General features: G+C 41.0%; 1 protein-coding gene across 1 annotated transcript; it reads left to right on the forward strand.

Moving 5' to 3' along the window:
* Positions 1-51,793: 51,793 nt before the first annotated feature.
* LOC104025469 (glypican-5) lies at positions 51,794-468,658 on the forward strand. The gene is made up of 9 exons (XM_075716973.1): positions 51,794-51,962; positions 77,189-77,350; positions 146,672-147,366; positions 190,086-190,216; positions 194,883-194,942; positions 196,829-196,954; positions 309,962-310,082; positions 368,324-368,474; positions 468,456-468,658. Exons 1-9 carry the CDS (start codon positions 51,794-51,796, stop codon positions 468,656-468,658), a joined length of 1,818 nt encoding a protein of 605 aa, XP_075573088.1.
* The last annotated feature ends 108,058 nt before the right edge of the window (positions 468,659-576,716 follow it).

Here is a 576,716-nt window from a genome sequence, read left to right on the forward strand (position 1 = left end):
GTCTTTAGCTATTGCAGGGCTAAAGCATTACAGGGGTGCAAATGTGCGATACTAGAGGCTCTGGGGTCTTGACTGCAGTGTAAAACTAGTAGAGTCGGGAAAGAACTGTGGTGTTTACTGGATACTTCTTATGTTGCTGGATATAAGAGGGAAAAGGCATACTGTCTGCATTCAGCAAAGGCTTTGCAATCCCTGCTCAGTGCCAAAATTAAGAATCTTTCACCTGGCTGTTTTCCTTACTGTAGATGTCAGCAAGAGCCCTGTCTGTCCAGTGAAGGTAAGGATGACAACCGGTCATGCTACTGGAAAGGAGACAAGCATCCCTGGGATGACATCCTTATTCAATGACAACTGAGACAGACATCCTGAATCAGGCAGCCTCACTCATAAGTATAAGGGCTCTGGGTTGATTTTGTTGCCCAGCCTATGTGCTGCTGAAGGACTGATGCACAGCTTTAGCTGGGTCTGCTGTGTAGAGTAATTTTTGTCTTGACTTCTGGTCAGGTTTTAACCTGAAATATTCGAAGTATATTACCTTAAGCAAACTGCTACTTCAGGGTGGTAACAGGGTTATGCTAAGTAGTTGGGCGGAAGGTAATCTGCAGGATTATCAGGTCTCCCCCTGGAGAGAGGGAGTGCCTTCCTTGTTTGTGTTTCCAGATTGTCTAAGCCCACCTCACATACTTGGCTCTATTGCTGGTTTAGAGGCTATAGGGTCAGGACAAGTTCATTATCCCACTCCTTAACCTTCTTGCACCAGCAGAATGTGGAGTTATCAGTGAAGAGCATGGCAGTTTCTTGTAGGCTAAACAGCCTGAGCACACAGGGCAAATGCAGTACTTGTGGTCACGAACACCAGATCAAAATAGATGCAACCTGAACTGTGAAGGCTAAGGGTCTAGTCCCAGTGCAGCTGACTGCAGCCTTAGCATGAAATTATGTTGTGCCTTCTGCATCTTAGTTTTCAAAGAATAAACATAAGTCGTTGGGGTTTGTCTATCCCTTTAAGTAAACTTTCTTGGCTTTAAGGCTGTGCGGCAGAATTCATTCCTCATTGACCTCATGAAAGCTTCGTTCTCAAACTGGCCATATGTTGTCTGATTATCCAGACTACCTATGTAACTCCCACATGCTTTTACCCAGCCTGGTTGCTCACTACTGTTCCTTCTGCTAAGCTAATGATGCTATCCTTAATGCCCATATTAATCTTTTTTTCCTCCACAAGTGTTACTGTTCCTATTCTCACACTTTTTTCACATGAGATGCCCCATTAAGTCATTCCCTTCGCCATCAAAATCCTTTCTCAAACACTTGATTTTTGCCAGTAATGCTGAATCCCTCTTCCCCATGCATGCACATGTGCAGGTGGGATGGCACATGTGTCATTTAGAAGCATGAGAACTGACTCCCCTGCTTGTGGCTGTCCATAGTAGGAATGCTGTGTGCTGTGTTCTTACTATGAGCTTCCTCCTGTAGCTCCTCTCTGTGTTTGCTTGTTTCATGTACAGCAAGAACTGTATTTGACCTTGTCTGATGTGAGGCTTGTAGCACTCCTCCTGTGCTCCCCAGAACAGCAACAGCCCTTGCAAGAAGTAGGGTCACTGATTTCAATGCGTTGTGTCACTGGAGTGCAAGTGGTGCAAGGTAACCGCAGAGCAAGGGTGCTTCTGTTGTATGGTCTGGTGTCAAAGTCTCTTGTTTTGACACCAGGAGATAATTTGAAACTGGAGGTTTTGATAAAGTGAGGGGAAGGTGGGGAATGGCTGGTAAAAAGAGAAACTTGCAAAGCTGATGCTTGATGGATCTCATGCTGCTTCACTGACACTTGAGAATTTTATCTTCTCTGTTTTAAAAAGATCTAGAGCTCCTGTCTGCTTCTTGTATGGGGATGAGGTATCCTCAATGACAGGCCACAACCTCCCCAGGGGATGCTGTGACTGAGAAAAGTTAAATTAACATCCCCTGAGCACTGTCCTGGTTAATCAGTGCCCTTGTTTTGCCTTGTCTTCATGTGATTGCTATTGGCCCAGCACTGCTGTGTGCCAGGAGGGGCCATGCTCCCCTCTGCTAGTGCATGGGCAGCAGCAAATCCAGGTGTAGCTGTCTGAAGGCAGGGTTGTGGTGAAGGGGAACTGGGGCTATTTTTGGAGAAATATTGTCTGGAGCAATACTTTTGACCTTGAGAGGCTGACTGGAAAGCCAACATTTCTGCAGTTGGTTGAAAATCGCATTGCGTCAAACAAATAAATGTTCTGGCTGTGCTTAGTGCTGTCCTGGGGGGAGGAAGGTCAGTTAGGCAGCAATAAAATAAATGTGGAATACTTTGACCAATCTGGCATGAAACAAGACCTACCAAAGGTATGTCCGAGTGTGTCTTGCCAGCAATGTTATAACAACATGTGGTGGTGGAGGCATTGGCATTCGAGATGGGGAAGGATGGGCTAATGCTGGAGTCCGTGCTCACCCAAAGGCAGACTCCAGGTCCAACACAGGGGAGGCTTCTTTGCGAGTCCCATTCAGACAGCAGTCCTGCAGCATGCATGCAGGCTGTCTGCAGACTTGCTGTAAGAGTATTTTAAGTATGTTGCCCTTGGTTTTAGTTTCATGGATAATTTTGGAAAGCATATGCTTGGGTCTCTAGTTTCCACATTACTGCTGCTGTTCCATGTGTCAGAAGGTATCTGCTCTTTCCTGACAAAACTTTCTCATCACCACCACTGACACTCAATACTTTTGCTCCAATGTTGCTACTTTTAGTTCATGGGAAAGTGGCAGAGCTTGCTACGCTGACTCTGTGCATGTGGAAAGGGAGATGGCAGTGGAAGCAGGAGCGCTCTTGTGTTTTTGTCACTTTTTTGCCTATTTCATTACAGAACAACCATATCTGCTCTTCATCACAGCATACTAAAGGGTTGTTGGAAAAATCAGAAGTGTTGAATTCAAACTTAGAAGTTTGCAAGTGCATTTCTACATGCACAGCGGACAAATGCAACCTGAGATATCAGTGCTCTTGACTTTATTTGTTCACAATCCATGTGCAGATGTTAATTTGAGCTCACTGGTCTCTCTTTCATCCCCTCTTTCATCATAGTGCTGACATCACCATCATTTTCATAGCAACCAGCACAGGTCTGCATGTGCAGCCCAACTCCACCCAGCCAACAGCTGGGAGGAGCTCTCGGCAGTGTGGCACCCTGGCACTGAGCCCTCAGCCAACAGCAGCCCTTCCTGGGAAGCCCTGCTTTCACTTGTTCATACTTCAGTCATTGAAAGAAGCTTCTTAAAACCAATTATCTTGATAGTTACAGGTGGAGCTGGAGCAACAGGCAAAGTCATCTGTTGCCCCTTTCTTCCAAACTTTATCAGACTTCAGGTGCTGTGGACTAAAACTCTCCAGTTTGCGTATCTGCATGAGGCTAGATGTTTTGGGAAAGCTTCAGCAAGAATGGCACATCTATTTATAAGGGTACTGTTATGTTTATTTTTGTAAATTTTCCTTTGTAAATGTCTTAAGACTACTGGGCTATGGACTAAACTTTCCAGTATAGAGTGTTTTGGTTTAATGGGATGGCCTCCTGTGGGGAAGAGCCATCTAAACCTGACCAAGTGAGAGGTCTTTACATGCTCTCTAGTCTTGCAGGCTCTGCAATGATTTGGTTTGGTAGCTGCTTCCCAGTTCATCCTGGGTATGCCTCCTGTGGTATATCAGCATTTCCCCAAAAATCTGCTGGAAAAGTAGATACATAGTGGGAGCAGAGACTCCTGTGTGCTTTCCACATCCTTTTCTGGTGGCCATGTGCCACCCAGGAGCTGTGGGATGAATGTGGCTGGCTGGCCTGCAGAAAGGTTAAAAGCTAAAGGGGGAGATGGGAAAAGAAAACTAGGAGGGAAGAGTCTGAAGACTTGGATATGGAAGAGTAATTTTAAAACAGGCAAGCCTAGGAAACTGCACGCAAGCAGGTGAAATGATGACATCTCAAAGGAGAAGGTGGTGTGTGGCATGATGGAACAATGGCTGCCTAGGGAGCCTTTGAGTACAGGATCAGGGGGCACCATTTCCAACTGAGTCTTCACCCCTTCCCTGCATCTGGTTGTGCACAGGGAGTGGCTGGTCCTTCTGTTACAAGAATTGCTTCACAGCTGAACCTCTGTGTGGGCATGCTGTAAAGGGAGTCCCAGGAGAAGAGGGGAGAACAGGGAGAACAGGCAAGCTTTGTGGAAGGGGAGCTTGAGCCTTGCCTTTCAGAAGTGTTTATCTGTGAAAAGATACTCACTGATGCTTGAAGTGTTTGGATGCAAGAGTGCTGAGCACTGGAAGAGGCCATAAAGAAATATTTTTCTTTAGTGCATGCTTTGAGCAGTGTGCAGGAAATAGGACTATAGGGGTAGGTACTGGTCACAGAAGATGAAACATAATATTGTCATTTATTCTGTGTCTTGAATGAGATGGGGAACTTCTGGAGAAAAATAGGATGTGATCATGTAAGTAGACTGTATTGTAATACAGGCTTTTCAGGAAGCAACACAAAGGCTCAACAGATATCTTTGAACTGTTTAACACCTGGTTTCTCAACCTTTCTAACGTTCTTTTAATATAGATGGGCATAGTATTATACCTCATACTGAAATAGCTCTAGTTGCTGGGTTTGACCTTTTCGTTACTTGTTCAGCATCCCTGCACCAGTTAAATGTCTTACTTCTATAGAAAGATTAAAATAGAGTGAAGAAGCAATTTCCAGAAGGATTTTAAGAATTTCTTGATAGGGACTGTCAATCCTTCAGTGCTTCTGAAAAATCCTAGTCTAAATACTTCACCTCTCGTTTGCAAATACCATGAAGTTTTGGCATTATAGGGCAATTGCAGTAATCTACACTGCAATAATTTAAGAACCTGATGTAAGCCCGCATTCCTACAAAAGGTTGCTGGAAACTTCTTTCATGTAATGCGTTGTGGTCAGATATGTTAAAAAAGCTGTGGAGTGTGAGATTAGAAGAGGGTTTATGGATGTTTTGTTGTTGAGCACTGTGCTTCTGTACCAATTATGGATGCTGTAAGAACTTCCTGAGATTGAGTAGAAGGAAGAGGTAGTCTGCATTGAGAAAACAGGGTCACAGGAATGTCTAAGTAACAATACATAGCAATGGCTCCCTTCTTGGGGAAGAAGGGACAGTCAATTAGTTGAGGACTGCATCCCTCCAGCAACAACTCTAAGGGAAGGAAATGTTTGATTTATTGTGTCCTTGCTTGAATAGTCATTATGGTTTGGGGTTGTGAAAATCCTAAAGCATGCTTGAAGGAAGATTGTTTCTATATGAAGTTTCCACCTTGATTTTTTTAACTTTAAAAGTATATTGAAAGTAGGTTTTAAAAATGTCTTTGGTGCCTACGTATGTGTGCACATGCCCTCCTTCTGATCATTACAGGGAAAAGCTTGTAGTTTTTCAAAGAAATAACACCAGAGGCTGACAATGTTATAATTGCAAGAAGCCCATTATTTTCAGTGTTTTCACTTGCTCCCTTTGAAATTGTATCTCATGTTGCAGTCTAATGCAGGTGTCATTCTCATAGCGTGTCAACCATGGACTCCACACTCTTTCCATACCTATATACTCACTGCTATTCCTGAGCCATAGTTAGCGTCCTGTAATACACCGTAACAGGATGAGTCGTATCACCTACTCTTTAGTGCTCAATGACACCATCCCCCAGGGTTGTGTTTGTGGTTTCTGGTTTCTGCTGCTGTGCTACCTTGAAATAATTGCCTGATTGTAAATGATGTTGCAGTGGTTTAGGTCAGGGTTCATTTTGTGGAAGGCTGGTATGCAAAACTATGGCAAGTAAACAGGCATGGTGGTGCTTGTATACTCCTACAGTGCCTTACACCTGCAAGAGATGTCCTTGGCAGAGTGGGCAGTTGTGCTGCCAGCCCAGCTCTTCTCCCTCCTCCTGTCAGGTGGAGGGCAGGGGAGGCTCCAGCCTCTTGCATGCCCAGTCCCATCTGCTAAGAGAGGAAGGACATCTAATGGAGACTGGGAGATTAGAACATACCTGTATCAAGAGTGGGGACTGGAGAAAAATGTCTTGATGTGTTATCTAAAAACTGACAAGGACTTAACAAAATAGCAAAATGTGTCTGTTAGCACTAGAAAGGTCTGCAGATGAGCTGAGGTAGTTCAGAAACAATAATCCTCTTCCATAGAGACTGTATTTTTGCCCCCTCTTGGGGAACAGCACTGGTCCAGCCCTGACAGATCTTGGGGTTTTCGTGATCTCTTGGAGGACCGTAGGTCTAAGTGGAGTACTCTGTCCTTACCTGAGTGACTACAAGACTCAACTGTTGAATTTTTCTGTTGCTATGCAGGCTTGCAGTTCTCTAGATCCTAGATTTGTGATAATGGTTTTACACAAAGAAGCTGATCTGTTTGCAATTCCTCCTTGACTTGGGTTTACTAAGACAATCTTGTGTAAGTGCATTTTGGTTTTATGTGGCTATACATAGTGCTTGGCATTGTAGCTGGCATAGGAAGGACGTTGCAGCAGGAAAGATGTAACATTGGTTTATCTGCCAAGATGTGATTTTTAGGAAAAACAGCAGGAACAGAACTTTCAACAGCCCTTGATTATGACTTTAAAAAGTGCAGATGTTGGGAAGAGCTTTTGGAGGAATGTTTTTGTAATAGTTCTGCATAGTATGTGCTGCAGATGAGCTGCATCTGAACTACTGAAAACTTCGTGAGCTTGTTTTGTAATCTAGACTCTGTTCTGCATCTGTTACTGCCACCAACTAGATTTTGACATCAGTTTGGCACATTTGAAAGTCTTTCAGACCTCCATTGGAAAACCTGAGTGTGGTGTGCATCAGTCATGCCCCAAAAATCTCACAAGGCTGGGTTTTCCTCTTCTGTCAACCAACTGTGAAACTTGGGGGAATGAGAGAAGAATTGGGGAACCCTTACCCCACTGGTTCCTTTTTCCAGGGTGGAAAGGTTGAAGAGGGCTTCTTAGAGCCTTGCAGTTGGTTCAAAGACTTCTTCCAGCAGAGGCTCAGCATAGGCACCCATAGTCTGAGCTTCCCCTTGGAAATCCTGGGATTACAGAGGAAGTAGGTGTGTTGTCAGACCTGCTGATCATATCCTTCGTCATGAAGTGGATAAGTGAGGCTGCTGTGGCCATCAGGGCTACCTTGGCCACCCATGGGGTTTTGTGGCAGGTAGGGGCTGGAAGTGTACAGAGGTGACAAAGCAGCACAAGTCCCTAGAGCTCAGTGTCCCCTCCTGAGGTCCCAGTGCAGTATCTCCCCAGCAAGACTGAACTGGAAGAGGGGGGATGAGATTTTTTTAAAGCCTAGCAGGAATATATGATATAACAGACTAGAGCTGGGGCTTACAGACTTTAGCATTTACTGGCTAAGAACATTGCTGGCTGTTTGAGGGAAGTTACATTGGTCACTGAAAGCACCATTTTTTTGTGCTTGTTTTCTTTGCTGCTACTACTATTTGAAGTTCTGGAATTCAAAACTAAATTGTCCCTTGGTATGAAATTGTCTGAGTGGTGTGAAGCTGACCACCTGGAGTGCAGAAATCCAGGGCATCAACAGAAAGAGAGGTTTCTCTTTTCAGTGTAATGAATATTTACCAGTCAGCATGTCTGACAGGCTTTTAGCAATAAATATCACTTGAAACCAACTGCTGGAATCCCTGACTGTAATAACAGAACAGAATGAATGGAAAAGGGAATTCACATTCCAAATCCTTCCAGAATAAGTTATTAAAAATAACAAAGTTGGAGTAGGGCTGGGAACAGGCTTATCAGCACCTGGAGAATGATGAATTCCATGATTGCTAAAAGCTGTTTGTGCTTTTGTAATTAAGGTCCATATCTGGCACATGCTGACCTTGGAAGTGGTCAGTGGTCCCAATAAATATTTATTGGGAGGAAGCTGACTCAATTCCTTGGATGTGTAAACCTGGGAATCTCAGCTCTGCACAGTTTTGACAGCTATCGTATGCTACCTTCTCTGACTTTATTCCCCACTGTCTTATTTTTCTTCCTTCTTCTGTCAACCTCATATGTGGAAATTTACATGCAGAAATGGTAACATAGTTTCTACAGTTTTTCTATGGAAGAGTCACAGATCTTATTGGAGAGAAGAAAGGTAGGTCTGACTGAAAGACTGACTGGGAGGCAGAACTTGAGTTCAGCCCTGGGCTCAGCTAAGGGCTTTTTGAATAGTCTAGAGGTAAACTGATTAATCTGTCTGTTCCCCACCTACATGCTCAGAGTAATAATGCTTCCTCTAGATGTACAGCATCAGGGATCTGGGGGACTTGATTTTAGCTTGGAAAGACACTTTACTAACTTCTACAGGAAAAGCAGAAAGACAAGATTAACAGATGGAGCACCTTGTTTCTTGAACAGAGCTTGACAGGGAAAAGCTTTAGCCCATTTGGGGGACAGGAGGAATGACGGCAAGAGCAAATGCACTCACATAATCTCCTTTTTTAGCTCTACTCAATTGGGGCATCCACTGTATCTGCTTAACCTTTGCAGCTGAGGGCTCCTGCTTGAGCTAAGACAAGTCCTGCTGTTTTATCACAGAGGAGTTCTTTGAAATTCCTCTTGTGTCTGTGTGTCAAGGTGATTACACTGAAGTGCAGCCAGCTGAAATAGACTTCAGGGACCAAAAAAGTGTGTGAATAACCACTTTACTGACTGTATCTGGTCTTGACCAGTATATATTCTCCAGTTACTTACTGTTCAGCATTCTGTGGCTATGCATTTCAGTAAGTTGGAGCCAACCTGGACCATGCCTCGAAAAGTCAGAAGATGTAGAGTTTTTAAGTATATAATTTCAAAACCTAAAAGCTTAACTTTAGGCTGTGGCTTACTGCACTGCCTTGGTGTGCAGCAGAATGAAAGAGGAGTCCTGCCCCAGGACTCTTGCATGTGCCAGCTTTGATCCCTGTAGGTTAGAGATGCAGCATATGATTATGCATTTATATTTTGATAGTGCTAAAGGCCCATCTGTTTAGTGTTCTCTTCTGCTTTGTGCTGTATAAATGTACTGAAAGTGATGATCTCTGCATAATGAGCTTTTAGTCTCAAGACAAGTCATAGCAAGTGAATAAAATAGGCAACAAAAAAGAAATTAGGTGATGGAAAAAAATTAAGGAAACTTTCTTATTTAGTTGAGATCAGTTACTGCAATCTATCTGGAAATGACACAGGTTTCCAACCTTCCCCCCCACTTTAAAAAGTCTGCTTCCCATAGCAAAACAATAACAAGTGTTTGATCTAATCTCATGCTGCTGTGGATTAGGCATGTCTACACTGCAAAGACTAAACAATTTATACTTAACCAAGCAAGCTTTAAATGAGCCTCTTTGGAGGCCATTAGCAAGCAAGCAGGTGAGGACACACTGCAGGCTGCAGATGGCTCTCAGCTTCTGGGCAGATGTGTGGGGCTTCTGCTCATCCTGAGCCTTGTGCTGCTGTGTGAGATGCAGCATAGGCAAAACAAGCACTGCTCTTTTACCCACTTGCCCTGTGAGCAGAATATAGCCCAAAGGAGTGATGCTGTTTGTACAGCAGTGATAAAGCATCTGGCCCACCAGAGATGGGTTGGGTTATTGCTGCAGCACCCTTGGGGTGAAGGGAGTTTCAGGCACCTAAAGAGATGCTTCTGAGATAGTCAAGGGGGTGTTTCTTATGCAAAGACAATTAGAGAGGAAATTTGAGGCCTGCAAAAAGCTGTGGGAAACTCAGGGAGAGCACTGAGATGAATTGAGGATGGAGACTGGTGAGCTGGGGAAGCTGTGACTCAACCTTTCCTTGATGCTGTATGTGGGGGGGTGACTGTCGATATTTGAAAAGGGACACAACAGTCCTGTGGCTTTCCTAAGGGCAACCAGATCCTCTTAATTATTCCTTGCACTGGAAAACACGTGGGAGATCAGGCACTGCTGCTAGCTGAGCTTTTCAGAGTTGTGCTTGCTTGTGGAACTTAATAGCAAGACTCCTCCTAGTTAAGATAAAAGTGGGCGTTTGAGAGAATCACTTTAATCCTCACATCCCTTAGTTCTCAGATTGTCTGTGCTTCCTTTGTGGCAATTGACACTCATTATGTCACACGTGCAAATTGCCACAGCATGTTTTCTTAAGTTTGATGTAATGAGGAAAGAATTCAGCATCAATACCTCATCGTTTTCAACTGATTGTTAGTGGGAACCAACAAAATCAGATACAGCCTTTCTGTATTAAGTGTACAAACAATCCATGAGATCAGAACTGCTGACTTCAGTTGTGTCAGATTTTCATGATTAAGTCCATGTTTCTAGGACAAAAGGCAAATGCAGTTAAGCGTCTTCAGCAGCCCTCTGTTCTAAAGGGGCATTGCCACAGCATGAAGTCTCTGACTGGTCCTGAATGGAGTGGGGCATACTGGTTTGGAAAGGGTTGAGGTGTGGTGGGCACTGCCTCGGTGAGTCCCTTATATTAAGCCACTGTTTCTCCGCATTTGAGTTGTTCAACTGTTTCCCCACCCTGTTTTGTAGGGAGTTGTGTACTAGGAATTTATTGAGACATCATCTTGTCTGCAGGGAGCCAGTACTTTCCCTGGAAGATATTTACCCGCAGTGGCGGGGGAGCACATTCTCCAAACACAGATAGGGAAAGGCATGTGGAGGGCAGCTCTGGCTGCAAGCAACGGGCCTGAGCTCTGCAGGGACTCTGCGACTTTGTGGGAATCACTTCTGCGGTGGTCTCCTGTTAACAGATCTCCTCTTGTTAATCTGCTAGCCGTATGCTGAAAACATATTTGCTCTGTGATGAAAAGTGTAAGGGAAACCTCTTACAGTCTTACAAGATATTGCTTAGTTAGAAAGAACTAAAATAGAAACAAAGCATTTATTTCAATAATAGTCCTGTGTAATACTAACAGGAGTCACGAGATGGGGCTATTTTAGCTAAATCTCCCCAATTCTGTGTCACTGGCTGTAGGGGCAGTTAGATGGGAAATCCCCGTGCATGTAAAGATGCGCTTGGCTCGAAGGTGAGCCCAGCACCAGCGGGGTGTGCGTACCAGTGTCTCGGCAATCCTTTGTTTATTTGTGCAGATACAGCTCTGACAGAGGCTTTCCCCCAGGAAAAAGCCCAAAACGGTGTGTGTAAGCTCGAGATAGGGGTTTTCCTTCTCTCTCACTGCCCCTTTGCACAGTGTGCCTTAGGACATGGATTTTGTCGTTCGCCCTGTGTGTAGGGCAGATGAGTGTTCCTAGTGGAAGTCTTCCTGTTCATCTGGCAGAGATTCCTCTCCACACTGCCAGGAAAGGGGTTAAAAGCACACTTAGTTTGGCGTTCAACATCTTTAAACAGTCATCTCTTTTCTTTAAAATGTATAAAATGTAGCTTTAAATAAATCCACCTTCTATGCTGTGTGTTGCTAGATGCAAACAAGCAGAACTTTCTCCCCAGGTATTGTGCGCCTCTAAAAAAGGCTGAAATAAGAGATTTCTGTGACCTGAAACACCTAATTTAGGCTCTGTGGGACTCTGCCATCCAATAAGCTCTTTGCTCCAGAGCTCAGAAATATTTTTTTAAAATTGCATTAAAATAGCAGATGTTAAAAATATGCAGCTTGGGAGAGGGAAAGCTCCCTTCCCCCTTCCCAAAAGCACAGAATAATAGATAACATTAATATACGACATCTGAGTCTGTGCCTTTGTACAGTTGAACATTTCATGGTATCTGGACTAAGTGATGATAAAGAAACCAAATCGAATGTGGCTTGGAAGATTTTGTCTGCATCTGTAATTCATCTCCAGCTTTCTTTTTCACTATGAGGGAAGAAGAGCAGTGAGTGCTGTAACAAAAGCATCAGGCACTACAGGTTGGATTTAGCCCTAGTGTAAGCTAGCATGGATCCTCTGAGGTCAGAGGAGTTGTGTGGTTGCACACCTGCTGAGAATGTGTCCCAGATTCCTGTTATATGTAGATTAACAGCCAATTAAGCTGATTGCGTTCCCAGCTGAAGTACAGAATCAGCCAATGCTGTTTGTAACTGTTTGAATATCAGCTCATTGAAACAAAAGAAATGTGTGATATCTGTGAGGCATGTGCAGAGATTTTTAGTTAGGATACTCGTAAATTGCTAATACTTGATGCATCATGTTTTTTGCCTTGCAGAATTCCTTGCACAAGGAATGAGCTAACATGGAGCTTACTGCAGGCTTGATGGGCAGGAATAGTAGATGTCAAGATATTAGCAGAGCTCCTGTGGGGTTTTTTTTATATATGTATGTAAATAATTCCCCTAAACTATGGTGCTTCACAAACAAATTGGGGTGACCTTGTAGCTTAGGGTTGTCTTGAAGTATGGTCACTAATCCATATGAGCTGGGCAGCCACAATTTCTCCTCTGTGGATAAAAAGCAGAAGAGGAAGACAAGGCTATCTCTAAAACTTCTGGAATGTAAAATACTGTATAGAAGGGACATATGGGTGAGAGGAAATGCTGGATTGAAAACAGGAGGAGAGTGTGGAAACTGGATAACTTGCTGTCTTGGCTTATAGTTTGGGACACGGGAATTCCAGGCTCCTGTCATGGGCATGAGTCATACTTAAGTATGTGTGGTTACAGAGAAAAAAAGATGCAGACGGCTGCAGAAAATAATGTTTATACAATGCTCACTTAGAAATACCTTCTTTCCAATTGTTAAATTGCTTGAAGCATGTAGGGCTGGGAAACCTGAACATTCTTCAGTGTTTCTCCACAAATATGTATTGATGGTTCCAGATAAACCCAAGGTCTGTGGGATTTTTGCAGTTAGCTACTCTGACAGGAAGCTTGATTGCTGCATTTCTGAGGAAAAGACCGCAGGGAAGAACAGATTCCTTCTGCTGTGCCAGTCCAGTCCCACTGAAGCCAGTACAGTCATGCAGGAAAAATTCAACCTGTGGTTCTTTATTAGTATACCTTGGGACACAATATGTGGCAAAATATGAATGTGTTGTATGGATGCATGTATGCCAATTGTGTACCAGTATCCCGTGTACTTCTCTGATTTTGTGTTGTAGTACCTAGTAGCTTCTTGAAATACATTACTTAGCATGTTTGGAATAGCGGTTTGGTTTACCCTGGTAACTCAAGAGTACAATATTTTCATTGTACTCATCTAATTTCCCTCTTAAAATTTTAATGAATGGAATGTTGTGCTTGTACAACATTGAAGCACTAGATATTTTCTGAAGTTTCCCTCTGACTCTTAATTGGACTGTCAGGTATAAAATGGCTATCTATCATATGGATTTTTGGAAGAAGCTTATTTTAATCCTTCTTCACCAAGTACAAGCACGTTTATCCACAGCTCCTATGGTAACTTCTAAATGAAAGGCAAACTGACACATTTGTGCTGAAAATCTGGGCTGCTCTTGTTGGGTTCATGCTAAGGATCAGATGTGTAACATCTGGGTTTTTTAAGGGTGGCTTCTCAGTAAAGTAGTGCATAGTTCATCTTGTAGTGTCAACTTTGTAATGACAGGGTTAATGTCCTACATTGCAGGGAGAAATTTCACCTCTGAGCTGAGGGAAGGGCAAGGTAGGAATAAAGGCAGTGTTGGTCAGGAGTCAGGAGAACTCACTGACCGCACATGCTGAGTAGCTGCCTGCGGTGGTGCACAGCATGTAGACACTATCATCTGAGTTTAGGTTTTATAGCCATAAAACTCTACAGTGCTTTCACTAGCTTGGTTAAGAAGATGAAGTTTTATAAGGCATATTATAAGAACAAATGCTTGATGTTTTGGGTGTGACATGCCCCTAGAGGGGAACCGATGCCTTCAGGTGCAGCTGCAACAAAAGGATGTGTTTCCCACTGGGGTGCATTTTACACTGAACAAAGGCCCAGCCCATGCAGAGGAGGGTGAGAGCCTTGGGGTGGAAATGCTGCTGTAATGAGATAATGTACAATATGGAAATCAACCAAGTGCAGATTATTCCTAGAAGGTATATTCCAGTTGAGTTAGCGAGTGATTAATTTTCAAATTTGATCCATTTCCCCTCTATAAATAGTGTACCATTTGTGTTTTTGGCTGTAGTCACTGAAGTACCCAATCTTGAACAGTCAGGTTCTGAACAGCACAAACCCCACGTCTCCCACATGCACTCATCCTTCGGAAACTGCTTGGGTAGATGTTTTGGTACAATACATGTGAAAATCATAAAGATGAAGTGCTTGATAGATTGCCCCCTTGTATAGTAGGGCACAGTCATGATGGACTGGCACTTGTAAAATCAGAGGACAACTAATTCTGCAGCTTAACCCAACCTGTTCTTTAGTATGCAATGAAGAGCGATAGTGGCCTCAAATTAACTTTCTGGGATGCTGAAATACCTAGATCTGCTCTGATCTCTGAATCTTGTAAATGTGAGGAAGCTAAATACTGTGTTGTGTTATCCTTTAAAATGAAGACAGTTCATGTTTATAGCGCTCATAAAATGGTTGGCAAATGATGTTCACTAAAACATGAGCTATCTTACCAGTTGCTGCTTTTTAATATAGTAACCATGGGAATTATTCATGGACACCTAGCTTAACCTGGCACAAAATATTGCATCTCATCACAGAGAAAAATTCTGCTACTTGCTCATGTACAGTAATAAAGATTTAAAATTACCTTATAGTGTTATATATAGACTGTAGGCTGAGAAGTTATTTCAGTCCTTTAGGATTCTGGTTGTACAGAAAGCTGTAGTTATGCAGTGAATTAAATGCAAAAAAGATCTTGTGAATGTGACCATAAAATGACAGTTCTTGAGCACTCGGGTCAAGAAACAAAAAAAATCAGGTTTTTGTAGTGGCGTGGCAGTTTATATATCAAGGCTGCCCCTGAGACAGGTCTGCTGTGCTGTAGTTAAGACTGTAACAGAAGGTCTGCTCAATAAAGAACATAATTTAGGTAGCTTATACAAAAGGTGGGAGGAAGCAAGCAAAATAACCTTGTCTTGCAAATAAGCTTTCTGAAATTGAGCAAGGACATCAAAGCATAATAACAAGGGTCTGAGGTGTTAGATGCTCCTTTCTTACTGAGGTAGCAATACTGGAGCCAGATTTCAAGTGCTCATCTCCTAGGGACATTTTAAGATGAACCTCTTGAGGGAAGTTCTCTCTGGGGCTTTAGCTAGAAATAAGAATAAATTTAGTGAATGATATGGAGCTGACTTTTTTTTTTTTTTTTTTTTTTTTTTAACTTCAGTAGCAACTTTAGCTTTTGTTCCTGTAAGCTCTTCCCTGATAGGCTGTAAGGAGTGATTCAGATGCTGGACCACCACTTCTTTATCAATTGCAATAAATCTCAAAAATATGCCTTCAAGGGCAATAAAAGAATCCTGATGATAAAGAAAGCCACAACACCCCAATGTGACCAGGACAGGTTACAGGCCAGGAATTAATTGTTTCAAAATCACTGACAATTTGTCCAGTTTACACTGGATGGAGGCTAAAGTCCTTTTATGAAGCTTCCTGCTGAGCATGTTTTTGAGGGCGAAAAAGCTATATAGCACATGTTCCTCCACCATTTTAGAAGACTTTGAAATTGGCAGAGGAGGCTTGAACATAGGCTTGATACCACTGATACTTAGTATCTCTGAATGTTTCCTCTTTTTCTAATGCCAGAGCCTTTCTTAATGATGGTCAGTGACACTAAAGTGCCTAGATCTTTATAGCTTTGCCTGTCTTAGCCTCCATGTGTGTAGTATGCAAACAGCACTAGGTGAGCACTGAGGATATTCCCAACTCCTGTTTGTAAAGCCACATGTAAAGAATTAGTAACAAGAGTTAACTATGGAAAAATAATCTAAACAAATAAGGAAGTTCCAATCTGGTATCTGTTACCTATACATGTTTTATTCTTCTGTTTTATCATGTACTCATGGTCAGCCAATGCAATGAGAAGGGGAAGATATAAGACATTAGCTATGCAAAGTTTCCAGAAATAATAAGATGGCTAAAGTAAACATTTTGCACTCAAGTCTTATTGAAGTACCTTCTAATTAGTACTGTGTGCAGGCTAATTTTTCTGAAGCTTTTATTGGCAATTATTTATGCAGTAAGTAGGGCAAAATGGTCTTAGAAAACTGTCACCTCCTCTGTCCTCTCTGTAGGCTTCCATTCTTGCCTCTTTGCTTTTTTCTTATTACTCCTAGAAACTGGAGGCATTTTCTGGGGCATCCAGCACAAATTTTAAAAAGTGAAGCCAGACTCCTCTAAGGAAAATTCCGACCCAGAGTTGCAAGCTGCACTTGCTTTAGAAACCTATCAGGACACTGTTTTTCTTAGGAAGGCAGGACAACATTGCCAAGGATGTTTTCAGTCCTTAAAAAAAGATTTACTGTGGCTCCAGTAAGCAAATACATGGTTACACTATGGTTACATTTGCCTTAAGGCAAATAGAAGTAGAAGGGACTCTGCAGGCATAAAACCAAGAAATATAAAACTTGTTTCTGAAAATGAGTGGCAAAGTGAGAGGGGGGTAACATAAATTACCATAGAATAGCTCAGAAATTCCAGAGGATCTGGAATGAAGTGAAGGCTAAATACATATAAATGCAGAAGCTATTGTGTTTTACGCCAGGTGAGAAACTTGTCTTTATATCAAATCATTGTGCACTTCATATGACAGCAACTAAATGGCCTTAACCTTTAGGATGTTAATTGGTTCCTTTGATCTATGGGAGTTTTAAACTATCAAGAATGTGTTCCATGACAGAGCTATTACCTTTTGCCAGTAGATACACTGGCATCCCCACAGTAATAACAAAATACCATTCTAGAGACACTTCAATTTTTGTTGCTTTATCGGTGTAGTCAGGGCACCAAAGGGGCTTACAGCACAACCAACCTTCAAAATGACAATTAATATTCCAGTTCAGAGAATACCTTCCTCTCTTCCCAGTTCCCTGCCTCATGCAGGTATCTGTTCTGCTCTGGCACCTGTACTGTTGGCACCTGAGAACCTGCTGCTGCTAGGTGGTTAACAAATGCACTTGCCTGAATAATATATGTCATGAAGGAGACTTTTGATTGTTTTTATATGTCCACTCAGCTTTAATCTTCAAATGTAAAACATAGAAGCTTACATGGTGCCTATAGCAGTCTGAACCTTGATGGCTGTGGTCTCCTGGAGAGCTGTTGGAGCCAAGAGCTTGAAAGCAAGATTGTGCTGTAACTCCTGGACTCCCTTTGGCTGTAAATCCTCAAAAGCCAGAGGAGTTACCTCTTCAGAGACATCTGTAACCATGCACTAGGGCATAAATACACTGCAGAAAGTGGATTTACATAGAGTAAGTGAATGGACTTGTCCTTTGTGCGGCTTGATGAATTCAACATCAGTTTCTGCATTACACTGGAGTCTTTAACAAACAGCAGCAATCTGGAATAGATGTGAAGCTTTATTGTTAGATGATGCTATTAAGCTGTTAGCACAGCAGATAAACACCAAGCTGCTCCAGAAGCGGAGTGCTTTACAAATAAAAATAAGTTTATCAAGAAAGACTGAAGGCACTGCAACTGCTTCCCACTTTTGACTCTCCTTCCTTAGCCCTTTACTATTGTTTTTGTCAAGTTTTTATCTTTATTCTGATGAAGGTGCTTCCCGAATTTGATGCCCTTCACACTACACAGCTACTGGCAGTTATCCAACCCCTACATTACCATCTACCCCTCTAGCACTGAGGATGCTGTTATACTCATATGTTAGAGGTCTGATATACCATCAGGAGAATCCAAGGATCTTCAGATTCAGATGGCAGAGGAAAATCTGTTCTGTTCTGAAATGATAAATGGGTGTTTTGTAGTTTCTTAGCTTAAAGATCTGACTTGCAGACTTAGGGTTTCTCACAGTATAGCAGCATCCTAAATCAGGATCCCACTGGGTCAAGTGGTCTCTGTAAGCCAGATCTGTTTCAGCTCTTCTGATTTCATTGATACAGCCACAAGCTCTTAATGTTTGAGAAAAGTTTTCAAAATGTAGCTCAAACATGCTTCTTGGAGGGTTTTTTTTGTTGTTGTGTTTTTTTTTTTTTAATATATATCACGTGGCTTTTACTGGCCAGTCTTCTGAGAGGAAAACACTGGAGAGGTTTCCCTTTTGTTCTGGGGAGGAAAAAGCATGTCTTCAAAAGTTAGTGAGCAATTTGCTCTCGATACCCCTTTCAAAACAATGTTATCTATCAATAGTGTGTTAAGTATTTATCTGATGATGACAGTATCTACTTGAATGTGTGGGCGGTGTCTTAGACCTGTTACAAGACCAGGCTTAGGCATTCATTTTTAGGTAAATTATCACCATTAAAACACTTAAAAGGGCGTGGGGGGCGGGGGAGTGGAACCCTGTTCTTCATAAACTTTCTGTAAGTTCAATTACACTTTAGAATGAATTGAAAATTACTGTGAGGTGTTTTTTGAAGGAAGCCTGAAGGGTTTTGAGGGTTCCGCAGAGAGCACAACTCGCTTTCAGTTTGATACATTTGCTTTAACCAACCTGGATGATACCAGGAAACTGGACTTGTAGGAATACCTTAACAATTGGGCCTGAGCCCTTCTTGAAGTGGGAGTAGAAACAAGCATGTGCCAAGACGTGAGACCATAACAAAACCAAACCCTTCGAGGCCTACCAGCTCTAGCAAATAAGTTGGCTGGAGGTCCCAAGTTCTTATCTTGGCAGTTGCGTTGTAGTTCTTTGTGCCACATCCAGTGCCCTGCTGCCAAATCTCTCCTTTGGCCTCATGATGATCTGGGGGTCATGACTTTGGCCAAGTCCCTTGGAATGACAAGCCCTGGTGTTACTCTAGGTTTGTGCTAGGCAATCCCAGTATTGATCTTCCACACACTTAGGAAGATGCTTTCCCAGAAATTGCTCTGGTGACAACTTCACCAGATTTGTGACTAGAAATGTGCTTTGTTTTTAAAGAGATGAGGAAATTCTAATTTAATTGGATGATTCCTAGACCTGAAATCTGGGTATAGACTTATATGGCTCTGGATTTTTCTTCAGAATTAGTTTATAATGTTTGGAGGAAGCCTTCTAATGTAAATACCAATCTCTTTCCTTGTCACAATTTCTGTAGAGTGAATAAATTTCATCAGTATGAGGGAGAGTCTGAGACAATACTCTGCTGCAAGCTGAGCTGCTGTTTAATGCATATGTTCTGTTTTCTGGTTATTGCTAGGCTTTCTCTGTGTGCTCCAAAAAGCAACAAATTCTGGTGACAAAATATGATTGTTCCCTATATAACATCACAGGAGAAGCTGGCAAATAAACTTTGTACCAGCCCATTCAATGCAACCAGTTGGGCAGTTCTGTTTATTGAGCAAAACTTATAAGCAAAACCGAGTTCCCTGTAACTTTTTCCTTCTGTTTAATTTCTAAGTTTAACAGATGCATTTCCTTTAAATGTGAAACTTACCAGATGATAAAATCCTAGTTAAACTCTGAGGAGTTTGTTTTATTTTTAGTGTTCAGTTTCTCTAGATCACTGGAAACAGCACAAATGAGAATGATCTATATCACCCTCCAACATGTTCATCATCCTTATACCCCCTCAATGGGAGTTGCTTCCTGTCATTTAGTTCAGTAATATATAAGAGATCCTCACAGTATTCCTTTTTAATAATGAGTAACCAAATTGTTACAGGCAGTAGGCTTGTTGCAGATTTACTCACTGTTAATCTTCTCTGCCATCACTTTTTGACCTTTCAAATTTTTTTCATTAATCAGCTAAATCAAATTATCATTGGCTGTTCATGTGGTTTTGCGTACATGTTGGGTCAAACCCTAGAACTTGCTCTGTAAAATCCACAGCTCCTGAACTGCTTTCTGTTGGACTTTACCTGATCCTTCCTGGGCTGGTCCAGGCTTTATGACAGTATGAGGCCTCTGAAAGGCATCCCCGGTTACCTGTCTTGCATCTGATTTCCTACACTGTTGTTGTCCTGTTTTGTTTGATGAGTACAAAGGGTTAATTTAAACTGCTAAATTAGGGATTTCTTTCCAGTAACTTTATGTTAATTTACATCATTTGATGTCAGACATAAATGTGTCAGTGTGGTAGCTCCACACAGGTCGTAGCTGGTCTCATTTCATCTCAGAGTTGGAGGGGTCAGCTTTGGTGTCAGTTCCTGACCTGATTATTGAGACTGCACATAATGCCTGCAGCATCAGTTGTGAAGGTGTTGGTGGCATAGACACCTTCTCATTAAGAGCTGGACTGAGGTCACTACCTTATTTCCCAAAGGTGGCCAGAGTCTTCACAAGACAAGTTCAAATTTAATTTGGAAAGAGAATTAGAGCCCTATTGGGTGTTCTGTGAACTTTCCATTGCATCACAGTTAATGACTGTTGTTACAATGAGACCTGAATCGGGGAACAACTGTCAGTGCCCCCTTTCTCAGTTAATAGTAACTAAATATTTTACTTTCAATTTGTTGTGGGCAGGGCAGTGCCTCAGCTTCAGTAAATGTCCAGAGTTGAGTACCTGATTACTCACCTATGGAGTTGCATACTTTGGTTCATATCTAAGCATCTGATTAAATGCCTGTAATGAGCACAAAACTAGGTTTCTGTTGGTTTATTGTACTGATTTTCTGTATAGATTATAACTGTTTCTTCATCTGCAAAGGTATTTATTTTTCCTTTTATAAGATCTCTTTTTTTAGTAATGAAGCATAAGCAAAGTAGAGAAGCCAAAAAAATACAACACAAATATTCAGAAGCCCTAAGCATGATTGTTTAGTTTTCTAGTTATCTGTAACCTGTCCTTGATGGGCCTCTCTCTTATTTGGTCATTGACACTGAGATCTGAAAATTCAATTTTTAAGGTAGAGCTAGATTCTGCTTTCTCACCTGCTGCCTTAGGAGGAATCTTGGTTCTTAACAGAGGAACTAGGTGTCTGCAGATGGTAATCTAGTGTGAGATCAGAGTCAAGTCTGTCGTCTTGCTGATACCTCAACCTAAAATCTGAGTGGATGATGAAAACTTGAAGCTGTTTTTAGAGCAGATGAGCAGCACAGAAACCTGAGTCATCTCTGCCATGTCAAAAAGTTACAGGAAAATTTCATTAAAACAAGTTTTTGGGGAAAATCATTATCATAGCAAATGGATGGGAACCAGTGGTATATTAAATTTGGTATCAATTGTACAAAGAGGATTGACCTGGCAGGTTGCATATAGGTGCTTTAGTAGTCCATGGTATTAATGTATGATGAAGCCACATGTCACAATGTTAGTTTTGCCAATTTTATTTCTTGCCTTTTTCTGTGATGAAACGGTTCCACTGTCCTTGTGCTGAGGATATTTCTAACCATTTGTTCATTACATGCTTATTCAGTCTGCACTAATGGTTTGGTTTCTCTTTAGATAATCACTTTCCTTATCCATCAGCAAGTTGTTCTCCCTATTTATATTTTGAGTGTTATTTTGCTCTGATTTGCATCAATTGTGAGAGACATTTTTAACTGTGAATTGCTGTGAACTCACTATGCAACAACCTCTACCACAATGAGGCATTGTCCCCATCCGATATCTAACCCATGTCCCATTAGTCAGCAGCTGCTGACTTTGAGCCAATGCATGTAATGGGGGAAGGTAAGGAAACAGATCCATAAAGTTATTGGAGCAGCTAAGTGTGGGTAAACTCCTATGAGGGATTTGCACAATTTAACAAAAGAGGCCATTTTTCAGTGAGGCAATCTTAGCTCATTCAGGTGGCTTTTGTAAAAGCCATTCAGCGTTTACCTGTATATTTAGGTCCCTGAAATACCTTTGCAAATCCAGGTTTGATCCCTCTTGTTCCTAGAGGTATAAGTTTGACTTCCACATCAAGAAGCATTCTGTTCAGTCTTTGTGTATAGCCCATATATATACACATATGTGTGTATATATGTGGATTCCAGAGCTCAGTTATTACTACCCATACACTGAGTCCATTGCTGTAAGCTATTTACCCTTCATGTGTACATAAGTGCAGACTCCAGATCACAGTTTTTATATATAAAAACCCCTGTGTGTATATATCTGTATATACACACACACACGCGCACATACAGAAAGCCTTATCTTCGGTTTACATCTGTGGGAAGCTGAATTTGACCATGACTTGGGGTAAGAAGAAGATTCTGAAAGTTTTATTGATAGCATATAAACATTGTGTCCTTGATGTATGTGAAATATAGATGTTGACAAATATAAGTTAAATTGTGGCATCTGAACCTAGCTTGAACTGGATTATATGTTTTTGTTCTTTGTCAAATGTGTAGTTTCATTTTTGACTCGGAAGAGACAGTTTTTCTATCTGTGGCTGATGTAACCTTAGTCTTGTCTGAGATACAAAGAAATTGCCAATTTTTTCCATCTTGTGGCTCCATTGATTGTACTGGAATTGCACCGAGGATTAATGTCTAAAATTCTGGGATTGTTTTGCTTGCTTAAATTGGACCACTGAACTTCTGGAAAATTTAAACCACTTCCAGCATAGGAGCCAGCAAAACTATTAACCCATATGGTAGCATTCAGATTGAGATCGCTGACATGATCTCATCCTGCATGTAACTTTTGATGTTTGCATGTCAGCAAGAAAGCCGAAGAGTAGAAGAATAGATTCAGCATCAGAAAAGAGTTATTTTTCCTCTTGCTGAGGATTTTTGTGGTGTGAAGAACCCTTCAACTCCTTCCTTTCCCAGTAAAGGGCATGTGTTACAAAAGCCAAATGTGAATAAAGAAAAGCCTATTCACAATCTATCAGCTCATCCTGATATCAGTTGGCACAACTTGTGCCTGATAATCTGCCTAAGACTCATCAGCTGTGACATCTAGCTCCAAGAGTGTGTTTATTATGTCTGATTAGTCACAAGAAAGGGAATTTGTGAGTGCAGGACAAAGAGCAAATTGGAGTGTGTTGTTTTTCTGTTCATACTCAGTCTTACAGATCTGATCATGGCTACTTTTAAAAGACCTATTTGAAGGCCTCAGCTTCGTAGTGTGCTTTGCATTCAGAGATGAGCCTTGCTTCTTCGAAGTCATAAATTAGCCAGGATTGGCAGACAAGCAGGACAAAAATCCTTCTTGCTCACTAAATGGCACTTTACCGCCTCCCATATCTTCCTCCCCTGACCTGAGGCTTCTACTGATGGTTGTTAGCTACCTCTCTCATTCTTCAGCCACTTTTCTCAGCTGTTCTTGGGGTCATGTTAGTCCCAAGTGTTTTTCCCTCTTAGTTGTCCCATGGATTTATATCATGATTCCTGTGTGCACAGAGCATATGCAGGTACCTTACTTGGTATCTGGTTTCTGTATTACCTGTTCATTGCTGCAGTTGCAGTCTGAGCAGTCATCTGTGTTGCTTGTTTGGTTTTAGTTCTAGTTTTTGGCTTGTGAACTTCAGGAATGTAAGGATTAGGTGGTATTTGTGTCTGACTCTCTGGACTGACTTGTTACAGGGAGGCACAGGATGCTTTCCTGTGGGCTTTTCTTGTCAGTGATGAAGCTCGCACTTGAGGCTGTGTATGTATCACAGAACTGCCTGCTCCCTGGGTGTTAAGGGCCTGTTTAATGTCCTTAAGGCACTCTGTCTTCTCATTCCTTCTGAGTGGGTGGTGTCCATCATCTGTGGAAGAGATGGAATGAGATGCCCTGTTCTCACAAGTGATCCTGCCAGAGCTGCGCTGGTTTTCAGCTGGGTCATGTCCATGTTGTAGAGAGGACCCTGGTGCTTGGAGATCTTCATCTGGCACTCAGTACAGCTCCACTGTGCTGAGGCTGAGGAGCTAACCCTTGCTTTTACCATCTGCTAAACTGCTAGAGCATAGCTGGTAGCTGTTACAGATGAATCCCTCTCACTTTTTTCTTTGGTTGTTAAATTTTATTTACATTAGTCCTACAGGAACAGTGGTGAGACCGAGTTCATGGCATACCAGCATCTGTTACCTTTGTATCTTGTCCACTGAAGATCAGATTCATTTGTTGTCTCCCACCCCCCTGCCCCAGTTGTACAATTTAAAGCTGGTTTGTGCTGTCAGCAGCTAATTAATGGTATCTTTCACTGAGACTAGCAGCAACCCATCTGGGTTGCAGGCCATGTAACCCTGTAATATTGGGAAACTTTACAGATAGCTTTACAAAGCTGCTTTCTAGCTATTTGGTAAAGAAATTGATAGTATTAGGGCTGCCAGGAAGACGTTCCATTGCAAGGCATTTAAACTTCAACAGGCAGCAAAATAAGTGTTTTGAGCGATCAGTAACAGTCCTTGCCGTTCATATTGCTGCTACAGGTGGTACCTGGGGTGGGTGAAATTTGTAGATGTACTCCCAAATTAGTCCAGCTGCTTGCATCAAAGTTAGAAGGTGTTTCACCAGAGGTTAGTGAGCAACTTTTGAAGTTCAGGTTCTTGACACCAAGCTCCTGAAGTCAGCACAAAAGTGGCTCTGAATCCATATTTCACCCTGACCTGCTTGCAAAAACTGGGAGCCTGAAACTTTTAGTTACTCCCTTTGCTGCTTTTTGAGATGGGAAGTCCTCAGTGTCATTGAGTACAACTGTCCTGCTGTTGTGGCTACCTCACAAGTATGTGCTCCCAAACTAGTGCTAAAACTGTCTTGTTCAGACCAGCTGTGATGCTGAGAGCTCAGAGGAGGCTAACCGTGCAGGCTTTTACCAGATTCTTGGATGAGTTGCACCCAAGTGTTTGGGCCAAGCACTTCTGCTGTATTTCTACTGCCAGCCGCATCCAGTCTAGTCAAGTTACAGAAAGCTCAACCTGCCTTTGTAGTTTTGTGACTTCTTGCTCAGCAGCAGGCATAAGGGACTTAGACACTAAATCCCAGAGCCATCCCATTTCCCTGTGTTCTCAGGGGTGTGCTATAACCAAGTGAGCCCTTAGATGTGCATCAGACATCATAGGGTATCACAATGTGAACTGATAGCTCAGATGATCTGGACTGGGCACATCTGCAGATAATACATATGTGGTATAATCACACGCTGCCTTTGTTCTTTCTCTACCATAATAAGGAGAAGTCACGTGAAGGAACCACTAAAATGAAACACGAGTGATGCCAAGTGCTGAGTCATTAGAGAGCTACAACTTTCAGCACAACTTCTCACTGTTGTGTGCGGCATTTCACCAAAATGTCTTAAATGTGGGATCGGTTGACAGAGCTGACTCGTGAGGCTAGGTGCTTAAAACTGTCTGAATTGAAAAAAAAAATTAAAAATACTGAAGATTTTGCACCTTTTCTCATAGGGGTTCTTCAGGTGATGAAGAAGGATGTGTTTGTGTGATGGTGACTTTCAATTTGTTTAAACTGCTCCTTACAGCAGGTTTTTGGGTACAGGTACACGCTAATCTGTACTTCTGATGCGTGTGGAGTTCTTGCTGCTTCCAGTTAGAAACTGCCTCAGTTCTGGCAGGGAAGAACCAAGCTCAGGACCCTGACGTAGATGGATCTGGCCTCTTGCAGATCCTTGGAACATGATTTTGGCTGAAGTCTGCTCTCATTAAAAAAAAAATCAATGGGAATTATACCACTTTAGTTACTAGAAGCAGAATAGTGCAGACTATCTTTATTTGCTCTGAGTTCAACTGTATGCCTGAGGACAAGAGTTGCTGAGGTTACAGGTCAGGGTAGGTCATGTGCATTTTGGGTTCTGAAGTAGAAGGGAACCTGGCATATAAAATGCAAAAGAACTTGGAACACCTTCACTCACAACAGTTTTGTATGTTAAGAGCTCAACTTCTGTGTTTCTATTAGACCTTACTGTCGATAAAGTGAAATTTCTTCTGGGGCCTATGAGTCTTGCAAAACAGCTTGTATGTGGACTCAGCTGCATACTGGGCAGTTCTGTGGTCACCTTCCCTGGTTTTCCACAATCATTTCTAGTTAAGTGAAAGTCAGAATCTCTTTGGTAACTCACCACCTGCTGAACTTGCAGATTAATGGACCAGATATTAAGGAGATGTTATTCTTGGACACAAGTTCCCTGTCAAGAACCTAAACTTTAAAAACCAACCAAACAAACAAAAAAAACCCCCCAAACTTTAAAATAAACAACCCTTGCTTCATTTGAGATACTAAAAAAATTCCTCTATCCACTTACTCCACACTGTTTTTATCTGAAAGCAGGCTGTGCAAGGTATGATCTGGAACTGCTCTTGAGAGAGGAAACATACCTAGATTTTGGAGCAGGGAGAGAGTTGAGCCCATTTAAACAACCTTGTCACTTTTGCATCCAAATCTAAGATAATTCCATTTTAAGTATAGGCTATGCTGACATAAAACCAAAGTTGGCTAGCATCTATCTCTAATATGGGCCTTAAATATTTCCCCTTTTTAGGTTACTTCCACTTTACCAGTTCAGAATACTTAACCAAAAGCAGTGAGATTTTAGGCAGCTGCAGCACATACTGCTTAGGAGGTGTTGAGTGACACTGGTGAGGACTGGAATATCGACAGATCAAAATGAAGCAATAGTAGCTATAGGCAAAATGTTGGGGTGGGGAGGGCGGTGAAAATCTTGGACTACACCTTATTTGTGCAGGGAAGATATTTTCCAAAGAAGCATATTGCCAGTGTTTTAACATGCGTGCTGTGTGTGTCCATGTTGATTTCTCCCACACTTGTATGCAAATCATTTAGTCCATAACAGCATATAGCAAAGTGATGATCCAAAGTCCTGCAGACCAGAGCAGAATTCTCTGGCAACCTGCTGATGAAACATGTTTCACATTAAATGCAGATAGCTTCAGGTGATGTTAAATGTGGGTGTGATGTTTGCTGGGAGCAGCCCGTGTTACATGAAGGTAATTCCCGGTTCTGCTAGATTATTCTAAAGCTCAGCAAACTTTCTTATACTAATAAAAACCATGCTCCTGAGTGGTATGGGCATAATGGTTTTGGAAAACTCTTTTGAATAAATTGCTCCATCTGTTAAACCCAACTTCATAAGTCTTTCCCACATTGAAGTTAGTCCAAAAAAGGCTATCAATCTTGATCTCTCCACAGTCACAGGATACAAGGACGGTGAGCTCTCTGTGATCTCTATTGCTGTGTTTGTGTCTGTTCCCAAGAGCTGCACACCCACATGGAAGTGAAAGCCACCAGCACTGCTGCTCTGGGCATCACAAGGGCCTGTTTGGAAACATCTGTAAGTGGAACTAGGACCTATGGAAAGACCACTCTCTTGATCAAGGAGGCAAGAAATAAGTACGATATTATATGGAGGTCACATGGAGAAGCAATTCAAGTTCGTCTCAGTTCTTTCAGACAACCTCATAGAAATCCAATACCTCCTTTCTAGATAAAGGGACCTTTTTCTTCCCTTTTCATCTGTTTTGCTATATTCTAATATAAAACATTAATTTAAAAAGAAATAGCTTGATGTTTCTGGAAACTCTTTAGACAACCTTTGAAAGGGACTAGATATCTCAAGAAATACGGTATTTGACCTTTTCATTTGTATTGGAGTTACCAGGGTTAAGCATCCAGGGCTAAGCATCTTTCTCATACTAGTTACTATACAATAAGTCGGACCCTTAACACATAGAATGTGTGGTCAAACCAAAATAGATGAAGGGGGGCTTGTAAAAGGAGGTATTTTTATTCCTGTTTTATAAATGACCATAGAGGCCCAGAGAGGTCTTCAGGTCAGCCTGACAGTCTGTAGCAGGACTCAAATGCAGGATGAACTTCAACCTGTCCCTACTCCTAAAGGTTTCAAGTACTTTACACTTAATATTAGATACACATAGGAGATGTGTAGATCTGAGTGAATGTCCTTGCAGATGCTGTTACTGTGAAACATGCTGTGAGATCTGTCTATTGCATTTCTCCAGGTACAGGTCAGTCCTGATAAAGTGGGAGCAGTTCTACCCTAGACGAAAGTTTGTAGTCAGGCTGCTGATACGATATTTTTTGGCTTACAATAGGAAAGGAGGACACAATTCCCTAGGGCACAGGGTCCAACACACTTCACTATGAGAACCAATTATAGATAATAAAACAAATATTTTGTTTAAATGAACCATTAGAACCAATAGTCCCATAGAGTGACTAAACAATTCTCCCTGCATTCTGTGAGAAGGGAGGGTTGTTTTTAGCCTTTCTTGTACAACTACAGACTTTTTAGAGGCTGCTGTCAGGTATGTTACTGCTACTTGTCTTTTGGATGTTACTGATGATCTCAGATGAGTTCAGAGCCCCTTTGCATTAGGCATCATACTCCTATGGCTACGGACAGAGCTTGTGCTGCAAAGCCTGGTGAGGAAAGGGCAGGGTGGTAAGAACTGTTATATGTCAATCCCATTTCACAAACAGACAAGACGTCCCAAAAGACTGAAGGTAGTGATGACTTATAATGACACAAGCAGAAAAAGAGCTGGTTTTCTATCACAACTGAAATACCCATTAAAATCTATATAGATTTGAATTAAAAGTTTTAAACTTAAAAGATTTATTTTAACTTGTTGTATCATAGCTGAAGACACTCTTCTCCCCTTATCTGCTCCTTTATTACTGCTATCAAATAGGCCCACAAGTCTGTTGCTGTGCCACAAACTGAATGCCGATCTCATGTATTCCAGGCTAGGGCATTAGTTTTGATACTTCAAGTTTAGTGTCTGGGCAGATGAGACTGTAATATTCTTCAGTTGAAATAGTTGGCAGTGACTGCTAATGGTGATAACTTCTTCTGATGAATTAGAGAACTTTCTACCAAATAACAAGTTTAAGAAAAAAGTGCATTTTTCCCAGATTATTGTAAGGCTCTTGTTTAGGCCATATTGTAAATGTTATCTCATTAATTTAGGATCTTCCTAGGATAAATTTCTGGATCAGTTTTGTCTGTTCTGAGCTATGTTGGGCTATGTTGACATTGCCTCTCCAGAGACTCCTCACTTCAAAAAAAAAGAAATACATTTGTTTGTCTTAAGCTACTGATTCTTTGCTGCTGAAATGAATTGCAGCTGATCTGTCTCCTTTCTGAAACTGTTATCTGCCTTCCCTTGTGCCGTCATTCTAGTGGAGGAAATATTTAAAGTGATGAGACTTGATTGTTTTGTTATGCATCTGCAGCATTTTTATACTTTTTACTATGGCCCAACATGAGGAAAAGCTTGGAGTCAAATTCTTGATGGGACAAGCTGTATTCCTTCCTTTTGGCTTCAGGCCCTCACCCTGCACTGTGGTTTTTGAGCACATCAACTACGCAGCCATTTTAAGGAACTTCCAGTTACCACCCATTTAAGCTATCTCTCTTTGCTAGCCCTATTCTTTCATACTATAGCTTGTCCTATGTTCATCCTGATTTTTATGGTGGAAGGCAGTAAGTAACACAAGTATGCTGAGGGCTATACCTATCCTTCTGATAATTCTCCTTTGCTCTGCCTTCTCCTATGTCCCTTGACCAACTAAGTGCTTAAAATATCAGTCTCCAAAGGTAAATAAAGACCTAGATATCTTGCTAATTCTTCACTATCTGCATGTATTGGGGAGGGGAGATTTCTCCAAGGGTTTTTACTTTGCTTTCTATGTGTTTTTTTTCTTTTTTTCTTCCCCCCATGGTGAGTCTTAGATCAGCTGATCATGGGTGACTTTCAGCCCATAAAAACACAGCCTGGTGAGCAGAATGTACCGTTTGACTTTCAGTTCATGTTTTTGCCCTCCCCACTGTGACACACACATCTTGTTCTTTGCCAAGCAAAGAACAATTTGCACTTAAGATGAAAATAAGTGAAATGGCAATGGCAGAATGCCAAAACTTGCTGTTTCTGCTTTTTGTGCAGTAACAGTGCACAGTTGTGTTCTGGAGTCTGATGGGAACAATAGCACAGCTCTGTGCAGGAGAAATGCATGTTGGTAAGTGATCAAAGAGAGAAAGAAACTGATTATGTAAACCTGGAACAAAAATAAAGGGGATGCTTTTTAATATAAGGTCAAAGCAATTAAATGCTCAGTTAGAACAGCCTTTGTCATTCACTTAAGTAATACAGTTACTCTCACAGATTCATCTTCAATGTCCTCTCTGACTGTTGCTTTAAGGTGACTTATGAGCCATGAGGCATCTCTGTTTAAAACATTTTTGGAAAAGTGATTGTCACGAAGTCTTTCACCCACAGGTACTTCCAGCTGCACCTAGAACACCCTGGTAGCTTCACCCCTGAAATGTAGAAAGCTGTGGGGTTAGAAGCCCTGATGTGGTCCCCATTCACAAAGTGGGACATGCAGGAGTCTTTCTTTATTCTTTCTGGGAGTCTTACCTTGGAAAAATGGAGAAGCAAAATCTAAATGACAAAATGCTCTCATTGCATACAGAGTGCTGTGCAGAGCTGCTACAGGGACATAGTGCAGTTGTATGCCACCAACTTAGGGTGGCAGGCATGGTGCAAAGGGCATGGTGCAGTAGCATTAGTGCTAGCACTCCTGTAGAAAACTGCTGCCTTCCTCATAAGAGGTGGTCCTCTCCATCTGAGGCCCAAGGTGGCCAAAGGCCAGTCCTGAGGCAGGGACAGAATTTGATTGTGAGGAATATTGCTAGAAATGGGTGCTGCACTTGCATTTTAATCCTCTAGCACCCATGTGTATAGATATGCAGGCAGCCTTCATCTACCACTGCAGTGTGTGGAACTGAACTTGTCTGGGGATGACGTAAAATTATCCATCCTTCTGTCCAAAAGTGTCTTTAATTATTACTTGTCTTGTACAGGATGGAACAGATTATTTCCTTCTCCTTCCTGGAGAACTGGCATGAGTCTCTTAAGAAATTCAGAAGAATGATTTTGTCAGGGACTGGCCGCTACCATAAGTTTAAAGATTGAACTGTACAGAGATGTGAACTGTCTTCAGACCTCTCTGAATAACTGAGAGCTGGGTTCACAGAGTAGTTTAGACAAAGGGACCTGGGGAGATTGTCTGGTCCAAACTTGGCTGCAAAGCATTCCTAACATGCTAGTTCAGGTTATTGAGGGGCATCCGTTCTGCAATCTTTCTGGTATGTGGGTTGACCACATCTTTGGTTCAGTTTATTTCTACCAATTTTTTTGTGATTCAAAAATTAAGTACAATGATCTTCAGGTGCAGTCTCATTTTCAAGGCTCAAAATTAAAAAAAAAAAATTGAAAAGAATTTCTGATAAGCTTGTAACTGAAATTGAAGTATTTAGGAAATAATACAGAAAGTAAGTGGGTTTAAACTGATGAAACTTCAGGTTCTGGTTTCTTCTGCAACCAAAACAATTTGCTAAGATTAGCAAAAGTCTTTGACCAAACCATGTTAGCATTTTTCAGCAAAAGTTTAATCATTCAAAAGAAAAGAACCCCTCTTACTCCACTGTAATCCTCTTCAGCATTTATCTTGAACTTCATGAGAATCTTGCTACATGAAGTATCAGTAAATCTGAGGTGCTTTTATCTTGTGTGACAAAACTAAACCACTATCTTAAAACTCCAATGCAATGGTCTTCTACCAATTTAGCTTTCAACAGCTTTCTATTCAAAAGGATATGCTCAGGAAAATGATTCTTTGGGGCCTCTAGCACTTCCATGTGATGATTTACTTCTAGCTTATTTTTCTTTGAAGTTATACCTTTGATTTTTATTTTTATTTTTATTTTTTTTTTTTTTACTCCTAAGTGTGATCACATTCCTGTCACTTAGAACTTCAGACACTTTCATGAAATTTCTGTTGTTGATGACAAAGAGGAAGCTGTCAAAATTCCAGAAATACGACTCTGGGAAATTTGCGTTTAATGAAGTTCTTTAGTTTGTCTGATACAAACTGTAAAACTACTGCTTTTTGATAGAATACCTCTGGCTTTGTACATTAAGAAGCTTTGGTGGTAATAGTGATAAAGAATGGTTTTATCCCTTTTGTAGAGATGAACAGGACTGAGTTTTGCTGGCACGCTCTAATTCTGCCGAGGGCATTACAGTAATCCTCGCATTTGTCGCTTGTCTGTACTATAGTAGCCTCCTTGGGGGGACCGTGACTCCATTATCTGGAGTGGTTTTCATGCAGAGGTAATGAATAGATAGCTATTCAGCTGGTGATCAGCGTAAGTAGGAGATGTAACAGGTGGCCCAGAGCTTGATATGAGTATGATGCTGATGGTAAAGAGCAGCATTTCCAGCTCACCTTCGGTGTAGCCAATGGAAACTGCCTTTATATCATGCAAAAAAAAGTGGTCTTGAAAGATGTTTTCTGATCTAAATCTTACTCAAGGGAGAAGTTTTCTGATTACATTGGGTTACAGGTGGCGTTGGTCTATAAAAGCAGGTACAAAGACCATGTTCAGTGCTGCCCTGAGTTCTCTGCTTTAGTTAATTAGTACAGAGAGTGTAACAGATATTAATTACCTGTACTTTCTTGCTTGTTGGTAATCCTGTAGTCTCTGTCTCTGGAGAGAATCCTATAGATGTTCACTGGTTGGATGCAGGCTGCATCTCTCCTGCACAGAGCCCTCTGATTATCCCACCTTCGAGTAATGCATGGTCCCAGGTTTGTGAGCTGAGCTGGCAGGGATGACCAGGTGTGGGAGGTGCTTTGTCTGCTCCCATCCTTATTTCATTAACATGGAGCTGTTGCAGGCAGCAGCCCCATGACAGGGTGGCCCTCCTACTGAAGACCAGCTTAGTCTGGCCCCAGGATCTTTGAGGGTTGTAAGGACCAACCTGATTTCCTTTTATGACCTGGTGACCTGCCTGGTGGATGAAGGAAGGGCTGTGGATGTCATTTACCTGGACTTTAGCAAAGCCTTTGACACAGTCTCCCATAATATTCTCCTTGGGAAGCTGGCAGCTCATGGCTTGGATGGGCGTACCTCTTGCTGGGTAAAAAGCTGGCTGGGTGGCCAAGCCCAGAGAGTAGTGGTGAATGGAGTTAAGTCCAGTTGGCGGCTGGTCACAAGTGGTGTTCCCCAGGGCTCTGTTTTAGGGCCAGCCTTGTTTAATATCTTTATCGATGATCTGGATGAGGGGATTGAGTGCACCCTCAGTAAGTTTGCAGATGACACCAAATTGGGTGGGAGTGTCGATCTGCTGGAGGGTAGGATGGCCCTGCAGAGGGACCTGCACAGGCTGGATCGATGGGCTGAGGCCAACTGTATGAGGTTTAACAAGGCCAAGTGCCGGGTCCTGCACTTTGGTCAAAACAACCCCATGCAACGCTACAGGCTTGGGGAAGAGTGGCTGGAAAGCTGCCTGGCAGAAAAGGACCTGGGGGTGCTGGTTGACAGCCAGCTGAACATGAGCCAGTAGTGTGCCCAGGTGGCCAAGAAGGCCAACAGCATCCTGGCTTGTATCAGGAATACAGGCCTTATTGAGGAGCAGCTGAGGGAACTGGGATTGTTTAGTCTGGAGAAGAGGAGGCTGAGAGGAGACCTTATTGCTCTCTACAACTACCTGAAAGGAGGCTGTAGTGAGGTGGGTGTTGGTCTCTTCTCCCATGTAGTTAGTGATAGGACGAGAGGAAATGGGCTTAAGCTGCACCAGGGGAGGTTTAGGTTGGAAATTAGGGAAAATTTCTTCATGGAAAGTGTAGTCAAGCATTGGAAGAGGCTGCCCAGAGAGGTGGTGGAGTCCCCATCCCTGGAGGTGTTCAAAAAACGGGTAGACCTGGCACTCTGGGACATAGTTTAGTCTAGTCTACCCTTGACTGGTTTAGTGTGGACTTGGTAGTGTAGGTTAATGGTTGGACTGGATGATCTTAAAGGTCTTTTCCAACCTAAACAATTCTATGATTCTATGACTTGACAAAAAAACATTTATATATAAATAAGCACGTGGGTGACTGCAGTTTATCTCCATCATGCCCTGAAAGCAAACCTTGCTCAAATCACAGGTGATGTGGATTCCTAAAATTGGCTACCTTGTGCTTGGTGGCTTTGTTGCTGGCTCCCTAAGGAACTGCTCGACCTTGGAAAGGGCTTGCCCAGGGCAGGAATGTATGTGAAATCAGTGTCTTTCCATACACTGACCTCTGGGCTTGATCCTCTTTGAGGCCAAGAAAGAGTTTTGCTCCCAGCAAAAGTTGTTTAGCCCCGGGCAGTGGGGGAAACAGGTGAGGGCCTCCCATGTGTGGGAGGTGCCCAGGGCAGGAGCACCAGTGATTAGATGGATGAAGGCTAGGTTGTGCCAAGAGACACACAGGGGACATCTCCACAGCCCCTGCACGCACTTTGCCTCTGCTCTGTAGTGGTCAGGACAAGGGGTACCCCAATGTACCCCAACTGTATGCCAGTTTATAACAACTTTGGTGTTAAAAAAGAATTGCTTGAGCATGTATGCCAAATTTTAGCCTGAAGCTCATTTTTGCAGCCAAGTTATTAATCTTGAAAGTAAGGATTTATAATAAAAACAGCAGTACAATCCTGAAGCACAACAGTGCTAGTGGCAGTTGCTGCTGTGGTGTGGTTTGAAAAAAAAAATAGTGTGTGGAATAGCTTGTGTTAATTACTCTTAAACCTGTTAGTGTGTTATGCCTGGCAAACCCTGAGAAGCTCAGCTTTCTGTGACAGAGGAATGGTGTTTAGTTTGGGGTTTACTTTTTTATAAAATCCAAACAAAGAAAAGATTAGACACTATAATGATTTCATGGTTTAAAATCTCTGTGCTAGAAACAACCTAATTAAATTCCTGACATCATCAGTTTTGTTAGTAAATAGTAACCATGGATGCGGAAGAGTCTTGCATCTCATTACGTTCAGCATAGGGTTTCAATACAAGAGGCATGAGCTGTGGTGTGGAAGTGTAAAAACAAAGGGAAAGTATAGGACACATTTTTTTTTTCCTTCCCATTGATCCAGAACACTGTCCTGGAAGAATATCTGTAATTAATTAGCAGGGTTTTAGTGTGGGGCAGTAGGCCATAGGTTTTCTCTAGTGAATTTAGTAAATGGCAGCATATTGCACAAGACAGAGGAGACAGAATATATAAAAATTACTCAAACTCCAGGAAATAAGTAATTGTACAGTGTAGTTAAAAAAGCAAGTACATATTTTACACTGACTCATGAGGGTATTTATATGTATGTACCTCTATCTCAGGAACAATGCAATCCAGATGCGTAAATCATTTATTACACCTGTCTTAATGTGGTTTAAAAAAAAAATCCAGATTTACTTGGGTAAGTGGTGACAGCATTGCATCTTTAAGCAAGGGTGAATTAGCATGCAGACAGCAAACATGGGCAGAAGGGAAACAGACTTTCTCATAAAGGAACTGATTAGAATTACTCAATGCCACTCTTTCTTTAACAGGAGATGTACTAGTTAGCACTTCATTTCAATACAAACAACAAACAAATGATGTTCAGTTACCAGGGTTTGACATAAAACTGGTGTCTTCAAAGGAAGTGAGGCTGATTCAATGCAATTAGGACAGATTTTACTTTGGACTTGTGAATAAATTGGTACAATGTGTCTGAAAGCCACTGTGCAGTATATTTGTCCACTCTGTAGGCTCCAGTTCTGCAGCTGAGAGGATTTATGCTCAGCCTTGCAAGTAGTCATAGTGGTTTCAAAGCCAGTAACAGGGTCCTCAGTGTCCGTATATGGAGGTGTCTGACAGATTTTAATTTTTACGCTAATAAATGAGCTCATGTTATCATTAAAAGTGTATTACAGATTGATTTTTAGCAAAGCTTCAAATATATGTAACAGTCACATGAAAAAATAACAACAGAAAAAACATAATAAAACCCCATTCAGATAACAATGACTTGCTGTGTGTCATCAGTTTCAAAAGGGAGATTTGCTAAAAAACAGTGTGACAGTGCTGATCATCTGTTTGTAGCCATTTTTCCTAATGGTTCTGTGGGAACAGGGTTCTTTAGGAGCTCAGGTAAGGTTCAACCAGAGTTGCAGGGGGACATACCCTTCTTCCTTAGGAAAAGATGAACAGTATGCAACTTTCTGTTAAGGGGCAACCCCCAATGCCTTTCTTCTAAGGAAAATGGGAAGATCTGGAGATTGTGGGACTGGTGAAGAAATTCCCATGACTTCTAATGGGCATTGGATGCCCATTATTGGGCCGTTCTGTGATTCCTTGCACAGAACCCATTTTTCAAAAGACAGTGTTTATGTTTCTCCCATTGTGTGGGATTCCTTTACTGGTGGATGGAGTCCTTGAGCAAGGATGTCCTAGAAATCTATGAAAGTATAACCTTTTTAATATGAAAAAGGGGTTTCAGAAACTTCCTGTCACTGTTTAGAAATGTTTTAACTGTCAATGAATGGAAGAAAAAGACAAACAGGAAAAAAAATTGTTTGTAGCTTTGATAATGAAATATGTTAGGGGATAAAGGGGCCTGTATTGGAAGCTGCTATCAATCAGAGTGTACCTAGCATGTAATACTGCTCTGGAGACCTCTTAAATGTGGAACTTTGTGCAATAAATCCATTCCTGCAACATGTTTATTCCTTTTTTACATTTGTGGGAAGCAGAGATTTCATTGCATATTCTGTATAGTGATGCATAAAATCCATATTTATAATCTTGCTGTATATATTCTACATGTGTGTTCAACAGTATATTAATTTGTTATATGGATTTGTTCTTTGCAGCCAGGCCCTCTTTTAATGAGAAATTTCAGTGTCCCTGGAGAAATTATGAAAATAAGTACTTGGTAATTCTTTTTTTTTGCTGATTTATTTGTATATCGTGTGTTTTATGTCATCTTGGTGCCCACAGAAGGACTTACTAGATCTAATAGGGAAACTATACTGCTAACCTAAAGCATTGTTAAGCAAATTTCTTGCTGAAATTAATAGTCGTTACTTGAGAACTGTCTTTTTATTAGCAGAAATTCTGTCCTATTTCTAATGCAAAACTTGACTATATCAGAATGCTTATTCATTGGAATAACTCTTCTGAATGGAGGTGGCTTTTCTTATATATCACTTTCAGTTCACTAGCTACAGTTTTTTGTCATCGGGAAAGAATGTCTGGCTTTTGGAAGGAAAGGTTTATTTTGTTGTAACTACAAAAAAAAAAGTAAAAAGAAGCAAATAGAAATTAAATGGTGTTCTCTAAATGGGAGATGCTCAAGAATTCATGCATAGCATTCAACTAGAGATACTGATATTTAGTTTTTTAAAAATGGGGGGGGATCTATTTTCTTGTTAAATGACTAAATACCAGTAAAACTCCATGCTTAAAACGTGAAGTTTATAGTACCAAGAGCCTTGTCTCTAGTCCAGTTCTGCTTCTGTTGATATAGACTCTATTATTCAGCTGGCAGTGAAGTGGATTGATAGCTAAGGCCAGACTGGTTACTGCATGGAGAAACTACCCTCCTAAAAAAAAATCTGATTCAAATGGTTAGGATAGTCAAGAAGTGTTAAGGCGTAAATGCATCCTTCTCCAGTTGCTGCCATAATTGAAAGAGGATTGTGGTCCTTAGAAGATCCAAGTTTTTTACAGCTTGAATTTTTCTGCATATGAAATACTTTGAACTGGCTTTGCCTTTTAATAGCAAGTTTTATGTTTCTGTTTGAACTTTTACCTGCCCCTGGAGCTTTGCCCCAACTTGCTGAAATCTTACATTTCATGAGGAATTCCTACACTTTTTCAGGTGGAATTCTAAATTAGTGACAGTGCCTTTTTCTCCAGGGTGTTTCCTAACAGAGGCTCCCTCTGAAGAGGGCAATTACCTGAAAACCAGAAGCAGCCCTTATGTGCCCATTTCTGACAGCTAATTGCAATTCCACAGTTGCCTGGCCCTATGCAAAGAGACCTCCAAACCCTCTGTGCTCTACCAAAGCACTTTTCTTTTCCTGCGGTCAGACAGTAATAAGGATGAGAGCTGGTTCTCTTGGCTCTAGCAGTTTCAGTAAACTCTGCTGTCCTTGTGCTGAGGAAATGGGAATGCAGATTTATGATGGTATAGCAAGGGACACAGGAGGGAGTCCTTTGTATTATTTCCCTGCTGCAGCGAACAGCTGTGGAAGTCCTGATTGCAAATTTCTTTATACTTTCATCTTTCTCTTGTTATGAAACAAGTACTGGGAGGAAAAAGTCTTTCCAGAAAGGAAATAAGAGTAGGAAAAATTATTCAGTGCAGGCAGCTTGACATAAAGAATACTCTTGTCCTGGAAAAAGTGCCGCTTTCATGCCTATTTTCTCATGGGTGAACTGAGGTATCAAAAGAGTTGAATTCTCCTATTAAAAGAAATTCTTTTAATAAAAGAATGTGGAGTGGGTATAACTGCAGCTCACTGGATTTCCAGCCTGGGCATTAAAAAATACATTTAGATTTTTCAAGAGTTCCTGGGAAGGGGCTTGGGAGCCTGAACTGGTCAAATATCAGGAGGACCTTAAATGTACCTAGAAAGAGCATGTCTGCTATGAACATGGGTTAGTGATGTGGATTATCTCCCATTCCTGTTTCCAGCAAGATGTTTCCCTCAAGCACATTTTCTGGATAGCTTTCCAGGCTGCTCTATCTTCATCTCTCCTATTTCCTATCACTGTTCTCCTTTCTTCAAAACCACTGGTGTTGAGGAAAAAAAAAAAAGCAGGTGCCTCACTGATGTATTTTACCTATGAGGAACAGAAAGGAGGATCCCTTTTGGCCATGAGTTTGACATGGTATTGAAGAGAGTGGGAAAAGTGGAAAGAAAAGGAATTTGTCAAGTTCTTATAGCGAGCTGTGGGAAGGGTTTTCTGTAGAAGATTGTTGCATTAGGAAGAGAGTCTTTTTAAGTCAAATAGCAATCCCTGATATCTTATTGCTACCAGATGTTCTTTGACACTGCCAAGTTGGGCAGGTTTCCCTTCTCCGTCACCTCTGTGTAAGCATATGCTCTCAGCTCTTCTGAATGAATTTACTGAATGAAGAAAGAAGTCCACAGGAAAATTCCTGGTGGTGGAGCCCAGTGTAACTTGAAATAACACTGCCCTGATAATAACAGGTCAACAAAAATAGGAAAAAAACCCCTTGTGTTCCAGTCTGCAGTTCAGAGCTCATTCCTCTAAGGTAGATTGGATATTTTGGAGATGGGGCTGTCTTTTGACTTCTGTGCTGAGCTATGAGAAATCATAACAGGCTTGTCAAAAAGGTGTTTCGTTGTCACAGCTCGCCTGTGGATCCCTGTGTGTGTGGTGGTAGTGACTCAGATCAGCTAATTTGATAATGAATTACTGTCTTGGTAAGGCAGCCCACACCCATTGCATAGTCACCTCATGCTTTTGAGGAATCGCATCAGCATTTTGCATTTGCATTCAGTTCGGAAGAGGGGTTGGGAACTGGCCCAGAGAGAAATCTCAACTTGCTTAGGGCTGTAACTGTCAAAGGTAGATTATCCAAAATGTTGGCCCTAAGACAAAGACGACAGCAGTCGTGTTTACTCAGGAGGAAATGAAATGTAACAGCCTGCTTGAGTCATGCATTTTTAGTACATCAGCTTTCACTCTATTGCCAGAAAATGTACTAACTACACAGGATTTTGTCTGTCTTTACTTAAGACATATTTGAAAGCTCTGGCAATGAAAGGGCTAACATACCAGACTGTAGATGCTATTGTTCTCTCCAAGCACCTCAGTTTTTACTTTGTTCTTCCTCATGTCTGTTTTCTGCATTTCTCTCCCTTTTAGATGTTAGTAAGAAAGGGCCTCTGAACATCAGAAAATAGATGGTCAGTGCTACCTTGAATGGTATCAAAATAAGCCAGCTGTCCATTTTCAATGGCTTAGATCTGGTTTCCCCATCTCACCCACCTTTAAAAGGGTGTTTCTTCTCTGTGCTTATCCTTATCTGAATGCCACTCTGTACGAAGTGTCTGGCTACTTGCAACTCATCGGAGCATTTTCCCCTCTTTTGGTGACAAACTGTTTTCTGTATAGCTTCTGTATCACATATTCATGAGTACTCTCAATTTGTCCCCACAGACTCACAGGTAGCTAAGATCTTGTTCTGTGATAACCATTTCCCAATAAAATCTTCTGAGTACTTATGTGAGTAGGTGAGTGTGTAATGGATAATTGAGAAAGGAGAGAACTGATTGTATCAAACTGCTTGGAAAATTCTCTTAGCAAAAACAAGAGGAAAGACTCATTTTGGGTAGCAAAACATTCCTAGTTGAAACTTGGGTCAAACTTTTGCTTTTAACTAGCATCTTTTTTTGAGACATTATCTTTGTGTCACTTTAAATCCAAGCTGCCCTCCCACATTAGATGATACCAAGGAAATTACAAAAGGTCAATTTCACACTATAAACATGACCTTTTTTAAACACAATCCATGCAGACTCATAGCTGGATGATCAGAATGTTTCAAAGAACACTGCAAAAACAAGTGATCATGATGAATCATTGTAAATAATTGCAATATTAAAGGCACTACACATGAAAAATGGCATGCTTCATAAAAAAAGATCATATACCAGGAGTATTGGGGAAGATGTTCAAAGGCCCATTAGTCAACTAAGACAACTCTCCTGTTTATTCCCACTTTGTGCCTTTGAAAATATCCTCAAGGTGCAGTTTTTTCCTTTCAAAGCAGAGCTGTATTAGGTTAATTATTGCCTTGCAAGAGGCAAGTTAAGGTGGACATTGATGCAAGTCAGCTGTCTGTGAATACTCTTTAACACATGATGTACTTTGACTAGAATAGTTAGTTTTTTCTCCATGCATCACATACTTACCTGAAAACAATGCACGAGGTATAAGTTTGAGCTCAGAATATTCTTTCTTTGGCACAAACAGTGTATAAAGCCTGATTAGTAGTGGTTCTATACAGTCTTATGCTTCTTGCATCTAGTTCAGATATCAGTGTGTAAAATCTGGCAGAGAGGGACATCAGATGGATTTGTAATGGTCTCTGAAGGGTCTTCAGCTCCATAAGCCAGTTAATGGATTGCACACAGCCATATGCAGCATTTCCATTTCTTGCGGCTATAATGGAATAATAGTTTTCATTTAATAACCAACCCAAATATAATTCAATACAAAGACATATTATATTCCATTTTAGCGAATGAGGCATGCCACAGCTTAAGAGGCATATCAGAGTAAAAAAAAAAATCTCACTCGCTACCTTTTCCTTCATGAAGAAGCTTGCCACATACCAAGATCTTTAAGTGCAAATTCTGATTGTAAGTATATACTAGGTCCTAGTAGCTTAGTTTACTGATGACTTTTAAGGCTTTGTTTTGGCTAAATTACTTATTTCTTAAACTCATAATTTAAAGGGCTAAACTCTTGCGTGCTTACTTCACACAGTGTGCCACTACAGTCAGTGAGGAGAGCTGTGGCTAGTATATTGCTTAGTGGGAGTGTATAAACCCCATCAAAACTCCCCCAGCACCCCCAGCTTCAGGATGAGGTCCTCCCAGTGAGCTGGAACTGCTGCCTCGGCAGCCAGAGGTTCCTGTAGGTCTTTCTCCAAGGGGTCAGTCTAAAAACAGAACAGAAAGTGGGTGTCATCCTTGTGAGTTACAGCATGGCATGAACCCTTGTCTCTGCATGGTCTGGCCTGAGACATGTACAGGAGCACCAGGCTACAGCAGACCTGTCCCAAAGCTCACTGGGGTCACAGGAGCTTTGCACTGTTTTTAAGGAGTCTTGGATCAGGCACACGGTTGCCACTAGGTAGATAAATCCTGATTTGTTCAACTCTCCAACCATGTGAAGAACTTGAGGAGGGCAGGCGTCACATCTTGGGGCCCACATTTGTTCCAGATTTACTGTGCAGGGTAGAAAACCACTTATAACCAGCCCTGGACTTGTTTTTGAAGGAAGAAAATGAGCTGTGAATAATAGGTAGTGCTACTGAGTAATCTGTACTTCAAAGTCAAACAAAGCTTGCCTGTTACCTTGTGAAATATGGGTGGGATTTATCCTCAGTTTTGTCACTAAAAATTGCCTGTAAGAAATCCCAGTAGTCAGTGAGAATAGATGGCTAAGAATCGAGCTATGGCTCTACAGACCTGGAGTCCTCCCGGGACCATCACAAATCTCATGATGTCTCCCAAGTGCTTGATTTGTGCAGATGATGCTCTGATTTAGCAGAAAGATGCATATAAACTCATGTTGCCAGCAGCCTCTGTTGGCGTCATAGATGCAGAGGCTCAAGAGAGTACGTTATTCCAGCAAATGTCAGCATTAATTTATACTTGCTCAGGGCTCATCTGCTTTTTCCTACAGTCTGTTGGAGAAGAGAAATTACAGTCATGTGCATGAAAAATTCACTGTCTAGCAGATGAAGCCAGGACCTGCTTGGCATCCTGGAGAGCGGTGCGTGCTGTGGGAGGAGGTGTGGTGAGGGAGGAGTGGTAGCAGACTGACCTCCAAGCAGAGGTGTTTTGTCATTGCTTGTTACACCCTCTGTTAATGGAAGCACCATGAAACTTGTGCCTCTAAGAAGCTGCAGAGATTCTTCCCCAGATGAGCTGCAATTTAAACTGCTGATCCACTGGTAAGAACCACTAATATAGACCTGTTGCAACAGGGAAAAAAAATTATTGAAAACAGTGAACTTTGGTAAGAGTTGGTCCCACAGCAGGACTGGAGCTAAGGGGTCAGATTCCCCCGTGTCACTTATGTGAAGAATTGCAGTGATTGCTGTGGTACTCATGAACAAAACCAACAGGGAAACATTTTCACTGACACACAGACTTAACTGATCTGTTGCCTTTAAGTTCTCTCACTTTGAAAAACACTTTTCAGCTCCGGAATTTCTTCTTGCATTAGATCTACATGTTACTTTATGGTGTAAGACAAAACAGCAAAAGATAACTTTCAATATTTAACCAAAAGAAATCAGTTTTTAAATATAGTTGTTAAAAATCACAGTGGTATGACTAACATGTAATGTACATGGAAACATAGCCCAGTGTCCTTCCTTTTTGTTTTTCTCATTCTGTATCACACTTGCTCAGTTTGCAAAGGTGTTGAGCATTTGTCCTAACAAAGATCCTGCAGGCGAAGTTATGCAAGAAACCTGTCCAATTCCACCATTTCCAGCTCTTGCTGAGGGATGCCTCTAGAAGTCCATTTGGAATGAATGCATTGAACAGTTTGCTGAACCAGAGGGAAACCAAAGACAGTGGGCTTGCCCCATCATCGCAGAACCAGGAAGCTTTTCAGTTTTCTTGAAGTGCAGATTTCTTCTTCAGAATTCTCCTATTGGAAATGTTTATCATAGACTGTTCAGCACTGAGATCTTTAGCAAGGGTGTTTGTCTAAAACTGACAACATTGAATGCTAATTAGAAAAAGCTCTTTTCAACATGTATTTTTTTTATGAATAGCATATTTTAAACAAATGTGTTTCAGACTGCACAGGCAAACTTCCCAGGCATATTTCAGCAGTGACTCGTGCATGTTCTGCTATTGCTGTTCCAGCCTCCAGGCTATCAAGCTGCTGTTGCCCTTCATTATGAAGTGGACTAGGAGTAGAGTATGGATATAACATCTGGAAGTTGGACTTAGAGAAATCTGGTGCTTTTTTCATGTCTGTCAGCTTGTTCCTCTCTCCACTGCAGATTTTATGGTAAATGATGGTCTATCTCCATGCCAGCGTTTTTTAACACAATCCTTCCCTACAGCAGCTCATGTACCGAGTGGGTCTCTTTATGTGAGTCTCAGATGACTTGTGCTGAGTAGCTTTGCAAAGGCTCTTACCCAGAAGTGTCAGGCAAGCTGATGGCTGTCCACGGAGGGAGTTGCCTGTCTTATTTGACCACCACCTGCTCTGCGGAGCTGAGCTTGAATAGGATTCTTGGCACTTGGGATGGGTTTGGGCAGGATTTGACTTCAGGGAATGAGGCAAGTTTGTGTGTCTTAAGTAAGTTTGAAGGCATGTTCTTAGGCTAGAAAATACAATTATACAGCAGCTGGTCCCCTATAATACCTTTCCTATAACAACAGGACCTACTCAGACTCCCTACTGTTTGTTGGTGCTTATGATGCTGTGTGTGCTGACTAGAGCATGCTTTGATCAAGGACGGGTGCTGCATGCTTGGCTGCTTGGTAAACTTCACACAGGTGGATTGTTGGGTCCCTTGATGTAACGCCTACAACCAAATTGTAGGGAAAAGAGTGATTCTCATGCCGTGGCAAGGGCTTCGCATGGGAGCCTGCATTACCACCAGCATCAGGGTTTGCAGGTGGGATGCCATGAGGCTGGCAGCAGCCTTAGAAATTTGGTCCTAGCACCCTTTGCAGGTGTCAGATGGGAGGAAGTTAGGAGTTGAAGGCACATATGCTAATCCATAAGCTAATGTGAGCAGGTGAAGTGAACCTGCCATGCCATGCATGAGTGTGGTGGCAACTAGCCTGCTTTTATCATAGTTGCAGGAAGGGTCATGCTTTTTCGTTAGACTCAACCTGTGTTGTGCTGGAAATCCAGAGCTCTCTCCTCCTCCCTTTCCTGTACTCCTTCCAGACATAATGCCTCCAGCCCCTCTTGCTGGATGACAGCTGCAGAAACTTGTGCCTGGGTATGTTTGCCCTTATTTAACCCTGGGTTCGCATCCTTCATACCTTCTCCATGAAGGCAGGAGGTACTACCATTTTATGTGATCCAGCATGTGGAGACTTGCACTCTGGACACGCAAAAAGTTGAGAAGGTCTGCAAAAATGTTAGTGATGTGTGGGAGTAGCAGCAATATGTTTTCTGGTTGTGTGTTTGTTCTCATTAAAGAGATTTACTTTATTTCACACCCATATGGTAAAGATAATGAATGCTGCTGTAGCAGCTAAGTACAGTGGTTCTGAGCTATAAAGTTTTGCTACAAAGCTGAACACATAAACAAGTATTCTGGGGACAGAAAATGGTGGCTAGTGGGAACAGTAATGTGAGATGTCAGAGGAGTTCATTTATTTTGATAAACTAGTTTATATTCCAGGATGCTTTTTTCTCTTGTTGATAAAATGTCAATCTTGGCTATGAACTTTGCTATTTATGACCTTTCATGTAATGTTGTAAGGCAAAAAGGAAAGATAAACAACTTGAATAATACAATTAAGGCAAACCCAGAATTCAGTCAATGAGAGACACCAGTGTCAACTAAATCATCCCATGGAAACAGAGCTATTTGAAAATGCAGTGGCATCACTTACAGTACAGTGGGCAATTAGTTTTAATTAACTTCAAATTCTGACACATACTTAAAAACCATCTTTTCTGAGTGCCCAGCTAGACAAATGGAAGTTGGGCCATTTTGTCCTGCTAGAAAAAGCTATTACAAGTATTATAATGATGCTATTCACACTTCTAATATAAGTATTATGTAATCTTTTAATTTTTTTAATGAAATAGTACTTTTGGAAGACGAACTTGTTCCGTACCATAAGCCTTTGAATAAGGGCACTATTTTCCAAGAAGAACTGGTTGAAGTTTTAGAAGCTGTTTTGAATTCATTAACAATTTCTATTAACAAAGTCCAACATGTTTTGATTTTTACCTGTCCAGGGAGGAAACAGCCAGGAGTTCTTGTAAGGTCATCAGAAATTACAGGCAGCTTTTGATGCATATTTTTAAGGTTAAACCTGGCACTTTAAATGTGATGCTGTACATCTGTCACTATGGAAGCCCTAAGCACAGATTTTGTGGGAGGTAAGGGGGTGGCTGCTTGGCATTACAACTGCTCGACGGAGCATGTATGTCCTGTCACAGCCTGCAGTAGAGTCCACGTATCCCTCTGTCCTGTGCATCTAGCCTGTTGGACCATTCTGGGCAGCAAAAAATTACTTTCTATAAATGTTCTCTTAGCAACATATTTTTATGAAGTTCAATGCTTTAAGAGAATGTGGTACTCAGAAGTGCTGCACCAAGAACTGAATGGCAGTGACAGTCATCCTACCAATGTCAGTAGGTTCCTGCTAATGAGGCATCTGTCTGGTTGCCCCTCTGGGCCTGCTTGCACCCTGTAGTAAAGGCAAGGCAGAGATTCTCAAGCTACTGCTGACCCAGGCTAAGACCACCACATGGCTTAGGACAGCAGCCCTCTTGGACAGTCACTTATTAGCTGCAGGTTTGTTGCTGTGCTGTGTTATTTTCAGACCTGAACTGTTCCCTTAGAGGCAGATGGGATGCCCCTATACTATAATCCTTAGTGCTGTGAGTTTGGTGCTGGTGTTTGTGGAACCAGCTGTGAATTCTTGATGTTCACTGTGATATTACTCTCATGTTATTGGGAGGAGGAACTTCTGAAAGGTGCACAGTAAGTTACTGACTTCTTTAATATGAAACCTATTTCCATTATTAGTCTTCTGAAGTACGTGAAACTAGAGCTAGATACTTCTGTTACATTATGCAGCCCTTACTCCTTGAGTAATCTACTTGATTTCCCTTGGGCTATGAGGCAGCTTCTCACATGAGTAAGTTCAGAACCTTCTTGCTTGTCCCAGTTAAATTAATTTGTATGCTGAGCCATGCAGATAAGGGCAAAGAATTATATTCATCTTCTCAGCTACTCAGTGACCAGGATGCTTCAGGAAGAAGAGTTCACACAGAACAAGCTGGTATTACTGAGATGGGAAAACTGTTACCATGCAGTCGCCTTCACATCATGTTCCTCATGCATCATGTCAGTTATCAGCCCTGGGAGGTGCTGTATTTCTGAATAAGAAGTTTGTGCCTTTTCCTCCCTTACATCTCCAGTGAGATTTTAAGATGCCTCTTTCCTGGGGCAATCTTTTTATGAGAGAAAAAAAAAAAAAAGCTGCTCTTCTGGGGATTAGACTGATGTTCTCAGCTGATGTCAGAGAAAGTACATAGCAGTCTCTGGAGGCCAGGGTGTGATTTGAAATTGTGATCTAGAGAGGGAGAACTCTGATATGTTGCACATGGTGTAATCTCTAAACACAAGCATGGTAGGTCTGATCTCTGCCAGAGGAGACAAGTCAATGGGCTAAACCAAAATAATTGCTCTCTTGCTGTTAAAAGGAAGTAATAGAAATGATGAAAAAGTTGAAGTCTTTTCAGCATTGTCTATAGGATGTTTTCTCTTAATTAGTGGCTGTTCTGACTTGCTGGGTTGTTGCACCAATTGTATTTCTTTCATAGATCTTCTGTTGGTTGGTGGTCTAATAAATTTCCTAGAAATGAGGGTTATGGTATAGTTAACAGCTGTGCCTTTCAGGCATGATTTTTTTTCTTTCTCAGGAAAAAAAAAAGTACAACAGGCACTTTTAAACTGTGCATTTGAATAGGTCTGTCTGGTAAAGTGAAAAATACCCATGAAATAATGAGGCAGTACAGGAATACTGCATTTGGACCATCAAAAAGGTCTGCACACATTTTTTCCATGTGGAGTACATACAGCACAGGAAACAATTCATGGTATGGCAGCCTACTTATTCTCCTTGTGCTCAGTAGTTTGAGTGAATGAGAAGAGAAGGAAATGGGATCTCTCAACAAAAAAAAAAGAGAATGATAGGCTTATGCTGGTAATTTTTCTATTAGTTTCATAGTGTTCATCACTTAACAGGAAGAGAAAATTTTGAGTAAAATTACCAGAAATAATTTTTTAGCACTGCTTTTTAGTCTTGGCATAGTTATGAATATTTAATGCATAACTTTTTTTTTACTATTAAAATCTATATTTAAAACTTCATACTCAGCTTTAAAGTTTGTTCTGACTTGAAATACAGTAGGCTTCAGAAAATAGATTTAACTTTCTTAAAAGAAGAAAAAACTGAAAATTATAAAAACCTGAAAAAAGAAACATAATCCTGGACAGATGATTTTGCATTTCTTTTGAAGCTGATCAAGTTGTTTTTTAAATGAAAATCAGCTTGTGGTTTGGGCTCATTCCAGTGACTTAAATGGGTCTCTTAATTTTACTTCTGAGAAGTCGTCTGAATTCCTCAGGTGCTTCAGTGAACATGTACCTTGGAAAACTGGACCTCTAAAGATAAAATAAGGCTTTAAAGACTAGACTATTAGCTTTCCTGGAATGGCTGAGACACACATAGTAAGGCTTCCCTCTGGCAGCTGAATTGGCAGGAGCAGACCTCGTGCCCATTAAGTCCCATTGGTGGAAAGTCCAGTGTTGGAGATGAGCTTATCTTAAACATAAGGGAATTAGTCCAGCTTCCATTTAAATTGCTGGCCAAGATCCAGCTATATTCAACAACAGAAGGGCTGAGGCAACAGGCACACAAAACCCTGTTTCTAGGCCTGATCCCGGCTTTTCTTACACATCCAAAGCTCATGCTGAGTATTGTGGTCGCTTTAGCAGGATTAAGACTGAGCGGATTGTTTGCGCAGATTTATATTGCTATTCATTGTAAGAAGTACTGATACAGTTCTCAGTGGTGTACAGTTAATAAATATTCATTTGTTAAAACAACAAGACACCTGTTGACAAGGTAAACTGTAATTGTTCCAAGCAAATTGCTGAAGTGTGGTAGAATGTCATGTACAATAACCAGTTAAATGACTCTTCTGTTATCTGCAGCCCTCTTCCAGCAAGGCACTTAGGCATGTGTTTGCCATTAAGCACCTGACTACCTCCACTAAAGTTGATCTGACTGCCCTGCTGTACGTGGAGCACATGTTTTGGAGAAATAGCGCCTAAATTACCTGGGGTCCACTGTGTTCTGCCTGTAGTGTGTGTTCTCAGTCCTTTGGGAAGTCAGTTGTGCCCAAACACAACACTGGGTCTGATCAACATTTTGTAGGGGGAAACACCTAAGGTGCCTGTCACTTTACACTCTGTCAGTGGGTTTAAGTAGCAATCCTGCATGCTCATTGGTGCCATAAGGTTATAATTTGTCAAAGTAGTGTCAGGAAAGAGGTGTGATAGTTAAGTGTCAGCTCAGAGATGCAGGGCTGTCGGGGAGGCCAGCATTTAGCTGTGAGCTGTGTGAGCCTGTGTGCATGCACATCACCTGTGACTACTGAAGGTGATAACAACCATCTTACTGTTACAGGTGATTCTGAGCAGCATGTTCTAGAACATTTCTTTTAACTAAAAAGGCATATTTAAATGTATTCAGACATGTCAGTGATCAAGAAATCCCCATTTCCTAAGTTAGCCTCAAACTTTTCCTTTTCCCTTTCTTCTATCTGCACTGCACTAAAAAAAAAAAAAAGGAAAAAATGTAATCGGTGACAAAAATCTACATGTGAACAGTGTGTGTGAGGTCTACATATATTTTTGTGGAGGGGGAAAAAAATTTCAGACTCCAGCCTGAAAAAAATAACAGGCCATCTTTAATTCATAGTTCTCACTATTGTTATTACAAAACCATTAGAAATATAAATGTTTCTTTGTGTATTGAAGGAACCAGTTATTACCTATATGGACTTTCCAGTTCACTGACACTGAGGGTTTTTTTTGTTGTATTTGTGTACATGTATAGTTCAGGTTCCTTAGCAGGATTTTGAGGAAAGGAGAGGAACTGGATATGATAATGTAGTGGACTGTCCTCTACCAACAATGTGAGGGCCAATTAAAAAATACAGATAAGCAACATGACTTAACATAGCCTGAAAAAGACAGGTGAGAAATAGAACATCCATCATATAGAGATGAGGCACTAAAATAACAGTCATGTTAGAAAAGGATTAGCCATTTGGGATTTGAACTTGCCACCCACTGAAAACAATGGCAAAAATCCCACTGAATTAAATGCCTCGGGCCCTTGCACAGGACTGATTAGATGCTATTCATAGAATAATGTATATGCCAAATAATGCTGTTATTTGTCAAATAAATTATTTGTCAGATCCATCATCCTGCCATTTCTTTTCTGGCAGAACTCCCACTGAAGTCAATGGGAGTATTGTCTGAATAAAGTCTTTTAGGATTGGGCCCGAGTTTACACAAAATGCAACTGGGACAACTTGTTCCTCTTCCTTGGGTTCTTAAAACCGGGTGCCAGACAATAGGTAGGCAGCCAGGGTGCTGCACCTTACGATGCTAATCGTTCTTTCACTGATGCCGATTATCCCCTTGTGTCTCTTTAACCTACCCGTTGCCACCTTGATTTGAGGTCTGATCCTGTTAATGTGTGCATGTAACTTAAACCTTGCTGGCGGTACAACCTGTATCAAGCTGAAAATGAAGTTAACCTGTATCAGTGTCTGCGGGCTCTGGACTTCCTGGGGGTCAGCCCTTTGGGGTGCGTTGTCCTGGGCTGTTGTGGTGACCTTCGAGAGCTGCAGGACAAGCAAAGAAGTGCAGCTCTGACCTGGATGAGTGGGAGGTTTCGAAGGTGACTTCTCTGCTTTTGAATGTAGAAGCTTGATTATATGTCTGTGTCTGGTTTGTTCTTCCGGTTTGTTTTTTAGCTTACAAGTTAAATATTCTGAATTGAATTGGATTTTTTTTTTCTTCCCCCCCCCAAAAAAAAAAAAAAAGAGAATTACTCTCTTGCTGTCTTGATAGGAACAAAGTTAATACAAGCAAATTGCTTAAAGGAATTGTACTTCTAGCTATTAAAATACAACTCAGGCAACTATCTACAGCACTGAGCTCAGCCTCTCATTACTACCTATGGGAATGTATAATGGTTAAATTAGCTGCAGGTGGGCTTCCCTGTTGCTCCAGGAGCACATTAGAAGCATCTTGAGATTTGCAAGTAACCTTAAAGAAAGCAGACATAATGGCCTCAAACAATAGTAATTCTTGTAGCTCATAATGTGCTCCATATGCCTGAAAGGTACCGTGCAAATGGGGCTGTTTGTGTGAGACTTCTTGGGTTTGGCTTCTCTGGAAATTGTTTGTGTGAAATGGAAAATATTCGTGGATGCTGAGCATAGTTCTGTGTTGAAAAGTGTGGTAAAGCAGTTGATACCGAAGCACGCTTAAGACAGTGAAAAGATTGCAAAAGACCTCTCTGATGGTGGGGAGACACTGGTGGTGTCAGCCCCAGGAGAGGTCTGTGTCCCCCAAAACAGTATAGGATGTAACTGCTGCTGGCTTTTGTAACAAATCAACGAGTTATATACGCAGTCGGTACGTGAGGATGTGTTTCCTGGTGCAAAGTTTTTTCTAGTCTCTGCAGTGACTGTTCGCTGGAGTTAACACTTGTCTCAGGAAGACTCCTCCATGGCCTCCATGTCATCTGCTAGGAATTTCAGAATCGAAGCAAGCCACGCACAATTTTCCAGCCTGTTGTGCTGAGGGTTTTTTTGTATCTGCCACTCTGTCTCCACTCCGTACCTGTGATCCTCGACAACCCACGTTCCTGCCTCCTCTGAGAGAGCGTGTGTCCCTTGGCGATCTCCCTTCTCCTGCCACCCTTCCGCGACCTGCGCCCTGCTGCCTGCGACTTCGCGGCCCGCAGGGACCGTGCAGATGCTCGGCACGTACGGCCCTGTAAAAACTTTCGCGTGCGGCGTCCCGTGAGGCTGCGCAGCGGTACATCGGCGCTCCCCACGGCTGCCTTTTGCTGCCTCGCGTGGGTTAGCGCGGTGGGGGAAGCCCTCGGTGGGGCTGGAGGGGCCCAGGCCTCGCCCGAGGCCGCCAGCACCCCCTCCCCACCAGCGCGGGGGGAGGCTGAAGCCCGCGGGGCCGGCGCGGCGGGGCCCGGCAGGGCTCTTCCCTCGCCTCCCGCTGGCTCCCCGTCGCCCCCGGCTACGGCAGAAGCCAATGAGCGGGGCCGGGCGCCCCGCTCGGACCCCGCGGGCGGGGAGGGGCGGGGGCGGGCGGCGGCGGCGGCCGCGCTCGCCGAGGCGGAGCGCGGGAGGCGGGCGGGGGCAGCGCGGCGGCCGGGACTGCGCCCGCCACCGCCGCCCGGCACACGGCCCGCGCCCCGCAGCGCTCCGGCCCGGCCCGCGGCCGCCGGGGGTGCGAGATGGCCGCCGACGGGAGCCGCGGGGTCCTGGGGCTGTGGCTGCTGGCGGCGGCGGGGCTGTGCGGCGGGGTGGCGGCGGGCAAGTCCCCCAGCTGCCACGAAGTGCGGACGGCGTTTCAGCTGCGGCAGATCGGGCCCCTCAAGCTGGTCCCCGACGTGCCCACGGCCGGTCAGTACCGAGCCACCCGCGGGGTGGCCGCTCCGCGCCGGGGGGTTTGCCGCGGGGCGAGGGTTGCTGCGGGCGGCCCGGGGCCGGGGGGCCGCGCCGGCCGGGCGCGCCTCCGCCTGCGCCCTCGGAGCAGCGGGGCGTCCCGGGGTGCGTCCCGGGGTGCGTCCCGGGGTCCTCCCCCGGCAGCGGTGCCGCCGCCGGGGGCTGCGCGCCTGCCTGCGAAAAGCCGGTGCACCGCGGCTCCCTTCATCCAGCGCCGGCGTTCCCGCCGGTGGCAGGTAGTGGGGAACGAGGCGGGTTTGGCACGCCGCTTACCAAAATAATTTTGAAAGACTTCCTAGGAAGAGAGACCAGAACGACAGCTCGGTTTTTGCCTTGTCCAGGTATTTGCTTATTGATCGCCGCCGTAAGCACCAGACCTTTCCCGCCCCCCCCCGCGTTTAAGACCGGCGAGATCCCTTTGCTAAGTACCTAAAGCAGAGGCTTTCTCCGGTAAAGGATCCCTTTCTTAGAAGGCAAATTAGTGACCGAGTCGTTAAGGAACACTCGTTTTGCTGACCAGATGCAGGGATCCTCGGGCAGGCTGGCGAATACGTTGTAACTTCTGAATTAGGAAGAGTTACCTTGCGTATAAAGTCAGGAACGCAGTTGTAGGGAAAGGCAGAGGTAACGTCTTGGAGGGATGCAGGCAACAGAACTTGGCTTTTGCTTACTTAAGCAGTAAGTCGGCAGTTCTTAATGCTTGTGAAAGTTGATGAGGAGCGTGGTGTTCCCTTTCGCCTTTTCATACAGTTCCTGAACAATGTGTGACAGCAATGAAATGAAAAAGTAGCACACATATAATAAGAAAAGGGTTTTTTTCTATACTCTGTAATTACCCTTTAGAATTCATTGTAAGGCGATAAAGTACATTTTAATGTAAAAAATGATTAAGCTCTCATGATTGACCATGCCTCTATCTAGATAATGAAGTCACATCCCTGACTCTTACAGGTTTTAAGAAAACGTTTACAAGAACTGGAATAAAAAAGCACCGACTATCAATCTCATAAAGCAATCTCTAGCTGCTTCATACTAGCACAGTTGCCTGTAGGTGTATAGTGGTATAAATGTCAAGTTGGGTTGTTGCTTTGTTATTTTTTCACTTCTTTTTTTTTTCTTTTTTAAAAAGCAGTTCAATTCAAAGCCTGCTGAGTTTGATGGAAAGACTTCTTATCTTAAATGAGTTTTGGATATGTTTTCTGGCATGGGTTTCTGTCTTGGGGACTAGATTTGATAGGCCATTGGGCTGATCTCTTACGGCAACTCTTATGGCTGTAAACGACTGCATGGTGCTGGTGATCTTTACCTTTGCTTTGCATAAAGTAGCTGAGATGACACATGGCTGTAAAGTTGTCCGTGAGCAAGGAATCATTCCTTATTTTGTGGCAAGAAGAGATTTGCAGGAATGGCATTTTGAAGCTTGAATTATGGCACCGTTCTCTTGTGCTGATAGTGGCATCAGATCACACTTGTCTTTGAGAGCTAAACATGAAAGCTAGTAAAAAAAGAGGTAAAAACAAGGCTTTTCATCCATTTTGATGCACGCTTAAGGCTCCTTCTGGAAGAAATTCTTCAAACTTTAATTGAATTGTTTGTTTTACATTTTCTATAAAATTCTAGTACTGTAGATGAAACTTGGGGAAAATTGTGCACTTCCAGAAGGAAGTTATAGATGCTGTGATGCTTCAGAGAGGTTTCATTGTATTCTTGTGTTGTATTGAACTTTCCTATTGAATAACAAGCTCTCAGAAAATAAATAGCGTGAGAGAAGGTGAGGGAGGGTAATACGCTTTTAAATTTTAGCTCATAAAGGTTTCTTTTGAAGAGGATGATTGAAACAGAGGAGAGCTGAGGAAAAGTGGTACATATTGATCTTCCCTGTTCGTTAAGCATACTCAGCTCCACCAAAGCTTGTGTGTTTTAATGATATCTTGCCAGGCAGTAGTGCCTCCTGTCTTGTGCCCTCTTTTAATTAAGTACTCAAGTGTTTTCCAGTGTTTTCATCTGGCAGCTATTATCAGGGAATATGTCTTAATATCTGCCCCCCTCCCCCGACACTGAGGCTCATTTTATTATGCGTTTTAACAACACGCAAATGTTGAAGCATCTCCCCTGAAGACTTCAGATACTTGTCAGTTAAAGTAGAAGAGGGGAAGAGTGGTGGGCAGCTGGGGGTGATACTGGAAAGCAGTGTGCTCAGCTGAATCTAGTGCTGAATGAAGGCTGTGGAGAGCTTCCCACTAACTTCTGCTCATGTGGGCCAGACCCACACATGCGCTGGGGTGCTCCTCAGTCCTCAATTGTCTGCATGTTGTTTTTGGCTTGTTTTCTCTAGAAAATGGAACTTTTGCAGTCCTGTTGTCTGTTTACCAGATATTTTCAGTCACAAAAGTGTTGAAAGCCCTTGGCTAATCTTGAGCCAGTATTTATAGGCTAATACAGCAAATCTGACAGAGGTTAAAGTCTAAAGGATTATTAAGTTCTTATAACCTTCAGGAAAATCAGCAGCTCGGTTGAGGAGAGAGGCCCAGCCCAGTGTTGGGCAAGGGATCAGCAGGCAGACTGTCAGGCGTATATTTTCTCTCTCCTCTTATGGGTGGTGCCTGTTTCACCCCTAATAAAATTAACTCCAAATATTTGGGAGAGTTCGTAGTCTACACCCTCCTGTGGCATTAGTCGTGGTTGCAGTGTTGTAGTTGCACACTGATGGATCCGGGATACAACGATGGACCCCAGATAGAAGCTTCATGGGGACTGGTAGCTGTTTCCCCATGTTACATGTGGTCTGCAGACAGGTCGCTGTGATCCCTAAGTGGGTAGGTGAGTTGAGAGGGATGTCAGCATGACCTACAGTGAGATGGAGAGCAGCTTTGGGCAGGACCTGCCAGCCTCTTGTATAAAATGAATTGGCAAGGGAAGGAGGAAGACTTCTGGGGAAAACATGCTTTTGTTTTTAAGGTGTGACGTGAATCTGGCAGCAACCTTTCTGAAAAATGACCTTTGCAAGAGAGCTATTAGAGATGCGTAGGAGCCTCCTTTTAAATTTCTCTTCCATAGTTTCCCCAAAAGATATCAGATATTTTTCCGAATCTAGTCCACTAACAAGTGCAGGACTAAGAAAGAGGAGTGTTTTGATGTGGGATGGATAACAGACCCAAACAGCAGGTATTTTTGAGCAGCAAATCTCTTTGGTCCATCTGTAAGACTTTCTCTTCCACTAGCAGAGTCTGTGCTGCTGTTTGGTAGACTCTTTTTCTGGCACAAACTGAGTGTTTCAAGGGTAATTTGCTGCAAATAGCAAACAGATTGGTCAGGTAAAGGTACTGCTGCCTTGGCTGTGATTCAGAGGAAGGGTTTTTTTGTGTCTTCCCCCAGATTCGAAAATGAGGTAATATGTTCCTGGTCTTGTACTTTGATTATCACAGGCTGAGCTGGGATGTTTTTGTAGGAGCTCCTTGGTTAACATTTTGATGAGAGAGAATTATATGCTGTCTCTGAGGGTGAAGGGCTGTGTTAATCCTGCCAGGGGACTAAGCCTTTGGTTCCAGGGAGTCTAGATATCTCAAATCTGATGCGTACTGCTACGTATGGTATTCCTCCCAGACATGGGGCTGCTGTTAGCGATACCCTGTGAGCCCTGGGTTATATTACAGCGTAAATGCACACTGGCACAGACTGCGTTTAAAGTTCCATTTATTCACAGGCTTTCCTGTGGCATGGAGCACGGTGGTGGCTGGCTGTCACTGCTTTCCAAATTCACAGCAGAAAAACTGAAGTAATCCAACTGCAGTCTGTGACTTGTCCACATTCAGGCAGTGAGTTGTAGCAGAACCAGAATAAAAGGAGCCCTCTTGATTCATTTGGTAATCATGTAACCACGAGAACATCCTCTCTGTTTATACAGGTTCAGTTCTGTCTCTTTTGCTTACTGACTAGTGTATCATCATGCAAAAAAAAAAAAAAAGACTGTAAATGTATGATAAATGTAGAGGTAGACGAATTGGGCTGATTTCTGCTAAGCAAGGAAAACATTTGTCATGCATGAAAGAGTTCTAGGAATTCTTTACCTTCTAAATAATCATCTTGTTGAGGACTACCAAAAGGATGATTCGCGTACCTTGCTGCTGTACTGCTTTACAAAGAGCACAGAAGCTGCCCAGGTTGTGCTCAGGGACTCACTTCTGAAGGGCAGATTTTGTCTTACGAAAAGCTTCTTTATTCTCTACTGTCATCCTGCACCTTAAATCAGCAGAAGCGTTCATTACTGTGTGTATGTGCTGAATATCCCATAGCAGAGCTGGACATGCGTTAACAATTTACACATTAAAACTATTTTACTTTCTGAATAGTGACAGGGAAGTCCTAGATTCCTACCAGAAGCTCCTTGCCGCATGTGGTGCGTGCATTAGACTGGATCTCATCCCATCTCAGCCTGTGGCAAAGCTCCCATCGTGTTGAGAAAGGAGCATGAGATCGCTTTTGAATTTATCCAAGAATATCTATTAGACTAGCCATTTTATTATGAAATGGGTCATGCCACACTTTATTTTCCTGTTTTTCTCTTTTATTACCACTCAGCTCTTTATTTCTGTCATCTTAATGAGAACACTATAATTCCCTCAGTAAAGGTGCAGTGCTGAAACACATTTTGCTCACAGCAGCGTTCTGTCAAAATCACTCATAAGTCTGGTGTGTGCCAGATGTGAAATGTACTTGCTTTGTTGGCTCTGGAAAGTTTTTGCCCCATCAGAACGAGTGACTAAAATCCTCTGGTGTGAACTGCAATTTATATTTGCGTTTACTGTTCACCTGCATACATGGTTCTGTGGGATTGCCTTCAGCAGTGTGGATGAAGGGCACACCAGGAGAAAGGGTTGCTGGATGAACACAGTTGCGTTAATGCTTAGAAACAGTGTAGGGTGGTTAAGATTTTAAGAAAAGGCACAAACAATAATTTTGTTTCCATGAGGTTTCTTTTTCTTTTACAAAATCCTGAAAGTTACAAGAAGTCTGTGAAATGTCCTTGTCATTACTTGCAGCTTGTTATAATAGAAGGTTTTCTTCCTATTACACTTAGTATTTGCTTATTTATGGGCACACAGACTTCTTGGTGGTTTAAACCACAGACTGTTGACCTGTTGGAGGGAGTGGACTGGTCCAATGTGAGATGGATTCTTTTCCCATCTTTGTCACTCTCTGAATAGCCTAAAACAAGGTCAATAGTGCCTCAGTTTCCCCTTCTGTGGGCTGTATCATGGTATGTTATTTTGAGGGGTATTGCTGAAAAACTGCCATGAAAGCAAGGTAGATCACAGCCAGACAAAGTATCAGTGAGTTATACCTTAATTTCTTCAGGCTGACTTACACTTAATTCTTTCTTTATGCAAGGAAAAAGGCTAGAAGTTACCTTGGCTTCTGATGAGCTGGAAGCTGAGCCTGAAAGCTGTCCTTCCTTCAATCCTCTCATCCAGAGGCAGTCCCAAGGAGGAAGGAGGCTTTCCAGAGTCTCTGAGCAGTTACGGGCTGTAGTCCGCACTTGCTGCGATAACTGTTCTGAGCAGAAGAAAAGCTATGCTTTTGCAGCCTGCAGCTTCTCTGGAGTAAGGATGCTTCCTTCATTAATCTTCTCAGGATTTTACAGCACTCTTCAGTCTCAGACTGTCACCAGAAGTGTCAACCTGAAGCTGGAGATGACTGTGGATGCAGGCAAGACTCATGACAACAGTAATAATGTTTTCTCCCCTCTTCTTTTCCCATGCCTTAAATTTCTGTTTGATGCGGGACCAGCTGCCCACTCTGTAATGCCCTCCTGGGAGTAATCTATACACAAAAAATCTGTTTAAACTTACTTAGTGCCTCATAAAGATGGAATCACTGTTCCACTGCCAGATGGAAATCTATAGTTCTTATATCCTTGAGCCTCAGAAAAAGCAGTGTCCTCTGTGACCTGCATGAGCATTTGGTCCAGGTGACTAGAATACTGGCTTAGTTATTCAGATCAACCTTTCCTATAAATGTCTTGGGAAGGAATCCAAGAATCAGCAGAGAACCTCTCCCCCAACACACAACCTTGTTATCAAACTGTGTCGAGGGAAAGAGCCAAGTATTCCTACAATTCACATGGTCTATTCATTCTCTCAAAAATATCTGCTGAAAAGACTGTGTAGTGATTATTTTTTTTTTTTTTTTTTTTTAATGGTCAGCTCAAGATCTGGTGATCCTGGTGTTGAACCGGATCTCAGGATGGAGAACAAGCTTAGTAAGAAATAACCAACCCTTAAAATACTGGTGGCTCCCAAGAGATGCCTCTGTAGCACCTTATGTGCCACTGAAGTTTTGCCATCAGATTGTAATTGGAAAGTAATAGAAAAATATCCCTCCCACACCCCCACCCCAGTATTGCAGGGCTGAGCAGTCAGTTCTTAACCAAAGGGCACTACTAATGAAAAGGCATTAATGTGATAAGTAGAAACAAAGTTGGCATGATAATAATCGCTATATAAATCAATAAAATAAATATATCAACACGAGTAAAAGCTTTTATAAAGATTAATCATGAAAACTGGCATGAACCTGAGGGTCTGTAAAAAGCAAGGATATGTGTAAAATGCACCCTGGGCAGTAAAATAGATTTCTTTTTAAAAATGGTTTTGCTTTTAGATGATATAAAACTAGAGCTGTAGTTCCAAGTATTGCAAAGTCTTTGTAATTGAATCTTTCTCCCATGAAAGCATAAAATGACATGATAAAGAGGCATATGTTTAATAATACTTCAAATCCATACTCATCACTTACCAGTTTAGAGCACAGCATCTGCTTCTAGGGGAAAATACGAATTTTGATGGATCAGAATCAATTTCCAAACAGTGGCCAAGCCCATGATACAGGATTTATGCTTAGTCTCTCAATCTCTGTCAGCTTGACTAGGTATCACTGTTTAATATGAAGGAATCATCCTGATATCTATAAAGAGATATTTACAGATATTTGTTTCATTCACATTAAGGTAATTTCTCAGCAGCATCAGTGGATGAAATGAGGAATCTAGCTAACATTTAATGATTTATCTTCTTAAGGATAAAAAAAAAATAGGGAAGCAAGTCTGTTTCCACTTTCTACAAAGCACTTAAGATTTAATTTTTTTAAGGCAATATATTATTTGATGGAAAAATGCGAAATATTTCTGCACAATATCTTGTTCTGTCTGGATCTACGAAAGTAACCTGAGCCCCAAGCTAAGAGGTGGGTCAACAGGATTACATAGTACAGGCTTAGGAGGACATGGATCTTCTCTCTTTTTGTGTCCTTCAGGACTCAGGGTGGTCTTCTGTAGATCCAGGCATGCCAGGAGACTATGTGTGATCTGGACTAGTTGCAGTCTGGACAGGGAACTGACTTACGTGTGCAGTAAGGTAGTAGGACTGTGTGTGTTTTTTAGAAAGATAACAGATGTCCCAAATACTTTTTTGTAATGGCTGCATTTTGTCAGTTGCAAAGAGCTAAATATTTTACTTGCAATTAGCCTTTGTGCCTGAACTGCTTTAGCAACACTGGTCCTTATGACCACCCTGTAGAAGAATGCAAGGACAATATTTGTATCCTTATTTTAGGGTGTCAGATGAAACTCAAGTGGCTGAGAAGACTTTGCCAATTCCATACTGAGTCCTGTAGTCTAGTGGCATCTGATGGCAAGTAAACCTACATAGCTTAGAAATGCAACGTAACCAATTCCATTGCTCCATGGCTTATTTCAGCTGCCTCTGGTGGGTTTACTCTTGAGGTGAGAGGTTTCTGCACTTCTATAGTAGGGTAGCACCCAAAGGCTCACTCTGGATTGAAGGTGGTGTCTTCTGTACAAGGTGCTGCACAGGCATGCCAAGGGCTTGCCCTAGCAGTCTTACAGACAAATTTTCTAGAACGCTTGACTGTCCTGGACCTCACTGGGGCTCTAAGTGCTGTTGTACAGCATCAAGCACCTTAGCAGTATTTAGCAAATGATTTATGATGGAGCAACCACAACCTTGCCTCTTATTACAGATAAGCACTATGCATATACTTTCATGATAATAAATCCATCTATTTTACTCTTTTCAATACATCAGTTTTAAAGGATGGTTATTAATTACCTTCTTAGTGTATTCATACATGCATGATTAATGTGTAAAGTTTTTACTTGTGAAATTTCAAGGCACTAGTTCAAAGAAAACAGAAGGAACTTAAGACAATGGAGGAATTTTAAATATCGCAGATGATACCGTTGAATTATTTGCTACTTTGTGGACTCAAAAGTTTCAGGCAGTATCATTAATACATATAGTACCCTTGGGTTCTCTCTTGCATTTTGATAGCTAAAACACGAATAAAGAGCAAGTGTAGCCAGGCAATTGCATAGGGACTTCAGAGCTGTAGAAGACAGAAAATTATTCCCCTAGAAGTTGTCTTTAATCAGCCTTTCCCCTCTTTTGTTTTGATATGTAGTTTTTAGCCTGCTTTATATGATTCTGTGCCATATTGTGCCTTTCTGTGTTCTTAGTGGGTTTCCATTAATACTGATGGTCAATGTATATATGCATTTGAAGTATGTATATATGGATTTTTGGTCTTCTAATGACTCTGCTTGCTTCCTGGGGTCACAGTCTTTCCCTCTCCAGAGTTCTTCCATCACACGGTGGATGTGACAGCCATTCTGGAGGGCCATCCTTCTCAGAGGAGCTCATTCTGACAAAGAGCCCCCGCTCTGCTGCATGGACCACTGTTAAGTCCTTTAAAAACAAATGAGAGACAAATTTCAGAGCGCCGCATTCTAAACCTGACAATATCAGATAGGTCATGGTAGCTTTGTTTGGCAGCTAGTTAAACTGGATAGTTCAGCACATCCCTAGATGTTAATGGTTAAATGTATTCATTGTTCCAACAAGGCTCCTATTCATAAGGGGACTATTCTCTGCTCGTTATGCATGCATAATTCCCATTAATGCTACTGGGGGTTAAGTGTGTATAGTGAGGGGGGAGAATGAAGCTTATGTTTACACATCCATGTTTGCACTCGGAGAAGAGGTATTGTAACACATGAGAAATTGATTGTGTTTCGACAGATTCTTTAACTTTAAGGAACTTTAAATCTCTGCTTTAAAGAGGGAATGAGAATAAGGGAAAAAGTGACACTTGTATAACAGACTACTCCCTTGCACACCATACTTTGTCAATCATTAGAAGTATTACTCCAGTGCTATTATTAGAGAAGCCTTTTGAAAGTAACTAAGTGCTCGGAAATTCAGGGTTCTTATTTAGGTATCAAAATAATGACTCAGAATCTTTAACTTTAGGCACAAAGTTTTGCAAACTTTTGACTTATGTTAGTCAGGGTGACAAGATTTTGTGATTTATATACAATATGGGTATTTTCCATAGAAAACCTTCAGATTAAGATTCCTCGCTCTTAGGTGCACATCAAAGTCATGTAAAAGCCATAAAGAAGCTAAGCATCGTCTAAGAAAGCCTTTCAAGTTCCAGAAAGTGCTTGAACTACTGAGGGTTTTGAAGTGCTCTAATCTCTGACATGGGTGACGTGCTAGGCTAGCACTTTTTTTGTTTTGTCACAAATCATCCATGCACATAGTGCAAAGGGACCCTGACAAAGTCATTTTACTTTTGAAAAGGGCTGCTTTTTTCATACCATTATGTCTTCCATTCACATCTACATGTTTGCTTCCACTTTGTTCAGGTCTAAGTAGCAGGGCATTTGCATAGTCTTCCCTTTGTTCTCAGTAAATATGGAGTAAAATGAGCAAGATCCGTGCTGTGAAATTAAAGCTCTACTCTTGAGAGATCTTAAGGGCCAAATCCTCACAAAAGGTACAGCAACATAGTGCCAAAGGAGCTAGTGTCCAGAACAGCTTGCCCTGGGTGTTTGTGTTAGGAAATGTGAATAAAGGGAGAGTAATCTGGTGAAAACTGGGTGTAATTAGAAAAATACACTGCTGAGAGCTGCTGAAAGAATAGGATAATAGAAAACAGTGCTGAAATGGACCTGAAGTGATCATCTGGCCCATTCCTGCTGTTTGCAGCCAGGATAAGCCATGTTTAAATCCATGATAGAAGATCACAACCTCCTTAGGCTGTTTATTCTAGTGCTTAATTACCTTGCTGCTTTTGTTTTTTTCCTAGTGCAAAACCTAACTCTCCCTTGCTAAAATACAGGCCTTTTGCTTCCTATCCTGTTCTTAACACCTTCCTCTTTGCAGTAACATTCATGTAAGTGGTAACTGCTTTGGTTTGTTCTGCTCTGAAACAGTGCTCTATGCATTTGCTCTAATGACAGATAGAGCATTAGGCTTTTTTTCTGTAGGTCAACCCAGCCTAAGTTTGGGACACATGCAGTCCAATGAGCTTTTTAACTCATTGCATGTGCTCTGAGTATGAAATAAATTTGACATAAAGTGCCCTAGTTTAACCTGGAATGAATGATGTTAATTCAAGATGTGTTGACTCATTAAGCACCATAACTTGATTTGGTGTTTGAGCCCAAAGAATATGTTTCTTCCTCCTTTGTAAATTTTAGAGTGTCGTGAAGAAGGAATTGTGTAGCAGACATATAGTGTGGGGGTATCAAATTCCATGCTCATTAAAGCAAAATCAGTAATTCACAGATTTTCCATGTAATGGTAGAGGAGGGCATGCAGAAAAAGCAGTTTTCAAGTGATCAAACTCTCAACAGCAATTGAGTTGCAAGGTTGTTAGTGGAAAACTGCAGTGTTGTAGCACAGCAGCATGGAGATACTTGGAGACATGAGGCCTATATGAAGTAGGATATCTCCGGCCTGCACTGGGCCATGTGCTTGAAAAAAATAAGCATTCACCCTAGACTTTGCTGGCAGTAGTTCACTATATTGCAGGTGTGTAGGCCAGAAGATGGAAATCAGGCTACTGAAAACACAGGAAGATGGCCAAAGTTTTAGGTCTCTTGCAAATTGAGCAAGTCTGAGGATCTCCAGTTTTCCACATAAAGAGTAGCTGTGGCCCTTAACCTTCTGTTCTTCAGTGTGTCACTGTTTTGGGGTGTTTGTTCTTGAGCAGGCTTTTATTGTTATGGATGTAGGGAAATTACTCTTGCTTTGTGGCTGAAAAAAAAAAGCTCAGAGAGATCGGGGTTGTTTATGCTTATGTCTCCAGGTGGATTTGGTCTTGCTCCAGCATGCTCCAAATAGCAACAATCCAGTGCTGTGCCGCAAGTAGTGTTGCCATACCTGGCACGATGCTGGGCCTGAATTCAGATCATCCCCTACTACTTCCAGATCAGAGCTTGTGTCTTGCCACTCCAAAGCATGAATGTCTGTCTGCAAAATACTGTGTGGCTGTACTCCATATGGCTTGTCCTGGGAGTCTGTCAGAGGATGAAATCTCAAACCCTTCTATCCCGTGTTCCCGCCCCATTGTCCTTCCATAAGGAAACACAAAAGGTGGGAACTGGAAGGCTTGAATCATGTTTTTAGAGGGGACAGGGTCTTGCTAAATAATATTTCATAGAATCATAGAATGCTTTGTGTTGGAAGGGACCTTCAGAGGTCATCTAGCCAACCCCCCTGCAGGGAGCAGGGACAGCTTTAACCAGATCAGGTTGCTCAGAGCCCCAGCCAACCTGACCTTCAAATTTTCCAGGGATGGGGCCTCCATTGTCTCTCTGGGCAACCTGTTCCAGTGCTTCACCACCCTCATTGTAAAAAATTTCTTTCTTATGTCTAGTCTAAATCTGTTCTTCATTAGTTTAAATCCATTATTCCTTGTCCTGTCACAACAGGACTTGCTAAAATGATTGCCCCCATCCTTCCTATAGGCCCCCTATAAGTACTGGAAGGCTGCAATAAGGTCTCCTTGCAGCCTTCTCTCCTCCAGGCTGAACAACCCCAACTCTCTCAGCCTGTCCTCGTAGGAGAGGTGCTCCAGCCCTCGCATCATTTTTGTGGCCCTCCTCTGAACCCGCTCCAGCAGGTCCATGTCCTTCTTGTGGTGAGGGCTCCAGAGCTGGACGCAGTACTCCAGATGAGGTCTCACCAGAGCAGAGCAGAGAGGCAGAATCACCTCCCTCGACCTGTTGGCCATGTTTCTTTTGATGCAGCCCAGGATATGGTTGGCTTTATTTGGGGAACAGCACCCAGGATCTTGTATGGCTGCCCTCTCTTGTCAGTCGAAATATTCCCTCCTTGCAACACACAAGATGAATCAGTTTTCAGAAGTACAGAATAGCATGTGCTTTTTATTTACCTTCTATTTTTACATGGGCAGTTAAAAGGAGAGGTGTAATAAGTCTGAAGGCAAGAGAACAAAGCATACGTAGAAAAACTACTTGCTTCCCAAAACAGTAGGGCTTTTTTAAAAAAAAAGGTTGTAAACGTTGCTCTCTGAGAAAGGCTTTCAAACTTCTGCTCAGAGAAGACTTGACTTTAGTCTCCTAATCTTAGTTTTGAAGTCTGGGAAAAAAATATTTCTGTTACCATTTGGAGCCCAAAGTTGTATTTGGCTAAAGTATTGCATTTTCAGTTTCAAGCTGCAGTAATCAAATTTACTCTTCCTAACCTGGTTTGCCCTAGATATGTCAGGAAATATAAACATTTGCCTTCCCCCAAAAGTAGCTGTGATTTGGGTGTACCTGGTTGTGAAGTAAAGCTCACTGGGAGCTCCCCCTTTGCTGGACACAGACCTGCTGTACTCGGTGGCCTTCTCTGATAGAAATAGACCCCAACTGTGATGAAAAGTGTCGATGCTGTTTGTTGGCAGGGCTGTTGGCTTAGATTTGGAAAGTTTATTCTAGAGTCACTATCACAGGTGCCAAAACATTAGCTGAGCAGCAAGGACTGAATAGGGCCAACTCGTGTCAGTTTGGCTGCTGTGTCTCTCATGGCTGCCATCCTCAACCCAGCTTCCTTTCTAACTGCCTGCCTCTGGCCTTTCCAAATGTGGACTGAGTGTAGCCAGCGCTGCCTGCCAGTGTGTATAGCTGGCTTCAAACAGCTCCGTGACACATTGGACTGCTCTATCCATCTTGAATGATTAGCTCTGAAGCATCAGTAACGCTGTTAGTTTTGAATGGAGTAACACAAGCAAGAAGGGAAACATAATCAGTTCAAATGTACTGCGAATGATGCCTTGTTTTAGTGATGTAAGGGAAGAAACATGATTTCTTAATTTATATAACAGGTGCATAAGATCAAAATCAAAACCAGACTCTCAGAACACTGAACACACACATAGCAAAAGGCAGCCTCCCCTAGGAATTGCTTGCAATCTAAGCAAACAAATGGAAGGTAAGTATCCTCCTCTTTTTACACGTAGGAAACAAAATGTGGAGACTAAGGGACTTGCCTAAGGTCAAACATACATTTTCGTATTGCCAAACGTAGCAGCCCATCAAAGGTTTCCACACTGGTTTTCAGAAGTTGTTGGTCTGTGGTCCCAGCTTAAAGGCTTTTGGAACATCTTCCAAAGGATCCTGCCTCTCCTCAGTTTTTGGGAAACTGCATCTGTTTCAGGATCCATTATCCTGGCTCAAGATGTCCCAGCAAGATACAGGTCTTCCTGATAAACATACTGCTGGTGTCCGGGAGCGGGTGGCAGGATATATCATGTGCAGCGAGCTCAGCTGCTTTCCAACTTGGGAGTGTGACTGGTACTCCAAAATAGGGGAATGGTCCCTTCAGGTGGGATTTCATTGTGAGCCATCTTTAATCCAATTCTTCATTCCTCATTGCTGCTGCCCTGGGGAAGCACCAGGCAGAATCTGCTCCTGGTACAACCAGAACATTTTCTGTGGTCTAGGCGGACAGAACAAAGCAAAGCAAAAACAAATGAGGAAGGGCAGAAGGCCATTCTCACTCCTGACTTCAGAAGAACCATGTGTGTAAGTGGAAATACTGTCATGGCCCTTAATTTCATGGGGGCTAGACTAGCTTGCTAATGGGCCCTTGCTGCTTTTTGGACCACTTAATACTGTCACCAACACCTTGGTGCGTTTGGGGTTTTAACTGTTTGATCTTCCATTGATTTTAATTGAATGTATGCAGCTAAAAATCACAAGTACTTGTCTGAAATCAAGTGCATGTCACTTTAAGGTATTAAAGTATTTCTAAATTATAATTCTTTGTTGGTTCATTTTTCTGTTAATTTTGAGTTTTTTATAATGGGAAGTTGTCTGGGGTTTCCTGGCTGTGCTCTTGGAACAGGATTCACTTAAGAGTTTGACCCAAAGCCTGCTGAGTTCAGAGCTGTGTTAATCTCAAACTACTAAATCCCCTCAGAAGCATGAAGCATAGTGTTCTGTCTTTAGCTATATTTAGTTGGTTTTTATATGACTGTCGATGCCACTCGGTGTCTCCATTGACATCAGGGGGTGCTGAACCAAACCCTCTGGTATTAGTTACCTTGCCTCTTTCCTGCCCTTTGTGCAAAATATTGCTCACGTGATCTAGCATGGAAAAAGTGATCTGAGTATAAACCTAGGTTCAGCCTAGACCATCAGAAACAGGCTACTGGTCTCTTGTATGTGACCTGTGGGGCTGTCAACTGGTACTTTTGGGGTGTGGTGAATGGTGGTTGTTGCAGGCTGTTGTTTTCATTACCTTAAGTACTGAGCAGTTGTCCTGCACTTTTCAACATGGCATAGCTTGGAACAAGCATTCAGCTCTGCCAGCCTTACCTGCTGGGGTGTGTGGATGTGCAGAGGAATAGACTAGCACAGAGGTGTGGGGCCAAACTGCTGGGACAGCACTTGCAAATTTTATTTCTTCTGCATGCTCATGCTGAATGAGTATTCATCTCTAGCTAGACTGTCATGAATGTTGGGCTCTTTCCTCTTTTGCCTGCTGTGGGTTGCCTTCCAATGCCTGTGCATCCAATTCGTGGCAACAAACTCTAGTTTTACATCAGTGTCGCTGCTCCTGACAGCAGTGGCATTATCTGCGTAAGGAACCAAAGAAAGGGAACAAGATGCAGAGACCACGTGATATACTGTAGCCTTTCTGTTGCCTGTTTTAATTAGTTACTGTGTCATGGGTGATGAAGTTGAAGAATTGGCCCTAGCGAGGGGTGTCTTGCCTAGTAATCTGTTGCTTAGTTTTGGTTCGGCTCTGTAAATGATTGCTATTCCTTTTGTATAAATAGTATTGAGCTCATTGTGCTTGTCTTCAAATTTTTGGGTATTTCACCCAGGTTTTTAAGATTTTCCCCTTTCTTCTCCCTAAAAATAAAGAAATAAAATGGAAGGGGTAATGGAATCCGAAGAAATTAGTTCAAATACTGGTGAAAACTCTGATAGAAACTGTCCAGTAAGCCTGTGTATAACTGTTAACTTCTGTGCACGACTTGAAAATGAGAAATGGCCAAACTGGTCAAGAGCATTTGGGATTTGGGCTGTAAAATTAACACTTCAAGGAAGATGGACACATATTTTTAACGGAAAGAGAGCATGTTGTCTGAGCACTTGGCTTCATGTATAGCTTTCAAGTGAGATGGCAAAAATGGAAGTATTCAAATCTTGGGGGGGAAGGGAGGGTTGGGAATTGTTATTCCTTACTTCTCTAATACTGTTCTTGCAATTTCCCCTTCTGAGGCTGTGGCCCAAATATCTAATAGTCCCTTGGTTCCTTTAGATTTTTCTTTGCTTTGGTTTCTTCTTCCAGTCTAACCTTCTTACAGATTTTTATGTTGACAGATAAAATGAAAAAGAATAAGAAATACAATTGAACATGAATGTGTCAATATCTTTGAAATTTTCTGTCCTATGTCATTTTATATGGATCTTACTACAGCAGGTAAAGCATATTAGGAAGCAGTTCCTATTAAAAAAAAAAAAAGTCACCTGTCATTGGTAAAACAGTTGGTATTAACATCTGAATTATCGTTAGGTTTCAAAGTTGAGATGTATGAGGCAATTCACACCTCTCATAAAGCTATTTTATTTCATCTCCCTGTAGAACTGTAGAAATGTACTGATTTGCATTCGGAAGTTTTCTTTATAACTGTACAGGGCTAGAAACCTACATCAGTTTTGCTGTAAACACTATAATCCACAGAGTGCTACGTAGCTGTGTTTCAGTTTAGGCTTTCCACCATATGTGGTTTCTGTGACACTTTCTTCAGGTACTGTAAGGCAGAGTTCTGCAGCAGTGAAATGCTTTCCCCACAGGAGAGCAGAAATGCAGTTGTTAGTTTATTGTTGTCCGTGGATGATATGGAACAGGAAGATTTACTGGACTCCTCTAGAAGATAGTTTGTATGTATTTATGACTTTTGTTGGTGGAAAAAATGTATGGGATTTTCTGCTGTGAATGTGGTGAGACATGATGAAAGATGAGTCATAGTAGACTCTAAACAAATTAATGAAAGTTCTTGTAATTTTTTTCTCACCTCTGTATTGCAATTATACATGTTGTCCCAGGGAAGTTGAGGAAGGAGTTGGCATTACAATAAATAATGTAGAAACCCCCTTGATGTAGATCCAATGACGTCTATCAGCCTAGATTGTTTTAAAATGTACTTTATGTGTATCAGTCTAGTTCTCATGTTTTTACATCAACTCTAGGAGGAAAAAGAAGGATGAATCCTCAAGAGTGTAAATCTTTTGAATTTGCATGTGCTCTGGAGTTAGCAAGCCCTATAGCGTTCACAATCTTACTGTTAGCAAGTCTCCCAGATAGGCCCACATTCAAAGAATTTGTCTCATTTGGCACTGGGCTGATGTGAAGTTATTTCATTTAATCAGCATTAAACAATTTATCACCCCTCTATAGGAGTGCAAGATCTGGAGGTAATGACCACTGTGCTCTCCCTTGGGCGTGGCAGCTAGTGCTTGTCCTGCTCAACACCTGGCACTTACCAGTCTGAGTCTCTTCTCAGCTGCTCAGTTTTAAACACTAACAGTTTGGACTGAGATTCTGTAAGGTGGGTTTCATGCCTTCTGCTACTGAAATTATGCTGTTTCTGAGATCAGGGCTGGGGGAGTGGGGGGAAGACAGGAGGTGGGAGATTAATCACCCTTTCTTTGTTCCTTAAAGAGAGTATTTAGGAGCAGTAGTGCTGTAGCCATTTGGCATTGACACCAAAGATGCATCTTCCAACATCTTACTGAAAACCAGGCTGCTTTGGGAATCACTGAAAAGTGTCTAATTGCAGGGGCTTTGTAGGCATGTTACAGAATTTTGCACTCCTGTGTACATGTTCCACCCCCTCTTATTACTCCAGTGTACCAAACTGAAGACCAGGTCCCCCCTTTAAGCCAGCTGGATCAGCGAAAGAGGATTTTATAGCCCCCAGCTGCTCAGCATCATGCACTGCTGTGACAGTGTATTGTGGGAGCTCCCTGCCTTGCTCCACACATAATTAGACCAGTTAAGGCAAATCATTTATTAAAAATCAACCTGGTTGAAGGTGCTTGGGGCAGATTTAGGGGAGTACTCATGGAAACCATGTCAGAGGTCTGGTAACAGGCATGAAACAAGCAATAGTGGTTGCAACTGCCTTCTTGGATGTTTGCCTTTGGCCTCCTAGGTACAGCCAGAGTTTCCAAGGAGCAACAGAGAAAATGGGGGATGAGTGGCATGAGTAGGTCTCTCTCCCTGCAACAACGGCTCCTCTTGGAGGGAAGCTGAGGCTCACAAGCTGGAAATGTCTCCAACTGCTTTTCTTCTCTGGGACATCCCACAGGTATGCAAGTGGTTGGAGGAAGGCAGGCAGAAGGGAAGCTGAGTGGCTGTGAGGAAGAAGATTAGAAGAGGATCTTGTTTGAGGAGGGTGAGAGGCGGTCAGAAGAGGGAGTCAGGGCGGTAAAGGGAGGAAGTGGCTAGTTAATGGTTGTGTAGGTTTTGGTGAGTGGAGGGACATTCAGTTTAGGGCACAGTCAAACACATTCTGCTCCTTGGGTCCAGGCATGAGGCAGGTTCTATGGGGTACAAGCCGAGGTGAAAAAGCTAATGAGTATAGGCATGCAGTAACCTATGGTATAGGACAGAAGGCTGTTTGGAAACTAGGCCAAAAATCAGAATACAAGAGCAGTGAGAACCGGGCAAGCAACAGAGGGAAGTGGGAAAAACTGGGACAAAAAGTACTTACCAACAGGCCTAACAGTGCTGTATTGTGCAGATGCTGCACTTAAGACCTGTGTATTTTGGAGAGTTCCTGCTCTGGAAGCTGATCAGGGCCAGTGCCTGATGGTCCCCAGCTGTCTTGCAAGCTGTGGCACTTGCTGATGCTGCCAACTCTCTGGAGTCATGACATCTAGTGCTTCTTGCTGTTCCTTTTCCTTGCCCATTCAAGGTTTCCACCCCCCTCGAATTTGCTGGCATAATTCCAGTGCAATCCAAATGGTCCTCCCATTTTGTGGGGTATTTTAGCCTTGATTATTTCAACTGGAATAGCACATCTGGTCATGGCCTTAGTGATGCTTCAGTGTATTTTAGAATAACAGTGAGAATGTAAAGTCCAGTGATCAAGTTAAACAATACCTCTGTTAATGTACAAGGGATCGGGGGAAAGGAAATTTTCATGGCTTTTATTTTCCAAACTGCACTTTTAAGTTGTCATGCTGGGTATATGCACATTGTCAAGCTGCATATAGAGAGAAGGGACAAGTTCAGGCTCTGCTTTGGTATTTCTTCAGCTTTTTGGCCTTAAAGGGACCTTTAACATACTGTTTGTCTGTGTAGTCTTTATATTAAAGCTGATAGTGGGATTATTTTAACAAAATAGAGGGAAGAGTTAGAAACAGATTGGAATGTTCTTTCTGACTAGTCAGAAAATGTGTGTGGGAGGGCCTGGCCACAGTTTACCTGAGGCAGGAAGAGCAGACACCTATCTCCCTTTGACTTAGAGTCTCTGCTCCCTGGATCCTAACTGGGTGTTACCCCTTGCTCACGGGAGCAGAAGGTTTATAGGGTTAGTTGCTATAATGTACCACAGTTGTTTGCACCAGTGCGTAACACTGTGCACCGATCAGCCTGTTGCACTTTGTTGATTTTTCAGGTAATTCCTGGCATGCACTACTTCAGGTGTAGTAACTACCATATTTTAAGCATTGTTAAATCACATAGTAGCTGTTTGACTATGCACACGTTGTGCTTGATATGTTTAATATAATTTGTGTGTCTTCCTAGTTGAAAACATTTTATTAGTTGCAATGGGACCGAGCTATGCTGTGAGGTTGTGCACAGTGAGCCGTGCTCCCTGCTAGATGAGAATGGTTTGTGTTTCTGTGGATGAGTATTTCTTGACAGCAGCCTTGCAGCTGAAGGTAACGATGGCTTTAGCACTGCTGGGGCGCAAGAGCTACATAAAGAAAGGACCTTCACAAACTTCTGGCAGCCTGCAGTGGCTGGATTCCCTTTCCCTGGTGCGGTTGTGCTAGTGTGGGCTTTTCTCATGCACCAAGTAGTTGCAGGGGGAGCCCTGGATGGAAATTGCTTAGTTTTTCATTTGATTTGGCCTCCTCCCCTAAATTAGTTGGGTTTTAATTGCTGAATTTTCCTCTAGCTGAGGCAGCAGCTGCACCAGACAGATGAGTCTCAAGAAGGACGAAGTGTTGGCTCCTGTTCAGCTGGACCAGACACAATGCAAGGTGCTTTTGGCAATTTCCTCTGTGTTACTGAGGCATAATCAATCTTGGAGTCTTTGAAGACATTTGTACAACATTAAAATCTTGGGCTTTGGACTAGAGCTTTGTCTGGAAATAGTGTTGAAAAGTTCGTCAAAATATAAAGGAATAAAAACTATCAGAAGATGGATGGCACTGAGCTCGCCCTCTGATCATGCTTGCTTAGGAGTATTCTGTGCAGTGGGAGATATAGGCTCAGCTTGTTTAAAAAAAAAAAAAAATCAGCCTGTCTTTGAAAAAGTCGGTGAAGGTAGATTGATTAGCATGTGTTAGAAGTCTGGCTTTCTGGTTTCAGAGTATAGTGTTTATAGGTATAGCATTTTAAAGACAGTGCAGGGCAGTTGACATCTCCACTGTGTGTTAGAGGAACTGTTACATGGTTAGCTAACAAAATGAATATATATTTAGCTTTTGGAAGAAGTTAATTTTATTTGTTAAACAGACCTCTCTGATTTTAGGAACTTATACTAATTCAGCTAGCTTTAATGCCCAATGTCTCTTTGACTTTGTTTGTACCAGAGTTCAGAATGGAGCCCCAAACCTCTGCTGATTTAAAACAAACAAACAAAAAATCCCCAAACACCACACAATAAAATACTCCACAGCTGATTTCAGTAGAGCTGGCCAGATGGACGTCAGGTAAGGATGTGTAGTTTTCTGTGCATTTGGCACCTTAAGTAATTTATAATTGTGGCAGGGAGGTATTTGAAGGTGATGCCTTTGGCATGTGTTAAGTGTTTCAGGGTTGCAGAGGAGTTCTGAGTAGGGATCATTGTTGCTTTCCAAAATACTCATGCTTTAGACTCCATTGTAGTATAATTTTTCTTGCTCTTCTGAATGTGACTTCGTTTTGCAAAGTGGAGCAAGATACTTTATGCTGTTTTTTTTATAACAACAGTAAGGTTGCAAAGTCTATAGTTTTCCCACTTTAAAAAATAAAAAAACTTAGCCACAGTTTTAACCAGTACTCAAGGGAAAACCAGACTTGAACAGAAAAATAATGTACATAATCGTCAGAGTAATCCTTCCACCTGATCTGAAGCAGAAGATTGATTTGTTTTAGGAAAACTATAAACCTTTTAGAACTGAAGCCCAGGCATGTACAGTGGAAGGTGTTCTGCTCTGTCAGTAAGTTCATGCATAAGAAAATGAAATAGAGAGGCTTCTCAGGATGCAGGTACTTCACATCGATGGCATAGAGTTAGAGTCTAGCAGAGGGCTCCCATCACGGTCCGGGGGCTGGAGCACATGTGGGAGTAGAGAGCTAGGTTTGTTCTGTTGTAGGAAGAGAAAATTAAGGGAGATCATACAGCAGTCTTCAGCTATCTATTGGCAGGAAATAGAGTGGAGCCAGATTCTTGCAGGCATGCAGTGATATGCTGAGAAGCAATGGATACAAGTTGGAACATGGGAAATTCTCATTAGATACAATTTCTTAATTTACTTATTTTTTTACCACAAAGGTGGCCAACTATTGGAACAGGGGCCCTGAGAAGTTGTGGGATCATCCATCCTTGGAGATACTTGAAACTTGGCTGGATGAAGCCCTTACGTAGCTTGACCTGCTTTAAGGGGAAGGTTGAACTATAGAGGTTCCTTCCAAACTAAGTTATTAGTTAGGAAATAAGGGGCAGCTTGTGGAAAGCAGGTAAGAAAGTCCTAGAGAGAAATCAGCAGGATCAATTGCTGAAATAATGCTGTCGGTAAGTTTTCTTCCCTCATTCACAAATGGCGCTATTTCTCTGGTATATAGGATGGCTTTGTTCCTCAACTTCAAGGAGGAGTTTGCCCCTAAGGTTGTCTTCCCATTGCTGATCGGCAGTGCCCATACTTAGTAGATAGGGGCGATTGCTGCGGCACTGTGGGGTGCTGTCTGTCTCCGGGGCGAGAGCTGTGGTGCTCAGCCAGCGCCTCAGCAGTGTCATTGCAGTGTGCCACTTGGTCACCACCGGCTCACTGTGTTCCTCCCTTCTTCTGTTGGAGAGGGTATTTTGCATTAAGATGGAAGAGATGAGATAAACTAATTTTAATATCAGAGTTACTAAAGACTTCAAGATATTACTAATCAGTTCTAATTTAATCTCAGCACCCAGGCATGTATAGTACTGAAAACTTTTGTTGGGTTTCTATAATTTTGTTAAAAGTGACACCCCCAGGTTGGTATGGAAGCAAGAGAAATTGCCAAGCTCTGTGCATGACAGCACTGAGCTGATAGTACTGCTGGGGTCCAGGGTTCTCTCTTTGCTGGTCTTTTAATGCTCTGTCTTTTACATCAGGCTCCTTAACTGTAAGGGGCTCAGTGCTGTTTCTATTTAAGAGTGCCCTCTGCATCATTTTGGCTCTGGACCAACAAAAACTAATCTTCCAGGCTCCTGGAGTATTCATTGGAGGAGATAGTTGGGTGGGGAATCCCAGGAGTGCAGTTCCAGCTGAGATATCTGTATTCTTAAAGCTTTCTGGAGGAGATGCAGGTTCCTGTGGTGCCTCAGTTCAAAGGGGAATGCCAGTCACAGCACTGATAGCCATGAGTAGCTTCCTTGCCAGGACTGGCACGTAATCAGCATGGAGCGCTCTGTATTTCAAACCCTTTTGATACAGGTCTGAGCTTTGCAAAACCTTTCAAACAAAAACGCAGAGGGCTGCTGTAAGGAGAAATGCTCTGAGTAACAGCAGCCTGGCGCTGCAGATGCCGAGTAACATTTACAACCCTTCTGCTCAGGCACCTATTTGCAAAACTGACTTAGCTGCTCAGCAGTCTGCGCTATAATTCCACATATGCTTTGTGGTGCCAGCTCAGAGGAGTGGTCCTTCCCTGACCCCCAGTTCCTTGTGACAGAACAAACATATGTTCATGGGGGGAACTGGATCAGGGCACCGATCCAAGTTAAAATTAGCCTGGCCAAGAAGCTAATTTCAACCTGGGACAGCTTCTCTGGCAGACGAGAGCAGGCGAGCGTGCCCAGCCGGTGACGAGCGCGCAGCTCTCCCGCTGCTGCTTTTAGCAGCCTGCTGGCTTATGCCAGTGTGCGGTGGTCTCGTCTCAAGGGCTTTCAGCGGGGTTGAGGACTTCAGATTTGAGTGGGCAGAGTTGTGTATTCCAATTTTTGAGATTATATTGAAGCGCGAAACAAATCCGCTTCCAAAATGGTTTCCTGTGTCAGCCCAGTCTGTGACAACTTTGACGTGTTTGTGAGCTGATATAAAAATGTAGGTTTGTTGAAATATTTCACTTTGGTTTTGACTTTTTTGATGTAAATTAGCTGCACTTTCAAATGAGAGTTGTTGTAAACTGGAAGCAATGTTTTCAAATCAAATGCGATGTTTCAACCAGCTCAGTGTTTTTATTTTTTTTCCTGGCAAGGGAGATTTATTGAAGCTCCTCCCTGCAGTTTTGGTCTCAATGAGCTGTTGGCCTGCAGCTGGCCCTGAGCAGAGCTTGGTTGGTTGGATGTTTCTCGGCTGCTTTTCCAGTGTGCATCCTTGTACCAGCAGTTAGAATCATAGAATCATAGAATGCTTTGGGTTGGAAGGGACCTTGAGAGATCATGGAGCCCAACCCCCCTGCAGTAAGCAGGGATTGAACCTATGAACTTGGCATTATTAGCACCATGTTCTAACCAACTGAGCTAACCCGGTATCCTCTTGTTTTATATCATTGCCAACTGTATGCGGAGTCTTGCTATGTGTTAACCTGCAAGGCCAAACGGTAAGGATTAATGCAGTGCAATTGCTCATTAATATTTCTGTCCCAAGGCCTGGTGCGGGATCTCCACGGTGAGCTGGGTGAAATCCTCTGGAGGAATATGGCCTTTTGGAGAATCAGGGCTGTTTCCATCTGTTCGTGCCCTCTGGTCCCGTTGTGGCTGTGTGGGGAGGGATTGCCAGCAGTGTTGACAGCGATTTAAAACCAGAGGTCCCCTTGGGCCCAGAGGGGTGGTGGGCTGCCCTGGGGAGGTGGTGTGGGGACAGGCCAGCTCCAGCCAGCGCCTCGCTGCTGCTTCGGCCGAACTCCCACCGGGCTGCTGTCAGGCGTTAGCGGGCTGGGGGCCAGGAGCTCGGCCCCCGGTGCGGCACTGGCCTTCCCGGGAAAGGGTGTCTCCTTCCCCGGAGCTGTGCAGAGGCCTGAGGGTTGGGGATGGAGGCGGGCACCTGCAGCCCCTTTCCCTCAGAGCCCCTGTTTCTACCTCGAGGTAGCGGGAAGGTAATGCCTGAAACGTGCTGGCGTGAGGCTTCCTGCTGGGGTGTTCTTACTTGGTTTACTGAGAAATTGCATCGGAAATAGCTGCTTTTTAATATTGTATGACTGTTTTGGCTCTTGTATTTTTTTGGGCATGCCTCTGGTTTTGGATTTGCTCTACTTAATTGCCCTTTTCTTTTTTCCTCCCCTTCTTGAAACATATATTTGTGAAGCACCAGACTATATTTATATGTAGTCTGTAGCAGCTTCTTTCCAGAACTTTCTGGCACCTGCAAATCCCATGGTGTAGAGCAAATAGATCCTGAGTGTCCATCACAACTCTGTGTGATGTAGGTTTCCTAATCAAGGACACTAAACTTTACTGAAACACATGCAAAGATGAAATGATTAAAAAAAATTCCACAAAAATGAAGTTTTTAATCAACTTTCAACTTTCTCTGTAGTTGAGGTGGGAGTAATTTCAGTGCCTTTATATTACATATAGGCAGGCTAGAACTTGGTTTAAAAAATTTCAAGGTTACTGTTGAGTAGATGGAGATGTACTAAGTTTAAAACCAGTTCTTTTTGGTTCAGGTGAATACTTGTTGACTTTCACTACAAGTAAGCCTAGAAATGGAAATAACAGTCTCTAACTTCCCCGTGGTTTTAGGTTTGGGTCTCTCAGTGTGGAGTCAGTTTCTTACATCTGGCCCTAGACAGCTAAACTCAGGCTGCTGCAGAAATCAATTCTATTTTTGTGGCAACTATTGCTGCTTGTTTTGTTTTGAAATCTGATTCAGAAAGGAACTAACATGTTAAAACTAGAGAGAAAAGCTACCATAGCTTTTAGAAAAGTCAATTTTTTTTTTTTGGGGGGGTGGGTGGGGTGGGGTGAGCTGCTTAGAAGTGCAAAGATGTTTGAGAGGCTTCCCCAAGTGTAAAGGTGTGAATGGGTGGTTCCTTGAGGCACTACACAGGTGAATATTGGATCCTAATTTGAGGCATGGATTTCACTCAGATGTTCAAGTTATGATGCACAAGGCATGCAGTGGAAATGTTGCCCCTTTGAATGTGCTTCTTTAGTGATTGTACTGTGCCCTTGAATGTGTTCAGATGATTTTGTGCCCATTGCTCTTAACAGTGTAAAATAAGTTTGCCGTTGATAATGTGGTGTTATCCAAATTTAGGTGAAAGTCATAAATTAGTGTCCTTGAGACAATAACTGAGTTTGACAATGTCATTCCTTACTGGTTGTGAGTTGTTTCAAAATTTTAAACGTGGTGGTTGTTTTGACATTAAGAAGCATTATTTATTTTTATGGTGTAAGTTGGAAGGTTTTCTAATTATTGTGTTTTTCTTGTTTGCTTTAAGAGTCAGATTTACAGATCTGTCAACATAGAGCACCAACATGTTGCACCAAAAAAATGGAAGAAAGCTACCAGGCAGCTGTTCGAAGGGAGAGGACTCAAAGTATCCAGGCACTGAACTTCGAACTGAAGTACATGATTGTTGGTCATATCACAGCTTTTCAAGGTAGGAACTTTTGAGGTGCTGCAGTCCTGCGAGTAGTTCATAAAAGTATCCTCTGCAATCAAAAGGAAAAGCTCTTTCCTTTGTTTTTCATCTCACTTGCATCACATGCTGTAGTCACTGGCTTATGGTTTACTTCCCTGTTCTTTGATGATCCTGCTTTTGGAAAAAGGTGATGACACTTAATCTTGACTGGTATTTTAAGCATCTGCTTAAATCTAATTAGGAATAGATTTAAGCTCAGACCTTGTTCTCGGGATCATTTTAAAAAAAGATTGGCATGGATTTTTTTCAAGGCGTTTTCAAATGTCATTTAGGTGCCTGCTGGTTGATTGTGCTTTTTGGTATTCTCTCATGTTGCCAAACCATTTATGGGTGTAGAAGGTTAAATGAAAATGCTTTTGTTTGTTGATGCTGAAGAGTAAGTGATCTAACTGATATGTCAAGTAAGAACACAGCGCTCTCTTCACGTCAAAATGTTTCACTACCTGGCAGATCACATGAAGAGTGATCTGTTTTCAAGAATTACGGCCACACAGTTAAATGTGAATGCATGAAGGAACCTGCACTGAAAGTCTGTTCTCATAACTCTTGCTGTTCTCAAAGCTACCTTGCTCTAACAGGTTGATGTAAGTCTATGTAGTTTCTTCATACAGATGGTTATTATACTATTAAAGGGGAGGACAATGTTTGTGTAGGATTGTACGCTATACAGTGTTGAGCACTGGAGACTTTTCTCCAGAAGGGCATTTAAGCATAGGCTGTGAACTTTATAAATATATGAGAGTTGAGTGATTAAACCAATCACTGAGTGATGAATCCAGTTTACTGACTTCTGTGGGCTTGATTATGTGTTTAATTTTAACTCGCTGCTTTGCTATGTTTAGTGCTGAGCACCCTCATGGAATGGGTTTTGAAAACAAGCCAGTAGTTATTAAAATACAGAGTGTTGAGGTCTGTATGATTAAGCCTATTGTTACAAGGCAGGCTTTATCAAATAGTAGCTTCTTTTGTCTAGTTTCTTCCATTTGAGTGAAAATACTATAAATAAAAGATGTGATTGACAGTTAATAAGAGATAGCGTATTATCTAAAATTGACAGTAAGCGATGGTGGAAGTCTGAGAGACGTGCAAGGGCAGGATAAAAATTTTCTTCTGCTTTTGGTCGTTTACCTCTTTGTTCTGTACCGATGAGTGAGAAATGGCACTTTGGTTTATTTTACAATTTTTGAAAATTTTTAATATCCCCCATGATTAAAAAATTTGGTTGGAAGGCACTTTGGAGGAGCACTGTAGTAAAAGGGTGACTGACGGCATTGTTAAATGCTGGTAAGTTATTCAAGCAATCTTTCAGTATCATGACTGAATAAAGATAAGGTCAGAATAGATTAACCTACCAGACCCTTTAGGTCAAGCCAGTGGATTTATTGTCCATTGCTGATGAAGCCTTTTGATGGAATGAAAGAAGTAGTTAGACATTTCACACAGTTGAAATTTACAAGCATTTTCTGGAAGTGAGTAAATAGGTTGTTTGTTGTAACTTGTTATGGCTGGCCTTCTGTCTACATTAGGTGGGAACACTTGAAAAATGTAACTTTTCTCTCTTGCATTGGGAGCTGCTTTTGTTCTCTGGTTTTGTCCCAGGTGTCAGTGAAAAGCCTCTCGCTTTATCTTGTGCTGTATAAGTATTCTGTTGCTAAGAGTAATACTGTGTGAGACATTTACTGAGAGGGAAGATCGTTGCATTGAATTAACTCTGCCCTTTTGGTCTGTTTTGGTTTGTTGCTATTTTGAATGATAAAGTGTGAGTGTGCCAAAAGCACATTTAAAGTCTGAGAAAAGAAATATCCTTATTTTAGAAGCTTTCAGGTGCCTTTCAGATTTCATGTTTATTGCAGCAGTGAGAACTGGCTCTAACTTGCTAAAAAAGTAGCAATTTATTCATTTGTATGCAGTGGTGTTTACTTGTACAATTTTCATGCACAATTTACTTTCTTTTATATATACACATTTTTAGTACTGTTGGTGTAGTCAAAGCAAAGCAGTAGTTAGCCTTGCCGCCTGCAGCTGAGGAAAAGAAATCTTAACTGCTTTTTATGCACTCTTAGCAGACAATGCTATTAATGTTATACCCATACTGATGAAATAATTTTCAAGGCTAATACGGTATAAGGAATGGATTTTCAGGAGTCCAACTTTGAGAACATAGTGGTGGGAATTAAATTTCAGTGGGAAAAGAGAGCAGCTTTTTTTGAGGAGAGGGACAGAGAATTTTTTTTTTTAAGTTCTCATCTCCTTATTTTCTTTCATGGAAGTCAGAAGACACTTAGTTCTGAGGACCTGCAATTAGATATGACAAGTATTAATAGAAAAGAGCTTTCTCACGTGAGTAGGAGTTTTGATATGAGTCTGGTTAAATATTCCCTCTACACTGCCTGGGTACTGCAGTTGACTCTGGACATTTTGGACTTGAAGAGATTTTGTTTTGGTTTTTCTTCTTGAAATTGAAAATATTATTTAAGTAGCTTTGCCCACAGCTGAAGTAAGACAATTTTCACAGGTGCTGGATTTAGTTTTCCAGACAATTAGTCTGTAAGACTTGATTAAAAATACCACAGCTGTGGGCAGGCTTGTTATATTTGGGCTAATGCCCAATCCGTACATATGGACAGCCTTAGCACTATGGTTCAACCCTGCTATTTTTCCCCCTTTAAAGTTTTCAATATTAGCAACCCAGTCCTTGCTGAAACACTTAATAAATCAAGCTTCTGTGTGGATGTGTTTTGCTTGAACTCCTGTCTCTAATTATGTTGCTGTTACACCTGATTTGAGTAGGAAGAGGCACATTGGCATTAGCTGCAGGCTGTAAATGCCCTCCCCAATAGCACCAGGACAGCAGGAAGGGAGAGAGGCAGGAATGAAAGGGCCAGCTGGCTGCTTGGGAAGCATGTGTTCAGACTCAGCTCCTGCAAAATCATACATTGTCACAAAACCTTTTGCGTGTTTGGCATGTTGACTGTAACCAGCCCCCTTGTGGGAGGGTTTTATGGAAAACTGCTGGATTCACTTTCTCTCAATGTTTTGGCCCATGGTGTAGCCTAAAAGTCATAACTGTGGTATTAGTTACTCTGCAGATGTGTTATTAATGACTCTGCTCCAAATGGAATCAAAGGCAAGGTGGAGTAAGTGGATGAGACGTGTAAGCGTGCCAAACGGTAATAGAAGCAGCGTTAACAGAGGAGAATGTGCCTGTTCTAATGATCCTAGTATGTCACCCTCTGGCTCTTCACAGGTGGCTTTGTTTTGGATGCATTTTGGAGCGGGTCAGTTTGTCCCATCCAAAGATATGCCCGTCTTTCTGGCTGCAGCCACAGGAGCAAAGACAGAAATGCCCAGCAGAACTATTTAAACAAATGATCAAACAGGACGCTTTCATTTTGTAACTCGCTTTCCCCTTTGATAACCAGAAGATTCTCCTTTGAACTTACTGTTTTCTTTGTTCCAACCTTTTTTAGGCTTGAATCTCAACAAATGTATTGTTTTAGCTTAGATTTATGTCTTTGTGGTGATACTACATGTTATTTGGCACAGTCATCCTTCTATTTCCCCCCCAATTCCCTCATGCAGTCCTTGCACTCCTTGGGGACACTTCCAAACAAGGCAACTGATTCATTGTTAGTGGATTAAAAGTGGCGTGGGTGTGCAGGCTGAAAGTTGCTGTCAGAAGAGGTATCAATAGTCTGACAGGAAAGCTTTGTGGGCAGACAGCAGAGAAACCTGCCCTCCCTTTTCTGTGTCCTTTATGGAGTGCTAACAGGTGCCATGTAAGGACCCACAGAAAACTTGGCTCTGCTCCTGTCATCTTATGCTGAGGCTAATTTGAGGTAATGAGAATCCAAACACTGGTAACTTATTTGTTCTGCTTATGGTCTCTGCAGAGAGGCAGAACAAGATACTTTGAAACCTACATCACATTTCAGTCACCAAATTAGCAGGTATCAGAGATACAGTGAAAAGCTTTGTTTGAGCTCAGCAGTTAAAAAAAAATTACTATTCTTTGCTGCACTTTTTGGTTTTTACAGCAGGCAATACGAATTGTTCACAGCCTCTGAAGAGAAAGCTCTTTCATGAATGAAAGCCTGTTAGTCATAAAGCAACAATTTTGTGTTGTTTCTCTGAAATAGCATTCATTTGACGTTGGGGGGATCAAATGGTGGGGCCAGGTGTTCCCATATTCTCCCAGCTATAGGAGGGTAGACTGACTTCGTGGCACTGTTCCTCTCACTCCTAACACAAGGGGTTTGGCAAAGCTGTGCTTATGTCCTGCTTTATATGGAATGGGGAGATGCTAGTAGGGAAGGATCCTCTCTGCTATTTCTAACAGCAGGAGTTGCAGTGACATTGCTACGTGCGCCCATTATTTTGCTCTGTCATCTGATCCAAGCAGGCAGCTAGGAAGGATGTGAATGGTACAAGGCAGACGGGGGAACCTAATTGTAGCCCAGGACTCCTTGTTGTCAGTAAAATGCCTGAATGTTAATGCCCAGTTGATACAAAAAGCCCTTAAGCACAAAGTTTTTCATCTGGGCATCCTCCCTGGTGAATGGGAAGGGTTGGCTGGTTTCTGTGGGTCTTGGGATGGATACCAGTAGTGGGCCCAGTGATCAACTGACCTGAACATTCCCAGAAATGAATAATATAGTACACTGGCACTCAGAGCCATATAGAGTCAAAAACATTCTCAGTTTTAATTTGGCTGAGTTGCAGCATTGCTGACACTTATTTTTACTGAATTTAGGAATATCAGCTTGAGATAGGGGTGGCTGGTTAATGGTGTTGAAGTGCAATGAAATTTACAAAACAAAAGACTTGGCTGGAGAAGTGCACTTTGGTTTGTAGTTAATTACTATATGAAGTGTAGTCACAATGCTGGAGGTGGATGTAGTCCAAAATCAAGGAGCTATTTAAAAAAAAAAAAAAAAAAAAAGCCAACCATCACCAACAATGCCTCTGGTTTCCTTTATTTACTGCTGGATTATAGAAATGCAGAAGTGTTGGTTTTTAAATAGTTTTTTTTGTAACCCCATAGTACTTGGTCTTTTATTGTGACAAATTGTTACCCACCCCTTTCCACTTCTATAACTCTGCTAAGGAGATTTTTGTACTCTGCTGACCTTTGAGCTGAAAGCTGGCTGAGATGTATAATTTGGTTTTGGCTCAATGCAAAAATTACTCCCTACAGAGAGAGAGATAGGGCAGAGAGGCTCCATTAGAGCATTTCTGTCCACCTCCTGTATACTATTCATTCCTATTCCAATGCACTAAACAATCTCTGTTTTCTAGCTGCAGAGAAAGCCTGTTTTATGTATGCAGCCCAAGGGAGGCTGGAATATTCCCTTTTAGCTGTAGACTTGCATGTGTGAACTGCATGCACATGGACTACTGCTGGCTGTCTTGTGTGGGGCTCTAGGTGGGAGAAGACTGTCTTCATCCGTGTGACAACAAAACCAGCCTTTTTTTTTTTTTTTTTTTTTTTTTTCTGGCTGTGGCTGTTCTCTGTTGAAAAGTAAACATAGCTCTTCTGTCCTTGATCTTGGCACAGTTGGGCTACTTTGCCCTAACTGTGGACCAGGTCAGTGTTTCAGAGCAGCGTAGTATGAGGAAGAGGTATTGTGCATCAACTCTTCAGTGATAGGATTCCTTCTTTGGTTTTTTAGTACTACTTGAAAGTTTGTAAATCCAGTGTGTTTAGTGTGCCGTCAGTTTGGAGGAAGGAATTCCCCTGGTTTGCAATCCACTGTAAAAGTTTATGGTGGATGGAGGCAACAAAAGATGAAGAACTGTAGGGTAGGAAAGCCAGAGTCCATTAGAAGTAAGTACCCTGTATAACCAAGAAACTTATGAGCAATAGTAGCGAAGCATTACCTTTGTGGGAGATGGTCTTCTGATTCTGCCATCCAATTTTTATCCTCTTTACTGGTGCCATCTTTTAACTGATGAAATGTCAGCAACTGCCATGTATTTCCCCATGCTGCACATAGGTACTGTCACACTGGGTGAGACTGCAGGGCCACCTGACACAGTCTTGTCCAGTGGCCAGTAAATGAACAGGGAAATGTATCAGAAATATGAACACAATTCCCTTTTTTACCCTACTATTCCCTAGAGAATGATAATTCAAGAGGTTTCTGAGTCTAGGCTGAGATGCACCCATTACCTCTTGGTGGGCCCTACCATCCAGTAATTCCTCTTTTATCAGGTTATCTTTTGGCTACCACAAAAAAATTGGCAATGTTGACCACATGCTGACTGCAATTTAATTATCCATCAGGTTGCTTGTTTTAAACATGCTGCCTACTAATTCCATTATGTCACTTGATTCTTAAGTTTTATTGTTTAAAAAGTATAGTTATTGCCAGTATTCATATTCTATATGCCATTTATAGTTTTAGAGCCCAAGGCTTTGCTAAGACTTCAGTCTTTGTCTGCATGTGGGATGAGGGAAGGGGTGTTAAATTCTTTCTTGTAATTGTCCTTTTCTCAGGAAAATATAAAAAGTAAGTTTGCAATGTGAAATACTCCCTAATGCTCTTGCCTTTTATCTTCTGAACATGCAAAATTAGAAAATCTTGGAGATGTGCCAGGGACTGTGAGTAAATATTGACATTGCAATGTGAATGGTGATTATTGAACTCACTACGCAGCCTGTGTGTTCAATCTCTAAACGCTTCGAATGGTGTGAGGTATTCTTTTTTTGGCTGAAAGATTACCTGTGATCCTTTGGAATAATACCTTTTCAGAAGTTGTGTGTACACTTTTGTTCAGATTCTAGATTCAGGTCAACATTTTCATGGTGTAGATAACAAAAGAATGGAAGTGTTTCTAACCTGGTGTCTTGTGATGTTCCATTTGTCATAGAAACTGGAATCTGTGTGATGACCTACTATCTGTAAATGACTTAAGGAGTGTGCTTTATTTCTATATACATACAAGCTGAAAGTCAAATGTGGAAACAAACTAACAAATAAACCTTCACCTTTAATTTTTTTCTGCAGTGCATATTAAAACTTAAGTGTGTGCAGAAGTTCATCCCAGCCTCTCGTTACTCTAAGACTCTCCATGCCTCTTGATTTTTCCCATGCTGTTTCATCTCTCTTAGTACGTTACAAAAATCAAGTATCCAATGATTTTTACTGTTTTCACTGTTTTTCACTGTTTTTTCAAGGTTATCTGAATCCTGCTGAGAAGATAATTTCCCTAGTCAAACTCCTGATCAAATTCTCTGTTTCCTTGATAGTGCTGCCCTCCTGCATCTAGAATAAGCTTTTCATGTTGTCTTTTCCAGTGTAGCCCATGCTGCTAGTCACCTGTGATTCATGATCTAAATGTCAGTTACTGTCACAGGCCAGCAATGCCAGCCTTTTCATTCACTTAATATAAAAATTCAGATGGGTACTCTTTTGTTTCTTCCTATGCTGTCTTTCATGTTAGAGAAGTGTGTGCTGTAAAGATCCTCTGTGCCTTCATTGTCTTCCTTTAAATGCCATTCTTAAAACTCTCCTTAAGGTCATGAAAAAGAAAATACTTGTGAAAGGTCAACCCAAAATATGCTGAATCCACTGCCCATTATGTTGACCAGGTTTGTCATGCCCTTGCCCCTTTTTGTCCATCCTCCCCTGTGTATGTCAGTCTATCAGTTGTTGTTTGCCTTTCCTTGTATTGGCAGCTCTGAGAAAGGCACCTGCTTTATCCTGGATCTCTACAGTACCTGTGTGATCCTGGTGTTTTATTAGAATTCCTAACTGCTATAGTAATGTCAATAATTGTTAACCTTAGTAATTTTTGTGTGTTTCTGATTTCATTAATGTATCCCCTGCTGTGCCTTGTCACTTGGGCAGTTTGTTAGGAAGAAGAAATTATTAGTCTTTAAAAGAACACAGGAAAAATCAAAGGAAGGAACAATGGAGGAAATTACATTCTTTTGTCAGAAAATTCTCATGACATTATGCTTTCAAAATAGCAAATCCAAGTGGGAAAGTTAATGAAAACCTAGGAAGAACACTTAATTCTAGCCATGGAATGTAAATAACTATCTTGCAAACCTTATCTAGTAATGAAGATCATGTCCACAGAAGTCTCTATAGGATAATTAAAGCTAGTGACTCTGTTGCTAATACTGTATTTCTCCTTAAACACAGGAAAACCTTATATCAAGTCTTACTTATTATGCTGAAATTGGCAATCAACAGTGATACTGTGGAGTCACCAGCATTGCGAGTAGCTCACTGTTAAGAGTTCCTGCATGTTGTATGCAAGTTTCATTTATGAAACAGTGTGCCGTTGTTTTTCAAGAATGCGATATGCAGAACTGTCCTTGTGGGTTACTGGTTAATATTAGTCTTGCTAGAAGCTTATATTAGTCATCATTATATACTTATGAGTATCAAAGTTTTTGACTGGTTACTAGAATTATAGTGCTTTGACTATTAAGCAAAAGTGTTGTATTGTTCAGATATCTTTGTTACTTTTAAAAGTGATTAAATACAGATTTTACAGAATTGTTTGGCCCAAGGCTTTGAAAGGATAGTATAATTCCATGTGAAGTGGTGAGAGAAATATACATTAAATACATTTAAAAGGAAACAGCAAATCATCTAGGTAAGATATCATCCATTTAGCCTTTATAATCATCATGTAAACTTGCTTCCGGAGCTTGCCAGTCTTTGGCTGTCATTTGATACCTAGAATGTAAGCAATTTGGGGCAGGGACAGTGTCTTCATGATCTATTTATAACTGTTGTTCATGCAATGTGGGTAGGGCATATTAGTGCTAGAACAAGAAACTAATATATACACACATATTGTGTTTGGTCATCTTATATCTCTGTGTCCATATTTCACCTGTCTGTTGTCATAATTATATTTTTCCTCTTCTTTGTTCTTTCAGTACCTTGTCAGGCTGTTGATGGTATCTCCAGAGTATAAAGGCATGGTGGAAGCATAGCCCAATAAATCAATGATAAATTAGTCCAGATAGAAAGAAAACACAAAGATAGCTGGAGAGAAAGTGTTCATTCCTAAAAAAAAAACAAACCAAAACCAAAAAAAACCCAAACCTGCAAAAGCAGAGTGAGCAAATGAATCTGAGGGCTTGACTACCTGGGGAGGCTTTAACACAGTTACTGTTGTGAGGGCAACATTTTTGTGATGGTGTTTCTGGAATCTCATTTAGTGTCCTCTTTCTTCTGGAGTTACACATTTTATTCACAACTGTTGTGAAATTTCAGTGGCCTCCTTACTGTGGACTAGAAGGTGGGTGGTTTTCTCCCTCTATTTCACTTTTGTTCTGACATGGCATTTCCATACATGTAGCATTACTGCTCAGTCTCTATATGAAGCTCCCTATCCCGGTGACTCTGGCTGTGTGAGTATTTCAGTAAATCTTAGGAAATTTTCTCAGTGTGATCAAGTCCAAGTTCTGCTTGCCTAAGTTAGTCTGATATTTTGTGAAAAAAATGGGTGAAGACCTGAGAAGTAATTTGTTCTGACAAATTTTTTGAATAGGAGTGTAAGTGTATGAAGATAGGTCCTGCACAAAACTTTCTTGGAATCAAGAAAACAGGACCATTGACTGCCCTTCAGTTTATGGGGGGAGTTTAATTCAATGATAATTCAGCTTTTAGTTACACATACTTTTCTCCTGAAGATGACTGATTGTTTAAACTTTCTTTTGTTGTTTTATTAGTCCTTGTATTGTGAGATTGAAAACAGGAAAGGCATCCTTTTAGGCCATTTCTAGATGCAAAATTTTAGATGTTCTTTGAGCAAGAGTGTAGGTTCTGTAACACTGAAACTGGGCAATTCGATAAAAATAGGAGAAAAAATGTTGGAGATAATGAACTAAATGCAGAAGGACTGATTTACAGGAAATCCTTACTTCATTCTCACTGTTGCATTTTCAGACCTCAAAAAGAAAATCATTGAGCAAGACTGACAGGGTTGAGAGAGCTGATATCTCAAAGCAAGTATGTTCAGGAGAAGACAGTAGATTCAAACCTCAGCTCCATGCCCCAGTAATGATAGTGTGGCATTTCAGTTTGCAGTGTGCTCTCTTCTGCCAACTGTAGACTCTCAGTGGATGAAAAGAAATTTACTCAGAAAATAAAATCCATTTTCTCAGGTTAACTGGCATTAGGAAATACACTTTCATTATTTTCCTACCTTATTTTAGGAGGCAAATTTGGAACGTCTTAGATTCTTCTGATTTTTTTTTTCCCAGAAAAATTCGCCATCTCTGTTAGGCAGATGTATTTGGTTTTTACTTTTAGAGCAGTTTGTATATGTGCCTTTTAGTAATGCTGTCTAACATAATGCATTATTGAGCTAAACTGTTAGGTGTGTATAGTTGTAAAAAGAGAGGATAATTTTTTTTTTCGTCCACTTATTAACAGAAAATGACTTATTGCTGTTGCTGTCATGTGTGGTATTTTATGTATGGGCTAGGACTTCACTGTGCTGTATATAAAAACCTAAGAAACCATGCCAGTCCCAGGAATGTTACAGTGTTACTGTAACATGAGAGACAGAGGGATATAGACAGATGGAGGGTGTGGAAAAGCAATAGGATCACGTTTTTCAGTATAAGAGATAGCAGTCTTAGTGTTTACAAGCACATTTGTAATGTTGAGATTTTTAGATCAGATTTCAGTGTTTCTGTGCTTCATCTTAGTTCAAAATTTTCTTGTCAAAATTTTGTTACTCTAGAATGTCATGGCTTCCCAGGTTGCCCACCAGTTGAGGGCATTATGGTTGAAGCTGTCAGGTTTTGAGGATACTTTAGTTTGAAAAGAGGTGTACTTGATTTTAAGTGAGTTTATTCATGTGAGCATTTACCTTCAGACAAAATATTTTCAAAACTTTTTAGAACTGTAGCAAATTCTGGAAGTAAGGAAAGGAAAACTGCTTGTATGCTTGTTATGTAATTGTATGCTTGCATATTTCAGCCACCCACAGCAAGAATGGGCAAATACATCGATCAATCATTTTTCACCTCTTTGTAACTTCAGTTTTCCCCCTTTGTCCTTTATGCTTTTTCCTCTTGAGGAGGAAGAATATATGTGCAGAGGAGGGAATGCCTCGTTGAATGTTGGCTCTGTACTTGCTGGTTGCTTTACTACTAGTTTAGGATCACTGATTTGCAATGGGATGATTGTATGTCAGAATAGCTGAGCCACCTCCTTCTACCTACTTCCCTCCTCTCCATGGCATGGCTGTCAAAGCTGCTTTGAGGCAATACTTGGACCAGTCCTGCGTACACTGGTGTGGTGAGAGAGACTGAAATTTGTAAGGCTGCAGAGATAAAGTAACGTGAAAGTAGACTGCTGTACTATAACTGTGTAGAGACATCTGGTCAAATCCATGGTATGTGAACATGATTCTCACTAAAACTTACTCTTCTATCTGACCTTAAGCTGAAATGGCTGTTCATCATCTGTCTACAAAAATATCTGTGAAGTGATATGTGCAATACATCAGATTTGAAGTTAGCATGGATTCTTTGTCCTGTGCCTTCTTTACGGACATCTGTTTGGATTGCATTTCTACACTTCTGGCCGTGCAGCTGGAGTGTAGATATTTTGGAAGTGTAGCTATTGGATTATGCCTTTTGTTTGCTATTTTGTTGGGAGTTGGGGTTTACTTAATGAAGTACTGGATCCGTAATTATCACCATCCTTGCAGAAAGCTTAACATGATTTCCCTAAACTCAGATGTTTTAGATTTAGGAATTATGAAGACTTGTGTGGTTATAAATATAATCTGCTCTATACTTCCTATCCATTTTATTGGGGAAATGATTAGTTAGTGCTCCTAACAGTTTCCCATTGACTCTTAACTGTTCTTCAAATGTTGCATGGAGTTCTTGATTTTCATGTGAATCTGAATGCTATTGATGACTTATAAGGCCTTACTGATTTTCTTTAAGGTAGCCTCTATCTCACCAGTCCCATTTCTATTGAAAGGAGGGATTTTTCTGCCCGCCTTTTCAGTCAAATTTACTGCCTAAATGGAGGACTGAGTTGCTACTGTAGCCATGTTAGCTGCTTGTTAGCATTTCATGTTCATCTTAGAACCAAATGTAGGTGTTTCAGTAGACACATTGAAAATGTGTGTAAACATATGACCTTTTTTAAAATTTGGTTGTTATTACCTTTTCTGTAGTTAACAATGCTCTACCAGACTGCGTTAAAATGAAGTTGTATAGCTGTTGTCATGGGAGAGCAGGGCTTAATGGCAATTGGAGCTTGGCTGAGTAAGGCTGACCTGCAGTTTGGTTAGAGTAGGGTGTGAATTCAAACTACTTAACTCTTTGTGTTTGTATTCTAGGTATGAGAGTGCCTTATTTGGAATTACTGGCAAGTGGTAGTCTTGAATGAGGTACTATCTCATTTGCCTGTGTGTAACACCACTGCATCACGCATTCATAGAATCACAGAATGCTTTGGGTTAGAAGGGACCTTTAGAGATCATCCAGCCCAACCCCCCTGCAGTGAGCAGGGACAGCTTTAACCAGATCAGGTTGCTCAGAGCCCCAGCCAACCTGACCTTCAATGTTGCCAGGGATGGGGCCTCCACTATCTCTCTGGACAACCTGTTCCAGTGCTTCACCACCCTCATTGTAAAAAATTTCTTCCTTATATCCAGTCTAAATCTACGCTCCTTTAGTTTAAAACCATTACTCCTTGTCCTGTCACAACAGGCCTTGCTAAAAAGATTCTCCCCATCTTTCCTATAGGCCCTCTTTAAGTACTGAAAGGCTGCAATAAGGTCTCCTCACAGCCTTCTCTCCTCCAGGCTGAACAACCCCAACTCTCTCAGCCTGTCCTTGTAGGAGAGGTGCTCCAGCCCTCGCATCATTTTTGTGGCCCTCCTCTGGACCTGCTCCAACAGGTCCATGTCCTTCTTGTGCTGAGGGCTCCAGAGCTGGCCGCAGTACTCCAGGTGAGGTCTCACCAGAGCAGAGCAGAGAGGCAGAATCACCTCCCTTGACCTGCTGGCCATGTTTCTTTTGATGCAGCCCAGGATTTGGTTGGCTTTCCGGGCTGCAAGCGCACATTGCCGGCTCATGTCTAGCTTTTCATCCACCAGTACCCCCAAGTCCTTCTCCGCAGGGCTGCTCTCAATCCCTTCATCCCCCAGCCTGTATTGATATTCGGTGTTAACCCAACCCATGTGCAGGACCTTGCACTTGGCCTTGTTGAACCTCATGAGGTTCACACAGGCCCACCTCTCCAGCTTGTCCAGGTCCCTTTGGATGACATCTCGTCCTTCTGCCGTGTCAACCGCACTGCTCAGCTTGGTGTTGTCTGCAAACTTGCTGAGGGTGCACTCAGTCCCACATTTTACATTGTTTCCAAAAACTGTTGATCCAGGAGGCTTTGGGAACTTTTTTTTTTTTGACAGAAGTGAATTAATGGTTACCTTGGCAATCACTAAAAATTTGTGATATCCTCAGACTTAAGCAACAATATGAGAATAGGACTTGGAAGTAAGGAATTTATGGGTCATGTCTTCCCCACATCCCCCCACCAAATCTTTCCCTCAATCTTGTAGGCCTATTCACAGCTACTAAAGGGTGGTTTGTGTGAGATTTTAGAGGATCCAACAGCCTTGTTCTGCTGAGGATAGCTACATCTGCTCTGAATCTTTAATCAGAAAGGGAAAGGGTTGAGAGATTGGCTCTCTTCTTTTTCCTGTATTAAGACTTTTGTCTTTGATGTGCTATGCTAAAATTAGGATCCCTGCAGATGTTTACATTTGGAATGCAAATTTTAGTGGATTCTTAAGAAAGAACAGCTTTAACAGGTAGTTATTCTTGCACTTTTTGCCATATTTTGCAATTGTGTAACTTTTTCTGATTTGTGCTGTCAATTTCTCGGGAGAGCTTCCTTTAACTTCTTTTAGATTGCTGTAGGAAACAGGTATGTTTGTAAGAGACATAGTATTTTCTTTATGCTTTCTATTATTGCTTTTCTTAGGTTTCATAATATACACTGTAAACAGAAGACTATGAAGAGGAATAGTGGCTTTCCATAAAAATAAATAGTATGTATCAGGGTTTTAGAGGCGCATATGTAGAAACATGGAGCTTTTAGATCTCCCTTTCTTCCCCTTTTAGTGGTGTTTTGAGAAGGCCTCTCCTTGGCTTTTTTCTAGTTCTGCATTTTCCATACATGACCAGTGATTCTCGGAATGCTTGAGGCCCCATGCCCCACTGGCACCTTGTGTAGGAGTCGCTGCTTCAGAAACCACTTCTCATTCCTTCTGTGACCAGGCTTAGCTTCCCCTAGCCCAGCTGCAGAGTTCTGTTTGGATCCATCAAGCAGCTTTCATACAGCTGGGCAGGTAGTAATTGTGGGTGGATAAATAGCACCCCGAGAAATACAGCTGACCAGCAGACCAAAACCAGCTATCTAAGCTAGAACTTCCTTTCTACACGCATTTAATCAGTTCCTCATGTATTATATCCTGCTTTTTTCTCTCACTAGTTTTGGCCAAGGTTGTTGTGTGAAAGTCATAACAGAAAATATGGTCTGACACCTCTGGAAAACCTTTCTTCTATTTCTACCCATACAGAACTGTCTAAGGAAATGTTTTGCTGTGTGGTAAAGAGTTGCTTTTTTTCATCCATGAACTAACTGAAAAGTTACAGTTCAGGGCTGCTTCTGTGCCTGACTCAACAGGGAATGATCCAGATGCTTCTAAACAATTGATGCTTTGCTTTGTATAACAAGACAAATGAAGGTCCTATGTCTGTTAGCTAGGAGGGAGAATTGCACCTTTGTGGCATTAGGAAATGCAGGTTATTTCCTAATAACAAGAGGACTGTATTTGTATCATGGTCAGATGGGGCCGGGGTGGGAGGGAGTCTCAGTAGTTTCAATGGTGCTATGTCCATTGAAGGATCTAAGCCATTCAAATAATACTATTTTGATTCAGCCAGTTATGTAGGTATGCACTTAACATTAAATGTGAGATTTTTTGTTTGTTTGCTTTAAGAGCAAAGAAAGGAGTAGGTCTCTTGCTGAAATATACTCTTACAGACTTTTAAATGAGGCACATCTTTTTGCATGGTGCACAGGGTGAAAGAGGCTATTCAGATTCAGCAGAACTCTCACCTCCTGTCGCGCATTGCATCTTTCCTTATCTGCTAAACTTAGTGGAAAAGAAGCATATGATACACTGTTGTAAACATGAAATATAAATCACTCTAACACTGCAGACAAAATAGTGGCCCACAAAATAGGGAGTAGTTGTCGATGTACAAAAATAAAAAACACATTTATGGAATATTTTTCATTTTTTAATTCTTTAAACCTTATACTCCAGAAAGACTAAGTCCTTCAACTGTACTCATCTGTAAAACAGTGGTTAGAAAATGTAAACATCCCCAAATTTATTGCTAACAAAAGTTAAGTTTTAGGGGCACTAGCAAGTGAATGTGAAATTAAAGAAACAGTGGACTACCTACAGGAGGGTGAATCCTTTTAGCCCAGGCTACTTTGCTATAAATTATTTTGACTAGTTATGAATAGATCAATTAATTACTCCTTTAAAAATTCTTTGTAAATAAAGGCAAAATATATCCTTTAGTAAGCATCAGAGCAATTCAGAAACTTGGACAATAACTTCCTAAACTGACTTAAGTGAAACTGATGTGATGTTGTTGTGTGGGTGGCCCAATCTACTTAGGGTATATGTGAGAATGGTTTTTTTGGCCCTGTAAAGAAGGCATTGCTTTCAAGTGTGAGATTCGGGTGGTGCTGGGGACGTGCAGGATGCTTTTTTAATGCTGGCTTAACCCTGCTGTTGTTGCAATGACTTTGCATGGATGCAGAATCACCCAAGTGTACTTTTGTGTATAGAGTGCTATCTACCTGTGTTCCCTGCCCCAAAATGCATCTAGGACTCCTCCAGAGATCTCTCTGACTCTACCGTGTGCAAACTACCAAGGTGTTTGACTGCAAGAAGTTGCAGTTCAGAGCTTTGATTTGTTGCTGGATTCTGCCAATGTACAAAAGCTGATTGATGGCTTCAAATATGTGTGTGTTCTTCCTGTTAGTGAAATAATTCTTACAGCTGACACATCGTGGGCAACCTGACAGGCACGTCCTTCATTTGATCCTGCTTTTTTTTGTATTGCTGTGAAGTCCTGTTCATACTTCCTGGAGCAAAGGGGCAGACGCAAGGCAGAAAGCCATCAGAGGAGAAAACAGCATGAAGTAATAACTCAGTCTTCATGTATGTAACTTATTTCAGTACTGTTTGGAATAATGAAAGAGTTGATCTATGCACTGGAAGTAAAATAAATTTTAGTGATTCAGAAGTGCTTACTTGAGAAGTTCCTACTGAAGCCAGTGCCATCATGGAGTTACTGTAAGGATTTATATACCTTTAAGATGACAGTTTTCACCCATGCAGGTTCTGTCTCTGAGTATCAAGCTACTGAATAGTGATGGCAGATGTTAGTAGGTGGATATGCTACCAGTGCAGGACAAAGTAGCTCTTACCAAGATGAATATTGTTCTTTACCTGAAATCATAGGAATGAGAAATGGTCTTCTCTGATTTAAGTTTATTTATATAGCCTTTACAAAACTGAATAAAGCATTCACTTTGGCTCTGGTCCAAAAGCAGTTAAAATCTCTGGTAATCTTTCCACTGATTTAATTGATCTTGGACCCTGGCTCCACGGACAGCATGAAACCAGAGTTTTTTAAATTACAGTTCCAAAGAAAAGGGGATGCTTCTGTTTCCTGAGTGAAGATTACTTTATTGGGATGTGCCATGGAATATATTGCTAGCTGGCAAATGAGTGAACCACAACTGGTATGAGCCAGCTCGAACTCATTACTGAAAAACCTCCTTTTGGCAACCTGCAGTGCAGCTCACAAAATGGATTCCTGTGAGAAGGATCATAGGCTATAGGAAGACAGAAAGTGCCAAAAGAACATACAAGATATAAGTACTTAAAATTTTTTGTATATACATATACAAAGAGAGGCAGGTGCATGCTCTTTTTTATTTGGATTTAATAATATAATTGATGGAGCCTGAGTCCAGCAGAGGAACTAAATGTATAAAGAACCAAAATCCAGTGTAGTCAATTTTTGTTGAAAATAAAATGTCATAAGAATATTTTGATGTTATAACTTACATGCTAAATATAGCAGCTAAAATACTCTTTCACCATCACCCCCCTCCAAATTCAAAGGCTGTGGTGATCAGATGCACCTGCCTTACTCTTCATGCTTCTGTATTTGGTAGCAAAATTTAGAGAAGTTGGAGGAAGAGGAGCAATGCTTTGATATTCACATGGATAGAGTAAATTCTGCAAATGGTATGAGAGGAGGTGAGATACTTTGTCTCACTAGATTTGCCAATATAGTTGAGAAGGAAAACAGACAGGGTTTTTGGTCAGTCCTTCAAAGTTCTGTGTCTGAAGAAGGACCCTTGTGTCCAAAAGACTTTTTTTTTTTTCCCTCCAACTGTATTAATTCATCTAATAACAGATGCCACCCTTCCCTATTAACCTTCCATTTCCAATATGCTCAGTCTGCTGTCCTTACAGCAAAGCTATTAGTGTTCAATACCAAATTTATTTTGAGACATTCATGGCTGTTGTACAGTAATGCACCTGACATCAAACTAATCCAGCAGAGCATGCAAGCTCAGGCATGCTCTCTCTCTCTCTGAGTTCTGATACTTCACACAAATAAGTCTGAGAGCTGTGGGCATTGGTTTAAGATGGAAGCAGAATCAACCTATTTGCAATCTGGTCTGTTGATAGGGAGCTGTGTGTGTGTGTATGTTGAGGTTCAGTTATTCTCTGTCTTGCAGACCTTAACTGATGCTACATGCAAGTGGCATTTAATAGCACAAAGCTACCGTTTCTTCTGAATGTACTATTAACTTCAGAGTGGAGTGGAGTTTTTTAATGAGTCAGGTACATTTTCAGTTGGAGAATAGGAAATGTCATTGCAGTCATTTAAATCAGAATTTGTTTTAATTTTTTGCTTTGTAACCTAGACACTCGCTAATGGGATATGAGGTTTATTGTCATCTTTCTTTTTTAGTATTCACAAAGCTTCCTTCCCCCCACTTTTTTTTCCTAAGCATATTCAGTAGGTTTGAGAGACAAGGTTAGCCTCAACAAAGATTTTGCTATTGAAAAAAGGAATACCTAAGAATTCAAGGACAAATAAGACATGTAGAAAACACTATATGAAAAGAAGTACTTACCTTCACCTCTACCCACTGTATGCTTAGAAATAACAGTCTGATGCATAGCTAAGATAAAATAAGCCCAGGAGTGACACAGCTTCAAGGAAAATGCAAAGAACTAATGAAGGTTTCTAAAACCTCCTAGTTATCTCTATCTAAAAATGGATTTTCCTGTTAGCTACTTGAAGATGGAGTAACTTGAGTGAAGGCTTTTGAGTTACACTAGGTATAACTGGTGTAAATTACAGCAGCATGAGACCCACAGTGATTTATCTTGTGGTGGCAGAGACAAATCTTATCTGAAGGTTCCTGGTCCTGTAGAGGATGAAACATTCATTTTCCTGTCATCATTCAAGGCAATAGATAGTTTTATCTAATTTTGTAATCTGTCTGAACAGAGCAGTTTTGAGGCTATAAACATTATTTAAGGATGTGCTTTCTTGTATTTCCAAAGCCATCATCAAGGTCTTTTCCTCAAGCAGGCGTCTTTTCTGTAGGCCTGCTTTTGATCTTGTTTTATGACTGATGAGTTTTGTAGCAATGTTTAGTGACTTGTTATTTCAAGATCAATAAAACTAAAATACTAAAAGCAGGCTTACAACCCCCCCCCTGCTTCCAGCCCACCCACTTTTCCCACCGCACACTCAGCAACACACCTTTTGGGACTGCTGTCGTATCAAGTGCCACCAGAACCCACGCTGCATTTGGTGGTGCAGTGCAAGGTCCTATTTAAGCAGGGGTCAAAATGGAGCTTCTCTGGCCTTAGCGTGTTGCTTAAAATCTGTGTAGTGAGATTACAGGCCTGACAGGTGGGAAACACAGTCAATGCATTGCTTAAAAAAAACAGTTTAAAAAAGGCATGTCATCCAGTACCTCAAAATTCTGAAGACCTGGGATACACTTGCAGTGGATAAGGCTGCTAGATAAGCAAAGGATGAGGGAGGCAGTTCCCTCTATTAGTGTAGTATCCAAGCACTTTCCCTGTGTGAAATGTTGGGAAGCCACCACACATCTGCTGTCAGTCCAGGGAAGAAACTGCAAGCAGAATTAATTGTCTTTTAACGTCCTTTCATGAAAGAAAGGAATTGATGTGATGTTGTTGTATTGTTCCTAGTTAATAGGCTAGGGAACTCAAGACAAAAATTTAGTTGCACAGCTGTATTTGTTTCAAACTCAACAAAAATGGGGCTTACAGGTGGAAAAGTTTGGAAACCACTACCTGACTCAAGGAATGTAGCTGTCTATCATATTGTTGCCTGCTACATATTCTGCTTGCCCTACAACTTTCCTGCAGCCTTACTCTGCCATTGGTAGAGTGTAAGGTACCACACAAGAACCCCCTTTATGAAAAGACTGTAGGGACACTCTGGCTTTGTGCTGCTTTCAGGAACGTTAGCTTAATTGCAACTTTTGCTGGATAGTAGAATCGAGTTGTTTGTTGAAATTCTGCACACAGCATCACCAACATGATTGAGTAGCTTCCTTCTTGCCTAGACCAAAGACTGCTACATAATATCAAAACAAGATGACTTCCTGAAGTTAATACTCCTTCTCTTGGTGGAGATACTGTCTGTACTGACACTACCCTGGATAGTGTCTCAGAAGACTTGAAGATTTTCCAGAGTGTTAAACCAACATTATTTCCTAGGAGGCAGCTGCACAATGGCAACTAATGTCTGTTGACTCCTAGTTGTAAAGCCTCCTTTCCTTCTTTAGTGAATATCCTAGTGTTTTTATTTTATGCAGCAGAACAGCCATCTTAAAACCAGCATTGATCCTAACACAGTAAACTCTGTTGTTATATTTTCATGCCTCGTTCAGTGCTGTCCAGTCATGTGCTAATATGATGAATGGAAAGGGTGCTTGGTTGACCATCCCCTCTCTGTGGAGAGTGGCGTCTCTCCTCTTCACCACGTGCTGTGGACTCACAGCCATGTTTTGCTTTCAGTCTCCTGAGTGCATTTCCAGTTAGTTGTCCAGTTTTCTGTGCAACCATTCACAGCTGTCATTGTAGATCTAAGCTTTCTGGGCAGGGCTGAACCTCTGCATGGGTGCAGCATACTCCACTGAGTGTCTGCAGCAGCCAGATAAGCTTGAGATGCTTGGGTCTTCCAACTTATTAAGATGGCCATGCTGTACAGTATAGCATGTCTAAGGAATAATCTAAACACTGAATATACTCTTCTGCCAACTAAGTTACTTGATGCCTAAGGACAACAGCTCGTTTTCTTCTTCTTTCCACAGCCATTCGTGGTGAGTCACTGACTCCACAGGTCAGGTTTAGCCCTAGATTTATGTGCTTTAGAGATAGACACGTATTTAGGTTCTTTGTTGGTTCTGGACCAAAGAACACAATATTCTGTAGATCAACCATTTTGATTTTGTATAAATTCTAGTGGTCTGCCAGGAAATTAGTTTCAACAGCCTGAGGGCTTTTGAGCAAAGTAACTCAAATCTATTTACATGCTAACCTTTGAATTTCTCAGATTCACATGCGTGATAATTTGTTTGAATAAAGATTTGGATATAAAAATGGAATTAAACCTTTATGATGACCTTTAGAGTAATTTGGACGTGTTGTCATCTTGGCTAGCTATTTAAAACCTATGCAGTTATTGATCCATGATGTGGGTAATGAAATTTTATCTGAAAGTGTTTTGATATTTGTGTTGAGCTGTAAGTGTGAAGAGGCTCTTCTCTTGTTAGTATTTGGATGCTATTTCTGTTTTGTTTTCAGCATGACTTATAAGCATAAAGAGATGTGGATGTGTTAATTCTTTTATTTTCAAATTTCAACCCAATTTAGATTCCATCTTTGGATGTATCCCTGGTTGTGCTCCCTCCAAAGGAGGGCACAGTCTTGAGGTTTTAGGTATTGAAGAGGTTTTGTATTCAATTTTTTAAATAATTAATCTATTAAATATGCATATTGTCTGTGAAGCAAAAAATCCTGAATGTTTTTCATTCCACTTAGTTTTTACAGAGCAAAACTAACTCTGCTACTTGGAATGTCATCCTTTTTTGTATTTACATCATGTCTGCCACCAGCGATGTTGAAGACCATTTTATGTTGTTTGGTTAAACCATATTAATTAAAGCATGGATCCGTACATGATGTTTTAGAAGTGGCAATTTAAGAGAAGTAGCATGAATACCCTTTACAGTGGAAAACCATGTGATAGCTTCAGCTGTATGTTTTTTAACCAGACTTGAATCAGGTTGGCTTGTCTTAATGTTTGGGCTTTTTAACCCTGTAACACAGAACAAGTCCCAGAATCTATTTCAAAAATATTCTTAGTTAGGATAGTGTGCAGTCAACACCAAAAGTATAGATCAAATTGAAATGTATGGGAGGGTCACCACCAAACCATGTATGAAGACATTGTAACAAACCAAAACTACTGAGAGGCAGTAATCTAGGAATGTGATCACTGGCAGAGATGGTGACAGTCTGTTTTTTTAACACCACCCCCACCCCCCAAAGAATAAAAAAAGGAAGTGGGAGAATCACTTATGTTCTGCCTAAGATATGTTTTGAAAATCTAAGTAATTATGATGTGCAACAGCAAATCTGAACCCATATAACCTGTAGACCAAAAAGAGTGTGCATGGTGATTTCATTTCTTTTAGGCAAGGAGATTTCTGTATGTGACGTCTTTAAGGTTTGAGTAATGACCTTGTACTATTTGTTGTCTAGCTGGAAAAACACATCGTGATAAGGCAATATGGACATTATTGCTTATAAGTTGAGGAAGAGAATTCATCAAAAGTGTATGTATACATCTTCGGCTGGTGCTGAAAAAAAAAAAACAAACAAAAAAAAGAAGAAGCAAAAACCTTCTTCCCATTTTTTTTTTTTTATGGAAAATGAAATCTTTTTCAGCCAGCATTCTGACTGAAAGCGTGGCAGTCCTTTCCAAGAGAACCCATTCAGCGTTATCACAGGGGCCCTGGGAGTTCCCTGTGGTCCCTGTGTGGGATTAAAGTGTTTCTATGGACAATTCATGGACCTGATTCAAATCAGAGCTAGACTGAATCTTAACTCTGTGAATGTTCTTGAACATCTCTGAATAACTGAACCTATTTACCCCAGAACACAACGAGTGTGCTTTGCAGTTGTATCTCTAATTGAAAGATTCCTATTAATAATATTAGAATTCCAGATTAATATAGCTAAAAATACCAGATAGGCCAGCACTAGCAGCACTTGTAGTTCCTTGCACTTTCAAATCAAAACACTGCTGTTGTGTTAGGGTATTGAAAGACAAGTGCTCAGTGGCTTGTTACTAAGAAAACCATACCCCATCCCATCCCAAAACATCTACATACATCCACACTTGGGAGTATACATGCACATGTCAAATATCTCAAACTAACCTTGGATAATTTCTCATTTTAGGCAGTAGAATTTCCTGATGAAAAATAATATTTGTTAAATCCTTTCCCAGTCATATTATTTATTAAATCCATATTGAACATGCCTGCCTACAGAATAAATCGATTTCAGTTAGACAGCACAACGAGCTATTCTTAAAAAAAAAAAAAAAAGCAAAAAAAGTTACTTTTAATAAAAGAAGCCAGATGCTGGCCTCATATATTCTGGGAAAAGAAAACCCATGTAAATTCAATGCTTTTCATGGAGTCCCCTTAGTGAAATTATATCTAGTGTTTTGATCCAATGCAATTCTTAATGCAGTAACATCTTTTGGCTCGAGAGGCTCCTTACTCTGTCCAGACCAATAAATCTCTGTGAGGCTGCTGCACTAGGCTAGTTTAGTGTTTTTGCAAGTAGGGTAACTCATGCTGCCTATTGATGTTTTCTTTGTGTTTTTTAGTATGTTCTGACAAATTCTGCTCAGTCAGTACAGCTTCTAATAAAAGAGAATAATGTCTTTTTTGTTTTCAGAAATATTGAAGTGTATTTTTAAATAAAAAAAACCAATTTTAACTTTTTAGGGCCCAGTGAAACAGAGAATGTAAGTTGAGCAGTAAGATAATTATTACAGTAATACTAAGTTGCAGAGCTTTAAATATAGATACGAAAAGTGTGTGTTAAGGCCTTGATGTAAACGTGCAAGCAGAGGCCTTGTATTGAACCTGTAGGCTCCAATTCTGCAAACACACAGTGCTATTGAAGGCAAAGTTTAAGAACATGCAGGTGAGACCTCAGGAGCAGGGTTTTAGCAACATGTCTGTTCCTATTGTTGCCTACTCAATTCCCAATTTTCAGTAAAAACATGTTCTCCTCTAAACTGGATGAAGTTACTAGTTGGCAGTGAAAAGTGTGAGATTTCACACCTCTCTTGTGTAGGACATGCTCAGAAAGACATCTACTGAGAAGTACTCAGTGGAATGATTTTTTTAGAGCTTTACGTCTTCCAGGTTTTCCATGTGCCATGTCAATAGCATGCATCTTTTTTTTAGGTCTTCCAGGTCAAATTCCTTGGGAGTGAAAAATCCAGTTTAGCAGCAGCAGAGAAGTTTTTTGCTGTCTGATTTCAATTGTGTATACAAAGGCTAGAAGATGCCAGGAGTGCATTAGAATCAAATAGAGGACCCCAAATGTATTGCATTTGCAAGTGGCCATTCACGGCAACATAGTGGGTTAGTGGCTTCTGGGACAGAGGAAGGATTGCTTGACACTCTGAGCCTGCAGGAAAAAAGGAGAGAATCTAAAATCTCCCTAGTGAAGTCTTGGATCAAATAGGTGAAATTATGTTTCTGAAGGCAGACAGTGAGCAGTAGGTGAGATCTTTTAAAAGCAGGAAAATTTGGGGAAAGAGGGTCTTGGACTCCATGAGAACTGAGGGCTTTATAGTTTGTGGAAGACAGGAAGGAGTTGTTTATTGCAGATGTGGATGATTGTGGAGCGGGGGGCGGGGGGAAGAGGGAAGATTCAATATGTATGTTAATGATGTCCCTGAAGAGGAAGTCGGCAGTAATCCCATTCTCCTCATTCAGAAGCTTCTTATTCAAGAGTCAGAGCTTCCTCTGACTGAGGCTGAGATTTTGGAAGGAAGGTACAGACTTCTGAAGCATGGGGTTTTGATAGGTGTATAAAGGGTTTAGGCTCTTCTCTTTTGATAGGAGCAGCTTAAGTAGTACTCTCAGCCTGATGAATACTCCACCTTGATTTCAAGTGCAATAATTCAAGTTTGTCCTTAAAAGATCAGTTACGTGTGTACGGAGGAGAGGATGTTGTCGGAAGCTTGTTTGTGACTAGAAATGCAGTGTAGCCCAGAGATAATCGACAAGTTCATCCATCAAGCCCAAGATGTTCTTATCAATCAGCCCTGATTCCCTGAACCAGGGTTTTCTAATGAATCTTTGTCACTAGAAAATTTCTGCTTGACTTTGATTCACCTACTAGTGATATAATGAAGTCTTGACTGTAGTACTGATTTTTTGTGTAGTCACAATCCAAACATTTTTACAGTCCAGAGAGATTGAATAGTTGGTGCTTGTGCAAGATTTTTGCTTACTGCAGCAAATGTTTAGAGAGCACAAAGTGTTTGAGGTTTGCAATACCTGTCTGAATTTCTTCTCAAACTGAATGACTGCTAGACTAGAGCAACTGCCTTTTTAGCAAAACATTCCTAAAATGGAGTAAATAATCTGTTTTCCTCACTTGATAATCTGTGGGTTTGATAGAGTCAGTCTCCAGTTACTTTCTGAGAGCAGAAAAAGCAGTTTGTTGTAATGGTCCGTTAATGTTATAAAAAAAGAAGTGATGTAGTCAAAGTCTTGGGTAGTTTTATTTATTCTTTTCTCTCCCTCTTCTGAATCTGATATCTCCCATTTCCCAACCTTATTGTTGTTTATTAATGCTTTATTCCAAAAATCAATTTATTTGTTTTCAGTGACGGTACTTGAGAAGCAATGATGAGCAAACTTCTTTGGTTGACTGTCTTCCTGTGTGAATATTGAGAAGTGTTAAAATAGCAAGCAATAAGAATCAGCATTTCTGGGACAGCTTCCCTTGAGTGGACAAAGTTGCCATTTTATAGTTATGATTTGGCCATATCCTGTGGAGAAGATGACAACAGTGTTTTCATCTTTCCTGTTCCTTGCCTGGGTTTTGAACCTGCAGTGACAGACCATTCTTCCCCTGTGCTGCTATAGCACGTTGGCTGCCATCCACCTCTCAGGAACACCATTGACATACATCCTGGATCTTGCTTTTTAGCTTTCCTTTTAAGAGGGCTCAATGCTTGCTACACAGAAAAATGAAATCAAGTGCGTTTATTGATCTGATCTCATGACTTTAAAACAAGGGGCAATTTATATTGGAAAGCAGTGATTTTTAAAATTCTTTTGTATAAAACACCGTTATCTTGTGGCACAAGCTATCAGTAAGGCCAAATGCTTACTATGATTCAGACAAGGATTACGCATATTCTGTGTATCTTGCAGAGCATGATTTATAATGGACAGTACTTTTTTAAAGAGAGTTAATTTTTCAATATATTTTTTTCTTTTTTCTGTAAAGAAACTTAGATACATGCAGTGGTTCTAAATGGACCAGCACTCCACCGCAGCGTGACCATTTTCCCTGACTCCCAACCTCCCATATTTCTGTTTTAATAGCCTATAGAAATTGAACTGTTCTTCACTTTACATGTCATTTACTTTATGTAGTGAATTGCTCACAGCAATGAAACTGAAAAGTAATGAGCCATTCAGATTATTTTTACTAAAATTAAGACTTCAATACTGTGCTGCTTGGTTTCTTGTGATAGCAAGTTGAATGCTCTCTGATCAGAACAATAATCTTAAGAACAGGGCATTAAAAGAAAAAGTTAAAAACTTCAGGTACACATGTGGATGCTAAAGCAATGTATCGTCCTTCTTCACACCTAGGAAAATGGGGCTGGCTTGCTTAAGGACGAGGAGAGAACTTCCTCAGCAGCCTGACATTGAAAAATGAACTCTGTTGTGTTTTCTGGCTAGTTCACTCACACAGAGCCTGCTCTTCCTGCCTTTGAAAGTGTGCTTTCATATTAATCAGAAATTTCAAACCCAAGGGATAAAACATAAGACAGGAGATTGGCTTAGTAATTATGCAGTTGGAACTCTTTATTGCTCCACAGAGCTGGAATTTCAGAGAGCATTCATGTTATACTGAAGGCATCAGGGCTTGCAACTAAGCTGAAAAAAAGATGAAAGTTCATATTTTTACTTGTCCATAGGGTTGAGTTTCAAGTAACATGCCCAACACAAGACAGGTCCTTGTCAAGAGAACTGACAGCATTTTACAACTTTAGACAAGCAAATATGTATTGGTATGAGAGCAATTCTGAGTATATTGAGAGTCAGATACTGAGTCCTGCTTTATTTTCATAATAGCATAAGGGAGTTATAAGTACTATCAATATGTAGTGTTTTCTTTTAACTTTTTTGCACAAGGTAGATTGACTTTTTTAGTACTTAGTGTTTTATGTGTGTATTTATTCCAAAACCATATTCCAATGGGTAATGAAAGTAAAACAATCTTATTTTCATTTATGAAAGAGATTATTTGACGGCCTCAGATGCTAGGGATATGGCTTTATGACCAAAAGTCTCTTCCTGTTGTGTGTTCTGACCTGTATGGCTGTAACTTTGAGTTCTTTCTACAGGCATTGTAATAATACTCCGGTAGTTGTATTAAAGGCAAACCTTCGCAAAGTGGTTTAAGTCCTGGAAAGAGAAGGACTTTTTCCTGTAGTATTGTAGGCTTTATTAGTTATTGGTCCCCATTAGTAGGCTTTCCAAACTGCCCAATTCCCATTTTGTATCAGTGGAATTGTAAAGAACATTCTTGGTTCTTACTTTAATCTTGTTCTGACATCAGCTATAACCCAGTATAGGAGGATATGTAACAGCGTTCTCTGAAGACCCAAAAAGCATAAAGTTCAAAGAGATCATCTCGTCCATCCCCCAAATAAGCAAATCACTAGACCTAGAAACATGAAGGAATGAGTCTTTTTCTACTTGTTAAGACATCAGAGGACAGGTAATTAAATTATGTTTATTTCATAAACATGGTACTCTGAAATAAGTGCAATATTAACCGTGCCCTAGTGATGCAAACAAATGCCAACAAACTTAGCATTACTAATCTCAGTGAATTCAGTGGCATGTACTTCATGTTTGAGTGTGTGTGGGGCATTTGGACCTTTTGATAGCCATCAGAAGCTTTAACATCACTAGGGAAGCCTGACCTTCTAATTTTTCTTTGGAAAGTTTGAAATCAGAATATCTGATCTACTATGTTCCCACAATTAACATTTACTATTAAGAAGACCCTTTTTATGTTGTTGATACCTGTGACCAAAGAGCAATTATTTGTTGTTTGTTTGAATATATTATATTTGGGACAAAGGTAGCTTTTGTGTTGTCTTAAGTTGGAGGCTGTTCCACTACTGAGTGATATATGAAATACAGAGGTGTTTTGATAAATTTGTTAAAGTGATCTAGTTTCTTTCATCTCGGATGTGACCTGAAACAAATGCGTAAAGACAAATCTGAAATGTTTCATTAATTATAAAATCTTTCAAATTTTCATAAATCAGCTTCAGTTTATTGGATATATAAAAAAAGAACAGGAGGTGGCTACCTAGCACTGCAATTTTAGGAAACATGCTAGCACCACCCTGGAGTAGGAAGCAATAGCATGGAGGAAGTATAGTAAGTTGTTCTGTATGCTTTCATGAAATATTTCCAGGGGTGATTTTGTGATTGCTGGATATCTGTAATTAATGCAGACTTCCAAATGATTTTACAGGGTTTATTTAATCTTGCATGTGCAGCAAGTAGAGATTTCAAAATGTTGAATTTTCTCCTGTTATAGCAACTTACATCCTGATGTTGCCCACTTGATGTGTATGATTATGCGTGCACTGCATGTAGATTTGTGGAACACTGCTGAGCTCCTTGTAGAGAACGGGAACAAATCTTTTCAGAATCGGGGCTGTATTTGCAAAGGTAATGCAAAGAATGAAATAGCATGAGGGTTAAAAAAATTACAGTTAAATATGGATACAATGACTAACTGCTAGTCATCTTACAACATGAGTAACACTGAGTTATTTGAAATAATCAGCAGTTGGCTGATGGCTAACCCCTACTTCTTTTGTAAGATAAATGGCTTTTTTCTAGGAAGTATTGGTGTGTCTTGATACTGTTCAGTTAATAGAGGAAACATTAATACAGCACCACGCTTCATGGTGCTTGTATATATTCACACGTATTACAACTTGGTGACATAAATACCGTGTGTTGTAAATTTAAGAGCCATGGATCTGTTTTATTTAGCAGAACAGGTTGCAAAAAACTGGGCTAGTTCAGTTTAAGATAAGGTTGATGGTGAGTGATTTGAAGTCAGTATTTATTAAAAATTAGTCTGAAATGCATTTTAAATAAATACATACCTGTGTTTAATATTGTTGAGGTGATACAAGTGCAGACTCAAAATACAGAAAAATAAATTAATTCTGTATCCTTGTAGAGATGATACAGTGCTTGATTTATCAGCAGTAAGATATTTATGTTGATAATTTTTTGAAATGATTCTGCGTATTTCTATTTCTGGCTGTTTAGCTGTGTGACACAGAAGGATAAAGGTACACAGAAGGATGTGCATGACAGCTGGAGAAATCAGTAATTTGATGTGCTTAGCAATATGAGGCATTCACTGTCACTAGTGCCTTTTGAAATTTTAGGCTGAAATCTTTGTTTTTCATGCTCAAATACAGACCAGATAAACAGCAATCTAAGCGTGTTACCATGTTAGGATGAGTTGGCAGGCTTTGTGAAATGATGGTTTGGTACACTTCCCTTTGGGAAAACGTCCACATTTCAGGAATCATAACTGTGATAGGGCTTTGTTGTAACTCTTTAAAGAAACCAAAAAAAACAACAAAAAAACCCCACACGAAAAAACCCCCAAACAACAAACCAACAACCTGTTTTTAAGTCAGTAGAGCCTCCTGGTTTAGTCTCTGTTCAACATTCTGTATCTGCCAAGATGGTGATCATGATTATGATTGAACATGACGTGTTAAGCCAGGGTCTTGCAGTCTCTTCCACTGCAAAGGGCAGAAGGGAGTATTTTTGGCAGTTCTAGTGAACATGTGTGTGAAGAGCTATACAGCAGGTAAAGCAATAGCACAGTACAATTTCCTTCATCTGTAGCCGCAACTAACATGTGCAGCAGAATTTATTATGTTTGTGACAGGCAAGCAGGGTCAGGTCGATAGGATAGATAGGGACAGAATCTAGGTATAATCACACTGAAGGCTAGTGGTGTCTGCATTGGTGTTCCTTCTGTAATTTTGAATGATAACCAAAGTCAGGGCTGCAAAAATGGGATATAGCTAATGGCAACAAGACAGGTTAATACCTGGTGATAGGGAGGTGAGGACATGCAGGAAAATAAATCATTGCATTAATATGGACAAATACCTGTGTGGTTTGAACCACATATTCTTGGTCCTTTTTCTTCTTTATGGACTAAAATACACTACTCCCTATTACTCTGTTCAGAAACAGCACATGAAAGAATCCTGCAACAGGTATCACAGGCCTGCACACAGCAGGTGTATAATAAATGAAATAATTCGCTTACCTCAAAAAATGTGACTGTGACTTAAATCCTAAATTGAATACTAAAACCTGACTTGAAAGAACCCAGGCTTTTGGGGCCGTAATAATAACACTTCACTTGCCATGTGCCTCTCAAAGGATTGCATTGTGGTAGGAAATGTCGCAAGAGTTCCTGACTAGAGATGATAGCACATTGTAAATGGGTTTATGAGCCCAGGATGCGCTTCCCTTATGGAAATGGGGCATGGATGCGGATATGAAACCAGGGTGCTGTGGTCAGGAAAGGGGGGTTTGGGGCGGAATGGGGACAGCTGTACATCTGCATCAGCGTAGAGAGACAGGAACCGATCATGGGAAGCTTAAGCTGAAGGCTGTCTGCAGCTGTACAGTGTTTCAGCAACAGTTTGTCCTTTGTCCCCTCATCCCTGCTGGTCATTATCACGCAGTCTCCTCTCATCTGTAGTGTGTGCAGGAGGTTCACCACCACCCTACCTCCCCCGCCTTAAATTAACTGGCTTAAAATTTTAAAGAAATATTTTCATATGAAGTCATTGAAGAACTAGAAGAGTATGAAGACATTTTCAATGAGAACAAAGAATTGCTTCAGGCAGGAAGTTATGGCAGGTACTTTTCTTTTTCTTACAGGTTTTTCTTAAAAATATTAGATGTCTTAGTCAAAATCATCTGTGCTAAATACTAGAAGGTTTGGTAACAACTATGAATTATAAATATAGTTAAAGTAGATCCTATTGAAATTAATTCCAACATTTGTAATACAAAGGTAGCTTTAGAGGAAGCATGTCTACAGAAAGCCTTAAATTTAATCTCTAGTCATTCTTTGAAGAATTGTGTTTTATGTAGAGTAATGCACTCAGGTAAGGTATCCAAACAATCCACTGTGGCATAAATTTTTTCTTGTATTGAATTGTGTGCAGCAATTTTGTGTAAAAATTGTATTTCACAAATGTCTGTTGTGTGTAGAAATGGCATGGGCTAAAAGCAGTGAGGGAATGTTCCCAGGGTCCTGACAGACCAACATAATCCAGCATGTATTTAATTCACAGTGCGAGTATTTCCAATGCTTTCCAAGAGATCATTTGCATTCTTAAAATTAAGTACAAGCTTAAAGAATTTGTCCCAAGTCTCAAATTAAGAGAAATCAGCCTGTCCTGGTACAGTACATTACTCTGCAAACTTTGTCTCTTTTTCCTTTAAATGATGCATTGCGTGTTGTGCACGCAACTTATTTGTGAAAGACTTAAGTACTTACAGTAGCTGAATAGAACATGCTTGTATACATATGGGTTTGATAAATGGGTATGAATAAACAGCATTCATTCCAAAGTATCTGTTCTCTGTATTTTTCTGTGAGACTTTGACCATACTATGGCTTAAGTTCAAACATTCAAGGGATTCCCAGAAAAACAAACATTACTTCCTCTTCCAAATCTTCTCATCACAGTGTTGTTTTCCAACACAGCAGATGTTTAACAAAATGACCTAAAGTGTTGTTCTTCACTAGTGATACTTTGCAAACAACAAGGTCCATTTACAGATGTTGTCTTAAACCATTTAATTGAGTACAAATCGGCAAACAAGAATGTGCCCAGTACCCAGGATTTTTGATTAAAATTCAGCCTTTCAGAAAGACTTCTGTAGGGATATTACATGCTTTTAACAGTACGTAAGAGAATTTCAGGTCAGAGGAGGCCTGAAAACAGCGTACGCTTGATTTCAGGCTGTTGTTTCATTTCCACGCTAAGCCAATAGTGCCCACGTGAAGGGAGTGGTTCTTTGCTTCGCATACCCAGGCTCCTGGTTCTTGTCACCATGTTGCCTCTCCTCCATTTTGTTTGCACAAGTGTTTGTGCACGTGTATTGTGAACCTATTACTAAACTGGTGAAACAAATGGTTGTTTTTAAGCCACATCAGGACCTTGATAGTGTTTGCTATGCAGTTTTTGCAGTGGCCTTGGACTCCTCACAGGGAAACAAAGCAGTATCATGAAGCCCTGGTGTAGATGTACAGTGCACTGCGAGTTCATTGCCAGGAGCTTACTTAACTCCAAGCACTTAAGTTTCATGGATGCACTGCGTGTCCTCTCAGAAGACTGAGGTACAATGGCTGGTGTATCTTGAATTCACACGATAGTGTGCTGTGTGCTAACTTGTGTACAGACAAAGCCTTCAACTGCTGAGGGAGAATAATTGAAACTTATTTCTCTAATTAGTTTTCTAACATTTAGTTGCGTTTCAGATTTGACCTACATGAGTTTTTCTAAGAAGGTTTGCACGCATAAAATCTTCATGTCTCTAATAAAAGACAAGCCAGGAGCCTCATTAACGTTATTGCCATGATCACAAGGCAGATTCTCATGGAAAGCTGACATCCAACAGCCCATGCTTAATTTGGTGCCAGCATTCTTTCCTGAAATACTCAATGTGATAAGAAAGGCTGGATACACCAAGAAGGCAGGTAGGATTTGCAGTCTGTGGTCTTTAGGAATTTCCTAAATCAATACAATGGTTTTGAAAATTTCTCTTAGATGTTAAAGCTTATCTTAAAAATGCATTTTCATTTTAATCGTGACAGTCTAGTCTAAAAATATGTTCAATGATGTTTTCCTCAGTGTTTAGAAAATACAATTTTTTTTCCAGGTAATAGTGAAGTAATTATTTTTAAAGGCACAAGATTTTATGCCACTTTAATGCCTGTAATTTTGTCCCAGTTACTGCATATTCTTATGAAACATACAAACTTTTATGCGTGGAGGTGAACAAAATACTTGCTTTTTAATGCTTTTAGGATCAGGGCCTCAATTCTGAATATTGTCAGCTTTGATTATCCCAGGTGGTAAAAGGATAAGATTATAACCCAGATAGAACAGATTATTCAAAACACGTGTAGTTTAGATTGTGAGAACATCCACTGAGGATGTAATGGAGAGACGAAAGGTCAGTGACACCGCTGCCTGCATTTCAGAGATCTCTCAGCTTGTACTGACCTGATAGAGTAAGTCTGGCAGCATGGCGACAAAATAAATGCAGCTATATTGCTTCCAGACATGAGCTGTCTCGTGCAAAGTTAACTTGAGTGTCATTGTACTCCTGGCATGATGAAGCTGCAACCTTGAAAAGCCACCAAAGGATGATTGAAGCCCCATTTTTTTCCTCTGTAGAAGCTTAAAAGCTTTATGGAGGTACCTCATCAACAGCAGCAGGATGAAATATAAGTTAGTTCTTTGTAACGCTTAATCTTGATTTGACAGACCATCAGTTTTCTAATTAGTTTTTGCAAAACTTCAAAATAATTTAAAGCAATAATTTAAAATTATATAAGTGTCAGTTGATTGAATTCAGCATTTTAAGTCACTATGTTATTCAGACTAGGGCACGCAGTCACTTGAACTGCAGCATTTGGTTTGCAAAGTGTGTTGATTCACATAGAGCACATTACATTCTCCTTTACAGCCACTCTGCAAAGCTGGGAGTCCGTGCACACAGGCACTGTGGGATGGAAACCTGCAGTCATTTTGTGGAGGAAGTGCAGAGCTGTAGCTTCCAAAACGTAGTATCAGCTGTAGTCATCAGTACATACTGTCAAGCAGAACCATCATTGTTTCTTTCATCTAGAAGATTTTTAAGTCATGACTTTTAAATACCTTTTTTGGGACAAATACCTGCATTCTTCCAACTTTATGGCCTTGCTGACAAGAGTTTAGTTCGTTCTAGGCCTTTGCTTTTTGCAGTGGGTGCCTGCCAAGGACATGTTGTGTGTGCAGGGATTAAATTTAGTGCTGTCTTCCTTATTATCCCTTAGTAAGAAAACATGCTCCGGTTTTGGCAATTGTTACTCCTGTCCTGTGTTTTTATCCTCTTCTCTCCCTTTCTGCTTCCATGTATCTGTGAATCTCCTTCGTTGTTTTCCCTGTTATTTCTGTCCTTGTGACAACTCCAACTCGCAGCCTCTAAAGCATTGGTCCACAGTCCTGTGTGTTAAAAAGATAGGTGGTTATGTTAGTGTTTGAGTATCAACACCATTGTCATGGGCTTCAGCACTACTGCTGCAGACCATAGAAAGGGGCATAAAATTCATGTCTTAAGCCTTTTGTCAGGCTGTGTGTAAATTCGCTAGTTCTGTGCTCTTCACAGCATTTGCAATATTGTCCTTTATTGCCATGAAGGCTGGAAATGATGTAGAAATGGTTAGATATTGGAAAATTAGGATTATGGCACACAAGTCATATTCATAGGAAGCATATTTATCTGAAAGTTACAGAGTTACACAGACACAGATTTTGATGAATTGTCAAAGATCACACAGCTGAGATCATTGTGGAATTACTGTCTTTAATCAATGTATGTCTCATTATTTATTTCTGTTAATTTGGTGTGAAGTCCTTGATGCCCTCAACCTACTTGGCATATCCTGTGAACTTGCTACATCCTTTGGGCCTCTTTTCAGACACCTGTCAGCAGAGCTTCATGTCCTGGTAACATTCCTGGCTAAAAAGTGAACAACATTTCATCACACTGGTTTTCAGTTTGGTCTGAATAAATATTCGATATCAGCGATACCATTACGTGATGCTGCAAAGTAATGTGCCTAGTATCGCGTTGTCAAATGTAATAATGTGAACAGTGTTGTAGTCAGGAGCTGAAAATAAGCAGTGTGTCACAATGTGAAAAGATCATGTAGCTGCTCATAGGCACGAGACATCACCGTGTGCCACGGGTATATTGCCTACAAGGACATTCTTTCAAACAGACCATCTGCTGTATTTCCTGAATTGTGGATTCTGGCAATGTTCTGACATTTTGGGGGGAAAAAAAAACCACACACACAAAAAAAGACACGGTCCATAGTGAGGGAAACAATGTTGAATTCAGTAATCGTTTTTTTTCTGCTTTCAGCATTGAGGTGTAAAAATAAGCCATGTGAGTCATGTCCAGAGATTCCTGAATTTAAAGAGGGAAGTGGTGGGAAAGGGGACTAGCGAAATGGATGTCCCTACAAAATATCTAGCTGTTTTATACCAGCCTAATGGCGCTTCTGGCCAAAAGCCAGGCCCTCAGCTGGTGCAAATCAGCCTTGCACCATGGAAATCAATGCTATCATGCAGATTTGCTACCACTGTGAATCTGCACCCAAGCTCTAAAGGTACATTCAAATTTTGTCTTGTTAATTATAGACAGGAGAGATGAGATTAAGATTCATAGAAAGGTGTCATCTTTGCCCAAGATGCAGTTGAATTAATTGTGCGTTATCAATGTGATCAGTTTAATTAGGAGAAGCCATTTGTTTATATTATACATTAGAAACAGTATAAATGAAAAATATTTTTAAACTGGGCATACTTCCAATACATTTTATTTAACTGCTTCATCTTTCAAAATCTCCCCTTTTTCAATCTAAGAACTACTGTTTTTCTGTCTTTGAAACGTTTTATTTACAGCCTGCCTTAAGTGTGTGTTAAATTGGGGTCTTTACTACTATTTATGTTGATCTTTCAATGTAAACCCTTAGGACATCCAGGATGCATTTTTAACCCTTTTTCAAGGCTATCAACATACAATTCTCTAGACACTTGTAAATGAAACATTTTTATTAAGTAACTTATAACAAATGTTGTAGAACCTTCCAGGTCATTTGTTAAAGATTTGATGTGCTTCTTGGTGATGGGAAAGGATGATACAATGCTGAGAAATATTGGAGGACGAAATTAAATGTTTATTGTTTTATGTGGATCTGTTGGAAATGGGTCATGCTGAGGTCTAAGATGTATTTGAAATGACTTTGTGAAGCACTCATGCCATGGTGACTTTTTTTTTTTAATTATTTTTTACACAATGAATGCTTCTTTCAGTTTTTCTCCCCATTAAGGAGGGCATGATCTATAGTAGAGACAGATACACTATATTAACACAATACCGAGACTGCACAGGTAAAATCTGCTAAAGTTAAGAAATGCATTAATTTGGTAGTATTTCACATCCTCTATGCTGTGTGGTATCAGCTTTACAACATGAACAGGAATATATCATGCTCTACCTCAGATGTTTACATTCTTGTTGCTTACCTGGAGCTGAATGGATTTACATAGCCCTAATCTCAATACTATTGAATATGCTTCTCTGGCATAATCAATCTATTTAGGTACTTATTTTTCATATTGGTGTGGAACTGAACTCAGTTTGGAGAAGTCTGCTGGATACACTGTCAGGAAACAGATTATTAATCTAAAAAAGGAACAAGCAAAATAAGTGAACTCTATAGTAGAAGTTTTCTTAAGGTGTAACTGGCCTTAAAACAGTCCTAAAGTGCCTGTGCTCACAGTCTTGTCCAAAGCAGTGGTGGGGGTTCACGCTAGCTCAGATAGCTGGAAGGCAAGAGTTGCTGCAGCAGGATACTTGCTATGGGCTAGCTGAAGGGCTACCTCACTCAGTGCTGGGCAATTTGGGATTGATGCATGTGCTGAGAAGACTGTTTAGTCTTTGAGTTTAGGTACACAATTGCAATTATATTTCTGGATTACAGCCTTGGGAGTTTAGGATACCTGACCCCACTTTAATGATGCTACCAAGAAAGACACAGATGGCCAAGCAGTTGATGTAATTGAGTCTGGTGCTCCCATGTTAATTTACTGAGGACAAGATCCTGTGAAAGTCTATATGGGATCAATGATTAGACGTGAAGTTTTTTTTAAAAGGGCCTAAGGAATTAAGTGCCTAGTTCCAGTAGTCAACTTTAAATAATCCCAACTAAAAAGCCTAGACAATTCTCCTTTTTTAAATTCTCTTGATGACTTTTAATTCAATTGAAAAATAGCATGTATTCAAAGGTTTTGCAGTCTCCTTTTGCTTGGCACTCGCTTTACACACAACAAGGTCTTCAAGTTTGTTCTAATCAATACAACTAGTTTGACAGCAGCAAATAAAACACCTTTCCTATTGCATGCATTTGTACCACTGAAAGCAAGAGAAAAATGTGCTTGTGAATGAAAAAAATGGTGACAAGACTCCTCCAAACAGGGAGAATGGAATAAGGTCAGGATGAAATGTGTAATGACTCTCATTGCCACACTGATAATGCAAGATAAAAAAAATAGTAATCCAATTCCTAGACTGAAATCACTGAAGTTAGAGAAGGGTTGCATTTGATGTACTTCATTAAGTGACGGGAAGAAAGCAAGTGTAAGTAGTGCAATTAAAATCTATCAGATGTTTTAAAAAGTTCCTGCATCCCACCATCCAGTGTTGCCAGCCAAACTTCTGTTTACAGTGTACAGAAGCCATTTCAGTTATAATATTTGTGTCAGATCAGTGAATTTCAGAAGCTAATGCTCACTGTATTCCTTAGATTGGTTATCATACCGTACTGGACACCAAAGAAGTAGACAAGTCAATGCAGGTAGCATGGCATTCCCTTTCCAAGTTCAGTCAGCCTCAACTTTGCCATTTCCATCTTCAGCGTAATTTTCTAAGATAAATTCCATTTTCTTCTCACCAAACTTGTTGTGCATACACTTCATGAATTTGTGACACACCTTCATACAGCGTTGTTATAAAAAAAGAGAAAATACGATGTGGACCTGGTTGAAGGAATGTTGCTGGGGAGTCACCTGTAGTATATGTGGCTTGTTTTATGTTGGGTTTTTCCTCCCAGTACTAACAATCAGGTCAACTACAGATGGGAGAGAGGTCCTATTCTTCAACTTCATGGGTTTTGGGGGGTTAAAGACCTCCTGGAATTGGAGAAACCATATGGTCTGAAGAGTTGCTCAGCGATTACCAGTAGGTGATGTGAGGATGCCTACTGTACAGTTTTAAAGATCTATAGCTGGGAAAGTTGGTTAATTGTAGTTGTTCTACCTTTCTCAGATAGGTTTTGATGCAAAATTAAAACAAGCATACCTTTCCAGGTCTCTGTAGCACAAGAATAATTTTTGCTTCATAGTGAAGTTTTACCCACTCTTCGGTGGAAGACCAAAGGGGAAATGAGTGTTCTGTGCCAAAGAATTATCTTCTGTGAAACATTGTGTTTACTCACTAGATGACTTTACTGGTTTCATAAGAAAATGCCAAAACTTTGGAAAGCCTTTTTGAAAGTAATTTAATATGGATTGTAAAGGAAAAATAAAAAAATGGTGGAATACTTGAAATAAATGTGGTGGTGTAAGAACACTATATACATCCAATTGGATTAGTCCAGTTAATCCAGTAGTGATTAGAAAAGATTATTCATTTGTTTGGAACCTTTCATGGATTAACCTGGCCAGCTGAGGTTGATCACACTGGAAATCATTCTTCCAACTGCTCCTTTAGTTACATAACAGATGGCCAATATTCACCTTAATTAGAATATAGCCTTTTATTTACCATTTTGAAGTATGGCAGCGGAGCTTCCTCTCTAACAGAACACCATGAAAACTATAGAAGGTGTGCAATTTTTGTATACTAGTGAAGTTTTTATGTACTTTCATAAGAACTAAAGTACTTTTGTGGAAGATGCTTCAGTATTATTTTCCTTCTCTTTTTTGTTTCCTTCAAGGGTGGTTAGAAGGTAACTTAGTTCCCTAATTTTCTCTAGTCTAGTTCTCTAGTGTGAAATACACACCAGTTAATAAAATATATTAATATTTCAGCTTAAAGTGCTTGTAAATCTCAGTACTTCATTGCATTTTCTCTAGTCTTTTGGGTAGTAAGAGTTATTTGTTAACTAGTCAAAATACTTGGTTTTTCTCAAACCCAAAGTGCTTCTTCAAAATATATTTCTATATGATTAAAACAAATTAAGCAAACTAAAATGAATGTTTTGTCTCCGTTGCAAACCAGTATGGTGGACATGGGGAAGAGCAGTTGATGTCAATGTCCATGGGACTACCAGTAGAATCAAAGGTTTTGGTTTTACTTGTGGTTATTATTGTCACTCATTCTTAAGTGATTTCATGACAAATGTTATGCCTTGTCAGGCTATGCTTGAGCAGTCAAATCCTGGTATCAGGCTAGCCTGTGCTTTCTTAGGGGTTGCAGTTTGGTACCCTGTTCTTCACTTCCCTGGATCACTTGGTTTCTGTGTGGGCTTCCTCCACCAAATTCTTGGCTTGGTGCAGCCCCTGAGTTTCTCTGACTTCTCACTGTCTTACCCTATGTGTGATGTGCAGGTCCTTGTCTTTGTTCCTGATTTCGTCATTGCTCAAGACTTTGGGCGTGGCATCCCAGGTAACAAACTCATTTAGTGGCTAAAATTTCTGGAAATGTTCTTCCTGTTATGTCAGAAGCTGAGAAAGTTAACTGACCAATTTTTTTTTGAAGTGTGCTTGTTTCTTTGCAAATTTTTATGACCCTAAATGTGTAAACATTTGGTAGCTTGCTTTGATGTATTGTCTGCTTGTAATTTTGCAAAGATAATTTCTCTAATGGGATTTTCATCATAGAAGCCTAAAAACAAATCCAAAATAAAAAGTCTGCATTTATATGCCTATTCAACAGCAAGTAACTACTAGTAGTACCAATGAGCATTGTCTGCATACAGGGCCCAATTTTTATTTTCATGACAGTGAATTGATATCCTGGGGCCAATTCCTTAAGGCATAACTTTGTTTTTACTTAATCTTTATTCACAAAAGCTTGACTAATTTCATTTGGGAATGAATGACTAGCTATGCATTAAGTAAAAACTGGCTGAGCACCATGGGATTAGCAGAGGCTTGTAAATGGCAGTTGTGTCTCATTAACTTGGTAATTTTTAAGCTTTTCTCACTTCTGATAATTCTCTAGTGCAGGTGTAGGTTTTTGAATAGAGAATTGAAGGCTTCTGATAATAGACTTTCTTGTTTAAGCTTTTGGACTCCTGAAACTGGCTCACTGATTCTCCTCTCTTCCCCTCCTTCTTGTTTTCTGTGGATCTATACACACTACTGCTGTAGACTGATGTGTCTGGGGAGTTTTTATTTGGGCTGTTGTAGGAGGTAAAAATCACGTCACATCCTTGGAACATGGTTTCTGTGCGGGAGAGATTCACCTGCGTTCTGTGTCTCAGATTTTCTGCAAGAGGTGGGAGGACAGGATAGGGACAACAGTTTAATACAGTGTGTTTGCTGCTGGTAAAATCTGACTGCTGCATCATTAGGGCGATCCAGAGATTTCAGCCTCTTTCTTGTCGACACCTATTAGTCTGCGGGCTTTGCTGGCTGCCTCCTGGACATCCTGCATTGTGCAGAGTTTGCATGTGCCTTACCCTTTCTCCAGGTGAACTTTCCCACTGACGTTGTCCCTATGTTGGTGCCTGTTCTGCCTGAAACTAGCCTGTTGTGTTTAGGCTAATATAAGCCAGGCTGATTTCACTCAAGCAGGTATATATTTCTTAGATTCAGGAGAGCTAGTGTGGAATTACAGCATTTCAGATTCCTTAATTTATGGTTTGAATGGTTAGTGCTTTAAACCTCACAGATGGCACAAAGGAAGCCAACTGTTTTCACCAAGGAATTTCAACTTGCATATATATATATTTTTTTTTTTTTTTTTTTTTTTTTAATCTGCCAAAGACTGGCTTGGTGACTTTCAGCCCATGTAACTGTTTCTTAATTTGTAGAGACAGATGCTTATTGAGAATTTTTTAAGTTGTTGTTATTTGCAGATAAAATTTGTGAAGTTTGATGGTTAAAGCTAAGTGAAGTAAAAGCAAACATCACATAACCAGAGTGCACCGTTCTGCCTGTGGCCTTGTGGTCATTATGAGAAATGCTTAGAGAGGCTTGGAGCTTCAAACAGGCAATGTGCAAGTTCCTCAACACCATCAGTCCAGCTGCAGTCATCTTCGGCTGCACAGGGCTTACCGAATACAGGCAGCTGTCCTTCACTGGTAACCCAGTACAGCAGGCAAATACCACCCTCATATTAGGAAAGCATTTGTGGTTTTTGGATGGCAGGCTTCATGTAGAAGAAAAAATAATTTCCAGAAATAGGAAAGTGTAGGAGGAGTGATAAATTGCATTAAGGTTTTTTGCCAAAATATTTTTTCAATGAACAGTGATGTTTGAATCAAAATGTGAAAGTGTTGTTTTCTGCTTAAGATGTTAATAAACATAAGTGTTTGCAAAACCAAAATAATCTCTGTTGAAAGCTTACGAAATGTTTTGAGCATGAATTTTCATTGAGGAGGCAGAACATGTTAGTAAGAAATTAAAATAAACAAACAAAAGCCAACATGAAACACTCAGTTTTCTGAGGAGAAAAAAAATTAACTGGGATTTTTAAAACTGGCTCAGTATCACTTGGGGGGAAGGCTGGGAAGTAGCGGAAGCCTTTGCAGCTCCTGGTTCATCAGTTAAGGTAAAGTAGAAGATTTGTGTAGTGACTTTTCCTTTGATTTCAATTTTTCATTCTTTGCTTTCCTTCCTACTTGCATCTCAAGTGCTGAGGAGGAAATTAAATCCTGAAATTGAAGTAATAACTGAACAACACTGCATTTGTACAGGAGAGACTATATGACCATAGGGAAAAGAACCCCAATTGAAATTATGCTGTTTCTAGATTTTTCTGTGATACCTATGATGAATCTTTCATTTTTCACATTTTGTTTTACTCTTTGTTATTCTTTTGTGGCAGCAGGTTAATTGCTAGCCTGTCAGTAGAAAAATATCTCACTTGTCAAGAAGCTGGTGGTAGGGGGATAAGGATGCAGGAAAAATAAAGGAAAGCTCAGAGTACTGTTCCATATCTATATGGTAGCTGATTCCAATGAAAGTACGCCTGTTTTGCAAGCTTTTAAGGAGAAATTGATTTCAAGTTTTATATCTTAAGTGTATGCTGTAGGAGTCTAAATCATGGAATTACAAATGTGTTCAGTTGTGTGCACATGGATAGTCCCTTTGGGTTTAGTAAGGCTAACTATAAATAAATAAAGATTGCTTAATTTCTTAAGTAATTCTTAATGGCTTAATTTCTTAATTGCTTAATTAAGATTGTGTTTTTACGTTACAGTTTGGGACTGTATAATATAGGTATTTGTTTACAATAAGTGAACATCATTAACTCATCAGTTGCTCATTAACTTTGTGCGTAACACCAAAGTCAACATAGAGTATAAAGGATTTTGCTATGTAGTAGAGGGAGACCTGAGCTACAAGATGAAAAAGATGTGTTTTACCCAGGTTTTAAAGAAATGGAAGCTCTGTTGACCTCAAGGTATAACTACATATCAAAGGAAATACAGGAAGACGATGGAAATTTGTAAGTAAATCAATAATAGAACTGTGTATGACTATGTGATGTGGAAACAATTCTGCAGGCAAAAGGGTTTTGCATTCTGCCAACACAGATAACAAACACCTCATAAAATGCTAGCTAATATTCAGTGTGGCCAGATAAGAATTTGATACTTGCCTTCAAAAACCATCTTTCCTTATGTGGCATTGGAATTGTATTTCAAGTCAATCAAGTACAGATGTGACCACACTAATGGGAATCTTTGGAAATGCCCCACTAGTAGTATTTGCTTCTTTTGGTATATTTGCTTGACTCTGGATAACATGAAAGGATCTGTGACCTTGTTCCTGTATAGGACTATGCTCTTTGAAGAGGCAAATAGGTTATGATTAGTTAATTATAGATGATAGTTTATTCCATGATGATGCTTGCTTTTCTTTAAGTGTCTTCTATATAGTACTTCATATTTTGCTGCTGTTTCCTTGTTCTTGAAAAAACCTCTTTTGACATCAGCAGCAAAAACTTATTTGTGTTACTAGGTTTTTTTTATTGTTCACTGTCCCTGATATTTCTGAAAGTTCAAAAGTTTCAAGCTCATGTTAATAAAGCTCATTTTGGCAAAATCCCTTCATGCTGTTCTGTAGTGTCCTGGTGCTATTTAGGAGCTCATGTGATAGCCATATTAATCCCAGGACTACTGCCTTATTTTTATGGTATTGTGGGAGAAGATGAGTTTAGTTCTGTGTTTTTGAATGAAGATTTCAAGGAATGCCTCAGGAAATGAAATATTGTTAGAATCTTTAAAGATATTGCCACCTTTTTATCCCCAAAGCCAGTTTTGATTTTTTTATCAATTCCCGAGAATTATGATGATGTTTGAACTCTCGGCTGAACTCAAAGCTAACACTATTGTGTTTGTGTGTGTGGAAACAAATGTCCTGTTACTGGAGCCCTCAATATTTTGGGAAATATCATCTATTATAAATGTCCAGGCCAGTTGCAGAGCAATGACTTTGGAAATGTCTAATGCTTCTTGGGAGTTTTAGCCCTTCTGCTCAGCAGAGCAGCACTAAGTACAGTTTCCTGCAAGTGTTGGATTATTGCACAAAGCATAGCTATATAGCATGCTGCACTTGTGTAGGAGCTCTGAGTTGCAATACATCTGTACTTCTTAGCAACTGAAGGAAAGCCTGCTAGATCTACCAGATGGGGGTGGAAATCTGGACAAATCTGTAACTCTTAAACTTCAAAGAAAGAGGAAGAGGAAATATCTAGAGAAACATGGATGAATGATACTCCATCACCTGATTTCAATGCTCTTTGAATTGGACACGTCAAGAAAGTGGAAACTCTTGTTCGTTTTTTTTTGTAAATGTGTATTCAGCAGCTGGTCTATCCACAGAAAAAGGAGAATGAGAATGTTACCCACCAACCTGACAGGAAAGGTTTAGACTGATGTTCCAGGAATGCCTCTCTGTAAAGTGGTTCATGACAGAAGGGAGACAATCTCATGGTGGGAAGCAGCTAGAAAGCCATACAGAAAGAAAAGCGGCTCTTCAAACACGCTCTCTTGGACACCCTACTTCCCCTGTCCCTTGTACATGCACAGGCTTAAAATGCCTTTGATTTTCCTGAAAACAATTATAATTGGGCAATATTTAAGATTGTGAAAGTACCATGCAGTCTGTGTGTTGGAAGTATGATAAATGTGTAGGCTGATGGCTATATAAGACCATAGTAGTCATGTGCATTATAGTGTAAATTTTCTTTAATTGTATAAATTCCATACAGTAGTATTAAGCCAAAAATTCATTAAAACCTTTAACTGCAGAAGCTGTTTTTTTAAGCCACCTAAGGGAATGTAGTTTCCAGTGACTTTTGTTTTAGATGTCCATTCCAAAATTTCTGATGTATTCTTGAAAAATTTATCCTAGGTGTCCAAGATACATCTTGCAGAAAATATGGCTGTAGGTGTTCATGTGTTGTGACTGTAGAGAGTGCTTGTGTTGCTCTATTGAACTTACTGAAGCATTCCTGAACAGTAGCCATTTTAGCTCTTAATCCGTGAAGCCTCTGCCTCCACTGTTTCCCCTTCTGGCCTACCAAGGGCTTGTGTGGCACTATTCCATTTGAGCCAGGCTATATAGGACATTTTATGTTCATTTGTAGGTGTGATAATCTTGCAATAGAAGATCCTTCCTTTTCACAGTACAATATGGGAAATCTTTATAAATCACTGTAGAACTTTGTCATGCTTGTGTTTAGCAGGCAACTATATTGGTTTCTGTAAACAGCACGAAGCTGTAGAAAAAATAATTTTTTTTCAGAGGTAGCTATAGAATCATAGAATGCTTTGGGTTGGAAGGGACCTTGAGAGATCATCTAGCCCAGCCCCCCTGCAGTAAGCAGGGACAGCTTTAACCAGATCAGGTTGCTCACAGCCCCAGCCAACATGACCTTCAGTGTTTCTAGGGATGGGGCCTCCCAGTGCTTGACCACCCTCATTGTAAAAAATTTCTTCCTTATATCCAGTCTAAATCTATTCTACTTTAGCTTAAAACCAGTACTCCTTGTCCTGTCACAACAGGCCTTGCTAAAAAGATTCTCCCCATCTTTCCTATAGGCCCCCTTTAAGTACTGAAAGGTCGCAATAAGGTCTCCTCGCAGCCTTCCCTTCTCCAGGCTGAACAACCCCAACTCTCTCAGCCTGTCCTCATAGGAGAGGTGCTCCAGCCCTTGGATCATTTTTGTGGCCCTCCTCTGGACCCGCTCCAACAGGTCCATGTCCTTCTTGTGGTGAGGGCTCCAGAGCTGGGCACAGTACTCCAGGTGGGGTCTCACCAGAGCAGAGTAGAGGGGCAGAATCACCTCCCTCAACCTGCTGGCCACGCTTCTTTTGATGCAGCCCAGGATACAGTTGGCTTTCCGGGCTGCAAGCGCACATTGCTGGCTCATGTCCAGCTTTTCATCCACCAGTACCCCCAAGTCCTTCTCTGCAGGGCTGCTCTCAATCCCTTCATCCCCCAACCTGTATTGATACCGGGGGTTGCCCCGTCCCAGGTGCAGGACCTTGCACTTGGCCTTGTTGAACCTCATGAGGTTCACACAAGCCCACCTCTCCAGCTGGTCCAGGTCCCTTTGGATGACATCTCGTCCTCCTGGTGTGTCAACCGCACCACTCAGCTTGGTGTTATCTGCAAACTTGCTGAGGGTGCACTCAATCCCACTGTCTATGTCATTGATAAAAGTATTAAACAGCACCGGCCCCAGTATGGACCCCTGAGGGACACCACTTGTCACCGGTCTCCATGTGGACATCAAGCCATTGACCACAACCCTCCGGATGTGACCATCCAGCCAATTCCTTATCCACCAAACAGTCCACGCATCAAATCCATATCTCCCCAATTTAGAGAGCTGGGGGACTGTGTTGAAGGCTTTACAGAAGTCCAAATAGATGACATCCATTGCTTTTCCCCTTTGTCCACTGATGCAGTCACTTCTTCATAGAAAGCCATTAGGTTGGTCAGGCAGGACTTGCCCTTGCCCTTGGTGAATCCGTGCAGGCTGTCTCGAATCACCTCCCTGTCCTCCATGTGCTTGAGCACAGCTTCTAGGAGGATCTGTTCCATGATCTTCCCAGGCACAGAGGTGAGGCTGACAGATCAGTAGTTCCCAGGGTCCTCCTTTCTTCCCTTTCTAAAAATGGGCACAACATTTCCCTTCTTCCAGTCACCAGGGCCTTCACCTGACTGCCATGACTTTTCAAATATCATGGAGAGTGTTTTGGCAACTACATCAGCCAATTCCCTCAGGACTCTGGGATGCATCTCATCAGGTCCCATAGACTTGTGCACATTCAGGTTCCTCAGGTGGTTTCGAACCTGATCTTCCGTTACAGTGGGAGGGGCTTTACCCCCCTGGTCCCCATCTTTTGGTTCATTGACTCGGGAGGGGTGAGGAGAGAGGTTGCCGGTGAAGACTGAGGCAGAAAAGTTGTTGAGTACCTCCGCCTTCTCCTCGTCTGTTGATACTAGGTCAGCATTCTTGTTCATCAGGGAGGGTACACTTTCTTTAACCTTCCTTTTCTGGTTGACATACCTGTAGAAGCCCTTCTTGTTATTCTTTACATCCCTTGCCAAATTCAGCTCCAGCTGTGCCTTGGCCTTTCGGACCCCCTCCCTACACAACCAGGCAGCTTCCCTGTACTCCTCCCAGGACACCTGTCCCTGCTTCCACTGCCTGCGCAGTTCCCTCTTACTCTTTAGTTTGACCAGCAGGTCTCGACTCAGCCATGCTGGTCTCTTCCCTTCCTTGCCTGATTTTTTACACTTGGGGACTGAGAGCTCTTGTGCTCTGTGAAATGTGTCCTTAAAGATCTGCCAACTCTGTTCCGTTCCCCTGTCCCTGAGAACCGTTTCCCAGGGGGTCTTTTTTACTAACTCCTTGAATAGCTGGAATTTTGCTTTTCTAAAATTTAGGGTCCTGACCTGTACTCCTCGCTTTTCCCATGTCCCTTAGGAGTGTGAACTCCACCAATGCATGATCACTGCAGCCCAGGCTGCCTCCAGTCTTGACATCACCGATGAGCTCACTTGCATTGGTGACCATCAGATCCAGCATTGCATCTCCTCGGGTAGGGGTGTCTATTACCTGGCTTAGGAAATTATCCTCAGTGCCTTCCAGGAATCTCCTGAATTTCCTACAACCCTCCATGTTGCTTTTCCAGCAAATGTCGGGGTGGTTGAAGTCCCCCAGCAGGGCTAGAGTCTGCAAGCTTCCTGGAGCTGGAGGAAGAAGGCTTTGTCGGTAGGTTCCCCTTGATCAGGTGGCCTGTAGTAAACACCAACCACAAGGTTCCCTTTGTTGCCTCTGTCTCTGATTCTTACCCATAAGCTTTCGACCTGCTCATGGCTATTCTTCAGGGACAGCTCTTCACACTGTATTGATTTCTTTATGTAGAGGGCAACGCCTCCGCCTCTCCTTCCTCACCTGTCCCTTCTGAAGAGCCTGTAGCCATCAATAGCCCCATTCCAGTCATGGGATTCATCCCACCAAGTTTCAGTTATGGTAATCAGGTCATAGCTTTCTAGTAGCACAGCAGCTTCCAACTCCTCCTGTTTGTTCCCCATGCTGTGTGTGTTCGTGTAGAGGCATTTCATCTGGGCTGCTGGCCATGTCACCTTCTTAGTGGAACATCCCTTGTTTCCCTTGAGATGTTTCATGGAGGTTTCCTTGTTGGCTCCTACTACCTCAGGAGCCCCCAGCTCATCTCCGCAAGACTTTGTGCTGCAGCGTCCCCAGCATGCCTCTGGGCAACAGGTTGTGGGCTCATAGTAGCACCTCGTCCCCCTAACCATTGTGTACCATCCCACAGCTTGTCACAGGCAAGCCTGATATGTTTCCCCTCCCCCTTCACATCTAGTTTAAAGCCCTGTCAATGAGCCCCGCAAGCTCCTGAGCAAAGACCCTCTTTCCCCTTTGAGAAATGTGGCTCCCATTTGATGCCAGCAAGCCTGGTGCTGTGTACACCATCCCATTCTCAAAAAATACAAAGTTGTGATGGTGGCACCAGCCACGGAGCCAGGTATTAATAGACAGGGTCCGCCTGTTCCTTCCAATGTCACCGCCCACAACTGGAAGGAGGGAAGAAAAAACAACCTGTGCCCCAGGTTCCCTCACTAACCGTCCCAAGGCCCTGAAGTCTCTTTTAATCACCCTTGGGCTACGCACTGCAACTTCATCACCACCCACGTGGAAGAGCAGTAATGGGTAGTAGTCTGAGAGCTGTACCAGACTGGGAGGTCTCCTAGTGATAGCTCTGACCCGGGCTCCTGGCAGGCAGCAGACTTCCCTATGAGGAGGGTCTGCCCGGCATATTGGACCTTCTGTTACTCTCAGAAGGGAGTCTCCTACAACTGTGACCCATCTTTTCTTCCTTGTGGAGGTGGTAGTAATATGGGGAGTAGGTCTTTCTGGTCTTGGTGACTCCTCTGGTTTTTGTGGATCAACACCCACGTCATCCACTGACTGGTCCTCCACATCTAGAGCCTCATACTTATTGTGCAGAGGCACCTGGGGAGTCATGGTGGGCAAGGAAAGGGTTCGCTTGCTGCCCCGATTGTGGACTTGTTTCCACTATAAATGGAGAGCAGGAAAATGGACAGGACTTCATGAGTTTGCATCTTTGTCTTTGATATAACTGTGCTGCCCTTCCCTCCTACGTTATAATATATATGTGGGACTGAAATAGACTGTACAACTTTGTTTAATATTCTTAGCAAGAACCAGTATTTTTGTCTTTTGATGACTGAAGATCTATCAAATGTTGTTCATTAATGGTAAAAAAAAATTATAAAGATAATGTTCATATAAAAAAGATATTTTACTATTTCTTGTATCTTGAAGACCTTTACTTCAAACTTTTTGAATGATGTAGTTATTTTATGTGCTGATCAATGTATTCCAAATTCCTTTGAAAAACAAATGTACATTTAAAAGATAGCATGGTAAATTATCTTTATATTTGCAAGTTTCATACAAAATGTTTAATCCCCATTTAGTGGATTTCAGTCTATTTGCAGCTGTATAGTTCAGCTGGGTAAGCAGTATGAATTTAGCATTTAACTCTTTTTTTTGTATTTGTAACTTCTGCATTATTCAGTAGCTAAACACAAAAGAATGTGAAATGACAAAATTTAGGGATGAATGTTTCAAGAAAAAGTGGGAAGGGAATGGTAGTGAGTAGGTTTTGTTCTGTTAGGAAAAGACTTCAGGAGGTCATATGGCTGTAAGAAGAATGATCTTGATATAGGGATTAATAGGGTTAAGAAAGCTGTTCCAAAATGTGAATGTACAAGAGAGATGAAAGACATTCTGTGGTATAAGGAGATAGGGAGTTAGAGTGGGAAAGAGTATGATGAATGGTCCGGAAGAGTGGAGGAGATTAATTCATAGAGACCGAAGGAGGCAAATCCATGGAGGATACTGAAAATGTGAGAGAAGTGATATATGGCAATTTACTTTTGTCATTAATCTGTGGGTAATGTGTTTATTGATAGAGGGAGACCCCTGAAACCATGCAGTGGAGCATCTCATTGGGGGACAAATTTTAATACTCTTGGTTGGAAGAAGGACTTTAGTCTCTGAGCTGCCCCACTGAAAAGAATAGGATGATTTCTTTAGCAAGGGAATCAGTCTGTCTGTAATTACTTTCTCCTTTGTTTTGTCAGTTTAGTTGAAATGGGAAACAAGTCCCAGATGCTTAAGTGCTATGGGCTGAGAGGTATGCCAGCATTTCAGGAAGTAGAAAGTTTTTTAAAGTTGTAATTGTCACTTATATGCAAACTTCTAGTGTTTCAATGGCAAGTCTTGCCTAAAAGTCTTAATAAGCACTATTTCCAAAGATGCTACAGTTTTCTGAGCCTAGGACTCTTTGAAAGTTTTGCTATTGCACTCTTGCACAAATATATGTAGCTAAACCAACCCACTGCTTATACATGTGATAGAGGCAGACTTTTTAGATGCCACTGCTATATATTTGATTCAGAGATCCTAGTATTACTTGTCTACCTTAATTGCCTCAGTTGGCTGAAGGCTGGGTCTGGTTTATGTAGACTTGAATTTAAATGTGCAAGTTGTCTCATGCTCCCAGCAGAGTTTTACAGTTGAAGTTCACCTTAGATTATATGGAGATTGGAAAACATAATGACCAATGTGCTTGGGGTCCCCTCTTGATTACTAGAACAATGTGAACACTGTTTAAATATATGGCTGTGATTAAGTATAGAAATTAAAATCTTAGTTTAGGCATAATAGCTACTTAAGCGTACCACAATCTGTCACTGCAAATAGGAATAGCACCATGCGAGAAAAGGAGCAGAAAGGCAAGTGAATCCATATGCTTAAACACAAAGTTCAGGAGGTTATTTGAGTAAAAGAAATAGCTGTCAGAAACTGGTAATCCAACACTAGTGAATCCTAGAGACAGAGGCACGGGCCAGAGTGGGCAGTGTGAGAAGGAAACTGAAGAGCCTGAAATGGAATTTGAAGAGCAAAGAGTCAAAGACGTAAAAACAAACAACAAGAAATTCTTGTGGTATATTAAAGACAGAAAAGACTGTGAGAGATGGGGCAGGTCCCCTGGGTATGTTATTCTATACACTGGAGCTGTCAACTGCAGGTCTTCATATAGCTTTGTGTGAAGCATCTGATGCTATTTTGTGCTATCAGCCCTGGGACTGGATCAATCTCTAGTTCTTCCTGTATGGCAGATCTTTCATGATGACTGCTTTCTGTCCCGAAAGTCCATGCCATCCTGTCCCAGTTAATCACAAGATGCAAAAATAAATTCTGAATGTTCCCTGGCTATTTCTGTGATATTTTAGCAGCTTTCAGCTAAATCAGATGTCCAGTTTTGAGGACCAATGGGTATACACTTTTGCATACTTCAAGATCCCATTGTAATATCAGGCCTTTTGTCTCTAGGAAGATGTAGATGGATGTTTGTCTTCACCAGTGTGACAGACTCCTTGGCTATTGTACTGTATCTGAATAGTGTAATCAGGATTGGCAAATTAACGCTCAGATACTGCAGAGAAATTTATAATGTTCCTGAACCTGCTATAAGAACCAGCATTATCTAAAGTATATTAAACAAGTCCAAATTTCAAAAGGCTTGTAAATATTGATTTATTCTGTTCTGTTGAGTATCAGATTAAGGGCTCCTATGAAGTTCTCCATTGCCATGCTGAGCGCTCTGCTTCCATCATCATGTTGAAATTCCCCAAGTAGCAAATCTCCTACACCTGGTACCTGAAGAGAAGATTGAAAACCGGTCCTCAAGGTTATATCCTCTATAAATTTGGAAACCCCTTCACCGGATGCCACCTTCATTTTAATGGCTTGTGTCTCTTGCTCTGTTAGTCTTTGCTAAATTACTATTTGGTGTGTTCTCTCTAGCTGTGCCTCACTAAATTACAGTGCAGGCTTTTCAGCATCAATTAATCTCCATTTCAGGGATGCTTTGACAGTCTTTTGAATTGGGAAGCTCTTGGTTCTTACAGAGCTTCCCTCCATTAGGATGCGGAAGTTTTTCCAAGTGTTGCATATCTGTCTCTCTAAACACTTATGTTTAAAAGCTTTACGTAGCAGGGGATCTGTTCTGAACTTGTCTGATAATGAAACCTGTGTTTCTGTTGTGTGAGGGTTAAGAAACCAAAAAGGGAGGTGCTTAGAACAGATGCCTCCTGCTCAGGGCAGAGCTCCCTTCTCTGGCCTCCTGCAGGAGCCATGTGGCCAGGGCAGCACTGGGGAAAGTAAGGGTAGGAATGGAGCCTGATTAGGATTTTTAAAGTAATTTACTTTTCTGGCTTGAATAAACTTCCTTAGAATTCTTCCTTACTTGCTTCAGTAACATCTGCCCTCCTTTAATCTTTGTTCCAGGTGAGGCATGTTGCTAGGAATAATGCTATCCCAGAGACATCTAAGTTGTAACAGCTCTTTTAGTTGGTTGGCAGGATTAGACTATGGACCCTGCTTCCACCTGTAACACTGCCCAGAACCAGCAATAGGTGGTGGTGTTAGATGAGATGTTGTCCTGGTTTTGGCTGTGATAGGGTTCATTTTCTTCCTAGTAGTTGGCATAGTGCTGTGGTTTGGATTCAGCACGAGAATAATGTTGAGAACACACTGATGTTTTAGTTGCTTACACTAGTCAAGGACTTTTCAGCTTCCTGTGCTCGGCCAGGTGCACAAGAAGCTGGGAGGGGGCACAGACAAGAGAGCTGATCCAAACTAGCCAAAGGGGTGGTGCCATGCTCAGTATATAAACTGGGGGAAGTCGGCTGGGGGGAGTGACCGCTGCTTGGGGACTGTCTGGGTGTCGGTCAGCGGGCAGTGAGCAATTGCATCACTTGTTTTTCCTGGGTTTTGTTTCTCTCTCTCTCTCTGTTTTCCTTTTCCTTACAATTTATTTTATTTCAATTATTAAACTGTTCTTATCTAAACCCATGAGTTTTCTTACTCTTGCTCTTCAGTTTCTCTCCCCCATCCCACCGGGCGGTGGGTGAGCAAGCAGCTGTGTTGCTTAATTGCTGACTGGGGCTAAGCTGTGACAGATGTGTAGTAGGTCTTCCAGTAGAAAGGTGTTGAACAGGAATTTATAAGGGAATTTGCAAGCAGTTACAAATAATGTCTTTGCGTTAAGTGGTAAAATGTGGCAAACTTGAATGCAGTGATCATGATGTCCTAAAACTTAGATGACATCCAAGCATTGAGTGAAGTGGCACAGGCAGGCCAGGGAATGCTGTTGCAGATGGTGAAATGGAGTAAGCAAAAAAAGTGTTAGGGCATGATGTTTCCATAAGATTGGAAACTTTTTGGTAAAGGCAGAGTATTGGTTCAAGGCTGTGCCGGGGGAGGTTTAGACTGGACATTAGGAACCATTTCTTTACCAAGAGTGTGGTCAAACACTGGAACTGGCTTCCTAGAGAGGTGGTTGATAACCCAAGCCTGTCAGTGTTCAAGAGGCATTTGGACAACGCCCTTAACAACATGCTTTAACTTGGTCAGCCTGGAATTGGTCAGGCAGTTGGACGAGATGATTGTTGTAGGTCCCTTCCAACTGAAATATTCTATTCTACTTGCAAGGACCTGGTTTATAACCTTTCCCAGAATAGATTAATCAAGTCAACATTTTTTTTTTTCCCCCCGTAATCTTATGAAGAGTGTCATTATACAAGATTGATCTGAAAGACAAGAGAAAACTCTTCAACAATCTGACATTTGTGGAACAGGAAGGCAAGAGATCTGTCAGAGGAATTGAAATGGCCTTATAGAATTCAAATGATTTTGTGAAGTTTAAGGCCCTGTTTCACAAATCTGCTTTCTTGGCAGAAAACTTAAGTGTGCACTGAAGTCCTATGGGGTTTTTGTGAATTAAGAACTGTATTGCAGAAATAGGATAAATTTTGTGTATGCCAAAATGGTTTTTTTGAACTGGGTCTAAAATGCAACAAATGTATTCTTCAGAGCCCAGAATTTCTTATGCTTTATCTGTTACTCTCTCATTTTCAGTCTACCAATAACTTCATTCTTCGGTTGGGTAGTTGTTCCTTTCTTTTGTTTCTTTCAGTGCTTCTGAAGGGATTGATCTCATTAAGGGGTTATACAGATAGAGTTTCATGCCAAAGGGTCTTTTTTAAAATAAGCAATCAGTTCTGGGGCCTTCAGAGAGTAGAACTTAAACTCTGGGAGTTTGAGTGTCAGGTGTCTATCAAATTGAATTTAAAGATCCAGAAAAAGAAGTGGAGAATTTACTTGATCATGAATGGTGTTGGGTTGACAATTGGACTGATGATCTTAAAGGTCCTTTCCAATCTTAATGATTCTATTCTAGTTTTACTTTCATTAAAAAATAAGCCAGCCACCAAGCCAGGAAACATGAATTTAAATTATTACTTTACCCTTAATTGGTTTAGTGGTGGACTTGGTAGTGTTAGGTTAATGGTTGGACTGGATGATCTTAAAGGTCTTTTCCAACCTAAATGATTCTATGATTCTATGAAAATGGCTGAATCTTGTAATTTCTCCTGAAACAAAACCAACAAAATTGCTGTCAGAATATTTCACATTGGTGATCTCTCCTCCACCCCGTTTTTTAAAAACTTAATGTTTACTTTTTTGGATTTGACTGGGCTAAAAATGCAATACCTGAGTGAGTATGGTACAAAAATTGATTTATTTTTATTGATTCCATGTGACCTTGAAATGGAGATAAGCATTTTAGAAAGATAAATTCTTCACAGACTTTGTCTTTTAATTAAGCATCTGTTTGCTCCCCATATGTTCAGTGTTTTTAATATAATATAAATTATACGAAGTTAGGACAGAACTGAGTGATTAAAGTTGCCTGAGTTTGTAGGATAGAAGAGAAAGTTGCCCATACTGTGGGGCTCTGTGTACTTACTGTTGAGAATTAAACTTTTTGTCTTATGAGAGAATAAGAGTAACTGATGGACTTCAGTGTGTTAAAACAATGCACTGTTGAAAAGCCAAGACTGTGCTATAGTAAAGGGAATGGCTGCATATTTGAAATAGTTTCACTGTGCTCTTTTTATATCAAAGATGTGTATGAGCTAGGGTTCCTGTCAGAGCTTTGAAGTGAAATTTTGGACTTCATGCCTGGGTAATTTTCTGACCGAAGAAAGCAAGTTGGCCAGAAGATATACTCCGTGAGTGTATTTGGAAGTATGGAAACAGTTGCACAGGGGTACTAGATGGCAAAGTAAAATGCAATTTATAGCTGCAGCTTACAGCTGCGGAAGTTATCTGTTGTCGACTGGTCCCTCTGCAGCAGGGATGCTTGTGTCTCAAATGTGTTCCAGTTCTTTTCCAGTTTAGACAGCTCCCCAAAGTTTTTTGTAAACTAAGGCACTTAGTAATATTAGACAGGTCACTCACAATGAGCATGTGATAGAAGCCAAGTATTTCTCTTAGATGTGTCCAGTGTTTCCTGTAGTGTATGTTGAGCTTTACATATCAACCTCTTTTAACCTGTCAACCTCTTAATTTACGAATATTTTCACTTTTCTGATTCATTGTACTGTTCTGCAATGCTGCTTGCATTCATGAGACTCCCTCTTTTCTAAAAGATGCTACTGGCTTAATCGAGGCTTGTTAAGGCTTACAATACCATTTATGTAGATAGCAGTTTTGGTCCTTTAGTTCTGAATACTTGTTTGCTAAGATCCCTCTAAAGCTACCTAGAAAGGGAAGCTCTGAATTGTAATTAAAGTCTGTATTATATTGCTGCAATCAATCTCAGTTCACTAATTCATGTTGGAAGTCTGCTGTAGCATAATGACTAATTTGCTTTCATTATCAGATTGATTTATCTGCAACTCTTATTTTTCATTAAGTTGTTGAGTAAAAGATTGCAAAACTTTAAACAGAACTATAAAAGCTGCATATATATGAGAGATTTTAACAATTGCATATTAAAACTTCTGTATGACAGATGTATGTGATAGATACTTTGACCCTCAATTCAAAGTATAGTTTTTCTATAGTTGCGTTTCCATCACTAATGACCCATGTTTAACCAAAACAACTGAAGTATACATTGTAATGTACCAAATACCCGTAAGCAATAGAGGAAGCAATACAGCAATGACTTCAATAATACAACATGAGAAAGCAGAAAACTATAATGCCTTATCTCTGGACCTGCACTCAGTGAGATAACTGAGAGCATCCGTGGTCCTCAGCAGGTAGAGCTTATGCTTAAATACCTTCGTGAATCAGGGCCCAAGTTGAAAACATGAGTTTCAGGCGTAAAAACTGAGAGGACTGCTCCTTCTTGTGGGAAGACACTGAAAAGAAGCGAAAAAAAGATCTGCAAGGGTTTTACAAAGCATTTTCCAAGAGTTCTGACATAATAGGGAAAAAGGAGGCCCAGAAAAATGGACAAAATCAGTTGCATGCACTTTTTTCATATAGGAATAAGCAGGTCCTGACGAGAGGGGAAATGCTCTGAGTTCAGAGAATGATCCTTTTAGTGCATGTAATGCATGTCTGTCACATTTTGTAAATGAGGGCACATGAGCAACTTCCTGAAGTGGGGACTTGACATGGCATCTTGTTCTCTTTGGTGAGCTATCTCAAGAAGCCCCTGTTACAGAAGTGAACATCAACTCTAAGATACCCCATCAATCAAAATCACAAATAGACTTTTTGTAGCAGTCCTTGAAGGTCAGCAAGCCCAGAGGGGAAACGGTTGCTCACTTTTAACAGCCTTGGAAGTCCCCAGATATTCAAAGTTCAGGACTATTCATGGGAGTTTCTTAACTGAAACTGAGTCAGCTCACTTAGATCCAAGCCATAAAGCTTTATCTGGGGGAACTTGAGATGAACAAAGCAGGTCTATGAATTCTTCAGACTTGTTCTCTCTTACAAAATTCCTCTGCTGCTGTTACTCATGCAAAAAAATGATGTACTGAATTGTGATCTGACCACCAATAGACTTAGGGAATGAGTAAGCAAGCACAGGGTTGCAACTGTGCAATTTCTTGAATTTAAGCAAATTCTGTGATCTTGTGAAGCCCTACTCATCTCGGAAGGTGTCTGGATATGTGTGACAACATTGAAATACGGTGTCATGGTGACTTTATTTTTATCAAGGACTGCACAATTTTCTGCACATAAGTTTCATTGGTTTGGCCTTTGGTCTTCAGTGGAAAAAATTGTAAAATCTCTGTAGTCAATGTGATTGCAAAAAATTACCTTCATGTATTTTCTTTTTTAAGGAAGGAATTTCAGGAGAAAAATAGGTGTGTTGATTTATTAGTGCTAACAGACTTTATGTGCTTTCCCTTAGGAATAACTGGAGCTATTTCCCCACAAACATCTGGTTAGCTATCAAATCACCAACATCTGTACTTCTGCCATTGCTGACCCGAATTTGGAGGATAAATCGAGAAGTTCTTCACCATAAAGAAAAATGTGTTCTATTTTATAGAACATATATCTACATCTATTTTTATTGATTCACCTCTAATTTTTCCATTGAGAGAGGTTTTGTAAGCATGTGAAATTTTAAAATGCAATACCCAGAATATTTTCCTAGATTTATAGTGATTTGGATTCAGTGTCTGTTGAAATCAGTCACTGAAGTCTTTTCCACTGTGTTTCTCCCATAGCCTAGTGAAATTCTTTGTTCTGACTGTAAAGAAAGTCGGTGAACAAGGTCAGTTTCTTCAAGCAAACATGTCCTTTCTATTACCTTATGATAGCAAATGTTTGCAAATTAATCAACAAGAGGAGACAGCCAAAAATAGATGTTGCAGGAAAGGTTTTTGGTTTTTAAGCATTACTTGCCTGTATCTTTTATCCAAGACCAATACCTTTGCCTTTAATCTAGATGACTATATGCTTTTTGGTGCCCTATGGAAGAGCCTGATGGCTCTCACCCTGTGGACCATACATGAACCGTTTAGTGGCCTAAAAGTACCAAAGAGTGTTTGCAGCTGAAATTCGGGTCAGGATACTACATGCTTGCATGTCACTAGTTTTGGTGGATAGGAGTTGTCCACAATCTGAAAAACACAAAAGCCACTGGATTAAACTGTTTGCAGAAGATTACTTGTGTATGAAAGACTGTCTCTGCACCAAGACTTAGCTATTGGACTTTCATGGTTTCCTTAGTTTATTTTGCAGAGGCTTCCCTACGTAGACTAGCCTGAGAAAGAAGGGTGGGTAAAGTTACTAGATTTACAGTACTGGGAAATGAAGTTGGTGTTACCCAATCCAGAATCAGAAGAAACAGCTGAAAGGTTTTGTGGCCCGTGCTTTTGAACAAATTAGGAGTACACAGTGATTGTGAAGACTGCCATTCAGTGTCTGACTGCCCTGGTGAGTAATGATCCTTTTCCCTCTTGCAGCTGAGGGGCTGGAAGCTCGACGTGTGGGCACATGGAGCACAGTTCTTGAGCCAGCTGGCAGTTCTGGGTTAGAGAGTGTTCATTGTTGAACACACAGGGTTGCATTATTGCTGTTCTCTACGTAAAGACTGTTTTCTTTGTTTTAAAGTTGTTGATAAATACAGATTTAATCTAGATTTAAAACCAGGAGGATTTTTAAAGTCTTATTTGTGACCTTAGCTCTTTAATGGGACTCCGACGACATATTTTCTTGTATTTCTACGTTACTACCTAAACAAGAAGAAACAAACATGAAAAACAACCAACCTTCCCCCCCCCCCCCCCCCCTTCATCTTTGTTAAGCTAATTCTGTCTCTTGTAGCTACTTTTCTCTTAGATTTTTAGAAGCAGGTCATAATGGACCACCTAACTAATTCAGCTGGAAATCATGAAATAGTTCATGACCTTCTGAAACAAACATATTAGTTTTCCTACTGCCAGTTGAACTCCTTAATCAGAGGGCTGAGAAAATCCTCTCTAGAGACTCCTGTCTAGTTGCTTTTCTGTTAATGAAAAGACTGCTAGAAGAATGAAGACTTTTACATCTTCCTGTTTTCTCTTGCTTGACTCAGAAGAGAGATTTTTGGTTGTTCTTAAGTAATGCAAGTCATTAAAACTCTTTTGTACTTTCCTTTCTTGATAGTATTTAATACACCAGAGATTCACAAATAAAATACCTCAATTTCTTCTGTGATCCAAGGTTACTAGCAACTTTGAAGTCTGTCCCTGCCATGAACATGCAGTGCAGCAATGTACCAGAGACAAGTTTTAGAGTGTACTCAGTACCCCAGTCACATCTCTATTTTAAAGATATGTTTTATATTTTATACTTCTCCATAGGTAACATCCCAGTGCTCAGTGTCTCATGGAGCATCGTCAGTGCCACTGTGTAAGTCAAGCAACAGAGAGAAGTCTGTAGTGGCTTTGGCAAGCCCCACTTGCTTGCTCTCCAAGCCCGATTGTGTCAAATGTGCAGTGCGTTTGAGCTCCAACAGACCACCAACATAAATGCCCTCTCTTTGTCTAATGATGGCATGTGTTCCTCTCTGGTATTAGTACCTGGCACTGTGTGTAGTCAGCACAGTTTTTACTTTCTCAATGGTTTTCATTTGCAGGAAGGCTGCAGAAGCAATTGTTGGCCATTTTTTTCCTAATATTTTTTTGATAGTCCCTCTCCTCAAGCAGTATAAACCAGCAATATCTTTACATATCCACATTTTACTTGTACATTAGCTGTGTCCCCACCTAGTTGCGTTTTGGACTTTCTGGTTTTCATATGGCAGTAATCCACGGTTACTATGACTTGCTTGATCCTGAATACTTGTGTGTATATGTCCTACATGTGTTGTCATTTAAATGTTGTCCTCACCCTTACGTAGGCATAGATTACAGTTAAGACTGTTTTTTTTTTTACTCTGTATAGGCCCAGAACATTCAGAGTGCTATGATACATGACACATTGCCTCAGGCTCTCAAGCCGGCCCATACTGCAGTCGTGAATGTGCAGAGACTCTTCTACAAGTCTGTTTAGTTCTGGAAATTACACTATATGTGCTAAGTATCTCATTCCAAAAGTACTTGTGATAAAAGCAGTCTGGGGAATCCAAAGAAAAGTGACACCCTTTTATTCTGTCTGGCGGGCTGTGGGAAGAGATTACCTGAAAGCCTTAATCCTAGAGATTACAGTAAGGGTATTCTCTTCACTTAGAAACTAGCCCCATGCTAGCATGCATAGTTCCATGATTCACAGCATTGAAAAACTGCTTATGCACGTGGGAAAGTAATTGCTATGGAACCCCAGAAAGAATGAGGTAATTTTTTTTGCACCATCTCCCAATGTTAGTAGCACTTTTGTGTGTCAGTGCTTAACATGTATAGTCACCAGGAACAGTTACCTTCCTGGCTAGCCTCAGATGTAGGCATGCCTTAAAAGCACCTTGGGCTCCATCTTTCATTGTGTATTTTGGTAACAAGCATGTGAGTTTTGAGAAGTGTACAGTTACGGTTTAATAACCAAACTGTTGTGTATTGAAAATTGGTATAAAAAGCATGCAAGATTTTGTCACTGAGGTTCTGCTCATTCAAAGGAATTGCAGCCATATGTACCAAGTATCTCTTCTGAAGAAGACAAACTAAGGGCAATCCACTTCTTAGAGCCAAGTATAAATCCTGTCTAACACCATGCAAGTCTTGGATTGCTGGGCCAACACACCTTTTGGGTCTGACTATGTTTTTACAACAATACTCAAATACGTCAAACCCCCCCGCTGCCCCCAGCAAGAACTTTACTTGAAAAGATACCAGGGGTTTATCTCATCACATAAAGTGATGATTCAGGGTTGATTTTTGAGAGAATATTGTTCAAGCCATTGTTCTTCCACTTTTACTGGATTTTTTTTTTTTTTAAATTTTCTAAGGAAAAAATGGGACTTCAGTTCACTATAAATCTTTGCAACTGTGTACAGGGTTTTAGCCTGAAAAAATAAAAGCAGGTGCTTTTTTATGTGGCAAAAACTTTGTTCATTAGAATAGTTAGACCTAATTTAAGCAATGTAGACTGTTTCTGTGGATCTATCTTGAAAGAAATGTTGATGGTTACAGACTTGTCACTCAAAGCTATTTTACAAGTAATCCATCTTGGGAATTGTGTGCTACTTGCTGTACCTGTGGCTTCCAGTCGTCACAGTCTATGTTAGTGATTGATCAAATATATCAGACAACATAATTTCTGCTCCCAGTCTGATGGCTGTTAAACCTAAGAACTTCAAAGATAGTTATAGTTATGTGAAGAACCTAGCTACCTACAGATATATAACTGCTTGTGGTTTTTTTCCCTTGTAGACTGAGACAACTGTTTTTATAAATTCATTGTTCTTGGAAAGCAAATTAAAGGCATCACTAATGTTGTTGAAGCACAGCCGTAGTTCATTCTTCAGTTATTTTGGCCCAACTCCTGTTAAAACTGTGAATTTGTATTATTAAGTAATAGCTGACAGGTTTGAACTTGGCAGATATGAATTATATGAATCATCATTTGGAATTCTGTTTTGATGGAAGGAGAATAATACTGATAGCCACGGCTTTACAAAAAGTCTAGCCATAGTCCTCGGGGCTTTTATTGGTCTTCTAGATCATCTTACCACGGTGGTGCTAGATGTCCATCAGCCTTCTACTGCACAAATATTCCCAAAGAACTACTTGCTTTTTTTATCTGCCAGCGGAAGCCCGCTGGTGTCATAAAAGGTTAATACCACATCTGGTCTCCAGCTTTCTGCTGGTCAACTGATCTAGTTTTACTTGAGACTGCTCACTTTAAAAAGGAGTAAGTAATTGCAGCCTATAATTACAGTGTATAAAATAAGGTACAACTGTACTGAAATGCAGTATACAGAAAGAATAAACAGCTAAATTTAATTACTAGCTCATTCGTGGTATTCACAAAAAGTTTGAAGGTGAAATAAATAGTGAGCAGCTCAAAATCAAGTTAGCAAACTGTAACTGATTTTGTGAAGCGTAACAAGTTAGTTACTTTCTATAAACTCTTCCATATAGTGTTTTCTTTAAAAGGGCAGATATGGTTTGGTACAGCAGACTGCAGAGCTTTCTCTAGTCTGTCTTTGATAAATACTTTTGCAGCTGGTTGCAACTTTGTTATACATTGTTGTTTTGTTAATGATAAAGCCAAGGCCACTAAATCTGAAAAATGTGCGTGTTGTGGTTACTACTTTCAGCAATTTGGACATATTCCCCAGCACACAGTCTACAGGAGTCATTATTTGATTTCATGGCAAAATGACCAGAGCAGAACAAAAGATTGCTATTTATCACTGGACCATTCTGTTGTTATTAAGGTATCTCCTGGGCTTGTGTGTCTACTGACTTTTTTCCCTTTGCATCACCAGCCTATGAAGCAGTGAGCCTGTTTTAAACTTGGTGATGTTACTTCTATTACTGATGCTTCCAGAATCAAATACTTGCCAAAATAACCCAAAGTTAATGGTTTCACTGTTCATCAATCTCACCAAAATGTGAGCTGCATATTTCCTCCCCTTCTGCCTGTACAAGAATGTATAGTAAGGAAGCTGTTTAATTTGAAAAAAAAAAAGTAGAAGAAAAAGAAAACATACATGTACTGTCGGACTGTTTGATTCAGAAAAGGCAGTGGGTTTGCTGGCTGGAGCAGCAGTCTGAGGGTTGGTTGCTTCCTATGTGCCAAGGCTGAAAGAATAGGTTTGTGCATATGAAAACAACAAAGACGACTAATTTTCATGCCAAGGTAGAAGTTTTCAGATGGTACTTAATGGTGTTGGTTCCTATTGCTGTTATGGGAAGTCAGTCTCTAACAGACCATTTGGAAATTGATTTTCCTAAGTGTCTTCTTAGCTTTGCCCACATTACCAAACTACAATAGTGGGTCTGCTCTTCTGAAACTCAGATTGCACCAGGCTTTCTCATGTCCAGTGTTACATGTGGCAAACTGCTGTCCAAGCTCCCAGCATAGGAGACATTGCTAAGGAAAAAACAGGTAGATTTATGCTCTGGAAGTCTCGCTGCTAGAATTTTTTAAAGCCCTTGCAACTTTTCACAAGTTTTCTTCAGTTAAAAACAGTCTTAAATTACACTTGGAACTGAGCAGAGGGTTAAAGGATCATATCTGTAGCTTGTAAAAAATTCTACCCATTGATGTCTGGTTAACTGGGGTTGTCCTTAGCTGTTAGGTACAGACAGAGAAGGAGGCACAGACTTCTTACTTTTTCAACTTGGGCAGAAGTTTCTATCAACAGGTACATGATGGGATATTTAGAATCATAGAATCATTTAGGTTGGGAAAGACCTTTAAGATCATCCATTCCAACCATTAACCTAACACTAGTACATTTATTGGATGTTACCAACGTAGACAAACTCATGGAGAGACTGTTAAGTAAAGACCTTGCCCTATGCACAGTAATGGAAAGCTGGCTTCTGATCAGGAGGGGTATGCTGTCAAGGTGAGCAAATTCAAACTTCCCTTTTGCCTCTTTCCAAAACTGACTTTGCTTTCTTGCTTTTGAATCTGTTTTGGACTCTGCCTTGTTAAATGAAGCTACAGGAGGTGAGCAGAAAGCAAGAGATGCTTTCACTTGGCCCAGATTCTGAGACCTTTCAGGTTTTTCTCTGACCCAAAATGTTTTGGAGCAAGCTTGCAATATTTCCTGCAAGTGTTGGTGTAGTGTCAACTACAATGTGGACATAGTATTTCCACGAGAGTGCCAATATGTTTATTAACATCTTATTTCTCGTCAGATTCATTATGTGTTTATGTGTAGGAAGACTGCCATTCTAAAAACAGTAAAACACATGAAAAAGTAGGGTATTAATAAAGAGCTTTGGCCCTACATTCAGCAGAACGATTCAGGATAAATAAGGAGGAAACTTCCAGTGCTTGACATTCTTTGCTACTAGCAAAATGTCACAAAATAGAAATGAAGCTGAAAGTTATAAGAAATTGTTTTCAAAAACAGCTTAATGAATGAATGGATTGCAGGTTCTGTCTTTGCAAACATGACACAATTTGCTTTGCACTTACATTCTTTTCTAAAGTAATCTTAAGATCTAAAAGAAACCCCACCTGTTCATCATGTTTAATGATGATTTTTGAGCACTCTTTGTTCTTATTCTTTTAAATATGTTTAAAGATCATTGCACATTCAAAAAAGTAGAACTCTAAATTTTATCATGTGTGTGTCATGTAGATGTGTATCTGGGTATGATTTTCTGCGGTGTACATTGTTCTTTATGCATCAAATTGCAAATAGTATATACTTAAATTCTACTGCTGCAAAATATGAATATGTTGTCCTTTATTTTGGCAAGCCATAAAGATGCAGAAGATTTAATGGACTTGAAAGCATTAAAAGGAAGCTATTGTTCAACAAACTGTAGCTTTCATTCATCCTGTAATTCTGTAATAAATGCAAGATGTTGAAGGGAAAGGAGCCAAATATTAGTGTGGTCCTAAGAGACCAAACAAATAATGTAGCTACTTAAGTTTATCATTCTTCTTCCATGATTACACTCAAATCTAAAATGTACACAGATGTTATTTCTGTATAGATAGTTTCAGTGTTTGCTTCTACTTTCAGCTTGAGCATTGTTAAATCTTTTCAGTAATGTTTATAACATAATGTTTTCCTTTTTTTTTTTTTTTTTTTTTTTAAGAAGCTGGTGGATTTTTAAAATTTAAGTTCAGCATGCATTCAATTATTGCAGAGTGTAAGGAATTATTAATGCAGTGGAGAGCCGCTGCGTTAGCAGGGTGGTCTTACCTTGTCAGTTCTGCAGGGAAGGCGCTGGCTTTGAGTCACACACAGAAGCACAATGGCAATGACAGTAACGTTCCTTTCACATGTGCGCATCGTGTTTTGTGTCAGTTTTATAACTTTGGTTTTTGAAGACATGGGGGTTCAAACAGTCGGCCCACTCTATTGAGCCTCAGCTACTGCCCAACAGAAATGGTCCTCTGTGCACAGAGGTGTCTGGTGCTTAGATTGACTTTATTTTGGGAAAATAGTTCCCATTCTAATATGCCTGTGTTGGACCTGCGGAAAGAAAAGAACGTGGATTTGGACTGATTCATAATCCAGCGAGTTGGAAGTTGCTTAGTCCTCGCCTAATGCTCCCTATCTGAACCCTATAGTTGCTTACAGAATAAGGATCTTAAAAGCTTGTAAAGGTCTGGTATAAGAGAGGGAAGCAAATGAACTTATTCTGTGTATGGCTATCATATGTCAGTCCAGATCTTCTTGGAAAACTCCTGTCTGTGTGTATTTCCTGAGACCGCATCTACTGAGCTTCATGCACTGTAAGAAATCTGGGGTTTATGAGATGAAGGCAATCCTGAATGCAAGCTTTTGTGCTACCACGTGTATGCAGACTCGCTGTGCACTTCAGCGGATTGTTTTGTTGAGGTCTTTCCTTCAGGCTATGTTGCCATTTGTCTGCGAGCCTGAAAAAATAAACAATTCCTCAGAACACACCCAGAAAGATTTTTTGTGGCAGAAAGAGTGGGAAATTCATGTGTGGCAGTTTTGCATCTTTGGTTCTTGTCCTAAGGAGAAGGGGTGGTGGCCTGGACACAAACTTGAAGAGCTGTTGCACCTGACTGCACTAAAATAGAGATGATGGCAATTTAAAAACACAAGAAGCTGTTCCTGCTGAAGTGAGTTAGTGTAAATCATTGAATGCAATGTTTACATGACATGAGGAACTAGTCAAAGCTGTAGTTACAGTATTAGAAATGTTTCCTTTGTCTGTACTGTTACTTAAAATATCTCGTTCTTTCCCCAGATAGACCTCCAGGTGGTGAAAAAATAGAGGAAATCTTTGGAAAATGCTGGCACACCAGTGCTGGGCAGACTGATACATGCCTACTAAATCTGTTTCTCCCTGTAGCACTACCTGTAGCAGATTTCTTCAGCAGAAACACTTAAATTCTGCAGCTTCTTCTGACATACAGTGGGCTTAAATCGGGATTAAAACCCACTAAAGAAGTCAGCAGTGTTACACTGGTGCAAAAGCTGGTGTGAGATAAGTCAGGAATCCTTTGTAATTTTTATTATATTAGGTATATGAAATGCAGCTGCTGGCTGGTTTAAAATAAGTAAACCATCCTCTGTGTCGGAATAGATGTATTTCTGTCAGAAGGAAGCCATCACTCAAACCAAGCTGTGCCATGTTCATGATGAATAAGCATGGATGCTATAGGTGCAAAGCAATGTTCTTCTGTGTGTGTGTGTGTTAGACTAAGCATGACATAATTTTCAGTGTATATGAATGTTAGGAACCAGGCTAGAAGCCCAGCATGCCAACTGGTTAGCTGCTTGGCCTGGAAGGCTCTGTGCTGCCGGTGGAGCAGCAAAACCAGCGTGGCATCTTGTCATAATGGGGCTTGTCCCCAGAAGCTAGTTTTCAAACACCAGCAGTTCAGCTGAGAAGTTTCCAGAGGTGAGCTGTATTTGATCAGCTGTGTTTGACTGTCACAGACACATCAGTGGTGGTGTCAAGTGCTTTGTGAGCACATGATAAACAGTTTGAACAAAATTATTCCCACGGAAGGTAGTGTTGCCTGACTTACATAGTTACTGATGTGTTAGTTCAAAATCCAAAGTTGGCTGTTGTTTTACTTTACCTGTAGCCTTAAATCAAAAAGGGGCTTTCGAGGCACATGAGAACAAACCTTGTTTTCCACTTTCCTATTTATTTCAATACTAAAGGAAGGCAGAAAATATATAAAGTCTCCATCAAATTTGGGGTGATTTTGGTTATGTCTTATTTCTGTTCAGAATCAATATATTTGCAATTTATAGTACATTGTATGCTGCTGGTGGCGGGGTGGAAGCCAAAGGCTGTGAAAGATGATCAAATGTTTCTCCCAGTGTGTGCTTAGGCTTAGAGTTCAGCTTTCTGCAAGTTCATAAATGTCTGAAGTTTGCTATATTTGACTGCACAGATGAGCACACAGTTTTTCAGATAGTGGTAAAACTTCCTTGGGATTTAGAAACTCCATACAAGGTGCATTAAAAACATAGAATTAATCACTTTTAAAACAAGATGCTGAGGTTGCCTGCTCTGTATAACTAGAATGTAAGCTGTCCATTGTTACAAAATCGTTCGACTGCATGAAGCCCCGTTATTTCTAATTAAAGGTCTAAGAATGTCCAGCTGATCCAGTAATTTGATTGTCTCAAACATCGCTTAATGCCTTAACAAGGAAAAAAGGCCTATGTGTTTCCTTCTCAAACATCATTGCTAGAGTGCCTGCAAGTATGAGTCATTTTTTGTGTCTGACCAGCGGTGATAAGGAAGCAAATGATGCCTTATGGGTGTTTGCAGCACATCTGCAGTCAGCAGAAATATTTTTTTGTACCATATTTTTGATGTTAGGGCTCTTTTTGCAGGAGGAATGAACATATATACCATCACAATTTTTCTCTTATACAGTGAAAAATAAATGACACTATTAAGTATTTTGATTTCATACTTGTCTCAGAATAATGCAGGATTTTCACAGTTAAGAGGTTTGAAAATAAAATGCTACATGGTTTCTAGTCTACAACCTAGTATCCCAGGAAGCTGCTGAAATCTCTTTTCTTGGGATGTACCTTGTTATTGACTGTTTTGCTCTTATCTTTCACTGGGGCAGTTATTTCTCAGGACAATAAGGATACTTGCAGATTTGTAAATGCATGTCATTTAGTCTTCAGATAAGGAGGATACGGCTGCAGTTCAGCCTTATGGGTGTGGAGGGTAAAGCAACACCATAAGACTGTTGGCATTGTAGGAGACAGTCCCTGCTCCCATAATCTAATGGTGAGCTGAATATCTGCAAGAGAGAGAGAGACAGTGTACTCAAAGGAGGAAACTTAAAACACTGTTTTATTCATGTTTTGAATATTTCCATTGCCTTTTTAGTATGATAAACAAAAATGGTGTTCAGGTTTCCTCTAGAAATAAAAATGAACACATAGGGGTGATGTGGCAAACAAAACTTCTGACAGTGCAGTAGCACACAGCTAACTGCACTACAGTTTAGATTGTGTCAATATTTCCATCATAAATCCAATATTCAAAAGTTTTTTCAGCTGTAGAAGTCTGCTTCAGTCTGAAACTCAGCAGGGTGTTTCTCTGCCTGAGAATGAACTTTCTTCTTTTTCAGCTGAAGTGTATCTGAGTTCTTAATTTCTGGGATTTTGTAAGCACTTCCAGAGTATGAGTTGCTGTAATACCACTGGGAATGCTGAAGTGATTCTCTGGCAGAAGGATACAGCGTGTGCGTGTGTGTGTAAAATACTGATGACTTAATGTACAATGAGATATGTTGTATTATCTGTCTAGTTAAATCACCCTTTGTGGTAAAGGGATTGTAATGCTTATCATAATAAGCAAGTTAGTTGCCCAGGGAGATGTAATAGAGGAAGGCGCTGAGCAGGCTTTTCTACAAAACTTTGCCAGTGTATGCTAATCTTGACTTACAGTATTGTATCCGCTCCTTTGCTGAGCTGATCTTTGAGCAACTTTGGTTTGTGTTACGTTGCAGTGAATTGCATGGTGATATTCAGATGAATGTGGAGTAGGATTAGACTGAAACCCCATTATCTGGCCAGTCCTCAGGAGGTATGGTGTGATAGGTCTCCTGCCTTGACTGGAACTACTCGCCATCCAGAGGAGTGCAAGAATGATTTATTTCAGAGTCTTTTTGTTGTAGAGCTTCCAAACAAAGCAGTGGGAATGGTGTGGATTACTGTCTTCTGTGTCACTAAAAATAATCTTGAGAACTGATCCCTTCCTTGCCCCTGTCCCTGATTTCTAGCACACAATCAGTGTTTTGGGTGTATAATATTTGCCTTCTGCAATTTCAAATGTTTTACCTGTGGCACTCCTTTTTTTTTTTTTTTTTTTTTTAAGGCCACTCAAAAGTGGTGTAGTTAAAGGACATACTGTTTTCCTGACTTTATAATTTTGTTTTGGTTCATAGAGGACTCGATATCAAGTCCTGTCCAACCACTGGCTGGTGTCCAGACCTAGACGATGTTAGTGGGGAGAGCATTTATTCGCACAGCATCTTTCCTTCATCCTTGAGTTGCGCTTTGCCAGAAGCGCCTCTCAGCCACCCGCTTACAGCACTGTGAAACAAAAGCTTCAACTTGTGTTTGTATTCAGCTCTCTTGCAACCTCAATGGAGCTGCTGTCCAGCAGTTTATCTAAAGTTGCTGTTGGCGTGTCAGCTTTGTCTAGTCCTTCCTTCTAGCTTGTATTTACTCTGCATGTCAGCTCTCCAAATCATACAAGTATGTGTTTTAGAAATCTAGACTGATTGTAGGAGGACATGAATGCCTTATGCTTTTTCCATTCTTGATGCAGGATTTCATAACAATAGATCACCTGGGATGAAAAGCTAATACAACTTGAAGCTGTTACTATGTTATCAAGATACTGCTTTCATACACTATTAAGTTATTAAAACATTTCAGTTACGGTTGAAAAGTACAGCTAATGAATGAGGATCAGCATTTCTGTGTGCTGAGGAGATGTTATTCTCCGACTTTAATTTCAATATGCAGTGGTCTTGTAGCTTTACAAGAAGTTTGAATATGAATTTTCACCCTTTTATTAGATATGGATATTTTATCGTTATTTATTCAGTCCAGCACAGCAGTGATAGTGTGAGTGGCGTATTACAGACAGCTCTTGTTACCAGTTACTCCTGTGTCTCACTGTTCCAGAACTTGCATCACATAAATAATTTTGTTCATGTATTCCTCTCTGGAGTTCTATAGGAACACTGAAAATGTTGCAGTCCTCCCTGTGTACTGGAAACTGATGTCGCTTGGAGGTAGAGGGATGTTTTGGATACGTATCTAGCGGAACTGCCCAAATGCAGTGTCAGTTGCAAAAGGCATCTTAGACCCTGCCTGTGCTCACTGGAGTCTGTGGCAGTCCTTCCTTGACCTCTAGAGTTTGCGGGAGGGTCTAGCCACTGAGAATACAGTCATCTTCTTTTAAGAAAATATTTGTGTATTATGTGTTGCCTTTATTATGTGCATGTAATATTTAGGTGTCTTTTTAATCATATTACTGATGAAAGCTGTATTAACTATTAGTGTATTTACATTGCAGATTTCATGTAACTATTGATGTTCCTGTTCAGGACAATATTGGTCCTGTGACTAAGATGTCAGGTGCTTGCTATTAACCTTTAGTTCTTTCTTTCCCCTGCCCTTTTTTAGAGGCCTTTGAGTCTTTGCTTCGCTTTGCTGAAAACCGCACAAGTTCCCTGTTTGAGACAGCTTACAGACCTATGGCAAAAGAAGCAGCAGAGCCTGTTAAAGAACTTTTTACAGACATCTCTCTCTACATTCTGGGTGCAGAGACTACAGTGGAAAGTGCAGTATTACGGTTCTTTGACAGTCTCTTTCCTCTGGTGTACAGTCGGCTAATAAACCCAGGAATTACAGATTTACCAGAGGACTATACAGAGTGTCTACGGCTTACGAGGCAAGACATAAATCCTTTTGGACGCTATTCTAAAAACATGGTTACAGAGCTGTCAAAATCTCTTTGGGCAAGCAGGATGCTCAGCCAGGCCCTCAGTCTGGGCATTGAAGTGATAAATACTACTGAACATGCAGCTCTTACGAAGGAATGTAGCAAAGCTCTAGTGAAGATGCAGTACTGCCCGCATTGCCAGGGCCTGACGCTAATCAGACCCTGCGTCGGATATTGTCTAAATGTAATGAGGGGCTGTTTGGCCAGTGTGTCAGAACTGGATGCACAATGGAGGGAGTATATCTCCACGCTGGAATATCTGACTAATGAAATGGCTGCCTCACATGATCTGGAAATTGCACTGACGGGAATCCGGAACTCCATCAATGAAGCCATCCTGCATGCACAGTTGAACGGGCCACAGCTCTCCGCTACAGTAAGTGCTCTCTAATTATTCACTACTCCCATTTATCACTTTCATTATTTGGTGTTGTCTTTGCATCAGTTTTTAGTCTTCAACTAGATCTTTAATAGTCCATGAAAACGTTACAGATAATTATGATGGGGTTCAGTAGAGTCTGCTTCGAAATGAAAGGGTTTGGGGGGAAAATTGGTTCCTTGAGAAGCAACCCTGTAAATCAGATAGCTCTGGCTTGTCTGCAGAACTTTCTAAACAAAGAAAGCAAGTATAATATACTCCAATTTTAAACAAAAAACTGCGGTATATTATACTTGATACCAACAATGTATTTTCATACTCTAAAACATCTGATTCTGTAACTCTTGGAGCAGTGTTCCCCTGGTGTGTGAGTATTTGTAGTGTGTAGGAACATTCCACAGGAATTGGTATAAGGGGTTGGAAGAGTGGGTTTCTAAATAAAGGCAAAGACATTAACTGCATCATAATTTTACAGTCCCTTTACTTTTGTGCTGACTTGAGACATCAGGAAGACAGTACAGGTCTATAATGAGTATACCTGTCATAGAAAAGTTGGAAAAAGAGCATGAAAAAAATCAAGCTTATTTGACAGTGTTTATGTAAGTAAACACCTTAAAGTGGATCCATTTTTGTAAGTGGTACGTTAAGGAGGAAAGAACTAGGATAGTAGAACTGTCTCATAAATAATAGCAGCATATGACTGGCAGGTGTTCTCTCAAGGTGTTGAAGATTGGACTGGAAATTACTGAAATGATTAATGATGCAGCTGACTACATCTGTATGAAGTACAACATGACTGTCAATGGAAAAAAATGTAGCAGTGTGGCCTTAGGCAGGGTAAAGACTAATCTAAAAAAATGCAGGTAGATCTCTGCCTGTCTTGAAAGTAAAGGAATTCTTGCAGAGAACAAATGAGATGGAAATGCACAGTTCTAAAAATTTAATTCCTGTGCTGAACTCTGGTCACCGTATTACGTAAGAGAAAAGAAGTACTTCACAGAGTCTACAGAAAGAAGCTATGGCAGAGGGTATTCTAAACTAAGGAAGTATTTTACTAGGAGAAAAATGCCTGTATGTTTGTAACCTTCCAAGATACCTAATATCACAGCTCTCTTCAATTTAGAACACCTGACAGAGCCAGAGACTTACAGTCAATATAATATGTAGATAATAAAAAAAACCCAACCATTTCTAGTAACCTGATAAAATTTTCACTTGATAATTGTAATTGTCTCAGGTCGCGTTGCTTCATGTTCTCTTTTACTTTTCATCACTGACACTTGTATCTGCTAGTTTATCTGACAATAAACATGAAAAGTTAAGAGAAGATTTGTCCAGGTTCTTGGATAATGCACAGGAGGCATTGGAGCCTACATGCATTGCAGAACAGCAGGTCTTCGTTGTGCTAATGTCTGGTTGGTAGCGTCATAATGTATCTCATAAAGCAGTGTTAAACCTAGAACGCATAACGAACAATCTTCTTGCATCTGCTCTAATTTTCACTCAGATGTTATTATTATGTGAGTCTAGAAGGGACATGAAAATCAAAGTATGCTATAATAATAATAATAGGATATATATGATTCATCTGACTGTAGATAGATACCTCTTAAATCATTGCATGGCTTCATTACTGATTACACAGAAGTAATTAGGAATAAAGTTAGCTTTCTGACTACTAGCAGCAAAAATGGTCCGACAAGTTTCCTGCAATATATGCACCATGTTACAAAATGCTAAAACATAATTCTGCATTGCATTTGTCAGCCTCGTAATTAATATGCACTTGCTTAGCTTGGTGATGGAGTAAAATTCATAATCCAGATGAATATCAGATAATTACAGGTGAAGTCAATGAGTGTATTGCTTTTAGCTGATGTGGAAGTACAATTGTTTCTGAAGTGTCTTTCAGGCTCAAGATTTTCTTTAATGGTTATTCAAATAGTTTTATTCAGGTCTTTCTCCGTTCCCTAGCAGTAACTTTAAATATTTTCCTTCTTCCATTCAGAGTGGATTTAGAAAGTGCTGTTGTGTTTGAAAATACATTAACTTTTTTTTTCCCCAAAGTTCTCTTTGTTTTCTCTCACTAGCAAAACCTCTGTGCACAGAAAAAGATTGGTTTAGGGACTGCCCAGTAGGATAGAAAAGGATGTTCTCTGTTTGAGAATGAAAACTGTATGCCAGTGTGTGTTATCCTCAGTCTTCTAGCTTTTTCAGTTGTCGGCAGGGTTAAGATTGTATTTTGAAGACAGAGCATGTTCCACTATTTGAGCAAGCGTTTAGTCTGATACTGATTTAAAACTTTACTGATTAGTTACAGAGGATAACCATTATTTAGAAAATTGAGCCTAATTAAGCTGTATTTCCTTCTCTGAAGAAATGGAAAGGAGTTCAATCTACAGCTTCAGGATTTCCGGCTTCTTCGAATCCAGGGCCTGATTCTCAATTACACTAGGGCCCTTTTGGGCCCCGCTGATGGCATTTCTACCCAGTGTATTTACTGTTTGTTTTACCTATGGGAAAACTTTTAGAAAAGAAGATGCCTTCTATTTTCCCTTCATAAAAATGTAGAGACCTTTTTCTGTTCATGCAGTATGCTCTTCAGGTTCTGCAAAAGTGGAAATGTTTAACTTACGTACATTGTCTGTTACAGATGCTGTAATTGGTTTCATTCAGTTATAAATAATCTATGGAAAATTCTTTCAGGAAAGCAGAGCACTCCTAGTAATTTTCATTTATCCTGAGACAGCCTTAATTAATGCACCTGCCCTTTTAGGAAAGGCTTTACATTTTTTAATAGACAATATGGCTAAAAATTAGAGTTCTTTTTTAGTTTGCTGCCTGCCTGGATGATAATGAATAATGGAAAGTTAGATTATGTTTTCTTTAAAACAGGGGGAAGGGGTAAAATAAACCAATAAAGCACTTAGGGTACTTTGCTCAAATGAAGTGCAGTCAATTATTATAATTTTTTTAAAAAAATCCGATTTGTATGAAGAGTGCATTACTTCAAGAGACTGGCCTCTGCTGATCTGGTCCATTATAGCCAAGAGAATTGCCTGATTTGCTGGGATAGCATGTGTGAAAGGTCACCTTTAAGATATTAGTAATCTCTCCTCAGATTCCTCCAGAATGTGCCGTGCCATTTGTTCAATGATACTGGCTTGCGTCCAGCTTACTTAACCTAATGCTGGCCAGCCATGGTCTGCAGCATCAGCAATCATAGTCATTACTTTCTGGTTTGTCTGCTGGAATCTAATTGTCTTTCGTATTGGTAGGAGCCTTGACTGCTTCTTGGTGCCAGCTACAGAGACCAAGTTTGTTCACGCTTCCTTATAATTTTTAAGACTCCTGCCCACCTCCTTTTTGTGTCTTTGTGTTTTAAAGCTGGTCTAATTTTTCATGTATTCAGTCTGCTGTATTCCAAACTCTGTATTTGTGCATCATTCCTGATTTTTTTATTCTATTTTTATTTTTTGTTCAAAGTGAAAGTAAAACACCCTCAACTAAAATGCAAGGAGGAGGAGAGGCAGTTTTAAAATGCATGCTGGCCACTGACACTTCATCACCAGGTAGCGTAGCAAATGCTGTCTGCACCTGTACTCCCTGGAGTCAAGTCCCAGTAAGGCGGTGTTCCAGTTGCTTGCGTAGGGCTAGTGAGGGCTTGCTTGCAGCACACCTCCAGTGGACCAAGGGTCTTGAATGGTGACAGGTATTGGAAAAAGAATAACGTATGAGGTAGGGAATATTTCTGCTGGATCAGAAATGGTTAGAATCTGTCCGGCCCCACTGACTACAAATCTGCACCTCCACGGAGAATGAACATATCCCAGTGCTGCAGTTTCAGCGTTCACTGGAGCTTGGTCATCTTGCTTGTCCAGAGTAGCACTGCTTTTCCCTGGTGTGGATCTGAAAGGCACTGATGAACTGTGGGATGGGTTTTCTGCTGGACAGGTGGGAGCTCAAGAGTCAGTGCCCTGTTCAGGTACGTGTTTCCTGTTAGCTTTGGCAATTCATGATTACACAGAGATTCATCTCTCCTCTGTGGGGTAGAATACACCACTTCCCTGGGTCAGAGGAACGTTCTGAGGTCTAATAGCAAAAGGATGATTCTTTCATTTACTAGATTATCTAAGCGTATAAGACGCATTTGCCCACATTGGTAAGCTCTGTGATCCTGGGTCCTCTCTGGGCTTCTGGAAACGGTGATTTGTTACTTGTTCCACAAATGTGCACAGTGCTGTATGGGTGACTGGCAGGGACTGTGTGTATCAGTTGCAGTTGTCGGGTCACACTTCAGCAGCAAGCTGTGTGAGGCTGCCAACCCTGATATTTGGTGCTTTTCTCTATGCCTTAATTCAAAGGCCAGTGAGGCCACATAGAAATACCTCTTTAGAACAGAAAAATTCTGTACTGCTAATGTTGCTGTGTATTAGGGCTCCATGTGTCAAGGGCAAGGCAGAGGCAAGATTTTCAAGGAAGAACATTTTATGGTCTGAATTCTAATTCAGCCCAATAGAATTTGAACACATAATTACCCGTTGTTCTTTTAAATGCTTTTCCCTGGTATTGCTATTGCTACAACCTCTGCTCTGCATGTAGCTTCTTGTGAAACCTGCCTGCCTGCCCATGTGGTGGAAAATGTGATGTGTGCTAGCAGAAATACTTAGAATGTGGGAAGGCATGTATTCCTCTGTGTTGTGTGAAGTTCATAAGCAGAAAGTACTTATCTTCATACTAATGTTATTATGGCTGAACATGTATTAAATGAAAAGAATGTAAAAAGCCACAGACCTAATATTTTTAGAATGGCCAACTGTTACACAGGACAAGAGTCCAACATGTGTTTCTTGATTATAGGAGTAATAAAAGCAAAAGCTAATAAAAGGCTTGATAGAGGTGGGATTGTAAAACGTGGATATGATCAGAGATTAGGCATTAGGAGAAAGCAGAAAGATCTGTGCCTTGAGCCAGTTAACTTCTTGGAGACAAACTTACCAATTAATGGGATAAAAGTGATATTAAAAAAGTGATAGAAGAATAAATTTTGGGAAGAGGAGCAGATAGAGGCAGGATAAACACAGGAAGTGAGGCATATTTAAGATGCATGATGCTAGGAATTTCAGGAGTGTCAGGAAGAACAGAATTAGTGATTGTGAGAGAAAAAAATCTGATCAAGATCCCAGAGAAGTCAATGACAGTCTTTTCACAAGTTGTGAAGACATCAAGAAGAAGGATGGGTAATATTGGGAAGAGATCCACTAAATACCATTTGTGTTTTGAAGGGGGTTGGTTTAAGGTTGTAATGCAAGAGACTTACTGATGCCTATTTCTGGCACATCATATGTCAATGGTGTTTCTTAAAAATTTTGTGTAGCTCAAGAAATGCAAGGAAGGCATGAGAGGGTGAAAGCTTGTAGCAGGGACTGTTGTCCTTGGTGGTGAAGACCAGACAGACAAAGGAGTTAGGCTTTCCATGCCTGTCCAACCACTTCTGCTGTGATCATTTGCAATTAGCATGTAATTGGGAGTTGGGGGGGCAAATTACATGGAATTAACAGCAAATTAGAACTTAGAGCAATTAAAAAAAATCAACAGAAAATACTTATAGCTAGATGATTGTTCTTGGTGGCTGGTCCATCAGTCTCCTCCCACCAGTGGTTTTAGAAGTTTTATTCCTGTTGCAAAGCAGGTAGCAGGTAGTCATAAAATCCATGCCCATCACTCTCCACTGTCTTCTAAACTTGCTTCCCTAAAGCCATTTTTAAATGCATTTCTCTCATTTTTTATGTGACATCATCATTAATGTTTTGATTCTGAAATTGCTCTTGCTGACCGCTATATGGTACTTAGCACTAAGGAAAGTGGTTGCTTTGCAGATGAATTCAGGGAAGGCCTATAGGCATATAGTTATCTGAGGTATTTAACCTGCAGGTGGGTAAGATGGGGAATGCTGGTAGAGTTGGAGAGAGGTGGGAGGCAACAAGGACTCTAAGATGATGATAGAAGCACTGAAAGAATGTCTAGTATTTGGTTTTTGCAGCGTTCTTATGAAATAGCTGTATTCCGGTGACATATCTTGAAAAACAAATGGAGGGAGCTCATGTGATTTATTCAGTAATATTCAATGAAAAGTGAGTGATAGCGGTAGAGCTCGAAATGAGGAGGTTTTGGGTGGGGTTTTTTGGGTTTTTTGGGTTTTTTTTCAGTTCTTAGTGCTGTCCTCCAACAGCACCTCATTTTTAGAGATATCTGAGGGTAGACTTTTAGTGTCCTTTTCAGGCACAGAGGCACACATATCCTTAGCCAACTGGAAGTTGCAAAGATTTGTTTAATGTTGCATTTAACTGGAACAAATAATCCCTGCTAAGAAGCAGCATGTAATACCTTTGGTACTGAACAAGCAAAGTATATAGATACTTGCTAGGTTCAATTTAAGGATGGAAAGGGGCGTTTGCCTGTGAAAGAACATACTTGGTGTATCCTGAAATGCCCACATTACTGTGGTGGGCTTGAGCCAGGACTTACAGGGGGGTGGCCTTCAGAAAAAAAATTAAAATCTTGCCACAAATTTTCTGATAAAAATTCAGCAGTGTATGAAAGGCTTACAGAAAATAATTTAGGTGGTCTGAAATCATTAGGAATGGAGAAGAAAAACCAGTCCTGAGAAATAAGAGACTTGAGACCCATTAAAATGGTCACCTTTAGGAAAATAAAAGCTTAGAGAAAAGACTGCCAAACTTACAGCAGCAGGAGATTTATGCACAGTAACCTTACAAATTTGAAAAGGAAATGGCAGTACTATGAACAAAATAACTTTGTGCTGAGTGAGTTCACAGCAACAAAGAGTTTCTGCCAGCTACTAATGAACTACTTGATTAACGACATTGAACGGTATCATAAAACACTCCTGGAGACTTTGGAGAACACTCAGAGCTGAACTCAGGTGCTTCCTTCCTGCAAGTTTTCCAGTTCAAATGATCAACACCAGCTGTCATAAGAACCATACTTAGCAGAGGTTAAAGCAGTGTATTTAATTCCTTGTGGTTAGATTGCTGAAAATAACTGTGAAAACGTACAGACAAAGCTACGTTTGTGCAACATTTGCACTAGAAATGTTATTTAAAACGACATTCTCTTTTTCTAAGCACTTACCGGGAAACCTCCTCTGAAAACAGAAAATGGAGGAAATGCCTGACTATGATGAGGTATCTGTAAATGATCTTGAAGGAACTTGAATGGTTGCACTATTGAAGCTGTCTGATTTAGTAGTGCTTCCTGAAGATGTGATCTTGAATTACACAATCACCTACTTTGAAGGCGTGACCTTGTATATTTTGTTCTCATGAACCAAAGTTACATGAATGTACATCAGGTTCAAATCCTTTGTGAATCCAGGGACAAGAGGAGACCTTTTAAAAACCTGGTGAGTTGCGCTTGAAGGCACACCTTGTAATGTAATGACCCATTTCTGTGTGAAAGGTAAAAGAATGGTTTTCACAGTGGTATAAGATGTATGAAAATATGTCTGCATTAACATCTTATTTTATTTCTCTTGGGTTTTATACTCATTAAGATACTGCTCTCATCTTATGGTCAGTCATGAATGAATTTTTAAAAATGAGCAGTGGAACTATATATCTGGAATTGACTGAATTTCATGGAGTATAAGCATCTGATTCTTGTAGTCAGCTTTGTAAGTCTTGCCCACGTGCCATTTGCTTGATTTAAAAGCGTTTTGACACTTGAGTACTGTAGAAGTATTTCTGGAAATAATCATCTAATTTGTTTAATGCATTTGCCTCATTCCCATCTGTTATAAAAGTCCTCTGGAGAGTTAGAGCTCATGTAGTCTTGAACAGCTCTTTAAGGGGATGCAAGGAGCTTTCTGGCCTGTGTTGGTTAATGACAGTTCTCTTCCATGCAGATTTTTGATACCAAAGAGTAGCCTGATTTCCCAGTGTTAAGGATCATCTCATCTGTAGTGATGGAAGTGCTTGAAATTTGGTATTTATGTCAATATGAAGTAGGTTAAAATGAAATACATATATTTCCAAAAATCTAAATTATTATCAGAGTAGGAATAAAAAAACTCTGTATAATTACAATTGAGTTGGTTCTGAGAGATATTTACTGGATATTATCCAGCTGTCATGTTGTTTGACTAAACACATAGCTAAGAATTTGGTTTTACATAAAACTGTATAACCTTAAGCTTGCTTTTGCAGAAGTGATCATTCATTTGGATGTACGTGTCTCTTCATACCCAAAGGCATTCCATCGCAAGTCACATCTTACCTCCCAGCTGACTGCTGACTTGCTGATAGTGCTTAACCACACTATTAACAAGTCATTAATCTATAGGAAGATAAAAAGCTCTTTTCTGCCTGGTGGAGCAGTATTCAAGTTCTACTTTCCACTCCCTAAATCTTGTATTTTGTGTAAACATGTAACCTGAAAGTTTTATGCTAAACATTCGTATCAATGGAATTGATGGATGTAGCTTTTTACCAGCTTTTGATCTGAGACCAGCTCTGATTGTGATTAACCATTTGTGGTTAATTACTGTGATTAAGATTTGGGGAATGATAGTGATTTGGGGCTGCTGCCTTCTGACAAAGGCTTCTGTCTTTGAGAGGGATCACGGCACAAGTCTTTTTTTTATGTTTACAATTAAGATACACTTGTTTGGCCTAGTGTTATTGCCAAAGTGTTTGTGGAAAACATGTCAGGTATTTGTGTGCGTTTATGGTCCCAGAAACGCTGTTAATCTAGTGTATAGGTGAGTGTTTTCAGGAGATTTTGCATGCCTTTTCATTCAAAACAGACGAAATTCTGTATGATTCTAAGTTGCACAGGCATATGCTAATGTATGGCGTACGGCCAGTAAGTTATCCAAATGTAGAGAGTAAGGATAGCCCATTAAATATAAAGCCAAGAAATAGTAACCTGCTTTCAGAGCAAGAGGCCTAAATAGTGTAGTAAAACTTCATTATTTATTATTCATTTTGCATTATGGCTACCATCTTCATTTAGGGCAAATAATTAAAAGAGGTGATAGATTTCTGAAAAGTGCATTTTATTACTTCATTGTTGTTGTGTTCTTTAAGTTTAACAAAACAAATAACACACCGTTGATATTAATTCTAAATACATGCTTAAAAGTGCATGGTTGATGAAGCAAGTGTCCTTGGCCACTGTAGGAGCATTAAACCTGTCCCTCTGTGATGTTAAGTGCTATGAAGACTAACACAAGCATACAAAGAACATGTGCACACATTAACATATACAGCCCACTGCTTTTCTTCACTCCTTCAAATGAAGCTGCATCTTTTTTAGGGTGTGGATAATCAACTCGGTTCTAAAAGGCTAGTTCATGTAGCATCTATATTTAGTAAGAATGAACTTATTAGTTCTACTATTGATTTGAATTTAGTTTTTCTTGGAGGGCTATGTATCTGCATGATATAACTGTCTTTTTTCAAAACAGCTGCTTTGCTTCATTTTGTTTGCCAAACTAAGGCTCTGAAATTTTTGAGCACCTTTTGGTTCCCAGAGAATTAGTTCCTCGGAACTCTACAGCCAAGTGTAATTTTATTAAAATAATGATGAAAAGCAAAACCCAGAGTCATAACCTGTGTAAAATATATAGTCAGAAGGATGCTCATTTCCACCCTGAAGTTGAAAATGTTAAAGAGTATACCCTAAGTCATAATGTCTGTGTCCTGTTTGACTTTAACTCGATGCTGTATGAAGATGAGAGTGTGCCCATGTGGGTCTGATGGCAGGATATGAGCTCCAGAATAGAAGTCCTATCAAAGCCATAATCATAAACCTGCCAAGATAGCACAGTTGTAATTTCAGAGAGACAATGTTGTCACTGAGCACTCTCTATCTTACTTGGAATGTGATTCTGGTGTCAACGCTTCACCATTATTACAGTTGAAAGATGAAGGACGTAAATATGGTAAGAGTCCAGGATTTTGCTTGAAGCACAATACTGAGCAAGACAATCAATGGTTGAGATAATATTTATGGAAATGATGATACTCAGGATGACAGATGATGTGCTTAGTGTTTCAACAACAGTTGTTTACACTTCATTCATTGTTTCTACGTCCTTTTTTATTCTATTCTGTGCCCCTATTGTAAGCCTCCCTAGATTATGTAAGTGATCTACTGAAATTGCTATTTTCTATTACAAAATCAATTTAAACTACAAAAAAGAAATTAGATATGCACATTTTTTTAATGAACCTGACTTTCTGTATTGTGGTTTATTAAACATGATGGATTTTGTAGCTGTGGTGCTTTGGAATTCTGGCACTTCTGTTTGTTGTGGTTAATTTTTGGTCTTATAAATTAACAAGGCATCAAACAATGAAGTTAGAGTGTTGCTGGGTTGGGGTCCAGTCCCTGGTAAAAAATGCAGCTCTAGCATATTGGCAGCTAGACTGCTTGTTATTCATTGTAAGGCATCTAGCTATGGGAGTGTTAGATGTTTGACAGCATTGAACAGATTCCAGTCAGCCATACAAACTACCTCCAGTGAAGTGGAAAGGACCATAAAATTGTTTTAGCAACAGCTAATTCTCTTGAGTCTTTTAAGGGTTTTTTTTTCCTTTCTTTCTTTAACTGTTTGGTTGCCAGTAAAGGATTTGTCAATTTAAACAGTAAGCATTCCCAAAGTGATTTCATTGTTTAAGATTAGTTATGAAATATTTTCACTGATTTTGCATTTAGCATAGTTTAGATTTTGGAAAAACCTCCCCATCCAAAATGAATATTTAGCAATGGTACCTTTCTTTGAATATAAAAACTGAACTATAAAGAAACTTACAGCATTGTTTTTTTAAAAGTGATTTTTCTGTAAATAACTTCCAGTCCTATTTTTATCAACAAGGCACTTGGGTGCTAGTCTGTTACCTTGTAGGTATTTCACTTCATGTCCCTGCTCATCTTTTAGCTGTTGAAATGCCATGCAAGCTTAGTGCTGCAGGGTTCTTTCACAAGCAGCTTGTGGACTTAACTTGTCTTTTCGATCCCCAGCTAAAGATGTGTATTAGTTCCTCCATCTTTCCTTACTTTGTATTTTTTTTTTCCTCCCGAATAGCTTAGACCATGTGGATTCAGTGTTTGAAAGAACATAAAAATGTGCCCTCACCCGTCAAATGTTTCATAATATAAGAGCTGGTTGCTTCATACTGTACCATAGTTCAGTCTTTAAGAAAAAGCCATGAACACAAAGTGTTTAAATAGTATGAGAAACACAGTGGAATTAGCTTTGGAGGAAGCCTGAAAAATTCTGGCTTTTGGAGTACAAGGGGAAGACGGAGAATGAGGAGATCCTCAGCTGTTACAGCTTCATTGAAGGGACTTAAAGAACCAGGAACCTGGGTAAAAGAGGTTCAGTTTTTCAATCTGAGTGGAAGGCTTCATTCTGCTGACAGTAGATGGGCAAATGAGATTAGAGTGAAAAGCAGGTTGATTCTCTTGTCACCTTCTGCCATAAAAGAGGCTGCCTCTTGTGAAGACCTCTTAAGTCTTGGACACTGGGAAAAATTACATATTTCATCCAACTGAGTACAAACCTTGCCTTTCCTCTCCTGTTTGCATCTTTTTCCTGAGAATTATTCAGTTAGGTTTACATTAACTGGAATAATTGAGGTAAAATTATCATTACCAGCACTGGTCTTATGGTAAAAATGCCAGCTGTGCCAGGAAGGCATCAGGCAGACAGCAGCATCAGCACATGGGGCTGGACTGGATCAGGGCTAAAATAACCAGCTCATGTGAAGAAACCTAGGGCACAGCTTGGAAACAGGATCCTGGTGACTCATGGTGTGTGTGGCCTTCTATAGTAGATGATGTGAAAGTCCCTGGTGATTTTATTGTGGTTCTCTAGACTTCTGTTAACTGTAATGAAGCTTTACTTATTTTAAAGGGAATTTTATTCTACTAGGCCATCTATACAAAATCTTTACTTCACAGACTTTTTCTATAGTCTTCCTATGTCTGTATGAACTAGAGAAGTTGACAGTCCATGTAAGGAGAAATAGAGTGATAAATCCTAGTTATTGAGCTTGTTGTACCTGCATTTAGAGAAGACCTGTCTTTTCATTTAGATACGTCACTTCTAGGGAGAAGGATGTGAGCTTTCTAAGGCTACACCCCTCGTAAGCAGCAGCCAAATGCTTCCTGCAGCCATAGGATCAAACAGAGCAAGTAGGCATCTTCCCCTGAGCAGTCTCTTTCCTCTTAAGGGGACTCTGCTCAGAGCAAAATTTGGCATTTGCATAGAAAGATGCACAAATTTTGTTGTCTGTGACTTCAAGCAATGGCTTAGCTACCTCAAGTGTTGGCTTATCTACGTCATTAGCTGGAGATACCATAAAATGTCTGATTTTTCAAGTCAGGACAGGGCCTGAGCATTTTGACAGTTGTGTATTTCATCTGAGCTACTACTGGTCACTGGGACAACTGCCAAAGCTTATTTTTCACAATGGTAAGAGCCTCTGGTCTTCTTACCTGAAGCAGATATTGGTGGCTCCAATCTCTATTTCTTTGCAAACCTGCTCCAGTCTGCACCATCCCCTGTAGTAGTTTTCTGGGAGACCAAATAGTTTTAATCCTCTCTAATGAAATTTTGTGTTGCTCTTATTGCAGACTTATAGCTCATGTGCTTATCAGCTGTCACAACACGTGAATCCTCATGTTCCCAGCGGTGGCCCTAGTTGCTGCTGAGCTCCCCAGAGGGCATTTACTACTGGAAATATTAATAAGGGGTGGAGGATAGGGGAAAGAGAAGAATATATAATAATTCTTAAAATGTATTAATCAAGTATTCAAGTCTCTGCTTTGTTCTGTGGAGTCAGGACTGCAGTTTGGAAGATGGGCACAGGGCCCTTGTGTCTTGGACTGGCAGGAGGCAACAGGAAAGTGATGTACGGGAAGATGATTTGAGGAGCAGAAGTCTGTCTGGATAGTGAAGAGGAAATCGGGGTATTTCCATCCATTGTTGTGCCCTTACTGAAGGACACTTGTTTGCTCACATGGTGCTGCAGTAGAAGTATTCAAATATGTGCACATACTTGTTTGGAAGGTCCATTGGTTCCTTTCAGGGAGATAGCTATGCTTTCTGTCTTTGGTTTTCTTTCTGATTTAGTCAGTATTTTTTGTTAAAAACTTCATTTAATAAGATGGGGGTTATTTTTAAGCACTGCTGTTAGTTCAATATATGGCATTTACCCTTGGTTGTCATTTTATTCTAAATATGCTTGCTATATCATTTTAATTACATGCTTATTTTCCTTTTTTTCTAATAAGCAAAGGTGACACTGCTTCATTCTGTGGAGGCAAAAGGAAATAATCTTTTTGTACTTCTATATGAACCCTTACTGTCACACTTTAACCTGACACTAGACCAGGAACTTGAACAGCTTGATGGATTTTTATCCAATGATTTTTCTGTGCTGAAAGTTGAAACTTGGCTGCTAACAGCAGAATTGCAAACAAAAGTTTCCAAACAAGTGACAGTGAAGCAAATCAGAGAAGGACATTTGTGGTGAGTTGACCTTGGCTGGCTGGTGGATGCCCACTGAGGCAGTCTCCATCCCCCTCCTCAACAGGACAGAAGGTGGAAAAGCTCATGGGTCAAGATAAAGACAAGGGAGATCCTGTATCAATTACTGTCATGGGCAAAACTGGCTCAACTTGTGGATAACTAAGTTATTGCCAATCAAAATAGAGCTGGTTGGTGAGAAACAGAGAAAAACTAAAAGGCCTCCTTCCCACCCCCTTCCCCAGGCCCAGCTTCACTCCTTCATTCTTGACTCCTCTACCTCCCCTCTGGCTCCTCGGGCTGGCCCAGCTGTGCCCTGCCCTGGGCAGCTGGAACCGCCTGTGCCGGGCATGGGGCAGCCCCGGCCCCTCCTCACATAGACCCTGCGGCCCCGCTGCCACCGCCTGGGCACAGGCACCCAGTACAGACATGAACAGAGGAGGAGAAATAGCTTAGACTCAAGGACCAAATTTTTTAGGGAGTGGAAGATTCAAGTAAGCGGTTAAACAAGGTAGACTTCCAAAAATAGTAAGTTGTGGCTGAGAAAAGCCCTGATTTGTGACAGGAATTAATCATTTATATCTCTGAATTGACGGGCGTTGGCAGAAGGGGAAAAGGGGTATAGAGAACTGAAGTAGTGATTTGAGGCAGTGGAGAAAAATATTACACTATACCCAATTAAAGTAACAACTGGAAAGAAATCTTTGATGGAAAATCGAATGAAAGGTCTGCTGGTAAGGGGAAAAAATCTCTTGGATCTAATCATATTTTTTTATAAAACAAACTTATCACAGAGTGGGACAAGTGGTGGTTCGGAGAGAGTTTAATTCGCTCAGGAAGAAGGAAAAAGGAAGGGGGAGGAAAAAGAGCTAACCAGATAGGAAGAGAACAAATAGGAAGAACACCTCTCCTATGAGGCCAGGCTGAAAGAGTTGGGATTGTTCAGCCTAGAGAAGAGAAGGCTGCGAGGAGACCTTATTGCGACCTTCCAATACTTAAAGGGGGCCTACAGGAAAGATGGGGAGAATCTTTTTAATAAGGCCTGTTGTGACAGGACAAGGAATAACAGATTTAAACTAAAGAAGAATAGATTTAGACTAGACATTAGAAAGAAGTTTTTTACAATGAGGGTGGTCAAGCACTGGAAGGGGTTGCCCAGAGAGGTGGTAGAGGCCCCATCCCTGGCAACATTGAAGGTCAGGTTAGCTGGGGCTCTGAGCAACCTGATCTGGTTAAAGCTGTCCCTGCTTACTGCAGGGGGGGTTGGGCTGGATGACCTCTAAAGGTGCCTTCCAACCGAAAGCATTCTATGATTCTGTGATTTAGAAGAATATGAAGTCAAAGGGAGGCACAGCAATGAGAAAGGTATGTAAGAAATTGAGACAAAAGATATGGAAAAGAGCTAGAAAAACAATTATAGAAGAAAAAAACCCCCATATTTGAAGAATCAAAGAACTAGAATGTGTTTTAAGACAGAATAAATGATGATAATTTCTTACTGACTGTAGGCAGGTATCAACAGATGGCATGGGCTGGCTGGTCTCACAAGCCACTAAGCAATACAAGCTGGTTTCCTATGGGTTATTCTGAGAAAAATAGATTTAATACAGTGGGGGTATCATGAGTCAGGTCCTGAAGCAGCATGGCCATGTTTACAGGTCTTCTCAACCAGGCTTAGCAACTTGACTAGTGTCATAAAAACACAGCTGTGCTGCATCTGGATGAAAGCATATAAGTCTACATGGTGCTGTACACGGCCATGTGAGTTTACCAAAGCAGAGAAATATTCTATTTTAACTTTGCTGTTGTTGCTCTTCAGTCAGTGGTTTCCCTTAGTCCTGTGTGGCTGCAGTGCTATGGTTTTTCCAGTAAGGCTGAAGACATTCCACATGACGGGTTTCCCATGACGCCCTGTGGGGAAGGGTGTCGCGTCAGCTAACTGACTGGGTGGACAGACTCCTCTGGAGAAGTCTTTCTTTTCAGTGATTATATTCCTGTTATATTCACCTCCTTTTTTTGTTAGTTTGGGGCGGAGATGGGGAGTTATCAACATCAGTGTTATCTCCCTTCCCCCTAGACTGCCCTGTCTGGATAATTCTACCATTTCAAGCTAGTTTTAGCCATCTTTTACCTGTGCTAGAGGAGGCTTGGATGGACTGATCTGGCTGTGAGTTCTCCTGAGCAGTCAGCCTAACCTTCTTAGGTGTGCGTTTTTTTGCTGCTGATAGCTAGGGAAGGACAGGAGTGTATGAATGAAAGCACACACCCTTTCACACCCATGGCTGCAGCAGATCTTTGGGGCTTTTGTTCAGTTTCTCTTGTTCCACTTGGCCCTGCCCTGCCTCTTCTCCCTTTAATCGGTTCAGAGTGTTTTACAAAACAGCACTTTGCATTTTTTTTTTGCAAGGTATGTGATGCATTACTCCATAAGCTTTAATCATTAAGTATATATAACCTATACTTCTCCTACTGTCTAAGCTTGCCCAGGCTACGCCCTCAGTTTTGAGGCTTCATCCTTCATGGAATTAAGAGGAGTGAGCTTCTTGCAGAATCAGGTCAGGAAGCTGCTCCATTGATGGGCTCTGAATTTCAGTATGAGCTTAATTCTTCATGATGATTATTTGAACTGACATTTATTGTGATGTGAAAGTAAAAAAGAATGATTTGTTCATCATAGTTAACTATGAAAATATATAATCAGTCCATGATTCCATTTTGAGACTACATTTAGACTTGGGATTTTCAGCTCATAAATGTAATACACTTTTAGAAGCCTTTTCATATTCCTCCCCACTGCATATGAACTCATGAAAATTTTTCATCATTGCTCTCCTGTATAATTATGCTTTTTTTGACATCAGACTCCAAAGAAGTTGTATTAAAAACAAGAGGAAAATCAGCAGCGAAGTTTTTCAGAGTGGGTTAAGCCTAGGTCTCTGTCTGTTCGTCTTTGAAACTTTAATCTTTTAGTACAGAAATTTGTGACAGCACTGTGAAGCGCTCAAAAATGTGCGCCTGCTGTGGGCCAGATCGTAGCAAGTACAAGTCTTCCGAGCTTAAGCACCGCAATGCCAATTCATGCCAGCTGAGGGTTTGGTCTATGCACATCTTCATGTGCTTTTGGCCCCTTGAACTACTATAACTAAATTGCAAGCGCCTGGATTAAGCATGAAGAAATAATATACACAGTGAGGTTTGCCTGGGAGAGAATCCACTGACTTCCCAGCCCTGCTGATGCATTGTAGAAATTACGCTTGTGCGTTGCAAATCACAGTGTCAGTGTCAGGTAAATATTTGGATGTATATGCCAAACCTAACTCGCTTATATTCAGAAACAAACGTGTCCCAGTCTGAATTTTGCCCCTTGCAGCCTTTTGCAGAAATGGAAGCAAGCTGCCTTCTGCTCGGAGTTGTCTTAGTAAGTTTGTATTGTCAAAGGTTTCAGTGCATAGAAAACTAGCAACAGATTTAGAGGAGGTCGTCACATTCCAGCTTCTAAGTCGATATTTGTCTTGTATATAAAATATGCTCCAATTCAGTGTCTTCAGTGGGATCTATGATTGACCAGCCAGACTGAAAATGGCAGACCTATTTTTTCAGTACAAAAAAAGTGTGATAGGCTTTTTTTTTTTTTGCTTTCTAGTTCTCAGATGCTTTGCCCCCATGCAGTTCATGATGGGTTGAAAGCTGGATGTTTTCCACAGCTAGTACAGAACGTATTAAGTGGAATCATATGATGCTGGAGCTGGAAGAGATCCTAAGAGCCTGTGTAGTCTAGTGGAAGGATCAGCTCTATTTTTATTTGTTTTATGTTACTTATGTAATGGACTAGAATAGTACTTATGGACAGCTGGTGCCAGATAACGAGGAAACAGTTAATTTCTTTTGTAGTTCTGTCTACTCTTGTTATGTCCACCTTTTCCAGTCCATCTAACTAACATTGACAATCTGACTTAAAGGACAGACCCAATAACATCACTCTAGTTTTTGCATTTATGTAAACTGTACTTATGTAGTTACATCCTTCTTTCACAATTCTGGTCTGGTAGTTGACTTCATATCTAAATAATACTTTTCATTCTTATCTGTAGCTTATCAACTCTATGGTACTTCTCTGAATTTGTGGGAACTGCATGATTTATTAACTGCTTAATACTACAGTGCCATGGTATTTTGGTTTAGAGCAGACTCAACACTGAAGATGCAGAACCAAAGCAGAAGCCAAAAGTACTAAGGGAAAGTGCTAGGTTGAGCAAGAAGAGTGATGAGCCCTTACTGTCAAATTTCAGCTTCTTAGAAAAGTGAAAGATTCAGTCTAAAAAGAAATGAGTCTTTAAGTGAAAGGTCTAACAGTTTCTGTCTGAAGCCTGAGAGAATGAGCCTGATCTTTGGATTCACGGTGATATGACAGGGGAAGTCTGAAGAGGTGGTGGTGAAGGAGATAAGCCTGTGCATTCTGGTGTTGAAGGGCTGGAAAACTACTCTGGGAAAAATATAAGGGAAGAAAGAGAGTTTGTGTCATTGGTGAGAGGAGTTTGGTGATTTTTTTTCCCCTGGGACTACTTCCCACTTTCAGTCTGCTTTTCTAAATGCCTATCCTAGATCTACAATAAAGTTGGTTCCAAAAAGATAATAGCATTAATCAGAAATAGGTGGTGGTTTATGCTACTGTGAAGTTGCATAGTAATGAACTATCACTGGATGCTTCTTGGAAGGTCAGAAATTAAGCCATCAAATATTGAAGAGGTCCCACCTTGACTTCCTCCCTTATTTTTGCTGTAGTAATTTTATGAGAAAAAAAAAATGAGAGTTTATTTTTCTCGTTTTACCACAAACACCTTAAAATTGCAAACTATTCAAGTAGAATGATTGTTATTGATTTTTCTTGCTTTATCTGTAGGTTTCATTGCATCCTTAGAGTTATGTGGACATATTGAAAAGTATTAAAGGCTAAGAGCTCCTCCAGTCTTTTGAGACTATGGAATTGTGATCCAAGTAACAAAACCAGCCAACTAGTCAAAAAAAAAAGTAGTTTTATTTTGCTTTTGTGTTTTTGTAGCGGCTGGTTTACTTTGTGCACTCTTGGGAGACTAAGACTATAAATATTAGCTTGTCATTGTAAGGTCTGAGTGGTTCCAGTTTTCCCAGTGTACATTGTCTATTTGTAAAATGTTTTATGAAAGGTTAGGGAGAGAACAAGAAAGTCTGAGCCTCACTAGTTTGCTGCCAAAGACCAGTCATTTTAGAGTCATTTCTCACCAACACATTGGTAATGACTAGAAAAATAATCCCTATTTTTTGAGTCATTTGGAGGGTGTTTTTATTTAGGCTTTTGCTTCTGAAGTGTTTTTCCAAGTACTCCCTTGTTTTTCTTTTGTCTTAGAGTTTTAGATTTTTAAAATATACAGAGAAAATTTATATATTGAAAACATAAACTAACCAACGCTGTGTTACTTGTACTTTGTAGTATTTTCATTCAGTTTTTCATCTACATGTAGTCTGTTCTTTCACAGATTGAATGGGAGAACCTCACTTTCACTTATCCTGGTGCTGCTTTGCTTGTCCCTTGCAGAGTTAAGGACCAATAAAGTGAGCATACTTTATAGCTTCTTTTCAGTATAAAGGGCCTTCAGCATACCTGGCAATCAGGCCACTGTACTTTAGGTTAACCCCCACCCCTCACTGAGCTCAATCCTGAAAAATAAACAAAACTCAGGGAAAAGAGGTTTGCTTCGCAGAAGGACTGAGCTAACATTATGGATATAAAAACATAGGGCTCAATTCTGGGAGAAACTGAGTATTCTGGCCCCAGTCCCATAAAGCACTTAAGCACAGGCTTAATTTTAAAGCAAGTAGCAGATTGACCGAGACCTAGAAAGGCTGAACGCACAATCCTTGACACTACGTGTGGAGGAGGAATTGCGTTGCTCGTGCAGTTGCGCCATAGCCAGGGCTTGCTCCTCCGGTGCCCAGGTGGGATGGCAGTGCCCAGGTGGGATGGCAGTGCCCAGGTGGCAGCACCCGGCTTTCTGGGAACAGCAGAGCCCGGTGGCCACCTGGGCACATGCCAGGTGTTGCTGCCAAAGCCTGGTGCCTGGCACAGGGGCTGCAGGCCTGGCGAGCGGAGCAAGCTCTCTTGCTGGGGGGAGGAAGGAAACCATGTGGAAATGCTCCCTGACACCGGACAAGAAGTTTCCTCCACCCAGCAAATTCCCAGCTGTCCTGTGAAGGCTTTTGTGCTCAATCTGTCCTCTTTTTCCTCAGCTAAACCCTTGCGGATAGGCACTCCGCACATGAGTTGTTCTGTCCAGGAGGAACAGCCATGTTGTATCAAAGGGGCTCCTCTGTGAGGGGAGAGGGAGCAAGTAGAGGGCTGACCTGTCAATCAGCTGTCAGGCGTCCTGGCATTTTCATGACGACTTAGGCTCTGTAGATGCTTTGTGGCTTGGCTAACAAAGAGACTTGATTTTTTTTTTTTCCCTTTACCAAATTCCCCAGTGCTACTCCTACAGTATGTGATTTTACCAAGGTTTTTTGTTGTTTTTTTTTAATACTTTGAAAATGCGATACAGAACATTCAATAAAAAAGAGAAACCATACACACATCTGAAGATTAATTTCATATCAAGTTCTATTTTCTTTTGGTTTAAGATTGTGATGAAGCTGCATTCTCGATACATCACCAGTGTCTGCTTAATGAGGTTTTCTAATTTTATATGCTTACTTCTTTGTGTGCTTTTACTTCAGAGACCATAGGGTATTTGTGTTTTGCATTGCAGGGTACTTGTATGTGTGTTTTATGGTTTTACATGCAGGTTTGCTGAACAAACCCTAATTTTTTGTGTGCGGTATAAGTTACAGATACTTATTCCCCAAGAAATATTTCTTTTTCATAAAGTGAAATGAGTGCTGTAGTTATCAATCTGTCTTTGATCTCCTTAGTGTGTTTGCATATATCGCAGGTGCTGATTGTTACTATGTTCTTTTTTTCTTCCTGAAACAGATTTACTGTCTGAATCATGCTATTCGGTTGGTATTTATAAGTAATGGAAATCAGTATTCTGGTGTGCAATTTTGGACCCTAGTGTAACTTAGTGTCACAGTATCTTAGATGACGTACCTTTTATTTTTACATTGCTGTATGGCTAGCATTCACAAAGTAGAGGTGACAAAGTTAAGGCCATGTATTTCTATCTTCTGCAAAAAGTCCTGAATGGCTTTCCATAAAATGATGAAACTTTCCTGTTTTGAACCAGCTTGGAAGTGAATTATCTAAAAGACACCAAGGCTTCAAAAGTACAAAAGTGTATTTTTTTGGAGGTGGCTACTGATGGCAAAAAGTTGCAAAGAAAATAACTGGAACAAAAGGTTAGTTCTGATTCGATAGACATGGCTAGCATTGCAAGCAGACTTACCTCCCACACTGCATAGCAATGAGAAGGGAGCTTGGTGAGAAAGTTCAAACTGCAGAAGATTATCCTTTCACAAATAAATTCTTTTAACAGGCCCCTGTTGAAAATGGTATTATACCTCTGAGGAGAACTACCTCTCTGAAGAAGTGCTTATGCCACTTACAGTTTTTGGAAACTCTTAAATCTTCTTGAGTGAAAGTAACAAACTTTTTATCCTTTTTAAATATTTTTCCGTCAAGAACATGTCTATTAATTGTGAATTACTTAGGGAGCTAATACTCTTTAGAGAAAAAAAAAATAGTAAGATTTGCATAGCAAAATATACTTTTATTCCTTTTTATTGCCATGCTTTTTGAGTGACTGAAAGTTTCTTCAGCTTCCAAGTATTAGTATCTAACATATTTTTATATATCCATTTCATTTACTTGTGAGCGTGCAGTTTGCATTCTTCTGACACAAAATGTTTTGTTACAATGCAATCCACATTCAAAATTATGAACTGGGAATATCCAAATACAAATTGTTACAATAACTTGTTTGATAATCCAGTGTAAATACAGAAGGTCTCTAAACATACGGACCATAGTTATTTGAGACCATATTCATGTAGTTTACCACAAAGTTGAGATGTAAAAAAAAATTGTTTAGATAAAATTTATTATTTTTTAAATCTATAGTTTTGATCTGTTTCAAACACGTCTTCAAAAGAAAGTGGTAGGTCTTAAGTGTGGCAGTGATGATGATATGCCCAAAGTGTATGTATCATATTTATGTAGTAAACTGGAAATCAGTGTAATATTATTTACAGCTATTAAATTTAAATTAGGTCCCAGTTCTGTTCCAAATAATGGGTCAAGAGCTAAGTCTGCTGAACTCTAATGGTAGGATCCATGGTAAACATATTTTCTGGGATATTTTGTTGATGTGACATCAAACATACATATTTTTATGTGTAACTGATTTGTCTGATGTTTATGTAACTTTTCTAAATTCTTTTTTTGTGAAATAGATGTTATGTCCACATACTTGAGGAGAGGCGATTGAACTATTTTGAATGAGAAGATATTTTAAGAGAAAACAAGTCCCTCATATTTAAAAAGCAGAACTAATCATGTTCATTTTCTGCAATTTTTCATCTTTTTTCATCAGGATCAACATAAAATGTTCATAATAAAACACGTTGAAATGGCTGCTATTGTGCTTTTGCACATTTTCTTACTGGAAACTGGCTTGCTCACTGCTTTAATAAAATTTGCAATCTCTCAGTTCCAAGGTCAGATTCCTTATTATTTAGCATTTATTTAGTAAATATATCCTGATAATGAAATGGGAGTGAAATGCCCATAATAAGCTATTGAAACACTTGGAAAAGCAACAAAGAAGATAGGATTTGCTGTGGCATTTTGGCTGAGCTATATAATCTCTGTGTGGTTGCAAGGGCAGGCAGAGGTTAGTCAAATGTGTCTACCTTCATTGGGAGTGAACTCCAATATTTGCTACATTACGGTTATGCTGTATATGGTAATTTTCATATTTAGTTGGCAAAGGTGGAAGGCATGGATGGCAGGGATGGAGAGACTGTCAGCTGCTGTCTTAGTTGTAGTTAACCTCTTGAAAGGTTGAGAGTGGATTTATCCATATTTGGAATGTAATTTTTTCAATGCCCAATTTCCTGTTAGTGACAAATCTCTTTTTTGAATTCTCAGTTTTGAAGCAATAATAATAATTATTATTATAATACATAATAAAATTTTAATGTTGAAGTGGGCTGCTAAGGAAGATCAGAAATAATCTCAAGGTTGATATAGCCTGAATTCCATGTATGCTGCTTATTGCCAGTGCATACTTCCATTTTGTGACTTCCGTTTTGAAAACTGGCTGTTCTCCAGCTGCTTCTTGCCTCCCCCCAGTTTGATCTATATTTGAAAGGTTAATTTTAAATAATGCTTTTTTTTCTTTTGCCTTGGGTTGTTTAAAAAGTGAAGGTTGGAGAATGTTTCTCGAATGATGCAAGTTTCACTTTCCATACAGAATATTAATAGTGGCAAGTCCTGAAGCCTGCTGCTCTTGTTGAAAACTTGCTTACTGCAGGGACTGGTGCTATGGGAGTCAAGGGCTGGAGAGAACATCTTCCATTTATGCAGGTCAATGTCAACAGCCACATGGGTGTGAATAAAAAGGCCATTTGTGAAAACTGATAATTGATTGCTATTCTAAATTTTGGGCTGTCATGTTTTCTGACAGTATTCCAGCTCTATTTCCAAGTAAAAAAAAATCCTTACAGATAGCACTGCAAGCTCAGTCTGGTTCTTCAAAATTAACCTGTTATCCTATTTATCTTTCAAATTCATTTCAACTAACATTCAATTCTGGAATTGCATTCCTGTGCGGAGTAACAGATGAGTAACAGCGGAGCCTAACAGTGTCTTTGAAACTACAAATATATAAAGTGTGGGGGGGAAAATGCAATATCCTATATACAAAGAAATGCACAGAAAACACATGCCTTCAAGAGGGTTGAGACCACTGGTCCTGAGGACTTGCCACCTGGCAAAAAATCCTTGGTCTCTGAGGATTCAGGAAGGGAGGCAGAGACCTGCTTCCAGAGGAACTCAGTCGAATTGCAATGGCATCCTTGTGGGAGCTTGTGGACTGACGTGATTGTGGTATAATTTCACATAGGTATTCAGTGTTGTCCTCTGTGCCAGTATTTAGTGCAAAATGCTTCGTCTCCGCAGCAAATAAATATTCTAACCATATAGGAACAGGGTCAGCAGATGGACTTCTGCATGCCATGTAACCCATCCCCTGCCTGAGGAAAGAATAATTATCTTTAAGCCATTCCTAACAGTTGTTCTTTAAACTCTTCTTAAAGGCCTCTAGTGATGGAGATTCTGTAATGTCCCCAGACAGTCTTTTCAAGTTTTTCTGTTATTACTGTAAGAAAGTTTCTCTCAATTTCTAACTTAAATCTCCCTTGCAACTTATTACTTGTAAGAATCTCTCTTGTAAGGATATAGAGAATAGATTATTCTTACATGCAGCACATTTTTACATGTTTTAAGATTCTTAGTGTATCATCTTTTTTTTCATGCTGACTGGTGCCAGTTTCTTCAGCCTTTATTTGTTAAATTCTTTAGATTTCTGACCTTTTTCATTGCTTTGCTTTAGACTCTTCAGCTGTCCCAGCAAGTGTTTCCTCAAATAGCCTCATGCTTGCAGAGCTGGGCCTTGTGGCAGGCAGTTTGAGGCTGGTGGGTCTCTTCAACTAGTCAGGGTGTCTAGAGGGAAGGAGGACGAGTGAAATGAATGCTTCATGGGTCAGGAAAGAGCAACTCTAGAGTTGTATCAATCCCAACTCATCCTCCTGTAGCCAAGTTTGGTGAAGACACTGGGATTTTGAGGAGGCGGGCAGCTGTTGGAGCTGGAGTATTCACTCTTGAGCATTATGAGTGATTAAAACTCCATTTCTTCTCTTGTCCTGTATTATGTGCCATGCTTGTCGTGGACAGCTTTATGCATAACTTGGTTACATGAAACCCTTGAGAATTATGCCTTGCAGAAAACAATGAAAGCTTATCTTTGTACTGGGAGGCGTTATCAATAGTGGACTGGGTTGGTTTTTGTTTTGGTTTGGGTTTTTTTCCAGAACACAGAAAACTATTCCATGGAAATCTTTTTTTCTGTCTACATTTCATTACATTTCAGATTTATGGGTAGCTTTTTAAAAATTGTTCTGGTGTTTAGGTAGAGTTAATATTGTCTTATTTTGGCAATAGTTATGGGCCTTTAGTTTTTAGGCTAATGAAAACATCTGTCTTTTTGCTCTAAACAGTTTTCTGAGACATGCAGATACTACAAGGAGATTAAAACAAAGTGAGAAACGATTTCACAGGAATGAATTCTTTAGTACCTAGGATATTATTTTAAGGCATCCAGATTTTAAAGCCAAGTGAGTATGGGAGAGACAACTGGTTTTAGACATGCACCGTGAAATGAATTGCTTACATTTTTGCTGTCATCCTACCAAGTACAAAGGGAACTATGCATATACATGTTTTACAGTTTTTTGATATCTACAGAAACACTGCAAGTATGAAAGCTTTTTCAATTCAAAGTGCTGCAGACTGTGCTACATTTTGTGTCCCTCTTGAATTTCCACAGAATCTTGTAGAATTGAGAATAGGAGGTCAGATTCCCAAATAAATGGTATTTCAAAGTTTATTTGATTAGGGCATTTCCACTGTGACATGGATATCTTTTGTTTGGTAATTCAGTTGCAAGTGGAAGCGTATTCTATACATCTTGTTAAGTTTGCCCTCTGGCTTGCCAGGATGGGATAGTCTTTTTCCTATGTATCAGCAAACTGAGTAATTTCTTCTCCTGTGTCTTTCTCCTGTATTGTTCCTCTGTTTCTCAAGCAGTCTAAATCTTTTTTTGATGAAATAAGTATTTTTCATATAGGAAAAGTCTGGTTAGGAATCCATCTTGTTTTGTTCTTAAAATTAACTCTTTGGAAAATTAATTAGCAGTCTTTCTTTTTTCCATGTGATTAGGCTTTGAGGGTTGCCAGCAGAGCAATGGGATGAACTTCACGAGCCTAAATGATGACTGTATATCTCCTAGGCCACATTGCACATAGAACTGCAGCTACCACAGTGAATAAATTTATTTGGTGGTATAATCCTTTACTGATGGAAATAGCAGTGGTTCTGAGTTGTTAGACAAACATCTATAAAATTAGATTGGCTTAACTGAATGCCAACAGTAGCTACTGTACTTTGCTTCATACTGGAGTTGAATATACAGAATGCTAGTGAAGTTTTAAAAACTAAAAGAAATAGCCAAAAGCAGCACATGTTCAGATGAAGAATTTGGTCATGCATGTTTTCCAGCAGCTGTTTTTATTTTAGGTTTAATTTAAAATACATTCATCTTAATTCTGTGTTCAGAATCATCAAAGCCTACCAAAAATCCTCAGATTTTATTTCACAGAGATCATTATCAAGCTCTGAGCAATTGTATGTTTATTACTTTCATATTTTGCATTTCTGGGGTTTTGTATACTACCCAAGGGCATGGTCTAACTCAAAGAATAACAGGAATCGGCATGCTTTTCATTTACCCTTTTTCATTATTACAGGCATACTATATTAAGACCTGTTTTAGAAACAAACCAGTTTTACTGTTTAACCTCCCATGTGTTTTATTAGGTTGCTAAGGTTTTAATTTTTTTTAAATGGTTATGAAAAGAAGGGATTTTCGTCCTGATTCCCATTCGTACTATGGCCTTTCTACAAAGTTTTGTCATACTAACTTTGTATCTATAGGTCTTTTCAGTGGCTGATCAAAGCAGGAGAAAGGCCACAGTATAGATGAGAGAAGACCTTTGAGTCTGTTTTTTCTTGGGAGATTGTTATCCAGAGTCCTGTGGACTGCTGTCGTCTTCTCATGCTTTACCCACTTTAGCAAGCACTTAAGCCCCACTCTTTCTTATCAAGTATTCTATGCCGTAGTGTTGTTCAGAGTAGCAATGCCCATATAGACGACTTTAGGTAAAGGCAGTAAAAAATTTATGCTACATATCACTGCCTTCCCATCCCAAATTACACTTCTTAACGTTAAGGAATCTCAACCCAAGACATCTAGGATTTATGCTTCAGGATTCACTTAAACATTTAGAATTCAGGAAAAAGTTTTCTCTCCATGATCATTCAGTCCTCTTTCTCTGTCTGATTATGGTAATGCATTTCATCATGTCAGTTGTTATCTATCAGAAAAAGTTGGACTTAACTCTTTTTGTTTAGGTAAACAAATAGCAGTCTGCTATTATCACATTTTGCTTACTGCTGTTGATTGCTGATGTTGATTTGATAAACTGTGGCTGGAGGACTTTGAGTCAGCTGGTTGCTGTGCTCTAGTTTTTATTACATTTATCCTGTATGCATATGGAATAATGAAAATTATAATGTTTATGGGACACTCAGGATGCTTTCAGCATATTTTAATATACACTTCCAGTTAGCTCAAAACCAGGCCAAACTGGGCCCCAAGTAGACTGATGAGCTGTCTTTAATGAAACTATTGGTATTAAGTGTGAAATTCCATGCATGTTTTGGAGAAGAAAGAAACTGTGCAGAAGACAATAAGGAAATAAATGTTGGAATTTAAGAAATGGGAAATAAATTTTTTGTGATCAATATTTTACTTGCTATTATTTGTTGCTGAGAGATTATGAGATTTTACAATTAAGCTACTTGCCTATAGCTAGTCCTGTTGCCTTGCAAGAGTCTGAGATTGAAAATGAAATTGTAACTACAGTAGATTCTTTGTGTGGTAATGAAATGATCTCAGGTGCGTATATATTTCCTAGCTTTGGTTTGTTTCCTGGAACCAGATGATGACTTTTATCCTCACTGGTCTGCCAAGCTCTTGCTTCAAGAACTTGCTCCTGAATGAGACCTTAGGTTCTATCCCAGCAGATGCTGAAAATTGAGCTTTTGGCTGATTTATTGGCTAAATTTGGGAGAATGTACCCCAGAATTTGCAAGATTAACACCTTGCTGGATGCTTTTTAGGTCAATTTTATAGTGATCCTGCTTAAATAAGGAGGTCAAAGTAAGAAAGCTGAGCTGTGGGCAACAAGATATGAGAATGAAATAACCTCTCTCTCCTGTTTTGCATTAAGCCTCTGCAAATGGCCATTTAGTTGGATATGCCACTGAAGATGCTGTGAAGAAAAAGAAGGCAAGTTAGGGCTTCCCAAAACTGTCAGTTCACAGGCAAGTTACTTATAAAATTGAAGCTGCTGTTACAGCTGTGTGAGCTGAGTGCTTCTGTGGAAGGTTGTGCATGAGGGACATGGTCCATTGGGACATGAACACAGATGGAACCTCATGGCAAGGGGAGGGGTGGTGGAATGGGGCTGCTGCTCAAAGGGTGTCTCTTGAGTACAGCGTCCTGGTAGGAAGGGCAGGTCTTTTGGCAGCATAATACCTGTGGTACCTGTTTAGTAGCAGGGTCCAATGCTGCAGGCATAAGTGGGTGCAGGAAATGGCAGTACTGTGCTGTGTATGTGTGAGATACAGGTGCTGTGCTGCGGGATCGTGAGGGGAGGACAACCGAGTGGGTCTCATGCTTGGAGCATGCCATCTGGCAGGTCTGCCCTTACCACAGACGTGAGCCTGGTGCCATCTGACTGAGAGTGCCAGTTCACCAGTTCAGGCTGCAGAGCAGGGAATAAAGATTGGCATTCAAGCTAAGCAACCTAAACAGTAAATTACTTTTTCCTTTTCCTTTGTTTTACATTGTTGTGGGCCTGCTTTTTGAGGGCAGTGTCTCTTGGCACATGCATTGAAAGGACCAGTGGCTTAATTGAGCTTCGATTTGAACCAGTGGTGCTTTCTTGTGGCTGGAGAAAAAGAGAAATTAAACTCTTCTCTAATGCACTGAAGGAAGTAAAGAAATGCATGTTAGTAATGAAAAACTCTGGCAGATGAGTACATACCATATAGCTCAAATCAACTGCTTCCAGTTCATATGTTAGGCAAGTAAGACAATTATTGAGCGAAACAAGTTTGTGTATTCAGGGCAGTTTAATTACAGCCTTAAACAATCAGTTGGGTTGCATTGATGATTGCCAACTCCTGTTGCTATGCTGGGCTGCTGGGTGGTCTTGGACATTAACTGGGTGCATCATGCCTGGATTGTCTGCGCATTTGGGTCTGCAGAGGCAGGCTTGGATCCATGAGGATGTTTGTGAGACCACGCTCTTGTGAGATTTGTAGCCCAATTCTGCAAACCCACAAGTTTTAGGTAGTCAAGGCAAGTATCTAATCATGCAGGCACTTTGCCAGAGCTTTTGAACTCAGAATTTGATTTAATTGTCAGAGAACTAAATTGGTTGTCAGGAGTTGGTCAGTTCCAAGCCTGTCCTACATGGTTTTCTCAGATTTGTTAATCTCTCTGCTTTAGCCTCCTTGTCTGAAAAATGGGGATAAAAATAAAAAGAGTTACCGCCTACTGTGAGATGAGGGCTGTAAGATGGGAAAGTTGCAGTGTTGATAAATGCCACTCAAGACTGTAGCTAGAAGTGAGCAGAATACTTCCCAGAAACATAATAGTCTCACTGAGCACATAATTGTCCTATGAGTGCTATACTGTATTATTGGTTTGCAAGTAGGTAGGCAAGTTTTGACGGGGAACTTTTACTGTGCTTTTTGATAGTGTGTTTTGTTTCATTTTGTTTTTTTTTTTTCTAATTGTTGTTCATGAGCTAATCTGAATTTAACCAAGTTATTTTCCCTCCTAAAATTCAAATTTCTTTTTCTTTTGAAGTGCTTAGAAAGTGTATTAAATAATAGCAATTTTATTACACCAAAGTCCCATCAGTCTTGGTACTTCTCTTGCCTCCAATTTTTATCTGGTATTTCTGCATTATGCAGTGACTTAAGCACTCACTGTGCTATAAGGAAGGGAAGCCCTGTGTGCCTTTTAGAGGTAACAAACAAAAGCACTGAATCTTGATCTTGCATTGTTGACTTCAACAGCTGTGAGAAGAGTCTTCAGTAAAGTATTTGAACACTGGAGAAAGTGTAGGGTTTGTATACACTTATGTACCTGTTGTTCTCTCCTGCTTTGAGTGCTTGCTTGTTTTGGGTCCCTTTCTGAGATTTCTTGTGCTGCAATTAAGGATCCATGTGTCCAGTAAGGACATCCAAATTTTAAATTCCCTATTCTTAAGTGTCTTTTGGGTAGGAGGAGGGTGCTGTTTATCCTTAGGTGACTTACCAGAAGTCACAAAGGAAATGAAAAAGTGAATTCTCAGAATCACAGATTGGTTGAAGTTGGGAGAGACCTTGGGATATGATCTAGTCCGCTCCCCTGCTCAAACAGGGTCACCTAGTGCCCAGAACTGGGCACAGTATTCCAGGTGTGGCCTTGCCAGTGCTGAATAGAAGGGAACATCACCACTTGTCCTAATGTAGTCTAGGATACCATTAGCCATTGTCCCTAGGGCATGTTGCTGGCTCAATTAAAAATTTCTGATACCCAATCCTGTGCCCTTTTGCGACATCTTTTCCATGCAAATTCAGGTTGCGTGCTGAGAATCCCTAGTTTCTGTTAGCTTTCTGTGTACACTCAGTGGGCTTTAAAGCTCCACACGTTCACTGTGCTGCTTTTTATGTGATATGGTACATAATGTGCAGCTTTACTGCATGGTTGATAAAGCATGATTGACTCTTGACAGCATTGCTAACACTAATCCAGCATGTTGTCAGAGCTGGTAACTCATATCCAGTCAGTAACCAGCAAAAGGTGATTAGTTTTTGTTAAATGGATGCAGTCACCGTTTATTGAAGTGACTGTGTAACTGCTGTTGGCTACACCTGTTGTCCCTGCTTGAGTTTGTCAGTCTTTGAGTAAGAGTTAACATTCTAGAAGGAGACTTATTTTGGATTATGCTGTGTTTTAAAAAGTCAAAATGTTAAGTTTTCACTATCCTCCAGCTCGAAAACATCCTGTCCAATTTCCTTCATATTTTCTAGGATTATTTTTCTGAGATTTTATACAAAGTCTGAGAAATTTCAAACCAAAAGAAAGGCTATTTTTTGTTTGCTCTGTTGCAGAACTTCATCAGAAATGGGTCAGACAAGTACATGAATGGATCTCAGAAATTTCAGTATGCCATCAGTGAGGAAATGGTTTACTAGATTAAGATATAATGGCAAGATTTCTTTGCTAGATATAATGGTTTAAAGTGGATCCTTCCGTTGCTTGTGTATTAACAAAGCATGGATCAGAAATACAGTTTGGAATGAAAAAGGCCTGACAACCATAAATGAAGAGTCATGGTCTTGGATCTGTTATAAGTATCTCTATTCCTTGTTTTCAGCTCTGTTTTCATATTGTTCCTCTTCCCTGACACCAAACTGCCATAATGGTACCATTCCAGTACTCTGAGCATAGTCAAAATGGATTCTGCAGAGAGCAGGCATTTTAAGATGGTGCTTTCTTGAGACTGTGTTTCCTTTATTTATCAATCGGCCCTTGACTCTTAAGTTGAAAACAGGATACATATACTAGTAAATAAATTGTGCTTAATATCTTGCTAGAAAGATCTCTGTCTTGATGAAATTCAAAGGTACAATATTAAGGGTCTGATCCGTAGTTTGGACTTAAACTTGCAGATTTAGTATCCTCATCTAGTTTCAACTGCAGAAATGCTCAACCAATAAAATGGCATTAATGGTTTAATAGTCCTAAATACATCCACATTAATCAATCACTGTAGTAAATCCTCAAAGCATCCTTCCTTTCACCAAGGATACAAGGTTGGAGTCTGCCAGCCACACATGTTTAGAAACCAAAAGTTGATGCCACTGAGGCCTGTCCCAGTAGATGTCATGATTCAGGCCCCCAGGAGAAACCACGGTTTTGCACTCTGTGCAGGGTCCCAGTCCTCTTTGATGGTAAAACTCCTGATAACATCTGCCTGAGGTCCTAAGGTAAAGGGAAAAAACAGCTGTTTTGGTACCGCTATGAGCAACACATCACTTCTGCATTAGAAGTGATTTCTTTAGGAGACGGGAGAGAAGTCTTAGAATTTTCTTATAAATGTAATGTACTTGTCTCAACATGAAGAATGTCTTGTACATATTTTAAACAAGGGCAGCTGCTGCCGCCCTGATAATTATGCTGCATGCTATTGCTACAGGTCTTGAATAATTGCTCAAGTGTTCAGTGTCATCTAAAATTACTTATTTGCGTTCAGGAAAAAAAAGGCACGAGAAAACATGTTGATTTTGACAGCAAGTGTCAGCAAATCATAATTGAAATGATGTTTCTGAATGTGTTTACCAGTCTTTTCTAATTATTATATTCCTGTTATATTCAAAATGGAAGGTCATTCTGACCTTCTTTGGAGGTCTTGCCATTGTTATTGACATGTTTATTTAGTGACTGCGTAAACTTGCAGCATTATTTCAGCTAATATGACAATGTGAAAGTATAATGGCCTTCTGACTGCCTACATATTTTTGTTAGGTCACTTTCATAATGTCTTTTGGAAGAGAAAGTTCAGGCATTCCACCTTTCCAACTAAATGCTGACAGTAATGATGAACAGGAAAAAAAAAAAATCTTAGAAGGATTTAAAAATTTTGCTGAAAATTGGTGTTTTCCTGCTCTTGATTACCATTTTTGGCAAATGTTTTCAGGGAAGGTATATCAGTGCTCTTAAATATATAGGATATGCATGACTCTTCTTGTATCTTAAAATCTGGATCACATTTGCAGCATGAGCCAGCCCTAAGATGGATGCTCTCTTCCCTGTAAATATCCCCCTGAAATACTCAGATGTCAGTTTAAAGTAACGGAAGCAGTTTTTCTCAAAGAGATTTGGAGTAAACTCTTTTACTTAGGAAATATTTCCTCCATTTATTTTCCTGAAACTTGGTTCTTAGGATATATCTACTGCAGAGAAAGGGGAGATTTTGACCAGGAGCTGTCAAGCCTGTGAGCCTGAGGTCCCTTCTCTTCTGTGTGGACATTCTGCCTGTCCCTTCACCAGCCTGGGGCTTGTCCCCAGCTCATGCAACCCTGCTTTCAAGCACCCTGCAAAGGAAGAGGGACTCACACAGAATATACAGTGGGTTTGAGAAGCATTTCAAATTATCTGAGAGCCTGTAGCACAGTCATGTAACTTATTTGTGTAATTAGATATCTAATTAATGTAATATTTTACAGACACTGAATCAGTGTAAGTCATGGAGTAAGCAAAAATTATTCTTGTTCTGTGTTACTGTTCGTTGCCTTCTTTTGGATATACTGCATAATGCCAGCCACATGAAAACTAATAAGAAACGATTCTGTTTGCATTATATAAAGACTGGAGACAAAACACAACACTTGAAAGCTGTCTTTAGAATGAATATACTAATAGGCCTGATAGGATGATTGTTTTGGTTGTCTGGGCTTGTGCCTAAATACCTGAGTGGTCATGCCCACCTATGAAAGTGTTAAACTCTAAAATGAAGCTGAATTGCACGCTCAGAGAATTATGTGACTAAGTTATCCATGGATCAGATCTGGCTCAGGTTCCTAGTAGTTCATTACAAATTTTTATTTGTTCATATATGAAGAACGAGTGTTTGCAGTCAACTTGGCCAGTTCTTCAAAATCATTCCTGCAATTCTGTTGTAATTATGATTGCAATAACTATGTATAGAGGAACATAAGACTCCAGATGGGTCAGACTAATGGTTTGTTCTACCCAGTTGTCTTTGGCAATACCAAAATGAGATGCTGTTTAGGGAGAAACACTCCCTCTTTCAGTAACCTCTCCTTCATGTTGATTCATTTTGTCATTGGGCCATCTTGTGAATTCTGCTGCCTGGCAGCTGAAACTCACTAGAACCAATAGGACTGACTGTGTTGGGGTGATGATCAAACTAGCTGCATTCAGTGAAAAGGGTCCAAGTCTTGTCTCGGAGAGCTCTTGGGCATCATGACCAGCCAGGTTAGCTCAGTTGGTTAGAACATGGTGCTAATAATGCCAAGTTCACAGGTTCAATCCCTGCTTACTGCAGGGGGGGTTGGGCTCGATGATCTCTCAAGGTCCCTTCCAACCCAAAGCATTCTATGATTCTATGATCATCAAGAAGTAAGGTACAGATCAACGTTGCTGAAGTTAACTGAGAAAAAAATGGCTTATTTATAGCTCCTTATGTGACTGTCTTCTAAGCTGACTTAAAGCAAATTGAAGAGGGACACACTTGTTTTTTGCCTAAGGATATCTGGGGAGGTACCTGAGTCTAAGGAAAGATCTTCTTTTGCCTGCGCCAGCTGGTGACCTACCTGAATCATGGGTTACAATCCCTTCTGCTTGTCAGTCCCCTGCTGCTAGAGGTTGCCAGCCCTCATCGCAGTCAGTGATGGAGCTATCTCCAACTGGGCCAGCTCAAAATGAGCCTTATTAGCTCAGCTGAACGCTGGTACCAAGGCTTGGCTGCTTTGACTGCAGAGGCCTAAGGAATGTCACCATCGGGACCTGCCAGCAGAGGTGGGTGCTGCTGGGGAGGGGACAGCAGCAGGCGCTGGGGCCAGCTGGTGATGGTGGTGGTACCGCCTTTGCACTGGGAACCAGCCTGTGCTAGGGACTTCTATCTGCAGCGGTAACTGCAGCAGTTTGGTGTTTAGTCTGTACAACACTTGCACAGTAGGGAAGCCCTAGAAGGATATGAGTGTGTTTTCCTTTTTTTATGTGCATGTATGTGTGCGTTTGTAAGATGTATGATCTTTCTCCACTACTTTTTGTACTTGGTTATTGAATCTTTGCAGAACAAACTATGAAGGGTTTTTCTAAGTTACATTTTAAGCTTGCAGGGATAAAAGAAATTCCAGTAATGTTTTGATAATTGCTTTCACTTAAGAATGGGAATAAATAATAAACACATAACATGCAATATCATTTTGATATTCTGTAACTAATTTGAAAAGTGATAAAAGGGAAATTTGAATAAAATCTTTTAATTTATTTTCTTCTTATGTTGTCTTTAAAGTTATCTAATTTTTCTGAGAGCTTTTAAAGTGACTCACTTGGATTGATTCCCAATGGAATTTTCTTTCCATACTAGATTATTGTAATTAATTATAAAAATAAGCTTAACCTTTCTAGGTTGTCAATATCTAAGGACAGATGTCACAATAACAAAGGCTGACTGTCAGGAAAGATTAGGACTGAATCTTGGGAGTATTGTGGGGGAGGATGGGAGCTGTTGTTACTTCTCAGGTGGTGTTAGTATTTTGTTTTGGCCTTATAATTGATTACCACTCCTCTTTTCAGCTGGGTAAATATATATACAATTTGAAGAAAAAAGTTTTAAAAGCTCCTAACAAAATAGACAAATTTATTGACTTATGTGTGCTTAAAAGATTTTACACGTGGAGATAAACTGTGGATAGTTTGATATCCTGACCAGTGCATGCAATTTGAAAAGCCAGTGAGACAAGGAGAGAACATCATTGTAATTTACAGTGAAAATTGGTTAGATATAAGCTGTATAGAATTCTTGAAATATCTGATATCATGTAAGGTATTTCCTTATGTTACTTTTTTCCAGGAATCTTCAACTACTATGCTAGTGAACAAAAGTTGTATGTGTGCATTCAGATGGAGACTTCATGGCATGCCCAGTTGCTTGGCTCAGTACAGATTATCTAACAGCTCTTTCTTAAGGATGTTGTAGAATAAGGCCCCAAATTCTTGTTACTCATCATTTGCATTTTTAATCTGGGAGAAGGCCTTGTAGACTTTGATTCATTTGAGTAGCTGCTACAGAATTTGACCGTTGTGTGTGCCCAGCGTTGGTGCCTGGAAGGATGTTTCTTCTGCTGCAAACAGAACCTACAAAAGGCAGCATTGTCGATTCACACAAGCACAAAACCTCCTAACACATAGCTTGCTTTTCTCTTTTCAAGAACCGATTTCAGGCCTGTTTGCAGAATACTACTGCTACTCCACTTTTGCTGAACACTCGTCTTTCTCAATATATCTAGCAGCCTGGAAACTTGACCTTCTTAGTTAAAAAGGAGGAAAGATGAATTGTTGAACAGATGTACGGAGTCTTTAAGTAACACTTTTTATTCAGCAGTACTGCTTGGCCTTGTAATACCTCAGGTTGGACCCTTAGAAATATGTAAGAGGAAGTTGATTGCAGCTCTGTAAATTATTCTCCTATAAATTCCATACGCTTGAAACCTGCCCCTTTTTGACTTGAAGCTTGTGTGAGTTCACATCCTATGCAGTATTGAAAAGCCCTATGACTGATTAATTCTACTTCTCTCCATACAACCCTCTTTATATGTATACCTGTAAAATGGCAATGCATTTCTGAGTTTGGAATGGGGTGCATGGGACTTCATGTACACTACTAGTCCAACTGCCTAGCTGATTGAACCTACCATGCAGTTAGGGAGGTCCTCTGAGATCTTTTGGGCTACTGCTCATTAAAAAAGAGGCAATAACCAGGTGTTTCCTTAAGGAAGACATTACAGTTTGTGAACTTTTGTAAGGATACTTGTTCTCCAGTCAAAAGCCCTAGGAATCACTTCAGCTCCGTGACTTGCATCTGCCTGTTCTGTACTAGGGTGGCATATTTGTTCCTGTTCTGGGCAAATGTTGCTCTAGCAACTGTGTTATATGGCTGAAGTATAACTGGTATCCAGTTTTCTTTAATTTTTCCTTGGCCTTGAAATGGCTGCCTAAATTTTATAGCCCACATTTTTAGCCAGGGAATTTATTTGAGCTTTCTGGATTTACTGATTTCAGGTTCCAGCTTTTTGAGACTCTAAATAACCCTTACACAGTTTTTTCCCTTTTTGTATGGGGGGATATAGTCCCCAGAGAAAAAGCATGAGGGTCTTAAACTATAACTTGTTGTCAAACAACTCTGCAAGCTGACATCCGAATTTTTTATAGTTGATGTTTCCAAAGCTTTCTGAGGCAGGAGGCACTTTTCAGTGTTAGCACCTGTGACAAGACTTCCTCTTGCAGTTAAGGAGAAGCAAGAAGATATTCTCGGAGTTTGGTTGTTGAAGTACCTTATCCCTGTGCACTTGTACAGGGGGCAGAGTTTCCCTGGCTTTGGGTAGAACACCAAAGCATGCAAGATCATTGAAATAGATGGGGTTAAGTTAGGGTACTGAAAATAGATTTCAGCACCAATTAATCCATGTCAGCTCTGTTAAATAGGGTTCCATTACTTCTGTATCTTGCTAAGACAAGACTACTTTCCTGTTGATTTTTTTTTTTTTTTTTTTTTTTGTGAGGAAGATTGTGGGATCTGCCTAAGAGTAACAGGAGCCCAGATGTTTCATAAAAGTATCAGGATGATATGTATCTCAATATCTTTGTACTTGTCTATCATTTTTCAGGATATGCCTATAGTTTCTTCTCGTTTCCTCAGAATATGAGATCTTCCTTTTACAGGACTTTGTTGTTTATTTCTGGCACATTTGTATCTTGATTCCAAAACTGAACCTAGAAATATTACTGTAATTCAAATCACTTGATTAAAGCCAAGTATTTCCAGACACAGCAGAGAACACACAGAGCCTTATTTCTTACAGATTTAAATTCCAGGGCTGGATTCTTTGATGTCTAAGTAAGTGTCAACTCCAACAGAAGGTTTTTCTGTCCCTGAGGAATTCATAATGCCAATCTCCTTGGTGGAATCTCTAGTATCTAGTAACGGTCAACTTCTCTAACTGCCAGTTTTCAGAAGATTTGTAGGAAATTAATTTACATTAAATTTTCCAATAGACTCAAGATGAGAGAGAGGAAGAATGCTCCCCTCCCAAGTGAAATACAACATGTTCCTGTAGGAAAATAAACTAATAATCCCATAGTTTGTTTATGTATTACTGAACTTCGCTACCAGCAAAATGCTGCATTTGTAATAGGTAACATATTCCATAAGAGAGAAAATATTTAAAAGAAGGCAAAATCAAAGGTTATTTGCTCTCTTCTCCTAATGATCTTTCTTATTCTCTCAGCTATTGCCTCTTCATTGAGTGTAAGATTTTGTTCAGTAAGGTATAGACAGTGGCAATGAGCAATAAGCCCTGGCTTACATTTTATCAAATGTGATCCCACTCATCTTTTGAGCATTGGAAATTAGCATTTTGCAACAATACTATAGTAATAGGTGACAACCACTCCAAAGGAGAGGATTCTGTGTTTACATAATGAACTTCAGTTGATGGCTTGGTCATCAAAAAATGACAAGCAAGATATCTGGATACGAACTTGGTCCAATTCACAAATTCCTGTTTTTGCCAGTTACAGGGTCTCGGAAAGATGACTTCTGGAGTGCGCATCTCCCATTTGGAGGCTGTTTCCTCACTGTCTGACACCTCTGATATCACCATAACTGCTCTTGGGTCCCAATTAGATGGAATTTTATCTTGTGCCCTCAGTAATAAAGTGATAAGGGTGTGTCTGACCCAAAAGAAATGAGATCTCAGGGTGAACATGCAAGTCTGAAAATTCAGACCTGATTTCCTCATAACCCAGTGTTTCTTGCTTCCCTCACTTCAGACGTGGCAGCTGGAACCAGCAAATGCCAATTCTGACTTGAAATGCTTTTGTGGCACATGTGGTGCAGGGTACAGCTGTGCTGATGCCTGGACAGCTATCAGGAACCTGGGTTGAGGGGTGTAATTTGTCAGAGGTGTTCACCTGGATGCTGGGTTTTTGCAGAGCTGAACTGGGTTACAGATCAGGGCAGGGAGGAACTGCTGGAAAATGTGTCAGCATTTTAATAATAACTCAAAGCTCAATCACTAGAAAAATCTTGTATTTTAAAATACTAAGCTTCCCATTACAAAATCAAAGAAAATTACTGTTCTGAACTACTGAAAAGGTCTCCTGCTTTAGAGAGACAAGATTCTCTTGGTATCTAGAAGGGCATGACATTTTTCCCTTGTTTGATTATATTAAATATGACCTCAATGTTTAAGTTGCTCAAGCTGCAAGGGTTCAAAAGATTTTGGATGAGATTTTTTCAATTTATTTCGTTAAGCCTCTGCAATAATTGTAAATAGTCATTCTTTTAAAGAACAAATAGTAAGAGGTCAAATAATCCATATATATATGACTCTGTATTTCATTACAGAGGAAAGTTCACAGCAGAAGAAATGTGGCTATGGTTGTTAGAAAGGTACATATTTAAGAAGAATCGTTGGTGTTTAAGTAAAAAAAGCTTTAATCTAAAGAAAAGTGTATAGAATTGTGAAACGTTGATAATTCAGAAGATAATGAGGTATGAGGAATACTGATTTTCAGCTACAGGTGTTCACTGTTAGAAGGCAGACTTGATTAGATATCGTCAGAGAGACTGGAAGAATGACCTTAGTGGTGTTATAGTTAACAAAGGATGATTTTCTCTCAGCATGTAATTTGATTGGCAGGCTTATTTTTCAGTTTAAAAATCAAAGAAATAAATGAGCTTAGTCATTCTATATGTTGATTCCTGATTATTCTGAGTACTAAAAATTGAATTTAGGAAAGGAGCAATGGATTTTCTGTTTCTACTAATTTTTGTTAAATTTTATCACAGGTATCTCCAGTTCTTTGCAGCTAATGTTTTGCAGTTCTCTTGTCTTTCACTGTATTTGGTATTTTTTGTTACTGTGTCAAATTCTAATGTCCAGTGTCAGTAGAGGAATGTTAGCTTCTGTTTGAAAATAAATAAATAAATAATCACTTAGTTTACACGTTCATACGTACAAGGAAATAAATCTTTAAAATCCCGGTCACCATTTTTAGTAGTGCTATTTTTCCTTTGGGTGGTGGGTCTTGATTCATGAGCTCTGAGTTAAACCGACAGTGCAGTTGTCTGGTGTCCTTAGGATGGGAGGGGAACATTCCATGTTCTTACCATTGTTAACAGACAGGTAATTTGTAGCAGTAGATTCCAGATGTTGCAGTTCCAGAAAACACTTTTTTTTTTTTTTTAATGGCATGCCTCATACTTTTTAATTTATACAGCATTAACCCAGTTTTCATAGATGTCCTAGCTGGAATTTTAAGATGGTTTTCTGTACATGAATGTTCTCATTCTTGCCATCAACTTTGTGACTGCCAAAATTAGCTGGTAAAATTCAGCCTTTTCTCTTATTTTGCAGAAAAATACACATCTCAGTGAGATGTCAAAGTTAGTCCACGTGAAAAAATTAAAAAAGAAAAATCAGGTTTCTGTTTAACTTTTCCAAAATCCAAAACAAATATGCCAAATAGGGATAACTCAAGAGCCGTGGGAGACAGTCTCTTGGGAGGGAGTTTGGTCTTTGCATCCAAAGATGTAGGGTACTCCCACCTTCACGGGCATAAGTTTTCAAACCACCTGTACACATCGTGAGAGCGGTGGTGGGGTGAAACCCTCTATTCTTGCCGCCTCGAAGAGGCTGGGAAGGAAGAACATCTGGTGATTCACACTAACCTTGAAGAAACTTCATGCTGGAACAGATGGGAAGAAAAGAGGGCTGAGGAGCTGCCAGCCTGGTCCTGCTGGAACTGCCCAGGCCCCTGCAGCACAGGTAGGACCAGCCTGGGGAGCTGCGTCTGGGCTGAGCTGCACAAGGAGGCCAGGTCATTGCCCGGGCACAGGGCGAGCTGTGGTCTGCCATGGGCCCCTGCTGTGACACCGGAGAAGTCACTTTGTACCTCCGCACCAGTTTCCCATCATTTTTTTTGTTCCTTTAAGTGTCAGATGCTGTTTGACAGGGACTACCTCACGCTATTTTTTTTTCCTCCCAGTAAAAGGCAGTCTGGATCTCATCGGAGACGTTTAAGAGCTACTGTTATTAGAAATAATATATCATTATTGTATGTTCCATCTTGTTAATCTCACTTCAGATTAAAATGTCTGTGCAGTAATTTAAATTATGGAACATTGCTAGTGTTTCTTAGCATATTAATAAGAACGGCCTGCATGACAAAAAAACGTGAATGTGATTTGCCCTTTCATTTAATGAATTACTTTCTTTTTAATGGAGCAAAACTGGTTAAAATTTTCCACTGAGAAATATTTTTTTTCCTTAAAATATTGTGGTTTTGTTTGATATGCAGGAAACTCTTGTTACTGGTTAAAAAGAAAACCCCAAAGTTAAGGTTTGGCATAGAAAATACTGAAACACTTGTAATTTAAAGAGTCATTTTATTTCTATGGTATCAAAAATACAAATCAAAACAAAGTGAGTATTTTAATTTGGATGCTTAAACTATTGATTGGCAACAAAAGTGATGACTCTGACTCTCTTTGAAACTTCTTACAGGAAAAACAAAAAACTTGGAGTTCTTCATTTCTTATGTATATGAGAATCACATTGCTTTTCCAAACCCTTCTGGTGTTAGTTGCTTCAAACTGTCTTAAATCTATAGTGAATAGATTTGAGGTGTATGTAATTTGAAGACATGAACTTTGTGACATGATGTAATCTAAGATGGATTTAGCAGAAACCTATGCTGGGAATTTAGGTCTGCATGTTGTAGGAGACCTGGGAAACCTGGGTCATGGGAGAGAGCATCCTGTGCAGGAATGTGGTCCAGCTGTGTTATACCCTCTGTTGGGCTCCAAGGGGTTCAAAAGGCATTTTTGTTTTATATTTTCACTTGCATAGAGTGGGATTTCTTTTTTTCTTTTCAGAAGTTTAGAAAGGACTGAAATAGAATATTTTATTTCACAAAGTTGTGTTTTAAAGCAATGCTGTGCTAGTCTCCGGTGAGACCAGACCAGACCAGAACAATATACATAGTGCATGGTGTTGAGTGAGGCAGCTGGCTCCCACTCCGACTGCTGGAGGTATGTCAGGATTAATCCAGTACGTTTGCATTCAACTGCTACAGTTTTAGGTTCTTCACAGCATATTATGCTGGACCAGGCTGTAACTCATACAACTAAAGTTGATGTTAAGTGTCATGCCTCTACACCTTCCAACTTTTCATGTTTGATTGACCTGTTTTTTTCAGAGGAAAATATCTTAGCTTTACATAGCAGTAGATTTCCTGGAGGAAATGGGCTAAGGTAGAGAAAATTGTCCCATACTTGCGCTGACATATACAACATAGTGGTGCAAAGGGGCAGAGAAAATTTTTTTAAGTCGTCTGTAGTCTGAGATATTCAACAGATAGGCAGTTGTGATTCAGTAAGGGTTTTAAAGGTGCAATAAAATGCACAGACCAGCATGAATCCATCTCACCCTGGTTGTAGTGGAAAACTGAAGAAGGGATACCAAATTCAGTGCTGTGTGGGATGGTGGATTCTGTGTGATTAAGATCTCTGGTAGTATCATGCCCACAGTAGGACTTCCTTTGTTGTCTTTTCATGTTTGCTTGAGGATTTAAGTGTAGGTGAAAACATTACAGATTACTTATTTGTGGATTAGAAAGGGAAGAGATTTGTCTTACTATTGTCACTTAAAGCTGTTAGAGCAAATAAATGTGGCAGGATGCAGGAGCAGTGTTAGATCCACAGTGCACAAAGGATAAACATGAGCTTGCTTTCTCCTGGTCTTGTATTAAATTCCCTATGAGAGGCTTCAGGAAGGGCAACAAGGGCAAATGGCTGAGCAATGTTAGTGTTCCAAACCCAGGATCCAAGGCACTGATGATTCCCAGGGTCGGAAATTCTCTTTTCATTCTGTTTTGTCCAAGAAAAGACTTTATTGACAGCGCTTTGTTGATGCTGACATCTTTTGCTCATTTCCTTGTTTTAAGGGAACATTGTCTAGTCAAAGGCTGGAAGACTCAGTTGTCTTCTGATTACAAGCCCCTTCAAACAGCAAATAGACTCTGCTTTCTGTATACAGGGCAGATGTTCCACCAAAATCTGTGTACCCACAAACGGCAGGGTATGTTTCTAAATAAAAGTTTGGTTTGGCAACACTTCCATCAGTCACTATTTCAGCCTGTTTCTAGGTGTGCTATAGTCCAGGTATCCAGTGACAAATCCATGACTGTTGGCTTTCTGGTAGCAGTACTCTTTGCACTACTTCTTAATTTGCTCATTGTTATGCAGGAAACTAGTTTCCAGGTCCTGGAAAGAAGAATCCTTTTTATCCCTCCTCCAGACACCTTTTCTTGCAGTAAACACCAACCACAAGAAACAAGCTGACCTTCGCACAGTTGTAAATCAGTTTCTCCATTCAAACCTGATTTTTCTTTCCCTTCCTTTCATGCAGGTTGATAAAGTGTGTGGACAGCCCAGACAAGAAGAAGGGAACCTGTCATCAGACAGTATAGTGCCAGTGAAGGAAGCGACTGAAATCCAGACATTCATGATGGCTCATGCTAGTCTGAACAATAAAAGAAGGTAACCCTAAGCAACAGTTGCTTTGAAATAAACTCTCTGCCTCACAATTTGTGTTAATGGTTCCTTGCACCATAGCGTTTAAGCCAGAGCCACAGTTCTGTCACCCTGTCTGTGTGCTCTCCAGCCGTTGCCATCACTGAAAGTTACGCAGATGTGTTTCTGGTATTACATTGCAGGTCTCTCCAAGAAAAGCTTTTTACGGGCCAGACTTGATGTCATTACTTAGCACCAAGGTGTTCATTATTTCCAGAAACTTTCAGTGAAAATGATGAAAGCTTTTCCTCAACAAAGTCTGAGTAATTTCCACAGCTGAGTCTAAATTACTTAAAATACAACTGCCCAGGTCTTTAAGGACTTGAGCTTATCCAGGGGCAGCGGGTGGGAAGGAGCAATGGGTGAAAAGGAAAGATTAATTGCCCTGACAAAAAGTCAGTCCCTCATTTCACAGGGCTGGGGAGGAGTAATAAGATCCCTTGCAATCTCCTTGATTTGTTATATAAAAGAGCAAGAGCAGAAACATTTATGTTTAGGCTTCTTGTGTCCATATTGGCTTCTGTTCTTCAGTTGCGTGCCAGTTGAGACACTAGACAGCTGAATTACTGCCACCGGCCCTGGCATGAGTATCCCTGCTCCCAGATCTCCTAGTCTGTAAATTGCAAGTGGGGAGGAAAGGGTGTCTTTGCAATCCCACTCATGATATGTGAGTAGATGTCAGAGCTAACTGACCATAAAATCACAATGACATTTTTCTGGCTAATATGTTGTTCTCTCTAACACCAGTATAAATCTGGAACAACTTCAGCGAAGTGAATGGAATCATGCTGTGCTTATGCCTCTATCTGAGAACAGTATCTAATCTGCCCAGGGAGTCCACGTGTATCTCTGTATGTTGGATAGGTGGATGACAGATGGCAATATTAAAATTTCCATAGCCTGGATTCTGGAGTTTGAGTTGTGAAGATGAGATTTTTATCCATTTCTATTTTAATTCTCATCTAAGCTTGCATGAATGAAGCAAACACTGCTTTAAAAGATAACAGTAATAGCAGCAAGCTAAGTTTTTTGAGTGATAGCAATATTTTTATCCCTTTGTAATTTAAAACCAACACACAACAGTTTGTGCTAGTGCTTGGAGCTAATCAATTTTTACCATGCAAATCAGAGAAAAGAGCATTAAGGAAATTAAATTAATAAATTCAGCAGTAATAATCCAAAGAACAGTTGTAGTACAATTAACAAAATGTGCTTTTAAAAACATGGACCTTTAGGCCATCTTCTGTATAACTCATTGGCTTCACTGGGACTTACATGCTGGCAACCAAAAAGGCAGAATTACCAACCTGTTAACAGGTAACCTCTTAAACAGATGCAAACAGGTGTCTTTAATGACATGATAGCAGTTCTTTCTCAGCTGAGGATCTGCTCCCTCCTCTTCTCAACCATCTAGAATTATCTGGATATTGACCTTTTAAAATTTAAGATCTGTAGATGGAAAAAAAAAAATATGCTAAAACTAATATACTGTAAATCAGACAGTTTCCCAAAATTGGTCTGCACACTGAAAATTAATTTATCCAAAAAATCTAAACTAAGGCCAACCTTACATAATTAGCATAAAACATTATTGAAATAGTGTTGATAGGTATTGTGGAGAACCCATGCACCAAAAATGAATGATGGAGCCGTAATTAGTAAGAAGTGGAGAATATTTTTAAATTTTCCACAACATGCTATAAAACGCATGACATAAGGCTTGTAGTTTGCTTCTTGGAAACAATTGTGAAACAGTAAATAGAGGGAAATACACAGTGATTGGCAACATCACTATGTTGTTCATCATCTATCATTTAATCACATACGATATCAATAAAAAGCAATTTTAGGTAATAAAATTTTGTAATGGATGGGTGAAATGATTCCTGCAGCGGGTTGTGTAAAATGCACTTAGAGTGACAGATAACTGCTACAGGGGATCTAGATTATGAAAGTAATTATGTGAATCTTTTTTGGTGCCATTCCTTCTGGCAATTTAAAAAATGAAGAGCAATAATGTCAGCTGTCTGTCAGTTTATGTACAAGGTCACACAGGGAATTGGTCTGAGTCTGTTGGTCTGTTTAGTAGACATCCCTCCAAATGATCCTTAATTCAAGAGGGATATGGAACATGACTCCCACCTTTTAGAGTAGGGAGAGAAAAAGAGAAGGAAAGAGTCAGCACTCCCCAAGTAAACAGAAAAGCTGTGGCTCATTCCCTTAATGTGTCATAATATTCCCAGGCTCAAAGAGAAGATCCAGTCTGGTTAGCACAACCGTAGGAGACACCGCAATAAAGTGGCCTCTCGTATCTTCTGTAGTACCTGCTTAGAGAATGCCCTTAAAAGCCTAGTGCCAAACAGCTTATACCTACATATGTATGTTTGCTCCAAAGGTATTACATCTTTGCAAGGCCAGTTACAAAATCAAGCTCCTTTTCCAAAGAGTCTGAGAACCTCTGGTTTCAGTTGTTCAGTAGAGCCAAGGCTGCTCATGCAGTTGAAAAGTGGGGCTGTTAAGATGGTGTCTCCTTGCCTGACTGGTCTTTCTTCTGGGTGCATGTTTTTTGAGTCTGGCTGCAGGCAGTCCTTCTCACCCTCTGCTGTTCTGCACAGCATGGTCCTGCATGGTCGGTCCATGAATTCATGTAGCATCTGGATCCTTTTTTGAGGCAGTTTAATCCTTTTCTGCTCCTCTTACTCTCATGGGTTCCTGGGAGTTGTCCCTTCTTTCTTTATTTTCTACTGCATTCCGTTCTTATGCATTTTTTGTTATGCATCACTTACACTAATAGTGTAAGAAGCTGATACTTGAATAAATTTTGCATGATCTTGTGGGAAAACTTTTCCTCTGATTAAGCTGAAAAGCATAGATTTTAAATTTTTTTTTTTTTTTTTTTTTGCATTACACAATCATATTCAGGGATTAACTGAAACTGGCAGGATTGCTGCTGCAGTCATTTTTTTACTGTGGAGGTTACTATAACATATAGTAGAGATGACAAGAAAATTGAAACCATATGATGGTACGCAGAATGTACATGGCATGTACAGAATCTCAATCAGTAAATTAGAATATCATTGCTGAGTTCAGCATAAAGTACTATTCTGCTCAGGGTCCAGACTCCTAGCAAAGTTGAATACCTACCTTTTGGTATGTCTGCTGCGTGTAATATTTCAAACCACTAAATATAGACTGGTTACAGATCTGTATATAAAAATATGTTATGTTTAACAAAGAACTATAGCATGATATTAGGTCCCTAATTGGAGGAAGCAGGCTTTGAAATTATGTTTTGTTGGGATTTCTTTGTTATACTGTGAAGTTATAGATCTTTTATACACCTTAAAATAAAGAATTTTGAGTTTCTTTGGGAATGTTTGAAGTCGATGTCATCTACTTTATTTAAAATTAACTATCTATTGGGTCAGGCATCACATGATTTTTATTAAAATTTGAGTATTAAAGTGCTAGTACAAAACATTATTAATGCCAGATGCAAATTAACTTACTGTGGAAACGAATCGAACATTTCTGACTGACTGGCGAAGGCAGAAGTTTCAGCAGGTCCAGATTTTCCGTTACAAATTCTCATTTCCTTTTTTGACTGGCTCTGTTGGATCACTGCTTCAGTGATGGCAGGTGACACTCACCTGATGATGAGTGCAGGTCCATCCTGTCCTGTGGCCACCCCTGCCGTTAGCTCCCAGAAGGTACGATGGCAACGCCACCGTCGTCCGGGTGTCCTCAGAGCTGCTGAAGGTGGTGCTTATTCTCTCCAGTAAGAGTTAACTGGATTGGCAAGTACGGTTGAACCTGTTTGCAGGGATGCGTTTGCCCAGCTGTTGCCATTACTTTATACATGAGAGTAAAAGTATAAGAAAGAGCAGAAAGTGGTATCAAATCATGTAAGGGGAAAATTGCATTGTGATGTTAATGTTCAACACAACGTTTAATGTTAATTAAGGGACCTCGGGATATCAGTGACTAGATAACTACCAGGGTTATTTCCACAGTTTTTCCTCCCATATAATCCCAGAATCTGTCTCTCCTGTCTTGCAAAGTTTGGGGTTTTTTCAGTCGTGCAATCTGACCAGAACTGAGCAGCAAAAAATATCTGTATTCACATTATTTATTAATAGACAACAAATTGCTCATTGTACCAGAAAATGAATGCTACTTGTTTGTATCCCCCTTCCCATGGTGCTCATTCTAAACTGTTTGCCATTGTTTTCTTGTATAGCTTCATATATTTACAGTTCTTCCATGTGGTATCAGTTACAGTTAATTTAAGTACCACTGAATTTATTTTCAGCTTTTTGCTGTGTGTGCTGCATTTGTAATTGTGCTCTTATTTGAGAATGATTGGGAGAAACAATCGTAGTTGTATTTTTTTTCAGCTTTGCATTGACATTTTTAATTGCATCTATACTTCGGAAAAATCTCATGGCAATTTTCCTCCTTATTTGTTTTCTTATATTATCCTATGCATGTGCTTGATGACTTTTCCTTCAAATAATTTTTACATTTCTCTTTTGTTTCTCATTTCTTTTCCTCATTTGCCTGAATTCCTGCTTCTCCCCTACTCCCCAACCTCTCCTGATTGATGCTTATTCTCCCCGGCCTATTCCAGTTCTCTGCCTCTGAAAGCTTCAAAGAATGACAAATCAAGAAGTTTGAAAAAAATCTCTCGGTAAGAATGAAAACAAGGTGACATACTTTGTTGTCTCTACGCTTAGCACATCTCCATTGTAAGCTGCTGTTTCAGCTGTAATCTAGGAATTGGGATACTTTTGATTACTGCTTTTATACTGTAGGGCACTGGGAAACTGTACATTTTCTACCTAGTGTGTTTAGTTTTATACTGATGAAAAGTAAATATTTTCACTTGCAAAGATTAAGAGTTGGATACAGAATCTTAGTGAAGGCAGAAAATTCTACTTTGAAATGTCAGAGCCCCACTCTGCTGAAAATGCAAAGGAGTTTAAGCCTCTTGGGGTGAGCAGAGTAAGACGAGCTTTAGACTCTTAAAAGGGTGCTCTTTTCCTCCTTCCCAGAAAACTCCATTTTAGAACCCATAAAATCTTTAGCATGTGTCACCTTTCGTAATTGATACCTTAGGCTGTTCTATCAGGTAGGTGGCCTCCTGTCTGGGCCTAGAGCTCATGTTCATAAGCTTGTGGTCAAGAGACAGAAATACCGATTCCCTTGTCGTAAGCCCCAAAATTCCTGCTTTTTTCGTTGCTTAAAATGACAGTTTTCCTGCATTGTTAGGGTAAGCTAGTTCCTTAGGACTATGCGATGACTAATTTATCTCGAGCAGGATTTCATCACACATAAGATAAATGGGATGGTTAAACGCTTTTGAGAAAGCATAAAGACAGCTGTGGGGAGAGGTGACCACTGCCTGTAGGGGTAGATACCTAGCAGTGGACTTGGATATTGTTTAAAGCACCTGTTGCTCCCAGAAGAATAATAAATCCTGACTGGTTTTGTGCCAAGCTCCATCCAGCTGTATCCCCAGGCACCTCTTCAGTGCAGTGTCCCCTTACAGCCTGACAGACAGAAACGTTATAAATGAGAATGAGTCCTTTGGCCTTCCTGATGGAGCTGTTGAGGGACCTCTGAGACGAGCAGATAGTTCTGTGATAGTTCTAGCTCAGTTTGTGTCCTGCATCTTGTTCTCGGTATCTTTAACATGTTATACCAAATAGGAGCTTCTAAAGCGGTGGAGAATTTCTCCTTCTGAAATACTCTCAATTGTGTGCTGAATTAACACTTGTTTTGTTACAGTTTATTTTTATGGCTACCTCAGCCAGATATATATTATAGGTATAATCAGATTATGAAAGAGGCAGCGGTTTGCCCACAAGGCATTTTTCCATACACACATGATCAGAAATGGGCTCTTTGTACTGGCCAGGAGTTTTGGTTATTTGCCAAAGCAGCAGGCACAGCCTCCTCTTAACAGGTGTGAGGTGCCAGCCTTGATGAGAGGGAAATTTCTTTCTAATAAGAATGTGACATGGATAGTGATGATGGGGAGGAATTGGCCCCACCACACTTCAAGGAGATGACTTTCTGTACTGTTGTTGCATGTGTGGGGTACTTATCACAAAACCTGAAATATGCTATGGGTTGCTACCTTTAGGAAGCCTTTTCTACCCAGGAGGTTGTTGACAGTGTTGTTAATTCATCTCACACATGTGCAGGAAATGGAGAAATACTCACTTCCAGTAACAGAGAAAAAGCCCACTCCTTTAATGATGATGTTTTCTCATGATTTTTTCAATCTGTTTATACAGAGGTAGTAGGTGTAGACTTTTTTCAAATTTTGTGTGAGATGTGTTAATGTAATTTGTTAAAACTAATCTTTGTATGTAATAGTGTTTATTAACACTGGACTAGGTAAGACTTGGATGATATGTAGGAGTAGAAATACATTAGAAATAGAAGTTAATCAACTTGGATGACTTAATTTCTGTAAGGGTTCTAAGCTCTTAACCTTGTGGAGGGTTAAGTTGACAGGGGGCTTAAACCATAAGTTCTGTTGTTAAATGTGTTCTTCCTACGTTACAGAGAGTTCATCAATTACATGAAGCGATCCCGACCCTTTTATGCCTCTATAGCAGAAAGGCTGTGTGATGGAGACCTGGTGATGAGAGACAGCTCAACCTGCTGGAATGGAGAGGATGTTGTAGAAAGGTAAAATTATGAGTGAAAGTTTTCTCTAATGGTGAAAAAGATTACTTCATACCCTTCTGATGGTTCAGAAGCATTCTGAGATGTTGTATTTGTCATCAAGTATCTCCTTCATGGTGAATTTGATGCTTAATTGAGCAAGGGTTTTGCTAAAAAGGTTGTTAATGCTGAGTTTTACGTATCTGTATTAAATATAGTGGAACACTTTCTTGAAGGGCTGCTTTGAACAGTCCCTTTCTTTCACTAGAGAGACAGCTCTTTGGCTGTAGAGAGGTCTTACCCTCTAAAGCATGGTTAGCAAACAGTACCTCCATGACTGACTGGAGGTCCCTTCCAGGCTGCTGTTTATATGCTCATTAGTGAAGAGCTGAACGTCATGTTTGGCCATAATTAGAAAACACATAGATCTTCCTGCAAAGGTGTCAGAAAAATACAGTGGCCAGACCATTATGTTTTTAAAAGATTTCCGTGCTATTTCTTTTCAAAGTTTCTGATACAGCACTTTGAATAACAACTGGTTTTGGAATTGCCCAGCATCCTTACCAGAGCATATTCTGCAGGAATTCTTACAAAGTAACAATTAATAAATGCACTGTTCCATGTGGGTAGAGCAGCTAGAAGCTCTGTAGGGTGAAAAGGTACTTCTAGTTTGTCAGCTAAATTTTTTCTGTCTGTATTTTATCACAGTCTTTCCCATCACTCTTTAGAATCCAAACTGGAAAATACACTTGCACTCTCCATGAGCTAAACTTTTTCCTGTCATTTCTGTTATTCTGTATAACATGAGGCAACATTGCCCTGAGGAGGAAAAAGTGGTATTGAAAGTACAACTGTATCTGTTACTATCATTGTCAAAGTATACATCAGTTTTTGCAGTGAGAGATGGTTGGAAGTGTGCCAGAGAATGTTTTCCAAAAGTGTCTTTTTGTCAAAACAGAGACATTCCATGGGATTGTGTTGGCTTTCATGATGTTTCTTTTTGAAGTCTATTTTGTGGTTAGTAGCAGTTATAAAAGATAAAGTTCTAACATTCTGTTTTCTTGCTTGAAAATAGTTCTCATCACTGAAAATTGTTTTGTAGGAAATTATGGAATAATTCCAATGTGGAACAGAGAGAGATGTTACAATTATCAGCTGTCCCATTAAAGGGAGTTCTGACTCCCACACAGCTCTGTTAGATTTCTTATGTGTAAATAACTTGAGCTTAATTATGTCTGAGATATTCAGAGATAAATACATGTCTAACCCATTCAAAGATAACTTTAAAGTTTAATATTTCAATGTATATTGGCATTACAAATTGATTTTAGAAGCATGTATTTGAAGATTTTGGCAACAATGCGGTATTCTAAATATTAATGTATAGTGATTGTACTACTGATTGAAGCTTTTACTGTAAAAGTAATGGAGAGGAAGTGGGGAGAATATCAGTATTTCTAATCAGTATTTCCATTTCAGAGTCCCTTTTGCTGGTAACATGTTGCTGGATACACAGTTAACTTTTAGAACAAACAACTTTCTGGCCAAAAGAAAAACAAGAAAAACAAAACCAAGAAAAATGTTTTCTATATCAATGCTCTGAACAGAAAATTAAATCAAAATTTAGGTTTAAGTTTTATCTTATTTTGTTTCAAAAAACAAAACCAAAATGCAACCTGCTTAAATTGCTGCTATATGTGTTTTAGAAAGGCATGAAAGGGAAAGCTGTTGGTTTTTTTTTCCTTTGCCAGTCTGTAATTTTCCCAGAGCCAGAGACATGTGGAAAAATTTCAGGTTTGAAAAGGGTAGAAAGCTGGGAAAAGTAGCAGGGAAAAGACTACAAGATCTCTCATATTTTGAATTAAAAAGCAAAAACAAAGGAAAAAAAAAGACATCCCAACAATGACATCAGCAAAAAAACCCCTGCCACCAAATGCTGAAATAAAAGCTTAAATTCATGTGTTTAATCGGACAGCAATATGTATACATTTATCAGTGGTGTTGCAGTATTGATTGCCTTAAAAAGAGGAGACTTTCTGAGCAGCCTGCACTGCCAGCAATGCTACACAGCAGCACAAACGTGGCACCTGCTTGCTGTCAAATTTTACTCCTTGCATCATCTGTTTTATAAGCTGGACTTGTCACCAGTTCTCCCCACATAAAATAAAATATAAATATAAAATAAACCTGTCCTGGTGATGCCTGAAGATGCATTTCTCTTTGTTCTTTCTCCTTTCCCAGGAGACCAGAAGATTAAATATCAGCAGTAGTAAACAGCTCTGAACTCAAAATAGAACATTATTCTTAACTCTGTATCAGAAAATAGATGTCTCCAATTAATCTGGTGGATCTCTTGTGAACCTGACTTTAAGGTTACTCAGGCTGTGGAACTGGCAAAAGCTGCGGTTCCTGTTTCCTCGATGCTACTCGCATTTCATAACGCTATTTGAAGGCTGAGCGATATTTATGCTGCATGCTAATTGGCATTCGAACTCTTTAGGAAAAACAAACTCAACCTTTAAAAACAATTTGACACACAAATGCAGCCTGAAACAATACAAAATTATTACTCAGAAATGGGGATTGTGCATTCAGTTAGTAGAGAGGGCACTTGGAAGTCTATCAGAGGCTCTGATAAACAGGATTCTCATTGTATTTTTTATTTTATTATAATTCTCTGGATTGGGTTTTATCATGTTTAAATCAATGCACTAGCAGGCAAAAAAAAAAAAAGCTTGAGCTGCCAGTAAATACACCATGAAAAGAGCCAGGTTGTTTCCACCTGTTTGAGAACATGCTTCTGGCCTGCTCTTCAGATGAACAGCAAAACATGGCTTTGCTAGGAATCCTCTAGTGTCAGTTCAGGGCCTTTGAAGACATTACAAATACTTGGACCAGGAGTAATGTCTCTGTCTTCATTACTCTTTTGAGCAACTTGTTCCTGGAACAAGACTTCATATAAGAAATAGTCTGCGAAGCTAATAAATGGTCTGAGTGTACAAAGAATGCTCAGAGAAGATGAGGCTAGAGCCGAAAAACTGGAAAAGTATTTTGCAAAGTGAAGCAAGTTTGGAGAAATTTCTGTGCTGTAACCTTTTTCTTCTGGCAGTGTATCAGGTGATTATCTCAATACCATGTCAGTAGAAGAGATTGCAGGAGAAGTTGACAGTGTGAAACATTTCGCACTGCCGGGACCAGACACCATTCACCTAAGAATTCTAGAAGGACTAACGTGTTAAATAGTTGAATTACTCATTGTGATACTGTATTTTCTTTAAGACTGTTCCAGTAGCAGATGGTGGAAAGATGTGAAATGTGAAGCCATCATTGTATTTTTAGCAAAATAAGGATTTCAGAAAGATGTCGCCAGTAACCTTGGTATGTAACAGTAAAATCTGTAGAAGCTATAAGCAGATGAACATAATACTTAAGAATCAACATGTTGAGAGTCTTTAGAAGGAGATAACAAGCGTGTAGACAGGGTAGATTGCTATAATCTGCTTGGATTTCTGATAAATATTTGGTAAGGTCCTTCACACAAGGTTGGTAGAGATGAAAATAAGGGTAGGTAATAGATGGTTGTGTGTTCCAGTAGAAAGAGGTCACCAGTGGCACCACATGGGGATTTGTGCTGGAACCTGTGCTGTTCATCTGTCATAAAAGACCTGTGAAGGGGAGTGAATACTGAGGTGGCAGCATGTGCTAATGCTACTAAGTTATCCTGAGCAGAAAAGACAAGGGTCAACTGTGGTTAATCACAGGAGGAACTTGTGATGTGGAGTGAATAGAATCACAGAATGCTTTGGGTTGGAAGGGACCTTTAGAGATCATCTAGCCCAACCACCCTGCAGTGAGCAGGGACAGCTTTAACTAGAATGACTAGGCAATAAAATGGCATATGAAATTCAACACGGGCAAATGTAAAGTGATTCACGTAAGAAGAGCAATCCAAATGTTATATACAGAATGGTGTGCACTGAGGTGGCTTTCACTGCTCCAGGCACATGGCGTCTGCTGTTCTTCTGTCCCGCAGGCTCAGAAAGATAGAGCACAACCGCAAATGTTGTTTGTAGTAGGAGAGGTCTGGAGCACCTCTCCTACAAGGACAGGCTGAGGGAGTTGGGGTTGTTCAGCCTGCAGAAGAGAAGGCTGCGAGGAGACCTTATTGTGGCCTTCCAGTACTTAAAGGGGGCCTACAGAAAGGATGGGGGCAATCTTTTTAGCAAGGCCTGTTGTGACAGGACAAGGAATAATGGTTTTAAACTAAAGGAGCGTAGATTTAGACTGAATATAAGGAAGAAATTTTTTATAGTGAGGGTGGTGAGGCACTGGAACAGGTTGCCCAGAGAGGTAGTGGAGGCTCCATCCCTCGAAACATTGAAGGTCAGGTTGGTTGGGGCTCTGAGCAACCTGATCTAGTGTCGTGGTTTAGCCCCAGCCAGCAACTAAGCACCACGCAGCCGCTCGCTTATTCCCCCTACCCCGATGGGATGGGGTAGAGGATTGGAGGAGTAAGAGTGAGAAAACTCCTGGGTTGAGATAAGAACAGTTTAATAATTGAAATGAAGTATAATAGTAATGATAATAATAACAATACAGTAATGATAATGATAATAATAATATACAAAGCAAGTGATGCACAATGCAATTGCTCACCACCCGCCGACCGATACCCAGACAGTTCCCGAGCAGCGATCGCTGCCCCCCGGCCAACCCCCCCAGTTTCTATACTGAGCATGACGTCATACGGTATGGAATAGCCCTTTGGTCAGCTTGGATCAACTATGCTGGCTGTGCCCCCTCCCAGTTTCTTGTGCACCTGGCAGAGCATGGGAAGCTGAAAAGTCCTTGACTAGCATAAGCAGTACTCAGCAACAACTAAAACATCAGTGTGTTATCAACATTCTTCTCATCCTAAATCCAAAACACATCACTATGCCTGCTACTAGGAAGAAAGTTAGCTCTATCCCAGCTGAAACCAGGACATCTAGTTAAAACTGTCTCTGCTCACTGCAGGGGGGTTGGGCTAGATGATCTCTAAAGGTCCCTTCCAACCCAAAGCATTCTATGATTCTATGTACAGCGGGAGCAACAAGGAGGAGGATCAAGGGCATGAAATGGATACTGTATGTGGAATGGCAGACACTCCAGCCTGACACAGAAAAGGGGAATATGATAGCGGCCTATAAAAATCATGTGTGGAGATGCTGAATAGGGATTTGTAGTTCACTGTCTCTTTCATTACAAGAACAAGGGGCATCTTCTTAAATTAATAAGTAGATATTCCTTTGCTAAACTTTTGGTTAAGCTGTGAAAGTTGTTGGCTCAGGTTGTTTGGATGCTTAAATAATGGACGAATTCATGAGCAAATTCAGCTCATAGAAGAGCAAGTTGTAAAATGACTATCTAAGCAGATAGAAGGCAACCAGGTGCCACATCCGAGTCTTTCTCTAAGAGGTGAGGCAAAAGGTTAGGCAAAAGATTTCCTCTGGTCACCCTTAGGCAGCTGCTTCCATGGACTTCTTTTCTGTAGGGGCTAAACTGCAGGAACCTTTCTCTCCTCAGGAATATCTCTTCAACTGAGCTAAATGCTGGCATTGAATCACTTTCTCCATGCTACATGGTCATGGTAGCTAAACAAGATTTGCTGTCTCAGGCTCATAAATGGCAGGCTAGTACAATACATTGCCCAAGGACTTACCCAAAAGCTCGTCTTGATATTTTCTGTTGATGTCAGATTTACGTCTTTGCACAAAATGTGGATTCCCCCTTAGAACTCCTTTTTATGAAATTTGGCTTTTTGTGAAGTCTTAGCTGCAGTAGAGTAGCCTTGTCAGAGACACCTCTTTCTGCTGCTAGACAAGGGGAAAGGAGATGCGGTCCCACTGGCAGGCTTTTGGGGTGTGCCTGTGTACAACAGATCATAGAATCGTTCAGGTTGGAAAAGACCTTTAAGATCATCCAGTCCAACCATTAACCTAACACTACCAACTCCACCACTAAACCAATTAAGGGTAGAGTAATAATTAATTTCATGTTTCTTGGCTTGGTGGCTGGATTATTTTTAATGAAAGTAAAAACTAGGAATCATTAAGATTGGAAAGGACCTCTAAGATCATCAGTCCAATCATCAACCCAACACCACCATATCCCAAAGTGCCACGTCTACCTGTGTTTTGAACGCTTCCAGGGATGGTGACTCCACCACCTCTCTGGGCAGCCTGTTCCAATGCTTGACTACCCGTTCCGTGAAGAAATTTTTCCTAATATCCAACCTAAACCTCCCCTGATGCAGCTTGAGCCCATTTCCTCTCGTCCTATCGTTATCTACTTGGTAGAAGAGACCAACACCCACCTCACTACAACCTCCTTTCAGGTAGTTGTAGGGAGCAATAAGGTCTCCCCTCAGCTTCCTCTTCTCTAGGCTAAACAATCCCAGTTCCCTCAGCTGCTCCTCATAAGGCCTGTGCTCCAGACCCTTCACCAGCTTTGCTGCCCTTCTCTGGATATGCTCCAGCACCTCAATGTCTTTCTTGTAGTGAGGGGCCCAAAGCTGGACACAGGTGCAGCCTCACCAGTGCTGAGTACAGGGGGACAATCACCTCCCTGCTCCTGCTGGCCACACTATTCCTGATACAAGCCAGGATGCTGTTGGCCTTCTTGGCCACCTGGGCACACTGCTGGCTCATGTTCAGCCGGCTGTTGACCAGCACCCCCAGGTCCTTTTCTGCCAGGCAGCTTTCCAGCCACTCTTCCCCAAGCCTGTAGCGTTGCATGGGGTTGTTGTGACCCAAGTGCAGGACCCGGCACTTGGCCTTGTTAAACCTCATACAGTTGGCCTTGGCCCATTAGTCCAGCCTGTCCAGATCCCTCTGCAGGGTCATCCTACCCTTGAGCAGATCGACACTCCCACCCAATTTGGTGTCATCTGCAAACTTATTGAGGGTGCACTCAATCCCCTCATCCAGATCGTTGATAAAGATATTAAACAAGACTGGCCCCAAAACAGAGCCCGGGGGAACACTGGTCATGACTGGCCACCACTGGACTTAACTCTATTCACCACTACTCTCTGGACTTGGCCACCCAGCCAGGTTTTACCCAGTGAGGAGTATGCCTGTCCAAGCCATGAGCCACCAGCTTCCTAAGGAGAGTGCTATGGGAGACTGTGTCAAAGGCTTTACTGAAGTCCAGGTAAATGACATCCACAGCCTTTCCTTCATCCACCAGGTGGGTCACCAGGTCATAGAAGGAGATCAGGTTGGTCAAGCAGGACCTGTGTTTCATGAACCCATGCTGGCTGGGCCCAATCCCCCGGCTGACTTGCACATGTCTGTTGAGTGCACTCAATATGAACTGCTCCATAATCTTTCCCAGCACCGAGGTCAGGCTGAGAGGCCTGTATTCCCCGGGTCCTCCTTCTGGCCCTTCTTGTAGATGGGCATCACATTGGCAAGCCTCCAGTCATCAGGGACCTTCCCTGTTAACCAGGACTGCTGATAGATGATGGAGAGTGGCTTGGCAAGCTCCTCCGCCAGCTCCCTTAATACTCTCGGGTGGATCCCATCCAGCCCCATAGACTTGTGAGCATCCAGGTGGCGTAGCAGGTCAGTAACTGCTTCCTCCTGGATTATGGGGGCTGCATTCTGCTCCTTGTCTTCCAGCTCAGGGGGCTGAAAACCCTGGGGATAACTGGTCTGGCTGTTAAAGACAGAGGCAAAAAAGCTATTAAGTACCTCAGCCTTTTCCTCATCCTTGGTGACAATGTTCTCCTCCACATCCAGCAAAGGATGGAGATTGTCCTTGGCTCTCTTTTTGTTGTTGATGTGCTTGTAAAAATTTTTTTTATTATCTCTTACAACAGTGGCCAGATTGAGTTCTAGCTGGGCTTTTGCCTTTCTAATTTCCTCCCTGCATGACCTAACGAGATCCGTGTACTCTTCCTGAGTTGCCTACCCCTTCTTCCAAAGGCGGTAGACTCTCCTTTTTTCCCTGAGTCCCAGCAAAAGCTCCCTGTTCAGCCAGGCCAGTCATCTTCCCCGCTGGTTTGTCTTATGGCACATGGGGACAGCCCGCTCCTGTGCCCTTAAGACTTCCTTCTTGAACAGTGCCCAGCCTTCCTTTGCCCTTCAGGACTGTCTCCTATGGGACTTTCCCAACCAGTGTCCTGAAGAGGGCAAAGTCTGCCCTCCGGAAGTCCATGGTAACAGTTTTGCTGGCCCTCCTCCTTACTTTGCCAGGAATTGAAAAGTCTATCATATCATGGTCGCTAAGCCCAAGATGGCCTCCAACCGTGACATCTCCCACGAGTCCTTCTCTGTTTGTAAACAGCAAATCAAGTGAGGCACCTCCTCTGGTGCTGACACGCTTACTAGCTGTGTCAGGAAGTTATCTTCCACACACTCTAGGAACTTCCGAGACTGTTGCCTCTCTGCTGTGTTGTATTTCCAGCAGATGTGCGGCAAATTGAAGTCCCCCACGAGAAGAAGGGCTAGCGATTGCGAGACTTCTGCCAGCCGCTTGTAGAATGCTTCATCTGTCTCTACATCCTGGTTGGGTGGTCTATAGCAGACTTCCAGCAGGACATCCGCCTTGTTGGCCTTCCCCTTCATCCTTACCCATAAGCACTCGACCTTATCATCACCACTGTCGAGCTCTATACAGTCAAAACACTCCCTAACAATACAGAGCCACCCCACCGCCTCTCCTTCCCTGCCTATCCCTTCTGAAGAGCTTATAGCCATCCAGTGCAGCACTCCAGTCATGAGAGTTGTCCCACCACGTTTCTGTGATGGCGACTATGTCATAACCATCCTGCTGCACAAGGGCTTCCAGCTCCTCCTGTTTGTTGCCCATGCTACGTGCATTGGTGTACATGCACTTGAGCCGGGCAATTGATTTCACCCCCAACGTTGCCATGCTGCCCCTGGGCTCCTCTCTAGCGAGCCTGGTTATATCCCCTTCCCCCTTCGAACCTAGTTTAAAGCCCCCTCAATGAGTCCCGCCGACTCATGGGTGAGAATCTTTTTCCCCTTTGGAGACAGCCGATCTCCATCTGCTGCCAGCAGGCCCGGTGCCATGTAAACCTCCCCATGATCGAAAAAACCAAAATTCCACCGATGGCACCAGCCTCTGAGCCACCTGTTAATCAGGTGAGTTTTCCCATTCCTTTCAGCACTCTTTGCTGCCACTGACGGGATTGAGGAAAACACTACCTGCGCTCCTGATCCTGCGACCAATCGCCCCAGTGCCCTGAAGTCCCTCTTCATTGCTTTAGGACTTCTCTCTGTAATCTCATCACTGCCCACCTGTACAACCAGCAACGGGTAATAATCGGAGGGCCTCACGAGGTCGGGGAGTTTCTGGCCCTCAGTTCCCCACAGGAGGGAATTGCCTATGACAATTACCCTCTTTTTTTTCTTAACAGGGGCAGTCGTAATCCGTGGGGTTGACTGACCGGCCCTCGGCAACCCCCTGGCTGGACCTTCACCTTCACCTCCCTCCCCGCTTGCCTGGCCCTCAACTCCCAGAGCCCCGTATCTGTTGTGTAGGGGCAGCTGGGAAGGTGAGGGAGGCTGGGAGGGGATTCGCCTGCCTCCCCGGGCAGGGACCTGTTTCCATTCCCCCCCATCTCTTGGATCCCCTCCTTCTGTTGCCGGCAAGAGGGCAGGGGATCCTCTGCTCCTTGTGGGGCCTCCGCCTGCTGCCCTGGCCCCAGGGATGGGAGGGTGCGGCTCCACCAGTCTATTTCCCTCTCGCACTCCCTGATACTCCTCAGCCTTTCCACCTCCTCCTTCAGCTCTGCCACCAGGCTGAGCAGATCATCTACCTGGTCACACCGAAGATATTTGCCATCTCCACTGCCCTCTGGTACAAGTGACAGGCTCAGGCACTCCCTGCAGCCGGAGACCTGGACGGCTGCGTGTTTGTGCGGGAGCTCCGTCTGGGTTGCCAGATGAGTAATCCCGATTTGGAAATAGCACTTTAAGGGAACAGTGGGATGTGAGTGCTACATTAAAGTTAGATAATCACTCAGTCTTTCTATCTCTGCCTGCCTACTTATCTCTTGCAGTTTCTATTTCAAGAGAGATGAAACAATCATGAATAATAAATAGACAAGCAGTAATCTGTGTACAGAAGAATTAAAATGTTGTGAGTGTAGTTGGCGTTCATTATAGCCGACTCTAGGCACTGCATATACTGTCCCACTCTTTCCCCATGGATGTGCCATTAATCCTCAGAAAGAGTCTGACTGCAGTCTGAAAACTATAAACTGCGCTGCTCGGGCTTCAAGGCTGGAGTTTGAAAGTTGCTCAGGGGCACGTTCAGCAACCTCAGCACTTGCCTTTCAGATGTACGTGACAGCCTTCTCTTCTGTATGTCAGGCTTAATCCTGAAGCAAAGGCTATGTTGCAGCATTGCTCTGCATCCCCCAAGCTCTGCTAGAAGGTGCATTCTCAGGGCAGTCCCCAGAGACACGTTGCCCAGTTATCACATAAATGGTCTTGTGCCTTTAGCATGACCATTTCAAAGACACTCCTCTAACATGAACAATGTGTCAGGATCTCCAGATTTTTGAAAGTTGAGAGGTCTGCTCATGACTCATGTTAGAGTGCAGCTGGCTGTGTGTGGGGACTGTCCCACAGAGGAATAGACACTAAAACCTCTTATGTGGCTCCTATGGAAAGTGTTGTCATGAGTTGAAATTTAGAGGCTGACAGATGCTAGTGAGAACTGTAAGATTGCTGCTACCATTTCAGATCTTTTTCTTTTTAAGGAATGAGCACTTGCAATTACTTTGATATACTCTAAAATACAGACCATCTCTATTGTGATGTTCCAGTATGCAAAAACCAACATGCGCCTTAGAGTAGGAAAACGTGAGCTGGTAATGAAGAAGAAAATTAAGTGACTGGCTTTGTTATTAGCAGTGGTGGATGCTTGGGATCTCTGTAATAAAGCCCCATTTTCTCAGGTGCTGAAATATTTTTTTAGGCTATGTCTCCAGTGCACAATAGGCATGGATCTTCAGAGAAAGGGATGGTGCTGATAACCCAATGCCCACACTATCTGTACTTTGGAGGTTTTACTTCAGACTAGCTCTGGTGCATTCCTGGGGACTGAATGCCGCTGTCATCCTTGAAGTGCATCCTTAGTTCCGTTGAAAAAGAATCTGGTTCTGAGACTGCTCTGCAATATAAACTGGAGTGTGACAAATGGTGACACTCAGGGGTTTAATTGAAAAGTATAAACCTGATCAGAACTAACATGATAATGTAGACATACCTGGTGGTCACCTGGACACCTGCATTTGAAGTATGGGGTATGAAACTTTAACTGCCTCAAATAATAAGTACATAGAGGCTGTAATTAACATGTATATGAATAAATTTGTTAAAAAAATATATCAATGCAATCTGTTGATGCAGTTATTCTATGGTGATGATTTTAGTAGTACACTGCCCCTGACAGTGAGGTGCTGTAGTGCTTCAGAGCTGTCAGACTAGGCTGGCTCACAGGTTTTCTGCTTTCTGAAGAATTCAGCAGAAATGTCCCATCCCAGAGCTGAGGCAGCTTGCCTGTGATAGATGTGCGAAACCTAATGAGATCACAGCGGGCACTGATGTGGCCACAGGCGGTAATACTGAATCCAGGTTCTTAGCTGCTTCTGATGCTACATTTTCCATTTACCAAAAAAAAAAAAAGAAACCCCAACAAAACCCCAAAACCTGTTAGTGTCGACCTTCAGGTTGACTCTGAAAAAGAAAGCTTTCAAAGGTTTGGCAGAGAGATTCTTCCTCAGAAGCGGCAAATCTGAATCATGACCATTATGGGCAGCAGCTTTACATGACTTTTTCTAAGAAAAGGGTCATGACACTTCTAAGTCAGTGAGACATTTTACAAGTTACAGTTGCGCTGTAGCTGTGCAATTTGTTTTAGGAGTCATTGCTACTTGATGCCTAACTGTGGAACAGGTTGGAAGTTTCTACAGAATTAGGAGGTTGAAGAAAGGGATGTTACTTTTTTGGTTTTTTTTGGTTTTTTGGTTGTTTTTTTTTTTTTTTTTTTGAGTGAGTGAGTGACAGGATTGCTAGCTGCCTCAGAGATTTTTCTTTTTCCAGGCTCCTCTTCACGTCATGTGATGATTTTTTCACACACAAACCCAAAGTAAGAGGAGGTCAGTTAAGAGGAGTTTGGGCAAGGCAGTAGTGGCAGAATACTTTTGAAAATCTGAGAGTTAAAAATGTGTACAAGGAAGAGTAGATTTACTAAATGGCATCTATTGATGTTTAAATGTCTCAACAAATCTCAGACAATTCTGTCTCTCATTGTATTTTTAGCAGCCTTAAGTCAAACACTAGTTTGCTAGCCATCACAGGTTTTGATGGAATGAATCTCCAGTGAAACAGAGCAGCTGTGGTGGTTATTGTGGCCTACTGATTAGTACTGCATTTGTGAAATGGCTTAGTGAAGTCACGAAGAAATAATAGATTGTGTCAAGAAGAAGTGGACGTGACTGGGTTGTTTTTTTTGTTTGCCACAGTCATCAAAATATTTCCAAAGTAAACGAAATGCTGCCTTAAATCCTGATGGTTATTCGGTGTTTCATCATATTCTGACTAGGCCTTCAAAAAATATTTTTGAACTAATATTTCTGGTTCTAAATCTGAAATCTTGGACCATTCTTTCCTCCTTTGAAATAAAATGGTGTGTTCTTGTAAGAACAGAATTGGGAAGTCCATGTCTTAAAGAGCCTTGCTTCAGACGAAAATATCTATTACGTTATTCTTCACTATTCGCACTGAAGTTTAAGCCTGTTTCTAATGTTTTCTATCCACGACATAAAGAGCAAAATAGTGGTAATGTTTGTTTAGATTATAAATTAGAGGACAAATAAACCTTAAAACCTCATTCCTCTTCCAGGTTTTTGCATCTACTTATTTGAAACGACTACATCTTGAATGCTGAGCCATCTGTTTCTGTGGTCAACTCGTTATTGTACAATATTTAATAAGTAGGCTATATGAGTTTGATTTCTCAGAATACTTTTGAGAAGAGTAATCTTCCACACTGTCATTTTTCATTTCATCAGGAAGTACTGAAATGTAGTTACAAGTGCAAACAAGTTGTGTACTAGTGAGTTTGAAGCATGCTGTTTCTTCCATAGTCTTAGCTGCTCTGCAGCCCAGTTTTACCATTTTGGGTAATCCCATTTTTTAAAATTGAAAAACAAAACCAAATTCTCTTCCTGTTGCTGAGAAACTATGAAAATATGACCATATGCAAAATATTTTCAAATATGGAAATACTAGAAAAGGACAGAAAGAGGGGAAGAATTCTTCTCCCTGTTGCTAGGGATCTTCTTCCCTCATTTGTAGCAAGTAAAGCATTTTTGGACACATGAGTGGTTGTCCCATCAAATCCCCATGAACTGCTATCATTATTTTAACTAAAGATTTGTGCATATATGTAGTATGTATAACCAGGAATTAGAACTAGCGTTATGAAGAACAGCTGTAAGTATGCTTTAAGCCACTTTATATTTCTTATTTTTCTGTCTATTCAACCTTTTTTTCCCCATCTGTCAGGCTTAACAGTTGTTGAGCTCTAACCATTTCTAAGTTGGAACCTATATATAATAGTTGGATCAGAAGATCAAACTTAGCTTTATTTGGAGCGGGGAACAAAAAACCTTTGTGAAAGTGACTCTAGGGAATTTTGTGTTTGTGTCATGGTTTAGCCCCAGCCAAATTAACTCTATCCCAGCCGAAACCAGGACAGTTTGTTGCCTCTTAATTTCAAGAGGAAATTTCCCGAGTTTCCAAATGAAAAGGTCTTATTGCCAGTTAGCTTGATCTGAAATAGTCTTAACGGTGGTAGAAGTAGTAGAACAATTCTGCTGGTCAGACACAGCTTTCCATTGCACAGGTACAGAACCCATCATCATTTCAGATGTGTCTCTTCAGGTGTGTATGGGTGGATTTTATCTGGAATGGCTTTCTCTGAATGTGGCAGGCTTTGCCATTGGTATTGCCTTAAAATGTTTGAGACGGGCTAAAGTCTTTATTCTCATTTCTCCAGATCTGCCTGGGTTTTGTAGTGCTGTGGGGAGTTAGGATGTAGTAAAAACATGTTCGTATCGCTGAAGTCTACAGGTTTGACAGGTAGTAGTACCCTGATTGGGCAGGGGGAGAGATTCTTTTACAGCAACTGCTTTTCAGATTGGAGTCCCTTTCTCAGGAAATCTCAAGTGTAGCATCTTGGGGTTAAAAACTTGCATATAAAAGTGGCTTTTAAAACAGACTGCTGGGAATATGAGAGAATGATGTTTTCTAACACTCAGTAGGAATCCACACTTCTTTTCCTTCCTTCTCTCCTTCTGTCTCTTACTTGTTTTTCTTGGAATTTTACATGAAGTGGAGAGATTTGGCAACACCTGTCCACAGTCTTGACCAGATCATGTCATGGGTTGTTAGGCTCTCAGGGCCTGTGCAAGTTGGCTGAGAAAGGAAGTGGCAAATCACAGTGACTTCCTTTTCTCAAAATGTTTTCCTTTAGAGACTTTCAGTTCTTATGAGTTTAGCACTTTCATCATCCCCTTTCTCATGTCCTTAGACTCTAGTAAGCAGCCAGCTGGATATGGAAAACAGAGACAATCATTTAGCCTTGCATACTTAAAAAGTGTTTAGCTTCTGTTATTCTTGTGCCATCAGTGTAAACAATTTCTGGAGATATACTTGTTACTGTAAGTTGTAAAATGCTATATCTTTTTGCTATATTTTGCAGTTTTTAAGGTATTTTCCAGGGCTTACAGTGGTTTTTGTTCTTTGTTTTGGTTTGGTTCTTTAATCCTGTAGAATAAACCAAATACACTATGTTGAAAGTGACCATTTAAGACATAAATTTGCCTGAGCTTACCCTTCAGAATGATGCAGAGCTCTGACAGGCTTTGAAGGGTGTACTATGTGTCCTTCTGTCAGGATGCATGAAGGGTGAATGTTAAAGTTCATTGCCATGCAAGCATGTAAATGTTAATAAGGCTGCTAATCACCTCCTGCACAGCCCCGATCAATCATAAGGAGGAGAGATGACAATGGTTAATAGCTACCCCTCACCACATGTAAACTCATCGTGTGGCCAGGGAACCCCAGTTTGGGGACTTTCTGCTTGCCACCTGCAGCAGCAAGCAAGTTGTACTAGGACAAGAACAATAACAACAACAAAAAAAGCCTTGAGGCTCAAGAGGAAGAGGACAAGCTGTGACTGATGGTCGTGCAGAACAGGAGCCGTCAGGGAGCTCTCTGTATTTTCTCATCTGAGATTGGACAATGTTTGTGCAGTTACAGTGGAAAATTTTTGCACTGTACTTTTTTCCCCTTATATCCAGTCAGAACCTCTAATTTGGAACTGCACAGGCAGTGGAAGCAGGGACAGGTGTCCTGGGGGGAATACAGGGAAACGGCCCGGTTGTGTAGGGAGGAGGTCAGGAAGGCCAAGGCGAGGATGCAGCTGAATTTGGCAAGGGACGTAAAGAATAACAAGAAGGGCTTCTACAGGTATATCAATCAGAAAAGGAAGGTTAAAGAAAGCGTACCCCCCTTGATGAACAAGAAAGGCGAACTTGTATCAACAGACGAGGAGAAGGCGGAGGTACTCAACAACTTTTCTGCCTCAGTCTTCACCGGCAACCTCTCTCCTCACCCCTCCCGAGTCGATGGACCAAAAGATGGGGACCAGGGGGGTAAAGCCCCTCCCACTGTAAGGGAAGATCAGGTTCGAGACCACCTGAAGAACCTCAATGTACACAAGTCTATGGGACCTGATGAGATGCATCCCAGAGTCCTGAGGGAATTGGCTGATGTAGTTGCCAAACCACTCTCCATGATATTTGAAAAGTCATGGCAGTCAGGTGAAGCCCATGGTGACTGGAAAAAGGGGAATGTTGTGCGCATTTTTAAAAAGGGAAGAAAGGAGGACCTCCTAGAAGATATGCTCAAGCACACGGAGGACAGGGAGGTGATTTGACACAGCCAGCACGGATTCACCAAGGGCAAGGGCAAGTCCTGCCTGACCAACCTAGTGGCTTTCTATGAGTAACTGCATCAGTGGACAAGGGAAAAGCAATGGATGTCATCTACTTGGATTTCTGTAAAGCGTTCAACACAGTCCCACACAACATCCTTCTCTCTAAATTGGAGAGATATGGGTTTGATGGGTGGACTGTTTGATGGATAAGGAATTGGTTGGATGGTTGCATCCAGAGGGTCGTGGTCAATGGCTCGATGTCCACATGGAGACCGGTGACAAGCGGGGTCCCTCAGGGGTCCATACTGGGGCCGGTGCTGTTTAACATCTTCATGAATGACATAGACAGTGGGATTGAGTGCACCTTCAGCAAGTTTGCAGATGACACCAAACTGAGTGGTGCGCTTGATACACCAGGAGGACGAGATGTCATCCAAAGGGACCTGGACAAGCTGGAGAGGTGGGCCTGTGTGAACCTCATGAGGTTCAACAAGGCCAAGTGCAAGGTCCTGCACCTGGGACGGGGCAACCCCCGGTATCAATACAGGCTGGGAGATGAAGAGATTGAGAGCAGCCCTGCGGAGAAGGACTTGGGGGTACTGGTGGATGAAAAGCTGGACATGAGCCGGCAATGTGCGCTTGCAGCCCAGAAAGCCAACCAAATCCTGGGCTGCATCAAAAGAAGCATGGCCAGCAGGTTGAGGGAGGTGATTCTGCCCCTCTACTCTGCTCTGGTGAGACCTCCCCTGGAGTACTGTGCCCAGCTCTGGAGCCCTCAGCACAAGAAGGACATGGACCTGCTGGAGCGGGTCCAGGAGAGGGCCACAAAAATGATGCAAGGGCTGGAACACCTCTCCTATGAGGCCAGGCTGAGAGAGTTGGGGTTGTTCAGCCTGCAGAAGAGAAGGCTGCGAGGAGACCTTATTACGACCTTCCAGTACTTAAAGGGGGCCTACAGGAAAGATGGGGAGAATCTTTTTAACAAGGCCTGTAGTGACAGGACAAGGAGTACTGGTTTTAAGCTAAAGAAGAATAGATTTAGACTGGATATAAGGAAGAAATTTTTTACAATGAGGGTGGTCAAGCACTGGAAGGGGTTGCCCAGAGAGGTGGTAGAGGCCCCATCCCTGGCAACATTGAAGGTCAGGTTGGCTGGGGCTCTGAGCAACCTGATCTGGTTAAAGCTGTCCCTGCTCACTGCAGGGGGGTTGGGCTAGATGACCTCTAAAGGTGCCTTCCAACCCAAAGCATTCTATGATTCTATGATTTTATGATGAATTTCAAATTTCATCTGTTGTTTCTCATCCTCTCACCATGCACCACAGTGTCTGTGAATCTGAAACTCTTGAAGGCCATGCTGACAGCGAACTAACAAGCACCAGTGCTTAGCAGACTCTTAATAGCTGTCAGGCACATTGAGAGACACAGCAACCTGCATTATTTTCTGTTTTTACAAGGTGAGAGACTTTATTGGTGACGGAAAGAAGCAATTATTCTTTAAACACAGAGCATTATGCACAGAATGAGATTGAAACTGTTCCTTACTCCCAGTCACTAACCTGTAGTCCTTAGAGAAAATACATATGATATGCAAGGTCAGGTTGGCTGGGGCTCTGAGCAACCTGATCTAGTTAAAGATGTCCCTGCTCACTGCAGGGGGGTTGGGCTAGATGACCTCTAAAGGTCCCTTCCAACCCAAAGCATTCTATGATTCTATGAATAGCACCACCAGAGAGGACTGTACTAGTTTTTAAAAGATGCTTACAAAGCAAAATATATTTAACAAAGAAAACATAGGAGTGTAAGGAATTAAATGCCTTAATAAGGAGATAATATCTATCCTTTTTTCTAATAGGAATAAATTCAATTTCAGTTCAGTTTTAGAGAGGATTTCTTAAAAAGATGTTAGGCCGCTTTCAGTTATGAACAGAAAATATGGTCCAAATAAATTTGTAATATATTTTGAAAGTGAAGCTGTTTCATTGCATTTCACCAGTACTAGCAAACAGAAAAATAATTGGTTAGCGATGGATGTTGTGTATGTATATAACCCATATGAAGTGATTTCTTATGAAAAGGAAGCACATAAATTCAACCAACAAGCTGTGTTCAATCTGCAAGAGTTATTAAAATGCCATATAATAACGCCTAGATGTTTTTTCTTCTGCAAGATCACAGAGGACAACATAGGAAGCTGATACTAATTGAAGGAATTACATATTTAGTGCCAGAAATGACATCACTGAAACGTCTCCCAGGGGGTTATGGGCATAGACATATGTAGAAAGGAATGTCTTCTGTGGTGATTTGAGATTAGTGCCATGTAGCATCCTGTGGTTAGATTACTCTTCTGCTTCTAGTTCTGACTCTATGAAAATCATGAGCTGTTACGTCTTTAATCACATGGGAGAGGAGAGGTGACTGTTGTTCTAACAATGAACAGGCATGTTATAATGCCGTTAAATAGTTACCAGAAAACTCTTTAGCTGTATTTGTTTGATAACAGTGTCAGTCTAATTAAAACACAGAATGGGGGAAAAATGGAATTAGGAAAACTGCTCCCTGTTTGTAAAACTGTGCCTAGTGAATTTCAGTGCTGTAAATGCTTTTTGAACGCACGGACAACAGGAAGGGGCAATTGTCTCCAAAGCTGTTACACATCATCAGGCTTCTCCAACTGTTATGATTACTTTATAGTTTACCATTGATTACCATAGTAGTTATCTTTCTCCACAAATTGGGAAGATGTATTTAGTTCTTCAGTCGAGGGCCATTTCTAATATTGCACAAGACTAAGGTGACAAGCACAGGCTTTCAGCCTCAGTTTGCTGTTTGGTCAAAAGGATGCCCGTTAAGCTTTTGGGACCATCCGCAGTGCTGTGTTTAAGAACCAGGATACATAGCCGAAAAGTAAGTGGACATTAAATACCTTATGTGTGCCATAACTACTTGTGAGTAAGGTACCTCTTCTGCTGGAGAAGAGCTATGAAGATCAAAACCAATATGTTCTACAGTCGCTGTACTGTATAGTGAGACCTGATACCTTTTAAATTCCAGAGGGAACTTTTTCAACATGAAAGATTGCCCCTAAAGAGCCCTTCACAACTCTTATGCTGCAGCCAACGTGTAGTTTTGTGAGTTCAGTTTTTGCTGTGTGAGTATGCATGCAGTGTGCATATGAGCAACAACACCCTGAAGTACAGGCTGGATCGAATCCATATGCTGAAAACATGCAGTATGTAAAAAAATACCTATATACAACCTTTCACCTTGTGCTATAAAAGAAACTTTTACAAGCATACATAATTAATTTTAGTAGCAGGCCCTCCCCCTGTTCCCCCTCCACTGTGCACACCAGCCACCAGAGGGAAGGAATGATTGCATGCATACCCATATACATCTGCAGCATTGTATTAAAGCTTCTTGTGGTGCTTCATTGCATTTATTTAAGGATTTTCTGTTAAGTAGTAGAATCCTGACTAAATGAGGAAAGAATTATTTGCTCCTGGATTGTATGACTTCTGAAAATTAATGTTTGGGTTTGCAAACATGAACTGAGGTTCCATTGCTGAGGAAAGATTTATTAGTTTGGTCAGAAACGTAAGACATTTTTTATGGTTTTGACCAGAAATCATGTTTTCTGGTGAGGCTTTCTGTTAGGACTATAGACTCTTTAAGTCCCTTCCCTCCTCACTACAAATTTTAAAAAGGTCAAGGTATGTCTTCACCATGACCCACACTGAAAAAGTGTGTAAAGAAAAGTGAGAGAAGTCATTGATGTTTGTACATGATAGCTGCCTCATTAATACTCGTGACAGACCATTTGGCTGGATGTCATCTGCACTGATCTTTGTAATTTAAACTGGTAAGTCTATATGCTTAAAGGCTTGAATTTTTTTGTTTGTTTGTTTTGTGGAGTTTTTTTATGCAATGATAAAGGAAAGATAATTTTAAGGATTTCAGTCCTGGAAACTATTAATAGATCAATCTCAGTGTAGAGATTTCATTAAATGTAATTATGTGCCAGCTGTTGGGAGAAAATTTAACACCAAAAAGGAGCAACATATTGAATTATCCAGCACCAACTACAGATGAGAAGTTAATGTGAGTCAGGAGGCAAGTTCTGTAATAAGGTATAGAAATAGAAAAGAGAAAGCCAGTAGCAAGCATGTAAGCTTTTCATGTGGCACAAAAAGAGCACAAGAAGCCTGATTCAACGCATGAGTAACTGCTCACCCAAGGTCTCTTTGTGGAGTTTGATAGAATGATTTGTGGTCCTCATTTCTCTTGGACTGGACTGCTGTGGAGTTTGGATGATTGAGATCTTGTTACTTAACTTGGTGCACGTTGTGCATGACCTCTTGGTAGACAGCAGGCCATTCTGGTGCTCAGTCTGGGTTTGGGGTCACTTGAGGAACTGTGCTGGCAGCTTCACTAAACTGTTTACAGCTCAGCTTTGAGGAAGAGCTGAGCAGCTACCTCCAGTATTTTTTGGTGCTTGTCTTTGCAACTTTGTTTTTCTGTTTTTTTTTTGTTTTAGAGTTGCATTTTGGCTTGTGTGTCTGTGCATAGTATATAGTTAAAAAAAAAAAAAAATCATCCTGATGTGGTGAATGCAGCTTTCTGGATTGAGTCATGATGACTCTGTGCCCACTGCTAGTTAAGTTCGACCTGCTTGTTGGAAACAGTCCTTCTTTTGCATAACCACAGTCTCATCTTACTTGCAGAGTTAATGGTAGGCTTTCTCCTTCCTAGTTAATATTGTTACTGTGTTAGTTCCAGTTATTTTATGTTGATGGCTCAAGCCAGTATTTGAAAAACATTTTTGTAAATACAAATAGGGATTTGACTTGTGAAGGCCTCTTTTTAACAGCATAGCATTAAAGCATTTTTCTCTCAGGTTGAGGGAATTGAATACAAACAATTAATACTCGATTTCAAAGTTTCTTGGGGGACACTTGTGGATTTAGTGTCTGCTCAATGACTTACTCCTTTTGATTTAAATATTCTGTGGGGCAGGACTTTGAGCAGAATACATGGAAGAATAAATCTTGTCATAGTCATCTAGGTTGCTCCAGTGGGGCAGTATTTTGCAGATGCAATGTGTAACGGGGGCTAATTTGATACTATCGTAGTATCTCTTTTATTTTGGCAGCTTTGGGGTGTTCTTTATTGAAGAGTAATATAAAAGAATGATGTGCAGGTCATCCTCCTTTTGTATGCTATTTTTTCTATTTATTTGCTTCAGAAGAAGAAAAGAACAGCCCTTACTTAGTCAGAAAACTGAAGCTTTCCAATTAAAATAGTACAGTAATAATATTGTAGTGTTCCAATCATTGAAACTCTTCTAATAAAAACAATCCAGACATGGTTAAAGTCTATGGAAAGCATCCAAGATAAAGTTTATTTTCTTGTGCAGAGTCCAATGTAGTGACTTTCTACCCATTCCTAGTAGGAAAGGTCACAATCAAAGTCCTGTTGAAAGGTAGAAAGAGAAAGTCTTATCTGATCCTTCAGTCTGTCTTAGCCAATGATTCTTCCAGTAGGGAAGTAAAATTAATTTTCTTTCATTTAATGGGTATGTAATACAGTAGTATCAACAAGAAAAAGAAAATCCTATCTTAGCCTAGAGATACTGGACTGAAAATTTATTCTTCAGAATATCAGTTCAATGAGATATCAGTAAGAATGCTTTTAATACTGATATACCTAATCCTTTCTTCTAGAACTGTAGGGCAGAATCACAAGTCTGGTCCCTCTGTTGGATGAAAAGGGATAACATATGATGTTTGAGTTTTGGCATTTCTCAGAACATTGAATGTTTGCACTGCCCCAGAGCACACCACTTTTCTGAGCGGTGTACAATTTAATACAAAGACTTCTAAATTTCCAGACCAATCCCTACAAAGTCTTACTATTGCTTTGTATTACCAGAATGGTGTATCTAAAAGAATTTGCTCTACCAATTGTAGTGTTTTATGTAACTGTTAGAATATGATGTCTTGATAGGTGTGAGAAAAATACAGCAGGGGTACATAAAAATGTTTCTGACACTATTTCAAGAAGAAATTTAATACGTAAAAGTAACAATGTATTAAAAAAAATTAGTTGGAGGAGAATTTTCTCATTCTCCTTTATGAGTCCTGTATCCCAGCAATGATGAAAACAGCATTTGTAGACTATTTGCAGTATGAGCAGGTCAGTTGAAAAAAACATGCATTAAATTCTTTGGACTTTGAAGCAGGCCTTTAGGAATCAGTCAATGTTTTAATACAGCCTATCAAATAAAATAAATAATAAATTTTACATTTTTCAAACAAAAGTGAATACTTTGAGAAAACTGTTGCTGTGATAAAACCTGCAGTTACTTAAATGAAAATACTTTGGTGGAAATGCAAAAAATCTCTACTAAATAGCTAAGCTGCTGTCAGCCTACTTGGTTTGTTCCCTTTGAAGATGTGAATAGTTATCCTGCTCTGTAACAGCTCCAAGCCCTCCTCTCACCTTGGTGCCTTGTTCAAATACTCAATTATCTGCCAGTCATAGCAGATGATACTGTTTCTCTCACACTCTCTACTGTTCTGATATCGCAATGCCTTTCTGTGTACAGCTTGTGGTACTTGTGTTTATGCCCTCAATTCAGCACACCATTTCAGCAAGAGCCTGGCAGTAACAACTTGAGTGATCTCGTAGAGGTCAGTAGAATTGTTCTGTGTACGGGCACATGCTTCTGTTCGAACTAAATTAGATGTATGTTGAACTAAATAGACAATTTGATCCAGGTTTTACTGTGCTAGAATGATCTTCCTATAAATTGTCGTTAAGGTAAATTAGGCCTTCACATTGATTTTATTTGTGTTACAGGTACTTTGTATCTAAAGGGTGGGTTAGAAGTCTGTTTCTAGTACTATCCAAACCCGGATGTCAAACACCATAAAATCGTCTGCTTTTTGCTGGTTTCCATTCCCTGTGTAGGCTTGGGTGGATGCTGGCAAAATATCTTTGGCCTCGTATAATGTGTGTGTGATTTAACATACCCAGTCACAGCCAACTTCTTAGACAAACAGCTGTAGCAAGGTGGGGTAGAATCTAAAGTTAGAGCTGGAGTCAGCGATAGGCATTTTCCTTTTATTGACCTGGTTTTCACTGGAAGATGTTGATTCATCAAAACGCGGGGAAAAAAAAAAAAATCTGGATTCTAGCTTGGAAGGCTGAAGTGTCACCCAGATCCCCAAGAAACCTGTTACACTGGGGGGGGAATTTGTCACTCTTTCCTGTTGAAACTGCTCTATGTATAAGCAATAAAACCTTTAACATGCCAGTGAAAGGAGAAAAGAGGCTGTTGTGTAGCTCTGGCTAGGGTACTCAGCTGCAATGTGGGTAGCTTTGGTATGAATCTCAGCTTTAGTAAGTATGTAGAGTGAAATGATATTATTCTCCTGTGTGAAAGGTTTTGTGTTTTCTCAACACAGAACAGGTAAACTTTTCAAATGTTGATATTTTTGGCAGACTAAAAAAACTGTTGCTGCCCAGTTCTATCTCAGAAATTGACCTCGCAATAAAACATGGTTACCTAAGCGTGTTTGCTGACTACAATAGTATTCAGAGCCATGTCTTGTGGTTAGAGGCAGATTCGCCTATAAGCAGCAGATCAGATAAGTAGACACAAAGACAGCTTGACAAATGTTAAATATCATTTAAAAGTAGTTTAGTTTATACATTGTTTATTACGCAACCTCTCCATGTTATTGATATAAAACCATCTTGCTGTAGCTTTCCCTGTCTGCTGTGTACTTTCACTGACCTCTGTTGTGATTGCTTTTTAAAACAGATGATCTCTTCTGTTCTGAAAGTTGTCAGTTTAAAATGCAAATATTCCCATAGAGCTACAGAAAGAACCCTATGGATTTATGGGAATAAAGAACATATGAGCTCTGATGGAACGATAGTAAGAAAGCCCCAGATACATTCTTCTTTTCAATTCCATAGGATTAAGCCAGTGCCTCAAAGTAATTTTTGTGTAGTATTTGATCCACAGTAATTATGTGGATATGCCATACTCTGTAGCACTTGTAGACTGTGCAGCCAATCCTTTCCTTCACCAGTTTCTGCTACTCTCTGATGCTGCTGGAAGTGGGCTTGAATCTGAAGCTGTCTGCACATTGGAGAACATCCCTGTACTTGTGAAGCTGGCACACTCAGGAGTGATGGTGAGAGGACGTGTGCTGGGATGAGTGTGTCTCTGCTGTAGAATCCCTTGGCATTGCCTGCGTGGAGAAACAGTTTGATACAAGAGCTTTCCTTCAGCAATATCATGCACCTTCACCTCCTTTAAATGAGGACAAAATCCATCAACTTCAGAGCTGCAATTTAAGGACAAAAGGCTTTGGTCCCTTCCTCTGTGGAAGGATATGATAATGGAGGAATTTTTGTGGGGACAAAGTATGTTTTAAGGAAGGGGCAGTTGCTGCAGAAGATTTATGTTTGTGAGTAGAACTGCACCTAGTGAAAGTTGAACTGGAAGGGAAGTTGGTTGGCTGGGTTAATGTCAGGGTCACAGTGAAGGAGGAGAGAGCACTGACTCCTTCTTTGAGGCTTTCCTCAGGTCAGTCAGTGAAGTTTTAGGAAGTATCCTAAAAATAAATAAATAAAATATGCATTCCACTTAATTATGAAAGATTCCTAGACAAATTATTTTAAGCCCAGAAGCCAGAAAATTGTTCTGGTGGTTTTTCCTAAGTCTTTAGCAGAGGACTGTCATAAAATTCAGAGAAATGCAGATGATGTGCAGAGTCTGAGAAGTTTCTCAGTTTAAGCCCCTACTGTGTTAACAGTGTCCTTGCTTCCCAGGGAGATCTCCTTCTCATCAGTGCTTTAGTTAGAAATGCACAAAGTGTCCTGGTTTGGAATCATAGAATCATAGAATGCTTTGGGTTGGAAGGGACCTTTAGAGGTCATCTAGCCCAACCCCCCTGCAGTGGGCAGGGACAGCTTTAACCAGATCAGGCTGCTCAGAGCCCCAGCCAACCTGACCTGCAATGTTGCCAGGGATGGGGCCTCCACTGCCTCTCTGGGCAACCCCTTCCAGTGCTTGACCACCCTCACTGTAAAAAATTTCTTCCTTATATCCAGTCTAAATCTACCCTCTGTTAGTTTAAAACCATTTACTGAGCCTTATATACTGCACATGAAATAGTATGGACTCAGTGCAGCCAAATCCACGGCATGGTGCCGTGCTCAGATGGTCCTGGTCTGTATACCCATCGTTTCGGCTGTCGGGCGGCCAGGCAGGCTGCCCCAGCAGCAGCACCAGGGAAAGGTTGGTGCTGCAGAGCCACCAGCTGTGTCTGCAGGGGCTCTGCTGGGTAGGGGGAGCCTGAAACCCCTGAGAGTGCCTGCTCTGAAACAGGCTCTGGTCCTGCCTCTGCATAAGGATCCTGCAAAACCTTGGCATGCCAGCTGGAGCAAATCCCTGTCTCATTGCTGTGGCCAAGTGTGCTGAGTTCATAGAGCCACAGCAGCTGAGGTAGGTATGTTAGACCTGAGGTATAGGTAGGAACCTATAGTCTGTAGAGCAAGTACTGCCCTGTGCTTGAGTTTTGTCAGCTGAGGAGCCAGCTGGTTGCTCCAAACCAAGGCCAGTCAGACAGCCAACAGGTCCGGAGAGTTGTGGACAGCAAGAACGAAGGAGTCCTAAGCTTGTCTTATGGCAGGCTTAACGGAGATGGTGTTTTCCCCCTTGCAGAGCTGCTGCTCAGGATTGAGTTTGTGAAAAAATTGGAGGGTTGGATCACACTTGAATTGATGTAGTGAGGGAGAGAGAAGAATTTTCTATGGCTCAGAAACCTTGCTTTTCAACTAGCTATAGTTTTATTGTTTTACTGATACAATAGTTGTTAGAGCAGTGAACACAGCTAGCAAAATTATTTGTAAGTGACCGTGAGTGCCAATTATTGTACTAAACACAATCATTTCACATCTGATTTGACATCTTCCTGCTGATTTTTTCTTCCATTGCTCTGTCTCAGTATGGTTTTTTAGATCACAGTTGCCTAAGGGGTAGGAATGGGTGATCTTTCTTTGTTAGAGAAAACGACTATTCAGAGAACTGAGGCTGAGTTTCTTTAATGTGAATAATTAATGGTAATGCTGTTTTGGTCACTTAGAGGAGAATAGGTGGGAATAGATGATACAAACCAAGCAGATGAAAGTAAAGAAATAGTAAAATATAGCCGCAGCTGTACGATGCTTCTCAAAAAGTGTGGTAGGACTGAGACGTGCTAGTCATAGGCTTAATTGTCCTGCATACATATTAAAGCCTTTTCCTATGTTTTACAGAATTGGAATTGTACATAATACGCCCTTCAGTAAAGGGGCTGTATATGCAGATATGCCTCTCTAAGGCTGAAAAGGTGCTGTCCTGCGAAGTGATGCAGAAGGATTACTGCTTAGCAGGGAGAGTAGAAGCAGTGTTCAGGAGCAAAGTTTGAGGCTTATGAAAAACAGACAACAGGGAAGGATCTCTCAGGAAACAGTGGTGAAAAGAAAGTTTGGTTGGTTGCTTCTAGGAGTCTCTGGACATGGAAGATGCAACCGAGCCTCAGAGAAAGTCCAGACTGGTTCGTGCTCTGTGGAGAAAGAATGTTCATTAATAAAATCAAATCTCAGGGCAAGACATCTCAACCTCCTTTTTTCCTTCTCTCCAAGAAGCACCAAGTTCACTGGATATCTTTGAGAGATTTTGATTAGATTACAAGTCTATATCTATATTATCTTATTATCTAAAAGAATAATTTTGACAAGGTAAAGACAGTGGAGTTAAATCCAGGATGGTTTTATTTTGGCCATGTCCTAATAGAAATCTGTAGTAGTAAAAGTAATTTCTGTCCAGTAATTGATATACCTTCTTTAATTAAGCAGTGTAGTCAGGTTTTCTGGGAGTTGGGAACCAATATGCCTGTAGATAGCTTCTCTTTCTTTCAGGCAGTTTCTATGACTAGCTTCTACCAAGACGCCTTCCTGGGAAGAGGATGCTATGCTAGCAGTGAATTACTTAAGCCTCTCCCTGATGTCTATACAATGTATTCTGTCACATTCCTATCTTCAGATAATGCTATTTTAATGGCTTATGGTCTAATTATCAGCAGAGTCGATTACAACTAGAATATCACAGGGTGGATTTATACATAATTCCCAGTTTTCGACCCATGGCACAGACACAGTGCTTGTTTTACAAGGAAATGAAAGGTTTGGATGATTTGTGTTTGCACAATGTAAAGTAGGAAAGCAGGTTATAGGCAAGGCCATGCTGTCAGATTTGGTCATATTTTGTCAGTTTTGTGTGGCTTGGCTGATGTGGTGAGCCTGAGCTAGCCTCCCTTATTCTGACCAATTCGTATCTTGCCAGCTAAGCTGAGTGGTGAGGATGAACGGTGATTACATTTTCGGACAAAGTATTTTCTCACCCAAGGTGCTACCGGAGATCTTGACCAAATAAGAGCTATTAATGACCCAGTAATTTTTTTACATTGATCAATTAATAAAGGGGGCCCAGCTTGTCAAACTGATTGCTCCAAGTAGTTCACAACTTAGTAAATCTCTGGTGCATCTCTCAGTGTTACTCAGAAAAAATAATACAGATATTTTAAAATTATACCCAGCTTTTTAAAATATTGGCAACAGCATTTTTCCATTGACTAGATTTAAATTCATTTCTTAGAATGATAAATAAGAGAATGTTACATCTTTCTCAGTTCTTTCCTATGCTTATTTTCTTCTTGACCTGGATTTGCATTTCTTTGTATGAGTAATTGCTTGACTTGGTTTAGAAATAATTCTGTTTGCAGAGGTGTTCCTGGCAGCCCTACTTAGAGTTTTAATTTGATCAGAGAAAGGGGAACCATGGGGTCTGCAAACATCTCAATGTCTATATTGGCAATGCTTAGTGTAGAAACATTTGAAATGCCCTTGAAAGCTATGCTGTTGCTGGAAAAGCAAATTTGAGCAGGGTGAAAACTTTTCAAAGCTGGATTTGAAAACCAGAAAAACGCCCAACTGTCTTACTTTCTAGGCCATAGGTACCACATATGTGCTTTACTGAATATGAAAGAATTCTTGAGACTGTTCATAAAATTATTTCATTCTTTGAACAGAATGTTGTCAAATAATTTTTATATATTTTAATTAAAGGATAATATTCATGTCAGATGTTTACAAAGCAATAAACTGTCTTCTACAGATAATTAAAAATTGAAGTGCTTGTTTGATAAATACAAAAAATCAGCAGAAGTATTTTGAACATTATGAAAATTAGTCCATTATTGCAGATAGTTTAGGAGGCTTTGACAAACTTCACTCACTGAAGTTATATAGGTGTTGATAAAGGCCCATCTTCAACTCCTCTGTTTTTTCTTATTGAAATAATGTCAACTCAAAGCATACTTTTAAGTAAAAAAATAAATATGTGGGCGTGAAAAGTTAAAACTCAAGACTTAACAGAGTGATTAGCTTTGCCTCTCAGCTCATGATGCCCTTGGCTTATAATGAATTAGCCTTACAGTAAGTAATATAATCTGGCAGTGGTCTGGATCATGACCTGGTAATTTTCCCAGGGTCATTGTCCAGATAATAATTAAATTACTTATATATACACATTTATTTACATATAATGTTTATCTATAAATATTCGGTTGTTATTTCTGTTCATACCCAAGACTTGGCAATTAATTTCCACTGAAGAATTTGGAGCATGATTTGAACAATATGTTTGTGGGAACTTAATGTAAAAAAGGAAAATAGTATATTTATTAAAAGCATAAGTGATAATTTCTACATACAAAAATTTAAAGAAAATTATGTATATACTTGCCCAGCTGTGACAGTCCTTTCAAATTACTTGTAATGAACTGCCTGGGACAAACAATGTGTTTGTAAGTTAACTTAAAATATACAAGTCCACATTCAATGTTGACCTTTGCAGGCCCTCTGTCTAAAATTAGAATTTCAGCTGGTGAACTGCAGAAATAAAAAGAAACATAGAGATGGACCTGAGTTTTGAGAATCAAGATCAACAGGCTTATGCTAAGGAAAGGCATTTAAAATGCTATCCCTGAAATACTAAAAAAATGCAATTTGTATGTATTGGCATTTTGAGTATGCATGAGGAAATTCAATTTTGCTAAGGAAAACCAGCAGAACTTGTAGTATCTTAAACGTCTGTGGTTGATTGGTGGTAGTGGAGTCTTTATTAGCTAATTGGAAAATGCCTTGGGTAAAGCAAGATAATAAATGATTCACTGCTGCGAAAACACCTGGGGCCAAAACAAAAACAACTACAGTTATATTTTCCATTTTTGCAGAGGCAGGACAGTCAAGCGCAATTAGTGTGATGTAGCACATTGCCATGGTTTTGCCAGAATTTTTTCTTATCCTCTCAACCTCTTACCAGGGTGAGGGAGAAGACGGGATGCCACCAAAGCCTGTAACAGAGTCAAAAGTAAAAGAAAGGAACAACTGGAGTTGTTGCTGATGCAGTCACATATTTTCTTTTGCTGTATTTCCAATACCTGGAATACAAAACTGTAAGGCATACTTTAAGCTGTTGTAATTTTAATAGAACTGGTGGCACACCACCTTAAACCAGCGATAGATTTGATCCATAATAATTCATTGCTTCCTATAGCCGTGTCCCTGGGGGAAGACTGCTGGGTGGGGAGGCTGGTGTGGCTGCACAACCTGGCAATGTGTAAAAACCAATAGAAGAATGGATACCTATGTGTAATATTACCCATGGCAGAGATAATTTTAGAAAAGTTAGGTTATGTACAGCAGACATTCAAGAACATCTGCTTCCCTGGCATAGCTTGTTCCCCCCGGGTATACTCGGACACCTTGGTTGGTCTTATTTAAGGTAAACTTAGCTGGTTGTCTGGGTGAGTTTAGTTGCAGCTGGACTGCAAGGAGAAAGGATTGAGGTCTTTTCTGTGTGGTGGCAGACAGCTTACCCAAAATTATTGAGTGGGCATTACAAACCTTGCTGTTGTAAGCAAGAACTAAACTACAAGGAAAAGAGACTAAAGCGAAGGTTGTAATTTAGAGATTTGTATGGCAAATTAAGAGATACCGCAGATCATGGACAACAGCAAATTTTTTTGCTGTGCTATAGTGTAGTGCTACCTAGTAGCCTGTCAGGAGGTCTTCATGGTTTGGGTGGTGAGGACTCAGTTCCAGAAATCCCTCCATGAGTTTGTTAGGCCAAATTGCACCTTTATGGTGTCCTTGGGAAGACGGTTCAAATGGGATGGTTCAAATGTGCAGCAAAGAGCTGGATCTGACCCCCATATCAGCGGAAAACACAGGTCGAAGTGTCATCTTGCTCCCAAAACCCGAGTTCAGAGGTTGCAGCCAGGAAGTCATTTGTTAGGGAACCTGAAGGAGGTTTTGATAACCTCTGAAGTAAAGTTGCTGTAAAATGGCAGAAATGTCCTGCCATTGACGTTTTGGGGTTAAGAAGTTGAATACTATTCCTACTGCAAAGTATATGACAGCTGCCAGGACTCTGCAAAGGTGTGATCTGTTCTTGCTGTCCTTGGTGTCACGCAGGCAGAGTTGGAGCAAACCAGACTTTTTAGAGGGGAAGGAGTGTCCTTATGCTTAGGGATATTTGCTTTCTAGTGCAATAATTCCAAAAGCAAAGCAAAGCCCTCCAGAAACATTGAGTTGAAACAATCCATGCTACAGGTACAGCAAAGCCATCTCTTACCTGGAGGAATGAATTCTTCTGTTAATGAAAATCTTTGCAGAGACTAATCTTTCTAAGCTTAAGATGTAATTTCTGTTTCAGTTTTGCGTGACTACCGATAATCTCTGATTGCTTTGGGGAGGGGGACTGCTTCCAGCCCTGCCATGGAGGCATTTATCAGTAACAGGGTAGGGTGCATTTCAAGTGAAAGCTCTGCATTCCTTTGAGAAACCACCATGTTTCTGTTGGTCCCAACCCCAGCTCCTCCTGAACCCCTTCCAGCTGAGGATTCAGCAAAAAGCATTCCTGACACAAAGTGTTTATGGGAAGAATGTTTATGTCTGGTGTGTTCAAAATGTATCACCTGTGCTGGTGGTGTACCAGGTTTCACTGCCTAGTACCCACTGGCCAGTGCTGCCTCTTCATTGGGTATATAAAAATGCAGAGTTCTCTGGAAGTAAATTTTTAAAACTTCCTGCTGTACTAATTAAAACTGTGTGGAGCTAATGTAGCTTGTGCTAATCAAAACCACTGGAAAAAATGCTTTCTGGCTGTTTCTGTAGGGCTAGTCAGTCTCATATTTTTCTTCCTGAAGATAAATGACTACTCATGTGATTTTCTTTTATTTATTTATTTATTTATTTATTTTTACATTCAATAAGCAGGCTTTTGCAATTGAAAATTCAGGTTTAATTACAAACTGCATTGGGCTATTGCCATGTTTTAATCCTTTCCTTTTTAATTCATGGAACTTCATTTAATAATGTATTCTCTTGAGTTCCTTTGTTATTCTTTTATCAGCAATGAGTCATGTGTAGAAAGCCTTTCCAATAGATTTCAAAATACAACAGTATGCTCTAAAATGCTAGGTGAAGGGCTTCATATTAAAGATCTTCTACAAAACCCTCCTGATTCAGGTAGCTGTCATGATTGTATTAAAGGCTTGTTTCACAGCAAAAACTTTAAGGGAAAATAAATCCTCTAGTATTGTAAAGTAAACTTTATGAACTCAAATACTGGGTTATTAGGGTAGTAGGGTAGACTTACTAGCGTTGTGCAAAATAGCATGTGTCAACAAACACATTCTGGAATAGGGATTGTTTTGTATTATTTCCGTATTTTCACTATTGCTTTTGGACTTGGTAAGATTGGGAACACCAGCTGTTCTTGTAGGGGATTTAGGTGCTTCCATACAGTTTGAACTCAATGGGAGGTAGTTGTAAAAAGCCAGCTTTTTTACTGAATTACTTGTTACCATGCTCCTATGGTAATAGCTCTTACTGGCCAAAGCAAGATTAACTGTCCTAGTTGCTCAGTGTGTATAGAACAAGGGACAGTTGCACCCCTAAAACATTTATGTTCTATGTGGAGAAGCCAAGATAAAGCAATTTCCCAGAGATTCATAACCAAGATCCAGTGTTTTAACCAATGCATCCAAAAACTTGCTGAATGTCTGCAGCAGAACTAGCAAAAGGACATCTCTGCTGATTCCTTGTGCGTTGCCTTAGCTTAGCTCTACATTATTCATTTGGTAATATAGCAAAAAATTGGGTGTCATCTAACATTCAGTATGGTTTGTTTTAATTTTAAAGCATTTTCAGGCAACTGCCCATGAAGTTTTCATCAGAATGTATAGTGAGATGGAATGGGCTGGAAACAGACTGGACTGAGAACTACTGTGTGTTTTTTCCACGGCTCTGACCCAAACTTTAGAGAAAATGGTACTGAGTTTCTCTCAGCTCCAGGTGGATCATGTTGCTTGCTGTGGAGGCACTCAGTAGCTGTGTCACAAGCCATGTCCATCAACTTTTACTGCATGTGTGCCCAAAATGCAGGTATCACCTATCATGGGATGAATTGTGCAGGTCATGAAAAGAAATTTAAAACAGTAAGTAAAAATGTGAAGAAAGTAGCAACAGCATTGAAAAAAGGTAGAAGGCAGGGTGAGACAGGGTATGTATATTTGTACCTGAATTGTCTTGCTATGTGTGAAGGCACTTCCTCTGAAAGATTATAACTTTTAGTCTATTTCAGTGGAGGGGTACAAAATCAGATATGCTTTCTCTGCCACTGGAGAGCTTGGTTTATGAAATGTTCCCAGTTGTTTGCTGATCCACAAAACAATATGAAAACTTCCCCAGACTGATCCCTAAGTGGCCTTCCTTACAGCATTCCCCGTTGCCATACAGATTCTTTCTCTCAGACCATTGCTGACTGTTAGGTCACATATGTGGTCATCAGCCCACCAGGACTGACATCAAGAAAACTACAGCTGCTCAAGTGCTGAAAAACAATTGGAGCAGCTGTTTGAGCTGACCATGATTCAGCCTTGGGGAGTTCTGATTTTACAAGCCCTTGAGTGCATAAACAGGCAAGTGTGTGATTTCTTGTTCACTAGCCATTACACTTGTTTCTTAAAGGTTATGGGGAGCACAGGCCACAGCACGCAACTTTGGTGAACAGCTTGCATCGCAAGTTGTCCATCATAATATTAACGCTCAAATAACTTACTAGATACCCAGAGCTTTGAAATGCATTGACAGAAATTGAGATCACTTGGAAAACTTATGAAAAGTCTTCTGCAATTGCAAGATAATGGTGATAAATAATACTAGGTGAGCACTTACAAAGTCACTTAGCAACCATTAGAATACACATGTTGCTTGGCATTACTTGAAGCAGTGAGTTAAGCATTTCATAGCCTTTCACAGCTTGTGGTGGAATTAGCACTGAGCAAAACTGATGCTTACATACCAAGAAGTTAAATGTGAATTGGATTAAGTTGAATAGATTTTAAAACTAAGAAAACCAGAAACTAATGCAATGCATAATTTTTACATATATCTTGAATTAAATGCATATATCTGAACCGGGCAAGTTCTTTGGAAAATGAACTATCTTGAGAATTCAAAGTGCATTGATTTAGTCAATTTTATGGAATGGCCACACATTGAGATTTGGCAAAGGACCTAAACCATCTTATTGCCTACAAAGAACTGCTGATTGCAAGCAGACTTGGAACATAATGAAGTTCCTTTCTAATAGGAAGATGTTTTTGAGTTGCATCCTCACAGATTGATGTGAGTTATTTACAGTCAATAGAAGTTCTCTATATAAGGGCCTGCATTAGGTAATAGGACTTGATCCAGCTTAAAAATAAAAATGTATTCAGTTTCTGTAATGATAATTTGTGTGTGTGTGGTTTCTAAGTATTTACAGAATATTCTGTGATGTGTAAATCAGTTCTTTTTAATTAATCAAATAGCTCACATTGTATTAATAATAATTTTTACAGCTTTTCTGTGTGGCAGAATTAATAGCAATGAAGCATAAGTTGTTCCGCCAAATAATAGTATTTGTGTCAATAATGCTAGATGATGCTAGCACTACATTCATACAGGATAAAGGATTTCAAGTAATTCAGGTAACTGATTAGAAGATGGAGCGGGAGTGTGAAATTTCATTGTTAGCTTTTAACAATGAAAACAGAACTTTTATTCTGCAATGCTGATAATACCCTGCTATTGAAACTAAAGGGCACTAAAGGACTCTCTGCAGGTTACTTTCTTAATAGACACAAGATTAGACACTGCTATTCAAGGCATTGTGTCCATGACTTGAGCATTGACTTAATTGTTGATGGAAATTTAGGTTCCAGCTCAGCAAAATTAAGCACTAGGCTATAGTTCTACTTGACGCCAAACTAAAACAGCACGCTAATCCAAATCTATCCACTGGTCTGAGGGTGCAGTTTGACAGCTTTGCTGATCTAATGGTTACCTGCCACCAAAAGAAAGGTAATATCACTCCCCCCCTGCACCTGCCTATGGGTTCCTACCCTCTTCCACCTTTGTTTGGGATTTATTAGTTCTGTGGTTGCACAATGAGCTGGTGCAGATCAGGTGGAGTATTAGGGAAGCAAAGGAGGCAGTGAGAGTGCATGCAGGAGGGAGAAGGAGCATGTTTTCTGGCTGCAGTTAGGTGTTGCATCAGCTGAGTTATGTCAAAGCACACCCGAATATATAACGTGGCCCTGCAAGCAGTTGTGTTGATACAACTGGGAGAAAGCATGGGCAAGAACAAATAATTTGGAAAGGGTGAACAATGGCTCCTTAAGCTGACACTGTTGCCAGAAAAAGTGGTCATGCAAGTGCAGTCTCCTAAAGATCTTGTGAGGAGCTTGTAGAAGGTAATGGGTTATTTGGGCACTTAAAGACTGACTTGTTTTAAGTTTGCTCTTTAATGTTGCCTGGGGGATGTGTAAAATCTTAGAAAAATAACAGTTTAGGCAATGTTGTGTATAACTGAAGTGGCTGATAAGAATTTGCCATTCTAGTGGCCAGTCAGTGTGTTTATTTACTTGGGAACAACCACTGTCTTAAACTCATGCACTTAACACAGCTTTTAGTTGTAGAGGAAATTTTAAGTGATTCTAACTGTGGTATGAAGTGTCTTGTGATCATCCCTTCCAATTACTGCTATGTCATTCTACTATGTTATTCTACTGGTATTGTAAAGGCTTTATTTAAATCATGGAGATGAACCTAATAGACTATTACAGAGGTTTTTTTAAGGCTCCTTCAGTGGCCACATATTAAAACACATCCTAATTTATCAACAAAATGCCACGGAATAGCAAGATACATGTGGTCATTGGCCATATAATGTGAACCTGCAGATCCTTTTTAGGTGATAGACCATTACATCCCAACATTTGCTGTAAATTGTATTTTTGGATTTAAAGGGTTTTTGATTTAAATTATTTTAGATTCATGCCAGTCACTGTGCCAGAACAAAAAATTCAAATGATCATTTATTGAAGTGAGTGGCATCATTCCTGTTCTCAGTAATTAACTGTAAATGATACTTGGGTTTGAAAAAATGCTGCAAAATATTTGGCATAATGGTCTGTCTGGCAGCCTTTGACCTTTTTTATTTTATTACTGAAAGTTTGAAGCCACATCTTTGATAAACAGCCCTGTTTTATGTAGCGGAACATACTCCCAGTGCTGAGAAACTTGATTCAATGAAGTCAGCAACTGCATCTCCACTGGGAGCCCCAGGGAAGAGGGTCACAAGGGTGCCACAGTCAGTTTTATTGATTATAACAGTGTGTAAATGGAAGTACCCACACTATTATTCTGTTCTGAAACAGATAGTCATCCTGTGTTAGGTCCAGGATATACCGGACCTAGTGTATATGTGCTCTGCTAATGGTGTATTTATGCACAGCAAATATAGCATGCTCCTGTGCACTGGGCAGATTGTGCATGGAGATCTGTGCCTGCAGGGCATGTGCCTGTGCTGCATGTTTGATCTGCAAGTGTGCGTTGGAGTTCATTTGTGTGTGTCCACTGGACAGTTTTGAATCTTAGAAGCATTCATCAGTGAAGTGGGAAAATATTTCTACACTCAGGATGTCAGGTGTGTGGGCAGAAAAAGAAAATGTGCTCAAGAAGGCCTGAAAAGTAGGGTAGTTTCACGTAAGTATCAAAACCCCATTGTGTTGCACATTATAAATCTTCAGTTTGTCCAAAGACTTCATTGGAATTTACTTTCGTTACCTTATTTACAACAAGATCTGTTCAGTAGCAGGGAGTTTTCAACACAAGCTTGATCTGGTGTATATTACACAGATTTTGTGGAAGACACACTATAATGTTCCTGCACTACAGCTTTTTGGGAGCAACTGTCCATCATGGTCTCTGTCACTTTCCCTGCTGCAGCATCTGCATCAGTGGAACTGCACCATCTCATACCAGCAGAAAATGTGATTGTTTTTAATATGTGATTGCTGTTATGGAGTAGCTATTTGTTTTGGCAGATGTTTTATTTTCCTCTCTACCAAGTATTCAAAAATTTGTACTTCGCTACAAACTAATGACACAGCTTCATTTCAATAACCAGACATTAAGTGGTTCAGAAATTAAACTCAGACTCTAAATTTGTATTTTAGCTTATTTTCACATTCTCTAATTGAAAAAAATGGAATAATTAAAGCTTTTTCTTCCTTTGCAAGTCATTCATCATAAAGCTTCGAGTCAGAGTTCTAAATCTTTGCAGGATTCTGTTTTGACTTTGTCTTGTCTGGTCCTATAATGGTAGTTTCTGAATCGCCTGCCTCTGTTCATAAACATTATTGCAATCTTGTAAGAAGTCTCAGTCTGGTGAATACCTTTTATTTCTTGTCCCTGAATATGCCAGAATTTATGCAATAAACTGCAACACATTTTTGGTCAAGTCACTATCAAAAGAAATGATGACACCTGTTGAACAGTTTATGGGGGGAGAACAAACATAGCGGAATATATTCATATTGCCATACCCTAAAATGCAGCCCCAAAATATCAAAACATTTTTAGAAGAAAGTCACAGTTTTGATCAACTAAATAATGAGGGGGCGGGGGGGGGGGGGGTGTGGTGGAGATGAAGAATGCAGTGGAAAAAACAAATGACTCGGGGGAAAAAAGGGGCATGGGTGCTTTTTAGATCAGATTCTACTTCTGGACTGATATGCTGAAAAGAATAATAAAGGATGTGTCTTCCCTTTCCCAGCCCTCCCAACATGCACGCAGGACAGAACAAAGTTGCTAGAAAAGTTTTTACTTTGCTGGAATTAACTGAAAAATTCACCAGTCCTCTTGTGAATGCCTATTGGTTAACATTGGTTGTCTGGAGTTCTGTTTACTCGCATGATAAGCTTTGTTGGGGAAGGTTAAATTTGTTCTAAACAACAGCAACTTTTTCTTTGTGTTTCCTACAGCTTATGGGAATGGTGTTGAATTGCTCAGACTTTTTCCAAATCTGGGGCCAGGGTTGTGCAGGTTGGTACTAGAGCTCCGGATGAAATTTCTTTCCACATTTGAAGCATTAGGGTTTTAAAACAACAGGTGGAGTCAGTGACCAGGCTCTCAGCTGGGCTAGAATAATCATCTTTTGGATGAAAGTATATGGCTGATACAGAGCCAGTATTTACTGGGCTGACTTCTGAAGGTCCGATCTTAACAGGCTGTATCCTCAACAGTTTTTCACTGTTGTTTTCTTAACCAGCGTTGGATTCTACAGCTACCATGGTCTGCTTTTTCATTGTCCCCACTTTTCTTGCTGCCACATTTATTTTGTGAAAAATGATGAAAATGCTCTGTGATCTTTCTCTAGAGATAACTTGGTGGATAAAACCAAAAGAAAACAAACAAAAAGCCCATAAGCTCTCCTGGTGGATCAATAATGTGTCATTACTGGTATTTCACTATTTTTACAAATCGGCCTGTTTCATCTGATGAAACAAACTGGAGGTGTCAGGACTGGCACATTAGGTAAAAACTTGTCTTAAAAATAGGATTGAAACACTCCCATCATGTTCATCTGTAGTAAAAAATTGTCTGTGTCTAATTTAGTAGTGGTTATCAATATTCATGCATCGGCGTCTGCACATGTGAACACACATAACTGATCCGAAGACTGCTTAATGCAGTAGTTACAGCAGTGATATAGTTAATGGGAGGACAGTGCCTAACCCAGCTAGGGAAGGGGGCAAATGAGCTGTTTATGTGCAATGCCTGGGCAACAAAACAGGGAGGGTTGTGAACTACTGGTGTAACGTGAAGGTGGAAATAATAGAGCAGAAACATGAGAGAGCAGCGGACGCTGCTCAGGAAAGTGAAATCGAGGTAAAGCTGGTAGGAAGGCATTGCACACTAGAGCTCCAATTGTCTGTAATGAAGCTTGGTGATATGTAGATAAACTTGGCGATGTTTCTCTGTGCAGGGGAAGCAAGTAAACATAGTACAGAGAGGCATTTATAAGACATGGACGAAGAGCAAAAATCAATGCCTGAGAAAGCCAGCAGTTCAGCTGTAGCTGAATTCAGGCTGAGAGGCGAGGACAGAATTGGAGACTCTGCCTTAGGAGAGGAAGCAGAAAGACTGTGGCTTAGTTAGCTTAATAGAATGAAGGCACAGAGGGACTGTGATTGCTCTCTATAAATACCTTCCCATAGAGGGAGAGGAGTTATTTAAGTGGAAAAGATTGTTGTCACAGGCATATAACTGGGTGTAAACTGATGTTGAGGTTTAACCCCAGCAAGCAACTAAGCACCACACAGCCGCTCACTCACTCCCCCTTCCCTGATGGGATGGGGGAGAGAATTGGAAGAGTAAGAGTGAGAAACACTCCTGGGTTGAGATAAGAACAGTTTAATAATTGAAATAAAGTAAAATAGTAATGCTAATAATAACAATATAATAATGATAATAATAATAATATACAAAGCAAGTGGTGCACAATGCAATTGCTCACCACCCGCCGACCAATACCCAGACAGTCCCGGATCAGCGATCGCTTCCCCCCAATCAACCCTCCCCCACTTTATATACTGAGCATGACGTCATGTGGTATGGAATAGCCCTTTGGTCAGCTTGGATCAACTATTCTGGCTGTGCCCCCTCCCAGTTTCTTGTGCACCTGGCAGAGCATGGGAAGCTGAAAAGTCCTTGACTAGCATAAGCAGTACTTAACATACTGATGTTTTAGTTGTTGCTATCAGTGTTATTCTCATCCTAAATCTAAAACACAGCAGGCACTATGCCCGCTACTAGGAAGAAAATTAACTCTATCCCAGCCGAAACCAGGATAGTACCCACCCCTTATTCTATACCATCTATGTCATGCACAGGTCCTACCCATTTCCAATGTGTTCTAATTAATCACCACCACTTTCCCTGTCTTGATACATACACACAGATATCATTCCCTTTTTCTATGGGCCATCCCTCTAAAATGTCCATTGAGTTCATTTAGTCCATGACTTTGGGTTCCATCTCTCATCACAGTCTTTCAGGGCAGGAGACATGGTGTATGGTGTTGGATTGTTGCACGCTGTTGCAGTTCTGGTTCCAACACTACTGCACTTTGCTCGGATTCATCAAAGTTCATCTTCATTAAGCTGGGCAATTCTTACTGTAATACCATTGATGTGGCATGTAGCAACCATAAAAGAGACGACATACAGTATTATATAGCAATTAACAGCATATAATTCAGTTCATTGGCTGTTTTCACCCAAAATCAAATACCCTTGAGATACACATTGGACTTCCCCATACTTTCGCATTACCCGCCAAGTGCACCCAGGTCCTTGAGCAAAAGCAATCCCACAGATGGGTTTGCCTTTGCCAGAGGGGGAAGTAACCAGACTGTCTTCCCCAGCATATTTTTTATGTGCACTGTAGGGACTTCATCTCCTTCTACAGTATGTAAAAGTTTTGATTGGGCAGGGCACGCTCGGTTGGGGGATCCCCTAGTGTTGAGGTACCAGGTGGCCTTTGCTAAATATGTGTATCCCAATGTTTGAATGTCCCACCACCCATTGCTCTCAGGGTAGTCTTTAACAGTCCATTGTATCGTTCAATTTTCCCAGAGGCTGGTGCATGACAGGGGATGTGATATACCTGCTCAATGCCATGCTCTTTGGCCCAGGTGTCTATGAGGTTGTTTCGGAAATGAGTCCCATTATCTGACTCGATTCTTTCTGGGGTGCCATGTCACCACAGGACTTGCTTTTCAAGGCCCAGGACAGTGTTCCAGACTGTGGCAAGGGGCACGGGATATGTTTCCAGCCATCTGGTGGTTGCTTCCACCATGGTGAGCACATAGTGCTTGCCTTGGCGGCTTTGTGAGATTGTGATATAATCAATCTCCCAGGCTTCCCCATATTTGTATTTCAGTCATTGCCCACCATACCAGAGAGGCTTTAACCACTTGGCTTGCTTGATTGCAGCGCATGTTTCACATTCATGAATAACCTGTGCAATACTGTCCATGGGCAAGTCCACCCCTCAATCACAAGCCCATCTATATGTTGCATCTCTTCCTTGATGGCCTGAGGTGTCACGGGCCCGCCGAGCTATAAATAATTCACCCTTAAGTTGCCAGTCCAGCTCTACCTGAGCCACTTCAGTCTTAGCAGCCTGATCCACCTGCTGGTTGTTTTGATGTTCTTCAGTGGCCCGACTCTTGGGTACGTGAGCATCTACATGATGTACGTTTACAACCAGTTTCTCTGTCCAGGCAGCAATATCTTGCCACAAAGCAGCAGCCCAGATGGGTTTGGCGCTGCGCTGCCAGTTGCTCTGCTTCCATTGCTGCAACCATCCCCACAGGGCATTTGCCACCATCCATGAGTCAGTATAGAGATAAAGTACTGGCCGCTTTTCTTGTTCAGCAATATCTAAAGCCAACTGGATGGCTTTCACCTCTGCAAACTGACTCAACTCCCCTGCTCCTTCAGCAGTTTCTGTGACTTATTGCATAGGTCTCCATACAGCAGTTTTCGACCTCCGATGCTCTCCCACAACATGACAGGACCCATCAGTGAACAGGGCATATTGCTTTTCATTTTCTGGCAGTTTTTTATACAGCGGGGCATCCTCAGCATGTGTCACCTCCTCCTCTGGTGATATTCCAAAATCTTTGCCTTCTGGCCAGTCCATCATCACTTCCAAGATTCCTGGGTGACTGGGGTTTCCTATTCAAGCCCATTGTGTGATTAGTGCAACCCACTTACTCCACGTAGCATCAGTTGCATGATGTGTAGAGGGGACCCTCCTTTTGAACATCCAGCCCAGCACTGGCAGTCGGGGTGCCAGCAGGAGCTGTGCTTCAGTACCAACCACTTCCAAAGCAGCTTGAACCCCTGCATATGCTGCCAACATTTCTTTCTCAGTTGGAGTATAGCGAGCTTCGGATCCTCTGTATCCCTGACTCCAAAACCCTAAGGGTTGACCTCCAGTCCCCCCTGGTGCTTTCTGCCAGAGGCTCCGGGTAGGGCCATTCTCCCCAGCTGTGGTGTAGAGCACATTTTTTTATATCCTGCCCTGCCTGGACTGGCCCAAGGGCTACTGCATGAACTATCTCCCATTTAATTTGTTCAAAGGCTTGTCGTTGCTCAGGGCCCCATTTGAAATCGTTCTTCTTCTGGGTCACCTGGTAAAGAAGGCTTACAATCAGACTGTAATTTGGGATATGCATTCTCCAAAAACTGACAACGCCTAAGAAAGCTTGTGTTTCCTTTTTGCTGGTTGGTGGAGACATGGCTGTTATTTTGTTGATCACATCCATTGGGAGCTGGTGACATCCATCTTGCAATTTTATTCCTAAGAACTGGATCGCCTGTGCAGGCCCCTTGACCTTAATTTGTTTGATGGCAAAAATGGCCTTCAGAAGGATTTGGACTATTTTCTTCTCAAAAACTTCTTCTGCTGTATTGCCCCACACAATGATGTCATCAATATATTGCAGATGTTCTGGAGCTTCACCCTGTTCCAGTGCTGTCTGGCTTAAGTCCATGGCAAATGGTGGGGCTGTGTTTCCACCCCTGGGGCAGTTGATTCCAGGTGTACTGGATGCCCTTCCAAGTAAAAGCAAACTGAGGCCTGCACTCTGCTGCCAAAGGGATTGAGAAAAACGCATTAGTGATATCAGCTATGGCATACCACTTGGCTGCCTTTGACTCCACTTCATATTGAAGTTCTAGCAAGTCTGGTATGGCAGCACTCAGTGGCAGTGTAACTTCATTCAGGCCACGATAGTCCACTGTTAGTCTCCACTCCCCATTAGACTTTTGCACTGGCCATATAGGACTGTTTAAAGGGTGAGCGAGTCTTGCTGATCACTCCCTGGCTCTCCAGTCAACGAATCAGTTTATGGAAGGGAATTCGGGAGTCTTGGTTGGTGCGATATTGCCGTCGATGCACTGCTGTGGTAGTGATTGGCACCTGTTGTTCTCTGACCCTCAGCAACCCAACAGAAGGGTTCTCTGAGAGACTGGGCAAGGTGGACAGCTGTTTAATTTCCTCCATCTCCAAGGCAGCTATACCAAAAGCCCACCGGTACCCTTTTGGGTCCTTGAAATACCCTCTCCTAAGGTAGTCTATGCCAAGGATGCACGGAGCGTCTGGGCCAGTCACAATGGCCCTTCTGCCACTCATTCCCAGTTAGGCTCACTTCAGCTTCCAGTACAGTTAGCTGTTGGGATTCACCTGTCACTCCAGAAATAGATGGGTTCTGCCCCTGTATAGCTTGATGGCATTAGGGTACACTGCGCACCAGTGTCTATTAGAGCCTTATACTCCTGTGGGTCTGATGTGCCAGGCCATTGAATCCACACAGTCCAGTAAACCCAGTTGTCCCTTTCCTCTACCTGGCTGGAGGCAGGGCCCCTCTAGTCCTGGTCATAGTATTCATTGTTCACTTCTTGTAAATGTGAATCAGGAGTCCCTTGATTAAGATCAGAAGTAAAATCAGCCCTTCTGCTCTGTCTGGGGGACTGCTCACTGGAAACTGGAGCTGCAGTTTTCCTGGAAGAACCGCCTGTTTGTAATATTTTTTCTTTTCAACTCACGCACCCGTGCCTCCAGGGTCGAGGTAGATTTTCCATCCCATTTCCTCATGTACTCTCCGTGGTCACGCAGGTAAAACCACAGGGTAGCCCGTGGTATGTATCCTCTATATTCTCTCTCTTGAGCAGAGGGATGCTTACTCCTGAGATACTGGTCCGTATAGGTGGAGAGTAGGACATATCCTCTTTGAGTTGCTGGAAGACTTGGGACAGTTTTTCCATAGCTGAGACACAGGCCTGTAAGGAGGAAGAGATACTTTCTTCATATTCCCAGAGTTGGCTAGCCACTTCATCCACTTTTGGTGCCTCTTCATCTTTCCAGGTCAGTATCGCCAATGAGTTGGCATACGATGCTGGTGTGCTCTTGTACCAGCTTCTGCCACATGGGTCATGTGCACCTGAGTTCATCCGGATCCTTGGATAACTGCTCGTTGTTCAGGTCACTATAAATCACCTCCAGCATGGCTAATTCCCTCAGGTACTGGATACCTTTCTCTGCAGTGGTCTATTTGCCTGGACGATACATAACATCTTCCTTGAAGGGGTACCTTTCCTTCACGCTTGACAGAAGTTGCCTCCAGAGGCTGAGGGTTTGTGTCCCTTTTCCAATTGTTTTGTCAATGCCCCCTTCCCTGGAAAGGGATCCCAGCTGCTTGGCTTCCCTATCCTCTAATTCCAGGCTACTGGCCCTGTTATCCCAGCATCGGAGCAGCCAGGTGATGACGTGCTTGCCTGGACAACAACTGAAATCTTTTCGCATATCTCGCAGCTCACTCAGGGATAGGGATCGGGTGGTCACCATTTCATTTATGGGTTCTGCCTCTTCCTCCTCTGTTTGTCTTGATGGCCCTGGTCCATCTTCATCCCTTACTAAATGAGCTGATTTTCTTGTGTATTTTTTCTTCTCTATAGGGACAACTGATACCGGCATGGGTTGGTTCTCTGGTTTAGCCACAGTGCCTGTCACCGGGGTTGGAGTGGCTGCAGTGCCTGTGGCTTGGGTTGGAGTAGCCACAGTGACTGTGGCTGGGGTTGGAGTGGCCGCAGTGCCTGTCATTTTGTCATCAGATCCAGAGACCTTTTCTTTCCCTTGAGGGTACTGAATAGTGTTGAACAGGGCTCGATAGGCATGGGACAGCTCCCAGCATGTTGCAATGATCTGTGTTTCTCTGGAGTTGCCAGAGTGAGAACATACGTTTTCCCAAATACTTTACTAGTTCTTCAGGATTCTGCACTTGTTCAGGGGTGAAGTTCCAAAACACTGGAGGTGCCCGGTGCCCAGTGTCCTAGGTACTTGCCCATACTATCCCACGTGCCCTGCCACTCATAACTATCCAGCCTTGGGGCAGATCTCTGGATGATATTCTTGAATTGCTTACTAACCTTTGTCAAAACCAAAACAATATTCCCAAGAAGTATCAGTAGAAGTATCTTCATTGTCCAGGGATGTACAAGATACTGAAAATTTATTTAATGAAGGAGGAAACATCATAGAAGAAGGTAGCGAAGGTGCCATTCTGTATTTCCTCCACAACAAGCCTTTCAGAAGAAGAGGTATAATTGCTAACTCTCTCCATGAGGTGGTACCCAAAGTACAGTAATGACTTCTGTATGAAACCCAAATACCAAAGAATGCTCAAGGTCAGGGTTTTAATAAGGAATCTCCCAAGCAAAATATTATTAATCACTGCAGAGCATAGCACACTGCACTAACTAACACCAAGCTTTAACATGTACCACAAACAAAAGAACATGGTGCAGATCAGATGAACTAATATCGTGACCAGCAACTGTTAACACACTCTGGTTAATCTGTTATTATCTCAAACCCTTTGAGCCCCACGTTGGGCGCCAAAAGGACTCTCGTGGTTTAACCCCAGCCAGCAACTAAGCACAACGCAGCCACTTGCTCACTCCCCCTTCCCCGATGGGATGGGGAAGAGAATCGGAGGAGTAAGAGTGAGAAACACTCCTGGGTTGAGATAAGAACAGTTTTAAAACTGTAATAAAATAAAATAGTAATGATAGCACAATAGCAATATAATAATAATAGCAATAATAATATACAAAGCAAGTGATGCACAATGCAATTGCTCACCACCCGCTGACCGATACCCAGACAGTCCCCGAGCAGCAATCGCTGCCTCCTGGCCAACTCCCCCCCAGTTTATATACTGAGCATGACATCATATGGTATGGACCAGCCCTTTGGGCAGTTTGGATCAACTATTCTGGCTGTGCCCCCTCCCAGTTTCTTGTGCACCTGGCAGAGCATGGGAAGCTGAAAAGTCCTTGACTAGCATAAGCAGTACTTAGCAACAACTAAGCTAAGTGTGTTATCAACATTCTTCTCATCCAAAATCCAAAACACAGTACTATCTATGCCCACTACTAGGAAGAAAATAAACTCTATCCCAGCCGAAACCAGGACAACTGAATAGTGGTAAATTTAGTCTGGGAATTAGATGTCAGTTCATTGGAGAACTGAGCTGCTGGATCAGTGTATCAACAGGAGTAGTGAGGAACAAATAACCTATATTGTTTTAATATGAACCATTTTAAGCATGAATAAAGACTAGACCTTATGTCTCAGGAGTTCGGTTTCAATCCTGTGTCCTAGAAGGACTATTGACATCTGAAAGAGTCCCGCTGCATTATAAGGTTGGATATAGGAGAGCAGAGATTTCAAGTTACTCTGGTGGAACTGAAGTCCTGATCTCATCCACTCCTCTAGTTTCATGTGCAGGGAAGATTAGAATCTGGATGGGGAGGAGGGATGTAAGGCAAAACCCACCAGGATCTCACTGGCCATTGCTGTAGAGCCTTACAGGAGGTCTAATGACCAAGATATCTTCACAGGAAAACTTCTGGTACCAACTCTACTGTGGTCAGGTTTATTCTCTGTTCATTACTACTTCAGCAACTCCATGTAGTTATTTGGCCCCCATAGTCTTTGATTTTTCCCTTCCTCAAAGGAAAATAAATCTTAACATTTCTGTAGATTCTTGCACTGCAAGAAGTCTATAGTTGCTCCTATCTAGTGTTTCCTGTCCCAGCAAGGGCCCCTAAATCTCACCCTTTGCTGCCAACCCTTGCCCTATGCTGTTAGAAGAGAAACCATTGAAAAAGATACATTTCCCCTTCTTTCCCCTTAGCACAGATTTACTTCCTATGGGAGCTGCTGACTGTAGATCACAAATAGCTGGTTAAAATGATCAATGGTTTGCCTCATTGAAATGAAAATCTAGTTATAGGATGAAGTGTGTTTTTGTTAGATTTACTATGGTGATAACCCACAGAAATGTTTAAGAGGCAGTTGCACCAATTCATTTTCCTTTATAGCACAACCTTGTGGAAGTTGACAGTTACCATGGTTTCACACTGCTCAACATTAGTTCCCCTGGAAAAAAACCCAACTTGTCTTGTTTTTTCATAGTGAATGAGGTATTGTTGTGTAAATTGAAATCCAAACAGATAAAGGAATTTGAATTTAAAAGGAATTTCATTAAAAGCATTGAAAAGAAGGAAGGAAGAAAACATGTCAGTTTGCAGAAACAAACTAACTAGGAGGTCACTGAGAAATCTGAACTTCAGTAAATTTCTTAGAGCAACACAGATGTGTTTACAATGACAGGGCTTTTCCACCCTCCAGCTCTCAGGTGAGTCTCACTGCTTGAGATGGCTTCTGCCAGAGGTGTGACGGAAGAAGGGAAATCAGTGCCGAAACAAATTGCTCAATTGAAAAGACTTCTTTGTGTTTGATGTCTTCATTGGAAATTTTTCCCAGAAGGAGATAGCTGTTCTATCTTGTGCAGAAAAAAAATATTATTTATACAGTTCAAATGAGAGGGGGGAAAAAACCAAACAAGAAGAGCGATCTAGCTGGGAAGAGAACACTATTTTATTGCGTTGTAATTACACTGCATGGTTTGATAACATTATGCACCTTGTGTTTGTTGTACTGGCTTGGGAACTAGCCCCTTTTCTTTCATAGATAGCTGTTGGGTTTCTCAGCTTCCTGAGCCTCTCAGTCACCTTCCACCTGCTGCTGGGCGCAGTTGCCTGGATCGTTTGACAGTGGCCGGGGCCCTTGCTTAACATGGAGGAGAAGGAATGGGGGCATTAATGGTCTAGGTATATATATTTTATATGATTTATCAGATCTGACACAATGTGTTTCCACTGATCCTTTTGCTGGGGGCTCCGTGTGCGTGTGTGCGTGTGTGCGTGTGTGCAAAGATCTGATGAGGTCAGTCAGCCATCATTACGCTTTTTTTTCCATTTCTACCTTTTTCCCATTAGACATTTCTGTCTGTGTAGATCTCTGGGCTGTGATTCAAGGGGTCTTAAGCTAATAAAGTGTTTACAGCCAATTAGAATTGATGCCTTCTAATTGATCTACTGTTGTCAAAAGATGAATTGTGCTACTGAGTCATGTTTGAAATAGCAATATAAATCTTTAGGCTGTTTTTAGGTAGATTAGATTTTGATGATCATTAAGATGAAAGGTTTGGGGTTTTTTAAAAATCTTTTTTATATGGAAAATTGGTATGGGCACTGTGTGATATATATTCTAGATATAACAGGGTCTGCAAATTAGACAGTTCAGTGTTTCAGTGACATCAGGTAGACTTCTAATTATGAGAGGATATTTTAAATAGTTTTGAAAGTCAGCCTTCTAATCTATTTATAGAGTTATTCTCTTGGGTTTTATGGTACGTCACCTTGATGTATTAATTACTAATTCAAATTAAAGAATTGCCTAAAGTGCAATAGAAATTGTGATGCTCTGTTTGCTTGTACTTTTTTCCTCTAGTTTTTTTAAGAACTTAGAGTACAGGTCATTATGTTGGTAGATGAAACAAGTACGTACACAACATTTGGATACAGATCTGTTAAATAGCAGTTGATTCATGATTATAGTTGTAGGTAGTAAAAATCAGCATTATTACTAGCAAACATACACACAAATACTTGTGTCTTAAAACGACTGGCTGTGTTTCTTGGGAGGGGTGTATATTTGATAGCACTGCACAAGAGCAGGCTGGAGCTTTGTTCCATTTGCAGGTGAACCCTGATCTGGGTGAGAACAACCGTTGGCATGTTTGGCTGACCTCTATTTACCATCTGAGTCCTGGGGGTCCATAGTCAGGTAGCAGGTTTTGAGCCTGAAGCTAGACTTTTAGTAGAAGAGCAGAAATATCACTAAAAAAAGAGACCTTATTTTGTTTTAGCTGCTGGAATTGCTGTTGAAGGTTGAAAGTGCTGTATGAAAGAAACACACAATACAGGCATACATATACAGGCATAGCTGGCTTGTAAAATAAACCTGTAAAGTGCAATTTAGCGAGTGTTCTTAATAGAAGATGAACTGTTACCGCTACAAAGTAAAATATGTTTCTGCAACCAAGTGTGAGTGCTGTTATTCAGATTAGGTGTCTTCGGTACACTTTCCCCTTTGGTGGTTACCAGAGCCTGCAGTTCTGTGCAAGGAGACCTGGCACTATCAGCCTGAGCAAGACTGGAACGCAAGTGGTATCTGCTTACATGCTGCAAATACAATGGTATTCCTGAGCATAACTAGTTTGAGAGGATTATTTCCCAAATATACTGTCCCAGCTTGCAGCAGTCTGTGGCTGAGGTATTTTCTGAGTCTTTGGGTTTTAGCTCATAGTGGCCTTTGGTACATTTGTGTGTTAGGAATTACTTGCTCTTTTGGTATCTACGAGGTAGTAGTGGTGCCAATATATGTGATATATTCCTGTTTTAACCCTGCTATCTGATAGTTTAATTTCATGCCCTGTTCCTCCACAATCACCCCGAGACTGTGTAAAAACCAAATTTCCTCCTTCTTTTACAGGCTGTTCATGATTTTATTGACTTTAATCATACCACCCACAGCTATCTAGTTCCCACATTAAAGAACCTTAATGTATTTAGCCTGTCGTAGTGTTCCAGCTATCCCACATCTTTAGCATACTTATTGCCATTTTTATACCTCTCTGTACTCTAGCTGTATCCTTTTTGAGGTGGGATAACCACAACTACATGGAGTCTTCAAGACACAGGTTTACTACGGCTTTGTAGTGGGAAGAAAAAGAGGGAAGAAATCTGTGTTTGCCCTTTTTGGCAATGGCTGAACACCGAGCTGATATTCTCAAATTGATTGTAACGATTCTCAGATCTGTTGCCTGAGCTGTGGTGGCTAATTGTGTGCCCCCCGGTGTGTAGGTATTTAGGACAGCTTTTCTCTGGCGGTGTTTGCTGATGCTGAACTTAATCCATCAGTTTTCTTGCCCAGTCACTCAGTATCATGAAATCATCCCCATGACTCTTCTAGGACAGCTGTGATTTTCCCCACACTGAAAATTTTTGTATCATTAGTAAATTCTGTTACTTCAGTGGAGGTTAAATCTAAACATGTTCTTGAGCTGGTTCTGAATAGGAGGTCAGAGTCTCTCACAGGATGTCACATTTCTCCCATGGTCTTTAGCAAGAATAAACGGTGAAATAGGTAAATTTAAAGAGGGTGTCACTTAGGGAAGTTTTGCCATTTCCTATAGTTACAAAATGTTGTCAGTGCCAGTGTCCCAAGTCCGAACTGATGACTGAGTGTGAGTGGGCAGATGCCCGTGTTCAGTGGGGATGGGTAACTCAAGAAATTGTTACCTGGCTCAAAAAAACCTTGCATGCATATTTTTCATACCTGACTTAACAAAAAGCCAGAAGAGCAGCTAACAAGCTTTTGACTGAGCCCAAATATTCTCTAGAAGATGCTGTAATGCAATTTTGCTCCAAAAGTCATCTTGGAAATTCAGCTGCTTTAATTCTTTGACTCTTTTGAGCAGCTCTGGTTCCTTTCATTCTGCAACAAATTCTGTGTTGACAACTTTGTTGATTTCCTTTTTTTAGTTTACTTGACATTATGTAGATTCAGATTTCCACTCTGTATCTCTGTGGACAGGCACATAAACATGCATGCATGCGCTTGCACACACATGCACATATACCTCTCCCTGAGAAAGTTCCAGTAGATCTGTTGTCTTTGGGAAAATCAGCAAGTTCTCTCCTTAAAATACTGGCTTTTGTAACAGCTAGCAGAAAGCCTAAGCATGCTGCTTATAAGCCAAACTTGATTCATTTAGTCCATCATGCAGTTACAATCATTGCAAGCTTGCTGGACTCCCACTTCTTGTAGAGGTTTTATGATCTGTGTGGCAAGGCAGCTTCAGTACAGAGTCTGTCACCATCATTTTGAGTTGTTAGGTAGGATTCTAACTTGAAAAATTGTCTGTCTCAGCCAGAAAAGGGAGAAGTATTTCCTTTCTTCATCTGTTAGATTTAAATTAATATTTCTAGTAGTGCAGTAATTGCAAGAGTTTCATAACAGTACTGACCATTTGAAGTGTATTACAAACCTCAGCATATTTACCCACAGGCATTTAAGCAGACATGAACAACTGACTTTAAAATCGCTGAATTTAAAGTAATGCTTTCTTAACTCTCTGTACTTTGAAAGTAGGCATACATGCTCCCACCTCACTTTTTTTCCCCCACAGAGAACTGTAAAATACAGCACTCAGTGTTTCCAAAGCTGAATTCTCTTAAAGTTTAATTGAAGAAACTGTGATCCCATAAAAAAAATTCCCGCCTTACTTGGTCGTTAAAACCAAATTTCATACATCTGGAAAGCACTATTCATTTCTTGTGTTACACACAATTAGCATGTCAACTGAACAGAAAAGAAAACAAGGGATGACACATTCTGCCAGTTATATTTATACCGTGCTGCTTGTATCAAATATAAAGAAAAAAAAAACCACCACAAAACATGCAGGAACATGACAAATGCAAAAGTAATAGACCATTAAATTTAGCAGAACTGCATTCATTACTGGAATCTGTTCTGGTAAAGATCAGATTTCCCAGCAAAGAGGGATATCTTTCTGCATCTCACTCCTGAGAAGTTACGGCTATCTGGACATAAATCTTTTCTCATGACCCACCCAACAGGTGGATGATGATTTCAGGGCACTTATAATACATTGTCATTAGGTGTGGATTGTTTCTTTATGTTTTGTGCCACCTTTTTGTTGTTATTTGTAGGATTTGTTCATAACATTAAAAGCAGTTAAGCTGAATGGAGTGAACATGTGAAAGTATCTGTGTGATGGTTATTTGGCATTGTCCCAAAGAGTGATGCTTGCTCTTCTTACTAAGAGAGATCCTAGTAAAAGTAGCAATAAACTTTCTAAAAGAAAAGCCATGTGTCACTGGAAGGATAAATGGTGGAGAAAAAAGCAGACAGGACTCTCAATTTTGTGCCTCTGTGCTGAGGCTGGATATATCACAATCCATAAGCTTTTGGTATCACTCAAAGCGTATTGGCAGCAATAGATTCTTCATGCAGAAATTTAATGCTGTTATAGATAAGCTCCTAGTACTCATTAGCTACAGAGGCACAGAGCTTCCCTTGCTTGTACCTAGCAAAGTCTCCTGACCCAAACCAGACACAGACAAGCGTCCCAGAGAATGGCAGTGAAGTATTATCATTTAAGGCAAGATGTAAAACTAATGTGGTTTCTCCACAGAAAATGAGCAAACAGAAAAAGGAAAATGATGGGATGACTGGTTCTGCTGTCTATGGCTCCAAATTTAGATGTACTTGAAGCAATAAGGGAGTCAGATTCAATGAAATCCAGTCTAGTATGACTCATAGTATGTTTTCCACTGAAAATGGTCTTCATGCTTCTGTCCTGTCACTGCTAGGCCATTTGGGACTGAGAAGATCTCCTTTGTGTTCCTGCTTCTGCCACTGACCTGTCACCTTAGTCAAATCATGTCATTCCCATACGTCTCTCTCATCTCACAAGCTTTGCCTGCAGGAATTTTTTTACCCCACTACATGTTTATACTGTGCTTTATAAAGTATTGTCATGATCTCTTGATAGCATCTGCTCATTGCAGAAGTGATGCATTACTGCTATTAGGACTGGCAATAAAACTTACGGTGGAGCATTATCTAAAAATCCCCGCTTCCAAACTAGATCAATGTCATTCAGCTGCTTAGAATACAGTTGATTGCTCTGGTTGCTACTTGTAGTTTCAAAGTCAATGATTCATAAGGCTTCAATATAAATCTTTTGAGATGCCTTTGCTATTATATTATTGCATCCTTGTGAGGTTCACAAAAATTTTACGTGTATAAAAATGTTTAGTTTTCTGTTAAGGCTGTAGAATTTTAGGAAATGGAAGAGTGGTTTTAGGAACTGGTGACAAAAGTTACATTTTTTCCCTTCCCCCTGCCCCACCCATAGGATCAGGGACTGTATGCGAGCTCAAGACTGAAATTTAATAAAACATCCTTAGTATCATTCTCCCTTACTCTAGCCTATGATTGTTCTGAAGAAATTTATGCCACTTTGTAACGCTTCATACTATGTCTGAAAATACCTTTTCTGTCAACACACAAGAAAATAGGTAATTATAGTGGCAGAATTGTTGTGCAGCAAAATAGGCTTAGCAAAAGATGGGGTGTTCAGGTTTCCAGCTGGGATTCAGCTGAGTGATTTTTAAAAGCCCTGCTGCTCCTTTGCTGCTCTGCAAATGATGACTGTGTGGAGGGAGCCAGCATGGAGCAATTAAAAAAAAAACTTCTGAGAGTGCTTTAGCAAAAGCTCCAAATACTAGGCATACTGTAACACAAGAATGGCACAGAAGGATGTGTGCTGTTCTCTTCTGCTTCAGCTGTGTCAATTTGTAAAAGATTAACACAAAAAAAGCTTCTATTATTTTTAATTTGATATTGGCACCTATGGGGTGCTCTACAGTTCTAAACATACAGTTCTAAACTGTATGTTTAGAACTCTGTCTGTTATCTAAGAAAATGCTGGCAGGAAATATTTGAACGAGTATTTTATTACATTCATTAGGTAAAAAAATTTCCCCAGAAGAAACAACAGTATTTAGAAATGCACACATGCTCCTTTCATATGCTCCTTTCATATTTTTCCGTGTTGTTTCTGACAGTATATTGTTTCTTCCCTAGTGCAGTTGACAGAAGATAAATTGAAATTTTTCTGTCATTTCGGTATGATCATGTACAGTGTAAGCAAGGCAAAAAGTGTTGCATCTGCAATTTTCTGGAAGATTGATTAAATTGGATTTGTGACTACGAAGAAGCCTAGAGAGTAATAGAAGTGCAGGGTCTTACAGCAAACCCCTAGAACAAATCTGTCCATATGGGAATCTTTCAGCAAAAGAAAAGTTGTTTCTTTTCTTCTTCCTGTGGTTGTCAGACACACATGTATAGCTAAAGCCTGGTTTTAGTCTAAAAGACTAGGCAAAATGCTGCAAATGGCATCAAATGTACAAAAAGGTTTGATCTGACGGTATTAGTTGGTGTATGAGAGGTGAAATGATGGAAATTGAATGGCATTCATCTGAAAGCAAATTTTGAAAAAAGTTTGCACGCTTTTGCATCTGTAAAAAGTTACAGAAAATGAAATGTTTTTGTAAAATAATCTGAACTTTTCCTGCCATAAAATATTTTTCCAATGTTGGATGTTTCTAAATGCAAAAAGCTCTGCTAGACTAGCAACATCCATACCCGCAAAGGCTGGTTTATGTGCTCTGGCTTCATACTCTGCAGCTGACATTTCAGAAAGAGCACTACTACCTTTGACAAAGCTTGCTCTTACTTAGCAATGTGCAAATGTTATTTATAGACCACAGGAGTCCTTAGAGATAAGTAATTATATTTCATCCCTTTTTTTATGAAGAATGAACCTCAAGCTTTCAAAAAAATATAGTGCTAAGAATTTTCTCTGGCAGGAATGGCTGATGCTAACCCTAGTTTTGGCAATAATGGTTGTGTAGCCTTGGGCAAGTTGCTTAACTTCTGAGAATATCATTTTCCCAGTAAAATGTGAGGTACTTATTTCTGACTTACAGATGGACTTTGAAGCATAACCAAATAGTCTTGCTTCAATTCTAATTAAGTGCAACGTATTATTAAGACTGATCTTAGGCTGGCCTAAAATATAAAATATAGAAGTTCCTGGTCCACCATATGTTTTTAATCCATACTAACACTTCTCCCTTGATTGAGGCAGTACTGCAGTGAAACAAGACTGCATGTCTTCATTCACTTCAATGATCTTGGATCACTGAAAAACATTAGTTTTCAGTTTTTGATGGTGGTTTGAAAGCTGGTTTGGGGGAAAAAATCAAAAGAAATGGTAATTTCTGTGGCACAAAAATTCGTGATATGAATTGTCAAAATGAGCTACACATCTTTTTGTGAGATTTTTTTCATTAGATTTGGGCCAATAGCAGCATCTTATTGGATACCTTGTCTGGAAAGGAATCAAACGAAGTATGACTCCCGTCATCCCAACAGACCAGAAGTCTAGATTTCCCGGAGCAGATAGGTGTTGTAAGTTACCCTCAGAAAAAACAGTGTTTGACATTTCTTTAATTTGTTTGAGTTATGAGTCTACAAATAGAAACTTTCTGCATTTTTCCAGTTAAAAAGTTTCGCTTAGGCAAGATATGTATGGTAACGGAAAATGTTTGCTGTCGCTGTAAGAAAGCAGTCGTGGAAAATCTCTAGCTCTTGACCAGTTTTAGTTGTTTAAAAAAAACAAACCAACAAACCAAACCAAAAAACAACAACAAAAGAACTGTGCGGCAGTTTTAAAGATATTGAAAATACTTGAATATTTTATTTTTAATTATAACCTGGTGTTTTATTAATATTTGTGAATATAGTAGGGTTAAGCCTTTTAATAAAAGTATGCTTCAGGCCAGATCATACTTTATCAAAAATCTTTTATGCATGGTATTAGGCACTAATGATATGTCAGATTCAAAAGGGAAATAACTGTACTTGTACTTTAGGAGTGAGGTGAGATCTGACAGGAAAGACTGACAGATTTTTTTTGCTGCTAGTGAGAATTTCTTTGGGGCATGCCAACCAAAAGAGCAAACGCAAGTTTCAAAAGGGTGCATGTAGAAACTGCCACCTGATTATCCCTCTGAAGTGAGATTGCAGAGGCTCATTTAGGATGCAGGAGAGCTGGTAAGCCCGGTACTGCAACGCTCCTACAGCTCCTCAACTCCTCGCTGTGGGGAGGAATAGCACCAGGGCTCAAGCTCCTCCGGCTCAGCTGGCAAGCAGCGGACCAGCATGTCCTCCGGTCCCCACAGCCTCCAGCCAGCAAAGCCTCTGATCCCTCTTCCGTCTATCCCAATTGCACCTTCCCATGACTGAGCCTTGCATGGGGAAAAGCAGCAGTGCTACTATAGTAACTTGGCTCCTAGAGCATCCCTTTCCCTTGCCACCACCATCATCTCGTTCTCACTCAAACATACATTTTCATTTTGAAGGCCTTGTGCTACATGTCCCATTGCTCAGGCTCGGGAAAAGAAATCCCTTTCCTGTCAGAGCTCATCTTTTTGAGCAACAGGCCCCAATTCTGCCCTCACCAGGCTGTGTAAATGCCAGGAAGCACTGGTAGCTCCTGCCACGTGGGTGGATGTTGATGACATTCATATTGCCTGTACACAACCATCAGAGCAGAATTTGGATGACTGGGGATGTTAAGGCTTGATTTGTGTGACCACCTCCTTGGTGTCTTCAGCACAGATTTTTTCCAGTGGCCACAATCCTTTTTAAGCTGACTGAGGGAATGAACATAACTATCAAATGTGTTTGTCTAGTGCTTCATGCTGTTCCCTTCTAGTGAAGAGATTTAAAACTTCATCTGCGTGGAATATTTCAGAAACCAGGAGGGGATTGCTGCCATCATTTTGTGCCATGCAGGGCTGGGTTTCCTATCCAAAAGACTGTAGCAGTGTTCTTCCATCCTAGATGTAGCCTCAATTCCCCTTTCCTAATTTTAGCTACTTAACTGAGGCAAGTAATTTAGGAGGCTGTTGGCCCCAGTCTACATTTGCTGTCAGCAGAGAGAGTTAGGCAGTTCAAGTGGGTGGTTCAGCTCTTCAGTGGGCTGCCCTGGCTGCCAGAAATGCCTCCTCTCCTAAATTAGAGGCTAGCCTCAATTTTTTCACTGGCTTCATCCCACCCTGCCATATGACTGCTCTTACAGTGTAAGAGGAGTCCTCTGGTCTGATAATGAATAACTGAAGATTTGCCTTCCTTTTATATGTCTAATTCTTTACTTTTGCCCTTTTTTGCCTTATGTGAAAGGATATGTTTGAATACAGGGTATCCTGAGGACTGTAAGACATTAGGAAAAGAGAACAAACCCTCCATTTCTTTTTTACTTGTACCTGCTTTTGATTCTCTTGAGACAAGAAATCATTTGAAAACAAAACCAAAACCACCAAAACCACCAAAAAAAGTCCTCAGACACTTTCCCAGCTGTATTGGATATTTTTCCCTAAAAGCTGCGTTATTGTTTGCATTCTGTATATTAGCTCCCTGGCTTCCAGGTGAGCAAGACACATTTTATGGTAATATCTTTGTAAGCAAACAGATATAAATTGGCTTAAGTTGACTTGCTTTAGCAGTTCTAACAGGATTTTCGGAACACGGAACCTTGCCTGAATGTGGCAGTTTATCCTGACACTTTCAGGTGTTTTCAGGCATCTTTGTAATGTGCCATACAGTCAGACTATGTCTTAGTATCATTTACAAGTCTTTTGTGTATTTAGGGAAAAAAAGTACCTTTTTTAAGGTTTCTTATTTCTTAAAACGTTAACCCACGCTACTTTTGTATTTTCTTCATTTCCTTTTTCTTTTTCCTCTTTTATTAATTTCCTTTTTTTCATCAGAATCCATTATGCTCTTTGCTTCCAGACTGTATAAAAGTTGTGTCATCTGGTTGGAGAACACATGTTTTCAACATGTATTGTCAATATTGTTTAACATTGTTGTTGTTGTCAGCAACATCTTAGGGCCATTTGCAAGAGAATCAAGTAAGCTTTTAGTAAACTTTGGCAGTAATTTATGTTTTCCAGCTTGCTTATGCTAGAAAATGAAAAGTTACTGGGGAGAGACAGAGAAGTTAGAAAAATACTGCCAGAAATGTTTGGCCTGTGCAATTCCTTCTTTGTGATTTTTTTTTTTTTTTTTTAAAAGAAACACATTGTTTGCCTTTTTTTCCCTGAAGTCTTGTGTGCTTATGGACCACAATTGTAGTCTCTCTTTAAGACCATCCACTCAGGGAATGGAGGCATTTCCTCACATTAGCAGGCCTATTCATGAGTGACCTACAGGACCTGAAGAGAAATACTTGTAGAAAATTAGTTTATGTTTAATCCATAGAGTTTTGCATATATCATGGAATAGTGCTTTCAGAGAGTGAGTAAATTGAAGAGGATGGAGATGTTTTCACAGATATTCCCTGAGCAAGTGAATCAGTTTAATTTATTAAGTTATCAGAAATTAGTTACTTGATCAACTTCAATGAGAACAGTTTTTCATTATAGCCCATTTTACCTGAAGGCTCATATACACAAACAGACTGCTGCAATGTTGGGTTGCAAACCATATGCTAACATTAAATTCCAAACCCAAACCATTTTCAGTTACTTTTTAATTGCTTTTAATAATTTTAATTCCTGGCATTTTCCATTGATAATGTTATAGGTTCCAGAGACAAAACAGAAACATACTTTACACTTGAAGACTTTTGTATTAGATTAATAAAAGGACAGCTGAACACTCCCAGTAAAGAGTAGGAGGCCATGTCTGCTTCTCTTCAGTTGCGTGGAATCAGCTCTACTCCACAAAATGGCAGCTACGCCTGTAGGTTGATTCCCTGGATATGTAAGGGTACAGTGTACCAAAAAAATCACATAACTATGCTTCACACTAAAACTCTTTGTCCAAAATTTTCATATATGCATATGCAATTCTGCACCAATGCCTAATCTGGTTGTAAGCAGTCCCTGCATGCCCCTGAACTTACTCTGCACAGCTGAACTTAAATACTTACCGAATCTTTTGAGTACGGTGGGTTATCTTGTTATTGCTTCTGCAAAAGGGCATAGTTAGATGTTGCAGTTCTTTTGAGGTCTGTGTGTAAGAGGAGGGATTGAGGAGGGATTGAGGACAATGGTTCTGAGCAGGTGAAATATCCATATCCCCAGTCAGCGGTGGCAAAAATATTCCTGTTAAAGCATTGTTTTATGGTAGTCAGTAACTAGTGTAGTATTTTTCTGTCTCAGAACTAGGTCACAAATTCAGAAAGATTGAATGAAAGCATTACCTTCTCTTGTGGTTTAAAGTTTGGGGGTTACTTTTTAATTTTCAGTGTTTGGTTCAGCTCCCATGAGAGAGGAAAACAGAGAAATAGATGATTTTTTTGAAAGTGTCAAATCATAGCTTTCAGAAGAAAACATTCCAAAGAATGAGCTATTCAAGCTTTACTGGACGTGTTTTAAGAAGTCATAAATGTTACACTGTAATTCATTCTGTTTTGCTGATTTTTATGCTGGAGATGTGTTTCATCTGTGAATGTGAAGGAGAGAAGCAAAGACTTTAAGAGCAAGAAATATCAAAGCAGATTTTTGTTTTAGGTTATTCAGTGTTCACTAATTTTCTGAAAGATGTCAAAACATCACTTCATCCATCTGTCTGCTTGTAGAATGCTGTCACCTGGTTTAAATATTTCTCAGCAGAGTTTGAAGTGATCATATTTATTTGTGAAGTGGAAAGCTATGCATGAATCTTTCACTGCAAATGAAATGTTGGATAAATCTTTGTAGCACACTGTTATAGCTGTTTTCTGTATTTCACCAGTAGGAATTACTTAGCCCTCAAAGCCTAAAGTTTATTTTCCATAGCCCAAAACAAGAGTTGGTGTAAATCAACGTTGTGCTGCTCACTTCAGAACAGCTATGTTGATTTATTTGTTTCAGAATGTGACCTCATTAGCCCAGCTAGGCAGAGGTCAGGTGCAACAAAGATTGAAATCAACAGTAGTATTTTTCAATAGCAACTTTAAGTAGCCTTCCTTTCTTTCAGAATGTCGGAACTTTAAAGCCTGATTGTATGGGCTCTTCTGAGGTAGGCAATGTGTTCTGGGTCATGTTTGGGAAGCCAGAAAATCTGTCTAGTTGTATCAAGCTTGTATTTTTTATACCATTCAGGGATATTAGACTTCAAGGTGAAAGCTGTTTTTCCAGAAAATTTGGCCAGGAGACTGTACTAACGCTTGCCCACTTTTTGACAATAGTCAAGAGTGACCTAGAGCAAAAACAATATCTGTCTTTTTGGTGGGGTTAGGCCACGACTAATTTTAAAAGTTGTTTGCTATTTTATTTACTTTTCTTAAAAATTCAGCACTTAAAGACTTGTAATGTTAGAATGAATTATTTGGAGGTGAATTGGTCAGGACCTAGTGCTTTTGTAGGTTGTTCCATTTATCATCATCTAATGCAGTGTCTATAAACAGCACATTCACTGTAGCATCAGTAGCAATCTGGTAGTGTGGGTCTGTATTAAGAAGTGCACTTAAAGAGGGAAAAGGTTCTATTTTGCCATCCTTGTCCATAAATTTAGTGTCAAGATCTGGCTTTACCTTATGGAATGCAGTCGGGTGGAGAAGTTGGGAGGATGCAGCTGGGGAGGAGCAGCGCAGCAGCAGCCTGGGATGAGACAGTTTCCGCAAGGATGCAGGTACAGAGATCAGAGTTGAAAGGCAGTGCTCACGGCAGGCAGCTGTAGTGCTGCTGCTGCCATCCCTTGCATAGTCCCAGGACCTTCACAGAAGGGCTTGTGGGTTACATACTGTGTGAGAGCAAGACAAATTCATGCAATGTGAGAATGCAGATTTTAGGTTGCATTTATAGATTGTGAGTAGCTTGTATTGCAGACTGAACTCTCGGCATATTTTGATGCATAATGCTGCACCTAATTTTATAGTTGTTAAAAGATGGGGTTTTATTCTGTTTGTCAGCTTCTCAGGCTGCCCATAAGACTACCTTAGCTCCAAAACTATAGTGACTGTTCAGTGATTTATCAGTTTTCTTATTGTTGAAGTGTATGACAAAAACTATAAATCATAGGTTGATAAGACTTACTTAACTGGACAAATATAATGAAATTAACAAAAGGCAAATTTCCCTAGAGCCTACCATATTCCCAAAGTTGCCATCAGAGTACTGCTCAGCCTCTGGTGGAACAGCTCAGCCTCTGTCAGTGCCTCTCAGCTGTGTGTTCTAGGTTGGGCCCATGCTGCTTGAGATAGGGTTTGTGGTAGAGGATTTTGTAACGGTCAAAGCTTACCTGGTTATTGGTGACGCAACCTTGCATACTGTTAAAAATAGCTGGTTATAAATTGTTACAGGTTGTTAATACTTCTTGTAACAATATTGGTCTGTACAGTCCCTGCTCTTTGGGAGTTAATGAACCCTTCAATGGAAAGGGCCCACTCAGTAATTACACTGATATGTGGAACAGCTTTTTCCAAGCTGATGTACATGGTTGTGTCAGTGGTGGCTGGGCCAGCTGCAGCGTGAAGCTGGAGGAGGAGGAGGAGGCTCCATCCCCTCCTGCGTAGGGCATGTGCCAGGCTGGATCCGAGCTCAGTGCAGACGCAGCCCCTGGACAATGCTGTTTCACTAAGCTGCTGCCCTGCTGCGGCACAGGCACAGCAGGAACAGATCGCCTGTCCCTGAGCTGTCAGGATGTCATCTGCCTGGGCAGACCCCTCTCTCCTCCATGGGACAACCCCTCGACTTCTCGCCTTGTGGCTTAGCTCTGCCATGCGCCTACCAGTGGTGACAGTACCATGCAGGGCAGAGGGGAGAGGCCCATGGGCAATATGAAAGCACCTGTTGTCTCCTCTCTACCTCTGTGCTGATAGTCAACACCACCTTTTCCACTTCCAGGATACTGATTTCTGTGCAGATTGTCTCTGGTACTATGTTGCTTCAAATCAGGTTCTTTTTTCTGTTGATCCCCCTTGGTGCATAAAAAGTATTTTGGTTTTTAGGTGGAATATCTGACGCACAGTTATGGAGAATGAGTTACTGGTGGCACACCAAAGAAGCCAGAAAGGGCATCAGGCATAATGCAGAAAGGACTGACCTCACCCTTTCCATTTCCTTGAATTTCTCATGAGTTCAGGAAATGTGGTAATCAGGAATTTGCAGTAAGGTAGCCTGGTAATACAAAAGAAAACAAACCGCACCACCACCAACCAGTGTTGCTCTTTGCCCAGCTGACTCTAAAATACACAAGGCTAAAGCCCTTCTCCGTCAGAGCTCCTGAACAACACGTACCCTTGCACGGAAACTGCGCAAGTTTGAAACTTTCTTTCTGCTCATTATTTGCAGAATCAACCACCCTTGTTGAAGCCCTTTAGCAGCCTTTGTGCATTGCTGTGACCCTTCCACAAGGCTCTTTGGAGGAAACCTACCCTCCCTTTTACCTAACAGTTCATAAGTAATTGTTGGTTAACCAGGAATTTTACCCCACACTTCACATCCGTGAACAGATTGGAAACTGCTATGTCCATAATAGGAGGGAGAGTCTCAGAATTTTATGGTATGCATGGTAATAAAAAGCAAAGCAATTGTCACACGCGTTTTGGCTTGAATCATGACAAGAAGCAGATGTGTGGCATGCCTTTTCCTTTGCTTGCATTTATGCCAAATGACGCAAAATTCTTAAATGTTTTCTGCTTTTTGTTGCAATTTAATCTTCTCCTGAATAAACTGAACATGACAGTGAGTCCATCCAGAGCAGTTGCACAGTTTGACATTTCTGTGACTTTTCAGAAAGTGCTTGATTTACATTTATTTTGAAAGAAAGTAGGGGAAGGATTATATTTATCTTGTGGTGAAAAGATTAAGTGTGTTTTCAGGTTAGAAAACTGTAAAAAACATACTCTCCGTTTACAAATAATGACTGTATATTTTAACAGCACAGAGGCCAGTGAACTCTCTTGTACAACATAGAGCTTTATTTTTTTGTGTTTAGGTGCATATGTCTGCTCAAAAATACAGGTGTTGTTAAATCCAGTTCAATCTAGTGAATCCAATATCAAAAGTGGCATGTACCATATACAACAGTGGATGGTAACAGAGAGCTGTCTATGAGACGTTCTTGCTGATAAGCGTATCATCAGGGTGCCTGCACCATTTGTGTTTAGTTTTTCAGATATATTACTATGACTGCAGATTTCCACTTCCATATAAATGTGTTATCCTTGTCTGAGCCTTCCTAAGCTCTTGTCCTCAGCAGTATTCTGTGGCAATGAGTCCTACAAGCTATTTGTGTATGGTGAAGAAGTGCATTTCCTTTCCAGTACAATCCTATGATAGAGAAACAGAGATTATGGTGGTCATTCTCATGCCAAGACCTGCATAGGTAGGTCAGGCCCATTTGCAGAGTCAAATGATCATGAGGTCAGCCCTCTCAGTTCGTAAGAACTTTAGCAGATAGCCCACAATTTAGACAATTGAGTCCATTAAATGAGACAACTTCTTTTTAACCATTTAAAGCTGGGTAATAAACTGTCTTGCAATAATTTTCAGTCTAATAGGCGATGCCTCTTTAGGGCTAGTTGTATGAAAGACACTCTACTTTAAACGTCCAAAACAGACTTGTAAAATGGTTATAAAGCTGTAAAGTACTTCGGAGCTTGAACCATGTTTCAGATTAGAGCAGTCTTTTTCTGCAAATACAGTATGTGTAATTGCCACTGCTTGAAATCTGTATCTTATTTTGCTAGGCAATAAAAATAAACTTTAGTTCTCACTATCTTCTGGCTTCCATGATTGCTTGCAATTTAAAAAGCAGCGCAAAGAGATCAGCTTAACTTCTTGTATGCAGGGTGTTGTGCAAATGCAGTTAAAAACAGTCAAGAACTCAAAATCAGGAGGAAAAGAAGTGTCACTAAGTATTATAGCACTAGATTGTGAGTGATCCGGTTAAAAGATACTGATAAAGAAACGTTACAAGAATTCTTCATCCCTCCAACCTTTCTTCCTGTGAACATTTATTGGTAGTAACAATAGTATAACAAGATGGATTTCAGTCAAGTGAGAAGGGATGCAAAGAATAACAAGAAGAGCTTCTACAGGTATGTCAACCAGAAAAGGAAGGTTAAAGAAAGTGTACCCTCCCTGATGAACAAGAATGCTGACCTAGTATCAACAGATGAGGAGAAGGCGGAGGTACTCAACAACTTTTTTGCCTCGGTCTTCACCGGCAAACTCTCTTCTCTCCCCTCCCGAGTTGATAGACCAAAAGATGGGGACCAGGGGGGTAAAGCCCCTCCCACTGTAAGGAAAGATCAGGTTCGAAACCACCTGAGGAACCTGAATGTGCACAAGTCTATGGGACCTGATGAGATGCATCCCAGAATCCTGAGGGAATTGGCTGATGTAGCTGCCAAAACACTCTCCATGATATTTGAAAAGTCATGGCAGTCAGGTGAAGGCCCTGGTGACTGGAAGAAGGGAAATGTTGTGCCCATTTTTAGAAAGGGAAGAAAGGAGGACCCTGGGAACTACTGATCTGTCAGCCTCACCTCTGTGCCTGGGAAGATCATGGAACAGATCCTCCTAGAAGCTGTGCTCAAGCACGTGGAGGACAGGAAGGTGATTCGAGACAGCCAGCACGGCTTCACCAAGGGCAAGGGCAAGTCCTGCCTGACCAACCTAGTGGCTTTCTATGAAAGAGTGACTGCATCAGTGGACAAGGGAAAAGCAATGGATGTCATCTATTTGGACTTCTGTAAAGCCTTCAACACAGTCCCCCAGCTCTCTAAATGGGGGAGATATGGATTTGATGGGTGGACTGTTGGGTGGATAAGGAATTGGCTGGATGGTCACATCCAGAGGGTTGTGGTCAATAGCTCGTTGTCCACATGGAGACCGGTGACAAGTGGAGGCCCTCAGGTGTCCATACTGGGACCAGTGCTGTTTAATACCTTTATCAATGACATAGACAGTGGGATTGAGTGCACCCTCAGCAAGTTTGCAGACGACACCAAGCTGAGTGGTGCGGTTGACACGCCAGAAGGACGAGATGTCATCCAAGGGGACCTGGACAAGCTGGAGAGGTGGGCCTGTGTGAACCTCCTGAGGTTCAACAAGGCCAAGTGCAAGGTCCTGCACCTGGGTCGGGGGAACCCCTGATATCAATACTGATTGGGAGATGAAGGGATTGAGAGCAGCCCTGCAGAGAAGGACTTGGGGGTACTGGTGGATGAAAAGCTGGACATGAGCCGGCAATGTGCGCTTGCAGCCCAGAAAGCCAACCAAATCCTGGGCTGCATCAAAAGAAGCGTGGCCAGCAGGTCGAGGGAGGTGATTCTGCCCCTCTACTCTGCTCTGGTGAGACCTCCCCTGGAGTACTGCATCCAGCTCTGGGGCCCTCAGCACAAGAAGGACATGGACCTGTTGGAGAGGGTCCAGAGGAGGGCCACCAAAATGATGCAAGGGCTGGAGCACCTCTCCTATGAGGACAGGCTGAGAGAGTTGGGGTTGTTCAGCCTGGAGAAGGGAAGGCTGTGAGGAGACCTTACTGCGACCTTCCAGTACTTAAAGGAGGCCTATAGGAAAGATGGGGAGAATCTTTTTAGCAAGGCCTGTTGTGACAGGACAAGGAGTAATGGTTTCAAACTAAAGAAGAATAGATTTAGACTGGATATAGGAAAGAAATTTTTTACAATGAGGGTGGTCAAGCACTGGAAGGGGTTGCCCAGAGAGGTGGTAGAGGCCCCATCCCTGGAAACATTCAAGGTCAGGTTGGCTGGGGCTCTGAGCAACCTGATGTAGTTAAAGCTGTCCCTGCTCCCTGCAGGGGGGTTGGGCTAGATGACCTCTAAAGGTCCCTTCCAACCCAAAGCATTCTGTGATTCTAAGGGCTCCTTTAGCACTGTACAAAGCCATAGAAAGGAGTGAATCTCATAGAATAAAAAGAAAAAAAAATAACATCTTTTTAAGAACTATTCTTAATGCTGTTCATCCCAGCACATGTGGAAGCATTACATTTGTCTTTAGACATTGCTGTGTATGTCTCAACTGCTAGCATATCTGAGAGATGTAGAAGAATCCTTAACATATGTTAAATGTTCTTAATGTTCATTTTTAGTCAGATTAGTGATGTGAAATATTTCTACTGAAAACCATAAAATAAAATTTCAAGTAGAAGTCTTGTTTTAATTAAATTACCAAGCTAAACAGTAATTCCAGTGGTGTTAAATTCTGTCACTGGGGGATGTAGACATTTTGTAACAGTCCCACATCGAGACTAAAGCTGGTTTTGTCTTTTGAGTTCTCTAATACCTGTTGTAACTCTAGTTCTTTGTCTGGTCCAAATGACCTAATTCTTCAGACAATTAAGGAGAAGAAATGGAAAAAAACCCCAAACCACACCACTACTTTAAGACATTTTATATTTTAAAATATTGTCTTCTTACTGTCATATAAATTTTTTCCATTTTGCTTCTGGTTACTAAAAAGTATCCTAGCCTCCACAAATAATAGCAGTGTATTTTTGAAACCTTTACTGCGCACTGAATAATCAGTTACATCATCAGTTATGTACAGCAATATATTCCATTACTGAGGAGAGCCAAGATGGAAATTTAAGATTAGCTGAATGGTATAATTTGAGCAGAGTAATGGTGAGTGATGAGACATTGTATTGCAATGTGGAATTGGCTGCATCTCTTAATTGCTCATGGCCAGGTTTTTATCCATAGACTTTTCTTTTTCTTTCAAGGGTGAATTTTTGTACATATAACTGAATTCCACTAAAATTCCTTATGTACTACACTCAAACATGATCTCCTTGTCAGGTGAGAAATTATTTAGGAATGAGAAATTGAAAGTTAATATATTAAGCAGTTACTAAAAGTGAGCACAAGCTTTTTTAATTGCGTTCCCTATAGAAATGGTAATAAAGATTTCTTATTCCTTGTTCACAGAAATAGTGAAATTATAGCTTGTTTTGTGAGAGCCTGTAAGAAGAACTGTCTGCAAAAATCCCAGTGGAAAGAAAAAGATTTTGCATTGGTCCTGTACTTCTTACATCTATAGCGGTTCAGCAATCCCACCAGAGTCACTAAGTATGAAAAAGCTGTGGGGATTAGGCAGCCAGCAATATTTCGCACTGATGCTAGATGCATGTTTAGTGTTAAGTATTCGAACCTGAACTGTGTGAATGTGCTGCCTTAAAACAAGAAGCCCTTTGCTGGTGGAAGATGTTTGGAAGGGTTGTTACAAAGTTTAGATTGCTTTTCCCCACTTTATTCCCACCATCAATCTTGCATTTTAATATTATTCATATTGTTTTGTGGATTTTTTTCTGCAGGATGTGCACAATTGCAGTGTTTTTTTCAGGGGACTGAAAATACCAGTTCTGGGGGAAAAAAATCCCAAACGCTAAACCTAAAAACAATTTACTTGATGAATAAGAACAATCTGTAAATTCCTGTTTTTTCTGCAGAAGGGGCAAGTGCTGGCCTAAACTCTTAACTGTCACATGCTTTACCCCTCTGCCTTCCACTGCTGGATGGATGTACTACGTGAGCTCCTGTGGCAGTCAAGGGAGCATTCTGCGGGATACCAGTCACCCTCCAGTCCATTTGAGAAGGAGGGTGAAGGCAGTGCTAAGTACTTCTCGGAAATCCTTCCACTTTTATCCCAAATACCTTTCTTTCTTCACCTGGAAAGCTTCTTACAAAAATTAGTTACCTACATATGGAGCAATGTTTCCTTGTTTGACTAGATAACTGTTTTAGGTTTAAAAAAAGGGCTGTTGTCATATGCTCTTTTTTGGCAAGAAGTCAACTAGGTAAATGTGCAGTGTGAGGTGGTAGCAACTAAATATATTTCTTACAAGAATTATTCCTGCAGCTGATATAAACATTTATAATTATTAATAACAGTTATAATGATTTCTTAAGTTTGTTCTCATTTGCCCTGTTCTCAGTGTGAATTGTTTCAGAATTTCTGTCTGAAGTCTCCAGCATTTTACAGCTCCAGCTGTTTAAGAATGATCACTAATTAAATGAACACTATTGCCCATCTTTCATGTGAAAAATTTGTGTTCTACGTTGTCCCTGTCCCCCCTGTCCCCTTGGAGTTATCAGTGCTTTGTGTTTCCCTACTTAGACCTAGAGTCTTCCCCACTCACCTCCCTTGGCACTCCCTGTAAAACAAAGAGTGCAATCAAAGACATTCCATGACCAGCACTTACTGAGTTGCATTTGTTAAGTGTTCTAAGAGAGCAGCTGGCTTCAAATGGAGTCTGTGGATTTTGAAGCTTGGTCATCCAGTTCATTAGCGTAATGCTGAATCAGAAATTCCATATTGCTGTTGTGGTAGAAAATACAGCAATCTCCTTAACACAGCTTCCATCTGACACATTGGCAAGCAAGCTCTTATTTTTGCTTCTTGATATACATTCCACTTTTCTTTCAAAAGAATAGGAGACCAGTATCTTGTCAGTGTTTTGATTTATGATTAATTGTTAGACCAAATTTTCTTCAGTAACAAAAACTTGGGATTGGAAATATAAATGACTGTATTGTTTTCTTGACACAAATAGCTGCTTTGACTTCAGGGAGTTTTATCTTGCTATGTTTAAGTCTCTTGATACCAGCAGGTACTTTTTTCCTTCAAAAGATTTATTACTTTCCAGTGAAGTAAGGGATGACAAAAGTATTTAAAAAACCTCAAAACAAACTCAGACCTCTCTCCTGTTTTGCTCTGGGGCTTCCTACCCTCCCCCCCGCCAAGTCTGGAGTTCTGTGTAGACTGTTGCTCAAGCAAAAGTGCTGTTGCAGTTTTGCACACAAGTTACCTTTAAAATGATTTGCAGTTGTTTATTTTTTGTTGTTGTTTGTTTGTTTGGTGTTTGTTTGGTTTTTATTTTTAAGAGTAACGTCCTTTAATTGCTAGAATTTTCTTTTTCCACTTTCACATACATGGGAAGAAGAAAGAACAGTGAAGCTGTGCATTGCAAGGAGAAATGCCCTAAAAATTCTGAGCATAAATTTCACATTCCTGTTTCCCTCATGTCTGTTAAGTAACATTTTCCTCTGTTTTGAGAGCTGACAGTGTGAACTGTCTGTGTTGGAGCTTCATAGCCTTAGAAAGATTATCAGGCAGCTCACAAAGGCACGTGCAGGTAGATAACAGAAAGCAACTCTGATAGAGGTGACCAGTGAGTATTGTGTCACTTTCTGAGCCTATTGACTTGGCACTGGGCTACAAAGAGCAATTAAGAATTAAGAACATTGAAGAATTAAAACTCGTGTGGAGGCTCTCTGAAGGTATACATGGGCATGGCATACCATGCTGAAAAAAAGAAGTACTGAGGGGCATTTACCAAATGTAAAGATGAATCCAATTCGTTCTACCCAATGAAACAGGATCATTTTGATAAACTAATCAGCAGTGACAGACTCCTTCCTTGGGGAGACTCCTAACCAAGTCCTGGATAATTTCTTTGAATCAGCCCCAGAAAATGTTTGGCTGTCAACTTCATCCTGTTTGCTGCCAATCAGCAAATTTCCTTCCAATAAATTAATTCCAGGCACACCCTATTGGTTTGGCTGTTCTCTTTCAAGCACAATGCTAACATCAGACTTTGAATTAAAAAATACTTACAACTTTACATGGACATATTTGCTAGCTCTCAAGTCCACTGCATTGTTGTTTGAGATTTTATGCAGCGTATTCCTTATGAGACTTTTCACATACTTGCAAACTCGTGAACATTCTGGCACTCCTGCAGAGTTCTTAATTCAATGCTGTTTCACAAGGAAAAAAATATTTCACTCTAATGTATAAAATGTTCCTTGTTTTAAAAACAAAACCTCAAAGGAAACTAAAAATTCATTAAAATGTTAGAAGTGGGAGAAGTTATTCAGTACTTTTATTGAATATCTATTTACTTCCCTGTGTAACTCTCAATTTTATATGTGGTTTGAAACAAGGATTTATGCGGAATTCCACACTTGGAAAGGCCAAGGTTAGTCTTGCATACAGAAAGGTGTTGGTATGATTTTTCTGCTTTCCTGATAGTAATGAGTGCGGAGCCTTAAATAGCTCAGAGGTATACAGAGGTGGGGACAGGGGTATTCTTTGCATCAATGACACAGAAACACTCAGTTCTTCCTCTTTGTGTTTCAGCCTTCAAAGAATTAATTTTATCTTTAAAGCAGTACAAAAAAGATGGTTGTGGGTGTAATTAGGTGATTAGATGTTTAGTACTAGTTGGAGTTTAGTTACAGTGTTCTAGCGCTCGTCTCAGTTAATGCAGTTTCTTGTAAGGTTCTTTCAGATTTTGATTGTAAGAGTGCCTTGAGTCATAGTCTTCTGGGTTTTATTGGCATGAGGTCAGGTGGCGACCAGCCAACCAGTTTCAGGAGAAAGAGTCCAATTAAGACCAAAGAGGTATTTTTTCTGGTGTGTTTGCGTTTTTTATAAGTTCATCCTCAACTCACGAATCCAGTTCATGGTGTGGCTAGCTCTTTGTGTGAGTTCAGAGGCTGCCTGCTGGAAAGAGAGAGGGAGACTTCTTATTTCAAGAAGTTTTATCAGACCACTGCTCCCTGAATGTTCAAGTGTCCCTTGGTGTGATCAAAATGAGCTTCTGTATGTCCGAGTATGCATGTGCCTCGGTTTCTGTGAGAACACTTTGTATCCGGGCTTTTATGGTTTAGCAGTATGGGAAGGCTGGCCTAATGTAGCAGTTCCTAACTGGTGATTAGCATATTTGGACGATTGGACAGTTATTGATCTAAGGAAAATATTAGTAGATTTATGCAGAGGTTGCTTCTCAGCCACTGCATACCATATTCTTCACAATCAAGTGCTTGTATCAGCCTCTTAAATCTCACACAAATGCCCTAACTTTTCATTTCTTTATTATTTTGCTTTCAAAGTAAATGCAAGGAAGCTCATAAAAATTGCTAACTGCAAATAAGGATTGCCAGCCTGAAAAAAATCAAGAAATACTGGCTTAGAACATAGGGCTTTGGGTGAACGCTCAGAAGCAAGTTCAGTCCTGTCTCAGCTTGCTTCTGTCACCATGTCAAGCCATTTGCAGAGAAGGTTAGGGAGTCCATTTTTCCCCTTTTTGAAAATGGGATCAATGTTCCCATCTATCATCACATTACCGAGAAACTAAAATCCATTCAGGATTAAGAATTGCTTACCTAACAGGTCAGGCTTCGCTTGCTCAGCCAGTTTAGTATCTTTCTTCTAAACTATCTGTTATTCTGACATTTGAATGTAGTTACATTATGTTTTTCCTTTTGAAAGACAGCAATTTACTCAACCCCATAAATTCTAGGAGTATTTCTAGACCAAAGTGTAGCCATTAAAATTTCTTCAGTTAGTTAATGTTCAGGATGTAGTGTTAATGGTATTAAAGACAAATAGGTCAGAAAAGGGATGCTACGATCTCTCTAGTTTGTATGACTAATTTCATACCCATCTACAATCCAATTCTTCAACATATAAGGGCTGAGCTGACTGCAGTGGTAGAGAATCAAGTCCTAAATCAGGAGTGACATGACACCGAAGTCAATAATGTAAATCAGAGTGCTCTAGCTGGCCAGCTGCCCTAAGTCTCTCTTGGAGGAGGCAGAGTCGCTATTACTCTCCAGTGCCATAAACCAAACTGCTCAGCACCTCTCCCTCTGCACAGCTGGCTGCCTAGGAAGTATTATGCAAGAGGAAGAGAAAGTGCCAGGCAATGGCTTTTCTGCCATTCTCACCACCTCTCTTGTTCTCTTTCCTCTGACACTGCCAAGTGCCAATGCTTTCCATGGTGACCTGGAGCAGCTCATGGCTCCTTGCAAGCACACATACGCAAGCAAAATAGAAATTCTTAGGGCAGTGCAAAGTCTTACTATTCTTGGCCAAAGCCAGGCATGGGGTGACAATTTGTCTTCCTAAGACCAGTGAAAAAATGATACTAAGGCTGAAATAAGCAGTAGAAATGTCTGTCTGTTTCCTCCCCTGCCAATATGCACAAGATAAAGGAGAGGAAAGGCAGATAGTTTGGTTTTTTTCAATAGCACTGCCTGTAATGGGGATTCTCTCCAAGATGAGAAAGCACCTTTAAAAAAAAGAATAGACCCTAAAATAATTTGAACCCCAAACATGAGACTTCTGAGGGGGAAATGGGAAGATGTTGGCACTACATCTGTGTCTCCTTGTGTGCAAGCAAAGACTTCCTTGGTTGAAGGAGTGCTATTGAGAGGCTCTCTGATCCCTGCGCACAGCTTGCTTTGGAGTAATGGCCCACACTAAGTGTTCTGTGTTTGTTAGGAAGAGGACATGTGTGTGGTTTTTTAGTGAGTTTGTATAAAGTAGTAATGGAAAGATTGCTGTCCCTTAAGCCCTGCAAGGCCAGTAACACTCCTGTGAAGCACACATAGGAATTTCAGCTACATGCATAGAAAATGGTTTTCATATGATATAGAGACAATCCGATAGTAATTCACTGGTCTTGCAGGATCAACTAAAGTGCCCCAGTTATATTGTCCCATCCTCCCAGGCTGTTTGATGATGTTTCATTAAACAGTGTAAGGTATTACCTTTCAGTCACATCTAGCAAGTGGAAGAATAACACATTAGCAACCACCATATCAGTAAAATAAGAAGGCTACAACACCAGTGTTCCTCAGCCCAGTATATATACCTTCCCCCGAACCCTTAGTTTGAAATGACTGCTTCCCTGACCCACCACACAATGCAAGCTCTCCACAGCCCCTTGAAAACGGATATGAGAACATTTCCCAAAGCTCCACTTAATGAGCTGTAAAAATGTTTTTTATTTACCAAATCCCAGCAACCTAACCACAGCCTGAACAATATAACCAACTCTCTTCTCCCTAGAGCTTTGAAGTTTATACTGTACATAGGAAACAGGTTTTTGAGAGAGAGAACTCTTTACCCTCTGCTCTCTCAGGGCTGTATCTTCCCCCTTTTCCACACAAGCCCGAGTAGCTGCGCTATCGTGCATGGGGCCCTGTCACATTAGAGAGAGCAGACTTTTCCTCCCTAACCACTAAGCAGTGGGTCTGCTGTGTGAGTGCTACCATGATCCTTAGTCTTCAGTAGCCCTTATTCCTGAAGGACTTTAATGAGAAAGATTTATATTACGTGCATACTTCATCTGTGCCAGATACAACAATGATGAGGGAGGGACGCCAGGCATTTCTGGATCAGTGAAATTACTTGTGGGTGTTGCTTCTCAAAGAACTCAGTTCTTGTCCCAGTTGCACCAGTGGCAATTAAGAGTATCTGCACTGAAATTCTTGAGCCACGTTTTCAACTGTTATAAATTAATATATCTCCACTGACAGGCACAGATTCATGCTATTTTATGCCCACTAACAGGTTAGTAGAAAGACTAAGTCTCTTCAGATGAAAATTGAGTTGGGTCCTTAAGTTTTAATATGGATCATCCCATTCCATATAGGCAAGCTTTGAGTCGGCAGCGAATCCACTGAAGGCTCTGCATTGTGTTCCATGAGAGAATTGGTGGGAAAGCAATGACTGTGGCTCAGAGTACTGCCTCAGACCCTTGTCTCACTGGGGGGTAGTATTGCTGCCTATAACTGTGGAGAAAGTAAGAACCTGAAAATACATGAGGATGCCATATTGTGAGAATAAAAAATTTTCTGGTTGTAACTGAAGTTGGAAAAGCGGCTGCTAATCCTTCTGAAAGTTGCTGACCACAGGTAGAATTGAAGAAAATAGGCAGAGGCCCCCAAGAAATCAGCTCATTGTTTCAAAAAGTATTTAAGGCTACTCAGTACAGTGGTTTTGGTAAAATTCATCAATTTAAGTGGCAAGGACTTTTCTCGTCTTTACCTCCAGCTTCTACAAGCACCTATTGGAAAGAGTTTAAGACTTCTTTTGGGTGCTTTTCATGACTTAGGGTGCATATCCCTTTTCTGCCTGTTCTATATTCCACTAGGAACATCAAGGCAGGAGAGACAATATATGTCCTACCATTACATTGCCGTAAGTCATGATGGAGTTAGTCATCTGTATTTCATGTGTCTGACCTTTTGGTCAAATCACACTTTGTTGTATAGGTAGTGGTGCCTGGCTGTCCATCGCTCTCACTGTTGTCATCAGTTACAGTCACATCATTAAATGACTGCAGAACAGTGCAGAAGCTATATTGATAATATATTCTTCAGCTCTTTACTTCTTTCTCACCCTTAGTATACATATTTATGGCCTAGTTGTTTTTATAGAATATTTTGGAATTCTGGTCCTATTGGATAAAAATGTACAAATTTGTCATCTGATTTTAGATGCCGAAAGTTGTGCCACTGATGCAGTATGTATGCCAGATTCAAATACATGTTTTTTTCCTGAAATATTAAGTAACCTAGTTAGATACTTTTCTGTCCTGCAACTTCTCTTGAAGTGAAGGGGCCAAGCTGAACTGTGCTTATTTAATACAGTCACCTGATCTGGTTAAAGCTGTCCCTGCTCACTGCAGGGGGTTGGGCTAGATGGCCTCTAAAGGTCCCTTCCAACCCAAAGCATTCTATGATTCTATGATTCTATGATTATTTTTCAATGAAGCAATAATTCTGAGAAAGCCTGCAACACTTTTGGCTAAGATCATCCTAGGAGAAAAAAAGCAGCCCACTGTTAGCCTGGAAAGAGTTCAATTTATAACGACCTATAGAAAGATTAAGACTGAAATGACTTTTCGATATAGTCTTCCTTGGGATGTTTGCAGTTGTTTGCTCACTTCTTGACTTGGTTTTTACAATCTGCAGCTGCCTCTGCTAAACTTCTAATTGTCCAAATCTAGTTTCTGTACATTGCAGCAGCCTGTGCTGTAGCAATGTGTTCACAATCGTTAGGAAAATCTGTCATCCAGGGCCTGATGCTAACAATCAGCAGGATGTGTAAGCACAGAGCTGAGTGAGGCTGGGGGATAAAACTTCTTTGTATATGGAGCTTGGCCTGTGTAGAGAAAAGGCACAAAGGGGAGTGGAGAAGCAGTCATGTATGGTGATAATTCCCCTGAGTCAAAGAGTTCCAGAAAAAATTGTCAAGGTTTGTGTTTCTTCCTTCTTATGTGAATAAGGGTTCAAGAATGAGGGTTTGGCAAGTCTGATATTTAATGTACAGTGTGGATCTGAGGAGATACAGGCCCAGCTCCGCGTCAGGGTATGATTCCTGCTCGCTTAGTCTCCCTTTGCCTCAATTTCTTATCAGTAGAACAAGGATAACAACTCTGCCTTTCTCCCACCTTTGATCTCTGTTGCCACCTAAACCATTTCAGGCAAAATGTTCCAAATGAGGTTGAAAAAATTTCAGTGGGAACCAGCTCAGGCGGTCATGGCACCAACAACCACTGTGCTGCTGTCATGGTGAGCAGTCACTTCTGGCAGGAGAGGTGCAGGTAGACAGGTTGGGCAGCAAGGAAGACACCACTGGGAGCAGTGTGCTCTTGTCTGTACCCTTGGTGGTTTATTTTGTTCAGATGCTTCCAGTTCCCCCAGAGTTAAAGGACTTTGCTGTTGCTAGGACTGAGTAACACAGGATTTTCTTCCAACTCAGAGGTGTCTTTGAGGTATGTACTTCTACTTCTACTTAGCCAGCATGCAGCCCATAAATATGCTCCAGCAACTCATGCTCCCTTTCAAGAATGCTAAATGTAAGTTGTTATTCCCCATTCAGGGGACTTTTTCTCAGAACAAACTGATGGCTTCTTCCGAAGGGTTGAATTAACAGCTCTGTGCCTAGCTGGAGGTGCTTGGTTTTCCCCCTTTCTTTCTCTGTGCCTTGCCACATGTTAATTTTTCTCCTGTGCATTTCACTATTTTAGATTGCTTGTGCTGTCTAGTTTGAACTCTGCCAACACAATCAGCGTGTGTTTTCAAACACTCACTCTAACACCATAGCTTTGGGAAGGGGCTGTAATGAATCCACTTAGGAGCACTGCGTACTCTGTGGTGTCTTTCATCTCCCGTGAGCTTATCCTCTGCCCAGCCGTTCATCTGCGCTTCAGCAAGATGTGAACAGTTTGCTTTTGCATCACTGGTGTTGTCCATCTCTGTGTTGTAGGCTAGTTTCTTATCACAGAGAGAAAAGCAATGTTAAAATTCTGACTTCTGGTCTGTTTCTAAAGTCTAACGATGACTTCCCTTATGTGACTTCAGTGCAACTTCCAAACAATATTGTTAATTCTTGGGTGAAAGGAAGGAAAAGGCTAATTCCTAGTCACTTACACTAGCAGAAAATCTGCACAAGGTGCAACCACAGTTTTTTAATTATACATTTGCCTCACTTTGGACAAACATAAATGATTACACATGGTACAAGGTGAGGGAATGGGGCCTTCAATATGTGCTGGTATAACTGTGATATAACTTAGCTACATGACTTCATTTGTTATATAAAGCCCCACAGAATTAACTGGTGCCAGTTCAGAAGTTCATAACTTAGGTGGCTGGGAAAGATGGGGTGTTTTAATATTGTGGTGGGGGCAAATAGAGCCCACTTGACCTAGATCACTCCCTGAAAGCTGTAGCCTTTTCAAACAAGCCCAGCTCCCTTTGCCTTCCCAGAAATACTGCTGTTCCCCAGCTGGTGGAAAGCTGATAAACTCTTGTAGTCAATGGTCCACTATTTTCCCTCCCCAGCCCATAAATCCTTTCTCACCATCATCCTGATTTTCTCCTTTTCTTTAATATATAGTCTTCTCACCCAAGATCAACCCTAGTCTTCTCTCATTCTTCAAGGGAAAGGGAAAAAACCTTTAGCAGAATTTGCTGTCAGCTTTTTCCTCTGCCTCTTGCTTCCTTCAAATATACAAGGGGTTTGTATGGGAGGGGGAACAGGCAGCTCAGCTGCCTGCACAGAGACAGAAAAGGACTCCATTTGTGTGAAAGGCCTTAGGGTATGTGAAGGAGGAGGAATGGAGTCTTTCAGAGAGAAGAGAAAATTGTCCGTCCTTCAGGAGAGCAACAATCTGGAGAGGAGCTGCCTTTCAGGCCTCCCTCCCCGCCCCCCCCCCCCCCCCCCGCCCCGTAATTGTTTCTCTCTTCTTAGCATTGCTGTCCTTTGTTAAGAAGTAAAATATGAGTGACTGATGATCATTTGGTGTAAGAGGCACATTAGCAGTACCTAAATGCATTATACTACACCACCACTGTGCTCTCTCATTCAGATGCCCCTTTCCTCCACCCCCCCAGCTCTGAGAAGAATTTTGTAGCTCACAGCTAAATGATTCCAGCCTTTATGTTGAAAGCAGTCAGGTGAGAGTGCCTTTACAACAGGTATGCAAGGGCTAAGCCATCTATTTTCATAAAAAAGTAATTTCATTGCATAGTATATGCAATGTTTGAGGGACTGGTGGTTCTTTCATTTATGTGTACATGGAATGGTGCTCTGCTAAAAATTGCAGCAGTTACCTCCCTTTTCTACATCCAAAATATTCTTGGCATTAGCATCACACACACACACACATGTTGGTAATCCCATCTTCTTACTGGTTTTCTTGTATCAAAACCCTGTTCATTGATAAATACAGGCAAATTCTCTAATTTAAAATCATTTGCCAAGACTGAAAAGTGCTAAAAATGTCCATGTGCTGCTGCAGCTTTGACCGCAAAGGTGCCATCCCTGCTGTGTGAGAGTAAAACAGATATTTGGGTTTCACACAATATTCCTTGAGCTGGCTTGAAGACACTAAAATCTCATCAAATATTTCAGAAGTGGAAATTCTAACACAGTCTCACAATTATTAAATGTTTGGAACAAATGTGCTTTTAAAGTATGAGCAGATCTAGCCAGGCATTTACCAGGATCTTAGACTGTTAGGGTTGGGAGGTGAGTGGCAATGAGGGGCAATAACATCATGTGCTAGATCTTGTCGAGGGGTAGTGCAGAGGGTCTTCTCTTCCCCCTAACAGTAGAGGAAACAATTTGGTTTCTGAATCATAAACACCTGGGTGGAAGGAGAGAAGCTTAGTGCTGGTTGTGTCTCTGTCCATAAGCATCACTGGGCATTGCCTTTGGGCAGGTTCTGCCACCTCTACTCACAGGGAGGTCCCTCTTGCCTGACTGCAATGCTGTTCAAGGTGTCAGGATTGATAGCAGAGATAAAAGCAGTACACTTCATTGATTATACATTATATGAAGGTAATATACCCACAGTGTCTTTTGCTGTCATCTGAATCTGCGTATTTAGCAACCTGGGGCACTTGGGTTTCTTACTCAGAAAAAGGAGAGTTCTGTGAGGACTGAACTCTCTTTCATCTTCACATTTGCTCCCTTAAAATGTCAGTATAGGGAGTTGGCAGACAGACTCAGCATGGGAAAGGAGCTTCATCTTAGTTTTCTATTTACTTATTGTTTCCCCCTGCTAATGCACCATAAAACAAATTAAAAACATTCTTAACTGCTTACAGTATGGAGAAGAGGTGCTTGGAGAAAGCAGTAACTTTGAGGCCAGTTAACAGTGTTTTCTGATATAAAAAAAAAAAAGCATCTTTTTAAGGAATGTAGTTTTTAAGGTTGAGATACAGAAGTTTAAATAGAGATGAGCATTAAGCATTACTGACGGTTTTGGAAATTCTGCCCTACATTGTTGAAGGAGAGGAAACAGACAGTAGAAAAGAGATTTACATGAAGAATTCACATAGAAGCTCATTTCCTTGATTTTGATTAAATGGCCAAAATAAAATTTTGCCTCATGTGATCGCTTGCATGAGAGATCACTTTCAGTTGACAGCCCCTTGCAATTCATTATCTAATAAATATCTTTTTATACGACATTACTGTGGAAAAAGTAAGCTCCTGTTAGTAAGGGACTCTCAATTTCTCTCCAGTCCTGCAGAGAGTCCAGGGAAATCAACATTTGCAGTGTATTTATTGCCTGACATTTCCGAGTCCAGTCCAAAACATGTTGTCACTTTATATTCTCTGTGAGGAAGTAGGAGAGGAGGCATTTGGGCTCTGACTCCAGCCAACAGCAAAGCTGTGAGATTCTTGGTTACTTTTTAGAGTTTCCTACTTTGGGTGTAGCACCCTTCATAGTGCAAAAAAATCTGCTGTCCTCAACACCATAGAGCTGTGTTGATTTTATTTGCGTATGTTTAAAAGGCAGGGCAGAGTTTAGCTCAGCACTAGAAATTCTGTTTCCCAGGAAAAAAGTCAACAAAAGATGGTATTTACACATTCACTTAAAAAAAAAAAAAAAAAAAAGAAAGCATAGAATTACTACTTAATGTTCCCCTATGCTTAATATTTTTCCTTTGAGGATTCTAGGATTCTATCAGGTGACAATGCCAGGCTGAATTACACATCAGACAGTCTAAGCTGGCCTGTCTCCTACTATTTTTACATTGTTCTGTCTTTTTGTTTCTAATTCCTAGAAATTGCAGGGGTACTCTTTCATGCCTAAAGGGCCAAACTTTTACACTGTGTACATCCACCGTTAGTGTTGAACCATTATACTCTGTTCTTAAAGTACACCCCATCACATAATTGTGGTGGAAGCCAAGACCCAGGGTGGTTGTTTCCTCCTTTCTGGAACGAGACTGCTTTTGATTCACCAGGGATCTCCCACGTAGCTTTTTATTTTTCAGCCTTATTCCTTCTGACCGGATTTTGACCAGAGCTGAGCTAACAGTTTTGAAGCATACAAGCAATTCTGTAAGTGTAGTCAAGATTCATATAATTCGTGGTTTGATTTTTTTTTTTTCTGCCTGTGTATCAAGCCCTAAGGAATTATTTTCCCCCAGAAAAGATCTTTCCCTTTTAATAACACTTGGGTTTTCTAGATTAGTTTTCAAGCTGCACAGATCACATCAGAATAAAGGCAACACTATTGTTCTGGTTCCTGGGGTGCAATTGTAAAAACTCTTTTTTTTCCCCCTGAATATTAAAGGCGCCTTCTGCCATACTTTGTCTCTTAAAGATGTAGGGATGAAATAAAAATGCAAGAATCATGAGGCAGTTATTGCAACCAAGTATTTTATTGACCATAAATATGTGCAGCTCTGGGGTGTGACAGTTTTTCCACTTTTTCCCAGTAGGTAGATACATGGAGGTATTATAAAATGAGTGTCGTTAGGTCTTCAAGAAAGATTAACTATGCAAAGAATAACTTACATGTCCTAGCATATAACAAATGACTAGTAAAGTGAGAGCCTCTGTGTAATACCCTTTGTGCTTAGTTTTGTGGGTCAAACCTGGACAGTGCCACTCAGCTTTTCTCAGATTCATGATGAAGTATCTTGCTCCCCACAAGCCTACACAGGAATGGGATTCTCAGTGGAGATGTTTCCTGTGTCCCTGTGGGAAAACCTTCAAGGCTCCAGGATCTGTGCGCACTCTTCTCCACTCCCTAGCAAGAGGAGGCAGCCAATGACTTCAGGCCATTCTGCCTCCTTCAACCCTTGCTGGAGCTTTCCCTGTGACAGAGGGCTGGGGCTGTTATGGAAACCTGTGGAGTGGAAGGAGCTTTCCATGAGTGGGACAGGGAGGGGGCACAGCCATTGTCCTCATTTCCCTCTTTCATCCCATCCATCTCCACCAACAGGAGAAATTTAGGAAAATTCAGTGTAATAGTCCATGTTGAGAAGATGTTTGACTCACAGAGATTCTGTGGTAATATGTCAAGTGAGCTGGCACAGCTGTGCGGGTCCATTTTGACAAAATTAGTGGAATCTTTTCTTGTCTTGTTTTCAAGAAGACCATTTTGCTGTGCCACCTGTGCTCTGCTCATCCTGAGAGCACTAATGACAACCTGCAGAAGTGGTCAGAAGGTGTCCGCTAGCAGTGCCATTTCTGTCTATGATATCCTACAGAAATGCATTGGATTTAATTGATTTGGTTGGGACATCTGTTTTTTGTCTGCTATAACCAATTTCTTTGACTAACTACATCTGGTCTAAGCAATGTGCGCTATATTTATGTGGCTACAGCAATTTCACCCTCGTTCTGAGATTTGCAGAAGTTCTTTTATGAGCAAAAGATGCTCAAAATTTTGTTGTTAGCATTGCTGTGGAATGGCTTTTGTTTAAGTTACCTCAATAGATACTCAGACACTGTATGCCAAGAATTGGCTTTTAACATGAGCCAGACTTGTTCTTTGGCAGCTTTATTTCATTACTATCCTACAGATCTATCCTAAAATTTGTTTTGTTCTCATTGGAGAATTCATTTTTTAAGATAGCGGACAAAACTCTGGAAGATTTAATGGCTTTGTAAAGAGGTGTTCATTTCAGCTGGGAGACTTGGCCTCAAGTGATCCTACAGAGACCTCTGTTCTCAGGGCTGAGAATATTTCACTGTGTTTCTTTTGCAGATTCCAGAAAATATCATTGATGTTTGATACTGTGTCAGACTACCCCAATGACAAGCAGGTATTAATACATTTTCCCCCTGAAACAAACTGTCTCAAATGACAAGACTCTGCAGTATGTTTTCCTGTCCCTCTGATACCCAAGTCTCTACATTATGGCATAGCGTGGCTGCTGACCTATACTCTTATGAATACAATAATACGGCAGTGGCAGACAGCCAAAATTCATAAACCAGTGAATGTATTTCCTCATAAATAGTATTAATATTTTGAAATACTACCACCTTCTGGCAGTTAGGAGAGAGAATATTCAGACCATTTCTTGGTAAAAACCATTACGGTGTCTCACGTTATGAGAAGGCACAATTTCTGAAGCTAATTTTGAATTTTACATTCCATTTATTTTCTGCAGGAGCTTTGCTTTCAAAGACCAGTTGATATGGATTTCCAATGTGTTCCTGTCAGGGAAAGTGTCATGTGCTTTTCCTGCTTCTTTTTCCATCTTAGTCATTTGTTTTAACAGGTGTCCTCAGTCTTTGCTAGTGTCATTGGGAAGAGGTACCCTTTCCATGCCCCCCTTTTTCCATTGCCCCCTCCAATATTGGTATAGAATTTTTATAAAGATATGGTGAACCAAGCATTAACAGGGTATCATTCTGCTAATTATATTCACCTTTGAAGATAAGAGTTTAGGAATTACTAGTTTACATGCTGATAGCTTCCCTGAAATGCATTCCCAATGTTTGTTTGACTACAGACACTCAGTCAAGGCAAGGACATTGCATTTGTCTGCAGTGAAGAAGGAAATGGGGTGATGTTCCCCTCATGCAAAGACTCCATCGCAAAGACTCCATCCCATCTACTGGATTCCTGAAAGTTACCTGCTCTTCTATAGGCACTTGCAGGGGCATTGGGACAAACATAAAGCCATTGCTCTCTTCCTCCCACTAGGGCCTGCAGGGATCAACTGTGTCCTCTGAGTAGTCATGACAGATCTGGACTTCTCTGGGAGACAGTGGAAGAAATTCTTTCCCCTTGGTCATTTATTTCAATCTGACATACAAAAGTGTTAGACTACTAACCCTCAGGAAAGGGGAAGATTTCTGTGTTTCACGTTTCTGATCCTGTATCCAGAGGGAAGTCCACTTACTGGATGCATATAAAAATTCAAAGCTGGCAGGAGAAGTTCTTGTTTCATGGGGAAAAAAATGATATGTGTTATGTCTTTGTTTGGACTTGAGAGTTTCTTTTGTGGTTTTGGTTGGTTTTTTTTTTCCCCCACAAAAAAACATTTCTTGTACAACAGTACAAGAAGTTGTTGTATTTATATATTGTTGGGTTTTATTTTTTCTGTCCTGAACAGCTTTATAGAAATATATGTTCATTTTTTTCACCAGGCATCTCTATAAATAATCAATTTCCAAGCAACTTGTTTTAAATTTCTTATGCTAAGCAAGAAGGCAGACAATGCAAAACTCTGTACTTCATACGTAGATGTTACAAGGCTCTGCTCAAAAGACTGCAAAGTTGGATAACTGCCATCTGAATTTGTATGAAGATGCTTGAAATACAGAGGCAGCCATATAAAATGGGCTTTGTAATGCTGAAAGCAGAATTCAGGTGTCCTGACTGTGGTCTGCCTTCAATGGCTGCCATTCTCATAGTGATATAATCTGATAGTGCAGTGATTTAGCTGCTTTGAAGATTGTCATAACTTGTTTATTTCGTTTTACTTAATGGTGAATATAAGAGTGTCTTCACTAGCTTAAAAATACTTAGACATTTGCATTAACTTTCAATGATACTTAAGTATAAAGATGGTTAATATTGTCTCAGAAAGAGGTTGATAATGATATTTCAATGTTGTGATTATGCTGACTCTATGAAAGTCTCAGGTCCCTATATAGGTAATTAACAACTAAAGAAAAAGATGTACTCTAGGAAACTAAGTATCTTTACTCCTATCTGACAGTGATTAATTTATAGTTGAACAGATGCTACACAACATTAAAGTGCAATAAATTCTATCTTGAGCTGATAGGCCGAGTGAAGGCGACAAATAGAAAGTAGGTATAATAAGAGAGGAATTCAGTCTCTTTTGAAATCTAGTGGGCATGAATTTGAGTTACATGGGAAGTAAGCTGAGACTTGGCATGAGAAGGTAACCCAGAAGTATGGATCCTTGAACAAACCTAGCTACCTGAATGGCAAAATGGCTTATCGCAGTCCTGTGCACTGAGACTTTGTCAACTTTCTGAATGACATGGTGTGCAAGTGCCACAGTCGTATAACAGGACTGAGAAATGATTTATTCCCTTTAGCTCTCCATATCTTAGAACAATTCTCTCTTAACTGTCCGACTCCAGCAGGAGAGGAGGCGTGGCATATAATATTTCCCCACTTTACGCCTCCTGCTTTTTCTTCCTTTCCTAGTGGAGGATAGAATCATAGAATCATAGAATCGTTTAGGTTGGAAAAGACCGATATAACAGAGCAGAAAAAACCCCACACTGTTAGTGACCCTTTGATTTGGATTTGTATCCTCAATACTTACTTACACAGACCTGTGGCTCAAATTCACAAAATTATTTAAGTTTTAGCCTATGATAGCAAATTTCAGGAAGCAATATTCTTGATGTCCCACCAAGTCTATCCATTTATAGACTGAGGGGAGGGGTAAAAGAACATATCATGAGAAGGGGCATGTGTGGTTCCGTTGTCCTCAATTGGTTATTGGTGATTTCAGTAGAATTTAATTTGGGAAAGGGAGAAGTAAAAGCAATGTAAGTTCTTAGGCTGTGATCCATTGCAGTTATCTAACTATATCGAGTCACTTGGGTTATTCGGTTGGATTGTGTCAAGGTACGGAGACTGTATGTTGAAATACCTGGCTGAACTGGACCTGTAGGAACAGTGGCTTATCATGTAAATTAAAATAAGCAATTTAAATAAGATATCCAGGACTGCAATTAATGAAGTGATTATCAGCAATCAGAGGACGTTCTTTTCAACAGTTACTGTTATTTGCTAGTGGTTACTTATATAGGTCTGGAAAGGCAGATGCTGCATGTGTTTCTGATGCAGAACTGTCCCCATCCACCAGTCAGCACAAGGGCAGGGTGGACAAGAACAGAGATGGAGCAGTTATTTTTCAGGAGAATAAGGTAGGATGAAAGAGGTCAACTAACTCTGTCCAGGGAGTAACCCTGAAAATCAGGCAAAAGCTGCTCGGGGTCATGCCCCCTCCCAGTTTCTTGTGCACCTGGCAGAGCATGGGAAGCTGAAAAGTCCTTGACTAGCATAAGCAGTACTTAGCAACAACTAAAACATCAGTGTGTTATCAACATTCTTCTCATCCTAAATCCAAAACACAGCACTATGCCTGCTACTAGGAAGAAAATTAACTCTATCCCAGCCAAAACCAGGGACTCCATATCTGAGTAACTGAGAAGAAAGAAACAAAGAAATGCAGTGCAAGATGGCTCTCAATTTACTGTGCTTGGATAAATGCATTATTGTATGGAGTAATTTGATGGGCAATGTCTGCTGCTCCTGGGTAACTGTCTTAAGTAGAACAAAGGTCCAAAATGTCATATACAATCACTCTGTTACGTAAATCAGTTAAACAACTGGGAGAAAGGTTGTAGCTCTGAGATGGGGGCAGGTGGAGAAGGGGATTGTGACCCTTGGGGACTTCCTCTGGCAGAGAGGGAGAAAAGAGGAGAAAGAGGAGACAGGTCGTTCGTTGTCTGCAGCTCATGAAGGGACTAGCTGTGAGACAGGGAAATACAACATGCCTTGAAAACAGTATATATATTAAGTGTGATTTATCTTTTCTTTTTAGTGTCCAGCATAGTTATGAATTTTAGTTCCAAGGCTTGTATTTTCGAACTGTTTTTGAAGATTCCTCCTAAGGGATGAGCGGTCAGAGATGCAGTGGTTGTTTGTGAATTACATTCTCCCACAGGTATCTGGGGTTTTCTGTGTGTTATTAAGAATCTGAGTGAGCTCATTTTGGTGAGTAGTGGTTGTTTAGTTGCTAAGAGAGCATTTAATGCACTGGATATAATATACTACATGCAGAATACATGTCCAAGATCCAGAGAATTTAATGATATTACTGTGGGGCATTTAGTGTGGTGGTTTCCTGCTAAACTTGCTGAGTTCAGCAAGATTGGCGGGTACGTTTGAGAGTTCAGTGGAAATCTTTTCAGTGGAAAAGCTCCTTTTAGAATAGCCTGAAATTGTTTAATGATTGTCATACAAGTTACAGCCTAAGGGTCGTCCCTCATTTGATCTGCCTTTTATATTAAAATTGGCCTGTTAGCATTTTGTTGGTTTATACAGGCAAACCAGCCAGGAGACGTAGGAGCAAGTGGCCGTTCAGTGTTGAGAGGAAAGCTAAAATATAATTGTAAAAATTCTCAACAAAGACATTCACCCATAACCCCCTCCTCCTTTTTTAATAAAACCTTGTCTCTGCCCCCGGGACAAAGGGGAGGCTTATTCTTCTTTTGACAGATTGCTTTTTAGGGTTCGTCCATAAGCGAGATTGCATTATTGAGCCAGTTGCTAGCAGTACTCTACTTCATCACTGCCTGCAATTATCAGCAGACATCATGAAAAGCAACAGTCCAGAGGAGCTCATAAAAGGGCCAAGAACAATAAGAGAGAAGGCTGAATAAAATTAATCAATGAAGGCAAAAAATTCCATTTCGTATCAATTTCCTAGTGGACTTGGTCCTTTTTCTCCACTGTTCCTGTAACTTTCTTGTCAGTTCACCAAAATCTAGTTTTAACATTGCCTAGTTTAGAGAAACAGGACACAAAACACAAAGCGACACATCACCAAGACACCCCTCCACGCCATTATTCCGTAGCTCGGTCCGTGAGCATGCACACAGAGCTAGTCTGCTTAGTTATCTTTGTATCCCATTTCACTAAGCTGTGGGATGGTCAATCATTGCCTTGTTACTGGTCTCCCAGACGTGCTTGATAGGCCACACAGTGTGCAGTTTAACCTTTCCTGTAAATAACATAGAATAGAGTTTCGTGGAAAGAGGTGTACAAATGAGAGCATCCCCCGCACACAGGCAGGGAAGTTGCCCACCTGCACTGTTTCACCCACGCAGTTTGGGTAAGATTCGCTATTTCGGGACAAGTGTACCACAGTTGCTGTTTAAACTCGTTTTCTGATACAGGAAGGCAGCATAACCACTGTTGATATGTTCCATATGCAGTGATTTGATGTACAGTTGGTGCCATTAAAGGAATACTGTGCAATGAGAGGCAGAAATATTTAGATGCATTAAAAATATGTCTGTCGTGGTTTAGCCCCAGCCAGCAACTAAGCACCACGCAGCCGCTCGCTCACTCCCCCTACCCCGATGGAATGGGGGAGAGAATCGGAGGAGTAAGAGTGAGAAACACTCCTGGGTTGAGATAAGAACAGTTTAATAATTGAAATAAAGTAAAATAGTAATGCTAATAGTAACAGTATAATAATGATAACAATAATAATGATACACGAAGCAAGTGGTGCACAATGCAATTGCTCACCACCCGCCGACCGATACCCAGACAGTTCCCGAGCAGCGATCGCTGCTCCCTGGCCACCACCCCCCAGTTTCTATACTGAGCATGACATCATATGGTATGGAATAGCCCTTTGGTCAGTTTGGATCAACTATTCTGGCTGTGCCCCCTCCCAGTTTCTTGTGCGCCTGGCAGAGCATGGGAAGCTGAAAAAGTCCTTGACTAGCATAAGCAGTACTCAGCAACAACTAAAAACATCAGCATGTTATCAACATTCTTCTCATCCTAAATCCAAAACACAGCACTATGCCTGCTGCTAGGAAGAAAATAAACTCTATCCCAGCCGAAACCAGGACAATGTCCAAAAGCAGGTGCTCTATAACTAAAAATGTCAAATAAGAAGCAATATGCAAAAGTGGAAGTAAGCTGTTAGACTTGGTTTGGAAAGGTACGTCTGCCCAGTTTCAGGTTTAATGACAGTTTTCATTACTCTCCTCAAACCCATGACAAAAGCCTTTTGCACTGTGCTGAGAATATATTTCTTACACAATACTTGTGGTAGTAATTCCTGCCAGCGAAGGATTTATAATCAGGCTTTGAAAAATTTATTCTTTAAAGTAAGAATAATAAAAAAGATTTTCCATCTATTCTATTCATAGTGCATGGTAGTGAAGCTGTGCAGTCTAATCCAAAGAGCTGATGAAATAAAAGAAAGATAACAATACATTAACTTTGATTTGTTATAACGTATTACATGTTTATCTCCTAGGAACACATACTCTCAGACTGAAGTTTCACAAGTTTAATTTCAGTATGCATGCACAGGCCATCTAATGGTCAGCTTTTTGCTGTGCTCCACTTAGAAAGTGGCAGGCACTGGATAATGGTTTTTTTGTTTTTTATCAGAAAACAAACATTTGGAAACTAACACACATCTTCAATGGAAGACATAAACGTGGTCCCAAAATGGTAGTTCTTTTTAATTTACAGATATGCAAGCTCAACCAACAACAACAAAATCCCCAGTCTGGAGCTTTCCATAGGGAGCTTTTCGGGTTGGGGTTTTTTTTTTTTTTCTTTTCATTTAACATTGGAGGAAAGAGAGGAAAGAACACAAAAAATTTTATTTTGATGTAATTTTATTTTTCCGTGGCTCTGCAAGCACTTTCTATTTTCTTTTTTCTCCTTTTCTGCTTTGCTATGGAAAATAAGGAAGGATTTTTTTTTTTTTATTAAATCTAAAAATTCTTTATTTTCAAGATTTATCCCTCTGATCTTTTATCGCTATAAATAGTGATCGATGTACTCTAGTTGTGAATGGCAGAATGAGCTGTGCGAAGAGTGGTGGCACACTTGGAGGGGAGCTGGGACACTCTTACTCCCAGCGATTAAGGGATCAAGAGGGAAGGAAGGAGGGTGCTCATGCAGGGGTGGCAGGAAGGGCCAGAGGGGCACTGTGGGGAGTCCTTGGCCAGCAGCGATGCTGCTGGAGCCCCAAGGTGGCTCAGCAGCAGCTTTCTCTGCTCTTACCATTTGAACTTTCGCCTGGCTCCTTGCCGGATTTTGTTTTCTTCAGGCTCTGTGTGACTGGCAGGCAAAGGAGCGTCACGGCGCCGTGACACCACAGAGGAGGGATGGTCTCCTTTCTTGAATTCTCAGCCCAGAGGGGGAACACTTTAACAGGGCTTGCTCTGACTGCAGACCTCTAATGGTTCTTGTGTAAGTCAGTCTGCAACGTCATATATAAAGGTTGTAAGCATATGGCTGCCTTTGGAGAGCTGCTGTTTGGTGTTCCAGTTTATATGTGCAATATTTAAATCGGCACACTTACCAAATTTCTTTAAATTTGTAGCTATGAGGACATCATCTACCTATTTTTGCAGTGTTTTACCTCCAATGCTGACCACATTCCCAAAGAAGGGCCATGCTTAGGAATCAGAGGTTGCCTGGTCCTGATCCTTAGTGGAAACAGTGTGTGAGAACAAAGAAATGTTCGAGCTTCAGTTAGTTGTTCCCCACCAGCGGCTTGGGTGCATTCGTCCCAGAGAAAGGAGTACAGAAGATGGTAAAATCAATCAGGTTTGGACAAATGCCCTCCTGAAATCAATGCAAGTCTTGCCATTGATATTTTTTTTCTTTTAACAGTAGCAGAGTTATGCTAAAATTAAATTATTTTAAAAAGTTGCAACAATGAGGTTTTACAAGAAAAAGGAAAACAGCAGTTTCATAGTAGATATGGTCCTAACAGAAGTTGTTTTGATTTGCTAAGCGTTGGAGGGTGGAAAAAATGAATGGAAAGGAACCTGGTTACTGTGAATACAGGGTGGCATTTGGGTGCCAAGAATGGTTTTACCCTGCTTCTTCATTGCTCTCCCACAAAATGTGTCACCACAAGCATAGTCGGTGCCCAGTTTAGGCTTGAAGTTTAAATACACTTGCAATTGTGGAACTGTGGAGCCTTGCCTGGTGCACATTAGTGTCTCTCCATGGACTTCTGTGGCAGGCAGCACTTGCACAGCTCATGCAGACACGTATCTGTCCATGTAAGGACACAGACTATTCAAACACTGCTTAGAAAACCTGGGAGTAAAAGCTCATGATGTGCCACTGGTTTTAAAGTCAATGAATGGGAAGGCTCAAGCAAATAAAGACTGGTTAGTTTGATGATAATTGCAGTTATGAAGGGTCATATGGGACCTCATTAATAAAGAACCAAAAGGTGGTAACATAATTCCAGGCAACACTGGTTTAAGGACAGGAGATTTTATCAGACCAACTCGATGCTGGATTTTTGTTGGAATTCACAAAAGTTTGATAGAGTTAATTCTGTTAATGCCCTTAGACTTCTGTAAGGCATTTGACATAGTGCCAGGTAACACTCTGAGTAAAACCATGTGTGATTATTAAATCAGCACTGCCCATATCCACTGGATTAAGACTGCCTAAAAGATCATGAAAAACAAATTGGAAATGAGGAATACTCATCTGATGAGGCTGCTTAATTTGTACTCATTCCATGGGGTTCTGCATTCAGTCCAGTGCAAGTCAGTACCTGGGTCTGGGAAGAAAATATAAAATCATTATCATAGAAGACAACAGAAAAATTAGAATAATGATTAAAAACAATACAAAACACTCCAAAAAACTAGGAGGATGTTTGAAGACTAGTCATATTTTGCAAATTGGCTACATGTTTAGCATGCAATAGAAAATGCTGGGAAAATTCTGTGTGACTGATAAAAATTTACAGGCATTTTTATAAATATAAGCACTGCCTGAAGAAACAGATTTGCTTAATACTGCTTTATCTACTGAGTGGGGAAATGGGCCATGTTTCCATTGTCCCTGTCTCACTGTATCTGTCTCAAGTCTATCCAGGAGTCAGTTTTTGCTAGTGATTGCTGTACAGGTTTTATTTTACACATATCTACACTGGAAAACCAGAATTTGTCAGTTAAAGTGTGTTTCTAATATCAGAAATTATTATATAGGAGCGTACCTCTGACTGAGGAATTACTCGGCACAGCATACCATGTGAAATCTGTTTTCTCTGTAGATGTTGGTGATAAAAGTGTACGTATATTAGCCTTACAGGCACAACTCCAAGTTGGGGTCTGTTTTCTGTGCATGCTGGTGCCATTGGATTCTGAGGCTCCCAGTCACTAATACCTGTGCAAGCCCAGGGAAGGCAATGCCTTTAGTCTTGTGTCACAGAGAGCCTGCCTAGGCTTGCAGAACATGTGATGGATGAAGAAGAATAAAAACCACAGCCTGCTCTTACGGTTCACACGTTTACAGACCTTGCATGTCAACTTCTTGCCTTTATGCTGAGAATCCTTGCTACAGAAACCAGAGGAAGACAGCAGATGTAAATCCCAGAAAGAGCAGGTTTACAGCAGCATCTTGCAGAGCTATGCTTGAAGGCCCAGCAAAACATCAGGCCATAGAATTTTAATACACACAGCTCTTTTGTATTTCCTTACAAATGCAATTTCTAAAGATTTCAAAAAATCTCCTCTTTTAAAGTTTGCAAAGCATGGCAAAACACCTGCCAGACTGTGTCTTATGCCCCATACCCTCAAACCCTTGTTTAAATGACAGCTATTAAAATAACCCAAAGGGTTTTCAATGGCCTGGTCCTGTCCCCCTCTCATCAAGTCTAATTTCTCTTTGGTTTTAAGGGGAGCTGCATTTTGGCTTGATATAATCTCCTGGTGCAAGGGCAGTTCTTCATACATTTTTAAGATCTATTTTATGCGTGCATTAGTTTGGTTTTTAAGCAGTGTCACTTTTAGGAGGTTTTTATTTGCATGTGGTTTATAAGCCAAACTCAGTTATAGGCATAGATTCTTCTTATGAGAACAATATCTCTTTCAAACAGGCAACTCTGCTTGAAGAAACGCTTACCTGTTATTGAAATGGATGATTGTCATTCTTGGAGTGCTCAGGTGTCAGCATTAGTTACCCACAGCATGGTGGAACTAATGTAATGGAACTGTCTTTTCCTTATGAATTTATAGATGAGCTATTACTTTATTATAAAAGAATAAATCTGGAATAAGGGGTTAGGCTGCCTGGCCTCAAAGACTCCTTGGAAGCAGTCTAATTTGTTGTCTACATAGTTATTGCCTGTGTTGTTTTCTGTTTTCAAAACATTAGACAGTTATGCTAAGGCTAGAGATGACATCTGATTTTTCAGAGACCATTCTTACATTGGACTGTATGCCTCAGGTTATGTGGCATTTCCATACGTGTTCAGGGAGAAAGCAATATTCTTTGAAAAACGTGTCACAAATTGTGTTTTGGTGAAAATGAAGGAATCCGTGAAGACAATGAATCTAGATCCTACGTTTTGCATGCATGTATTACGTGCATTAAGATCCAGCTGCACTTTAATGTGCGTGTCAGTAAGGTTAAGAAATATTCATACTTTTGTGAGCTGAGCACAAGTAAAAAATCCTTGTGCTTACATACCCTTAATCTCTTTTTTAGTCAGGTGCTACATTGAATTGATGTATACAATATTAAACACTGGTGTGGGGATGAGCCAGGCAGTGGCTGCCTATTGTCTATCAGTGTTCTTGGATCCACTCACCAAGAATTGCCACCAGCCAAGCCAGTAAAGAAAAAACAAATTATTCTGTTCGTAATTTAGTTACGTGGCACAAGGGGGAGCTCAAGGTTCAAATTGCTGCTGAATATTCATAGCATTGTATACAACATCCCCTAGCCAGACTCTGTGTTTTAAATTGTTCAGTGTATTAGACTTAACTATAAAATTATGATTTCCTAGAATGTAATAGTTTAATCATTGGTTTAATGGAACCAAAGCTACTTGGTTTTTTTTCAGTAGAATCGATGCAAACTGGTTTTTCCCTCTCTGCTAAGTTAATAGATAGTAATTCACGAGGTTTTTTTTTTTGTAAACCTACTCAGCTATAAAGATGACGTGCAGAGAGTCACTCTCCACACTGAATGCAGTTTTATAACTTTTGAGAGTCTGTAGGAAGCAATCACTCTGCAAGCTTTAGTAGACAGATAGGCTTCAGCAGTAATATTGTGCCACTTAGCTTTTAATGGAAGTACTGGTACTAATCATTCTTCAGCAATAGATGTGCTGTTATTATTTGAAATTATATTAAAATGGAAGTGCTGTTCCTGCCGGGTTACTTTTTGTGATTGGCATGTCAAATGAGCACAATGAAATGACAGAGAATTACTGCATCAGCTTTTAAATTAGAACTGAAAATTCTTGAGCTTCTTCCCTACCAAAAGTCAGGATTTAATAGATATCTAATCATTATCAGTACTAGTCTGCTTCACGCCTTTGCAGTATGTTGAATTAACAGCATCATGTTTGCAGTGATGTCTATGTGGTGACTGTAGGAATGTCACAAGCACCCAGGGGAACAGAACCTGCTCCCATCCCTGTCTCTCTCAGGGTACCTTGTGCACTTTGGAAGTGGTAGTGGTTCTCTGTCATAAAAGCTAGCAGTGGCTTTTATTTGGATTTTTCCAAGCTTACAGATTTATTTGTGATCAGAAATTATCAGAAATTATAGCTCACTTGCTTGCTTTGTAAAGAAATGTGGTAAAACACTCCTTATATATAAAAATACTGTCAAGGTCAGGAGTTTGGTCGATAATTACAGCCGTAGGTGTAACTTCAGTTACAGGCTCTGGGTGTCTCTTTGGTGGCTGTGTGTAACTCCTAGAAGACAGGCCAGCCCTTTGAACCCTTGGATCTGCCTCATGAGATCTCTTTTGTTGGATAAGAAATTTCTTCTCTGTCTTGTTTTTGGGAAGGCCAGTGAAAAATACACCAGCATAAACAGAGTGTAAATGACAGTGTATCTCTGGGAGGAAAGGGGGAGACAAGATGTGAACTTAAGTAATCAAATTTCATGCTTGAGACTACAAGCTGGCATCCATGGTTCAGAAAAATATCATTTGTTAGGTATACGGTGAAAACTTTCTTTTTTTCCTCCGTTGAAGCGTTAGAAGTTAGGTAGTTGCCAGAGGCAAGAATTCAGGGATAAATGTGCTGGTGAGCTGATCTTCTCTGGCAATTCTAACGTGCCTCCTGCAGTTGGGAGAACTTACAAATGAGACAGATTAGAGCTGCTGGAGACTAACCATGTAAACCTACAAGAATACTTTAAGCAACACTCTCCCTTCCCTGCCCGCCCCCACCCCGCCAAAGCACAGAGTGGGCAAAGATTTCATAGAATCATAGAATCATTTAGGTTGGAAAAGACCTTTAAGATCATCCAGTCCAACCATTAACCCACACTACCAAGTCCACTCTAAGCCAATCAAGGGTAGACTAGACTAAGCTATGTCCTGAAGTGCCACATCTACCCGTTTTTTGAACACTTCCAGGGATGGGGACTCCACCACCTCTCTGGGCAGCCTGTTCCAATGCTTGACTACCCTCTCCATGAAGAAAGTTTTCCTAATATCCAACCTAAACATCCCCTGGCACAGCTTGAGCCCATTTCCTCTCGTCCTATCGCTAACTACATGGGAGAAGAGCCCAACACCCACCTCACTACAGCCTCCTTTCAGGTAGTTGTAGAGAACGATAAGGTTTCCCCTCAGTCTCCTCTTCTCTAGGCTAAACAATCCCAGTTAGCAATTTGTTTAATTCTACGTTATTCAGATTTAACTATGCCATTGCATTTCCAGTTTCCTTTATATTTGAGGGCTAACTGAATAGATTTTGAGACATCTGTAGAAGGAGCAATGAATTTACCTCCTATTTGTAAAAATAAAAACTGGGGGCAGCTTCTGGCACACTGGGCTCTAATTATCATTAAATAATGAGGATGCCAATAAAAGGCTTTTCATTTCCACTCCCACAAGTATACAGCTGTGTGATTAATCACTGCCTCTGATTGAAGTCATAGCAGTTCTGTTCCTGAGGTCCTTCATTGTGAACCCAGGTTCCTGCTGGGGCGGGATCCATGCTACCACAGTCTTCGCAGGGCTGCGTGGTCTCTGGGCTTCCTTGCAGGAGCCCTGGAGGCAAAGCCTGTGCCTGCTCCATGCAGCGTGGCCTGGCCTCTGCAATGGTCCCTGCTGGGCCAGCGCAGTAGTTGGTACAAGCAGTGCTTCAGTGCCCTGGGACATCGTGGAGCTTTATTTACATATCAGCCTTCAGAGCCCACACCTACTGTGCTGACAGCCTATGGTCACTACACTAGTTTGAAGGAAGCAGAGAGCAGGTTTTCAGCGAGGCAAGTGGTGACAGGTTTTATGAATAAAAGATATTTGCTCTGCATTAAAAAAAATGCCTGCATGGAGCAGGTACAAAAACTTAGAGGTTGGTGTGATCTCCAGGAGCAGCTTTCAGGCAGGTCTCAGACATTGTCATTGACGTTCAGCCTTTTGCTGTGTCTTACAGCCACCAGGCACTCAGCGTTTGAGATGCTGTCACCGCTGTGCCATCCATATGTGTGCAGGCACTGCTGTTTTCCTGCAGGGAAAACTACTACTACTACTACTACTACTACTACTACTAAGAGCTGCTGCTTCTCTTGCAAAGCTTTTTTCCGTAGTGACAAGCAGTTGCCCAACAGCCCCATAAACCCAGGGGCCCCTGAAACAGAGCAAAGTGGGGCTGACACTGCACTGGGCTGGAGGGATTCTCTCACTGTGGCTGGTACCAGCTGTGTCAGGCTTGTCACAGGCTCCAGCCACTCTGTTCAGCCCAAGTTTACAATCAAATTGTAATGGTATATGAGTTATGCAGCTTTATGTGGGACAGGTGAAGTAAGCAGGACTTATCAGGTCGCTTTCAGTTGTTTTCTTAAACTAGTTGCTTTCTTTTCAGTCTTTTTTTTTTTCTCCTTTGATTGATTCGTAGAGTTTGTAGAAGGGGAAGAGGAGAACAAGACATGTGATTCTCATGCCCTCCTAAGACCTCCATGTGCCAAGTAAAGCAATAAACCAGCACGTGTAAAAATTCACACTGCCTCCTCAGTAAGACTGTCCTGCAACTGCCTCTTCATGCACCTCTTGTCCCCAGGGCTGAACTGGTCATGGAGAGATGTGGTGTGGTACCTGCTAGGGCTTTTAGTTGGAGCATTCAGCAGAGACTCTGGACTGCTGCTGATAGGAGGCAGCTGCGAGCAGTCTGCTGAGTGTGGCCATCCTCCCAGGCTACTTTACGTTAAAGGTGGGAATGACACCTCTCAGAAACAGGATACAGACCTCTCTGCTTGGCTCCTCATTAGCCTGCACTATAAGCCATAAGCCTGCATTATAACATCATCTTACAGCTTCCGAGTATGGTATCTCCACCAATAGCTTTTACTTGATGACTGTACTAATAGATTTTGTGTATCTCTTACCAACAAAGGCCGCACTCCTTCAGACAGTATGCGTGTCTAGCTTTAAATCCATGAGTAGTCCCCACTGATCGGTGCAGATCCAAGCACAATTGTTTTCATGACTAAGGTCTAAGGTTTCCAGGCTGCAGTCCAGTCCGCTAGTGTGGAAACCCACCTGTCTGCAAAAGCAGGTGACTTTCTGAAGGGGAAAGAGGGTCAGCTGGGAAACCAGTCTCTGGCAGCGAGGTGGCTGAAGATGTGGTTGCACATGGGTGAAGAAATGCAGTCTACTCTGTTCATAGCTCTAGCGCAGAGTTTGGAGTTTCTTTTGATGCATGCTTTGTAAGTAGGATAGACAACCACATCCTGATGGTGTGCCCACCCTGTTGTGTCTCTCACAAGTGACTCTTAGTTCTGTTTCTACAAGATCCAGACGCGTCCCTTCTAGAGCAGTGGCATTAAGCCACAGGCTTTGATTGCCTAACAAATTTGGACTGGGCTAAGCTAATCATCCAACAATTTGTAATAGTTTTATGTCTTACCTTTTCATGTGGATCATATATTGCTCTATTCAAGACAAAAACTAATAAAACATTGATTAAATGTTTTTTCCCCAAGCAATTTGCTGTGTTTGCACCATTTGCCAGAGGGAGAGCTGTCATTAGAGTTTCAGAGATGCTTTTGAGAAATAGATTAGAGATCATTATTGCTGAGCATTACTGTCTACATGGACGCTATTAATTTTTGATAATAATTACTCTCATGCCAAGGAAAAATGCAAACAGGAGCTTGTAAGTGTATGTAAAACTATATAGAAACATTGGAATGTCTTGTACATCTCAGGAATTAATGGATTTTTTTTTAGTTTAGACACTAAAACAAAAAATCAGAGGAAATAATTTACTTTTGGCCAAATTGATCTCTAATATTTTTGGTTAATTTTTGCTCTGATAAAAAGAGGTGTTTAATCTAAATGCAAGCAATAAACTACTCACCCCACACACGTTTTGGAATAATTTTAGTCTCTTTTAAAACCCTTTTCTCATTAATTGTTCTTTAAAGTGCAGTCTCAAAGTAGAGGATTGAAGTGTTTAATAAATGTCTGCAGAAAATATTTTGCCATTCCTGATAGTAAACAATTTAAAGTCAGTAAAACAGCAGAACTTGGTTCATAGCTTTTCTACCCAGTTGCATTGGTAAAAGATTTTCTCTGCACTGGTAGGAAATGACAATCAACGCTTCATCCTTCTCTTGCTCCTCTTGGCTTTTTCCAGCATAACTTTCAAAGCTAGCGGACTTGTGCATAAAGTAATTTGTCTCTCCTCTGCAAATCACTGCAGAACAGGCTCAGACATCTTTTCTTGTTCAGGTTTTAAGACAGTCTTTAACTGGGGAAAGCCTTTCAATTAATGATGACAAACATACAAGACTCTGCAGCTGCTATCGAAACAATGTGTTCATTGTCACATCAAGGCCTTGTGCAGGATAATGTTCACAGACAAGATTTTTTTCCAGCTACATATTCCTCAGATCTGAATATTGACTGTGGGTGTAGTGGTCCTCGCTGTAAGTTTTCCATCTGCCTTAAATTGTCTGTGTGTGATCCAAAGCTTCTTGCAGTCTATGAAAAAGCTTGGAAGGGTTTAAGTCTGACCCTATTACATTAGCCTTATCTCATTAACTAAGAGCATAGTAGAGGGTGGGAAAGGGAGTGAGAGGACGTGGTCCCTCCACAGTTAGGCTGGAGGCTTCGCGTGGTAGGGGTGACTGATCCGGGCCTGCCATCTGCTGATGCACAGCCGCACTACACAAACACACCCAGCTGCAGCTTGTGGGCTGTGCTCAGCAAGAAGCAGCAGCCTGCCCAGGGCCAGCCTGCCCAGCAGTATCTGCTCCCCGGCTGCTGCGGGGCGATGCGTGCGGTGGTCCTGCCCTGCAGCGAGGAACACAGCTGCCTGCTTGCTGCTGAGAGCCTATGGTTCCTGTGCTCCGCTGGCTGCCTTTTGGTCCCTGATGCTGTGCTTGACCTAGAAAGCTGCAATGGCCCTGAGAAAGAGCTCAAGGAAAGATATATATCCCTCTGCCTGTGCCATGCTGCTGCAAGTATGATCAGGAGTGGTAAGATTGGTTTTGACTTGTTACAGGGAAGAGAGGACTGGGTCTGTGCCTGTTCAGGAAGCGGTGTGGAACTCTGTCCCCTTTTTGTGCTGGATCCAGAGCAGGGCACATGGCAGGAGGTACAGACAAACTGCAAAAACCCCTGGGTTCCTGCGTGTCATTTACCTTCGTGGTATTCATCATGAGGTGTCATAATACAAGTCTGCCTCTGAAGGAAGTGTCAGAGATGACTGTCCCTGCTGTCACTTGACTGCTGCTCCATCTCCCGCTGCAGGAGCTAGGGGCTGAGCTAGTGCCACCTTGCCCAAGCGCCAGCAAGTAGTGTTCAAATGGGACACCTTCCCACTGGTCAGACCCACTGCTGCCGTGGCAACCCAGTACTATCTCCATCACCTCCTTCTGCTCAGCCCTGTCCCTTTAAGCCTACAGCATAATTAGAGGACCTCAGTGCCCCAAAGAGGACAGGAATTCTCATTTTCCCTGCTAAAAGGTGCCAAGCCCTCTGAAAGGTGTCAGCCTGCCTGAAAACTCCTAAGCAAGATCGCACTCTCCCATGTTGCTTGCAGCTGTCCTCAAGGAAGTGTTCACATGGGGTGCTGAATAACCAGTGAGCACAGCAAACACTCAGATGATGAAGAATTTGAGCCCATGACCTCAGAATGAACAGCTGTCCATCACCAGTGTCCTTGTGCTGTCCTTGCCATCTTATTCAAAAGAGAAATTAAGTTTCCAGCAGTGTCAGCTGTATAGACTTGCGAAGTTTTTTCTCATACTGAAAACCTGCTCTGATATTTGTGCACTGTTCATAGTAACTAATGCCTGTTCCATTTGCCATCAGAGTCACAGCAGTACCAGCCCAACCCACCCCTTTGTAAAGTTCTTCAGGATACCTCAAAGATGAATAACGCTATAGACAACTGAAGCCTATTCAGATCCTATTGTAAATGTTGAAATGTCACATGCTTTCTTTTTTTTTTTTTAACATCGTTACATCATTTATTCTTCCATCTATTATTTGGTTTTTCCTTCGTCCTTGCCATTAATCATCATAATATTTTTAGCACATAGATAACAAGTGGTGCTTTGTGGCCGATAGCTGTGCCACAACAAACTGCCGGCTATTCTCTCATTCCTTTTGTCTTGTGTTCAAAACTACTTTGGTTCTCTGTGTTCTTTAATATCGTACACATCTTAAAAAAGAAAAAAAAGATACTTCCTGTCTTTCCCCCCCCTCCCCCCTTTTTTCTTCTGATTTTAGCAGGAAAACAGAGTCAGTCCTCTCGTTGTTCTTTTTCCTGGTATTTGTAGGCCTCTCCTTATGGCTGAGCACAGGCAGGTGCATGTTTCCTGTGCTGCGGGGTGTCAGCTCCAACATGTGTGGTGTGTACAAGCTCTCTGCATCTCAGGAAAGACTTGAAAAAATGCACGGGTCAGGGCAGCTGTTGAGCTTGAGGAAAGAGCTCTCTGTCCATATGGCCCATGGCAACCACTTGAAACTATCAGCTCCTTTTTTAAGTGTGAGTGGTCACACTCAAACTCTGAAGTACTTTGTGTTCCACCTTACATCCATAGAAAAAATAACATGCTGCTTGATAGGTCTTGACCTCTTTGCCTTACTATGAGAAGTGGTTAGGCTGTGCAGGGAAGTGCTCATGCATGTTCTCTGGGGAGCATTCATTAAAAGGCAGCTTGCCAAGTCCTCCAGTGGGCAAGTGAGGATTCATCTTGCCTTAGCCATGCTAGCCTAGCTCATGGGTATGTCCTGGCCCTGTTGAAGTGTCTCCTTGGCCTTGTGCTGGGAGTGCAATAATGCAGACTGCATCTTGCTCCTTCCAAGGTGCCAAGAGGGCCGAGAAGAAGGTCCAAGTGGGCCTTTGCACCTGGAGGCAAGTATTCCAGCAATGCAAATGGTGACAGACTGATCAGATCAGTGTGCCTTTATCCAGGAGGGTGGAAGACACACCTATTTACTCCTGTTGTTATAAACCAGGGAGAATCAAGAAGGATGCAGTGGGTGGGGGACTGTGGGAGATCAGCGTTTGATTCCTTGCTCATTAGCATCTTCCAAGTATGAGTCTAAGTTGCTTAGGCCCAGCTGATCAATGGGAACTGGATGGGACAGGGTCCTTTGAGGATCTCTTGCTTAAGGCACCATAACTTCATCCCCTAAACATAAACTGAGAGTAGTAGCACATTATCACTAAACAGATTATTTGTGATGATACTTACATGCCAAAAAAAGTCAGGTCAACTTGAGCTTTATGTAGATGAGGGCTGTGTGAGAGTCCCTGCAATCACTGCAACATCAGTTACTTCAGTTGCTTCCTCTGTTGCATTTAGTATAATGCCCTGTTAGGCTTATTTCTTTCTATGTTACATTATTCCGTCTCTTTATTTTTCTGCTTTCAGGTGTCTACACCTTCTAGCTAAAAAGTGAAAAATGCATGTTTGTGAGTGTAGTATATGTATATGTGTGATGAGAATGTCGTTTGAGTTTACCTCTTTTTAGTGAGCCTCATGATCTGCTTTGTGTTCATTTACTTGGGGATTTTATAGCAAGTATTTTTACTGTACTTAACACAAAGGTGTTAGAGCTCTTGTGGGGCTGTAAGGGAAGGGAATCTGTGCAACAGAAATCAAAACTCTAGAGGAAACATGCCACTAACCTGCAAGTATGTCAGAAGTGGTTACTTTTCCCACTTACTATCATCCAGCTGAGAAGTGACTATCAAAAACAAGATTGTGCTTCATGTGATTGAACTGTGTTTCTTCAGGACAGAAACCTCTGTGACACTTGGATTTTGAAGAGAAAGGCATTTAAAGCAGGGCAAAAAGGATTCCCTGTCCTTACTTTTCTTCTTAGCTTTTCTTCTGCACAGTATTTTGTGGCGTATGTATTTGTGTATTTGTGTTTAAATGTTCTTTACCCTAACAATTTGGTCTTTGATATACTTAATCCTGCAGTGAACTTGTGTTGTATTTGTGTTGCTGTTTGTGTCTGTGGCAACAAAGTATAAAATCATGAACTCAGGATTGTGACCTTACTGCAAAATCAAGTGGGAGAGAAGCTGAACTGTGGAAGGGAACAGTTTTAACCAGACATAAATCTTCAACAGTATTAGCAGAAGAATTGAACAGTATAGGTCAAGTAAATTGATTTTTGTATAAATATTCTCTTTTTCAAATTTGTGATGACAGGAAAATCTTTCTACATTTGACCTCTCTTCTAGTGCAGTTATTTTCGTGAGAAGTACCAGACACTCAAGCAAGGAAAACAATGCTTTGTATTTAACGACAAAAACATGAATTGAGGCCGTCCAGTTTCCCACATTACTCTCGAGCTCTTCAGCCTTGACCAGGGTCAACACTTCTCTGGAACAAGTGCTAAGGCATTTTAATCTCCATAACTACACCATACTTGCTGTCTACTAATACTAGCATTTTCTGCAGTGCTTTTAAAAGTGATAAAAATAATGATTTTTGCTAGATACCGAACTACTGCATCAAACATTTAGATATAAGCTAGCAACAAACTAAAATTGCTACCTGCCTAAAATGTTTCCTAACCATGAAGCTGGCACTAGAAAAAGTCCGTGTTCAAAACATATCCCTGTGGTACTAGTATGGCAGAGGCTTTGCTGTATCTGTGAGAAATTCTAACAATACGGGTGCCTACAGGATAATAGTAATTAAGCTCAGTCTTCACCGGCGACCTCTCTCCTCACCCCTCCCGAGTCAATGGACCAGAAGATGGGGACCAGGGGGGTAAAGCCCCTCCCACTGTAAGGAAAGATCTGGTTCGAGACCACCTGAGGAACCTGAATGTGCACAAGTCTATGGGACCTGATGAGATGCATCCCAGAATCCTGAGCGAATTGCCTGATGTAGTTACCAAGCTACTCTCCATGATATTTGAAAATTCATGGCAGTCAGGTGAAGGCCCTGGTGACTGGAAGAAGGTAAACATTGTGCCCATTTTTAGAAAGGGAAGAAAGGAGGACCCTGGGAACTACTGATCTGTCAGCCTCACCTCTGTGCCTGAGAAGATCATGGAACAGATCCTCCTAGAAGCTGTGCTCAAGCACGTGGAGGACAGGAAGGTGATTCGAGACAGCCAGCACGGCTTCACCAAGGGCAAGGGCAAGTCCTGCCTGACCAACCTAGTGGCTTTCTATGAAAGAGTGACTGCATCAGTGGACAAGGGAAAAGCAATGCATGTCATCTATTTGGACTTCTGTAAAGCCTTCAACACAGTCCCCCAGCTCTCTAAATTGGGGAGATATGGATTTGATGGGTGGACTGTTGGGTGGATAAGGAATTGGCTGGATGGTCTCATCCAGAGGGTTGTGGTCAGCGGCTCGTTGTCCACATGGAAACCGGTGACAAGTGGAGTCCCTCAGGTGTCCATACTGGGACCAGTGCTGTTTAACCTCTTCATCAATGACATAGACAGTGGGATCGAGTGCACCCTCAGCAAGTTTGCAGACGACACCAAGCTGAGTGGTGCGCTTGACACGCCAGAAGGACGAGATGTCGTCCAAAGGGACCTGGACAAGCTGGAGAGGTGGGCCTGTGTGAACCTCATGAGGTTCAACAAGGCCAAGTGCAAGGTCCTGCACCTGGGACAGGGCAACCCCTGGTATCAATACAGGCTGGGGGATGAAGGGATTGAGAGCAGCCCTGCAGAGAAGGACTTGGGGGTACTGGTGGATGAAAAGCTGGACATGAGCCGGCAATGTGCGCTTGCAGCCCAGAAAGCCAACCAAATCCTGGGCTGCATCAAAAGAAGTGTGGCCAGCAGGTCGAAGGAGGTGATTCTGCCTCTCTGCCCTTCTCTGGTGAGACCTCCCCTGGAGTACTGCATCCAGCTCTGGAGCCCTCAGCACAAAAAGGACATGGACCTGTTGGAGCGGGTCCAGAGGAGGGCCACAAAAATGATGCAAGGGCTGGAGCACCTCTCCTACGAGGCCAGGCTGAGAGAGTTGGGGTTGTTCAGCCTGCAGAAGAGAAGGCTGTGAGGAGACCTTATCGCGGCCTTTCAGTACTTAAAGGGGGCCTATAGGAAGGATGGGGGCAGTCTTTTTAGCAAGGCCTGTTGTGACAGGGCAAGGAGTACTGGTTTTAAACTAAAGAAGAATAGATTTAGACTGGATATTAGGAAGAAATTTTTTACAATGAGGGTGGTGAAGCACTGGAAGGGGTTGCCCAGGGAGGTAGTGGAGGCCCCATCCCTGGCAACATTGAAGGTCAGGTTGGCTGGGGCTCTGAGCAACCTGATCTGGTTAAAGCTGTCCCTGCTCACTGCAGGGGGGTTGGGCTAGATGATCTCTAAAGGTCCCTTCCAACCCAAAGCATTCTGTGATTGTATGATTCTAAGCTAAGCCTGATCCAGTGCCCATAGCTATCACCAGTGGCAGCAGAATATGCTGAGTGCATTTTGGCTGTTGGTGTTTTACTGTTAGGGGAAGAATAAATGTTGATTGTCCTGATCTATGCCAATTAGTCAGTTGCAAAAGGAAGGAGTTGCATGAAATCTATAAATCTGCTAGTGAGCTGAACAGGTAGCTCATAGCTTCTGCAATAAAATACTGCTTCTTTTATAAGGAATAAAACTTTGGTGCCTTGGAATGATGAATTCAGCTGTGTTGCTGTTGGAAAAGATTAAGCAAAAGGGAAGGAGTTTAAGAACTCTGAGTCAGGAGATTTGGAAGTCTTAGGGTCTGATTTCTTTCTATAGACCACTAAGGCCTCCTATTTACTTTTTACTTATATAAAATTTAGCATCACTATCTTACTGATAAAGTTATTAACCTGGAAATAGGAATAGATTGGCACTCTGTACCTCACACTCCTGCAGCTCAGAAAGAGTCAATAACTCTTCCTTCTGTGGCTAAAGGACCAAACACCTGCTATAAGATATTAAGACCTGAGCAGAAGTGAAGCTACTGGAGCAGATAAGAATTGCCTTGAATATCTCTGCACAAATATTTTGGAAAAAACTGTGTAAGGGAACAAAACCGAATGTGTGTGCATTAGTGCATGTTTAGAATACATAATGGTCAGAGACATCCCTAAGGAGCCCGAATAGCCAGGGGAAGTGCCAGGGGTTCAGAAATTGCAAATCTTAGCTGCCTTATACTTGAGCCTGGAAGAGAGAGTCATCCTCAACTGCCCAAATGCCTCCTTCGCATGAGATGGGAAGGAATGCTGTATCTGACCTACTCCCTGTGTCCAGTAAGTACCAGCTAAGTGCATCTTTCCGTTACAGAGTACCAGCTTTGGCAGTAGTTGATGGCTTTGTCAGCATTGAAATACATGTGGCATGGAGGGAGGTGTGAAGGTAGGTAGTGAGTCACCTTAAAGAGTAGCCTGAGAAGGCACTTCAAACTGGCATGGGGGAGAAAAATAGGGTTTAGAATGAAGCAAGCAAAGCTGGGTTCATTTGGCATAATCAGCAGAGAAGATGAATGGACATGGAGATTAGCATGGGGATCACAGTTGTGGAAAGCGTTAAAAATGGAGACAAGAAACTTGAAATTGCTGCAGGAGCAGTGATATTCAGCACCAGTCATGCTGCACTATCAGGCTCAACAGTAGTTTTGATTGTGGAAGTAATAGGCACATGCGGTGCGCACCCAAGTAGGAGCTGTAGGCTGCGATGAGAATGGCAGGGGGTGCCGAAGCCAGAGGGCTTAAGCCAAGACTGTTTGAGGGCAGAGTTCAGTCTGTGAGTTGAGTTCATACAGAGCTGCAGTTCATGTATTCATTATTGTCAGCTATTCATTAATCTCCCATGTGTATCTAAGTGTATTTGGAGAAACTGACTTCTGAGGAAAGCTGGAATTTTGACCTCTTAGCATTAATGTATTTTTGTTATGTTTTGGTTTGCTTTGCTTTTAATGAGCCACAGGCAAGGTCTTCTCCCTGTGACATACGTCTGATACTGTGCAAATTAGGACATTCCCCATTTTGCTTTATAAAAATATCTGTGCTGGGATCATAGAATATCCTTTTGTATACCCGTGGTCATTTCTCAAGCCTAATTTTTAAGTACCAGCAACCAGAGTTTCCAGAAAGGGAATTGGATCCTTGCCACCTTGGCCTGCCAAAAGTCCTATCAACCAAATATTGTGAGCCCTTGCTTGATATTCATTCTCTCTCCACTGCTGTGAAGTTTATTGCTAGTCTGTTTTTACTTTTTCTTCTAAGAGTTCAAGTTCTTTCCTCTCTTCAGACTGTATTTTCTTTTTTCCTGGGTCAGTCCTGTTTTCCACTAGTGTCTTCCATCTGGCAGGTTAAAAAGTTAGGCAGTCATATGTTTCTGTTTGTTTTCCACAACCCCCAGAACAGGGTGCAAGCTGCCAGTCTCCAAGAGGTGCAGAATCAGATTCTCCATCGGGATTTAGCTTGGCTCTGATCTCCTGTTTGTACTTGAAGAATGCTCTCCCCTGGTCTAGGCGCTACTGAGAAAAAGGTGTTTCAGATTAGCTTTACTTTTTCCCCTAGGAATGGCACAGATGTTACTTTGATAAGTATATACTGTTTGTTTATTGTTCTATCTTCTGTGCCATTTCTCAAATTCATTTAATGGGGAATGGTCTTTATGCTGCCAGTTCCTAGTTAGGTTATCAGCTTTTGGGTTTCTATCGTATTTATTGCTCATTATGTTTGCTTTGATGGGTATAGAGGTATCATTTGCGTGTTCTACAGAGTTTATTCCACTTTAAACTGAAGAGCTTTCCTATCTGATGTTATTCCAGACAAGTGCTTTACCTTCCCTCAACATAATAAAGACTGTCCAATTAACTTCTACAAATTTCTTTGGTGCTTTCAGTGTGCCTTGAAGATAGCATTAACTTTTCATATACCTGGGAAAAGAATGTAGGCTGTTTCACCTACAATCTTTAATAACTGTTTTACAACACTTTTCAAGCATTTTACAAGTATCCTTTGACACTCAAGTCAGTACATTTTCAGCATGGTTCTGGAAAAACTGATGAACACATCTTTTTTGATGGTAAGATCTTTTACATGTACACTTCTTTGCTGAGTTGCTCTTCACTGTGATTTTCAGTGTGTTCATGGGGTGGCATCATCCAGTCACTTGAAGCATTCCGGTAACTTGGTTTTGTACCTGCAGTCTTAAAATTGTCTTTATAATCTAGACTGCTGGAAGTCTTTTTTAGCCCCATAGAAGGGGAGAAAGACCATTATAAATGCTATTTGGCTTTGTAATTTTTTTTTTCCAATTAGCTCATTATCCCATTAACACAATGTATTTGTCTCATCGTTTCCCATAATTACTAATAAACAAGATTATTTGTGAAACTTCCACTGAAGCCCATTAGAATAGTTGCGGCAGAGACGGTATGCACATCGTGTCAGTTCTGCTTCACAAAATCTTCAGGGCAGCTAAACTCATTATGTGCTAGACTTGAGCTTTCCTGTAGTCTGTTGGCAGTTATTTAATCATTTCAAAATGAACTCTTTACATAGGTATTTTTAAACAGGTAAGTCTGTCTCTTGGAGAATATTGTTCCAGTTGTGCTCAGCTGATCATTTAGAACACATGAAATATTTTTCTTTGTGCACAAAGATTTTCATGTAATGTATCCAGATTTTACCCTAGTGTGACTCCACTGACTTCAGTAGAATTGTTCCTGCTGTATGCTCCTATGTAAATTACATGTTTTTTTCCTTAAACACAAACAAAATGCCCCACTGGTTTTCAGGTTACCCAAGAAGTTATAAGATGTGACTTTCAACAATCACACAAAAGCCTGCAGTCCTGCATGCAAGGGCTTGAAAACATCTGGAGCTTTCAAGATTTCCCAACACGTGCCCTTGCAGTGTCATTTGCAAAATGTTACTTGTTAGAGGACACCTTTGTCAGCTGCTCGGTGGAATTCAGCTGCTCTTGCTGCAGTTCTGCTATGAGTGGAGGCCTGACTGAAACCTTCTCTATAAACAAGGAATATATCCCTTTAAGTTAATGGAGTTAACTGCAGAATGACCTAATGGATCAGGCCAACTGAATAAATGTTACAATCATGAAGTCTTCCAAGTTTTAACTCTACAAAGCACTTACACACTGGATATTCAAGTTGTGTAGATGAAAAGAAACTGAATTATAAGACAAAACCAAAATCTGAAAACTTTGGCAGTTTTTTCCCTCATGGCTGCTGATTATCTGACAGTAAATTTATCAAGATGTAGTTCTTACTTTTATTCTTTTTTAACCAATAAACTGTTTATTGTGGCAGCTTAGTAAAAGAGCATATAGTTCCTAGAGAACATACTGGTCATGGATTAATCATTCCTTTCTTTAGGACTTCTCGGCCAAGATGTTCAATGACTGTAATCCAGGTTTGCTAAGCTGTTACAGAAATGATAAAAAGTATGATACAAGGCATTTCTCTGAATAGTGCTATTGTGAGAGTCGCTCAGAGAGTAAGCACAATGTGTCTGCTGGTCAGTTTTAATGACAAGGATTGGAAGGAGGTGGGGGGGACTTGTCGGCTGCAAGTCTCATCATATGGATCACCTTAGGGACAGCTGAGTCAAAGGAGAATCCTGCACTGGCTGGCTCTTCCTGCTGGAGAATTATGTCAACAACATCAACAACACTTCAGGAAAATGGCATTTGCTTTGCTTCCTTGAAGTTACTTATTGAGTGACAAGGATAACCAGGCAAAGGATATACAATTGCCATATATTCTGCTTGTTCTTTCCATTTTGCAAAGAAGTGGGCAGAAGGGTTAATCAGATCAAAGCTGATAATCTTGATCAATTATTTCAAATTCTGCAGCCATATAGGTTTTTTGTCACTGCTGTTACTGGTTGATGCACACTTCCGTGTTCCGTGAATTGGGAGAAAATCATTCCTTGCAGAGTCCTGTAGGTCAGAGTGTCACATGTGCCAAGGGCTGCATCTAAAAACTACAAGGGAAATGTCCAAAAGTTATTAATTTGGAGACATAACAGACTGGTGTAGATCAGCAGTGGATTCACATAATTGAATTTCAGGCAAACCATTCCAGCCCAAGGGTCAAATTATGAATAAATATAAGGCAAAACACACCATCTGGTGAACCATGCCTAATGTAACTGAATTAATTGTTCAGTGGATCTCAAGGCCGGTTAAATAGCTTATCCATATTTCTCATTGCTTCTTACTAAATGACACATTCAAAGCTCTTCCCTTCCTTCTCCCCCTCTAACCCTTTAACCTCTGAGTCATTTAGTGGTGGTGGGTGGTGTCTGCTCTGACAGTGTGGTGAGTATATTGCTGAAATAAACAGGCTACTTCAGAATTTTTTTAGCAAATGAGACCCTGCGGTCAATGACCGACTTTCAAACATATGGGCCTAAAAAGACTTAATTTTAGTTCATTGTAGTTATTATTTGCATAGTGCTATCTACTTCTGGGTGGTTTTACAGGCAACATATCTCTCTAGGATTGTTTTCTGTTTAGGAAGTTATGCATAAAGATTAAAAAAACAGAGCTGGATGTGAAATGATCATTGTAAAATCTAGCTTTGTCTCAACGGTTTTATGATTTTATTGCTTATAAAATTAGTGGCTTACTTTCTTTAGATTTCTCCAGCTGTAGCAGGCTGCTGGAACATTTTTTTTTTTTTTAGGTGGTCCAATCTCTATTTTTTTAATGTATTGTTCTGGGGGGGGGGGGGGCAGGGGTTGTTTTTCTTACAGAATAGTTTATGTATTTGTGCAGAAATTAGGACAGTCACATTTTTGTAATGCTAAAGAAATGAATGGTTAAATGAGACTTTTAGAACCAGTAGAGTCTCAGTCACAAGGAGTTTGAGTTTGCCAGTATGTCTCAGACAGGTGTTGCTGTTTTAGCTCCTGTTGATCATAGTGGAATTATTCAACAAGTACCAATAAAAAAGATTAAAAAAATGCATGGCAGTTTACAAAAAATATTTCTGGTTCAAAATTGTTCCCTTGGTGATGTTCAGTGTGTAATTATATGTTTTTAAAATGTGGGTAACAAATTAGTAACATCTCAGTAAATATATCTTTAATTTTGTAGCCAGTGCATTTTATTCTTATTTTATGTATATGGCAACTCTCAAGGTTGTATGACAAATTATTTCATCAAAAGCAATTTCCGTCCCATAGAGGTGTTTATGGCAGTTCATGGATTTCTCTGAACTGAATATGAGGCTCAAATTTTCAGATTTGCCTTGTGATGTTAGATGCCCCATTTCTTCCACAATTAAATAAGAATGTTGATGCCTCTCATGCAGCTATGTCGGGTCAAATAGTCAAGTGGAGAAAAAAAGAACTAAAATTAAGGGAGCTGCATTCAGATGAAGCTCAGGTTCCAGGTAGCCTGAATTTCCAATACAGAAAATTCTGAAATGCTCAGTGCATGTTACAAAGCATCTGGAGTGCGGTGTGGTGTCTTGCTGTGTAATCCCTCTGGTGAGCACATGCGCTGGAGCTGACTTCATTCAGGAAAAGGACCAGCCATTAGCCGCACTGGGGTGCTTAGTGGCTGCTAGTGGCACCACTCAGGGTAACAGCACCCCGAGGAATATGGAGTAATGGAAATAGTCTCCCAGCTGGAGCTTGATCAATAATACTTGGAAAAGCTGCCTACAAGAGCTTTATCAGACACTTGTATCCTGACTGGTATGATCTCCTGCAGGGAGGAGGTAAGGAAGTCGTGTGAAAACAGTACCCTGTTTCTTGGACTTTTGTGGCTAAATATCACTGCTAGTTAAATCTACCCCTAATGCAGCTCCTGCAGTTGTTTGCCTGGAATTTGAAGTTATTTCTATTTTATATGTTGTTTTTAAAGTAATGAGTTTTCTAAAATGGCATATTTGTCTTCGAGGGAATCCTATATCTTGATCCCTTTTCATATTAGGAGTTAAAAAGAACACAAATCAGAATAGCATCTGGCTTTATTTTAAAATAAGTGTTTAGAGTCAAATCTTAGTTTATCTATATTTATATAGAAAATAAAAATGTGTGCCTTCAGTTGAAATGCAATCCCATGTGTAAACAGCACTTCACTTTTTACCTTTTTTTAAACCTGTGATGAGCTGTGTTAACTATGGTCTAAAATAATTGATACTGTTCTTCTGAAATACTGTAAAGCTGGGTTTTGGGGAGTTGTTTTTTATAAGTTGTTTTTGTTTGTTTTTTTAAAGTATCATAGCTTTGCCCAAATGGTCAGTGGAATAATATTGGCATGAGGCTTGAGGTCTGGATGAAAATTCTGCCTGCACGCAGTGTTCCTTGGGCTCCAGTGTAACAGTTACTTTCAGGATTGCTCCAGTGACAATATTTTAATACAACTTCCCTGGCCATTCCTGCTGACATTTCTGGGCTTAGTATGAATAAAGTACTAGAGCTGTAACCAGAGTTAACAATTCTGTACTACAATATTTCACTTAAATTGCAGATTATTAAATAAAGCAAGCCAATTTCTGATCTTACTTAATGTACATTTCCAGTAATTCAGGATCTGATGTCAACAAAAAAAATGTTTTGGATAGTGCAAAGAAGTGAAGTAATCAGATTATCTTTCAGGAGATGTATAGTGTTTATTTCAAAGTATTTTAGCATGATACAGAGCTAGTAGAAGGATTCACAGTTTACAGGGTAGTAGTTTGAGTCAGATGGGCATAATGTCTTTTTCTAGTACAGTCTTTCGTTCTTGGTGGTGATGGACTGGAGGAATTTCTCCATTCTCACTGGCTGTGCAATTCTCGTTCTGTTCTCTGCCCTGTCTCCTTCTCCTTGGGAGGTGTAGCCCACCCTCCCTCAACTCACCATTTTTTAGTTCATCTGAGTCTTTCTGGTCTTGGGTTTGTCATAGAAGTGACCTCTCAGTAAGAGCATGCAGGACAAGCAGAGCTTACGGGTTATTGTGGGCAAACCCGAGAGTTCTGCAAGTAAGTCTTTTGCCTCTCTTTACATCAGCTTTTTACACTGTTCATTTGGCAGATCACATCTATTTCTCCACTGCCAAAGGTCTGTAGTTGGAAAGGTCTGTAGTTGGTTTCCTGGGCATTGCCGGTCATGCAGGTCACCTTCCAGACCATAGCTGGGCCAACTCTTATGCGCTGGAGCCTTGCATTAGCAGTTAGATGTAGTTGTTAGTGACTGCCATACTGAAGCCATGCTAGACCAAGGAGATAAGGAAATGATGCAGGATTCACACAACCCATGCATGCCTTCTCTGACATCTGGAATTTAGGCAATCCACATTATGAATCTAATTACAAGCAGTCTGGGCAAGAGAAATATCTGTGCATAATTTATGCGTATGTCTAGAGCTTTAAAGAGTGAGTCCTTAAAGTTGCGTGGAACTTTACAGATATGAGTATCCCCTTTGTCTTGGTGGACTGTGAACTCATTCATACCAAATGGTCCTATTTTCCTGATAACAATGTATGTAAAAAAGGGTATGTATTTAGCAAGAGCAATATATATGAGTTGACTGAGATTGACTTTCCACTTTTTGGGTCCCTTTGAGGACTCTGGCATTAGTGCTGCTGCTACTGCTATCCTTGAATTGGTCACGTTTATGCAAACTCCATGCAGTGCTGTAGGTTTGTGATACCACTTAGAAGCATTTAATGGAGGCTTGTGATTCACAGGGGAAAAAAAAAAAACTATCATTTGCCAAAAAAACCCCAACCCAACCAAACCAGAGGGGAAGCAATTTTGCATTCTTTATCCTGGATTATAATGACATAAGCCTCTAGACAAATTCTGATAGCTATAAACAGGGGTTGAATGAAGAGCAGTCAAGAGCAATGAAAAGGGAAACCCTTGCTTTTTGCTGCTGTTGATGAGTTTCTGATCAGACAAAACAATGCACACGGAGAATCACTGAACAGACTGGTGGAGCTGACCCATTAAATTAAATTTCCCCTGTATTGCAACTAGATGATCTCAAAAAGCTTTGTCGAGTGTCCCTGTACATCTACAGTGGGTAACCATGTGTTTTCACATGGTGAACAATGATAAGTGTTCAGCAAATGGTATGATCTGTTTATAAAGGTAAAGCTAAAGGCAGGTAAGGTGCAGCAGTCTTTCTGTATTGTCCACATGAATTGATGTGAATTTATATGATCTGTACCACTCTTGACTTCAAAAATACTACTTTATCTGGGTTCTTCCTGGGGTCATCAGTCCAGCTGTCTGAGACTGTTTGTAAGATCAGAACCTGTCCATCATTTTGCACATGCCATTGCATCATGGAAGTTTATACTTCCAGATTAGTTTGTACTCATGTGAGTTACACATCAAGAAAAATTAGAACGTTACCTTTAAAAGGCTCAGTGAACAAAAAAATGCAAACTCACTGAAAAAGGTTTTCCTTAATGTTTGTCCTCTGAATACTATCTGACTATTAGTGAAAAATACGATTTTTCTCAATTCTTTGTTCTGAACCATTTGGTTTTCTTTTTTTTTCCTGAGAAGTGAAATTTATTGAGTTTACTGAAAAGGTGGACCATTCTCAGTTCTTTCTCTTTTTAAGCCACACATTTTACAGTAGTATAATACAGTATGCTTTGTCAGCAGTTAGCATACAATTTGTTGTTTATTCTAAATGAAATTAAGATAGGACAAAAATATTTGGAGACCTAGGTCTCCCCCCACCACATTCTATTGTCTTTCTACAATAGAATTTGGGCACTTTCTTCTACTTTGAAGCGCTGTCCTCAGCTTCAGCACAAATTGGTTTACAGTAAAGAATTCACTGATAGGAGAACATCTGGGATATCAAAGTTTGTAGGTATGATCAAAGTGAAAGATGTAGTGGGATGTTTCTCTTGACTTTTCAGTCCAAAGGAGCACAGCCGATTACTACCTGACTTACAAAGATGCCAACATGGCGTCTTAATGAGATTGTCGCAGGCATGTATGTGAGTCTGAGAGAGTCTGGTTTGGGAACAGTCTCTTGTCCACTTCATAATTGCTCATGCAAACATCTGTGATCCACTTTGTGACAAATGAGTGCCGAACTAATGAAAGCGGTTACATACAACCCTCAAAAGCATGACTCGCCAAAAAAGGTTGCTCCATGTCTCTCTGGGATTTGCAGTGTATTGCGGATGGGTTGAACTTAAATCATGTATGAACAGATCAAATCTGGAGCCAATATGCGGCAGTTTGAATACTTCCAGGAAGCACTGGATTCAGCATACATGTGCTGATGACTTCATCTCCTCAACTGTGGTAAAGATGTGTTCAGAAGTAGCGACCAAATGTGCACAATCCTGGAATTTTCCCCATGAGAGTACATGGGTGGAGCCCCAAGCGAATTAGGTTTTGGGAGTACACTGTGGTGCGTTCCAGAAAAGACTGGCAGTCACTGTTTAGTTAACAGTTGGTGGGAGAAGATTGCTGATAAGAGGCAGGTCATTGCAGTGTGAGAACAGCTGCTATTCCTCAAATAAAGCAGGACTTGGTTAGAGAGAATTCCTGTACATGGACCCAGGCTAGTGAGTTCGTAATGCAGACAAGGTATATGGTGAGGAGCACTGGTACAACAGCAGGTGCTGCTTTACAGTGTCTCTAGACAGTTTGGTGATAAACTGCTAGTCTAGCAAGAGAAGTCCAATCTCATACTTTGATTAAGAATCTTTTCAAAATCAGACTGCCGTTTCATTGGAATTTACTTCAATCTCATGATGTTTAGTTTCTGTCTTAAATTCCCTGGATGTCTGTAATTATGAAAGAATGAATTTTTGGAAGCTATCAGCTTTGACTGCTGCATGGAAGAACTTCAGAATGTCAGTTATAAAGGTTCAGATATTAAAATATGAATGAAAGGAACCTATATGTGGTTTATGAAATTGTTGTCAGTTCATGACTTGAATAGTTTGAAATGATGAATGATACTGCAAGAAACTGTGAATTTTATTCTGGTTTGGTGTATTTAAAAAAGTAAATATTTATTACAAATTTCTGATCCCATTTACAAAATACTTACTTTTCGTAAGTCCTCTTTAGTATGATTTTTTATTCTGGTAGATATGGTTCCAGTCACTGAAGTTTTGGGGTTTTTTTTTCTCTTTTTCAGTTACACCAGCAGAGTTGTTTCCAATGGGCTGAAGGCACAAATTAATAATCCAGAACTGAGAGTCAGAGGATTGGACCCACTCATCAGTAATTTAATTGATAAACTTCAGCACTTTAATCAAGTAAGTAATTTTTAGAGAAAAAAACATTTTATCACTGGGTTTGATAACAGAGCTGAAGCTAAAATTACTAGGTGGTACTGCTTCTCATGTTACATTTCCCAGGATCATAAGCCTGAAATAGCCATGGAGTGGGCCTGGTACTAAAGGCAACTGAAGATTCTGTTGTTCCAGCTGGTTTATGAACTCCAACGAGCCAAAATTATTTCCCTGGAAGTTGCTCTGTTCCTGGCTGTTGTTCTGTAGCTGTTAATTAACTGTCTTACAGCCCACAGTCCACAGGAACACGGAGGAACTCCTGAGCCCCCCATGACGCTTGCGACTAGTCAGGCTGTGTGAGCGCCTTTAGAAGCCCTGTGATGTTCTTGTGTTGGAGGAAAATCTCCTTGTTTGTGCAGCTTCCTGTTTTTCAGTGGTGTAGATATAAACAGATCAAAAGACCAAATGGGACTACAAGGGTGTGATAACTGAGCTGTACGGAATGCTGAAGTCGGGACAGAAGGTGCTCCAGGATGAATTAACCTTGCACTTCTGAAAACATTTCCTTGACAGGCCTTGTTCTCAAGCCCCTCAGCCCAAAAAGGAAAGATTACCCACCAAGGAGTTTGTCAGAGGCATGATTAGCCCATGTCTGCCTCTATCGTCTATTTGGGTTCCCTCCGATGCACTTGCAGTCCTGGTGCACCTGCCGTCTTTCAACGCTGAATGCGTGATTCTCTGATACTACTGCTTCAGCACACCTCTTTGTGAACTCTTAAAGTAGTGCCAGTCCAAATGAGCTGGAGCTAACAGATTTAACAGAGATTGATTTTCATTTAAAGTCGGCATGTTTTCTTGTCAGCTTGGAAGAATGCTTACAACAGTGTGTTCGGAGTCAGAGGTGTTTGCACATTAGTCTACTTGTAATCTTTCACCATTAAAGAGTGACGGAGCATGGGGATATAAATAGTTAGTAGAAAACCACTGTAAGATTAAAGTCCACCTTTGGGGGTGGGGTGTGCAGGAAGAAAAATAATCTGCCCAGGTAAAACAGTAGGAGGAATTGCTTAGTCAGGATGTAGGAGGTTATTAAGACTGTGGCTGTGACCGGGAGTCACGGTCTGATCTCTTATTTGCTCCTGCAAAAGTACAGCCCTCCTTTACCTCTCATCAACCACCAGTGGTAAATCCATAATGTAACCAGTAATTACTGTTTTTGTTAAATCTTGCTTGGCTTTCATGTTCTTCTATTGTTATGTAGGCTGCAGTTTAGCGATTCTTTGTATCACATGTTTGATTTAACTTGCCATGGGGGATTACAACAACCAGTGTGATGCAGTGCTTAATATTAGAGTGAAATAGACATTATGTGGTCAGATTGATGAAAAGGATAATTCATTATTTATCTGCCTGTGCATGTTATAGAGTGTTAATTTGCTTTATAAATATTAGATATATCCATCTGTGTAATAGTCTTCTATAAACACTGACAATAGGAAATAGTTAGAAATAGATTAAATTAAAAGTAGCTGTGTATTGGAAATTCTATTTCTTTGTCTGCTGTAGAAAAATAAAAATCTGAACGGTCTCATAATGAGCTGCATACCAATTTTCTTAAGTTATGTACGTTTCGAAAACAGCTTCAAAGAACACTTTTTAGTCAGAAGAATAAAAATCAATTCCTAGGTCTTTCTGTAAGTTGGAAGTGTTGCTTTCTGTTACTTCTAATTCTGTTTTAGGAGAATATAATCCTTAAGTAAGTGTAACTCCCATCAGATTGAGGTGCTTAGCAATAATGGATTCCAAGGGTAAAGGATTAAACAGAATACTGATTATTGCCCTAAGATGGTTCGTTCTTAAGTACTTGGAATAATATAAATTCCTTTGATCATAATTTTAGTAAGATTTCTTCAGAGATCAAAGCACCAAAGAAGTTGCTAAATATCTAAGGCTTTCACATACAACATCAAACGTGTAGCTGTTTTCTGCTTCTTGAATTTTCATTTCAGTTGTGTTATTAATATACAAACAAAAACTGACACTGAAAAGCCGATTAAACCAACAGTTTAAAGTGTCATCCAATAGTGTGTGTAGACTGTATAGAGGAAGAGTTATACAGGATCCCATTACTCATTTTAGAGGCAAATTGATTTTTTTCATTAAAATATTCTTTTTGGGGGGGGGAGGCAACATGTGAGGTGGAATTTAAACAGTGATAAAATAAGGTGTTATCTTTGTATCTTCCTAAGTGTTTGACATTTGCAAGAGCATTTTAAGCAATAGTTGCATACTGCATATACAGAAGCAATCCTAGAGAGGCAGGAAGCCTGGAGACCCGAGAACACAGCAATGCACAGAATGTGCGTAACAGGTGATTTGATGTGTCTAGGCCCCAGTAATCTTCTACCACTTAAGTAATATTGCTAAACTACCCACAAGAAAGCATGTTCTTGGGTAAGAGAAAGATGTGCTGAGATTTTTGAAAGAAATAACGTGTCTTAACAAAACAAGCTCCAGCCATGCTGCATCTATCCCTCAGAGAGCCTGGACCTGTTGGCTTTCTCTCTCTCTCTCATCCTGTTTTGCAAAGGTGTGTATTTTTGAAAATCAGAATAATCTGCTGCTGGATCAATTTGCTGAGGTTGTGGAGTACTGTCAACTACAGCTACGTTCAAATCAACAGGATTCATTTTTCTAAAAGATGGAGCTTAGCTCAGCAATTCTTAACAATTTCTGGAGCAAATCTAATCGCTGCTGTCTTTGATAGATCCTCTTGCACCTCCTGTCTTCCACTGCTGGACCTCAGCTCTTCCTCATCGCTCCGTGACGACTGCTGCAGCTTCCTTCCCCCATGCTGGCAGTCCCGGGCTGGAGATGCAGCAACACGGTGCAGCACGGTCAGCGGGGCCTGAGATAATGTCGGCCTCTGGCGACTGGGGTAGCAATGCAGCACAAGGCTGTGAGCAAGAGGGGCTTGCAACTGGCCATGCAGAAGTAGCAAAGTCTTCATTCATTTAAATCCCACACTGACAGTCTTTGGTGTACAGCAGCTATTTCTTTGTTAGCTCCTTATTGTGACTTATCCACAAAGGCAAGGAGATTAATAACTTCATTGATCCTAAATCCCATGGACATGAACAAAACTGGTGACAATGTATTATTGTTCTCGTTGGTGCATCCCAACTTCAGCATGTTACAAATAATCTGTATGCAAGTCGTCTCCTATTTCTGCCTGTCATTTAGGCTGAAATGCCAGTTTGTTGGAGATTATAGCAGTTCCTCATTTTTTTCATCTGGAACTTAAATCCTCACCACATAGTTGTTGTTTTTTTGAAAAATGATTATGCAAATAGCAGGCTATTTCATAACCACTTTGCAAAGCCAAAAGTAAAGTGAAATTTAGAGAATATTATTCAACAATTACTGTTATTTGCATCCCTGGCAGATAAGGTATTTGAAGGGTTTATTATAGCTGCTAATTCACATATCAATAGAATTACTGAGTTACAATTTACAGTAACTTTTACTTTTAGTAATGCAAAAACAGATCAAGTGAAGTCCCAGGTTGATTTTCAAGAACTAGCAGTTAGAAATAACATCTTTTCCTCCCCTTTTTTTTGTGAATAGAGCAGATGTGAACTGCAACTGATAATAAACATAAAATCCCCCATTGCGCCTTTTTTGACTACTACTTCTTGCCACATAATCACACTTAAATATGTTTTAATGTTTTTCTTCAACATAATACTTTTCGCAGTTTAAACACAAGCGGTTCTGAGGCCAAGGTTAAAAATCCTAAAGGATCAATTGCATTGAAAAGCAATGGGAATGCTAGGGAAAAGTGAAAAAGCTTTGACTATAACTTTACTAGCAGGGTGGCATGGGCATTCTCAAAGGATTGTAATATAATAAGTATTATACAAGTTTAACTTATTTGTCTTTCGTCAGCTTAAATCTAATCTTGACAGATTTTGAGAATCAGTGTGTTTTGCTGTTGTCAGTCAGAGATGAATGCTTAGGGCGTGGCTGTAATTCAAGAAGACAGTGCAATATCCTAGCGCTTAAAATGAGAGCAATGCCAAAGCAAATCTTGCTGAATCTGGACCCACGTATTCTTTTTTTTTTTTCCCGGCACCAAAGTCTCATGGATCTGCCAGCTGAGCTACAAAATGCATGTTACTTAAATTCCTTTTAGATTTTTATATAAAGGATGCCGTCACAGCAAAGTTTGAAGCAACAGCACTGAGATGTTTCTTATCAATAATATGAGCTAGCCATAATTTAATCTCGAATGTGAATTTAATTGGGTTAGACAATAGAGAATAATACAATAAATCATTTAACTACTACTTAATTTAAAAGTGTATATATTTTTTAGACAGCTATAAAATTTATTACATTATAGACTTTTTATATTAGATTTAAGTGGAGACAAGTTGGTTTGATTTTCATCCCAACTTGTAGCTGACTTGCACTAAGACTCAAAATATTCTGTTCTTCATTTTGTCCAATGAAAACATAGAAAGAGAGGTAGTCATCTTAGAAAGACTGTTGGGGGTTTACTTGGGATTTAAACAGCCCCAACGGGCTTAGAAGTATTATTGCTTGCCCTGCACATACCTCCCAAAACCTGCAGAGACTTGTGTGCCTTACAGAACAGAGCACCTTTCCAGAGCTGCCATATGTCTGGATTTCCAAACCAGGTTGATTCTTCAGTGGAGGTTTGAATGGCCTGGGTCATAGAAGTCTTAAGGATTAATCTTGCCTCAGCTTGTGTGCAGTTCAAGGAGAGATTTTCATGGAAGCAAACACGTCTACAGATGTGTTGGTCCTTTTTGAATTCACATCACTATAAAAGCAATAACAGTCCTCGCCACCTTTATCTCAGCTGTAAACAGGAGTGATAATTGAATTAATACAATAGTTACCATCTGATTAATAAATAGCAGCAAGAAATGTATGTACTTCAGGAAAATAAAGATACAATTAATGAAACTTGAAACTTTTCTATTTAAAGTCATTCTTCACTGGGAGGGTGGTGAGGCACTGGAACAGGTTGCCCAGAGAAGTTGTGGATGCCCCATCCCTGGAAGTGTTCAGCCCAGGCTGCATGTGGCTTTGAGCAACTTGGTCTCATGGAAGGTGTCCCTTGCAACCCAAACCATTCTATGATGCTAGGAAAGTCTTATAATGCCAGGAAAGAGCAAATGGATTGTTTGTTTATTTTCTTTATTTCCTGCTCTGCTGTATAAAAACTGTTGACCCCTATCTTCAAATATAAACTATCATCTCAGATTACTTCATCAGTTACACAGAGTTTGTTTCTCATCCTATTTTTTTTCAAAATGTTTGTTCTTATTAGATTCATGGGCTGTGTTTATTATCCCCTGATAAGAATCAGACATCTCTTTGCTTCCAGATATAGATGTTGAATGCTCAGCTCTGGATAAGTTACAATTTTTTTGTAATCCATATACAGTGGAACAACTCATCCCAGTGCTTGAAACAATCCAGTTTACCCAAAGAGTGAGCATAATCTTTCTCTGCATGGTCTTCTGTATTTTTTTCTTTTTCTTAGTAAATATGTATATGTATATATACACATGTAACATAGACTGTATAAAAATTCTGAAGACATCAAATTTCATCATATCTGTGATTAAAGAAAGAAAAGATACATAAATGCTGCCAGCCTGGGAAAAATAAACAAAAATCTAGTAGCAGTTTAGTTCTCTCTTGTTTCTTTAAAAAACCTGGTAGATTTCTGTCATATATAGTTCTGAGCAAGTCTTTGGGTCCGAAGCTTTTTGCTTTTGGAACATATTTTCACATTGACTTGTCAATCAAAGTTGAGAGAATGCATCCGCTGTCTATTGTGGGACTCTTTTGTTAGCAAGAAAAATCAAAATCAAAATCAACAGAGCCCTCTTTGCAAAGCAATGTATCACACAGTAGTGCATCAGGATATGGTAGTACATAGCAGACTACATAGTAATGGGGGTGCTTCACTAGGAAATGTTTCTTGCCATAAAGGCTGCAGTTCTCAGGCAATTGAACAGGATGTAGTTGCTGATTGCTTAGGAGCATTTATCTGTCAGGGCTTCCATTAGGAGTAAAACTCACAAGAAATATTCAAATAGTGGGCTGGGGCATCTGAAGTCTGGCAAAATCCTATTCTGGTCTTAGGTTTCTGCAAACTGCTATTGCTTTGAGACGAGTAATTTGTGCCTCGTCCTCATTTCTGACTTGCGCATCCCAGGTGAGGCTGCTGAGGGAACATCCACAGGGAGCGGGCATGCAGGGGAAGGGACAGGCTGAGGGCCGCAGACGACTCGGCTGGGCTCCTACTGGAAAATACAGAGATGTGACCATGAAGGAAGAAAAACTCACTCGGATTCCCTTTGTCTGTGTACCTTGAGGGGCAGATAGAAAAGCAGACCAGCCGATAATAATTCAGTCTTTAGGCTGTTCATCTGGAGATGTGGGATCTCCTCGTTCAAGGCCTGGCAGCTGTGTGCAGTGGTTTTCTTCTCTAATATGCCCTTATGTTTTAAAAAGAAAAGGAGTTGGAAGCTCTAACCTTGGTTCTGCTGTGGCATTAAAACTCCCATCAAGACCAGAAGTTTGTCCATGAATCACAACAGGAGAGCTCTTTCTAGTCCAGTCCCACTGAAAAAATGTCACTGGAGCATTGTTTTATGGAGAGCATATGTTAACGTTGTAATTTATTGCTAATTGAGGTATATATCATCCCTGGCTGAAATCAGTGTACTTTTGGTGGCCTGAGGTCTGCAGGTTCTTTGTTTGGTTTTGCTAAATATAGTGACTTGAGATATAATTAAATAATTTTAATTAGAATTGAGAAATGGCTTTTTAGTATTAAAAACAGCATCAAGATTTCAATAGAAACAGAAATCATGTGAAATACTGGCTCAACTAAACCAAAATGCGACATTTTAAAATAAGACAAATCTGAATCTCAAAGTAAATTCAGCATATCTTATTATATGCTCGCAAGTATATAATACTAAAATGCCCGTTTATTATTCATGTGTTGTGTCTCAGAGTATGCTGTGCTATTTGTCTTGCAAGCATTTTCAGAAATTATTTGCCCAGATGGGCCATTGTATGTGTTTTGTTTTGCTCATTGCGGGAAATTAGTCTTAATAAATCAAAATCACATATTGAGTCACAGCACTGACTTGAGCCAAGTGGGGGAGAAGGAGGGGAGAGCTACTGTTTCAATCTGTAACTGAGCCAAAACACATATAGGAAAATATAGTTCAAAAAGAAGAGTCTTATTTAAAAAAAAAAATAGTAATACAGTGTCTGTCCTTTGGCTTGAGTGCCCAGTTCTAGTTGCAGCTGATTAGGAAAACCTGAGCTGATACTCATTTTCACAGATGAGCTGAAATGTGTTTTGGATCCTCTGGTGTCATGGCTGCAAGTGAGGAGAGGGTCAAGCCTTGGAGGGATCTGCTTTGGCCTGACCAGTGGAAGGTGGTATGGGAGCATGAAGCTGGGCATGGGACTACAAGGGCTGGTGTGGGCACTCAAGACGGGGCAGGAAAGCAAGGCGGGGCGGGAGCATGAGGCATCTAGGGGCATCTAGGAAGAGCTGGTCACTCCTGGGGTTTGGGACTGCTGCCTGGGGGGTGGAGGCAGCAAAAGGGAAACCTTTCCACCATTAATGGAAATACTGCGGTTTCTTGCCACCCCAAGAGAAATGCATCACTCTAATAACCCTAGTCTTTGTGGTATAAGGTGCTAACCAAAATGCATACTGTTGTTCCTGTTCAACAACAGTTAACAGTTGTTATTGTTCTTGACCAGAAATGCCCCTTTGTGGATGCTGGCAGAAGGGAGGAAGCATGGGTCTGACTGCTACATTAGCCTATTTGTTTTGATGTTAATTGATTTTTTAAAAAGATAGAAAGTCAGCATTTATCATTAAATTAATTAAGGTTGTCATACTGAAATTGTAAATTCTCTTTTATGTAAATACTTACTTTGTTCTATTAGCCCATCATCTTTTTCTGATCACTCTAGTAATTGTCAGTCTTATACATTGCTTTAAGTTATTATCATTAGAAATGTGATTATGGTATTTACTTTTGATCTCATTCCTGAGGTATGATAACATGCTTATTTTTGGAGGTGGTAAGCTTAGCATAATAGGAAAGACAAGCAGGGATTTATGACGTATCATTGTTTTCTTTAGGGTAGAGGAAAGGTCTTCAAACAATTGATTGATCATTGGCCAAAAGCAAGAACAGGGTCATTTTCCTCTCTTTCTGTTCCACTGCTAAAGGGAGGAGACAGGTAGAGAAAGCAGTGTGAGAGAGTAAAGCTAAAGACTACCTAAAGCCCAAACTTACTCTGTAAAGCTCAAGTGGATCTGTACTGCTGGTGACAAGTGGGTTAATGCTACTAAAGTATACTGCCACTTCCTAGTTAAAGCAAACATCTTGTTTCCAGCAATAATTTGGGTTTCATTGTAGCACAAGTTGATGAAACAGACCTGGACCAGAGAAGCCCCAAATCAGGTGTCCCTCTGAGAGGATTCTCCTACTAGGTGCCTGATATGGCTGCCCGCTGTGGCTGCCTGACGCTGCTCCCAGATTCTTGCTGCACAACCCAGAAGCATGGGAGCCAAGTAATCGATAACACCTGCAGCCCTCATGCTCAGGCTGCTTAACCGGTTCCTCCGTGGCAGCTTAATGTGAGACAGTTCATACTTGTCTGCTCAGGCAAGCAGCCTTTTAATATGTCTCCTCACTGTATCTGCAATGTGTAGAGAGGCTAAAACCTCCGAATCAGTTTGGTGCCGTTTGTATTCATGTGATCAGTCATGTACTTCTTGGAGGACAAAATAAAAAAGAGGTAAGATAGGTGTGAGGTGAGGTTAGGCAAACTTCCTGCTGTCACTGTCTAGTCTCTGAAGGAGAAAATAGGGCCATGGGCAAGCATCAGAGGAATCCTTGATCTGCACTCCTCTTCTATCACTGTTTATTCCCTTACACTCTGGAATTTAGAAAGCAAGCCTGAGTATTGGACAGAGTCTGTGTGAGAAATAGCCTTTCTCTTCTATTTAGGGAGGCATTCACAAGTAATTACTAAAATATGAAAGACTAAAGGAAACAATCCTCTTGTTTGAGGCAGAACTGCTACTGTGAAATAGCATTATTTGTCAATTTAAAGAAATTCAGTCTTACAATAGACCTGTTTTGCTTCTGACCCCGTCTTACACTTCTTTGGTGTTGTACATAATACTTGTAAAGGTTCAAGTATATTACATCTCACCCCCACCCAATCACACACTATGTGATTGATCAAAGCCATGCTGAGAGTAGTTCAACAAATTCAGAAGAGATCCTAGGATATCAGACTCGCATTTTCCTCATCTCATCGTGAGCTTTTCTGCCAAGTCGGAATCAAAAAAGCAAGATGTATGTAGGTGCATCAACCTAATTAGTAAAATCACACAAGTGCCAGTTTGGCATTACCATTGTTGCTACCACTCTTATCAAAAGCACGATGCAGTTCTTGAATGGCCACAGACCTCCTTGACCTTGCTTTCAGTGTGTTCCCCAAAGCGTCAGGCATCTCAGCATTCCGAGTGTTGAGCATGATGGCTGGCCGGGCTGTACTAGTGCAGCGCAGAAGGTGCCTTCCTGCTCTCTGGCCCACGAGCAGGCCTGGGAGGCTTCTTCCATCCTGACACTGAGACATCTCTCCCTTCTTCCAGCTTTCAAGTATTGCTATTCCCACTTCTCCAGGGAAGCATTTCTCCATTAATAGCATTAATTCTGTGTGGCTGACATCCTGTCTTCTCCATTACAGAAGCTTGATACTGTACATTCATGTCTCTTGTCAGAATTCCCATGATAAACTTCCCATCAGACACAAAAGGCTGAGTCTTACCTGCCTGTTTGCTAATACTGACTGCAAAAGAACTATCTGGTAGGGAGAGCGATCACTTTCATTTGTAAATGTGCGTTTCTTAATTTTTATCTTCTTGCTTTTGTGTCAAGACTTGGACATTTGCAAAGAACGTAAGTTCAGCTAATACCAAAAAGTTTAGTGGGAATTTTACAAACCCTACTGCACTCTAATTTTTACCGCCTGTTACTTTTATGTGCATTGAGCATTATGAGTCTTTAACGTTCTTACTTTTTTACTGGCCTTTCTTACCCATATTGCAGTGTTTCGTTTCTGAAAATCAGCCTTGTTTAAGTCCATTTTAAAATAACTAAGTTAGGTGTATTATTTAAAGGCACTATAAAAGCTCTTCAGCTGACTATATCAGCTGATTTCATTGCACTCCATTGTACTATGCAGTTTGCCCCTAACTCAATGCAGTCCTGTGCAGGTATGAGGCCAGCATGTAGGCTTAAGAGGAAAACATAGCAAGGAATGGAAAGTAATTTCTGCGGTCATAGGAGACTACAGTATAGTTTCCTATAAACATTGTTCTGTCTGGATTATTAGGGATGGTAAAAATCAGACAGTTATATCAGTAACTGGTTAAATGCACCAGCACTCAGTATGGAACCAAACTCCAAAGCCATACAAGATGGGCTGTGTGTCAGGGAACCACACAGGGACTTCATCTTTAAGGAAAGTTAAAACTCACTTTCAAATAGAGATGTGCTGATGTTCTGTCGCTTGATCTCTGCATTCTGTCTCAAACAGGAGCAGAAGTTGCTTATGCATATGAAGCACGTGAGAGGAAATAGCTGTGGCCCAGGCCTGAGCTTCAGCAGTGCTTGGAGCAGGCAGCTGCAGTGCCTTGCAGATGAGGGCTTAGTGCTTGTGGGCACTCTCTTTAAATGGCTCTAGGACTGTTTCTCACAGCTGCAAGACACCAGGATCAGCTGAGATCTGGGCTTCCCAAGAAGCTGGGGACCCTGCCACTCACAAAGTAAAAGTGTGGCTTCCTGAAGTAGCAGGTTTTCCTGGCCTGCAGAGCTAAAGGAGCTCAGAAGCCCTGTCTGCCCAAATGGTTCGTGGTCTTCTTATGGAGCAACTGTTCAGGAATCCCAGCTGTGACATGGACTGGGCAGTAGTCTGGCATCAGGTCAGCACAGACTGAAACCCAAGGTTTTCTGTTAGTGTGCAGTTGCTATCTGGAAAGTTGGTGTATTTGTCTGAGATACAATATTAACCAGACTCTCCCCACTGTGCCTTTCCAGCTTGATACCTTGAGAGGTGACATTTCATCACTATGATAAGCAATGGCTTCCTTTACCCAGGAGGTGAAACACTGCTAGAAATAACGGTAGGGAAATACTGTACATCCGCGTCATAAATGCAAACTCAGACACAGTTGAGTTGAGTGACCTTCTTCAGCCTTTAAAAGTCTAGGTCCAAGCCAACATTGTAGGCACTGGCTTACGTGGTGCTTCAATGACAAAATGCAGAGTGCCCCACAGAGCACTTACGTTAAGGGCTGTCATAAGTAATAGTCAATGGGAATTTTTTTCAAAATGCATTAGCAATAAGACTATTTTTAGAGGTATATATTTTAATTCTGATTCTTCTGTCATCTTCTACCAGCATTTACCAGAGTATAAAAGTTACCAGAGAGTAATAGACAATTTGAGGTTGGAAAGGATGAACTGGAGATAATCTGGCTCAACCTTCTGTTGAAATCAGGGCCTTAGATTAGGTTATCCAGTGCCCTGTAAAATCAAGTCTTGCATAATTCCAGTGAGGGAGATTCCATTTCTTCTCTGGTGCCCCTGGCTTTGTGTTTGTTTGCTTGCTTATCTATGAAAATAAGTACACTAGTCTTAAATGCCTCACTTTTTCCTGTTTATAATGTTCTCAAGGTCCAGCTTGAATTCATAGACAATAGTTCTTGGACACAGAATAGGCACTTTATACCTTTATACACTGAAATATGTTCCAGTGTATAAAGCAAGAGCAGTTATATAATAACTTGATAGCAGGATACCTGGAAGTTCCTGCTTCCTATAGGAAAAGATCCAAAGGAAATGACAACCAAAGTAAATAGCATGTCTCCATGTCTTGCACGAAGCAGATTTCTGTGCGAGTCCAGCCTGCCTGGATTACCACCAGCGAGGCTGACATGAACAACTGGAGAATACTGGTTAGGCAGCAGCCTGCTCGTCTACAGAGCGCAGAATTTGCATACACTTAACTGGCTGGAAGAAAATTTACTACTGTGCACATGATGCTGAGAAAGGCCTCGGGTATTACAGTTGGGAACCATTTGCTCATTACTGTTCTTTTGAATAGCAATGAGGTGCTCGTAAGAGTCTGTATGCCATGGCTCCTATGCATTTGCAAATGTAGCTGAGCAGAGGTGGGACTTTTTCTACCTTTAACTGTGATTTCATGGCTGAAAATGCCACTTAGAGATTTGAGCTCTGTAGTCCCGAAAACATCCAGGCCCTCAGTTTCTGTACCCCTAAACACCTCAGGTTTTGGCTAGATGAAATGTCTTGCGTTGCAAATATGATTTATTTACTATGCACTGTTTAGTGACGCCTACAATCTATCCTGCTTCCTGGGACTGTATGCATTTTAAATGAGATAATACATTTATTTCACTTGCCTTTTTCATACATCTGAAATGAGCCTGTGCCTCAGTGTAGTTACGTGGGAGTGGATCTATTTGGGGCTGAGTATTTCCAGTCCCAGATGTCATGGATGAACTTGTCATTATGCAGAACAGTCACCCCAGAGACCACCAGTTCTCTCCAGAACGGGTAGCCTTGGTATTGCCTTAACACTAAAAGCAAAGTGAAAAATGAGAGGCAGTGAATAAGACAGTGCCACTTCACATGTGGAAATTATACACTTTCATCACTGTTTTCCCAAGCTCGCCTTTGAGCTGTGCAAAGACACCAGTCTTCACTCTGGATAAAACTCATCCCTTGGAGAGTCTGTTACCACATAAATCTCATGCAAGTGTTTCCCTCGACCCCAAAGATTTGAGAGTTGCCAGTACTTAGCAAGCATGAGCCGCTCACAAACAACTGCAGAAGGTATCTGCCCTGTTACAAGACAGAAACTGGGTTCTCTGCCTCTTAGAGTAATTGAGAGTTCACAGAAAGTTAATATAGAAACATTGGTGAGTATTCACAAAGGGTAACATTGGGCTAGTAAAGCAAGCAAAACCCAGCACGTATAACCATGCTCAAGCCCAGAATCCATATTTATGTGTGTCCCTAACTTTAAAGATGTAAATAATTCCATTGGCTATTCACACTGTGTATAATTATAATTACACGCATGTTTGAGTGAAGGCCATGCTCAAAAATAAGAGAGATACAGGGCCTGGTGTAAGCCTTCTGAGGTTAAATCCTTTGCATAGTTGTTGGAGAATAAGACTCCTTCTTTGAGAGGGTAAGTCAAAATCTCGACATTGAGGCTTTTACTCCAAGCCACCCTTCTCCATTGATAATAAAGGGAATCTAGGGAGGGTCTCTGGCAAGGCTAGCATTAACCTTTGCCAGTCCACTATCATTTATACCTTCAGTTTTCTCCTTACCAGAAGCCTTCATTCAGTATGGCGTATAAACACATGGGTCACTCATCCGTTGTATGTAGATGCATGTAAAGAGGTGTGTGCTTTTTTTGATGCTTTAGTGTCGAGTGTGCTCCTGCGCAAGTGGTTATACATTCCAGGCTCAAGGCGGTGTGTACACCACATCACACAGTCCCCAGAAGAGACAGGACTAACAGGATTTAATTGTTTTGAAGCAGCCACAATGTGTCCTCAGTCTTACACAGTTCAGTCACACCTGAAGATGAATTTATGTAGGCCTCTACATGCTTTTAACATGTGTAACTGAAAAAAAAGAAACTGATATACACATTCTGTTGTTTCCAGCATTCGGAAAAGAAGGTTTCTAGGTCTAATTTATTAATAAATCTGATATGGAAGATACTTTTTCTATGTGACAAGGACTTTTCTACAGTTGCAAAAGTATGTGTAATAATTAATTCAAATGGATTCAAGTGATTGATAGGCAAATTTGAACACAGCTTTTCAGAGCCAGAAGCAAATAAGTAGAACATAGCCCACTGATATGAAGGATGTAGTATTTTGAATGCTGCCATATGTCCTGATACATATCAGCCTTGCAAACAGAATCAAAAAGTGCTCAATGTCATTTCAGGGCTCTGCGTCTTGTTTGGTCCTTTCAGCATCTATAAGAGGAGCCTCTCACAGCAGAGTTTTTCAAAATGACATGTTCATGGGAGTGAACTGGCAGACAAACAATGTAATTATTGGATAATATAATGAAATATGACTTGTGCTTCACTGGACTAAAATGACGCTGAACCATATTTGATGTGGCATTTGAAATAAGAGAATCTAATAATATAAAATGGATTTCAGAAGGGTAAATGGAAAGCTTGAGATTTGTCTTTCTTAGGCTGTATAATTGGGGCTGGATGAAGTCATAAAGAGAGGGGAGAGGGCCACGGGCCGCGGCGAGCTGCAGGCGCTTTGAACCCCTTGATGAAGCTGACCATTTGTGCCAGTCACTCGAATAAAAGTTTAATATTAAAGAGCTTTGTTGCATGAAGTCCTTGTCTCGAGGGTAATTTTGAGTCATGCAGCACGATACAGAAGTTTTAACTGAGGTGTGCAAAATGAATCACTTCAAGTATTAAAGTTCAATTTTGGACTTCATTTAGAGTGTTTATGAACCATATGAAGCAATATTATACTTTCTTATTATAATGATTATTTCAGTTATTGGTTAATGTACTTTTTTAGATTTTTTTTTTTCATCTAGCTTTCCTAATCACTTCCAGGTACGTGGTAGACTAAAAATTGCACACCAGTTACCAGACAAGTAAAATAACTTTTGAGTTGGTAATATGATATATTAACTAATAATCCAAACAAAATATAATAAATTGCTACTTAGTTCTGAGACGGTCAAGCAAAACTAAATGTATTGGATTTATTTTGAAAACTTGAATAATTACTTTTTGAAATACGAAGTTCCTGTTTAGCTCCTAAGTGTAATGGTAAAAGCCAGAAAGTCATGAGTCCACATTCAGGAAATGGGATTACCTGGTAATAACACATCTCAATTCAGTGGCAAAGGAAAAACACTTTACAACTTCAAAAGTAACAGAAGTAATAAAAGAGAAATACTAAATTTTATAAAGCAAAAATTATGACATGTGAAAGTCAAGAAGAAAAACTAAAGGTGTGATGTAAAACCTGTGGCTGGTAGGGCCAAAGACAGTAAGAAACTGTCTTATCTTGCAGGCTAAGGTATACTATTAGATAGTAAATAATTAATAACGGGGCAAAAAGTACTCCTGTGCAACATATCAATTCTAGTAAATGTTACGAAATTTTTGGCTTTATTCTTTGAGGAAGCCAAAGCTGTCCTGTCTGTCTGCCCATCAGCCTGCTCCTCCAGCAACATTTTGAAGTCATCAAGTTCCACATTTCCATAGCCGTTTTTGTCTGTGCAGGAAGTTTCTCTCCTTGCCGATTACTCCTGTTTCAGAAGTTTTTGGACTACAGACATGTTAGCACATATGGCAGTTTGATTCCTGAGGAAAGATTCTTGGAAGAAGCGCCCGAGAGTGGTGTACTGAGCGCATAAACAGGGGCAAAGGATGCAGGGCATTGCGTCCTTAGGAATTGCCTGTACGCGGTTTTAGCTGTAACTCTGGTGTTGCACTGTTTTGATTAAGCCAGCAGTTTTCGTGTGTGGGTGCTTTTTTTATCAGTTCAGGCAGGGGAAAACTTGAATAGCTGTAATCTGGGTTTAGCTAAAATAGTTCAATATGAACTGTCAAACTGGAGTTAAACTAGTGAGCAGGAGTTAAAACGGTATGCAATTGCTGTGCAGCCTGCTGTTAGGCTCAGCAATTTCAGAGAGATCGCACGATCAAAATGCATTCTGGCCAGTACACAGAGAGAAAAAGAACAAGATCATTTTGCTGGAGCCTCAGATCCAAGGGAATTCTGTTCTGCGAAGAATGCTCAAGGAGTCTGAATCCTATGGAGGATTTTAGCCGCCTTTTTCTACGGGGGATTGGGAACTGGTCTGAAAAGAGCAAGTCTAGTCTGGTCTGGTCTCTATTAACATTACTGTCTGGGTCCCAGAGAATGTCCTCAGCATGACCTAGCTGTGGAGGTAAAAATGACTGTGGACAGATTGTAGAGGATGAGAGAAGGCACCAGAATATTCAGTCTGCTTTTTAGCTCTCTCCTACTCTCATTTTTTCTCTTATCCCTTCCTTCTTCGCCATCCCTGCTGTAAATGAAACAGTTTTGCCAGTGGTAACTGGGTGACAGGAGAAGGGTGGAGCACAAGCTGCCTGTGTGAAGCAGGCCATATGCTTGTGTGGGTGCGGGCGAGCGTGTGGACACGCTTCTCCATAGAAGATTCAAGTGGGATGAAAGTGCAGTTTGTGGAGGATGCCATTTTGGGGTGTGGTACTTCAGTGCAAACCCCAGAATTCAGGTCAAGCTCAGCATCACCCCCAAAGCTGTTTCTCAACACCCCTCTGTTCCTGTCGTATCAAGCATTCACAGTGGCCAATAACACAAGTTTAGGCGAGCTGAAACCTCAGGGTCTGACAGAGGGAAGAGCAGCAAATGGGAGATTTAGCAAATTCACACTTAGTCCCTACCTTCTGCCTTGGATTCAGATTAAACCCTTGATGATCACAGCTGCAAGTCCATGACAGTTACGCTGCTGCAGTTAAATCAGTCAAATTTCTTCCACCATTTTGTAAGCCCGGTAAGGGAGGTGGGAGAAGGCAGTGTTAGTCTGGCTCCTGGAGGGGAAGATGGCATTCATTACTTAAAGAACACAAAATCCTGAGAATTCAAACATGCTGTATTTTCACTTTCCAGTCCAGGACTAAACGGAAAATAGCAGCATCAGCCCTGGAGACATGATACTGAGGAAGAATTTTGTTTGTCGTGTTCCTCCCATCCACTCCCTTCTGTAGCCCTCACCCCAACATATTCTTTAGCACCTGCAAGTCCACAGTGCTGTTCCTTAACGTGGCTTCATACAAAGTTTTAGATGTGACAGGAATCAGATGAAATATCTACAACAGCTTGAACAGGCTTCCATCTTATCTGGACTTTGGTAGCTTTCAGAAACCTGTCAGCTGTAATCTACTGTGTGGCATATATGTATGTGTGTATATGTTTGAGTATGCATATAATTTTGACCATTACAAGTTGAAAACAGCAGAATCAAAAGCTAGTTGATCAGTCAGATGCTCATGTGCCACTGACAACTTTGTCAGTAGGTGTAGTTGCCTGTGACTGTCATATTGATGTGATTTTTTCCTCCTCTGTCTCTGAAAGAAGACAAGTTGATGGCCATCCACAAAACGGATCTCTTTCTGTCATCTGCTATGCTTAGTTCCCCTCAGAGGGTTCACTTTGGACAGCAGCGTCTCCCATCATGAATCCTTGAGGCCTGCTGCATTTCCATGTTTGGTACTTGATCCTTAGAAGGTATCTTATCCCGTCCACCCTGCCCTGTGCTCATCTTCACATGCAGCTTGTAATAATTTTTATTTCACATTCTAGGCAAGACAACATTTCTCTTGAAGGTTTATAAGCTCACTGAGTGTTTTGTCTGGATGTCACTTTTTGGAGCACTGTTCTCATCTGAGACAAAAGTCTTAGCTGCATCTGCTGGAGTTGCTCAGGTTCATTTGTTGTCAGGCTGCTGCTGAGGATGTTGTTGTAGCTCTCGGCTAAGGCAGTGGACAAAACTGTCCATTCAGGTTTTTGGATTAAAATATGACTTCCCAAACTTAGTTTGCCAAGGTCATGTGAGCCTAGATCTATAGGACAGGCCATATTGTACATGGCAGTGGCAGACAGAAGATTTTGGCTCAAAGATGCCCTTTGCACAAAAATTAGCAGGGAGCAACTTCCCCCATCTCCTCCAAAGAAGCAGCTGAGGGCTGGGGTTTTTTTTGGGAATACTGTTTGAATTAATATACATGCTGCAAGTGCTCTGCAACACCTCAGTGTGAAGACCCAGCATAACTGGCCTTATGACATTTTAATAAAAGATAGTGGTTATTTTTAGTCTGCAAGCAGGAGTTTATGCTGTTGTGTGCTCTGGGATGCCAAGTTTCTAAACATTTTTATGACTTAAACTTTACCCTTGCAAAGGCTGACCTTTGCAAGGGTGCAGATCTGAAAAGGATTTTGTGTCCTTGAGATCTAGGTCTTTCAGGCTTCTTGGGAGTTTTTAGACACATTTATTGTTCTGAATTCTTTTAATTAAAAAAGTGTAGAGGGCTACACATTAGTTCCTTGCTATTCTCTGTTGGCCTGCCCTATTCGATGTTCATTCTGCAGTAAGATTGCGCTATTTAAATTCTGGTTTATGCAGCATCCCTTGAGCTAGTTCCTCCCCAAAAATGAGAATCGTGTGGCTAATTTTGTGTGGTGTCTTTAAATAGGGTATCTTGCAGCTCATTATTTTCTTTGAAGATGAAGGTTCCCTCCCATCTCTCCTCAGACTGTAAGGTTCTATCTTTAGGCAAGTGAATGGCTTTCAAGCTAAAGGGTTGGGTGGTTGGTTTGGTTTGTTTTTTTTTCCTCTCACCATTGCAGAAAATGTGGAATTGCTGTTGCTGTTAGAAAATGGACAATCTTTTTCATGTATAGTTGCAATTTCTTTGCATTCTTTTAATAACAATTGAAAAAGCTAGAGAGGAAATAGTTGCAGCAGGAATAACAGGGAAAGTTTACTGGTCAAAATGCTGCTCCTTCAGCATATTCATTTATCAGAAGCTCAAGCGTTTCTTCTAGAAGCTAGAACAAAGGCCAGAGAAATCTTTGCAGCAGATGCCCAAACTAAATCACAGTGTCAGGGAACTCCGTTTTACTCTTCAGTCGGATTTTGTAAGCAGTCGAGGAAGCCTGAGAACAGCATCAATTGCAGTTTGCCCACTCCATGGGACTGGCATTCAGGTACGGTGGGTCAGAAATTGCCTGCTTATCCATCAGTGAGTGAACAGGTCAGTAAATAGCTCAGGTCACCCTCCCAGTAACTTTTGAACTTGTCAGTCATTTCAACTGGTGTTTAAGTCTCAAAAAAAAAAAAAAAAAAAAAAAAAAATTTAAGACCTTAAAAGTTTAAGGAAAATAGGTGTTTGGAGAGTGAGATCCAGCTCAGTGCCCCACTGACAGAAAGGGCTGCAGGGTGGACTGTATTTTTTATATCCCAAAGAATCCACGTTAAGGGGAAGTAATGAGAAAGAGGAGTCTGAGTGGTCCAGCTGCAAGAAAAGCTTCAGTCAGGTCTCATGCCTGATTAACTATGAGATAATCCAGCCACAAAACACAAAGCCAAAGGTAATCAGGCTAAATTCTGCTTCCCACAGAATGTCTTGTTCCATTTGTGCCTGTGTGTTCAGTTTTGCTTTCCCTGTTGTACTCAGCAGTTTGGTGAATAAGAAAGTAGATAAACTTTCCTATTTTCCAGGCTAGACAGTGAGAACAGTTAAACTCCCTATGGTCAAAATTATAAGCAAGTAAACTCTATATGTCTGTGCTTACTCTTTCCAGCCATTGCTTTCTGCTGTCTCTTCTAGGGCACTGTACGTTGATCTGCAGCCCAAAACATAAATTTATGTGTTGATTATTGTATTTGCATAACCAACACAGTAATGAGTAAGAAGTATTAAGAGCTTCACTTCATTGAAAGAAAAAAACAGGATCTCTATATTTTTAGAGCAGAATTTGAGTTTCTCACATAGTACACAGCAGCCTAGTATGTGATCCTGGACCAATTGTGTGGTTAACAACTACCTGCTGAAGGTTAATGTCATCTCAGAAAGGCCTTGCTCTGCTGAGAACTGCAAATTCCCAGTGCTTCTGGAAAATATAAATTAAGAGCTCAGGATGAACTCTTTATCTGGATGTCACCTTAAAGTTTCTGTGCTTTACTGTGTTCATTTTATTGAACACATCATTAAACCATAAATGATTATATTGTGTAATTGAAGGGTGACGTCACACACTTGACACCTGTCAGTCACGTGTTGTATTTTTTGGACTGAATGACTCTGAATTATTAATGTTTCAGATGCCACAGAGCCTGTTTAATGCTTTGTATGCAAGAGAGCTTTGTTAGAAAACTCTCAAAATATAGCTGCTGTCTTTCACATAGACCAACAGTGTGGCCATAATTAGCAATGCCGAATTATTACTATACACACTGGAAATGTGCTTCATAAAGCCAATCACACGTAACTGCAGTTCCCAACTTACAGTAAAGGTGCTCAGACAGGAAAAAACGCAAAACTAACACACCCTCCTCCCAAGTTACAGCTTGCTACACTTACAGATGTGAGCTTCTGCTCAAGAAACCAGTTATTGTAGCTCCCTAACTTTTGGGGCAGATTCGTGCTGCCCTGAGTTGCAACAATTTTGAAGAAGCCCAAGATGGGGAGAAGGTGAAAGTTTCTGAAGCAGCCTCCAAAGTCTAACCAAATATTGCTGAGTGTTTTGCCAGTCAAAACATAATTGGTTTTTAAATTCATTTGTCTGTTATTTGGATAGCCATCCTCTTAAACACTGGTTTAATGGCTTGATAATAGAAACCCATTCTTTCCATGGTGTTTTCATGAAAGAGTTTTTCACCGTACAGAACAAGAGGGACACTGTGGTGAGTGTCCTGGTTTCCGCTGGGACAGAGTTAATTTTCTTCCTAGTAGCTGGTATAGTGCGGTGTTTTGGATTTAGGATGAGAATAACGCTGATAACACACTGATGTTTTAGTTGTTGCTGAGCAGTGCTGACACTAGTCAAGGACTTTTCAGCTTCCCATGCTCTGCCAGGTGCACAAGAAGCTGGGAGGGGGCACAGCCAGGATAGTTGATCCAAACTGGCCAAAGGGCTATTCCATACCATATGATGTCATGCTCAGTATATAAACTGGGGGGGTTGGCCGGGAGCTGTCTGGGTATCAGTCAGTGGGTGGTGAGCAGTTGCATTGTACATCACTTGCTTTCTATATTATTATTATTATCATCATCATTATTGTATTGTTATTATTATCATTACTATTTTAGTTTATTTCAGTTATTGAACTGTTCTTATCTCAACCAAGGAGTTTTTTCTCACTCCTACTCCTCCGATTCTCTCCCCCATCCCACTGGGGCAGGGGGAGTGAACGAGTGGCTGTGTGGGGCTTAGTTGCTGGCTGGGGCTAAACCACGACAGTGAGGAATGCTATTGCTGATGTTGTCCAAAGACACAACTCTTTCATTTTGATTCACTAACCCTCCAGTCCTCCTTGCAGGCTGGCTCCAAGACAGCAGAGGCAGTCTCTGCTGTTGGGCAGGGAAGCTCTGTTGGGGTTTGATGGAGGGACATATCCACATCCTGAGCTGGGAAGCTGTGATGGGCTCTGGGGAAACTCCATCACTGTTCGGAATAAGTCAGTGCTTGCTTTCTTGGGTCTCCTTAATACAGGAGTCTGTGGCAGTAGACAGATATTCATGAAGTCAGTGAACTAACAGAATTGTGCTCAGGCTGAATTAGGAATAAGATCAGGGCATGAGAACAATTCTGGTTCCAGAAAACAGCCCAAAAAGCGCCTCCTTCCTGAATAACTAATATGAGATATCAAGATGTCTGTTGTAATCACAGTTTCACTGGGAGCTACATGTACATGACATGTTGCTTCATAATACAGTATATTGAAAAATTCAGAATCCACAAAAGTTGCGCTCTGATTCTCTTGTACCATTTTCCTGAACATGCCTCTGTGTATTAAAATAGAGGCTTAGGACACAGATACCAGAGCTCCAAACCAAATGCTGATAGTTTGAGCTGCATTTGGGTTTAGAATTACATTTCTTTAGAAAAGAGTCATTTTCAGTCACGCTGAAAGTCAGAGCCACATATTTGATAGAAATAAGGAAAAATCAAGCCTGCTGTAATTACATTTTGGCTGTTGGTGACATTTGACAAGTTTGCCTATTGCAGATTAATGGCAAAGCTAAAGAGTCGGAGAAGAGGAGATGAAAGAGGGATAGAAAACTGCCTCACAAAAGGAGGCAAAAGGTTAGCTATAAAAAAGAAGAAAATAAAGAAACAAAAAACCTTTTCAACTGGGAAAAAAGCTTTGAGTTCTGATGAATGAACTGCCAAAGTTTCAGGAGTTCAGTTTGCTGAACTTGCCCAGGTTGGGAATGCACGTAGGAACTCTCCTTTGTGTCTGAACCTACAGCCCTCTATTAGAAATCTTGTGAAAACAAGTTTCTTCATGATGTTTCGATACCTTTGTTTCTGGCAGTTGTCCAGCAGCAGGAAACACGAAGGGAGCAATTGTAACATATGTTATCTGTGTGCACGTTTTAGTGTATACATACACTCAGTCCTTCCAAGTTTTTCGGTTTCTGTAACATATTCGGGGATCGTTCGGCATTTGCCAGTGGAACAGGGGTCTTTTCAGGATGCATTGGTATTGAAGCCTTATAATTAAATCTGTTTCACAGAATATATTCATTGTTCATCCTAGGAAAAGGAAATGCTTCAGAGAAATATATAGTTTTGATAAAAAGGGGGGTTCCTTCCTTTTTTTTTTTTTGGTAGCTATTGTTTTATTAATCAAGCAATCCCTACCCTTTGCACAGAGCATTAACTGCCAGCTTCAGTTCCTGTGTGGGAGTGGAAAGAGCCTGTGTGTGTAAAGGGCCTGAAGTCTGCGTCCCTGCTCCACAAAGAGGAGAAAAGTCATGTCACAGAAATAGTGTTTTCCTCCAGCACTTGTTCTGTGGGAGCGTTGTGAGGCCTGACTCAACAACTGTTTTCTCCCTCTTGCTTCTATCCATCCCTCAAGGACAGACAGGTCTATCCTAAATTAAGGTATATAAGGCACTTTTAAATGTGTTGTCCAGAAGATATATAAACTGGTATAAAAAGGGAGGAAGAGGAAATACAAAGCCTCATTTGAAGCAGATGCACACATTGAAGATTGTGGTGTCAGATGGTAAATGCAGATAAATGTAAATAAAGCAGACTCTAATTATCATTTTGCTAATCCAGACACAAATAGTTGGTCTTTCCCAGTCCCTGAAAAAAGCTGAATAGGTTAGTAGCGAGCCTTCTCATCACCACAACTTATGATTATTATTATTGTTACTACAAAATATTCTGTGGCAGCTTGCTGAGACAGAGCTCATAACGGCTCGTTCACTAGCGGTGTGATCAAATAAGTCTGGGAACTCAATATCCTGACTTTTTTTTTTTTTTAAAATGTCCATTTATTTAGTCATGAGCATCTTTCTCTGTATTCAGCTTGAGGAAGGCAGCCTCACAGGAATTGGGTAAGTCAAGTGGAAGCAAAGGATGATTACGTGGCAGAGATGGAGAAGTATTCAGAGTGGATATACACGACAAATGAGAACTCAGTTTTAATTTCCATCTTGGAGACAAACTGCTGGTGTTCCCAAGGACAAGTGTCTCTCTCACATTATTTCCTATTCTGTCAGAGACAGATAAACAGTACCTTCCTTCGGTGTTACTGGGGCAAGTGAACATGAAGGACCACCTGTTACCAGAGAAGGAGATCTGGAGTTGCTCACCTATCGAAAGTTGTCCTGCTGATGTTACTGGTCAGAGCACCAGCTATCAGATGCACGAGTAGGGGCTGTGAACTGATCACAAGACTCCTTCATGCCATAATTCAGTATCTCCCCACCATGTTTGTATTAGGCTGAATTTGTAACAGCCTCACTATTAGTGAGTGTAAATTGATGACACTCCCCATGTGTCCTGGGAGCAAGGAACACAACAAGAATGAGATGGAAATATAACTTCTTTGCTTCCTCTGAGATGCTGGGGACAAGACTTTTTACTGTTCATGGGCAGAATAGTATAGCAACAAGGCAAGAGAGGTTTTTAAGGCTGAAACCTGAGGCATCCTGAAAGTGAAACCGGATTTCACAGGAGTTTGAGTGTCTCTGATCAGGCAAAATGGGATTTTTTCTAAAATTTATCTAGAGGCTCATCAAATACATACCACTTCAGCCTAACTGAGGTCTTTGGAAAAAAGGAAATTGGACAAAAAGCTATAAGCAAAAAAAACCCAGAGTAAATAGAGAATTAAGGATCATCATTTTTCACAGTGAGGATCATTAGATCATTTGTTGGAAATGTGATTGAAGTAAAGGATAATATGTTCATTGGAAAGATGGCTGCCATTATTTCTAGATTAGAAAGCAATAGTGTACATTGTGATAGATGAGGAACACTGGACTGAGAAGATGAGAAGACATATGTTTTGTAGAAATCACCTTTTCTTTGCCAGAATTTCTGACCTTCTTGTAAAATTCTAAGCTACTTTCCTCAAAAACTGGGGATTAGAGGAGTAATTGCAGCTTCCTTAATTTACAGTACACTATGATATCCTCTGGACTATTTGAGGGAGGGGACTATTTGGACTGATTGTACTGTCTTTTAGTATTTCTTAATCTCTTTGTTCTAAAATGTTTCTTCTTAAGAAAACACACTTTGAAATATGGATTTATTTAGAGAAAAATGTCCCCCGAACATTAAGTAAATTTGCCACCAGGTCAAGATATTTAACCATCTCAGTTTCCTCATGACAACAATGAATTTGTCAGCAATTAAAGGTAGAAGAGACAAATTTTTAAAATGGTACAGATAGAAAGAATGCTCTACAATGGCTATTCTATGTACACAAAATACATTTAGCACTATAATATATATTTAAAAGGGCACACTGACATTCTTATGTGTTGTCTGTACTAGAAAAAACTTAAACTGAAGGGCATATGTCAGCATGGATAATGTGAAGGATAGATGGTAATTAATGCTTGTTGCAAGACATTTGCTAAGCTGAAGAATTTAAGAGAAAACATTGTGATGTCTTTTTTTCCTAGGCATATAGGAAGTAGAAATAAATTAATTATATCTTTGAAATGCTATTCAAAGCTATTTATTTTGTACAATATATGTGTATCAGCCAAAATAATCTAGTAACGCTTTGGACTGTGGGAGTATATGTTAGCAAATAAATTTTGTTAGCAGCAGGAAGAAAGATCTCATTCATTATCCAGACAAATATAAATGAAGCTTGATAATGTTAACTGAATTCATTAATTATTATACAGAGCTTGTTCTTTAAAATGTACTTTTGATTTACTTTTTTTAAACTAGCTGAACTGCTTCAGTAATGGTAATAATGCATTTATAGAATGTTCTGTATGTTCTCAGCACTTTACCTCAGTGAATAGTACAATACCTAGCCCAGGTGTGTGAGATCAGCGCAGTGAGGTGTCCATTCTTCCTCAGTGCTCCATCAGCTGGCATCTTCAGGAGTGGTTTGGTTTGTAGAGGAGGAGCAGGGTACGTTGTCTCTGGAGCCCTGTCAGGGAGCTGAGTGGCCTAATGGCTGCACCGAAATGCATCAGAGCTCTGGATAAGACCCCTTACTCATGTTTGGATGGGGACCTTGGGCCAATTGACAGCTATCCCAGGGTCAGAGGGCAATTCCAGCTGACAGTCCTTTGCTTCTCCAGAGGTTATAGTACAGCAAAGAAATGGGTGCTCGCTCTTTCTCACTCCCTTTAACCCAAGCCACTTTCATATTAATTGATCCTGTATGAGGAAGCTCAGCTTTGTGAAGCTGTATCCTAACAGTACAGATCCTGCTTCGCACACGAGTTACTGCTGAAGTTGTTGCTGATTGCAATGGTGGAAAAACAGAGCCTGAAATTTCATGCCATTTCTAAATCAACCACGCTGCAATTGATAATATGACATTTAGGATATTCTAGCTGACAGATTAGATTGCAGTGTAATGCAAACTGGGTAGTACTTGAACATAGACTAATTTAACCTTCAATAGCAGAGCTCATTAATTCATGTTGGATCTGAGATGTTACAGTTGTGGTATACCTACTGAAGCAGATTTTATCATCCTGTACAATTTTGTGTTGTCACTCTTCTTGTTCACAGCAGAACCTGAGTTACTTAAGATTTTAATTAGACATAACAGTAGTAGAAGCATGAACTTCTCAATTATATTTCATATGCATCACCCTTTCACAGGTTTCAGTTGTGATTGTGTTTTATTAGGTAACCTATAAAAAGAAGTCAAGACAATTCTTGCTGGAAGGAAATGCAAAGTGAAGTTGACCTACATGTTCTTGCTTAGGTGGTTTCTAATAGTTATGTCAAATACGTCTATGTAAGCTAATTGCTCATCCCATTTATTAGAAAGAGAGAGAAATAAAGTATCCGTAGAAACAGGCACTCCGCTCACTGGTTCTGTTGTCTTCTGGGTCTGGTTAGGAGGAAGGTGCTTCATTCCATTCTTTTCAGCAAAACACTTAAAATGGTCTTGATTTTCATCAGTTGCTAGAGGTAGGATGTAACATCTGCTTAACAGTTAAGGAGAAGCTGAAGTGCTTAAATGTTAATTCATTGCCTGATCCAAATAGCCCTAAAAACCTAGGCTGATTTCAAAGGACATTTGATCTTAGACCTATTATCTAAAAATGAAATGTAAGCCAGCTCTAATATGGTTAAAAGAGATTGGTGATGGAAAAGAATACTGTGTAGAGGGTTTTTTTAAGTTTAAGTCATGATTAATAAAATGAAGCATATTAACAGAGGTTAGCAGAGGTTCCCTCCATTACTTAAAAATTGTGATGCTAAATCCTGCCTAATCTTCTAAATTTCCTAACAAGGCACAAATGTTTCATAGGAGCAGGCAGGTTTTCCTACAAGCATTTAATATGGATGTAGTTTGTTAACTAGTGCTTTCTAATGCATTCAGCACTTTCAGCCTTTCAAATTGTCTGCAGATGACCCACAGCATAGTTTCTCTTCTGCCCAACTTACTGAATGACTTACTGACTGCTGCTTAAAAAATTATAATCAGCAACTTTTTTCTAAGAAACGTTTCATGTTTCAAATAAATCAGTTCCTGAAACAAACTCTGATATCTCTCAGGCGTGCTTTCTTCATGCCAGTGAGGATCAGCTGCGGTTTGCATTGCTTTGAACTCTTACTTTGATAAAATTGCATTCAGCATTTATCATTCTTCCGTCAGAGTCAAGTTACTTTTTAATTTAGATTTTTAATATTACATAAATGTTAAGATCCATCTAAATAATGTCAGTTATTCCATCTGTAAAACAGGACAGAAAATTTCCTTTTTTTAACCTCATATTAATGTTATGAAGTTCATTTGGTTAATATTTGTAAAAAATTTTGAACTCAGAGACACTTTGGATTTTTTTGCTTGTAATCTCTTTAATGAGGAGATACAGGAATACTATTAAAGGCCAATTTTAGTCCTTTCTAGTGTCCATAGGATCCCTCTATGTTTAGGGGAGAGGAAGAGAAATTCTAGGAGAGATTCAGAGCCCTTTGAGCTAGGTTCCTGCTTTGGATCCTCCCTCTGATGAAGGAGCTTCTCTCTCCCTTGGCTGCATCAGCACCTTCATCTTCATGAGTATCTCCTGGCTTATGTGTGTGTACAGCACCCAAACAAAGACTCCTAATCCTCACTGAGGCATTTAGTATCATTAAGTATTAAACCATCATACACTTGTGGAAGCCATATCTGTTGTGATATATTAAGACTAAGGGGAAAATAGCTTTTTCTGTATGCCAATAAAGACATACAGAATGCATGTATGAAACAGAGGAGCAAGGTAGTGACCGGATGACAAGGTGTATCAGAGAAAACAACATTGCTATCAATTTCTGGGCACTGCTTTGATTCTGATGGGGGTGATTGGCTTCAGAGGTCCTCAGGACATGAAGTCATGGTCCATGTGACCAGATTCTGGCCTCAATTGGTCAGAATAGGACACTTCTCCAACACATCCACATTAAAAAAGAAATATATAGTGTGATAATGCTGCCATGCTACACTTAAATAAATGAGCCTGAATGCTTTTCTTACAGATGTCAACTGCTATGTAAGGGTGGAATATTATTTATAAAGAACAGTCCTAATATGCCATAGCATGCTTTATATAGTAATTTTAATAGATACTATTACTGTTGTTACTGTGTTGTTTTCTGACAGTAACCTTCTCTGAAACTACCCAGGGTCAATTTTACATTTTGAGAAATAAACCCATTTCCTTCTAAACTCACACCTGACAGAGTGCTCTGTTTTTAAGCTGTGCTTAAGAACTCCTTTAACCCACCTGCAACGAATAGGCACAGAAGTGTCTGCTTATATACATGAGTATTGATTTGGGCAGCCTGAAGCAGGATGTAGGTGTTTTATTTAGGTCACTAGTGCAGATGTTATATTGGTTTTTGAAGGACTCAAAATCTCATGAAATATATTTAATTTTTTGTAACATGCACTGCTAAAACCTGTGCAGTTTGCCATTGGCTCTTTGTGGACAGAGTTTCAACCAGAACGGCTAGTTTTTCATCTTGCAAATTCTGGACTCAAATATTGGTAATGTGTAACTGAAAATTCACCTAATAGGTTCATTGCAGTCCCAACGGGACATCTGTTCCCATCATCAAGCTTCCATACAAACTCACACAACTGCTAGTGTTATCTAAAGGGGAATTGGTTTGGAGCTGCATTGGCAGAGCGCTGTGGGAAAACCTGCAAAATACCTGCTATGTTTAGACCCAGCTATTGATATTGATTCTTGAGATTCAGGAGCTCAAATAGGTGAAAACTTAAAAAATTAATAACTTGGTTTGTGAGAACAGACTTCCATAACTTTCTCACGATTCTAGATTGGAATTAGGAAGTATTCACATTGGAGGCTGGATTAGTGCAGTGTATCAGAAATGCCCCCTCTGTTTTCCTTTCTCTGTCACGATTCTATTGCTGGATTGTCAAGTAGCTTTTTTTTCTTCCCTCCTAGGGCTGCATGCATTTAAAAAAATACTGAACACCAATTAATTTGTCTAATTTACATGAAAAAGTGCAGAAGATGTCTTTTTTCCATAATTAACTATATTTTGCAATTCATTAAAATTCTGCAGCCCTTCACATAATGGAGCCCTATTCACTACATAGGAGATAAGTGCTTAATTCCAAAAGGGGCAGACGGAGAAGGCAGAAAGGAAGTGGAGGAGGGCAAGATTAGCATTTTATATATTAGTTATGCATATTCATGAGGGAAAATGAAGCCCTGCCAATTCATGTTGGCTTTAAGTTTATTTTGCAGGGTATTCACAACACTTACCTCAACAAATGGTTCATGTGGATTTTTCCTGGTTTTAATTGAGCAGGAACATGGTGACAGGAGTTTTAACGAACCTGAAGTACACAGAGCGTACGAAGAGTAGATGGAGGCTGTGTGTCAGGGCATGGCGTACTCCCCAGTGCTGCGCTCCCTGTGTGGTACCACCGTCCAGATGAAACAGGGAGAGCAGTTTGGGAGCTGGAACCTGCAGACAGACCCCAGAGATTCCCTCAAAGTAGACTGTCAAATTATTAGCTGCTTTTGAAGCTTCCTTCTTTTTATAGTGCAACAAGCTACTTTAGAAAGTCACCTATGCAGTTTTTTCTCTATATCTATTTGTTAATAATTTATTCTTTCCTCTGGAAGGCCAGACCACTGGTAGGCAACACCATATGTTATGTGCAAAGGAAAAGCACCTCTTGGCTGCATGCATAGGATGGAGGTGTCCCCGCTAAGGAGAGGAAGCTGACAGCTTGCTGGTGGTCTGCCTCGATGCTGGGGGAAGTCGGTGTCATGGGGAAGCTCACCCAGCACTTGCCAGACTGCTGTGTTTCAGTCCAAGCTTGTTGGACCGATGTACTTTTAATTTCCTTGGGTCTTTGCAGACAGCTGTGACTATCTCTGCTGGAAGTCTATTTTTTTGCCTTCTCGTAGTGCAGGCTGTCCCTCAGCCCCTTCTGCAACAAGGTGGGCTTCCCAAGCACTGCTAGTCCAGTTGTGTGGAATTTAATGTTTCCCTCCAGGGATAAGTACGAACTGGGGTAAAAAAACTAGGGTTTGATACAGGTTGTTAGGGACATTCATTCTTTACTTTTGGGACATTCATTCTTTACTTTTGTTTACACAACAAATTAGTAGATTTAGACTAAATAATAAGTGCCTACACATTTTTCTCCCGGCCCTTACTGTGGTCTTTTGGGATTAGATCAGCCCATCATGCAGCTTGTGGTTTTTTCACCAAACAAGAGCATCATCCACGTTCTCTCAAACCCAGCAGCTGGGTGAGCCCTGATAGCAATCCGTGACAAACGTTTGCCCAGCATTTTTCTCTTCATCTCCATCCTGGCTCTGTCCCTCTCTCATATTACCCATTAAAGAACTTTTCTTTTATAACTTAGTTCTGTTGGCAGATGAGCCTCAAATGTGCACATCAGCTGCTTGAAATCCCCTTCCGAGTGGCATGTTTCTTGTTACCAGCTGAGCTGGCAGAATGGCTTTCCTCACCCTGGTAGGCCTATCCCAAATCTTGCGGAGCATCTGTTCTGCTGTCCCAATGTCTTCGAAGCAGTTTATAAGCAGAACAAGATTAAATGATAAACTGAGATATGGATAGTATTTAATAAAAACAATGTAACTATTTACATAGTTTGCACAATTTATATCTGTTTGAAAGAAAGTGCCAATACAAAAATCCAAGCAATATTAAAGAGAGAAAATATTTGTTTTAATGACAGGGTCGGTAATATTAATCGGTGTTAACTTAAAGCCACACTGCACAAAATGCTAACTAATATCTAATGCTGGTGTTCCAACTCCGGACTGTGTCTCATAAAATTGTCTTAAGAGTGACTCAGTCTGAATTTTCTACAGAGTATTCAGTTAGCATTTCACGTTTCATAATACGTAAACCTGCAAATTATGGGGTTTTTAATTCATCCCATATTTTGCTGTGTGTTTATATGCGTGTGTGTTCACATATGTGTATATATACCTATGGAGGGGATGGCTGGAGTAAGGGGGAGATGAAAGGAAGAGGGAAAATGGGAGAGGGGAAATGAAATCCAGAAAGCTTCAACCAGGTGTAAATGGCAAAGTATTTATATCCCTTCAGCTGGCTTTGGTGCAGGGGGAGTCTTGAAATCTTGCGGGGGAGAGGGAGTTCCTTTTGACCAAGTCACACCGTTTACTTTGGCTGCTCCATTCATTTCCCGTCACATCTGTTTTATTTCATCTGGAGATCAGGAGGAGAGCCAGTGCTATAGACACAACTTTGGGAGCCACTAATTTAATTGAGCTCTCTTTTTTTATTTTTTTTCCCTGCATCTAAGGTTTCTGAAAGCCAAAACTTGAAGCAATAACATAAAAAAGAAATTAATTTGAAACAATTCTGCTTTTCCTAAAAGCTTACAAGTTCAGACTATCACCCCAAAATAAATCGTAAAGCTGCTTATTACTGTCTACCCCACAACTTGTGCAGGCACGATCACAGGCAGTAAGCAAAGCATAGGTCTTTGTCACTAATACAAAATGCTGCAATTTAAAACATCCCTTGAGGCATCTGGGTTCAAAAGGATCAATATATAACTAGGAATGAGCCTGATCTACAAAAGTTCTGATCTGGAAATTAGAAGTTTCCTAAAGAACAGTAATGCATTGCAAGCACAGTAATTAAAACCAGCAGCCTGTACCCTGGGTCTCACTTCCAGCAATGGCCAGGGCGGCAGAGCTTGCTGTGGGAAACCTACAGAGCTGACATAACCAGCCGGCATCTCCGTACATCCCGCTGCTTGACTGCACAGCCCTGGGCAGTTCCCACCAGGAGAGAGCTTGATAAATGTGTCACTTTGGTTGGATTTGCTAAGCTGACAGAGCACCTTGGGAGTATCGGCAAGTGGTATCAGCAGTGCATACAGGGGTTTGACGCCTCTCTGCCTGATGCTGGAGTTGCCAGCTGGGTCCAGTACAGCGTGCCCTGAAAGGCTGGTGCAGGTTGCTCCCACCTCAGGGGTGACGGTTGCTCAGAGCAGGCAGTGTGGCTCACCTGAGATGCATTCTGGCAGGGCTTTTAGTCCTGCAAGTAAAGTCTATTGCTAGGTTGATTTTGTCCTTTTTTGCATAAACAGAACTTGGGTTTTTTTCCTTACCTTTTTTTTATGATGCACAAACCTTTGGGATGTAATTCCTAAACTGAAAATTTAGGGAGAATGTGAATAGTGGTAGCGTGGTCCTGGATGTAAACTTTCTTGTTTAACTTGTGCTCGCTCAGCTGCCTAATGAGTGGAGTTTCCTATAAGCATGCTGAAAATCAAATTATACGGTCGGTTTTGGTTGGAAGCACTGTAAGTGCGAATGACGGAATTTTGTATTTCAGCAAATTAGGTTGAGTCTTACCACCATTGCCATGCTTGGACAAGTTACTTGCTCTCTGGGTCTCAGCTGAAAAATAGCGCTTCTTATCAAATAGGGGCATCATGAGGAAAAAACAGTAATCCCTGTGAGGTGATGTGTTTCTGCAGCAATGGAGCTGTGCCAACACCTAAGACAGGCTGTAATAGTACTCATGTTTTGAGCACTTAAACTACAGGACACACTAATGCTAAAGCATGATTCCCCTTGCTTCGAGGCAGTTATTTCCTTTCCTTTAAGAGTAAACTTGCTCTCTCCCTGCATATACCCAATTATTTGTCTTGGGAATAAGGGAGGATATGGGTGACATACGAAGTCCAAACACTTCCTCTTGTGGCTCCAGTGCCTTCCTTGGCCAGCGGCTGGCAATAGAGAATACCTAAAAGGTGACCCCCTTCTCTGCGCAACAGCTAGGCAAAGCAGCGTGACAAGGAAGTAAGGCCTTTACTTTCTTTTAATCCTTAAACAACCCAAGAAAAGTCATGACAGCTGAACCCTGTGGAGCTGGAAGCCACGGCTAGTAGTAGGCGTAGATGCACTTAAGAAAAGTAATCCGTCTTCAAATGACACCATGGCTTCCAGCAGTCTGAGCAAGTCTGCCATCAGGATCATAGATCTAAACTTCCAGCATCTGCACTGTGTTTTGCTAAACCGAAGGCTAAATATTTGAAGCACTCTGAGCAGAGAGAGCACGTTGGCGGGAAGAGCCAAATAGATGAAGATGTGTCATCTGCTTCTCAGTGAGAAGAGGCCAAAGTGCCCTAGAGAGAGGCTGCAGCAGGTAGAAGCAAGGAGGTAGCAGGAGGGAACCAGAAAGGCACCTTCCCCAGAGCAGGCGGGGGGAGAGCAAACCCCAGGTCCCCAGGCTGTATGCAGATCGTGTGCATTTCCCAGAGCACAGGGAAGCAGATTTATTTGGTGCTCACTGGTTAGCTCGATCATGAAATATTAAACAGATATTGACTTGAATTGAGGAGTGCATCAAGATTTATTGAGCCAAGAGTTAAATACTGACTAAGGCAAAAACAAGCTAATACTTGCTACAAGGGACCATTTGACCACTGTAATAATTAGTACATGTCTTGCTGCTTCTATTTGGCATATCTTCGCCGTTAAGTGTCCTAAGAACACGTTAAGGGTGGAAGTTACATGTATTTTTTATATATAAAAATAAGGGCTGGTAAAGAAAAAAAAAGTTAGGGGCTAGGACAAACATTGCGATTAGAAGAAGTAATACAGCAATCACTAGTGCACAAAAAAAGTCATGAATGTGAAAATAGCAGTGAGCACAGAAAGAGACCCTTATAACCATCTGTCCTAAACTGGAGAATCTCCAAGAAGCTTTTAGATTCTGTGTGGGACAGAGCAGCATTCAGACTAGGTTTCAAGACCTCAGCTGATACAGCCTTTGGGGATACCCCTGCTGCCCTGCTGTAAATCACTGCAGCAGCCATGGAGTGTGATGTGTGGAGAAATCTGGGGAGCGTAAGGGAGAAGCCAGGATTTTATGAATGCCTTGTCAAGCCCTTCTAGTTGCGCTGGATCGATAAGATTGTGACAAAACTTTCATAGCAGCAAGGAGCTAAACTGATCTCTCATACATGGTATGGATGTTGAGCTTATCCATCTAGTAAATTAGAACAGTAATTTGTTATTAAGGGAATGATTACACGTGTTTCCATTTAGTTTTCATTCCGTTCCCAGCTGGGGTAATTGCATGTTCCTGAAAACATATTTTAAAACAGTATTTGAAAGGACAGGAATAATTTTGGTATGTATTGGTTTTTCCAGGGGTTTAATATTGCTAATGAGAGTGAGATGCTCAAAAGTTCCACATAAGCAGCCCATTTGCAGCCCATATATGAATACCTATGAAATATTACATATTTACTTTTAGAGAAAGACAGTACTTCAATAGGTCCTATATCATTACATAGCTCTCCCTGTCCTAGATGCTGAATTCAAGGGTCCTTGTTCTGTCAGATTTGCTTAGCATCCTGGTGATTTATAATATATATATTCTTTATTTGAGGTTGTGTTGTTTGCTGTAGGGCAGCTTCATCTAACTATTTTCTTCAGGTCGATGTCCTGGTGGCATCTTTACCTACCACAACATGTATAATTTTTAGAAAAAAGCCACTTTTACAGTGTTCTAATGTAGATATCAGGGAGTTTTGCCTAACAAAATGCAGTTGTGGCCATGGATCTGCCTTTACAATCTTGGCTGCTTAGTATGCATTAAGGTCACACACCAGCATTTCGTTAATTTTAAACCTTCTTAGAGCATGTCCAAAAATGTAAGATAACTTTGGTGCTGATAAATGTGGTTTATATTAGTAACGACAAATTACTTCCCATTTAGCTCACACCCCAAATGTGAAATTGCAGTACCTTTTACAGCAAAGCCATTCAATATTGCCATAGTAAGAGGGTGTCAGCATTTCCCTTCCAGCCTCCTTCACTGAGTGGCTTAGAATTCAACTGTACAATTTCATTGAAAGCAGAAATTAAATGGACCAGGTGTTAACACAATTTGAGGGGGTTACTCCTCATCAGCTGTTCCATGTAAGTGGAGTAGATTTTTGCATGAAATACAACTTTCATTTCTGCAGATATTGATAGAAACAACAGCAGCTTCTGTAAGCCTTCAAAAGGCGGTACTGTGGCTTCCTTAAGTCATCAAGCACTAATGCTCGCCTTGTAGCCTACTTTCAGCGATCTAACTCTTTGGGTGTGTTTCTTTTCAATGACAGGCTCGATTTGGATGAGCTTTGTGTGGCGACATCGTGGCTACTCAGTTCTGAGTGTGAGTGATGAAGACAGCAAAAGGCCTTTGCTTCAGACGCTTTTCCCTACTACCCAATCCCATCATCTCCCCCTACGCCTACATACCCTGCTCCTGTGTCTGCAAGAGCTGTGATCAGCATAGTTGAGGTCATGGGGTTGTGGCTCCCCAGATGTGATCCTGGGCAGAAGAGAGCAAAAGGGTGTCAGCCACACGGTAAAAGGCAGGTTTGCAAAGGATTGATGCTCCTAACTCTGCCAATGCGCTGTAGATGCATTGGCTTTCTCTCAGACACATCCCAAAGGAGAGGCAGCTTACACATCACTGGGTTCAGGACTATGCTTTACATTTCCTAGTCCAGAGGCATCTGCCTGTCTTGAAAGACCTTAGAAAAAGAATTTGCTGTAGTAATTTTGAGTCTTTACTCATTCTGCCTGCATGCTTCAAGTGATATGTGCTGCTGGAAGAAGTGTGTCTATAACGTCATTTTGTACACTCTCTAGGGCAGGAAACCTCATTTCCTTTGTTTCTTGCAGCTTTGTGCTTAGTTGTGGATAAAGAGTTAATGATTCATAAAGATGAGCCAAGCCACTTTGCTGCTTCTGAAAATATTATTACCTGTTTTGATAATAAAAATATCCAAATAAACTATATTTTATGTTGAAAGAAAGAGAATTCCTCCCCCTGCCATCCCTTCATCTCAGGTGTGCTCAGTAATTGCAACTGGGAAGAATTTGCCTTAGGAAGATTTCCCATAAATCTAATTAAAATAGGTTTGTATCTTTTTTTGAAGCAGTAATTCAATAATGCATATAGTATAAGCACCATATGTCAGACAGCATGAATCCTCTGAACGGCCTGAAAGTTCAAGATGGAAAAGAAAGCTGAGCAGCAGAAATGAAAACCCTTAATGTCTCTTGGAAAAGGCATCATCTTACAGGACAGTGGACAGTTTGCATGATAATTGCAAATCAGTGTAATAAGCTTTGAGACTTAGAAATGCTCCTCTCAGCACCATTGATCCAAACTAACAGTGCTGGTTCTCAGCACAATTAAGTCATAAACTTGAATGTACTCTGCATGTTTGAACCTGCCTTAAACTTTTCCCTGACTGATAACACACACATGCAGTACAACTGAGTACTGGCAAATTCATAACCACTTATCCCATTACCTCTTCTGTACCATGAAGTCCTTTGCAAGGAGGTATTTTCTATAAGGAGAAGGAAGAAAGCTTTCAGTCTTGCTTTAATACCATATTTTGCACTTAGTATTGAAGCCTGACAAATGAGTGCTGATTTAGAATTCCTTTCTGCTTCCTGCTACAACTTGTGCTATAAATCACATGGATAGGACCACAAATGGGGTAAAGAGAAACAGGACTTCAGAGTCATATAGTGATACGCAATGGGGTAATAAGTGTCACTGAATCTAGTGCTCATTTTTAATGTTTAATTACATTCTAATGGAGTCTAGTGGAAATACAAAATCATACTAATATTCAGTTAGCAGCTGTGAAAGATGTCTCTTTAACTACGTAATACTTAAAATTTTACTGGCAAAATACGATCAGTGTAAAACTTACTGAGTAGCTGAAGTTTTCCAGCAGTTTAAGTAACGTCATACCATAATCAAGAGGATGCTGAACAATCTTACATGAAGAGTGTGCTGGTTTTGCTTAAGAAATGATTTAGTAGTCCAGAGGCCTATGGTTAGCTTCAAAAAATAGTCAATGCTTTCAGGCCCAAATTTCACACTCCCTGATAGAACAATCTTCTGGAAAATACAGAATGAAAAAAAGAGGTATATTGCTGTATATAGAGATTGTCCTGAACAAAAAATTTAAATTCAGCAAAATGTTGAATGGGTATCTTTGCTGTGGAATAGGTTGGCTTTAAGAACTCTGGAAGAATTATCAGTCTTTATTAAACGATTCCCTGAGATTTTTTCTTTTTTTTTTTGGTAAGGAGTACTCTAAAATTATTTTTTATCATATGGGGAAGTCATCAGGTTTGTAAATGTCTAGAGATAGATCCTCTGAGTGGAATTATTATAGCTGTACTCATATCAGAAAAGGAGGAGTTGCACTGGGTCTTGCTTCTGTCTTAGTCTATCACTTTAGAAAGAATGAAGCCCCGCATTTTTATGTCAGAGTGAGTCAAATGGAGAATAAACTAAATCAGACTTGTTCTGGGCTCTCCATGAGCAGCTGATGAGATGTTTTGTGCTTTAGCTGCCTCACTCAGAGACATCACAACCACCTTTTCCAGAATGGGTTTGGCAGCTACTGACACTGCTAAAAAAGCATCACCTTACTATTAAAATTACAGTATATTGGTTCAGATGCAAGGAATGAAATCAACCATGTGCATATGCAGAGGGTTATAATTGAAAGTATGCACAGAAGAAGCAGGGGTGACAAATTCAACATCTTTGCATAACAGCCTTGCATGCAGTGAATATCCCTCCAGTTCCGGAATCCAGTGCTTTGTTTTTATTGGATCAAGGCATTGGTTTCCTGAAGCTACTTAGAATAACTACTGCTCTGTGTAAGCAAGAACATCAGGATCAGTTCCTAAAAATAAAATCTGATGAGACTGAATAGAAGAATTAATAATAGGGAAAGAGAAAAACAACAAGAACGTAAAAGAAACCCCATGTAACAGCGTATCAAAAATATTAAATCTTCTCAATTGGTTGAGGACTGTTCCATGGTAATTGGCAAAACTAGATACAATATATTATTTGTGTGCTTTCTCTCCCACCCTCTCTCTCTCTCATTCATCAAATTGCCTGTTCAGGCTTCAAATAAATAATCATAATAAAAAAGCTAAGGCAGATCCTTAAAAACTGAATGAGCCTTTCAGACTCACAAAAGCTTGAAGTGCTGGAATTTTTTTCCCTGAAAGGGCTAAACATTAAGATCATGAACAAATCATTTTGTCCAACTAGTGTGAGCTTCAAACACACAGCTGCATACATGCAGGGAAGTGACATATCTTCAAAGAATATAGCCAGCCTGAATGATGAAAATCAGTCTGCCAGCCTGCACAAATTTACATGAGTGCTTACACTATCAGTCAGGCATTTCCTGTACTCCCGTGGTTTTTTTTAATGTGAACTATCAAGGATTACAAATGGACAGTTTTCATTGCATTTCCTCCCTGCTCCCAACGGTGTGCTCTGTAAGCAGGACTCGGGCATATCCAAGGCATTCTCCCTGTTCTCTCAGTGTGTGCTAACACCCCCTTAGTGTGAGCTCTTTGCAGGACCAGCAGGACCAAACGTGAAGCAACAATGCTTAAAGATTGTAAAGAACTATGTAGGAGGTACCCCCAGTATGTTTGGCGCGTTGATGGCCAAGTATTTGAGTGTCTCCACTGCGGTGGCAGCGCGCGCTGCAGGGTTGTGCAGACTGTGCTCCAACAAGCAAGCCCCAGCATGGAAGCAGCCTGGTTGCAGCAGCACAGCCAACTGGCCCCACTGGAGAGGAAGCTCCCAACTGTTGCGCCAAGCCTTCCCTCTCAGAGTAGTGGCTACGTGAAGACTAAGGGATGCAGCAATACAGTTTGACAGATACAGGTGCACATACTCGTGTGTAGGTTTCTGAGAGCCATATTATTCAGCAACCATACTGGAGGTGTAGCACTCCAGCCTGCAGTTCCCTCATGGCCTTCAGCTCTACCCAGCATGTCCAGTCCATTCTGGCCTTAGAGTCCCACAGTGGGAAGAAATCCCTCAGCCAGATCTGATTGCTGGGAGAGCAGTAGGTTAATAAAAGGGAAGAAAGAGAGACACCCAGGCACAGTCTCCCAAAACGCTACTGTCGTCCCTCTGGAGCCTCATTCAACTCTCTAACTCCTAGCCAGAGCCCCCTGAAACTCTGTTACACCTCCCAGTCTATCCTTTGGCCCACAACGTTCTCAATATAACTTCTCAAGGATTGAATGAAGTCCTTTGCCTGTTATTGGGATGACGAACCACACTTCGCCTGCAGTGCCAAGGAGCAGTGTCAGGTTTGCACCACTGTCAGGTACGGGATACTGGGCTAGATAATATCCTAGTCTCGTGGCTGTATGGTCGTTTTTATGGCGTGCTGATCATTTTGATCCTGAGCCAGCTATCCAGCAGTTCACTCTGGCTCTGAGGACTTGTAGTACATTATCATACACTTTGAAATTCATGCAGGAAAGATGTGATATTGCAAGTATAAATCGAGAGGTGACAATTCTCTTTTGGAAGGTCGTGTTGTGTGGTGCTGTGCTTTGTGTCCAGTAAGCTTCTAGCTTGAAAAGTTTGGTGCATTTATTATTTTATCAAGTGCAGATGCTGTTTATCTCCTTTTTGTGCTTGACATCTTCAAGATTCAAAATATTTTTCTTATTCTTTACTTGGAACCAAAACCTAGTCCTGCAAAGGTGGCTTTCCACTGCTGGACAGCAATGTGGGGGCTGTGTCAGGGAGGTATTTTGCCAGTGTGCCTGTGTAATTCTGTGTTTCCTTAATCCAGCCCTTCCTCCTGCAGTAGCATGGAGGGTGGAGAGTGCCTTATAAAGCTTGATGTGAACGGGAACAGAATACAAGGGCCTGGGCTGTAGCGATCAAGGTGGAGTGGGCCTTAGCCAAAGTTAGCTAGCATGATCCTGGGTTTGTGGGAAGGAAGAGGAGAGGAGAAGAAATATCGGTACGTGGGGAAGAGGTCCAGTGAATTTCTCTGAATAGTCTGACATGGTACTTGTAAGAGAGAGGGAAACAAATTGTCTTCTCTCTACCAGAGATACTTTCTTGGCCTGCACAAAATCCGGGAATACTGCTGGTGTCAGGTGCTGGAGGGGGACAGAAGCCAATAGGGTCATGCAGCACTCTGGTTTCTTGCAGAACAAGGTAAAGGATTAATGCTACTGCCTCCTGTATCACACGTGCAAAGATTAATGATGTAATAAGAAAGCAAATGCTTGTGTAGGTAATTCAGTGAGCAATAACGTATCTTTTGCCTTGCGTTTTTGTCCCCTGAGAGCATTTCTTCCTTAACGTTTGCTTTTTTGTGTTCTAATTAAGTCTCTTACCTGTTCATGCTATACAACTAGGGCACATTTTTAGACAAATATGCACAGTATGTTTCAGAATTGCTTAAGAGCTTGACTAAATCCTCCAAGAGTGGTGCACAGCCAGTGAAATAATGTGCTTAACTGCACAAATAAATAGAGTAGAAGTTTGGTTTAAAGATTAAGAATGTAAATGATAGGAAATAGTAGATATGTCTGTCTCTCTTTAATGGGTTCTTGCTTACCCCCCTAGTTCTCTATGCATGATATTCGCTATAGCATTGCTCTGTTTCCAAGTTTGTGTAATCCAGTTTAATCATTAGAACTTGCATAGAGTGCAGTAGTATCACTGCCTAGTGAGATTGCTTTAAAGTATGTTAGTGAGGAATGACAGTGGAATTTGTTACAAAATTTTATTGGTTGGGTCTGCATTTCTCAGTTGCTTCCTGAGAACTTAATGCCCACAGTTGTAACCATGAGAACATCATCTAAGAATACTTCTATCTTCAGTCCTCTAAACCTGCCTGGCATATCATTAGGGAGGTTGGCCTTTGGTAAAGATAGGTGCCCTGCTTGAGGGTAGGAGTCTTTCTTGAGGATGAAAGCTTCAATTTTAGAGAAAATACTGACAACAGAGAATTGTGGACAGAAGCCTAATTGCAGAGACATATTTGTAATGCTCCGTCCACCTAAGAATATTCAAGTTTTGTGGAACAGTTTGCTGAAAATGAGGTGGAGCATTAAATGACATATCACTGTGGGGTTAACCAGCCTGACACTCCTGACTGATTAAAAGTTTAGAAAAATCATACAAAGAGTTTTGAGCCATGGAAATGTGTTTGCCCAAATGTCAAATGTTAACAAGATCCCCAGAAGGAAGTTAGGAGAATTCCAGTATATGGAGACAGTAAGTTGTGCTCCTTTACGTTTTTATAGATATGTCATTTTGCATATGGAATGAACTTTTTCACATGCATGCCACTGTCTGTGGTATTAATTTATTCTGGAGAAGTTCAAACTAAGAAGGAAACCATGTCTGAATGTGTTGCTAGAAGACATCAGTTGCCTTTGATGGAAAGAACTGAGTTAAACATAATGTGCAAAACTGTGAGAAACAGATCTGACAACTCAATAGAGGAGTGAATGGTTTCCATTAAGCTTGCTAAATCTGTCTTTCTCGGAATACCCAATATAACCTCATACACTCTTGATTTTAACAGGCTTTATTATACTCCATCTCAACTACATAAATATAAAGCTAAAATACCTAAAATATTTAACAGTAGAGAGAGGCCTCTACAGCATACAGTATGGGATTGGCCCAAATTAAATAGTGATCATGGGTTATTAAATATTAAATGCCGTTCTGGAGGTAGATCGTTATCCCTCACCTTACATTGGCTGTTCTGGCACTTAAATGAGGAATGAAAAAAACTCTTGACTAATATGATCTTTGAAAATGAGTAGCCTGAGTGGTTTGGTTCTGATCTTGCAAGCTGCACTAACTTCCAAAGAGTTAAGTGAGATTAAATCATGCTCCAAATATCAGGTACACCTCAATTTAGAAGACAGTATACAAAGGGAGTTGTAGTACAAAAAAGTTAACAAAGACAGCAACTTTAGATCAGCACCCCAAGTAATTGCATTCTTTCATAGCTGAAAAAAAGGACTTACAGTAGATATGACAAGCAGACTGCAGTGATGGAGGCTTTGCAGACAGGGAGAGTGGGGAGAATGAAGTATCTATGTGAGATGAGGTAAAGGGGAAGAAATAACCCCAGAGTGGTATCAGAGGGGAATGGAGACATTAGCCTGGGGGAGCATGGCAGAGATGGAATAAAAAGGTGGGATGAATGTCTGAGGAGAAGCCCCAGTTTGGGAGAAGTGTAACAGGGAGAAGGGAGATTTCACAAAAATTATAGCAAAATATGGTTGCTTCGGTCAGTTATCCCTTCCTTACAAACAACAAGGCAAGTAAACAGTGACTTGGTCTGCTCTGCACTGGCCATCTCTTTTAAGTGTGAGACTACTGTGGAGATAACATATGTATGATTTATTATTAATACAAAATATCACATTTATGAAAGTTTTCTGCTCCAAAGGTAGCTCCACCCATGTTGTGAGATAAATTCCCATTTTTGATAGAATACTAAGAAGAATCAGAGAGAATAATCAATTATTGCTGCATATTCCACTGTACCAAGACCATTTAGAGAAATCTTAAAGATGGGAACTTTTAAAAGAGGCCACTAATGTAAAACATCCACTGTGGATCCAAAGAAAGAATATATAAAACATATGGACATACACCATAGGAACACAGTTTACTTGCTGGTAATAAACTGCCTTTATCTAGAAAGTATTAGACTAGAGGATCTGTTGAAAGAAAATTCCTGGGCTCCTGGCTAATGAACAGAAGAGAGATAAACAAAACGTAATAATAAAATAATAAAATACCATCTTACCATATTTGACGACCATTGTCATAACTGCTTTCATTCTTTTGTTAGTATTCAGTCTTTTATTTCCCATTCTTAAACATTTAAATATCAGTGGCTCTAATATCTGACACAAGGCAAAACATTTCTTCATTACGAGACAAAGAATAGCTCATCAGCAAAACACACACCATGCTGAACACCTTCACAAATAGATCTGAGAGGCACAACAGATTGCGGCAATTAAAAAGTCTCTCAAGCACTTCAAAACACAGATACCTCAGCTGTGTGCTTCATATTAATCCAAGCCTCCTTGAAGATAAAATTTGACAAGAAGGTCCTTCATTATGGTTCCATATTGCCATCTCTTTTAGCAAAAAACACCTGAAGTGAATGAGAATTAAGATACCGTCTATTTAAGTATTCACAATAAGATTTGCAATATGTGTAGTCATGATACAACTTACCTGGAGTGAAGCATGTCAAATGAAAGGAGTAAGAGGAAACACGATTTATAACACGGGCACAATTAAGCACCATTCCCCTTATTAAAATTGCAGTTATTTGTCTGATGTATATACACTGTAGTGGAGAGGTGGTGAGATCAGATTTTAAAAGAAAAACCCAGCATAGAAAAAACAAAAAAAAACCCCTACCATCTGTACAATAATGAAAGAACAAAAAGGAGGGGGACATGCTTTTAATTATTATGATTAATCATGTTTATTACAGAAGGAATAAGGGACCAACTAAGAACAACCCTTTGTCATGGTAGTAAATCCAAAAGAGTAGGCAGTCCCTGCAGAGCTTAGAATCATACACAAGCCCAGGTGAAGCTCTGGGGAAGGTGACATAAAGCACAACAGAGAGCTTTATGGTGGAGGTAGATCTTAACATGATTTCCACAATGGCTTTTTGCCTACTTTCCTAAATAAATAGGCTTGTAGGATCATTCTCTTTGTGTACCTGTGAGTGTCTCTTTGAGTGTGACCATGTCTCTGTGTTTACCCCTATGACAACATGAGAAGGGCTTGGGACTGATGAGGGAAAATTTTTTTGAGAGATGACCTTCACTGAAATAGGTGAGCAGACTTTGATTTGGTAGTCAGTTATTCATGACATCAGGGTGATCTGAATAAACAGCAGTACTCTGCCCCATTACTTACACACTAGCAAGAGAAAGGAGACAGAGGAAACATTAGAGTTGTTGAGCCTTTCCAGCTGCCTTACATTTCCCACTGGGTATGTGCCCCTGCAGTTGTAATCACAGAGTATCACTGAGAGTCCTACCTACTTGACAGTAAGAAGCATAGCCTTGTCTTTGAAGTTAAACTGAAGATAGATCCCTTCTTTTTCATGCATAATTAGTATCAGATGACCAAATGCACAGCAGGGGTTCTTGCTGTATTTCATGTTATGTTTCAGCAGCTAAATATAGCTGTATTACCTCAGAAATATTTAAAAGACCCAGACCAAACAACTCCCCCAGATATAGTAGTCATACCAGTGGTTCTTTAGGGACTCCTGTTACTTTCCAGTTTGGTTACAGTCAGCACTGGGGTGTGTGGCTGCTGCCAGCGTGGCCAGCTCTCAGAACTCAGCACAGCCATGCCTGAGCTCTTGGGAAGGAGGGGAAGCCATGACGCAGCTGAGGTATGCCAGAAGTGTAAACTTTTCAGAGTCTCTTTGTGCCATCTCTGCCTTGTATTTCATGATTCATGGTTAGGAAAATGCCCAAAGCAGAATCAAGGCTGTGTAACGTGATTGCTCACACATAGGATGAGAAGACAAGTGCATGGGAGTCTGCCTTTGTTGGCTTAGATCATCTTTTGTCATCACAAATAATTTTACCTTCCAGAGCTGCATGTGAACACACGAACGCTTGCGGGGTTGAATGTACAGCAAGCAAGGCTGTTCCTGATTTGGTATGTAAATGAGACGTGCCGCAACTTGTTCTTCATTTCAGTGGTAGCTCCTTCTCAGGAAAGAATGCTGATCTGGGTGCAGTGTTTGTTGTCAGTTCTAAAATCCTGTATCTCTCACTTGTAGCTTTTTGTTTTAAAGCCACAGCTTATCCATTTTTGTGTTGACAGGTACTTGCTGCAGTTTCAGGCCACAATTAAATGGGAGCAAAGCAGGGCATTTGTACGAAATGCCAGCACTTGATACTAATCGTATCTCTTCTCTCACTCAAAAGAGGCCAGAGTCAGTAGTGTGCCAGGTCTGGCAGGGCAGGCAGCCCACATGGGCTGCTTTACAAGCAGAATATGAGCTTTCCTGGAGCCATCTTAATGGTCCCTGAATAACATACCTGCCCATGAAAATGTCCGAGCTTTTCCAGTTCACATTTCTCATCTAGAGCGATGTATTGCTGACTAGCTCATCTAGGAGTTCCCAGACTGTGGGGAAACTTGCTGATGGTCAGTGGTGAGATCACTAGGGGTCTAGCGATCGTTGGGTTGGTTCCTCCTTGTTTCCACTGAGAATCCTCTGCATAAAGAAAGTTTCAGAGTTGTTCAAAAGCTGTGGGAGAGCAAAGTGAAAAAGTAGGCTAGCTTCTTTCTTCAGAGGTCTAAGGCGGGAAAGAGAAACAGGTGAGGTGATTGAATGGTCCTTGCAGGTCTTCAAAGTAAATTAACAAAAGGAGGAGAAAACCACCTGTTGGGCCGAGCTGCTAGGGGTCCAGGAGGGACCAGCCTGCAATGGAAGAAGAGCTTCCATATGTAATACATTCAAGCAGAAGTGGCCGAGAATCATCATGCTCAGCTGAACTGGTGACCATGTTTAGGCAGGAAAGAGGATGCTGTTCCATGAGAAGGCAAGAAAAGAGGTGGGTGGGTCACAGGTAAGCACTGAAGAAGAGCTGGCAAGAAGGATTAAATACAAATGAAATGGGGAGCAAAAGCACCTTGCTGAAAAGGGAGAAAAGAGAATATCAACAGAACGTTTTGGGTTACACTGACTGTCTTGCAGTGGTAGTTCTCGGGTCATTTTGCTAGGTTTTCACCTATTCCAAACTAGGTCTCATTACAATAACAGAAGCCAGCTCCAGTCCCGACCTCTCTCTTGTCTTTAGTAAGAGCTGACCTCTTTTCTTTGCTCCTCTTGAACACTGCTTGAAATTTAGGTAAAGTCTACAGAGCTGTACAAGAGTAGAATCTAATTTAAACCCATCATTAGAGAATAGAGGATGATTGTTTTAATTTTAATTAAATAAAAAATTAAAATTTTGGTGACATGAAAAATGGCATTGATAAACTTCAGAAATCTCAGAATAAACTTTGATGGAAATTATTCTAATTGATTAGATAGGAACTTTGTCACTTCCAGAGAAAACATTCTGAAATCATAACTGCAAAATGTTAAGTGTAAAACAACAGGACAAATGAGTGTTACATGTATGTGCTGAAACTGCTTAAATGAATTCTGCAGTAAAGTGCTGGTAGCACAAGACTAGAGCCCTGTTCTGAACATTTCAGTCATCTCCCTGGAAATAGCAGTTCTTTCATGTAGTGTGAATGAGATATAAAGAAAGACTTTCAAAGCCACTTTACATCTCTGGTAAATGTGGGCCAGTTCCCAACCCTGAATTATAGGTATATACAGTACAGGAGAATGTGGTTATCAATTTCCCTAGTGCACCACAAGAGAGCTTTTGATCTTTGTGATCAGATTATCTAGTTAGTGGCTTTTGAGAAGGCAATAGGAGCATATGATAGTCCACGAAGTCTGATGCACTGACCTTTTTCTACTTACTGTGCCTGTTCCAAGCCTGAACAGAATTTAAACCCACAAGGAGAAAGGCAAAGCTACTGTCAGGCAAAGCAACTCTTCCAGCTCTCCAGAAATTTTACCAGTGATCTGCCAAGGCTCGTTTTTTGTTTGACCTTACATTGCATTTTAACCTGGTTTCATAAACAAACACAGCTTATATAATCTGCTCCGCTGTGTCCCTGCCTGTCAGCCCTGCCACTCCCTCCATATCTTTTTAATCCTTTAGCCAATTTGAACCAAATTGAACAGATCATGAGTTCTGTGAGTAGAGGAGAGAGGCTCACCGGTAAAAATGCTGTATTGTGAACTCAGTCTTTGTGAGACATAAGAGAACCTCCATGGAAAGCCACCAATGAAAAGGAAAAACAGAAAAAAGGCTTCAGTGACAGCTGCTGCTTGCAGAAATAACTGTTCTTCTCTCTTCTTCCCTTTTTAACTAAAAATGACTTAGCAAAACCATTCAATCGTATGTCCTCAAATGTTACCATGAAACCATGCAAGTACAACATCTGGAAAGAGATACTCTTTTCTTCTGTCAGATTCATGCAACATGAAATGCATTTGTCTGTTTTGTTGCACCACTATGCTTTCCCAAACAAAAAAAAAATCTGGGCTGGCCCTTCATGTGGAATAAATTGGAGCAGCTCCACGGAATTCAGTTTGCTGATTCATAGCAGCACAGGCTCTGATCCTTTCTTTTTCTGTACATATGTGGCATCTTCTAAATAATACAACCCATTTAGAAATGTGATGTTCAGGATTTCAGAGAAGTCTGGTGGCACTGAAACAGCATGATTGATTTTAAATGTGGGTTTGGGTTGCAGTGTTATTAAAGCTAGTTAGCTTACGTAATAAGTAATTTGTGATTTAGCTCCCAACATCAGTGCATGTTAAATGGATGACAAGCATCGTTATCCATGTTCTTACCATATTTTCCATATTTTGTTCCATATTATATTTTAGTGCTTAGTTGCTGGGATTTAGTGTGGAGGAGACTAAACAGACCACTGCTTCTGTCATGTTTTAACATGAAACATCAAATCCAAAGCTTGGGTCTGTTGAGCACTACCAAAGAATGAGAGACTTTGATTGTTCACACGCCTTTCCAATGAAATGTCAAACTTTTCATACTATGAAAATGATCTTCACCGACATGGAGCTTGAAAATAGATAATTATCCAAGAACATGAAACAGAATTAACATGCACTGGAGCATGTCATGAATATTTCCTTCAGCAAATAAAAAAGGTAATTGCTGTCTGAGTACAAAGCAAGGAGAAAGGTTGTGTCTGTTCCTTAGACAATTTAGATTGGCCACTGTTTACTCACTTAACCCATAAAAACATGCAGCTTATCAGAAGGGTGCCATTCAAGGGCTGATGGAGTGCCACCAGCCTCCTGATTGCAGGCACTTCTCATTTCACACTTCCCAAGTCTGATCAGACAGGAGGTTCTTGGCTATTATTAGAAGTCCAAAACCTGATGAGTCAGAGCTTCTAGTTAAACGGGACATTTGTAAACCACATTAAGCTCCAGCAATAATTAATACATTTTTTGAGCCACATTTTGACTTCAGGCACAGCTAAAAGGCTTCAATCTTAGCCTAGAGGAAAGAAAAGACATAATTTGGTATGTGGACACAATTTTCCCATATAGAAATCAGACAAACAAGGAAATAACACTCCTAATGGCTAATGGGAGTGTTTCTGGTTTATGATTTTGATTTAACAAATCAATTTTCTAATATTAGGCACTAGCAGAGTGTAGAAGACACAGGATGAAAGTCTGGAAGAGACCTTCTGAAATATCATCATACATAGCTCATTGACATCACAGGCAAGTTTACTCACAAATTTATTCAGCCAGGTCCTGCAAATACTTGAGAATTTTTGTCCCCATCTTCCTCATGGGAGGCTGCTCCCAAAACTCATAACTCTGATTGTTAAAAAGCTTGTTTTCCCTCTTTCTATTTCTATGCTAGTTTTATTCTGAGAGATCTCTCCGCATTTAAGGGGAAGGCTAAATACATTTATAGACAGTAATCATATTCTCCCAGTCGTCTTTGTGCTGGGAAATGCAAGCCATGGTCTTTCAGAGAAGACTCTTCATTTTTTCTGGTCATTACATTAACCCCCTGCAAAAGTTACCCTCCTTAAAGTTCCTCCTTTCCAAGTATGGAGAAATAGTGTTGTAAGCAATGTAGAACAGACCATTTGTGAGAGCACAGGAGGCAACGCTTGCCAGGTCTGGCATTGTACCTTTGTATCTCAGTGTGGCACAGACATGGTGTGTTCATCTCCCAGCCACTTACCCTTGCAGAGAATCATGCCTTCTGGTTTAGACCCTTATTGCAATTATTACCAAAAATAAGTGCAGCTCCCACTGGTGATAGCACCATCATCCATCTAATATGTGCACGCATGTCTAGAGATGTTGTGGCCCACGTTTTTCTTGCAAGGGGTGACATCGCAAGAACTGGTGACACTGTCATTCCGAGTACCTTGTTGGGAATCTTGGCAACCCTCTGCCTCTGAAACTGTTGTATCAAACTGCCGCTGTCCAGAAACGAACTCTTTTGAAGGGTCAAAGATCTTTTGTAAGCAACTCCTGCATATTCTTCACCAATAATTACGTTTACCTTACGTTTCTATTACAATTGTTTACCTTTTTTTTTTTACTTTAACAAGATGCAGAAAGTCTTAATATATTGCCAACAGGTTTTTTAGCCATATGCTCTGTTTTCAGACTACATTTCAATTTAAAAAGCAGATTTTATTTTTGGAAAAGACTACACTAAGCTAACTGTCTAAAGGTGAAATTCGTGCCTGTGGCAGGGACTAACCCAAGGTATATGTCTACGTTAGGCACACTACACATCAGGTCAGAAAAATCTTCTTTAGTGCATCCCATAATACTGAAAAGATACAGCCCAACACTAAAGATATAGAATCATAGAATCATAGAATCGTTTAGGTTGGAAAAGACCTTTAAGATCATCCAGTCCAACCATTAACCTAACATTACCAAGTCCACCACTAAACCAATTAAGGGTAGACTAGACTAAACCATGTCCCAACGTGCCACGTCTACCTGTTTTTTGAACGCTTCCAGGGATGGTGACTCCACCACCTCTCTGGGCAGCCTCTTCCAATGCTTGAATACCCTTTCTGTGAAGAAATTTTTCCTAATATCCAATCTAAACCTCCCCTGGCACAGCTTAAGCCCATTTCCTCTCGTCCTACCGCTAACTACATGGGAGAAGAGCCCAACACCCACCTCACTACAACCTCCTTTCAGGTAGTTGTAGAGAGCAATAAGGTCTCCTCTCAGCCACCTCTTCTCTAGGCTAAACAACCCCAGTTCCCTCAGCTGCTCCTCATAAGGCCTGTGCTCCAACCCTTCTCTGAACAACTCCAGCACCTCAATGTCTTTCTTGTATTGAGGTGCCCAAAACTGGACACAGTATTCCAGGTGCGGCCTCACCAGTGCTGAGCACAGGGGGACAATCACTTCCCTGCTCCTGCTGGCCACACTAGTCCTGATACAAGCCAGGATGCTGTTGGCCTTCTTGGCCACCTGGGCACACTGCTGGCTCATGTTCAGCCGGCTGTCAACCAGCACCCCCAGGTCCTTTTCGGCCAGGCAGCTTTCCAGCCACTCTTCCCCAAGCCTGTAGCGTTGCATGGGGTTGTTGTGACCCAAGTGCAGGACCCGGCACTTGGCCTTGTTGAACCTCATACAGTTGGCCTCGGCCCATCAATCCAGCCTGTCCAGGTCCCTCTGCAGGGCCATCCTACCCTCCAGCAGATCGACACTCCCACCCAATTTGGTGTCACCTGCAAACTTACTGAGGGTGCACTCAATCCCCTCATCTAGATCATTGATAAAGATATTAAACAAGACTGGCCCCAAAACAGAGCCCTGGGGAACACCGCTCGATGACATCGAGGAGAGGTATCTGCTTGCTTCCTCGACCCACCAGACTTAGTGAATTCAAATCAAATTCTGTTAATTCTCTTTAAACAGCTATTGTGCTTGGTTAAAACACATTATTAACTATAACAAGTCTTTTTTTATTTGTGCTCACTTTACATCATTCACAATTAATACTTTTTGGATGACAGTTTACCCAATTGTTATTATGAAGCTTTTGCTAATAGCAATAAGATTCTGTGGGTGCACATTCATGTTGCTTCTTCACAGTGTAATCAGTAAATATGAGAACATATGCAGCTTGTGTAATTTAGTTCAATGAATGTTAAGCTGGTCATGGTGCTAGCACTCTTCTAGCAAATATACTCACCTCTAATAAGCAGTTGAAAAACAGAAACCGTAAACATCAAAAACAGAAGCATTAATCCTGCAGTACAACAACGTGAATCTCTAAAAGCCATCTTAGGTTCCTGCTGAAATAATTCTATTACATTTGTAATCAACTGAGAGAGAAATAATTGCTTTTAGCTTCTCTGCTGTAGAGTATGGGTCTGCAGTGGACTATATGGGAAGTCAGAAGGAAACAGCCAGGTTAGAGGAAGGACACAGAGGGGAAATGAAAAGTATTCAAAGATAAATGAAAGTGTGGATCCTTAAGTATCTAGTGTGTCATCTGGCAATAAAAATATGAGGAAGAGGGTAACAAGTCAATCTGCATAAACCAGGAGAACAAAAAGTAATCGCAGGTAGAGACAGGCTTATGCAAATACAAAACCTCAAGGACAGAGGATTGGAAAGTGTCTGTAGAGAAGTTAGGGCTATAAAATTAGGAGGAAAAGTTACATATAGAAAATAAAGGAATGGTTGCAGGAGACTTCTGCAGAAATTATAAGAAGTTAAAGCCATTGTAGGAATACAGATGCTGTTCCAGAAAGGAGTAATTTAGTGATTTAATGGAAAAAAACCAAACCACAACAAATAAAAACACCAATTACATCAGCTGTTTGGCATGAAAAAGATGGATAAAGTCAGAAAGCAAGTCCTAACCTTCCCAAAAGATGTACAGCTCATACCAAAGATGCTCAGAAACACAATAGGAGAGTTGGTCAAATAATTAAAATATTTTGAACAAAAGAATTCTAGAATGAAGCAGAATATGAAAAACAACATGTAAAACAGATTAGAAGTAGGTATGTCATTCCCCCACAATGTATAGTGATCCCAAGGACTCCTTAGGTCACTGTGTTCCTACCGCTGGGCCTTGTGAGCGTGTTCTGCCAGGCCTCCACCGCTCCTCCTGAGGAGGCGAGGAACAGCCATGGGGCGATGGGCGCTCATGTTGTAGTTGAACACTTTTGCATCCACATTTGTGGAGCTGGGAGCAGTGGGGCTGGGGCAGGGGGCCAGGAGCTGCTTCAACATTTGGGTGAGAGTTAAAGTACTCAGAATTGCAGTCGTCATTCAAGTGTATATTCTGCATCATCTTTGCACGATAACCTCAACCAGAAACTTGTGATATTTATATGAAAGCCAGCTCACTGGAGAGCTGCAACATAATGAACAAATATAGCAGGAGTGATGCGTGCATAGTTACAGGTTAGAATAACCCTGGCACGGTTATTCTAGACATGGGCCATTTCAACTTTGGAAGTGCTTCCAGGCAACCTGAGAAACTCGGTGACAAAACAAACCAAAAGACACTTAAAAAAAAAAAAAAAAATCAGAAAGGGAAAAAGAACTTCCAAGATGCTGTATATAGCTCAAGTGGAGATACACTGGGACAGAGGAGGAGGCTGTCAGTCCCCTCTTTGTGGGCACACACACTTGCGCTCTGCGTTTTTCCACGTGCTTGAAGAGAGCCTTCGCACTTCAGTTTATATATGTACGTATACCAGGAGCATTGGCATAGACAAGAGATACAAATGTCAGAGGAAGTAAATGCGAGGTACTTAGGCCAGAAAGAAAAACATAAAACAAAGGAATACCAATATTGGTCCAATTCCCTAGCTGGAAAAGGTCAAGTTGGGAGAGACGTGAATAAAATTCTAAAACCATTGTCAGTCCTTATCCACGTTGCATAAATTTTGTATAGCTGTTCACTTAAATTATTCTAGTATTGTACAGGTGACTTGTAAAGCAAGATGTGTTATGCAAAGGTTGTTGTAAGTATCTGAATAAATACAGCAGACAGAAACCTTCTGGGGGTGTCTGTTGCTGCAGAAGGCTAGATGTCTGTTTTCTTCAGCTAAAAAAAGGATTTATGAGTTGAGCGATACTACCTCCTTGAGTTGTACTGCTTTCTGAAGAAACTAGAAGGGGATAATGCATTGGACCTTTTGGATTTCTGTGAAACAGAAACAAAGGAAGAACAAACCAAAGAAAATGTCTGACAAAATTGAAGACAAATAAGTTCATTTTGCTTATTTATACTGTAATATATGAATGCTAGATAAATGTGAAAAGAAGAAGCAAAAGCGACTGCCAAATGTTTTTAAAAAGAGCTAAGAGCATATGTGGAGGCAAATTAACCATAAGTGTTATCTCAAAGGAGAGGACCCACTTGGAATAAGCATATATATGGCAGTTATGTCTAAAATTTGTTATGTTGCTATTGTTTTGTGAAATGACAGAACATCTGCTCAGTCACAAGGCACCAGTAAAATGCAGCTTTATGCCTGAAGCAATATGTCAGTCCCTAACAAAAAATGTATATAATAGGCTAAAAACAAAGGCACATTGTCCTTTTCAGTTGTAGTCATTTCTGACCTAATAATGGTTTAGAAAGGATTTTTTATTTTTATTTTTGAAAAAAATGAATGGAAGGATTGAGTCATTTATGACTTTTCAAGATTCGACTTTGTACGTTATTTGTGCATAAGCTGGCGAAATGCTTTGTCTCTGCAAATCATATTTATGTGACTAAAGCACTTTTTAAAAGGCAACTGCTTGTAAGTACCTTGAGAAAAGATCATGCTTAGTTTACAATTTCTAAATGCAGTATATAATCAGCCATTTTTTGATCACTGAAAACACCAGCAAGTAAGATACATGTGTTCACATGACAAGTGGACAGAAGTCAGATTTCACCTCAAAGCTGTCTTTTCAGAGAGGAAAAGCATTCATGCTGCAATCTGTCATACAGAAAACTAAGTAACAAATCCCTCAGGAAACAATTATTTTATGGGATTTGTCTCTGAATATTCCAAGCACACAACTTTTAAGTGGCTTTATTAAAAAAGTGTATTCTCTTAGATTTTCATTGTTGTGTTCACTGACCTGAACAGCCTGAAACTGTGGTGCAAAATATAATTCTAAAACCTATTTTCTGTTGAAATGAGTTTATTATCCAATAGCTTGGAGTCATCCCCTCAGATATACATGCATATGTGACCCCTCAGAAAATAGACTAATCAATGAAACAGATTGAAATAGGCACTTTTCTCAAATAGTTTTCACGAGCTATACGGTTATTATTTAATTAATGTGTGGAAGTATTCAACTGGAACATGCCTTCATGAAAAACCATGAGAATAAATTTATATTCTAACACACCTGTGGTCAGAGTGGGAATTAGGGTTAGACTCATCATAGAAAGCTCAGGGGTTGTGTGTCGCATACTCTTTGAAGCCTCTGAAGTCTGAAGGACTCTTTTATGTGACTGGGAATGCGTGTGCTACATCATCAAGTATTAATAGGGGAGAAAGACAGCAACCATTCTCCTATGACTTCTTTCTTCTCTGTAAAACCATAAGTCAGCAGAACTTTTTTTTTAATGTCACTTAAGGTTGGCACCTTTGCTGGAGTAAATAAAATGCATGAGGATAGTCATCTGTATCTGACTCGGAGCTGAATAGTAATATGTGATTTTTACCCTTCAGCTGAATCAGATACAGATACTAAAGCTTTCCCACATAAAGAGTGTATAGTTTCTCAAAAACTCTATAGAGGTTTATCAACCTGATCCAAAGCCTGCTGCAGTTGGGAAAATTCCTGTTTTGAGTCAGTTTTCAGTTGGGCTGTAGAAATCTTATTGATCTATTTATATAACCTTTTCATGAGTAAAAAAAAATAATCTTTCAGATGTGGCAAAAACTTGAAGACTTAATTCTTAAGCTGTTAAGATTCCAGTATTTTCTGGAATTTTAGGCAGCAAATATCTTCTACTTTGTAAAGATAAAGGTACAAGCTCCAGTGCCCAGCCTGAAATCCATTGCATTTGGCATCTGTTCTCAGCATCAAGACACTGCACTCCCAGGCTGGAACTATTGTGCAGAGATGGCTGGATGGCATTATGCATCAGCAGGCGGAGTATAAGTCAGCAAAATAAGGCTTAAGAGTGGGTTCTAAGCAATAGTAGAAATGCCATGACTGACTCCAATCTCTGATCTCCAGTGTTAAATATGGGCAAGGGACTGTGATTCTCTCTACAGCCATATGTGGGGAAGCAGAAAGTTTCAGTGATAGGTGGCAGCAGCTAGGAGAATTTTTCAGGCTTTTTAACAGATCATGGCTGTGTCTGAAGATGCTTTGAACCTTCACATGACTTGCAGGTCCTCTGTTGGAGACCTCTCAGTACCCTAGCTGTAAAGCATTACAGGCATTCCCTGTCCACACCCATCTTCTGGTCCTAGCAGAGCTTAATAAAAAGTGAAGGTTAATGTCTTTCATTATGATCTTCTTCTAAAGCTCCACCATCCTAGTCCATCCTGATGCAGTCTGTGCCATTTCAGTGCAGTCTCAGGACTTTGAGAAAGGTTTCTATGATTCTGTGCAAAAAAGGAGATGGACAAATGCTGGCGTATGCTTTGCTATTGTACTAAAACAATGATCTCACTGAAGTCATGTGGCAGTGGCCAAAGGACAAGTGTTCCTTCAAAATTTGGAAAAGAGAAGGGTGCTAGATCACAAATCACTATGCAATGGTGACATTGCCTTCTCAACAGGGTTGCACAGTGTGGGTGGAGCTCCTCACTAAAGCGGCTATGCTATTTCACTTCCTGGAATGAGTGTATTTATAGATAAACTGTTATCTCTGCACAAAGTTGGGCTCTGGTCCATCGTTCTAGGTGAATGGTAGCAACAGACAGAAAAGTCATTGGAAGAGGTTGGGAAAGAGTATACAAGGTGAAAAGTGTTGGTAGGTCACACCTGAGTTGACTTTAAGTGGTAATGTTGAACTTGTATATAAGGGTTCCGTGTAATTTGATGGCCCTCTCCACTGGCAAGCCGAGAAAGAGCTGGGTACACCTTCATTAATATGGGCAGGAAATGCAGATCTGGGCTACAGCTAATCTCTTTTTGTAGTGAAGGCACTAAGAACCCAGAAGTCTGTAAAGTGCTGCAGTGAACCATGTTGAAAAGCTGAGCTTGTTTCTTGGTCTTTGTCCAAGAAGGTGGTGCACATTTGGTTCAAGTATTTACTTGTTTTGAGTAGAGGTCAGGACTGAGCCATGGGCTCTGAATGAAATCAATTTTTTTAAAAGAAGGAGTACCTTAACAGGCAGTAAACATTTCTGCTTTGACTAGCAAACAATCATTAAAAGCCTTTATTAAATTTTGCATCTGTTGTGTTCACCACAGCCATTTCTTTTCATTCTGAAGGATTATAACTAAGAATGAATGAGTCTTCTCTAATATGTTCATAATAAATCTGTGAAAGAACTGAGTTATCTTTCTCCCTCATAGGCAAATTTTTCCAATTGTTTAACAAAATATTGTTTTGTATTGCCATGACATCATTCTTTACGCCTGTGAATAATGAGGCTCAACATTAAGCAACTTGTTTATAAAGAACAGTCATGCAGTAACAATTAGAGAGTGTTTAACACGCTTCCCCACTAGAGTCCATACCCTCTCCTCCCACTTACTGATCTTCCCACTGCAGTGTGGAGTTATTTGTGTCTTCAGAATGAGCAAACAGAGCTTTTCAGTGAAAGGGTGAAAAATTTCCTGAGTTCTGCCGTATAGAAGTTGGCATCTGTTGTTCCGTAGAACAGGATCTCTGCTGCACTGATCCAAGCATTTGTCAGCCCCAGAGTGGAGGATGGCAGCTCACAGTATCTGAAGAAGGAGACTATCACACAAAGCTTCCCACTGCAGAGAAATTGATACATCCATCATCATCCTTTCAACCCATTAAATACAGTTGTATTAGCCCTGTGCTCCAGTTCCTCCCCCAGCTCCCAGCCCACTTCCTTTTTAGTGTGAAATGTGTTTGAATCTTCAGAGTAGTTAAATTTCAAAATACATTTTGCTCAGTACCAAGAATAATCACAGTCCTCTGGGATAAAGCAGATCACAAAGCCTGAAATGGATCTGCAATACTTTGAGGGGAAGATGCTTGTTATAAAGGGTATTGGATAGATCCAGAATCTGACCAACTTTGAGAAGCATTACACAGTCTTTCCATTTGGTTAAAATATTTCCACATAGCTAGAATAACAGGTCCTAATCGTACCTCATCATACCATACAAGCAGAGCTAACATGAACAAGGTTTTCATAACTCTGAAAAGGAGACAAACAAGCTGCTGCCTTTCAAAACAATGTTCATACGCATTGTAGGTTGAATTTCAGCTACAGGAAGAAAGTGATCAGAAATACTGGAATGGCTCTTTCCATCACTTAAAAAGGAAAACAACACCCCCCTGGTAATTTTCCATGCAGAACATAAATTGGTAGTCAATCACAAAATGGGGGAGATAGGTATGGGGGAATGGGAACTCAATAGTAACCAGGGCAACTCAGCCAGGTTGTCAAAAAATCCACTCTGAGTCAGGGTATTTCCCTATCACCACGCTGTGGGGGAAGCTGAGTTGTTGGGGCTTTTCTCTGCAGAAGCTGTCCCACCTTCTTGAATACCCTGAAGCATCCTTTGCACTAGCAACAACAAATACAAGCTGTTGAGGAGGGTGGCCACTGAGGAACGTGGAGCACCTTGGTCCTGAAATGTTGTACAAAAATGGCACAGCTCCAACAGGAGAGTTGCTGGGTAGTTCAGTGAGTAGGTGCTCCTCTGAGGTGTTGGGGACAGGTTCAACTTTCTCCTGAATCATCCTTCCTTGACAAGTGCCTTTTAGCAGAATGTATTAGTCTAAGCCCATTACTTAATTTCTTCCCAAATAGTGCTGCTCTTGTTGTTCCCTGGGTAGGCTGGGTTTAGATTAATTGAAAATGACATGGTATTCTTGGGTTTTTCAAACTACCAGTGAACTGAAAAATCATGTAGTCACACAGAACTAATAGTAGGCAACTGTTCATGGTGACAGAAGGAGAAAGAGTTATCTAAAGGTCAAAAAGATGAGTTTGGGGAGTAAATATGTTATAGCAAGTATGACCTGGTATGATACATTTAGATTTATTTTAGAAAAGGCTTTCTTATTCTATACTCAGTCCAAGAAATATATTTAAAGTGAAATTTAATGAACAACTTGCAGTTGGTACAGGCATCTTAAATGACACCATCTTAAAAATCATTTCCAGCGGTCAAGGTTTACAAGTGACCAAACCCATAATGAAAAGTAGCAAATACCCTCAACTCTTCAAGGGTTGTCAAGTATATTGTAGTCTTCAATTCTAAGTAGCCCAGAATAAGTACTCAGACAGCTGGCAGATTGTACCATCATTAACCAGTTATCTCCAAACTGTGGTTTGCAAGAGGAAAAGTTGCAGGACCAGAGCTCCCTGTGACGATATTGCTAGATGTAGTGTTTTCAATTAAAAGTTTGATGATAAGTGTCCCTGGACCTCTGTGGTGGAGAAAATTTGATAGTATAGTCTGTTATTCCAAAATATGTGGATGTCACTGCCAGAAAAAACCTCCAGCTTGAGAAACAGTTCTTGAAAGTGAATGAGAAAGTGCTTGTTGCTTTATAAACCCAGCTTGGTCACCAGAGGTCGGAACTGTGTAAGTATTCTGACCATTGTTGGGTTTTCGCTTCTTCTATTTTAGCTGGATGCTGAGAAGGCAAAATTAAAACTGGAAAGATGGGCTTCCCGAGATGCTGGCAGTGGGGGTGGAAGAAGTGAAGAGATGGAGTCAAGCGGGGATTGTGATGATGAGGATGGCTGTCAAGGATCCGGTGACAGGATTCACACAGCAGGTAAACACAGTTTCTATAGACACATACAGAGCTTAGAAATTCATAAATGTCACAGTTAGGTGGACAGAGCTAAGACTTGCACTGTTTGAATTACTGTCAAAATCCTACTGAATTCAAAGGATTCGAATCTTAATCTGTGAAGAGCTGCAGTAAAAATAGAATGATACAGACTAACTCAATATAATTTAACACTTGGCGTGCAGATGAAAGACTTAAATTTAAAGTGAATAATATCTGCAGTGAAATCTAGATCACAGTAATACTGGAAGAGCCTTCCTAGATAATGTGGACTCTTCAAATAAATAGAAGATTAATGTCCTTATAGACTGCGCTAAGTGTTAACATAAATATTTATTGGTTGCATAATGATACTGAAGGATGACCCAAACAGAGTTGGCTTCTAAAAGTATATATTATTGAAAAAACACATGAAGTATTGGTTTTTTTCCTAGTGGTGAGCTGCTGGTTAAGTAAAATTTCTTGCTAGTCTCAGGTATTCATTCTGTAATATTTATTCATAAAATTACTTGGATAATATGTCATCAAATGTAGAATCACCATCAGAATCTAACTTAACTTCCACCAAAATACTGGCAATTTAATACATAGTTAAGTCCTTACTATGTAAGTACTTGTAAGTCAATAAGAAGTAAGATGTTTCCTTCTAAATACTTTATATTATTTGTTTATCTTATCTGGAAGTTCTGATTCATTTCAGCTCCTCAAAATGTAACTTCTTTAATTAACATAGTGTGTGTAAATGTAATTCGGTTTGGATGTGCAAGTATCTGAAATACAGGTATAATTATGTTGAAAAATAACGCTCATTAAGACTGCTGGAACTCAGGTAAGTTTTACACTGCTGTTCCATTGAGCTGACATAAACAAGTGCCTCTTCCTTGTCCCTTTACCACTAAGTGGAGAGTGGGAAAAGGCATCCCATGTTCAAGTAAGACTTGCAGACAAGCTGTGATTAGTCTGTAGTCAAGACTTAAGTTGTTCCTAGTATGAACATTTGTTCAGGAAAACCGAGCTTAAACATGTATTTTGACATGTGTGCAAGATGTTAGATTTAGGTTGCATTACCAGTTTACAAATACCTGAAATGAATTTGCATTGATGAGCTGTATGGTAAAGATACATGAGGTATAATAACATAGCGACAGAATTTTTTAAAATTATTAAATAATTGCAACTAACAGATCAAGTAAAGGTTGTCATCTACTCGCCAATGTTTTTGAACAGAACTTTGATACAATGTTATTTTTAAACTATTTGCTTAGCTTTTTTTAATTGTTTATTGTATTATATACATAAGCAATGAAAAGACTGCTAGACCTTTTGGGCCCTGGGGATTTGTGAGGGTAAATACTTTAATATGCTTGCTTCTCTATGTGGAATAATACAAACAAAAGTCAGGTGCTAACTACTCTTCAATGAACAATTAAACTATTAATACACTGTTTTGGGAGGATGTATATGCATGCTTACATGGACAATGGCAGGTTTCAGGTGTTCAAAAATAAAAACTTGAACCGTTTCAAGACTTGACTTACAGCTGGCTTTTATAATGGAAAACTACTTAATGTCTCTTTTTGCCCTTTTTCTGCAATCTATTTCATTAAAATATTTTATGCTGATAACATCCTGGATTTAAAAGAATTATATTTATATAACTAGCTGTTTCAGAATTTAGTAGGGTTTATATCCAATTAAAAAGGTAATTACACTTAATTTTAGAAAATGGTCTTGATTCATAACAGTAAGAATAAGTATTTCATTGTGTGACAATAGTAATGCTGTTTCATAATTAGCTTTAAAATATTGTACTGTATACAAGCCACTAGCAGTAAATCTGTTTTGCATATCTGGATACAATTAAGAGATAAAATGGAGTAATCTCATTATAGAGCTTCTTTGCTTTAATAGAATGTTGAAGAAATAAACAAACATCAGATTACTTGAATTTCCTCTTGCTGCATGTCTGTAAGATGGTGTTTCTAATTGTACAGCCTGTGAATTTGTTATATTTCCTAAACTTAAAACCTGTCAAGTACATCTGACCATTCTTTTGTAGAAGTGAAACATGACAACATTGACTATTCTTTGCTTGCTTGAAATACACAGTGAATTGAGACATGTATTGAAGCTAAAGCTAAATCCCAAATAAAACCCTGATTTGAAGTTTAGTAAAGTCAGTGGGAATATTCTTACTGACTGCAGCAAGTTTGGATGAGACATAAATGATAGCTATAAAATGCCACCGATCTCATCAGTGCATGTTGTAGCGTGCAGTCATACAGTAGAACAAAAGGAATAAAAAAGGAATAAAAAAGGAATAAAAGCCTTTCAAAACATAGACTTTTGGGTGAGCAGTCATGCTTTTAACAACAGGTCCATGGAAAAGAGAAAAGAGGAAAGAATTTCAATGTCAACCTCTAAAATGCTGAATTTAGAATGTAATAAAAATGTACTACATCTGCCATTTATTTGAAACCTATATGAAAATTATATTTACAATTTATGTATTGAGAGACCTGCTTTGAGCCTTGCAAAAGACTCACATTGCCTTTAAACGGTTTCTGAAAACCTGAAACGGTTTCTGAAAACAGTTTCTGAAAACCTCCCAGAAAAAAAAATATTACCTTTTCATGAACAATAAATTGCCTGGCTTTTCATCAAGATCTAGGTTACCATCTTCAAAACATTTCTGTTCATAACGATTAAAAGATCGCCCTGGACAGGGTACATTGCCGTCTCCCCAGTTTGCTTTTCCAAATTGCTAACAGAAGGCCTGACTCCTAGGTTTTGGATTTCAGTGTGTACTGGGTAGGTAACCACAGAAGTGGTTCTGTGCTTGTATATTCCAGCCAGGTCCATTGTACACATCCTTCTCCCCATTTTTCTTTTGGTTGAGGATTGCTGTCTGTATATCTCAGTTTATCTTGCAATGGATAGTAAAATCCTGTCCTTTTGTTTGTCACTTTCTAGCCTTTGAATCATTTCTGCATATCAGTTAATAATTTTATTTTATGTCTTCAATTAAGATCCATGGCTATCTATTATTTAGTGCTGGTTTTTTGTTTACTTTTGTTACAAATAAGTCTTTGCTTGCCAAATTCATTGTTATCTAAAAAGATCACCACCTACCCCTTTAATCGTAACGGGCTTAATTATCTATTCTGTATCATGTGTGTGTACCCAAATGACTTCGTCAAACAAGATAAACAAATTCTCGGGAAACCAGCGTTCTCTTAGGAAATTATGTATGGTAGAAGATACTTTAAAATGTCATATTCTCACAGGCCTTACTAATTACCACAAGTATCTTTTCTTGGGGAAAGCTGTGGAAACAGCAGTGTTTCTCAAGCAGACCCATGTGTTATTTGTTGGCAAGTACCAACTTTTAAATGACAACATCTGTTAATCATCTTTGAACAAAGCTTTGTTAGGAGAGATTTGAGAAGAGGAAAGCAGGCCATATAAATCTTGATGGGGAAATTGCTCTGTGATTTGCACTGCTTTAGTCCTGCAGGTTTCTAGGCAGAAGTACAAAGCAGCATCTTGGTCTGAACCTCGCTTAGCACCGCGTGATCACGTAAGCATAGTCTTAAATGAACTTTGATGGCAAAATGAGTCCACTGATGTAAAGTGCTTATTCTTAAACCCTTCCTAGACCATGAATGGTGCTGGTGGCGGTGAGGAGAAGAGCAGGGATTGCTCAGTGCCTTGCAGGATTGAGCCATGGGAATATCTGCTAGGAGAGGGATTAGCATCCTGCCGTTCATGAAAAGACAGAAGAGCAACAGATTCACATTGTGTCCTGCCTCTCCTCTGTTCAGAGAAAAGGAAAAATGTTTCAGTCTGTTCAGTGAAAAGTGGGAAGGAAGTTAGCGCAGGGGATTTCCCATTCCCAGCTGTGCTGCACAGCTGTATGTTGTGGTGAGGCCCCACCCAAGCAGTGACAACCAACATTAGATCACTATGCAGGGAAATCATCAGGTGATTAGCCATTAAACAAAGTCTAGAGGAAACGTTTAGACCACAGGCAAGGACCTGGGTTTAGTGCAAGCCTGAAGTCACCTATATAGAGCTCTAGGCTTCGTGGAAGTCGTGGAGCGTTACGTTGAAGAAAGTTTGTACTGACACCGCTTCTTGGCATGGGTCCATCTGCACACCTGTTTGCGGATGGGAAGGACACAGGTATTCCTGGGCTTTCTCACTAGCATGTATCACCGTGCTTATATGAAGCTGTATGTTTCACATAACCAGTGTAAGACAGAAATTAATCCAAGCTTTTTTCTAGAGGAGCCTGATATAATATTGTGCAGCCATAGGGAATGTAGCTGGTGCTGGACTACAGCTCCCTTGCTGGCAAGGCAGACAAACAGCACAGGTTAAGGAAAACGTATCTTAGCCTACCCTTGGGCCTTCCTCCACTAAACAGAATAGACAAAGCCAAAATGTCTGGGGTACGTGAACTGCAGTCTTTGCACCAGATTCACCCCTCTGTGGGTATGATCTATATATGGGTCAAAAAAATCAGCCCTCAGATGGGGTGTATATTAACCCCCCTCATTCTAACATGCCTTGAAACTTTAGATCATTGGGAAAGAGACATGGATTTTACCTTTCCCCTAGCTGGCCTCCTGCTCCACACAGAGATGGGCTTCTGCTTTGTCCCCTTCCCAAAAGCGGTGGGTTTTCATGGAATACCAAGACATGCCTGACCAGTGCTGACCCTTAGGCACAGCAGATTTTAAACAATAATTTAAAATCGTAACTGTCGGTCCAGACATTCAATAAACAAACACATCCTGTAACATCCCAGCCAGACTTTGAACATGACTGTGTCAAATGTGCTTTATTACTGTGATTTTTGCCAAATGCTTATTTAATCCAAATGACAGTTTTCTTCTGTACTTCTTCCTAATTCTTTCATGAAGCTCCCTCCCTTTAATAAGTACTTTCTGATTTGAGGCATCTGTCTCAGTCAAATATTCTGCTTATTGTCACACTTGAGCACCCAGGTGGGAATCTATAACAAATTTACTTTGTTAGCACATTCAGATGACATGATTCCAACCCTTGGCTTTCTTCTTGGCTGTTTAGACCCTCCACAGCTTCAGAACATCTTTCTGCTCTAGACAACATATCAGAATAGATTATCCTGGTTGTAGGTTTCTTCTTCAGGGCATATGAGAAGAATATTTTTTGCCCCAGAATGCCTTTATAAGTGCAGACAAGTAAATTTTCTTTTTTCTTAATATCTTCTGTCTGATCTGTATCTGCTCTCAACAGCTATGGGAAGTTAATGTATTTTTCTCACTGCTCATGTATGTTTTCATTATCAGTTTTTTCTTTTTGAATATCAAGATTCTTTTATCCTTTATTATGTTATCATTTTCCCAGCTTGTCTGTCTTTTCTAGGCATCAGTATTACTGTATGAGCTGTCATTTTAATCATACTTCATTTCCATTCACCATGTTACAGGATGCACTTACACTTGTATTTATCCAAATAGGTAATTGTACAGCTGCTGATTTTGTAATTATTAGTACAAAACATCAATATTCTGAGATAATAATATCTGCTGGCAGTCAGCCATGCTCATCAACTTCTCATCACTGCACGTCCTCACTTTCCTCACAGATGATCCTAGCTTGCAGAAATACTGCATTTTCATTTTCCATCTTCCTGAGAACCTAGAGAAACCTCTCCTCATCATGCCTCATCCCCATCCCACTGCCTTCATAGCCATTTTTCTACATCCTCTGTTGCACAAGACATTTTATCTCCAGCTCCGTTTTTACAGAGCCTATAAATTCCTTTATTGCCCTTAGTGTAGATGCCTCATTCTATCCACGAAACAGTGTAGTAACAATTTAAGCCCTTGTATAAGGTTGATTTTTAAGGAAACTCAGCGCTTTCAAAGCTTTATATTTGTCCTTTGGGGTGGTAAATAGAGATGAGCCTCTGTCAACAGGAGCATAAGTAAGCCCTGACAGAGGGCCTTCATCAGCACGTGCAGGGAGAAGCAGGTGGTAGTTCCACAGCTGCAAATTTCCAGCTTTGGCTTCTGTTGTAGAGATACAGTTTTGGACGAGACATGAGAGCAAAGAAAACCAAAGAAACCTAAATAATCAGGGTGAAAAGTGCAGATTTTGATTAATGCTAACTGAGCTTGATTGGATCTGATCCTGAGATAAGTTACTTTGGACTCGTGGTGTTGTCACACTTATCTCATGGACACACTTTGCTAAGCATTTATCTGGGAAACAGTGACATTTCCTGCAGCCTCTGTTCTGTGCAAACAGGATCAGAAGACAGCTGAGAGGGGGCTTCTGAGAAGGGGATAGGAAGATAGATCATTGCACCAAGAGGGAAGACAGACAGACAGACAAAGTTTTCCCCACCTCTCTACCCCTGATTAAATCTATTTTATAAACTACTGGCACAGGTATAAGGTATTATGTGTCATTTTAGTGTCTTTCATTACACAGTATAATTTAAACTGAAATGCATATGAGAAGAAGAGTATAATCATTCCTAATCCTTCCTCAACCTCAGCATTTACATGACAGTTTGAGGTGTAAAGGAAAGGGATTTCAGTTCCTTCAGATTTTCACTCCTAGACCTGAGGTGAGAGAGTTCCCAGTACCACCAGCTCTCCTGCTCGGATCTATACAAGACAGGAGTTTTTACCAAGTTGTGTAAATGACTTTCTGCATGATCAGATAAATGTGTCCCCTGTAGGAACTTTTCCTAATGCTAATGAGAACACTAGTTAAAGGAATAATAGACCGAGTGCCAGCTCTGTGACTCTCTGAACAACTTTGGTACTACCTTTGGTACCTTCAAAGAGGTAAAAAGGTAATTGGGGAAATGTAATTTTACCATTTCACCAGAGGAATGTAAATTCCAGCACATTTTTGATCATTTTAGCACTATATAGACAAAATTAAAAAGTGAAAGCATTTTAGTTGCTTAGGGTATAAAGCCTTCCAATGTGCTGTTCTGTAAGGGGAAATTAAACATTGGAGAGATCAAGATAAAAGCATTTGGGGTTTAACTGTTTGCACTAGTTCTGTACAAGCAGTCATCAGAGACTACATTGTAGATCACTGAAGGGTAACGTGCTTTTACCAACTTTCTATTAAAAATATTACCAGTAATCTGTGTCCTTTGAATGCACTTAGTACAGCAGAACAATTTTTACTAACTTTGTCGGCGATATTTTATCTAGTTACTTTCCACAGGAGCAACTTGATATGTATGTATATTTCTGAGATATGTTTTGAAAACAGCCCTAAACTGAAAACTGGTTGATCTGATTTTCCAATGAATTCCCTATCCACCAGCATTTCTCACACGTTTTAATAAAATGGACTTTTTTTAAACAAAAATATTATAAAGCTGAATGGCCCCAAACAGGAACAACATAGTGAGACCAAAAAGAGCATGAATGAAAAGAGGCAACTTGGTATGTGATGGCTAAAACTGTGAGAAAGACAAGCTTCCAAGAAAAATTGCCTTATTAAACACATGAAGCAGAACATACTTCTTGCTTCAGGTCAAGAGCAATCTGCAGGTAGATACTTTGGCCCCACACTCTTAATGCCTATTTCTGTGGAAATCATTTGCAAGCATCAGGCTGGCACCCAGAGTTTAGAGGCCAAGCTAAATGGAGAGTAAAACTGATCCTCCTCAAGTAACTCTCATGAGCTGTCTGATTTAGATCCTTCTGACAAGAAATTCACTTAAGAGCTGTAATATCTCGGTCATGCTAAGTAGCAGTAGGATAAATGTGAAGGCTAAGGCAATTTGCCCCCAAAATGCCATAAAGCCAAAATTAATTAAGAAGAGTTAACAATGAAAGGTCCTTCAAATCACTTCAAAATAGTTAACTCGTATAACTTAATGGAAGTTCAGTTTAAAACGCTAATGCTGTTACGCTGTAAGTTATCGAAACAATCCTGCAAGCCTAAGAAAAATGTTCACCTGCGAGTTAGTCTTCATGCCACACAAGGGAACACTTACCTGGTCACAGCTAAGCGACAGCGATGCCGGTGCCCGCTCCACGTGCTGCGCTGTGCCATGCGGCACCGCCGCCTACCTTTCCTCCTCCTCTCGAGCCCTTGCCTGCTCACCGGTGGAAGCAGAAGGAGAGCAAGGAACTAAACACAGTGAATCGCTGTGCCATTTAAACGCCACACTGGTTTGAAGCCTTCGCCATGCTACTTTGTTTGAGGGTTTTAGTAATATCCCGAGCTCTAGCTGCGAGAAGCGACATGTTTGCACATGGGGATATCTGGAGGAAAAAAACGACACATTTCTCCAAGGAAGGAAGATAGTAAAATCAAACCTAGGACCTTGTTTATTCCAAAGGTAAATTATTCTAGCTTAATTAAAGTAAGGTTATGAATTACGGCAATCTTAAAGGCCCTAAGAAACCCTCTGTCATCTCTCATTGCATACAACAAGTGAAAGGCAGGTAGCACAGCTGTTTGGCAGTGGAAATAGAACTGAAGGTCACTGACAAATAAAAATCCAGTTTCTGTTTCTCCCTGCTGCCACCTTCCCTTGTTTTATGATTCATGAGGAAAGCCTAGGCGGCTGCTGTTCTTTTAAAGGAGGAAAAGAATTGCTTTGGTGTGGTTTTGCTCCCTCCTTCTCTTGAACCAGTATTTCTTGGAGGTGTTTTGTCTTTGCTTTTACTGAGAAAATGCCTTGAGTACACCAGGTATGCATTTTGAGGTTTTCTATTCCTTGATTGTCCATTTTAAGGTATAATAATACTCCTTAAAAGAGTGCTGTAGTGCCTGAAGCCAACAGATATGCCATCAGAATGTATCAGCTGAGAAATTTAGGATCAAAATACCCTGAAAGAAAGCGCAGTTTAGTTTTATAGTAACAGAGAGCACAGTACAAAAACTCCGTACGCTGTACTCGATTTACTACAAGAACAGAACTTCAGGCTGAAGTAGGTGAAATATCAACAGGATCATGAATTTATAGGGCTAGATCTGGCTGCCTTATAAGATAAAGGTGCTATAATAACTTAAACCAGCTGATGATCTTGCACGTAGTTAAATACCTTCCTTGAGAAGAGTTCAAAGATTAGGTACATTATTCCTCAGCAGGTGATTTTGCACCTGATTTATCCAACAGTGTCTCCTGCCTATTGGATTTTAAGAGTGTTTATTTCTGTCCTTCAATCCTGAAAGCAGTTAAGTATTATTTCCCTGAAATTTAACACTTTCCCAGATGGACAGGACAGTTGACAACTTTCAGAGGCATTTTAGGGTGTTGTGCAGATTCAAGGAGGCTATAATGCCATCTGCTAGGCCCAAACCCAGGAACTGGATATAATTTGCAGAACAGTGAAGTTAGAAACCTTTTTGTTTCTGTATGACATGCAGGAGTGTGGAGCGTGAATCTGTGCAAACGGTGAAGTATCTAAATTATGGATTAGTAAGGGTCCTCTTCATAGTTCTCAGTGATGAAAAAGTCAGCTGGATACAGGACCCTACAGCATCTCTTCTAGTACCGTTTTTAGTCTGGTTTTCTCCATTTGCCCCAATTAATTACCCCTCATGTATAGTTGTATCAGAAGCTTTTCTTTTTCTGAATTACATCTCTATTCCTAGTTCAGGTTCCTGAATACCACAATCAGAAAATGTTTTCTGTCCTTGTCTTGCTGTCTTTTAGGATTTAGACAGATTTTCTAACATTCTTTAGGCTGTCTTCTTTAATCAGTCTCTCAACCCCCCTATTGTGCTTGTTCTTCTGTGAATGTCTAATAGTTTATCAGGCCAAATTTGAATTATTTCTGAAATAAAATACTATAAGGAACCAAGCAAACTTTGAATATGACTAAATGATATTTTGAAATTAAGATAATTTTTTAAAAATCTTTTGATCTCTTGAGGTATCTATCACACTAGAGTTTGTTCATCTTCTAAATAAACACTTCTATCAAATTTGCAAATCAGTCTTCATTTCAGAAAGACTTAAGTCCGTTTCCTATTTTAATGCTTTCTGAAAGGATGCACATTCTTGATCTAGATATGATTTGCACAAGCAAACCTACCTTGCACAAGTGACCTACCTGGGTAGCAGCATTCCCCAGAAAGGGGTGAGACCCAGTTGTCTGGTGCTGCTTAGAAGAAATGTAATTAGCATTTTGGAAGAGGTGAAAGCAATATCTGCATATTCTGGTGAGCAAACATCTACTTTTGAATAAGCAGACAGTATGATTTCTGGCACTGTGTAGATCATAAACTCTCATCTGAAGTCCAGATGAAGAATGAATGTTAAACAGTGATGATCCAGGTAGCATACAAGGGTAATAACTACTCTTTCAAACTTAATTCAGTTTAGCTGTAAAAATCATTAAATATTCTCAAAACCCCAGTTTTAGCCCATTTATCATTGAATTGCTGTCCACAGTTAACAGTTAATTCAAAAAGATAAGCAGGACCAGGTCAGTATGGGCAATGAAAAACCCTTTGAATTGCTAGAAAGTAGGTACATTGAAATCAGTTGATGAAGGGGGTGAAATTCCACATTGCGCATGCCCAAGGCTTAGCCATTATTTGCACAGAGAACCTCAGAAATTCTCAGCTTTCAAAACTGTTTGCTGTTCATCTCAAATTAAAGAGATTAAAGAGAATTTGCCATTGCGGTATTGAAACTGCCAAGTAATAAATCATCATCTGATATTTATAGCCCAAAATGAAGACTGGTGACTCAGACACACTGCTGGCCATTTAGTAGTGAAGTCCTAATAATCCAATCTGGAGCAGTAGGGAGAGGAATAGCTTTCTGATGTGAAGTCAGACAAGTAATTTCCTATTTAAAATTTGATTAGATAAAATCTTTTGAACATGTGCTTGTAAAGGAACAGCCTGTTTAAATATGTATACTGCTGCAGCACATGCTGTAGGCTGTTACAACTAAAGCCAGCACAAAGAACATTTGCACTAACCTGAACACGCTGGGGGAGGCATAGCGCCCAGGGCTAAACTGTATCAGGATAAATCTCTTACACAATGGAAATGTTAGAGTTGATGGGGGAAATGAAGTTTTCATCCTATAAAAAACCACAAACTTGTTTTTTATTGAAAAGGTATCATTTTCCAAAACAGAAACATTTGGTAACATATGCAATTGGAAGAACATTAATTTGAGGGGTTTTTTTTTGTAGGTTTTTAATACAAAAGAAAAAATATAGATTAGAGGTGGAATGTTTTGCCACCTGCAAAAAAAACTTATAGCTGTTAAAGCCATCTAGTAAGCTTGATTATTTTCAGCCAGAAAGTTCTTTGTGATTTCAAGGCATTCTATTATAGCATGCAGGAGAAGGAATAAAGGCCAGAAAAACCAAGATGGGGGAGTCTGGCCTAATTCTGACCCAGTAATCATCTCTGGGAATTTTGCCTCTGACTTAATGAGATAACAGTTTGAGCCAACAAATGAAGGGTTACATTCTGCTGCTCTCATCCACGCTGTGCAGGACTGTATCCTGCAGTAGTGATGCTTGTGCCTAAGAGGCTGCTTGCAAAGTTACTGCTCAGGACGAACTGCAATGACAATCCTGGCCTGTGCCAAAACTCAGAAAATGACATTGTTTCAGGTTAAAGAACAGTGACACTGTCTTTTTCTCATATCCTGATTTATACAATTTACAGTGGTCATGGCAGCATTTCAAAATCAGCTATTGATAATAAAGCATGCTGTCAAAACTGGGATACAGTCCCATTTCAAGTTAAGGTAACAGAATCCCATTACAACAGTTTAGTGCAATTGTAGCCAAGCTGGAACATTTTATCACTCATCATAAAAAGTACTTGCAGAACAGTCCTGGGAGTTGAAATATTCATGTTGTGTTCACACATTTAAAAAGATTATTATTTTTGAAAGCGACTAACTACTCTTGTTCACTGGAAGTTAGTTTTTCTCTTTCTCTCTTCATGGACCTCTTCATTTTTTATTACAGCCCCAGGGACTATATTTGGGTTTTTTTAGACCGTGGTGTGAAAAACATATTCATGTGTACCGGGTGGTCTGGTAAATATCTGCTGCTTACCTGTGTTTATTCCACTGAACTTCAGTGGGGGAATTTTTCCTGGAAGTTTCTTGCCTTACCCCTGAGGGTGGGTTTTCTGCTACACTCCTCCTCCCTTTGCCAGGTACAAGATGTTTCCATTCGTTTCTCCTAGCAGAACCTGTTTGTTGGGTTTGAAGGCAGGGATGCTACTGCCTGACAGGGCTCTCCCCCAGCATTATCTGCCCGGGATCACCACCATCCTTGTGGGTTTCATTACAGCCCTCCAAGTTATGACCTGAAGCATGAAACCAGGCAAGTTGCTGCCTGGGTTTTGCTTTTCCAAAGCCGAGGAAAAATCCTGAGCATCAACAGAGGCTCCTAGTCATGAGCCTTAGAATCACATTCAATTCGTATTTGGAGGCTTTTCTTGCAGCTGCAGAGCAGTTCTTTGATTGGCACTGTCACATCTTTGTACGGTTTTCCCATCAGGTGAGGATGTGTGCGGCATTGCCGTGTAAGAAAACCAGACAGCTTTTCAAGAATCCCGGCTGTTGAAGTCCAGCCACTGCATCCACAGATTCAGTAGTTGTACGTGGAAGAACTCTCTACTCCTCTCTCTCAAACACACGTGCACACACCCGCATGCCCCGAAACACTCGCTGGTGTATGTTGTTCCCTGTGGCCTCCTATCCCGTGGACTTGGGAATGTGAGGTTTTCACACAGCAGAGTGTTTCCTGCTCAGGTCCTTTGGTACTCAGAGGGGATTCCTGCACTGGTGAGAAGCATATAAGATTCCTCTGAAAACAGCATCCTACTGTGAATCTCTCCTGTTACCAGTAAATCTGTTGGATATGCAGTCCTACCCAGTTGAGTAGCAAAGTACTGACTGTCTCCAGACTTTTAAGGCTTTGACTCACTTGACATAAACTCCACATGGATATCATGAACTGGAAAGAGCTTAATCAAAAAAACCCACTTTAATCATATTCCAAGGTCCTGTGACTTCTCAATAGATCCTTGGCAGCTTGTCAGTAAATGAAAAAGATGCATGACACTAATGGGGACACAACAGTGGTTCAGTATCATACTCGAATGCATCACCAGGAAATGCCCAGTGGGAGTCTCCCCATTAATCCCCAAAAAACCCCGAATAATCAATGTCCATCCATGAGACTAAAAAAACACAGTCCTTTTGATTTAATGCAGAAGCCTAAGTACTGTCAGCTGAACCTCTTACTTTAAAATCAGTTTGCATACTCTTCGTCAAGCAAATTTGCATAATCTGTGTCACAACAAAAATTGGAAATGTGTTGTATCAAAGAAGATTTGAAATGAATTTTTTAAACTGCAGATAAATCATAAACTTATTTTTGCAAACTATATGAAAATATATTGCAAACTATAAAGAAGTCTACTCAAAGGAGCAAATACGGAACCACAGAAAATATTTTTATATCTGTATAAATATACTGAAACCCCATCAATCTGCAGAATACATCAAAAGAAGGTTTTGTAAGAAATAAGCAAATTATAAGTTCCTAGAGTGACAATTTTCTTCCAGAGATTATGCAAACATTATGTATGCTTCAAGTAAAGTTGCATTTTATTAAAAATGTTACTCATGATAAAATAGGTGTAACATTTGAATAGCAATTTAGAATTTATATTATTCTTACCTTATAAAATGATATTGAAAAAATGAATTGAGCTAACACAAGTGTATTCAATATGCATGAAATTTCTATTTAGTCTGTAAAATGCAGAGAGGATAGATAGTAGCCATTTCCCACTGCTGTAATTACTGTTTCACCATTTGTGAGGCATTTATGTAAAGTACAATACTTCTGATTCACCATGTACAAACTCTCTGTGTCTTGTTAAAAATCAAATCATTGATTTAAAATCCTTTACATTGTGCTGGTATTGATGAGTGCAATGTAATCCATCACTACTTTTATTTTATATAATCAAACGCAATCCCTTCCATATGCGTTCTTTTTAGACAGACTTAAGTATTATATGCACTACCTTAATACTGTAATTTTTAAAGAGCAACAGACTATTATAAAAAAGGAATTCTTCTTTATTTGTTCCCTCATGCTACAAAGAAGGCTTGAACACTGGCACAGGCGTGTCTTTACTTAAGGGTTCTTTCTCCTTTTTTGCTGATATGTGTATTGATTTTGGTGGAGATTACTTTTCTGTGTTTGTTATATTTCCCTGAAAGAACCTTAATGTTAAATCTTTGCAATGATCCCTTTTCCATACGGGTCACAGCTGTTTGAAACTAGAAAAATACTAACAACTTTTGAAGGTAAATAGTCAAAATACAAATTCTTCCCTAGCGAGCGTTCAGGTTGTCTACTCTTCATTTTATTCATGCATCACACATCTCATTGATTTCTGAGATTTGGGATGTGGTCATAAATTAACTTCCAAGACAGAAGGCTTTCCCTTGCTAATCTCTTCTTTGGGAGTGGCCTTTTTCATTTGCAGGAGCAAGCCATCTATTCGTGCCCTTTTCTGAGCTGCAAGGCACATCTCAATGTGGGTGTTGTACAGCAGCTCCTCCGGCAGGTCTGCTAGCAGAGCATTTGCAAGAGCAAGGGGTAAGTGCTGGGAGGAATAGTTTGGAAGATGAGAGATCCAGGGCATGTCGGCATGCGTGCCCCTGGCACGCAGATGGGAGCTGCCTCTCCCTGTACTCTGGTCCCATATAGTCACGTTAGTGTGGCATTAGTGATCCTGAGCTCGTTGATCTTAGCCCTCAGCAAGGCTTAATAGCTTGCAGTCACAGCCATATTAAGCCCCAGTAATGTATGTTTGAGTTGGTATGGAGGACGGCAGAGTAAGCTCACAACTGCCTGCAACAGCATGTCTCTGTACCTTGGGTTTGCAAAATAAGCAGATGTGTAATCTGTTTTCTCCTGGGGTCTCGTCCAATTCACGGCTATCGTAAATGTGTTATACGTAGACTACGTTAACACTGCTGCCTTAGAATGTAAGGCTTTTGTTCTTGGAAGGTGTTAAGATATTATAAGCTTAAGGAGATTTGTCCTGAAAAGAATTTAGAGAAAATTGCCCAGCGTTAATGCCTTAAAATGCCCATCATCAAACGCACGACTGCTAAACTCTCAGGCAGTATGTGGTAATGTAATAACTGATGAATCCGTGGGAAGCTCACACCTTTTTCTTGAAAGTACCATATTAATACTCTTTTTAAAGTTCTTCATTAGGCTAAGGTAGTGCACACGTGCTAATCAGTGCTAAGGAAAACTAGTTGTTATAGGTTGTAGATAAATTTAATTTGATTATTGCCTTATTTTAATTGAATACTTTCTAGGAAAAAATATACAAACATGATGAAATTAAATTATTACAGATTAATAACACAGTGCACCGAGTGATATTTTGTTTGGCTTATTTTTAATATATTTATTAGAGTTGAAGACTTGAATACTATAACTGATCAAAACTCAAACCAAAAGTATCATTTCAAAATGAACAACAGGATTCATTTCCCAGAGATCCAAATTGTGCATATAAATTAACAAAGCTTCTACATGAGAACTGGTCAGATACTTTTAATATTATTTAGGTGGTAAACCAGCTGTATGTGCAGTAAACCAGCTACATGGCTGCAGTCATCTTTTTTCCTGTTCTATCTAATAGCTTGTAAAATAATGTTAGGAGTGAATCTCAGGAAGTGGAGAGATGCATGTGGTTGTGGCTTTCTTGGGGGCTTCAGTTTTGACAGTTTCTTAAGGGAGAAAATTATTTGATCTATTGGCTAGAACCAGATGTGTGAGCATGTGTGGATTAATGGCATTGAGAATTGTTATATTTTGAATACTGTCTGAAACTCTCAAGGCTTTAAGATTGGAGGCGTGTATATTTCTGATTAATTAAATAAATCACCTTTGAGCTGACTAGTAAGAGTTTCAGATTAGCTCTTTAGAGTAGCTGGAGGTATTAAACACCTGAGGCGTTTTTTAGATCCACAGTAGTTCTAATTCAGTGTGGAACAGTCCCCAAACACTGGTACAAAGGGTTTGTATTCTCTCCAGCACCAGATAAACGTGGAGCCCCTAACCCCATGATCCTTCCAAAACAACATTCTCCTTCACCTTTCAACTAGTAAGAATCCTGTGGAGAACTCCCATAGACATTGTTTCTCATAATTTCTCAAGGAAATTGGTGAGCAATACTAATAATGAGAAAAAATTTTGCTACATTCTCTTCTTTTTCAAACCCAAATCTTCCCTTTACTACAGTCAGTCAAAAAATTCCAGACTATTAATATGCCAAGATGTTAATGTAGCTCCACAGGATCTGTCATCTTAGTTAACATTAGCTAAGTACCTGCCATTAGTATTTTCATCTTTTGAATATGTATTAAAAAAATCACACAAGTTTTCAATACAGTAGTGTATTAGCAAACTAATTAATTGCCGTATATAATGAAGAACATACACTGGTATTACGTGCTCTATTAAAATAAAATTATCTCCAACTTTAAATAATATTTATTTTAAAATTTAAAACAGGTCATCTTTGAAGATGAACAGACATGGCCCCTTGCCAAAAGAACAATCAGATTTTCTGCTGCAGAATATATAGAAAATCATAACAAACTTAATTACCTGTACCACTGCTAAAGGCCCTTCATATCTTAGCACTCTTGAGATTTAGCAGATTGTATCACATGTTCCCGATTAGCAATTCTGACTGAGAAATGAAACATTCAGACTTACTGAAATTACAAAGAATACATTATTCCATTTTAAAAGAAGACAATATGTGAACAGCCTCAATTTAAAACAGTGTAACGGCTTACAATAAATGTTAAACTTCAGTGTATTTTCTCAAACTGTGTGTGTGCCATGTGAATAAATATCAGCATAGTTTTAATTTTCCTCGCTCATCTCTTCACCTTTCTTAGAGGTCAGTATCTCAGCCTGAGATTTTTTATTCTTACTATTATTTCTTTTTAGGTTTTTCTCACAGGAAACTTAATACAATGATCCCTTTTTACAATTTCTGGACACGAAGAATCCATGCAGTATTCAAACTCTTTTATTTTTCTCTGAAATTCTTGGCACTTTTGTCATACGAGTACGTCTTAAGATCTCAGAAGTCTCAAGTCTAATTTTTCTCTGAGGGACGTGAGAGGGAAGCCCAGGTGCTGGAGCAGGTTAGCGTGGTAGGACGACCCTCCTGGTTGAAGCTGAGAGAAGGAGACAAGACAGCGTTCATGGCAGAGCACAGCAGCGCGGGGAGAGTAGCTGAATGTTTCAGAGGGAAAGGCTCTTTTTCTGGCTGTGAAATGTAAACCCAAACTTGTGCTCTCTGTTCTTTATTAACATTCCCTTAGTATTGCTTATGAGTATAAAAGTTAAGTACTAATTTTCTGGCAGTGTCTCAGAAGCTGTCAGTGCCTTACGATTCAGCTATTGGCATTTTTTTATAGGCAGAAAAGAATGTATTCAACAGGGGTGCAGGGTGGGAATAAAATCACCAGAGTCCCTTTACCGCTCATGGTGGTTCACACAGCAATGTGTCCCCTGAAAGCTCTGCTCCTGAATTTTTCAGCCCCCTTCAGCATCCTTCGCTGAGCTCCCAGTTTCCCTGTGCCACAGCTCTGCAGATAGCGCCCATTGCCTCTCCTCCTTGCCTTGACTGACGCCCGCTTTCCCTAGACGCTCTTTCCCGGAAGTGCTGCAACCTGATCACACATAGCATCATATTTGATCACGGTAACTCTATTTGAGTCTAATTCTCTACTAATTCTTTGCAAGCCTTCAGTGCCAATCAGAAATATCTTTCCAACATCCTCCAGACACCATCCTCTCCCTTGGTTTGAGAGATTCCAGTTTCTAAAACCTGGCAGTGTGTAATCAACAAACAAAATCCCCCGCCCGCCCGCCCGCCCGCCTTCAGGGCCAGCTCCTCCATTTCAGACCCGGCTGGCTCCAAGTGCAGCAAAACTAGCCAAGGCCAAATGCAGAGCATAGACAGAAGTGGCCGATTAGGGCAGGAGCTCTAAACTCCTCTGGACTTAGGCTTGCCAACAATAACAGTATTTGGGGTCATTTTCTTTATGTGATAGTAATTTAAGATGAGAAGAAAAATAACATCTCGTTAGTGTTGAGAGAACGCAGGGTGCTAATCTTATCATTGTGCAGTGCGTGTGCCCAGCGCGTGGCTCGCAGAGCGAGCAGGGTCTGTGCTTGGCCTTTTGCTTTCCAAAGGCTTTAACCCAGGGAAAAACTAAAGCGAATAGTTACTTTGATCTCCCTCCTTCACAGTTAGGGCTATCCGTATGCTTAGTTTTAGTTGGTTTGTTGGATCAAGAGCAGATAAGAACGAGCTTTGATCCTTCTGGGCTTTCTTTTGCATCACACCAGGTTTTCGTAGTGATTCCTTCTGTTGCAGTGAGAGCATCACACATAATTTTCCCCAGTGCCTGCCTGTATAGCTCCCTGCCTCTGGGGAGCTATTGTACGTGAGGGACTGATTCTCCTGCCACTTAACTCTGAAGTGGGAGAGGTGACGGACAGAGAGGGGGATTTTTTTTCTGTTCTGAGGAAGCAGTCAGACTCAGACACTGGCAACTCTGAGGCAAGTCCCATATTCGGGCTGCTACCCAGTGCGATGTGGTATCTGGTGATGTCACATCAGAAATCAGATCATCCTTCCACACCACCTGCTTTTCTAATCAAATGGCATCCTGAGGAGTGCACTTTACAGCTTCTCATTAAGCAGCAGCTCTGGCCCTAGCTCTGGCTGTGGCAGGCCTTTTGTTGTGCACACGTGTGCTCACACACATGTGCACACACGCACGCCCTCCCAACCATTCTGCGTCTTTGCATTTATGTGGGATCCCATTTAATCTCCTCCTTTCACTCGCCTTCAGCATGTGCTTATCAGCTGAACTAATGTCTGTTTGCTTTCCCAGCTACACGTTACAGGCTAGGATCACTCTAATTTTAAAAAGTAACGCTGGTTTAATTAACAGGAGTTTCCAAACTATCACTGGAGTGCGAGATGCAGTAACTGGAATCATCCTGCCCCTCATTTCTTTTCTTCTCTCCTCTCTGAAACACCCAATACCAACCAAGAAGAAAATTAGCAATAATAAGCCTATGAAAGAAAAAAAAAAATAGCCAGAGAGAAAAGCAGTGGATAGGTACATCAGCCCCACAGAATGAGCTGCAGCATATCAACCCATCTTAAAACACCTAAACACAGAACCCTCCCTGCTTCATTTGCCACCATATTGGTAAGTGTCAAGTGTCATATTTATTGCTCTGTCATATTTGAAGTTGTATTTTTAATATTGAGAAACCTATCATAAAACCTATTGCAATACTTAAACATGGCTATGAAAGTGAAAAATTGATTTTTCCATAAAAGTAGAATCGCTAGTGGAATTATGGTCCTAGTGAAAATGTACTCCATTTCAGCATGCTTTAAGGTGTGCTTCTTGGATAGTGTGCTAATATTATACCCAGACGTATTGTCTGCAGGCACTGGCCACAATCCTCTGGGTGTGCAGAAATTAGATAAGGAATAATTCTTTTGTATAATAGTATCCCTTGTGTAGTCTTCTGTGCAATACAATAAAATTAATTCAACTTCTCTCCATAGAGCTTATCTTCTGTCCCAGCATTAGAGTATACTTCTCCTGCATTTTACCTGGGCAACAAATATTTTCTTACTTCATTGTGTTAGAAAGTCCAGCATTGGTAATTTACAGAGCAACTTTGATTCCACAGTCAACCCATAACTCCATGTATATTTTTGCAACATGCAGCTCCCGTGTTAAGTTGAACAGGAAAAAATAAATATGCCCCAAAAAAGCTAATCTACACATAGTGTGATGTGAGGGTGGTTATACTGCCTGTGTTAGGGTACATCTCAGAGCACTGATCAGAAGCTCGGACCCCCATCCTTATGACAGCTTCTGTACATAATTTAGGTTATTTACAATGTTGTTGACCTGTAATTCAAATAGCCTATTATTCATGAGACTACAAGTTCTTTTTATCTGTATCTTTCTGAATAGAAAATACCATTTAACCTTTTATTTGGGGAATTCATGACTGCTGTTAAGGCCTGAATGAAAAGAGAAGACTCTCCGCTTCTTACTTCAACCTGAAAAACTCATTGTCCAGTGCCGGAAATTTGACTCACCTTTCCCCTATTTGCAGAAAATATCTTTAGACCTTTGCTGGTATGGTTTGTACTAGAGAAGCGTTTAGCAATATGGTCTGTCTCTAGCAATCTGGCCTTCTTCAAAACTTTTTTAAATAAATCAGTCTTATGGTTTTCTACCCTTATTCCACTACAGATACTTTCTGCTCTCAGCCAGAGTTTGCTATAGACTTCGATACAATCACAGTTAGATGTGAAGTTTTGTACTGTTTCAGTTTTTGAAAGACATTACCATGGATTACTATTTATGGTGAATCACGATCTTCTAATGCTTCTCACAAGCAGAACATGTGACATTGGACCATTCCCATATATATTTCCTACTAAGACATTTCAGTCTCTGTTTCCAGTTACCATGTATTCACTAGCATAATCGCAAAGCTGAGGGACTGTATAGCAGTATACTGAACAGCTCCTCTTCTACTTCATTGTTCTCTTTTTATATGTACAATTGCAGAACATTTTTGCCATGTGTTTTCCTATCTTTCACTGAGTCTTGGGTTGACTTTTGGTATCTCATGTTCTACCCTTACACTCCTTGGTCGCTACAAGCTACTTGATCATTCCCTTCTCCATTCTTTGCAAATGTTTCACTTACTCCTGATGTTCAGCTGGGGTGATGTTTATCCCTTCATGTTGCCAGAGGCTCCTGAGTGACCCCAGGCTGTCTGTGAGACCGTGCAGAGCCACAATCACCTCATGTGAATTCTGTACTGATAAATTGACACTGCAAGGCACTCACATCTTATGCTTTTGGGTGCTTAAAACACAGAACCTGGTATTTGGCTTTTTAGCTTCTTAGGCCCAGGTGGCACCAGCAGCCCTTAATTGCCTTGAGCAGCCTCACCTGGGAGCCCCACTCACACACCCTCCAGCTGTGGGCCCAGGAGCCCCATTTAAGCTCCAGCCTGGGCCTTCAGCAGTGCTTTGAGCTGGGTTGTAGCTGGGCCTGCTTCTGGGGCTGTAGCTGAATGATTTGGTTTTCCTGGTTTGACCTCAGAGCCCTTGTTACCTTGCACTTTGCCTGACGGTCACTGGCTCATTAATGGGATGTGCTGCTGCTGCCACCATGCTCTGCTTGCCTGGCTGTGGGACCACGCCATGGGCATTAGCTTGTTGCCCTCCCCCTGACTGCAAAGAGTGGGAGGAAGCTTAAGAAATTCGTGCTTACTCCAAAAAGCAATCCTGCTTCTCAGATGTGTGCAATGATGAGGAAATGCAGCGTAATACTTAGAGCTTTGTAGAGGAAAGAACCTTGAGATCTTTTTAATAGAAATAGGCAAAAGGACCAGGGAATGGGGAATGGAGAAATCTGTTTTGTTCACACAGACCACTTCGTTTTGGTAACTTCTAAATGTGCTGTTATGGCTTTGACTGTGCTGTTTCATAAATACAGTTAACGTGAATTTTGAGATGAAAGGTCATTTTGAACAGAAAGTGGGGTTTTAGGATTTTTTTTAAGGCAAAAAAACTTATCAAAGTGCTTGTGACCAGCACTGCCATTTAATCCATTGTGTTTCACTTTGCTTTTCAGTTGGCTTTGACTGAGCCCTAGCTATTCTGCTTTCAACCTCTGTGAGCACTATATGCCTATGCCATATTCTTTTATCGCAATAGATTTCAGTGGAGATGTACCTTGATCATGCAGGGCTTCCCATCCATTTAACAGTTCTCCTGGTAGAAGCTAAAGATGAGCTGACTGCTGCAGTGGGCCATATATATGCAGCATAGCTGACAGTAAACAATGATGGTGTCTCTTCTTGGCACCGCAAAACAGCAAATATTGTCAATCTTTGCTCTGTTATACCTGAAAGGGTCTTTGATTCATGTCTGTTCCAGACAATCAATGCAAAACACCTAGCCTGGTGCAGCTAGGTGTGTGTCACAGCCCTTCCCTTTAAGGAGCTTTTTGGCAGCCCAACTCTCACAGTGTCTAGTGAGTGGGTGACCGTGGCCTTCCGGCTGTGAGTAGGCAGCGAAGATGTGCTACAAAAGGTTTGGTGTGCCAGGAAACAACTGTGTAGCTCTAAGTATATCGCAGAAGGTAGAACATTATTGGGAAGTCTTAAAGGTGGGAGTGAGCTGAATTGTGTTTGACTTCCCTAGTAAATCTGCACTTGTGTGCTGGATGGCCAGTTTTCAAAGTCCTTCCCTGATATTTGTGGTATTTCCTTCCAAACAAACAGAATTTTGTATTACTTGGATAGTCTTCTCTAGCCCACCTACTTGCATGATATCCATTATGGCTGTATTGGAGCTCCTTAGTCTTTCATCTGTTTTTCCTCATTATGCCCCCAAGACTTGTTTTCTTAATTTTACAGCTGGAGAACTAGAATAGACAGTCAATGGGAAATAGGCCAGCCATTCTGCACGAGTTATGTTTTGCATTGTTTTTAAGTGAGACTCTTTCTAAAAAATAATTAAAAGCTTTATTGTTTCTTGATTAATATGCTGCTCTGTTTATAGTGTAATGCCACATTATCCATATTGTTCCTCAGCTATTTTACAAATATTTCTATGCTATGTTTATTTTGGCAAGTGCTGCCAGATGTTGACTATATGAACTCTTTCCAGCTTTTTTAAAGCTGCATTGCCCTTCTGTCTAGAAGATGCATCCATGCCAGGGTCTCATGGCATGAGGAACTGCATTGTCACCTGGGAGACCTGGCCTGCCCCCCAGGCATGTCAGGCTGAAGTGATGGGGAGCAGAAGGGGGGTCAGAGCACAGGTTTAGATTTGCCCTGCTGTCTCCGAGCACCAGGATTGGCAATGCAGCCAGGGTCTCCCAATCCCTGGCTGCCACCTCACTGTGCTGCTGATCACTGAAGGTTTCTTATTGAGGGGACAGCGACGCAGGAGGGAAGGTGATAAAGGGAGCAGAATGACTGGCTGTACCCTCTTCAGAGTCTGACAGGTGATGAGGGCTGAAGCAAACCTGGGAAGGTGAACTAGGGATTTAAACATGTGTCTCAGTCCTGTGGAGCTCCAGGTGCGGAGGAGCCTTTGTGGAAATCAGCATGGGGTGTGACCTAGCCTGCTATGTGTATTGGGTTTGCGTGGCAAGGTTTTGGGAGGGGTGGGGGCTACAGGGGTGGCTTCTGTGAGAAGCTGCTAGAGGCTTCCCCTGTGTCCGATAAAGCCAATGCCAGCCAGCTCCAAGATGGAACCGCCACTGGCCAAGGCTGAGCCAGTCAGCGATGGTGGTAGTGCCTCTGCGATAACATAGTTAAGAAGGGAAAAAAAACCACTGGGACACTAACTGCAGCTGGAGTGAGGAGTGAGAGAAACAACTCTGCAGACCCCAAGGTCAGTGAAGAAGGAGGGGGAAGAGGTGCTCCAGGCACTAGAGCAGAGATTCCCCTGCAGCCCCTGGTGAGGCAGGCTGTGCCCCTGCAGCCCATGGAGGTCCATGGTGGAGCAGATATCCACCTGCAGCCTGGGGAGGACCCTATGCTGGAGCAGGTGGATGTGTCCAAAGGAGGCTGTGACCCCATGGGAAGCCCACGCTGGAGCAGGCTCCTGGCAGAACCTGTGGACCCGTGGAGAGAGGAGCCCACACTGGAGCAGGTTTGCTGGTAGGACTTGTGACCCTATGGGGGACCCACGCTGGAGCAGTCTGCTCCTGAAGGACTGCACCCTGTGGAAGGGACCCACGCTGGAGCAGTTTGTGAAGAACTGTAGCCCGTGGGAAGGACCCACATTGGAGAAGTTCATGGAGGACTGTCTCCCGTGGGAGGGACCCCATGCTGGAGCAGGGGAAGAGTGTGAGGAGTCCTCCCCTTGAGGAGGAAGGAGCAGCAGAGACAATGTGTGATGAACTGACCACAACCCCCATTCCCTGCCCCTCTGCGCTACTTGGGGGGAAGAGGTAGAGAAAATCAGGAGTGAAGTTGAGCCCGGGAAGAAGGGAGTGGTGGGGGGAAGGTGTTTTAAGATTTGGTTTTATTTCTCATTACACTACACATGTTCTCACTCCTCTCTCCTACTCAGTTTTGATGGGTAATAAATTAAACTGCTTTCCCCCAAGTCAAGTCTGTTTTGTCCATGACAGTAATTGGTGAATGATCTCCCCCTGTCCTTATCTCGACCCATGAGCTCTTCATTATATTTTCTCTCCCCTGTCCAGTTGAGGAGTGACAGAGCAGCTTTGGTGGGCACTTGGCATCCAGTCAAACCACCACACATGCCCACCTTTGCACAGTATTCACAGGTTAAATACTTTAGAAATCCAAAGGAGTGGCAGGACAGCGTAGGGTTTTCAGTGTTGTGTGAATACATATGCATTAGTTTGAATTCCACAAAATAAAATTCCATGGAAATACATGGTTTAAGCCAAGTTTTTGAGTGATGTACGTTGGCAGGGCTTGCACAACCAGATACAAATCTGCTCCAGACATTGTAGTTTAAGGTATACATTAGACATATGACTACATGCTTCTGAAGCTTTTGGGGGAAACAACTGGTTTGTACTGCATTCTGTGGCTTACATAATCTTGTTTGGTGCTCTGTGTGCCAGCTTCATGTCAGGAGTGTGAGCCTTGTTTGTACTGTGTGAAGGATAGTTTCCCTCTGGAAAAGGGAACGGAAAAATAAACAAGTAGTGACTTAACTTTTTCTGTAGATTTTTTTTTTTTCTTTTTCTGTAGACCTTTTGCTCTGAGCTTCAAGGCAGAGAATCTATTATAACTGCTTTCTGTTCAGATCTGGACATAGGAAAACCATCTGGCAAGTCTGAAATATGGGGCTACTGCAAGTATTGATACCCTTCACAGACTCTGACACCTTTTAAATGACCTGTCTAGTGCAGATAGGAAATTTGAAGCTGCCAGGCAAAACAAATGGAACAAAACCAAGTGTCCCTTCCAGGCATCTGCATTTCCATGGCTATCACTCTTTGGGTTTCAAGGCATAAACTGGCCATGAAGAACTGTTAGCATGTACCACCCATCCTGTGGCTCTCTGACACTAAATCAAGTACTTCATTCCTTGCAGCATTTCTCCCTTCCTACTGCTTCTGGTAACTGTCAGAACTTAAAGTAAATGAAGTCATCTGCTGCAGTGTGTTCATTTGGGATAGACTTTTCCAGTGAATGTAACATTAGAAAATATAATTTGACTGTTGCCAATTAACAGACTAGCCATGTCTCTGGTAGTTACAGGGATTGGCAGTCTTTATTCTGCATCATTTGAGATCTTTATATTGCTGACAGGCTGCAGCATAGAGGACCAGATAGCCCATTTGTGTGCTGCGAAACACTTCCAAGTTAAGAGATCACTGTGCTGTTGAAATCAGGTATGTAAAATAAATCATCTAAGGTTTTGCAGGCCATAATTCAGTGAGCAAATACTATAACCCTCATTTTATTAGAGCAAGAAACTGATTAACAGACATTCTGAAACATGCCCAAAGGGGCTGGAAACCATCTCAACAGCAAATTTAGATTCCGCAGCCAAATGTGCAGACCACTGTAGCTCAAGGTTAAGGATGTGGCCCCTGTAGGCAACTACAAATGCTGAAGTCCACTGTGATGCCCCATCCCTGGAAGTCTTCCTGCAGCCGCCTTCTTTTCCCTCTCCCATTGCCAAAAGCAGAGTGGCTCAAATCTGTGCTTTTTATCTTCTCTTTTTCAGTCTTTCACTTCACTCATGCATAAGCCCTGCTCACTGAGTGTCTGCCCAAAGGCCCAGCCCCAACCATTTGACTGTGTGTGGAAGTGAGGGTGGGAGGCAGAGCCAGGGAGCCACGTGGTTCACTAGGAATCACTGCGATCAGATTTTATCCTATCCTTGGTAAAGTGAGGCTTCTGGCACGTGCAATTCCTCAAGCTCTGTCCCTCTTTCCTTTAGGCCCATCCCTGTCCTCTTTGAGTTTTATATTGCTAACTTATTCTGGTTTTTGTGTAAGTCAAGCTAATGTTAATAAACACCAGTTTGTTCCTTTCCTGCGGTAGTTTAAAAAGCAAAAACCACAGCACAAAATCAACCTAAAATAATCTTATCTTTGGCTTGATGTGCTGTAACCAATGTTACATTATTTAAGGGTCCTTTAAAGAACAGACTAAACAAACCACCATTTCCTTTATATACACCCTTCAATTATAATATACATAGCCCATCTTTTTTCTACCAGTCACTATTTTTGTTGTTGTTGAGGTTTTTTTAAAGATTTCCTCTTAAACATGTTTAAACAGGTTGTGGTCTAAGTTTTGGCATTGACATGAGCCCCAAATACAGCATTGCATGTACTTATACAGCTTTTGGAGCTGTGCAGGGGGCTGAGCTCTGCCCTCGTCAGACACCCGAGACAATGCCTTCCTTTGGGCTGCAAGGGGAAAACTCTTCACTTGCATTTGTTGGGATGAAAGTGGATGTCCCAAAATACTAGAGGAATTATCTTCAGATGATTCATGATAGCTGAGTCTGTCAGTGAATGGGGTGCCCTATGCCACCTTTCCATCCTCTCTGGCCACACCAAATTAGCCCATGGCTTGGGGTCTTACTTGTTGAAGGTATTTTCTCTAGAGCAGAATGGTTTGTGTACAGGCCTCTGTAAAGTAATGACCTTGGAAGGGGGTGGGGAGAGGAAGCTGTGGTGATTTGTAATACCCGGATGGCAAGGATTCGTGTGTTTCCCCTTCTTTGACTTCCTAGCTATTTTTCTTGCGGAGCTCATGAGATCTGAATAGAGAAAAAAGGATGCTCAGCCATTTTTTTCAGTGTGCTACTAGTTTGCACATGCTGCACGTTTTCTTCAAAATTAAGTGCATTCATTTGCAATATTTCTGTTCCTTAATTAGGTTTACCGATTGCTAATGTGAAGAAATGTGTTCTTTGGTTTCGAGGATAGTTTATGAAAACAGCCTGTGCAATATATCTTTTAGCATGGAGGCTGGTTCATGGCATTTCTTTTGGCATTCAGCTTCTCTAAATTAACAGGGCTAAAACCGTAATATATATTATTTTTTCCAGATATTGGAAAACTTCTGGCATCTGAAGGAAGGTTCTTATTGTTTTATTATGATAATTAGTTGCCATCAGAGAGATATGGAGATAATGCAAGTGTTGTATATGCCTGTCTTTTTGTTGTTGTTGTTGCTGTTCTTTTTTCATTCAAACCAACTCTGTGAAGCCAGTTCCAAAAGATACACCCATTTTAACCATCAGTAAAAGCTCACTCTAGAGACTCAGTTTAAGAAGTAATGATTTTATCAGATATGAATAAACATTACTATTTTGGGAAGATACTGTATCAACAAAGCTAGACTTTTCTCTTAAGGCTAGTATCATACAGAATGTCTTGTAACAATAGAGGTACCAGTGGGTATTTGGGAAAAGGTTTTAATTTCAGTTTTCAAAGTCTTTTGAAGCTACTTGTACTTGTTGCTATTTTGGGGCTTCATCAGTTTATTTTAAGCATCTGTGGATATGTTATGAGTTCTTCTGCTTCCTTCTAATGTACATTTGTACATAAGCCTCTTGCTTGACTTATGGTACAGGTTTTTTTCCAGTGATTGTGTCAACTCAGAAACGTAAGTGACTGTGTGATGGATGCTGTGGCCAAAGCTTGAACATGCAACTAATCAGGACCTGTTTCCTTATCGCTGACTCTGGCAGCAAATGAGGCTGCTTTTTCCTTGCCTCTGCAAGCTCTCATTGGCAGTCACAGTCGCTGAGAGCAAGCAGAGATTGCTGATGGGTTCCAGGCTCAGTCTGCAGCCTACGTTTCTAGCCAGAGACTAGACAGACAACTCTGCTGATTCAGAAGAAACACATTTAATGTCAGAAAGCCTGAAGGGAAAAAGACTGAACTCAAAGCACAAATTAAAGAGTAGTAGCCAACGCTGTTGGTCTTGCTCTTTTGAATTCCTAAATACAGAACTTCCCAGGCACCCCTTTAGGATGGGATGGTTAGTACCAGCCTTGTTAGAAGCTGTGATATTTCTCATTACCATTAAGATGTAATGATATCACAAACAGCAGCATAAATGAAATGCCACAGTGAGATGCCTGTATACTCTAAGCCAGAGTGTCCAAGATGTGGCGGCTGGCCCTCAGACCCCTTACCAACAGGCCAGGGAGAGCTGGCTGTGGCTTGGGTGCTGGATTTGCCCTCTCAGAAGTGCGAGTGAAATGCATAACATCTCTGATGTCTGATACCCTGCAGTTGCCAGGAGGCTTGTGGTTTCCACTGTGGAGGAGGAGGAGGTCTAGGAACCTGTGAATGAGAAGGATGCTAGATCTCTAGCCACTTTCTCTGTTAAATTGTTGCTACCCTTTTGGAATAAACTATTCCAGTATATTTAAAAAAAAAAAAAAAAGTAACAAAATCCCCACCCAAAAACCACTTTGTAATGGTCAAGAAACTTTTTAACGGTGTGGGCTCAGAGCAAGCTGCTGAGTAGCCAGCCGGGCTATCCTTTTAGTGCCAGAACCATTTTCAGTCCTATCAATGAAGAATTATTTAGAGTTGCTCTTTCATTGTTTTTAAGATGCATCTTCTATTAACTGGGGACAGGGAATGTTTCTGATTGCATCCTTGTGCCAATTGAAATCAAACTACCAGCAAACCAAAGACACTTTCAATTGGGTTGGAAATCCTTGTATGCAGTGCTGGAAGAAACGGTGTAGACGCTCAAGCCGCAATGTGGCTTGACAATGACACTGTTGTGTCAGTAACTGAGGCTGTTCCTTGGGTTTAGATGGGAAGGAGAGCAGGAGGTGTTGTTTGATCTCACTGAACGTGAGCTGCCAGAACATCAGGCTTCCACTTGGACGTAGCCATCTGTGCTTCCCTCGAGGGAGGGAATATCTGCAGGGGCAATTTACTCCTCACTCTGTGGAAGGAATTACCCCAAGGAGGTGTCTCCTGCCCTTGGCTACGTGACACAGAGCAGGGCTTACACTGCTGTCTGCTGCTTTGCTAGCTGATGGTAGGTGAGAGGAATGCCACCCTCCAACTGAGAAACAGAGATCCTATTGACTTTATTTGCTGATTGCCAGGAGAGGAGCGGAATTCATCCTGCAGGGTAACTTGGCTATGTTCCTAAAAAGCCCGATAAACAAATACTGCTATTATTTTTACAAGATGTGCCCAAAGGAGAAAGGAAAAGCTCTGCTGTATAGGAATGATTTTGAGGCCAACACAGATTACTATTGGAAGGGGATTATTCCAGTGCATTGACCAGAGGCAAAACCATGTCTCATTCTACCAGTGCTTAAATTCTGAGTGCTGGAAAGCGGTTTGACAGAAACAAGTTATACCTTCATGCTCACCATGATGATTTTCCTTGTTTAGCTCTTTGTACCAAAGAAATTCAATTATCGCCTAAGAAAGCATTTGGTCTTATTAGCTTAGTTCTATTAGCTGAAATTATATGTTATGATGCATCTTGGTCCAAGTCCTGTTTCTAAGGTATTAAGTTGCTTCCCATAATTTAACTCTTTAAATACTGTCAAATATCCAGCAGATGTTATCAGGCAAAACGGACTCAAAATCGGGGCCGTTACATCAAGGATGCTTGACATGAATTTTAAACTAGTAGGAAAGAATAATTGCTGTGATGTACCATATTGAGCCAGGTTTTCTTCACGGCGGGTTTTTAGTCTGCAAACCATGTCAGGGAGAACCAAATGTGTGACTGTGACCCCAGTTCCCAGCGTGAAGTGCTGGCGTCAGCACCTCAGCCCCAGGGCTGTTTCTAGGTCTCATCTTTGAGAATATGACCTTGAAAATAGGCAACAAGTACAGAATGATGCAGTGATGTCTGCCTGAGCCTGCGGGCTCGCAGGAGCAATAACAGCAGCGTGAGCCCTTCCATTTGTCTTGAAGGGTGCCTGTTGTACAGAAGCACAAACACCTGAAGGTGATTCCCCTTCCCTCTTACAGAAACAGTTATATCATTGCTAAGGACTTTGTATGTTACAATGTCTGTATGTAAAGAAAGGGGAGTAAGCTGTGCTGGTGTAACCCTTTGGTATCACTGTGATCATGTGAGGGCCTCGGTCGAGTCTGTCTGTTTTAATATGAATTGACACCCCTAACCAGAAGAGTTTTGTCAGCACAAAGGTGGGTATAGAGCAGATTTGAGAAATAGCATCTGTCTTTCGCAGTATGTCATATGAATAGTGAAAAAAAGCCACTCAGTTTTGTCACAATCGGTGCCTTCTCTAATAATTTAAAAGCTTGAATTACTTACATGTGGAGCTAGAAGAGCTCTAAGTGCATTTTTATTGCCTGGCTCTGGAGCTGCCACTTACAGGTTAACAGCCCTAATGCTTTTAAATAATAGGAGAAGGAGTATATGTAGTACAGTGTTAGAAAATGATATATATCCTGTTATTTGGACACAAGTAGAGCAGTAAAAACCCTGTTCTGTTTTCTACAGAATATTTTCTTTTGCAAGCCCTGGTTTGTTTTAAATATCTTCCAGTGGACTAGTAAACACTGAGAGGTTTTGAATGTGTAAAAAATGCTGTTAAATAAATCTTATGATTAAGAAAATTAAACTACTCATGTATAACCATCTACTGCAAATATAAGTATACCAACATCCAGAATTAGTTTTACACTTTTTGTGATAAGAATGTTATTTCTGCTTTTCTTTCCCCTCCTGCCTGATTTTTTTGGATGTATTTAAGAAACTAAAGTCAGGGAAATAGTGCACTGGAGGAGCAGAAAGCTCTGGGATGTTCTGCATATGGGAAAACAGAAGAGGTGTTAAAAGTAGTAGGATTTTTTTTTTTTTAAATTATTCAAAAAAAAAGACTGGAATTCACAGCTGACCTAACTAACTTTATATTCATAAATGCCAGAGTAATTCAGTGAAGATAAGGGTGATAGTCTCCCTTCTATAGATAAGGAGAGTGAAGCATAGAGGCAAAGTGGCTTGTTTCAGTTCACACAAACTTAATTGTACAGGCAGGAGAGATCCCAGATCTCTCCATCTACCTCCTTCATTACTGGGCTTCATCCTGCCTTTCTTGTAGGCTTGTGGTGGCCCCCTAACAGCACAGGGACTGCAGAGAAGAGGCTTTTGCCCTTCTGACTCCAGCACACGGTGGCTGATGCGCATTATACTCACAAAAACATATAGCCTGAACTTTAAGCAAGTGCTAGCTATTTCTTAGTATATTTAAAGAGATTCACTGGTCTTTCCTACATGTACCTCCTTTAAACTTCATATTCCTCTTTTCAGATACAGAGCTTGTTTCATATTTCTGGCTGGTTGGAGGATGCATTGCTTTTAGGCTTTAACTGTCCCCCATAAAGTTAGTGAATAATCAAAACCCTGAAAGTCGAAATTAAAAACTTCCCATATCAAATGTTCTGTCGTGCCTCAGGAGTGGTGTCTTGTGTACCTACCTTCTGTGAAGTGGCACCTGGAACAGATTCTCCCCCCTGTGATGCACCAAACTCTCTCCTTTTGCTAAATGACCTGTGCTTTGGGGTAGACAATGGCTGTGGTAGTTCTTTTTTAAAAAAAGTCCATGTCTTCCACCAAAAAAAATCATTTTGCGTAAAATGATTAATTGAGCCAAAGCCTATTCTTCTTTGTGGTTTGGTTTTTTGTTTGTTTGTTTAAAAAAAACCCAACACTTTTTATGGAAAAGAATCTATAGTGCTGGGCTTTCAAGAAATCTTGTCTAATTGCCTGTTCATCTGCGTTTGCTATGTTTAATTCCTGAAAATATTTTTATAGTTCCCTGAATCAGTATCATGACTTGGGGGGTTTTTGCACCTTCCTTAATATGAAAAAGTGACTTAAACTGTGAAATTAGCACTGCACATATACTGACCAAAACCAAGCATAGCACTACACTATTCTCTGAGAAAGGGGGATTATCTCAGAAGCAAGCTTTTTCTTGTATGTCCTATTGCAAAAAGTCATCTGTACTGAGCTGATGTGCTAATCTTTCTTCTGTGTAGTGTAATTCCCGAAGTATTCTAGCCTTTCCCATTTCCTCCAGTAAAACCTTAATCATGATGTATTTTGCTTTTCTGTTAGCCATTAGATGCATAATTGTTCTTCCTTAAATCATATTAAATTATCCAGCTGATTACCTGCTTCAGCAGATTGTCTGGATCATCTTGCATATTACCTACCATGAACAGTATCAACCAAGTGTCCCATCTTTCTGCAGCCCTGAAGTAAGGCACGTGCAGTTTCTTCCAGACAAGTACGTTGCAGCTTTTTCAGGTTGCCAGTCATTTATTCAAACTCAATATTTTTTAATGACTCCCCTTCAATTTTTTTTATACTCACTCTTGAAGTCAGATATTCTTAATGATTGCACAGTTAAACACATAGAATTTACGTTCTTGTGCACACTGCTTACAGTGGATGCTCTGCCAGGGAGGTGTTTGGGTGCACAACGAACAAGGTTTTTGGAGATTGCAATGTAATTTTCCCCATCTTGTGACCTTTTTTAGTGCCTTGTCTGCTCTCATGCCTAATATTTCTGACCCACCAGTTGAGAAACAGTATCCTGGACAGTTCACACAACCAGTAAACAGATTTTTTCCAAGTTTATTGAGCCTCGGGGCACATCCCATTTGACAATGTTTTCTGTGATCTTTTGCTGCTTGTTATGGAGAGAGCCTTTGATCGTGAATGCATATAATATTCCTCGTAAAGAAGTCAGGGTTCCCTGCACTGAAAAACCTTCAATGGATTTAGTGTAATCTCCTTGCCAGTCAGACTTTTACGAACCCTCCTCAACTTCAGGCCGAGGTATCACTTGGTCTCTGTGTTCAGTCACTGCCATATCAGATGAGCGTTTCAGAAAGCGGTCCTGTCATTAAAGCATCCCCTATCACCCTCCCACCATCAGGCTTTGTTCATACATTCATTTTCCCTGAGGCTCATCCCCAATGTTTAGCCAGTTTCAGTGGGGAAAGCCAGGTTTTATGTGCAAATCTATTGTTTTGAAACAAAAGGGTGATAAGGATCAGTGTAAAGTTTCTCAGGCAAGTGAACCACAGCACAGTAATACCTGCCTGCATCTTCCAGTCCTGTGCAGGCTATAGGTAAGGGGCTGAATTAAGACATCAGATTCATGCCTTAAGTGAAGAAAGATAAAACAATTCACAAGGGGCAGAACCCACATGGCGAGTATTTTATTTACATGCTACCTGTGCTGAGCTGAGCAGAACAGATTGGGTTTCTCTTTTCTGCCTTACACGTCAAAATCTTACTGTGGCTGTTACTGAGCAATGAGGCAGCACAGAGCTAAGGAGCTGGGCCATATTCACGTCTGGTGTAAGTGGTTCTGCCTCTGCTGACTACAGGCGAGTTGCACCAGCTTGTGCTAACTGTGAAGTTCACTTTTCTTTAGTAATTTTCACTGCGTTCTGAAACAACATTGCTCAGGATCATTCCCCAGACCTGTTACTTTATTTTCAGTGCCTCTTCCTCCCCTGCACTAACCAATATTTTAAAAACCCTTCCTTCCTCTTCAGGACTTGGTCCCTACAGTGAGGCCCCCTGAGAGCCAAGCTGTCTCACGGTTGGCTCAGTCTGTCTTGCATGGACTGTGCAGAGTGAGTTACACCATGGCTGAGCCACAGTTGAATTTGACCACAAATGTAAACTCCAGGTTTTTGGTAGAGCTGATGGAGGCTTCAGGATTTATTCTTCTCAGCTTTGCCATAAACAGCCAGACATAGAATGCTTTCATAGAATCACAGAATGCTTTGGGTTGGAAGGGACCTTGAGAGATCAGTCCCAGTAGCATTCCCTGTCCCAGCTCTTGTCGGAGGAGGATGCCTGCAGATCCCTCTGCCTGGGATTCAGAACGCTGCTGCTTGTCCCCACACCTAGCAGTACTGGCACTGTTTCAGGCTCCTACTTGGCTGTCTCTGAAACCTTCCTCTACCTAGAAAAGATCATGGCTTCATTGGCACGACTGACTTGTAGGCGGGTTCTTGCCTCGGGACTTACAGGTGATATAAACTGCCTAAGAAAATACTTCCTTTTGTATCACACAGGGCTTGTTTTTTGCCTTTTTGTAACCTTTTTCTCACATTACATGGGTGGGAAAATGTGCAGTTTGAATTCTTTATTCTGGTTAAACTTTGCTTTATTTTTTTGCGTGTATTTGTGAAAGTTTTATTGAGGTTCTGAGAGTAAACCTAAGGAAACGGGCAGACAGAAGGAGGCTCTTGCTGAGAGCCGAGTGATGCAGCAGGGCCCTGTACCTGGGCTAGGCACCTGGGTTAGCTGCAGGCTTCACTTGTGGTATAGTCCCAGAATTTCAGCCTGTGCAAGTGGCAACTCGCGTGTGGCTGTAACACCCTGGGAAGCAGGGCGTAACCTGGGAAGTGAAGCGTTGCTGTTCTCTAGTGTAGGTGATGTAGGCTGACTGTGACTTAAGAACAGCAGACTTCGTTTTCTGTTCTGGGTGAAGTGTAAAAGCTGATCTTCTTTCTTAACCTAGGGCTTACTTGACATTTTAGTTAATTTTGTTCTGTAGTAATATATTTACAGTCAGGAATACCTTAGAAAATGCTTGTTCATCTTTGCAAGGTGTTTTGAAAGTTCAATAGAGAACAGCGATTGAGAGACAATCCATAGTGCTATAAAAATATAATCGCAAAAGCTATTACAAGGGTTCAATGTACAAAGACATTCCTTTCATTCAGTTATTAATGGGAAGGTTTAGGTTTATACCTTTGTGCTTTTGCAAGCCACAGACACTATGTCCTCAGCCTAAAGCATATTTTCATACTTCCACCGCTTCTAACTCATCCACAGCTGAAAAAGCTAAAAAACACCTAAGGAAGAAAAAAGGAAAAGGGGAAAAAAAGAAATATGTTTGTGATGAGCTCAGTGCTCATGTTAAGCCATTGTCAGCTAAAGCAGCCGCTCTCACCACTTCCTTTCCTGCAGTCAAATAAGTTTCTGCAAAGGGCAATAGGATATTTTCTGAACTGCAACTGCAGAGACCTGTTGTGGAGTCCACGCTGGAACCTGTCTGTGCAGAACCCACTGCAATTCCTAGTCCCGAGTTGGCTGATTTTAGTTCAGTAGTTTCATTTCACAAGAGTTTTAACCACAAGGAAGATTAGGTATTATTTGCTCAGGTTTCACCCAAATCCTTCTCCTTGTAGCAGCTGCCCTTCTGTAGCAGTGAAAAATGCTCCAACAGTGACAAACTGGCACTCGGCTCCTCTCCCAGGTGCAGGATGGACACTGCAAATCCTTTAGCAAAACCCAAGAGTGCTAGTCCTGCACAGTGATTAGTACACTATTTCTAATTCCTTTGGTGTGTCTGTGATTTGTGTGTCTTCTGGTGAGGGACTCCTCAGCTCCCCTGGTTATTAGCCTGTGCTGGGAAGTGAAGGATTTAGTACTCACTGTGAGGAGCGGTTTCAGGATTTGGAGCATTCTCATGAATGGTTACATGTGTTCACTGGTTCTGCATTCTTGGAGATGATATCCTCTAGAAACAGCATTATGGATCCTTCATGGACTATGTAATGCTTTCCATGTTGAGTAAACTAACTTTGTTTTATAAGAGTTGTTTATAAGTTGTTTGTTTTAGAATCATAGAATAGAATCATAGAATCGTTTAGGTTGGAAAAGACCTTTAAGATCATCCAGTTCAACCATTAACCTAACATTACCAAGTCCACTCTAAACCAATCAAGGGTAGACTAGACTAAACCATGTCCCGAAGTGCCACATCTACCCATTTTCTGAACACTTCTAGGGATGGTGACTCCGCCACCTCTCTGGGCAGCCTGTTCCAATTCTTGACCACCCTTTCCGTAAAGAAATTTTTCCTAATTTCCAACCTAAACCTCCCCTGGTGCAGCTTAAGCCCATTTCCTCTCGTCCTATCGCTAACTACATGGGAGAAGAGACCAACACCCACTTCACTACAACCTCCTTTCAGGTAGTTGTAGAGAGCGATAGAAGACATAAATGGCACTAGCATGGCTTCACGTGAAAATCTTTGCTTGCTTGTACAGGGCAGCCTGTCTTTAACACCACCAAGCAACTTATGCTGCGGTCAGAGTATCAGAGTGGCAGTACGTCTGGATCACAGACAGGGCCATGCACAGAGTTTCTTTTCAGCTGCAAGCAACATCATCATGGTCAAGGATTTCTACATGTTGAAAACAGTGAAATCTGTTATGCATAACATGAAGGTTATTTATGCATTTACTGTTTATGGTGGATGTGCTTGGGGAGGAGAGAAAGCCTGTGTTCAGCGTTGAGAACATTCTATTTATAATTTTAATTCCTTGCTAAAGGTTTATGTGCCCGACCATACGAGAACCATGAATGTCAATTCCTTTGCACAAGAAGCAGTTTAGTTTCTTCTCTTTGCATGGTGTATTGATTAAGTCAAATCTGTGAATATTCCAGTAGTATTAAATTAATCTCTTTGCAACAGGAAAATTCATCTATATTCTAAACATACTTAAGTAGTTTTATTCTGTTATTTTAGTAGATAAGATTGCTTCCTATCAGCAAGAATTCAAGAAGTAGCCCAGCTTAGAGTAGGTTGCCCTCATAAATTATATCCTCCCAAGAGGAAGAGAAAATCAGAAATAATAAAAGATTATTAATAGGCCAAAAATGTAACTAACCTCATGATTTCAAGTATGGAAATTGTTAAACAATGAATTTCACATTGTAAGACAATCATGATACTGTTGGACTGTTTAGTGAGAAACAACATAATTGATTTTCCATAATGAGCCATCTACCAAAAAAATGTTTAGGAGAAAATTGTCTGTTGGCCATCTAAAGCATTTTTTTTTAAACACAATCTTGCATGCTATTCAAAATAAGGAACTTAACCTCAGAAAGATTTTTTTAAAAAAACATACTAAAAATTAACAGGTATTGTAAGTAAATGTGTCATTGTGGCAAGTAAAAGCAGATGTCTTAATATTGGCAGCTCTCTAAATTTCAAACTTTACATCAGAAGCTGGAATACCTCCCCCCCAATCAAAGTAAGTGTTGTTTGAATTAAAATCACATTGTATTTTTTCATGGTGAATTCATTTATAGTATTTACTGGTGTTCAGTCCCTCTGTGTTTATGAATGCAATGTCCATGCGAGGGATCAGCGTAAAAAGGCCTCTGCCCCACTGGCACTGCTGTGCCTTGTGTCATGGAGTTATGGAGTGCACCAGCGAAGAGAGTATCAGTGTATGTGCTGCGATCAGCACACATCTGTGAGATACCTGAAATTCTCCCTTTTGTGTCTGTGAACTGTGAAATGCTCCAGCTGCACGTGTGGTAAACCTGAGGAACCGGAGGCCCTTGGGAAAAGGGGCTTTCTTGGGGTGACGCTCAGTCCTGTGTGCTCACTCTGGGTGAAGACAGGATCAACAATGAAAAAAGCACTTAGATGCCCCATACCAATTTCTGCTTTAAACTATGTTTTAGAGCTGCTGTCAGTAACACTATTGCACATCCAGTGGCTCCCCATGTCAAGATTCAACTATTGCCCACATGTCTCCGTGAAACTACTCCTACATTTGGGTACTTATTCCTAAACCAGTTCTCAGTCTACAAAACTTACTGGAAATAGCTAGTACCCAAACCGTACGAAGGGAATGAGCCTGGAGACCTCTTAGCAGAGTCTAAGAGTCTCCGTTACCTTGACCCAACATGCTAGATGCTGTGCACAGAGCAGGAAGCTTTTCCTGCCCTACAGAGCAAGTAAAGTGCATACCCAGAAGGCAGAGTGACTGTAATAAGGCTAGCAGACTTCAGTAGAGCTTTTTAGTACACATTAAGATGCTTTATAGGCATTTAGGTTTGCCATTTGATATTGATGAATAATCCTGTAGTAGTCATTAGTAAAGGAAGGGCTCAGTCCAGAGATGATGGCCTTCTGACAGTTCACTCCTGTTCATGCTGAGGCTACCACTCACAGATCCAAGGAGATTCATTTTTTTCTGCCAAAATAATTTTGAAGATTGGGTAAGATCTGCCTCCAATAGGCTGGAACCTCACTACCTTAGACTTCTTTAAAAACTCATACACCTTAAGATTAATACTCCCATTTATTGATTAATTTTGGAAGTGTTATACTAAATACCTCTATAATGCAGAGGGGTTTTTTCCATTATGTTTCATTCATTTGCTGAACTCTATGGTTTATTGCTGCTGAAGTTAGCTGAAACTGAATCCTATGAACATCTTTTGCACCAAGTTCCTTGAACTCTGTTGCTGGCCAGCTAAGGTCTGGAGGGCCACTAGAAGAAGTTAGAAAAATGCTGCTTGAAACCCCCTCAAATAACTTCAGGAGTTGCTCCAATAGCCTCCAAAGTATTGCCCATCCAGGCTGGCTTCCCTCACTGGCACTGTGCAACCCAATCATACCACTGTACAGGCAGCATAAAACAGGATTTCAGCAAAATTGTGTTTCTGAAAGAAATTCTCGGCACACCAGCCACTAGCACTCTCAGATGCTGTAGTTTTTATGCAGCCGTATTCAGCAGTGGCCTTGCGATTATATTGAAAAAAAAAATGTTCTGGTTAAATTGTTTCATATTCGAAATAGTCCACAACTGAAAACCCTAGAGGGAAAATGAGCGTATAATTTTCTCGCTATTTTAAACCACATAAGCACCAAGAAAAATAGTATGATTCATTTATTTTGGAGTATGTTGATTAACTAGCAATTAAAGCTTTATAGTATTTTCTTTATGGAACAACAAAGGCCAGTTTAATGCTTTTACTTTAGTTTCGGCTCATTGGACTGGCTTCATACCTGGTACAGACAGATAAATGCTCTGAAAGCATATGAAGTACCTGCATGCAGCTGAACATGGCCCACTTAGCTCAAAAATACGATGGGTGTTCGCAGAAGGAACTTTCATTCATTCACAGCATCTGGTTCCATTACATTCAGCCCAATCAAGCCATGAAATTGAAATTAAATGACTTTTGATGGTGGTAATATTATAAGAATGAAAGCAAGACTGGGGGAAGGGAAATATCTGCATGGCAGAAGAGGCTCTTAGTGAGGACAAGCTGTGTAAAGTGCCTTTAAATTGTTTCACATAAGTGACTGGATGCATGGGAAGATGAACTTGGAACTGTTTGATTTATCCAAAGTGCATTTCACCTGCTTTTTAGAATCTAGATTGTGCCTGTGTAATGCAGCATTGTAGTATAACCTCTATCTGCAAAGGCTCTGATGCCCACTTTCAGGTCTCTTTGGTGGGTGACGTGTGAACAACCCCACCCTGCACCACCCCCTCCACCACCCCTGCCGTGCTCCCCGGCTCTGCAAATCCTGTTGCTGCCCAGCGTTCTCCCAGCTTGAGGATGTAAGTCCTGCTGCTGCCCCCTTGCTTGGCTGTCCTGGGGGCACAGGGTGGGAGGAAGGGCTGGTGGGGGAACAGTCAGCCGGCGGTGTGTGGTGTGAGCTGGGCAGGAGGATGGGGGAGGTAGGATGGCAAAACGGAGAGAGCAGGAGGAAAAAGATGGGTAAAGAATATGGGCATTATGCAGAACCAGAATAAAATCAGCATCTGGAAATGGGCCATGGTTTCTAGCCTGAGGGCTCTGCCAACTTATGTGTTGAAGTGTGAGCAGGGGGATGGTGGGGTCTGTGTGTGTGGCTATTGAGAAACATCAGGCGGTAGAGCAGAGTGGTGCAGTGTTGCTTTCTACTTTGAGGTCTATGGTGATCTCTATGCTTGATGAAAAACTTGATGCAGCTTCTAAGTCTCTATATTTATTTTTGCCACCATTACAATAATCTTCATTCACTGTGCACCATGATTTTCCAATGAAATGTATGCAGTAGCGTAGGCACATAGTGCAAATGTAGTATATACACATTATAGTATAATAGGCATAATGTGTAATGCATTATATAATGCCTTTTTATTGTAATATATACATGTAGTACCTACATGTACTGCATACATATTACACAATTATATACACAATATACATTTTTAAGTATTAGGGTTTGGAAGGCAGAAAGTGTTCCCATCTCCCTAGGCAGTTAGCCACTGAAAACATCAGGGCTATGGCATGTTTTTAGTGAAGCTGTTGACCTGCTTAGGACACCTTTCTGAGTCATGTGGAAAGAGAAGCTCTGTTTAGACATACCTACACCAAATTCGTGTACAGGATAACTGCTGGGAAATGTAGTCGGACTGCTTCCCAGGCTGAGCTGCTAGGTCTGTGGGAGGACTGGACTCTGCTTAGGGAAATAGGGATATGCTAAAGGCTACGGAAACACCACTCGGGTTACAGAGGTGGCTGCTGTTTCTGCTCTGCAAAAGTTGTCATAGTTCTGGGTGACATCTTGGTGCCACAATTTTCCAGCAGTAAAATGGTAATGTCCTCCTATGTCTGAGGGCTTGTTTTCAAGATGTTGGTAATGGGGATCACTGATGAGAATACAGTGGCAAGTCACTGTCCCAGACAGTCTGCTTTGGGTGTCCCAAAACAATATGGAGAGCTTGTGCCCTTCCACCTCCCGTGTGCTTGCTGTATGCCAAGTGCCAGTTCATGGCCTGATTCACAGCCTGCTGTGACAGCAAAGAATCATTGCCCTGGTGTCAGCACATTCCTTTTCTTGTGCCCAAGCTCTTGGCAAGGCACTGGCATCAGTGCAAGCTTGAAATGAATACCTTGCTTTCTGTTGAAACAAAAGGAAAAATAGAGGATAAAAACACAGAAGTGTTAATAAAGCTATTGTAGCCTTATTCATATATATATACACACACATATATAAAAAAGTTTCTAAAAGTTTTTGAATACTTCTTAACTGCAGAGTTATTTGAGATAGTTGTGTGCATCTCCTAGTAATCTTGCTAGAGCTGTTGGCACCCTGCCACACAGGCAGCTAGACACTGAATGGATATTCTTGTTACATAGGACTAGATAACCACTGTCTTCTGCCTCCTCATAGCTCTTCCAGGTTCAGTTCAGGTAAAAAATCAGGTGTCTCCTCACTGCACCTTTTTGCTCCCAGGAAAGAGCAAAGGTCCAGCAGCTGTGCAGGTACCAATGGGGCTGCCAGCACAGAAAGCAAAGGCTGCTTGTGCCCCTAGCCATTGCCAGGAGTTAGGAAACATGAGGTCTTGAAACCTTGTCAGCCCCAGAAGTGCCCTGCAGATGTCTGACACAGTCCCTCACAGTCCTGACTGCACTGGGCTGGGCTCTGCGCTGGTGTCAGACGGGGTAGCTGAAGGCTGGCTGGTTATACAGCTTGCCCAGGGTACCCAGGCAAATCAGTGCTAGTGGAAGGAAATACATCTGTGGACTGCTCCCTCATCTAGTGCTGAGCTTGTTGCAGAGAAGAAGTGCTTCATCTGATTTCTCTAAATACCTCATTGCCTCTATGATAAACTACATTTACGCAGCAGTTTCCCTGGTCCTGAACCAAGCTGTGTGCAGCTGTTGTGTTTCCTGTTTATGCTCAGTCACCGAATTAGTCACCTTCACAGAATTTTTTCTGAACAGTTTCACTGTTGCTTCTTTAACCGGCTTCCTAATGTTTCTGTGATTGTAGGGGAAGGATTTATTAAACATGAAACCATCTAGGCTTACATGTATCCACCTCAGGTTGGCTGGTGGGCTTGCTGCCATGCGGTTTTCAAGCAATCCGGCTCCCGCTCATTCCCGTCTGCAGTAAGAGCTGGGGTGCTCACCTCAAACCCTGCTAGTCCTTTTCCTCCCATATTCAAAGCATTGTGGAAGCAAAACACCCATAGGTGAAAATGTTGGATTTTCTACCCCTTTGTATGCTGCCCTCTTGGTGAGTCAGGACTTCATTGAAAATTTTGACAAGTATAATAAATGATGAAGAGATGTCAAGACAGGAGAGGATGGCAGTATTTCTATGATGTGTTGAGTTTCTTTCTTTGTCAAAGGTATGTTGCTGAGGTGGGGCGGGGGTGTGTGTGTGTGTGTATTTTTTTTATTTTCCTGAGTGCATTAGAATACACAATTTATTTTTCTAGGTTAGTGGGTAAGATCACACGCAAATTGTTCCTGAAAACATGCTTGCTCTCCTTGTCCAGGAACAGCATGCCTTTTCATATCTATATTTAGCCTTCTCATAAACATGGACAGTTCCTAAAATCAGTGTCTTTCCCTTTACACAGCCAAGGCTGCCAGAAACCAGTCCAGAGAAAGCAATTTCATTTACCACAACATTTCTCTAGCCTTACTATTTCTGGAGGTGTTTTCAAAGGCAAATGCACAGAAAGCAGCAGCCGTTTCAGTCACACACATTAAAATCAAGTTCCCTAATGTTAGCTGAGGAATGAATTTTACAACACATCACTTTTACCCTCATACCTGAAATGAGTGATTTAACTGATGACTATAATTTAAACCAAAATATTGCAGGCTTCATTCAGGAAGAAAAAAGTGGGTGAGATTTAAATGAGAAATAAATCTAGATGGACACTCTGGACTTTGTTTTCTGATGCTAATTTTCAAAATAATGAACGTACTTCATCTTGTTATACATGTTACACAACATAAATCCCCTGAGGCACGGTCCGTTGTGTCAGTGTCGCTCGGCTAGTCCTGACAGGGCTGCCACTTCGTCATCTTCCAGAGCTAACAGGCACCTTGCCAGGACGGATTTCTGTGAGAATGCAACCCGCTGCCAATGTGTGCATAATTAAACAGGCCTTTTCCCATGTGAATAAATACCTGTGCGGTTACAAAAAGACTAGCACAGAGAAGAGATCAACTAATAAGATTGGGGGTGACTGGTAAGATAGGGAGCACTCTCTGTGTGAATAACAGCTGTCCAGAAAAATATTGGGGGCAAGCCATGCTACTCTGCAGGGCTCTCCTGTTAGGAAAGGCACCCTGGGAGGGGACGCCTCCTTCCTCCTGACTTAAGGAAAATGTCACCTTCTCGTGCACGTTAGCATTTTCCTGGTTCCATCCGCGTCGTGCCAGCAGTGGGCACGTTCCCAGCACTACCTTCACCAGACAGACGTGGATCTGGCAGATCTGCTGTGAGGACTCGGCAGCTTCACAGCCAGCTGAGGTGCTTTGTACAGTCGCCTGCTGCTTCACCAGCAGTTGGATGTACATTCCTTGCTGTTTCAAAGTACGTTGCTGTGAGTGGCAAACTACCTAGTTGTTCCCTAGGCCTCCCACCTACAAGACATACAGAAGTGCACCGGAACACCCTGAGTCCCATTCATACACGTAACCTTGAATCCTAAGAACTAACCTGAAACTATTGCACAACGAGTTACATGCAACAGTGTTGTGCTAACTTTTATTTTTTTTTATTTATGGGTTTTAACAAATAACATGTCAGCAAACAGTTGTATAACTTGTCCATCATATCATATTTATCCTCAGTCAGAGGATATTTTGAAAGTAAGTTGTATCAAGTCAAGCTTGTGACAGGGTGTATAAATCTGAGTGAAGCTGAAAGATCCCAGGGCCGGTGAGCGCCTGTGGCTGCCAGGCTGCAGCGTGCCACGTGCAAGCAGTAAAGCAATGAGGGTGAAAATAAGGTGCATATGAATGTCACAAATCAGATCTGCTTTTTCTTTTCCTGCCACTATATTCCTTCTGCGTTCTCTCATGACGTATCAGAAAGCCACCTTGGTCTTTTTTATAGGCTTCAGAATTGTGGGGTGGTTTTTTCTTCACTTGTGCATTTGACGGTTAGAGAAAATGAAGATTACATTAATCACTGAAGTGTGTATTTGTACAAGATGGGACACTATTTTAGTCTCTCTTTCTAGGTCTGGTCATGCTGCCAAATGAGTCTGAACTTCCCCGAATGCTTCCAGAGGGAAGGACCCAAGTGTCCTAAGGGTTTAGGTAACTTAGGGCTTTTCTGTGTACAAAAATGAACCAGATCCCTATAGCTGAGTTATATGGATACCCTGTTCCTGAACAGAAGGGAACTTCTTAATAACTGTCTTTACAAATAGAGCATCCTTTGGGGGAGTTTTTCTGGCACAGCTGTCAGAGGATCCTGTAGTCATCAGTTAGTGACTGTAGCTGAGCTATCTGGTGGGTCTTGTGTCACCTCTCAGCTGGAGAAGGTCTGGTTCTGCAAGGCAATATGGAATTTTGAAGAATCTGCAAGCAATCTGTTATTTTTGGACACTTAATGCTGACTTGGTAGCCTTAGTGGTAACAGATTATTATGCATAGATAACAGTAGCCTATCCAGCTGTTAATTATCTTCCCTGATCCACCGAAATGGTGGAATATTTTTCTTAGTCATGTGTAAGTCATATATTTATGCTGGAAGGGAGCAGGCAATACAAGTCATTGCAGTGCTTAGTTCTTTGTTTAGAAGAAAAGAATGGTTTTCTTTTGTCTTAAGTGCATTTTCATTTTAATGTGATATAGGTTGAATTGTGAATAGGTTTTTGGAAAGAAAAAACAGGGCTCAGTCTGGGGTCTCCAGGCTTTGGCTGGAAAATGTAAATCTCTTCCTTTGTTCCTGAGCAAGAACCAAATGCCAGGGTTATGTGGAAACAGGTACAAAGTTGCCCCAGCTGGCTGTTGCAGGGCAGTTAGTTTGGTATCTGGATGCCAGATCTTTTCATGTGCCTAAGCATGTGAATTTGCAGCTTCCTTTCAGAAGATGTCATCCCAGTTGCGTATCTGCTCAATGACTCTTGGTGTGCAAAAGTAATGAATGAGAAAAATATTTCAGTAATGATTTGGGGGTGATAGGGAGGGAATGGAAAAGTGCTAAGACTCATCTTTGCCCAGCTGTGAAGTTCAGTTGCAGTCGTTATTCCCTTCTGGCTCCATCCCAGATGCCACCCCAACACAAAAAGGAGGAAGGAGAGGAGGAGCTAGCTGGGACAGGTAGCCTGTGAAGAGAGGCAGAGCGGGGCTCAGATTGCACTCCATATTGCAGGTCTTAAAGACACACCCGAATCCCTACTTGATATATATGGAGGAAAAGGCGGCAAATCTGTTAGGATATAAAAGAGATAAAGACTTCTGCAAAGTGAGTAAGGTGGCTGTAAGGCTGCCTGGGAACTTGCTGGATGAAAAGGAAATAAAGCAGCTCCCACACTTACTTGGGACAAGCCGCGAGTGATGTGTAAGGGTGGAGCAGTGCAGCACAGCTGCCCCACGCTTCCCAGGTCCGCAGTGAAACGTGCGCCAGTGGCCCTGTCGGCAGCGCTGGTCTTGCTAGCGCTGATGCAGCAGCCACCTGCTTTTGTGGAAGTATGGAGGGCAGCACGAATGTTCTCTTCCAAACTGAAGGTCTTTGTATTTCAGTGAAGAAAATACATAAAGTCAAAATAAGCTGAAGATTATCTTAAACCAGTAGGAAGAGGTTTCGAAACAAAAACCCTCAGAAATGGGCTAGAACTTGTGAATCTCTGTGCAATTTTAAATGCACCCCATTCAAAAGTACCTCTGGGTACCCTGAGCTCTGAAGAATATCATTAAAAAGGGAAGTAAGCTAGATCATCGCTTGAAAAGAAAATTCAGTAGCGGCACAAGCACTTTGTAATTTCAAATATGAAGTCTCCCCTGGGAGAACAGTAACTAAGGGATCCCAAAATATCAACAAGGCTTTCATGGACTTTGGGTTTCTTTTTCTTTTTTTTTAAAGCAATAAGCTGTATGCCTCATCCTTTCTCTATAACCCAGAGGTGATTAGAGAGTTCCTGTGAAGTACCAAACAGCTATACTCAGATAATAGAAAAGATGTGAATAACCATATCTGAGAAGAAACATTTGAGCTTTGCCTTAAAAAAAAAAAAAAAAGAAAAGGACAAATCTGTCAGAGAGGTAAATGTGTGCAAGTAAGAGTTTTATCACCTGTGTACCTGTGTTTGAAGTTGGGTCCTATGTTCCTTAAAAAAATAGAATAAAAAAGTATGTTTAATCATTCCCTGGAAATGAGATCCCTGCTGTAACAACTAATTCATAAAGCTGCCAAAGACTTCCAGGCCTATGGGAGTCAGGCTGGCATCCGTGATTAATGCTAACTGCAGGTGTGTGGCTGGGTTTCTGAAGAACCAGCCGTAGGGGAGGCATCAGAAATTACTTAACCCTGCCCAAGTGGGCTTTGTCAAGAGACCCCCTATGAACAGATAACAAGAGGGAAATTGTAATTTTACAGCAATTCAGCAGGTAATGTTGAACGCCTCTTGGGGCGCTTTTTGCTTCAGCAGAGGAAAAGCATTAGATATGATTGAAGGGCTCTCTCCATATTACAGATCTGAAGTGATTCACAGAAGTTGTTCAGTGAGTTGATGCAAAAGGAATGACCCACAGCTTCTGTGCTTGATTGTCCTGGGTAACTGCAACTTGGGGGGAAAAAACAGAAGAGCTAATCATCTGCCCTTGTTTTCTCTTTACAAGTCTTCACTGGAAGATCCAATAATATCAGGAAGTTCAAGAGGTAAATCAGCTGCTCTGCAAGCTGTGCTCGGTAACCCAGGCTTTGTTAGAGACCCAGCTGGAAGCCTGGCTGGGCTGGGATCGATAACTGTGCAGAGCTTGGCTCTAGGAGTTAAGCTCTCCCACCAGGAAGAAGGGAGGGCAGGCAAAGGGCCTCAAGTCATGATTATCATCTCATTAGGAGGGAAACAGCAATTCAGTTTAATGAGGGAGAGAGGCACTTTTCTGATGTAACTGTAGTGTAACTAGACGAAGAGTAGTTTTCTTTTTTTTTTTTTTTTTGTGACTTCTGTAAACACAGGTACCTGTGGTCTCAGTCTTAGACATTTTATCTTTTTTTAACTTCATGTGGATTATTGTTATTTAAGATTAAATGGGCAAAAACAGGTAGATTTTATTTGGTATGGCAAATCCATAAACTAGGGGTTTTTTTGTTTAAGAAGTTTAGTGAGTGCCCCAGCTCCCAGCACACCCAAGGGGGGATACATCCTGTGGTATCCAAAGGATAACACCGGAGTGGGTTCCCATTTGACTTGTGCAGAAGCAGGTAGGGTGCTACTACCATTGGGGTGAGGGGGGAGAAATATCATTTCATGACCGCTGGCGACACTAAAGTCTCCCTGGCATGCAGGAAGGTGCTGGGCTACACGTGCCAGCCCCTGGGCTCCCAGGGAGTGTTTCACAGTTAGGTATCTGATTCCTACCTAAAATGTCACTGCACTGAATTGCATCACTGGATGACAGCACTATTCTGAACAGTTTAGCCTTCAGTACTACACATAACACTCTTCCGTAATATGATGGAAACAAGCAAAATCCACATTTGCAAATAGGCTGTGGAGCTGAAGTAGACTCCTGATTGCTGCATATGGCCCCCAGCTGGGAAGGCCCTGGGAAGGAAGTACAAGTCCTGATTTAGTGTTTCTGCTGAGCATTTCCATCCTCGAAGATCAACAGTGTATGGTTTGCATTTGCACTGTTTGTGTGGGGAAATACCAATATCGGATGAACATCACTCAGTAAGGTGTCTCACAGCACCATACGCACATCCCCTCCTGGCCCTTTTTGTTGAGCAGGAGGCGCGTGGCCCCTGGCTTTTTTAGAGAGGAGGCTGTGTGGAGCTTGAAAGGCAAACTGTAGGAAGGGGCGCACGGTAGGCAGTGGTGGGAATCTCTCTCTCCTGTTTCCAAAAAAACAAAAGTGACTTGGTTTACTCCATTTACTTCAATGCCATGATGCACCTTGACAGAAAGGAGGAGCTCGTCTTTGAGAAAGTGAGGAGGGAGCGCGTGTTCAGCCAGTCTGGCTGGGGTGCCTAGCACAGGTCCCTTGTGGTGCCGGAGGAGGCTGTTGAATTATAACCTTGAGCAGCTGAGAGGCTGGAAAAGTGAGAGTGGCATGGACAGAGCTTGGAAAGAGAAGTAAAGTCACAAGACTACCTGATAGATTTGCTAGGAATTAAGAAGTGCAAGCCCAGGAGCGGGGCTGGAGGGGGTGCCAGGCATTTTAGGACAGAGTTTTGATTTTGGTGTGGCTGCCAGCGTCCCCACACTGGTGTATAAGTACTTCCCTTTCCCTTTCTACCCAAAGGCTTTAGTTCAGTGTATTCTGCTTGACTAATAAAAGATGTTGTCTCTTAAAAAAGGCTACTCTGTGTCACCACAGACACTGGCAGGTTGTGTATCTCCCCAAGGGAATGAAGTCTTTTTAAGGACTTGGGGTGTTTCTGGATTCCCTACAGAGGGAGCAGCAGCAGACTGAAGGCAAGTGTTTGAGGGTGAAAGGCAAGGTCCCCACCGGTCCACGATCCATGTAAGGAGGTCTGGCAGGGCTTGGCACGTATCGTTTGCGTAATCAGGTACTTCATACGAAGAGATTAGTTTTCTTTAATTCATACACTAAGTAATCTGAGAAACCATCTAGGATTCCAAAGGTTGATATAGGTCTGGTTTTATGATGGCATAAAACAAGATTATGCATGCTTTTGTGTTTAATATATATTTTAAATGTACTGTGATAATGGAGCACTATCCTTTTCAGTCAGTCTAACCTGAAGAGAGTTGGAGAAATTATAATGACATTAGAGGAATGCTCAGTTTTGGTAAATTTTTCTTAAAGCATCAGCAAAGAGGCTGATTTCTAATGAAGCTCTTTGTGTGCCTCTGAATTCATGACAGCTAAAACAATTCTGTTAGCTCACAGATTAGATTAGAATTGTAAAAATTAAATAAAATGCCATCTAGGTAAATGATCTGCTACTACAGGTATTGAAAAACGATCCTGAGTAGAAATGGTCTAGGCACCAAAAAATTAAATTATGATGACAGATGATGGTTTAATAAGGTGATCATTATGAAACTTCTTGGTAGGCTTGCAATCTTGAGTGCTTCTAACAACATTGGCTGGCACGTTTGGAGGGAAGCAGTGCAGAGGATTTGAAATGAGATTTCCGTCTGATGACTGTCAGTTTTGCAAGGAGAACGGCATCGTTTGCTTTCCATAGTACCCTGCATAAAGCTGTGTTGTCTGTCTGTACGTGTTAGGCAGCTTCTTCACATTATATAGCCTTATTGGGTTTCTAATGTCTATCTTCAAGGGTTGTAAACCAACTAGCTTTATATCTCTTTTGTTCAGAATTTTAATAGATTAAAAGGCCAGTGCATAACAATTAAGAACCAGTCCTGTAAGTACTGAGCACGTTCAAATTTGATTCTCAGTGTGTGTGAAAGTTGGCAGATTGACACAGGCTGAACAAAAGAAACCCCATGAAATTGGAGGAAAAGATGTATTCATGATACCCTCAGAAACACTGAGTTCTCACACTGTATCACCAGCAAACCTTTCCTCTGAACTAGGTGATCTTGCATTAAAGAAGACAAAAAAGCAGCTGTTGGCCTTCAGGCAGACAGGAGTATTTTCTCTCCCAATAGAGGTATTAGGGATTTGACTACCTATCTATTTGCTAGAGGCACTGCAGAAGCACCAGACAGCAGCACACATTAGATATTTGATATCTAGGTCAATGCATATGATCAGATTAGAGGTGAAAGGTGCCCTGATGTCAACATACTGTTGACACTCACTCAAGTGTTTCCTGTTTTTCTTAAGATGGTTCATAGAGCACAGGTGACAGGGCAAAAGGGAGAAACTTGGTCTCACAATGCAACCCTGACCCCAAAATTATTTTTTTTTTTTCCTTGGGAAAAAGCCAAGCTTTGGAAAAAAAAAAAACCACCCAACCCTGTTTATTTTGGAGTCTCAAGTATTTTTTTCCTTTGCATTTATGAAGTTGCACATGTTCTGATGGAAGCTGGCTTACCTGAGTGGTAGTGCAGATGGACAAGTTGGGAGGCAGCTCTAGGAGGTCAATCTGCTTGCATTAGGCTAGCAGAGTAGTGGCACTTGCGGCATCTCAGAAAATAAATCACTTTCTAGAGAGCCAGTTCAGTTTAAGAAGCCTGTTGTTTCCCATTGGAATGCCAACCGAGAAAGGACAGGTTGCAGCAGAAGCAGCTTTACTGCAATAAATTAAACATAAGAGTGGTTTGGGGTTCGCAGTTGCTCTCCTGTCCAGTCAGTGGAAGATGAGAATGAGTTAGAGACATCACAGAAAGTGTAAGTCATGGTAGAATATGGCTTCACCACTGAGATTTGCTTTCATAGGAGAATTTATTTAGATTGTCCTGTTGCTTCTCTTGATCTGAATTTAGGAGGCATAAGTATACAACCTTGAACATGAAGGCAAATGTGGCAACCAATGGAAAGCCTCTCTATTAGATGGCAGAATAATTTTTACTGCTTTTCATGAGCTGTATTGATTTGACTGTAGAACTTATTAGTTGGTATCTCTAACACACTGTAGTGTTAAAATTCATCAATACAGGTCTCATAAATGCCAATATGTAACAGCAGATGCTGCTGTAATTTAGTGAATCATTATAATTTCTATTTAGTAAATCAGTTGCTGTCACTGTTAATGTTTAATTTGTAAGTTAGTGCATCACCCAGCACTATAAGAGGAATGAGGCTGCAAACACATTTTCAGTAAATATGATATAAATACCATGACTCCTGCTATTCAGTACATCCCATATGTTAGCTGTTGATAACTATGATTTTTCTATAAATACAGCATTGTACCCTGACCTTTAAAAGGATGAGATGTAAAATTGAGAAATTTACCGTGGTAAACATCTTTTGAAAGAAAGTGAAAAGGATCTGAATTTAAGATTGAGCAAGGGGAAAGGTTATTGAAGATAAACATGTGCTTCTTTTAATGAGTTCTTAGGACTCAACCTGGGTTAAACAGGAAATTCTGATCTTGAGCATGCATTTGTTCAGGAGGGATATGTCCCCTGACATAAGCAAAAACATCCAGGGTTGATTTAGGCGTGTTTGGATGGGATTTCAAGAGCTCCCATGTATATGATAGTGTTGTCATCCCAAGGTAAGATTGTAAACCCCGTGAAGATACCTAGTCTAGCATGGATCCGCTGAGTTCAGGTGACATGGCAACAGACCTATAGCACCGCTGGCTTCCTGTGCCTCTCCCCAGGAGGCTCGGCTAGTTTGTGAAACCTGTTCTCCTGTGATGAGATGATTGCTGCTGCCCCCACTAGCTGTTTTGCAGCTAACTTGGGTATCTTTACATGATCTGCTCTCACGCTCCTAAATTGTGGAGGAGAGAAATTTTGTGTGCTCAGGTGCCAGGAGGTGGTGGTGCCCAAATGACTGGCCAGTGTCCCAGGACAAATTCTGTAATCTTGCACAGCAGTCTTTCTCTGTTTTGTGGCTGACACGCAGCAGTCGTGTGACAGATGTGCATCATCTGTCTTACTGCACGATCCAGCTTTTCGCATATCCCCTGCATATAGATAGTGTGAAGCCGTGTGAGCACAGAGACCATGTCCTGGGGGCTCTCGGGAAGGAGAACTGCAGGGAGAGACCTCAGTCTGGGGAAATTGTTGTGGCAAACTGCCCCCAATACTGTGACCACCCTTGTCTCAAAGGGTTCACACCTTTGTGTATCCAATAACTCTCAGTCAATGATAATTACACAGCTAGCCTTACTTCAGATGGGCCAGTGACAGTTTTAAGTCTGCAACAACGTAATTCATCTTAAAGCACATTTTACAATGATTGTGGCCAGCTCTTTATAACAAGGATCTCAGTATTGCCAGTATCAGTGGATCTAAATGAGTATGAAGGGTCACAAACTACTGAAAGTCAGAAAATACTGATCCACAGAAAGGCCTTTGGTAAACACTGCCTCGAGTACTCACAGCTTAGTAAAAGAACCCCAGTGATTCTTACTTCTGTGGGCAAAGACACTTTCAGTGGTTTCTCTAAAGTTTTTCATCATTAAAAGCTTAGCGATTTTTAAAGATGACACCAAGGTAAATGGGGAAAGTCCCCCCAGCATGGCTGAAGTTTTCCTGTCTCACTTAGAGTCGTGGTCATTTTCTGACCTGAGTCAAGAGGAAAGCATAGCCTCTGCTATGAGATGAAACAGTGAAAAGCTCTAACTAACAATGAGCAGAAATAGTATTGCCCTGAGTAATAACCCATCCTGCCTCACAGGGCACTTCTGCCTGCCTGGTCCCTGCAGTGCTGGGGTGAAGTTCACCCACCTGGTAAAGTCTTTGCAACAGGGGCCCTGACTTTGGTTTTGTTGGTTGGCTGTTCGATGTGTAGTTTGGGGGGGGGGGGGGGGGGGACAGGGGTTAACCCAAGGCTAGCACAGAAATAAGCATTATTTTATCAGTGTTCAGCCAAACATATTTTTGAAGTCACAGGGGAATCAAATCATTCAACAGACATTGACTCACTGAAGAAGCAACCAGAATTCAGTTTTCAGAGAGAGGTTAAGGGCTGCCAAAATTTCTCCTCGGGTCCAAAACTTCTGCCTCATCATTACTATCCATATTTCTATATTTAAGAGGGTCTGAGGTTTAAATAAGCTGTTTCATTAGCCACTGCCCAGCTTTGGAGCTTTCCACATGGGGAGGTGCATATCTACTAGCCTTTTGTGCAATTTTACTGTCATTGCTGTCATCCTAAACCCTCTTCCCCACCACCCATGAAGAACCTGCCCAGCGCATGTTCTTTTTCTCCCAAGTGCAATAAATGGCATGGAAAATAATCCAGAATATCTAGATATTTTATTCCTAGTTATTTGCAAGTGGTGTCAACTTAATCCAGAGGGGCTTGTTTATGGTCTTTTTGTTGATATTATTTTTTATGCTTGGGTATAAGAGAAACCATATGTTTGTTAGAATATCTGGCTTCTGAGCATATGTCACCTTTGTAGTTATCTCTTTGGTTACAGCCAGAGGTGAAAGATGCTTCAGCCTTGCTGTTCTGAATGTTCTCCTACACAAGATACTAGCAGCTTCTCTTAGACTGAAGGTTTCCTAAGGATATACAGCTCTCTTCTGTTAAGCCTTCGATTCATGTTGACAACATCTTCTTGTCTGCATAATTTATCATTTTCTCCTGATCATAAACCCTTATGCACAGGGAAACTATTTTAGTAATGAGCGCCACACCAGCTCGGGGTGTGTGCTCTCCCATTTGGATTGAGAACTCCCAGTTAAAATCAGCTTCGCTTCCCTTCAGGAGGGGGTCTCTACGTATGCCTGGTAATAGGAGGAATGCCAACCTGGCATCCGGTCTTTGGTGAGTGGGAGTGACTTTGGATTCATTCCAAAGAAACCCACTTACCTTTCCTTCCTCTCCAGTCTTTGTCCCTCACAGCTGCTTCTCCCAGGGAACTATTGCAACAGATACTAATAAAATACTGCTGTCATTTTGCAAGTGAGCTATTTGCAGTGCCTAATATCACAGCTTTTTACCAAGATTAAACAGTACTCGATTGGAATTAAAAATACCTTCCCCAGGTTAAGATCTTACCATTGAAGAGTCAAAAAAATGCTGAATTGTCTGATTCCAATTGATTCAGTTGAAAATACCCCCTTTCCACTATGCCTTCTGATATGTAAGCCTGCTGATATAACTACATGAGACTCAGCTGGGCTGGGGGAGTGGAAATCTCCCATTTATTTGCTTCTTTTTCTGCCCTCAAGGCAAAACTCACAACATACAATATTGAAGTGCTGGTTCCAGTGGCATGTTTTATACCACTATCCAATCTGGCTACAATTTTAATATAAGCATCACTTTAGCAAGTGTTTCATCTCCCTAAAATATCTCCTTAGTTTTTTAAATGTAGTTCCTTAAAGCTTTCACGGCAGTTCAAGTATGTATTATGTCTTCTTTCCCCATTCTTTCCACCTCCTGCCATCCTCACCAGCTTGGCAACATTTCCTTGGCCCTTTGGTGACCGAACTTTCTCTCACTGGTAGGAAATTATAGCTCAGTCTCTTTTCTTCCAATCTGCGGGAAGCAGGAAGAAACCTCGCATATCATGACTAAGTGACATTTAGCACATTGAGTATAATCAGTTTCAGCTCTTTTTGAGCAGGCACTGGTAGATTTAAGAACTCAGCACAGTAGGAAGTGTCTTACCCACAACAATCTGCCTACTCAGAAACAGTGAGTTGGACTTTATTTAATCTATAGCTCCTTTAAAGTGACAGTGTTGGTAAATGGGATGCTTGTTCGCATCTCTGTTTCTGGAAAGCCTCTTGCTGCTTCTGCTCCGTGGCGCTGCGGATCCAGGTAACTGGGACTGCAGGGATAATGTTATTACTGGCAACTCACACTTCTCCAAGGAACTACTAATCCAAGAACTGTGGATTGTGCTTTCAGGAGACCCTTAACAATTCCTCCCACACCCTGGAGGCACCAATCAATACCTGACTTTCTCTTGCCAGTGTCATCTGCACAGGATATTGGCAGCGTCTCTTACAGCAGGTGCTCATTAAGAAAACACAAGCTTTCCCTGCTCAGACCTCCATTCACACAGCATCTTGTGGTCTGTGTAATTCCTTGTGCTTAACGTTTTCCAGGAGAGCAAACGAGACCGTAGAATCAAGCAAATGTGCTTGTGTAAATTCACCCTGGAGACCTGGCTATCGGCTAACCCCAGCTCATGTGATCGAGCTGTGTTTATGATTTATTGTTCGCGTGCTTATGTGTACATGGCCTTTTTCAGAAGTAAAATCTACAACAGAAAGTCCCATGAAGCTGTTCTGAGGGTACAACGGGGGGAAGTACAAGATTGTAGATGAGGAGGATGGATTAGGGGAGGTTTGAGACATGGTTTCGGGGAGGAAAGGAAGGCAATAGGATCAAAATCCTGTTGTGTTTCACAATTTCCATAGCAGTCATATCCCCAAACAAGTCAGGCCACATACTACTCTTAATTATACTGGTTTCGGACAACAGAGAGCAACTGATGAAGTCCTACAATGCTAACTCGTGTAGTCAGAGGATTAGAACAATTAAAGGAATGGGAAAGAGGCATCTTCAAGTTGCATATGAATTGCAGAGAGGTACACGAATATACTCCCATGGGCAGCAAATGCTTTATCATTTGATGAAGGTTCACAACTGGCAGTAATCTGAAAGAGCAAAAGGCACATGAGAAGGCAGAAACAAATGATGAGAGGCAGAAGAGAAGTATTTCCTTCAGTAGGCATCACTGTAGCAGTTTACAATGTGCATGTTACAATGTACAGTATAAAATGTGCAATAATATTTTTCATGACTCATATTGCTTTCAGTGACAGTTCTTTTGGCATTGGGAATCGCATATCTCTGTGGGTCTGTATGCTTAATGCTGGAATAAAAACAAATATAAGCTTTAAAAGTCAGACACAAACTCTGCTTTATTTGGCCTCTCCTTCAAGTAGCTGCCATGTTTCTAGTCTTGTTTGAAGGCCAGATGAGGTAGTGAACTGCAGTCAATTTAAAATAGTGATCAGGATGATCAGTGATTTACATGTTTAAATATGTTTATAAGGTCACATTTGTTCTGTTAAAGTGTATTTTCTTTGAATCAGATGGGTGATCTGGATTCCTCAGTATAACCACCCTTTTTTCTTCTTTATTTACCTATGTTACCCACAGGTTTTAGGAGCAGTAATTTATTTGCATCTGGGACGTGAATGAAAGTGTTGAAAAATGTAGGGAGACTAGTAACAATTCATTAGGAAACCCCATTAGAAACATCTTTTAATGATTCTCCCTTTGGCAAGCTAACACTTCAATTTTTTTCAGTTGACTTGTTATTAATGTGTTTTTAACCAGAGTATTATGCTGCACTAAATCAAACCCTATATAAAAACTTAAACTTATCATGATGATGAAATGATCATTATCAGTCAAACATGGTCTTGTTATAGAGTGAAACCGGAGGATTTCCTTTGCTTTTTGTTTTGTTTTTGACAAGACCTATTTTCCATAAAAATACTAGCTGACATTAATTGTACTTATCTACTTCAAAGCTTGATCAGATGCATTGCTTGCAACCTTGCAGGTTGTTTGCAGAAGCAAAGTAACACTTGTTCTCATGATCTAATTTGGTGTCTAAGAGCTGACACCGTGCTGTGCTGTAAGAAGGATATGCTACATAGATTATTATTGTCAAAGCAAGTCTTTATTTTGCTGTGGAAAATGTGAATGTTTCATCTTTATCTGCCATTATCACAGGAAGCAAGAGATCCCTCACTGAAACTCAGTGTATGCTTTCTTTGGTATCGCTCATCATTTCTTGTATCTTCTTTAGTTGCTACATAACTGTATTGATAGCATCTCTTATTCTGCATTGTCTTTATTTTTTGTAAATGTAGTACATGTGGAAGTGGAAACAAAATATAAGAACAATGAAAAACAATCTGTGACTCGTGCCTTAAGCAACTACATATTGTCAAATATATTTTACGTATCTTACCATATCTGTCACTGACTCAGGGTCAGCTGCTCCTCTGTCTATTTTTGGCTTCCTGTGTGCTGTACTTACCTGGGCCAGATGAGGTGCATCATTCTTTGGTGATGGTTTCCTTTGTCTCAGCCATGCCATCCTGGAGATGTAACTGAGTTTTGGGAATCTGCACTCCAACAAACCAACATCTGAGCGTGTTTGCAGAACCAACGAGCTGTTTGTTTTCCTAACAGGAGCAAGGCATGAAGAGTAAAAGGGTTTTGAAAAGGCAGTCTGTATTAGTGCCTCCCCATTTATTCCAGCCCCATTCCTCCCCTTCCATTCTTTCTGCATAACTCTGTGTGTGCATATGTGATGAAGCCTGAAGAACTGATCTAGAGTGAAAACTTCTCAGTTCTCCAATCCTGTTTATCATAATGGCACACAGGCACATGCGCTGGCATGAGTGGGGATTGTCTGTGGGGGATGCGATGCAATGCAAGCACAGGGTGCTGGCGACACATAGAGTCATGGAATCATAGAATGCTTTGGCTTGGGAGGGACCTTCAGAGATCATCTAGCCCAACCCCCCTGCAGTGAGCAGGGACAGCTTTAACCAGATCAGGTTGCTCAGAGCCCCAGCCAACCTGACCTTCAATGTTTCTAGGGATGGAGCCTCCACTACCTCTCTGGGCAACCCCTTCCAGTGCTTGACCACCCTCATTGTAAAAAATTTCTTCCTTATATCCAGTCTAAATCTATTCTTCTTTAGCTTAAAACCAGTACTCCTTGTCCTGTCACAACAGGCCTTGCTAAAAAGATTGCCCCCATCCTTCCTATAGGCCCCCTTTAAGTACTGAAAGGCTGCAATAAGGTCTCCCTGCAGCCTTCTCCTCTCCAGGCAGAACAACCCCAACTCTCTCAACCTGTCCTCGTAGGAGAGGTGCTCCAGCCCTCTCATCATTTTGGTGGCCCTCCTCTGGACCCACTCCAACAGGTCCATGTCCTTCTTGTGCTGAGGGCTCCAGAGCTGGACGCAGTACTCCAGGTGGGGTCTCACCAGAGCAGAGCAGAGGGGCAGAATCACCTCCCTTGAACTGCAGGCCACGCTTCTTTTGATGCAGCCCAGGATTTGGTTGGCTTTCTGGGCTGCAAGCACACATTGCTGGCTCATGTCCAGCTTTTCATCCACCAGTACCCCCAAGTCCTTCTCTGCAGGGCTGCTCTCAATCCCTTCATCTCCCAGCCTGTATTGATATCGGGGGTTGCCCCGTCCCAGGTGCAGGAGCTTGCACCTCATGAGGTTCACACAGGCCCACCTCTCCAGCTTGTCCAGGTCCCTTTGGACGACATCTCGTCCTTCTGGCGTGTCAGCCGCACCACTCAGCTTGGTGTCGTCTGCAAACTTGCTGAGGGTGCACTCGATCCCACTGTTTATGTCATTGATGAAGAGGTTAAACAGCACTGGTCCCAGTACGGACCCCTGAGGGACCCCACTTGTCACCGGTCTCCATGTGGCCAATGAGCCATTGACCACAACCCTCTGGATGTGACCATCCAGCCAATTCCTTATCCACCCAACAGTCCACCCATCAAATCCATATCTCTCCAATTTAGAGAGCTGGGGGACTGTGTTGAAGGCTTTACAGAAGTCCAAATAGATGACATCCATTGCTTTTTCCCTTGTCCACTGATGCAGTCACTCCTTCATAGAAAGCCACTAGGTTGGTCAGGCAGGACTTGCCCTTGCCCTTGGTGAAGCCGTGCTGGCTGTCTTGAATCACCTCCCTGTCCTCCACGTGCTTGAGCACAGCTTCTAGGAGGATCTGTTCCACGATCTTCTCAGGCACAGAGGTGAGGCTGACAGATCAGTAGTTCCCAGGGTCCTCCTTTCTTCCCTTTCTAAAAAATGGGCACAACGGTTCCCTTCTTCCAGTCACCAGGGCCTTCACCTGATTGCCATGACTTTTCAAATATCATGGAGAGTGGTTTGGCAACTACATCAGCCAATTCCCTCAGGACTCTGGGATGCATCTCATCAGGTCCCATAGACTTGTGCACATTCAGGTTCCTCAGGTGGTTTTGAACCTGATCTTCCATTACAGTGGGAGGGGCTTTACCCCCCTGGTCCCCATCTTTTGGTCTATCAACTCGGGAGGGGAGAGAAGAGAGTTTGCCGGTGAAGACCGAGGCAAAAAAGTTGTTGAGTACCTCTGCCTTCTCCTCGTCTGTTGATACTAGGTCAGCATTCTTGTTCATCAGGGAGGGTACACTTTCTTTAACCTTCCTTTTCTGGTTGACATACCTGTAGAAGCCCTTCTTGTTATTCTTTACATCCCTTGCCAAATTCAGCTCCAGCTGTGCCTTGGCCTTTCGGACCCCCTCCCTACACAACCGGGCAGCTTCCCTGTACTCCTCCCAGGACACCTGTCCCTGCTTCCACTGCCTGTGCAGTTCCCTCTTACTCTTTAGTTTGACCAGCAGGTCTCGACTCAGCCATGCTGGTCTCTTCCCTTCCTTGCCTGATTTCTTACATTTGGGGACTGAAAGCTCTTGTGCTCTATGGAAGGTGTCCTTAAAGATCTGCCAGCTCTGTTCCGTTCCCCTGTCCCTGAGGACCGTTTTCCAGGAGGTCCTTCTGGCTAACTCCTTGAAGAGCTGGAATTTTGCTTTTCCAAAATTTAGGGTCCTGACTGCACTCCTCGCTTTTCCCATGTCCCTCAGGAGTGTGAACTCCACCAACGCATGATCACACTGCCTCCAATCTTGACGTCACCAATGAGCTCATTTGCATTGGTGACCATCAGATCCAGCATTGCATCTCCTCGGGTAGGGGTGTCTATTACCTGGCTTAGGAAGTTATCCTCAGTGCCTTCCAGGAATCTCCTGGATTGCCTACAGCTCTCCATGTTGCTTTTCCAGCAAATGTCGGGGTGGTTGAAGTCCCCCAGCAGGACAAGAGTCTGCAAGCATGACTGGCTCTGCCCCCAGCAGCAACGCTTCCAAACCTGTCACCTTTACCCAAGAGACTTAGGCCTTTTGGGAAGGCACTGCTTCAGCTGTGTGGTGGTGGCTTTTGTTGCGATGGTTTTGGGTGTGTGGGTTTCGAGGCTGTGTATTGAGTAACAGTATAAAACAGGGATGCAGATACTAGTTTCAATGTATCTTAAGAGACCCTCTGCAAACAGGCTCTGCAGTGCATTTTCCTTTGTTTACTAATCAATAGATACTTCTTTGGCTTACAGTTATTTCCAATCCTAGCCTTAAGTGGTCACAGACCACTAACCTTTGGGTCATGCTGTGCAGCTCAACTGTATGCCCAAGTGGCTAAAAAAGCTAGGACCTGATTGATGTGGATTCAGTGGCACTGACAACAGGAGTTATACTTATTACACTGATTTTTGGATTTTTTTTTTTTTCCTAAAATGTTGACAACTGCTGTCTTTTATTTTCCTTTATGAGCTGTTTCAGGTATCTTGCCAGGAGAAGTGTGTGTGTGTGTAAAAAAAAACAAACCCTAAAAAAAAAAAAAAAACCCCAACCAAAAAACCAAAACCAAAAACCCACAAAAAAACCAGACTCATTACTTCTTTATCAGTGGTGTGGCACTGGTAGCAATATCGGTGGGAAGAAGGTAATACTGCTACTACTGCTCACAAGCTTCAGCTCCATCCCAGCTACCAGCATCGCATCTTATGCTTTATGTCTGGTGAAAAATCACCTGCATCAGGGAAGAGGCATTTGTCTTTTGGTTTGTTTTTTTTTTTTTTTTTTTTTTTTCCCTGTCCTAGACCCAGAGTCAAGCAAAATTACATTGGTGTTTTGGAAACTTAGTGTAGCGCATGTAAAACTTCAAGGCTCAAGAAATCTAAAAAGAAGTAGCTCTGTTTTCAGAGCTTGATCCAGCTGCTTTTTCATGAGGAGGGTGTTCAGTCAGTGGGAGTTCTGTGTGGAAGGTCCTCAAAACATTGCCAAGAGAGTTACCAGCCTATAGTCACATGTGAAATTCCTTACTTTTCATTTTGACATGTTAAAGGCCTATTCTCACTGCCTGTTTCAGGACAGCAGCTCTCCCTAGACATCCTGGGTAGACAGTGAATGGTGGGACAATCTCCACTCCTGAAGGGAATTCAGAGTTCCCAAGTTACGTCCTGGCTTAGAATTACCTTCTGGAGACACCCTCAGAGCTATACAAGGTGCCCAAGAAAACTAACCTCTTAGTGCATCCCTGATGTTCTAATACTCTAAACATTTAATGGTGTAAGTATTTCTTCTTCTAAAGTTTAGCTATACTGAAATCATTGAAACTTGCTTATTTTGTTACATAATGAGGTCCCAAATTTGAGTGAGGAACTCCAGAGCCGTTTCATTGCAGGCAGTTAACAGGATAAGTTACCTTAGCAAAGCAGGTGGTTTTCCACCCTCTCTTTATAGTATTCAATTGACAGCATGGTATATGCAAACCAGGAACGTGTCCTTTGTAAAGAACTATTAAGTGTAAATCACAATATTCTCTGCCTCTAGATATTAGTGGGACTAATTCAAAAGGGAGAAGGGGGGACTGCTAATTTAAATAAAGTTAAAAAAAAAAAAGAGCAATCAGTGTTTTGATCTTTTATTTAATATTTTGCCACTTGTGCTAGAGAAACAGCTGATAATTTTTTAAGTAGAAATTTGCCACTTTGCTGAGGAAAACCAGATTTGACTGTGAAATAGTTTGTACAGAAAAATGTGATATGAGCAGTCGTGGTGGGAGCCAGTGGTGAAACTTGATCTTCAGTCTAGCATGATTAACTAAGTATTTTATTTTTCATATGTGTATATGTAATAATTTTGTGTCATTCTGTTTAAAAGCTTTATTTGTGTTTCCAAATGGGGTAGAGTGTAATTAAGTGCAGAATGATGGAAATGACCTTTGATTGCACCTTATCCTGTTGTTTTATATTCTGGCGCAGTGGTGAGTAACCTGTTAATATGGTGCATTTCACACCTCATTGCTGACCGTATTAAAAGTTTTTATCCTCTCTAATTCCTTAGTAAATATTAATGTACAGTATTCACTCGTATCTATTTCATTTACTTTACCCATTCTTCTTTGTAATTCATTTTATTCCCTTTATCCTATGGTGATTCTAATCAAAGCCAAATCCAGTTGTTTTAATGATCAGTTTTTATTAGTCCTCCAGGCAAACTGCACTGCAGAGATATGTCATTGGAGCCCAATATTATTATGTCTCTACAGAAATGATTAATTTAACCTTTTTGCATATTGCAAGAATTAAAAACATAATAAATCAGCAGAGGTTTATTATACTAAGTGATGTATATAACCTATTAGCCATTTTGTTTGGTTTTGTTGTGCAGTACTTGTCAAGCTTTCTTAAAAATCATCATTTATGGTCCTGATCCAAAGGCTACTAAAGCTGATGTATAAGTTGCTGTGTTAAGTTTCATAGCTGACTGATCTCAGCTGCTCCCATATGGAACTCATGATAAAAGAAAATGTGACGTTAAACCCAGAATTCCCACAGACTTCAGTGAGGCTAAGATTGCAGCAAATGAGTTTGGATTTTCTTAATAATGACACTTTGTTAGTTTTTTTAAATCAATGAATATAAAAGCCCTGGTATGCACATAAAATTATATTTATTAGGGGCTACTTGTTTCTCAGATCTAGGCTGTGAAGGGTATTGTGGACAAAACCATTTGGACTAGTGGCTGTAACGTTGTCATTACTGTCACTGCAAAATGCAGGAGCTGTAGTCATGGATGACAGCACTGGACAAACACTGAGTGGGAAAACTGGTCCATGCCCCCCAAAACAGGTTTATTCAATTGTAGTAACTCCCATTCCAGCAAACAGCACTGGCAGCAAGAGAGGCAGAGGAGATGGTACCAGCACTCTTGTTTACGAGTCGTTTGGGGCTCAGCTGTGCCCTGGGCAAGAGGTGGCCTCCTGGGCCAGTGGTTTTGTTCCAAGGGAATTATTTTGGCAGACAGAGACTGGTCATTCAACTGAAAAATTCATTGGGTAGATTGAATAATTATGTTGCATATCACATGAATAATCAGAGAGTCATTCCCTGAGTCACAGAAATGGTTAAAAGAGTCAAGACAGAACTCGCTCACCATCCTGCCAGCCTGCCTAGCACAGCGAGTGTGGCTGGAAGGGGGGATTCCGGCAGGCAAAACAGCAGGAGTGATAATAATGTTCTTGATACTCTTATCATCCCAAGTAGGGCAAACAAAACACTTTAATTGGTTTGCAGTTCCAAAATATTTCACAAACACCAGACGGTGGAAACGTTTCAGTGCTCCTGAAAGGTCCCAAATCCGATTGCCAAGAGGGATGCTCGGCGGCTGGTGCCGCCTGGGCACGAGGCAGCCCGAGGAGTGCAGCGAGTAGGACAGCTTGTGTGCTGCTTCACTGGGACTGGCACAGACCCAGGCTGGCTGGCAGCCGGTCAGCAGCTCGTCTACCTAGCCGAGGGCTTGGTTAGAGGGTTTCACAACCCACCTACGCATTCTGTTAACTTGGCTTTTCCTTATAAAAAGTTTTTGTTCAATGGTGTTTGACAAGCCCTTCTCTTCTTTGCTCACTGCTTCTGACTGCTACAAAGAGTGGTTTGTCACAGGTGGAGGGGCTTCTAAAAGGGACAGGGATTCAGGCCCAGCCTGCTCATGTGTTTCAGTGGCTGATCTTGAAGGTTCATTCTTTGAAGGTTCATCTTTCTGTGGTTGATCTTGAAGGTTCATTCTTGAAAAGCAGGAGTAATAAGGAAGCAGAGTGCCTCCCTGGGTCAGCGGGTGGTGTGGGATGGAGCAGGGGGAGGTGAGGAGGAAAGGAGACAGAAGGTGTAAGAAATCAGGCAAGGAAGGGAAGAGACCAGCATGGCTGAGTCGAGACCTGCTGGTCAAACTAAAGAGTAAGAGGGAACTGCACAGGCAGTGGAAGCAGGGACAGGTGTCCTGGGAGGAGTACAGGGAAGCTGCCCGGTTGTGTAGGGAGGGGGTCCGAAAGGCCAAGGCACAGCTGGAGCTGAATTTGGCAAGGGATGTAAAGAATAACAAGAAGGGCTTCTACAGGTATGTCAACCAGAAAAGGAAGGTTAAAGAAAGTGTACCCTCCCTGATGAACAAGAATGCTGACCTAGTATCAACAGACGAGGAGAAGGCAGAGGTACTCAACAACTTTTTTGCCTCGGTCTTCACCGGCAAACTCTCTTCTCTCCCCTCCCGAGTTGATAGACCAAAAGATGGGGACCAGGGGGGTAAAGCCCCTCCCACTGTAACGGAAGATCAGGTTCGAAACCACCTGAGGAACCTGAATGTGCACGAGTCTATGGGACCTGATGGGATGCATCCCAGAGTCCTGAGGGAATTGGCTGATGTAGTTGCCAAACCACTCTCCATGATATTTGAAAAGTCATGGCAATCAGGTGAAGGCCCTGGTGACTGGAAGAAGGGAACCGTTGTGCCCATTTTTTAGAAAGGGAAGAAAGGAGGACCCTGGGAACTACTGATCTGTCAGCCTCACCTCTGTGCCTGAGAAGATCGTGGAACAGATCCTCCTAGAAGCTGTGCTCAAGCACATGGAGGACAGGGAGGTGATTCGAGACAGCCAGCACGGCTTCACCAAGGGCAAGGGCAAGTCCTGCCTGACCAACCTAGTGGCTTTCTATGAAGGAGTGACTGCATCAGTGGACAAGGGAAAAAGCAATGGATGTCATCTATTTGGACTTCTGTAAAGCCTTCAACACAGTCCCCCAGCTCTCTAAATTGGAGAGATATGGATTTGATGGGTGGACTGTTGGGTGGATAAGGAATTGGCTGGATGGTCTCATCCAGAGGGTTGTGGTCAATGGCTCGTTGGCCACATGGAGACCAGTGACAAGTGGTGTCCCTCGGGGGTCCGTACTGGGACCAGTGCTGTTTAACCTCTTCATCAATGACATAGACAGTGGGATTGAGTGCACCCTCAGCAAGTTTGCAGACGACACCAAGCTGAGTGGTGCGCTTGACACGCCAGAAGGACGAGATGTCGTCCAAAGTGACCTGGACAAACTGGAGAGGTGGGCCTGTGTGAACCTCATGAGGTTCAACAAGGCCAAGTGCAAGGTCCTGCACCTGGGATGGGGTAACCCCCGATATCAATACAGGCTGGGGGATGAAGGGATTGAGAGAAGCTCTGTGGAGAAGGACTTTGGGGTACTGGTAGATGAAAAGCTGGACATGAGCCAGCAATGTGCGCTTGCAGCCCGGAAAGCCAACCAAATCCTGGGCTGCATCAAAAGAAGCGTGGCCTGCAGTTCAAGGGAGGTGATTCTGCCCCTATACTGTGCTCTGGTGAGACCCCACCTGGAGTACTGTGCCCAGCTCTGGAGCCCTCAGCACAAGAAGGACATGGACCTGTTGGAGTGGGTCCAGAGGAGGGCCACCAAAATGATGCGAGGGCTGGAGCACCTCTCCTATGAGGACAGGCTGAGAGAGTTGGGGTTGTTCTGCCTGGAGAGGAGAAGGCTGCAGAGAGACCTTATCGCGGCCTTTCAGTACTTATAGGGGGGCTATAGGAAGGATGGGGGCAATCTTTTTAGCAAGGCCTGTTGTGACAGGACAAGGAGTACTGGTTTTAAGCTAAAGAAGAATAGATTTAGACTGGATATAAGGAAGAAATTTTTTATAATGAGGGTGGTGAGGCACTGGAACAGGTTGCCCAGGGAGGTAGTGGAGGCCCCATCCCTAGACACATTGAAGGTCAGGTTAGCTGGGGCTCTGAGCAACCTGATCTGGTTAAAGCTGTCCCTGCTCACTGCAGGGGGGTTGGGCTAGATGACCTCTAAAGGTCCCTTCCAAGCCAAACATTCTATGATTCTAAGGAGAAGCCCAGGGTAGTCAAAGGGGAGGACTTGGGCTCTGCTAGCCACTGTCTGGGTGGAGACATGCAAGAAAACCTGTGGCTTTTGGCAAGCAGAAGGGAAGGAATGACTGGGTCAGAGCATTCGACCATGGCAGGACCCCTGGGGTCAGTGCAGTTAATATAGCCAGGAGCGAATCTGAAGGAAAGTGCAGAGTTACTGTTCTCCAATCTGTGAGCAAGGGGGAACCCAGGGGTAACCCTGCACCTCTGCTCATTGGAAAGGACTGGAAATCATCAAAAATGAGAGATAACTTTTTGGGAAATTGGAAATCCTAATGAAGGAGAACACAGCATTGAAAGGCATATGCCGTGAGAGGGGCCTGACTTGTAGCCATCCTGCTGTGAAAGGCTGCTCTGCCCTGTCATGTCCCACAGCATTTTGGGGGACAAGTGGAGGGCTGTGGGAGTGCCCAGCACAGGAAGGGAGGAGTGGGGCAGCCAGAGGAGTCCAGCTCCCAGGATATCTCCTACTGCCTTTCCTGAGGAGAAAAATGTAGGTTCCCCCCAACCCCCCCCCCCCAAGTTTTCCTCCCTTTCTCTTCCCTTTCTTTCTTTGCCTGTAGCACTGAGCTAACCCAGATGAAAGTTCCTGGCAACTTTTTTCCATAGGCCTGAAAGGGCAATGGGGAAGCCTGAAGGTCTGCTCCTCCAGGTCTGAGAGGTGCAGTTAAAAAGAAAATAGCTAAAGGGAGTAGGTGAGAATAGATACAATCAGGGCTGGGGAAGGAGCATCCTGTGCTGTGACCCAGGAGCCAAAGGGGCTTGGGCAAGCAGAGCTCCAGAGCTGCTGTTCAATGGAATGACTAAAGGAGTGCTCAAGGAAATACAAAGTGGGAGCAGGTGTTCATAGAGATGCGAGCATGTGTAGAAATATATATACCATAAAGGACAGTAATATAAATTCTTGCAAATAAAGACCTACTGTTTTGTACTCAAAAGTAGAAAATAATAGGTTTTGGAGAGGCAAAATGAGCTAGAAGCAACATATATGACCTTGAGGTTTTTTATTGAATCAAACAGCTTTTGTTGAATGCTGAGAAGCAGAGGAAATGGAAAATCAAAAGGCTGATCAAAAATTATCTTTTATTCTAGGCTTTTTTCAACTTTGGGAGCTGGCCTGGATTTCACTTTGTGGTATAGCACATCTTTTAAAGAAACATCCATTTATAATTTTAAAATTATCAGCAATACCTCCAGTGGTTCATTCCTCTTAATAATACTTAATACATAGAAGTGTGTGGCTTTTGCCAGCCTAAATTTGTCTGGTTTCATGTCCTGCCTATGGGACCATTGCACCTTTGCTAGGATGAAAAGCCTCCTCTTATCAGTTTCCTTTTCCCCAAGTAAGTATTTGCTTAGTGATCAGACATGCCTTAACCTTCCCTTTGATAAGCTAAATAAATTGAACTCCTTGAGACTGTCACTGTAATGTGTGTTTTCCCATCCTTTAATCAATCTCATGACGTATAGCCATATCCAATTTATCAAGCTCTCTGTTGATGTGCGAACGCCAATGCTGAACGTAGTATTTTGCTGGCAGCAGTGGCAATAAATGTAGTGGTAATATAATTTATTTGTTTTTCCCCTGCTATATGCCCAAAGCGCTCTAGTTCTTGTAGCCATAAAGCTACTTTGCCAGCTCATGCTCAGGTCACGATCTTCCAGGATGCTCCAGTCAGGCTGTGGGCTTTCTCCCTGCATGCGTATGACTTGCTCTGTTTACCTGCTGTCAGGCTTATCAGGTGATCCAGCACACACAGGGGTTGGTGGGGTTTTCCCCCAATGTATACTCTTTGCTATTTATCATATAAATAATTCATCAAACAATTTTCACTTTGTCCTAATCACTGGCTGCATACAGACAATTAACAAATAGAGTATGGGTTTACCAACATTACTGTGCACGTAGCTCTTCTGATTATATCAAAAAGATTGTTTTCTAGCATAAAAAGACTTCCATTTTACTCAAGGAAGGAAACGTGTGCTCTGTCAGCAGTTTCTAAAGACTCATTTTCTTTCTTTCTTCATGATATTTTGTAGCTGTCCAGAAGGGCTTTGCACAGCAATAGAGTGAGCTGCCTGAATAATCCCTCTTCACTTACCATGCTACATGTGCCATGGGAATTCCCAGCCATCTCCATTATAAAAATCCCTTCTCCATATTCTTGGCCATAGAGTGAGGAAGGAAGAGGTTAGGTTCGTTTGTTTGAGGGCTTTTTTTTGCTGGTTGGTTTGTTTTCCTTTGTGGGAACAGGGTCTGGGGAAGGAGGGGAGGGGTCTGGGGTTGGAGGGTCTAGGTTAAAAGGTAATTATTTTTGTAACAGAATTAAACCCTGAAACACATTGAACCGATTTCTAATACAAACAGGATCAGCATTAGCTTTTAAAGGATTGCTATTATCGTTTCAGGACTGCAATGTGATTTAAACTGTAATAGATATTGATTTCTATATTAGTGTTCTTGCTCCTTGTATTGCATTTCTGCTGCCATCTGCTAAAACAGGAATGGCATTTTTCACGTTATTGACTGGACAATGAGTTGGAATACTGTGCTCCTGCACGCTCTGGATCACTGAGATGACTATAAGCTTATGGGGAAAAGGAAGGTTGTGGACAATTCAGCTGCTGAGACACTTGCATTTCCAAGTTATAGGTACCAATTATTAACCATATATAGAATAAAACTCTTAAAGAACTTCTGAGTCACTTATGGAAAGGCAGAATTTTACTCGAAAGAGCACCACAGCTACTCCACAGGGCACTATTATTTTTAAAAGAGCAAGAATTACTGCAGTGTCCTGTGCCGGTGGTCTAAAACAGCATGAGTGGGATTGATTTCCCACAGCAATCAGTTTTGACTTAGCTGAGCTCCCACTAAAAGCAGTGGTAGCCTCACCCATGCAGGCAAACCCAAGTGCTGTCCTTGTGCTGGTAACCCACAAATCTTGCTCCCCAGTCCAGACCAGTAGCTGACTGGGAATTCTCCATCTCCTCATTGAGCCCAGCATAGCCAAACTCGCTCTGAGGCTTTTCTCCAAGATCTCCTCTTTCCCAATTCCCGCATCTATCGTTTGGCATCAGCCTGTTGTCTCTCACCTTTGCCAAAAGCACGGGAGTCTCCTTTGAGACAGCTCATAAGGTCCAAGCCATGGCTCAGCCTTGCAGGCTCACTGGCCTGTCGGGGCCCTGCCTCTTGTCTTTCATCCACTAGCAATGTGGCAGCTCCTGACCAGCCGCCTTCCACATCCGCACAGGTGTGTCTTCACACTGTCCTCCCTGCTGCTCCTCATGCTGGAGATGGCTTGCACTTTGTTATTTTCTCGCCTTAAAAGTCCTTATTGTGATATACCTAAGCGGGGCGGTGGGAAGCTGTGCGCTGATAACAAGCGTGCCGTTTAGCCTTTTCCTGGCACAGACAAGCTCTTTGTTGCTGGTGTCTTGTGGTCCTTAAAAAAGGGCCGCCCCATTCTCTCTTCCCTCTGTCTTTCTGGAGTGCTCTGCAGGCAGGTTGGCTGCTGCCCTTTGCTGCACACGCAGGGGTTTTCCGCTGCTGCTACACATAATATTTGTAAAATGATTTGTAGCGAGTTGCTCTATAAATGAACTTTATTACAGGATGCTACTCAAAATTGGAATATTCTGAAATGAAGTTGCCCCTTGATTGTGATTTTTCCCAGAAAACTGATTTTGCCTAATGATAGCGAACAGTAATACGCAGTACTTAATTAGCATAAATTAAGTTTAATGGGAACAAATTCTGCTAGTGCCAAGTAGTTAAGAGGTGTTTAATAGAACTGAAATTCTGAGAGTTCGTCTTATACTACCTGAAGGTGCCAAGGAGATTTTAAGGTATGTGATCTCCAGGGCATTCAGGAGGCCTCTGTCAAATACGCAGCTAAAGTTTGGTGGCCTTCATTCAGGGACAGCTGGGCCAAATTGTTCAAGTTCATGAAACAAACTTGTGTAGGAGTCCCTTTTTTATTTTTTTTTTTCCTAAGGTAAGCATAGAAATTTATTTCAAAATCTAGAATTAGAATATAGGAATATAAGGATAGTTTAATTTTTTCAGAGATCTGACTGTGTCTTTATTCTGTCTCTGACAAACCTTGCAAGTGTATACTTGACAATTCCTTCAGTGTATTCTCACAATTTCCAGCAGTCTATATCCTAGGGACTTCCTTAGCCATTTGCTGCTTCTGTATTGTTGAAAGATTTTATTATTTTATTTTCCCCCTGTTTAGCCACTCTTGGACAGAAATCGTAGTATATGGAAAAGCCCAAATTGCAGACTGGACATAAAGTTTTCCAGCTTCTGTCTACATTTCCTGATCTCCAAATGCTTGATTTCTCAATCTTCAGTTGCATTATTGTATGTAGTTAATTGCAAGGGTGAAACACCAGTTTTCCTTAGTGAGACATGCCGTGTTCTTCCTCACAAGCACACTGGGCTGTGCTTCCCAAGTGACAGGGCGACAGGAACTAGAAATATTGAGAAGGTAACCCCACTGCAGAAGTGCGCCTAACCAACAGGTACACGTCAGGCTAATGTTATTGACCCCATGTGTTGATGAGGAACAGAGAGAGCTGGACGAATTAATTCTACAGAAAATGGAATATTCCAAAAATATCAGTCATGGAAAGTGTAGAATAAAGCAAATGGATTTAAATAACACATATTTTGCATACAAGAAATAAGTAAGAAGTGTTTGTTGGTTTGTGGGTTTGGGTTTTTTTACATCTAAGACAGAAAAGAATCTTTGTACCAAGTTTCTTATAATTTTGAAGCTGTTAAGAAACACTCCTGAGAGGCCAGCCCACCAGCACCACACCTTGCCCTGTGCTTCAGATGTTACGCTGTAAGAAAGGAAGGGTGTCTCTGTATCTGTAGGTGGGAACTTGAGCATGAGCATGAGTTCAGTGCCAGGGGAGCACTGCTCCAGGGCAGAACCAGTTTATTATCTAATGAACAACATAAAGCACCAGGGTTGCAAAGAGGGAATGTGGTTTTATTTAATTTGTCACTGTGGTTTTGGGTAGACTGGGTCTAACCTCGGCCTTTTTCTGTGCTGTGCTTACCTAAAGCAGCCTGATCTACTCCATGGTCAGTTCTAACCATGCAGGTTAAAGTTCCTTCTGCAGTTTCTGCCTTTCTTTTCCTTGTCTTCTCTTTTTTGTCCTGACTTAGGCTAAAAGCTTTAGCGTACCAAGTCTGAACTTTCACCACCTTCCACAAGGACGGCTGCAGGAGTCTGCTGGCATTTCCACAGCCCCTCTAGCATTCTCTGAATAAATCCCCTATTTGTTCCTCACATTAGGAGCAGGGTTTTTTTACTTTGTGTTTGTAAAGCACATAAGCTTGGTGGTGTTTTGGCTCAGGACTTGGCCTTCTAGCTACTATTAAAGATCTGCTTTGAGCTCTGTGTGGGTAGTAAATAACTTGCCCATGTTTGCTCTGAAAGCTTCTAATTTACAGGTAAATACATTAGCAAATTCATATTTGTATTTTTAAGTAATTAATTCAAGTCAAACACAAACTGAATGCATGTAAGGCAGCTAAACGCTACATGTATTTTTGCACCTCTCTCTAAACATATTCTTCAAATGAAGGCTGTCTCTTCAGCTGCTTCTTTTGAAATCAGAGGAGTATATTACTCAAACAAAACAGGCTCTGGCCCTATACTTGCTGTTTGCGTGTGTCAGACCAGGAGCAAACAGGGTGCCACGGGGCACGGGGTGAAGGGATGGATTTTGATCTTCTCTGCATTGGGCCATATCATAGTCTAATGAAGCATAGCCCTCTAACTTCTCAACAGAAAGAGTCCACAGTAAAGAGCTTCCCCTACCCATGGCCCATTATAGGAGGGGGGCTAATGAAAATTCTTAGAAAACAAGGATTGCTGTTATATTATGGCATAAACCCTTACAATCTTAAGATACTTGCATGGCCTGTTGCTATAATAAAAGAGGACCTCCTCTGCATTTATTCTCCTGGAGTACCTGTGCTCCCATATACAGGCTGGGAATGGAGAGACAGAGAAAATGACTCATTTTCCCAAGGCTACAGTGAAATCTTTCAGGGACAGGGGAGGGAATCCACCTCTCGGGAATTCCAGCCTGGGGTCCCTGCCCTGCCTTATGGCCGGGCACTGTGTGCTGTGTCACTGAGAGCACAAAACAGAAGAAAGAGGAGAGCTGCTGCTGAAGTGTAGGCTTATGTTTGGTAGCTGCTTCTGAAACAGAGCCTGCGGTTGGGAATGTTTATCATCCTGCTCATAATGAAGCCATTACACTGCAGTCACAACTCTGAATTGCAGCTAATAGATTTTCATTTTGTTTTCTCGGTTAAGTCATATTTGATAAATGCAGAAATGTGTAGGGAGCAGCTTATCTCAAGTAGACAGTTTCTTTTTAAATGAGTGGCTTGAATGTGCTTTGCATGAGGAATTTTGGAAAGAAAAAAGGGATTCTGTAGCAAATCTTTACAGGTATTAAATGGCAAACCCAGAGTATCCACTTGCTGAGTACAAGTCTTCTACCTTTTAGGGATCTGTTAACTTGTAGCTGTTGAAGATAAACATGAATTTCTTTGCTTATGTGTGTACATACATGTACCCATGTATTTGCATGTGCACATAAAAATTTTATAGTATTGCATATGTAGCTCTTTGCAATGCTTTCTATGTTATCTTAAAGACTGGCTTAAATAAATCTTACTAAAATTCTTTTATAGGGAACAAACAAAATTCCATTACCTGCTTCTCTGCAGACAAGTGCATAAGAATGTAATTTTTGTCTAATTTATTATCTTTTCCTTTTATTTTTTGTTTAAATGGTACAGGTTGGTTTGCACATAGTAGTCCGGGAAATGATAGTGCCAGCATGTGGTTTATCATTGCACTGGGTTGTCCATTTCAGAATTATTCTGGAAAAGTTTTCAGCACAAAGTACCTTAACATGTATTATAGAGGGAGGTGGAGTAATTTTTTCTTTTTTTTTTTTTTTAATCCTGGCTGGAAAAGTCCTTGCCATAATTAGGCCAGCATTCTCAGAAATACTGAAGCTAAGCCAGTCTCCCAAGACTATCCTGAGGAACTGGATGCATATCTGTGTTTGGGGCCAAATTTTCAAAGGGGTTTTATAGCTGCAGATAGGATTTCTAAGAGTACCCAAGCAAATCTGCAGCAGGACCCCTTCTAGCAACTGAAAGAAATATAAATAAAATCATAAAGAAAAATCTGTCCTCTTGGCATTTCAGATAGCATTAATTTCAGAGGTGCTGAGCAGCACATCTTCTTGGGAGTTAGCTTGGCATTAAGGTGAAACGCAGCCCAGCACAGCGACTGCATGTGGTGGAAGCCGCCAGCCTTCTTCCCACAGCTGACCGCTGTTCCCAGTGAGGACGCTCAGCAGGTTTACAAAATCAGGCCCTGTGTTTCCATCCTGGCCCCATGCCCAGTTCTCTCTGCACAAGGCAAGTCTCTAAATGTCGTTAACTGGATCAAAAGGCTGAAGTGTTTCTGTCATAGCTACCGCTCTTTGACAACAGTTGCCCTATTGTTGGCAACTCTCTTGTCCCCCTTTTTCTTTTTGCCTCCCTCCACTTCTGTCCCCTCCATTTGCCTCCAGGGCCTTCTCTTCTCACCCCAGTGCTGCCCCATGTGCTTTCCCAGGGTTTTCTTTCTTGGTTCTTTCTTCTGCCTCTGCCACTTGTCTCTTGCCTGCCATGGTTCCTGCTGCTGGAGATGAACTAGGAAAGCACACCTCTCCTTGTCCAGGCTTTGGACCTCCTGTACCTTCACCCATATGCCACATTTGTGCTCTCCGTTCAGTTTTTCCTTTGCCCCTGTTCCCAAGGTGCAGGCTGTTTGTCTGCTGCTTTCTGTCTGTCCCTCCCCACTTACTAACTGGCACCATAACTGCGTCCCTAGCCCCAGGCTGTCTTCTCCATCTGACCTTCACCTCAGCCCAACTCAGACATATAAAACAAAATTAGCCAGTATCACGTAATTCGATAAACAAGCCAGCCAGCAGATCATGTAAACTGTGAGCTATGCACCTACAGTAATATGACCTCAGACCATTAAAATCACATACTTTGTGTCTGTTTCAGGATTTGTATATAAATGTTGTACAGAGAGACTTTATTAAAGCTTAGTGAACCAAAATCTGGTCTTGGATTTCCATGGTTCAGAAGTTATTGGTTTGAATACACCACAGGGGTTAAGAAAAAGGAATTAGAAGTTAGAAACCATGTTTGTTGAAATTCCTGATGAATTATACAAAGTCAGTCTGTTTATCAGAGTACTGTCATCTTTGTAAGACAAAATGGTGGGAAAAATACACTCAGTGAATAATCCCACGTCAAGAAAAAATTGAATAATCTACTAAACTGTTCTTCCAAATGTTTTACCAGAGTAAGATATACACAAAATAGACCTTTGGAGGACACAACTATGAGGACATTGCTATGAACTTGAGAGCACTCTTGCTTACCTGGAAGCTTCTGCAGTCACAGACCATTACTTCACATTGCAGTGCTGTGAAGTGGAAAAAGATACGTTTTAAGTTCAAGCAGATGGTATGAAAATTGTGGTGAATGTTTTCAGCAGATTCTTCAACTGAAGTTATATTTCTCTGTATTTGTGATGATAAAAGTAAACGGCAATAGCTGCACTGTCTAAGCCATACAGTTTCTTCACCTCAAAAATTGCCAGCATGGGCTTGCAAAAGGGCACTGTTTCCCAAGGTAGCTTTTTGAGTCAGCTACAGCTTTTCTGCCAGATTTGTCTGAACTCTGAATTACTGCTTTCTAGGTCACTAGAGGCCAGCAATAAGGAGTGATGTGTTGCAGACGTTTTGTTGGCATGCCATGTTTCAAAAATGTGTGGGCCCAATCTTGACAGATGCTGAGACTCTGGTAGCCCCACTGGCCACAGGGCCAATGCCTCTAAGCACAGGCTGCGTTGCTTCTACCCCACATATCCCGGACAGGAATATGCATGAAAGCATCAGGCATACTAGGTGTATGCCACTGAGCCACTTTGAGCATGTACTGTACTGGTCTACGGTTTTGGTACTACCGCACTCACGTTCAAACCGTTGTGTGTGTGCGTGCACCAGTGTCCAAACTCCTACAGAACGGCAGAAAACAGCTATCTTGTTGGTCACAAGGGAGAGAAAGGTTGGCTGTCTGCAAAGAAAGCATGCTGAAATCCTAGGAACTGTATATTCACATCTAAGAAAATCATAAAATCTTCAGTTCAAAGCTAAGTGGCAAGAGTCTTTCCATTGAACCCAGTGAGCATTTAAAACTGGAGTGAAACAGATAAGAGGTGATTCAGCCTAAAACTGTCCAATTCTTCTTTTATTTTTCTTACACAAAATAGGTAATAACATTTGGAGGGAGTGCAATTAAATGCTTTTTATTTCAGTGTAGCAGTTAATCTTGTTCATGCAAATAGTTATGACTGAAACATTTTATTACTACTCGTTTTGCCCTGTCAATGGAATCTAAACTTTCTTCACGCATCCCCAGTTTTTTCTTTAATTCTTCTATTTCATTAAGAAGAACTTACTGAGACTTCCAGACTGATCCATTAGCTTTCTAATGATGACATAAGAGCTAGTGTCTGCCAGTGTCTTCTGTCAGCAGCAAAACAAAAGTAAACATGTCCGAGACAGGGACAGGGGGGGCTGTTGCTTGGATTTAAGTAAATATCCTATGTCCAATGAAGCACTTCCTTTTCACTTATACAAGTCTCTAGCACTCAAAGGTGCATATCTGAGCCCAAAGCAACCTGTTTGCTGCTCTGGCTTTCCGTGAGGATCACCTTTCTGCTGATTTTGCTTATACCAACTGTGTGAAGGAAATCCAGGTGCTAATAGTCAGTTGCCCTATGTGATTTCCTTCCTAGACTGGATCTCTTGGATCCTTTCCCCAGCTCCCATACAGAGGCATGGCCAAGTTTCATCTGCATCAGGAAATTAACACACCTCTTTTCACTCCCAACCTCAACTTGAGGCTGAAATAGCCTGTCATGCGCTGAGCACCTTTCTCCTCGTACAAGCCTTTCAGTCAGTCTTGATGGCCATTCGTGTCACCGTGCAACAGATCAAAAGGTACAGCCATCTCCCCAGAGGAATTGTCTAGTTGTAGCACTGGTTTTCACAACTGGTTTGCAAGGTGACTAATGCAGTCTTGTCTCAGAGGAGGATGGCCCTCACTGGAGTGTGGGCTGTGTCACTCACGTCACTACGGGCTGTCTCCACCCTTGAAAGCTACAGAGAGACCATCTGTCCATTTATTTCCTTACCAGGAGCTAGGCAATGACAGTAAGGTGGCATGTGGGAGACGGCTCTGTAGTGGTTGCTGTTTTGGATGACTTCTAATGAGAGGAGGACATGTGGGACAAAGCTCTGAGTCGCTCGCAGTGTGACTATGTGTGGAGAACTCTCCAGCAGTACAGCTGTAGGTGGGTAACCTTCTCATATTTCTGAATGGCTCTTGAATACTGTGACAAGCTGTGAGGAGATTTCAACTGACTTGGTAGAAGCTGATTCATTGCAGATATGTCCTAAAATCAGCAAACCATCCCTATTCGGCAAAGCATTTAAGTACATCTCTTTGACATTAATAGGATGTAAGTATTGACTTGAGGAGTTTGGTGCAGTAAGGTTTTTAATTAAAATATGCTTTCTTCAGTAATGTGGCTTAGATAAAATCAAACCCTTGGACAACTTCAGTAAAGAATGTTTCCCACAATATTTGTAAATACGTGGTGGAATTCTCTTTGATTTTTAGTGCAGATGCAACCCTTAATTTATTTTCTTGTTTCAGTACATTAGCAAATCTCTGAAAAATAAATTTTGGAAGTTTTCTATTGTCTTAGTTCATTTATTCAAGTTTATCATTGCTTTGATGTCTTTTACAACAAAGAATCAGACTTGTGAGACTTTTTGGTGTATTGATGAATGTTTGCTTTCAGTTAGAAAGTAATTAGTCCAGAGATAAGACTTTTCAGCTAGCAGGTCTACTTACATATAGCAAATATGCTGCAACAACATTTTCCTGTGTAATATGAGGCTAACTATATTTAAAAAAAAAAAAGTAAGTTGTAAGGTACCAAACTTTCCATATTTCCTTGAAGCTTATGAAATTGCCAGAAAATAGTATTTTTCTCTCGCAAGTTTGACACTGGCATTGAAGAATCTCTCCTTACATCTCCCTACATATGGAATTACCTTTAACAGAAAAGATACAGAATTTATCCCCTATTAGCTGGGAAAACTAGCCCTTTGATCAAATACTAACATGAAAAACTTGCAGGGAGATCCAGTAAGACCCCAGTCAGACATCACCAAACACTAAGAATCTCTTCCTGTGCTTTTTCTGTTTCATTTTTTAAGGAGGAAAAGGAACACTTCTCAGATTGATTCATAGAAACCTTTCAATGATATTTCCTCAGGATTAATCCCTTTCATATGGAAAGGATGTTGGACATGCTTGCAGAACTGTATAGACTTGCCACTGTAGTATACGTGCATCTATCAGTTACAGAGTGATTTTATTCTCTCTGCAACTTTGTGAACAAGGTAAATTCCCTTCCACAGTACTGTAGGTGGGATTCAGAGATCAGATTTTCCAGATTGTGTCTGTGACTCCGGGAGCTATGTCTGGCTGAGCCGGAGGCTCTGCGGTACTTGTCTTGCCCCCCACAATCCACAAACATAAGAACTACCTATGGGTCACTGTCAGACACTGGTGAGACACAGCATGTCTCCTGTAGTCTCATTCGAAATGTTCACCACATCAGTTGGAAGAGTTTTGACTTTATTTATTTAACTTTATTTGACTTTATTGATTTTACGCTGACACTGTGTAATCATTTAGTAAAGCAGAGCAACTGGTTACTGGATCGCAACAGTGGGGTCCATCCAGGCCACTGAACTCCCTGTCTCAACACACTTCTCCCTTGAGGGCCTGGAGAGGAATGTTCCCTCAAATGTACCTTCAGGTATTTGACATTTGGTATGAAATAGCTCTGGCTATATGCAAGACTGATTTTCTTAGTAGTTGGCCAGAGCAGGTGCTTGTTAGGGATGTAATTTCTTTTGGGGAAATGCTGTGTTTTGCTTTGAAGCCTGATTTTCTAGGGAAGTGTTTGAGGGACAAGAAGAGTTTCTAGGGACAGCAGGTTTGCAGTCTTTTGCATGTGTTGTATAGACTTGGTGACATGTCCATGCTGGGTGATAGCTTCCTTCTATCAGAGGTGTCATTTTTGTAAGACGGTCTATTGCACAGTATGCATTAGGAGACCCTTCACAGTCTAGCTTTTCTGTGATTCCCAGACAGCATTGAAGAAGGCATCACCTAGAGATGCTGCTATCCAAATTTACAGGACTTCTTTTCCCATCACCTCTGGGCCCAAAGACTTGAGAAGAGAAAGACCAGAGTGCTCCCCTTCAAGGGAAATGACAGTCAAATCACAGCAGTAGTAGTAACAAGCAAAGGAGGGAGAAGTGGGGTTTGTTGGCTGCACCTGCAGCCTTCTTATCTGTTTCATCCTCAGCATTCACTGCTTCTGTGGTGTGTGGTACTGTGTAGGGTACCATTTCCTGCTTGGGGATCAAGCGTGTAATGTTACACTCATCAGCAGTTAGCGATGTGTGCACTGTGTTCTGCTGCAGCAATTACAGATCACATCCCATTAATCTATGAGGTTTGGTGACACTACTATTTCAAATGCCAATGTGAGTTATTGTATCCTATCAAATAGAAAGGTATATATGAACGACCAGGGAGGAAACAATTGATGTCAAGTCAGAATACTGTTAATTTAATTTCTAATGAATGCTAGTCATCCAGCCAAGTTTGCTCTAGAAGGAGATGGCAGATTCAGGACAGAATATAATCCCTGCTATCAAATGGTAATTATGAGGGCAAATACCTGTCTGTGTTCATTTTAAGTGAAGTGCTGAGTAGGAAATGCCACTGTGAAGAATGTTGCCTAAGGAATACAGAGAACTGCAAGATCTCGTAACGTCTTTTCTTAGAGGCGATAAAAATGAGAGGTACTCTGTCTGCTTTTACAAATGTGTTCATTTGTGAGCCGAACCAAGAAAGAAGCATTTCAGGTGCAAATTGTATCTCTGATAGGGGTAAATAAGCAGGTAGCAGTAGAGGTTCTAAATATGGTTGGTTTGAGGTTTTTCTGCTTGGTGGCACATTCCCACAGAAAACTGAAACCCACCCAGGTTTGTCTGGGGGCCAACTTGTCACGCTGGGGCATAGCCCAGGGTTCTTGTCAGCGGTACTTTAGTCTGTGTGCTTCTCCTCTCCATTGTCCCCATTCTTTCCCTGCTTGGCACCCCAGGTTATATTTGAAGAAGGATTAAATGTGATAGAGCTTTTTACTGGAGGGTTCTGAAGGTTTATTTCCCCACAGAGACTCTTTTGAACAGATATAGTGACTACTTCAAGACGGGGAAAAAAGTCTCCTTTCAAAACTCTTTAATTTTTGAGGTTCTATTAAAGCACCGGGCTCCTGTGTGCTCTCTTTTGTTCTCACGCATAACACAATGTGATACCCATCAGACTGCATAGAGAAGTTGCTGGCTACAAGCAAAATGTGCCTTCAGCTTTCCTCTCAATGATGCTTTTAACTTTGAGCAAGTCAGAGGCCCTTATTTCTCCCCAGATTATTCCAAGCACCTCTCCAGTATAAATAAGAGTAAGTAATTCATATCCTGAGATGCCAGAAGTATCTAGGGAAAGATTTTTTCCATCAAGCCTCCCTTTCGATTTGGGCATTGCTCCCCACTTTTTTTCCCCTCTCTTTGGTTTGCCACTTTGTCACCAAGAGAAGTCTTTCCCTTCCCAGCCACCTAGGAGGAAATAAACAGAAGATTATCAGGGGATGGGGTTGCATATCATGTGAATTTCTGTAACTCCTTTGCTTCTGGAGTGAAAAAAAGCTTTTGACTCTTCCCTACAGTGTGCAGCCATCCAAATCCTTATATCTGTTGCGAGGCAGCCCAACCACTGCGCGCCGTGAGGTGCATTTCCTCTTTGTCCAACAGGCGAAGGTCTTGAGGGCTCTTCATCAGATGTGGAGTGGGACTATGCAGCTGTTACTCCAGTGTGGGAGGGACTGAGTGCATAAGGGCACCACCGCCCCATCACTTGCCAGGTGGACACGAGGGCAGGGAGACCAGACAGCAAGCCTTGCCCTCTCACGAGCAGCCTCCCTCAAAGGTTGTGTACCTGTGTCTGAGTATACGAACACTCGGCCTCCTTTTTTGCCTCCTGCACATAGAGGGACGAACAACCACTCATTTTAAGTATTCAACCTCAGTCTTGCATCCACCTCTTTTTAATGTCCTTTTCAGTTGCAGATTGTGGGGTGACTGACAACCTTGGTTCCTAACAGGGCTAACAAACCCAGCTGCCAAATAAACTAGACCAAAGGAGACAGCAATAATATACTGATTTGCTCATTTGATTTACATCAGAACAGGTTTATAATGACCATAAATGATTATTTTTACAAGAGGTACATAAACAAGTAAAATTGAAATGACTGCTCTGCATGCTACTGCACATTCGTAATGCTGCATTTATACGTGTACAAATGAATTCCCTCACTTCCACTAGCCAATTACTGCCATAAAGTGCCTGTGGCTGCGCAGGATGGCAGTCTCTCCTGTAGTGCATGTATGTGGGGAAGACCATTCCATTCAATTCCACAGAGAGGGGATATTGATGAGAGCTTTGGGGTTACCCAGCTTCCCTATGAATCTTAACCACCTTTTGTCTTTTAAAACAGATGATGCTGAACATTTTTGTGTATTAATTGGAGTCAAACCATATGTTCTCTCTTGTTTTGGATGCGAGACAAGTGCAAAGGTTTTACATGCAAGTAATCTACTCAGGTCTCTGTGCTAGGACCCTGCACACTAGCACACCCTACACAAATACTGCCCACACCAGACAAAGGTTGAGCTCTGTTACTACATAGGTGTTACTGTGACTTAGTGTCAGGCTGTATCCTCCCTGTCAGAGAGCTTGTGCTGTTCCCTTTAGCACATAGGGCACCCAAAAATGTTTGGAGCAAAAAGGAAGAATAGCACTTTGATTAGGGGAAGCAATTGAGATGTGCAGAAAAGCAGAAATATCAGAAGAAAAAGCAAAGAGCTTAGAGATACCTGAGGAAAGAATCTTCATTTTCCTTCCAGAAACTTGGGGGTGATGAGTGTTTCATGCCCTCAGCATGTCTCTTGGAAAGCATCCATGATTTCATGCATGCAAAAGGCAAAACAGCTGAGATGTGAAGAGAATGGAAGAGAAGCAAAGCCAAAGGTTGACAGCTAGACTGGGTTTGTGCCATGCATGGCAACAGGAGGAGCCCTTTCTGCCTGTTTTGGCCGTACAAACATCAGCACTGTCACTATCCCATTGTTGCTGCAATCAAAGGACCCCCTTCAGCTCTGAGCACGAGGAGAACTCCTATCATCTTTAGTTCTTTATCCAGCACAATAATAACCAAAGTGTCTTACTCAGCTGTTCAGGTGTGCTTCTGGCTATCAGGTGTGTGAGATCAGGTAAGAATATTCCAGCAGTGCTGAGCACAAAGCCGTCTGGACAGTGTTAGGTCCAAATCTCTTAATTCTCTGTCTCTCACAGAATCCAGTCCAAAATTATTAACACATGATAAACATTTATAGATGATGTTTCCATTTCATAGAATCATTTAGGTTGGAAAAGACGTTTAAGATTGAGTCCAACCATAAACCTAACACTGCCAAGTCCACCATCATAATGATATTAACAACCAAGTGTAGCCCACCCTTCACTTTTACCAGTGTGCCTACTACCTGCCACTGAGCCGGCTGTTGATTTATGCTGACCTGAAAGGATAGCTTAGCATAGGCCAAGGCAAAAACAAATAAATTATATCAGTAAATATGGAAACAGAGAAAAATATGAAGACAGCAGTTAAGATTAAACACGTACCAAATGGCTTTAAAATGTTAATTGCATTGTATACTTGGTCAAGCATGAAGTTATCTCTACATAATCATTCAGTATATTTCAAGGATAATAATCTAACAATGTAGCAGGTGGGCCAAAAAGCAAGCTACTGCTTCTCTCAGCCTTTGCAAACAAGGTTTGATGCTTATGGTGCATGGTAATCTCCAGATGCTGAGGCATATGTTGTCACTGGGTAACTTCATTTTTTAGAGGCAGGCTGGGTGGCTTTGTGACTTCTTATAGAAGAATTTCTGATTTAAATAGCTGTTTGTAATAAGCCTGTCAAGTAGTGCTTCAGGAACCTGGTACCATTTGTTTCCATTGTAGGATGTATTAAAAAAACCCCAACGCTACACACAGAGAAGAATACTGAGCTCATCAGACCTTCACTGTAACACATTGGATGTGAAGCTTCTAGGAGGCTGCATACCTTGGGGAAGGCTATTTCATCTTCCGCTGTTCCATGTCTGTTTGCTGACAGCTTTCCTCATTATAACACTGCCTTTGATACTTCCAACTTGTAATTTATTGCACCTCACATCAGATTATTTGTTTTCCTCTAAGAGCAGTAACATCATTCTACACTTTCTATTTTTGATGCCCATCCTGTTCTTAGTAAGATCAGGCGTTCAGTTATGGTATGCCCTAGGTAAATACAGTAAATGATTGATTCTGCTCCAAATATTCCTGGTTTTCACTAATCCAGGAGCCCCACTATTAGATCAGGACACTATTGTGCTTAGAGCTGTACAAACAGAACAAAGACAATCCCTCATCAGATATTGTGGGCTAAGAATTGCAAGCTACATGTGAGCTACAAGCTTGAAACCCAGCATATCATTACTTATGCAGGTTTTTTGATTTGGAGATAAGGTAAATTACTTTTTAGTAAATGCCTGAACTTAGAATGAAATGACATCTGGCTGCATCAGTTTCTGGACTGAAGGATGCAAATGTATTCCTGACTCTGAAGGTAATTGCAGGTTTCTTCCGTGACCACCACCTGGATCATTTTAGCCTCATCATGTCTCCGTTAACTCATCTGAAAAACAGGAATAATACTTCCTGGGAGTGCTGCCACATTTACCGTTTGTAACATCTGTTAGGACTCTGGAACGAAAGACTTTTTAGAAATGTAAAAAGTTACTTCTTTTCCATTGATTTTTATGGAATTAGTGTCAAGACAGTAATGCTTTGATTTAAGAACTCCCAGGGTCCCTTGTTACCTGCTGGGGAGGGGTCAGAATACTTGGCAGCTACTGAAATAATTTTCTATCTGCCTGGGTCTCTTCTCTTTAACATGTGTATTATAGTGGTGAGTAACTGTATTCATTTCAACTTCTGTCCTCTTGGATCTTTCTTCAGGCCAGACTGAAACACTCCTGCTCACAATGAGTAGGACTACACTCCATAAAAAGTCTCATTGATTTCAGAAGGGCTTTCACTGATATGTTGTACTATTCATTGTTAAGTAAGAGAATAAATATCACAGTCTGGCTCTGTACAGCGAAAGCAACAGAAACTGGAGGGTGGGGAGTGGGAATTACATACACAAGGAAGCCTTTCATTTAAAAAAGATGCAAAGAAAATGTGATTCATCTGAATGTCTTAACTCTAAAGAAAAGCTTTCACTGGCAAATGACAGAATATAGTATAGAGGCTGGCATGTGTAGTAAAGCAGAATTTAGAAAGCTCATTCCAAATAAGAATATAAATTACTTGGCTGCTGTATCATAAATTTTACCCAAACACTGGGAATTAACCTGAAATATGACTTTAACCACTAAAGAATTGCAGGATTTAAAGGATATGGTGTTTCTGGGAGGGAGGCTGGGGTTTGTTTGGGTTTTGTTGCTTTCATTTTTCAGTCATATTTTACAGGCAGATCCTTTGGAAGTTATGTAATACACTAGCAGTACTGCTTCAGAGCTATTGAAAAAGCATGTTTCTAATTTTGTGGGCTTAAAGGCTAAATAAGGGCACAATAACACCTGAGGCAAAAGTATTTTGTACCTGTAAATGCCTGTATATCTGCTAGTCTGTCTGCTAGCTTTCTGTCTCCCTGTTTGTGCGGGGGTATGGTTTTGTGCTATGCCATCCAGTTGGCCCTGCAGAGCAGCGTGCTGAACTGGGTGCATCATGCAGCGCTGAAGGTGTGGTTTCCCTCTGTATCTTGCTATCCAAACCAAAGGGAAGCATTTAATGGTTGAAGTGGGGGAAAAATTATTCAGACTTGCTTCATCAGTGCCTTGACCTTAAGGTAGTCATTCAGAGCTTTGCAAGGCCAGACACCGTTGTCCTTGTACTTACAGTGGTAAGCAGTGTTTTACATCAAGTTGGCAGACATAACTACAGTACGGTGCAAAGAAGTGGAAAAGGGCCCCATGGCTGCATATGCAGTGCGCTCTCAGTTTCAAGACCCAGACATTTTTATAAAAGAAAAATGAAACTCAGGGTACCATGCTGTTTTAGACCAAAATACAGGTCATACAGGGAAGCTGCAGAAAGCAGCTGTACCTTTCCCTCCCATCCTGATGCCATCCCCACAGTCTTTCACAATCTCCCCTTCTTCCCGCACTCCACACACAAAGAGCAAAAATGTTGCCATTCACATCTGTTGTTGAGTGCTAATGCTAATCTGTGCCTTCATACTCTGGCAGCTACAATGTGTGTGCAACAATGGCGGGGCGCAGGACAGGATCATTTCTCCCTAGTATGCACCAAGAAAAGCTGTCCCAGATACTGACCTTGCCAAACTAAATTGTGTTCAGTCACCTCTGCATCAGCTGCTGTAGAGTGCCCTATTAGAAGATACCGTGGAAGACTACTTGGAAACATTTCTGGGCACAGTGTAGCTGCTCCCTTGCTTTGGCGGTGCACTGCAGAGAAAATTGGTAAGAGGTGCTCCCTGGTCCTGCTACAGCACTGCAGTTGGATTTTCTTTGAGATGCATTTCAAGGTCTTGATTTTAGTGGGAGTTGTAGAAGCTCGTTTTATCTGAAAACAAGACAACTTAGACACACCCTTGGAAAAGCATTTGGCTGATGTTTGCAATTGCCTAGTTCCTGTTATTTCTACTGTAGAGCAGTGAAGAAAGTAAGTTGATGAAGGTTCAACAATCAAAATCTCATGTATGCTTTATTATTTCCATTACTGCAGCACCCAGAATCCTCAATTAAAGCAGTCATGTTTGTAATTTGGGGGGGCTTTCCTTTTCAATATGTAAGCAAAAAGATGGTAATGAATTTTTAACAGGCTAGCTCTGCCTACTCAGCTTTCATTTACAGCAGACTATCTCATAAAAGGGAAGAATTAAAGCACCCGTAATTTTCAAAAGGGCATGTAAATCAGACTTTTGGTCATGTTTGTGATTTTTCTTTCTTGAAATCTTCCTGGATAGCAGGTCAAGCAGAGAATAATCTTCCAATACAAACCCTGAGTTTAACTGGTTCCTTTATGACTGTAAGCCTAGCCAAGCTCAACTTTCAGTTATATCAAATTCAGTCCACTTACAATTAATTTTTCCCTAGTACAAGCTATTATTAACAATATTGGAGACAAACCTCAAATGATCCATTTTTTCTCTGTAATGGAAAAAACCAAAACACCTGAGGGTGCTTAGCTGCTGTAGGTTTCCACCATTTGAACTACTAGAGGTCCGTAATGCATATTCTTGTTCAGAAAGTCATTTATTTTTTCTCTAGTTAGCAGATTAAAGAGCAGGGCTCCATTATATTTAGTCAGAAAGGAATGGGAAAAAGGAATGTCTTGAGAAAGCCTACGAAGTGAAAAATAAATAAAAATCAGGCTTCTGATTTTAAGGAAAAACAGCAGTCAGTGGGCTTGTGAGGTCTTATGACTATCACCTCTCTCTCAGGTTACAAATGTACAGGATAAGGTGTTCAGAAAGTAAAACCCCAGCAGCAGAGACTCCAAATGTCACACACTCGAGGTGCCAGTGACACACCATGCATCCAGCCACACGCCCAGCTTATTCCTCACTGAGGAATTTGGGAGCTGGGCCTTTCAAGTCTCCCTCTTTGGCATTTATCCAAGATTACTGAGGCTTTGAAAAGCAGGATTGTTCTGAAAGGGGGATGGCAGTTCCAAGCAGCCATTTGTAATGGTGTTGCACATCCATCGTCTCCCTGTAATACATGACCACGTGCATGCTCACATCACAGACAGTGCTCTTTTCACTAGCTGAGCGGCTGGAACGGGTGCCAGAGGATTAGAGGAACTGGCCAGCCTTCAAGATTTCTTCACAAGGACTTCTTAATCAGCTCCCATGCCTCTATACTCTCATGTCTGTGTGTCTGGTAATTTGCTCTACTTTATGTACACTCTGTTCATCATACAGATTGGCTTTTTACTTTCTGCAGCAATTCCTCTCACTTTGCCAACACCTTGCCATTTGCAGCTTTAATGCCTATTGATAGCACTTCATCAGCAATAGCTGCCAATGTATATTCCTTTTACAAGATGTTCAACCTCTTTATAGATAGTTACAAATTTAGTCACAAACTGATTGAATAGATAGTTTTCATTTGCTTTTCACATGGAATAGATTCATCACAATGAATAGATCACCAGAAGATTGAAAACAGAGGTGAAGAAACTTCTCTAGTGTGTATTTGTGCTCCAAGCCAGTCAGTTCTACCAAAACTGTTCCTGTGTGCCTAGTCTGTTTTTTAATACCAATGAAAGAGTTTTTACAGCTTCCCATAGGCAGCTGCCTGTGCAGCCCTAATCCTGGTCCTCATTGCAGCACCAACACGCACTCCCTAACTTGATTTTCTTCTACCGTGGGTAATACTTCACTCTCCAGACTCAGCCACAGGAACCTGAGCAATGATCTTGTCAGTGAATCCAAGGCAGAGAAGGCTTCTAATACCTCAGGCTTTTCTGTGTCCTCTGTCACCCTGCCTTATTTATCCGTGGGTACGTGTTTTTCTCAGTCTCCCTTTCACTGGTGATAAGCCCTTCTCGTGGCCCTTCACATCCCTGCCAGTTTCAACGAAAATGGAGGTTTTGCTCTCTTGGTGGTCACTGTGTGCCCCATTCCCACCATCCTGTACCTCTCCTTTTCCTGTCTGCCTAAACAGGAAAAGCCTGGCTGAGCTGTGTGGGGCCACCTCTTCTCCTTGCCTGCCCATGCTCTGCCACGCTCTGATTCACTAGCTGGAGAGAGTTTGGTAAAATTATTGCTGTTTTTCAGATGCTCTGATAGATGCTCAGTTTTAAGCAAAACCTATTACCAAAAAACATCCCTGTATAACTGGTTAGGAATAGTAAAGTCCAAAGCGAGCTTTGGGCATTTCTCCCAGTTCAGTTTCAAACTCACCTTGGTGTAAGGATTATAAGTTAAGCCATTTGCTTCTGATTTTTTTAACAGAAACTGGTGGAGATGCAGGGGAGAAGAGACTGAGCATCAGCCCATGTACAAGGGACTTTTTTCTCTTAAGGGATGATACTACCATAATCCTTACACAAACAAGATTTCTGTCCCTTGGTATTTTACAAGAAAACTGTTTTTAGAGTTGCATAGAGTTGCATGACCACTGTCATTCTACAGCAATTTTTTTCATTTACTGTCAATGCTAGAGCTAAACTGCCTTTTGATATTCGGTGAGGTGCAACAATTTGTTGCTGAGAAACAGGTAAGAGGTTGTCTCTCCTCCTGCCTTTTCTTCTCCCATGCCGTAGCTACAAATAAATGCTCCGGGTGCTGCTAGCTCTCATCTCCCAATATCCTTCTGCTTTATGGAGTAGCCATGTCAGAATTTATGGTTTCTTATGGCTTGGTGACATATCCCAGGAATATCTCTATTTCCTTTTACAACAACCTGTCTTGCCCTGCTTTAAGTTTTGAAGATGTCATTAGCCTGCACTGCTTGAGTGTACCAAGTCAGTGATAGAGGGATGTTGTTTAGTGCATATCCCAACACATAGCAGTTGAAGGTGGTTCAGTGAAATGAATAGTCCTACCTTTTATAATTATTTTGAATGGTTTTAGTCTAAATTTGTAACTAGATGGCTACAAATCTATGGGGCTTCTAGTTTAAGGTTTGACTGCAACCTTACTAAATGGCTGGCAACTTGGTAACTGTTCTGAATACCAGTAAATATTGTGTTTCAATTAAATAAAAAATGTCCACTGTTGTTCTTTGCTGTCCTTTAATTATCAAGGTATATGTATTCTCATTATTGATTTGACAGTAGTGCATGAATGCCTCAAACAAGATTATGACCCTATAACACTTAGCTACTGTAGATCCACAGAAATTATTGCCTATGTCCCAAACAGCCTAAACTTGCTAGTAAAGAAAACTGAATGGTTGCAGATTGTCTTCTGAGCTCCTTGGTTTTTTATAGGAACTGGTTCATTGCTCAGGGAATACTACTCAGCCAACAGCAATTAGAAAGACTCTTCCATTCACCTTGCACTGTCTCTGCCACTCTGGGAAACTATTACCTCTGCTTTGTAACACACCAGTCTTTATGAAGTTTGCTTCAGATCTCTAATCTGTCCTTAAATTAGGTATCTTTTCCCTAGCTAGCTCAGTATGCAGCCCTTTCTCCATCAGCTGGCTCCAATTATGCAATCCTCACATGCTATCTCTGAATAAATGTTCTTTGAAGTTATAAAGTAGAAAGATGCCCTTGGTAAGCTACTTTGATTCAATTGCTTCAAATAGGAAGAGCACTATTGAGGTACAAAGGTTAATTTCACCCATCTCAACTCAAGTTAAACAGGAATTTAATGAAGTCCTACAGATGGTGAGTTTACTACCCCTGAAAACCCAGTTTCTCCAAATTCTTTACCCAGGTAGATGGACTATGATGTTTTCTTTTCTAGCACAGGATATATTGCTTGGCCTAGATTTTTGTAAGATCTTAGATTCCAGGAATGAGCCTACTGAGAAGAATCCAAGATGCTTACATTACTCTAAAAAAAAAAAAAAAAAAATCCAAACAAAAAAACCCCTAGCTGCTTGATTTAATTCCTGAGTGGGAGCCCAGCCTTTCTAACGAGTACTAAGAACCCTGAGGAATTGACCTATACCTATTGTGTCAGCTTGTGGCTGAGCTCATAGTCAAGCCCAAAGTCCTGTTTGTCTATGCTGATTACATTTTGGCTTTGACTCAAGTCTGACCCAGGACCAGGAACAGGATTGCAGAGATGGAGAACCAGGACTCAAACCCTTACTCCCACAGGAGAATGAACTGCATGGCTTCATGCAGTCATGTAGATGTTTGGCATGTATCAATTAAAATACAAAGTCTTAATTAAAAATAAAAACCCTTCGTAATCCCGAATGAACAACTGCGTACCTGAATTCCAGATTGGATCTTTTGGAGCACCGCTACAATAGCAAATTGAAGGGTCTCTTAAAACCTATGGTGTCAGTGATATGTGGCTGAAGTAGATCATGACACAGTTGACTTTTACAGCAAAAGTCCATCATACCAAGATTGAATCTGCATGCAAAACAAAGTTTGTTAGGCTTAGACATCCACAGACTGTAGCATAGCAGTCCCCGAGTGCAGGTTCACATCAGAGATGTTAATTGTCTCCAAACATCAGGCAAGTAATCTGCATTTTGAAGAGTCTCTAAATGGGCATTTACATAATTTATGTTTTACAAAGTCCACTGATGCATATTTGCATAATAGACCGCAGCAGTGCCAACAGATCCATTGCAGCACACGGTGTCAGCTCTCATGAACTTCTAGTGGGTTTTTCCCTTTATTGGAGCTCTTATGACAGACAGAAATTGGCAATAACTGATAAATCTCAAAGAGAAGACTGAGTGCCTGTCAGAGCTGCTTTGGCTGGGTGGAAGCACACAGAAATCAAGCCACATGCTCAATCACCTAAGAAGTGCTCTGCATATGTCCATGCCAATTCTGTGCATAGAAACAAGTAGAGATGATCCTTTATGTATTCATTCAATTTCCTGATCTGGAGTCTCCCATTGCTCTCCACTTACTTGCAGCAACACCCTGCTGCTTTAATGCTCTCCAACTTCTTCCTCCTTAAAGATGAATACATTTTCTTATCACCACCCTCAGCCACTTGGCACGATCCGTTGGAGAGGTGCTGCAAAGGGCCTGGGGAAGGGCTTTGGGAACCATGCTGGCTTTGTCACTAGTCTCACCTGGGCAGTCAAGCTTGAGCACATCAGTGTAGAGAGAAGCCAGTTGAAAATTGCAGACCTTTGAATTCCAATGCAGTGTTCATCACTCTCAAAATGGTGGCTTTGTCATTCTCATGATGGAGTTAATACCTCAAGGGGTTTCTAGCCAATGTGCGAGCTATGGCCAGAAGTGTTTTTTCCACATGGCTAAGTGCTGGAAGAAAGCAGTCACCACTTTGTTCCTCCTGGCCAATGTAAAGTTTAGCAGTGTTGTTACCCTGAAAAAGGGGAAAGATTTATAGCCCTCAGTCTGTTGTGTACCATAGTGTTCGCAGACCAGCTAAATTAAGTCCTGGTGGTTTTGGTGTAGCCGTCTCCCATGAAAACTGGAAGGAGCATTTCCACCCTTCCAGAACAGAATTGGGGAATGGGATCATTGCCAGCTCCAAACAGGAATCTCCTTCCTTTAATTTGCTTCACAGCCTGAACACTGACTGAGACATAGAAGACTATGGTCTTGTGCATATGCTAATGGATGGTCCTTCATTTTGTAAGACATTTTATTAGAAAAGTTTATTTTTTACCCCTGGTTGTACAACTCTGTTACATTTGTGTTGATTTGGGTATTCATCATCCTGCTGAATGTGATAAGGGTTCATCAGTTTCACTGCATGCTACTAATAAGATAATGTTTTTAAGCTGTTTGGTATTTTCACATGAAACATGTTGTTCGTGCTACAGATATTCAGCAGAGTGATGGCTCTAATCATCCTCTCCGTCAATAACTGTCAGCTGTGATAGAGCTGGGGTTCTGGTTGGCCGGATAAACCTAGCAATGTGAAATAGAGGATATGCATGCTGAATAGTTGCCAAACTAGAGCAGGAGAAAAGACTAATTTAAACTTCCCATACCAGAGCTGAAGCAAGCCTAATGCTGTGATGTTTTCCTCTACTGCTCTTCATATTAAGTCTAAAATGATTAATCCAGGATAATATCTTGCCACAGTTTCTTTTGATTTCAGTTCTGACTGAAATGAAATACTGGAAAGATTCAATAAACAAATGTTTCCTACTGATTGATCTAAGGACTAGAACGATCCCTTGGCATTGTAACTAATTCTGTTTGTCATCTAGATTAAAAGAAATCAGATGATATGTGGATTGAAGTGATGTCAATGTTTATTCTATAATTAAACATCAGTTATGATTATATCCTATTACAGCCTCTTTAAAAGATTTTTAGTATAAGGTTCTATCTGTACTCAAGAAATGACAGAAATACAGGAAACATTTTAAATCCTCACTGCCACCGTTGGGATCTGGTGACTTCAAAATCTTGCAGCAGGAATCATGTCTGCCCAAGTTTTTGCCCAAATTTCTTAGGGAGCAGTGGGAGTAACTGGAGGAATTTGACTAGCTTTTAAAGAGTGAGGAATGATGAGAGCAGCATGTTTGCAAGGTGAAAAGAACGTTTCAGATGTCTTTTAGAGACATTTGTGATTGTTTTTCTGTGTCTGGCATGCTGGAAGTTGATGCCTTGTTTGTGATTATTATATTCAGGGATATAGTCGGGCTGCTTGAAGCATATGTGTTGAATGCACCCTGCCTCACAAAGGCAACTGTGAGTTAAAAGGGCTCTGCCCTGAGTCACAGAGCGCTTTGGTGGGAGGGGAACTCTTCTGTGGTTTATTTTCTCCTGCCTGCTCCTTACAGCAGATATGATATCTGCTTATGCTAAAATGTGAGAGTATGGCTTCCTAAGCAGATAGCCGTCCATCTTTCTGCCCCTCGCTGGCATTTCCTTGTGGAGGCATGAAGAGACCTCACTCAGTGGCACAGAGCAGTTTCTATTGTTTCTTCTTTTTTTGCTGACACCCTGTTACTTAATTTGAGTAGTTTTTTCCAGTGTATTTTGGGCCAGCTTGCTCTCAGAGTAGACCCAGGTAGTTAGAGTGTCTAGCAACATTGCAGAGCCTTCTTCAGTCTGAGAGACGCCCGTCTCTGCATACCTTTTCTGACTGGATAGGGCAGGAGAGACCTGGGTTCAAGCAGCCCTTCTAAATCAGCCACAGGAAGGATTTGAACCTAGATATCATCTCTCATTGTCGTGTGTTTTAACTACTGCCCTAGTTGGCAGATGTCTGTCTGCTCTCTTACTGTTTGGTGTGACCCTGCAAGCTTGTGCTGATGAGGTCTGGCAGAGGAGAGGAGACCTGCAGGCCACCTTCCACCTCCATCACAGCACCCCAAGGGCCATGGAGCTCACAGCTCCCTGGGGTTTGTGTGCACAGTCAGCCGCAGAAATGTAAACGGTGTAGGGCTTTTAGAGATGGAAACTAAAGGATCTAGAGAATTGTTATGCCCCTAAGGCTAGACAACAGCTGAACAGGAGCTTTGAGAATCTCAGTGGTGCCAAAACTCTCGACTCTGGCAGCTAACTCATCCCATGGAAGCCTAAAATTTCTCAGGGATTGGTGTTGCTAGTGCACATGTTGTAGCATACTCAACCCTGACCTTCCTCTCAAGCTATGCGATTTTTCTTCTTACAGCACAGAGAAATTGTAAATGGTACTTATATATGACCTGTGAGTTTTTTCAGCTGAGAGAGATGCTGCTTTTTAGTTTTAGGCCTCAGGGCTGAGAGACGTATGCCTAACTTCAAGCAGGTGGGTAATAGTATTTATTTTGGTGGTACAATCTCTGTTCAAAGTTAAGCAGATGAAGTTCAAATCCTTGCTGTAAATTGAACTTACATTGCTGCTAGCACAAGATCGTATCGAGTCTTTTTGCAAAATGGAGCTTTGTCTGTTCAGAGCTGCAGAGCTAAATTAAAATCCTGGTTACAAATGTCAATTGCAAATACAATTAGCAGTTTATGAAAAGGATGGATATTTGTAACATGTAAATCTTCAAGCAAGAAAAGGTGCAGTTCCCCCTTAAGGGAAAGAGTGCCAACAACACATGCTCTTTTTCTTCTCAAGAAATTAAGGAGTGTCTGGGGGAGAGGAGTTGGGATGGCTTTAAATGTTTTTGTACTCCCTTCCAAAATAAGTTTATAGTTTCCCCATATACAATTTAATTAAGCCTTCGATTTGACCTTTGTATTGAGCAATAAAAGTTAACTGGGAAAGATGTGGGTAGAATGAGAGCACAAACAAAGCATGCCCCACGTCAGCCAGTGTGAGAACTGTTTCTGTAACCAAACCTAATGAGATCATCAGGACAAAAGCAACAGCCAAAGCATTTTCAATTATTACTAATATTTTTCTTCCTTGAGCCAGTTTATATTTTTCTTAATTACAGCTTTGAGCTGTGGCATGATATTTAGCAGATGCCTTTCGGCGCTTGGCGTGCTGATCACTTGCACACTCCAGACTGGCAGGGGCACCTAATCTTTGATGTCTAGAGCACACATTCATCTTTAACCATAAAGGTCAATCCTGCATTCCTCGCATCCCCCCAAACTCCCATTAAGTTTAATAGGAGTTCTGAATATGTGAGGCATGCAGTATCAGGATCACTCTCAGTCCTCTGGATATTACCAGTGAGGCATGTACAGAATTTCTAAACTTAACTGATTGCACCATACAGTGATGGCAGAAGGCTGTCACAGAGCTTTTTAGTTGTTTCTTTCATTACAAGAAAGTTACAAGAAAAGTTCAACAGATTTACTGGGGACATCATGTTTTACAGATACTTCCATGCTGTGTTTCAGGATATCATGTCAGCTGTGCTGCAGTACGTACAAGGTATCTGGCAAACTAAACAAGCTTAAACATGCAACCACAAACATGTGCCGAGGACTAGACTAAAAACAGATGTTTCCAGGAAATGTAAAAGATGTTTGGCATGTTTTAAGCTTATACGTTCAGCTTGTCTGCATTTGAATAAGTCCCATATTAAAATAAACAAAATGACAAAACCTTTTCTTGCAAATGACTGATTGATTAATGGAACTATTGCTGAATCACACAAGGTTTGTTAGGTTAGGTTATTTCTTCCCAAGGAAAAGATAGATTGTTCTATCTTGACATTTACCATGGCAGGTATATGTGTGGGTTTACTTTGTAGCCCTCAGAACTAATACATTTTTATTGTGGCTTATGAAAATCATGCAGAGTTTGCTATGGCAGCCTTATATCAAAAGCCATACAAATACAGTGACAGGTTTCCTTACAGCAGTACGGCTGAGATAATGTCCTATTCTCTCTCTCCATATATACACACACACACACACACACACACACACACACATATTGCATTCAAATGCATATAGACAAAAGATTATTTTAGAATGGGGGAAGGAGTTGCCATTTCATGTTAAGTGTGGCTTCCAGGCGCCTGACATCTCAAATTGTCTCACAGTTGTTCCTGACTTTTCTTCATTACATTTTTTTGCTTTGTTTGCATTGTTATCTTTTTTTTTAATAACAGTAGTTCCTGAAAGTTCCACCCAGTGTTATTTCTTGAGGAGAGGGTACAGTTCTCAGCCTGAAGAATTTACATCCAGAATGTGCAAAATGTGTAGGAAATAGTAGTTCTCTTGCTGGCTTACAGGGAGAAGTGATCTGCCAAAGATCACACAGAGTTTAATGCAGAATTAAAAATTGGACATAGATAATCCTAGTCCCAATTTATGACTATCCGCCCAAGGCCAAATTCTCTTCAGTCACACACTCCTTAAAAAGAGAAATGGAAAGATCGCAGAGCAAAAATGGAACACATCAGTTAACCCTCATAATCTTGTCACGCAAGTCTTCTGGAAAGGCTGGCATAAACTTAATGCAACTCAGTAGTTAAGTGAGGTGAGTCACCTATTTGGTTGTAACTCCTGTAGTTCTTCCCTTTTCTGGTTAAAGATTTTCCTTCTCCTAAGGCCAAGTTTCCATAAGAAGGTGTGTGGGGAAAAGGCTTATATGGACACCATATTCTCAGGCTGAAATAGAAAGGAGTAGAGCAGTACATACATGGGAGGCTGCAGAGCTGTTAATTACGCCCTTCTTCTGGCTCCAAAAGGGATATATTACACCTGCCTTTTACTGACTAGTATTATATAGCAGACAATAACAGAGTCCAGAATTTGGAGAATTACATCACAAGTTCATCACACTTTGGGAGTTCTCACATTCATATTTCCACAGCATTCCTGTTTCCATTTGTCTGCTGCAGCTGTAACTGGAAATAATTAGTGCTCATCTTAATGTCAGGATAATAGATTATTTGGAAATTGTTGGTACATTTTATGGCAACAGCATTGTTTTGCAATTTCAGAGCTCCTTCCTTTTGAATATGTAAAAGTAATTTCAGCTTTTGCTACCAGAGGTGATAAAAAGCTAATAATAACACTGCAGCTTCTACTGTAATTTAAGAGCCTGTTCCACCAAGTTGCGCCTAGATTTAATTTTCTTATGAAGCTGTCAGCCTAAACCAAGCCTGTGATCAGAGTGAAATTTATCAAGCAACTGAGCTACAACATGGAGAGTAAATGCAGCTACTGACCAGCTCACTTTAGACCTGCATTATGAGTATCATTACAACCATGATGAGGCACTCAAGACCAAGGCATTAATTTGCTATCGTAGATGCTGACATTCTGTCTTTTCAAAGCACAGTGTTTGCATGAAAGTCTAGGAAGAAATGGACAGGTCTGACTTCATGTAATTAATGTGGGAAAGCAGAAATAAACAATCTCCCCTTCTTTTCTTCCCCCGATTCTCTCCCCAAATAGCTGGGTTGAAAATTCTCCCTAGCAGCTCATGGTGTAAACTTGATGCAAATGTGTTCAAAATCTCCACTTTGTTGTGGTGGGCATGGTGGATTGATGAGCATTGATTCTCTGCTGTGAGTGCCCCACTCCATTAGAAACTGGGCTGCTATAATTAACATTTACTGGACTAGTCTGGCAAACCTCTCTGTTTTGTTTTTATTCTGAATTCCCTCACAGGCACTGTACACTCGTCTGGTGTGATGATCTGTATGTAGCCTTAGATATATGCAGGCACCATGGCTGTTGGTTAATCACAAGTGCATTGCTTGAGGAACAGAGGTCCTGAGGCACAAGCCCATTGCTTCCACAAGCACTAGTGCCTTAGCGTTTGCGCTGGCGTACAAAGCAGAGCCTGCCAGTGGCCCTTTCTGCTCAGCCGTGAGAGGTGAAGGGCAACAAGGGCTGGATCTGAAACTTGCTGGGGCAGCTCAAACACAAGCTTCCCTGAAATTAATCCAGCTTCCCTCAGTGTGAGATCAGCCCATTCAACTGCCCTTCCCTTCCCGCCTTTTTCCTTCGCTCCAGAAATACTTCCTCTTTCTCTGTCGGCAGCAGCAGCAGCAGCCTGTCTAGGGAGCCTTTGCATTTACCCTTCAGCTCAGTGGAGACAGTGTTGAGCGTGAGTCAGACAGGAGATGAAGAGGGTTTAGGGGCACTGGCAAATCTTTGCAGGGTAAGACTCCCTATCACACTGATCATTTGCAATCACAGAGAAAGGACTGAGCTCAAGTCAGGTCAAGAGAAGGACAAAAATGGAAAGGGGCTTCTGTTAAGTGGATGAACTTGTTCATCCCTTGGCAGGAAAATAGGAAACCTTAACAGACATTTAAGTAGACCTTGCTGATAGTGTTCATTAGAGAGCAATAGTATGCAAGTACACCAATAAATAGTTACATCTTTGATAATCCCTATCAGCAGCAAACTGCAAATCATTTGGGCTAGGGAGGGGGAAACTAACAGCTGGGGTGCCAATATGACTTGAACTTGTGTCAGATAACCTGGTAATATCCTAAAAAAATAATAATCACATTGTTTTGCCCCTGTATGATTACTGGCTAAGATTAAGGTGTGCTTTGATGTGTGACTCACTAAATGCATTTGAAAGGCATGCTCAGCCCTCACTATAGGGGAGGTTTCCTGTTCCTAAATTAGATGACAGTGACAGTTTTGACTCTCCCTTTTATCCTAAGTTAGTCTCTCTGAGGAATAGTATTGATCCATATAAGTATTTATGAGAAGTTCAGTGCTGTCTGAGCAGCACATGCATTATGGGTAGCAATCTGCGGTTAGATCTTTGAGGTGAAGATAATCCTAAATGCTCTGAACGTTGAGGTCAAGTAATTTTCATTATGTGCTTTGTTTACGTTGTCAAGATGTGAATTTAACAGCAGTTAACACGGATGAAAGTCCAGCTAAGGAAGTGGACTCGATCCTCTGGGCTAACTGAGCTGTTCCCTGCACTCGGAATAATCACGGGGCCTAGAGGGACTCTGAGCCATCTTCACCGCCCCTGACAGACCTGGTCCTCGGCAAGCGTCCCAAAAGGCTGTTCACGAAGGCTAATTTGGCAGCCAGTCAGCTGCCTTCACTAAGTACCCCTTTTGGCAGAATTTGAATATTCACACTGGGAGCCTGGATAAGGGAATAGCACAGTAGCTACTACAGTGGCTGTATCACCATCATGATGCAGTGATAAATAAACAGTGTAGAATATTCATATGCCAGTGTCCAAAAGGCCATCATATGTGTTAGCCTGAGGTTAGCTGAAGCCTTCAAAACTTCAGCCACTCCATTTCTGGAAAGGAGAGAGGGACTGAGAGAGAAGAAAGCTTCTAGCAATGGAGAAAGCTTTTAATTGGGAACCATAAAGCCTTTAAAATGCAGAAGGCAAATACTAGAACAAACGGAAGTTGTGGCATTTGTTTGTTTGGTTTTATGAAGTCAGGATCCAGGGGCTTGATTCACGGGTACTGAACATCTGGGGTTTGCTTTGTTGAGACTGGAGTTTCATTTCTTTGCTAGTCTTCACACTGACATTTTTTTTTTCAGCATGCTCACTATTTTTTTGCCTTGCGAATGTCAGTAGTAGACTGAACATAACCATCTCTGACTCTGAGAAAAAGATTTAAGAGGAAAAACTCATTTAACTCGGAGTCTCTCAGCCAAAACCCTGGAGTGAGTAAGCAACAGGAACTCTGAGGAAACTGGAATAAAACATGAAATCATTACACTGCTGAAATTTGTGCCTAAAAACCTAAAAATAGGACTGAAAAAGTTCTTGAACTGAATTAGGACTGAGGCTATATTTATTTAAGAAGAGAGAAAACAGAGCATTTTAAATAAAATGCTAGTTTTGCACAATTAAATCCCAAGTTAGAATTGCCCATGAATAGCACCAGAAGATACTCTGCTGTAAAGACAGAGAGAGAATTCAGAATGTAGTCCTTCCCATGGAAAGGATAAAGGCAGAATTTTCTAATGTATTATTTAACGCTTGTTATGTAGTGCATTAAGCAGTCACTGAGAGGAAAGCTTTTAAAAACCAACAGCCTCTCTGATAGCATTAAATCTTACCTTAGATTTTTGGTTAAGTCAATATTAAGAAAATAAACGAATTAATACATTTCAGTCTGCCCGATTTATAGAGGCCAATCAAGTTACAATGCTGGACATGGCCAACTGAAAGAGGGGAATAGATTTACCTGAGTGAGGTCTTAATTTAATCAGCTGGCCCCAGAGAGCTGAAGTCAGCAGGCTGGGATGATATAAGAGGCAGCAGAGAAATAGTGCCTTTACCACAGTCGAAAAGGAGAATGACAGTGATGGAAAGGAGTCTCGGCAGTGTCAGAACACACCTATTTCCATGATTTATTCTTAATTTACTTTAATGACAGTCTGAAGGTTGTCCATTTTTCTTTAAGTGTCCTCAGAATACTGATATTTTCTAAACATTTAGAGCATGCTTTTTCTCCCCTTCACGTCTGTTAGCTCCACTGCAAGCTGGAATTGAAGAGGAGCTATGCCCACATTTTGCCATAATGAATTTTGAGCGCAGTGTCAGACTACCCTTTTCCCACTGTATATGTTGCCAGCCAGTGGTCCCTTCTCTGCAGTCACCCTTGAGTCAGGTCTACGAATCACAGGTTCCTCTGGGATTAATGTTGATATTATGATAAAATGGAGCAATTCATTGCATTTCTTTTAGAGCTTATACTGGCAAAAGAACAATGTGTGCTTTCCCAATACAATAGCTCATTTTTATTATCAAGTGAGTTTATTGATGGTTGTTCAGAACTACTGACATGCAGACAACGATCTGATTGCATTTACATTTCTGGAATACTTTCCATCTTTCCAGCTTCTGCCAGGAACTTGCTTCTGTGATTCAGAGTTTTTATTTTAAGATTGGACTGTTGTTTAATCTGCATTACAAACATATGCCTTTTGCTTTCTTGCATATGTGCACTGCATTCATGAGTATCCCAAATCCTTTAAGCCTGGACCTGAACAATTATTGTTAAGTTATAAATTCTTCCAGGCAGGAGGGGTTTTTTTGCCAGGCACTCGGGTATGCCGATTGGCTGTAAAATCGTCATCCCACCATCAGACGAAATAGTGATTCTTTCTCCCCACAATGCCAATGAGAGGGTTCAAGGGCAATATGATCTCAGTAATACTTGTAAATAGCTTGGGAATGTCAAGGTAACTGGAGACCCTTATCAGTCATTTTCTTATTTAAAAAAAAAAAAAAAAAAATCCATGTTTTTGCAGTAAAGGACTACTACTGCTACTTACTTATGAATCTAGTCCTTGATATAAAAGGTGCCTGGAACTGCCCCAAAATGCATCTGGAGGGAGAAAAAAGCCCCAGTGATATTGTTCCATACTTTAAAAACAAAAAGTCCTTGTACTCGCTAAGAAAAACAATGGAACTTGAAGCATTTTCTCTTTGTAGCCACTTTTTTGCCCACGTTGATGAACAAGGCATATGAGACACCTCCGTATTTCCTCTTGTCAGCAATCTTTCTTGCCAGGATGTCTTACCATATCAAGGGTCGCACATTGCTTTAAAGTTAAGGGTAGTAGCAAAGGAGAAAGAAGCCAGGAGTGACCAGCAGGGTTAGCTCAGTTGGTTAGAGCATGGTGCTAATAGCGCCAAGGTCACATGTTCAATCCCGCTCACTGCAGGGGGGTTGGGCTCGATGATCTCTCAAGGTCCCTTCCAACCCAAAGCATTCTATGATTCTAAGTTGTCTGTTACATTAAGTCAATATGCTCTCCGGTCTCCAAAACCACTCAATCCTAACACCATGTTTTAAAGAATGAGCCAGTTCCCATCCCAGGTGAAACTGAAGATACTTTTTGTGAGAGGAAACGAGGTTCTGAGACCAGCTGCTGCAATGTAGAATACCTATTATTCTGCTCAGGCTGTGTTTACAAGTAGACAAGTAGAGCAGGCCAGAGAAGACTTGTTGAGCAAAACAGTGGGTGCTGAGGACCCAGTGGCCACGCTGGGTCCAACTAAAACATTAATAGAAATACCCCATTGCTCTCCATACATAGTTTGGTTATTCAGACTAGTGTACATGTTCCCACAACAGACAGTATTTAAAGCCACTATTTAAAAGATGTGTGATTAATCTTACATTTACTTTGATGTTTTCAGATATACTCAAGGACAAGAAAACTCATCCAGAAAACAGAAACGAACCAAAACCAACTGTGAAAAAGATTGACACCACAACTACCACAAGCACTGTCAAGTCATCCTCTAAACACAGTGTAACTGGAAATGGGAGCAATCCAGCCCCGAGTTCCTCACTTGTTATTTTAACAGCACTAGCAGTTCTGTGGCATTTTCCGCTGTAGCTGTATTGCCTTACAGCCACTGCGCAAGTGTTTCTGTTCACTGTCATTTATACCTACAGCCTTACCCAACAGAAAACAAATTTAAATGGCTCTCTAGTTTATGTGATATGTTAGAATAAATATTAAACGATATGCTGGAGTTGGCAGATATCAAGTGTCATCACTTACAATGTCTGAAGATAGCCTTTGACAAAGCCCACCCAGGATACAGAGGGAATGAAGACAAGGGTCTGAGTAGCTTAAGTTATGGGGTAGAAACAATTGAAAACACAGAAACTGTGTATGTGTGTGTTATTGTTTTTCTCAATTTTGTTTGCTGGAATCTGACTGGCTGGTTTTGTTTGTTTAATTTTTCTGATAAATTATATGAATGGTCAGTCTTCAAATTCAAGCCAATACATACTTTATTTTTCTAGTGAACAGCTAACAAGCTATGTCTACAAGTTGTAAACCATGTTAAAGTGCAGTACTCTCTACCAGCCTGATGAAATTCCTAAGTGGTCAAGAAGATCAAAGCATGTTTGAAACTTCTTTTCACTCTTACTGTTTAGATTGTAGGAAGCAACATAAAACCATATGGTGTGTCTAATATATCAGTATAGTTGCCTTAACTATGGAAAAAATTAGAACCACTTTGTTTACTGAGGGATATAGATAGTGAGTTTCCCTGCCCCACAAAATGCCATTACCAGATGCTTAAGCATATGCTCAAGGCTTATTGGATGAATGTCCAGCAATGGGAAACATAAATAAACATAATAATGTTTTATACAGTTGAGTGCAGCTCTGTACAGAGAAAAAAAGATAATTCAGTTCAAACTTACTTTGCCAATGGGATGTTAGAGAGAAACCGACTTAAATTTTCCATAAAGGTCCCAGAGATATAAATTACTGGGAACTCCCACTAGGTACTAACTAGATTTTGTGCATTGTGGATCTCTGAAATCAACTCTGTTTCATAAACTGTGTATTATTTAATTACATTTAATGTTTAAAATTTTGTATCATGATAGGTGTAAATGTAAAACAATCTGAAATCTAGAACATTCTCTATTATGCCTTATCTTGATTTCTACCCTAGAAAATGTCAAAATGTGCATTATATTACAAGGCTTTTTTTTTTTTAATCAATGATACATTGATGTGTTTTAACTTTTTGGATGAAAAAATACTATAATAGCTTCTAATGGGTTAAGAGTTAATGTGCGTTTTCCAACAACTGTTTACAGTGCCATCGAATATATATATAAACACAACTGTATGAATACAGTGATTAATATGATAAATATATGAAACATTAGAATTGTTATATTTACTACATTTCATAACTATTACAACAGTTTAATGGCCATTTTCATGCTGTAGACTATTATTATGTACAGTTTTATAAGATTTAATGTAAAACACTTGCATTTGGTTTTTTGTAAAACATCTCTTTGATATTTAGAGTTACACAGCCACTGACATAGCTCAAAAGAAAAACCCTGCATCTTACTAATCAACTTCAGGCATTTTATTGGCAACTTTGATTATAAAAGACAGCCTGACTCAAAGAAGGTGCCACGTGCCAGTATTACTACTGGTTGTCATTATATAGAAAGTGGCAATAATACAGAACAAGCATACAATAAGTGAACAAAGACTCACTACACTGTTATGTTTTCAGATAGTACTAGTGAACATGTCTAATTATGTTTGCAAAGGTGGGGCTTGAGTTTCGTTTTTAATTTAGGCTCTTAGATCATATTTACAGACACAAAGGTTTAATCGGAACCATCAACACACCCAGCTGCAAAGGCAGTGTCTCTAAAGTGGCAGCAGCTAAGTTTCCTAAAAGATAATTCAATTTTAATGTTGAAACAAGGAGGTAAAATGGAAAAGATACTTATACTAACATGAAATATTTTATATTTGAATTCTGATTTTTCAAAATGGTCAGGATATTAATATCCCTAAGTAGCACTTTCCAATCATATCAGTGAAAATCAGTTTTCCCAAAAGTACTAAAATGACTGTCCTGTGTTTTCCAGGGTTTGTGAGCTGCACCAGTCTACTGAACCATAATTAAAAATGCCACTCCTTGTATTCATTTGCAGTGCCCTTTGGAAAAGTGTACTTTTACCTGAGGAGGTGTGCAAGTCATATCATTTGTACAGTGAAAGGACACCATAATTCCTTGCAGTCTTAAAGGATCAGTTGTGATGGCTGCTGTTAAGACAGGTTGGTCTCTGTGCACGCACAGAAACGTACATCAGGTGCTAACAGTTACTACCAGCTCCTCAGGTGATACCAATCACGGTGGCTTCACTGAAGCAATTCATATCTGTTGCTTGTGAACCTGACCCCCAATTTAGTATTCTTACACTTAATATGCTCATTCATCATTCAGGCAAATGCATCCACATTTGCACACTTAAGTCTCCATCAGGATTGCTATGGATAGAGCTAGGGTTTAAGGGCTGGGCTCTGATACTGCCAGAGTATCAGAGTTCAGCTGTGCAGCTTGGAGTTTTCAGTTGTTCTCACCTGCAGAGAGGGAACTTGCATACCCAGACTTATGTGTCTTTTTGAAGTCTTTTCTGTAGAAGGTTTTGTGCTTTTAGCTCAGAGCTGTGATCCAGCTAGCCTACTATTCAGCTGTAGCAGAGGAAGTTGCAGAAGCCCTGCAGTAGGCATGTATGGAATAGCTCACCCAGGAGGTTATTTGTTGTTGCTAAATGTCATAGTCTTGCTAAACAAAAACCTCTGAAAAAACAAGTGTTTGAATTTTGGGTTTGGTTGGCAAATATTTGTGTGATGCAGCATTCATCTCTCAAGCTAAACAAGACAACCCTCATAAAGTTTCTGTAACAAAACTAGAACAAGTTCAAACTGCGGGGTGAGATAGATTCATCAACTCATTTCACTGGATTCAACCAATATTTTAATAGACACAAATTGTCATGGAACAAGGGAAGAGACTGCAGAGGACTCCACACCTATTAACACATGTCATACTAATATACTTTTACACTGTAAGAAGAGTACTGGTCAAACCAGCATGAAATATGTTCATCATGTGCATCAGAAATGGTGCAGCTTTAAAGGGCAATGCAGTATATTTTTACTGATGGTTGATCATTTTTTCTCAGGATCACTTGCATTTACATATTAAAAAAAGAGTATTTTCCATCAAACAACAAATTTATACCAGCAAAGGCAAAACCAACTGGCTGTGTCAGATAAAGGAAGTATTTCTTTTCAGATGAAAAAGATACCTATTTTACGAAATCTTATTTTGTTATCTAGGACACGGTAATTATGATGTAATTACAAAGGTCTAAATTCAAAATACTTTTGAACTTGTCTATGTAATCTCAGTGCAAAATAAGGCACCAGTCTAAGAGCATTGCTGTAGCTTTGCCTAACAGTTATGAATTGTATTTAGCCACTGCTTTTTGAATGTTTTTTGTTTTGCTATGAATTTCTTTTAATATTTTGCTGTGCCAGCATTTGTGAATGCCAACATTGGAAAGTAACTGCTGTCATACATTTGTGAGTAAAATCAATCTATAATTTTCTCTTGATAGTGATGCAGACTTCTTACCAAATAAGACAAAATTGCCATGGGCATACAGTCAGTTCTTAGTGTTTCACTGCTCTTTGGGCTCCATGTTACACCAGGTTCATGTAACACCAGTCCCCTTCCTGGCTGTGAGAGTGTCAGGGAGAAGAGTGAATGTGGGTGGACAAAAGCATGTGTGGCTCAATGCACCAGTGCACGGCAACCTCCAGCTTGTGAGGACTCTTTTCTGAGGCCCTGAGCCGAGCATTCTCAGCTAATTTTCAAGCAGCTTTTACACCTCTCCAAATCAACGTGTGGAGACTGGCCAGGCAAAGAGCAGCAGAGAATCTAAAGACTGCATTTTCAGGCAACTTCACAGACACCTGTTACAAATTGCACTTTCTTGCAATTCAGATTCTCTACAGAATCTGGCCTCTCATTTTCATCCTTGCATTTTTTTTCTAGCTTGCATATTGCCAGTGTTATGCCTTGTCTTCTAGTGCGCCACGTACTTTGTCGTTGCACAAGGAATTTTGATTCTGCTCTCTCGCTCAGTAATGAACCTTTTGAGTTACAAATATCTGTCAGAGCTTGATAAGGGCAACAGAAATAATAATGTCCAGCTGCATTGACTTCAGAGTCTCTGGCTATAAGATTCACATCTCTTTGATCTCTTAAATCAGATCTGTATTTAATATATCCCTATTTGCTTTTATTACCAAGACTTCAACGTGTGTCATAATTTTAAATTTGACTCTCTAATCCTGTATGGGTCTTCTCAATGTTGTCCTAATGGATGTTGTGTGCAGACTTCATTTTAATGTTAAATGAGCCTTTTTTGCCCAGATTTACTGAGCCATTCTTATTCAATATTGCACATGATTAGGTTTAAGCAAGATCTGTTCAAGTGAAAGGAGCTGAAACATCCATTAAAGTGAGATACTGAGTAGGACAAAAATCCAGAAAGTCCTTATGTTCCTGAATTGGACTCTTCACATTAAACAGATTTTAAGGTTTACCTGAAACTGCATTAAAAATTTCATAACTAGCATGGTGTCAAGGGGATTTCAGCCTTGTACTGAAAATCGATAGTCTACCCATTTTTTAAGTGGGAATTAATTGATATACATGCTTTCCTCGTGTCTCTGCCTATGGGTACATTTAGGTCTGTAGAGGAGACATTCTGTAAAATGTATCCTGCACATTGAGCATCACAGCATCATAAGTGCTTAATGTTACCACTAGCCAAAAGCACAGGACATTTATTTTCATTTGTAGCATTTCACTACTCACAGTGCTTCTTGTAATGGCATATGGCACCTGTGTTAATGAAAAGTGAAATATCTTACAGTCAATGTCATTATAGCTGTGACATGCCTTAGTCAAAAAGAACAGTCTTCTTCCCATTGCATCGGAAGTCCAGAATTATTCCCAATACTGAATTATCTTCTGGTTTCCACTGTCACTCTCTAAATAACCACATTTGTATTGTATTAAATATTAAGCCACCAAAAAATAAATACTGGCCAATAGATTGTAATAAATAGAGATATAATAAGAAATCTCTCCTGGACTAGAACAATTTTTCAAGTCCCTCTCCAGATTCATCACCATCCCCTTCCACCTCCATACAGCACAATATGAAGGCTTCATGCAGGAGGCTGGTGCACTGAATTCAGGAAAGTGTATTAAAACTATTGCTTTGTAGGGATATTTCCATATATCTTCCTTCAAGCGGGCCTCCTTTTGTTGGTTATGAGGAATGCATTCAAACTGCATGTGCAATTGTTTAAGTTCTCATTCAGTAAATACCCATGGTTGCTGCAGCTTTCAGAAAAGGCTGCTGGACACAGACCATGAAGCAATATTTTTGTGTTGCTCCCATGCCATTGAGATCAGACTCAGTCCTTAAAATAGGCTGGTTTAGACATTCTGGTTATTATCAACACTACAATGATTTCCCCCCATGAAAATCATGTAATACCCTTTTGAGAGAAGGGCACATAAAGGAGAGGCCACTGACACTTTCATGAGGTGCATAAAGTACTTCATTAAATAGCCAGTAACAACCATGGGTTTGGTTTGGGTTTTTTTTTTTTTTTTCATTTCTGTGCAGAAAGCATTAATACTACCTTGCAAAATTATGCAGTTGGCACTTAATCATTTCAATTAATCTTTAGTAAATTACCCAGTACTTCGTAATTATAATATTTGCAGCTAATTTAGTGCCATCCTAAAAATCATTTGTTGCATAATATAAGCAATTAACATTTATTTGAGGGTTTGTTTTTTTTTTTCTGTTGCGGGGGATATATAAATTATCCTCAGTGGCCTTTCTGTACACCTAATTAGCACCTGTTTGAATTCTTCTACAGGCTATGGACATTTCATTTGAAAAATAAATGCATTGCTAGTTTTGTGAATTCCTTGTAAATACACAGTTGTAAAAATTACTTTTCAGGGGAATAGGAAAACATGTTTTTATACGTCTTCTGGTATGGGCTAGGCTAGGCTTTTAGGCTATTACACCTAGAACAGGTACTGACATTTTTAATGCAATTAAAAGGGAAATAGTCAGATACCTCTTTCCCATAACTAAGTACAGTCTCCCAGATTTGTAGCCTGGTTTATTCAGTAATGAAAAAGGAAAGCAATACAACATCAAGAATATAGATCATAGTGTAACTTTCACATTTCTGTGTATGCATATACAGTTAGGAAGTTTCACTAATCAGAGACTATCAAAAGCATTGCTATGCTGGAGTGTCAAGGATACTATATTAAAGTGTGGAAATTAAAGCAGATTGCTTCAGTCTCATAAGTAAGCTTCTAGATAAATAACAATTTTCTATTTAAATGTACGGTATCAATATAGTGAAGACAATTTGATCTTTCTAAAAAGCAGATCTGAAAAAAAACTTTCTAATAAGAATGCCAATATCAAATATTTACAACCTTCACACATACGAAATTGGGAAATTGAAAAAGGGCTCGAGACTTTTCTGTGGGTGTGAAATGTTGTAGCAGACCCTCAGCTCCTATAAATCAGTATAGCTCCTTTGATTTCAGTTTAACTATGTAAATTTACCCCAGCATAGTATCTAGCCCAAGAATGTGAATTCCTTCCCATCTTTTTGCAGGTGCAAAAAATCAAGAGTAACTGCAGTGATTACAAAATTTGCATAACAGTTTTATATTGCCCAGGCCACTGATCAGATAGCATTTTCATGCCTGAAAATAAAATCCGTAACACATAGGATGCTATAAGTCTTCTGGCATTTTCCCTTTCCAGGGGCATGGCAGGGGCCTTTTCCAGAAGCAGCTGATATGATTTGGGGCTACAAGGAGATATTCATACTGTGAGTATCTCCTAGGGTAGAATGTCTTTCTCAGAGAAAGTTTGCTGATACGCATCAGGCCTTGAGGCAGATGAAGTTTGATTTTTCTGTTTCATGTTAAAATGTAGGCTCTAGGTCTTAAACTGGCCTCAGAAACTATTTGAGACTCAGTGGAGAGAACTGATTGTGGCTTTGATGTTTTCAGAGAAGCTTAAGCAGCAGAGAAGGCAAGCAGCCATATTCTGCTTCAGCTGAAGCTGGTGTGTCTTTGCATTCACTTTCAGATAAAATTTCCTGTGAGTTTCCAGATCAGCAGTGACAAGTTTGTGAGTTACTGTAGCTTGATGTTCTGCTATGGGGAAGAAATGAAATTTCCTCCCAAGCAGAAACAAGAAGGTGGCTCTTTATTTTTATTTTATATTATGCTAAAGATCCAACTTGGAAGGAAACCAAAACAGGCTGTTGGGCCTCACAAAGACATAGAGTCCCCTGAGTGGGGTTGTTCTTGGTGCCTGTAGTGATAACAGTGTCAGAATCTGTCTGCTTGTCATGAACGAGGATGCCCGCTCTTTGGCTGGTTTTTGGGGCTTGAGAAAAGCTACAGTTTATGACTCAAAGATGACAAATTGTTTATAGGCAAAAGTTGTAGACAAGTCCACAAAGCACTGAAGAAAGCAGTAAGAGATTTGGTGTGGTCTCATTGAAAAATGACAATGAATTTAACTGAAATATTTGAGCTTTTGCATTAGGGATGAACAACAGAGTTGAAACCTACTCCCAAAACACTGCAGTTGCACATGGGAGCAGGCTAATGTGGCAGCAATCTTATATAAAATGTTTATTGTATCCCACTTATTATATGGGGCAGTATTAGAATAAAAATGGAAGCCAGTACACTAAACCTTGCATAATAAAACCACTTACTGTACTTTGATATCAGAACTAATAGAGTATGAATGTTTACAGTACACTGGGGTAGAAAGTCTCATGAAATATGTACTTTATCATTTAGCTTTTTAAATAATTAGTTTATGGCCTCCTAGTCTTTTTAAGTTCATTTTATTTTACAGGAATTAATAGACTGCTTACATTTGTATTTTACATTAGTTGCATCATGGGTATTTTAAGTTCCAAAATAGAATGGTTTTGCCCTAACCTCTAATAATTATTTCTATTTCCCAAGCAAGTGTTTTATTTGCAGTATTTCTGCTTATATTTTTATTGAATAAATTTGTCAATTTTCTTCAGTTTGTTTTCAGCATTGAATATAATAAAGGCAATTTTAAAAAGCAGTCTGAGAACAATGTCTTAAAAGAAGAACAAGGCTACTTTGAAAAGTTAAAGTAAAGAGTGTGTTTTGTAAACGACAGTGAACTATGAGTGGGAATAAAAATAAATAAACCACAGCAGGAAATTGTTGTCGTCTACTAGAATTTTTGTATTTTTTTCTGAATATTTTCATCATCTTTGTTGTAAGTTACAAAGCTCATAAAATCATAAATAAAAATATTTTAATCTGTTCAGATGATGATTCGAATAAAGGATGCAGTCCTTGAGAACTGCTGAGGAACTCTTAATATTTTGGTCACAGTCTAGCAAAGAAAGGTCTGTTTCTTCAGCACATAACTACTTTCTTGCTCTTCTTTTCTTTCTTGCAATAAATACAGTGAGATGTTAAGGTGCCTACCTGCTCTTCTGGGAGCTCTTAATATTGTTGAAGAGACACAATACTTGCAGCAGTCTCCTGGGTAAATGCCAGCATACCTCCACACAACAGGCAGGACTTTTTCATCAAGCTTCCATTCCTACATAAACAATCAGATCCGAGTTCTCCATTGATTGAGGTCTTGCAATAACTGTGTGCCATATTAAAAGCCTTGCCCTTGGTTTTGATTAGAATTGTGTTTGTTTTCCAACTTTATATAGGCCAGTGTACCAGAAAAAGGAAACGTCCTGCTGTTAGCTTAGTGTTTTCATCACTTGTCAGTTACGAACTTTGCAGTTTCTCTTCTTTTGAGGAGGGAAAAAAACCCTAATGCCGTATTTTTCTGTCAGATGCTGATTGTTGTGGTTGTGCCTATGCCATTTCCTAAAGTGACACAGTGGAGACCTTTACTCTTACAAGCATTTGTTAAAGCTACTTTTCATGAGCTTCTCTTTTCTGCTTTTTCAAAACAGCTGGTTTTTGCCTGCTTAGAAGTTGGTGGGAAAGATGTTAGCTGGTTTATCTCTTTTATTTCCTGTTTTGGTAGTATTTAGGAGCTCCTCTTGTAGTATTCCCAGATGGGTTGAATGAAAACTATAGGACAGACCACTGAACCACAATAGTATTGTGAACAAAATGTTCCTTTATTGTGTTTAAATGACTGCATACCTGCTATCTTACTCATTTTGTTTTCTGATTGCATGATGATTTGAGTGTTGCCTCCTAAAGCATCCATGCTTCCAGCTTTCCCTGATTCTTTCAGAATGCTTCCTATTTGAGGTCTGGGAATTACATACAGCTCATTTCACCATCTATGGAGAGTGCTTTTTGCTAATATGTTCATTTTTGACCCAGCTCCAAAGATAATAGCCAACAGCTCTTCTCTGCCGATGCTAAAGGAATGCTTGTTCTCTGAAGTGCTGCCTCATAAAAGCCTTTTAAGTTTAAGGATTTCACATTCATCCTCTAATTAAGCAGGTGTCTAAATCTGTGAAGCTGCTTCATTCTGAAATCCAACCTGCCTCCACTTCAAAGGACGTTATTTCTTTTCCCAAAGATGTTTTTAAAAGTGCTTCTTTGCCGGTTCAAATTTGTAGGGTTATTTAAAGGCTTTGCCTCTCACCTGATTCAGTACTTATTTTCCAAAAATACACAGAATACATCAGATCTGATGAGATGCCTCAAGGATGTTCCTTAATAGTGGTGCAGGAGTTCATATCTTTGACTGAAGATCTATAATTGCATTGAGTAACTAGCCCTTCTGCTAGCCTAATGACAGAAGTGGCTGCAACCATATATGATCCATTTGACACTTCTCCCATCAGAAATCCAGATCTTTCCTTGTAGTTTTTTTTTTCTGTTGGATGTTTGGTTTTGGTTTTAAGCAATATGTCAGTTTGGCTCTGAAACATGCCTAGAATTTGTCATACCCTAACCCTGGGAAAAAGAGTGGATTTAGCCTAGTTTGTCCCAAGGGTTCCAATATGGTGCAGCTCCAAACACAACCACTGACTCAACAGAATGATGGCTTGCCTTCCGATATTGAGAGAGGCAGCATGACTTTAGTGTAGGAAGTCTTCCTACAGTTTTACATCTGAAAATAAACAGTCTTTTTTTGGAAAGAACGCTTGTGAAATCATTATTAACTCAGGAACCCAACATTAACTACCACCATCCTAAAAGAGCAAAGTGAAAATACTCCTGCTTGTATATGAAAAAGACAGGTTTTATTTGTGTTTATTATGTCCTTAAGGAGATTCAGAGTTAACTTTAGAAGAAAGAAGGAATTCCAAAAGCAACAGAAACCCATGTCCTACACCTACAGGTTTATGTCCTACAACTGCAGATTACTACTTTCCCATCTTGGGTGTTTTCAAGAAAACAACATATGGATGAAAGGAATTTGCCAGAGCAATGGGAGGAGATTACACCAGACGTGTGAGCCCTATTCACTCATGGTGGCTACCCAGTATTTACTTATGGACTTTTGGCTCTGCAGTCACTGGTCTAAGGTAACCCTAGAACTTGAAAACCCCCATAGAGAAGTCAGAAAACTAACTCCTTATGGAGTTGCCTCCCATCATTCTACAGGCATTATTCTCTCTTATCCCCAGGGGGGAAAAGGGTGCAGTGTGCCTCTTAGCTTCGGGGAGCCATGTTTTCCCCCAGGGTTCACAGTGGGCCCTGCAGCATGCTGCCACTCCCTTTTTCAAGGTACATGCAGACTGTTACAGATGCTCCCCAGGGAGCCCACAGGGCATGAAGGAAGGGATAGAAGTTTACACTGATCTTCCTCCACCCAGGAGCAAAAAGGAATGAATTAGGCCTGAAACAATCCTTCTGTTTCAGAGCCATCCTTTTAAAAAAAGGCCTTTTTTCATATGACCCATTATTTGTTGATTGTGGCAAGTGCTGGGGGCAGCAGGAGTCTTTTTCCTTTATTGTATTGCACAAACTGTTACGGTGTCTGCCCTCTGTTTTCTCAGCCAGAAGTGAGTAGACTTTTCTAGCCGCAAAATCAATATTTTTCATTACAGAGTAATTCAGTCTGCAGAACTAGAAAGTATCCTAGTCCTATTGGGTCTAAAACATGGATTTCCTCAGATCTTTCAGGAATTAGAAACTTCTAAAAGCAGCAGTGGTTTTGCTTTTCTGTGGAAAGCATCCATGCTACCCGCACACCTGGTATGCACTGCTGTGTTTCTCTGATGCATTCAGCGTGTGGTCACCACCTATCACTTGTCTTTCCTTTCTCAGTTCCACCTTAAATTGGATGTAAAGTTCTTAAGACACATTTAGTGCATCAATTTCCTCAGGGCATTTCTTTAATTTAAGGAAAGGTACAGAGACTCCAATTAACCTCAGATGAAGAGACCCATAGTTCATTGTCTGTCTGGGAAAATGAACCTCAGGGAACCGTACCCTTACATTGCAAGTGCATGTCAGAACCACAATCAGAACTCATGTTTTTGGCTCCTACTCTGGCATGTAATCTATTAGAACAGTGTGAACAAACAAGTTCATTAACCTCCCAGAGCCTTAATTTTTTCTCCTTGCAAAGAAGAAATTATATTTACCAGGGGTGAAATCTGAAAAAAAAATCAACACAAATTAAGAACATCAGCATGTGCTAACTTACTACACAGTGGTAACTACCCTGACCTTTTCTTACAGGCAGAACAGGAATTCTCAGAAGTAAATGCACTGGTAAATACTGACTTTCTAATGTTACTCATAAGATTATGTTCATACCCACAGATATGCGAGTAACTAAGAGCAGCAGCTTATTTTGTATGAACAGAAAGTCGAAAATACAAGACTGATATTTGCACAGAGCAAAAAGAGCTAATAGGAAAATGATTCCTCCTGTTTGACCCCACCTGCTAACTCCCGATCACTCATCCTTGGACAAAGCAGAACCTAGGAACGTTTGGACATTCATTCAGACAGAAAGACGTAGCAGCTCATGCAACAATAGCAAGATTCAAACCTATATTGACTGAAAAACCTAGCAATTGGAGTGCCACCTGCTTTGTCCCAGTAAGCAGCTACTTCCAAAATTGAGGTCCCCAAAACTGTTTTACTAATACTGGAGTAAAAGGTGGCCCCAGGATAAGGCAGGGCACAGCTATAGGGTCATTTTCCCTTTGCCTTCCTTCCACGTTGGCAGCCAGGAGCCGTCTCCAGGCCTCCTATTACTCAGTGTTCAGCTCTGCCCCAGAAATGAGGCTTGTCTTGCAAATGGGCAGATCAGCATGAGTCTTGCACTATTATCTATTTCTCTTTCCATATATAGACACCTAGCTGTGCAGAAGCACCTGTATGTATCAGCAAGTTTCTTCAGGTCCTTAAAGGTTTTATGAGAAAAGCTGGTTTATCTAACAGACTCCAAAGGGATAGTTCACACAGCAAATTCAAAAGGGAAGAACATACTTCCTGGCCACTAAAAAAATAGAGATCTGTCTCCCAGTGGGAGACCTTAAGACACACCTCAGCCTTCCATTGCTTAGGCAGTTCCTTAGTATACATTTCTGGGCACATCTCTTGCTCTTTGGACAGTAGAGGGCTGTGGGTTCTCACAGAGTGTAAGACAAGAGACAGTAATGCTTGCTGTTGCCGTGTTATGTTTTGTTCTCCTGAAAAAGGACCCAGAAGTAACTTGTGGCCATGATTTGAACAGCTAAAAGACCAAACCACTGTGGAACATTTCATACCGGCCAGCTACAATGGATGCTCACCGTGTGGATACCTAAGTTTGTAGTCCCCAGCTTATCTAGGACTTGCTTTAGGGAAAAACAGAGAAAGAATATTTCTGCTAGCATTTCCGGGGAGCCAGACTGGGACAAAAGGCTGCAGAAAACTTAATAGTGGCCAAGAGGTCTTAATTCATCACTTATTGAGAACAAAGCAAGGCCGTGATTTAATAAATTACTTTATGGTGCTTCACTTTAATGATGGTATAAGACGGTACTTTGTGTTGTCACATGAGGAAAGGTCAGTGAACTGTCAGTCCTCATTACTTGGGCAAATGTTCTTTTGAGAACTCCCAAACGACTTCATGGTACATGGAAATGAGTACATGTCTTTAACGGTTATCTTCAAAAGTCTATAACCATAAAGTTTAGAAAGAAGGCAAATCAGTAAATGGAAGGAATCATAATTAAAGAGATGCAAAAAAATTAAGAGTTAAAAAAAAACCCCAAAACCAAAATACATTACTCAGAGTTATCAGCTTGTCCCGTGAGAGAAGAGTTAAGCATTACATGTCCTGAGTGGACTGGTGGCCCATCTCAGTCTAAAACAACCTATCCCAGAAAAGAAAATAGAAAAGACCAAGGATATGAGGAAAGTACAAAAAAACCCACAAACCTGTAAAGGTGAATAATGGAATCAGTCATGCACTGGGTACATTTCATGTGCCTCCAGGATTTAACTTTATGCTCTGAATTTGCTGTGACAATAGATCTGCAGTCCCCCAAATAAATATTGTTTATGTACCACCTTGTACCACCCTGTGCAGTGCACATGCCATTCAGAGTTCACAGCTTTCTCCTGAACCATTGTGAGTCCCCAACCTGGTTTTGATACCCCTTCTCCTTTGTAAACATTTACATTTCCATTTATCATATTTAACTGCCTAGCCATTTTGAATCATGCTCCTAGATCCAAGCTGTCTTCCAGAAAATAATTTTTTTTAATTCTTGTATTCAGAGTTAGAATAACAGCAGATACTCATTAACATTTTGCATGCTATTTACTAATCATTATATCTTTATAATAGCCTCTCATTAAAATAATCACTCTAGATCTTTTTTCAGTTCTCTACTAAGAGCCATTTCCCTCCTGTCTCTTATCACTATTTAACACCTGTCTTTGAACTCTGGTATCTGCTCTAACTTTTCTTTTGCTTCCTAATGGGAGGTCTAGAAATGAACAAAGTCATTCAGGAGGGAGAGCACTACCGACTTTTGGTAGTAGTTCTAATCCAAGCTCTTAAGCAGGGTCCTAGAGTGTATGCAGCAAGTGCAAGGCAGGTGAAATATTCCTTCCACTAAGCAATAGAATAAAAAAGGCTTTTGGTGTTGTGTGTCCGTCCTCTGTGCCCCCACCCACCCCCCCAGTTTCAAGGTCTCATTTAAATTTGTCAACACCAAATTCGATATATTTTTTGGCCCGGCCTTATCCTCTCTAACCATCTTGGAGGGTGTCGTGGTTTAACCCCAGCCAGCAACTAAGCACCATGCAGCCATTCGCTCACTCCCCCTACCCGGATGGGATAAGGGAGAGAATCGGAGGAATAAGAGTGAGAAAACTCCTGGGTTGAGATAAGAGCAGTTTAATAATTGAAATAAAGTAAAATAGTAAAGATAATAAAATAATAATAATAACAACAACAACAACAATAACAATAATAATAATGATAATATACAAAGCAAGTGATGCACAATGCAATTGCTCACCACCCACTGACCGATTCCCAGACAGTTCCCAAGCAGTGATCGCTGCTCCCTGGCCAACCCCCCCAGTTTATATACTGAGCATGACATCATATGGTATGGAATAGCCTTTTGGCCAGTTTGGATCAACTATGCTGGCTGTGCCCCCTCCCAGTTTCTTGTGCACCTGGCAGAGCATGGGAAGCTGAAAAGACCTTGACTAGCATAAGCAGTACTTAGCAACAACTAAAACACCAGTGTGTTATCAACATTCTTCTCCTACTAAATCCAAAACACAGCACTGTGCCAGCTACTAGGAAGAAAATTAACTCTATCCCAGCCGAAACCAGGACAGAGGGGAGTAGAAGGAGGAAAAATGAGAAAGAGCAGCAGATCATAATAACAGAAGAAAGCAACCAAACTGCACAAAGTCTTCTTTATTCATTTGTTTGTCCTGGATAGGGAAAAAAAAATAGGTTTGGACTGAGTAAACTAAGCAGCAAGTTGTAAAATGTCATTCATGGAGCAAAATGGAGCTTATAGTCTGACACCAGAGAAGAGTCACAGTTACAGTGCAAAAACATTCTGAGTCTACTCCTGTCATTGCCACCTTATATTATTACATATAAAGAAAAATTCACAACCAGTCAGGAAAATTCACAATACCCAGAAAAATATGAATTGATTACTTTGTCTGTGTTATTGAAGGGTAAATATTTTCTCTTAAGACTACTGAGTATTGGGTTTTGTCTTGTGTTAGGGTTCGCCTTTTCTTTCTTGCCTTCATTGCAGTACAAATTATACAGAGTAACAAATTTATTATTCCACTCAGAAGTAGTTGAGAGTACACTTAACTCATCAGCTGAGGTGAAGGCTTAAGTTTTCCTTTAACCCATGTTTTATTGTATAAAGAACACTTGAAAATGACTGCGCTTATCATGGGAAACTGAAAAGTGGTGCCTGTTGGAGCTTATGGCCTTTGTGGATGATAAGTAATTGATCAATGAAAAAAACCAGATTACATAGTCCTCCAGTTAATGAATAAGTGGGTTTTTTACTGTCTGGGACCTAATGAAAGAAGGATCCCTGAGAGTCATCCACTAAGGAAGAAATGAGCAGTATATATAGTATAATGATGTGAATTCAATACCCACCCAATTTATTTTAAAATACATCTGTGCACATCCTTTGAAGATATCCTCTGGAAGAAATTCCTTTGTAATCTGTCATGTTCCACTGGGGTTGGCAAACATCTGTGTGTGCAGCAGGGGAGAAGATAGGGGGATTTATTTTATCAGGTTTTCTTTAGTGAGGTTTAACCTTCCTTAGAATCTTTCAGCTTCTCTTCCTCTGCTAAAGGCTTCCCTCAGACACTTCCCTTTTTAAGAGGCCCTGCTATGTGCAAGTGTCCACATTTGACTTAGATATTTAATTCAAGCAATTTATACTGAGGGTTATTCTGATGCCAGATAGCTGGACCAAGCACACTTCCATATTAAGGCAGATGCATGTACACAAACCCCTTTAATCTTGCTTCTCATCTTTCTCCAGATGCACTAATGAACAGTCATTGCCAAAATGAAAACAAAATGTTATTGGTTTATCTTCTGCTGCTTCAACAATAAACCCTCTCGTTTGCTACCAAAAGGTAGAGATAACCCCTGTAAAGAGGTCAAAAATGCCAGCAGCTGTTAAGTTGATTTATTTCCAGATAGGAATTAAACCATTTATTTGGAAGTAACTTATTGGACAGTTGCATCATGTAGCATTTTCTTTCTTCTAAGAGAAGAAGATAGGAGATGATGAATACAAACAGAGAGAAAGAAGATATCCAAGACAAAAGGACTGGACAAAGTGAAGAACAAATACAGGGAAAAGGAAGGTTAGCTGAGGAAACAGGAGCGAAAAATTATAATGGAAAAATACCTAGTAAAGTGTCTGATTTTCAGGACTAGGCTTGCTGAGCTCTTTTCACACAAAATCTCACAAAAACATCAATAAAGACTAGAATAATTAAAAGGAATTTAAATAGAGCAGGTGTACAGGCCCTATTGACACTTAAGCGAAATACAATTTAAGTCTGCTATATACAAAAAACCCCACATTTAGAGAGTTTGCCGTACCTTAGAATGGTCTCCTGTGGTCTTCTCATTTGAGTGACTGTCAACTGGAGAAGAAAAAGGTTGTTTTTAATGACAGTTTGGGGCTCAAATATAGGTTAGGAAACACTGACTCCCTAACGCACAGGTGCCTAGTTTGGACCTTACATGGAAATTTCCTTGCAAAGTTGGACCTCTCTCATAGCTACTAATGACAATACAACCACAATGGATAAGCAATTCAGTTAAAAGAAAATGTGTGTACACAGTAGCTGGCAGAAAAGCAAACACTGAAGAAATTAGGAGATCACAGCAAAAGAGGAAAAATACACTTAACGTTAAAAAAACCAAACCAAACCAAAAAAAAGTACGGAAGTTTTCCCTCCCACAGTACTGAAGAGATTTCAGGGCAAGTAATTTCCTTCTCCCCTGGAGTACTCCATGAAAGGTATGCTTTGATTTTCATGGCTTCTTGAAGTATTATGTTCTATGTTGTGACAGGACAAGGAGTACTGGTTTTAAGCTAAAGAAGAATAGATTTAGACTGTATATAAGGAAGAAATTTTTTACAATGAGGGTGGTGAAGCCCTGGAACGGGTTGCCCAGAGAGGTAGTGGAGGCCCCATCCCTAGAAACATTGAAGGTCAGGTTGGCTGAGGCTCTGAGCAACCTGATTCTATGATAAATTAAAGGTACCTCAAAGGACAGGTGTATGCCCCTTTCAAGACACTAATCTTGCATGTGTTTCGGGCCAGGCATTTCCACCCACTTCCTGTGAGTTTGGAAAGTGTTTCCCTCCAAAATCCGGACGCAGCCCACACGCGGAAGGAGAGGCCATGGCAAATGCTGTCACTGCATGATGGCCAACCCCAAGGGACAGGGGCCAAGACGTGGGGCCAGACACAGCCCGGGTACATGGCCCCAGGGCCCTAGGCTGTCCAGCCCTCTCATGAGGACGAGGGCAGGTGCCTTTGTGGGGCGGCCATGTCTCCACCTCAGGGGGTGGACTGGGCTGTGGAGCTCAGGGGTTCAGATCATGGCTGCAAGTACAACTCTACCACCCCAAAACACACCCTGCATGAGGTACCCGTGTCCGTGACAGGAGGGTGGAGGGGGACACTGCCACATGCGCCATCCTCGTGGAGTGAGGGAGGGGAAGGCCTCAGGGCTGCCAGGCTCCTGGAGCTCATCCCCTCACCTGTAGCTGCTTCTCTGCTAACTGGGACTCACTGGGTAAATGGTGGCTGCGCCCCTCACCCTTCCTCAGGCACAGGGTTGCTGTCAGTGCTCACGGGGAGGTGGGTGCACAGGTAGGGCCTTGGGGTGCGCAGGGAGGGTCCTTAGGGTCCGCTGGCAGTGATGTGGGGCAGCACGGCGAGGGGAGTACACCCGCTCTGCCTCGGGGCGGGGGGATCGCCTCAGGCCATGGCGGGGAGGGCAAAACGCGGGGTGGTGGGGCCCTACCTATTGTAGGAGGCCGCAGTTGAACTTGGCACATACTGTATTGTGCCCCTACCTGAGCAGGGCTCAGAAATAGGAATAACGGGGTACCCTGACTTCTTTGCGCTCACTTTAGCAGATTGATAATCTCCTGCTGTGTCTCTGTATGCTCTGCTCTACCCTCCTGGTAGCAGTCACGTATGACGTGATGTGGGCTGCCTCACATCCAGTCGGGAGGAGTCCTTACCTAGCAGTTAACCAGCAAGGATGTGTATATTTTTCCTCCTAATTACTTTATTGCACTCCACTGTTTCTTCTACTGGGAAATACCTGTATGTTTAAAAAAATGAATAGACCGTTGTGCTTGTTCCGCTGCCCTGGAGGGCAGGAAGGTGACTGACAGCGGGGAGAGGCTGGGTGTGGAGGAGCACCGCTGCACTCTCCCGCCATTTTTATCCCACAGTTTCACATTTGTCTCAGGAAGCATTGCTGGTGAAAGTAGCTCCCTCCATCCCATGGGCTGTGAGATTTACTGTTGCACTGTACTAAGGATTTTCCTACACACACTTTTCACCACAGACAAACTCATTACTTAAATGTGGGTAAAACAGAAGCATGAATATATAACAAATACTGTGTTGTGCATAGATGAGTTGTAGAAGTACTGTTGGGTATGTGTTGTTCCAGCTCTAGACCTAGCATGAGGAAAACTCTCATGAATCAAAAGAGGCAATACTAAATGTCTCTCATACCACATCTTGTCTCTCTAGTTTCTGAGACCTTTGTCATCATTTGGTATCAGTACTTACTTCTTTGAAATGAGAGATTCACAGTGGTATGCACTGTGCCTATTCACAGACAGTCCCTTCCCTAAAGATGATAAATCCCGAGTAAAAGTAGAAGGGAAGTGAAAGAGTGATAAAGCAGCTTGTGCAAGGTCATGCAGAGGTCATTGGCAAAATAATTGGCTGTTTAAAAAAAAAAAAAAAAAATTCTGGCAACTCCAGTGTTTTCCACCTTGATCCACACATCACTGGCAGCGATGACACAGCAGCATGTCCAGAGTGAATGTCAGTGATGTAGTCTTCATCTAGATTTGGTGTCACAGGCTTGAAGAGTTCTCTGATGTAACTCAATTTTTCAGAAATAAAAGTTTTAGGGAAGAACTACTTGGACTGTGTATCTGTTGGCAAATGTGGAAGGAAAAAAAGATGCTCATGGTTGTGTGTATCAGCATATTTTTAAACTAATGGTCAGAAAGTGGAAGAGAGTTTGGAGACTGACAACCAACAGCAATGTACAAGCATGAAACATGCAAGGAAGCTTTCAGTTAAGGCAGACTTTTAAGAGACCTTAATGAGAGCTAGAGCTGCATTATGGTAGTCCAGACAATAAAGAGGGAACAACTAAATAAGAGTCCACAAAGTCCCAAGTGCAACTCCTATTTATGGCAATTCACAGAATATGCATTTTGAGCTAGCTTCATCCCCTGGTTATTGATTTGAATCTGAGCAAGACAAAAGAATGAAAATAACTTTATCTCAGACACCCCACCAACAGTGCAGAATGACAACATTCTTCAGTTTGTCTCTTATTTACAGGTCTCCATTTCCATCTTCTGTTTGTCCCCTCCCCATGCAGACATATACAGAAAAGAAAATTAATTGATTTGTGTTACTCCTTAGCTGCAAAGTTATCTTGACTTTTTGAGAGTTAAATGCAGATTTACTCCTCCACATACATCTAAATAATGCTCACTCTCTAGTCTCCTGTCTCTTCGTTAAAACTTACTTTGTCAGTTCTTTTTAAAATTAGTCTTAGCAACTTGCCAATGCATTTTTCAACTGTGGTATAAATACGACTGACTTTTAGTAGGAATGGTGTCTAGTGAAAGGCTACAGAGGCAAACCTACAGCCAAAACCAGAATAAAATCTTAACTAATTGGCTGCTCTGTTTAAAGTATAACCAGATTCCCTAGCTCCAATGATTTTGTCAGTACACCATGCTCACTATATAATGTTTTAAATCCATCCCCAAATGCCTCATTCACACTATTAAACATTCCAAGTACCACTCCTCCCACCCATCTGTCTGATACATGAAATGCCAAATGCCTTTCCTTATTTGGGTCTTTGAAAAGTTGATGTAAAAAGAGATGCAAGGTGGCTCTCGCTGAAGTCCTCCACAGACCCCTGGGCCACTGTGCTGGAGGAGTAAAATCCCTGGAGCTTGCCTTAGGGTCCAACAAGCAACATTGATTTTGGTTCAGTGGAACCAGTGCTGCTGTCTCTCTGGCAGGTCCAGAAATCTTTCTGGAAGGAGACAGAGCTGGAACAAAGAACTAGGTACAAAACCAAATGTGGCGTGGACCATCTCTATGGCTTGATTAGGCAACTTTGTATCTCCTCTTAGCAGTGTTTTGGGATAGAAACATACCTCGTGATTATTGGGTATGTTTATGGTTAATTTGTATAAGCAACCATAAGGAAATAAGAAGATGCCAGACCTACTCAATCTGATACTGCCTTCAGATGAGGGTCATTACAAGAATTCATCTCTCTGGGTACCACAGGAATTACTTGGCTCCAAGAAAAGCTACTTGAAATTCTTTCATGAGAGCTTTGTCCAAAAAAAAAAAAAAAAAAAAAAAAGTTAGTCCACCAGAAAATTTGGTGAGTTCAGTATGAACATGTTTTCTTTCAGTCATGCAAAGAATAAAAAAAAATTTAGAATATGTCCCTTTCTAACTTTGAAACATGCTTTTATATATGCTTTTTTTTTTTTAATTATAGATTGGACATGTTTTGTTCTAATACTTTTAGTTTTCTTGGAAAATAAAACCAAAACTTTTTGTAGCAATCCAAAATTAAAATAAATATAAAATAGCTTTACTTAACCAGCAATTAGTCAGTGGGCAGACCAATGCAAATAGCTGTTTTCACAGCCCTTGTTCAAGTAATGAGTGGTCCAGGTACTCCAGATCTTAGCTCCAGTGGCTCATCAGCAGTTGGTTCAAGTGGATCAGAAATGGCACACTGAGCCAATCCTTAAATCATCCATAGCTTTATTGTTAGCTGCATATGGATTATAAAATGAAATAAGACAAAAATTATCTTATGTTGATGGTTAAGTTCTGCTACTCAGCATAAAAAATGTTGAAAGATAAGTTTTTGAAGATGCTGTGTGACTAACCTGGAAATACAAACATGGCCTGGTAGGGGGAGGTTCTACATTTTTAATTTTGTATTGATTCGGTTTGTCAGTGCGAATACTATTTAAGCAAGAAACTATTCCTCTAGGGCCTTCAAGTTAATACACTTATTGTAGCCTCCTTATCCTGTTAAAATGAAGAGAATTGGATTGCTCTGGGTTGAACAGCTGCTTGAAGTCAATCTCTGTGTCCACTGTTAAGGGAAACGATATTAGTGAAGGGAAGCAGAAGGCAGCATATCAAAATGATATCCTCAAAACATTTTCTACAGATGTCTCGAAGGTTTGTGGGGTATTATGAAGCATAGAAGACAACTGGTCACATTTTTATAATTTCATCTGTGTATATAGAAAAATCTTCCCTCTGTTTACCTCTACTTGTCAAGAGCCACGGAAAGGCTTATATACTTTTTTTTATTTATTTGTTTATTTATCTTATTGGTATGTGACCATACTCACTGATTCTTAACTAGCCAAATCAGCTTAATGTGTTGTTAAGTCACCATCTTCTCTCACTGTAACATCTGACTGTCCCCTGCTTATTTATAGATATTTGTTGAATCACTTTGTAAAGTAGGAGATTTGGGGATATTTTATACTGTGTTATGGGGCGTGTTGTCTTTCATCTGCGAGTGCTGTGAAATCACTCTTTCCTACTCAAGAGTGCTATTGTACTTTTATTCAGTGTTAACGACACTTCAGTTTGGTCTGTGGAAATACTTTAGTTCTCCCCTGAATGGAGAATACTAAATTGACTCATTCTCCAGGCACCACTGCAGCTTCCAAAAATCTCAGTGTGATGAACTGTTCCTGGTGCCCTACTCCTACAGGTTAACATGGGCTGCCCAGCCAGGTTCACCAGTTACTGTAGAATCCCAGTTAGACCAAGAACGTGTTGCAGAGCCTAATTTTGATGAACCAACACGGCAGGCTTTATTTACTGTGATTTGTCATCTTGACATAGTTTGATGTGGCCATTTCTTTCCTAAGAAGTAATTAAAGCAGAAACATAGAAAAATATTCTGGCTTTTGTTTTGCCCAGAGGACAACATGTTCTACACTGTTGCGACATTAAACTGTATTTCTTGATCCAAGGCTTTTCATTTAAATTGCCAACATACTGGACAATTTATTTCATTCACATGATCATATTTCTGAAGACCGCAGAAGCCACACTGTTATCCATGAGGAGTGTTTTTGTTGCCTGACTTTTGTTACCTATTTTGCCAGAGGTCTGTATGAAGAGTCTTCATTTATGCTGCATAACTAGTTGAATCTAATTTTTTTTTAATTCAGTCTTTCCTTCCACTTCTAGACCAACCCTAGACTGCAATATCCAGTCTCTGTCCTTTTCTATCTCTGCCAAGAAAAAAAGCTCTTCCTTTGGAGATTGGTTTTGGAGAGTGTCCCAGTGTCACAAGTCAGTTCTTGCTAACCCGATTTGCTGTAATCTGAGGGGGTTGGTCTGGGCAGGGACCCATTTTCTTGCTACCTAAACTCTGCGTGTACAAAAGAAGATAAGCAATAGCTGTACGATTGCATTAAAATGTTGGACCTGCCTCATGCTTTTCCAATTGCTAAGTCATACCCACAAAGTAAACTAATCAATGTCCTTTACAAAGGAAAATTGCTCTCCCTTCCCACCCCAAACTCTGAACAGACAGAACTTCCCACACATTATATACTTCCTAAAGGAACAGAGGAATCAGATCTACTCGTAGTGGAGGTCACTCCTTTATGTAGGAGGCACTGTAGTGCTACCTCCAAACTCTGCTAATGGAGCCTAAGTGGTCATACACTGATTTCAGGGGCTGGCCCCAGCATGGCCTGTGGGATGCTTCCAGGTGGTCTGTCACATTTTCCCTGTAGGAGAGAGCAAGCTCTGCTTGAGCACTCAGTGCAGCAGGAACAGCCAGGAACCTGCCACAGCTCGGTAAAAAGCATCAAGCTGATGATGCCCCAATAAAGGCATGAGAGTGGCTGCAGTAGCCAGGATCTGCAAGATCCTGCCAGATGTAACTCTGCCTTGCATCTCCCTTCAGCAGCCCCTAAATCTCTGGATCAGGCAGCTGCAGCCTGCCTGGCCCGGGACTCTGCAACACTCTCCTTGGCAACAGCCTGCTTCTCTGGGGAGGATACTAGAGGATGGTGGCTACTTGCATAAGGATCTTGGAGAACAGGCTGCTTCTGCAAGAGGTAGGCGGGAGTGGCTTGTTTGCTTAGGGTGTGAGGATAGGCACTGATCCGGTAAGTGAAGGTGAACGGTTGCTTGCAGGGGGACAGGTGTTTGGCCACAGCTCATGAGAAGAACAGGATGACCATAAGTGGTGAAAGGGAAGGGAGTCCCCAAAACTCAAGCTTTAGGACCACTGGTTTATTACTCTGTCTGTCTGCTTTTACTCAGTCACGTGAGAGCATAGCCCTCTCACTTTTGTGCCCCCATTGGCCCTCAGTTCTGTCTGTAGATCCTGGACTAGAGATGGCAACTCTGTTGTGCTTGAAGTCTGGGATAACAGCTATGGAAAGGCAGGTTGATGCCCATGTGTGTTGCCATGCAGTAGGAACAGGGATCCCCTTCAAGGCGCGCGTTGTTTAAATAATCTGGTCTAAACTGATCACATCTCCTGGCATCAAAGCAGCAGTATTAAAATGGCTTTAGTGAGACTTCTGAGTTGTATGAATCACTAGCAAAAAATCCTGTCGTATCGCCTGAATTATTGAGTTAGCTTGAGAAACCGCTGAGGTGAACTGAGAAACTGGAGGGATGTTGTGGGTTGCCCCTGGCTGGATACCAGGTGCCCACCAAAGGCATTCTATCACTCGCCATCTCAACTGGACAGGGAAGAGAAAATATAACAGAAAAGCTCGTGGGTCAAGATAAGGACAGGGAGAGATCACTCAGCAATTACCAGCACGGGCAAAATAGACTCGACTTGGGGAAAACCAGTTGAATTTATTACCACTCAAGTCAGAGTAGGATAATGAGAAATAAAAACTAAATCTTAAAACACCTTCCTGCCACCACTCCCTTCTTCCTGGGCTCAACTTCACTCCCGATTTTCTCTACCTCCTCCCCCTGAGCAGTGCAGGGGGACAAGGAATGGGGGTTGTGGTCAGTTCATCACACGTTGTCCCTGCTGCTCCTTCCTCCTCAAGGGGAGGACTCCTTGCACTCTTCCCCTGCTCCAGCATGGGGTCCCTCCCACGGGAGACAGTCCTCCATGAACTTCTCCCACATCAGTCCTTCCTGGGTCCCTTCCACAGGGAGCAGTCCTTCAGGAGCAGACTGCTCCAGCGTGGGTCCCCCACGGGGTCACAAGTCCTGCCAGCAAATCTGCTCCAGTGTGGGCTCCTCTCTCTCCATGGGTCCACAGGTCCTGCCAGGAGCCTGCTCCAGCGCAGGCTTCCCACGGGGTCACAGCCTCCTTTGGGCACATCCACCTGCTCCGGCGTGGGGTCCTTCACGGGCTGCAGGGGAATCCCTGCTCTGGCACCTGGAGCACCTCCTCCCCCTCCTTCTTCACTGACCTTGGTGTCTGCAGAGTCGTACCTCTCACATATTCTCACTCCTCTCTCTGGCTGCAGTTGTGCATGGTTCCCCCCCGCTCCCCTTCTTAACTATGTTATCCCAGAGGAGCTGCCACCATTGCTGATTGGCTCGGCCTTGGCCAGCAGCGGGTCCATCTTGGAGCTGTCTGGCATTGGCTCTATCAGACATAGGGGGAAGCCTCTGGCAGCTTCTCACAGAAGCCACGCCTGCCACCCCTGTAGCACCCCCCGCCCCCCCCCAAAAGCTTGCCACACAAACCCAATACAACGGAGAAAAGAAATCAAGCTTCAGTAACATTCACCTCAGCATTGTACTAGAATTTAGTCTCACAAGAGCTTTCAACTTTAATTCTAGGCAGTTCTTTGAAAATGCTTGGTTTAGCATCTTGAGAAGTCAAAAATTTCTGTGCCTTTCTACCCTTAATACACCTGTTGTGCCTTGAGTCTTGGAAGATCTAAGATCAAGGTGAGTTTATAGAGTATACTTCTTGCAATCCTCTCAGACAAAGACTAACTTAAAACAACAGTCAAATGACCCAGATTTTCTCTCAGTAGTAAGGCGTCTGGTGTTTAAATGAAAACTATGCTACCCCAGAAATCTCTCATTTGCTCACCAGTGCATTGGCTCTATTGATGGCCCTGCAGCATAGACATATAATTTAAATGGCATTAGAGATGGGCCAGAGCAAGGGGTGTGTTTTGATAAAGTGAAGTTCCTAATCACCCAGTGGTGGTCGGCTCATGCTATCCACAGTGAGAATGGTTTTCTCCATTTCTCCACAGGTGATGACGGCACATTTTGTACCGTATTTTTTACTGTATTTTGTTACTAAATGAAAAATAATGACCTGTTTTGTCACAGTGGGACTTCTTTTTTTCTGCTTGTCTATATCTATGCCTTTACTTTTGTCGCAAAGGTATCTTGACCTAGTTTTGTGCCCGATGAGGTGCCCTATGGGGATTGGTGTCTGTTCCTGGAAGGAGGTACACTGGAGCCAGCCCAAGCAGAGCTATTGATATTAGGCTTATGCTGTATGTATGTTTTGTCTCAAGGGTTTTCATGTCAGTACTTGAAAACCATGTTATGCTGGAGGGATGCCATCTGCAACTCCTGAAAGAGCAACTAATGAATGTGCCAGTTCCTTCCTAAAATGGTGCAAGAGCGCCCATCCCATCTGTGTAAACAGAGCCCGTGTTCCTACCAAAGGTCTCTGGTAGAGTGCAGCTCTGACTACGGAAAACAGGCCTTTTCACCCACTTGGATAGCGAATGGACCTGGTGTGGGTGACTTTCAGGGAACGTGTCGTTTTCCAGGTTCTAGATGCTTTATTTTTCCAAGGCTAACACACCCAACTTAACATATTTGGCAGTATGTGATGGCAATAAATACCCCTTTCTAGCTTACCTGCAGCAAGAATAGTAATGCATTGACATGAGGTGTGAAATCATATTGGGGTGCTTTTAGTGACACTCACCCTAGAGCTAAATTATGTTTTTCCAGGACTTCAAATGGAGCAATTTTAATCTTGTTCTGATTTGATAAAACAGTCCGTTTTTCATTCCTTGAAATGTTTTTTTCCAGCCCTGTTCTTTTTTTTTTTTTTCCAACCCTGCTCTCTGCTTAGCCAACAGTTTGAACTTAGCAGTAGTAGGGAGCCTGTCCTGAAAAAGCAGAAGAGAGCAGGAAATCCAGTACTTCACTGAAAAATGCACAGATAGCAGCTCTATGATGTTTAAAGAAAGCAGAGAATTGCATCCTTGCAAAAGGTGACCTACAGGTGAATTTGCTTAATTCTGGGACCAGTGGGCAAGGAACCACAAGGGAGAGCTCCATTATAAGCAGAAGGTATTTACTCAAGAACTAGTTAAATGGCTATCTGGAAAAACTGATAAAACTGACATCCAATTTTTCTATTAAAAGGTTCAAGCTTTCCTTAAAAACAAAGAAAAAAACCCAAGTGACCTTTTAGTGCCAGCTTTTGGTTGCAAAGCATTAATTTTTTTTCCAATGCATCATATACATGTTTAAAAAAAAAAGCCTTGAAAAAATAGTTCAACCTGTTGGAGAGGGTCCAGAGGAGGGCCACAAAAATGATCCAAGGGCTGGAGCACCTCTCCTACGAGGACAGGCAGAGAGAGTTGGGGTTGTTCAGCCTGCAGAAGAGAAGGCTGCGAGGAGACCTTATTGCAGCCTTTCAGTACTTAAAGGGGGCCTATAGGAAGGATGGGGGCAATCTTTTTAGCAAGGCCTGTTGTGACAGGACAAGGAGTAATGGATTTAAACGAAAGAAGAATAGATTTAGACTAGACATAAGGAAGAAATTTTTTATAATGAGGGTGGTCAAGCACTGGAAGGGGTTGCCCAGAGAGGTAGTGGAGGCCCCATCCCTAGAAACATTGAAGGTCAGGTTGGCTGGGGCTCTGAGCAACCTGATCTGGTTAAAGCTGTTCCTGCTCACTGCAGGAGGCTTAGGCTAGGTGATCTCTAAAGGTCCCTTCCAACCCAAAGCATTCTATGATTACCTTGTTATATCAACATGGTCAGTATTCTTTTAATGCTAGTATGTCTTAAAGGTCACCTCATGTGTCAACTCCATTAAAAAAAAAAAAAAAAAAATTCACACATGCCCACTCTCACATCTTCTGCATACCAAAGTTGCCTGTCAGTCCTGGCCCACCCTTGCTGGAGGACAGCTGGGTGTTGGATACTTTTGGTTCCTTCACAGAGTGCTTCCCATGGAGTCTGATCATTAATTTGATGCACAGCACAAGCATGAGAGATTCCCATACTGCTCCTATCTTAAAAAGTTTCACAGACATCAGGTTGGGAATAGAGCTACACTTTGTTCCCCCTGTGCTGTTCAGTCATCCAATGTGTTTTTGTGGTTGAAGCGTTTTTGAGAGCCGTTGAGGGGTTCTCTGGCCATGTTATGAAAAAGCTTTAAAGAGCAATCTGTTTCTCTCACTTAAACTTCTCCCCAGCCCACACACACAGGTGCTGATTTTGTGGCCACAGTGATTCCCCTTTAGAAAGGGTTATTTAATAATACAGTTAAAACAGAGACAATAAATTTTAAAGCTCTTTGGGACAGTACCTAGCCTTTGTCAATCCTCTCCTCTCATTATCTCATATGCGTTCATTTTATTTCTCCTGCTTAGAGGAAACTTTGTGTTACAGTGCATTTGGGGGACAAGGTGTGACGCTGGGTTTCTAAGCACCTGGCGCTAGAGGCAAATACTGATCTGATGGTGCCCTTAGCAAAAGTGTGTATGTTGGCTCCATGCCCTGGTCATATATTTGCTGTGCTTGGTATGTTGTTATGAGTGGTGTCCCTGCAGTTTCAGTGGGTTCTGGTGGTAGTCTCTTTCCAGCCCTGTGTGTTGTGCAGACTTACCATATACTGTGAAGAAGGTGCTGTCTTCCCACATGAGGCATACTGCATTTCAGTGGCTGATGGGGTTGGTGACTCCCCTGTGGAAAGAGGGATGCACCATCAGGTCCGAGTGGTCCTGTGGTGAATTGGATGATGTAAACACAAAGATGGCATAATTCAGTGGCCACAACTGGGGAGCTTTGGTGATTTTGTATGTGCGTGTGTGTGTAGGAAGAATGGGATGACATATCTAAATCATCATTCCCAGGAAAATGTGGCTACAGCATGACTTTTAATTTGGTTGGAGATGTAGGCAGGGAGGCAGCATATGTGAAAATTTTACTTTTCCTCCCCCCCCCCCCTCTTATTTCCAGCATACAAACAGGGAGATTCAGTACAAGAATGCTTGGGTGCCTGTAATTCCTGTTATCTGATTTGATTGCTTCTTTACTTCTAGTGAGGAAACACTTTCCTCTCCTGCTCTATAAAACACCATCTAATGCGTATATTTAAAGCAGTGACTAGGTAGTTCTCTGCAGTCTCTCATTTAATGTGCCCCATAGATTTGCTGGTCTAGCTTTCTGTCTCTGGTGTAGCCCAACACAAACTGTCTGGTTCATGGGTAGTTTAAGAAGTAAATAGTGTGGTAAAATCCTTATCTCACCTCTATTTTATTTGTTTCTGTGCCTAGCTTCTGGTAAGGGACATTGGGACCTTGTCCCTCCACAGTGTCCCACCCCAGTTAATAGGAAGGACTTCTGATATGAATACAAAATCTGCAAACTTAAAATTCATATTCTGGAGGACACCTCTCTGAACTAAAGGAGATTGCTTGTATCCTAATGGAAAGTGAACACCTAGTTTCTTGCTGCCTTGTTGATGCTGGGGGACTCAAGGACTCACAGTTCAAGTGCATGTGCTGTGTGTGGGCTGTTGAGAGGTTTGGGACATTCAGTACTTAACTGGAGAAGGCCCTGAGAAACCAGGTGCTTTGACCAGGGAGCTGGAGAAGATCAACTCCTAAGTACTCTGTGAGGTCGACTGCATCTAGAGAGTGGGATCCTGCTGAGTGAGGGAAGTTGTGCCTGAATAGGGTACTGGCAGACGGGGCATTAAAGAGCAGACACCATTAGACAGGGAGGTCTGCCAGACTGGGTCTGCTCCCCAAGGGTCCAGTCGAGCAGGGAGGGACATACATTGCAAAGAGCATAATTCTGCTTCTGCTACTCCCATGATGAGAGCTAAGGATGTTGTACCTGTTGCTGGTGACTTCACTTTAACCCATTGCCACCATCTCCTCTGCTCAAATGCTGGCAAAATCTACTATACTGCTGACCTGTAGCAATTGCTGTTTCATGACCTTTTTTCAGTGCATATAATTGCTAGTTCCATCCTACATTTTTAGAAATCATTTTAGTTGTTACTAAGACAGTGATTCAACCTCTTAAAAATGATGAAGGGTTGTCTAGCCATCATTAGGTTTAAAAACACCACTGCTAAATGACCGGTTGTGATTCTGGGAGGAGATTGCACCATCCCAGGGTGCAGTGATATATAAAACTGGAAGAAAGAAAGTTCATTGTAATTTTAGTAATTTTGTTAATGAACTTCATCTGCCTGTAAAGGTGTCTTCTGCTGTTAATCATTAGGTCATTAACCTTAACAGTACTTCTTGGTATGCAATCTGCCTGAGCAAAATATGTCAATGTATCTCTACCTCTAGACTCAGCAGAACTCCACAACTTGCTGACATTTAGTGAGAAGGCATATTTTGAAGAGCAGGTAAAAAGTGTGTAAAAGTGATTGTGGATGTAGGAGTACTGGGTCTCTTCTGGTGAGCATAATACTTTTAATACTCAGCTCTTCTGCAGCCACAAGATTCATTCATTTAATCTGAAGCATCTTGAGGGAAATGAATGCAGGCAAGTTCAGATCAATTATCACAGCAAAAAAAGAAAAAGCTTGCATTTCTCTGGGCAAGCTGTGTGCACTGTAATGTCAAGCTGTGCATGAGAATATGTTACCACAAAGGAAGGTACTATGCTCTAATTAGCAGTCACAAAAATGAAATACCAAGGTGTTATTTCAGTGACTAAGAGCCAGACATGTACAGATTGTGATACACAAATGTTATGTAGATTTACTGTACGCTCTAAGAGATGCTTTTTCACAGGAGGATGTTGCATACTATTAGGCACTCATCACATGCGATTGTACTCCTTTTTTTGTAGGGTTCATATAAATTAAGCTTGAAAGGGCTTTAAATGCAGTGCTATTTCTGTAGGTGTATATCACAAGTACAGTTGGATGGGAACTTTCCAAGAATGCTTTTTTCCCCCTAGGAGAGGGAGTTTGTTGAAAAATGTCAGTTATGTCAAAACCAAAATGTTTGAGGAAACCTGGCTGTTTGACAACCTATTGCTGACATATTCGTGCATTTCTAATAGAGAGCTGTCTGGTTTCTTGCTGTCTTGTTGATGCTGGGGAGCTGAAGGACTCGCAGTTCAAGTGCAGGCTCTGCGTGTGGGCTCTTGAGAGGTTTGGTACCTCAGGCCTTCTGGGGTCTCTGATATGGCATCTAGAAATGGGAAGGTCTGGGCCCCTCAGCTTCAATGTGAGATGGCTTACTCGAGTCTCCTTGGCAGAGAGCCTCAAAGGCCTTCTTCAAGGTTTTGTCCTTCTCTATGTAGGGTCCCACTGATGACTTTCAAGGACTTCTTGTGAAGTCCCTCAGAGTAAGAAAACACGCAGAAAATCCTCCAGAGCTGGGAGCAATCAACTGTTCTGTTTCATTCAGAAAAAAAGCCTCAACTGTTTTGGCTTCTCTACTTTTTTTTAATCCCCCTTCTTCCACAATGTCCTTAGTTCTGGATATTTCTAAATTTCTTCTTGTTCTAATTCAGAACAAAGCCTTTCACAAAATATCAGAATTTCCCATAGGAAAGAAATCCTGAGTTTTTCCAGTCTATGTACAATGTCTTTGGGTTTGGTCCCTATGGGAATGGTGCTTGCAAAGGAGATAATAAAGCTTCAGCAGGCCACTAACTGGGCCTTTGCTTTTTAAGAACCATTTCTGGATCCACTGGTGAGATGAATTAGAAACATCAGTGTCCCTGCTTTTATTTAATTCTCTCACAGAACACACTGAAGCAGTCATTATAACTCTATCCTGTTAACATTTCATATGTCTGTCTTGATGCATGTGCTAGCCTCATTTGACTTCATTATTCCATCACAGGGATGCCTCATATTTCTCTTGAATTTTTTTTTATTAAACTATTTCTAGAATTAGAGTTCATACAGAAAAAAAATTAAAACGCAGAACACACACTAAATCCTTTCATCGCATTAGACCCTGTCTAGCTGATTTCCCATTGCCTGCCAGGTCTAGTACTTAATGATTTTAAATGTTGTTCTGGGCTGAGCTGACAGCAAACCTTAAGCTAGAGCTGTTACATGTAAGACAGTGGGTAGTATCTCTTCTACATGAAACTGAGCAGTTGTCTCCTCTGTCTCTGCAAGATATTTGCTCTCTTTTGCCTGGTCTGCACAGATCCAGACTATGTTATTTATGCTGGATTCACAGTATTCCTTGTCACATGAATGGCTGCTAAACAGAGCTGACATTTGGGAAGGAGGAGCAATGAGGAAACTGCCCAGTCCACTTTAATTACTTATTGCCTCACTAAATTTTAAAATTTGAAGACCAAACAGATTTCTCAACATTTATTATCAAGACCAACATTTTCCAAACTACATATACTTTGTGCAACAGAATACGCTAATGTTTTGAAATATTACTGTCCTGCTTTTACTTGGCTGGTAATCTTAAAAGGTAAATAGATAAAACATAGGCTGTATTCACTAAGGAGAACTGTTTATGGCAATTGATGATATTGTGTATGAAGTGTCTGAAATTACTAATGATTAGAATTCATCCATTTTGAAGTCTTCTCTGATAAACTGTGTTTCAAGGGCTGCTAATGCATGTAACCCAAAAGAAAAGACAGAGCCACAGAACCAAAATTAGTCATCAAATATTCATTTAGCCTCTAGATGAAATTCATAGTGCTGAAAAATAAGGTCCTCCTTACGTAAAGGTTTTTGAGTTAAGGACTGTGGAAGCATCTTTCTGATTCAGACCTCTGCAAAAATGAATGAAACTGTTCAGTCAAACCCATTGTGCTCCTACCCCTATTTAGGGACCACAGCAATACATGGGTTTGCACAGGGACAGACCTAGTGTGGCCTCTCATCAGCAGTGCTGGCTATCACAGGGAAGTGCTGGATGGGAGTTTCCCTCTGGTGGGCAAATTCTTGACACGAGCAAGAACAAACAACTACCCTGTTTCCTGCTGGGTACAATGAACAGCATAACTAGAAATAGGTTTGGTTGGTTTGATCTATTACCTGGGGCAGGAGGAGATGGCACTGAGCAATGTCAACTTTCAAATAAGCTGGGGCCATCTACCGCATCAGAGCCAGCCAATGCGTTTATTAACCTTCTGATGGGTTTGGAGCAGACACGCACATGAAAACCGGTGTAGGATTCATGCTCAGCAAAGGGAAAAACACTAAAAGAGATGCTGATAAGCTCTACTAATAGCTCTAAAGCATCAGTGTGAAACATACTCAGCTGAGTGTAACAGGCTTCAAAATATGAACCCCCTAGAAGTCAGGTAGTAAGCACTGTTCATTTCTGACAGGCCTGCAAAGTCCTTCTGCCCTGGGAAAAAATGAGAAGGCTGCCAGCACAGTAGTTTCCTGGGAGGCTTCTGTTGCTGCCATCCAGTTCTCCAGAGGCTAAACTTCCATCTAAATGGAAGAACTAACTTTTCAGCCCAAGCAAAGAAACCTTCTGAGCATGAATCTTGGCAACTGCTCGACAGCATACAAATGGGTTTCTAAATCTGCCTCAGTTCAGCAGCGAAATGAGTAGAAAGGTTTCAGTAGCTGCTTGTGCAGGTTTATTTTGAAGAAGCACTCTACAGAGGCAACCAAGAGCGTGGGCTATTCAAGTTCTTTTTTTTCCTTGGAAACACACATAGGGTTCATACTGCACCTTTAATAGCAGCTGGACCCAGAAAGCTTGGTGTTGCCAGACCAGTCCCTTTCCAGGCTTCTCCTCTGGACTCCAGAGGGAAGTATCTCTCCTGTAACAGGCCAAATGACCCCGCGGTTTTGCTGGTACTGTGCTAAGTAAGCCTGTTTAAGAAGTGCAGAGCAGCAGCCTATTGAGTGCAAGCTCCAGAACTGATTTAGAAAAAATGACAAGTGTGGGAGCACAGGGCTCTCTGACAGAAGGCATGCTCTTCAGATCAAGAATGGTTAGAGGCTGCGCAAGGGTGGATGCATGACCTCCCCACCTCTCCCAGAGAAAACTGGGGAATCATTTCTAATTAATATGAATAAATCGCAGCTCCAAATGTTATAATGATTCATTGAATACATGGAGCTGAGAGAATACTCTGGCACTAGTAAAATGTCATATGTAGACAAAACATGTCTATCGTGTGTCAGGAGCAGAAAAGAAGTAAAATAAGAAAAATACTGCAATTGTTAAAAAGAAATTGTGTGATCACATGATGCATCCATCACCTATTTGTAACTGTGATTTACTGGCTGCTTTCCTCTTCTTGCTTTGCAAATTTTGCTGATAAAGGGAAACATGCATTGCTCTCTTTAAGTCCTTAAAAACACAAACATTTCTTCCAGGTGGCATGTGGCTTTTTACTTCTTTCTTCACAGCACGACTATCAATCATGGCACATTTTTCTACATAACTGTGTGTCCACAACCCTCCATCCCTCTTCTGTTCACAATTACTGGCTGTGCTAAAGTACCAGCCTTTCTTTTATACTGTTGCTAACCATTCTGCCCACCAGTAGGAGGATTATAATAATTTATCATTTTTAAACCTAGTAGGGTGTGTTTGACTTCTAGTCGTTCACAACATGCATCGGAAGGGGGATGAAATGAAACATTAGCAGTGCAGTTTTTCTCCACTCTGCAAACCCTCTGAAGCATTGGGAGCAATGGGAATGAGCTCTTGCCAGGTGTGGATTGTTTAACTAGATCAAGTGCTTTATTTCATGGAACAAAACATCTTAATATACAAGGTACTTCATTTTCTTCCATTGCAAAACCAGCAGGTGGGTGTTTGCCCTGTGGTTATTTCCCTTTGTCTTTTGTGTTTGTTGTGAGAGCTTAACAAATGATTCAGCACGGTGTGTGAGAGAATGAGGCTTTTTAATAAGCACACTTCCTGAGGCCGCATCCTTTGTTAGCGTCTCAGGATTCGGTGTGACAGAGGTTTGCTGTCTGTATGGCTGTACCCCTCTTCCGCACTTGGCAGCGGTGCCGAGAGCAAGCTGCTGTCCTGCAGGCCTTGCCAGTCGGCTCGGCTCACTCACCACGGCACCATGTGCCCAACCTTGTGAGCCTTTGAGCTGTGGTACTGAATGGCTATAGGTCTTGAATGCTCCCCCGTCCAGCCAAGTGCTTTGGTCAGAAAAATAATCTAGAGAGAGATCATAATCTTTTGCATAATTTAGCTGTGTGATGTGCCACCCTTAAATGTTCATGGGGCAATTTAATGATAGCACTTATTGAAGCAGCTGATAACATATGCTGTGAAACCTGATATAGAAGCACAGTATACTGGAACAATGGTTATTAGCAGATAGGTTCACACTTTTTGAAAGGTTTGTAGGGAGATATTAAAAAAAAAAAATTTGCAAATTATTTACAAGGGGAAACATAACCCCCATTGTTAAAAAGAGAAGAAAGGAAGACCCAGGAAACTGCAGGCCAGTCAGTCTCACCTCTGTGCCAGGCAAGACCATGGAGCAGATCATCCTGGAAACTGTGCTGAGACACATGGAAAATAAGGAGGTGATTGGTGACAGCCAGCATGGCTTCACTAAGGGCAAATCATGCCTGGCAAATTTGGTGGCCTTCTACGACGGGGTTACAGCATTGGTGGATAAGGGAAGAGCAACTGATGCCACCTACTTGGACTTGTGCAAAGCATTTGACACTGTCCCACACAACATCTTTGTCTCTAAATTGGAGAGACATGGATTTGACAGATGGAGCACTCGGTGGATAAGGAATTGACTGGATGGTTGCACTCAAAGTGTTGCGGTCAACGGCTTGATGTCCAAGTGGAGACCAGTGTTGAGTGGCATTCCTCAAGGGTTGGTGTTGGGACCGGCACTGTTTAACATCTTTGTCAGTGACATGGACAGTGGGATTGAGGGCACCCTCAACAAGTTTGCCAACACCACCACGCTGTGTGGTGCAGTTGACACACTGGAGGGAAGGGATGCCATCCAGAGGGACCTTGACAGACTTGAGAGGTAGGCCCGTGCAAACCTCATGAAGTTCAACAAGGCCAAGTGGAAGGTCCTGCACATGGGTCAGGGCAATCCCAAACTCAAATACAGGTTGGGCGGAGAACGGATTTAGGGCAGCCCTGAGGAGAAGGATGTGGGGGTGTTGGTTGATGAGAAGCTCAACATGACCTGGCAACGTGCACTTGCAGCCCAGAAAGTACCCTGGGCTGCATCAAAAGAAGTGTGACCAGCAGGTTGAGGAAGGTGAATCTGTCCCTTTGTTCTCGTGACAGCCCACCTGGAGTAATGCATCCTGCTCTGGGGCCCCCAGAATAAGAAAGACATGGACCTGTTGGAGTGAGCCCAGAGGAGGACCACAAAAATTATCAAAGAGCTGGAGCACCTCTCCTATGAAGACAGGCTGAGAGAGTTGGGGTTGTTCAGGCTGGAGAAGAGAAAGCTGCAGGGACATCTTATAGCAGCCTTCCAGTACCTGGAGGGGGCCTACAAGACAGCTGGAGAGGGACTTCTTACAAGGGCATGTAGTGATAGGGCAAGGGGTAACCGTTTTAAATGGAGACGATAGATTTAGACTGGATATAAGGAAGAAATTCTTCACGATGAGGGTGGTGAGGCACTGGAACAGGTTGCCCAGAGAGGTGGTAAATGCCCCATCCCTGGAAGTGTTCAAGGCCAGGTTGGATGGGGCTTTGAGTAACCCGGTCTAGTGGAAGGTGTCCCTGCCCATGGCAGGGGGTTTGGAACTAGATGGTCTTTAAGGTCCCTTCCAACCCAAACCACTCTATGATTCTATGATGAAATATTTGAAAAATGTTCTTCCAGATTCAGGTCTTTAGCACTGTGTTTATTACAAAATGTACAAAAGTAGTGTAAGTTTTCGGTCTGCTGCTGCTCCTGTAGTAAGTTTTCTGAGTCATGATTTTCTGTTATTACTGATATAATAGGATCTATAATTGGTATTTCATGGATAAGTGTGAGGAACTTACTACCAAGGATAGGCTTTCTTTTCTCCTTCCCTTGCCAGCAGGTTGCTTCAGATGTACACTATAAGGGAAATGGGCAGGTATGGCAGCACCAACAGAGCATTTTGTTTTCTTCTAGTTCATCCTCTGGTATCAATCTCTGGTTCTTTAGAGGCAGCAATTGGCACAGGAAACTTGTCTTGCACAGTGTAGGGGAAACAGCACAGTATTGAAGAGATGGTAATACTGTGGTATGAGAGCAGAGATGCAAGGAAAAACTTCCTTGCAGGAAATCGTTTGCATTGTTATGATAATTGATACATAATAATTTCTAGCAAGCTTACTGCGTATTGTATTACACACCGTCTGACAAGAGTGAACAAAACAGGCACAAGTACTCTTCATATCATGTGGTATTTGTCATTACATTTGGTAGTCAGTGATAGATAGGGGTAATGAACCACAAAGTTGTGTATTTTTTTTTAACTTGGGAAGTACATATAATTTAGCTTCACTTTTCTTCATGTTGTGTATTTGCTGTATTGAATGGCTTATGTTGTCTTCCAGGTTGTGGTAGTAACACTGTTGCAGTCATATATGAGCAGTGGTTGTAAGCAAGGTGAGGTCTATATGGAGAGGAAATGCTTTTCCATATATCAGGTAGGAAAAGCAGACGCAGACACTTAAGAATATAGTCCTTCCTACAGATCACTTAGCATTCTGTGGTGGGTTGACCTTGGCTGGATACCAGGTGCCCACCAAAGCCACTCTATTGCTCCCCATCTCAACTGGACAGGGGAGAGAAAATATAACGGAAAAGCTCATGGGTCAAGATAAGGACAGGGAGAGATCACTCAGCAATTACCAGCACGGGCAAAATAGACTCGACTTGGGGAAAACCAGTTGAATTTATTACCACTCAAGTCAGAGTAGGATAATGAGAAATAAAAACTAAATCTTAAAACACCTTCCTGCCACCACTCCCTTCTTCCTGGGCTCAACTTCACTCCCGATTTTCTCTACCTCCTCCCCCTGAGCAGTGCAGGGGGACAAGGAATGGGGGTTGTGGTCAGTTCATCACACGTTGTCCCTGCTGCTCCTTCCTCCTCAAGGGGAGGACTCCTTGCACTCTTCCCCTGCTCCAGCATGGGGTCCCTCCCACGGGAGACAGTCCTCCATGAACTTCTCCCACATCAGTCCTTCCTGGGTCCCTTCCACAGGGAGCAGTCCTTCAGGAGCAGACTGCTCCAGCGTGGGTCCCCCACGGGGTCACAAGTCCTGCCAGCAAATCTGCTCCAGTGTGGGCTCCTCTCTCTCCATGGGTCCACAGGTCCTGCCAGGACCCCGTTCCAGTGTATACTTCCCATGGGGTCACAGCCTCCTTTGGGCACATCCACCTGCTCCGGCATGGGGTCCTCCACGGGCTGCAGGTGGATATCTGCTCCACCATTAACCTCCATGGGCTTCAGGGGGACAGCCTGCCTCACCAGGGTCTTCACCATGGGCTGCAGGGGAATCTCTACTGCAGCGCTTGGAGCACCTCCTCCCCCTCCTTCTTCAGTGCCTTGGTGTCTGCAGAGTCGTTCCTCTCACATATTCTCACTCCATCCGCCGGCTGCAGTTGTGCATGGGTGGTGGTTTTTTTCCTCCCCTTCTTAACTATGTTATCCCAGAGGTGCTACCACTGTCACTGACTGGCTCAGCCTTGGCCAGCAGTGGGTCCATCTTGGAGCCAGCTGGCATTGGCTCTATCGGACATAGGGGAAGCTTCTAGCAGCTTCTCAAAGAAGCCACCCCTGTAGCCCCCCCCCCCACTAGCAAAACCTTGCCATGCAAACCCAATACACGTTCATAGCTCTGGGAACATTGAACAAAGAAGGTAACAGGCACTATTGCCAATTTACAGGGCCGGTCATAGATGGAAAGGAGACTGAATTGGCAGAAATATTAATGGAAGCCATGTCTCCTGAGTCCCATGCATGTGCTTGTTGATTTCTCTTCAGTCCTCATCTCTAGATATGTGAGCAAAAGGCACTCCTGACTCTAGTTAAAGCTGGAAGTGTTGAGTCGATATAAAGTCAACTTTATCATATATTTAATTTCCAAAAATTAATGGTCAAGTATTTGCATCTTCAGATATTCATCCTTAAAGCACCCAAAAAGTAATAATGACTGCTAAGACACATAAAAGGAGCCTTTACTTCATTCTGTTGTCTTTGGCAGTCATTTTTCATTCCTTGGTTGCACACGTGTATTTTGTGCCTCAGCAAGTGTGCAACACATGTGGCCTTGCCAGATGAATGTGAACCTAAAATGTCAGGCAGTATTTTCCCACCTGAGATAGGACTATGCACAAGGTTCTGAGTTAATTTCATCTTAAACAGTGTGAATAATTCTAGTCATTCATGTTCAGAAAGGATTGATTCACGCTGGAAAAGTACAGAAAAAGGCTACTAGGACACTAAGGGAGTGGAAAACCTGTCTTGTAAGTGGAAACTAAGCAGATTTAGCTGGTTTACTTTGGCAAAATAATTGTTCTCTAAGTATACGCTGTGGGGTAATATCAGAGGCTGGGTGTAGAACCAGTTCCATAAAAAAAAATAAGCAGGGTCTGATGACTGATGTCTAGAACTTGGAAGAAAAACCTGGAAGCCATAGTAGTGTAGGCATAATAATACCAAAAAAAACTGTAAATGAGAGAAAGCCTGATCAGTTTGTGAAAAGATTTCGTAATGGGGTCAGATGCTATAGCCCATACTTCCAATCTTGATATTATTAAAGGCCAAGGGAAGCTCATGGGATTTATTTTTAAATTATTTGAAACTACTGAGTTGCCGGGTAGTCCTGTAAGCCCTTAGGTTCGTGTGAAGTCTTTGAAATAAAGTTCTGTGCTTTGGAGTGAAGTCAGAATTGCTTTTAATCAGATTGCTTCTGGCTGTCACGAAAGACCTGCATGCTCAGATCTTAACCTAAAATTCTATGGCGCTGGGATTAATAGTCAGATATTCTTCTAAAGTCATTTGGCATAATTCATCTGATTTCAGTGGAGTTATGCTGATTTCCAAGATCCCTGTAGTTTAAAGTAATGGGAATTAATGAATTTTATATTAAGTCAAAGAAAAGAATATAGCTGATGTTCCCTGTGCTATCTGGAGGATTCCAGTAAAGACTAGAAATGTTTAAAAAAAAACCCCAAACCATACCTATCAACCTGTCATTATAGAACTTTATGATATATAGACACCACTTGAAAACCTTTAGAAGTCTGGGATTTTAAGTTGTCTTACTTGTTCTAGGGGACTGTTGGCAAAAACCACATCATCACAGAAGTCTAGGGAAGAAAGCAATAAACAGGGTGGGGATGGGACAGACCACATAGATCACATCTAACTTCTTACTTGCAATTATGTGTACCTTGTGTTCATGAAAAAAAAGTTTTGGAGAAAGGTAATCTTTAGTATGGTAGTCCATAATGCAGGCTTTTCAAATCTAAGGTCTTCAGATTTGAAGACCATTATAAATTTGAAAAGAACTTGCAAATCTTCAGAAAGTCTTCTAGAAAAATAAACCCAGGAGAATCTAGTCTGAACTAAAGTGTCTATGTTTAACACAAAACCACAATCACAGAGTCATGGAGGTTGGAAGGACCTCTATAGAGTGGGTTGTTCAGAACAGTGTCTGATTGGGTCTTGAATAATTTAGAGGACCGAGACTCCACAACATCTCTGAGCAACTTGTTCCAGGGTTTGACCATCCTCATGGTAAAAGAAGTGTTTGGGTTCTTTTCTCATGTTTAATGGAATTTTGTGTATTCAGTTTGCATCCATTGCTTCTTGTCCTTTCACTGGGCACCACTGAGAAGCATCTGCCTCATCTTTATACTCTTCCATCAGGTATTTATACGCACAGATAAAATCCCCCTGAGCTTTCTCTTCTCCAGGATGAACAATCCCATCTCTCCCAGCCTCTCCTCACATGAGAGATGCTCCAGTGCCTTAATCATCTTTGTGGCCCTTCCCTGGACTTGCTCCTTCCCATGGATCAAGGTGAGGCTGAGTAGCCTGTAGATCCTTGGGTCATCTTCCTTACCCTTTTTGAAGATAAGAGGAAGATTTGCTTTCTTCTAGTCCTCAGAAAATTTCCCTGATCACTATGACATTTCAAAGCTAATTGAGAATGGCCTCACAATGACGTTGGCCAGCTCTCTCAGTGCTTGAAACTGTATCCCATCAGGTCCCGTGGACTTGCATATATCCTGTTTGTTTAAATATTTCCTAGCCAGCTTCCTCACTACCGAGCATAAGCCTCCATTTCAACAGTAAAAAATAAAGGAAAGGGTCAAATAAGCTGTTGTTCTTGCATCCAGTTGACCTCACAGCAGTCTTTCTCCATAACTGTACTGAATGCTTGTTAGTATATGTTACACAGCAGTAGGCAGGAAGCCATAGCACTCTTGCATGAGGAAATTTTTCCAATACAAACAAGAATCATGCGTTTCTAGTGCCCATACATTCAACAGTATTCTTCCCTGGGTAACTCCACAGCAAGACATTAGCTATGTTTGAAAAATTAAAAGGAACTTACCAGCTGAGAGAGATAGATGTGATGAATAAGGGAATGGAACAACATGAAGGCAAAATGTTAAATGGATTATCTTCTCACATGCTCTTTTATAATTTTAAATACCTATATGTAGTCAACATGCTGTCTTCCATAGTCACCAACTAAATTTTCCTTCAATCAGCCATGCACATTTTTCCTTCAGGAGTATCTTTCGATGCCACTTTATATTTTTTAATATCTTTCATTGTTTTAATCTCCATTATATATGGAGATGAAATCCAGTAGTCTGAAAGACTGCCTGTTGTAGGCATCCCTTTGAGAATGCTAGCTGCAGCCTCACAGCTTGCCAGATTTCAACCTGACGTGGCTTTTTTTTCCTCTGCAACTTCTGCTTCTTTCTAAATCACATTTCAGTGCTGAGGTCTCCACATGCCTGTTTTGTTCTTCCATTGCTTGATTCAGCATATGTGTTTTTTTGGATCAATATTTAAAAAAAAAAAACTGTCAGACTGCTGACATGTACCTTGTAATGGCAGTAGATGGTCAGCAAAAGTCTCTGAAAAGGAAAATAAATTAACTTTTATAGGTTTGGGAGAGTGACTCTTGGTATGACTCACCACGTGTTCTGTCATGAATCCTGACTCACTGTGTAGTGTAGCAGGGAAAAGTAATGATAGAAATAGCAAAAAATCTCTAGCAGTCATACATAAAGACCTGTATAGTGATTCACAGCATCTGGAGTTCATCCATCCCAAAATGAGATCAACAGATGATTATTTTTGGAAGGCCTAGGCCCCAGTAGGTCAGTATCTGCTACTTATTTTCTCCCCTGGCTCTTATGGATAGGGGTTTTGGTATGGCCAGGCTGCTCCAGGCTCTGAACATGAGGGTGATCAAGACATCTTTTGTGATGTCTTTTGAGTGGATGCAAGGACCTGTTCTTCTCCAACACTGCTATAGCAGGTGAGGAGGTCATTTGGGGACTCCCGTATAAAACCCAGGGACTGCTGAAGCACAAGGCTCTCCTTCAGCTTCTGCCACACACGTTTGTCCTCTCAGGCCATCAGTCAGGCTTTGTCCCATGGGCAAACCAAAATGAACAGTGCAGTCTGGTTCACTAATAATAATAATAGGGAATAAAAGGGATAAAAAAGAAACAAAACACTCCGCCTCCAGTTTAGGTGTTAGTGCCCTTCTGTTCTGTATGGGAATGCATATGTGGCAAGGATTATCTTGGATAAAATTATGTACAATTCGTTGTGTCAATGTGTCTCAGCATCTTATAAAGATAACATATATAATAAATTTATTTTATTTTCAGTGAGATAAATCCCTCGCTGGCTTTCCAAATAATCTAGACGTTTTACTACTTTCCTTCTTCGGTATCTTAGTTGTGCAAGCTCTTTATCTACTTTAATCTTGCAGTGATCTTTCTATGTTACCCAATTTCAGAAGAGCTGAGCAGACACCACTGCCCCAACTTCTTTCAGATGAGTGGCCACTCTCTACCGCTCCTGTTGGCCCTGCTAGAGTGTTTCATGGCATGCCTTCAGATACTCCTCAGACTGTGGATCAGCAGTGCCCTTTTGTGTTTCTTTCTCTTGCACCTTCTGGTTTGTAGCTCACAGCTCTACCAGTATATGCCAGCAGGATAACTTCAGGTTTCTGCTACTTTTGTGGAAATAAATGGATACAAATTAATTGACACTGACATTTTGCCCCAAAGTCTGTAGTCTCTAGTTTTACTGTATAGGTTGTATTCATTACCTTGACTTTTCTTTCATGCAGTATTTCAATAGACTCTTGGTCTACATCGTTCCAGAGGTAATGCAACTGACTCATACTAACTAAATAATCACTCGTTTTGAGGGGATGTTTCCAATACTTTAATAACCAGTTTGTCAGCTGCGTTCATTGTAATGTGATGCTGCAAGAAAATACCAAGCAGCTTGTTGGGTTTGACCACAGCAACAATTAGCTCTGAAGTGACTTTCTGCTATAGGCAGTCACTTCATTAAGTATTTATGAAACTGAAATGTTTCTGTTAATAAAACACAACTGTAGCTTCTCGGGGAAAGATTGATGTGTAAGTGCTTTGCTTCCTATATGATTTAATGCATTCACTGACTGGTAATGTCTCTGACATAAAGACTAAAACAAGGAAAAAATAAGAAATTATAGAAGCAGCAGCTTTGAGCTCAGTGATGTCTCTTAGGAGAAGAACAAGCAATAATTGCCACTCCAGTATTTCAGCCTATGCCCAGGGAGATGCAATCCCATGAGCTAATAGCGCCTGCCACTTTGGCAGCCAGATGCATACTGATTCTATGAACCCAGCTGCAGCCTGGGCTTGTGTTCTTGTGCAAGGAAGGTCATGCAGCAGCCACAAACCAGCATCCTGTATTCATAAAACCATGCATCTTGCAGCACAGCCTGGTCCTGGAAGTCACAGACACCATTTAATGGTCAAGGCCCAGAACTGCCATTAGAAATCGAGTAGTTACATACTGCTGGCAAAGGGAAAGGAATGCATGTAACAAATCAAATTACCTTTGGATTAATACTGAGATGTTGGGGTCACTTTATGCCTAGCATTTACTGTTTAACAAGTATTTTTTTCATATGAATATAAGCAATGGAAGGGACCTAAAGACTTGGGCTATCAGCAGATCCCACATTATGATGAGGTATGGCAGTCAAGGGGGTGAGAGCAGCCAAGGGGCACAAGTCACAGCTGATGGTTTTAAGTAGAGACCAGTGGAGAATGAGAGATGGAGTCATGGAGCGAGAGGTTCACAAAGACCTGGGCAACTGGGACCTTCCCTAGTGGAAGAAGTTCCCCATTTCCCTGGACTAATTAAAAGCACTGCTGCCTAACCCAGAGGAAGAGAGAATGTCTGTCTCTTTCTTCAAAGGCCAAGTTTCTGTGTCAATTTTTTTAATAGAGTCTGGCTGAGAGCCTGCGGTGGCTATGGCAGTCAGTGCTTAGGCTGGCAGGAAGCAAGACTAGTTTATACAAAACCACAATGGCATGAGCTAGTTTTAACTAAAATGAGCTCAAAGAAAGCAATAATATACTCCAACAGCTTCCACCTTCCTGCTGCTTCTGTAAAAGAAAAAGGGGATGAATCTGTAGATATATGATCAGCAGGCATACTGCGCCTTGATCAGGTAGGGATGCCTGTGCTGAACTTTGTGCACTCAGTAGGCCTTTTGACTTAAATGGGACTACTGCACATCTACATGCTTGCCTAGCTGGGGAGCTGGGTGACTTTAACTTTGCTTTCACTGCAATCTGTAGGAGTGTTTGTCCTTCACCTGAGTGGGAGAAGGGTCAGGAATCACTTTAGTCTTCTTACTCAATGGCAGTGTTGCCACACAGCGAGGAGGAAACAAGAAAAAAAAACCTAACAACTCAACTGGTTACAGCAGTGAAACACCAGGTGGGTAGGTTTATCCTTTTACAAAGTTTATAGAGCCAAACATGGACTAGCAAGAAGTGCTTCACAGGGCAGAATGTCACAGTTTAGTCAGGATCATTTCAGTCATCCGATTTAGTTACAAATATTTCCTTAAGGAAAAGAGCAGTACCCAAGAAAGAAGAAAACTGGATTCAATACTAGTACCTTTTTTTGGTACTCAAATGATATGATTTGATAAGTATTTCCAACATTCCTTGAAATGCCAAAACTATAAAGTACTGAATGCAAAGTAGAGGTCTTTAAAGTCATTAAAAATTCTTCCTTCCAAAAATAAGCAAGTAAACAAAACAAGAATTCAACCTGCATTGCATTTTCTCCTTTTAGCTTTAGGTAAATACAGGCAGAAGTTCAGTTCTCTATTTATTTGCAAACACTGCATAATAAACATAAATGTACTGCTGTTAAGAATAATAATGTAATGCTAATGATTCTGAAAAGCAAGGAGGGAATAAAAGAACCATCTGAAGGAAAGGGACAGGTAATTAGGCAAAGCAGGGAGATGAAAAGGTAGATAAGTACCTAAGAAAATTACACAGTAAAGGTGATTAAGAATAAAGGAATAGAAATTGTACATTATATACTAGAACAGAAAATACAGAAAGTGCTGACAAGGAGGAGCCATGAAAGGTGAACCTAAACTGCAAGTGTGTTAGGGATTTGAAACGTAGTTATGGCCCAGTTCATCTGATCAGACAAGCCACTGTTTTCAAAATAACTGGGGTGAGACTTTGCATTATAACTGAGAACATAGACCACAAATAAAAACAGGGCAGGCATGAAAGTTTTGATTTCCATATCTGGTGTAGAGCCCTTTGCTGTCCTGACAAGTCTCAAGCTCTCACAGCTCCTCCCTCCCACCTACCTTTTGCATTACGGTCTCACAGGAGCTCCACTCTCTGCTGTTCACTGATGCTCAGCCATGGTTTTTCACTCGTGGCCCATTTCCTGCAATGCAGTTGGCCAAGAAGGTTTCCATCTCCTCTTGGATGGACTCCCAGTAAATGGAAATTTAAGGGATGCCACCTGGATCAACACAGCTAGGCTAAAAATACAAGGCTTTTGCATATGTGGAGAGAGGATGGTTCTCAAGCTGACAATTGCAAGACATTAACAGTCCCAGTGGATCAACACAGGGGAAGGAAGCTTCCTAACAGGCAGTGACCAGTAGATTACATAAATTAATCATGATTTTAAGTGAATGTTTGCTCTTACTTCGCTCTGTACCACTTTTTTCCATTGCCTTTGATGGATTGACCTTATTTCTGTTTCCCAGGCCTATAACTGGAAGAATACAGACAAATATAGGTATTATAGAGATGTTAACAGAAAAAATACTGATGCTGATATTGTATGTGGAAAAAAAAGTGCAGAGTGCTCAAACCTTAATAAAAGCTATTAATGTATTTTATTAGTAACCATAAAATAAAATATTCTAAAAGTTTCATTTTAATGCTTTTTTGTGGTCAGCAATAAAAATTGGATTGCTTTCCATTTGCAAGTAGTGAGATCAGGACACTACAGTTTGTAATACTATGTCTGCTAACTGAGAACAAGCTCCCTTCATTGTAATCAGTTGCTACAGAGTCGTTGCTGAAGAGCAACAGTTTTAGTATTGCCAGTGAATGCCTCTGATTGAAGGAAGTTTTAATCAGAAGTTACATATTGAAAGGAACAGTAAAATTGCAGAAGTTCAGCTTTTCCCTGGGAAAAGCTCTGGCTCAGCTGCCTGGAGCAGTGACGGGAAGGTCTGACTCCTTGGGTGTATTGCTGTTGTGTGCAGTTACAGGGGTTGCCAGATGTTTCTCCCGAGGAAGGAGTGTCTGTGCAAGTAGAGCAGCATCCAGATGGTATCAGATACACAGAGGTGCAAAGAGCAAACAAAATATGAAGCAGAGCCATACAGTGGCACTGTTTCATGTGAAAAAAAGTCTCTTTTTTGCTACTGCTAATGACAGTGGTGCATCTTTTCTCAGACTTGATTTCTCTGATCATTCTTCCCTGGCTATCGGTCTGCTATACAAGCCTTCCAATTTTTTGGCAGTAAAATGATTCTGACCAGCCACCTTTTTATATAATAATCACCTTTGAGTATCCTGAACACCCCAATAGGAACAATTAAATAGCTGTAAGCACTCAAATGAAGGGATGCCTGTGATGTATTAAATAAGATGTCAAAAGATTAGGCCTTGTGAAGTCATTAGTTGCTTTGGAAGGCGCATGCCGCAGTGCATTGGTTTCTTGCCTGTGAAGTGGTTATTTATTTATTTGTTTGTTTGTTTGTTTAAATAATTTTAATATTTATTTATTTAATATTTATTTAATAAATTAATATTTAATTTAATAATTTATTTTATAAATTATATATAAATATATAATAAATATATAAATATATAATAAAATATTAAATTTAATAATTTAATAAATATTTAATATTTATTTAATATTTGTAGAGGGTAAAGTGGTAAATATTTTTAAACTATACTTTTCTCTTTGCAACTGAATGGATACTTTCCCCTCCAACAGTGCAAATTTGACTTTTGTCTAAGATTAACAGTAAGGATACTTCATGTGTTTTAATACTACTTCCTTTTAACTCAACCAACCAACTGTTATTATTATTACTTTAACATTTCTAACCAAATGTCACCTGTACTCCTTAAGCATGTCATGGTAATGAAAATTTAGTTGATTTAGTGATTAACTGAGTTGATTTAATTATCTTGGGTAAATAATATTATATGTTAATGTAAGGTAATTTATTTCTTTTTAATCTCTTAGAACCCTATATGCTGCAATCAGATTCTTTAAATATTTACTGAAGCGCTTAGATGTAATAAATCTGATAGAATTATTCTTGACTGGCATGATGCTAGCACCAGCATAAGTTCCTTCTCTGAGCATTTGTAGAAAAGATAAGGAAAATGTTCCTGCTATGCTTACAGATGCAGGGAAAATTATTTCAGAGTCGTTCCCATGCTCTCGTTCATACTCACAGCAATTCATGGGCTGAGGTTGCCTTTGGAGTTGAGTGGCCAGGGAAGCAGTCCCCGCCGCAGCTGGCCTCCCTTCTTCCCATAAGCATTCCCACAGCTCCCCTTGGGCAGAGAGGAAAGCGGGAGCAGGAGGAGCTGGCTTGGGTGAGAGAAAAGTGGTTGGTGATGCAATGGTGGTAGTGGGAGGAGGTCACATGATGCAGTGGGACAAAGTGTGATGAGGATTTCCTTTGGAAGAGTCATGTTTGAAGTCAGAGCAGAAGCTCGGCTTTGTTTCTGGCTCTGTCACTCCACCAACTGTCCCGACTTCCACAGACATGACAGAACAGTGTACGTCTCCAACCAAGTACTATATATTTGAGTCTTATTGCATCTTGCTGCATTTTATTCATGTTAACATTTATAAAGAAATGAAATATTTACTGCTTTAATACATGCAATTCTCTATTGATTCAGTTCTTTACTAAACTATTATATAAAACTACTATAAAGATCCATACAGTTTCTAATTACAGGGAAGCTTGTATAAGTCTGTATCTGGCTTTTATAGCATTTTGAATATAGCCATTGGAAACTGCATAGGCATCTTATGCAGAGTTGTGCATTTCTCAGACATGTTCTGAGGTAGACAGTATTATGATTGGCTTCAGTTGCAGCTTAAGCCCCTATTTTGAGCAAAACTATGGCAGATGCTGGACAAGATCCGAACATGAAGGTTGTTCAGCACTCCACAGTAGCAGCTGCTGGGTGATGAGGTGTTCTAAACTCAGATCATTTCAAGCAGGTACTTGCATGACTATCAAACCTGTTTAAAATGCCTGTCCAACTTTGTGGGCCGAATATTTGAAAATTTGAATCTATATCCACAGATAGTTCATAGAACAGTTTCAAAGTTACTAGATTAAATTCATATGTTGTAAGGACAGTATTCTCAGAAGTAGCAAAACTTGTATAAATATATTTAATGGTTCAGGACAGTAGCAAGTTTCCAAATATGCAGACATTTGAAGTATCCCTTTTCTCAAAGAATGGGTAAACACATTAAAAACATTTTGACACCTTGCATTCTCCATAGTGATGAAGTACATGCTACCCTTTTTTCTTTCTCCCTTTTTTTAATGCTGAGATGTCTATATTCTTCATACTGGAAAAAGAATATTCTGATCTACTGTCTACCATAAGTATTGAGTAACAGGTTAACCTAACTAAACAGAGAATACTAATACTAATAGCAATCAGAGTACGTGCCTGTCTAAATTAAAAATATCACCAAATATTTATTTCATCATCTTAATAGAAATTATAAATGCTAGAAAAAAGGGGAAAAATAATGATAAAAATTCTTATAATGAATAAATCACTGGAAAGTAGGACTGGAGATGAGATCCATTACAATCAAGACATAATATTCTCACACAGGTACTTAGAAGGTATTTAGAAGAAGCCCCAAAGGCTATAGTTACATCACTAAACTCTTCAGATGTTTTCATGGTTTGCCAAATGCAGGAAAAAACCCAAACTGGAGAACATCAGCAGGATGTGAGACATACTTAACTGCTGACTAAGTACTGATATGAACAACACTTAACAGTGCAATAATACTACCCTTACAAGACAATCTCTTAAGCTGTTTGTGGTCTGTACCCTCAGACAACTGACATTGTGAGCATTGGACACCACCTTCTTGTGCTTGCAAAATGTATTCTGTAATTTGTACTCCTGATACTCAGGATTCATCAGCAGGCAAGATCTGAGAGTGGTCAGCCTGTTCAGTAATGATGTCCACATGAATTGTATCACACTTGGTTGCATGTCAGGGCTGGATGAACGTCCCACTGGCACAGATAATTAATTTTCAGGCCTGACCTCTGAGAAAAGTGCAACACATGATAAAACAAGTTAAAAAATACTCTATTATCTGCTACTTCTGAAGCAAAAAGGAGTTCTTTAACATATATTAAGCAGTCATTCCCAGGAACTAAGCTGTGACAGCTATAAGCCCGTGTGCATTGCTTACGGCTTAGCACTATAATGATGGCTTATTGATATTTATATCACATTTTAAAGCATCAAGGTTCTTCACATTATTTACACTATATATGTCTATAGCTCCATCCAATCATTTTCAGATATAACTGGATGCACCGTGGATACAAAATCTGGTTTCACGTATGCGTGCAGGGAAATTAGACTTGTAGTTGCCTATTTTGGGGGCCTAACAGCCGATTCACACTAGCAGATCTTTATAGCTGCCATATATCCTATTTTTCTTGGATGTGGCTTATTTTTCATTTCTTCAGAGCTGAGCCAGGCAGATTTTGGGCAAGTGTAGCCTGTGTTCAGGTTTTGAAAATGTTTGCCAGAAGCAGAAGACAGAAGAACCTTCTGCATGCAAAGTCCTGGGAAGACATGAGGTTGGTTGGCTGGGGTGGGAAGTTAGAAGGCAGCAGTGAATGCTGGTGGGAAGTCAGAGGTCAGATGAGGGACAGCAGCAGCCACAAAATCAGAAGTCATGTCAGCATAAGTAGAACAACTGGGACCCCAGTAGGGCTTGTGGCTCTGAGGTAGGGAGTGGGGAGTCTGGCTGGGTAGAGATGGAGCCGTAAAGAGTGAAGAAATTAAAGTGAAGGGGCATTGTGGTGGGTACAAAGCCAGACGGGAAGGCGTTTGGGAGAGAGGGGAATGGGAGATGTGGGACAGAAGCAATGAGGGGCTCAGGTGTGCGGGATATGGGAGGCTTTGGGGTAGAGAACTGAATGTCTTCAGAAGCATTGACAAAAAGGATGGAGGAGGACTTGGGCTGGAGCATATTTGGAACAAGAGCTCGGGGAACAGGAGTTCTGCACTGGGAGAGCGGAGGAGCTGTAGGGCTTGGGAGATGAGCTCCCAGCGCAAGAGGTCTAGGCACTCCAGATTGTGAAGCACCGTGGGACCTGAGGGTTGTAGGTATCACCAACTCGCTCCAACTGGGCACATTTAACAGGGATACTGGCCTGGGAGCAGGCACAGTTCTCCCTTCCACCCATTCCCAATGCTTCCTTCCCTGCCTAACACATGGTCAGAGCATGTGAACTCAAGCCCCAGAGTCTGCCTTTAGGTTAGAATTGTGCTATTTCAACATTCAGGCTTTTGTTTGACTTCAGGGGCTATTCTTACACATAGGCCCATCAGGTTAATATGTAGTCCTTTACATCCACATTTCATTTTCTCTGGACAACAGAAAAAACTGAGTTAATTCACCTTAGCACTTGGCTGCCTAAAGCTTTCAGGTACTGTATAAAATAACAGCATAAATAGAGTTTTACTTTTATTAGGAATTGCAAGCTGAATTTACAAAATAGTGATGGGAACTGGAAAGCTTTCTCTTGTATCAGTGGGAAAACATGTTTTTTCAGTCCAGGAAGCATGTATTTTGAACTGAGGGAGACAAAAGCAAATCTTAAAAAAAAAATCTTTTTTAGACATAAAGAGAACACAAAGCAATTCTCTTTGTAACATCCTGCGTATAAAACACCTGACATGAAACTTTGAATGGCAGCTAGAAGACAAGGTATGCAAAAAAATGAATTCGTTTTCTCTTCCCTTTCCTGTCACTTTAAACTTCTGAGTCAAAATCCAGCCCCAGATCAGAGGTTGGATCAGAGAGGGACTTTGTTGCCTGACTGCCACTGAGCTGCTGAAATCCAAAATTAAGAGTACTCTGGATGCTGAAGCTGTCTCTCAACACTTGCAGATGAGTGCTGTTTTGGCAATTTTGGGGGTACGTAGGCACTTCTCTCACATTTAATCCTCACCAGGCTTCACAGACTAAGAGTCTGTCTTCCTTTTCTCAAGGGATCTCGAGCCTCAGAGAAAAGCTAGTGGTTTGGTCGCAGCACCAAATACAACTGACGAAAGAGGCAATACTGTTTGTTCCTTGTTATCCAGCAATTTAGCAGTTGGGGCATTTGCTTAGGATGCAGAAGACCTAGACTCAGTTATTGCTTTTGTTGTGCCACATGAATTTGTAAGTTTGGGCTACCCTGGCCTGTGTGAGGACCCTCAAGTGCTTCCACTCAAGCTGTTCCACTTTGCCTGACATAATTAAATATTAATTGGGCCAAACCAAGAGAATAAATGACTTTTTATAGCCTGGCAACGAGGCCACTCACCCAGGACAAGAAAATCTCAAGTCCTAGCAATCATATTTTATAACTAGAAGCATAAAGCTACAATTAAGCATGTGAATGTTTCTTAGATTTTTTAAAATGTTTAAATGTTGTCTGTTTAAACTTCACTATGCTGAGCCCTTTTGAGGACCAATCCACCTTATTTGGATGCCTAATGTAAGGACGTATGCACTGAAGCTTACAGCCCCATTTAAAAAACAAAACCAAACCACCCTACACCTTTCAGCTGACTTTGAAGAATCTGAGAACAAAGTTCAGCTCAGTCTGATGCTGCAGGAGATGATGCACTTTGGAGCTTTTTCAAGAAAATACCGTGAGTTGCTATAAATCACTGCCTTAGTTACCCAGTTTGAAACAAGAAGGCTGCTATTTTTGGAAGCCTTATTGGGATCACTTACATTTCCAGACAAACCTTTTCTTTCATAAACTTCAACAAATAAAAAATTATAGTTTCTTATAAGATTCAAGCCTACATTTCCTGCTAGTATAAGTAACCGTCTGATGGATTAAGGTAGACTTTCCAAGGTGCGCACTTGTGCCAGGCATTGGTAGAGCTTAGCCCACAAGCTGCAAAACACACAGAAACCCCTTGTCCTGGTGTAACACCACAGCCGTCTCTGGAGTTGTGTTTGGGAGGAGTCTGTATTGCATGTGAATACCTTCTGTCTTGTCTCCTGCGTGCACATGATGAAGCAGCATGAGCCGGCACAGGTAGTTGCAATGTTCAGGTTTATTACGGTTAAACCACATGCCTGTTGAGCACATACTTTTGATTCCTTGAAAGTTGGAAGCACAAGCTTTAGCTTTACAGAGGCTAGGTCCCTCAGGCAGACACAGTGAGCGCTCCTGCAGTACTTCATACCCCTGCTATTTCAATGTCACATAGGACCAGATGACACCATCACCACTTCTAGCGACCCAGGAGCATGAAGGTGTTAGGAGGTGACTGGCCTGGTGCAGCTGAAGAGCAGGCAGTGGGAGAGACTGCCTTGCACACAGGGACCTCCGCCTTCGTAGTGGGAATAGGTGCTCTGGGCACCTATTCAGGGTGTGAAAAAGCAACCGGCCCTGTACGGGCTCCCAAACACCCTACTGTGGGACTGACCAGCTACCAGGGTCTTTAAATAATTGAACCAGCAATGTTGAATAATAAATATTTTTAAACATTTCATAAAATTTAGTTATTAAGCATTTTTTTTTAAACTTTCAATATCTTCTCTCTCTAAAGCATTTATATGCACTGGTTTGCTCTAAAAGCACAGTATCAATTATCTCTTCACTGAAAAATGCCTCTAACTCAAATACAACACCTCTAGTTATCCTAAGATGCTTACAGTAGATGAAAGTAGACAATATTTTTGTTTGTGAAATTAGATGTTGCAATGTCTGCCTGTCTTTTTAAAATGAAAAACTGTGATCCTTGAAAGGGAGGGGATCTTGTTCTTCAGTCTCAAAAATTAACTGGTGTTCATACACAATTTCTAGGCTTTTTCAAGCATTCTGTGAATGTATCATGCACTTCAGATTTCTCATGATAAAAATCTGACAGTAAAAATAAAGCTTATTCCAAGTTATTCTTAGTATTTGAGAAATATACAGACCAGAATCGAATGAGGTGTTAATTTTATGATTTCTCTCTTTAATAAAATGTACTGTATTTTAATAGAATTAGGAAAGGTCTTTGCAGATGGACAAAATCACATGTCCAGCTTTTTTTTTTTCTTTTACTACGGAGATTCTTCATTAAAGATTCACAACAAGACATACCTGAATAATTTACATTGCCTTAATTCACTGGGCATGATAGTTAAGGTAAAAAAGACCATAGTCATTCAGGCAACAGAAAGAATATGTTCCAGAAAAAAGAGCTTTATTAAAGCCACTCTCTTTTAATAGCAGGCTCTGTGTGTGTATGTATCTACATTTTAATGTTGGCTCATACTCGTCTGTAGGTGGTTCTCAGTTTTAAGATGATAGATTGATAGTGGAATTATTTGCTGTTTAATAAACTCTGGACCATTTCCACTCAAGTCAGTGGAAAAAGAGCTTTTGGCATTTTACATCCTTGCCTTGTGTTAAAATGAAGGGTCACAGAGGAATATACTTTTGACCCTGAAGGAGAGAAGCCTATACATTTTCTCAGTGACTCTCACAGCAATTCATGACAATGCAGAGTACTTAATACAAAATGGTTTTCAGACAGTCATATAATAAAATATATAGCTCATAATCTTCAGCTCTATAAACATAGGTCACTACCTCATGGGAACTCCCATGATTTAAGTCTGTGAAAATACTGCTGTATATCGTAGATCTGACATAGCCCTTACTAGGGCTTTTTCAAGAAGACAGTCCTCACCCACGGAGGCAAAAAGCTTAAAGAGTGAGATTATCCATACAAGTGCATCCAAATAGAGGAAGACAGTTTTGAAACCCCATGAGAAAGCTCACTGTGTGGTTTACAGCTAACATAGAATCATAGAATCATGGAATCGTTTAGGTTGGAAAAGACCTTTAAGATCATCCAGTCCACCCATTAACCTAACATTACCAAGTCCACCACTATGGATGTATGGATGATAGTGTACATGCATGCATGCTCAGCCATTGACTTCTTTGCAAATCTGGTCATCAAAATGCTGGCTGCTGCTGCAAAAAAGCAGGGACCAATGCTAAAATTTGAAATTTTAAATTGAGACCTTAAAAATTAAACTTTATGATGCCTAATTGCTTTCCAAGCTTAGAGGTATGGAAACAAGGCTGGAAACTCCTGTTTATGCTAAAGTATTGTGATTTTTTCCCACAAAATGCACACTTTAATGTTATAGCCCATGCTTCCAGGTGGAGAGATGCTGGGTAGCAGCGTTTGTAGGCAAGGGACTACCTTGTACCAAATAAATTGATAGAGTTGGCCAGTGGGCAAGTCATGCAACCTCTTCTTCTGCAGCATATCACAGCTGGATTCAGAGAAGTCTGCTGTGAATGTAGCCATAGGAAATGCCAAATCCAGGAGCATTTATTTGCTGAACAGGGGCTGACTCCTGAATGGGAGCAGGTGAGGATTTTGCCACCTCCCCAGTATTGCATGCCTCATGCTGAGCCACCATGTTCATGTTGGCACCATTCATCTGTTCCCAAATCAGGCATCCTGCTCTTCAAAATTGCTGAGCATCCAGAAATTCTTACTCATTGCAGCAGGAGCTGTGGGATAAGTGGTCTGGAAAATCAAGTGATATGTCTCTTTACTTGAAATAGCATCTCAGGAACTAGTTTTGAAATGCTTGTCTGAAATCCTTTTCTTTCTCCTTGAATGTGTCTGAAGTGCTCATTAATTTAGAAACTTCTGATTAAGTTGATCAATGTACAGACAATAATCCTACTCAGAGCACCATGTAAATCTTCCAGTGAACGGCTCCTCAGTCAGAAAGTAAAGGTATGCAGTGAAACAAAGGTAGTCTATAGGAACACATTGGGGTTTTTTATTCACAATTCTCTAATGGGAACGGTTTCTTGTCAATTCACTTGCTTTCCCAGCAGTCTGCTGCTGGATTACCAGCCTGTCAGAGGACATCTCAAAGCAGACAGAAACACTTACAGCAGTGGCCACAGGCCACAGGTCTGGCTGGTGTTCCCAGGGTTTCCCTACTTCTGACTGCAAGACTGGGATTTGAAAACTGTCGCCAACGCATAACTTCGGAAAACCCTCCTCAGTGTGCTAGTCAATGATATGTTTGGAGTTTTCATCAGTTCAAATCTCTTTCTGTGGTAAAATTTAAGGATTATTTAAATAGGACAATTAACTTTTTTTCCAATTACATTGTGTCTGTGTGTTTGCTTTAACGTAGTGGGAATTCTGAGCTCCTGTGAGCTGTAGGCATGTTTCTTGTACTTTCTCCAGCAAGTTATGATTGCTGTTGCTGTAATTGCTTGTTTCTGCAGGCAAAGAGTTGATCTTCCTTCCATTCTCCCACTAACCAAGAAAAGTCTCTCCTGTCCATTAGCAACAGAGAATACCATTTCTCCCACTTCCTGGCTTTTCTGGCAGCTGCAGGCAAATGACTGTCCCACTAATAGTCCCTCTGTTCCAGAGATTAGTGCTTTAAGCATGTGAAAACAATATTTCTCAATTTATTTTGATGGAGTTTTATTTGTCAAGTTTATGGAAATCTTAACCAAGTCAGATGCTGTGACACTCCTTCCAAAATCGTCTTTAACCAGTTCGAGCGAAGAAGCTAGGATTTGCTCACCACCCATAGTGTGCTTTTTCCCCATGCATCCTTGCTGGTATTTTACCCTTCCACCCACCTAACACCAATCACACTGCAGATAAAAATATTTTTTTTAATCTCTTTCTTCTGTGATAGAGCTATCTTATTCCACTAGAAAAACAATTAACTACTAGTATGTATCTGACCTGCAGCACAATTATATAGTACCAGAGGTGACTTAGGCAAGGAAAAGTTAGGAAGTTCTCCTTCTTAACCATTTAAACCTAAACTTTTCATGCCCAAGGGACAGAAATGAATGGGCATTAACCAAATATAAATTCTGGAGAGTAGAAGAAAGTTTTCACCATAAATGTAGTGGGGTTTGGGGCAGCTTCCAGTAGGATTAATGAGGGGGGTCTAATTGTCAGGTGAAAAGAGATCACTTCATGAACAGTAGATGACTTGGTTGTCTGCAGAAGTGGGCTAGACATGGTGATGTTCGGTGATAATAACAGTTCTGTTCTGTGAAGTCTCTGTCGATGGAGAGGTATTATGACAACAGCCTCTAAAAGCCATATTGTTTAACTGGCTTACGTGCCTAACTCTGAGGAAGCATATGGAGAGAAAAGGTGACTGTGATTACAGTTACTACTGTGGATTCCCGTGTGTGTGTTCAGGCTTGTCTGGGAAGACAACAGGTATGCCTCTAACATTAAGCATGCCAGTAGCTTTTTTGAAAGCAAAATCCAAACCCTCTGGAAATCAGTTGTATGCTTTAAGCTTATGTAAACACCCAGGAGCTCTGTTCAAACCTATCAGAAAGCAAGAAATGTCCTTAGGGGAAGAGTTGCAGGAGAAGAAAAACACTGAGGACTACAGCAGTGAGCACAGCAAACTATGCTCCATCCTCCCATGCATCGTCTCCCTGGAGTACATGATGCTGATCCCCTGTGGTGTTGAGTGATGAACAGCGACAGTCTGAAGAATGAGATGTCTTCCCATGGCAGCAGAAAAAACAGGCCCTGTGCATAAAGACTAACACTGACACCCTCCCCAAAACAGGGCAGGCAAGGCAGTGAGGGGCTTCCTACAGGGAATAATGCTACATGGAGCCTAGATGGAGCAGGCCATTAGCAATAGCTGTCTGTGTAGTGTATACTAGCAAAAAGTATTCACAAACATTTAATTAAAATTTATTTAATGGCTGGATTTAAGCTGTTATTCCAGAAGTTAAATGACAGTTACCAATGTGTTAAAATGCACAATAATCACTACATAAATAAATACATTTGTTGTTCTAATCTGTAACTATAGTAATGTTGCGCATTCAGTAGAATTGCACTGGGGGCCCTAGCTTTCAACTGCTATTGCAGGAGCTGTCATCTATCACATTTTCTTGTCATGTTCATATTTTTGCTATTGTTCACTTGTTAAGGACTGTTTTTTTTGCTTTCTGAGCAACTCTGGGAAGTAGGGAGATGGGGAAAGTAGAATCCAAAATTTTAATGTTCTAGTTGATAATCCTTGTTAGGCTAAAAAGACAGATCTCTGGATGTTTTAGTTTGGGAAGTTAATTTAGACTCTAGAGTTATGATTTTAAAAGGAAAGAAAAAACCATTTGGTCTCATTGTGGAGCCCACTGCAGGATACAAGGGTTTGCAGGAATTCCTTCATGTTTATTGGTACTTTAGAAATCACTTTAGTAGATAAGATGTCATGTCTGTCCAGTCTGGCATCTTGTCTCCAAGAGGGGCTAACACTTTATGTGTCAGAAGATACATGTGCTATACTTCTTTGTTAAAAAGACTTAATTCTCAAGGTACAGGTTAAGTTACATGAAACTTGCTTGCAGATGTTCTTGAGGGTGTTATTATACAGAACTGAATTTTTAAAGGAAAGACATCAAAATTTTTATGAAATATTTTATCAGAAAAAGCCACATTTAAGAAAGAAATTCAATGAATAAGCACTTCTGAATAAAGACCTAAACTCCATAAGCAGTGTTAAAGCTGCCAAAATTCTTGGAGAGTGCTGAGAAGTCCTCCCTGCTTGCCAGTCTCTTATATTAGGCACACATTTTTCCAAGGTTTCGTTCTTCCTTTGGGATGTAAAATTTATTATGAAGTGAAATTGCTGTGAAACATTACATTATCAAAACTTTAATGAATTGCTTCCTGTTACTCATTAACCTTGCAGGTTTCTCTTTAACTCTGGACTAAGCAGTAGGCACAAAACTATTCTGTTGATTCAAGATGCTGTAACATCTTGACATGGATGAAAATTAACCTGGTAAGCTCCACTGGGGTCAGAAAATGTTCCAGTTTTTAATCTAGTGAACCTTCAGTGAGAAACTCTCCTGTGAACATCAAGCAATAAATGATAATGAATAAAATGTTCACTGGAAAAAATCCCCAAAAAATGAGTGACTTGAAGTATATGATATGAAATATTAAAGAATGTAAAGCCAAGTTAGCAAATGTTTTCCATTCAGTGGCTGAGTGGTATGTCTCTGGCTGACATGCTTTCCCTGAGGAATCTACCAAGACCATCCCCGTGAATGCATGGTGCCACTGCTGAGCCTGGGGTCCTACTTCAGTGCCGGGAACCATCCCCTCTCTTCCCTTTCCCACCACCACTGCCTACAGACCACTGACCATACTGGGGAACTAGGCTCTGAATAACACCCAGGTAAGCTGAAGCTGGCTCCGTCAATGCCTCCCATCCCATACTCCCACATTCGCTATGCCCAGGGAAGGAGTGTTGTTTGTTTGGGGGCCCCACACCCCAAAGACAAACCTGTCCTGGAAAGGAGTTGGGAATGTTCAGAAATAGACTCAGCAGCAGGAAGAAGTAGCAGAAGTGGGCTTGAGTGATGGCTACCTATCCCAAAGTAGAGATTTAGTGGTTTTTGAAGCATATTGGTGTGAGAACTCTGCCAGACATAGGTATGAGAAGAGTGAGTTAGCACATTTTATGGGTCCAGAAAAAGGTGGGATCACTCAGCTGTTTTGGCTATATGAGCTCCTTCAGCACATCTTTCAGCTGCCCCGTTTGTGTTTTTTCCTTCCTGTGCTTATTCAACTATTTGCTGACACACTCTTTGAAATAAGTTTGAGAAATGGGCTGAAGACATCAGATATCGTACACGTTCATCTTTGACACAAAGGAACAGCGTGTTTGATATACAAATACACTTCATGAGCTCTGAGAAATTTCCTGTATCCTAATTCTTAAATGGCAAAAGATCTTATGGAGGTCATTTCAACCTCTGAGCCTTGCCTGTTAAATTGGGGAGAGAAGAGAGGATAACATAAACAGTGTTCATCTGTACATTAAAAGGTCACTTAGAGAAATAGGGAGTCAGAGGCTTTATCTGAAGTCAAGAATTGTTCTATTACTGAGTTTTTAAAAAGAAAAAGCATAAATGGGCATCCCAGTTAACCAAGTTTGAGAAGCCAGGTGGTCACCTTACCTGCACACATGCCCCTGGGAGAAATGTGGCACTGAGCTGTGGCCACTGACACCACCCTTCAGCCCACACCTGGTGTTTCCCCCTCTGCAGTGGTCTTTCCCTGGGGGTGCTCTGAGCAGGTAAAATGAGAGAGGAGAATGTGACTGTATGTTATCCCCAGCCACTCCTGAGGGTGTACCTGAGTGCAGTCTGCCAGGGAGGTGGGAATGAAGATTTTGATCATGTGTAATTCCAAAGGGCCTTGTAATTGATTGTGAGCAAGGCTGCGAGAGTGTCCCAAATCTAATTCCAGTTACTGCACTGTGCCCATCTAAATTCCCTGGACATGTTATTTGGATATTGTGCTCCCTTATAGATTTGCCATAAACTGCCAGGCAGGGCTGCTGTGTGCAGTTAAATTATTGCTGTACTGTAACAGAGAAACTGCCCAGAAACTGCCTGTGCACAGCAATATACAATTCTATACAGAGTTTGTTTTTTAACAAGGGAGGTTGTCTACATTTTTATGATCATATATGGGTGCCAGGTCTGGGCATCTTCATTAATTTTATTCTGTCTTCTACTGAAGATACCATATATTGCATTTATTGGTTGTCCATTGTGATTGATTGTGACTGTGACTTGGAGTGATCTAGATACTTTTTTGATTTTAATTCTGTGCAAGTCTTCATCCAAGAGCAGGTTAGTTTTGAAGAACAGGTGTGCTGGAAGTGAAGCACTTGAATTTTAGGACATTGGGAAATGGTGCTTTCTTGTCTGAGCTCTTTCTTGTCTTTTCTCCTCTCCACTTTGGTAGTATGCTTCTACTTGAAGGCTTGTCAGCCTCATAACAAATTTGTGTCCTCATGTCTTGCTCCAGACCAGTTTCTTTCCAGTTACTGATATTGATCTGATAAGTGCTTAGGAGAGATTTCAGAGTGCTATTACGGTACATAGTGACTGCCTGTTTTGAAATCTTTTGTCCTGTCTTAGGTGAGGAAGACCTCACCAAAGTAGATCTCATGTCATCATATATATAGATATAGATGATATATTATATATTATGTTGTAATGAAGACCTCATCTGGCAAGAAGAAAACAATCAAATTCCTTCAGGATATCCTTGAGAAAGCAAGAAGCAAGAGACCAAATGAAGAAGCTGAACAGCTTTAATAATATTCAATATTATTCCTTTGGTTTATTCAAGACTTTGCAAGTGACTATCCAGGCTTAATGGCATTCACTGACATTATGACAACAGGGGATGCTCCACAGACAGAAAGGGGAATTAGAAGTATGCAAGGTTAACTGAAACGACGTTGCTAGTAATAAGCCACTGGAACTAGACTGTCAGTCACCCTCTCCTCCTGCTTCTGGATCCTCATTATCCTGTCAGTTGTTCATAAGCTTCTCCCATCAGCTTCAGTAAGATGAAGGTGTGAAAAAGATGGACAATATGGTCATATATTTAAATCAAATATACTAAATACTGTAAATATAGGGTGTGACTTGCCCCAGATTATGTGTATGTCATGGCATATCATTTTACTGCCAAATGATATGACACAATATAGCCTAATGCAATGTGAAATGACACAGCCTAACTACAAGTGCCATTTGATGCAGAAAGATGCATTTAAAGAGCAATGTGATGAATCCACCATGTATGATGACTTTTTAACAGGGTATCCAGCCTGCTTGTGCTTGGAGTTGTGAAGCTGTCGGACTCTCCCACTTTGGATTTCTTGAGGCTCTGCTTCACAACCGCTAGCCTGTCAAGGGTCTGCCTTATGGCTGGAAGTTGGTGCTTCATCTCACTGGTCTTTGACAGGGTGACATGTCTCAACTGAGTGCCAGAAGCCACTTGTGATCCATTACCATAATTAAGGTTGAAGGTACAGACTTTTTCCTGTGCAATTTTTTTTTTCCTCGCTTTTTTGAGCTCTTGAAAAATAAGACAGTAGATAATATTTGCAGGGGAATCAGTCCCACTCCTTCCCAGACAGAAATTTGACTATCCATCTCCCTCCTACACATCCCTTACACATTTTCTTTCCGTCCCATAACTGCAGGAAGCTGGGTTCTCCAAAAAGCAGCAGTAGAAACAGAGCAGAACAGAGATGATAGAACTTTGCATGTAGAGGTAGAGGCCAGAGCACTTCTAGAAAAACATAGGACAACCTGTGCCGCAGAAAAAGAGTAGAAGTATCCGCAGGATTCTGCACTGTTTTACTTTAACAGCAGCAAAAAGCACACAAATTGTCATGTGCTACTTGTAGTTAGCTGACTTCATTGCCAGGCTGTTTTTCTTGGTCTGGTACTTGAGGAGGAGAACTGCATGCACTGCAGATGTTCTGTCACGTCATGTCTCTCTCGGGCAGTCATGGTAACTAAAAGGAAAAAGACCATAGTGACATGTCCCAAAACAAACTTAAGCAAGTTCTCTAAAGCCAAGTGAGAGCAGGATTCAAAGCTGGTTTTTCTTCTGTGTATTTCAGGCTAATAGCTAGAACAGGACTCCCCATCACATACAGGAAGGCTAAGCATTTAGGCAGCTTGGCAGAAACTCAAGAGAGCAGAAGACATAAATGTATTTTTTTTTTGGTGAAGGTTTGAGATCATTGTACAAAGCTTTGGTTTTGAGATGGGTCAGTGGGGCTAATAAGGAAGTCTTAACAGAGTTTTGGACACTGATATTTTTCTACGTGCTAACAGCCAGACAGCTTGGAAGAGTAATACTCAGTGATACGTGCTAACTATGAGACATAAAAGAGTCTTACAGGTCTCCCTCTGTATCCCCCCAAAACTGTTATATGTAAGTTTACACCTATGAAAGTTGAAACTGTCAGCACACATTTGCAAAATGAATAGGAGCAAGCAAATTGCCATTCTGGGTCTGACTGACTAATAGAATACGCATTTTTTTCTCAATCATCTGCTGTGATGTTTTCATGCAGTTACTGTTAGTAAAATGTGTGTTGGTACATAGTGACAATGACCAAGGCCAGAACAACAATGTTTAAGGAATCATATGGAGAAAGTCAAAAGCAATCCCTACCTTGAAAATTTGTCTAAAGGGACTAGAGATGCTGGCCACCACTGTGTATGCCTCCATCCTGCCCCTCTGCCTCCTGTGCTTAGGCCTGACACCGTGCAAAATCACAGACAAAGGTCTGCTTTTCCAGAACCTCTCAGAAAGCGTTGTACAGAGCTAAATACATGTCAGTGTGGTTTTGTACAAATTAACTGTATGTGGAAGAAAGGAACATGATCCCTCTTGTCAGGGACCAGCCTGGTTTCTAAAGCAATATAGCTACTTTTGGTCGGGACCACCTACCTGTGGGAGCCTGGGGCATAAACCCTGCCAGACCTGGCTGCCTGCTCTCATGTCTCTGCACATAGAGCCAGTTGTGCAGGTCCCAGCGGGGGGAGCCAGGGAACCTGCTGTAGCTGGGACACATCTGGGTGTCTCTAGCTATGTTCAGGCCTTAAGCAGAGCCAGTGGTAACTGCAAGACAGAACTGACTCTAAGAGAGCTCCTGGGGTGTGCTTGCACCACTGCCTAGAGCACTGATGGTGAGCAGAGAGCTGCAGACAGTGCTGACCTGAGCCTGGTAACTGAAGATATGTAGCTGTGTATAGTAGTACATCAAGGGAAAATAAAAATTGAGCCTGCCATTACAGGCAGTGCTTTGCCTCTCCTCCTTCAAACGTCTTTGGCATTATCTATCACCTACCTGTAGAAAATAGGAGGCAATGAAGTCTTGGTGGTATTTTCATCGACCAACTTTGTTTATCAGAGGCTTTTCATTTCCAGTGATGGCCAGGAGAGTGCTTCTGCCTGCTGTAGTGTGGGAGCAGCCCTGCAGCTCCCCACTGCAGCTGGGTGGCAGGGATCTGGTGTGGGTCTTTGGCCTGGTAGTGGAGGGGAGTTGAGAGGCCATGGGGGCTGGCCCTGCAGACTCCCTTAGCTTGGGTGCCTAGGAGCTGCAACACCAGGCAGTAGTTTGAGTCTGACTTGTGTAATGGGCTTTTTGACTGTGATTCTTGCTTCTAAGATGTTTAATTAGGCCTTTTTTCATACCACTGACATGACAATTCTACTGACCTTCCATTTTTCTGTAAGTCTGTCCCCTATACTTCCCATCTTACTACTGGGGTGTGCCTAAATCTACAGCTCATGCTGAGGGGAAGGTGCTTAAGTATGTCTTATGATTTACTGTCATTTACTTATACAGTCCAGAGTTGCTGTAGACATCAACAGCACTAATCTGTATACAAAACATTTGGTAAAAAAGTAAAGGTTGTCTCCAAGTCTCTACAAACATTGTATTAGACAATTTCTACTGGAGGGTAGTTTTAGTTGGAGCAAGGGAGGGGAGTAAGTCTTGTTGCTTAAAGAATGAGTTCAAAGACTTCCACTGAAGTTTGGGGACAGGGTGAAGTGTTCCAGAATTATTAATTACTGCTCTGAGTAGGGAAAATTTATGTGCTGCTCACGACTTAGAAAAAATGTGTCTCTTTGGCTAACAGAGAATTCTAATAAGATAGAGCCTAGCCACTGTTGGCATAAAAATGTGAGCAGTTTTCAGGTTTCCTTCATACCTGACTCTTCCCTTAAATTTTGTTCTTAAACTCCCACATCATTAACATGCAGTTAATCATTTGGCAATTAATTTAGCAGCCATCTGTCATTTTGCATATTTTGTAATCTAATAACAGTTGCAGCCATTGGAAGAGACCATTTGCCAATGAGTCTGAGATAATATGATGGTGTTAGTTCATTCCAGGCACAAAACAAACAGCGACTGCACTTTCATCCTTGAGAGGAACCTTTCAAGTGCATCCAAGAATTCCACAGGGCACATGCCAAGTCTCTGCATCTGTGTCTCCAAGCTATACTCAGAATTTCTTCCATTTCTTTTTGCCTCTAGGGATCCACCAGCCACAGTTTGTCTGAACTGATCACTTACCACCCGAATCATCTGTATTTTGGATATCTTTGATATCTTCAGCTCATCCCTCACAACATCTGAGGTAAGACTCTAATTAAGGACTGTTGTTTCTTCTTTTGGAGGTTAGTATTCTTGTACTTCTGTGGCCTCTGCTTTGAGACTTTCTGACTAATGTCAAGGACTGAGCAAATTACTCAGAACTTCTTGTCAGCTATGTTCCTTTTCAAAAGTTTAATTAGCAGAGAATAACACAGTTTGAAATAAATGCAGCCAAACCAAAAGCCAGCTCCTGCAAAGTGCTTAGCTTGTTAGCAGTAAGGCTCTTAGGACTATATCTCTTTTGGAATGGTACAAGCTTAAGACAGTTAGCAGAACTCCACAATCAATGAGTCCCAAAACTGCTTTTACACATACCTGCAGACAAGCTAAAAATATAGAACATCTGGTATGTGTGTCTATGGATATATAAAATGAGCTTTTTTTATTTTTCCTTTGCATTGGGTGCTACTATGTGGGCTAAACCAACATAATGTTACTAGTGTACTTTAGAACTAAATCAGTCCAAAAGTGTGATCATTTCTTTGTTCCTGGAGACTTACAAGCCATTCTGCAGGACTCTGGGACTCCCATGTCTGGAATAGGGACCACATATGTATTTCTATTGTTATCTTGTGATGCAGCAGGGGTTACTGTTTGAACCACTTCAAATGTTCACAAACCTCAGTGAGCTGGTAGGAAAAGTTTAAAATAGTTACAGAAAGTGCTTCTTTATGCAGTGGGTGGTGAACTTCTGGAGCTTGCTGCCACAGGAGTTTGTAGAGGCAGACAGTACAAGCAGGTTCAAAAAGGGGTTAGACATTCACAGACCAAGAGTCTATAAACGGATACGAAGAGGACTGAACAATGATACACCCTATAACATCCTTGATACAACAGCTTTTGGGGAGTACAAAGTAAATGGAGAGCAGAGAGTGATTAGCTTGACATGCTCTCTCTAAATAGTTACTCTGTTGCCATTATCTGAGTCAGGATCCTGGGCCGGGTGAGCCATCTGTCTGACCCAGGACGCGGTTTCTGCATCCTCATGTTGTTCATATAGCTTGCATTTGAGCAGTGCAGGATGTCAGCTTCAGCCTTGGCTCTAGGGGTCCAGTCCTTGTCAGATCCACAACCAGAAGTGGACTCTTTCTGGAGCCCTCTTGCTAGGACAAGTAGCACAGGCTATTTCAGAACAGAGCTAAGACATATTGGCTAGTCTGTGTAGGGAAAATGGTTACCTTGACTTTTCCAAAGGAGCTATATTTCATAATGCAAATAGCAAGAATCATTTCTCACTAAGCCTCTTACTTTCTGAGGTAATATATCTCTAGCCATTTCCGTTAGTTCATTGTCCTTCCCCAGCGCTGTCCTTTGGCTCAGTTGCTTGGCTTCAGGGTGAGGCAAGCATGGATCTGAGTGGCCTTTCTAACATGCTCTGAAATGCTCGGTTCATCTGAAAGTGTTTGCAAGTACTAGCTTTCACCACCTTTTTTGGAATTAACAGGTTAAATCAAGGACAGTAAATGCCAAAGCGAAAGACTTTTTTTGCCCTCATGTAGAGACAATACACATGTAATTTATGAGACCTGCACATCTTGGATTTTATTTCCCCACTTGAATCCCTTCAGTGCTGCAAAATACTGCTTGAATGGAAATTTTCTTTTTGCATTCCCATCACTTCATACTATGCATACTGTGATATCCATCTCTGCTGTCTTTTTCACAGACCTTATGCAGTCAGAAATCTCTGTTTAGGGTCAGATCATCAGCTGACAGACACATGCTGCTCCAGCTCCAATGAACCTATATTGACATTCTTTGGCTTAAGAGAGCTGGGGCAGTATCTTTGAGAAAAAGTGCTTCTTATTTCTTTTGCTGGTTCAATGCTTGGAAGAAATCCAGCAACAAACAATGTGAATTAAAAATGGAGACTCCTTCTCCAGCCCTCTCTACATGCTGGCTTAGCAATTACATGAATTAACTGGGCATGCCTTTTTCTTAGTACAGTGCAAACATCTCCCCACAAGCAACTTGGTTTTAAAATGTACACAGTTAAAATGTGAAAAATCAGTGTTAAGCTTGCCTTCTTATGACCCTTTCACCATAGCTGAACGTACTTTATCAGAGAGAGTACCTTTTAGGTGGCTGTACCCCAATAAAACTCACACAGGCTTTTGGTTCTTTGCATTAGCTTGCTTACTGATTGAATTGATTTCATCATTTGTAAGGTACAGATGGAAGGCATCTCAGCACATATAACACACAATGCAGACCATTAAGGAGTGTGAAAGAAAAGCCAGCCAGTTCATACACAAACTCAGTATAATAAACCAAGAACCTGGCACAAAAGGTAACTGCCAGAGAAACCACTTTGGTAGTAAGAGGGAGCTTCAGATATTTAGAAAGTACTGCTCCTAAAGCCTATTTAGGCACAAACTGGTTTTGTCACACTTTACAACAGCCATGATTAAAAACTATTTGAGGGTAAAAGTGTTTTCTGGTATTTATCAGTGGGTCATTAACATTAACAATATCAACATTTCGATTGTCAGCAAGATTAAAAAAGCCCATTATAGCAAAATGAGCACATTGTACGTAGAGATATTGGAGTGCTGATGAATTACTAGTTCTGCTCAGATACAGACTTCAATATGGTACAGCTTTCAGTGTAGTGAGAAATAGAGGATGAATTAATTGCTGTGTGAAATATAATGCTGAAGTGTTAGAGGCAAACTAAATGAGATGGTTTAGCACATGGAGAGACTTACAGGTTTTATCCACAAGAGAAAGAATATACATCAGCTTTTAGTTTCTGTAGGTTATGCCAGTAATGATGGTGCAGAGAAAAGAAGACCTGAGTAATGAAATCCATGGATCCACACCCTTATTTAGATATGGATGAGAGAAGGAGTCGAGGCAGGAAAGAGGCTGATTCCACATGCAGGACCAAGCAGAGGGACACAGAGACAGGGCAGTGGGTATGAAAGAGGAGAGGACCTGACAAGCAACACCCTACTGTATCTACCTGGTCCCTTGTTCATGTGATTCCAGATAAAGATAACCCAAAGGATGATCTGGGCCTCTAAATGCTGGGGTTGGAATTGAGTGCATGACGTGCAGAATTTAGGTCCCATATGGCAGGCATTTCTAATTGTTACCTGGTAATGCATTGTATGTATAGCATGCTGAAACCTGCCATATAGAGACCCACAGGCACAAAACTCCTCTCAGAGAAACAATCTTCTCATTTCAAAGCCAGTGCTTTTGGGTGAATACAATGTAATGGAAAGCTCAAGGGGGAGCAGACTGTAGAAAGAGAGGTGGTTAGGACAGGAAGAATAAAGGCTCACTGCGTGTTCCCATGGTATATTGAGGTAGAAGGGGGCCTGAATCTTGCAGCGACAGGATCTTTACGATCCTCTGGGTGGCAGAGGCAGGGAGGGTTTGGCTGTAAGGAAAACCTTAGGAAGAGGCACTTTTCTGCATTACAGGCCACATGTCCACTTGCCACTTGCTTTCACCAGAGGCTTCTTATGTGAGGGACTCTGCAGGATGCAGACGCACCAGACCACTTGTGTGCTGCAAGGTGAGAAGGACCAGGAAGCAAGGTCCATGCTGGCAGCCCTGCTGGCTACAGCACAGGACCACTGACTATCTTGCTCTCTAGTACATTTTTTAAGTTATAAAAGTAAAGATATAACAGGAGCCTTTGAGAAAGGATTTTTGTTGCTCTCTTTTCCCTCTGCTGGTTTTGTTTCTAAGTGTGTGTGTACATGAGAATGCTGGTAGGGGTTCATTTATTCGTGGCAGATAACTTTCATTACTGTAATAAAATTCCACTGTCTGTCAGCTTTTATATCTGGATTCTGTATTCTCATGCTTTTCTGAGGTTTCCTTCTGACCTCTAGGCTGTATAAGGTGGGTGAGAGACATGTCTAGCATTTGTGAATGTCTTAGAAATATCAGAATTCAAAAAGCCTGGCAGTTCCTGCCTGGTAGGTCTAATTCCTAGCTCTAGTAAGACCATGGAAAGACACTCCAGATCAGCCCAGAAGGCAGCAGTAGGAGCAGGCTGATGCTCTTTTTTACAGTGAAGCATCTGTGCGGAGATGACCGGAAAGGTCAGCCACAGATGACAATTACAGATCCTCCAAAGACAGGTGGAGGTCTGAGACCCAGCAGCCTCCTCCTCCTGTTTATATTTTCCTTTGATCTGCTATCAATATAGGCACCAGTCCTCTGGCTCTGGAAATAACAAACACATGCTCTGCTAAGGAAACTTCAGGGACAGAGATGGATTCATACAAAGTTCTATTCAGAAAAGCTCTTGTACAGGGAGGGCTGACATACTTATTTTTGGGTTTCCCAAATGAAAACAAAAACATACGCAGACCTGCCGCAAGGTGTCCTGCAGATGTGTGGTAGGTCTGATGCTTTTTGCATGGTTACTGTGTAGGATTTACTCTACCATAATCTGGCTACATGTTCAAAACATTCATGGCAGTTCCAGTGAGTCCCAGGAGAGGACTGTGCACACATGCAAGGGCACATGGCTCTTGTGTGGCAACTGTTTGTGCAATCCAGCCAACTGGAGCTATAGCTCTGATCGAGCTGCTGCTTCTACTCCAGCCATGGTTGGAAACCTCAAACAAATAGCCAGTGCTCAGAGGGAATGTACTAAAGTGTCCCTACATACAGTGACACCTACTTCTCCTTTTCTGTTATATGCTCTCCTCCTGCTGCAGGCCCCTGTTGGAAAAGGGACAGTGATCGCTCCTTTTCAAATAGCAGATGTTTCCATATGAGACTGTGCAGGTATCCTGAAGTACATCACCCACCCAGAATCATAAACACGTGATTTATAATGAGCTGTAACAATGAAACCTGGCTTGAAAACTCGATTGTTGTGAATGAAGAAGACTTGGCTTGATATTAATGTGGTTTCGGTGAAGTCTTACTCATAAAATTTGATTTTGAAATGCTTTGGAATTTATAAGTGTCTTTTGGCTGCTAACTGGTAGAAGGGAAAGAAACAATTAGATATTAAAGCAGGAGGTTGATGAAGATGATGTCTAATGGAAATTGCCACACTCACATGAGATCCATTCTGGCCTAACGTGTTTTCTACAAATCTGAAAGAGCACCTAGTGGCATGTGAAAGCATATATGATGCCAGAATGGGCTTGATATGGATGAAGGAAAGGTATGGCAGCAAATACAGGTACTAGAAATATGACCTAAATGCCACTGAATAAGAATCTGCTTGGATAAAAGCCATGGAGGGCTTCTGGAAGGAAAAATAGCTCCAGAACCAGAGATTCAGTGACATGGAGGGAAATAGATGTGCAGTCCAGAAATGATAGTGGACAGCAAATTAAATGAACTTGCAGTCCAATGCAAAATGGCAGGTAGACAGGTCAAGGCAATTGTCAGCTCTGGAAGCACAAGATGACATGTCATCAGAGCACAGAGGCAATAGCCTTTCTCCATGTACATCCAGGAGGAAGAACAGTAGCTATAGGAATGTTAATAGGAGAAAGCGTAGGCAACTCAGAAATGCCAAAGACAGGAAAAGCAATTAATGGGATAGAAATATATTTTTATAGTTAAAGAAAAAAGATAGTAAAATGCTATGTGGCTTTAGCACTAATTTTCAAATAGTAAAGGGAACTTTTTGGTAGATTCTCCTGCCCTACACCTTTGTAATTAACAAGATAAAGTTTGGAGCTCGTACATATCCAAAGAGTCTCTAAAAAGACATGGTATCAGCACCTGCTGTAAATGAAGCTGGAAGAGGCAACACTTTAGGTTAAGAGAAATCCTTTGTTTCTGAAGATTATAGGCCAAATCCTACTCTCTTCACATCTCTGCACTTCCACTAAGGTGAATGAATTTGCCCAAGGAGGTATTAAATGAACCATACTGATTTATAACAGACAAAATCCTTGATAAAGGTACCATTCACAACAATTAAAAAGACTGAACAATTAACAGTATGTATAATTGAAAGTGTAGTGTCTGATTGATTTATATATAAATGTATTGTTATGTGTCAAAACATTTATTGTTAGCAATACAATATCAATGGATACCATTGATAATGTCCTGCAAACTACCTGCTATTCAAACAGTGGCCATTTATCACCTGGCAAGATGCATTGAATCATATCTCATTAAATAGTTTGAAAATATTGTTCGGTGTCCTCCAAGATGCCTGAATACTTATTGTCAAATACTTCACTAGCTTTGCTCTTTGCACATCTTGAGTTACTGAAATTAGATTGTTTTAACTTAATGACTGCTAGATCCACCAATGGAAATGACTGACTGGATCTGATCTATGCAAATGTCAACACTCTGAACAGTTTTCTGGAAACAAAAACTATTTTAAAGAATAAATTTAAGAAGTGTCTTGGGAAAAATCATCTCCCCAGATTTCTTTTGCTATTTTTGGTTCACTTGAAACAGAGAGGGAGAAATACAAGAACAAAAGATAATCTGGAGGTGTGAAACTGAGTTCCTCTGTGACTGTGTTTTATAGATATTTGATACTACCCTCTGCCTGAACGGACCTTTGTTTGGGGGAATCAGGTGGCAGATGTTTGGCTTTACCTGATATCTACTTTGGCAGCATGTTTTACTTCTCTGTTTTGTGTGACATGGTGCCGAAGCCATGCTTTCTATTTATAGTGTTTTGGGGATACCAGGCCAGATCCAAAAGCTGCAGAAGTGATGGGAATACTTGCATTGACACAGTTGGCTTTGGACCAGGTTCAGTCTCACTGTTTCTCTGAGTAAGGAAGGGACAAATGCTGTGATTTGCCATGTGACTATTTAATGGAAAACACTGCTTCTCATCTTTATCATCTTTCAAATTGCAAAGTGCCATCCCTACCATAATACCACAGTTCTATATTAAGACTAAAAACTTAGAGCAAGTTGGTTCTTATGTCTGTGTGTTTTCAAAGTAAACATGGAAATCTGATCATTTTAACTAGCATCTAGTTTCTCTACCAGCTACTAAAATATTTGTATTGCTTTTGCATTCCCACTTTTGGACTAATATTGTTTTAAGTACTCTGTGTTCATAATGGAGATGGTCATTCTTGCAAAGAGCTGTGCAGTGCCAAAGAACATTTCTTAATGCTATTTGTTAGTGTCTGCCGGCTAGTTAAGCACCACTGCAGATGTACAACAGCCTGCATTTGCTAGAACTTAACCTCCAGAAATATATCCCTGCTATCATAAACAAAAATGGACCAAAATATTCTTGCTCACAATGAGCTATAAGCCAGTGAGGAGAGCAGGGAAGACAGGAGAGTTTTCAATATCACAAGTGCAGAGTGGAACCGCTTGTTCCACCAACGTTAAATACCTTGGAACAGGAATTGTCATTTGACAACAACAACCTTATCTGTCGTAGTTACACACCTGTGTGCTATACTGTACCCTAGCAAAAGACAAAAGTACAAGAGCACGTCTGTGGCCATTCCTCCTGGAGTCTTAGCCTGCTTCTGGTCTTGTGTGGGTTGTAACTTTAAAAGGAAGAGCTGGCAGCAAATGAGCCAGAGTCACTTGCACGTTTTTTTTTTTCTCACAAAGCCTTCTGACCTTGAAAAGCCTTAAAGCTGCATTCCCCATGAAGAATAACTTCTGCTTAGTGCTGAGCACGTGTATTGCTGCACAGACAAATAGACAAATAACAATGTGAGTACATGCCTTGATCATTTATCCTCCTCAGAGGGCCATAAACCATGAGTAAATGCAACAAAAGCAGAAGATTAATAGTGGCTGCATAATGCTTTGCATTTTTCATAATGATTCTCTACAGATAGAATCATTAAGTGTCACTAATTGGTAGGCGCTTGTTCTGCAAGGGGGCCTGATCCTCCCTCCGGTAGAGTTGGAGGCCAATCTCTGGTTTTCATGTGGGGGAGAGCAGGAGCAGGCTCCTCGGGAACTGCTAAGACTGCTCTTTAACAGATGCCATAATTCAGGCAAAGGCTGCGTGCGATGCGGAGAAAACCCCAATAGCCTGCAAGGACGGTACAAGCCAGCCTGTCTGGTGCAGGGGCAGTTGTTTGCAAACCCACTGGTGGCTATTCAGGCTTGAGGAGAAATAGAAGATTGGCCACAAGCCAGCTGCTGAATTTAACATGTACTCAGCTGAATGACTGAGCTGGCATAATAATATTATTCTGCAGTGTTCTGCTGATCTCCTTCAGATCTTCTCCCTGGGTTGTTGGCTGCCACTGATGCTTGTCCCCTGTGGATGCAGGGGTGCTGTGTGGGAAACTGATGGAAAGGCTACCTACCCAGCATTGTCCACACATTATCCAAAGCAGCAAGTATGCGCAGGAGTACCCCATACTGATTGTTGTCGAGGGCTGTACAGGCCTGGGAAAAACATTTTCATCAAACTTTTATCAAATTTGCTTTGTTTCTTAAATTGATTTTTTTTTTAAGCCTTACATAAAGAATAAGAGCATATTGTGTCTTTTCTAGTGCTCTAACTCTGAAATTACAAACCTGCTTATATCCAGTATTATGCCAAGTAGAGGTACCCAAGCCACGTTCCTGGAACAGTGCTGTGCTTGGGCAGGAAATGCCAGTGCAGCTGTGCTGCTCCCAGTGCCCAAGCAAATTTGGCTCTCTATGTGCAAACTGGGTGTAGCATATGGGCTCAGAGACTGACCGTACAATTGGGTGCTCCGAGAGGCGAGCTGGTACCACACCCAGCACTTCAGAGTCCTCCGTCAGACCTCCCACACTGAGATGATGATGGGCCCAAAAGCCATGAGCTCTGGTTTGAGCTGGCCACTTGACTTTGGAAATTGCCACACACACACACTGCGAAGCTGTTCCTGTTGCCAGCTCTCTGAAATGTAAAGCTTAAATTGATTTGGGCTATGCTGCCAGAAATTCCCCAAGTGAACTAAGAGAAGGTCATCTTACAGATCTATCTAAAAAACTGCCTGGTGGTGTGGATCTTCTTCCATTTCCCCAAATCCAGAATACCCGCATCATATATCCCTGCTCACATTCTCCATAGCATTTTTTAGTGTCTCTCTGCTCTTGTGCAACTCCAGGGATCTGTCCCGCTCCAGTCTGAGAATGACACTGGAATGGCATCTTCTCTGCAAACGGGAGGATACGGGACAGATGCAGCCACAGGAGAGGAGAGGGAAGAGCGTATGGTGCTTTTCAATCTCTTTCTGTCTGTACCCCTCTTAGGTAAGTGGGCTTTGTCCTTTTCTCCTCACTCCTAGTGAAAACCTTTTCTTAGCTTCCTGTGTCCTGTAGAAATCTTGATTGTCTGTTCTTCCCAAGGAGGCAGGAAAATAAGGAAGGCAGCCTATTAAGATAGGTAAGGCTCAGAGGAATGTCACTCCACAAATGGCTCTGGCAGAAAACAAGCCCGTTAGGGAAGAGCTGTCAGTGCTTTAGGTGCCTCTGCTGACCAGGCATGTGCTCTTACTAGTTGCCTTACCTATTGCTAATTCTCTTCATCTCTCACCCTTTTTCTGGCTATTTGTACTCTTGTCTCTGTGCAGTGTCTTGAACACAGTATGGTTTCTGTCTGGCTTCTTGGCATTGCTGTAATAAAAGTATTTCTGTTACTAAGAGCAGTCAAATAAAATCCAGCAGGCTTGGGATGTGAACATTTGTGGTCACTCTCAAAACCAAAACCAAAGTAGCAGCTTTGTTCTTTTCAGACAGATCATCAATTAGGTCCAAAATCAGTAATGTGTCAGTATGACTTACTGACTCCAGGCTGCTTTTTAAAAAGCATCCAAGACCCATAGATGATTAGTTGACATGATATGGATATATTCATGTAAGATTTACTCTGCTTTGAAAGTTTTTGAGAAGCTTCTGAACTCTCCAGGATGACTAACTTCAGAGCTCTCTCTGTTTACTATTTATTTAGTGGTGGCAGCAAGCAAACCAATATTCCTTATGTGAAGCAAGGATTTGAAAGAAAAGAATGCAGAATATCACAAAATCCCATCCACTTAAGCTAAGGAGAGTCATAGCTTATTCAAAGAATAAACTGAACATTCATTACTAAACTGCAGCATCAGGTACTTCTGGATTAATCAGAGATTATCGCCTCCAGAAAAAGTGCATCTGAAAAGAGAGACTGGCTGCCAGACAGGCATCTCTAAAGGGAAAGGAGCTTCTATGCTGCAAACCAAGGAACATATGCTCTTCCCTCTGTGTTGCACTGTATGGTAAAGAAAAGGAGCAGGGCTTTCAGCAGAGCTGTCCTGACACACCAAACATATATTTGATGTTCAATGGCCTGGCACACGTGGAAGAGCAGGACTTGGATGGTAAACATCTGAAAAGGTGTTGACTGAGGTCACCAATGCGCTATGGATCACAGCTTGAGTATACTGCTAGGAAAAGAAAAAAAAACATCCCCTCCAAACCCCTATTTCCTCCTTATTCAACATCTCATATTCTGTTATTTAGTGGCGCCCTCTCTAATTTACACCATTTCCTGTTGGGACTTGCTGAAAATGAAAGCAGAGCTTGAGAAAGCACATTGCAACCAGTGTGTCATATCCAGGCAGGTTTCCTCGATATGAACTTTCCAAAATTTCTGGGCCTGACTGTTCTACTCATTTACTTTGGGAACAGTTTACCAGTGCCCATGTCCCCTGTGCAGATCCAGGGGACTGAAAACCTTCCTCTCCTTGTTGCTTGTTAAAAGTGTACCTCTGCGAGCTGACAGCTACACCTTTACAGTTAAAAATAATCTTTTGCCAATGGATACTCCCTCTGAAAATCCCTGCCTATAAACATGAATCTATATGAAGGGATTATTTGAATCCTGCTCTAGGCATAAGCATAGTGGGCTCTTGTCTAGGTAACATGTTGTCAGGGTCAGGGAAACAGCCATTACCCCACGGTTTTAATCTGCTATGTGTCAAAGCACTGGAGAGTCAAGGTGGCTGCTGCTGTCATTAGTGGAAAAGAATTTCAGACGTTGCAGGGTGATAAATCAGAAATTATACCCGATAGGTAAACGAGTACCCAAAACTGCAAACCAGAACATGGATGTGGTAACTCACTGGAAATCAGGAATTGACCTGAAAGAGCCTCAGAGAGCAGGGGAAAAAAAAGACTTGGATGGGCTTGCTAATGCAACTGAAATCAGCTGGCTAGGATTAGCAAGACGATTTGCCTTCTGAGGGTTTGTTTTTCCTGCTGCATGAGAGAGTGCACCTGGAGCAGGAAAGGGTCCTGTCTGGCAATGAGGAGAATGGGTCATACCTGAAAACTCTGGCTTAAATTTGTAGCTAGAATGGCAGTGCTATCTAGTAGACCAAGATGAAGGTGAGGTATGAGGCTTTGGTTCTAGGTTCCCAGGAATTTGGGGTGAGGCTTTTCTGCAGTCTGTCCCTGTCTCCCTCAAAGAGACTTGATTTATAGGAGCAAGCATCACAAAGGTTTTTGTGCCAAAGTATGTATTGTATTCTGAAGGTGGTTTTTTGTCTGAAGAGGGGCTTTTTGAGAGTGGTTTTTACATCTCTAACTAACTAAAATATGGCAGAAAGTAAATTAGTAGAAGTACAAGTAGAATTAAAACTTAGTGAGATTTTATGAAGTAATTAGAATGGCATTCATAAAGCCAGCAGTCAGATCAAAAATGCAGTTTTATCCAAAACACATCTGCTACATCTTGTTTTATTAAACACTTTGACCTTCTACTGTGAACAACAGAAAGTTTGGCAGGTGATATGATGTGCTCTAGTCACAAAAAAGTAGGAGAGAGTTGCAATAACCCTGGAGCTCACGGAGTTTTGCTTCCGGAGAGCTTGTTATGATTTTTCACTTGTCCCTATGAAAACTTTGCACTGAGGTCAGTTTTTATGTGGGCTCAGAAAGAAAACAACTTAAATGGTCATGTATGTATGTCCCTTCCATGGCTAACCTGGTCTCAGGCTTATCCTAAACATATCTGTGTTCTTTTATCTAGTTCAGACATGAAGAAAGCCTTATATGCTTGAAGACTTGTTTTATTTTTTTCCGATCAACAATGCTATATTTTTTTTTCCACATGCTTTGGTTTATTAAGATCCTCTCTATAGATAACAAAATGGCTGTAATCACAGTTATTTCATGCTATATGTGAGTAGGCCAAAGCCAGCATTAGCTTGTTGCTAAATGATGCCATAACTTGTCCCTGTGTCTTCTGTCGTTGCAATGCCATCCCAAAATACAGGTCTCTGCAGAAGGTGGAAGTTCGTCACCTTAATCTGTGAGTGTGGTGGCTGCCACCACAGGAGTTGGAAGGGTACCAATTGTTATTAGATGGCAGAAAGGCTCCTGTGAAATTTCTTTAGAGCCTGGGAAGAAGGGGAGATACTACAGTGGGGATGGAGTGAAATCTCAGAGTCTGATCAGAAGAGGGTGACATTGCTGGAAAAACACAGATTTTTTATGTTTGGGTTTTAACATCAAAGGTTGGTGGATGGCAGGGTTGTCTTCAGCTGTCTCCAACAGAGGTAGCATGCTTATGCTGACTTTCCTCTCTGCCACTGTTCTAAAATGTAGACCAACCACAGAAAAAACTAGAAATTGCCTCCTCAAGTTAGACAACTGCCTCCTTCAAGTAAAGTATAGGAAAATTATGTGGAGACAGGTCTTCATGAGGGATTCTTGAGCAGGAGAATAGTTACATGTGGGGTAGCATGTACCACGGCGTAGGGCATGAGGCTCTTTTCCATTCTGTTCTCTCTGTGTGTTGCCAGCACAGTTGCCATTACACAGGTATGGATTATAATCTTCTTTCCTTTATAGTTCAAACCTTTACTGGTGACAACTCTCCACTCCATGGACATCCCTAAAATTCCCATCTGAAACACCTTATAGAGACTTTCTGAATGGAATTAAAACCTATCCTGAAAATCAGATCCTTGTCAGAATATTTCCAATTGGAAATGCCAGACTGTAAGCCACATCTGAAGAAAATATGGATGGTTTCCAAAAGAAGACATGGATTTTATTTTTATTAAAGATAAGACACTGAACTAAGTAGCACCCTATATAATATGGTATATTTGTATTAAGTCATCGCAATCAGGAAAGCATACTAATTTTTTTTCTTTTTGTTTTCTCTATGCAAAGCTGCTTCTAAGAGAGCTTTGCTTGGCAGCTTAGCTTTCCATAGAAATGGGGTGTGGTGACAGTACAGAGTTTCCTTTTCCAAGTATTTATCTGGCCCAGGGAGACAAGCGCAGTCCTTAGACAAAAACATGTACCCACCCTTGTCAAGCTGTTAAGGGATGGAACCCAGGCCTGCATGTGGGGGTTGTGTCTGCTGCAGAGTCCTCCACTAAAGGTGAGAGAGAGACTGCTGCTCCTCAAAGGCTTCAAAGATAACCAAAAATTTGCTTTTCTTTAAAACACCTGAGTCTGATTTGATTACCATTAAATTTTCATTTATTACCCTATGCCACAGAAAATAGCATGTTTTGCATTCATACCTGAGCAAAGATCTTGCTGCTCTGTGTAGAGACACCTTGAGAAGGGCCTTGCGTGCAGCTATATTCTTCTGAAACAGATATGCTTTCAGTTGGCGTCCTGCAAGTACCAGTTAGCCAAAACATGCCTTTCTAGATCTTTGCCTGAACTAATGGAGCAGAGGCTCAACCTGCAATTAAATCTGTTGTTAGTCGTGCTGTGGGACTGCTCGGTAGTGGCTTTGACTTGTATTACAACAATGGGAAATCATGGGGACCAAGTGTGTTTCAGTGTGGGGTTTTTTGGGTTGGTGTTTTTTTCTTTTTCATCATCTGCTTGATTCCTGTTGTAACCCAGCCTGCTGTTACCTCTTCCTAAGATATGTCAGAAGCAGTTCTGGCTTTTTTTTTGGTAGTTACAGATTCAAGCAAAATGGGACCTCCTGCTTTGCCGGCGTTTGTAGGTGCCAGAGTAGCAGAGATAACTGTGCTGCACAGGGATGTCTCTCCGCTGTGCAGGCTGGTGCCACGTTGGAGGTCAGCTCCTGAAAGCAGAGTCGCCATCTCAGCACAGTCCTATGTTTGAGCAGCTGGTCTGCGTACCTACACGTGCTGCGTGGCCATAGCAGTGTTGCTGTCAGGTTGTGCATGAGTAGGAGCAGCACTGAGCAGCGCCCTGGTGTGTGGTGCCGCCAGTTCCCAAAAACTACACTAATGTATAGTGGCTGCCTCTTCAAGGATGTTAGTTAGGTATCAGCATCTTAACAGTGCTTAGCAACTTTCCTACCCTGAGAAACTGCATGCATCTGGCAATGGGATGAGCAAACGCAGTTTACTAGGTTGTTAATAGTTCTTGTAAATGAAACAGCCTGGCTGAGATCTTAAAATTCAGGTCCTGATATTTAAAAGAGAACTCTTTCATTATATTTTTCCACAGTCAAGAAAGTCAAAATAGTCTGCCCCCTGTTTTCTGTCTTCCAGGGTCTATATGAATGGAGAGGGAAGGACAGAAGCTGCTCAAAAGACACTAATGGCTTCAAAATGTGACTGAACTGACTCTGCTTGAATCCCATTTTGAAGTCCTTCAGATCTATCATTGGTATGGCTTTCTGTCATCTTCAGTCAGATCTAGTTGTAAGCACTGTTTTCCAACCCTAATCTGCAATTTAGGCACCACCACCACAAAGGATGTATGAAAGGAAAACAGGAGGAGGAGGAGCCCTATCCTTCTTCCAGAAGTGATTTCGTATGTGTTTCATTACCATAAGGCATCAGGGAAATGGGAAAATATGGCTTTGATACAAAGTGCATTCAAAATGCATCACGAGGCTTTGTTAGCAGGTGACCACAGCGATATTGATCAGTGCTTGATTTGTTTTGCTGTTGTAGCAATGCTCTTCGGTGCTTCCCTGAACACATGTTTTTTTACATTTTACTTTTTTTGAAATTATAGAATCATTCCAGGTTTAGAGTCCTGAGTTATTAACACCTTTCCAGATCCCCACCCCTTCCCGTTAGTATTAGATGGTGAATTAACCAGGATTGTGCTTGTTTCTTTACGAGAATATCTTATGAGTTGCTTTATTTCTACCAATATATATGTCTCTCTTTGGAAGAGAACATAGGGCTTTTTATTATTTATTTATTTATTTATTTACAAATGAAGAAGTCTGCAAAGGTGTAATCTGATTTGGTATCTTTCTCTGGCTTCATCAACAAAATTATGGCTATATATTTACATGGCGAAATGACAAGGACTAGCCATCACTCTTTTGAGATTATCATTTTCTTCCAACAGCAAGACTCTCCCAGAATTTATTTTCATTCTATACATTGATGCAGGTGCATAGGTGTGAAACAAATAATCTGGAAGAAATCTTCTGTATACAGAGAGAACACATTCTGAAATGGTTATCTTGGAAAAAGTGAAAACTCCTGCATAGTCTCTGCACCTGCTGAACAGACCCAGCTGCAGAACCTCATGGAAGCTGTTAATCTCTCATTCTGTTTATGCTTTGATCAAAAACTTTCATTGTATATTCAGAGGTAGTATCTTATTGATACGGTTCATATTGAGTGAACTCAACAGGCAAGTGCAGATCAACTGGGGGATCGGGCCCAGCCAGCATGGGTTCATGAAAGGCAGGTCCTGCTTGACCAACCTGATCTCCTTCTATGACCTGGTGACCCACCTGGTGGATGAAGGAAAGGCTGTGGACGTCATCTACCTGGACTTTAGCAAAGCCTTTGACACAGTCTCCCATAGCATTCTCCTTGGGAAGCTGGCAGCTCATGGCTTGGATGGGTGTACTCTTCACTGGGTAAAAAACTGGTTGGGTAGCCTAGCCCAGAGAGTAGTGGTGAATGGAGTTAAGTCCAGTTGGTGGCTGGTCACGAGCAGTGTTCCCCAGGGCTCCGTTTTGGGGCCAGCCTTGTTTAATATCTTTATCAATGATCTTGATGAGGGGATTGAGTGCACCCTCAGTAAGTTTGCAGATGACACCAAATTGGGTAGGAGTGTCGATCTGCTGGAGGGTAGGATGGCCCTGCAGAGGGATCTGGACAGGCTGGATCGATGGGCCGAGGCCAGTTGTATGAGATTCAACAAGGCCAAGTGCCAGGTCCTGCACTTGGGTCACAACAACTCCATGCAACGCTACAGGCTTGGGGAAGAGTGGCTGGAAAGCTGCCTGGCCAAAAAGGACCTGGGGGTGTTGGTTGACAGCCAGCTGAACATGAGGCAGCAGTGTGCCCAGGTGGCCAAGAAGGCCAACAGCATCCTGGCTTGTATCAGGAATAGTGTGGCCAGCAGGAGCAGGGAGATGATTGTGCCCCTGTACTCAGCACTGGTGAGGCCGCACCTGGAATACTGTGTCCACTTTTGGGCACCTCAATACAAGAAAGACATTGAGGTGCTGGAGCATGTTCAGAGAAGGGCAACGAAGCTGGTGAAGTGTCTGGAGCACAGGTCTTATGAGGAGCAGCTGAGGGAACTGGGATTGTTTAGCCTGGAGAAGAGGAGGCTGAGGGGAGACCTTATCGCTCTCTACAACTACCTGAAAGGAGGTTGTAGTGAGGTGGATGTTGGTCTCTTCTCCCATGTAGTTAGCAATAGGACGAGAGGAAATGGCTCAATCTGCACCAGGGGAGGTTTAGATTGGATATTAGGAAAAATTTCTTCACGGAAAGAGTAGTCAAGCATTGGAACAGGCTGCCCAGAGAGGCGGTGGAGTCACCATCCCTGGAAGTGTTCAAAAAACGGGTAGACGTGGCACTTTGGGACATGGTTTAGTCTAGTCTACCCTTAATTGGTTTAGTGTGGACTTGGTAATGTTAGCTTAATGGTTGGACTGGATGATCTTAAAGGTCTTTTCCAACCTAAACGATTCTATGATTATATACAAGTAATGGTGAATGTACAGCACTGTATGTTAAATCATTCATACAGGTGTAGAGATAGTTACCTTTAAGGATAGTGTGGGTGTATTAAGGTTTTCTTTAGCATCTGGAAGCAGCTCAGGGTGAAGGTAGCTTGTTTTGCCAGCAGCAGTGTCATTAACATACAATCTGTTGGAAATGTTTGTCAGCTCAAAAATAAACTACAGCTTATAGTTGTAGTGAAGTGGACCTGCATGATTTGTATGCATTCAAAGCTGTTGTCTTGATTATTGATTAAGGCACTGTTCTGTGAAAGTCAAGTATTCAAGAGAGAACAGTTGTGTTTGCACGGTTTCTTTCATTGGAGAAATACTAAGGAATTTTTTCCCAAATTTACAAAGGTGAAACTGAGGCAAAACGTGTTTGGTATCGTGTTGACAGGGTTATCATGGGTGGCCAGTGGGACCTACAGAAGAACCAAATCAGATGAGACACCAAATTCTGTAAAAGCCAGAGAGAAGCAGAAAGCCATTTGAAGGCCTTTTCTAAAGGTGTTAAAAAATAGGCCCTTGCTGAGTGACTGTGATTTTTGTAAACTTCTCTAAGTTAGCTTGCAGAAAATGTGTTTCCAGCTCAGACTGAAAATTCAACCCAAGAACCTAGATATAGGCTTAGGTTCTCATCCCAGCCAGTGCCTAACTAGCTAATGAAAAAGCATAAAATGCTGATGACAGTGCTGAGGAGCACAGTTCAGGCATATTTTCTGCTGTAAATGACTTCTCTAAATGTCCTTGCTGTGGGCAGAGATGCAGGCCAGATGACTGCTGCTGACATGAGTCTCTTCCCACAGTACTGCATGTGTTTCAGACCCACTGTGTACAGTAGCTCCTGCAGGCTGCTGTCACGGGCTGTTGCAAATGCTCACTGTTCCTGATAGTGAACTGCACAATTTTACTGTTACTCTACGCCAAGTGATCCAAAGTCTTGGAAAAAATAGGGTGGAAAATTTTTTTTTTCCATTCCCTCTCTCTTCCTTTCTCTGTACTACTGAAAAGGAAGGGAACACCCTGAAAGCAAGCATTTTTCTTTTTTTTTTTTGTCAAAATTACTTCTAAAAGTAATTGCAAAGAATATTTCACATTTTTGCCTAAAAAGTTGTTCTTCTATCTCTTCTTGCCTTTTTTAACTGTGAAATACACATCATTACATCGGTCAAGATACACAAAAAATACTAGTTCTTTTTTTTACCAAAGCTTCTTATTTTTTTAAACAAATGTAAGTTTTGTTTATACTTAACTGGTAACCACCCAGTCTGCTGAAGCTTCAAGTAATCAGCCAGAAACCCCTCAGAATACCAAATCCCTTTACCTTGTCTTTCAGCAAGTCTTATCTGTTCATGTGAACAAGCTCATTGGAGTTACGCAGTTGTCAGCCGGCAGGAAGGTCTCTTCCTTCTTCTCGTCTCCTTTCATGGACTTGGAAGCAGTGACTGGGACAGGACTGAGGGGATTTGGCATGGTCTGCTGTGTCTCAGAAACATAGTTCTCCTTGGAGGGACGTATTTCTGTTGCTTCTCTTGCAAGGGAAGTACATCCATTTGGTAAATCATGCCAAATCCTCAATGTCTTGCATTGTTAATAGCATTTAAAACAAATAGACTCAAATCAGCAAGACAGCTGTCCAAAATGACAGCTAGCCAGGCTGTTAGTTGATACACAATGAAGACAATGCACTTGTGTAACCTGAGCATGTGAGCTCCCGTTTCTTCCACTGTGCAGTGAATTTCCTGGTCACCTCACGTAGCTCCCCACGTGTCGTTTATCTTTCCCCCTTGCCCATGGATGAAATTGTCTCGTAATCAGTGACAGACATGGGGATGGTTTTCTGTCGCTTGATCTCAGGAGGGAACTGCAATGGAAGGAGAGGAGAGTGCATCATTTCTGGCTTTAGACAGATGATGGTTAAGCTGGATGGCTAAAATAAGATCCAGCCCAGGCATACTGTTGACAGCATTCAGAAAAATTTCCAGAGACGGATTCCAGCTAACCCTGGTACAGCCTACCCACCGTAATTGCAAGTCTAGCTCTTGGCAGCTCGAGATGTGTGCAAAGCACTGAGCTCTCCTGCTTCCTTCATTTTTCCCCAGATGTTTATTCTGAGTAGCCTTTTCCTCTTATACATGTCTGGTTCCACATGTTCCCATGTTAAAGTCAACATGAGGTTCCAAATAAATCACTGATGCAACTGTGACAGCTTCACTGAACTTAGTGACAACTGTGCCGAGCTGCAGAGGGTGGTGACTTCATTGGAAACTACAGCAGGAGGGGGAACTGGTGAGTGAAAAAGAAGGTCTAGTTTTGAATTCCTCTTGCTATATGCTTAGGGCATGTGTATGCGAAGATACTAGGGAAAGTTAATCCACATTAATTTCTAATATGAATTACTTCAAATGCAGGAATCTAAACTTTGCAAGTGATGTTTCCTAAAATTAATATTGTGACATTGCAGTTTGGGTTTTTTTTTTTTTTTTAAGTGTTTAGACGGCGTGCTTAATGTGGTTTAACTAATCAACTGAGCACCCATATCATTGTCTACGATGGGCTCTCAAGTTAGTATAAGACCTTAGAAACAATACAGGTTCATGTATACATAAACATAACAGTACTGCCTCTGGGGACTAAGCATAAAAATATGTGTGCTTATTGTGTTTAGGTGTGATTTTATCCATAGGATACATGGAACTTTTTCCAGGTGTTGGTCCTCCCTGAGCTTACAGTTGTTGAATTTCAAATATTGGCAATCAATGACTAAGCCTTTAATTTCTTTTCAAGGTCAATCTGTGTTCTTTCTCTGGGGAAATCCTTGCAAACAGTTTTAGGGCTATAATCTCCAATGATGAAAGTCCATTGGTTTTAATGGAGTTGTGTCAGCAGGGAACTCGCCTGTTGGATTTGATGGAGCAATGGAGATAGCCTGATGGCAGTAGCTTCTGTTGTTGTCCCTGCAGAGGGGAATGAGGACATGGATAATCCTCTTCAAAAAGGACTGGGACTCTCTCTGATTCCCCACACAGAGCCTCAGAATGGATTTCGTGCTGCTTCTGTATTTCTCTGCAGCAAAAATGTAACTGAAGTCTAGAAAAGTCAGTTAAAATATGGTATCCAGGAACTGAACACATGAGTGTGAAATCAGGTATCAGAAGTAACATGCTATAAAATACAGTACGTGGGGCAGAAAACTGTCCTGGCTTCCCCATGAGAAGGAGAAACAGGGAGTGCTGGGTTTCTGTTTGAGGAGCCCAATAGTAAACACCATCTTTTCTCTTTTGTGCTTTGGTATTGGACTGTGTGCTCTGACTTAAGATATGTCTTCAAAGTGTACTGCTGTACAGTATAGAGGTACTCGATGCAGACTAATTACAGTGGTGCTCAGTAACTGGGGGTCTATGCTGCATCTAAGCTGACTCTGTCCTTTCTGCTACAGCATCAAGGCTGCTCCTGGTTCCCACTTAGGTTATTTAAAATGGCGCGGGTATATTTACACTATACTGCAGTCTGTGGCACTGAGACATCCTCACCCTCCTGGCCCTTATCAGCATGGGGTTTGCACACTGGGATTAATCACAGCCTTGGGATCCTGTGTCACACAATTGTTCTCTCAATCCGCGCAGTAGAAACTCTGTAGATCGCCCCCCTGGGAAACAGCACTCTAAATATCTGTCATTCTGCTTTAACGCTGACAGGTTTTTACAGCCTTCTGAATACCTATGTCCTCCTCTTGGTTAGATTGGTGCCTTATACCTTGAAATACAATAGACTTTATTGTATCTCTTTATTAAGTACTCTCACTTAATCCTACATCATTTTTATGAAATAAAACTAACAGCTAGACTACAGTCCTATTTCATATATCTGCATACTTATATGTAAGTTCCTGTTTGTAGGTGTCTATATTCTAACTTAAACATGTTTTGTGTATAGGACATGTAGGCATATGTACATAAAATCATACATGCATCTTGTGTGGAGAGTATGTGGAGAGATCCACACTGTGCAATGTGTTTGCCTGTATAAAATATTTAAAAAAATAAATTAGAATATATTTCTCTCTATACTTATCCTGTAATACTGGTAGGTTCTAAGAAGGATCTCACAAGATGTTTAAAAGACCATCTTTCCTAGACATCTTAAATGTTCCACTGTATTTGCAGAAAGGCTAAATGAAGCAGTGACCTCACACAAACACCAATGATACAGAAAGCATGAGATACAAGATTTAAGTTAATACAGGAACAATCACACATGCTTTTCATGCACATATGAGCATGCGCTCATCTAAACTTCATCCTGAAAACCTAGCCATGGCTATGTGAAGCTTCTCCATCTTCAGTTTTAGTTTTCTCCTGAATGCTGAGAGGGTCTAAATGGCTATTTGTCTACGTTAATTGAAACAAATAATATTTTTCCTCAGGCCCTACACGGCTTTAGACAACAAACTGATATCCCTTCCTGTATGAGGGGTAGTGCAAAAGGGCAAAGAGTATTTGCATCATTTTCATGTGAAATAACCCCAGCTGACGTACAATCCCATGAAACCTCTCAAGCCAAGTAACCCCTACGCCTATTAATCTTTCATGCAACCAGCAACAGAAGGTGCAGCAAAAAAGCAACTGCAACCTGAGGGCATAGCAGGTGGTTTTATGTGAGTGAAAGGAGCTAGATTCAGTAACATTTCTGCTGCCATGTCCTAGAAATTATTTGTGCCAAATATATTCTGATTAATGTTTATTTTTGTTAAAAAAAAAAATCAAGAGAAAAATAAGATTTGGGGCCTTTCAAAAAGCTGTCTTCGCTTCTCCTTTTTATTCCAACTGAAAAATATTAACTTGGTCCAGTCAGAGGCTGGGAGCTGCGTATGTTTTTTTGCTGCATTTTCTGATAAGCTAAATCTGCTAATGGTAGGTAACACTGGGAGAAAATTAAACACTAATTCTGCAAAAAATATAAACTCTAGGCACCGACTATGTGGGCAAACACTGAATGATAATAGGCTCCAGTGTTAAAGCATCAATTAAGCTTGCTGTAATGAGTGTTTATTGCAAATCAGGACTACATTCTTGTCATGGAAAAGTACATGAGGATGTTTTTAATTAATAGAATAATATAGTTATGCCTTAAATGAAAAAAAAATTTGCATAGGCTTACTTTTACAGGAATAACTAAGTGCAAAATAAGCTTGAACGAGTGTGTTCAAGAGGAAAGGAGGCTTTTGTATGAACCGTCAAACAAAATTCCTCTACAAAATTCTTATTTGTTGAGTTACTGAATGACTGTTAGAGAGCAGAGTCTGACACGCACTTAGCTGAAACCTACCCATAAGGAGGAAGGAGGAGAAAACAGATGCCCATTTAAGTAGAAGCGTGAAAAGCGCATACAGAAGGTCAAAGACTGTCAGGACAGAGAAGATGAGATGCATGGTCTACCAAAAAAGACCACCTGTCTGAAGTGGCAGAACAGATTGTAAAGCACTAGCAAAAAAAGACGTGCTAATACTTATTACCTTAAACAAAGAGTGTGGTGTAAGGAGCTGAAATAACAGGGAAGTGAAGTAACCGGGGGAGAGAAGGTGGAGTATTTGACAGCTATTTTGTTCAGTTCAAGAGACAGATGGCGAGATGAGAGCTTTACACGGAGGGTGCCCAGAGGGCTGCTCCAGAGGTCGGCAGTTGCCCATACCGCAAAGGTAGGTCAGCGACTGTGCGAACATGATCCCTCAAGGACACTGCTCCTGCCGCGAAATCAGCATCTTACACAATACTGTATTTTGGGATCTCTGTCTTCAGGCTTTGGTTCAAACCATTAAAGCAGGTGGCTCTAGGTGTTTGGAAGGCCTCAGTCTCTCTTGATGGGTACAGTGACTATCTCAAGCTGGTCTATACTCATGTTACCTTCAGGAGCACAGCCCCAAAGCAGGAAATGTACCTGCTAGTCCTTGTGCTGAGAAGAGTGCCTGGTTGGCAGCTGAGCCGCCTTGCTGAGCTGGTGTGGAGACCTGCCTCCAACATGAGCTGTGCTAGGCAGGAGGAAGTGCAAGCTCCAGCCAGGTCTCCCCTGCCAAGAAGGCATTGATCACCTGCTACACAAACCACACTGGCAGCACTGCTAGGGGGACAGGGAGAGGATTTTAGGGATATTGCTTCTCCTTTTCTGATCTTTTAAATGTATCAGTGAGTCTGGTAAGTTCAATTGTACTATGAAGATCTCAGATTGTGGATGACTGCTAGCTCTTGAAAGGTTCTTTTCACTGAAATTCCTGGTACTTGCTGTTTACTATGACTCCAGTTTAACTGCCTTGCCTGAATGAATGAATAACTAGCTAATAGCCAGAATGAGCTTTATGTCTTTTTAAAAGCTTGTGGCTTTGATGTATAATGTAGTATGATGCTGTCCTCTGGGACAACGTGGGAAAATGTAAAAACCAATTCCATATGCATGTTTGCAATATTAGAAAGGCAGCTTGATCAGGTTGGGCAGGCTTGGATTCTTTTTATAGTAGGACAAGTAAAACAAGACTACGTTTCTCAAACTCCTTGGATTAAGAATTTTTTCACATGGGTAAATATTTATGGAAGTTGTATTTAATGGTTTCTTCGCAGAAGGATAGCTTATTTTATTTTTTAATGAAAAAATCTCTCTGCAAACTGAGACAGCTTGGTAGGCCCAACTTTCTCCTCATTTAACCATGTATACCAGGGTAAACAAAAAAATCCCCAAATCAACTTCAGTTCTGGCATTCTCAATCACCTAATTAAAGGTTTATATGGATATTTAGTCTTAGGTAGATATTAATTTAATTACACACCTGACTTTTGCTGCATAAAGTAAAACTGCATGCTTCCTTATGCAACAGAAGAGACTTTCCCAGAAATTCCTCAGACAAGGCCAACTTCTATCTTACTGTTCTTACAGAAAGGAAGATACTGAAGTGCTTCTTTTGCAAGGTTATTAGTGATTTATAGTGGAAAATGTGACCGCAGGCACGTGAACTGTAGAGTGATTCAGGATCAGCTGTAGTGCCAGAGGTGCATGTGGCAGCCTTTGTCCCTGCAAAGGCATCAGTAGTGGGTCTGGTTCCAGAGCCCTTATCATGGCTCTGAGAGTCTCTTCCACATGAGGACCTCAGTCATGGCCTCAAATTCTTCCTGCATGTCAGGAAGCAGTTTGCTAAGCAGTATGATCTTGATCCTGCAAGATGTCTGAAGCTACAAGAGAAGAAACAAGCACATGGACCCTGTCCCAGTGAAAGTATGAAGTGACACATGGAGGAAATGCAGCCAAGCCTGAGCTATGCTCTTTCAGAGTGAACAGAAATAAGTCACAGGGTCCTCACATACTCACTTCCCTAGTTATAAATAGTGAAATTAGACATTTGTCTGGAAACAAGAATGTAAAAGCGATCCTCGGTGCCCTGGGCATGGGATCATTCTGGTTCTGAAAAGCTTTAAAAGGTTCCTCTTCATTCAGTCCCAGTTAGTTCTGCCTATCTGAACACAAACTTCTGCAGCCTCTTCCCAGGCTTCTTGTTTCTGAAACAAAGCCATTTCCATTTAGAGCCCTCCAAGCCCCATCTACCATAAGCTTTTCTTTGACCTGCTGGGTGTGGACAGTTTCCCCAGAGCATGCTGTCCTGCCCACCCTCCCTTTACCAGACATGGTCAACAATTAAGCTAATTAAGCTATATGCAGGATTAAGTCTATAGGGCCAGATTCACAAAGGGACTTAGGTGTTTGAAATGGGAATTAAGCTGATTATCAGCATATCACTCTCATTATACAGTCTTTGAAACTTTCATAGCCTTGTGCTTGTGCACATTTCCTCTCCAAGAGTTCCTGTGTGCACAGGGAGGGAACAGAATTCCCTTTATGCTGTTCCCTCAGTGAGAACTGCCCCAGGGCAAGTCCTAGACCAGGGGTAGCCAGCCCCCACCTCACCCATCCAGTGCTCAGAATATATGAAAAGCTATCTTCCCCACATCCCTGCAATAGGCTTTGCTTGCTCGATGTAGTAGGAAAGCCTGTTTAAACCGTCTGGTTTCACACCTTTATGTACAAAGTTGTCAGAGAACAAAAGACATTTTTGTTAGCAAAGGCTCACAGAGCTTTTCTTTCATGTGTGACAGATGCTTTCAGAATCCATTTGAGGGAATCTGCATAATTGATACACAACACCAGTGACCCAGCCTGAATGACTTGAAGTCTTTATTTTCATCTCGGGTGGTTCAGAAGCAGCCAGTGGAATTTGCAAGGCTCCATTAAGATGTTCAGGTCTTCAGGCTCTCTAGCAATGGGGACCATGTGAATACCTGAGGACAAATAGCCTAGGTTTCATTAGCAAGATAAAATCCGCAGGGTGAAACATGGGAAATCAAATGCGATGAGGAAGTGATTGTGAGCTGGTTATGCATAGTGTCAGCCACAGCAGGCTGAAGAATAATAAAAGGAGGGAAAATGATGAAGCTCTAAACTGCAACAATTGCCCCACAAGCCTTGACTGCTGTAAGACATTTCCTTCTCTCTGGCAGTCCTAGCAAGGGTTAGCAAGCTTTTTAATAAAAAGCCAACATGGAAATTTTTTTGACAACGTACACAGTCCAAAGTGTTGTTTCTGTCAGTAGCATGTAGTATTACCAATCCCTCTTCAGATTTTCATCTTCATCCAGGCATAAAGGCTTATCCCAAAATGAGAACTCAGGTGGGTTAGTTTCCTGTCATTAGTTTCTGTTCAGAAAGTATTTGAATTGCCCAGGCTGTGAGCTCAGTGATTCTGGTTGAGGCTTTTGGAGGGGCTATAAGTTTCCCAAGGATGATATATAGATAAACACTAGAGGTTTCATTTTAAAGGCATTTTACTGATCATTACTTTGCTCATTAATGGTCCTCTCTCTCATTCTCTGATTTTTCTCATTGCCTAAATCCCATGGATCACTACAGTGTCCATGCCTTTCCAGAGTATGTGGGATTGCAGCCCTTATGGGCTGGTGGTGTTCTGCTCAGGGTCCACAGCAGGGCCTGGCCTTCCGGAGGGTCCCCGTAATAAAGACTTCAGCAGTATTCAGGAGGGACTGAGTGTTCTGAAAATAATACATCCAGAGTCATACAATACTCATTTCCAGTAAGGTGGTGAGGGTCGTATTACCACATTTATCCCACGTTCAACTCCCTGAGTCACCACAAATCATTGGATGAGTTCCTTATCCTCTCTGCATCACCGTGCTCCATTTAAATTGAGGATAAAATGTAGTATTTCTTCACCTGCCAGAATCACTGGCTTTGCACTCATGACTTTATGTTCTAAAATAGTGTTCAATATAAGCACTCAGTTTCTCCCACCTTCCTGTGCAGTTCCTGGTGTCTCTGCATGAATGGCTCATGCCGGGCACCCTTGAGAAATGGGCTGTGAGACCACTTGGGTTGGATCCAGTATGGCAGGTCCCAAGTTCTTGAATGTGTTGCGGCAGCAGAGCAATCATACCTGTTCTCTGTCAAGTATTAGCATGGTAAGCAGTACCAGTCTGGAAGACAATATTTGTTCCCTTTCCCACTCTAGTTTCAATAAGGTTTCTAAACATAGTCATAGATATTCTTCTGTTCCAGCTTCCTCCGTAATTACAGAGCAAAGAAGCATGTCTTACAGAGAGACTGCACTTTAGGGGGAAAAAAAAAGCTTGGTGAAGTATGGAAATCACATTAAAAATGATCATATCGGTAACCATGAATAAATTGTCAGCACCATTCAGCCTAGCACTATAATCACTATAAAGCATTTTAAGACACATTTATGTTTAGTGCCTGGTAAGAGTGAGAAGCTTATAAATTAGCTCTGATAGATGCACTAGTAAATGCCTCTTTAATAAGTGCCCTGGCTATGCAGGGCTCTGCATTATTTGCAAACTCCATACATGGTGTATAGCTGCTTCAGCAAGCCAGATAGGTTTTGTACAAGTGAATCCAACAAGAAACAGTTACAAATCAGATACCAGAAACAAACCAACAAGGGAAATGCGAAGCCTGAGCTCTGAGTTTCAGATCCTCACCTTTCTCTTCCCATTGGTGAAGAGACTCAAGCCCTTCTTCTGCACAATTGGGCAAGGTGCGTTAAACTCCTACAAACTTGTGCAGCTTTGGGACAGGTTCCTCCAGACATTCAGAAACCTCCAGGGCCCATATCCAGTGGGATGACGCACTCCAGGAATTTGCCAGTGCCCCTTTGGGTAATGAATTTGCCTTTGCCTGAAGGAGCAGAGCAGTGCTACGCTATCTATAGGTTACTAGAGAATCAGCTTTATTGCTTGGTAAGGGAACACAGATTTGCAATAATAGGGCCAAGTTACAAAGCAAAAAATCAACAAAGCATGTTATCAATTAATACCAAATAAGAAAGATCCTCTTTAACTTCTGCAGTCTTTCAGTTGCTTATGAGGAGGCTAATTAGCTATTTGAACCTAGTCCAGTGTTAATGTGTCCTGGAGAATTCTTGAAGGAATGTCTTTCCTACTCTTGTTTGAAGTTGGGTCTGTGCTACCCAGACCACAAGATGATTTGCTCTTTTCTATAAACCAAATGGAAAGATCTGTCTTTGTTTTCTTGCCCATTCACGATTCTTGTATTTGGAAAGTTAGGACATCATATGGCTATGAAGATGTTTGGGTCCTTTTGTCTCCTCCTCTAACATTTTGATTAATACACCTATTTCTAGTCTTTTACCAGATTACATATTGGCTTCATCTTTGTGCCTTTTCTTGTTCATTACTGGAGCCTTAAGACATAGTAGCAAGATTTATAAATCATGTATCACAACAGTTTGTAATTCTACCTGCATTTTAACAGGACAAGTGAAATTTACTACTAGCAATCTGTAGAGTTCAAAAACACTATTGAAACATGAAGGAATTAAAAAATGGAGGTGACACCTCTCATTATTTTCACAAGATCACAATTAGAATCACCATCGTGTGTAGTATATAGGAAAATGTGTTACTTTGGCTAGGAAACACTAAACATGTATAATGCATTGTTCAAATCTACTGCAATATCAGTCTAGGTCCTTGTATTAACAACAACAAAAAAAAAATCACTGTGATTAAATGGAATTAGTGGATGATACAGTACTTAATACAGAGGTAGTAATATGACTTCCCTCATTAGTGCAGGACTGCTATAGCTTCTTAATTGATTTTAATCAGCATTTAATTAGAAAATGTGAATCCCATGTGGGTAATTCATATTTTACACTATTCCAAGGTAGACGACTATTTATTTTCTACAAGTGGCATCCCAATTTCAGGTTAGGAAAAATATGAAATCTTGTCTTTGATTCGTGACCTTTGGGGGTCTCGTGTATAGAGATTGTACATCATAGACTTGGACTGTTTATCAGCACTAAGCCTCTAAAGGTCACCATCACCTGTCTCAGTAAAGAATCCCTTTTTCTATCTCAGCTTTTACTCTGGAGTGGAGTTTCCTAGTGCTGAAGTACCTCACAGACCGTTGTACTTATACAGCATGTATCCAAGTATTTCTTGGGGAAATAATCCAACGACTCTGTGTTCAGAATTTGTGGTAAGATGCAGACAAAAATTTTATCATTCATGAAAGACTGAGAATACCTGTGAGTCCATATATTGAAAGTGTGGTCGTGGTGAAAGGTACTCAAATGAAACACCATATTGTTTCAGCTCCAGAAAGGATTACTTGAAATAGAGAGGGAGAGTATCCTACTCTTTGAATGAATAACACAAAGAAATCCTATGCTAGCATGATATGAAAGTTTTATTGCATTCTGGATTTTCAATTGTGCTGTATTAAACCTTATTAATATTTGGTTTTTGTAGGGCAGTCAAAAATCATTGGTAATGATGAATTTTTCATTTACACTAGTGCCAAATGATCAGCCTTAGGGCTCCAAGGTCAGTCAATCATTCCACTCTGGTGGAACATTTCTGCCTTTAAGGCAAATGAAACTTTTTTCTCTCTATCTCAAGTGCAGATAACTTATGGGACAAACTCACTAATAGCTCATCCTGCATGCCACGGCTGTTGCCCTATGATCCATCAACATACCTAAAATGAAAAGTGATTTCCCTGGAGACAAGGGGGAGAGCTGCTCATAGCTTTTTTGTGTACCTGAATGGAGATTCTCTAATAAGCAGCTGGAACAAGCAAAGTCTCTCTATCCAGCCATGCTGTGGCTTGCTAAGAAGTAAAAAAACCCCTGAGAGTCTGATCCAAACCTGAGTGTAGTTTCATGGAGATCTTGATTCCAATGGGCTTCAGAACAGCAATTTCATTGAGTCAAATAAAGTCAACTGGACTGTGAAGTCAGCTATTCAGATGAAAAGTTAGTAGCCAGCCTTTCTTGCCTCTACCCCAAGCTCAGATGGCTGGCCACATCTTACTATAGGTGGGTTTTAGCACTTCATTGTGGCTTTCATCTAAAAGCATTCAGAATAGTCATCATTCCCACCACTGGAACAACATGAGCTCACACTAAAGCAAAATAGCATTTAAACAAAGTGACCTCCAAAAACATTAATCCTAACAGTCCAATTTGTAATGGAAACCTACAGGATTATTGCCTGAATTGTGGTTTTGCTGCAATCTTGATGTATGGTGTAGATTTCTTACAATCATTTGCCTCGGTACAGCAAAGGAGAAGGCAGTCGTGGCTGGCCTTAAACTCTTTGCTTACAACATCACTTCCAAACAAAAGCATCTGACCCTTTGGTTTCTAGTTTTGTTTGGCACAGAAGTGTAACTACAGGGATTTTTTAGTGACATTCACTCATTTCATCTTTCTTTCAATATTGCTGTTCTGAGATTGGTCATGTATTGAAACTTGAGTAATTATATCTGTCTGCAAGGTATATTTAGCCTTACAACACAATATTCCTTTCCTTGCTCTGTGTCATTTTTTATTGCTTGTGTTCTAAGCCTTTGAATTTAGCTCAGACTTTAAAGCTGAAAGCTGTTGATTTCTGAAAGCTAAAAATGAACAAACAAAAACTCCTCCAAAGCTCACTAAATCAACACAGTTTTTTGAAAACAAGCATCAACAAAAAAGTTGCCGGAGACCTGCTTCTTTCTGCTTCATATTCTTACTTTGTGCTGTGTGCCAGTCCTGCTTTCCCTTTTAATTTCTTGTTCAATAGTACATCTTTGTTTCTTCTTTTCCACCTGCTATTGTACTTTTCATCTGCCTTCTGTCTTTGCTGAAGTCTCGTATACCTCCATGAAGTTTCTCTTCCAAGGCACCTTCCATCCTGAAGGTAGTATTTTTTGAGAGAACATTTTCCAGTAAAAGTATCAGCAGACCAGGTTCTTGTACGCCCTGTAACCCTGTAATGGTGGAAATCGGACATCCTACAGAGTGAGCAGGATCTACCAGCAGCTGTATTCTTTTTCAACTAGCATTTTACTTTTGTACAACCCACTTAAGCTGGCAGGAATAATTCAAGTATAAGGCACAACATGAAGTGTAGTTGGATCTCGGGCTGTTTTAGTGAGGGAAATACTGTAAATCCACTCCAACTGGTTGGTTGTTTTGGACTTTCACAGAGAGAGCATGACACGCTTTGTTTACATCTCTGTGATGCTTTGATGAGCTGAGGTGCCCAAATCTGAGTTAAATGTAATCTGCAGTTGGCAGTTGTTGGTGTCTGGATAGGCAATCTTCATTTTGTATCTGTATTAATGGTTGTGTGTGGACATCATTAGGCATTTGAAAGGTGCTTTAGTACTAGTCTAATTATGCTTTTACTCGGGGTAATGGTAAAACTAGAGTTGACCTCACTGGAAAGAAGTTTGACAAATGCCAAGTGGCTTTGAAAATCCCACTTAAGTGTTCTACAGTTGTCATGCTATTCTGGAGCCTTAATGAATACGGATGTTAAGAGCACTACTTAACGGCCGTTTTCAGGTACCTCCTGCAGTGATGGCTGCTGCTTTTGCCAAAGGCAAGTTGAAGAGTGAGCATTATACAGGAATTGCACTAAATGACCTACCTCTGTTCATGCCTAGATTCTACTTAACACGAGACATTTAAGATTTACTTTTAAAAGTGCTTATAAATGTAGTTTTGTGGTATGCACGTCTAAGGCGAAGTCAGAATGCACATCAGTAGCATGTTGTTCTGCATCAAACAAGCATGAGAAGCATATGGGAAGCTGAATAAAGTCTGCTCTTGTGACAAACTTGTAAAGTGGTTGTTCTCCACTTTTCTTAAAAAATTGGAATCTCTTACTAGGCCAAAGTGGAAAAATGCATTATGTTTGTATGCAATAAAATGTGTTTGTCTTTGAAAAATCTATTTATAGGCATTGTCAATGGCAGCCGCTCAGCCCACTGTCTAACTGCTACCTGCCAATTTTCTCTTTATGCTTCTATTAACTGGCGCTTTGGGATTCACAGTTTATTCTAATTCATTCTTAACAATAGTAAGACAAAGTCTCTTGTGTCAGTACTTGTGAGTTACACTGAAGCACTTGAGTCAGACTTCTTATGGAGAGGGAATTTTTTCTTTTTCTTTTTTTTTCATACTGAGGGATGATTTTTGCAGTGGTATGTTCTGACTGTTAGGATCAAGACTGGTTTCAGAACAGAATGTGTCAGTAAAAATGAAGTTCTGCAATCTGCTTTGTTTTAAAGGACTTTGACCCTCTCCATTTATGAATAATTTCTTGGTCTCAGGGATATTCCTTTAGTCTTTTTAGGTAAGGGCTAAATAAAGGTTACTGCCACTTTTACTGAGGCAAACCTGTGTATTTCTGAGATGACTATTTGTGATTCTGTTGAAGTTAGTGCTATCTCAGAGATGTTGTTTAGCAGGGTTAGAGAAAAGCTTGCTTTTGTAATGCATATTTTTAAGCAGTTAGTTGCCACTTCTCCATTCATTCTCTCTCAAACTGTGTATACCCACACTGACTTGGCTTTAGAGACACCACTGGGAAGACTCTGAGCAAGGTCAGTACACTTAGGGCAGGCATAACAAGTTCATGTAGGTCAGGAAAAACATTATTTGTAAAATACCATTTTCTGTATGTGTCTCAGGAGCTAGTGCTGATGCCTGTTCTGTGTGTGTGATGGGATAGAGATGAGTGTGTATACATGGCTGCACTTCCTCCACACAGACAGCAAGTCAAAGGAAGATGTATTTAGTGAGAGGCATCCTCCTTAAAATTAAAAACTCTAAAAAGAGCTAAAACTTTGAGTAAGGCGGGAGAAACAATCCTTTATTGTCCCACTGAGGTTGAAGAATGAAAGAAATGAAGGCTCAGTATGAATGAGTTCATAACAAGATCTAGCACCTTGCCATATTCTTAGAGCTGTTCGAGCATGTTGAAGGAGAAAATGTAGTCTCGGGTCATATCATGGTATTACTAGGTGCAATATGCATTAGCATCCAAGGGAATTGTGCTGTTTCTGCCAGGATTGAATTGGATATTTCATGGGTTTTTTTTTCACTGCTCAGATGTGCAGATAAATGCAATAGCAGAAGACTGTCAGAGAATTTACAGTAAAATTATCAATGAATATCAAGACTACAAAACTTCTGCTGTTCTGATCATATTACCCTGGAGGAGCCAGGAAAGCTATAAAAGAAAACAAATGTCTACTATAGCAAAATGACTGCTCTAATTTCTACTTTCATCTAGTGATAGATATTTTAAAATTGCTGTATATTCATTCCTAAGGTGTAGAAAAACACCACTTCAGTTAACCCTGAAAGAAGAGAAAGAACCACAGGTGAAAACACAGTGGACTCAGAGAAATTAAATTGACGTTCTGAAAAATAAACACAGATCAGGGAATCCTCTCACTGATGGGTGCCCCAGAAAGCACAGATGCATAAAATGCTCAAATATTCCTTTATCCCCTCCCCCCTTTTTTAACTTGAATTTTGTAAATTCTGAGTATGAGACTATTTTTCTCCCATCTCTGTACTGAGGGTACTTGTAGAAGTGCAATAAAAATACAGAAAGGAAATGGAGAGTCTACTCCTCAGGTGACCTAATTTATGGCTTTATATCCCAGGTCTCACCAGAATGTCCAAGGATAAAATCAACGAGCTCACAATAAGTAATGATGAGAAAGGGTGGCAGGGAGACCTGAAATCTTTTTATTAGACCAAGTAATATAGCTGTGGGGAAAAGGAAAAGATCTGGAGTAAATAAGACCTTCTACAAATTCTTCACAAGTACATGTTTCGGACTATTGGAAGATGCATGTCTTTCTGACAAGACCATGTTTGTTGTTACCATGCGAACCTTCCTAATTACTATTAATGTATGCACAGCAGCTTTGGAGGACTTATTTTTTCATGTTCTAAGATTCAGGGCCTTGAATAGACCTGACTTCCAGAAGATGGGTACCTGATAATTTTGGAGAACATATGCTAAACTTTGATTGACACAATTTGGAGTGGGTTTGTCAGAGTTGATGGAATCAGGTAAGTGTAGTGGGGCTGGTTGAGGACCTGGCCAATACACAAATACAGGGGAGAAATAAGGGAAAGGTACAAGTGTGAGTTAAGAAGATATTGTGAAGATTAGTGGTTACATAATTTAAAGAAACAATTATCTGAGAGGAGGGAGAAGAGAAGGTGATGTGTTCCTTTCAACAAGAAAGAAAACTCCAACACTGAAAAAACAAATGGCAAGGTCATTGGATTGACAATGAATAATAGACCAGCTACGAAAGGCAATTGTGTGCTTCCTTTCTTAAGAAAGCCATTTCTTCTGGCAACCAACCATCCCAACCAGAGACTGGAGTCTTATTATAGTAGGAAATGAGTTGTTCTGCTGACTTCACACGTGTAGTGAAATGGCTGCAGAACTTCTACAACAAAGTTCTTTTAAAACAAGTAGCAAATTGCATATGAGATTCATTAATATCGTTAATATCTTATGTTAATAGTGTAAGAAAACATCAGGTTTGTGACCACCTGAGGAACCTGAATGTATATAAGTCTATGGGACCTGACAAGATGCATCCCAGAGTCCTGAGGGAATTGGCTGATGTAGTTCCCAAGCCACTCTCCGTGATATTTGAAAAGTCATGGCAGTCAGGTGAAGTCCCTGGTGGCTGCAAAAAAGGAAACATTGCACCCATTTTTAAAAAGGAGGACCCTGGGAACTACTGACCTGTCAGCCTCATCTGTGTACCAGGGAAGATCATGGAACAGATCCTCCTAGAAGCTATGCTAAGGCACATGGAGGACAGGGAGGTGATCTGAGACAGCCAGCAAGGCTTCACCAAGGGCAAGTCCCACCTGAACAACCTAATGGGTTTCTATGATGGAGTGACTACATCAGTGGACAAGGGAAGAGCTATGGATGTTGTCTATATGGACTTCTGTAAACCCTTTGACACAGTCCCCCATAACATCCTTTTCTCTAAATTGGAGAGAGATGGATTTGATGGGTGGAGCATTAAGTGGATGAGGAATTGGTTGGATGGTTGCATCCAGAGGGTAGTGGTCAACGGCTCAATTTCCAGATGGAGACCAGTGACAAGTGGTGTCCCTCAGGGGTCCGTACTGGGACCACTGCTGTTTAACCTCTTCATCAATGACATAGACAGTGGGATCGAGTGCACCCTCAGCAAGTTTGCAGATGACACCAAGCTGAGTGGTGCGGTTGACACGCCTGAGGGAGGAGATGCCATCCAGAGGGACCTTGACAGGCTTGAGAGGTGGGCCTGTGTGAACCTCATGAGGTTCAACAAGGCCAAGTGCAAGGTCCTGCACCTGGGTCGGGGCAACCCCCAACACCAATACAGGCTGGGGAATGAAGGGATTGGAGCAGCCCTGTGGAGAAGGACCTGGGGGCACTGGTGGATGAAAAGCTGGACATGAGCCAACAGTGTGTGCTTGCAGCTCAGAAGGCTGAACCGTATCCTGGGCTGCATCAAAAGAAGCGTGGCCAGCAGGTTGAGGGGGGTGATTCTGCCTCTCTACTCTGCTCTGGTGAGACCTCACCTGGAGTACTGCGTCCAGCTCTGGAGCCCTCAGCATAGGAAAGACATGGACCTGTTGGAGCGGGTCCAGAGGAGGGCCACAAAAATGATCAGAGGGATAGAACACCTCTCCTATGAGGAAAGGCTGAGAGAGTTGGGGTTGTTCAGCCTGGAGAAGAGAATGCTCTGGGGAGACCTTATAGCAGCCTTTCAGTACTTAAAGGGGGCTTATAAGAAAGATGGGGACAAACTTTTTAGCAGGGCCTGTTGCAATAGCACAAGGGGTAATGGTTTTAAACTAACAGAGGGTGGATTTAGACTAGATGTAAGGAAGAAATTCTTCACGATGAGGGTAGTGAGGCATGGGAACAGGTTGCCCAGAGAGGTGGTAGATGCCCCATCCCTGGAAACATTCAAGGCCTGGTTGGATGGCGCTCTGAGCAACCTGGTCTAGTTGAAGATGTCCCTGCTCATTGCAGGGGGTTGGACTAGGTGACCTTTAAAGGTCCCTCCCAACCCAGACCATTCTATGATTCTGTGAATATGCCTCACAGCATTCAGTTATGTTAATACTGGCAGAATGCACACAACATATGCAGTTTAGGTACAGATTTAAATGTATTAAATTTGACTCTCAAATTAGATTGATTATGTTGATGTTAGACAAATACTATCTGAAAGAACACAAATACAGTAGTTATCAAAATAAAGTACCAACCAGAAAGACTGACGTAGCATGCCCAGTCTTGGCTGATTGATGTACTGAAATTTATCAGGATACCCTGTGCTGGTTTCTGATTTGGATGAAGTGATTGCACTGTGTGATGGCAGCAAAAGTCCCAAAGAACTGATTGCAAAGATTAGTAAAAGGCTCTGTATTATTAAACTACTGTCATTCTTCCTTCTTTTTCCACAAACACGAAGGAAATATATTTTGAGATATAATAAGAAACAACACTTAAAACTTCTGGTTTCTTTTGCTGGGAAGTTACAGGATATGCCATAACTCTCAGCGTACCAGGTGAATGCAAGGCAATCCACATGGTAACACAGAATGCATGCTGAGAGAACTAACAATAGACCATTCACTAAAAAAAGCACCAGTAATTAATACTAGAGTTACACAGGGTTATAGGCTAGTTAGAGGCCTGGTGTAAATGAGTATAGCTCTAATGGTACCCTAATTTACACCCACGTTATATGGCATTTAAAGCCATTTACAGTATAAGCATTAGTTTTTATAATTTGTCCTGTCAGAGGAGACGTTCTCTTCTATTTTGCAATGTGTGAGTGCTGGTTTCAGTATTTGCCAAGAGAATAACAGTCAGGTCAGCTTTTCTGGTTGGAAGCTGTTGTTCTGTTGAAAGTAATTGCAGTTTTCATGATAAAATGTTGTAGGTATTATATTAAATGTATTCCTATACTCTTGTATTGAGCAATGGTGTAGTTAAGGATATACCAGGGATTTTTCCACTGTAAAAACTAACTACCTATTCTGAAGACTTTAATATAGCTGTAAAAGCTGATTATATGTTGGAGTGTGAGTGTAAAGATCTTGGAGAAAGAGCTCTTTAGCACACATAAAAGATAACTCTATATAATGGCTTATAAACATCTTCCCTCAAAACCTGACAATATTGAAGGGAGATGATGAAGAGCTACTCAAAAATCCATTTAACTGATAAGCTGAATGCTTCTAATAACTGAATTTCAGGCATCACAGTGAAATAAGTGAAAATACAGTCTGAAGCGAGAGTCTCATCTCTAGGAAACTGTGCCCTTTTGGGACAGTTTCTACACAAAGTGTGTTTTTTAGAGCTTATTTAATATTGATGATGTGAGCCCTTTGTGTACCCACAATTGGCACCTGCTGCCTGTCTCTCAGTGCCAGGTGCTATAGGTGTAGGAGCTGTGTAGCAGAGACTCCTGGGCAGCAGATCCCATCAGTCACTGAGAGATTGTTTGTCAAAATGGCACAAGTCGATTTAATTTCTGGATAGAAGCTGCACATGCTGCCTGTTGGACAAGTGTGTGACCTAACAGACTGTGATGCTGAGGGTCTGTCTATGCCTGCAGCGAGATCAGATCTAAGCTTGCTGTGCCGGATCAAATGTCAGAGGCTCCTGTGCTGGTGGCTGGGTGCGAGCAAGCTCACGCCTGGACATGGGTGTTGGTTAGACACTGTCATAGAGGTAATAAGATCTGCTGGGAGAATGAGCTGAGCCATTCCCACACAGCCCAAGGGCAATGCAGTTAAACCAAGGCTGAGGAGCCACCAGAGAACTTGACCATGAGTTTCTTTCCTGCCTTGAGCTTTCACTATCTCAGGGATCTCTGTGTTGCACCCCATCTCATGCAGGAAAGATGTCCTGCAGACTATACACCAGGGTTGCTCTCATGCTCTCATCTCTTTGCAGTCATCTCTGATTTTCTTCTAGTATATCCACTGGCCATTAAACATGTCAGTTCATGAAACTTGGAGGATATGAGCAAAACTTGGTACAAGATGCTTATGGAAATATAAACTAAAACTTTGTTATTTGGGAGTGTAAACATCCTGCAGTGAAATACACAGAAGAGACGTTGTAGCTTACACCATACAACAATTACAGTTGACTGTTTTTCCAATACAAGAAGCATCACACAGGATAGTCCTGTCTGGACCTTGCTATGAAAGAAAACCATTACTTGAACCCTAGAATTGAAGCTAGTAGGTAGATGCTAGAGCTCATGAGCAAACAAATACATGGCAGTCTCAACCAGAAATGATGGTCAGAAGGGCTATCTTTCTTCCAAATAAAGAAAATTAAGAGGACAGCACTCAAATGCGGAAAAAAACTAAATAGAACCTGGAAGTTGTATAAGAAGAGCCTTTTAGACAGCTACAGGGAAGGAAGATTACAATTTCAGATTCAAGGTTTTCTTGGTTCAGCAGTGAAGACAGCAATTAGAGATAAGTGTGTGTAGATGAGAATTCAGTGTATTTAGCCTATCAAAAAGAGGAGAGGGGAGAGTTTTTTAATGGATAGTGTCTTCATGGTGGGGGGGAAGCCATCTAGTAAAAATTTCTTTAAACCAGCAAATAAAGACATAATGAAAACCTATTGCTGGAAGCTAATGGTAGACAAATTTAAATTAGGAATTAAGCATGTGTTTTTAGCAAGTGGGAACAGTTCACCCATGAGAAACATTGCTAAGGACATTGGTGTTTGTGTCTTCAGATCAAGAGTTTCTTAAGGATATGCTGCATTCAGTGGCAAAATTTTGGATGTAAAACAGACCTAACTGGTGATTGCTAGACCCAATACAAGGCAAAAGCTACAAGTGGGTAGAAGGCGTGGAAACCACTAAGTGCAAAATGAAATTAATTGCATCCTTAGAATGGCCACGGGGAGCGTGGGGGTGTGTGTAACCCCATGAGCCAGGGGTTACAGCTTCCCCCACGAGCCATGAAGGACCTTCCTTCTAACCACACCAGTGGGAAACTGGAGTGAGTTTCTCTGGACTGGAAGTTGCTCTTTGCCTATCACACAGCAACCTCATTGCTCTTTGCCTATCACACAGCAACCTTGTTGCTCTGCAGGGTATCCTTTAGAGGATTTTTGGCAGTAGTTTATTCAGTAACTACAATTTCCTGCTTACTAATTTGGTTTCAGAACACGAACAAAAACACCAAACAGAGGGTACAGATGGGAACAGCAGCTGAACAGGGCAGGGTGAAGCTCAAGTGAGTGACAGTTCCTAAGCAAAATGCTCTACATTTCTTAAACCCTTGGATATTTGCTATTCTAACACAGCCTGTCTGGAAATAACACCACCTGGGACAAGTGCTCCTTGTAGCAGTTGGTTATGTTGCAGAGAAGGAGCATTTTTACACTCAAGGCCAGCGTGAGCACCCTGCTTGCACGGTGCAGCGCAGCCCGGTCGCCTGTGGCTCTTTCCATAAACAGCTGATTGGTATGGTTGGAGTTCAGTGATGTTCTGTATGAGTCCAGAGTCCCTGTAACCTGCAAGATCAGAGCCCAAGTTTACATGTGCCATAACTGGGCTTTGTTTTCAAAATAAGGGGCTCTGCTTGGCCACAAGGCTGAGTTCTGTGCTCACCTAAGTTAGAAACTGCCTGTTACTCCCAACTCCTACATAAGCTGCTTCTTGCTTCTGCTTCTTTAAGGGCTGGCCCATAGGGCTTAATTTGCATATATGGTTGAAATAATTATGTATGTAAATTAGATATGCTCCTTTAACTTCATTGCATATCTGACTACCCCATTAAAGAGATTTAGGGGCACTTCTGGTCAGTGAAGGTGATTTAAACTAAATTGTTTCACATCATTTGAGTACACTTTGTCTGTTTTAGCTGGGTCTTGACCAGCAGAAACATCTTAAACCATTCCAGGTTTGTTCTCACCTCATGTCTGATGGCTCCCTTAAGGCCATTATATTTATATATACGTATATATCCATATCTATATATAAATTAATTTTTAATCTAGGTTCACTTAGATAAAAAATTTCATATATTTAGAAGAGAAGGAAAGAACAAGTTTCTTTCTTGTGAGGAGAACTGAGTCTTCCTTGAAGACTGAGCACTTTGATAATTTTCTGTAGCAGTTATTTTCAACACCAGATTTTGGCAGAACATTATTGAATTAGGGCCTGAGGGTACAAATTCCATTTCAGGAGTGTGTTGGAAGAAGCAGTCTGCCAACACAAAGACAGAGACGGTATCTGATGCATGAGAACTTGGGAACAGAAGGGGTAAGGTCAGGAGAAGGGGGGCATCATGGTGTTCATGACTGGAGACAGAGCAGCAAACAGAAAGCCTTGGCCAAAGTCCCCTTTGAAGTCTGTGGCAGAGCCAGGCTGGGGCCAATGCAGCCTCAGTACGGATGAGGGATGCTGCAGGCAGTGATGCACTTATCTCACCTGCTGGGAAAGCATGCTCTGTACAGGCTGAGGGTAAGATGGATTTTTCTGATCCTAGCCCAATATTTCAACAAAGTCCTTTTGTGTCCCTGCATGTTTGGTTTTGTTTTGTTTTTTTTTTTAATATTACTTTATTTTATCCTAGTTCTGGGATTTTAACATTGGCAGTAAGTGCAAATGAGCATCTTCTTCCATGCAGTTGAAGACCACCCAATCAAAAACAGTACCAGAGAAGATGGTGTTATGTACATGCTTAACTTAATCCACCACTAAACTTCAGCTGCGTCCATTGCACCTTTTCTGTTTGCTTTTAATCACTCTGTCACTTATCATTTGAAGCTGACAGCATTTTATTTAATTGAGAGCATCCACTTAATTAATTCTTGGTTTCTACAGTGCATATCTCTGATGGTGTAAAAATAAGTTACAAATAGCATCATTGTTAGCGAGTGTAATAACAACATACTATTTGCATTAATATCAGTAATAAGCATGTACTCTATGAGTTAAAACCTTTCACACTGGAAAATCATCTTGCTTATTTCTTTTCATTACTCTGGTTCTGATGGGGGTGCATTTAGGACAAAGCAGGTATCAAAGATCTTTGTGGTGCTTTTGCCATGCTCGCAGATAGAAAGGCATCACCTACTTTTACTTTTGCAAAGCTGTTTAGTGATTGCCACTACCGTATTTTGTATGAAAGCATAGCAGCAACAACAGAGAGAACTTTTTTGTCATTCTGACTAGGCCTGCACAGCGAGTGGTAAAGTTTCTGCTGCACTAACAGTCTGGGTTGAGATAAAGTCTAGGGCAGTCCCAAAGAAGAATAAACACTAATCTGTGCTTCTGGGTTAGAGCTCTGCTGATAGTAACTCAGTAACTCGTGGCACAGGGAGAGGGAGCCACGGGCTGCGCATGGCAGAGGACAGCCCAGCAGCGCTGGCCCCACTGCCCTCAGCCCCTCTGCAGTGCCTGGGTACCCAGGGCCTCCATTCCCCTCCCTGCTCTGCTCCATCCCCCTCTTATTCCCTTCCCAGGGCAGGAGTGGCCCAACTCCTCGTGCCCAGAGCAGCAAAGTTAAACCTTATGAAAAACCTGGAGCAAACTCCGGAAATGGTAAATATCCACTTGGTTGGAATTGCCTATAAATCCCAGGGGCAATGGCACCCTGCAGCACAGTGAACAAACCTTATGCACAAGCCATTAGAAAGGGAAGAAGGGGACAGAACAACTGATAGTTTTGAGTAACTGAAGTACTTTTTGAAAAAGAACGTTTTTTCAAAGTAAATTAAATATGAAACTTACTGTGTCGATACAGAGGCAGTAGGAAAATAAGATAGCGGTGTACACTGGTTTCTCTTTAAACCAGTGTAAGCATCTTGCTTTAAGGACATGCATTGTGGGGAACTGCAAATTCAGGTCTTAGCCATGTGGTCCAGTTCTTTGGGCCCTATGACTGTTGACTCAAGTAAGCCTGCTGGTTTGGACTGCAGGAGTTGGATTTCTGCTGAGCAAAATGTGGAGGAGAATGAACAAGTACTAACCTTTTTCTCAGAGGTCAGAGCACAATCAAAATGCCCTTCCACAGAAAGTAACAGAATGAGATTAATTTTACATGTTACAGCTATGATTGTCCAAGTGTTATGGGGAAAGCAGGATAAATTCAGGCAGACAAGGTTTCATTAATTGAGGGAATTTCCAGGCTAATTTACAGGTGTTCAGGGACCTGACCTATTTCAATTTGAATAATAGCTGATGACAGAGTTCGATATGCACAAACCTTCTGTTTAAACAGTGGGTGAATTGTTTTGGGTTGGGGCTTCTTAATTAGTATTCCACAAATATGGCATCGTTTTGCTAAGCCAAGCTAGCACTTATTTCCTTGTGAGATTTAAACTTAAAAGAAAATCAGTGTATTTAACTTTGCTCTATGTAAAAGATTAAAAAGAAAAAGAACACAAAACACAAAACTTGTGCTATATCTGGATGTTGATTTAAGTTTTAATCTGAATTAAAGGAAAAAAACATAAAAACTTGCAGATACTCTTTAGACACCTCCTTTGACAATTAAACTCTAATTTTGAGTTGCATTTGTTTCATGGACAACTATTTTGGCCTTTAACTTTATCTAAAGTGGATGCTAATTAATGCTAAATTACAGTTCCTAAGGTGCTACATATTATAGCCACCTGAATACCAACAGTCAGCTGCCATTCATTGTATTTGTAAGAGGGAAACAATGAAAGAGACGATGACATGAAGCCAGGGAAGAAGCTTTCCCATCAGCTCTGGTCTTCTAGTTATTCATTGTAACTTGAAGTTACTTGCTAAGTTTTAAAATTTCAGCTATAATTTTTAATTGTAGGGTTTTTAGCCTATTTAGAAGGAAATAATCTCAAGCCCTCTGGGAAAACAGTTAATATTTAATATCATTGTACCCTGACATCAGAATTTCGTGAGTAGGTAACCAAGAAATATGTTTAGCTCACAACTTCCTCGAAGCACAGTGCAGTGTGGAATACACGCCTCTAATAGTGAGTTAATTCAGCTGTTTTCAATGTCACTTTTCAGTTAATACAAAATATTATGCTTGCCTAAGGTAACAGTGGCACTGAGCAGTTACCTCCTGGTAACTGTTGTTTGCATTTCATTATAATCTTGAGTTCCCAACAAAGATAGTTCTTGTGGTCCTGCATGCTGTGCAAATACTTAGAAGAGGAAAGACCCCGTCTCTGAGATGTTTGCAGTCTCCTAGATGTAATCAAAAGGCAATCCACTGACCTCACAGATCTCCATAATAAGCTTTAAGTAGAGGGAGGTGCTTTAAAGTTGTAGTCTCTCATTTAAAACCAGGCTTAACCTTTAGTATGGTATTGCCTGGCAGAGCCATCTATCCATTAATCATTTAGATTCCTGCTGACTGTTTTCCATCCATTTCCATCTCCCTGCTCTGGCTTCTCCTGGCTATAGGGGGAATACAGTACCTCTCACTGACCCAAAATCTTGGCATAAATCTTCCTCAGAGTATAGGATTCAGCATATACCAACTTTTAGAAGTAAACTTGTACTAATGGCAATCTTACTCCTAACAGTCAGAGTAGTAGTAAAATTGCTATATAGACAGCCCCAAAGGTTACCATCAGATTAATGACAGATATCCTCTATGTGAAACAATGCAAAATCATTCCTGAGAATAACTTCTGTTCCTTGTACTTTAATTTAAGAAATTGTTAAGCATAAACAGCTCTGGTGAACAGTGTTTCTTCATCTCCTGGCAAAACATGCACATTCATGCCCAGTTCTCATATATTGCATCACAGACAGCATATATGACTATGACTGAGCAATACAATTTCTGTGATGCTAACTAGATCCCACGGTTCTTCCCAAGATACATAATCTTGGCATTTGTGAAATATTAAGTTTGTAAAGAATAGTGACTTCTTTTTGTTCGAGAAATAGAGCTGAGCTCTCCCATGTCATTTTTATTAGTGAAGTGTTCATTCTCATAAAGGCTAATAATCTTATTTAGTTCCTTGTCTACACTGTGAAGTACATTTGCAGCTTCTTTAATCTTTTCAGGATAAACAAGCCAGCCAGAGGCTAAATAATTACTGACAGCTGTTAGGTACTGGTTCTCCTACTAGATGTGTTAATCAAATTTTGTAACTGTTTAGAAACTTCAGCAGTAGCAGAACAAGGTAGTTTGGTCTTTTTTTTTCACCGGATTTATCCAGAACTATGTATTCTGCACATTTCTTTCTACACAGTTTCCCAGAAATAAAATCTTGATCCTTCTCTTTGTTACACAATCGTAGAAAAGACTGGGTTGGAAGGGACCTCATCTGCTCCAACCTTCTATGGAAAGCAGGGCCTACATTAGGGACATTAG

The sequence above is a fragment of the Pelecanus crispus genome, chromosome 9 (assembly GCF_030463565.1).
Source record: "Pelecanus crispus isolate bPelCri1 chromosome 9, bPelCri1.pri, whole genome shotgun sequence".
Taxonomy (NCBI): Eukaryota; Metazoa; Chordata; class Aves; order Pelecaniformes; family Pelecanidae; genus Pelecanus; species Pelecanus crispus.

Bases quoted from the DNA above. Each gene is read 5' to 3' on its own strand.
- LOC104025469 (XM_075716973.1), top strand. From the start codon at position 51,794: ATGGCCGCCGACGGGAGCCGCGGGGTCCTGGGGCTGTGGCTGCTGGCG. The intron at 51,963-77,188 runs GTCAGTACCGAG...GTTTGCTTTAAG, and splicing joins CCCCGACGTGCCCACGGCCG to AGTCAGATTTACAGATCTGT. The intron at 310,083-368,323 runs GTAAGTAATTTT...CTTCTATTTTAG, and splicing joins AACTTCAGCACTTTAATCAA to CTGGATGCTGAGAAGGCAAA.